Source organism: Ctenopharyngodon idella, chromosome 7 (genome assembly GCF_019924925.1).
Source record: "Ctenopharyngodon idella isolate HZGC_01 chromosome 7, HZGC01, whole genome shotgun sequence".
Taxonomy (NCBI): Eukaryota; Metazoa; Chordata; class Actinopteri; order Cypriniformes; family Xenocyprididae; genus Ctenopharyngodon; species Ctenopharyngodon idella.
In genome coordinates, this window is record NC_067226.1 from 7,933,656 (window position 1) to 8,397,000 (window position 463,345).

The 463,345-nt window shown below is 37.3% G+C and overlaps 19 protein-coding genes across 40 annotated transcripts; 8 read left to right on the forward strand and 11 right to left on the reverse strand.

Annotated features, from left to right (window-relative positions):
• Positions 1-7,962: 7,962 nt before the first annotated feature.
• kcna4 (potassium voltage-gated channel, shaker-related subfamily, member 4) lies at positions 7,963-48,190 on the reverse strand. Of its 4 annotated transcripts, XM_051900694.1 has the most exons (4): positions 44,969-48,190; positions 40,799-44,626; positions 12,821-13,038; positions 7,963-11,219 (listed from the first exon to the last, which is right to left on the reverse strand). In XM_051900694.1, the coding sequence occupies exon 2, from the start codon at positions 44,139-44,141 to the stop codon at positions 42,123-42,125; it is 2,019 nt and encodes a 672-aa protein (XP_051756654.1). In that variant the 5' UTR covers positions 44,142-44,626; positions 44,969-48,190; the 3' UTR covers positions 7,963-11,219; positions 12,821-13,038; positions 40,799-42,122. The 4 variants fall into 4 exon arrangements, with proteins under 4 accessions (XP_051756654.1, XP_051756652.1, XP_051756653.1 ...); XM_051900692.1 differs by having other exon boundaries at positions 7,963-13,038; XM_051900695.1 differs by lacking the exons at positions 7,963-11,219; positions 12,821-13,038 and adding an exon at positions 15,399-16,807.
• A 1,387-nt stretch (positions 48,191-49,577) lies between these two features.
• fshb (follicle stimulating hormone subunit beta) lies at positions 49,578-51,255 on the forward strand. Its single transcript, XM_051900696.1, has 2 exons — positions 49,578-49,751; positions 50,931-51,255. Exons 1-2 carry the CDS (start codon positions 49,578-49,580, stop codon positions 51,147-51,149), a joined length of 393 nt encoding a protein of 130 aa, XP_051756656.1. The 3' UTR covers positions 51,150-51,255.
• A 2,657-nt stretch (positions 51,256-53,912) lies between these two features.
• On the reverse strand, positions 53,913-58,368 carry arl14ep (ADP-ribosylation factor-like 14 effector protein). The gene is made up of 5 exons (XM_051899122.1): positions 58,166-58,368; positions 57,530-57,728; positions 57,271-57,411; positions 56,894-56,949; positions 53,913-54,458 (listed from the first exon to the last, which is right to left on the reverse strand). Exons 1-5 carry the CDS (start codon positions 58,234-58,236, stop codon positions 54,230-54,232), a joined length of 696 nt encoding a protein of 231 aa, XP_051755082.1. The 5' UTR covers positions 58,237-58,368; the 3' UTR covers positions 53,913-54,229.
• Positions 58,369-58,589: 221 nt separating this feature from the next.
• Positions 58,590-64,246, forward strand: si:ch73-314g15.3 (uncharacterized protein LOC368688 homolog). The gene is made up of 12 exons (XM_051899117.1): positions 58,590-58,794; positions 59,161-59,249; positions 59,804-59,922; positions 60,194-60,296; positions 60,383-60,471; positions 60,598-60,747; positions 60,828-60,995; positions 61,080-61,149; positions 61,243-61,321; positions 61,416-61,569; positions 62,499-62,603; positions 62,747-64,246. Exons 1-12 carry the CDS (start codon positions 58,688-58,690, stop codon positions 62,792-62,794), a joined length of 1,281 nt encoding a protein of 426 aa, XP_051755077.1. The 5' UTR covers positions 58,590-58,687; the 3' UTR covers positions 62,795-64,246.
• spi1b (Spi-1 proto-oncogene b) lies at positions 64,210-73,105 on the reverse strand. Of its 4 annotated transcripts, none has more exons than XM_051899119.1 (6): positions 72,739-73,105; positions 72,119-72,211; positions 71,941-72,019; positions 70,076-70,269; positions 66,149-66,317; positions 64,210-65,741 (listed from the first exon to the last, which is right to left on the reverse strand). In XM_051899119.1, the coding sequence occupies exons 1-6, from the start codon at positions 72,778-72,780 to the stop codon at positions 65,428-65,430; spliced, it is 891 nt and encodes a 296-aa protein (XP_051755079.1). In that variant the 5' UTR covers positions 72,781-73,105; the 3' UTR covers positions 64,210-65,427. The 4 variants fall into 4 exon arrangements, with proteins under 4 accessions (XP_051755079.1, XP_051755078.1, XP_051755081.1 ...); XM_051899118.1 differs by having other exon boundaries at positions 71,941-72,022; XM_051899121.1 differs by lacking the exon at positions 72,119-72,211.
• A 14,983-nt stretch (positions 73,106-88,088) lies between these two features.
• On the forward strand, positions 88,089-102,303 carry slc39a13 (solute carrier family 39 member 13). 2 transcript variants are annotated; one of them, XM_051901773.1, is made up of 10 exons: positions 88,089-88,300; positions 89,989-90,364; positions 92,890-92,997; positions 93,991-94,124; positions 98,290-98,418; positions 98,579-98,668; positions 99,430-99,480; positions 99,727-99,859; positions 100,759-100,858; positions 100,978-102,303. In XM_051901773.1, exons 1-10 carry the CDS (start codon positions 88,256-88,258, stop codon positions 101,051-101,053), a joined length of 1,242 nt encoding a protein of 413 aa, XP_051757733.1. In that variant the 5' UTR covers positions 88,089-88,255; the 3' UTR covers positions 101,054-102,303. The 2 variants fall into 2 exon arrangements, with proteins under 2 accessions (XP_051757733.1, XP_051757734.1); XM_051901774.1 differs by having other exon boundaries at positions 88,092-88,300; positions 90,008-90,364.
• A 5,654-nt stretch (positions 102,304-107,957) lies between these two features.
• tmem276b (transmembrane protein 276b) lies at positions 107,958-124,578 on the forward strand. The gene is made up of 4 exons (XM_051901785.1): positions 107,958-108,875; positions 118,007-118,120; positions 121,830-121,967; positions 122,215-124,578. Exons 1-4 carry the CDS (start codon positions 108,497-108,499, stop codon positions 122,463-122,465), a joined length of 882 nt encoding a protein of 293 aa, XP_051757745.1. The 5' UTR covers positions 107,958-108,496; the 3' UTR covers positions 122,466-124,578.
• A 1,415-nt stretch (positions 124,579-125,993) lies between these two features.
• gas2b (growth arrest-specific 2b) lies at positions 125,994-144,073 on the reverse strand. Its single transcript, XM_051901775.1, has 8 exons — positions 143,953-144,073; positions 139,140-139,302; positions 136,369-136,478; positions 135,325-135,466; positions 132,451-132,514; positions 131,945-132,353; positions 131,744-131,851; positions 125,994-126,960 (listed from the first exon to the last, which is right to left on the reverse strand). The coding sequence occupies exons 2-8, from the start codon at positions 139,282-139,284 to the stop codon at positions 126,751-126,753; spliced, it is 1,188 nt and encodes a 395-aa protein (XP_051757735.1). The 5' UTR covers positions 139,285-139,302; positions 143,953-144,073; the 3' UTR covers positions 125,994-126,750.
• A 13,882-nt stretch (positions 144,074-157,955) lies between these two features.
• slc17a6b (solute carrier family 17 member 6b) lies at positions 157,956-172,999 on the reverse strand. The gene is made up of 12 exons (XM_051901772.1): positions 172,229-172,999; positions 170,596-170,851; positions 169,926-170,044; positions 167,725-167,839; positions 167,213-167,300; positions 166,836-166,922; positions 166,327-166,469; positions 163,656-163,805; positions 162,930-163,062; positions 162,603-162,713; positions 160,868-160,995; positions 157,956-160,522 (listed from the first exon to the last, which is right to left on the reverse strand). The coding sequence occupies exons 1-12, from the start codon at positions 172,312-172,314 to the stop codon at positions 160,181-160,183; spliced, it is 1,758 nt and encodes a 585-aa protein (XP_051757732.1). The 5' UTR covers positions 172,315-172,999; the 3' UTR covers positions 157,956-160,180.
• A 563-nt stretch (positions 173,000-173,562) lies between these two features.
• On the reverse strand, positions 173,563-209,189 carry ano5b (anoctamin 5b). 3 transcript variants are annotated; one of them, XM_051901768.1, is made up of 20 exons: positions 208,858-209,189; positions 201,535-201,579; positions 199,523-199,584; positions 192,732-192,839; positions 191,495-191,563; positions 187,767-188,171; positions 185,685-185,800; positions 185,379-185,513; positions 184,569-184,674; positions 184,422-184,482; positions 183,473-183,624; positions 181,811-181,885; positions 181,487-181,715; positions 180,947-181,125; positions 180,755-180,852; positions 180,486-180,616; positions 177,823-178,028; positions 177,434-177,636; positions 176,850-176,955; positions 173,563-175,835 (listed from the first exon to the last, which is right to left on the reverse strand). In XM_051901768.1, exons 1-20 carry the CDS (start codon positions 208,931-208,933, stop codon positions 175,605-175,607), a joined length of 2,793 nt encoding a protein of 930 aa, XP_051757728.1. In that variant the 5' UTR covers positions 208,934-209,189; the 3' UTR covers positions 173,563-175,604. The 3 variants fall into 3 exon arrangements, with proteins under 3 accessions (XP_051757728.1, XP_051757729.1, XP_051757730.1); XM_051901769.1 differs by lacking the exon at positions 201,535-201,579; XM_051901770.1 differs by lacking the exons at positions 199,523-199,584; positions 201,535-201,579; positions 208,858-209,189 and adding an exon at positions 197,472-197,616.
• On the forward strand, positions 208,451-212,458 carry tssc4 (tumor suppressing subtransferable candidate 4). 8 transcript variants are annotated; one of them, XM_051901781.1, is made up of 5 exons: positions 208,451-208,611; positions 210,136-210,196; positions 210,534-210,658; positions 210,942-211,005; positions 211,190-212,458. In XM_051901781.1, exon 5 carries the CDS (start codon positions 211,270-211,272, stop codon positions 212,152-212,154), a length of 885 nt encoding a protein of 294 aa, XP_051757741.1. In that variant the 5' UTR covers positions 208,451-208,611; positions 210,136-210,196; positions 210,534-210,658; positions 210,942-211,005; positions 211,190-211,269; the 3' UTR covers positions 212,155-212,458. The 8 variants fall into 8 exon arrangements, with proteins under 8 accessions (XP_051757741.1, XP_051757744.1, XP_051757742.1 ...); XM_051901784.1 differs by having other exon boundaries at positions 210,534-210,641; XM_051901782.1 differs by having other exon boundaries at positions 210,534-210,641; positions 210,942-210,960.
• A 770-nt stretch (positions 212,459-213,228) lies between these two features.
• Positions 213,229-226,448, forward strand: ano9b (anoctamin 9b). Its single transcript, XM_051901771.1, has 24 exons — positions 213,229-213,478; positions 215,387-215,443; positions 215,822-215,953; positions 216,956-217,101; positions 217,208-217,257; positions 218,394-218,452; positions 218,573-218,658; positions 218,756-218,890; positions 219,036-219,129; positions 219,831-219,891; positions 219,974-220,056; positions 220,143-220,247; positions 222,908-223,072; positions 223,163-223,199; positions 223,303-223,414; positions 223,499-223,556; positions 223,715-223,812; positions 223,922-224,118; positions 224,342-224,494; positions 224,608-224,755; positions 224,895-225,011; positions 225,152-225,245; positions 225,332-225,444; positions 225,580-226,448. Exons 1-24 carry the CDS (start codon positions 213,458-213,460, stop codon positions 225,620-225,622), a joined length of 2,364 nt encoding a protein of 787 aa, XP_051757731.1. The 5' UTR covers positions 213,229-213,457; the 3' UTR covers positions 225,623-226,448.
• A 2,880-nt stretch (positions 226,449-229,328) lies between these two features.
• pkp3b (plakophilin 3b) lies at positions 229,329-257,194 on the reverse strand. 2 transcript variants are annotated; one of them, XM_051900026.1, is made up of 14 exons: positions 257,029-257,194; positions 255,945-256,092; positions 251,655-251,749; positions 248,938-249,575; positions 247,362-247,485; positions 239,804-240,008; positions 238,176-238,350; positions 237,444-237,561; positions 237,047-237,211; positions 235,060-235,239; positions 234,638-234,791; positions 234,008-234,203; positions 232,640-232,727; positions 229,329-230,097 (listed from the first exon to the last, which is right to left on the reverse strand). In XM_051900026.1, exons 1-14 carry the CDS (start codon positions 257,056-257,058, stop codon positions 230,056-230,058), a joined length of 2,358 nt encoding a protein of 785 aa, XP_051755986.1. In that variant the 5' UTR covers positions 257,059-257,194; the 3' UTR covers positions 229,329-230,055. The 2 variants fall into 2 exon arrangements, with proteins under 2 accessions (XP_051755986.1, XP_051755985.1); XM_051900025.1 differs by lacking the exon at positions 257,029-257,194 and having other exon boundaries at positions 255,945-256,380.
• A 2,261-nt stretch (positions 257,195-259,455) lies between these two features.
• On the reverse strand, positions 259,456-290,945 carry cd81a (CD81 molecule a). Its single transcript, XM_051898735.1, has 8 exons — positions 290,694-290,945; positions 284,771-284,885; positions 263,103-263,200; positions 262,693-262,767; positions 262,485-262,601; positions 262,279-262,368; positions 262,103-262,186; positions 259,456-262,006 (listed from the first exon to the last, which is right to left on the reverse strand). Exons 1-8 carry the CDS (start codon positions 290,757-290,759, stop codon positions 261,944-261,946), a joined length of 708 nt encoding a protein of 235 aa, XP_051754695.1. The 5' UTR covers positions 290,760-290,945; the 3' UTR covers positions 259,456-261,943.
• Positions 290,946-293,330: 2,385 nt separating this feature from the next.
• kcnc1a (potassium voltage-gated channel, Shaw-related subfamily, member 1a) lies at positions 293,331-349,625 on the forward strand. 4 transcript variants are annotated; one of them, XM_051898734.1, is made up of 4 exons: positions 293,331-295,134; positions 326,932-327,769; positions 340,625-340,810; positions 341,445-346,414. In XM_051898734.1, exons 1-4 carry the CDS (start codon positions 294,565-294,567, stop codon positions 341,570-341,572), a joined length of 1,722 nt encoding a protein of 573 aa, XP_051754694.1. In that variant the 5' UTR covers positions 293,331-294,564; the 3' UTR covers positions 341,573-346,414. The 4 variants fall into 4 exon arrangements, with proteins under 4 accessions (XP_051754694.1, XP_051754692.1, XP_051754693.1 ...); XM_051898732.1 differs by lacking the exon at positions 341,445-346,414 and adding an exon at positions 346,945-349,625 and having other exon boundaries at positions 293,332-295,134; positions 326,932-327,862; XM_051898733.1 differs by having other exon boundaries at positions 293,335-295,134; positions 326,932-327,862; positions 345,273-346,414.
• A 10,120-nt stretch (positions 349,626-359,745) lies between these two features.
• tph1b (tryptophan hydroxylase 1b) lies at positions 359,746-367,525 on the reverse strand. The gene is made up of 11 exons (XM_051901527.1): positions 367,370-367,525; positions 366,591-366,725; positions 365,258-365,441; positions 365,064-365,164; positions 364,861-364,928; positions 363,652-363,848; positions 363,368-363,503; positions 361,785-361,911; positions 361,581-361,676; positions 360,869-361,002; positions 359,746-360,774 (listed from the first exon to the last, which is right to left on the reverse strand). The coding sequence occupies exons 1-11, from the start codon at positions 367,457-367,459 to the stop codon at positions 360,600-360,602; spliced, it is 1,443 nt and encodes a 480-aa protein (XP_051757487.1). The 5' UTR covers positions 367,460-367,525; the 3' UTR covers positions 359,746-360,599.
• Positions 367,526-371,907: 4,382 nt separating this feature from the next.
• Positions 371,908-378,093, reverse strand: mns1 (meiosis-specific nuclear structural 1). The gene is made up of 10 exons (XM_051901515.1): positions 377,932-378,093; positions 377,529-377,753; positions 374,798-374,925; positions 374,600-374,702; positions 374,288-374,517; positions 373,928-374,144; positions 373,729-373,836; positions 372,910-373,167; positions 372,656-372,781; positions 371,908-372,525 (listed from the first exon to the last, which is right to left on the reverse strand). The coding sequence occupies exons 1-10, from the start codon at positions 377,932-377,934 to the stop codon at positions 372,418-372,420; spliced, it is 1,506 nt and encodes a 501-aa protein (XP_051757475.1). The 5' UTR covers positions 377,935-378,093; the 3' UTR covers positions 371,908-372,417.
• A 15,407-nt stretch (positions 378,094-393,500) lies between these two features.
• Positions 393,501-396,087, forward strand: LOC127516604 (intelectin-like). The gene is made up of 8 exons (XM_051901373.1): positions 393,501-393,569; positions 393,849-393,927; positions 394,034-394,186; positions 394,274-394,521; positions 394,600-394,758; positions 394,976-395,096; positions 395,316-395,419; positions 395,644-396,087. The coding sequence occupies exons 1-8, from the start codon at positions 393,567-393,569 to the stop codon at positions 395,794-395,796; spliced, it is 1,020 nt and encodes a 339-aa protein (XP_051757333.1). The 5' UTR covers positions 393,501-393,566; the 3' UTR covers positions 395,797-396,087.
• A 41-nt stretch (positions 396,088-396,128) lies between these two features.
• itga11a (integrin, alpha 11a) lies at positions 396,129-449,684 on the reverse strand. 2 transcript variants are annotated; one of them, XM_051901372.1, is made up of 31 exons: positions 443,036-443,077; positions 440,164-440,170; positions 438,867-438,978; positions 425,645-425,757; positions 424,825-424,916; positions 424,477-424,591; positions 423,981-424,108; positions 423,745-423,893; positions 423,502-423,646; positions 423,061-423,226; positions 422,736-422,806; positions 418,453-418,597; positions 417,955-418,103; positions 415,900-416,043; positions 413,741-413,944; positions 413,529-413,659; positions 413,287-413,453; positions 410,314-410,453; positions 409,979-410,089; positions 409,256-409,341; positions 408,976-409,180; positions 408,707-408,805; positions 406,354-406,430; positions 405,848-405,931; positions 405,669-405,759; positions 405,460-405,573; positions 403,183-403,266; positions 402,634-402,744; positions 401,964-402,059; positions 401,171-401,284; positions 396,129-397,511 (listed from the first exon to the last, which is right to left on the reverse strand). In XM_051901372.1, the coding sequence occupies exons 1-31, from the start codon at positions 443,075-443,077 to the stop codon at positions 397,434-397,436; spliced, it is 3,570 nt and encodes a 1,189-aa protein (XP_051757332.1). In that variant the 3' UTR covers positions 396,129-397,433. The 2 variants fall into 2 exon arrangements, with proteins under 2 accessions (XP_051757332.1, XP_051757331.1); XM_051901371.1 differs by lacking the exons at positions 440,164-440,170; positions 443,036-443,077 and adding an exon at positions 449,532-449,684.
• Positions 449,685-463,345: the final 13,661 nt, after the last annotated feature.

The window sequence follows — 463,345 nt, forward strand, 5'->3', positions numbered from 1 at the left end:
GTGTTTGGGGGCAAAGCACCGCAAGAGAAAAGAGAACGTATACTGTATACACTGTGTCATTGAAATAGCTTTGTACATGGCAAAATGAAAAAGACTTGTAGTGTGTGTGTGTGTGGTTTGAGTCTTTGATGAATGAATTGGTATTCTAACAGTGTGAGGCTGGAAGTGAACTGCTCTGCTCCCACAGGAAACTGTTAGTGTCCCTCTTTTCTTTCGGTCTCTCTCTTCTCTTTCACTTACTCTCTCTGTAAGGCTGAATGATATGCCCCATGCCTGTGAGCTGCTCAGCCGTATACAGGGCTGACTGACAGCTCCCTCAGAGCAGCTTAAGCTAAGACGGCACAGTGTAACACAGCACAACATAGTTCAGCACAGCTCAGCTGAACACTACACTGCATACCATTTATCTGCACAGTCCAAAATTAGATAAACACAGGACACATGTCTAAAGTTCCGGCTTTAGACATAGCTTGTTTCAAACTGTTTCACAGACTGGAAATAAATAGCGCAAAATTTGAGAATGCGTTCATGCCATAAATATAAAAAAAATACGTTCTCAAAATCAATTAACAAGTTAACATGATCACAAACTCAGAAGGGACCAGTTTGATTCAGTCTGATGAATCCTTCAGTGAATTAACTCATGGAATCAGTGGGAGCAGCTAATGAATCAACATTTGACTCATTTACTAAACTGCAGGTTCCATGTCAAAGAATCATTAGTTCAATAAATCCATTAGGCAGCTGTTATTTGCTTTGCAACCAAGAAAGCAAAATATATATTCTATCTGTATCTTTTATCTGTAGCTTACCATAACTCTTACAGTAATGCAATTGAAAAGTAGGCTTGCCTAATTTAATACTATGACAAGAAACATAAAAAAAGAGAACTACAAGAGAATCAAAATAGAACAAATCAACATAATCTCACGGCAATTAGTAACTAATGTATGTTTTGGCGAATAGGTGGCTAATCATTTGTACGTTTTTGTACAATCTGCTTACGCCCTGGTTATGTTTAGAGGTGGGGTTGGGGTGGGGTCTTTTTTCTTTTTCTTTTTTTTCCCCTAAAAATCATACATTTCGTTTCCTGGTAAGATCGTGTTGGAACAAATGCATGTATTCTTATTTCACTCTAAAAAGTTTTTTTGTTGTGTCTTGAGATTTTTTACCTCTCTAGGTAGGTCCTAGTATAAAATAGTTTGGGAACCCCTGTTATACAACAAACTTCATCACAGAATGCTGCAGTTATATGCACCAGAAATGCTAAACAGGAATTCTAAAAATGTGCACCACAGCATGTCTCAACACAGGGGGCAAATCTCAACATGGCATAACTTCAATAGGAAAGTATGACACTTATTCATATAATCCTTAAACTGTCCTGCCAATCAAACCGCATGCTTGCATAAAACCCTCATGTCACTTGCATTTGCAGCCTTTCCAAGAGATGTTCTCTGCATGCAGTCTCTGTCGCTCCATTGCTATTTCATCCCAAATTACCACACACTCTTCTACCCTCATTGAAATCAGCTAGTGACTCATTGTAGGATCATAACACAGCACTTGCAAAAATTCCCATTTTCTCCACATCACCCCCATGCATTATCTCAACCTCCTCCGAACATTCCTCGTTGAAATCCGAGTCCAAAGCTAACCGCCTTCAACACCAAATGTTTATGCTGCAGCTCTCATAAACCTCTACCCATTGTTAATCATGCAAGTGCACACGTGAGGATGTGCATGAAAGTGATCACATGACCTCTGTTCAACCTAGCATGGCTGTAAACACAACTCAAATTTGATATCTGTTTTAAATGAGCAACATTTTTTTATCCAAAGTGACTTACAGTTCATTTGTGGTACGAGAATCTTAATAGTTCCGATATGTTCCCACAAAGTTGCTTTGAAACCTACAATTTATCCTTAAACTGTATAAATTAATATTCTCTTTTATAATTTAAAGTACATTTTGTTTTAAGCATTTTTATAAATATATATAAAAAAAAGTTTTTAAAAACAGTAAAAATTTAGATTAAAGGGTTAGTTCACCCAAAATTGAAAATTATGTCATTTATTACTCACCCTCATGTCGTTCCACACCCGTAAGACCTTCGTTCATCTTCAAAACACAATTAAGATATTTTTGATAAAATCTGATGGCTCAGTGAGGCCTCCATTGACAGCAAGATAATTAACACTTTCAGATGCCCAGAAAGCTACTAAAAACATATTTAAAACAGTTCATGTGACTACAGTGATTCAACCTTAATATTATAAAGCAATGAGAATACTTTTGACTGATTCGAAACAAAAGATTCGTAAAGCTTTGAAGCAGTGTTTAATATCGGCGATCACTAGATATTGTTGAAAAGTCGTTTTTTTGCCACACAAAAAGTATTCTCATGGCTTTATAATATTAAGGTTGAACCACTGTAGTCACATGAACTGTTATAAATATGTTTTTAGTACCTTTCTGGGCATTTGAAAGTGTAAATTATCTTGCTGGCAATAGAGGCCTCACTGAGCCATCGGATTTCATCAAAAATATCTTAATTGTGTTTTGAAGATGAACGAAGGTCTTACGGGTGTAGAACGACATGAGGGTGAGTAATTAATGAAATTTTCATTTTTGGGTGAACTAACCCTTTAATAATTTATTACTTTTTCATTCATTTATCAGTTAATAATGTATTTGGATGATGTATATTAGATATTTAAATATTTTGGTGAAAGTTTCTGTTGATTGATTTGATACAAGAATATGATATTCTGATTCCAGAATATTGGTGCTTTCATGTCCAACCAATATGATTCGGGAATTCTGTGACATTGTTTTAAGGTCATTTCTAAATAGTCTCTACACAGCTGTGTAGAGAGGCTTTCATTCTCATTTGGTCTGAAACTTAATTTGAAACTCTAATCTCTAGTCTCACGCACACACATGCATACATACACGCATGGCCACCTAGGATGATGAGGGCACTGGCAGGTCAGGGGTGTCACAGCTGAAAATATCAGGCTGACTCCTGTTGCTCAGGTTCAGCCCAGGCCTCAGATGAGTGGCAGAAGCCTTTGAAAGTGTGTGCGTGTATATGTGTCCATGATGCATTTGTGCGTCAGTCAGAGGCCTTTCCAAAAGGACCCGGCGCATTGTGTACTCCAAAAGGTTGAGCGGGCGAATGGAAATATCCATTGTAGGTGATTGACAGGGCCTGACACCCTTATATATCACTCAGTTGAACGCTCATAGGAAATATACGTCCCTCCTCTGAGTCTAAATCCTCAGAGATAGAGCCGCTTAAGCAGAGCGCTTCTGCACGACTGTGTTCGCGCACTATTCAGAGGCATGAATGTACCATTCAGTCGCTCACAATCGGAATAAATGTAACCCGACACCTATTCCGCTGTGAGAAGAAGAACGCCTCAGAATATACAGCGTATATGAATATCTGCAGCTAGACTTGACTAATATATCATATCAACTTCATAAACTTGACAAATCCAATTATTCATGTTTGTAGGCATGTTGGAAAGCTTTAGCTGTGAGCAAAAGAGGGAGATTTTTGCAATAAACTGTTTACATTTGATAGTAAAAGAGTGCCCCTCAGCCCTAAGGTGCATTTATATAAAAAAAAAATGTCTCTTCTCTTCTCTTCTCTTCTCTTCTCTTCCCTCCTCCACTTGTATTTTTGCTCCAGACAATTCACACTGGCAGTTTCCATGACAACAAATAGAAATTTCCCTTCACACCTCATGCGGGTGCATTTCACCGCCAGTGCAACGAAGACAGCGCCCGCCTCCCGTGTCACAAACTGTCTGTGCCATGCTCATGTGCTCCAACCTCCATTTCTCCCCCAAAAATACCCTCCTCTCCGCACTGCTACCCATGTCACTAAGCCTTAGCTCCAAGCTAGAGCCCACTAGCTTCTTCAAGGCCTCACGCTGACGCGAGGGCATGAGTGTCATATAGAATCACGCTCTCTGGTCCTCATTTCCCTATCTCTCGGAGGTTGGTTTGGTATTATGGGTGGCTTAAGATGAGTCCCATGTATGGAGTTATCAGAGCTGAGAATGATGTCAGTAATTGCACAGAGCGGCCGAGGATGTGCCGTGTGCCCGTGGCGGTGTGTGTGAGTGTGTGTGTGAGTTATGGATGGCTGAGTACATGCAGTCTTATGTGTTCTGTTCTCTTACAATTCAATCGTTTCTGCATCAACAGTCTTCTGTCTCTCTGCCATAGCATTACTTCCATTCACTCTGCCATGCTCCTATTCTTGTTCATACATTTTTTTCTTCTGCACTCTTTCACAATTTTATCTCTTCCTCTCATTCCTGTGAAACTGTCCCTCGACTGTTATTCTGCTCTGTCATCCATTGTTCTACTCATTTATTTGAGTCTTTTTTCACTCTCTGCACCTCTCCCTCTCTCTTATCTCACTCTCTTTGTTTCATAGTCCTGCAGAGCAACCCGACTAGTCTAACTTATATTCATAGCTGCCGAAGGGACCCATTTCAAAAAGAGGCTTCTGTTGCCAAGACAGCAGATTTTCTCTCTGCAAATATTATGGGGTGTAGTTACAGCACATTTAAGAGCCCGTCCACATAGAGACACATTTAGCTGTATATGTAAAAATATTGTATCGTATCGGCATTCCGTCCAGACGGATCTGGCATTTTGGGAGCCTGAAACCGCTACTTTTTGAAACCGGGTCCCAGAGTGGATAAATCTGAAAAGGACATCCTTGCGTTTTCGTGTGTACAGCCGATTAGGGCAGCACGATATATCACGATTTATCGCAAATTTTATTGCACGCGATTTGGCAAAGGCTGCGATTATTTTATGCGCAGCTTGTCAGAGCTGTACGGCTCTGTGTTCAGTAGTAAATGCTTCTCCATCTGAAAGCCTCCAAATATGCCCTGCCGCAGAAGTAGATAACACGCGTCATTCCAGGAAATCCCTATGGGCATCATACTATCGCTGTAGCTGAATAAACAGAAGACTGAAATGCTTTGATTGATTAAACATGACTAATAAACACACAAGTACGGAGCCCCGCACATGACATGCAAGAAAAAAAATTGTGTGCCCATTTACTATTTTGTTCCCTCGATTTGCTAAATCGTGCGATCGTACGAATTATTAAACCATGCACATGTTTTATTAATCGAGGGAACGAATTAGTAAAGCGCGCGCACATTTTAGCCTACTATTTTTTTCTTGCTTGTCATGTGCGGGGCTCTGTACACGACTGCCTTATTCTGTGTCGCTGTATAAGCGACTCAGACTTGCAGTGCTTTCAGATGGATTAGCATTTGGAGCCATACTTTATTGACAAGCTGCGCATAAAAAAAAAAAAATCACAGCCTTTGCGATTTCATAATCGCACTCAATGTTATTCAATGTTATTTTTCATATCGTGCGATAAATCGTGCAGCCCTACAGACAATCCGTATATTTTTTGAATGATGTCATCACCCCACGTCTCGACCCCTCGACTTGAATGCAAATCTTCTTCTCTATTTTTAGTGTATCTCTGTGGCAGAATTACAACGCCACATACTGGTCTGGCATGTATACTACATCATTTTGAGTCAGTTTTAGTGGTTTTGTGTGTACGCAGATATTTCTTGAGATGATGCTATGTTTACGGAATTTTTATTTAGAACGAGGAAAAAAAAAAGATCGACTAGGGAAAGCTCTGGCTTCGTGTGGATGTGGCCTAAAAGTGAAGTGATGTTGACAGCCCTTTGTATGTCTTATTGTGAAGTAACTCATTGTGATTGCTATCATCCATCAACATAAGTCAGCTAAGGTTGAAAGAATTGGCTTTCTTCAGATTCTTGAGTTGGAATTCAATTGAATTGGCCAGTTGAACTGGAATGTGTTGACTGAATTGTAAGGCTTAGAAAAAAAACAGTGTCATGTTAACATTCAAAGATTACCCTGATAAACCTGTTCTAGTTAAAATTACAGTACCTAATGGCTCACAACCCCGTCAACGCATATTATCAAACTTAAAACTTTGACAAAAACATAAAACCATGACCTTTGAACTCAACCTGTCAAAAAGATGGATGGAAGTTAGTGTTGTCACAAGGCAAACATTCAAAAGATACGCATCACCATGATCATTAAATAGTCCCGTGATTGCTGATCACGACAAGCATGTCATTTATTTCGCACATACCTCATAAATTATGTTAAACCATGATTGATCTCTTCCTCAATTGCTGTCCAAAGGGGGAAAACAATTTGGCTAAATCTTTCACGGCCCATGACCGACAATCATTTTTGGGCAAATCAAAATTTTGATTATCACTTGATTGCTTTAATTGCTTTAAAATCAAACGGTGTCTGGAGAGGCCCTGGGAAAAGAGCTGGTAATTAGGCTACAGATTCGTGATGAGGAAAAGGGCACGATAACATAGCAGGAGAGAGATTGGACATTATCTGAGGATAAGTTGGGGGAACCTAAGAACGGGGGAGATTAGAGTGAAAAGAGAAGTACCAGAGGTACGGTGCAGAGAGAGTCAGGTTAAAGGAAACTGTTGGAGCGTTAAATGGTGTAGAATTTCTAGGGACAGTAACGGGCCGGGGATTATGTTTCCAGTAGCATTAGGGATAAGGCTAGCCACTTACTGCCACGTTCCCTGGTAGTGTGAACGCTACAGAATGCCCACCATGTGCTTGGCTATTGTTCTGTGTCAGGTTTAATGTTACACCTTTGAGTGATGTGGCCTATTCCTGGAAGACAGCCACAAGCTCCAACTCAAAGCCAGCAAGACTAACTCCAAACCAAATATAATACTACTCTGCACAGGGCATTCATGGCCTGTTTCATTCAATGACCTTGCATCAGAGTGATGCATATAGTATCGTGCTCCTCAGACCAAACACGACTAGCACATTGGCGAGACAGTCTACATAAATGAGCGTATGCACCCTGACTGTTCCAGCCAATGGTAACAAACATGTTCGGACACAGCTAATGCGAATGTGACAGCTGACATTCCACGTCCGAAACGTTACGCAAGCGTGCCGAAGCATAGTGTTTGCAAGCTGGAGTGGAAGCGAAGACGGGAAGACCTCATAGATTGTTCCGGGTCCTCTGGCAAGTTCACCCCCGTTTTACAGACAGCAATGATGGGCGCTAGTCTATAAATATCAGCACCCCAGTGCTGATTTACACCCTGTGGCCGTAGCCCAGAGTCCACAGGCACTGACCTTCAAGGCGGAATGCAAACACACAAAGACAAATCTGTCGCTTTCCATGTCAGCTTCTGCAGTTTACAGTAAATAAAGAAGCCCACAGAGAGTGGGACGATCTATAATTAAAGTAGAAAGGTCACCTGTACCCTAGTACCTGTTGACTCCCGTCCTCTAGCCACTGGTGACTTTTCCCTGAAGTCAAACAATGGCAGGAGATAAGACTGGGACTAATTAACACCTCGTTTATTTTGGTGCACTGGTGTGGACAAGTGAATGTGCGTAAAAGGGGAAGGACCACATCAACATTCAAGTGTTATTGTGTTTACATCGGCGCATTTGAGCGTATGCGTGTGACCCCTAGATGGAGCGCGGCACAGTGCTATTTTGTTTGCAGGGTGTGAACTCAGGCACATTGTCTTCGGTGGGAGTTCAGCTACTGCGTCTGGAGCAAATCCAAGAGTCTAGTAATTACTCCATGCAGCTTCCATGTTAAATATTTAAACGCTGCCGTACATGAATGACTGGAGGATCAGGTGTCAAAAACAAGTCTATGAGCCCTTGCATCAGAAAATGTCCTTTAATGGCAAAACTCTTTGTCCTCGGTCACAGGCCTCAGTCGGAGACGGCACGAACACATGGCGAGGGTCTTGTAAGACTCTCGCTACATCGACTGTCACATACACACACAAATAGAGATTTGAGTCTAATATAATGAAGATTAATTCAAAAATGCACACACAGAAGAGAGATAAAAATGGCCTTCGTTGTTTTTATTTAATATATTATGTTTTGCTTTTTTAATTTTCAACATTGCACATAATTTCATTTCCATCACATCTCATATTGCTGCCTACAAAATGATATGCATGTAGAAAAATCCATAAGATTGATGAATTAACCCCCCCAAAAAGGAAAAGAAATAAAGAAATGATACAGGGTCTCCAATATACAAAAAAAAAGAAGAAAAAAAAAGAAAAGAAAGAAAAAAAAAGGAATAAATAAATAACACAAATACATCGTCAATCAGGATGCAAGTTTTTAAAACCAAAGCATCATGCAGAAAGAAAGGGCAAGCCCATCCAAAACTCACATGAATAGAGGAACATCTGGTTATTTATTTACTTCTTTGAGGGGGGTGATTCTATACACTTTCCTGCCGTCCGGATTGTTCATCGAAAGAACACAGACTCACCGAGCGCTTCTCCCTCAGCATGCTTGTTAGGAGGCACAAAAGCTGACCCAACACACACCAACACACCTCTCATCAAAAGCGGAAATACACAGAGGTCCACCTGTGATTACCAAAATGATCTGATATTAGATTCATATTTCTGGCGTGCGATTGCCTGTGTTTGGTTATAGTAACCTGTAGCCGTATACAGTGCTGTATGATGGACACTAGACGTAAGCTGATCTGGTAATTGAAAGAGATCTTTTCCAGTCAGCAGTGTTCTCTTGCGGTTTCGTTACTGTGTGAGCAGCCAAGCGTTACACTGGTAACTCTGTCCATTACGACACTTTACAAAAGTGAAAAAATGCTTAATCATGATTCTGAAGAATTTATCTAAGCTCACTGAAATACATTGACAATGAGCAGACACTCACTTGTACACAAAGTACAATATATTTCATGCTGTAATGAAAGCCACAACAGAATTTTTATTGTTCATACATTACATCAAATATCACATTGGTGTGCTAAGGTTCTCTTTCTATGATTGCTATATTTTCTGAAAAGTCTCTTCATTTTGACTCAGTATCTCTCACATAGTAGTTGGGAATCAAATAGTGATAGTCAATATTACAGATTTTTTTTCATTTATATATATTGTGGATATGTTGATCGAAACTGAATTTTATGCATGCTCATTTCTGCCTTTACGTTTAGATAATCTATGCCGATTTAATAAATAATTCGTTTAATAATACCGTTCAATGCCATCTTGAGCAAATCTGTTTACATTGTAATGTTGTAAAGCCTAAACACCACCTACAAATTTTATTTTTTATTTATTTTAGTTTTATTTTAAACAAAATAGCATCGAATTTTAATCTCATCCATTTATTGTCCATCAGCCATGACATGAAACTAACTATTTTATTGTCAGTGCAACCCTAACAGTCAAACAAAATTCATGTGTGGATTAAATAAGTGAGCTTTTAGATATCTCTCCATTGCCTTACACATTCCTGTGTAAATCAGTTTAATCGTTTAATCGCAGCGAGTTGAATATGAACAAAATAATCGATCAACTCAATGAGAGGATGTGTTGATCTGGTCTATCTCGTTTAGCAGGTAATTCTCCTTCTTTTTCACAGGGCAAAGCTTCCTTTTCCTCCAAAGCCAGCTGACCAGTCAGCACTGGCAGAGCATCTCCATGGTAACAAAGTCTCCTCACGGTTGGCTGGTAATTCTTGGCTGTTGACTCAGTGTGTGTAAAGAAAGAGCCATGCGCATCGCATCGTGGATGTTAAGGAATTCTTTTGTTCTCAAGTGTAAACCATTCCGATCCACTGCATCGAGCACATGTCGTGGTGACATCATAATAGCACTAACACATATTTACACATTAAAGTCACATGCAGATCTACAACATGTGACGTGACGCAACGCTCCATGTTTAGTTGCTTCATGGCGCTGCTCCACCTGATGATCTCGGCTTCAGTTTATGAAACGCACTCAGCAAGTGGTTCTTTGCTAGAGAGTCCAGTCAACTAACTAACACACACGCTAAAAAAAAGAGAGAGAGCTGAGGAGAGAGAGTCTGCAACCGGCAGGATCGGCTTCCACGAGGTGCACAAAACCATTAAGGATTAAGAGAACGAGAAAAAACAGGGCCTGGGACTCGAGAAGGCTAACAGTCAAAAAGTAGATCTGCCTAAAATGACGTGTGACCTTGAGGACACAATAAAATAGACATCTGCTTATGTACATACGTCGTGTTTCATGTGCATCTATTTTTACTAGGTCTAAATCTCTTCAAGAAATAAAAAGAGGTCCGAACATAAAACATAGATTTTCAGGGTTCGACTTTGGTTATATAATATTCAAGGCTAGGTTTAAAAAAATAGATAGTACACTTCCATAGAACTTTGCATACAGATTACTTGAATGTATTTCCATGACAACGAAGCAGCTGGTTCATTCTAGAAATGGTTTGTGTTTCAATTCTATACGATCAGACCACGTTTATCCTAGAATTCTGACACGTCGCCTATTCAGAGTAGTTCCAACAGGAAAGACAGACAGACAAAGACAGAGAGGGACAGAGAAAGAGAAGACAACTGTGTGCATAAGTCTGCATGCTTGGTTGCATGTCAGATAGGCAGGGAAGGAAAGCAAAAAAACAAAGAACGAAAAAGGAGTGGGAGATGAAAAGAGAGACAGAGACAGGGAGGATTGTGGGGCAGAGAGAGTATCGTCTCTTTCTGTTGCCGTGTCTCCCAACAGAGTGTTAGCTAACCTGGAATATGACTTGCAGATCTGTTTATATGTGGCTTTATTGTCTTGCTGTCGGTGTGTGGCACTGTAATTTGCAGTCTTCTGTTTGAGGGCACTATTTATAGTGGGTATTGCAAAGAGGCGAATTGAGCTGCAATACCAAAATTCCCAGTCCACAACAGCAGACACTGTTATTCCTATTGCGATAAACTGGTCGGTGATATTTATTAACCAAACTCTGCAATGGTTCACCACTGATATTTAAAGTGGATGCAGACAGAGAGAAGCAGACTCGGCTCACCATCTGAGCGCTGGGCATCAGTCCAGTAATGCACCAACTCAAATGAATAACCAGCTGTCCACCAAACCTGATGGCACCCACAATTCAACCTTCATCATTTATCTGCACCTTGGAGACCATGAAGGCCACCAAACATATAGGTCTATTATTCAGATGACTATTACTGATTACTGTTTTACTCCTCCGGGTGTGAAAGGGACAGTTCACCCAAAAACGATTTACTCACCCTCATGTCGTTCCAAACCTGTATGACTTTCTTTCTTCTGTAAAACACAAAAAAAGATATTTTAAAGAATGTTTCTGTTCATACAATGAAACTTAGTGGGGTCCAAAACAAGATTGGACCACATTAGGTATGTTTACATGCACTAATTTTCGTCATTCGAAATGAGTCCAAACCATTTTTAGATTCTGAATGTTTTGTTTATGTGAACCTTAAACATTGCAATCCGATTCATATATTCGTTTAAGTGGCAAAATAACATCACTGGAGTTGCGTGAGTATAAAGGTTGTTTTTGCCTTGATGACAGCTAAGAAGAAAACTGACATGTATGTCACAAGATCTTTTTTAGCAAATGTTTGGTAAATATACAGTCTCCTCCACTGACCAGTTCGTAAGACATACGCACGTTTGTAAAATGTAAAACGTAAACATAAGGTATTTATGAATTCGATTGAGAAAACAGTTGGATTCAAGCGTTTACATGCATATTTTTTTGCTGTTGACCAGGTTATTTCAGGTCTACACCATCCTTTTCAATCTAAATCAACTGCGATGTTTACATGAAAGTGTTTTAGTCCGACTGAGACATAAATCTGACTATAAATAGATCGCATGTCCTGATTTTGCTGAGTTAGACAAATTCTTGGGTCAACATATTTTGTTGATCCTGGAACAACACTCCTGTCCGAAAATTTAATCATAACCATGTCCCTACCTCTAAACCTAACTCTACCAATAATTCATCCCTAAAATCAGAGGGAATGACAGGTGGATAACAATGATGCAGAAGCACCTCACCCTGGTTGTAAGCCTAAACTTGACATAAACTGTAAACGTATCCCTCAAATCTGATTGGTTGAATGGAATGTTGTTCCAGGAACAACAAAGATTTTGATCCAGGAACATGTTGTACTTGGTGAAATCAGATTTTGCAAATAGATTATTTGGGTACATGTAAACATAGCTATTGACTTGCATTGTATGGATAAAAAACACTAAGTTATTTTGCAGTAAATGGAAAGTCATACAGGTTTGGAATAACATGATGAGGGTGAGTAAATCACAACAGAATTTGCAGCAATCTTGGGCGAACTATCCCTTTAAAAACATTTAGGTTTTTGATAGCACAGACACAGCCACACTAATCTAAAAACACACTATTCTTGATCATTGAAGATTTGAGCAAAAGCAATGAGTCTGGTGCTGAGGGGAATGTGATTTGACCCTGCATTCATACTGTAAATGTGTGACCCGTCCAGACTGACATCATTGAGCACTGCCGCTGAATTTCTCCATTTCAGCTGGCAGTCTTTTGGTTTAGGAAATGAAAAGAGATAAAACTAGATGGAAGAGGCTGCCACAGACAGACAGTAGACTTTCCCTTCACTTATATTTAACAGCTTTCACCAGGCCTACCACAAAAAAACAAGTGGCAATATTACACCCAAACAAATATTTCTCTATTATAAGAAAATATTCACATCTGTTCTTGCAAGACACTGATTCACTCATAAAGAGAAAAATGAAAACATGTCAAGCTTTTTTTTAAGAAGTCTCCTGCTGCAGGTTCCTCTACATAGAGATGTAGTGTACTGTGTCTTTAAGGCATTTATTGGGGCGGGTCTTAAACAGTTTGACACCTGGCTTGATGATGGACTTCCTGTCTTACTGCTCGTCGGAGAGGCTGCAGTGTCTGATGTCCAGTGTCAATCTGATGTCCAGCAGTGGCTTCAGTGACACCTGTGTCGACGGGTCCGTCCCGTCCACTTGCCGTCTGGTGACTGGCAGTCATGGCCATTCCCCTCCGTAGGAGTCCAAAGGCTGACGGAAAAGTCTCTCATAGGCAAGACTCACAACACTGCAACAGAAAGGAAACAACAAAAGTTTTTGATTACTGACTTTTACCATTTATATTGTCAGTTATCACATTTTACTCTATGTCCTTCACCTGGCAGCATAGAAGCAAATTAAAGTAAGAGTTTCCTCAGTGTCATTACAGAGTCAGTATTTACAGTGTCAAAGAAGAGCAGTGTCAAGTGACACAGAAGATTGTCCTGTCTGGCACATGAAGCCAGACAACCTTCACCTGTAAAGAACATACAGTACTTTACCATTGCTCAACATCAACAATAACAACAAGCTAATGAGATTAAAGGTGAATTCATTAAAAAAAGTGCCCTACTCACTCCAAAGGGCAGAGCACTTGAAGTGAGCACTCTGAAGGGTACAGGGATTATTGTCTCATTTGTGGTACAATTACATACACTACAGTTCAGTTCAGTTGTTTTTGAAAGAAGTCTTTTATGCTCATCAAGACTGCATTTATGATCAAAAATACAGTAAAAACAGTAATATTGTGAAATATTAAAATGTATTTTAATCCTGTGATGGCAAAGTTTTGGCAAAAAAAAAAAAAACTTCAGCATCATTACTCCAGGCTTAAGTATCACATGATCCTTCAGAAATCATTCTAATATGCTGATTTGCTGCTCAATAAACATTTCTTATTCTTATCAATGTTAAAAACAGTTAATATTTTTTTCAGGATTCTTTGATGAATTTAAAGTTCAAAAGAATAGCATTTATTTGAAATAGAAAACATTTGTAATATTATAACTGTCTTTACTATCACTTTTGATCAATTCAATGTGCCCTTCCTTACTAGGGCTGTGCGACGATATATATCGTTACCACGAAATAAAATGTCTATCGTTAGAGATTTTGCTATATCGTATATATCGTAGTACAAATATATTGCACTATTGACACTTCAGAGTGATGAAATGCATGACTGAGAATATAAAGAGCGGGACGTGCTTGATGTTAAAAGAGTTATAAGCGGAATATATCCTGAAAAGGAACTCGGTGCAGCACTCGTGCTGACTGGCACACTGCCAAAGTGCGCGCATTAAACCTGCCTCTCTCAGAAGGCGATCGAGAATTAGAGACGTGCTCGATGCTAAAGTGTATTAAGCACAATAAGCAGGGGTGGGCGATATACTGGTTGACACGATTAGCCGGTAGAAATTTGTCAACTGGATTTTGGACGATCGTCTCTGTCGCGTGAGGTTGCTATGCTGCTCGGTCACGAAAATTTAAAATTTGCATGAGTTTTTAAGCATTGCGGTTTAAAAACAAGTGATTTTAAACTGTTTAAGTGCAATTAGCAGCGAAAGACAACTCATTTCAGCATTTGCAAGCGCTTTCTGAGAGACTGTTTCTCAGCGCCGTCTGAGAGACGCGCGACATGCTGCTCATAGAGCGCGTGAGGACTGAACTGAGTGCTTTTTGACGCCTAATTGGGCTTGAACGGTTAAATACACATACCTATGTGCCAAAGTGACCTCGTTTTTGCAAGTAAACAGAGCCATTTATGTCTAAAGTGAAGGTACAATTGAGAAAGACAAGGCTCTAGTTAATGGATCGGTGCAGTCGGTCTTAAAGGTACAGCATCCAAATGTACCTGCTGTCATTGCTAATCAAACAACAAAAAAGAGAGAAAATCTCTCACTGCTTGCTTTTGTAACTTTAATAAGAATAAATGTATATTTAATTTACACAGTAAAGACTATGCATTGTTTTTTATACCTTTGATTACTTTATTCATTTTCTAGTGCTTGTAGTTTTTTCATGTAGGTCTATTTCGTCCGTCTTTGTTCTATTGTAGTTTGTTTTCTTTGCTCTTTCTTTATCAGTTTATTTGTCTTCAGTAAGCTTGAGAGTTTTTTAGGCTAGTATTAATTTTTTTAATTATATTGAAATTGATGATAATTATGAAATTTCAATGATATGGAAAATTTTGATATCATAAAAATCTTATATATATAAATCTTACTGACCCCAAACTATTGGTAGTGTATGTTAGTGTATATTAATATTATCTTCAATATAAGAGTAAAATTCATATAGTCGTACTGTTAAGACTGTTGTAGTAAACAAAAGTTTTGTGTCAAATATATATTTTATGCACCTTTAATTGTACTATTTCCATATGGTACAAACAAACATAAAATGTGCAAATGTGTACAGAATTGGTTCAAATCACAGGTAAGTTGAGGTAATAAATTACCTCAGTATTAAAAATTAATCCGGAGAATACATCACTCAGGATCACATGATCATAAATGGTAAAATGACTTCCTCCATCACATGTACTGTTCCCTAATGGCTTCGATATTTGGTTGCTCACTTTCATTTGAAACAACCTTTCCAGTAACGTCCCCTTCCCGCAGTGCCCTTCAAGGACACAGAAATGCTGTTTGATATTCACCTTAGGTAGTACCATGCATATTCTGCTCTTTAACAGAAAATAAACATACTTATAGCACATTATAAACACATATAAATGGAAAACCACTTTTGAAAATGAAATGATGTTGTTTTCTTCGATGGAGCTACAAATGAGACGTTAGGCAGAATGGCAGCCTCAGTCACCATTTACTTTCATTGTATGGAAAAATATGCTATGGAAAAAGACAGCAGTCTGCCTAACATCTCTTTTTGAGCTCCATAGAAGAAAGAAAGTCATTCAGGCTTGGAACGAGTGAGAGCAGGTGAGAATTTTCAGTTTTGGTTGAACTATTTTATTCCTTTAGGTCATTTACAATACAGCTCGAATTTACAATGGGACAATAACATGAAAGAACAAATTACATGTACTTTAACCATAGAGCTCAAAAAAAACAATGCCAGATAAGTTGTAGGTCAGTGCAAGAAAGCCCACAATTAGTCATTTTCAGTGCATTCCATAATGCTTAAAATGCCAGCTGTGGCAAGAGCGAAGGGCCACTGGATGACGTGCTGTTGCGCAGGTCACGTACCAAAGAGGCAAGACACTACGTGAGCTGCTCATCTAAGTCAGAGAAGATTTCAGAACAGATGAACAATCCAACATCCAGTATAGACTGATTATACCAGAACAGCACCAACATGTCACACTAGTCCAGAAATGCAAAGCCTTTTGCCTGCCAAAATTTGTGGGAAAATATCCCACGAAGTATGATCTCTTGCATTAGACCAGGGGTGGGGAACGTTGATCCTGGAGGGCAATTGTCCTGCAGAGTTTAGCTCCAACCCTAATTAAACACACCTGAAGCTAATCAAGGTCTTCAGGATTACTAAAGTTACAGGCAGGTGAGTGTTTTTTTCAGGGTTGGAGCTAAACTCTGCAGGACAATGGTCCTCCAGGATCAACGTTCCCCACCCCTGCATTAGACAGTCGCGCAAGATACTGAAAGGACTGCAAAATCAAGATTGATAATGTTTGCAGTTATTTCTACTTTTGTTTACATGTTGACTTTTCTTTTTTTAGTGAAGTATTTTATTAAATACGGCTTAAATGAAATCTTCATTGTGTATACCTATACAGTTTAGTTGATCAAGCTCATGTGAAATGTGAAAAATGTTACCATTCTTTAAACATATTTGATACATTTGATATCAGCTGTCTAATATGAAAGTATGTTCACATTTTACGTTTATAATACTCAGTATTGGCCAACTCCTGCGTCATCATCACATGCATCCGTCGTGGTGCTCACGTGAACAGCGTCGGCCAATAATGAGTCGTTGTTCTGACGTAGAACCCGGAAGCTCTGCACTGTTTACTGCGTCAACAGCGTAGGAGACTGACATGAAAGAGAAAAAATTGTTGAATAAAGTCGTTATTTTTGTTTGTTTTTTGTGCACAAAAAGTATTCTCGTCACTTCATAACATCAAGGTTGAACCACTGTAGTCACATGGACTATTTTAACGATGTCTTTACTACCTTTCTGGACCTTGAAAGTGGTAATAACATTGCAGTCTATCGGAGGGCAGAAAGCTCACGGATTTCATCAAAAATATCTTAATTTGTGATCCGAAGATGAACAATGGTCTTACGGGTGTGGAACGACATGACTTTGAATTGAGTTTGATTGATTTTGAATAAATTACATTTTAAAATATATTAAAATAGAAAACATAAAATTTCACAATATTTGTTTCTACTGTATTTTCTGATCAAATAAAAACAGCCTTTGTGAGCATAAGAGACTTCTTTCAAAAAACATTTAAAAAATCTTTTAAAATTAATGGTGTACAAGATAAAAAAAAAAACTTGACTTTTTACACAAAGTATTTTAAGAATTGTAATAATCTCTACAGAATTTATTAAGAACTGCAGATGATTATAGTTTTGTGCAGTTGTGCAGTAGTTACTGTAAAAACTGTAATTGTGCGTGTGACAGCTTTATTTATTTTGGACTTTAACATGTCCAAACTACTTGAAATGCCTGTTTGTTTTTCTAATTCTTCTCTTACATCTGAATCCTTAATAAACACTAAAGTAATAAATAAACACTGATAAACACTGGCACACTGTTGGGCTGGCAAGCCATCAAATGTGTGAGATCTAATTCTATCCTGAGAAGTCAAACGTATAAACAGCCAAGCATGTGGTCTAATCAAACCGTAATATTTTGAGTTGATTCGTGCCACTGGAAACAAGCGTACCCTCAGAGCCCCTGATGAACACATTCTCTCTCTGACTCTCTCTTTGCTGCTCTCCTCTTTTTCCTCTCTCTGCTACTAAACGACGTTCATATTTTCCTGGCACAGGAGAGGTCAAAACATGACTGAATAAGGAATTCTCCAGTAATTGAGTCCAATTTTCCTTTTTCTGAGACATTTCATTCCATAGCTAATTTTAGCCCTCCTGCACAGTCTTTTTTGTGTTGTGAACAGGGATCCAACAACAACCACAAATCCCATGAACTCTGGCGAGGTTGAAGCAGCACTGCTCAGATTTACTGTACAGCTGGGATCAACAACTAATAAAAGTGAAGGTAAGAGAGAACACATACATTGAGTTTCAGAATAATAATCAAAATTAGTTATATTTTACAATAATGATATTTTATACACACACACACACACACGTCACTCATCTTTTTATACCCAAAATGAAATAATTATATATTTAATAATTATTTACACACAGTTGTCTTCCAATTTGACTGAAAAAGCAGCGTTCCATTAGTGTAGAGACTTTTCATTGTTTGTATCACTCAGCTTGTGTATAAGTGATGGGTTTTTTTTTGTTTTTCCTATTTATTATTTCTTTATTTTTCTTTCTGCAGATTTCTTTGTTATGCCAGTAGGTGGCGACAAGTGAAGAATCCATCATTGACCAACTGTTCAAAATCCCTGATTTGTTCAAGAATGAATCAAATGACTGATTCTGAAACCGCATGCCTCCCTGCTTACATAGCAGGTGAAAAACAGTATGTGACAAAAGAAGTATCTCCGAATTCACAGTACTCATAAAAGAGTAGGCAAAAAGTACCCGAATGACCTACAGTGCCGCTTTAAAGTTTGTGAACCCCTTTGCAGAATCTGTGAAAATGTGAAAAATTTTAACAAAATAAGAGAGATCATACAAAATGCATGCTATTTTTTATTTAGTACTGTCCTGAGTAAGATATTTTACATAAAAGATGTTTACATATAATTCACAAGACAAAAAAATAGCTGAATTTATTAAAATGACCCCATTCAAAAGTTTGTGAACCATTGATTCCTAATACTGTGTGTGGTTACCTGGATGATCTACGACTGTTTTTTTGTTTTGTGATGGTTGTTCTTGAGTCCCTTGTTTATTTTGAGCAGTTAAATTGCCCAGCGTTCTTCAGAAAAATCCTCCAGGTCCTGCAGATTCTTCAGATTTTAAGCATTTTTTGCATATTTGAACCCTTTCCAGCAGTGACTATATGATTTTGAGATCCATCTTTTCACACTGAGGACAATTGAGGGACTCAAACACAACTATTAAAAAAGGTTCAAACATTCACTGATGCTCCAGGATGAAACACAATGCAAACTTTTTGAATTTGAAGATCAAGGTAAATTGTACTTAATTTGTCTCCGGGAAACATGTAAGTATCTTCTGTTGCTTCCAAAGGGCAGTACTAAATGGAAAAAAAAATTGATATTTGAACAAAATAAGAAAAATTTGGACATCTTCATCCTGTTCAAAAGTTTTCACCCTCAGACTCTTAATGCATCGTGTTTCCTTCTGGAGCATCAGTGAATGTTTGAACCTTTTTTAATAATTATGTTTGAGTCCCTCAGTTGTCCTCAGTGTGAAAAGATGGATCTCAAAATCATTCAGTCACTGCTGGAAAGGGTTCAAATATGCAAAAGATGCTGGAAATCTGAAGAATCTGCAGTACCAGGAGGATTTTTCTGAAGAACAGAGCTCAGTTTAACTGCTCAGAGCAAACAAGGGACTCATGAACAACCATCACAAAACAAAAAACAGTCGTAGATCATCCAGGTAACCACTCACAGTATTAAGAATCAATGGTTCACAAACTTTTGAACGGGGTCATTTTAATAAATTCAGCTATTTTTTGCCTTGTGAATTATATGGAAACATCTTTTATGTAAAATATCTTACTCAGGACAGTACTAAATAAAAAATAACATGCATTTTGTATGATCTCTTTTATTTTGTTAAAATTATTCACATTTTCACAGATTCTGCAAGGGGTTCACAAACTTTGAAGTGGCACTGTACTACTTCCGGCAAGATTCTGAAGTGTGCATACAATGGACACTTTACTATCCCATGAGGCCACGGGAGAGAATTTGTGAATGGCAGTGAAGAGACACGACTGAGGCTGGTAGGTCACATGATAATGACAACAAAGCGATAGTGCTGGGCGGTATGAAATCACGGAATCCAGTCACAAATAGAACTTACTGTATAAAGCGGAGCGTCACAGAATTTGGCCATTTTTGGATGAATAAATCAAAAGTAGGGCTGGACAATGAATCAGATATCGATACGGACTAGTGTATGTGAATATTAAAGCTAAAAATAACTAGTATTGAAATTTGAAGTCTGTATGAATGAGCGCCGCATTTTTGTCTACTACTACACATACTGAAGCTCGCAATGATTTCAGTGTCTGCTGTCTCACTTGAACTTCATCTGCAGAGCTGCTCTTAGGGTCACTTTATGAACATTTCACCGTTTAATTTGATAAAACTATCGACATTTGTCATATCATATACACAGGAAGTCAAAGGTCTTCATGACCCTGTCAAAATAAAAGTTTGGTATACCTTGAAATAACAGAAATATACTATTGTTATACTAAATTGTTAGCTTTATGAACTGATTTGATTACATTTTTAATACATTTTTATTCGTCCTTACAATGTTTATATAATATATTCCCTGTACTCCTGACAGTAAAATATGCCAAAATAAAGGTCCAGTAAAAAAAAAAAAAAAAAAAACGTGACATACCATGAAACCGCCAGAATCTTAAAAAAAACCTTTTTGATCAAACCGCCCAGCACTACATAGCGAATGTAGTACATCCAGATTACATTCATACTACACACATTCAAACTACAGTATATAGAACATACTCGCAAAGTAAGTATTATTCAAATAAGTACCTACTCATGCGAGTATGTGATTTCAGATGTGAATGATTCATTCAGGAATGCCACAATAACTGTGTTGCATGATTAATTTTACTGTAACTATTGTGGGCAAAGCAAAAATATACAAAGTAACTGATAATATTCTGTCTACAACGTTAAGTTACTCAAAATTATTTTTCGTTTATTGAACTGTTGTATAAAAGCAAGATCACACTCGCAACTGAATTGTTGGGCTGAACGTCAACACAGCCAATATCAACACAGCCGTAATGATACTCAGAAACAACAGCAATCTTGCTTGTGTGACATAGCCTATTTAGCCTAAAATATAAATCTGGCCGTAACAACAATAATACAAATAAATAAAGAGATACCAGTAGGTTTTTCTACATAAAAAAAAAAAATCATTCCTGATATTCAAAGCAAGACCATCATACGCTTTCAGTCAAAAACAAAATGTCCATAGCAGAAAATCACATCATTTATCACTGCAGATCTATCCTGAGCAATGTATCTCTCTTTGGCTTGCCTGATTGCCTACATAGCTGCTGTTGTTTTTTCTTTCGCTCTCTCTCTGTCTCTCTCTTCTTATCCCTCTTTCCCTGTCTCTTGGCTGCCGTCCCTGTAGCAGGCAGAGCATGTAGTAAGTATGTGACAGAGTGTAGCGGTGGAACCCTCGGCATTCTGATTTCGGGGGGTGGGGGGGTGCACAATGGAGGCACATGTGCCTGATGTGCCTCTGAGTCATCTGACTCTATGACAGACCGTCAGTGCGAATTAGCGGCATCCCGCTCACGGGGGCGGGGGCTATGGAACATCATTAAAGCAAAGACGTCCTCCGCCCCCTCAAAACAAGGCACAAACACAGCCACGTACGACTAAAGCATCTACACAGAATGCCTCCTTCAGTACGTAATGCCTCTGATCAAGAACACAGGAATGAGAATCGATCCTTGACGAAGTCAGAGATACATCAGGGGTCTCTGTGAGACAATGAAGACGGCAACGTGAGGTGCTATGCCCTGTCGAGCGATTATTGATTTTTAATCAGAGGAAGTTTCGTTGTCTCTACAGACTGCCTTGAGTTTGACAGCAAAGCATTCACAATTAGAGATCGTTTTCTTGATTCATCCATCACAAACATCTCTAATTCCATAAACTAGAATGAAGTGGATTAATAATTGGAGAGCTAAAATATGACACATGTACACTGAATATACACTGTATAACCAGTAATGTGACACAAGACTTTGTATTAAGCTCTTAAAAACCCTTCACTAATTTAGTTGCACAGTGAAGCGTGACCTTGAATATTAGTGTGCACTTTCCAGGGTAAAAATAAGACTGGAGTGCATATACACTTGTCATGTTAAACATACATCCGACTTACTTAATATTGAAAATGGGAACAACAAAAATGTATCTAAAAAATGTTGTTTTGTTTTTTTTGGAATGGAAATAAATTAGTAAAAAGTTTAATGAGAGTCAGGACCACAAACACAGTTATATCTGTTATTTCTCTTCCACATTGTAAAGTACAAATCAAAGTGAATATATCTGTTATTAGAGGTTATTTGCTGGTTTACCCTTCTAACAGCCACTTAATTTCAAGAAAACAAAATAGTGCATTCCCCAAGTGGATGAGCAACCAATTTTGCGACAGTGTACGGACGTTTTAGCTTGTAGAGGGTTATTAAACTCCATTTTTAGCGGATGCTTCTGGCAGTGTTAACAAACACGTTCTTGTAGCAGCATGGTGACTAAAAAGGGCAATGTTCAGAATGACGTTAAAAAAGGCTTGTCAGTGGTGTTGCTCTGAGGCAGTGTTTATTAATAGATTTAAATTAGGGGAATAGTAAAAATGGATAAAGTCTAACAGATTTAATTGTACACTCTCCCTCTAGCAACAAAATGTTAAAATGTACAAACAGATGTGTGCATGAAATTTACATAAACACTTGAGAGTTACATGTCCAAATAAGGACATCACTGTCTGACTAATTCCTCCGTAAAATGATGTTTCAATTAAATCATCAAGCTTCAGTTAATTCAGAATTCTCTCTTGGCACCGGACTCGACTTCAAATACCCGAATAAGAAACTTAAAGACACAATTAAGCTGTTTTCATTTAGTATACATTCTTCTAATATGGTATGTGGTTTGCATTCACCTCACTTTATGTAAATACGCATATCAGAAATATATATTTATATTTTATATACAAAAAAAGTTTAAACATTTCAAAAATACAGTAAAAACAGAAATATTATTACAATTTTAAATAACTAGTGCTATCAAACGATTAACTGCGATTAATCACATCCGAAATAAAAGTTTGTTTACGTAATATATGTGTACTGTGTATATTTATTATGTATATATAAATACACAAACATACATAGTATACACATATATTATGTAAACACAAACATTTATTTTAAATGCGATTAATCATTTGACAGTACTAAAAACAACTGGTTTTCCATTTTAATTGTTTTAAAATATGATATATTCCTCTGATGGCAAAGCTGAATTTTCAGCATCATTACTCCAGTGTCACATGATCCTTCAGAAATCATTCTAATATGCTGATTTGATACTCAAGAAACATTTCTTATTTTCAATGTTGAAAATGCTTGTGTTGATCAATATTTTTGTGGAAACTGTGAACAGTAGTATGTGTATATATTACTTTAAGTCTAATTTCCTCTTGCCTAAAGACTAACTAAGAATAAAACACACTTCTACATAACGCATGTGATCATGTAACTGATCTTCATCCAGGATAGGTCAGAGTTTTGTGAGCCAACATGGGTGATGCTGCTGTGCGTAGACTTTGGTGTCAATGTACAGTGTCTCTTACAGACTATAATCATTACCAATCAATCCATTAACCAATGAACATGCAGAATGCGACAGAGATTATGAAGCCAAGAGTGTCTGCTTTTGATTCACACCTCTCTTTATCTGTGATAGAGTAGAATGCCAATATGTCTGATCATTCAGAGCATAAATGGATTGTGAGTGATCTAAAGGAGGGACACAGTTGCCTTGCTGCTTCTTTTCACCTAAGAGGAGATTTATTGTTTGCTTTCTACCTCATCAATCACACAGACGTATCTGAAACAGAAATGATATCAGCAGTCATCCCGTGCCCGTTTTCATCTCTTTTCATGTGCTAGATTTATGCTGCCAATGACCTTCATCCCTATTAGAGGAAGACAGATCTAATGCCTCAGACGGGATCTGCCTAATGCCAATTATGTCTCGCTGTACAGCCATGAGAAACACGTCTGGCCTTCCAGCAATGGGTGGTACAATGTAAGACTATCACAATGTCACAGACCGCTACATTGAATATGCCCTGTACTACCGCTGCCCTAATAAAGTAAATGCTGGTAAGTTAGTGGGTGCCTGTTAACAAACATGTTAATGATCATTTCGTACATGGTCTCTTTCCAAAGCAATTTAAAATACAATGCACATAAGCTGCAAAATGTGAGCCTTTTCGGTGAACAACAACTTAATTTAGGGCCTGTACCTCACAAAAAAAGCTATTGTATTGATTCAAAAGACTTTGAATAATGAAAACATGGTGCACAAGTCATACGGGTTACTTGTATTGTATTTCTGGAGCATAATAGCACCAGTTATTTAAAAAAAAAAAAATGCAGCCTGGACATGTTGATAATTAACTACTTTTGTGTTCCACTGAAAAGAAGTCATACAGTTTCAAGACATTTACACAATTATAGTTTTTGGGTGAACTATCCCTGTCCCAAGTGCCTTGCTCAAGCGCAAAGTGATTATAGCTAATGGAGCGTGAAAGTGGGGTTTGATTTTAAGGTTAAATACTTCAAGGCCACATCTTTAACTATAGACCAACTCAATGTTTTGTGAAATCATGAGATAAGGTTCTGTTAGTAAGCTGGTAGACGATAAAAGCAGACAGACTGCAGAACACAACAGAATGTCACTAACAGAAAAGACAATGCCAATACCCAGCTTTTTGTGTCATTTCCATATGTAATCAGTCCAAAACCAGCCTTTAAAGGGTTAGTTCACCCAAAAATGAAAATTACCCCATGATTTACTCAGCCTCATGCCATCCTAGGTGTATATGACTTTCTTCTTTCAGATGAATACGATCGGAGTTATATTAAATAATGTCCTGGCTCTCCCAAGCTTTATAATGGCAGTAAATAGAGGATGAGATTTTGAAGCCCAAAAAAGTGCAACCATCCATCATAAAAGATATCCACATGGCTCGGGGGGTTAATAAAGGCCTTCTAAAGCAAAGCAATGCATTTAAAACTAAACTAAAATAACTAGCTTTCAACAGACGGCCATACGCATCGATTTACGGCGAAAGAGTGAACTCCGAGAACTTATGCCGAAAGAGTGACCTGGCGCATGACGTAGGGACGAACACGGAAGCACAGAGGACAGAGCAAAACAAAACACAAGTCATGAATTAGAAGTCTAAAATGAAATGTCTGAGGATTTTGATATAAGAGAAGAGGAGCTTGAGTTTGTTGCCCAGCCCTATTTGTTTGAACAGCGGGAGGCGTCAAAGCTTACTCTACTCCTACATCGCATCAGGGGTTACTCTTTTGGCATAAGTCGACGTGCGTACGGCCATCTGCCGGAAGCTAGTTATTTTAGTTTTTAAGTTTTAAATATGGATATTTTTCTTACACAAACGCATCGCATCACTTTATTAACCCCCCGGAGCTGTATGCATATTTTTTATGATGGATGGTTGCACTTTTTTAGGCTTCAAAATTCTCTATTCAATGCCATTATAAAGTTTGGGAGAGCCAGGATTATTTAATATAATTATTTAATATAATTCCGATTTTAAAGAAGAAGGTCATATACACCTAGGATGGCTTGATGGTGAGTAAATCATGGGGTAATTTTCATTTATGGGTAAACTATCCCTTTAAAAGGGAAATGTGTCATTTCTGCACCACTAGCATCACCTAACAGAACTGAAAAATAATGACTGTACTAAAACAGGTTTCCTAAACCTTTCTTTGAGGATTTTTCTCCATATAGTGGACTTCAATGGTCTCCAAACGGTTGAAGGTAAAAATTACAGTTTCAGTGCAGCTTCAAAGGGCTTTAAACGATACCAGATGAGGAATAAGGATCTTATCTAGAGAAACGATCTGTCATTTTCTTAAAAATTTTTAAATATATGCGCTTTATATAAACAAATGATCGCCTTCAAGTGGTTCTGCCTTACGCTGTATGTCCTACGCCTTCCCTATTCTACTTACAGAAAAAACGGAACTGGCGCCACGTTCGTTCTGTAAGTTGAATATGGAAGGTGTAGGACATTCAGCGTAAGCTTTTTGAAGAATACAGAAGTGCGGTTTCGGCAGAACCACTTGAAGGCGATCATTTGTTTATATAAAGCGCATACATTTAAAAAATTTTTAGAAAATGACCAATCGTTTCGCTAGATAAGACTCTTATTCCTCGTCTGGTATCGTTTAAAGCTCTTTGAAGCTGCACTGAAACTGTAATTTTTACCTTCAACTGTTTGGAGACCATTGAAGTCCACTATATGGAGAAAAATCCTGGAATGTTTTCCTCAAAAACCTTCATTTCTTTTCAACTGAAGAAAGAAATACATAAATATCTTGGATGACATGGGGGTGAGTAAATTATCATGAAATTTTAATTAGAAAGTGAACTAATCCTTCAAACGCACAGTAGTTCTGCCTCAAATGCATACCATATAATAATAATAATAATAATAAATAAACACAAAATAATAATAATAATAAATAGTACTTGATTAAAAAATATTACAATTTCAGTTGATGAAATCTGCCTAAAATGTTGCAGCTGATGGGTGATGGACAGTCGATGGACCCATTGTTGGTGCATTCAAACCAAAGAAGCGATAATATTGTATGCTGATGGATTGTCAGCTTGCGATTTCAAGCTGTTGCAGCTGATAGACATTTTTTCAGCATTGAGTGAAGGTGAGTGGGAGGTCTTGAGAGAGTTTTTATCAGCGTCAGGCATCTTCATCATGCTGTTGCCCAGTGCATGCTGAAAACACCCTTTGCATAACACTTCATTCCTGCATAACACCTGCACGCAGCCATGTGCTTATTTGCGATTCAACAGTCACTGCCTTTGATATTACCTCACAAAGTGAATTTAAAAGCCATTGATTTTTCTCCTTCTGCCCTAGCAGCCTATGATTCAGCTGTCAGCGTCTAAGCTGCACAGTCGTTGGATTAAAATGCTTTCTCTGCCTCCTCCAAACACAAATTCACATATACACACTCACACATAAGCATGCACATAAACACACGTATGTATGCACGAATCAATAATGCTTTACCTGACATTATCTGTTGCAGGAATACTTAGTTCTGTCGTATGCACTGAGGCATAGCGTTATGCATTTCGTGTTTGGTTATTGCAATTTGTGACAGATGAATGAATACTCTCAGGGCTCAAGATGCCATTTACATTAGCAGTCAGGCTAATAAAAATGAATAAAGCGACTGTGGTTGGATCACATGTAGCTGCATATATTGCGGCTACAGAGAATGGAAAACAAATAAAAGGAATTTTCAATGAGAGAAAGAAAAGAATCCTTAAAGAATCAACCTCTTTGAGGAATTAAAGAGACAAAACTGCTATTCTAACGCAATACCAATATAGATGTAGACTGCCTTTTAACTTATTATCTAGCAGAAATGTTTTAAAATTTTACAGTATGTCAGCACAATTTTATGAAATGTCTTGCTTCAAAGTCTCAAGCATTCGCTTTACTGTCTGGACAATCCACTTTATATAAAGCCTGCTTCATCTACACGGGTATTTGAAGCATAAGAGTATTTCTAGAGTGAGACAAATCTCCCTCACAAGCTCACAATGAGCACTGCAGTCTACTGCCATTTTTCAAACATCATATAAATGAAATCAGGGCAGCTAGGTGGTGGGAGATACAAGCAAGATGTAAAGTGCAATGTCACCAAAGAGAGAACGAATGTTGTGTGACAAGACCTAAACAAGTATATGCTGGAAAGATTTGAGGAAAAAAGAATCTAGCTGTATCTAAAAGTGTGTGCTTAACATTATAAAGGTAGAAAGAATTAAGTTGTTATATTGTTCTTGTCAATTACAGTATAAGCTTATTACACATTTATCTTAAGAAGAGTCATTTAATAAAAAATGTATGATTTCCTTAAAGTCTTTGCAAACAAATATTCCATTGCACAGGGGTAGAATAACATGAATAATACTTTAGATATTTAAAATGATTCATAGCCTTTTATCTTCAGATTCTCCACATCTGAAATGACTTTCACTTTAGGCTGATATCACAAATCCCTCCAACTCCAACCACCTGGCTTCATTCTGATTTGTAACACCCCTTTTAATGATCCAATCAATTCCTGGAGAACAAAATCAAGTCTCATCCTATATTATTTTTTGTCAAGTATTCTGTTTCTGATTACAGAAGAGAAATAGGTTGCAAGCGTCTTGAAACTGCTCCTTTGGAGCGCCCACATTAACGCGTTACTGAACCCAATGCCGTAGGTTTACAATCACAGAGGTCCCATATTTGAGCTATAGTTAGGGAGATTTGGGGGCATGGTCCCCTGAGAAAATTTTGATTTCTCTGATCTACATATGTGCATTTAAGACATTTGAAGGCCAAAAAACAAAAACAAAAAATTGTATAATAATAGCTTTAAAACCATGTCAGTGCCTTAGTGAAGAATAAATATACCAAAATGAATGGTATTAATAAATACATTTATTTTATGCTAAGTGTACTACAAATACATTTATTTATGTACTTAATATACCCTGCAATTGTACTTTTGGTATACTAAATTAATATACTTCAAGTCTGCTAAATTAGAACAACTAATTTTGTACTTAATGCCCTTTAGTTATCCGGAAATAGTGCTGAGGTCCAACTAAAGCTATATTCAGGCTAAATATATTTGATTGTGCTAAACTGGAACTACTGCAAGTATACTTTAGGTACACTTTAAATATCTTGCATTTAAAGACTGATATTATACAGTTATCATACTATCCTTACTAATAGTGATATTAAAACACATTTAATATTAAGAAATGTGCATTGTGCAATAAGGAAGTACTCTAAATAAAGATACATTATAATATTAATATCAGTAAGTCTCAAGTGATATGTCAGTAAATATGTTAATGGATTTGTACTACACTTTCTTTTTCTCTTAGTCTCCTTATCTTGCCCTGTCTCTTCCCCACCTAAAGCTAAACTTTGACTGATTGTCTTTTCATTTTCGTCTGTGTCAGTGAAGTAAATATAGGGTCAACAATAGGGTTTACGAATAATTTTCTTAGAAAAGTTAATTTACTGAAGGCTACCAGGAAAGCTAAGTTCACTAAATTCATTCACAATATGCACACATTCATTATTAATCTTATGCCTAATATGATGAAAATGGCTTTGTTAATGTTTCTTGTCCCCTCACATTAGTTACCAATAATTACATTACACAATCACATAAATTATATAGGCCTATTTTCAATTCAAAATGGCGAAATGAGAAAAAAATGTATTAGTTTGCATCCCTGATTATTTTTGTTGATCATTTAACATTTATATTCTAAAACAGCTGTTAAATATGAAATGTTTAGTTTAGCTACTTGCATCTTATCTTGGTGCTGTGCAATATTCTTGCAGCACTAATGTAGAGATAATGTATTATGCAATTATTTCACGACCTTTATTATATACACCTCGGAAAAAATACAGAGGTCCGGACCTCGGTGACCTCATAGCTGGCTGTGGCCATAACTGTAAGGAAAGACCTAAAACTGGACATTTCAACACATTTCTATGATTTACTTAAAATCCTCTTATTACTGTTAATATTAGAATCAAAAGTGTATAATTATCGTCGGTACACAAATCAGCTAATTGTGTAATTCTTATAGAAACATACAGGACAAACACACACACAGTGTCATTGTGGTTAACTGTGCTAAGCTGAGGCAAGAGACTTTGCATTATTTAAGCGACAGGGAGAAACTTGTCAAAATCCATGTGGAAAGAGGGCAGCAGCTGCCGTGATGAGCTGTGCTTGGGGATCCAGCCTTCTCTCAGACAGTAAGGAGAAGGAAAGCACTTAAGTGCTCTACATGTTGCATGCAGCAAAGCCTGAGGGAGCGACAGGGATATCATGAGTTTACTGCCACACTGCAATGAATATGGAATCAGTATAAACAATACAGGTAACTGAGCGAGAGAACACAGCAAGCAAGACGGATTTTGAGTGATGGAGGGGGAAAAGACCTGCATCATATAGGCAGGTTTAAGAAGTGCCGGGCAGGGGCACGGCTCCTCGAGTGGCCAGTGCTGAAAATGTTTTACTGTTGTGGAATGAGCGTGTGAATAAAATTAAGAAAATGAATGACCGTTGTGGGTAGAATGGTTTAGAAATCTACCCTTTTCATTCTGTGCCTTAAACTTGACTGTTTCCATGACAACCAGTGTTTTTTTCTATATATTTTTCTTATGACGATTCTGCCTGCGATACACTGTTTCCCGCAATTGTGATTACTCTGCAAATATATTTATGTCCCTTCAGCTCAGTAAAAAGTTCTGCGTAAACATACCTTTCTCATATATGTGCCCAGAGTTCAAAATTAACACTTGACAAGTGTCAAATTAAAGAAAATCTGACTCAAATTTACTTAACATTTGACTGGTAGCTTTATTAGGAGCTGTAACGTAATGCATTGTTTCAGTGCCAAAAACGATAGATTCCTCGCTGTTTTTGTACTTGACATAAGTGACATAAGTGAATCAAATGTAAGACATACAACTGTACTACACTCTACTAAAGTGACTGTATAATAACGATTGGTGTGTGTTTATATACACAAAGTTCTCCTACTCTGATCTTTCTGGACACGACGTTCTGTTCGCTCATAAAGAGATGAGCTCATAAAGTGACTGTCGAGTCCTGCACTTCTTCTAACAACTAAGCTTTTTTATAGAACTGCATGTCGTGACACATTAGTTGCATTAAAGGGTTAGTTCACCCAAAAATGAAAATTCTGTCATTTATTACTCACCCTCATGTCATTCCACACCCGTTCATCTTCGAAACACAAATTAAGATATTTTTGATGAAATCCGAGAGGTTTCTTTATCCCCCATAGACAGCAACTTAACCACCACTTTCGGTCCAGAAAGGAACTAAAGACATCATTAAAATAGTTCATGTGACTACAGTGGTTCAACCTTAATTTTATGAAGTGACGAGAATACATTTGTGCGCAAAAACAAAACAAAAATAAAGACTTTTTTCAACAATATCTTCTCTTCTATGTCATTCTCCTACATTGTTTACATCCATCGCTTCCAGGTTCTATGTCAGGATGCCGACTCAGTATTGGCTGACGCTGTTCACATGAGCAGCACGACGCATGCATGTGATGCTGACACAGGAGCCGGCCAATAATGAGTCAGCGTTCTGACGAAGAACCTGGAAGCGCTTCATTCTCGTCGCTTCATAACATTAAGGTTGAACCACTGTAGTCACATGCACTATTTTAACAATGTCTTTACTACCTTTCTGGGCCTTGAAATTGGTTATGACGTTGAGGTCTTTCGGAGGCCAGAAAGCTCATGGATTTCATCAAAAATATCTTAATTTGTGTTCTGAAGATGAACGAAGGTCTTACGGGTGTGGAAAGACATGAGGGTGAGTAATTAATGACAGGATTTTCATTTTTGGGTGAACTAACCCTTTAAGCCACCAACACGGGTATATAATTATTATGAGAGAGAGAATTTCACACAGAGACTGGCCAATATAATAGTGACACTCTTTTTTCTAATGTAAATTCATGCTTAATTTCCATCTGAGGTTTTATCAACATTGCACTAAACAAGAAAACAAGACTATAATATTCACGTTTATATTAACATACTATTTAATAGAATCGAGTCACATCAAAAGCTCATCAAGCTTATGCCTTTTTTTAATTCACTGCCTTCAAAATAAACATTCACTAACTCCTTCAGTGAAAACACCCTTGAACAAAAGAAACTCTGCCTGTTATCTATATCATCTAGTTATTGGGCAAAACCTAACAAATAAACAAAGCAACAATCAAGTTCTGCTTCCTCTCTCATTCTCCCTCAAACACACACACATAACTCTGGAGGTAGTACCATAAAATAGATTTTAGCTAAGGTTTCCATGGCAACATTAACATTTCCGCCCCCCAAACTAAGACAGCTTTATAGCAATACAGAGGCTGGTAGAGGGTGGGAGAATGGAAAGGGAAGAAAAAAACTCTCCCTCCATTCCTGCAGACAGAACAACAAGGGGGAAGTCAATCATCTTGCTAGGCCTCATCTGTCTATCTGTCTGTAACACTAGAGTGGGGAAGGAAAGAGTCTTATTTGAATAAATATGTAAAGTTTGCAGATACATTTTGGCAGAGACTGCATACAAGCAAACAAGATAAAATGCAAGACATTCATTCTAATACATCAATGATTTAATTTAGTGCATTTCAAGTTTTAACCCACAAACTAGAAAGACACTAAATGAAATAATTGATGTATTAGAATGAATGTATTGTAAACTAGAGTTATTACTTGGGTAGTTTATTCTTGTGTAGTTTAAATTATTGTAAACACATCTGGAACTTACAATAGGAAGAATCAAAAACAGTTTCGAAACTCATGGCAGGTGATTGGTTATCATGTCACCTCATTACATTCACAGTGTAAATCTGGATGGGACTTTTATTTAATGATCACAAATTAATGTCATCTCACTTAGTCTGTTCCTCAACCATGAAACTATCTCTTGTAAAGTAAAATGTGTTTTTCTTTGAAGACAACATTACCAAAACAACAAATATGTTTTTATAGTATTTTTTCAAGTGTTACAAGAAAAATTTTTTTTGTTATAAACAGATTTGCAGTAGGTCCCTGTGATGGTCTTCCACAAGCAAATCTGCATTAAATGTTTGGTTAGCAGAACAACTAAATGAAGCAACTAAAAAAAAACTCTCCTGAGAAAAGCCATAGATGCTCTTGTACCCACCGCAGCAGTACTATAAATAATAATAACAAAAAACACATTAGTCTCCGTTTATACTAACATCAGTGTGTCTGTCCCACAGAGAGACAGGAAGCGATGGCTAATTCCAGAGGCCTAGACTGCAGTTTCTCAGCCTGCTCTCTGGGGGCAGCATGACAAGCCAATTAAAGCACAGGAAACCCACCAAGATAAACATTCAGACCAGAATTATCACAACAATGAAGACTTCCTTGCTCAGCAAGAGGAGAAACTTAAATGGCTGTCCAGTGCTAGAAGCTGATAGGTTATTTCAGCTGCTATATCTTAAGATCCATAGACAACATGCAGGAAATTATGAGCCTGCTTGTGCAGCAGCATCCTGCATTTACAGCTCAGCAGTTTCCATGCTGTATTTCCAAGTGCACGAATGTCAGAAGGTCACTGACTCCCGCTTGGCTTCTCTGTCTGCCTATAACCGGCAAACAGAGCAGGAATTACATCAGGGCATAGTCAGTCCCGTTTGTAATTCCTTTCTCCTGATGAGTGTGTATGTGTGCTCTGGATTGGAGATGGTCTATAATGCAGAGCAAGGCCACGTACCTCCCCAGGACACTACAATGTCACATCTTGAAAAATGGTGTCATTTAGAGGGAATGGATGGTTGAATAACTTGACAAGGAAGGACAAGAAACTGAATTGTTATACAATTCGATCTTATGCATTTGGGAAATGTGTCTTTGCAGTGATGCAACTAATAACTAGGGGTGTAACGCATCATTTGTTTTGCCAATACACCACCGATAACAAGTACAGGTGTGTTCAGACCATTGATTCAGTTGGTAAACTAACTCAATGCAATGGCCACTAGAGAAACAAATATGGAAGCTTGTTTCCGCCACTGAATAAATTTAAAATTATTTATTCTGTGGTGGAAACAAGCTTCCATAAACAAATTAATTTAATGTGCACTAAGTAATTTATTGATGCCAGTGGTCACCATGGACTTTACGCTGACCTCTAACAGAGCGGATGCAGGATCACGCTAACTTCCATTGTAGAAATGCACTATTCGCAAGTCAGTGACATGAAATTTATTCCACAAGTGTCCAATAACAGCAGGGTTACCTTGGTAAAGTGAGTAACATTTGGCTAGTCATGTGATATTAATATGTCTGCCCCCCATGAAGGTACCCACTGTATGTTAGCTCATCTATTATTAAAGTGAATACCATGTGAATGTACATGAATTTAACGATGAACATATTTTTTTCAAATGTATTATTCATTTCTTTGTGTATAACTTTTTAATTCAGAATTGATTGAGCACAAAATTGAGTCTTTAAACTTCATCTTCATTGTCTATAAAAATGCAATGTGGCAGGCTTTAAAAACAAGTGGCTTTGAGGTAACCCAAACTCAACTAAAAGCTGATTATTTCACATTTACATTATATTAATATTATTTAGATTATATTATATATAGATTGGTATTTTCTCTATCTCAGGCCATGCTGTTTGTTTTGAATTATTTGTTGTGTTCCAAGTAGCCTATATTGCTTAGTAGAAAATGCTTTTCCTTTTAAGTTACTTTTGGTGCAATAATATTCTGAAATAGTCTGTCCTTCTTTGTCTTGGTTAAGATACATTAGGGAATCATATAAAAGTATCGTAATTCAGATCGATTTGCTGTCAACTCTAATAACTACATTTATATACATACATATATATATATATATATATAACTATATATATATAAATGATTAGATCCTTTAAAATTGAGGTATTGAGAATAAGATTTTGAAATCTCTCCAATTCCAGAAATGTTCTAGCACATGCCAAGTTCAATTGTGATGATGATATAATGATGTTTGGTATGCTAGAAATGTCTTTTTCAGGGATTGCCTTCGATCTTCACTCTTCTTATTTAAATTACAGTTTATTCTTGTTCAAAACTGACAACAACTTTAGTCATTTTTTACTACGTATCTGGCATCTAGTGATATTCAGATTGTACTGTTTATCATATATTGAGCAATCCTGAAGCATCAGTCATTTTTTCCACAATATCTTGAGAACAGGATTTACTCTGAGCAGAATTAAATTGCATTGCCTATCCTATTCCTTCAGCATTATTGCCATTCTGAAGTGTGTTCTCAAGCATATGTCGGTCAAATGAAAGACAACTCAAGTAGATATTGCTTGCAGTATACTAAGGAACTACATACGTATATAGTCAAAATATAATTCGACACAAAATGGCAGGTCAGCTGGAGGGAACATCTGTTTCATTTCCAATTGAAATGTTATCATTAATTGCATGTTATCACACTACAGCAATGAACTAGGTTGTCATATGACACAGACGTACTACCAATCATTTTCTAAATAGCTTCGGGAGCTTTTGGAATTGTCTTTTGATTACTTTTTCAATCACTTGCTCTTCTTCTTGCTGGATGTGAATGCAGAAAGCAGACATGATATGCTGGCCTCTGCTAAGGTCATGAAGTTTGTTAGAGCGTCCCATTGCGTGCGTCCCATCTTGGGTCTCTCATCAGAGGGGTCAGTCCTATTAGTACAGACAATGCACCCTGACCCTCCGGGCATAAGCCGTCAGATAAGAGAAACACAACCCAACAAGACAGAATTGCTCAGCAACACACACATCCTGACCTCCAGTGCCCTGCCCAATGGGAGTGTTATTAAACCCCGAAGGGAAGTGTTTTTGTCTATGTGTGTGTGTTTGTGCGAGCTCGTGACAAGTCAACCACACAAACAAACATGTCAAGGAGGGATATGCTGACAACAAAAGAGCTGAGCTTTAAAGTTCCTCATGGAACACAAGCGGGAGCAAAGGAATATTTGTTCAACAAGTCTATTCTTCCACACATTTAGGTGCAGAGTCACTCCGTCTGTATTCCAGGAAAATATGAGTATTTTAACTCAGCAGGCATGACTTAAGGGTGAAAGACCCTGTTAGAAGCACTAAATCTTCCCTGAATCAACTCTTGGAGCAATGACGTGACACTTATTTCCTGTCCTATCTGTTAATTTATTCCAAATACATTAAAAGGACAAAATTACACATACAATGACTGAATACATCTATTCTTTGATAGGCATGTTTTTATTTCTGGATTACAATGACCCTTTTGAAAACAAAATAAAACTGTCCTGATATCATACTGAAGGAAAAAAAAAAGCCTAATTAAAAGAAATTCTTGACAATAAAATATTTTATTTTTATTTACAGTTGCAATAAAAATTATTCAACCCCCTTAACCTGCAAGACATTTTGCTGATGAAAGCAACATTTTATGAAAACAATTCATTACAGGCATCAGTAAACTATTATACAAAGTTTATTAATACACATTTGAGTGATTCCGAGAATGTAAAGTTTATGAAAAAAGAAAAAAAATCAAACTGGCTCTAAACATACGTGTACAAAATTATCATACGTGTACAGAATCTTTTGTTCTTTATAACCTCCAATAAACACTGCCTGTAAGTGCTTAGAAGCTTCTGTCACCACCCTAATGCAATCTTGGCCCATTCCTCGCTTGAAAAAGCTTCCCGATCACTGATAGTCTTTGGTTTCCATGTTAACACTGATTTCTACAAATTCCACCAAATATTTTGAATGAGATTTCAATCTGGAGACTGTACAGGCCACTCAAGAATATTCATGACTGATCCCTGAACCAGGCTTAAGTAGATTTGGATGTATACTTTTGGACGGCTGTCCTGCAGGAAAGTCCATCGATCCTCAAGCTTCAGTCTCTGCACCGAAGGCATCACCATCTCTGCCAAAATGGCTTGATACTTCAAAGAATTCATGATGTCCTTCATTCAATCAAGATTTCAACTTCCTGCAATAGCAAAGAGCCCCCATAACAAGACTGGACCACCTCCATGTTTGACCATGGAGATGGTGTTCTTCTGCTCAGTGTTCAGTTATCTGGAAGCTTTTTCAAGTGAGGAATGGGTCAAGATTGCAGTAGAGAGGTGACAGAAGCTTCTAAGCACTTACAGGCAGCGTTTATTGGAGGTTATAAAGAACAAAAGATTCTGCACAAAATTTGACTTTTGGGGGTTGAACAATTTTGTACACATAAAATTTTGTCTTGCAGGTTAAGGGGGTTGAATAATTTTGATTGCAACTGTAATAGAAAAAAATGCTTATTGTTCAAATCAAAGTCATGAGGCGCAACTATGCAGAAACACGCTGGGGGGAGGGGGAACATAAAACAGGAAATGATATAATAGAGAGGACCCCTGCAGACCCTCATGACTGTGTGTCAAGGCCAATAAGTATCTTAAAATATCACATAATTTGACCTTTGCATGACAAAGCAAGGTTAGTTCTAGTTATAAAATGTCATGTGATGTAACTACACTAAAACATAATGATTATTTATACAGTATACGCGATTAAAGTGTTTAATCTAATTAATTACATGATGTGGTGATTAATTAATCTAATTAATCGCACATCAAATTTGGCTGAGAAATTACCCCAAAAGATAATATAAAGGGATATTTCACCCAAAAATTAAAATTCTGTCATCATTTACTTAACCTCAACTTGTTCCAAATCTGAATACATTTCTTTGTTCTGTTGAAAACAAAGAAAGATATTTTGAAGAATGTTTGTATCCAAACAGTTGTAGGGCACCACTGACTTCCATAGTATTTTTTCCATAATATGGAAGCCAATAGTTCCCCACAAATGTTTGTGGTTCTAAGGGGGTTCTAAAGGCTACATCATGTTCGTCACCAATCAACTGCATGAAAAGTAAAATGACCTACGTCGTGTGTGTTAAATGCGTTAAATAATTTCATTTGCATTATTTTCCATAATTAATTAAATTAACAGCCCCAATATTTATATATATATATATATGCCACATTTTCCTTAAAATGTCTTAAAAATATATCAAAACTATATGAAACCAACATAGACAAAGAGTTTTTCTTCCTTTTAAAAGATTTTCTTGATCATGGTCAATCTTAAACGTCACTGACCCTCTTGTCTGCAGGACTCTGGATTAAACCAAACTCCCTCTACACTGGCACCATCAAGCCCTGTGATCCTAAAACCCCAGTTTGTACCCCTCTGGGCATAAACATGTACCTCTGTCATTAAGTTGTTAAACATTGCTCTACACAGAACAAGAAGTAATGCTAATTTGTCAGCTGCATCACACCACCTGTGCTTGGGGCCACACAATGCACTTGACACTAACAACGGTTCAGAGGACAACACTTAACAGCAGAAATAAAATCGCTAATTTAAAAGGTTACATAAGGGTAACTATAGCTTGTGTTTTTTTGCCCAACCGATTTTAACACCTGCAGTTCTGTTGTGTATACTGCCCAGATGTACAGGGAGAAGATGAGGGGATTACAGAGTGAAAAATCTGCCATGACAACCCAGTTTCTAATCTATAGTGCTGTTTATTTTCCCATCATCCGCTAAGCCCCAGTTTATGTGTGGGTATGGTGATCAAGCCAAATACAGCTACACTTCTGTGTCATACTACACACATCATGCACGGCGGCTAATTAATGCCCTGAGTGGAGTGACGCTGATTGCTTTCGGTTGGACTAATGCCACATTATTCTGGCCCTCCACACTGCTCAAATGCCAGTCTTGATATTTACAGAGAGTCAGTGTTTTGGGAGTGAGTGCTGCTACACTGATCTATCAATATGGCAAAATGTCTTTCATAGTCATGGGTGATTGATATTAGGAAATCTAGTTTAATATCCATTTACTGTGGCATTGAACCTGATATTTATGAAGGTGATGTGGGTGAAGAGTTTTATTGATTTATTACACTCTCGCAGACAAGCAATCGCACACATACGGACCTACATTTTAAACAAATAACATGCATTGTGAACTGTATAGTCCATTGATCTCGCATGAATTACATTCTGTTTTTCGTCTCTGAGGGGGGCTGCACAAATGGAGGGATATGCTTCCACCCTGTAGTACTTATTTTACAATGACTGTGAAAGAAGGATAAGAGGAGGCAAATGGAAGGAACAGAGACAAAAAAGAGGAAGACAGATTGAGAGAAGATGCCAAATAATAAAGTGTGAAAAAGAAGCCAACTTTTAGTTTGGTAAATGCAAGACCTGGATTACAGCACAACAGACTGTTTTCAAAAATATCCTCAGAAGTTGAAGCAGATTCAGCTTTTGGACTCAACGAATCATTAACAACAACATTTAGGCCCAGAGAAACTGCTCAAGATGGGCAACAGTCATTACTTCACAGCCCAAAAATGTTCAGCACTGCAAATAACTAGCGCTGTGAAGTACTGGTGCAATCCAATATGAACTACACCAGCAGAAAATGAAGATACAGAGCTAGCGTACCACCTCTCCACGGGCTATGCAACATTAACCTGTAAACGAGTGCTTAATAGCCTGGGTTATCATGAATATGAGTGCCTGTGCGGATATGTGCAAAAGTACTGCATGACTCAGCAAGCAGAATCCCATAATGTTTAAGGACTATCAATATATCCTCATTTACTAAATATCATATCAGATTTCACCAGTAAACCTAAAGATTTAGTACAAAGACTACTCAATACCACTTTTTATTTAGTGCAATGGGACAGTCAATACACTCCCATAACAGTGCAAACAATAACACACAAAATCAGAGGGCATGAAAAAAAAAGTATATCATATACACCACTCTATTCTCTTTCTCGTAGATAGATAGATAGATAGATAGACAGACAGACAGACAGACAGACAGACAGACTGCAAAGGTGGACTAACACAACCCAAATGTAAAGCACGTCAGCATTTACATTGAGTGTTTAAATACTAAATATTAAAGTCAAGTGAATTACTGGTCACAACCGATTTTACATCCATAATATGATGTGTTTCGAAGCAGGATATTTACCAATTAAACGTAAAGCAGATATGGAGTTTATCTAGCTAGAATTTTGGTCATGTTGGGTTTAACGAATATGAGCTTGTTAAAACTATTAAAATATTAGACTGTTAAAATGACCTGATAGTCAGTGCAAAATAAGTGATGTAAAAAAAGGAAAGTCATTTCACAGCAAGAGCTAAGTAATGTTATTGACTTTTGATTAAAGATTACGAAGACTTCAAAGATTTTTACCAAGCACCAATAAATCATTAATAAAAGCAGGAATGTAGCAGTAAATAAGAAATAAAGTAAGTATGGAAAAATATTAATAAAGTAAATAGGGTTCAGAGTTAAAAGATTTGCATAACTATAAACTATATGCATGGTCATATAGACAGCAAAAGTATGCTTAAAACATATATTTTACTTAAAGACAGAGCACACTGCCTGTAATTTAATGTCATTATTATATAACTTGTTATCTACTAAGCTGTAAGAGGATCACTACTGAAAAGGGACACTGTACATTGTGTGCATAGTTTATAGAGGTGACAGCATTAACAGCGGATAAATGCCAGTTCTCTGTTACTTTTTCTTCTTACGGTTTCTTGTAACAAGTCGATAGATTAACATGCAGAAAAGCAAGGCACTTATGAGAATCTACTATCAAGTGTGAATATTTTACACAAGTACACAGTGGCCAAGTAATCGTGTTGTTGTGGGAGATATGCAGGCCGAGGGAGGCCATAGTTATCTCCCTGTAGTGTGTGCTAAGAGTATGTCTTATTAATGACAAAATATCGGTTTACTGGAGATTAAATGGCAATTATCTTGTCTACAAAAACGGTAACAGCTATTATGACATCAGAAAATGAAGCTCGGAAGACTTAATGAGCAATGAGGATTTTTGGATTCCGAGGGAACACAGCACGGTTAGTCGTCTCTTTGACAATAAGCCCCTTGTTGCTAAGCAATTGATGGCATTGTTGATATATTATTATGAAGCGAGAAAACATGAGATCTGATCACGAATGCATGCCGAGATCACGTGGAACACCTGTTCCTAGCCCTAACAGACAACTATAGGTCCACGCAGATGCGTAAACACCTGGAAGCCGTGTAAAACTGAGCGTGAATAATGACAACATGATTGCAATGTGACTAAACAATTTCTTAACTGAGAAAACGCTTACCTGGGTTCCGCAATGCACTGCACATGCTCAGTGGTAATCGTGCACTCCAATAGGATGAGAATTCGCTGTGCATGAAGTCCACCAAGTTCATGTTCCCTTCAGTGCTGTACATTTCCGTCAGCATTTTTTATAAAGGGATGCATTGTCATTTGGTAAAGGGATGAAGACAAATAGTTGCATGAAGCATTCCCTTGAAATATACTCCCATGACAGTAACTTGAAAACAGTGGCCAAACTGATCCTTCAAGCCATGGTGTCGTTGACTCTGTTGTACAAGGTGTTGTTTACTTTGTGAGACATTGTGAAACGGTTATTTTGGCCTCGGTAAGCCAAAATGTGACTTTGATGCTTAGAAGGGGGAAAAAAAAAAAAAAAAAAAAAAATTGAATCCTCGATTTCGTGATGATGATTCAAATATTGTGCTAATGGACAAAAACTAACATGACTGATTTGTTTTTCAATACTCACAAAAGGGACTGACTATAATGACTCTTCAGTCACCGTGGACAATGCACAAATAACTACACAGGGGTGTGCTAAAAGGGTTTTTTACCAGAGTGTAGTACTGAATACTGCCATGCGGACACAAGTTTGCCATAATGGGATTTAAGATAACATTGCCTTAAGTTACGCAACATGCTGCTCTCCAATTAAGTATAAGTCAATTAGGCTATGTTGAAATAATTCATTACTATTAGCTGGACTGGTTCTAAACAGTGAATATCGCAGCGTATGTTTGCTATTATTTCGAATTAATTAATAATGCAGTTCATATTATATTTATTATTAAGTTGTTTTTCGATGTCCTCCCTCTCTACCTCAGTGTTACATCTGTTTCTTTCCTCTGCAATAAACTGGGAGACTATAACACAACTGATGATAGTGCAAACGATTTAAACGTTATTGCATAATAGCATTAGATAAGAACTCGACTTATTCCCCTACAATTACTGACAAATGTAACTCATAAAGTGCCTATGCAAGTTCCTTTTTGTTGCCTTCATAAATGAACCGTGAGTTGTTCAGTTCCGTCAACTGAACTGAACAGGTGGGCAGATAGAGACACCTCTCCGCTTCACGTAAAGCTGGTGATTTTCGCGTTGCCTGTCATGTGATTACAGGGTATGTTTCTCTACAAAAGTAGCCACATTGCAAAAAATGTTTCAGCTCAGGTCCAGAACTTAATGAGTGTGTTTTGTGTGTGTTAGCGCACGCGCGTACTGTAGGCTAAATGTCTTCAAGTTGTGCATGTGTGCTGTTAACTGATTCATTTGTGCAGTCATCCTCATGAAAACCTCCCGAGGAGGTTATCGTTCTTCCATAATCATACATCTGTCTGTAGGGTTCGTGAATGTGAACTGTTTTTTCCGCCTATGTCAGTACCGTTCCCTCTGCTGGGGCTCTGCGTGTCAGCCCCACACAGAGATTCTGTCACGCCCTCCTCCATCTCCATATACTCAGCCGCCTTGTCACCCAAAGACGACCCCGATGGGGACCCTTTGAATTTTCTGAGGAAATCCGGGAAATACGGGCAGCCCGGCGGGGGTTGTTCCACAACGGGCGTCTGGTCCTCGTTATCAGTCTCCCGGTGGTAGAAGTAGTTGAAGTTGGACACTATGACAGGGACTGGAAGCGCAATGGTCAGGACACCGGCAATGGCGCACAACGAGCCCACGATTTTCCCCCCGACCGTGATGGGCTTCATGTCCCCGTAGCCCACCGTGGTCATGGTCACTACAGCCCACCAGAACGCGTCTGGGATGCTGGTGAACTGTGACGAGGGCTCGTCCGCCTCTGCGAAGTACACCGCGCTGGAGAACAGGATGACACCGATGACGAGGAAGAAGATGAGCAGCGCCAGTTCTCGCATGCTCGCGCGCAAAGTGTGCCCGAGGATCTGGAGACCTTTCGAGTGTCGAGACAGTTTGAAGATCCTGAACACGCGGACGAGTCGTATTATTCTCAGGATAGCGAAACTCATTGCCTGTTGCCCGTTGCCTTGCTGCTGAGCTAGGTCTGTGCCTAGAGTTATGAAATAAGGCAAAATAGAGACGATGTCTATGGAGTTCATGACGTTTTTAAAGAAATCAGCTTTACTGGGGCTCGCAAAGAAGCGCACGATTATCTCAAACGAGAACCAAATGATGCACACCGTCTCAACGATGAAAAAGGGGTCGTTGAATGGCGTAAATCCATTGTCTGCCTGTGTGGAGTTTTTACCTGGGCTGATGAATTCTTTGTCGTCCCTGAATTCTGGCAATGTTTCCAAACAGAAAATGACTATGGATATGACGATGACCAACACTGACACGACCGCGATCCCCCTGGCTGGGCTTGAACTCTCGGGGTACTCGAACAGCAGCCAGATCTGACGTTTGAACTCGTCCTCGGGCAGCGGCTTCTCTTCCTCCTTCACGAAGCCCTCATCCTCGCGAAACTTGAGCATTGCCTCTTCCCCGAGTTCATAGAACTTGACCTCCTCGGAAAAGATGTCAAACGGCACATTGGCTGGTCTCTTTAAACGCCCCCCTGACTGATAGAAGTATAGAATGGCGTCGAAGCTCGGTCGATTCCTGTCAAAGAAGTATTCGTTACGCAGAGGGTCGAAGTACCTGATTCTTTTCTCAGGGTCCCCCAGGAGAGTGTCCGGGAACTGCGCGAGAGTCTTCAGCTGAGTTTCAAACTTCAAGCCCGACACGTTGATGACAACTCTCTCGCAGCAGCCGTACTCGTTGTAAACATTTTCATACCCTGACTGAGGACGTCTGTCCGTTAGCGAAACCGTCTCCTCTTCATCATCCATATTATAGACAAAACTCGACCTCTTGCTTTCCCTGTCCTCCTCTTCCTCCTCGCCCTCCGCCTCGTCCTCCTCGATCATGACGTCCTCCTCGGATCCTAGGAGCGCCAACTCTGACTGGCGTAGATCCCCGCCGAGTGCCGCGCGGTTCCGTCTCCAGCGCGCGACGCCTCTTTGCTTTTTTCTCTCTCTGATAACTTGCTGTTGTGGCTCGTGGTGGTGTTGCTGCTGCTGCTGCTGCTGCTGTTGCGGCTGTTGCGAGGAGGAGGAGGAGGAGGAGGAGGGGCGCGAGGCGGTCCCGGCGCTACTGTTGTTGGCATTCGTTGAAGAGGCGGTGCGACTCTGATGCGGGTGGTTCTGGGGATGGCCACTCGACCCACCTCCTTCTCCGACCGTTCCGGCTTCAGCTGCCGCTGCGGCCGCCGCTGCGCGAGACTGTCTCTCCCTCTCGCGCTCTCTCTCCCGCGCGCGTGCCTGGGCATATCCATAGGGCAGGTGGGTGTTGCAGCCCCCGCTGTCCGCGCCCACCATAGCAAATTCCATCTTCTCAAACTACGAAGCGTTCAGAATGATGGAAAACAGGCTGAGGAACTAAGCTGAGCAAAAGACGGGCTCAGCAAGTTCATAAATGCACTTGACTGGCACTGCAGGTCCGCTACCTTCACAAGTGCTTTAAGGTCTTCTAATGCACTTTTACTTATTGTAATTGGACTTTACAATTGTAGCGAAGCGACGTGCTTCTGGTGACATCATCATCATCATGAGAAATATGTGTCCAACAGTTCTAGAATCCATGTGCGTAGAGCGCGCGTGTGTTATCCAAAAGGAAAGTGGATGCGGAAGGAGAGAGCGGCCCCTTTCCGTTATCTGAGGTGCTCGGTCACCTTAGAGACTTTATTCGCCTATGAAATCACTGGTTCCCATCTTCGCTTCTGTGTGAGGCAGGGGTGGGGGTGTAGGTTTGTTCCGTCCTCTGCCCCTTCAGTGGCTATGAATGAATCACTGAATCAGCTTGACATCAGCAACAGCTGCAAAGAAAAGAAAAACGTGTTGTAGTCTAGATGCAAACTGCACATCATAATGTAGCCGAGGCAGACTGTGATGGATATGCTTATGAGCTAAACTATTTTAAAAAGTAATCAGGAACAAAGGTTTAAGTCAATTTTCTGGTGCTACATAATAATAATAATTATTATAATATTAATAATAATATGGCACACCCTTATTAACAGGCCAGCCAAGCAAGGAAACAGGAAACAGCGCTTGATATTACTGATCCAAAATCCCTTGACAATTAATTATAAACAGTCGTCGCATGCAATTTATCAGCCCTCTCATGCACTCCACCTTCCATTATTCGCAATACTTACGTAGGAAATGATTTGAGGACGTCTTCACAGCTTCCACCCTTAATATAACAAGCTAGAGATGGCTGAGGATGTAAATCCCAGATTTTTCCAAATTTCCCTCTTGCTCAGGGAATCCAGATATTCCTCGACGTAGCCAAATGCAGAACATGACACCTTACCAGTCAGGTGTGATCGCATTCGAGGGATGTCAGTTTTGGCCACGGCTCGCCGTTGGGTCTTTATTCAACAGGATCTCTCATCACCTGCCCATCTCCCCCTCCCCAAAAAACATGCACCGCTGCATTAAGCCTGGACTCGCACTCACCAAAAAGCAGGTGCTGCTATCGAGAGCATGCTGTGTGGCTCGATAAATCACACGAGCGGCGTCAGAATCGAGATGTATCAAAGTTTTAGGATGCCATGTGAAATATCCTTAGGTAAGTATGCGCAGCGCGCATCTGTCTGCCGCTCAGTCTCGCCCGTTGACCATTGTGCTCGTGTTATTGGGGAGCTGAGCTCCTCCGCGAGAGGCACGTTTGCGCAGCGCGCAAAGAGCTCGATCGCCCCCCAGTGGCTGCGGCAGGCCACTGCGCGCGCACCGGTGTGCTGCAGTTCTCAAACTTCGACAGCCCCTTATGCATCTGTTGACATCCAGTTCATCGCAACTGCTTACCCGAGGGACTGCTGCAGAGCACGAGCTGCACACACTAAGCAGCCTGTGTGTGTGGCTCTGTCAAAAAGCCACATACACTTTCTGTCACGGCCTGTTTGTGTATAGTCATCGTTTGGAAAAAAGATAAGAATGTAAACATAACATAAAAAAGACTAATGTGATTATGTCGTGAGGGCTTTGCAGTTCACTCTTCCATGGTCTATTAAACAAGCAGGAGTTTATACAAAGAGCATAAATAAAAGATCCCCTTAGTTTGGCACAAGGGGGTTTCAAACTGAGGTTTGGGGACCCCAAAGGGACGAAAAGGGGGTGCTGCAGGATCCACTAAAAACTTGAGGACAAAAAAAGATTTTACAACATTTTGTTTTAGAGCTGTCACAGTTGAAGTGTTGACTCAAGATATTAATTAAATATGTTTAACATGGTAGTTTTTAAACACATTTATCAGATTTTGAAATGATTACTGTTCTTAATAAACACTAGCTGCATGAGATTAATCACAGGGTGTTTTGTTTTGCTTTGTTTTATAATAAGATCTAAATCTGCATATTTTAAATTGGATGGAAAATATATTTCTTAAGGTTTATTTCTAACATGTCTTAAGTGAGCATTGATAAAAGATTGGAAAGTATATTTTCCAGATAATATTTATATCAATTTGTTTTGGCTTTAGTACAATGGTTATATAATGGCCAATAATTTAATTCTGAAAACAACATGTGGTCTATAATATGATATAATCATCATATAATGCTCATATGTGGGGTCCTTGACATTAAAAAGTTTGAAAATACCTGGTTTAGCACTCAGTCATGCAGACTGATGGCACTGTAAAACTATAAAAAATGTTTTGTGCTTTTCATGATGTTTGTATGAAAGCAAAATGCAAATGATTACTCCCACTATGCCACCTGCCTGTTTTTCCCGGCACTCTGTTATAACAGAGAGCTTTAGAAAACCAGTATCATCAGCAGCACCGTGTTTAAGCCATGGATGTATCACAGAAAGCAAATCTTTTACCTTGCAAGCCACAGAAAACCTCAATACCCAGGTCTGTTGTAGAGTGGGAAATTTGTATGTGCTACCAGAATGATTGAGCTGTGGGATCCAGCTCATTAGTAATGCAGCAGACATTGTGTTTGCTCTTGTTAAAACAGTTTCCATTGACCAACCTTTACTAGCTTGACAACTGTGCATTGACATCTTGCTGTTTTATTATTCAAATACTCTACCTCACTAAAGAAATGTAGTAGCTGGTTTTGGCCTTAGCTTATGTTTTTGTCTATGCTTGTCAATTCTAGAACCTGCAGCTGGCACTATACAGAATAAAAGGGGGCAGTATTTCACAAGACAGCATTTTGTCATTGCACTGTTCATGGGCAAGTACACAGCATGGCTGCTTTTTATGTGTAGAGAGTAAAGATTCTGACTTTAGGGTAAAGGTTGTGGGTGTATGATTAGATAATGGCTTATAGTTATTAGAATAATGGTGCTGAATGCATTGTAGGCCAGAAATGGGGCCTTGAATATGACTGTGGCGCCAGTAATAGGTACATTGAGACCTGAGTAAATGTGAGAATTACAAAGCTAGTGAGCAGCATTTTTGATGCACTAATATAGGAGTGAAAAGGCAGATTGTTTCTACATTAAAAAACCTTATTCGGATGGGGCACTTGTCGCAGCATAATAAATGAAGGTCATTGGGTCATCTTGGACAATTTCCAAGATTTGTACAAATCAGGAGTCAATGACTGTACAACCTTCAAAAGCGATGGAAAGAGACCGGGGGCGAACCCGGCTGAAAGAAAAAAAGAACTTTGTTTCGTCAAGGTTGAGCTGGAGCTGAAAAGACAAAGAGACAGACTGAGATCTGTAAAAGAAAATGAACAGAATCAAAATGAAAATCCAGAACACTGTATAAACTTTTAAACAGATATTGGTCAAGGCAGTAATGGTTTGGCCTGCAGCTATATGGAATGAATACTAGAATAGTTCTTTTACAAAGACATTTTCAAAGACTAATATATATATATATATATATATACACACACACACACACACACACACACACACACAGTGCAGTTTATTTGTCAGGTGTGGTTGCAATAATGATGATGAGAAATATGAGAAATATAAAAAAAAAAACAGTCTTTGATAAATCTAAGGAACATGCAGGAGATAATAATAACAGCACAACAATGAAACCAAACAAAAAACTGGAAGAACTGAGGGCTTAAATACACAAGGGAGGATAATCAACAGAACAGGGAACAGGTGTGTAACTAAATTAACAACCACGGAAACTAACAATGACCAGATACACAGGCAAAACGGAAACAGGGAAAACAAAAACAAAACACAATGAAACTAAACATATAAACATCTGACAATATAGGGGTCAGCAAGAATTTTAATTTTAATCAAAGTATCTTCTGCTGCTGTTATACAGTAAAAACACTAATATTGTGAAATTTTACAATTTAAAATAACTGTTGTCCATTTTTTTCAGGATTCTTTAAATATTACAACATTCAAAAGAACAGAATTTATTTGAAAATCCCGCAAATTAAATATTATATTAAAAATCTAAAATTCTAAAAGTTTTTACTGTCACTTTTGATCATTTTAATGCATCTTTCATTTACATATTTATGTACTTAATATAAATACCGTGCAATTGTACTTTTGGTATACTAAGTTGATACAGTGAAGTCTGCTAAATTGGAACAACTAATTTTGTACTTAATGCACTTTAGTTATCTGGAAATAGTGCTGAGGTCCAACTAAAGATATACTTAGGCTAAGTATATTTGATTGTGCTAAAATTGAACTATTGCAAGTATACTTTAGGTACACTTTAAATATCTTGCATTTAAAGACTGATATTATAAAGTTATCATACTATCATTACTAATAGTGATATTAAAACACATTATAGGCTTAATATTAAGAAATGTGCATTGTGCAATAAAGAAGTCTCAAGATATGTCAGTATATGTTAATGGATTTGTACTATACTAAGTATGAAATAAATGTATTTTAAATACATTTTGGTATAGGCATGTATTATATAGACATATTTGGTATATATATATTTTTTCACTAGTGACATACACTGACATAATACTAATGTGTGCTACAAATTATGATATGGCCCGATGCCTGTTATTTTTCTTGTTGGAACATCTGACATTTCAAATGAGTAAAAACTGAACAGATGCACTGAAAACTTATTGATTTTAGGTTATTAAAAATCTTAAATATATCCTGCTTGGCAGATTTGTTTGTCAAATCTCCTCTAACAGACTGTTGAAGCAGTCATGTGTGGATCATTCTGAGAAGACAAGCTGTTGTTCCAGTGGTTTTCAATCCAACAATTGTGCTGTAGAACACTGACCTTGAAAAGCAGAACATCAGTGGTGGCCTTTACATGGATCTTGTTCTGTCTAAGCCTCTTGCAGACTGAATGCCATGGCCACAGGGCTTTTAGGGATTTGTGCCACCTCCACAAAAGCAAATGCTGTAGTATGATAAGACATGGCTGCTCTCAACTAAACGTGGGTGTCACGTCTGGCAGGAGGGTATAAGTGTCCATGTGAGTGGAGGTGAAGTGATTTTATCTCAGCGAAACTCCAGCAGGTAAGATTGACATGGACTTTATATTGCAGTGTAGTTTGACTTCTGTTTGAATGTGTTTGTTAGTTGCTTTGCCCAAACCAAATCTATATAGACAAGTTTATTCATTCTAATTTCTCACATTTCAACTTTTTGTTCATGTTTTCCTGTGCTCTGGGTTAGCTTACACTTTTAATGGTGATTTTCTTTTTCTTTTTCTTTTTAAATTTATTAAGCAGTAAATCACTATAACCGGAAGATGGACACAACATGCAGCACTAATACTTTATCCACTGCAGTACCTGTATTTGATTAGCCGCACACTTTCGCATTGATTCACAGATGAGGATGCGCTTCGTTGTTATGGTGATGCTGTTGCCAGCGCTAATGAGGGCAGGATCAGAATGCAGGTCCAGCTGTCGGCTAACCAATATCTCCATTACCATGGAAAGTGAGGAATGTGGCAGCTGCATCACAATTGACACCACAGCCTGTGCCGGGCTTTGCAAAACACAGGTAAGATGAAGAATTTTTCTTGTAACCTTTACTTTAAGATGTATGTGTACACATTTGTACACATACTTAAATGTGTGTGCTATCTGTGATAGTTTTAAAAATTTTTTCTTCAAATTTATTCCTGTGATGCATCATTACTCCAGTCTTCAGTATCACATGATCCTTCAGAAATCATCCTAATATGCTGATGTGGTGCTCAATAATTATTAGTTAGCTCAATAATTATTATTAATTTATAGAGTTGTTACTGGTGATCAATTATATATAATGGTTCTTATTATTATCAATGTTAAAAACAGTGCTGCATAATATATTTGTGGAAACGTGATCAATTATTTTTCTCATTTCTTAGATGAATAGAAAGTTCAAAAGAACAGCATTTATTTAAAATAGAAATCTTTTGTAACATTATAAATGTTATTAATATTCTGTGACAACTTATTTACATGATGTGATGTGCTTTTATTTAGCAAGTTTAGTAGATCTTTTAAATCTACTAAACTAAAACTTAAAACTATTTCAAACTTAAAACCTTTTAACTTTCTGGCTAACTTTTCAATCAATACTGATCTCTAGAGAGAAAGCCATTTTACCTGTCCCACTTTGTGGAATGAAGTCCCGGTATTACAATAGCTGCTTTCTGTCTAAACCAAAAGAAACTTGTACTAATGGTTCCTGCAATAATGTGTTTAATTACCCACCATATTTCTACCTAAAATGAACATCTGCACTGGACAAAATATTTACCACTGCCTTTTATGGTTAACTTAAACAAGAAAATAATTATTCATCCTAAAATTTGAAATAAATGTCATAGAAAGCATTAAATTGAACTTTCCCATACATGTCAACGCATTATTACAAAACTAATTTTATGTTTTAAAACAAATTATAAGTAAACTGTTTGTGTTTCTTGAATAATATTGCTTCAGTTAATGTTTTGCAAGATAGAATCTTATAATTCCAAGCAAAAAATGATTTTTTAGAATCAGAAGGTTCTATCTGCATTTGATCTGTTCCAAAAATCCCCATTTACAAATTTTGATATTGTACATTTAGAATACATTTAGGGTCTCTGTATGAAAGACACTTGTTCCCCATATTATTTTTGCTATAAGAAATGCAAAAACTTTGAAGTTCAATGTCTCAAAACTGCTAAAATATTTTCCATTTTGACAGGAAAGAGTTTACCGTAGCCCCATGATGCAGAACTACCAGAACACCTGTAACTTCAGAGAATGGACCTACGAGACGTATGAGTTTAAAGGCTGCCCTCCCGGGACTGACTCGGTTTTCACGTACCCTGTGGCCCTCAGCTGTGAGTGCAGCAAGTGTAACTCTGACATCGCAGACTGTGGAGTTCTCAGCCAGCAGACATCCAGCTGCACTGTACATTAGACAAGGAAACCAAACCATTTGAAAGCCTGTCGTACAATTTTGAATATTTCGTTTTTCTTAATTAAATGTAAATTGCATGGAATAAAACAAATATGAGACATTTTCACATTATTTGTCAGTATCAATAAATATAACATACTGCAATAACCCATTTATATAAAAAATACTTTGGCTCCCAACAGGTCATCTATGTTGATTCATCCTGTTGTTTTTCTGGAATCTTCTGTAGGCTCCGGTGTCAATAATCTCAGCCAGGCACAAACTGCACCATTAAAACAGCTCACACATAGCAAAAACAGAACTCATTTCCTGTGATAAACCATCTGTTCCCAAGTGCACACAGACACATTAATTTTGCTTGTGAAATTGGTGCATTTTTACCGGAGTTTATAATTATCCTTTGGAGACCAACTGTAAAACTTTCTCTCTGGGAGGATGCTCTTTTTGATACGCTGAGCAAACTCACTGAAACCACACTCGATTTACATAATCAAATTAGTAATTAATCAATATAAATATCAAAGGGTTTTCAGAAAAGGGGCAATCTCTTACATATAAAAAGAGAAATTAGTTATGGCACATCACGGAGCACCTTTAATACTCATGTGTGGTATTCTAATAAAAGGAACAGATGATAGAAACGAGCCACTGCATAATAACAGATTCACTTAAAGGTGTCATCTACAAATGAAACATGCATAACTTACAGTTGCTTATAGGAGTAAAAATCTAAAAAAGGTTAACATATCTCATTGTGCCTTATATGTATACACCGATCAGGCATTTCATTATGACCACTGAAAGGTGAAGTGAATAATACTGATTATCTCTTCATCACGGCACCTGTTAGTGGGTGGGATATATTAGTCAGCAACTAAACATTTTGTCCTCAAAGTTAATGGTCTGAAGCGCATGGCGCAGGTACACGTAGGGCGTGTCCGAATCCACTTTTGCTAGTTTAATGATGGAAAAAATGGTCGGTGCGCCAGACGCATGGTCCAAAAGGGTTGTACCTAGTCTCTTAATGAATCATGGGTGTGTTTTGGGTGTAACGTGCAATAAACCAATCTGAGTCTCATCTCCCATTCCCTTTAAAAGCCAGTTGCGCTTGCACCATGGCGATTTCGCTATTTACATGGTGGAATTTGCAGGCGGAAAGACTGAACGGTTCTCCAGAGAGGAATCCATTTATTTTTAATATTTAAAAATGTGTGCCACTGTGTAATATGCGTCCCTGTGTGTGTAACAAGCAGAGTGTACGCACGTTGCGCACCAGCCTATAGCGCATATTACTAACGTGCCCTTTAAATAACAACAACAACAAAAATACTGCGCCATTGACTTTAGACAAGGTTTTTGTTGGTCAGTGACGCAGTCGTTTTCAGTTGCCTCAAAATAGCAATGCGCCAGTAATGCACCTGAACACACCTCATTTTCAGACCAGCTTGCCCATGGGCAAACAGATGGGCGTGAGTGCATTTGCTATTTAAACAACGTGGCACTGGACCTGAAAATGATAACTGTGTTGGGCAGAAACTGGCAAAAAAACACATGCGTCGTGCCTGCCGTCACATTGCTCCGAGTGTATGATAGGGCCAATGTGTTAGAACCAGGAAAAATGGACAAGAGTAAGGATTTGAGCAAGTTTGACAAGGGCCAAATTGTGATGGCTAGGTCAGAGCATTTCCAAAACTGCAGCTCTTGTGGGGTGTTCCTGGTCTGAAGTGGTCAGTATCAGTATCAAAAGTGGTCCAAGGAAGGAACAATGGTGAACCGGCGACAGGGTCATGGGCGGCCAAGGCTCATTGATGCACGTGGGGAGCAAAGGCTGACAACTTACAAGACTTAAAGGATCTGCTGCTAACATCTTGGTGTCAGATACCACAGCACACCTTCAGGAGTCTAGTGGAGTTCATGCCTTGACAGGGCTGTTTTGGCAGCAACAGTGGGACCAACACAATATTAGGAAGGTGATCATCCTGATCGGTGTGTGTAATATATATATATATTTATTGATTTAAAACAGACAAAAAATAATACATCTTCTAACTCAAGGCATTAAGTAATGACAAGAAAAGCCTTATATTGCAAGAATTGTAATCATTTAAAAAAGCTGTACCAATGCTGTGCAGCTTTACCTTTAAAATTGCAGTTATTTGCACTGGTAAAAAGCTTCACGCAGGATTAGTTTTAGACAAACTGCCTGTCTAGATATGAACGTTCTGAAAACCTTCAAATCTGCCTCATTCGAATTCTTTTGCAATACATTATCCCTGCTTCAAGTCAACTTTCTTGCTGTTTGTACATGTTATTGTTGTGGAGCTACAGGGCAAACTGGGCCTATGACAGATGGTTCTTCATCTTGACGTTCCTGGCTTCTAGCACTGCAACATGAGGTGGAGTGCCCTGAATGTGCACACTGAGACAAATGGTCCAATTAGAAAAACATCTTAGATAATATCTAATAGATGATATCACCAAACAAATACTAAACTGCCCTAAGTTAAACAACAGCTTTTTCAGATGTCATCATAGTTGGTTTACAGAGAAAATCGTAGAGCTAAAGATGTATATTAATATACATTATAATAAATTTATAATAAAATAAAACCAGTAAACAGCTTTTTATGCTTGGTATTTTACATACAAGTTATAGTGATTCAGACAAAATTTGCAGTAGATACATATTTTCAAATATTCAGATAATTTGAAATGAGGTTAAAAGCACATTTTAAAACCTTGCACTAACAAAACCATAAGCACTCTGCTTAAATTCGGCTTTTATTTTTGTAAATGTAAAAGCAAATTTCAGGTGGAAAAAACAGCTACATTACAGCATAACCAAAGAACTGATAATCCTGGAAAGATTAAAAAAAAAAAAAATGAACACAGCTGTAATAGTATGGGGAAAAAGGCAAAAACATAAGATAACACTCTATATTAAACTTTTACATTTAAAAACAATAAACAATACACTGAACTGACCAAGTACTTCTGCAATGTCCATATACAAAGCCAGTGCCAGTTCCTTTATGCTCAGAGGCAGAAGTAGTGTCGTCTTCTGTCTTCCAACAGGTTATCTAATTGGCAAACTTGTTGCGAATAATCTCTCCCCCCTCTACCTCCACCTGCTCGTACAACCATTTCCGGTCACAGCGGCACTCCACACCGCACTTCCGCGAGCCACACTCGGGACATGGGTAGAAGCAACCCATGCAGTCTACATCCAGACAGTCACACAGATCCCTCCCACATGAGATCAGCAAGCCTTTGTTGTCATACACTTTACTCTTGAGAGACAGGGACTGTCTGTAGGGACAAGAAAGGTGTGAGTATGTGTTAGTAGTACCTTTTTTTTTTTTTTTTTTTAAATTACACCTTATTAAACCCTAAAAGGTACATATTAATACCATTTTAACAGGTACTGCCACAGTGACAGCTTTTGCACCTTTTTTTCCAAAAGTGTTCATGTGAATAATTAAGACTTTGAATACAACAACAATTCATTTAACTCAAAACATGATTTATACATTAATCTTTATGATGACTGAGGTGATGTGTTCATGAGTTTGAGAATTTAGAAAGTGAAGTAGTGCTGCCCCCGACTAAAGATTCTTCTAGTCGACTGGTAGTGATGTAATTAGTTTCAAGGCCGAGAAAGAATATTATATGTAACATTGCTAACCTTGTTTTATATTACAAAGAAATGCTAAACCATAACAATTAGCCTTTAATCAGGGGCGTCAGTTGGGTATGGCAGGGTTTGGCCATACCCAACTGGTCAGGTCAATGCAAGTAATATATTTTTATTGCAGGATTAACGGAGTTATTTTACTACGTGTGACATATAATTTGTATTGTTAAATAAAACAAAAAAGTAATTTAAAGCAATCTGTATATATTTGTGAAACGTGAGTTCAACAGCGCGGCCAAAGTGTCTATTTACAACGTAATTTTGCAGCGTTGAGTATTGTAGCCAATCACAGGAATTTCTGTTGAAAATAATGACCAATCAGAGGTGTTTAAGTTACCGGTAGTGAGAATCTACTCAGTATCTCTCAAAACGCTGAATGAGCTTATATTTAACGCAAGTTCTGCACGCACACACATCCTCTCATTATAACAAACAAAGCATAGACACAATGTAAATAAAAGATTCAATATGCAGTTTTGACAGATTCATTGATTAATATGGGAGTTTTGCACTGAACTGACTGACAGCTTCAGTGATTATAAAGGAAGTGCTCGTTACTTGCGGTCTAATTTCATTCACTATTTGAAGAAAAGTTTTTGTTTTTCATGAGACTTTGTGACTTTTCCTACATCAGTACAAAAAAAAAGATGAAAATAGACAAAATAGATTTTTTAAATGTTATAATAGTGATTGCTGCTCACTATTCTGCTGGCTATAGTGGTAATTTAATGTCTTTTTAGTCTTTAGATTTTCACGAAACTTTTAGTTTTACATTTTTACAGATGATGTCATCAGAGTCTGCCGTACCTTAGGTTTTTGGTGAATTGAGGCCACTGCCTTTAATATATAAATTACGCACTCAATGCATACATAAAGCTTGCCGCAGTGAAAGATCACTGTGGCTGGGCATAATCAAAGCAATGATTATGAATGTGTCAAAAAAAAACAGAAAGGAAAATTCGTGAACTTTTTAATAGTGTATTAATAAACTAATGTTTTCTGAGTCAATGTCAGCTGCAAAGATTAAGTTGACGACCTTGACTTGTCATCTTCGTAGTATAGACCAATTTGGAGCAGACGTCACAGTTATGTCACTTGCAGCTGCGCGAGCATAGTGGTGGCAGAAAAAAAGCAATAAGAAGTGGAGGGAAATGGGCAAAATCCAAAGAATAAGAGAAAAATTTTTTGTTGTGCATTTGGATGGAATCAGAATGCAAGAAATATAGTCTTCATTTTTATAGAATACCGTTGCTGAAGATGCCATTTGAAACTAAATGGAGACATTTATGTTGCAAGTCACAGACTGGACTGATGAAACCTGCAATGATTAGTCTACTATTAAAGCATGAATTTGATGTAAACAGTAAGTCTACATAATATTCACATATGCAGTTCATAAGGGACATACATACATAGCAGTTACAGCATGAAATAATATTTAAACCTATAACATTTTACATAGATAATTTTTAAACATAGCCTCTAACAATTTTATTTCACAATTCTGACTTTTTTTCTTGCATTTGCATGTTTATATCTCCCAGTTCGGACTTTATAACTCGCAATTGTGAGTTTATATCACAATTCTGAGAGGGAAAAAAAGACTAACGAGTATATTTCACAATTCTGTTTTTCTGTTTTGTGGGATATAAACTCAAAATTAACTTTTTTTTTATACTTTTACTCCGTGGTTTCCACAGACTGCTACTGCAGAACTGTCATTTTCTGACACCAGGTAGGCTCCGCCCACAAAAAAAACCGCCATCGCTGTTTGCAAACACAAAATAGGTCTATAGTGATGTTTTTACAGAGAGAAATGAATGTTAAATCATTTCATAATATGTCATGCAGTAAGAGCTGTTTAATTTAGCTTTCACACTCCGTATGAACATTTGGATAGGCGCCTAATAATAGCTCACATTTATCTAGGTAAACCTTAGAGATAGCTTTTTTTTTTATGCATCTAACCAACTAATTAAAATTTGGTCGTCTGATCCTCTTCTTGGTTTATTTGACTATTAGGGGCCAGCCGTAATAGGAAGGCAGGTACCTGTCACCTGATGAGAGCTTCATCCCTGCACGTCTCCGATCATTTATACCTCTGCCCTGTAATAAACCAAAAAAGAAAAATCTGAATGACATTATAAAGGGAAAAAGTATGAAGCTGAACTATAGCTGTTCCCTTTCAAATGGCACTTATTCCAGGAATCAATGCTGTGAACATCAACATATCTACACAGATTTGTATCTTTGACACACCTTGTGGCCAAGCACCTATTCACATAGAGAAAATCTGAAAATTAGATTTTTCTCCATGAGATTAAACATGGGGGAAAAAAAAAAAAAGAGTGAGACGTGCCTACAGAAAAGCTAAAAACAGACTAAAGTAAGTGATAGCAATTGCATATTCAGCAGTGTATGTGTTACCTTCAGGCTGGAGTCTCTTATGGGTTGCCTTCTGTCTTTTGTGAATTGTCTGGCTCTGTCTTTATCAGAAAGTGAATTAAACCGACTGGAATCATTTACATCCTTTCCCACTAATCCTCCCCTGTTTTTCCGTAACTCAATCTGTAAGCAATAAATAAAACATTGAGAGAGGGATTGCATTTCAAAAGCAGATATATTATATATATATATATATAAGTTGGACAACAAGAATAACTTTACCGAGTGCTAGGATACGCACCTTTGTACCATCTCCTCCAGAGTTTGTGAAAATAGTCGGCACTGCATCCTCTCTGAGAAACAGTTTTCCATTATAGTCACGGAAGCAGTCAGGCTGAAAATGCTCCGAGCACAAACAGGAGTTTTGAGTGGGAACAAAATTCTTTCTCCCGAGGCTTCGTACCCATTGCTCGGCCAGCTGTGGCTTGCTGATTGGAAACCTGAACAGAAAGACAACAAAGAAGGCTCCATTAGTTATTGTTACTTTTAAGAGCGTTTTATCCACACATATCTATTGTATTCTGAAGCCAGTTACCTGTGAAAATCACTTAGATTTAAAAGAAGCTGACTCACTATAGCAAACTCTGACCAATCATATCAGTTGTTCAAAGCTAACAGAACACAAGCTTTCAATTTTTATATATATATATATGAGCACAACGCACCATGATAATTAAGAGGGGAAAGTACTGTGTTGCCTCTTGTTTACAAAACATAAAATACTATTTTAGGTGTATTGCATTTACGACAAGTTGCATATGAACTAGGAAGCCTCTATCTGCCAGACTCTTATTTAGATGCATATAGCAACTCGTGCACATGTAAACACTTAAGCCTAACACAAAACTCAAGTGTGTCAACAAAGCAACATGCTTACCTATAGAACCGGATCTCTGACCCTTTGACAAACCGGTTTGAGCAATCAATAGCTGAACAGGAGATCGGCATGATTCTGTATTTATGATTTAAAAATGTAGAAGAAATCTGTTATGGTTCCACACGAACCAAAATCATTTTTCTCAGGGAGTTCCGTGCGAGCGGCAAAACGCACACTTTACCTCATGCGCATGCGCTATTATTTGTTTAGCAGTCACTGGGCGGCCACACAGAGATCCATTCAGTTTCTAAGAAGATCATTCAGTATTTTGCAAGTGCGAAGATATGCTATTGCTCCAATATTTTATATTTGATAAACACAAAGGGTTCTTCCTAGGAACACTTGCCAAAAATAAACTAATTTAAAGGCAAAAGAGTAAACTTACAACTTGTAGACTTTTATTTTGAAATAAGAAGCAACCGGAAGTTTAACAAACATTTTCCCCAGTGTGTTTAGATACCACATGGGTCTTGAACATAGACTGTAAAAAATACAGTAGTGGAAGGCATAAAAAGGTTCTGAATGGATCACTTCGAGAAGGATTTAGTTGATGCGCTTAAAGACATTGTCAAGGCTGGAAACTGGCAGTGTGTGGGAGACAAATCTAAATTTAAGTCACCATGCACGAAGTAAGCGCATGCCATTGTATAAATGCTCACACTCAAATATATGATGCTCGTGAACTGTCACAAGAGGGCATTCTGTAGAACAGATAACGTTTTAGTAGGGCGTTTTTAAAAAGTAAATGTATATATGTGGAATGTGACAAATGCATCTGTTTTGAATGACTGTTATAGTGAAAATATAATTAACGAGCAAAAAGTGTCTTAAATTAGTGAAAGGCAGTGGTGTCCGAAAGTCTGAGACCACTTGCATGCATTAAATAATTAAAATATGTGGATATTTATATCCTCCCTGAGAAAATAACTGTCAGTACAATATTTCTTATATACACTTCTCTATTTTTTTTTAATGTTAAAAAATATATTTTCAAGGTTTTACTCAGATGATGGAGAGCATATAGTCCTGGTGCATACAGAGGATGATAAATTCTGGGCTATGGATTCATCTTGCCCACATGAAGGTTAGTTGTAACTCTAAACTGATATAGAGAACTCCAGTGCATTTTGCGTTGGTCAAGACAAGTGTCTTTTCTTTGTATAGATGGACTGGTTTTGGTTTTAAATTCAGTTTGGTGTCATTTGACAACTGCAACTACTTTACTTTTATGTTTTTGACAAATTCCATATGATTATATGGTTCTTTTTGAATAGCATTTTGTTTTGTGCCCTCACATACAAAACTATGTTATATGCAAAACTTGATATTTTTGACTTCCCTCAAAGGTCTTGTTTGCACAGAAAGTTTTGAGAGAGAACTTTTTCTAGATGGTTCAACCACTTCCTAGTTGAACCATTAGTGCCCATACAAGCCCATCTGCTTGGATATTGTTGTATATTTGTTTTTAAACTTACATACTTTTATAAGTACTTTTGTATGTAAGATTAAAAATATTTTCTGACATAAAAATGTTACAAATTATTTATGAATCCCTGTGAAAATATCACAGAGATCTGTAATAAAGTAACATGAGAGAATTGTTTTAGGATCTGAATATCATGATCTGTTGCTCAACAGGGGGCCCACTTGAGCAAGGTGATATTGAGGATCTGGGCAATGGCAAACTGGCTTTGATTTGCCCATGGCATTCCTTTGATTTCTGCCTTGAAACTGGTTCCTCTTCCTCTGGACTACAGGCAAGTTGTTATGATGACCATGTTAAATGGATATTTCACTCAAAAATGAAAGTTCTGTCATGATTTACTCACTCTGATGTCATTTCAAAAATTGGTTAGCAACATTCTAAAAATATCTTCTTTTGTGTTCTGCAGAAGAAAGAAAGGCTTACAGGTTTGGAATGACATCAGGGTGAGTAAATCATGACAGAATTGTTATTTTTGGGTGAACTAACCCTTTAATGTAAAGAGATCAACCTGCCAACATTCTTGATATTCATATTGTCACCAGAACCAAGTGTATGATGTCCGAGTACTGGATGGAAAAGTGTATATAAATACTCAAAGCACACTGTCCCTCTGTCCCATCCCAGTGACAAAGATAACCCACCAAGGTGAGGAATGGCAGAACTTGTAAATATTAATTGTGAATATGATATGTTGTAGTACACAAGACATGCTTGTGCTGTATTCCTTGCAGACAGTTTACCCATTGAAATAAACTCCTCTGAAAACACACTTTGCACATGGGCCACCAAAATCCTTAACACCCCAGATCCACAGGAAAAGGTTTGGAAATGTCCTTTAACAAGTAGTGATTGACTAATCCATATCATTCATCACAGTGTTATTTCATCTGATTGCGCAAAATAAATCATCATCGGACTTCTGCTTCTTTGTTTTTCTGACATGTAGGTTTCATTGACCAAGATAGTGCAAGAGAACTGGAACAGTGGGAAAATAACAGAAACTGGAGAGGCCATCTCTCCTGCACATCCAAAAAGAAAAGACAATCTGACTGTTGTGGAGCCTGGAAAAATCAAACGGGGCAAAGGCGGCACACTGGTAAACTTTGTTCCTTTTAGATGCTATTTTTTCTTCAGCAGAAAGTTAGTAAAAGTAAAAAATTGTTTGTGTTCCATCAGGCGAGTAGGATTGCCTTATTGCACTCACTTGCTAACATAGAGCAGTGGGCAATAGACCTGTCCTGGGATGTGATAGCAAGATTCTCCACATTTAGATTGAGCACTGGAGAGCCATTACCTCGCCAGTTCTTTGATGACTTTGTCAAAGTAGCAGGAGATGAAGCCAAGGTTTGAATGTTGACGTCTTTAATTTATTTAGGCAAAATGCTAACTAAGTAATCCACATTAATCTGACGTAACCTTCTCCTGCAGCATTATCAGTTACTAGAGCAAAGGATTACGGAACTTGGCAGCTTCTTTGGAGCTTTACCAGTACACAACGGTCAGTGTTTTCAGGTGTTTGTCTTTTTGACTTTTTTCACTTAGCGTAGGTGATGTTAGTGGTTTAATATCTATCTCTTTTCTTTTCAAAAAGGTTTATGGCAGTCAGCAACAGATACGTCTCATGACCTTTTGGCAAGGCTAGCTATAGTGCACATGGTCCATGAGGCCAGGTAAAACGCATCTCATGTCTGTTAGCATTTGTTGTTTTCACATATGTGTCTGAAAATATCTATTTAGTTATAGATCTGCATTGTTTTTACACAGAGGTTTAGATGTGCACCCTCAGACTCTGTCCCGCTTCGCCTCTCAGGGAGACGCAAGCTCAGTGAAGGTGTTGGAGGTGATTTATGCTGATGAGATCACACATGTGGCTGCAGGGTTGAGATGGTTCACATACATCTGCTCACAAGAAGGACGGGTAAGAGATCTATCAGCTCAGATTTCTTTTTTTAACCATGTAACAGTACAATTAAAATGGTTGGTGAAATTTGCCTGTAAATATTTTATTTTTTAAAACACCCTTACTGATGCAGATAGGCTTTTGAGAAAATTGTATACAGCACTTCAGTTATGACAACTCTCAGCATAGTTTGTAAAACATTTTATTATTGTAAATATAATGTACATAGGTTTGATCTTGGTGGACTAGATCTGCTATGCAGCTGCTACAAAGCAAGTACGACTTGCTTCTGCTAAATGCTTGGAATATAAAATTAAAGGGAACATGCTGCTGCTAGAGAGAGGGAGACCCCGCGTAGCAGATCTAGGCAGGTGGTGCTAGGGGGCGGAGGGCTACAATGGGAAGTTGCATAGCACGCAGTGCATTCGTTTCGATGCGTCGTGGTTATATAGGGAAATAGTAATGGATACGTAAAATAGATTGGCTGGGATAATTACATTGAACAAACCAATCAGAACGCGAATAGAGTTTCATGGCTGAACTATTCATTTGTTTGAGCAAAATCTGTGTCTGCTTCCAAATGAGAGAAATATGTATGTACTTTGTATATGCATTATGTACTTATGCACCATGTACTCAACCATGTAGTGTATGAATTTTATAAGGTCATTCAGCATCAGAGCCTGATAGCCCTTCCCCCTACACTACGTAATTAAAGCTACAATAGTTAAATGCATAAAAGTGTCCAACATTCCACACTTCATTTTTTCAGTTAATTGAATGCATCATCCGTGTATTTAAAGTGTACTCCTCCTATTTGGAATTTTCAGTGTGAACACACTACTCACACTGTACTACAAAACGGCACTGAATAGTGCACAAGTACACAAATTGGGACACACCTTGTGTCTTTATCCTAGCTTGAGGGCTGCTTTTTCATATTTCAGGATTCCTTGAAAACATTCCATGAATTGGTGAAGTTGCATTTCAAAGGGTTTTTGAAGCCTCCATTCAATACAGAAGGAAGGAAGACAGCAGGAATGACAGAAGAGGTAAACGTACCATTGTTGAATTTCTGAAGAATGATCCCTTTTTTTTGTTGTTAGTTTTACTGCATAACTTAAAACAAATGATAATCTTTGATGATGTTTTATATTATGCAAGTTTTTGTAATGATCACCCTCTTTACCTACAGTGGTATGTTCCTCTTGTCAAGCCCTCCATCTTACAGAAGACCTCCTGATTGGACTTATTTTTATTCAGAATGAAAAGCTGCTTTGCATCCTGAAAAAAAGGGGACTCTGAATGGAGAGTGTGCTTGCATGATTCAGATGCACCCTAAGGGTAAAAAAATCACAGAATGGATCTGTGAATCCAGGAATATGTGTATTCATTTTTCCACAGTAACCACTATTTATAGGTTTCTTTAATTTTTGCATAAGAAATTAAATTTAATCAATGAGCTTGAATTTTATGGATTTCATTTAAATATATTAATAGACAAATAAACCTATTTAAATATTGTTTTTAGCAGTTCAGCGGTCTTGCTGACAGGGGGCGCTGAGAGGTTTTGCTTTCAGCTGAGGTTTTTGGTGTAAGGGGTGTGGTTTACACTGCTGAGAAACTAACTGATGGTTCTGAGCAGGTTCTCATATTTAGTTTAATATATTTTTTAGGTATTACACTTATCGTAATTTAATATTTTTTATATCATCAATTAATAACTTAATCTAAATGCTGAAAAACATGAACATTCAAAAACAACTGAAATGGCATAAGAGATATATATATAAACAATCAAGACATGACTCTTAATAACTTGGATTAAGTTTAAACAAAGTCAGCATACTATTGATAAAGGCATGTGGCTTGAAATTTAATGTTTTTTGGTAAAAAATCCTTTGGGAACAACAGTGTGCCGACTTAAATTTAATCCAAGTCATAAATGCTCGGTTTCACAGACAAGGCTTAAACTAGTCCAAGACTAAAATGCATGTTTGAGCTGTTTTAACTGAAAGTAACTTGCACTGACATATGTTAAAATGTGTCAGTTCTATTGTAATGTCTCAAGATGCACACCAGTAATGTTTTTTTCTAAGGCACATTTATAAAAGCTACTCAGATGTCTTAATTTAGCTAAGGCCTAAACCTGGCTTAATCTAAGCCCTGTCTGTGAAAGCAGGCCTAAGAGTTCTGTCTCAAATGGATAATTAATTGTCACTCCATGTGATCACAGATTTATCTGAGTAGATAGATATGTTCTTAGCACAGAATTAAGTCTTTGTAAAAAGTCATTTGAAGCAATATTTAGGCATTAGGTCTGTCTGGTGTTCTCTCAAATTTTCCCACTGTTCTTAGGTTATATTTAAACAATTGCAATGAGTCATTACACTGATAAGAAATTACCCTGAAGTATGATACAGATTTAAGAATAAATGGTTCACAGCAAATACGCTGTTCACTTTGTAACGAGAATTAATGTTTATTTATCTAGTTTCTATAAAGATTTATATATTTATTTATTTTTTTCAAATCGAATGTGATGTCGAGAGAAAGACAGTACAAACATGAGCAGAGAATGTGTCTATGTGCTTGTTACCCAGACGTGACAGAGTTTTCCGTGCTGCGTGAGCCTGTGTCATTGGTTTTCACTTCTGCTTTTTATATTTTTGTGATTTTTTTTTTTTTTTTTTTTCCATCATGTGTGGTGGTAAAGTTTGCAACTGTCCTTAACAATTTTTAAAATTCGACTCACTTTGGTCACTGTATCTGCTCTTTTAAAGGGATAGTTCACCCAAAAATGAAAATTCTGTCATTTACTCTAATTACTCACTTACCAGTTACTCACTTACTGTTTGACATTACTTACTGTCAATTACTCACCCTCATGTCGTTCCAAACCCACAAGACTTTCGTTCAACACAAATGAAGATCTTTTGATGAAATCTGAGAGCTTTCTGTCCCTCCATAGACAGTTACGCAACTACCACTTTGAAGCTTCAAAAAGTTCATAAAGAGATCCTAAAACTAATCCATATGAATTGAGTGGTTTAGTCCAAATTTTCGGAAGAGATTCGATCGCTTTATATGATGAACAGATTTAATTTAGGGTTTTATTCACATATTGATCAGCGAGCATAAACAGAAGCTCAACTGAACCTGCTTGATGCGCGAGAACAAACCTCTTCCAGAAGCTCAAACGTGCTGCGTAACATACAAGAACGAAGCTCAATGGTTCTCTTACATGTCAAGCAAACGTGCTTTAGCTTCCGTTTACCACAACTGATGTGTGAGTTGATGAATGTTTATATGTGAATAAAAGCCTAAATTAAATCTGTTTAGCATATAAAGTGATCGAGTCTCTTCAGAAAATTTGGTCTAAACCACTCAATTCACATTGATTAGTTTTACGATCTCTTTATGAACTTTTTGAAGCGTCAAAGTGGTCATTACAAATGCAGTCAATGGAGGGACAGACATCTCTCAGATTTCATCAAAAAGATCTTCATTTGTGTTCCGAAGATGAACGAAAGTCTTGCGGGTTTGAAACTACATGAGGGTGAGTAATTAATGACAGAATTTTAATTTTTGGGTGAACTAACCCGTGCTCGTCCCATATATATATATACACTGTACAGACGTGTGTAAATGTTGGTCCTGCAGCACGAAAACTATTGACATTTTAAAATGACTTAAGGTTTACTTAATTAATGCAAAGGTGAAGGAATAAGGAATGAAAATTAAAATAGTTGAGTTTTAAACCATAGGGTCACAACTATGGTAAAAGTTCAGGTCCAGTCTTTTTCTGTTTTCTCAGAAGAAAAAGGTTATCTCTTGTGTTCTCCAAGTCTATTTCTCGCCTTTTTGCGCATGTGTTTACATGTAAAGCTTCCTTTCTGTGTGGCACTTCCCAAGTACCTCTCCACTGAACTGGTAGGTGAGCTTTTTCTTGATCTTCTTGACTTCTCCTGTCTTGCCATAGTTTCTCAGTGCCCTTGCCATCTTCTGGTAGGTCATCTTCTTGCGGTTTCCCTTCTGTACACCCCAGCGGTTTGCTAAAGCCTCTTTGTGCTTGGAAGAGAACTGGAATGTTCCTTTTTCTCGGTCCACCCACCAGATGCTGTCCTTCATGTCACCATTTCGCAGAAGGTCAAGCAGGAACTGATACAAGCGAATTTTCTTCTTGTTACCTTGAAAAACAAAGGAAATCAGCACCTACACTCTTAAAAATAAAGGTTCTTTACTGGCATCAATGATTCCATGAAACTTTTAACATTCATAGAACCATTCCATTGCACAAAAAGTTTTTTATAGCAGAAAAATGTTCTTAAGATTATTACAATGTTTTTTACGCTAAGGAAAAAAAAAGGTTCTTTTAAAAACTTGACTGAAAAGTTCTCTGGGAAACCAAAAACAGTTCTTTTACGGCATCACTACAAAAATCCCATTTTGAAACCTTTTTTTTTTTTCTCAACAGTTACTGACAATACAGTTTCAATAACAGCTGAGTTGGGTTTGCATCGCTTATCCACATTCCATATCATTATCGTTGTGTCCATGTTAGTAAGCTGAAATTGGTCTTTGCCTTTGTCCTTACCATGTTCTCCTCCTGTTGTTGAAGTAATGTGGTCTCTCATACACTCCTCATCAGACACCTCTAACGGAGGACTGCGACTGCCGGGGTCATCGTCATCCGAGCTGCGCTGGAGAGGAGAGGGCTGTACACTGTGAGGGTAACACACCGATGGCCGTGGCAAATATGTCATCTGTGAAGATATAAAGTACATGATTATCAGAGAGTGCACAGTTAGAATCAACTAATTAAATGTTATACTATAGTTAGTAAGAAAACATACTGGTGCTGTAAAGAACCCAGGAACCAATAGAAGAACATGTAAAACGTAATAAAGAACTTTTCTCCAGAAGTACATAGTCCATGTTTTGGGAAGGTTATGGAAACGTAATAGGTTACAGATTACAGGTTACCCCATTTAAAATGTCATAAGTAGTGTAACTATTTCAATTACTTTATTAAAGTAATGTAACTGATTACATTTGTTTAATTTTCTGTTAATCATTTTCAAACATTTAAACCAGACAGGGTTAACCTTACAGTATTACTCAACACTGATTACTGTCTGACTCCTCAAAATCCTTTATCAGTTGAATTAAGATTATAATAATTTAATTTTAAAGCACAGCCACCACAAAATCAGACGTTAACACCTCTTTTTACTTTGATATCGTTGTGAGGTTAAATACAGATTTAAAATCATAACAAGATACAGTTTAATAGCTATGATACTGTTTTTGAAATCAGATCTTTGCATAGCTGTGACAGGAAACACTGGCATCTAAATGCTTTGGGAAAAAACAGTTAATCTTAAAAAAAAAAAAAATGCATATACATAAATCCAAATAAGAAATAAAACAGTTATCAAATAAGTATGTGTCCTATTATGTGTCCTAAACTTCTGAAACATTGGTGTCTAATATTTTAGAGCAGTCAATGAAATTTGGGAAAGAAATCAATCAAATCTGTATGTGTGTGAAAATATTCAGATGTAACCCCCTGTGTAATCATTAACATTTTCATAAGTAACTGTAACAGATTACAGTAACATTTAGGCACAAATAATAGCCTATGAGCTATACAGTACATGTGGGAGCCACGTTTGTGCAATCAGGTGGTCTGAAATGTGTAATTTGGAGATTTCAGCCTGGTTCAACATTAAGAAAGAGGAACTTTATGTTTTTATATATTGCCGATATAAAAGTGCAGTGAAACTTCAAGCTGCAGAATATGATGCAACTGAACAAAGCCCACAGAATATTTTGTCTGTTTCTTATAGAAGCCCGTAAAGTCACAATTCTGACTTTTTTTCTCACAATTGCGAGTTTATATCTCAGAATTGTGACTTTGTAACTCGCAATTGTGAGAAAAGTCAGAATTGTGAGATATAAACTCACATTTGCGAGATAAAAAGTCGCAATTACTGTTTTTATTTTTTCATTTAGTGGCGAAAACGGGCTTCCATAGTTTCTTTGCAGTAAGGACATGTATAAAACAGTATGGATGTACAGAATGGAATATATATTAAAGAAAGAAAATGCTATGAAGAAAGAAAATGTTATGAAAGATCTGAAAGGTTACCTTATTTTCAGTTAAACAGCTTCACTGAGAAGCCCTTACAAAAACCCAAAGTGTCAAGGATCATAGCGGTCTCATGCGATTGCACACACAGTGCTGGGGTAGCAGTTTCTTGTGACATGACAGTTGCAGAGTCTGATGACTTGAGGAGAGTGCTCTCAGAAACACATGATAGTCATACCGTATTTATAAATTTCCAGTATTTTCATAAGGAACCGTTGTACTGCTTCTTTGTGCATTTGTTATACCTTTTTTGTACAGGGCCTCAAGAGACTGGGCTGGAATGGTGGTTGTTTTACATCCCTTAAAGACTTGACTTTTTAGAACAGTGAATATTTCTTACATTTCTGCACTTTTCAGCAGTGATACTTGTCTTCTTGGCCAAGGAAGCAGCATTGCTTTTCTCAAAGACTTCAATTTATACATGCAAGGCTTAAATGCAAAAACAGTCATTGCTTAGGGTTGAGGTGTAAATAACTAATCTACTGATTAACTGATACTGAATTCACAGAATAGCTCCTTTAAAATTACCATGGCAAGCGCACTATATCCACCAAAATATCAGTTACTTCAGTTATTGTTGTGGCTTAGCATTAAATTGCAGTAAAGATTTTTACACTGTTTACAGGAGATCTCATAAAAATGTATTAAGGTAATGATACACAGGGCAACTTTTTGAGCAATGTTGCTTGGGCACTTTTCCATTGAGAATGGGCAACAAATTTCTATCTGGATCCTTTAGATTGAAATTTGTCACCCATTCTCAATGGGAAAGTGCCCGAACAATATCGCTCAAAAAGTTGCCTCGTGTATCATCAACTTTATGGTTTTAGTACTAGTGACAATAACTTTATGTAACTTTAGTTAAACTTTAGTTATTAACTTTCATAACTTTAGTAACTTTTCTTATGGCAGATACTATGGTTATCATGGTAAATTATTGTAAAGGGTAAAATGCAGTCAAGATTTATAATATTTATGGCTATATGAGACATTGTTTTCAACATTGATAATAGTAAGAAATGATTCTTGAGTATCAAATCGGCATATTAGAATGATTTCTGAAGGATCATGTGACACTGAAGACTGCAGTAATGTCTGCTGAAAATTCAGCTTTGCCATCATAGGAAAAATTGAATTTAAAAATATATTAAAATATAAAACATGTATTTAAATTGTACTAATATTTCACAGTATTGTTGTTTTGTACTGTATTTTTGATCAAATAAATGCAGCCTTGGTAAGCATAAGAGAAAAACATTAAAAAAAAAATCTTACTGACCCCAAACTTTCAAACTGCATAGTTTACATGATCAGAAAAAATGTAACGTTATTATAAAATTAGCTGAAAACCAGAACTATTTTTCTCCAAGCATCAAGCACCTTCCAGGGAGACTGAGCTCGTATGACAGGCAGCATATCAGTCCGTGGTGGACGGATCTCTGCTTCCTCCTACAAGGACGTCTAGAAAGGAAAAGCGCTCTTTTGCGAAAGGCTTTATGGTTAGAGTCTGCCTTCGAGATGAGGTCCAACCAAAGGAAGGAAAATCAATCACTGCATTATTCTTTTTTAGATTAAACGATCTCTTTCAAGAAGTGATCTTTGATTTTCCACCCACAGAGCAGTCATTGATGGATATGCAAGGTGTATATCCTCTTCTTGTTGAAATATCTCCAAAAGGTCAGGCAAACATTTTTTTTTTAATCCAAGCCAATGTAGAAAGTCTCTAGAATGTAGTTATTTTCTACTAGACTGCCCAAAGGAGGCTAATAAACTAAAAAGGGTTGAACTGCAATATGGTTCCTGTATAAATGCTAACATCAAATGCATGTTTGTTTGTTTGTTTTGTTTTTTTTGAAAGTATTCTAGCTCAGTTTTTTTTTTTAAGCTCTAACATTTGTGAGCTTGTGTCACAATATAGAGCGGTTTTGTTTGTGTAAGTGGGGATGTTCTGTGTAATGGCAGTTGATGAGTGTGCAGACTGCAGCTACAGTGACAGTGTTGAGTTTTGGTCAGGATAAGGCTTAGTTGAGCAATAGCTTGGGCACAGATGCTTTCTACAACCTCTTAACCAGTATCAACACCCACTTGTGTCACGAAGCACAGGAGAAATTTAACTAAAACTTATTAAACCTGTTGTTAGAGACACAGACAGTATCTCTCCGAAAGATTTCTCTGTTCCTAAATGTCTCCTACACTGTATTAAACAAAATGGTTACTTCTCATCAACAATAATGTGACCAAAGCTCAAAAATAACTCATGTGAGGACAAGACATCAAAACATATCATGTACAAAGAAAGAGCTCTCACACATAAAATGAAAGTGAATGGGTATTAAATAGCAGGTGTTTTATAGAGAATCCAAATCTCACCTGTGGAGGGGGCAGGGTGAGGTGATGCCCGGTCAGGCCTGGGTCGATAAAATGACCAGACTCAACATCTGAGAAGCGATGCACATTCGATGCATGTAGTGGCTGCACACTCTGGAGCTCTGTGAAGTGGCTATCTGGCAAGTTCTCGAAATCCACTGGATGGACATGATGTGTATTATAATCCCATGCATGATCTAGACATGGACAATTAAGTTGAAACAAAGGGTCAGCAGAAAGCATCTTTTAACAACCGAAAGAAATATGACAATACGTCACATGCTTTTTGTGTAAGCTGGTACAAGCAACTGATAAATCAACTATGTCAGGTTTTTCTGTCTGTCAATTCAATGGCATGCAAGAAATTACATTTACTTTCTCACTACACTGGGACTTTGAGTGTCACCCTGTTTCCTGTTCACACCACCATTTCCTTTGCAGTTTTTGAATAGCCTCAAGCATGTTGTTGTTTTTTTTAATGCCGTTGTATTTAACGGTCAATCTCTAAATGGAACATTTAAATATATGTGATCAAATTTATCTGATTTTTTATTATCTGTTTTAAGTTTTATCACATAGAGAAATAATCTACAGCATAATAATCAACACAATCATTGTAAGCAATCTAATTTGACAGTGTGTAGTACAGTGGGAGTGTTCATAAAGAACTAGTCAAGCCATTTATTGCATTCTCTGGAGAAACATATGTGTACATTCCTCCACTGAACAGAAATAGCTGTTACATAAATTGTTTGTGGGGGGAAAAAAGTAAAAAAAAAAAAAAAAAGTACTCTGCATTTCTTCACTGCCGTATAACGAAACTCAAAACTGTTTTCAGTTTCTGTCATTTAACTTCTTCGAAAAATCAGCACATAGCTGTCTGACGACAGGGCTGAATAAATAAGGCAAAGGTCTAACTAAAGGTCACCATAAACTGTATCACAAAATACTCTCACAGTCCTATATACAGTAGTAACAAAATGCAATCTCTATCCTCAACCTCAGAGACAGAAACTGATGCTACTGTTTAGCACCCAGTTTTAGACGCCTACATAGCTAAATTGCTATATTGTCTCATTTTGGACAGAAACCCTTGGGGATATTTGTCGTTCTACGTCTGTAGTTTTCTTGCCTGTCAGAACGAGGCATCTGTTTCCTGCTTTGTGCTAGGTCACTCGCCCGGTTCCACTCGCTCGCTCTCCTAACGTCCCCCTTACAGTTCAGGCCCAGCTGCCCTGGGTGTGATTTTGATCCGTTAGCTCAATACAACAAGGAGCTGTTTACATGGGCCTCTCTAGGTGTTATAAATGTTTTGTTAGCAGGGAGTTAAGTCAGTAATATCTGATAAAACAGTTATATGTATAGAAGACCATTTATTCAAAGAACTTTGATTAACTTGAGCTGAAAGGGGGAAATGAACATTTAAAAAGAGAGGAAAAAACAATCTATGGTTATTGAGGAATATTGAAGCCATTAAGTTTAAATGCATTTGTTCATCCTAAGTTAAATTTAGTTTAATAACTATGATTTAACTTGTAATTTGTGGGCAGATTGTGATTTGACACTAAATTATGGGTTTGTGGTTTTGATTTTCAACTATTGCTTGATTAAGTATTTCTGAATGACTATCATTTACCTTTTTATAACAATGACATTGGGAGGAGAATAAGCAGGAGTGGAGGCTATTAACCACTCATTCGAGTGGACATTATTGTATTTTTTAAACTTTGTATAATTCAGTTGCACTATTTTAGCAGCAGTTTAGCAGTTGTTTGTGGACTGTTTTTAGATTTTATGAATAAAAAAACCCCAACCTTCTTATTGTGTAGATAGCTTATAATTTTAGATAACAAGGAATACAAACTCACCATTCTGACCATCATCAATGATATACTGATACTCCATTGGTGGTCGATACATCTCTGATTCAAACATTTCCTCTGTTTGCTGCTAAGCAAATAGATAAGAAACAAAGGGTGACCAGTTTGAATGACTGGAGCCAATAGCAAAATAATAATACACTGGACCATATAGGAAAAGCCTCACATCTTTGGTTAAAACTGCCCAGTAATCTTTTTGTACAGACGGTGTCTGTGACATCCAGCCAGTCCAGGTTACTCTCTCTCTACCCTCTTCTTTCTACATAGAAATTATGATTATTATACATTCTGGAGAACAGTTTATTTTTTCATTGCACTGATGTTAATCATAGCCTGTTACAATAAACATACCTCTACACGTTAGCCGTAATGAAAGACATTTATTCATTAACATTCAAATAGTCTCTAATCGATCCACTATACACTAATAAAAACATCAGATGTTTAAATGTACATCCGAGTGGCTGAATCTCAATAGATTGTTGTTTTGAAGTGGTTGGCACAAGCACGTATGCATGCCGACACTAACTCTGACTTTTTACATGAAAAAGAATACACAAACAAAATGTACAAATTATCCTCAAGATAAATAGACTGACGGATGTCAAACACTAATATTACAAAAAAGATCCAGCTGTTCAGTCAGCTACTAGTACGTCCACAATGACGAATCTTCGTAATGTCTTTTGACACGCTGGCAGCACTATAACAAAAAGTGCATTTTTATGCATCTACTAGCAGCAGCAGCATCATAATAGGACCATTTAGAGAATAAAAAATACTCACGGGTGGGATGATGTACCCCTCCATTCTGTACGGATGCAGCATGGATTCCTCGCCGCCTGACACTCGATCTGCAACTCTGATGCTTTCTCAAGGGCTTTCAAAACTGTCCCCGTACCATTGCTCAACTCTGCTAAATTTCCTCTTACCAAATGAAACCAATGATCTAACTCACGCACCTTATCATGCAGGGGGCCTCAGAGATCGGCAAAGGCCCAAAAAAGAAGCCAACTAGAGACACACTGTAAAGGGCAACCTACCCTGACAGTGGCCGTCGAAAAGGGACAGAGTTTCTGTTTGTTACTTCTTTATTTTTGGGGTGTGTGGGTAAGTGTGTGTGCGTATCCGCTGGAGGTTCCTGATTTTAGGGTAATGGCAGGTGGGGATTTTATCTTTGCAGTTAGAATAGGCGTAAAGTGTCACCTCCCCCAATGGCCAATCAGAGACAGCTCAGCTGACCACTGTTTTTCCTGTCCACCTCCATGGTTCTTGTCATTCTATAGAAAGTCCTTAATGCTGGATGAAAATACACAGAAAATTGGTGCCATTTTCAGAGGGTTTTTTTTTTTTTTTTTTTATATATATGGAGAGAGAGAATAGATTTCTGTCTGGTAATTACATTGATTAAACCAAGAATGAATAAAATAAATCTGAGGATAAATATATCACAAATAATAATAATAATAATAAAAAAAATAATAATAAAAAATGAAAAAAAAAAATAGGACTATCTGTATTCAGATAAATTAAATGAAACAAATGATTGATCCATAAATAAACTAGGAAAAGCTTCTAGTTGGTCTAATGTTCACTTGTTGGTGTCTGGGCTTCCGCCTCATCACGACTGCAGACAGAGAACCTACTAACAGATAAGATGGCTGATCGTGTTGCATCTCTATCTGCATCAGTACATGCTGGGAGGAGATACAGCATCCTGAATGACAATGATGAAAAAATCTTCTAGCTTTATCAAACTTTCCACCTGTCTCTAACCTTCTGTCTGCCTTTCTTTTGGGCATGTAATTAACAATATCATAAAAATCATTTACAGAGGATAAAGTTGCATACATAGACAGTTTACCTAGTCTACAGTGAATGCTTTGAAAACATCAAAACTAAGTGTTCAGTGACCTGAATACATTGTATTGTGTCATTTACTGTCCTCATCTACTATACCACATGTCTAACTTATCACAAAGCTAAGCTGCAGGAGGAAGATAAAGATAAAAATTTATATATATATAACAGAAGATTGTACTTTTTGCATTTATCTCTGTGAGTGTTTGTGTGCACACTTCTTTATTCTATATAAGGGATACTTTTTAATTGCAAAAGATTATGGCCCCTTTAAGAATAAAAAGTACACATAAGAGAGTTGGGCATATCACAGGATAAAAACCCTTAGTGATTAAGTTTATGTAGAATATTAAGTCTGCATTATGTTAATGTAACACAGGATGATCATGTTAGCATGCATTAGCTAACACTGTCATCAAAAAACAAAATAAAATGCAAAAACTCTGAAAGATTCCTACTGTTTCAAGGTGATACCAAATTAATTATTATTGTTTTATTTACATTTATTAGATTGTAGAAAAATATATAACTGCACATCCTATAACAATCCGATTTATCAAGTTGTGCAATTATATATTATTTTTCTCTGTTTTTGTCATAACTTGCGCCTTTAAATTTAAAGTGTATCTGTATTTAATTGTCTTTTTTAAGAAAAGTGAGACATTATTACCAATTTACTATTTGCAAACATGACCATCTTCTCAACTTGGTGACCTATAAGATGACTATACCAATCTGTTGTTATCATAAAGACACTTGCATGAAAATGACTGAACATATATTTTGCCTCTGAATATCTGCACTGCTTAAGCATATAAAGGAATGGTTTCTTTGTTGTCTTTGCTCAGGTTTATCCTTTGTCAGGTCACTGACTGACCACTTGGATAGAGAGGTAACCCTTGTTACATATTGCATATAATTGAGTAGTAACACTTTAAAATAAGATTCTGTATGATAACATTAGTCATGCAATAGCAAACATGAAAAACCATAAACAGCACTAACAGCATTTTGTAATCTTGGTTAATGTTAAGTTTTAATCAGAGGCGGACAGTAGTAAACTATTTTTACTCATTTTTCAAGTGTCTGTATTTTTCTTTGGAAAACGTTTACTTCACAACATTCCAAAGCATAATGTACTTTTACTGAACTACATTTCATATTGAATTTCATTTAACACTTAATTACATTAGAAATCTAGTAAAAGTCAAAGTTTTACTTGAGTACAAATAAGAAAGTACAACATTTTTAATGTACTTAAATATTAAAGGTAAAAAACAACAACAACAACTTTTATTTATGAAATGTAGTGCAGTAAAAAGTACGACATCATTATGCTTTGAAATGTAGTGAGGTAAACGTTTTCCAAAGAAAACTTTAGCTGTTTTTAATGCAGTGACTCTCTCACTCACTTTCAAAAATTAAATTTCATTTGTATCAATGCTGTATGTCAGAGAAATTGTGTGCAATCACTTCTTTTCCACCTTCTTCTCCTTATATGGAGTTGAGAGTGTTCACTGCGCTGCCATTATGTAGAAACACAAAGTCGTTCTCGCATGCCAGACTGGAGTTGGGAGGACAAGATCTGAATGCATAATGTTTTAATTTCCACTCTGATCTTCACACAAATTGAATGACTTCAGAATTATAATACGAATTATATGAACTCAACAATCATAATCCCTTATCCTGTTTCATGGATGAAAAAGTCATTAACACTTTATTTTAGGGTCTTTTAACTAGTTGCTTATTAGCATGCATATTACTAGAATATTAGCTATTTATTAGTACTTATTAAGCACATATTAATGCCTTATTCTGCATGACCATATTCTACATTCTTAATCCTACTCAATACCTAAACTTAACAACTACATAACTAACTATTAATAAGCAGTAAATTAGCATTTTATTGAGGGAAAAGTTGTAGTTAATGTGTTCCCTATCCTAAAGTGTTACCAAAAAGTCATATTGGTTTAGAATGGCGATTACAGGACTTCCATTTTGTAATATTACTTTCATATTGTTCCTACAAAGCAGTTTTACTTATTACATTTATTTATTATTTACTTATTACATTACGTTTTACGTTTATTTTAGAATATTATAAGAGCCACTTTTTGTACAATTAAACAGTCATTGTTGCGTTCTAGATACAACTAATCACTAATCATTTCATCTGCTTGGCATGCACTAAAGACTTTTGGAAATCTTGCATTCAACGAATACATTTCTAAATAAAGTATTGATGTTTTTAAAACTGCTATTGTATTTGCTTCGTTTCACCACGATTCAAGCTGTCCAAACCACAGAGCTTACTGTGGCCCTGGTGCGACACACAGCTGCCTGCACACCCGGCTAAAACTGATGACTTTCGCTGTTTTCTTTATATATTAATACCCGCTGCATGTGTCGCAGCTACTTCAGCAGTCTATTTTCTCCAACGCTATTTCAAGAGGTGCACGCAAATGTTTAAATGCATTTGAGAAAACACAATTTCTTTTCTTATATTATTCTGATGAAAACTTTGAAATCTTCTCCCATTTTATATTTACAGTTTTATTGTAAAGTGATTTATACTGTGACTGGCTTTGCACTTTTGACAAATATATTTCTAAACAGACTCTTTGTTTACATGTAGCTGGAATTTAAAAAATCTGGTTCATTGTCCAATTTGCTGCTGGCTCTTCATTAGTGTTTGAGGCATTTGACTATGTTTAGCTCTAGTGCTTCATTCCACCCACACTGCCTTTCCTCATCCACTCAACGTCAGCTCCTTTAGCTCTTGCTTCATTCTCCCTGCCAGTCTTAGAATGGCGCAACTGCGGGAAAACTGTGAATGTGTTGCTTAAACCTGTACACTCTTACCATTACACAGCACAGACTGCTTAAAAGTGTGTTGCTCATTTAAAAATGCTAACAAGGGTTAACTTGACTAGTGCAGTTTGTGTAGTATTTGGGTAATTCAATGAAAACACATCAGCACTGTTGTTAAAAAGATAGTTTGCCCCAAAATGAAAATTCTGTCATCATTTACTTACCTTCACGTTGTTCCAAACCTGTATGACTTTATTTCTTCTGACTGTAAAAGAAGTTCTTTTAAAAAATGTCCATACAATAAAGGTCAATGGGGTCTAATGTTGTTTTGGACCCCAATGACTTTCATTGTATGAGCAAAAACAACTGAAACATTTTCTTCAAAATATCTTCTTTTGTGTTCCACAGTGGAAAGTCATGCACATGTTTGGAACAATTTGAAACTGAGTAAATTTCATGTTTGCGAGAACTATTAAGATCTCACGGAATGCATTTACAGTTTTAGTAGCAGTGTCTGCTGGAAACATACTTATGTAAGGCTCTATTATATTCCTGACTGAAAAAAGCAGGTAGAAAGTGAGACAAATTTCACTTCTCAATTTCAGTGATCTGAATAAAGACATTTTTTGCGTCCCTCTCAGCCTAAATGTAGATTATGACCTATAAATGCGTAACAATATATTTGTGTATTTACTGCTAGACATATCATGTATGCAACTGTTACAGAAATATCCCTGGAAATTTAAGGCACTTCATTTTAAATACAACAATGAACCTTAGATATCAAAGAATAGAGAACTGCAAACGGTTTCTGAGACAGCAAAAAGAGCACAGTGTTATCAGTGGTAGATTATCAGTCCCTTCATATGAGTGATAATCTCGCCATTTCTTCAGGTCCCTTGTTGGTCTATAAAGGTCTTGCATGTCTGACTTCAAGCAAACCTGTTGTTTTAAAACAACACCCTCACACAGTCCCACACAAATAAAGCAACCCACTCTAGGTCTCAGAGAAAAAAGCAGAAGTAGGAGGATTCTGTCAGATTCAGTTCCTGTAAAGTGCAAGTGAATGGCTCGATGCGGCTCTTTAGCTGAGAGTGAGGCCTCAACAAAGTCACTGAGCGAAGCAGACGTCTAGGGAGAAATGTAGCTGCCTTAACAAGTTACGTTATTTGCATATGCGCAATGTACAGTGTATGAACTCTGTACCCACAGATTTCAAGTGGCTCTGCCAATAAGTCGCATGGTTGGTCAGCCGGATTCACAGTGCAGCTGTATGAATCATGATTATTTTGGAAACCCACACAAATATTAATTATCTGAGAGCCAGAAAATGGTGTATATACTGAATAGCTACTTCATTGTCAATATTATTATCATAGGGAGGAGAATACAGTATAGTACAGTGTAATATAGTAATATAACCACACATTCATAAATAAGGCTTAAAATATAAATTAAAAAAAAAGCTTGTGTAAATATTAGTTTAAAGGCATAATAAAATACAGATTTTGCTAAGCAAAAAGAACCAGAACTAGTTATTTCTGAATATAAGACAGTTGCAAAGAAGCGCAGGAAACCCTGTTGCCATTTTATGTTTGCAGCACATGTGGCCAGTACTGCACCATGGGTGTTAATGACACATTATTCACACATCTGTCCACTGTCTGTATTCTGTACATTTATGCTTGTGTCATATTTTCTTGAAGGTTAGCAGCGAACCGTATGAACATTTAGTAGGCCCAAGGAGTTTTGACACTGTGTCAACTTTTTTTACCAGTTTTTCAGTTGATTGGCTAACATTGCAAGTTCGATATAAATATGCTGCAACAGACCAGGCCATTGTGATAGTCCACAACAATAATCAAATACAATACTATACTTTATAATATGTTCAGTGCTAATGTTGCAGCTTCTAATGTAAATCCACAGGTTAAAATGTTGGTCAAAGAATCATCAGCACTGAGGTTCCTGGATAAAGTTTTCCCTAGCTGTGCAAGTATTGTGAGAGCTGTGCTATAGCACTTATTTTGCATAGTTTCACGAATTCACACTTACACACTTACGTCGTATAAAATTTGCATATTTGGCTTGCTGTACGAGGAGAGGGCTCCGAGCTCAGAATTTGGTCCCTGAAATAATTAAGGAGGGATGCTGAAAAATGCTCTATATAGAAGCCTCCTCTCGAGCTGATTGGGTAGATTATTTGAACGTGCTCCTCCCGAACTTTGTTAATAAAACATCATTAAATTAGATTTGTAGAATAAAATGTGTAGACTGTAGCAAATGATTGTTAACTGAAACACAAGAAATGGTCAAATGACCTCAAGATTGTCTGTTTATAATATATGGTTCACAATGGGGACTCCTAACATCATACAACAGAACGCCTGAGTGTTCAAAATTCTGCAACATGAAAAATAAAAGGCTGCAAAGACCAGGATGACCCCAGATACTTTGTTCTCTGTAGCAAGGCAGGCCAGTTCAGCCAGATCTGTTCTTATGACAACACAGTATATTAAGAAAAACAGGAAGCCATGTGGTGGATTGCAAAAGGGCATGTTGTTAAATAATGACCTGCCTTGGCAGAAGTTTCACCAGACTGATGTCCACATGCTCATGTTGACATCAAGGATCTGTATCAAAATCCGTTATGAGATCACCACCTAAAACTAAACTTCACAACTTGCTCATTCAAGTTCATTAATATTATTAATCTGTTGCATTGTCCAGCATCTGTTTACTGCCTAAATAAATGATAAGCTGCATTTGGAAAATTATTAAAATGTGGGAGACTGAAACATCACTACCAGTTTTTGAAAATTAAATTTCTTATTAAATGCATATAGTGTGTTGCGTTAAAATGTTAAAATATGAAAATTAAAACGATCATGAGAATCAAAAAAAATAAAAATATATATAAAATATAAAAATATATATCAAAGAGAATAATTGTTACCTGACTACCTGACTGTTGGGGGAGAAGTATAGAGAAAAAAAAAAAAAACAGAAACAAAGCCTCTGACAAAACACGGCTGGCAGAGTATACTGGCAAATCAGTGCTGCTGGACCATAAGTAAGGACTCTTACAAAAACACTCAAAACGTCACAACAATGTTTTTGGCTATTACTTCATTATTTATTTAGGTCTGATTGCATAGATTTTTTAAGGAAAGTCTTTTAAATCACAGAATTCTTTGGGGAACTTGAAACTTCCCTAATTCTGCATGCAGTCTAGCACTTTGAGGTTCTTCTCCAGATTTTTCTCAGCCATATTCTTTTGTTTTTATTTATTTGCTGCCACAAAATGAGCTTATAATTTCTAAAACCTTTTTTGTTTTTTAGACCCAACCTCACTGAATTCACAGAACTGAAAGAAGGCCTATCAAACCGCCTGTGCCATACAGGATCAAATATATATGTGAGCTGTGGGTACGGATGCCTAGGAACACACAAATCTCAGATCTCTAAAAACTTTCTCGAAAAGGGAGCACCTGTTGGGAATGTGAGAGATTTCTAACACCATGCAGTGGACCTGCCACAGAGTAGCCTTTATTTCCTGTCTGCAAGTAGGAGGAGGTTTTGGTGGCCTCCTGGTCTTTCACAATGACACAAACCAGGCCTCGGACCCGGCCAGCAGGGGAACATCCAACCCTCTCACTTCTTATTCCCAATTCCTCATTTTCCTCTTAACTTTAACTACAGAACGAACAATCCACCAGCAGATTATGGTCAAATAACTATATATAGATGTTTTATCACACAGCAATGGGTGCAGAAACACAGACAGAGTTACACACACACACACACACACATACATACAGTCAACCTATTGTAGTATATTGTATAGCTCTGCTTCAGTGCATGAGTTCATAATAATAAAACCAGTCTACATATTATAAGAGGAGAAATGTGGTATTTTATGGTAAGTGTGATTTTGGTGCAACGTTTGTAGCAAATATTATCATGCAAAAACAAGGTCAAATAATTCATTATACAGTACATACTGTATGAGTTAAATGGATTTGCCATTTGAGTCAACTGCCCATCAGAAAAGAGAAGCACATTCATGAATAAGATATTGTAAATCAAATATAAAAATACCTCATATATTTGAGATATATTCTTCAATGGAATCTCCATTTATTCAGTCCTGATTGAGTCTTTTTAGCCGAAGTCATTTCCCCCCCCCCATTCTCAAATATGTCTTTGGAAAGGTCAACAGGTTAAAAATGAATAAACACTAACTGTGCTCGCAGCAGAGGGTTTCAAACACTGTGGATATAAAAATTCTCTGATCTTTATCACTGTGGTTTTGGTGTGCAAAATTAGCCACATCAAACAGTAAGGTGTGTTTGAATTTGTGTGAGTGCATGCACTTGTTGTGGAGGGGGCGGTTGACCTGAGGCTGGCTGTATGTTTTTATCTTAACAAAGCAGACTTCCTGTAAGGTTCAATACTTCCTCCCAGGGTCCAGCCCAAGTGGTCACACCTGCACTAACAGACACCTAGACCCACACACCTACCAATGGTCACTGTAGGCTGTGATAAAAAAAATCACCACAATACACTGTAGACATGCAGTAGACATACTGTACAAAACAGAAGTACTATTTTTGTTCATTGCTAGATACACACCTATAGAGGTAGGAACAGTGTTTGGTATGAAATTAGCAGAGTAAAATGGTTCGGTTGATTGATGTTGATGCCATAGAACAGTACAGTTTATGGAAGTGGCCAGAAAGCTGTTGGTAAGTCCATGTTTTACTATATGGCAGTGCTACATGAAGAATGATATGGGACAGAACTGAACTGTAGAAAAAAACCCTGAACACTGCTCTTACAGGCAGTTGGCTAAGACCAGATGCGGCACTTATGCTAGACAAAGAAAATTTGTTGCTGATTTAAAATCATGACAAAATGATGGCGCAAGCATATGTTAAAAAGTGGTTTGCCCAAATACAAGAAAAAACATTTTGATAGGAAATGAGATAGCAGCAGGGCTACAGTTTTTGCTCTGCTATTCATTTTAAAAACGGCCAGTCATGCCATGCTAACAACAGCAATTTTGTAGGAAACCCGGACATTGCATGGCAGTGAACGAACAGTACCAGAGATGACAAAGCTGGTTCTTCTTTAAAAACAAACGGGCTTCAACAGTCCAGTTTGAGCTTTTCAGGCTATAAAACCAATCCTGAAGTTGTACATGTTACAGCTATTCTATTCCAACTCAGTCTCACAGGAAAATGAGGTGGCTCATTTTAAATTTTAGCGATTTTGCAAGAATCATGATTTTTAGAAAAAAGTTAAGCATGTAGGTCCACCCCCTAACCCTACCCCTAAACATAACAGTCACTATGGTGTAAGCAGATTGTCTGAAACATTGAAAAATGAAAACAATCTACAGACAACCAGATGATCTACATGGTCTTCCACTTGAGCAAAACCAGCTGGAGATGAACCCGACTGCACCTCTGTCACATACAGAGAACAACTGAAGAACAAATCAGAACTGACCCCATTTACTGTTCCTATCCCTCAATGCCTCCTTTCCAAACTCCATCATTTCATGTTTTCACTATCCAATCAATTGCATACAATGCATACAATTCTTACCCACATTTGTTGTTCTCTTTGAATAGTTTACTTGGGAAAATAAGACATTACACAAGTAAAATGGCTGCGAATGCTATTTTTAATGTTGACTCAACAGGACATCCAACTATAACTTCGCTGATCTAAGGAGAGCACTGGAAAGAAACCCTTCATTGCGAACTTCAAAACTGGAGTTACACTGTTGGAAATGTCTCAAGGAAAACATGAATAAAGCAACAATTTGAAGATTTATTTGCATCATGTTAACAAGCTGTATGAGAAAGGAGAACTCAAATACAAAAACTATATTAAATAAGAAGTGTCTAACGTAAAGCTTTGTATATTGCTGCACTGTTTGCGCTGACTTTATACACTGATGCTAACAGGGTATCAGGATGTAACTAGTCAGAGACTAGTGTCCTCATATGTGCCATTTAATGTAATTCCTCTGATTAAGTCAAGTTTCTCGAGGGATAAAATATTTAACACAATATCATAAAGAACTTTTGAGTTGCTTTACACAGGACTAATTTACTGTTATTGTTTTATTTACTGAGATGAAGTCATATACCGTATCATATGATACAGTATTATGATGGTGTCTTGTGCATTTATGTGGCTGCCTGTCCACAAATTCATCACATGCTACATCCTCACATAGCGCTAAAATTTCCTGACATTTTCTCTGTTTACTTGGAGTGAACAGATGCAATCTGCCTGTCTGCATGAATAATAATGATCAGGGTGACTACAACTGAAGCTGAGAAACATTTGCATGTGGATGACTAAGAGTCTCATGGCACTCTACACTCTAAAAAATGTTGGGTTGTTTCAACCCATGTTTGGGTCAGATATGGATAAACCCATCCATTGGTTTGTCCAGCGGTTGGGTTTGTCCATATTTGACCTAGATAATAGTGTAGACTGAATTATCTTATATTTCCTGCAATGCAAGAGTGTGTTTTTGTTCTGTGAAAGAATGAATAGGCAATAATAATGTAAAAACTTATAGACGCAGACACATACAAGTGTCCCTGTCATTCTAGTTTTGTGGGCCCCATGGCTCCAAAACTGTTCCTCTTTCTAAATGTATTGCTCAAGTCAAGCCAGGATGACTCAGACACCATCATCTGGAGCATGGAGTCTTAACCCGCTCTTAGCCATAGCCAATAATATGTTACTCATGGAAAAAAGTACTTATATAGCAATGTTTCAGTGAGGGATACTCTGAATGATTAACCACAGTGAATTTTGCTGTGAGTCAGTATATGGTAGATATTTCCTCTCTATATATAAAGAGCACAGACATTTTTGCTGGGCCAATATATAAGTTGTTCTAAAGTGACTTGTCTGCATGAATAAATAAAGGTCAATCCCAATGTAGGTTAAAACATTTACCCAAACATTTTGTTTGTTGTTTTGAAAGAGTTGATGATATTGTTAATGTTTTATGAATATATGTGTTATGTTATGTGATTCAGAAATGATTATTTGACAAGCTTGAATGGAAGCCATTTAAATCTTATTTGCACGTCTGAAATTGATGTATTAGATTAGAAGTATTAGGGCGGTAATTAGAATAGGCTCTTTCTCCATAAAATGTAAAGATCTAGTTAATTTTACATGCTTTTAAAAATAAAACAGGGATATGTCCCAGTAAACGTTTGTTCATTTTACGTTCCAGACAATACACCTCAATCAACTGCGCCATCTTGTGGTCAGGAGTGTTATAAGTGACCAAAGTTGTTCACCCAAAAATAAAAAAAATTCTGTCATTCATTTTATTTATTCTTTTGTGTTTTGCAGAAGAATGAAACTCAAACTGTACAGGTTTGGAACAACATGATGGTGAATAAATGACAGAATTTTCATTTTTTGGTGAAATATCCCTTTAATCATACAATCTTCAACAACTATAGAGCTAGAAAATGATCTTCACTTTCCATTCATAATTTTTAAAAACCACTGCACCGCTCCAACCTTAACTTGTTTTAGTTGCCAAATGCTAACACATAATCTCACGTAGATCTTCATGACTGTTCATTAAAGATACTCCAAACTGTAAAAACCATATAATGTGCAATTCATTTGTGCTTTCCTATTATTGTTACAAATTACAGTGATTACTAAGTAGTCTGCATTATAACTACAAGTTTAGATAGCCATCTTGAGAGACCCTTTAATATTAATTGGCACATATCCCTTATGAAAATGAACCATGGTTTTACTACAAAAAAACAAAAACATGGTTATTGTAGTTAAACAATGGTAACCACAAATTAACCATGGTTTTGCTACGCTAATGATTGTTTAGCCATAGTATTTGTAGTAAAACTCTGGTTATACAAATGGTAATCAATCTGACAAAAAAACATGGTTACTACACTTTTACTAAAATAAAACCATGGTTCATTTTCGTAAGGGGTGAGATGTCCATAGGCGAAAACTCCAAAAGTGATTGATTTGTCATTAAACAAAATATGTTACAATCTTTAAAGTAGTAGTGACATCATTGAAACAGTTCTTGTGACTACAGTGGTTCAACCTTAATGTTCTGAAGTGACGAGAATAATTTTTGTGTGCAAAAAACAAACAAAAATAATGACTTTATTCAACAATTTCTTGTCTTCCATGTCAGTCTCCTACGCTGTTCACACAGTAGTCAAGTCAAGTCAAAATGTATTTCTATAGCACATTTAAAAGCAACAGAGTTGCACCAAAGTGCTGTACAGGGGCTGGTTGCACCAGCTGTGCGTAAGTTACAACGTAGCCTAGTTTTGACGTAAATGGGCACAAAGTTACAACTTACGCACTACTAAATATTTTTGTGTTGCACCATTAAACTTAGTTGAAGCGTAACTCTACGTACACACTAAATATTTACGGAAGCCTCCTATCAGGAGTAATGGTTGGAATAAAATAGCAGACTGACTGAACTGCATCAATAAGCTCTTGTTTTACCTGACAGACTTCATTCTTTACACATATATGATGCTGCTGACATTTACACTCTCTTACATTTTAAGAAAGAGAACATTATGTGAAAAGATTACTTTGTTAGCCACTCTTCAACACGAACCCGTCCTAAACAGCGCGCTGCTGTGTGCATCGTTCCCATCACTTCATCTTGTGCATGTCAAATAAAATCAGTCATAATAATCAATAAATGTAATTTCTTATGTTTTTTTGTATCAGTATTTATTTATTGATCCTTATTAATTTCATTTCAAATACAGTTTCTGAACGTTATTTACATATAAAAACATTCATGATTAAGTAGTAGGCTATTATATTTAATGGAAACTTATTTTTACTGTTAGCTACGTGAGGCAAAATAAGTCCGAATGAAGGATAAACTGAAATTCACGGAATTTCAACAACTTCTGCTCATGTATTGGAAGGATCACTGAGGGTAAACATCATATTATGCGATTACGCATTACTTTACGGAGACCTTACGAGCTACTAGCTACGTTCTGCCTTAAGAACAAATGGTGCAACCGAATAAAGTACAGAGTTAGTTGCAAACTAAGTAGTAGTTACTAACCCACTAGTGTGGACTTTACGTTCCAATTTAAGAAAGAACTTACGAACGGCTGGTGCAACCCTACCCAGTTAAACAATGAACATATAAAAGAAAGCATAAAAAAAGCCATGCAGGACACAAAATATAAACACATTAAACACAATCCAATCCAATCCAGCGTCGGCCACAAGGTAAACAGCGCAGCACTTCCAGGTTCTACATCAGAACGCCGGCTCATTATTGGCCGGCTCCTGCGTCAGCATCACACGCATGCCTTGTGCTGCTCACATGTACAGCGTTGGCCAATACGGAGCCAGCATTCTGACGCAGAACCAGGAAGCACTGCACTGTTTACTACATCAACAGTGTAGGAGACTGACTGGGAAAAGAAGAAATTGTTGAATAAAGTCATTATTTTTGTTTGTTTTTTGTGCACAAAAAGTATTCTCGTCGCTTCATAACATTAAGGTTGTGCGGTGACCGGGAGGGGACATGTTAGGTTCATTTAGTTTTGTCGTGGCCACGACATATAAACTTGTGGGAATGTGATAATATGTCGCGGCCAAGAGATATTAATTAATGTTAATGTGATAATAAGTTGTGGCCACAAGATCATTTTGTTGAGGTAACGACATCCTTATGTCGTGGCCACGATATATTTTTCTTGTCGCCACGACTTCATTATGTTGAGGGAACGACATCTATTCCTCATGGCCACAAGTTAAATGTGTAAACAACCTGCGCGACCATAGCAACCTGGAATTATCAGAAATGGATAAGAAACAAAACAAAATAAACAAAATATTCTTTTAACATAGGCTATAGCCTATTATTAGTAATACATTTTTTGAACTTTATTCAAATGCTGTCATGGGCACGAGGGGCTACAAGTGAAAACAGATGCTCATTTAAGCTACTGTAGTCAGAAATCGGCTACAGAAATACAGTCATAAAGTCAAAAATGTATTGGCATAATCGGGCATTTACAGTATTTACAGAATATAAACTTTAAGTAACATAAAGTTCAGAATGTTAATTAGATAAAGAGATACGGGAAATGAAGGGGAATATAAAGCAAATACATTTACAAATGTAACTAATAATAATATAAAAATATTAAATAAAAAATAAACAATCAGTGAATGGATTTAAAAGACTGTTGGATGGGATTAAAACATTAACATTTAAACATTTATTGATAAACTTCATTTGAATGCTGTCTAAGCAACATTGCATGCAATACAATATAATATCCACTATGTTAATATAATAATTTCTTAATTCTGTTCTTTTTCTAAATTAAAAATAAATATTATTATAGTCTTATCCATTTCCGTTAATTCCAGGTTGCTATGGTCGTGCAGGTTGTTTACACATTTAACTTGTGGCCACAAGAAAAATATATCGTTCCCTCACCATATGATCTTGAGGCCACGACTTTACACGCTTTACATATGTCGTTACCTCGACAAAATGATCTCGTGGCCACGAGTTATTATCACATTCCCACGAATTAATATCTCATGGCCACGACATATTATTACGTTCCTACGAGTTTATATGTCGTGGCCACGACAAAACTAAGTGAACCGAATATGTCCCCTCCCGGTCACCGTAAGACTGAATCACTGTAGTCACATGAACTATTTTAATGATGTCTTTACTACCTTTCTGGGTCTTGACAGTGGCAATAACGTTGCAGTCTATCGGGACCAGAAAGCTCTTGGATTTCATCAAAAATATCTTAGTCTGTGCTCCAAAGGTCTTATGGGTTTGGAACGACATGAGGGTGAGTAATTAATGACAGAACTTTCATTTTTGGGTGAACTAACCTTTTAAGCTTTTAGAGAACTCAATAGATTTAAAATACATTTTTATTTCAAGTTTAAATCTTAAAAAAATAGGTTTGCACTTAGAAAATGTACATTTGTGTATGTGATATTTAGCTATTGGACAGAAAATCTGATGAAAGCTGAAGAGCAGAATGATGTAATCAAAATCGTTCATCCACATTGGCGGAAGTGGAATGCTTGTATCTTCTAAATGCGAATTTTGTCATTATTTTGAAGCACACTAGCTCATGGATAACCTTAAGGCTAACATATCCATACTAAAACCTAAAATAAAATTCAATTTTGAGATCATGGGGACTTTAAACTCTATAAAGAATTCATTACATTATAGGCCTATAAGGGAAATTTATTTTGTAAAAGGAGTCCATGCTCGAACCTCAAAATGGATCTAGCCTACTTTTTATACCTCCTTTAGCCATTATTACTGCGGGTTAAACAATCATCTTCTTCTAGCACGTTCTTCACGTTTGTCGTTGTAGTCTCCTCCTCCGGAGGCCTGCGGAGTCCAGTGCGCGCTTAGTTCGCCCCTCTCAGCTCAGTCTGGAAATGCACTTCCGGTCGGTGTGACGTGGCTGACAGTGGAAAATATTTCAGCAGAGAAATCGGGAGTCTGTCTGCTGCAGTGCTCCAGCTGGTTCTAGACAGCAGTGCCTGGATGGCAGGGTCAAACTGGAGTGAAAACTGTAGGAATATCAGCAGGGTAAGATAAAACGGTTTTTATTTATCGCTGCAAATCTGGTCGACAGTGATTCTTTTTGAAAGCACGCAACTTTGTATCGAAATAGTCTGCAAGCAAAGTTGCTTTTATCGGAAACGTTATTGCAGCAACGTTGTGTTTTGTGAATTTCTGTGCATTGCCCATAAGTTTCACATAAACACTAACGGTTTTGCGTTCGGCCTTCGATTTTTCTGTTTTGATTAGTTTTGCAGCGAAACGCTGTAACGTGGCAAACTCTTTGAAAACTGTCGGAAAACGGTCTGGAATTTCTCGGGAATTTCACCGCTTCCTGAACTCGTGCACGTCCACTCCAAAGACCGTCCAAGCGTGCTGCTCCTATGTGAATGTTACTGATTGTACAGCATTTTTGTCCACGCAAAATGGCCATTATTAGTGACATTCACGACGGTTAAATCTAAAATTCATATATAATATATACAATAAAGGCAATTTAAACCCTTATATCAAGTTTCAGTATTGTATAAAGATGGAGACTGCTGAATTCATTTAGCCTCATTATTATTGGGCGATAGTTATTATAAACTGTCTGAAGAGATTGTGTTTGGCCTGGCTATAATGCATTATCTGATATAATGTTTTAAATGTTTAATTTCTATATAGTTTATATCCTCGTGTTGGCAGTAACTACCTAAAAAGGTGTGGTGTTTTGTGTGGGCTGTGACTCACATAGCCTTGGTCTTTTTGAACGACTGCCTTTTTATGTGGTGTATTCTGTTTATACTGTGTTTTTTGGGGGATGTGGATAGAAGTGGAGGCACTTAGTCACCTTATCCAGACCATTCAGTTTGTAGGTCAAGCCAGACTAATGGCTAATTCTCCATGGTTTCCCTATTCAAATGGGTTTTTAAAATGGCAGTTTTTGAATTATGAATAAAATATGGCTTTCATATTTTCAGACATAAAATTTTCTCAGTCATACTTGAATTTTGAAGCTGTGGTTAAAAAGTTGCTATATAAGAACAACAACAGATATCACATTTGTAAAGGTATTCGTATTCTTTCGATAGTTGCCGTGAGGATTTTTTTTTTTTTTTTTTAATGGCTTTAAAGAGTAATCTAAATAGTATTCAGAAATTCTGTCCATCCGACGGTAATAATTTCACAGATATAACTGAACCGGTCAAAAGGTTTAGGGTCTGTAAGATTTTTAAAAAGCAGTCTCTTATGCTCACCATGCACCGTATCTGACTTCTATTTTATTATATTTTAAAATGCAATTTATTCATGTTCTTTCAGAAATTTTGTGCATTTCTTATTATCCATGTTGTGTTTGTGCTGCTTAATAAAACATTAAGTGGAAACATTTTTTTTTCTAAAGTTTCTTTTTATATTTCAAAAGAACAGCATTTAATAGTGTTACAGTCACATTTGATCAAATTAATGTGTCCTTGCTGAATAATAATATTACTTCTTAATCTTACTGACCCCAAACTTTTGAACTGTAGTGTTTACAGAATAGAACATATTCCTGCTTGTGATGCTCTTGTTAAATTACAAAGTGGCTCAAACACAACACTGAAAATGTGTCACATATTTGATCCCACTGATAAGATAAACTAACTGGGTTGTACAATGTTTATTTCATCCGGATATAAGAAACCCTGAACATTATTAACTAATCTTTCCACTTCATGAAATTTTGTTTGAAGGCTCCTCTCTACCTTACAGCACCCCACATGTTTCTTCCAAGTGTTTTGCGGAGGTCTGGGCTGATGAGCGCAGGACCTGAGAAGCCCGTTTGGGCATTTGCTGTGCTGCTCCTTGTCGCCGCCCTACTGGCGTCATCCTTTGGTGGGAAGATGATGGCTCAGACTGCTGTGGCCCAGGCAAAGACTGCACCTGCAGGACCAGGACCGTGGTGCATTAAGGACCTTCTAGACCTCCAGTACCTGGATGAGCTGCTCTCCGTAGATAACCTAGACGTTTGGTTCTGCTCCCTCTTGGGATCGATTGCCATCGGACTCAGTGGTATCTTTCCGCTTTTAGTGATACCCATTGAAGCTGGAACAACTTTGAAAACTGAGGGTAAGGCACACTTATATGCTTGCAAGCTGTTTGTGATCTAGGCCTTTGTATGTAACCAGATCATTGTAACAGCTAATCTAGGATCAGGTTACATGCTAACCAGGTCAGGTTCATTGTTACAGTCAGAGCTGGGCCAGATATTCGCAGCAGTGTCCCAGTGCTGACTAATGGACAGGGATCTGTATTTTTGTGTCTTTTCTTTGTTTATTCCTTCAGGTGGAAAAGGTTTTCTTTTCTGGCCCTGTGCAGGTCATCTATAATTTGTGAGCAGAATGGGAAAAAATTAGATGATTGTTAAAATATTCTGGTCACACATCAGGCCTAGTGTGACAAACAGACATGTGTTTTGTTATTAATACAAGCAAGAGAGAATCTGCTTGTAGATTTAAGGCAGGGCTTTTGTGGCACTTCCTCCATTTAATTCAAGATCATGTTCTCCGTGGGATTTTTCCCTTTGCTGCTTTTGCCTGGTTCCGCAGTCTTTTGTTTTTTGTACCATGTTAAAGTAATTTCCCAGCCACAAAATAAACCACAGTTAGAATATAAAAAAAAAGTTTTAAAGGAGAACTAATAATGCAATAAGTTTAATCCTAAAATTGAAACTGTAAATTTCTTTTTATTTTATTTTATTTATTTATTTATTTATTTAAATAATAAAGGTTCCTCCTGCACTGTAAGCCCGAATAAGTTGGCAAAACTCAAAAAAATTGAGGCAATCGGTTGCCTCAATTTTTAAGTTAAGAAATTCAAAGTTTAAGTAAGCAGAACTGGCAGATTTTTTTTTTTTTGTACTCATAAATTAATTGTTTTTATAATGTTGAAATGTTTGAGTATACTAATTAATACATTTAACTTAAAATTTTCATGTAACTTCAATGTGAACATTTTTATTAGTGTGAACTTAGATAGCTAAAACAAGCTAATTCAGAAAATGTTAACAATAGCATGGTATAGCACTTGCTGTATGAGTGCAGAAATATAAAGCATTTAACATACCTGCTCTCAAACCAAGCCGCATACACCAATTGTCACCATGATGGTAACTCTCAAAAAACCCACATTAACTCTTCTAAATTTGCATAACAACATTAATCACTACTAAATCTCCTTCTTAACATTAATTTTGCACAAAACAACATTATATAACTTAATTTTAGCATTTACACTCCCTTTTGAGTGCCATGGGCAAAGCATGCTGGGAATTAGAAATCGGTTCAGTTAAATTTAAGTTCTTCTAAATTAAAAGAAATGCGTTCAGAAAACTCAACAATGAAACAGTTCAATTTACTTAAAATATATCAGTTCTGTGAACTTGAAAGAAAAAGAAAGTGCTAAATACTCAGAAAAGTTAATTTGACTGAACTAATTTGTTTAAGTTTGTCCTACTCAAAACAATTAATTATTTTGAGCGTTAGGGTTTACAGTGTGGTTATACTCCAGTTCCCAAGGTTAGGTAGCTGACGATGTGTAAGCAAAGCCCAAATATTTCATAGCTTACTCAGTTATGAGCTGTAGGCACATAAAAAAAAAAAAAAATAATAATAATAATAATAATAATAATAATAATGGTCAGAAAGACATTGCTGTTGAAGAGTTTTGTTTTTGATAGGAGACACAGAAAGTGCAGCAGTACATGCCAAATGCATGAGCAGACCTGAATGAATATTTCTCTTCTAGATTCCTTAAACGCAATGAAAACTGTATCGTTGGAATGATGAATAAAAATAAACAAACATTTGCCACTGTATACATGATATGATATAAATGATCTTGCAGAGCAAATATCCAACCATCACTGAAAATAATGTTGTGTGAGCATGCTTGACCTTCAAAAGAATTTGTTGAGCAATCACATCTTCTGCTACACCTGTCATGGCTTGTTCAAATAATTCTTGATGTAGTGGACGTTCAAGAGAAGAACCAACAGAACCATAATAGGAAATGCAAGAGAGGGAAAAAAAAAAAAAAATTGTGCTGCGCAGTAACATTATACAGTGAACAGGTTGGTCTATAAAGACCTTTGCAGAGGGCAATGCTGCTCAGTGAAACTTTTGTCTGCAATGATATCAGTCATGCAGAAATAGATCAGAGTCTGGCAGTGGATCCCAGTCAGGAAGCAGACAGGCTTAAGAGAAGGTCTGTTCGGACCTACCAGTGTAGAGTGCAATGGGCAGGAGAGTTGAGGGTTAGATGGAATTATAAGCAATTTAGGTGTGTCCTGTACCACAGAGACTCACCACATGATTTTGAAAGCAGTGGTGAATAATGGTGTTAGATATTTTAGGCCTGTTATATTCCCACAAACTCACTGCAAACATTTTATGGTTGCAAAACTAGCTTATTACAGCTTTGCAGCTTCAGAACCAAAGCTGAACAAAATAATTCTTAAAGACAGCGTTTCTCTTTCTGCCATCTACTTTATGTGAAGAATTTGCTGTGAAGGATTTATTTAATACAGCAAGATGCACATCAAGCATTTCTGGTATGTTTATGGAGTTGCGCTGATGCTTTCACACTGATTGCAGCTGGGTGTCAGAAGCTGAAGAAGCTGCTGAGTTTTGCCATTGGTGGTCTCCTAGGAGACGTGTTTCTCCACCTCCTTCCTGAAGCCTGGGCTTACACTTCCAGTCCTGGTGAGAATTCTCACATTATATTTAACATTTGCTGTTGTTCATGCATTAATCATCATCTGTGTGCTCTTTCTCTTTCTCAGTCTTTGAAATGGAAATCCCTTAGAAAACTATGCCTTTTTAACATTTTAACTAGCCCAGTAATGGACCCTTCACTACACCCCGTCCCCTTGGTAACTCTGGCGCAGTCTCTCATATTCACTATGGTACTGGAATCAATATGGAAAAATGGCACTAAGTAGCATTTACTTTGAAGCAAATGTTAGTGCCCTTATTGATCTTATGTCTTCATTTTTGGGATAACACTTCATTTTCAAGGCTAACACAGTGTAATTCAGAGCTTGCATTATCATTAAAAATAAAAAACACACAAAACTTCAATAAACTTCTGGTAGATAAGACCAAAAGCTTGTCAAATATTTTTAATAAAGGTTGGTCACTATACAGTACAGTTTTTAAGGTGGAGCCATTGTTTTTTTATTTTTTTATTTTTTTTATTTATTTAAAGTGTGTGTATATGTGTATATATGTATATATATATATATATATATATATATATATATATATATATATAAAATGAATTAATGTTTAAAATTATTTACTTTTATATTTTAGTATTAGTAGTTTTGTGCATTTACCATGTTTATTATTTTTTTTATATAAATTTTAGAAAATGTTATATATATATATAATATATAACATGTGTGTGTTGTTTTTTTTTAATATTTTTTTTTTTTTTCATTTTGCTTTAGTAATATTAATACTTGATGTATTTCAGTTAGTTTCCAAGGCAAACATTCTTATTTTCATCTAATGTTTATATTTTGTTTTATTTAATCTTTTCAATTACATAAATACTTTTTAATAGTTTTAGTTAACAATAACACTAGATGGAGTTTAGTGAAGTTTAATTTTTTAAAGTTTTTCTTAGATTTATATAGAAAAAGGCAAATTTCTCTTTTTCTCCCCCTTTTTGTGTTTGCGTATGCTGGATAGATGGGTCCCACAGACACTATCGTATGCAGGGTTTGTGGGTGATAGGTGGTCTGCTGTCCTTTTTGATCTTGGAGAAGATGTTCCCTGATGAAGATGGTGCCCCAGAGAGCAGAGCTGTCTGCCAAAAAGCCAAAGTAAGTTACATGTGCTTTTGCCCTCTGTCACTTCATTTCATTTCCTGCATTTTAACTATTTAGCAACTTCTTAGCCTATAATGTAGATCCATGCATGTTATATTGACATTATACACTACATATTCCAGCATTTTGAATCAGTTCAATTGATGGATAAAGTGGAACATTGCAGTTCTGAACCTCATGGGGGAGCCAAAGGATGATGATGATGGAGTTATGCACACAACAGACTCACAGACATTCATTATACATCCACTCAAGCTCCACCAAGCGTCCTGTAGTATACAATCAGAACACAGTCAGAATATTTATAATTCTCAGTTTATTTATTTATTTTTTAGTTCTGAGAATTTCCCCTTATTTAACTACAAAAGTCACAAGTACAACTATTGAAAAAATGTTTTACTGGCACCTTTTTCTTTTTTGGCACTGGCTAAAGAGTAAAGGTTTGTGGTCTCACAGGACCTTTGACTCCGCTTTCTTCCTGCTTCTTAAACAATATCCCAAGTGTTATAAATATTTGTAGAACATAGTGGATTTGTCTTTGAGTCTCCAGGAAAAGCTCAACAGGCTTTTGAATGAGTCTGAGCTTCTGCCTGGTTCATTTCAGCTCTTAATGCCAACTGCCACTATATATATATATATATTATATATACATATACATAATAAAATATACACAGTGTTGCTTGAAAGTTTGTGAGCCACTTGCAGAAAATGTGAATAATTTTAACAAAATAAGAGGGCATACAAAATGCATGCCTTTTTTTTTTTTTTTTCTTTCTTTTTTTTTCTTTTTTTTAGTACTGTCCTGGGTAAGATATTTTACATAAACAATGAATACAATGTTTACATAAAGTCCACAAGACAAAAAAATAGCTGTATTTATAAATATGACCCAAGTCAAAAGTTTATGAACCCTTGATTCTTAATACTGTGTGTGGTTACCTGGATGATCTACGACTGTTGTTTTGTTTTGTGATTGTTGCTCTTGAGTCCCTTGTTTGTCCCGAGCAGATAATCTGCCCAGCATTCTTCAGAGAAATCTTCCAGGTCCCGAAAATTCTTCAGTTTTCCAGCATCTTTTTTGTATTAGAACAATTTCCAGCAGTGACTGTATGATTTTGAGATCCATCTTTTCACACTGAAGACAACTGAGAGACTTAAACACATCAGTGAATGTTTGAACCTTTTTTAATGGTTGTGTTTGAGTCCCTCAGTTGTCCTCTGTATGATTCTCAGATCCATCTTTTCACGCTGTCACTGCTGGAAAGGGTTCAAATATGCAAAAGATGCTGGAAATATGAAGAATTTTCGGGACCTGGAGGATTTTTCTGAAAAATATTAGGCAGTTTAACTGTTCAGGACAAACAAGGGACTCATGAACAAACATCACAAAACAAAAAAACGGTCATAGATCATCCAGGTAACCACACACAGTATTAAGAATGAAGGGTTCACAAACTTTTGAGTGGGTTGTTTTTATAAATTCAGCAATTCATTTTTTTTTTTTTTTTTTTTTTTTGGTCTTGTGGACCATATGTAAACTTTTTTTTTTTTTTTTTATGTAAAATATCTTACTCAGGACAGTACTAAATAAAAAATAACACATATTGCATGATCCCTCTTATTTTGTTAAAATTATTCACATTTTCACAGATTCTGCAAGTGGTTCACAAACTTTCAAGCAGCTATATATATATATATATTACATAAAAAGATTTTATTTATTTATCATGGGGTGGGGGGGTGTCTTACAAGGGTACTTGTGAACTTACAAGGGTAAATAAAGAACTGGTTGTTTCAATAAGTACTGTACAGTGTTTCCTTTACTCTTTACTTTAAAAACTATGTGTGCCCTCTCTCTAAGAGCTCTTAGAGTACTTAGCTCAGTATTGCCGTCTAATCAGCCATTACCGTCTTAAACAGGGCGCATAGAATCTTTTATAACGTGAGATTTTGACCAAATGTTGATTTTTGGTAAAATGTTGCAACAATATGTTTTTTTTTTTTTTTTTTTTTTTTGTGAAAAATTAGTTTTGGACATTAGCTAATAAAAAATACATAAAAAAAAAAAAAAAAAAAAAAACGTAAAGTAACTACAAATGAGCATGTAAATTAAATATTTTTTTATAAATTTCTGTGCAGAGCATGCCCCCACCCCACGCTGCTTGGATCCTTGATATATAAATAAAATTCTTGTTTAAATGTGTTAATTTAAAGATTAAAATGTTTTGGTGAGCGCACACAGGGAGGGAATAATCCTGGCTGAATAATTGATGTTATAGGAATGTTGTGGAGTCTTGAATCATGAATCACAGTTCATATCGGACGGATATTCAAAATCCCAAGTCATGTCCTATTCACAGGACCATTCCTGGCATTCAAAAAGAACCCAAACCCTTTTACTCTGGGCTCATTTCAGCATATTGCATCAGTGCCAGTTAAACACACATATACACACACCTTTTCATTTTCCGGGCTCCACCCCAAGGAATATAGCAGCTTAAGGCCTTAAAATATTTGCTCTTAGATGCTTCCTAAGACAAATGAATAACCGTTTTGTTCCACTTACTTTCAAGTGTAGACATGACATGGCTTGCTTTGTGTCAACAAATAAATTTACATGTAAACCCATTTATAAATAAAATAACTATCACCCTTAGTGTGTCCATCTTTCCACCTTCTTCATGTTTGGTTCTTTTTGTCTGGTCTCTTTCTCGTTTTGTGGATTTTAGTTTGGTGTCGGGGCAGAATAATAGGCTGCACCGTTGAAGCTTTGTGCACTGTGCAACAAAAGAAATGTGCTTGGATGGATCAACTCTGTCACCTTTTTTTTTTTTTTTTTTTTTTTTTTTTTTTTTTTTTGAGGGAGTCTTGGGTGCCTTGGACATTCAAATCACACAAAACAGAAGAGCTTGCAGTGCCTGTGATGTAGATGTCCACTTTTTCCCACCCTCTGCCTGCCCTTCTAATTATAACTTTTAATTTGACTTGGATTATGACTTTTAGCTGTTTGTAAATGTCTATGTCTGAGTCTTCTGCCTTGCTTATGGGAGACCTGGGAGTGTGATTGATAGTGTGTGCTCTGTTTAGGTAGCTATAAATAGCGTCTAGCAGGAAGCAGCTGCCACCAGCGTTCCTTCAGTAGACAGACGGGCCGCAGAAGTCAGTCACGGTGCATAGAAACCACAGTTGAGAGTCCTTGCAGACTGTGGGCTAGAACAGGGAGGAAGCTTCTAGTTCTGTTATTACATTCTGAAATGCTTGTTGCTGTAGAAAATGATTTTCTCACAGTCAGCTTTTGTCAGCTATTTCTGTCTCAAAAAAACTGATGTGGAAAGACTCTTGAGTTTGGAGGCAGAAATATATTAAGATTTTTATTGACAAAAAAAAAACCTGAAATGCTTAGATTTTAGGCTTTGGATGTGAGCTAATGTGGAGCTAAACTGAGTGTTATTAGTCTGCTGAGGGGTTAGTCTGTTTAATTTGAGAATTAAAAGATTAGTTATAGTTATGTACAGAGTAGTGGTGTGCTGTGCATTCCCACAGACAAATTTGACATTTTCCTCTGTTTATAAAAATTGAAAATATGTTTATAGCAGAGTACTTGTAATGGAGCAGACAAACAGGCAGCATGAGGAGTAGAATTGTAAAAAAAAAAAAAAAAAAGTACTGTTTAAAAGTTTCTTTAAAGTTTTTGATACACGTCTTGATCAAAAATACATTAAAAACAGGAATATTGTGAAATAGTACAATTTACAATAATTGTTATATTTTAAAATGTGACTTATTCCTGTGATGGCAAAGCTGAATTTTTAGCATAATTACTCCTATCTTAAGTGTCACATGATCCTTCAGAAATCATTCTAATATGCTGATTTGCTGCTCAAGTAACATTTCTTATTAATGTTGAAAACAGTTGTGCTGCTTAATATTTTTGTGGAAAATGTGATCAATTTTACTGACACTTGATCAATTTAATACATCCATGCTAAATGAAAGTGTTCATTTCTTTTGAATGGTAGTGTACCTAGTCACTTGGTATCTGATTTAATCCCAGGTTTTATTTGAAGGTGGGAAAATTGTCTGTTTGCTCTTGAATGCTGTGAAATGAACCCAGATTTGTTAGAATGGCTTACTGTGGTGTTCTCTCTCTCCATACTAGTCCTCTTCATCAGATATGAGCAACGAGGTCTCTGTGTCCCCAAAAACAAATGGCATCTGCTCGAACAACAACTCCGACTCCAAGCCAAAGACTGACATCAGCCCTTACACAGAGCCAGAGAAAATAAAGGTAAGATGCACACACAAATCATGCCTTGTACACAATGAAAGGTTTAAGTGGTTATTAGATTATTAAATACAAGTACACCTAAATCATACAGCATTTGAAAAGTGTCTGTTATCTTGTCTCTTCCATTTACTGTATATGCAATTTTTCCTTATTTCTTCAGACAAGTGGTTATCTAAACCTTCTTGCTAACTGCATCGATAACTTCACTCATGGGCTGGCAGTGGCAGGAAGCTTCTTAGTAAGCCGGAAGGTAAGAGCAAACAGACCAATTCAGTGATTCAGCAGTACTACTAGAGACCTCACTAAAGTAATGCATGCTAAAGTAAATCAAATTGCTACTACGCAGTCTACTTGTGAATCACTAGTTGAACAAACTAGTTCATGTTTTTGCTCTGTGTAGAGCAGTTGGATGTCTAGTAAGGATGACTGTGTTATATAAATAGATTCAGTTACTGTTTTTAGTATGATTTGGCAACTTTTAAGCATTTTAAACCTTATATTTTATAGCATTTAAGAAGTTTTTTCCCATGATTCTTTTGAATCATTGCAAACAGTGAGATAGAGATGTTTGTGATGTGTGGTAATATTTATAGTGCAGCAGTATTTATATGGCTTATGTGAAGTTGAAGTCCAGGTGGAGAAGCATAAGGCTCCCAGCATGCGTGGGGAGGGAGTTTCAGAGGAAATGGACTTGGTGCAACATAAACCACCACACTTGCACATAAAAACACACTTTTACACATTTGCTCACTGGCCTGGACATAGATATTTGGCTGCAGAAATGCAAGGCAGAGTATTGATGGAGAACTGTGCCATTTTATGTTTTCTCTACCTCCCCCATAGCTTCTGTTGACATTCAGTTAAACATATGTGCCAAATAACGTTGTCTGGATTATGAAACATAATATGGCTTCACTGCCCTACCATGGTTCATTTAGAAAACATAGGGCATACTAAATAATTTGTTTATTCAGAGAACTTCACAATATCTCCCTTTACCTGTCCTAACAGGTTGGTTTCTTAACAACGTTCGCTATTTTGCTTCATGAGATCCCTCATGAGGTACGTATCTCAATATCTTTCTCTTCTTCTGTCTCTTGAGTTTCAGCCAAGTTATTGTTATTAAGAAGCAATGCATTTCATTTTTAGCTGATCGATAATAAATTATTATTATTATTATTATAGACTTGAATGACTCATTGCTCATTCTGAGAGTTACTGTACATGAATTGTCTCAGTGCTCTATAGTACTCAGTCAGTACTTAATAGTTTCTGTTGCTGTACATGCATTTCTGTCTTTATGGAAAGGTGGGCGATTTTGCCATTTTGCTGCGAGCAGGCTTTGACCGTTGGAAAGCCACTCGTATGCAGCTCTCTACAGCATTAGGGGGAGTCCTGGGGGCGTCTTTTGCTCTTTGCTCCCAATCACAGCATGGTGCAGGTGAGACATCTTGTAGTCTCAGACTATATATACACTACCATTCAAAAGTGTGGGTCAATAGGAATTTTTTTTTTTAAAGACATTAATACTTTTCTTCATCAATGATAGATTTCTTTAAATAACATATTACTGAAATCTTACCGACCCCAGACTTTTGAATGGTAGTGTATCTTTGATCGTTTCCAACTTTCTTCTGATGTTAGTGTTATTGTTTCCAATGTTGTTCTGCTTATTTATGACTTAAAGTGTTAGTTCACCCTAAAATTAAAATTCTGTTAATTACTCACCCTCATGTCTTTCCAAACCCGTAAGACTTTTGTTCATATTCAGAAAACAAACGAAGATCTTTTCAATTAAATCTGAGAGATTTCTGTCCCTCCATTAACTGCAACTAGAACTGACACTTATGAAAAAGTTCATAAAGTGATCAGAAAGCTAATCCTTATGAATTGAGTGGTTTAGTTAAAATTTTCTGAAGAGACTCGATCGCTTTTTATGATGAACAGATTTAATTTAAGCTTTTATTCGCATATAAACCTTGAGCAACGAACATAAAAACTCAACTGAACTTGAATGACTCGTGAGAACAAACCTCTTCCAGAAGCTCAAACGTGCCGCGTAACACACAAGAATGAAGCTCATTGGTTACGCAGCACGTCTTACAGGTTTGGAACGACATGAGGGTGAGTAATTAATGACAGAATTTTCATTTTGAGGTGAACTAACCCTTTAATGTAGGAATACCAAATCCCAGTACCAAATACCAAATTTGTTTGGGTATTCCACAAAATAAACATTTGATCATGTCATTCTAGACTATAAATATGGATCAGTTTGCTTATAAACGCACCTTATCAAACATATTCTTCAGTGTTTGTTCTGCTCATGTGTCTCTATAGAGAATGCCACTGCCTGGATCCTGCCCTTCACCTCAGGTGGCTTTATCTACATTGCCTTGGTCAATGTGGTACCTGATCTGCTACAGGAGACCAACCCTAGGTAAGTTCTACTTCCACTTTTTTTTTTTTTTTTTTTTTTTTTTTTTTTAAAACCTCTCACATGTGAAATACCTCTCGCACTTCACTTATCAAATTACACAATGTCCCCTGTTCCCACAGGAACTCCTTACTGCAGGTTCTGCTGTTGTTTTGTGGGATAGCAGTCATGGCTCTTCTCTCAGTCGTGATGGACTAGCCACAGGCGAGCACTGCTTTTATCAAGGGATGTTTAGACTGCCACGGAGCATTGGCTTATGGACAATTCACTCCACTGTTTCAGCTTTAAATAATTTAGACATTTTTGTCACCCCAAAGACAACGTGAGGAAAGACCAATGAAAGAAACAGCCTTGACAATCAAGTGTTTGAATCTTTGTCTGTGCGTGTGATTTTTAGCCTTATCCTTCAAACACCTCAAACCTTCTGTGTCCAGATTCAATTTAGACTGAACTCATGATGCCTTATAGGCTCCAGCTAAAACTGAAAGGAAACACAGGTTTATTCAAATGGTGCTCTGAAATAACAGTAGTTTTGGCTGAAATATGCCTTAAAATTTGCTCCTATTTTTTTCATTCTTGTTCATATTCATGTTCTTGTCTCGTCTCATTGACTTATGCTCAGTATGTTATTTCCCGTTGTCAGTATAGGTTACATCACTGTGATTTGCTTTAATTGTAAGTCATAGCATACTGCACATGCAGTTTCACAACAGGTCAACACATTCTTTATTAAGAGACAGTATACAGGCACATACACTTACATGATCAGATTTTTGATGGTCATCATCATTGCTTTTCTATAAAGCTGCTTCAATTTTATAAACGATTCTGTGGAAGTCTATACAAGCTCATTTCACGCTTCATTTGCTTAAGTTAAGACATACCACGCTTTGCATGAATGCATATTCCTCTTGCACATACATCACCGAACACACTCCCCCTGTCAAACACATTTGAAAATGCTCAACAGGCCTTATTTTCTTTTATTTTCTTACAGTATTTAGCCTTGTTACTGATTGTGTCCTGATAGCCACTACACTACTGCATTTTACTGATTTTTCTGTACAGTTCATTGTGGTCCTGGCGTTGCAATTCAGAGTCTAGAGTGATTTAGTCTAGAGAATTGACGGATCCATAAGCAGACAGTTCTTTTACTCGACTGATTTGGTGCCATTTCATACATTTCGATCAAATTTTAAAGAAAATAAAATGGTTGATAAATGGATTGCCTGTTTTGCCAGTTTTGTACATGGAATGTTGCTGAAAGAATGTTCTGAACGCATCACTTGGCAGGTCAGAACGGTCTTTGCCAAAATGTAAATATTTGAAAAGAGATTATATATATTTATTCTATTAACAGTCATGTTGAAAGAAAAATGTATAAATTTTAATACTTGAGTCCTCCCATTGTATAGTTGAAATAAAGAAATGTTACTGTTTGATTTAAACCGGTTATGTCTGATTTTTAATGTTTGAACTATGTGCAGCTTTCACTTGTAGGATCACCACTGCAATCCAGACCTATAGAAATTCTCTTTAGAAATGTATTTGTTAGTTCAGTTTAAATCCTAATCATTTGCTAACCTTCTAACCAAATGTGTATGCTGTTTACTGCTATAAAGATAAATAATGGATTATTGAAATTTCCAATCACTCTTATTCAATGAAAATAAATACAGAAATACTAAAAATGCATGTTATTGTGTCAATTATAACATGCAAAAAAAAGTTTAAATCAAAAAGCTATTTTGAAGAATGTTTGTAGTCAAACTGCATTGACTTCAATTTAAAAAAAAAAAAGCTATTATTAAAGGTGTAGTATGTAGGATTTCTGTCTGCTAGAGGCCTATTCAAAACAAAGGCGTAGCTTGATGATGCCAAGTTTGAGCACGTAATCTTGGGACATGTGGTCTTCACCTCAACGGATGGTGTAAAAGAATAGGGATAGGACTCGGGAAGAAATCATGTTCATGGATGCGATTATTAACGTTATTGTAGTAAGAAGCAGAGCAGGACCGAGTGTTGTGGGAGCTGAACGAGGCTGCTGGAGCGATTACACAACACAAGCCTCACGAGCAGTGGAACTTTTATTATGCCACAGTCACCGGTGCAGCTTCCACTTTTCCGGTCATGAGTATGAGGTAACGCAGCTCTGTTTATCATATTAGATACATTTGAGAGTGTTGAAAATGATGTTATAACGTTACTCTGTGCATTCGCTCGATGGCTGCTGTGAGACACACTGCAGTAAGATGGATTGATTTTAGAATATCATATTAAATGCTGGATGGCTTGTGTTGATAAATGGAATGCAATTCATTTTAAAACGTATTGTATGATGGAGAAAATTCTGTATTTTACTAAAAATAAAGCTGCATCTGATTATGCTATGTTAGCTACTTCACAAAATAGTGTTTTTCTCTGAGGCATGGTAAAGCATGGTACTGCAGTGATCAAGAAAATTCAAGAAAATTAGATTTAAACAATAAGACTAAACGTGTTGAGTTATATAACAACAATTAGTTTTCTGTCTATAAATATATCAAAACAGTTGTTCCCTTGTCTATTAAAACGTGTAATATATTAAAGCGTCTTTGTTGTTTCCATGGTTTTTACAAAATAAAGCCGGAACCCAAGGCAGACCCAGGGTTAATGCGGGTATTGCGCAACTGACAGGCGACTCCTCACACATCCTGGAGCCTTAGTTAAAATTGCAATTTTCTCACGATTTACAAATAGTTGGAAACATTTGGGATATTCTAAGTACTCAAGTGAACAAAATATATGACACTGACCTAGTGGTTTTTGGTTATTTTACTGCAAAAATCGTACATATTGCACCTTTAAAGTCAAACGAAGACAGATTTTTATTTTTAAAATTTAAAATACCTGCTTCGGTAGATTTTAGGGCCATGTTTTAATCAACATTATAAAACGGTTAGCTCCTGTCCTTGATTCTGATTGGTCAATAGCTGTGTTTTATTCATGATAAAACACAGCTATGACCGCTTCACCCAACGGTTCTGTGTATCACTACACAACACCCTTAGCAACCACTCTTAGCAATGTAAACCGTATGTTCTCAATTGATGTTGTTCATTGAAGCTTACTGTATTATGTAGAAGAGTATTGTGAGAAAGAGATTGATTGAGCAAGTTTATTACCTGCATTCAGATTTAGCATTTTCCTTCAAGTCAGTCCTATGTTCATAATAAAAAATCTGTTTAAATGTCCGATGTATTATCGTGTCCTTTTAACAGATAAGGGGTTTTCCTGTGACTGACAGCGCTAGTCAAAGAATTTGACAGTTTCACAATTCAGTCTTTTCAATGTAAAAGTCTTTGCTACTGACTGACACACTCATAAAGACAGTTTTTGCTGCCATCTAATGGCGTAATAATGTATCTTCTGTTGCTGTTCACGGTCAGGGACTATTTTTTCCGGCGGAAAGAAGGCTTTTAGTGAAAGTTGACTTCATGAAAGTTGCATTGATACATATTTTTGGCTTTGCGTCGAGCCTAACAACGCCCTTCAACCGTGACTTATTCACGATGCAGCACAGCCTCTCATACCTAATTGCTTACTTTAACCATTAATAGCTTTCTATTTAAGGTTTACTAAATTGCTAAAACATTTGTGATTATTTTTCTTTTATTATTTTTTAGATGCAGAACAATTTCGTAGATTGCTTCCTGTACTGTGGGAAATATCCACACGTTGAATTGATGCGTGTTGAGTGAGAGTGTTTTTCCTGCATCGAAACAGGACTTTTCTATTGAATTACAGTTAATGGACTCTAAATGACATTTAGCAGTTCTGGTTTGCGTGTCAGAATGTCTTTTCAGGCATATGCAGTACCTTCCTGAATGAGGGCACATAGGTTGCTCATGACCTGCTAAATTACCTCCTATTCCTTAGCTGTTACATGCCCATGCGAAGGAACCATTATGCCTAATGACTATCATGAGATGGCTGCCCTTACCATTGTAGATCCCCTACCATGTTTAACCATTAGCAAGCTATGTTTGTCCATGAGCTTTGACTTTTCACTACTGTTCTATGCTGATGCAGTTTGACTTGACAGCCATGTGGAGTTTATTTGCACATCTTTGGCGTCTATTTTGTCTCTGCAAGGTCTTTGCATTTTTTAAGTGCGAGATGTCATACTCACAAATGGCTTTTATTGCCTGCCGCTCCAAGTCGTGTATGTTCAAAGTAGTAGTTCTGCAACGGTGTCAGCTATGCCAAGATGCGTGCCACAAGCACATTTTTCTGCACAGTCTGAGTCTGAAATGTCATATGGGAATCAGGGGGTGGTATTGATTTTGTGTTCACACTTGTCCTATTTCAACACAGTCTGTTTGGCAAGAGACCGTTGCCATAACGACTAGCCTGTGGGTTGTCTTCCTTTGTCATCTGCCCTGACAGAGTCCAGTGTAGTTGTGGGAAACAGCCTGGAACTTTAGACAATGAGGTGCCGCTTTTTTTTATTCGAAAAGCCTTGTCCTTCAAAACGGCTTCTGATGGGCACCTAAACGTGGCTGCTTGTACTAACATGATTTGTTCTCCTGTATCTGGACCTGAACCTCCCACGCTTCTGAAGCTCCTCTCTGTGGGCCACCTCCATGGCAGGTGGCAAGTTAGTGCTGGTACAGTTCACACCAAGTATATTAATAAAAGAGTACACCTGATCATGTTGCAAATGGTAGGAAAGACAGAGAGGAGCAGTGAAGTAAAATAATGCGGGGAGAAACTAGAAGAAAAAGACTTGAAAGGACAGATGCAAAAGTTAGACAACATTTCACCCACTGTATGTGATGTGGAAGGCCAAATGTATATCAAAATGTTTTAATATATCACAGTAACACAAATACTTTCTCAGTTCTCATATGGGTTAAGATTTGTACTGTTGTATTTACTGCTGCTGGGACTGTTTCAGAAGACAAAGTCTGCTGTATGTGGGCAGGACACAGTGCTTCATTCTGAGAGTTTCCCTTGAGCAGTTTTCTGTTCAGGTTTGTTTACTTTCTCAATGTGCTAATATTTTAGTTTATTCCAGCAAACCCAAATGATAATGATTTTCTGCTCACTGTTTGGTAATATTTAACTCTGAGAAGGGAAATTGTGCTAATCTGTGTAAAAAAAAAAAAAAATGCTAACAGCAGCTTTTACTGTTTTATTATAGGCATTAGTTCTTAGGACATCTACATCATTTATTTATTTTTATAATTTTTTTGTTCTTTCAACATGATGCCTTTTTGGCCTTTATTTGCTGTAGAAATGTATTTAGAAATAAAAAAATGTTATTTTTTTTATTTTTTTTTTTTTTTTACAATTTATGAACAGAAATAGAATAATGAGACCCTGAACAAAGGGGGGTCAATATCAAAAGTCAGTATGTGGCCAGCAGCTGTTTTAATGGGTTAGTTCACCCCAAAAATGAATTAATTACTCACCCTCATGTCGTTCCAAGACCTTCGTTTATCTTCAGAACACAAATTAAGATATTTTGATGAAATCCGAGAGGTTTTTTTTATCCTCCATAGAAAGCAACATAATTACCACATTCAATGTCCAGAAAAGTAGTAAAGACATTGTTGCCTGCACTGTCTATACAACGTAAACAGCGCAGGAGAATGACAGGGGAGAGACGAAATTGTTGAATAAAGTCGTCATTTTTGTTTTGTTTTTGCACACAAAAAGTATTCTTGTCACTTCATAACATTAAGGTTGAACCACTGTAGTCACGTTGACTATTTTAACTATGTCTTTACTACTTCTCTGGGCATTGAATGTGGTAATTATGTTGCTGTCTATGGGGGATACATAGATGCAAACTGCTCACCTTTCAGTGAGAACTCACCTTTTTGAGATCAAAATAGGTCACCTATGGGATTTGCATAGATCCAATGAGAAAGTGTTTTATGGGGGGTAGGGGGGTCTTACAAGGGTACTTGTGAACTTACAAGGGTAAATAAAGAACTGGTTGTTTCAATAAGTACTGTACAGTGTTTCCTTTACTCTTTACTTTAAAAACTATGTCTATAAAGGGTAATATTTTATGTATTTGAGGTCTGAGATGTGGCAAACAGTATTGCATTCAAATCAGCCAATATTGTCTTAAATATCCTGCATAGCATTTCGTTATTTATAACATGAGATTTTAACCAAATGTTGATTTTTGGTAAAATGTTGCACCAATATGTTATATATGTAATATAATTTTTTGCATGAAAATTACAGTTTTGGACATTAAGGGATTTTTTCATTTATTTTTTATTACCCTGTAAGTAACTACAAATGAGCATGTAAAGCAAATAAAATTCCGTGCGCAGCATGTCCTCGCTTAATTTGTGTTCCGAAGATGAAGGTCTTACGGGTTTGAAACGACATGAGGGTGAGTAATTAATGAGAGAATTTTCATTTTTGGGTGAACTAACACTTTAAGTTCTACAGTGCATCTCATCCTCAGACTACACCAGATTTGCCAGTTCTTGCTGTGAGATGTTGCTCCACTCTTCCACTAAGACACTTGCAAGTTCTTGAACATGTCTTGGGGGACACATGGTTTCACGTGTCTCCCTGTATAGCACGGTCTTAGGCACCTTACATTACAGACATTGCAGTTTATTGCTCTGGCCACATTTACAGTCCTCATGCCACCTGCAGCAGGACAACGGCATGTTCACAATCACACAGGTGATCAGGGACCCTGGCGTCTTTCTTCTGGTGATTTTCAGAGTCAGTAGAGAGGTCTCTTTAGTGTCCCTAGTTATTGTATTTATGACCTTAATTGTCTACTGCCTGTAAACTGTTCTGTCTTTAGGACTGTTGCACAGGTACGTGAGCAATAATTGTTTATGCCATGAAAAACACTGTGTAAACCCTTTCTAATAAAGCTTATTTGGATTTTACAAAATTATCTTTTAAATAAATAAATAAATAAATATATATATGTATATACATTACATTTTTGTTGTAACTTTATGATTTCCTCACATAAGTGTTTGTTCTAATTTCAGTTTATCATATATTTTATTAGAGTTGCTGGTGATTATCAATGCTGATGCAATTTTTACAGTAAACAACTGATGGATTTAAGTGGGTATAAATATTTACTTTTTATAGCCTACTGTAAAAAAAAAAAAAAAAAAAAAAAAAATGAAATTTACTTCCAAGGATACAGTATCGTCTTGAAGAAATATTTGAACAGCTGTTTACATCTGTGATGCTGTGCTGGAGTTTGTAATCAATAAATGACCCTTTCATGAATCTCTATTCCTCATGTTCCTGATGGACCTAATTGGTCTCTTCTCAGTTCGCTGAGGCCCAAGAGGAAAGAGAGAGCATTGCACTTCTCACACCAAGCACCACTCACTCAGTACTGGTCCTCGCATCGCCTATCCTCTCCTCTTCCCATCTCTCCCCCTCTCCTTAACTCAAAAGCAGAATAGATGGTGGAAAAGCAGCACATCTGTCCGGGCGCTCCGCAACAATAGATCGCATCGAGCTGGAGTCGAGCCTGGTCATGTCAGCGTCCGAGAGCTGCTAGAGATTCGGTGTGTTTTCTTGCTTTGCCTTTCACAACGGCTGCCGAGGGAGGACCGCGCGTCTGTCTGGGCTCTCCAACGAGCGGAGAAGATGGCCGCCATTAAGATTTTAACCAGCGCAGGGCTTTTCTTGGCGTTTTCCGCTCTGGTCTTGTTGGTTATGGCCATCTGCACCGATTATTGGTACGAGACGGATGCTCGGCGGCACCGCGAACGCTGTAAGAACTACGCAAACAAGCGGAACGATCCCGGATACATTTACATCTCAAATCACAACTTGCCTCTCCAGATGCCTCCAAAGGGCTATGAGAGGAAAGCGACGGAAGCGCGCGTGAAGCGGCACGCTCCGGCTTCGGCGACGGCCATGGAGTCTCACTGCAGCCGCCAGTTCAACTCCACGATCTCCGGTCTGTGGAGAAAGTGTCATCGCGAGGGTTTTGACCTGGAGACCGAGGATCTCATTTACAAAGGTGGGTTGCTTTCTGTTTTGAGGTGCTTTGACAACCACTAGAGCCTCGGTCCAGGCCGTTTTGTTTAGAAGTGAACGGATGTGGACGTTATATCAACAGTAAAGGGCAAATGTGGAAGGCCTGAATCTGATCCCTGTCGCTATCCGAGGTGCTGAATTCAGCCTACCTGTGTCATCTGTAAAGGCGGCACAGAAGCTGCTTGTATCACGAAAAGGTGCATTTACATATTCAATGCTGCACTGTTTTTATATAGCAATTACTATTGTAATTTTTAAATGACGAATTTAGAAAAATACGAAATGTAAATATAGATATGAAAAAATAAATTATGTGGATCAGTGACAAATAAGGATGTCTGAGATGATATAAAGGAGAATTTCTATGAAAACCTAGTGTAGAAAACATCACATTGAAACCTGCATGTTTGTTACACAGATTTTAATAACAAAACTATTTAAAAGTAAATATACAGAAGGGATTATGCCAAACAACCTAAACCAGATTTTCTTTTTTCAAGAATTTACTCTTTTCTTTCCTTATATTCTGTGATGACAATAGCAAAGTTCAAGGCTGCTCTGATGCTGCATCTTGTACACAAAACAAAAGCAGCACCAGAACATCCTCTGACAAAATGGGCTGAGGTGTATGTTATGAACTTTATTTATTCTAAATCTTATGTGATCTAAATGCTCAGGGTTGGCTTAATGAGAAACAAAACAAAATGAGCAATATTTACAGGAGGAAGGACAAGGAAATGCACTGTTCAAATGTGGCATATAAATGTAGAACTAGTCAATATAAGTATTTGTTTTGTAAAACAAATGACCTTCTCAGATAATACTGTTAAAGAATGCCTAGACTATATAGTTTATCAGATAACAATATCCATAAGATGATTAAACTTAAGCAAAATTATTATGTTTTACTTCCCTCATCATATAAATACTGATCTCATAAATAAGAGGCTTACAGCACCCTCCTCTTCTTTGATAAAGATCTCATTCCGTGTTATGTTCAGGCCTTAAGTGTGAGCTTTTACAGCAGCCATTTCTCTTGCTGGGTTGCAAAGAGAAGGAACGCTGCTCACTTGACCATATCTTCATCAATAATTTGTTCATTGATTTTCCCAGGTCACCCTAAGTGGCTCTGTAGATGTCATGAATGATGAAGTAGTGATGGTGTGCAACCACTCCAGTTAGACTGTGAGCCAACACCCAGGAAAACATTTCTCCCAGATTTATAGTGCAGTTTATTCACCAATCCTTTTCAACCCAGTAATCTTTGTGTTCAGATAAAGCAGGCAAAACATTGTTCCTTGTTGTCAATGATACTATCCTGAGCAAAATTAACATATTTGGTTCTATCTTTCCCACTTGTCCTGATGGTTAAAAAATATAGCACTTTTAATTTACCAAAACAAACAGAACTGGAACAGTTCAGACGTAATCTAATGCACCATGTGTCCTCCAAATTTTAACATGTCACAATGTTTTAAATAAATTGAATAAGACCATGACACATGTCATGTTTCATTAGAGAGTAATTCTCAGAATACATATAAAAAGCTAATCAAATGTGATTTGAGTTGTATCCTTAAAAAATCTGATCTGCAGGGAATTGATTTTTGTTTTTTTTGTTGTAACTTTGGTTCACCAATTAATTCGAAGTCTCTTTGTAGAGTTTCCATCAGATATCACAGACATGTTTTTCCTTGTTTACACAAATCAGAGTACAAGAATATGCATCTTCTTCTTCAGCAGAGAATGAACAGTTGAATGTGGAGTGTCTTTGTGAGAGATTCCTGCTCTTTGATGTGTCTGTTTGTGATTATGACATCGAACAAGCTGTCACAATATATTTGACACATAGATATGATAAACATGACACAATGTGCTTTCTGCTCAGCTCACAGGAGGTCTGTACTCGTCATTTCATCACAGATCTGTATAACAGCAAACTCAATGTGTTTTTGTGCCTTAGAAAACACTTTGATGAATGAATTTAACAGTAATTTCTGTCAAGATTGTAATTAAATGGCAGCACACCTTATCTCTCCTCTCATGTCTTGTTTTGTCTAATTCACAATATGTTTATATAATTAAACTTTTGCTTCTGTTTTAAGAGGAGCAGTTCAAAATGATCAGTTAGAAAACTCTAGTCTCACTTTGACACAACTAACCTTTGGATCTGTCATCAAGAGAAACTTGCATATTATAATATTCATTTAAGTTCTGAGAAATGTCATTATTTCTTCGGGGAACTTGTTGGTTTATTGCTGACATTCATTTTACATTTTCTGGTACTGTTTGAGTGAGTAGATTTGGAAATGGGGTGTAACGGTACACTGAAGTCACGATTCGGTACATACGGTTCGGTACGATTTCGGAACAATAGGAAAAATGGTCACACTTTAGAGTCCAATTCTCACTATTAATTAACTATTAACTATTACTTTTGCCTCAATGAACCCCTAATTACTGCTTATTAATAGTTAGTAAGGTAGTTGTTAAGTTTAGGTATTTGCCATGCAGAATAAGGCATTAAAGGGTTAATTCTGTCATTTATTACTCACCCTCATGCCGTTCCACACCCGTAAGACCTTCGTTAATCTTCGGAACACAAATTAAGATATTTTTGTTGAAATCCGATGGCTCCGTGAGGACTCCATAGCCAGCAATGACATTTCCTCTCTCAAGATCCATTAATGTACTAAAAACATATTTAAATCAGTCAGTTCACGTGAGTACAGTACATATTTTGTTTTTTTGGCGCACCAAAAATATTCTCGTTGCTTTATAGTATTGAACCACTGTACTCACATGAACTGATCTTAATTTGTGTTCTGAAGATTAATGAAGGTCTTACGGGTGTGGAACGACATGAGGGAGAGTAATAAATTACATTATTTTCATTTTTGGGTGAACTAACCCTTTAATATCTGCTTTATAAGTATTAATAAACAGCCAATATCCTAGTAATATGCATGTTAATAAGCAACTAGTTAATAGTGAGAATTGGACCCTAAAGTTTTACTGGACAAAGGAACAAATCCACAATGCTAGGTTTCTTTTATTTTATTTTGAACAGACAGTTTGTTCCACCTAGTGACATTTAGTCCCCAGTTGGTACAGTACAGCCTCCTATAGTGTATTAAGCACTAAGCAGTAAACATAATGCACTCTTGCATAGCTCATATTTTTTTGCAGGTCTGAAAAAAACAAAAGGTATTTGGTCACAATCAGCTACAAAACTGAAAAGCATCTTGTTATAAAAGTACAAAATAAATAGAATAATGAAAAATAAAACTTGTGCATTAGGAGAGTTACAATTTGCTCAAAGCTTAAGCCCAACCCTCCTATACTTAATTTTCCGCGTTCCACTCGATTTCGCACACAATTGAGAGTGTGAGTCTTTCAAAGTAATCTCCTTTGTCCATGAGCGCAGAAAGACGCATTTGACGTGTGCGCACTAGCGGACTTTGTTTTCAAGTGCTCAAGTCATTTGCATATGCACTGTTCTTCTTCTGCTCTTTTTCCTGATGTGGCGGTTAGCAAACAGCGTTGTATTACCATGCACGCTCCCTACTGGATTGGAGCGTGGCTCGCCCATGACTGTATTCGTCCTCTGATTACATGCACGGAACAGTGGCGTCCATACCATACAGTTCGGGGCAAGTACATGTACCATTACACCCCTAAAATATATGTATAGTTAACACATTTTTCTGTGCCCTAAATCTTACTTAAAGGGATATTTCACCCAAAAATGAAAATTCTGTCATCATTTAGTCACCCTCAAGTTGTTCCAAACCAGTTTGAAGTTTTTTCTTAAGCTGAACACAAAAGATGATATTTTGAAGAAAGTCAGTAACCAAACAGTTGATGGGTCCCATTGACTTTAATAGTATGAGGGGAAAAAAAATACTATGGAAGTCAATGGTGCTGAACAACTGTTTGGTTACCGACTTTCTTCAAAATATCATCTTTTTTGTTCAGCATAAGAAAGAACTTCATACAGGTTTGGAGCAACTTGAGGGTGACTAAATGATAACAGAATTTAAATTTTTTGGTAAACTATCCCTTTAACTTCCAAAATTAAGTTCATTTAACAAATTAGGTTTTACAATGTGAGTGACAATGTATACAAAATTTGGAAATATTGAAAATAAAGCAAAACTTTAATATTGGGTATCTGAAATAAATGTTGCAGGCAGAGAAAGTTTATCTAAGAGGCAATCACTACATACTGTAACACAGCTAAAACATCAAGAGATATTGAGGCATCCAAACAGAAAACCACTCCATGGGCCTCATTTATAAAACGTGCGTATGCACAGATTTGAACTTAAGAGTGTGCGTATGCTAAAATCCTTAATATTTATAAAAGCAGTCTTTGATGTGGAAAAGTGCTTAGCACCATGTCAGGGTCTAAGAAGATATATGCACTTTTCCTTGTGGCAGAGCAACGTGATCTCATGAGTAAACGTGTGTATTTTTACGTAAATTGTGGTTCTACCACACGTACATTTACTTACGTTTTCATACACACAAAAACGTACAACATTGACGCATTTATAGCACTAAAACGTAAAAATACTTACATATTAACCGCAAAAAAACGTAAATCATGTAACGTAAAGTGTGAATGTATATGAATTCCCAAAATCGTGGCTTTAATGATTTAACGATGTTTTTATTATTGAAAGCAGTTTACTCATCTACTTAATATGAAATAACATTTCTGTTCGTGACTTGTGCTGCTCGTTTCGGAGGATTACATAATGTTAAGCAAGACTACAATTTGAAACCTTATGAATAAAATTTCTGTAATTGTTTAACCATTTTGTAATATTTAGTTTGTTTGCTGTGAGACACAGAAGGCGTTTTCTCCTATGCAGCGACTGACAATACAACCATAAGATACACCAAAGCACAACATGAATTCACAAATCACATCCATTTTATTTGTTCGCTGTACTCCAAATCTTTAGAATCCATATGTTTGTAAGGAACAGATCCAAATTCAGCCCTTTATCCATCGATCTTCATCTTCATTCTCAGCAACAGCCACCGTCACAGTCAAAGCTCGCGCTCGTTATGATTCAAATTTGAAAGTAGCGCCACCATAGACATTATGTTTATTATAATGTCTATGAGCGCCACCCTCGAGAAGCGTTACGACATGGTTTACGGCACTGATATCGAACGCTCATTGGTTCGTCACAGATTGCGACATGCCGTGTTTCAGTGGATTGACATTTGAAATGAGTGCGCACCTTCACGGAGAGAAGCCGGATTTATCATATTTTCATGGATTAATAAGTTAAATTCTGCTCTGTACCCTATAAAAAACTATTACCGCCAGAGAGGACTGTGACTGGAACTCATCATCATTTGAACTACTTTTGGTACCACTTTTGACATTTTCGCAAAAAATAAATTATTGGGATTACGCTTGTTTTTTCATTCTTTTATTTATAACAGTAGGTAGTTTAAAGAAATGGTTATGGGTAGGTTTAGGGGTAGGTGTAGGATTAGTGGCTCAAAATATTGTTTTATTAATATTTTTTTTTACTAAAATTGTCATTTTCCTACACATTTCTGTTCTTTATGTTTTATTTTTTTTAACATTCTGTATAAAATGGGTAGGTTTAGGTTTGGGATGGGGTTTAGGGATCTTACATTTATCTACAACACGATAAAATGGAAATTATACATATATCTTTATGACATGAAAGATTCGTAAATATTTTACGTTTTTTCGCTGTAAAAACGTAAGTATTTTTACGTTTTAGTGCCATAATTACGTCAATATTGTACGTTTTAGCACCTTTCTAAATGTACAAAAATGTACGTTTTGTGTCTTTGAAAGTTACGTATTAATACCTACGTATTAACAATGAGACCAAGCTGGGCAGAGAGTCGGAGCACTGCAGGTATTTGGAAATCTAAGCAATTCTTGCTGCTCGCCATTCTCAAGTATGTTGTATATATACAGTGCTCAGCGTAAATGAGTACACCGCCTTTGAAAAGTAACATTTTAAACAATATCTCAATGAACACAAAAACAATTTCCAAAATGTTGACAAGACTAAGTTTTATATAACATCTCTTTAACTTACAACATGAAAGCAAGGTTAATAATATAACTTAGAGAACAAAATTTTCAGTTTTACTCAAATTAGGGTGATGCAAAAATGAGTACACCCCACTGAAAGTCTCTGGAGCAAAGCTAAATTTAGACTACAAATATCTAATTTAACAAGAATTCAACCAAAGGTGATTCTAATTATTCATTACACAGGTGTCCAGCAGACAGTTGACTATAAAAGGGTGTTAAAACCCCTTCCCATTTCATGCTGTCAGCAATGGCACCACATGGAAGAGAAATGTCACAAGACCTGAGAAAATCCATCTCACAGATACGTCCAGGTCATCCACGGAAGTTAACATCTCGACAGGAGCGTCTTCTGATGAGAAGGGTTGAAGAAAATCGGCATGCAAGTTCACTGCAGTTATCTAAAGAAGTAGAAAGCCAAACTGGGTTGACTATTTCCCATGACACAATACGGCGTACACTACAAAGGAATGGCATGCATGGATGCTGTCCACGAAAGAAGCCTCTCCTAAAGCCCAGGCACAAAAAAGCCCGCCTAGAGTTTGCCAGGGCCCATGCTGACAAAGATGAAGACTACTGAGACTCTATACTCTGGAGTGATGAGACCAAGATAAATGTTTTTGGAACTGATGGCTTCAAAACTGTATGGCGTCGCAAAGGTGAGGAATACAAAGAAAAATGCATGGTGCCTACAGTGAAACATGGTGGTGTCCTTATGTGGGGCTGCATGAGTGCTGCTGGTGTCGGGGAGCTGCATTTCATTGATGGCATCATGAATTCACAGATGTACTGCTCTGTACTGAAACAGAAGTTGCTACCATCACTGTGCCCCTGATCGTCGTGCACTTTTCCAACATGACAATGATCCTAAACACATATCTAAGGCCACTGAAAGTGATTCATTGGCTCCTGATCTGAACCCAATCAAACACCTATGGGGAATTCTGAAGAGACAAGTTGAGTATCACTCTTCATCCTCTCTAAAAGAGGTCATTCATGAAGAATGGAAAAAGATAGATGTTGCAAAATGTCGCCAACTTGTTCATTCCATGCCTAGAAGACTTGGTGCTGTCATAAAAAAAAAAATGATGGAGGCCATACAAAGTACTAGATGTAGTAGTTTTTGTTGTGGGGTGTACTCATTTTTGCCTAAATTTGAGTAAAACTGAAAAATGTGTAATCTAAGTTATATTATTAACCTTACATTTTATGTTATATGTTAAACAGATGTTATATTAAACTTAGTCTTGTCAACATTTTGGAAATTGTTTTTGTGTTCATTGAGATATTGTTTAAAATGTTACTTTTCAAAGGGGGTGTACTCATTTAAGCTGAGCACTTTATGTATGTATATATATATATATATATATATATATATATATATACATATATATTATGTTAATGACATTAATTAGGCAGAGATCTGAAACCATTCAGTCGTGCACAATTTCAAGATAACTTGCAATTTATAAATTTCACATCTGGAAGAGAGGCATACGCATGTTTTTTGTGCATAGATTCGTTCTCTGAATAACATGTATACATACATTTTAACATCTTAAGATCAAATGCAGGACAGTTTCTACACATTTTAGAAATAAGGCCCCATATCTTTCATCACCATCACCTAGTTTAACAACTGGAAGAGTGTCAAACCATACCATGCATGTTGCAAAGCTTGTGAATAGAACATGAATGCCTGCTCTGATTTATGCAAATCAATCCCAGACCAAATCATTAGCTGGAGGAAAGCTAAAAATAATGCTGATGTGGGTGAAAAGAACACAAACTACCTTGAAAAACCCTGCATAGCCTGTGGGGATTGAAATGAATTGGTATAATACAGCAAACGGTGAAAGTCACAACATTTCATGTTATCTGATTTATATTTGAGGTTTCTCTGGTAAAGATTTGAATTACTACCAGATTAAGCCTGTTTTATGTCCAGAATAAGGAAACCTTATGAATGAAAATGACTGTTTAGGCTTCAAAATGTGCAAAGTTTCACACTTGACTATTTAGGATTCATAAGATTCTCATCAGGGAGGAAGGCAATCAGCACTATACACACAACTTGTCTGACACACAACACACTTACGTCATTCAAGATGACGCAAAACCTTACAGTGCCAACCAAATGCTTGTCTCTATCTCTATCTCTAAATAAAAATAATACGGTATACATGCTACTGTTTAAGAGTGACTATCCAAACTTTTTACTGTTGCATGTTTTTGTTTTGTTTTTTTGCATGTTTTTTGTTCATTTTTGGATCACAAAGTAGTAGTTTTGCAGTTGCACTCTTAGAAGAAAAGGTTCTATAAAGAACCTTGAAGGGTTCTGTCACGTGCTTCATATACAGAACCTTTTAGGGGTTCCCACCGTGGGATCATCATTTTATGGATTTAGTTTTAGTTAATTAATTTAGTTTTAATTTTAATTACATTTTAGGAATTAAACAGCTCATTATATACTTTATCTCTAGGGGGGAAAAAATGTTAAACATCAAAGTATTATGCAATCATTTAAGACATTTTTCCTACATAGAAACGTTTTGTTATAAAGGTTCTTTAAAACTAAATCACCCTAGGGTTCTAAATAGAACCTTTTTACCTAAGAGTGAGTCTGTGTTTCAGTGACATTAGTGATTGGTGTTTCTGCAGTTCAGGTATTCTTAAATACTGAAAGGTTTATAGATACTATTAAATGTTTAAATGAAGGCTTGTTTTTAAAGCCTGGTTAATTTTACATGAAAATAAAAACAATTTGAAATGTAACTATGACATTTATGACCCTGTGCATTTGATTATGCGTGCCTAATTGCTCTCCAGGAAATCCTTTAATTAAATTGAATACAACCTTGGGCCGCTTTGTTGCTTTTTATGATCACAACAGACCTGCTGTTCCTCAGGAGATTAAAGCCTCGGACTCATTTGCTTTTCCTAAACAGTCACTATAAATGTCATAAAAGCATATACTTTTGTACAATTCTTGATTCACTGTTTTGTTCAAATAGGGTTGATTCAGAGATGCACCCCTGTGAAGTATCATTACACCTCTTCAATCCTGCCTCGAAATCTTCCCATCAATATCACTAAGACCATCCGACAAGATGAGTGGCATGCCCTGCGTGAGTCTGACGGCCGCTTTTTTACATGTGTCAGATTTACAAAATTCATGCCTTGGGGGTTGATCAGTTCATTAATGCATAAACAATTGTGTCTATGATGTGCATGTTTAAAGACAATATTTGTGAAACTGTGTGTACACTACACACACTTTTTACTTATAAAGGGATTGTAACTGATCCTTCTCTGATCCCCAGTTGTAGCAATATTACTTTTTCTGTGACCCTATAGAGAATTAATGGTTTGGAGAAAGAATGGATGGATGATCCTTTGTAACCCTCCTAGCTAGACTTCTTATATTGTTTAAATGAAAGCACACTTTCAGTCACTGAATTAGAGATCTTATGTACACCAAAAAAGGTTCATTATTTCACCAAAAGGTCAACCATTTTATACTGCCTGCCAGCATACTGACAAATATACAGAATACTCACTGAAATGAATATTTCCCTCCACTTATTTAGATTTAATAATTTACCTCTATCTCTTTTTTTTAAAGAAATACTGGAAACACTTTACAATAAGGTTCATTAGTTAACTACATTACTTAACATGAACTATTAATGAACTGCACTTCTACAGCATTTATTAATTTGTTAATGTTAATTTCAAAATTTACTAATACATTGTTAAAATCAAGAGATGTATTTGTTAACATTAGTTAATGCACTGTGAACTAACATGAACAAACTATGAACTGCTGTATTTTTAACTAACGTTAACAAAGATTAACAAATACAGTAACAAATGTATTGCTAATGGTTAGTTAATGTTAGTTAATGCATTAACTAATGTTTAACTAATGAACCTTATTGTAAAGTGTTACCGAAATACTTTTATTCAGCAAGGATCAATTAAAGTGACAGTAAAGACATTTATAATGTTAAAAAAGATTTCAATTTCAAACAAATGCTGTTACTTTGATCCTCCAATTCATCAAAGAATCCTGAATGAAATGTTTTCACAAATAAATATTAAGCAGCACAACTGTTTTCAACTGTGATAAAAAGAAATGCTATTTTTATATGAGTGAATAGACAAAATAGTTTGTTCAAGATAAGGTATATTTAATATGAAGCATAGAAATCTGATCTTTTATTATGGATTATTATTTCCCTTATTTCGAATCAATAATTTACCTGGCTCAGTGTGGCCATATTTTTTTTTTTATTATTATTTATTTAATTTAATGGGTATAAAAATAGTATAGTAGGAATTGGCTGCTTTCTTGGTGCAATGATTTTGTAGTATTTGTTTCATTATAACCTTTGTAGTATATGCAGTGGGTACGGAAAGTATTCAGACCCCCTTAAATTTTTCACTTTTTGTTATATTGCAGCCATTTGCTAAAATCATTTAAGTTCATTTTTTTCCTCATTAATGTACACACAGCACCCCATATTGACAGAAAAACACAGAATTGTTGACATTTTTGCAGATTTATTAAAAAAGAAAAACTGAAATATCACATGGTCCTAAGTATTCAGACCCTTTGCTCAGTATTTAGTAGAAGCACCCTTTTGATCTAATACAGCCATGAGTCTTTTTTGGGAAAGATGCAACAAGTTTTTCACACCTGGATTTGGGGATCCTCTGCCATTCCTCCTTGCAGATCCTCTCCAGTTCTGTCAGGTTGGATGGTAAATGTTGGTGGACAGCCATTTTTAGGTCTCTCCAGAGATGCTCAATTGGGTTTAAGTCAGGGCTCTGGCTGGGCCATTCAAGAACAGTCACGGAGTTGTTGTGAAGCCACAGTTATTTTAGCTGTGTGCTTAGGGTCATTGTCTTGTTGGAAGGTAAACCTTCGGCCCAGTCTGAGGTCCTGAGCACTCTGGAGAAGGTTTTCGTCCAGGATATCCCTGTACTTGGCCGCATTCATCTTTCCCTCGATTGCAACCAGTCGTCCTGTCCCTGCAGCTGAAAAACACCCCCACAGCATGATGCTGCCACCACCATGCTTCACTGTTGGGACTGTATTGGACAGGTGATGAGCAGTGCCTGGTTTTCTCCACACATACCGCTTAGAATTAAGGCCAAAAAGTTCTATCTTGGTCTCATCAGACCAGAGAATCTTATTTCTCACCATCTTAGCAAACTCCACGCGGGCTTTCATGTGTCTTGCACTGAGGAGAGGCTTCCGTCGGGCCACTCTGCCATAAAGCCCCGACTGGTGGAGGGCTGCAGTGATGGTTGACTTTCTACAACTTTCTCCCATCTCCCGACTGCATCTCTGGAGCTCAGCCACAATGATCTTTGGGTTCTTCTTTACCTCTCTCACCAAGGCTCTTCTCCCCCGATAGCTCAGTTTGGCCGGACGGCCAGCTCTAGGAAGGGTTCTGGTCGTCCCAAACGTCTTCCATTTAAGGATTATGGAGGCCACTGTGCTCTTAGGAACCTTAAGTGCAGCAGAAATTTTTTTGTAACCTTGGCCAGATCTGTGCCTTGCCACAATTCTGTCTCTGAGCTCTTCAGGCAGTTCCTTTGACCTCATGATTCTCATTTTCTCTGACATGCACTGTGAGCTGTAAGGTCTTATATAGACAGGTGTGTGGCTTTCCTAATCAAGTCCAATCAGTATAATCAAACACAGCTGGACTCAAATGAAGGTGTAGAACCATCTCAAGGATGATCAGAAGAAATGGACAGCACCTGAGTTAAATATATGAGTGCCACAGCAAAGGGTCTGAATACTTAGGACCATGTGATATTTCAGTTTTTCTTTTTTAATAAATCTGCAAAAATGTCAACAATTCTGTGTTTTTCTGTCAATATGGGGTGCTGTGTGTACATTAATGAGGAAAAAAAATGAACTTAAATGATTTATCAAATGGCTGCAATATAACAAAGAGTGAAAAATTTAAGGGGGTCTGAATACTTTCCGTACCCACTGTGTGTATATATATATATATATATATATATATATATATACACACACACACACACTTCCTGGCCAAAAAAAAGTCGCTGTTTGGATTTTAATAGGCAAATACTTAAGAATCTATGAATGGATCATTATTACAGTGATTATGTTTCTAGCATGTTATATTTTTGGCAACGGTTCTTTTAACCCTAAAAAATGGAGTGTGTAGCTTTTCATTTCTTAAACAACCATGTAGAAAGACACATCATGGCCATATTCCAGGATGACAATGTCAAGATTCACCAGGGTTAATATTGTGAAAGAATGGTTCAGAGAACATGAAAAATCATTTTCACACATGAATTGGCACATCATGCTGGAGTAGTGCTCACCTCTTACATTGTCAATACAAGATCTTGACCAAAAATTGATGCACCTCTTGATGGAAATAACATCACAACATTCATTTCCATTGAGAGGTGCATCATTTTTTGGTCAAGATCTTGTATTGACAATGTAAGAGGTGAGCACTCTGTAAAGTCTCCTCCAGCACATGCCAAAAACTTACACTGAGGTTAAGGTCAGTGCCGATTCATGTGTGAAAATGATTCTTCATGCTCCCTCCTAACAATTCTTTCACAATTTGAGCCTGATGAATCTTGACATTGTCATCCTGGAATATGGCCATGATACATCTTGATACATCTTATATATGTACAAATAAATTCCTTGATAAATAAAAGTAAAGCACTGTGAATGCAAAAGTAAATATTTAACATGCAACATCACTAGATGCTTACAAACCCTGAATAGCAACAAAAGGGGCTTGATGTTGGTGTTTTGTGCTGCAGATCTGCGGAGGATGACAGCAGGTTTTGTGGGCATGGCTGTCTCTATCATCCTTTTTGGCTGGATCATCGGAGTTCTTGGATGCTGTCAACAACATGATCTCATGCAGTATGTAGCTGGACTACTCTTCCTCATGGGCGGTAAGTGTGTTTGTGTGCGTGAGAGAGAGAGAGAGAAAGAGAGAAAAAGTGACGGAATGTAACTTGACTGCTCAATTTTGTTGCCATCTAGTGGCTGGTTTCTCATACAACATTATGTAAATACACAAAGGTGCTTTGAAAATAGATCAAAAGCATGAAGTCTTTGTATCCTACATTTGTGATCTAAAAGGAAAGTGTGTTTCATGAATGATTGATGATACATCTTCAGTAATTTCCTCTCTGACAGGAACCTGCTGTATTATCTCCCTTTGTACGTGTGTGGCGGGCATTAACTTTGAGCTCTCTCGTTACCCACGTTACCTTTACGGCCTTCCAGAGGACATCAGTCATGGGTACGGCTGGTCCATGTTCTGTGCCTGGGGCGGACTGGGTCTCACCCTGCTGGCCGGTTTCTTATGTACGCTGGCCCCTTCTTTAAGCAGCCCCTTGGCCCGCACCACAGTCCACAAGTCCAGGCACGAAAATGGGACTGTGTGAGCAGAGACTTCAGGAGCAACATTGCAGCAACATTTCCACAACATGTATACAGCGTCTACATAAGGACAAAGCATCTGGCCTATTCATCATCATGCGGTAAATTGACTGGATCATCCCTCTTATCCTTTTTCATATGACTCAAGGGGCTTTCGGGCTCTTGTTGATCACTGTTGTCAACACAACTTGTGTACACCGTCCATTTGAAAAAAAGGTATCTGTAAATGGTCTGGACACTGCTGAGAGTCAAGATGGAGACACATGCACAGATCACAGAGCATCTTCCACCCTCTCACATGTCTCACTCTGGTCCTTTGTGGCACAAAAAAAAAAAAAAAACTTACATGACAGAGAAGTGAGCTGGAGGCAACTGTCATCTCTCCAAGAGAATTCATAATAAAATGGTGCTCTCTTTTCAAAATCTCACAACTGCACAGAAACCTTTTCAAAGACAGCAAGAGAACAAATAAATCCGCAGGTTTTCTTATAGCTGACTGATGGTGTGGAGGAGTTTAAGCTCAGAATGAAGTGGGGAGCAACAGAAAGGAGAGATAAAAGTATTTCTGTCATTCAAGCTTTGAGAAGCACATTTCCCAAGGCCTCAAAGAGTCTGTACTTGTAAAAATACTTCATTTTGTCTAGATTTCAGGTCTACATTTGTATGAAATTATGCTTAGGATACAAATGGATCATTTTCTCTCTTTGTTATGATTGTAACGATCGATGACCTGGCTTGGTCTGTGGTAGCTGTTTTGAGGAATCTGACCAAATTTATTACTAAATGGCATGTGAACCTAATTTGTTTTCGAAAATGTTTGTGGGGGTTATTTCTGAACGTCATTTCTCATGAAGCCTTATTGCTGTTATGAGCACAACACGCTTAGAATCAGTTATACGAGAGCTCAGCACCTTCCAACCACGACTGAATGTTGTTGAAATGTCAAGATACAATTAAAGCTCTGGATGCACATGCAAGGGAATTCAGTGTTATGTTTAGTCACAAAAAGTGAAATGAGGTCTAAATACAGAAAGCGTAATGTAAAGAAAATTTAAACTGATTGCAGGAGCGGGGTGTTTAGTTTTCTACAATACATGACGCAACAAGCTATAATGTTTACATTACATTATTAACTCCAACCAAACAATATTTTAAACAACCCCGACAAGCCTAGAGGCTTTAATCTCGTAATAATCTAGTAATGTCTTTTTTAACAGTGAGTGTGTCTCCACATTATCATGAATAATTCATATTGATTCTTCTCACCAATGGATATTATTTATTGAGGATGCTACTGTGAAAAGCACAGTTACCATAAATCATTTAATAACGCCTCACATGTCTTTGCCAAATGTATATTCATAGTCTCAGACCTCCACATACTCCAGATCAATTCTTGAGCACAACGTACTGATGTTGATATTCACGGTGGGGATGGGGAAATACAATAGTTAACGTAAGACGTTTAAGGACGGCAAATACTGTGGAAGTATTCCGAGTGTGTATTTTGGGAAATAGGAATGTGTTTGTAAATTACAACATTTGAGGGGAAACTTGGGAGTCCAGTCATTTTTATGGAAAAGCTTGTTTTGTGCTTTAATTGTATACAGCTGATTGGCACAAACATTTATGTCATAGACATGAAATGAACAAAGCCAAAAGAACAAATCCCTTTAGGTAGATAGGAAAGTGTTGTATTGAGTGTGACCTTTCTGATGAACTGCAGATCAGGTATTGACTGAAAACATAGTGGCAAAGAAGTAATAAACGCCACTTAGAAAAGATGAAAATGTGAATGTTTTGGAGAGATTCAAAAAAGAGCACATGTGTAAAAAAAAAAAATAGCTTCTCAAATAAAAGCAGCTTCAGGTGTTTTGTCACTTTTGGGGAGATATGAGAGACATTTGTACAAATGCTGCCATTTTCTTTGGCAGCTGAAGTAGCACCACTTTTTTATTTATTTTGGGGTATGAACTGTTTTTACTGGTTCATTTCATAAGGAGAAAACAGGTGTCATTGTCTCGCATGCAGTCATATTGATTAATTTCAGTGTATTTAGATTGTGTCAATTTTTTTAAAATGACTTATTTTATGAAATAAAATGTTAGTAGCATTTCATCACGAGGTGCTTTTCATTTATATTTCATTATTTTTTTAATTAAAATGTTTTTGAATGTGAAAGTCCGCCTTGGCTTCTATATGAGTACATATACAAGATTACATGCTTGTGTAAAACAATTAATAATAATCCTGAGTACATGAAGGGAAGCGTACGGGGCAGGTGGATCATGTTTAATATACTTTCGGTAACACTTAACAATATGGTTCCATTTGTTAACATGAACTAAAAATATTTCAAAAGCATTTATTAGTCTTAGTTAATGTTAATTTTAACATTTACTAATTCATATTAAAATATATTATATTATATATATTATAATTAAAATCAAAAGATGTATCTGTTAATATTATTTAATTGACCTGAGCTTACATGAACAATGAACAGTTGTATTTTCTCTTTTAACTAACGTTAACAAAGATTTATAAATACTGTTACAAATGTATTGCTCATTAGTTAATATACTAACGTTAACTAATGGGGCTTTATTGTAAAGTGTTTCCATACTTTATATACTGCATAGTTACATGTTCACAGTCCTCTAGACAATTTTCTACACAAGAAGGTAATGCTGCAGTAATACTATACTGAAATACAGTTCATAACTTGATATAGGGCACCACCTAGAGGTTCTTTGTGGAACAAGTTCATTTTAAAGGGTTAGTTCACCCAAAAATGAAAATAATGTCATTAATTACTCACCCTCATGTCGTTCTACACCTGTAAGGCCTTCATTCATCTTCAGAACACAAATTAAGATATTTTAATTAAATCCGATGGCTCAGTGAGGCCTGCATTCAAAGCAATGACATTTCCTCTCTCAAGATCCATAAAGGTACTAAAAACATATTTAAAACAGTTCATGTGAGTTCAGTGGTTCTACCTTAATATTATAAAGCGACGAGAATACTTTTTGTGCACCAAAAAAACAAAATAACTTTTTTTCAAAATATAGTGATGGGCCGATTTCAAAACACTGCTTCGGAGCTTTACGAATCGAATCAGTGACTCGGATCTCCTTTCAAACGGCTAAACTGCTGAAATCACGTGACTTTGGCGCTCCGAGTCACTGTTTTGAAATCGGCCCATCAGTATATTTTTGAAAAGTCGTTATTTTGTTGTTTTTTTTGGCGTACAAAAAGTATTCTCGTCGCTTTACAATATTCAGGTAGAACCACTTAACTCACATGAACTGTTTTAAATATGTTTTTAGTACCTTTATGGATCTTGAGAGAGGAAATGTCATTGCTTTGAATGCAGGCCTCACTGAGCCATCGGATTTAATTAAAATATCTTAATTTGTGTTCCGAAGATTAACGAAGGTCTTACGGGTGTGGAACGACATGAGCGTGAGTAATAAATTTCATTATTTTCATTTTTGAGTGAACTAACCCTATAAAAACCCTCATTCAAAAGACATTACAGAAGTGTCTTTGTAAACTCAAACTTAAAAGAATACAGCATAACATCCATAAATCGATTCAAAATAAAAAGTTACAATATATGCTTCCCAGTAAATGATTTAATATTAGAGATCCCGCCCTTTATGCTTTTAAAATTTAACATAAGAAACAAAATCTTAAAAAATCTTAATATCTGTGAACAAAAACAACAGACGGGTCAGTATTCTTTTGCATCAGGTCAGATTTTACATTGAACATCAAATGATGACCCAGCACAGTATTAAAATTGTATATCATACAAAAGTATACAAAATGTTTTAAAAACTCTGAAATTCATGTATACTGTATAATCATCAATAAGCAACATTAGGATACCTTGGGCTGAATACGAAAGCAATTTTATAAATGCATAAACAACAGCATAAGTGTGATTTACATCTTAAGTGTTCAATAGTAAATGTCACTTAAATTTAAATGGTTTTATAATCTAGGATGGTTTTATGAATATTCTTTTCGCCAATGACCCCATATTTAAAGTAGTCTTTGTTATATTTTCTTTTAACCTGCATAGTTTTGTTGTCTTTTTTATTTTTTCAAAAGCATTTTCATCCTCTTAATAAGTCTGCGACCCTATCAGAAAATACCTGTGACACATTTGTGAGTCATGATGACCCAAAAGGTTCAGGACCACTGCCCTAAAGAAAGATGAATTATAAAGATGAAAAACTAAATCAGCCTGCTGTTGATTTAACAGAGGTAGCAGTTACATCACTTCTTAAAGCGGGAGTGAGTACCCATGACCATATAACTGTCCCGGGACAGCTCTCTCTTGATTGGGGACCTGCCGTTAGGCTTGCAGGTTTTGGTTCCAGGCCGGGCGATCATGGTCATCCTGCACGGGTCATGCTTTAACAAGTAAGTACCAAAGGTCTCCCATCCACCACCAACACGCACCATGGCATGTTTATCATTCAACATCTGTAAAAGTGAGAAAGCATTAGAGAGAGAATGCACAAGAAATTCTTGATGAAATGTTTGTTCGACAAAATTATTTCACAGATGTTAAAGGGTGTTTCTTCAACGATTGGCATGCATATTTTTTGAAAATAAAATCTCTTAAAACTCTCATCTAACAATGTCCTAAAGAGTAGATATACAGTCTTACATTCTCACCACACTGTTTTTCCAACACATCTCAAATCATGTATTGTGTTTAGCATTACTACCATGGAAATTATTTTAAAATAAAATGTCAGACTCTATTGTCTAAGTTTATTGCTAGCATTTACCTAAAAATGATTCGCAACGACATGCTCCTCATTGATACTGTTGTTGGTAAACAATTACGCTAACTTCTAAAAAATGTTATTAGAGGCAAGATTATTCATTGTGGTGACAATGATGCCACAGCTGTGGGGCGTAATATTTTATGAAGCCTATTTAATTTATACAAATCATTCCACAAAACAACTACTGAAATGTTTAAAAAGATAATCTAAACACATCAGAAACCATGACTATGAAAATTCATCATAAAATATACATTTTTCCATATTAAATAATATTTTATATTTTATGATGAATTTTTATAGTGTAAGATAAAATGAAAATGAGAAAATGGGACAAAAATAAAACAAAATCTAAAGGCATTTAAAGGGGACCTATGCCCATTTTCACAAGATGCAATATAAGTCTCTGGTGTCCCCATAATGTGTCTGTGAAGTTTCAGCTCAAAATACCCCACAGATCATTTATTATAGCTTGTCAAAATGGCCCCTATTTGGATGTGAGCAAAAACACGCCGTTTTTGTGTGTGTCCCTTTAAATGCAAATGAGCTACTGCTCCCGCCCGCTTTCCGGAAGAGGGCGGAGCTTTAACAGCTCGGCTTCGGTTGCTCAACAACAACAAAGCTGGAGAATCTCACGCAGCCAAAATGACGATTCTCAGTAACTGTGTTCAGCCTTACATTGTTCAAACCGGAGTCGGACACTAATGGAGAGACTCAGGAAGAAGTCATAACATTTATATAAAATATATATATATATATATATATATATATATATATATATATATATATAAACCCACTTTTTTTGTGATCTCTCCAATACCCCCTCCTCCTTCATAAAATATTCAAAGTCTAGGCTACATTTAATATGCAACAGATCCGATGAAAGGCAAATGATCCCAGTCAGAAAGGCTGCGAGAAAGTGTGTGTTTGTGTAGTCTATATATGTGTGTGTGTGTGTGTGTGTGTGTGTGTGTGTGTGTGTGTGTGTGTGTGTGTGAGTGAGTGAGAGAGAGAGAGAAGGGGGTGAGGGGACTGTGCTGTTAAAATCTCATTAAGCCTAATGAAACACCACCTCACGGCACCAGCTGAGCACCCGCGCAGGACAAATCCACACACACGGGCTTTTCAGACATACACCTATGGCGCGTGGCATGAAGCTCACTCGCTGCCACGGCAACCGCTCCCCAGCATGAACAAGATACACGAAATAGAAAAGCACTGAAACTGAGAAGGAGAGCACAGGAAGGGTCACGTCTCCTGAGAAATGTGTTTCTGTCCCCAGAGGCACCGACAGTCATCTATTTCCTCCTCCCCTCCACCTTATCAGTCTTGACCCCCTCATTAGAAAGCTGTTAAGCTGCTGGTAATACAACCAGATTTATATGTTTTGCACCTCCCACCCCTCCAAACCCTTTTAGCTTGATGCATCCTAATAGAGGGATATAGCCTATTCATGCGCGCGCACGTTTGCCAAGCAGGGTAATTCTAATTACCAAGCGGTTTGATCAGTCTCAGCTGTTTCCAAGCAGATTAAAATGTCAGGGCTGACAGAAGAGGTGAGGGCGAGCGAGAATTAACAAATACACAGAAAGCCGCGAGGGAGGGGGAGTCTGTTTAAGAAAACCCCGCGTCAGTCAAACCTTTAGCGCTTCTGACCTGTACGTAAATAAAAACAGTCGACAGTGCAGAATGAAAGTATATGTTGGATGTTCCATTAAAAATGATTTACGTGCAAAGCCTGTGTGGTCAAAATACAACATCGTATCATATTATTCCCATTTACAACACTCCTTTAGTCTCTTATGTCATTCTCTATTATATAATATCAGCGAAATTGATTTTAGTCTTTTTGTTCGTCTTTTTCCTCCACTGAAAAATTAATGGGAAAAAGACGAGAGCGAGCGTGCCATTGTTAACACACTGACCACTAGATGGCAGATTGTAGCTTTTATATCCTTGTTTGAACAGGACCTGACTGAGTACACGTCTTCTAGTGTTCAAATAGCTAGTATATATTCTAAAAAAGGGGCTGGATATTAAACACACCTTTATATTAGTGAAATGCAGCATGTATGGTAGAGGAAATGGCTGAGATGGCAAACAGTAGTAACCCACCTTAAAAAAGATTAGCTATAATGTATACATACCGGAAAAGCTCTTTAAAGCACATCAAGCTGCAATAGAGACAAAAACAACACTACCAGGTCCTGGTCTGTTTTGCTGTCTGCCTCCATTCTCAACGCACCTGGATGAGATCCATATCTGACCCTTAATCTGCCTTTTGTGTAACAAGAATGAATAATGAATATGTCCTTAATTACTGAACAGACCAAGAAGCAAGATAAACTTACTGGAACATGTATAGCAAAAATACACAATGTATAAAAAGTGCTAAAAGGTGGTGAAGTTTGTGTTAGCCATATTCATTTAAATGGGGTGTCCATGAAAGGAGAGTTTTGTCAGATAAAGGTAAACAGCTTTCAACAGTCTGTGTTAAAATGGCATTATGCTTTCCAGACAGATCTAAAGAGAGAAGTATTCATGGACCCATTAACATCCCTGTTAATGACAGACATGGCATGAATCGTATTTCTTAGTGATTTACTGATTCTTCACCCCTTCCACTACACAGCTCAGCCATTGTGATGATCTAATGGATCTTCCTTCTCTTTCATTTTAGCCCAGGATGTCACAACAACAGTAAAAAAAAAAAAAAAAAGTCCCACTCCCTTCTACTGAAAAGAATGGTGAGAAATGATATTAAAAGCTCCCCTTCTCTTTCTCTTTGAGTGCTACAGTAAGCCTCTCTCTCTAATTGGATCTCTGACAGAAAGCAGCTGCTTTTCTTCCTCTGCCACACATACTGTTGCCCTGAAGGATTTGTCTGATTGAAAAATCATAAAAGGGAGTGGTGGAGCCAACGAAAGCAAAGGCTTTAAGTCTCTGAATACAATCACACTACTAATCACTTTATCAGTAACCTACATATAGATGAATTATACTTTTATGGCAACTTTTGCAATAAAAAAAGTCCAGATCTAGTCTAACAAAGGTGCTTTCTAACTTGTCTCTTGTTGCTTCAAATGACCCCAGTAATAGTGTCAATAATTGGTTGTTGAATAGTCGGAGAAAAGGGGGGAAAAAAGATTTCATTTAATTCTCCCCTCCAGTTGAGAGACTATACACAAGTTTTTGACTTATACTTGATCTATAAAAGTATATTTCAATGTTTGGTTTGTGTTTCTAGGTAGAAAGTAAGTTCTGTCATGACAACTCTCGCAGTGTTTGGCATGGTAATGGATATGACAATGTTGATATGTTTGGTCTTGGAATAGATCTGCTATGCTGCTGCTGCTGTTATTGCTGCTGATGTTGGTTATTACTGCTGCTGCAGAGCAAGTACGAGTCTTGCTACTACCAATACACGACATGCTGCTGTGAGCAAGTAAGACATGCTGCTGCTGTACAAAAGCATACATGAATTACCCATAGCAGATCTATACAGGTGGAGCTGGGGTTTCTGAAAGCGCTGACCAAGTACTTGAAGGTTGAGCAGCGACTGATTGGCTACTGATACAGCAGGAAGGAACCAATCAATTGTGCTCTATAGAGAATGATGTGATTGCAAGTAGAATGAGTTAAGGATCTATTAGCCTGTGCCATCTAGAGTTTCATGACAGAACTTTGTATTGCTAGATAAATATCAAAAGCAAAGAAATTTTTCATTAACATTAACAAACAGCTAGATGTATTGATGGCTATTAATGTGACAGTGAACACAAATAGTGTGTGTTACATACAGTAAGTGTAATCTGATATGTTTAATTAAGCATGTAATGAGTTTGTACAGGTCCCAAATGAGACAAAGTGACAATTCTGTTAAGAGTTCAAATATTCCCTGTAGGGTTTAGATGCATTTTCTCTTATAAGACTAAAAAAAAGATAAAATTATTATTTAAAAAAAAAAAAAAAAAAAAAAAAATAGCATGCATGACCTTTTTGGCACTTTGAGTTTTAATATAATCTAAATTCTGTGTATGACTGAGTGTTTTATTATTGTTTCTTATGAAATATTTGTATTCTTTTCTGGTATATGTGACTCGACTTTCCAGCCCTAATTCTAGACATTTGTTAGTCTGAACCTCCTTTTTCCCTATTCAAAGGTGTGAACCTTTTCTTCATGTTGCCAGGCAACACCAGCTCCCATGAGGCTTTGCCTTGACTGAGTACTGTGTTCTTTCAGGTTCAAAACTAATATTTGTGCTTCTAAAGATACAGTGAAAGCACAGCAGAGCTTGTTGACATGTCGATGCTTATAACAAACAACGAGACATGAGTTTTCATATCGCTTCATATCTTTCTACAGAAGTCAATGGAAACCAGAAAAAATGCAATAATAAATATTGAATAACATTTTCAATCAGCTAAACGGAGTAAAAAAGGCAGTCTGCGATGGAAAGAGCAGTACATACCCTGACATAGAGAACTTTGTCTCCGACTCGATAATGGCCTTTTGGCTGCTTCTCAATGCAGAATTTGACTGGACATTTGCATGGTGGATCCTCTGATATTTGCCTCACCTGAAACAAAGCAACAAAGAAAACATGCTTTTGATAACCAGCACAGTCAAGGATTGGGAAACCACATACAGTATATGACCTGAAAGTACTCACAATCTCATCCAGCAGGTTCCCACTGCTCTTTTTCCCATTAGTCTTTGCAAAGCTGTTTGTCGGAGAGGGTGGCATTGATTTGACGGGTGTCTTGATGGGTGATGGTGGAGTTGGTGAAGTTTGCTGAGGTTCTGACGGGGTGTTTGAGTCAGAGGAGATGGACGTGGACTCTGGGGGAGGGGTAGGGGCCAGTGGCGTAGAGGGACAGGGGTCCGGAGGAGGGGATGGAGGAGAGATGGGTGAGGGGGTTGAGATTACAGGGGGCTCTGGATCAGGAGGGAAAAAAACAGGTGGGGTGGAGGGAGACGGCAGAGGTGAGGCAAAGAACATGGATGGTGACAGAGACTCTTTTTCCTCTTTCTCAATCTCTCTCTCAAGCTTGACCAGCGCAGGGGGCTCAATGCCATACCTGAGGGAGAACGTTTATTCAGCTCTGACTGAGAGATTAAAATACTGTATGATGATGACGTGATAGTAAACGACTGCAAAGGATCAAAGGACCTCACCTTGAAGCAATTCTCCCAAGTTGCATGAGACACAAGCATACATCCCTAGGATGCTTCTGAAGAACTGAGTGAAACACATATATTGTCATACATGCACAAAAACAAAATCCTCAGAGACCTATGGTGTCAGCATGTTTGAAACAAACATATACTGTACCCTGGACGTAACAATGGACAAGACCGAGCTTTGATGGTCTTATACAAAGATTCCCAAAGCAAAAGGACATTTGATATGTCTATTCAGCTAAATAACATTATACCCTCTCAAATAACATTATCATAACCCTGCAAAGAGAATGACGGTGACTGAAAGAAGCCTCAGTTTTGTATCTAGAATCTCACTGAGAATATTTTTTTGAGTAAGAAAAAGATATCTTACTCAATATTTTATTTAAATACACCCTAAAAACAAGATAAATTTGAGTATCATATTTCATAAAATCTAAAATGATAACAAATAATAAGGTTTATGTTTAAAGCAAGAACAAATATTTTCCAATTATATAAAAAAAAAATCATAAAATTATTTTATTATTTTTAACAAATATTTTATTATTTCTTATTTTGTTGTAAGTTATTATTTCTTACCCCATTGGCAAAGAATTTTCTCTTCATCTCATTAATTTTGAGTTTGATTTCTCTGAAAAAAAATTTAAAGTGATAGTTCACCCAAAAAAAAATTCTGTCATCATTTACACATCTTCATGTCGGTCCAAACCCATAAGACTTTCGTTCACATTTGGATTTCTGTTTCTCCATTGACAATCCACGCAACTACCAACTTCAAAAAGTTAATAAAGAGATTGTAAAATAAGTCCATATGAGTTGAGCAGTTTAGTGCGGATTTTCTGAAGAGACTCAATCGTTTTATATGATGAACAGATTTAATTTAGCCCCTTATTCACATAAACATTTATCAACGCACACATCAGTTATGGTAAACGGAAGCTCAAGCATGTTCGCTTGACGTGTGAGAACCAATGAGCTTCGTTCCCGCGTGTCAAGCAGTTCAGTTGAGCTTCTGTTTATGTTCGCTGATGTGAATAAAAGAATAAATTCAGTCTGTTCATCATATAAAGTGATCGAGTTTCTTCAGAAAAATTAGGCTGTTTTGTTTTAAGGATGCTTAGATATTTTTACTGGAAAACAGTAAAAAGGCTTTGACGTCTTAATGAGACAATAGCCAAAATAAACACTGCAGAGCATTTTCATCCTCTAACTAAGTCATTAGGAGATGTTTGCATGAGCTTCCCAACCCATTTTTGAGCCTTTGCAATGCAGACACAAAACAAACTTTGTAGTGTTTGTACTGACGCTAGTGATATATTTGTTGTGCAGTGGAAAAGTGGAAGAAAAAAAACTAGACACTAATTTTGTTGGAAAAGGGTGTTGAAACTTGTATCAACAAGAACAAAAACAGAAATCTGTCTCCCTTACATTCTGACAAGGTGTGAATCCTAATGAAAACAAAGAAATATCAGCTAAATCCAAAATAGCCTCATTTTGAAAGCTATGATAAATGTTGGCTAGATTTACAGTCCTAATAATTGGGTATCAATGTACACTGATTTGAGGTTTAAAATAAACACAGAATTTTATCTTTCTCATTTTGGAAAATGCACATTAATTTATATCAAACAATTAAATGCATTTAAACAGACAGGCATGTGCACATACAAAAGTCAACTGAGACTCTTTGAAAAGCACAGTTAGATCAACACACTGGTTCTGTCACTGCAAATGTCCCTCAGGTTTTAAGACTATGGTATTTTAGCCCTCTCTATATATGTATATATGTAATATGACATATAAACCTGTAAAATTACCAGAACTAAAAGACTGTGCAAAGGGTTTTGTTGCTTTTAAAGCAGTTATTGAACACTAGCTCACGCTGCATTATTTTATCTATCCTTTCAAAACCTTTCAATGTGCACTCTTTTTCATTTTCACTATTATTGTATTGTAATCTCTATCTTTGACCCTATGTTTTCATTCCCCATTTTCCCCCTGACCTACTGTCCTTTCATTTCTATTTCTTTCTCTTTCTCTCCATTATTCATCACACAGTGATGGACAGCAGGGGCCAAGGGTGTGACGCAGTGAACAGTATTGTGACACAGATATTGATACTGCTTGCTATTCAGCAGTTCTTTAGGGCCACAGCCCCACAGGACGACAGCCTGCAGAGACACAGAGACAGAGGAAGTAAGGCTCATTCTAACTGGACATCTCACTTAAAAGGTTAGTTCACCCAAAATTAAAAAAATAATAATAATAATAATTGCCTTATAGCATGCTTGAGCTTCCATTTACCATAACTGATGTGTGCACTGATGAATGTTCATATGTGAATAAAAGCTTAAATTAAATCTGTTCATCATAAAAGGGATGTCTCTTCACAAAATTTGGACTAAACTACTCAATTCATATATGGATTCATTTTTCGATCCGTTTATGAACTTTTTGAAGCGTTACAGCGGTAGTTGTGTGGACTGCCAATGAAGGGACAAAATTTTCTCTGATTTTATTAGAATATCTTCATTTGTGTTCTGAAGATGAACGAAGGTCTTACAGGTGTGGAACGACATGAGGGTGAGTAATTAATGACAGAATTTTCATTTTTGGGTGAACTAACCCTTTAATGATATTATGAGTGTAAAAGTGGGCAAAGAAAAAACTGATCTTTCTGTGCTGAAAATGTGTCCATGGTCCTGAATCATCATAAATACAAGCACATGCCACTTGTGCTGAAACCAAAGAACTTTGTCTTTGCTTAATCACAAAGATAGTATATTCACAAGCTAATATCTTAAACAAACAAAAAAAACCTATCCTTGATACGATAAAAGAAAACTGGTGCTTTGAAATACTCACCAAGATCTTCAGACTCAAACAGATGTGATGGCTCCACCCCAATTTTACGGCACCAGTACAGAAAGTTAGCTGTATTGTCCCGAGCAAAGAACGATCCAGAGGCTGCATCAGGCCGCCAGCGAATCACACGCCGAATGAAGGGCTATGAACACAAAAGAAACCAACTGAAATGTAACTCTGGTTAGCTTATTATGTGCTCATTTGAATATTTACAGTATAAAAACAGCACAAAAGATAATAGTCCCTCTATTAGTTGAGACTATTTTCAAATAACATATAAAAAATTAGCTTTGCATCAAATCATGTGTCCTAAAATTTGCATTCTCCTGCCAGTGCTAGTAATTCTCTACAAGTTCTTTGAAAAAAAAAAAGAAGAAAAAAAGATTTTAGGACACATCTTAAAGGAATAGTTCACCCAAAAATGAAAATTCTGTCATTAATTACTCACCCTCATGTCGTTCCAAACCCGTAAGACTTTCGTTCATCTTCGGAACACAAATGAAGATCTTTCTGATGAAATCTGAGAGCTTTCTGTCCCTCCATAGTAAGCCACGCAACTACCTCTTTGATGCTTCAAAAAGTTCATAAAGAGATTGTAAAATTGTTGTGTGTTATGCAGCACGTTTGAGTTTCTGGAAGAGGTTTGATCTTATGCGTCAAGCAGGTTCAGTTGAGCTTTTTGTTTATGTTTGCTGATTAATGTTTATATGTGAATAAAAACCTAAATTAAATCTGTTCATCATATAAAGCGCTCAAGTCTCTTCAGAAAATTTGGACCAAACTGCTCGATTCATATGGATTAGTTTTACAATCTCTTTAAGAACTTTTTGAAGCATCAAATTGGTAGTTGCGTAACTGTCTATGGAGGGACAGAAAGCTTTTAGATTTTATCAAAAAGATCTTCATTTGTGTTTCGAAGATGAACGAAAGTCTTACGGGTTTGGAACGACATGAGGGTGAGTAATTGATGACAGAATTTTCATTATTGGGTGAACTAACCCTTTAATAATTAGCTTATGATCAAACTACCCATAATATGAGCACCTTGCCATTGCCGGAGAGAATCATTTTCTCCTGTAGCGTTTCTGCAAGCTGACACAGGACAACACCAGTGTCTAGTCTGTCCATGAAGTTATCCACTGTTATATCCAAACCTGTACAGGAAGCATTCAGAGAGACAAATGAGCATTAAGAGAGAGAGCTAAAGAATGATCAATAGGCTTATAGTACTAAAGAGTGAGGTTATAAAGGCACTGATTAAATTGTAGTGGATGAACTGGTAGCTGTAGAAAGCATAGTGACACTTAGGCGTCCATACAGTACAGTTACAAGTTTTACCTTCCTTACATATCATCTCCTCCATCTTTTATTTATCAGTTTTCAGTACCTTAGGCAACTTGAAGATGCCCAAAAAATCCTCTAAGTACACTCGCTCTGAGATTCTCACAGCTGTGCAGACACATTCCTGAGGCCTGGGTGTTAAGTACATACAGATTCAGACACAGCAGTGGTACCGGAGCTTAACCATCACGGTGAAGGGGGAGTGGGGGGCCTGGGGAGGGGGAATACAGGAGGTGACGGTGGAGGGAAACCACAACAAAAACAGAAATCCTGCAGAATGACTGTGGATGATCATTAGCTCAGAGCAAGAGAGAAGTGTGTAGGAAAACAAAGAGATCTCCTGCTGTCCGTCAACCACAGAGCCATAATGCTGCCCTAAGATCAACAGCAACAGGAAGAGTTGAGGAAGAGAAGTGTGTGTTAATCAGAGAAATCCCTCATCAGCTTCTTCGATGGAAACAACAACATCTCTGATGTTGTCTCCATTCTAATCTCATTTCTCAGGTTGTTGTGTCTTTACTGTATATTTAAGTACTGCCAGCCTGTTGGCTTAAGGGTTTGTGTTTTTTTTTATCTCTTTACATGTTCTGTTTTGTTTTTTTAAAGGCTCTTTATCCCACAGTTGTCTTAAGAGGTTCTGACAACAGAGGTCAAGACACGCAAGGACTTGTATAAGACGCTCATATCCTGGTCTGTTTAAGAAAGGCAATTCCTCTTTTAAGGTCCCATCAGGGCATGTCCCATTGATCCAAGATGCAGAGGAATTTAAGGAATTCTATTGAAAGTCTGTAAACACCATGATATTGCTGATCTGATGGGCAGACACAGAATAATCCATATTTGTTAGCTTGTGCAGGATTTAATGAAGATATCCGATTGTGTAAATAAGGTTTTATATTGACGCCAAGCAATGGGAATGTGAAAAAGAGTAACCTTGAGTCCTTCTTAGTCAGAAGATTTAACAGAAAACTAATCTAAATTACTGATACTGCAGTAAAGCTGAAATGCAAAACACATACAGAAAATTAAAGCACAGGAAGCACAAGGCACCATCTTCTCCTGGAGTCGTGACTGATAATAAAATAAGTGGGCCTATTGGTGTCCAGAGATGGCTATAATTTTTAAATTCACAACGTTCCTTGACACACTTGAGCTCTAGTTAGAAGTTTCCATGTGTTGAACTGCCAAAGGCAATTTATGGTTGTTGTAAAAGACTCAATGTTGCCCTAAAGACTCAATGTTGCCCTTTTTTGTTTTTTTTCTTCATACACTGGAAGTCTATGGTGACCAAATAGGTTTGGTTACAAGCATTCTTCAAAATATCTTCTTTTGTGGTCCACAGAAATAATAAAGCCATATAGTTTTTAGAATGCCAGAATTTTCATGTTTGGATGAACCATCTCTTAAAGGGTTATTTTACCCAAAAATGAAAATTCTGTCATTAATTACTCTATTATCCTCATGTTGTACCGCACCCGTAAGACCTTCGTTCATCTTCGGAACACAAATTAAGATATTTTTGATGAAATTTGAGAGCTTTTTGATCTCCCATAGAAAGCAATGCAATTACCACTTTCAAGGCCCAGAAAGGTAGTAAAGACATTGTTAAAATAGTCCACGTGACTACAGTGGTTCAACCTTAATGTTATGAAGCGTCGAGAATACTTTTTGTGCACAAACACAGAACAAAAATAACGACTTTATTCAACAATTTCTTCTCTTCCATGTCATTATCCTTATGCAGTTGACGCAGTAAGCACAGTGCAGGCTTCTGTGTTTACGTCCAAATACCGGTTCAGTATTGGCCAAAGCTGCACACGTGAGCAGCATGACGCATGCGTGTGATGCTGATGCAGGAGCCGGCCAAAAATGAGTCGGCGTTCTGACGTAGAACATGGAAGCGCTGGACGTAAACAACATATGAGAAGGACACAGAAGAGAAGATGTCAGTCTCCTACGCTGGTCACGTTGTATAGACAGTGCAGCGCTTCGGGTTCTATGTCAGTACGGCGGCTCATTATTGGCCGGCTCCTGCGTCAGCATCACACGCATGCGTCGTGCTGCTCACGTGAACATCGTAGGAGACTGACACGGAAGAGAAGAAATTGTTGAATAAAGTCGTTATTTTTGTTCTGTGTTTGTGCACAAAAAAGTATTCTCGACGCTTCATAAAATTAAGGTTGAACCACTGTAGACACATGGACTACTTTAATGATGTCTTTACTACCTTTCTGGACCTTGAAAGTGGTAATTGCATTGATGTCTATGGGGGATCAGAAAGCGCTTGGATTTCAAAAATATCTTAATTTGTGTTCCGAAGATAAATGAAGGTCTTACGGGTGTGGAACGACATGAGGGTGAGTAATTAATGACAGAAATTAAATTTTTGGGTGAACTAACCCTTTAAAGGTCAACATTTCAAAAACCAGTAATCGCTAATGCTTATTCAAATATGAAAAGTTTTATTTCCTTACCAAGGATTCCATTTAGCCAGATGGCCAGATCTTCTTTCATGGGCAGGAGACTGGACTCATGCCTACAAGCCAGCCACTCGTTGTACTGGTGCAGACAGGAGAGGTCAGGTCCTGGTTCCCGCCTAGGACTGAAGGCACCATTCATACTGACTCAAGTAGTGGACTGTTGGATAGAGAAGGAAAGAGAGGAACTTTATTGAGTCTTTTTCTTGTTTTTTGGCCTGTCACTTTTGATCAATTTAATGCATCCTTGATGAATTAATGTATTAATTAAAAAAAAAAAATTAAAACCCCAAAAATGTTGAGGGTAGTGTATGATTTAAAATAAATCAGAGCAATTGGATCAAAACCAGCACCTCTTTAAAAGAAATAATCTAGCATACTCTCTGCAGCAATGGTCAGGCTGAATGGTCCTGAATGGTACAATTACAGCACAACATCTGTTCTCTCAATGCTTCTGTATATGGGCGACTGTCTGAATGTACCTCAACCACCGCTGGATTTACACTGTACCTAATGATGCACATCTACCACATTCCAACTGTTCTTTAAAACTGACCAAAGCAATGAAAGGGAAATATTAACATTGGTAACAGGCAAAAGGATGAGATAATAAACAGTGATGGGAATTTAGTGTAATACTGTTTTAAAGTCAGCTCATGTCTGACTGCTGCCAGGTATTTCACAATTTATCATAAGGCTATAAAAAATATCCTTAGGTACAGATTTAGAATGAGGGAATTAAGATTTGTCATGCTAGACTGGATGGAGAAAAGGGCAAACACAAACAGACAAATACCAGCCCAGACACACTCTCACTCAGGGGAGGATTTAATGTACAAGTCTTCTTCAATCCTTAGCAACTGAAGAATGCTCTGTCCTGTAATTTCCCCCCTACTCAGGCAACTATTCATCAGAGGGGCCTTTCACATGTAGAAACATGCCCCTGTTTCCCATAACTGCCACAGTCTTGTAAGGCAGAGGAAGGAGAGTAGACACCTGCAGGGCAGATGTGTGCAATTGAAATAGGTGCAGAGAGAAATAGTGGTAAATGTAAGTAAACACCAACCCCCATTTATTTTATTAAAGCTGGATGACATGAAGCTCTCGAGTGAGCTGGTGAGGAAGAGGAGATTAAGACACAAACTCTGATACAACTAGATGTTGTCTTCCACAGCATAAAGTGAGGGGTGATGAGATGATATGTTAAGAGTTGTTCTATGGGAGCAGGGAGAAATCGGAGGCAGAAAGGAAGCTTTTATAGAAGGTCTATCTCCCAGAACAGCTCAAGCTCAAAGAAGAAACAAGAAACTTTTTTTATCAAGGTTTTTATTGATACAACAGAAGATGGTGAAACCAAGCGGCAACCTCCCCCCTGTTTCTCTTGAAGCCAATACGGAAGTGACTAAAACTGCAATTCATTGACTGGCCAGTAGGGACAGGCTCCAAAAGAGAGCAGAATCTCATTGAGCCCCATGTTAAAATGCCCAACTTTACAGCAGGAAAAAACATGTTTACAGCCTGGTACAAATCGTGGTTTTGGTCTATATAGCTAATTTTGGCCTTCATGACAACTGTGAGGGGGGTGAATTTTTTTATAACTCGTCCGTTTAAATTATATTAAGCCTTAAAGTTCTGCATAATTAAGGGCGTGGCCACTTGAGCGACAGGTGGATTGTCGCTGCAGTCACCATTAGCCATTTGTCTGCTGCCGTGAAGTCACCTCAGCTCTACCTACGTCCCGCCTTTTTGCCCATGTTCTGTTATCCGGGAGTGACGCGTGATGACGCGCTGCCAAGATGGCAACGGCCGGCTTTAGGTTTCAAAAATCCTCTTCAGAAACCTACGGGTGACGTCATGGACACTACGTTCATATTTTTTTACAGTCTATGGGTGAAACACAGAAACAACATAGATGAGTAAAAAGAGGATACAGAGATGACTAGGACTATAAGATGCTTTAATAAAGGCTCAAAAAGGTCAAATCAGTCAAATTCACAAATGAATCACTGGCTGCAAATGTAATCCGGACGTACTAAATCCATCGTGTTGCCATTGTCATGTGACCTACCAGCATCAGTTGAATTGCTTCAATGCCATTTACAAATCCTCTCCCGTGGCCTCATGAGATGTCCAATGGACACACACTTTAGAATCCCGCCGAAGAAGGTCATCCGGGTACCTTTTTGTCTACTGTTTTATGAATACCGTTAATTCAGACATACTCTTTTCACATACTGTTTGGATGATGCAGAAAAGCGCAGCGGTAATTGACAGAATGGATGATTAAAGAACAGCAAAAAGTGAGGATGGCTTCAACTCCAGGGCAGTGTGTGTCAGTGATGAAGGCTGAGCCTCTTTGACCAATGGAGCATGGGAAGCCCACACAACAGGATTACAGCACACAGGTGCCACATTCACACATACACTGCAACCTGACCATACTCAGACAGGAGGAGAGGAAGAGGTCTTCATCCAAACCCACAGACAAAAAGAGGCTTGTTCACACATACACACACACACACCAAGATGCACGTAACGGTAAAGCACACACACACAGGCTTGCGCTCCAGTTCACCGCTCACAGATAGGTGTGAACATTCATTGATACACACTGACACAAGGCAACACATGAGATACAGAGGATCAACTGCACTCATCCAATGACATTTTCCGTGCAAGCTCCTCATCAAACAGAGAAATCAGTCTAATTTTTACAGGCTGTAATTGTGTCATCCACTCATGTTCTGGTTAATAACTTAATGAATGCTGAAAGCTCTCGTCTGGGAATACAAGCTAAAACAGATACAAACTACAATTTTAACTGCCATACCAATCTAAGTGTCAGGTTCAGGGACAGGGTACGTCCAGCACAATAAATCACATTTCTGCTGGCCTGGTAATCTGGCACTCTCACCTCTGTTAAATTACAGCCATGAGTTACTGTAGAGAAAGGGCTTGACATTTATCATACCTAATACTGGGTTGACATGCAAAATGTAGAGTACTTGTTCTATCAAGGAATTTGAGTGTAAAGAAAAGATCTCTGCTTCAAAGCATGACAAGACAACACCCACTGCAACTAAATTACTTCTGGAGTAAATCCATGTATAAAAACAACACAGACTCTGTGCTTATTTTAATGGCATGTAAAGCTCAACCTCAGTTGAATAATTTCAGTGAGAATGTTAGCACACTCAACAAATCTTTCTACTACAAAGGTCTACATTTCAGTGAAACTTGAGAAACTGCCATTAGCAAAAGTGTGACATTGCGTATCGTGAGTGAATCACAACCACAAACAGTGTAAGTGAAACCTGCAATTCATTCAGGCCAATGGGGTAAAATGAGTTGGAGTGGAAGATGAGCACCCTCTGTATCTATCAAACTGTGTACAATTTTTGTTAGGTGATTAAATATTTAGAAAGGATTTCTGTGAATGTGAGGGACACATTAATAGTTTTTTGTGCGTCTTGTTTCTGAAAATCTGCCAAAATGTGTGAATATATTAGATTAATATTAAACGTTTTCCTTTTTTTAAAATCATTTATTATGTAATTATATATTTAGATTTGTCTTACACCATATGTGTCACCTTAGCCCCATGGTAAAGGTCAACATATCCGAACCATGGGGAAAGTTCGGCCATTGCATTGAGGAACAGTTCACCCAAAAAACTGTAAATGTATTCATGAAATCAAATGTGTGATCATCATCATATTCACCCTTTCATGTCTTTCTTTCTTCCATGAAACACATAAGCAATTATTTTGCTTATTACAACAGATCTTTTCAACGTAATGAAGGTAAATGGTGAACATTGCTGCATGTGAAGCAAGATTTTCAAGGAATGACAGCCTAAATTTCAAACTGTTCCTCACAAAAAGCTATCGTATTACTTAAGAACACTTAGATGATCGTGCAGAATATATTATAATAAAAGAATACAGACATACTTAGAGTATAAGGCAGTATGGACTTCTTTTATGGTGATGTTTGTTCTTATGGTCACGTTTCACTTGAATAGTATGGTAGAGAGCAGCGCAAACATTCTTCAGAACTTGTGGTCCACCGAAGAAAGTCAAACATGTTTGGAATGACATGAGGGCAACTCAATTATTACATACTTTTAATTTTTGGGTGAACTATCTATAGTTAGGCAAATACTGTCTCATCCTTCCCCATTCTTCCCTATAGTTTAAGTCCAGATTACTGAGCACTACTGTGATAATAATGAAACACTTATTAGGCACCAAAAAGTAATTGGTCAGAAACTGATCTGCGTTAAGCTCTTCAACAAAAACCTTCTTATACTTTTTAATTACAGCCTTAATTTACTTTCTATGAGTGCAGAGTTAAGATTTTTAAAACAGATGAAAATGTGTCCCTAAAATGTATGGCAATAATTTGTTGAGGTGCATAAAACACTACAATATTCTATTGCTGTGTATTTTTTTTATATCATACATCAAGTTGGAATTGTCATGAAACTAATACTTAACTTCATGATGAAGAAAATTTCAGCAGCAACTCCTTTATACATTTATTTACAGATCTGTACATAGCCTATCTGACCTCACCAAATGAGCTGTACGATATTTAAAGCAACTTAAAATATCTAGCCTCAGATCGGGGGAAAACACTCAATTACATTACACTTCTTATAATGACCGCTAGTGAAGTTTTGAGACAGGCCTTGAAATATTAATTTGTAAATAAATGAATGGATAATTTTAGTCTAACATATTGAAATTCTGTTTTATATTATCGCGTTATACATCGTAAGGCATGAAAAGCATGAACCGGTGCCTACCTCTCTCTGTGTCCTCACCAGATCAGCCAACAATGTCACTGTCAAAACTTTCACTCTCTCCTCCAAACACACTCTCGGTGTCAAGTTGCATTTACACACTGTCAGTATAGTGACGTGTTAACAACACGCCTGTGATCATTCATAATTGTTTAGCCAGCTATCTCAGAGCTAACACACAGAGCTCCCACAAAACAGTTCTCTTGGGACAGAAAGGTTTTTTTCTTCTTCTCTGAGACAGAAAATAAAGAACGAATAGACTATATTAATTTGCATTTAGAGTGTCTTTACGCCAACACATAACGCAAACCTTAGTTTATAGCAAAAAGTTCAACTTTGTTTACAAATGTAGTTCAAGTTAATAAAAAACAGCGTTTAGGTAGCCGTTGCGAGTCTCTCCATCGTCAGTTCTTCTTTATAGAAAAAAAAACGATAAAACCATTTGAGCATAATCTATCATATTTTTGTGATTTACAGAATTAATTAATGTATTATCAGGGGAAATTTTGCCTAATTTTCAGTGGAATGATTTTGCATATGGGCTATGATATTTCTGCCCGATGAGAAGATAAACTTCCTCTATTGTTTGTTTACCCACGTATGATTTGCATACCCGCGCTATATGCGTAAACTGGCAGAACGTGCGAACTAACAGCTTGGATCATGTCTTTGATCTGTTTGTTTACTAACGAGTTGGTTTTATCTTTTGCCAGTAGAACATTCCAATCCCATTTAATTTCGTTCAGAATCAGATACACACTGTGCAAACCATCTACTGCTTGTATTGTATCCAAGACCACGAGCCCTCATTTACTTCAACCAGCAGATGGCGATACTACTCATCTATCATCAACAGCCGTCTCTTAGCTGTAAAATGTACATTTTGGAGGATGAGTTTGCATCACTTCAGTTCTGTTCACTTCCTTTTCGATTTAAACGCTTGTTTTAAACATATTTTAAATATGTTTAATTTGAAATGTCTGTTGTGGAAATGCTGATATTTTTTTATTTTTAAAGTCCCATCAATTCCGAATTAATTTCTGTGTCCGCGTTGGTGTTTTCAAATTAAACCTTTGATTTATAGTCCATTAGAGAAGGACCCAGGTTTACGCCGTGTTTTAGACCTGAAAGGGCGTGTCAAAGATGTCTGTTTTCCCGCCCACTCAGTTGTTTATGGCGGGTAATAGATAAATGTGTGTTCTCACTAGTTAGAGAGCCGCAGTTACACGACAGGGATCACTGCGCAGGACCGTGACAGATGGCGGGATTGTGCGTTTCCTGGAAAACCAAGGAACGCGTCTGGTGTTTGGATAGACACGCGGGAACCTACCGAACACCAGGCACGTGCCTGTCCAAATTGGTCCCTGGGGTCTGTGGGGCCCGTTCAGCATCAGATGGGCCCATCACTAATTGGAGTTCTTTGTCCCACAGCATTAATCTTGTCTGCTCGATATGGATTCATGATGTGTCATGCTCTCAACTATAGGCCTATATCTAAATATGAATAATTCAGTAATTCCATAATTCAGTCATTTCCTTTTAGTAGGCTAGCCTATGCTTTTGACCATAGAACAAAAACTACCTTAAAAACAAGGGTGAAAACAGAATAAAGAGAGGAAAATAATTACACATCATACAGACCTATCAGTCGTGCAGGTAAGTGCTCCATGTTTTAATTTACTCAAAATGGCACAGATTTAATTATAGTATTGCTTCATTACAAACACAGTGAGTGAGGCAGTCACTGTTCATAAAGTGTCAACTCAACATCCGGGTCAATAGCCTCAGGGTGAGACTGCAGTAATTACTGTACTGCAGCTGTCAGATTGTACACTGCTGCAGAGGACGTGAAGTTAATAGAGTAACTGCTGTAAAATGTGCCATTAGTTGACTAAAGTATTTAGATTACATTATATCTTGAAACCCATTGATTTGCCACTAGTTTTTGTGTCATGATTTCACAGTAGCCTACTTCCTGCTTTGTAATTTAAAAAAAAAAAATAATGCAAGTTTTATATTAAATATTTTTTTGTGTGATTTTCCTTAGGACATACTTTGAAATAAATACAGTAGGCCTATATAAGCAGTTGTACAGAAGAGAAACCTCATGCGATTTATTCATAAAGTCGTCACTAGGTGGCGCTGCAGTATTCCTGTGGGCTTCAAGATCATTGACGGGCTTGAGCGAGGCAAACCCATATCACTTTAATCAGATTTATGTTTTCAGTAGCGCGAATACTGATGATATCTAATTTCATTTTAGTTTGTACTAGAAAGATCTCCACTGCACAAAACAAGCCAGAAAAACAGGAACATATTCTTCTGATCTCTGTGGTCCTGATGCAACATCCTCGACTTTCTCTCTCTTTCGCTCCCGCTCTGTGTGTACAATAATACGATTACTTGTGAGCGGTGATGGGATCAAGTGAAGCTGTAATGTTATTATCACATGATCGAGAACTAGCTATCAGTGCATTATCAGCTTTCAGCATCAGGTCTGTAACAATGTCCAAACGCTCGAGCGGTTCAATGTTTTATATAGGCTAACAAACACTCAAGTTAAACAAAACAGATGCCTGAACTTTGTAATTATTGATTTGGTCAGAATGATCTTTCTCTCTATTTCTTTCTCTCTTTTCATAGTCGCCTCACGTTTGTATTCTTGTACAGTCTCAATAATTAATTGATTTTCTCCTATTTTACAAAAATATTCCATGACAACCACATTCCTTCTTTACTACTATAAGCATCTCTGTCTCTATGGCAACCTTCTGTCCTCTCTAAAGATTCAGAGAGAAAAGACACAGGACAAAGAGACTGAAAAAGAATGAGATGGAGAGAGCCAAGGCCAGACGGATGTTCTGTCTGGAATGAGCATACAGCATCTCATACAGCATCAGGATGACAAATGGAAATTCTCTCTCTGTCTCTCTTTCATATTCACTCATTTGCAGTTCTATCTATCTATCTATCTATCTATCTATAGATGCAGGTGTTTGGAATAGATGTCAGTGTGGTACGATATAGCCATGTTCGGCGTTGTTGCAGCCATTCCATGGGAAAACATATAGGAAGAGCGAGCATATGGAATTTCATTGGTTCAGGTATGGTTGGTGGGTGGGGCTAGAACTGCGTCAGAATGTGCGTCAAATTCTCACGTTTCAGAATAGTAATCTTGAGGGAGGGGGTAAATGGAGGAACTATTTTTCTCCTGCATGAAATTGATATCACACTACTCAAAGTTTAATACACACAAACCCACACGCACACATCCATACTCGAACTGTCATTATTGTAGCAGTGGTATACTTCTCTTCCAGTCCATGCAAGCAAGTGCGTGTGAACTCTACTACAGCTTTCTGTGTGACCTTGATTTGTTCATTGAATCTGGGGACGGCTACATCTCTTGGGTGCTGTAGCTGAGGAAACAGGTGTACGTGTCTCCAGATTCAAGATGACTCATCACATGGACATACACCCACATCTATTCCTCTTTTCTGAAACATTGAAATACATGAACTTGTTCATTCAAACCTTTTCTTAAATAGACTTAAAGGGTTAGCTCACCCAAAAATAAAAATTCTGTCATTAATTATTCACCCTCATGTCGTTCCACAACCATAAGACCTTCGTTCATCTTCGGAACACAAATTAAAATATTTTTGATAAAATCCGATGGCTCAGTGAGGCCTCCTTTGACAGCAAGATCATTTACACTTTCAATGCCCAGAAGTCTACTAAAGAAATATTTAAAACAGTTCTTGTGACTACAGTGGTTCAACCTTAATGTTATGAAGCGACGAGAATACTTTTTGTGCGGCAAAAAAAACAAAATAACGTTTTTATTCAACAATATCTAGTGAAAAGCGATTTCAAAACACTGCTTCATGAAGCTTCAAAGCTTTACGAATCTTTTGTTTTGAATCAGTGGTTCAGAGCATATATCAAACTGTCAAAGTCACGTGATTTCAGTAAACGAGGCTTCGTTACGTCTTGAGTGTTTTGAAACGTTTCAAAACTTCAATAGTTCACGTGACTTTGGCAGTTTGATACACGCTCCGAACCACTGATTTGAAACAAAAGATTCATAAAACTTCGAAGCTTCATGAAACAGTGTTTTGAAATCGCCCATCACTAGATATTGTTGAATAAAGTCGTTATTTTGTTTTTTTGCTGCACAAAAAGTATTTTCATCGCTTCATAACATTAAGGTTGAACCACTGTAGTCACATTAACTGATTTAAATATGTCTTTAGTAGCTTTTTCGGGCATTTTGAAAGTGTTAATTATCTTGCTGTCAATAGAGGCCTCACAGAGCCATCGGATTTTATCAAAAATATCTTAATTTGTGTTCTGAAGATGAACGAAGGTCTTACAGGTGTGGAACGACATGAGGGTGAGTAATTAATGACAGAATTTTCATTTTTGGGTGAACTAACCCTTTAAAGGATGTTAAAATAATTCCAAAAAACAATTAAATGCTCTATATCTGTTTTAGAAGTGTGTCTGTCTGTTCCATCCAGGGAATCACAAGACCAACAGGACGTCCAAAGACACAAACATGCACCTGCTTAGACCGGTAAACCTTCATAGACATAGACTGTCTGTCTATCTGTCAGTCTGAGTCTCAGTTTCAGGCTTGTGTGTTGTGTTAGATATAAATCAGTGTTTTTTTTTTTTTTCTCTAGAAAGAAACATGACAGCTTCTTTGATCAGTTAAGCAGTCCAGTTCCAGTCTTTCTCTCTCATTATCTTACTTTCTGTTTATCACTCAATCTGTCTCATAGCCTTACCTTCTCTGTTGTTCTGCCCAGTTGAGTGACAGTTAGCTGGTTCATCCAGACTGCTGTATACTGAAATAATTGGCTAGAAAGTGCTGTTTAGACCAGTCTATCTGCAAAGGAATGAGTGACAGACAGTATAGCAGAGTGCAGTGAACATTTGTGCACACGATATTGGAATAGAAAGATGATTATCCAATGATCAAAACAATAGAAGGTAGAAACAGGAACAGAGGTGTAGAGCAGTATATTAAACGCTGGCTAGAAAAACAGTGTGCTGAGTGAGAGCATGTGTGTGATAATGAGTCACCAGCCGCATCACCTCCATCACACCATGCTGCGGTGTGTGAGTCACCTATAGGTAAAATGACAAATAAGTAGAGGTGTATGTGATAAGTAAGGACAAAACTCTGTCAGGATTCATTTAGGACAGGCAAACCTTTCTTAAAGGGGACTTACTCTCTTTTTGAAAGTCTTGATTTTGTTTTAGAATAGGTTTTCATGCTTGAATGTTCAAAAGCATAATTTTTCACATATTTTACATTGCTGCAGCACCTCTCTTCCCAGTCTGTCAGTAACATTCTCTTAATTCCCATCTCTATGAAACACATCCCTCCTTGATTGGTTGGCTGGATCAGTGTGTTGTGATTGGTCAACCACTAAATGAGTTTTAACACACTCAACCAGGCCTTGCCCCTTTTTTGCATATGCCTTATTTAAATTAGGGATATTGTGACGTGTACATTCCCAGAAGAAAAATGTGTTTTCACAAATGTGCTTTCATTGTTTAATTTCAAAGCTTCAATGTGAAGTCAGATATTAATTCTGAAATTATATGCCTTTGAAAATAAAGACCTTGCAATATCAACATTTCCAAAATAGTCATATCCAATTAAGCATATTTAAAATCTGCTTAGACTAAATATCTGTCCTGGGAATGCAGGGCAAAATGTGTTTGCTGACAAACAGCCCACACCTTTTCACTTACTCTTGGTCATCATTAAATTTTCTTTATTTAGCTCAAATTGCTACCAACTGTCCTCACTTGGCTAGTTCTTTGAAAGCTGGTTCCAGATCTTACGGTAGAATTAGTTTACTTAATGGCATTGTCTAAACCCAGCAGGATGATCTCTGCAGATTTTTCTGTTTTCCATGACATGTTAACTAAAAGAAGAGTGTTAAGGACAAGCATTCTCCTGAGAGCTGTCTAAGATGTGTGCTCACACTTAAAGATTTTATTTTCACTTTTAGCTTTTTTACAGGGTGTGTGATTTAGCACTCTTTCGCTGTGAAACCTGCATAAGCACAAACACACACGGGAAAATGCGATTTAAAGAAATATTCCACAATGTGTGTGTTTTTAGCAGCAGTTAAAAGACACATTAGTAAGAAAGCAGTTAGTCAGTTCATCAGTGCATTAGACAGCAAGGTGCCATGAAGAAATTAATGATGACATCAAACCCGAAAAACCAGCAGGTATCATAATGTGATCTCTCACTTCCCGCAAAACACATTAAAGCATTGGATGTATTACGACAGCATATTCAAATAAAGAAAAACATGCAGATTAATTTAAGCACAAAAAATAACATCAGATTCTCGTTATTTCAAAATATTACTCCAAAATTAGACACATGCACAAAGTCATCAATCAGAGGAAAGTTTGCACCCTTTTTCAAGCTGTCTTCTCATCTTCTCTCTTTCTCTCTGTCATCACTCTCTCTAATCTAAGAGCTTTACTTCCCCTCTGTCACCTCTGTGTGACTAATCAAATCTGCAGAGGAGGTGTCTACACAACAGGAGTGAAATCAATAATCAGGCCCATGAGGTGGGGGAGTCAGGGCACCATGTGTGTTTTTCTGTGGGTATATATATTTATGCAACAGTGGGGGAAAAAACATGAAAGATATAATATCAATGAACTAATCTATGTAATATAACTGTATTTATTTAGACATATTTAGATGTAATTTATATATTTTTAAAATATTTTAAATATAAGGAAAGAACAAAACACTAAACCTGGTATTTATCTGAAAATTATTTGACAAAAAAGCCTGATGAGGCTCCAGTGGGCGTGACAGATTGAGCACAATATTATATCTACAATATAGTTCTTATTCACGGTGATTAAAGATTTTTAAACAAAACGATTGAAAAATGATTGCACAACCACCAAATAGGTGTCGATATGCACTAAGTATATAAATAGCCATTAAACAAAAGAAGAAGAAAGAAGTAGTAAGGCACACTTTTTCTTAGCGTCCATTTCTATGGTGAATCATCGATTTGTCGCTCTGTCGTTGAGAATGTCTTGTGTGTTAACAGTGAACATACTCTGGGTTGACTGAACTTCCTCCCGGATGCGTTTTTGGAACCAGCATACTTCAAGTAAGCAAGGTTTGGGTTAATCAACCAAGAGTTTAGGGTATGTTTGACGGTAAGATAACCTTGCTTTCTGGAATACCCCCCAGATCTATTCGCAGCAGTTTTAGATTTTATCAACAAAGACGCCAAATAAAATCCTTAAGATAGCCTACATGTACTAGAAACAGGAACAGAGCAATCGTGAAAAACATGACGAGAGCAGACAATGAATCGAAAGAAACAGAGCTTAAATACACAACCAAACCAATTATCAAAAATGAAAGACAGGTGAAACTGATAATCAATCAACTAGAAACCATAAACAAACTGAAATACAGGAAACTGAACTAAAACGTGACAAAACCCACCCAAAACAGAAACAAACATAGATCATCTATAACATTAGGCATGTTTTAAATAAAACAATTGACTCCAAGCACAACTATATGCAATATGCTTACAAAATCTTTAACCAATTTTTAAGAATATTTGAATAAAGGGTGAAGATGTTAATTTACCTAGTCCGGACATCACTTTTGGCCACTATATATGCACATATCTTCTGTTTTTTCTTTTTCTTTTGATTATTTTAGGCATTTATTAAATTATTTATGTATTCTTTTAGAATGCTCTGCTCTCTCTTGGAGACCATTTTCAGCTTTTCTGTATTTTGTTTTTGATAAAATTCAAGCTTTTTCTCTGATGTTTCTGTACATGCATGTTGACAGGAGTCCACAGCGCTGAATGACTGAAGTCTGTATGTCGACGTCTTAATGGGATCTCAAGCCCTCTTGAGGCCTGTCTCTCTCTCTCTTTCTTTTAATGAGATTTTACAGCCAGCCTGTGTCACCCTGCCATGCTGCAATAGGGGTCTGATGAGGAACAAAGGAGTCCTCATGGCTCTGAGTATGGGGCACACACCTCCCACTCCTCTCTTTCCCTCTGTTTCCTCTCTCTCTGTGTCTCTTTTCCTCTCTCTTTCCCCCTTCACTCTGTTGGTTCCCATCTGGTGAAGGGGTATTGTGAGAGCTGAGTAAATAAAGCCCAGTCTGGCAGCACTGACACACACACACACATACTCACCACCACACACAAAGAATGACTCCACTAATTGATTGCTAATTCTCTCCCTCTGTCATTAATTTTCGTAATTCTGTCATTTATATGTGGAAAAGTTCTCTTGTTATGAATATAACTAAAAAAATAATATTTGCTCAAGTGGGGAAAAGAAGTAAAACATTTGTTGAGCATTTGCAGTTTTACAGCGCTTCAAAACATTAAAGAATTCCACAAAATGTTTAAAAACATACATAAGGTGTATGGTATTGCATTAAATATTGTTAACTGATATACGCAACATAATGCCCATTTCCTATGCGCCATCTCCACTGTGTCTTGCCTCTCTGTGGGACGCACGTCTCATTGTGGACTGGTAGCCAGCTCTGTTTAAAGGTCAGGCTTCTCCCCTGAGTCCTTCAGTCGCTCTCTCTTCTCTCTGTCACTCACTCTGCTATTCAGATGATGGTGAGGAGCGCCATTGCTTATAGAGATGCACAATGTACCACAACAGTTAATGGCTGATATTAGTTTTTAGGTAACGACTGAAATTTGATATTTTATTGTGCATCTTCATTTGCATTATCTTTTACATTTGCAGTCATCTATTCATATTTAAAAGAACATTAGTAATTTAATGATAATGTTAATGTTAATGACAACTGTACATTACAATATGTTACACTCCAAAAAAAGCTGGGTTAAAAACAACCCAAGTTGGGTTGAAAATGGACAAACCCAGTGATTGGGTTGTTTTAACCTAGCGGCTGGGTTAAATGTTTTTTATTTAACTCAACTATTTTTTAAAAATGACTATATGGCTGGCTTAAAATGAACCCAAAATAGGTTGGAAATTAAAAATCAGACACATTTACTAGAGGCAAATATAATAATAAAAAGGTAAACATTTATTAACAAGCAATTTAATAAATGATAATTGTTTATTCATTATTCATTAAACTTATTTATAAATTTTAATTTCCAACATATTTTGGGTTCATTTTAAGAGAGCAATACAGTAATTTTTAAACGATAGTTGGGTTAAATAGAACTACCCAGCAGGTTGGGCAAACATTTAACCCAACTGCTGGGTTAAAACAAACCAATCGCTGAGTTAAAACAACCCAAATGCTGGGTTTGTCCATTTTCAACCCAACTTGGGTTGTTTTTAACCCAGCATTTTTTAGAGTGTACATAGCCCCTGAGATGGAGGAAAAATTATTTGTCAATGCTTTTGCCTTCTCTTGCAAAAATGCAAAGTTTCTCAAGAAAACACAAAACATTTGCAAGAGAACGCAAAAGCATTGACTTATTATTTTTCCTCCCATCTCATATTTTTTTTCCACCACCATGTCCCTTTAGGGGCTCTGTGGTTATCAGCCATAATATTAAAATAATTATCATCTTATCGTTATTGCATAAAACCCTATTTTTTTAAAATAATTTAATATACCTAATTTCTTAATTATGCACTTTGCAGAATAGAGTTAATAGACACAAGGTCATTCAAGATCTCAGGTTGTGCTTTTAGTCTTGCTAATGCTACAATACTGCTCATGCGATGCATTAAAATGATAAAAATAGTGCATTAAAATTCTGCAACAGAATTCAACAGATGTATCTGTTGAATAATGCACAGCAGCAGATATTCATGTCCATAATCTGCTGAATTTTTTCAGCAGCTGTAATGGCTTCCTCTTTCTGTATCAAGACTTCCCCCGCCCACAAGATTTCTTCTTCCAGCACCTGAACATGATGTGAATCTTGATCACAGGATGTGAATATGAGACGTCAGCATGCAGTACTGACACAAAAACCCACCCAAGGCTATAGACAAACACACACACTCACACACCCCTGCAGTCAGGTGGTTTCTAAAGGGTGGAGCTGAGTGGGAAAGCCCAGATTCTCCCAATGTATATGTTGAAATGAACAGTTACACTTATATAGGGTTTGAGATAGTGATACCACATAAACAACAACTACATAAAAAGATTCCTTTCCATTCGCTTATATGCTCCTTTGCTGGAATAGATGAGAATTTAATGACTGTGGAATAATTGATGAGGATACTGAGAGTTGGGCCAGTGGGGGAAGGGACTTACTCGGTTTTAATATGAGAGCTCATTCATTCACTGTTTTTCCCCCTCACACATGAGATGGATTACATAGACATCTACCCTCACCTCTCCCTCTCTCTCCCAGAACGCCAACCAGTCGCCTGCCCCTGTCCATGAGGGGATCAGGGGATATTTATGGGTTGAGGCGAGTCTTCAGGGTCCTCACGCATGCCCCTGTCATCAAAGAGTGATTCCAGTCTCACTACACCACCCCTCCACGCCCCAAGAGACCACTGCAACACCTGCCCCCCAATCGTGGATGCACACCCGCCCCCACCCACCATCAAGAACACATACACAAGCAAAAATACACAGGTTTATGTTTACAGTGATGCTTCTAAATAAGTATTTACACGTTAATATTAAGCTATTATGCCAGTATAGTCTGTGCATACTCTCATCTTTATTCTTAGTGTGACAGAACAGAGAAGCTTGAATGAAGACTAAGTGAGGAGGGCGTGGACTGCGATCTGTGCTGGACATCCGTGACGGCTACGGCTGAGAGAACCAGAGTAAACACGAGTAATAGGGTCACAAGTGATGTCTCATTGTGGTTGTCTAATTAGCAAAAGCAGTAGCTCAACATAAAACCTGCTTATAAATGAGTTGTCAAGAGGAAGACTGGTTACTTTATTCTTGGGTATGATTTTACATTCACATTTTAAAAATATATTATTATTAAAATATTATTATAGAAGTATTAAAATATTATATTCAAAATTAATTATATTATTATAGAAGTTAATGATTATTATTATTTAAAAAGTTATTAAATTTAACTATTGTGCTATTATTAAAGGGTTAGTTCACCCAAAAATGAAATTTCTGTCATTTATTACTCACCCTCATGTCGTTCCACACCTGTAAGTTCTTCGTTCATCTTCGGAACACAAATTAATATATTTTTGATGAAATCCGAGAGGTATATGACTCCTCCATAGACAGCAATTTAATCACCACTTTCAAGGTCCAGAAAGGTAGTAAAGACATTGTTAAAACAGTTCATTTGACTACAGTGTTTCAACCTTAATGTTATGAAGCAACAAGAATACTTTTTGTGTGCAAAAACAAAACAAAAATAATTCCGTTATTCAACAATCTCTTCTCTTCCATGTTATTATCATCACACAGGTGACACAGTAAAGGCTTCTGTGTTTACGTCCGAACGCCGGCTCAGTATTGGCCGACACTGTTCACGTGAGCAGCACGACGCATGCGTGTGATGCTGAAGCAGGAGCCGGCCAATAATGATTCACCGTTCTGACAAAGAACCTAGGCCCTCATTTATCAATGGTGCGTACAGACAGATTTGTGCGTAGATGAGTGCATAAGAACAGTTTCACGCAAAGTGTGGGATTCACCAACTTGTACTTATACGTAGAAATGTGTGTAAATATAAGCACACCTCTGAGCATGCTTACGCAGAGAATCTAATGGTAGAATAGCGACACTACACATAAAAAGCATTTAAGAGTGTCACAGTATGCATTAAGCAATCCACATATGTCCTGTGTTTCCTTTAATTATAAAACACTCAATTTATCATTTGTCTAGTTTTAAATCATTATCTAACACTTGGGAGTATAAAAGATTGGTACTTACACGTCTGAGTTCGCAGATGCTGACGCAAACCTTCACCTCCATCCTCCCCACCACCACCAGGATGGTCCCTGTCCATACTTCCCGGGGGTCGGCTAAGACCCTGCCTTCATCTTCAGGCAGGAGACTCAAAGTCTGCAACCCTCAGGATGTGAGCTACGGGCGGGGCCTACACCAAAGAACCTTATCTTGTGATATTTTGCTTGCTGATTGGTAATAAATATTATTGTTTCGTTATCTTGCCTCCCGAGTCTTTCTGGTAGAGCTGCATGCGCACGTTTGATAAATACGGATTTTCTTGTACTTAGGCACATTCAAAATTTCATTCGTAGGACAAAATATAGAACCTTTTCTACGCACTGTTGATAAATGAGGGCCCTGGAAGCGCTGGACGTAAACAACATATGAGAATGACAGAGGAGAAGATATTAATGAATAAAGTCATTATTTTTGTTTTGTTTTTGCGCACACGCCGCACAAAAAGTATTCTTGTCGCTTCGTAAAATTAAGGTTGAACCACTGCAGTCACGTCGACTCTTTTAACGATGTCTTTAGTACCTTTCTGGACCTTGAAAGTGGTGGTTAAATTGCTGTCTATGGACATATACCTCTCGGATTTCATCAAAAATATCTTAATTTGTGTTCCAAAGATGAACGAAGGTCTTACGGGTTTGGAACAACATGAGGGTGAGAAATTAATGACAGAAATTTCATTTTTGGGGGAATTAACCCTTTAAAGTCTCCACCTTGGAATGTGTGGTTATTAGAGTTGTGTTTTAAATCAGTATTTCAGTGACAATAGTAACCTGTGCATCTTTGTTTGTGGCATTTGAACAAAACCTCACTGAGAGCAATTACACGTCCACACTCAATTGACAAGCTTTCAATTACGTTCACCCGAGTGTGAACGCGTTTCTTCAGTCAATCTGATAATGTAAATCAGCCGCTGAAGGAAAGGTTATCCAATTAGTAACTGACTTACACAATGTAACAGAGAGAAAGGGTAAAGCTGGACATAGTCCAGACTGTGACAATTTCCTCCAGCGGGACTGTAGCTTGACTTTGACTGCTGTAGTGAAACCACAGGGCCACTCGGCTGTGTTCCAGGCTGTTTGTGACATCTGAAACTCGTAACTAGTACAAATATCCTTTTTTCCTTTGCTGTATACTCCGATATAATAGCCAAATAATTATCTCCCGATGGTTTGTAATGGGGAGAAAAAGAGACAAAGATAGATAGATAGATAGATAGATAGATAGATAGATAGATAGATAGCAATGCCCTACACTGAGACTAAGGTCACAACCTCTAAAGCTAGTGAGAAGGACATTTTCTGCCCGTGTCTGGCAGGCGAGTGTCTCATTTGCACCTCTCTTACTGTGTGATGTTCTGCAGGGATGCGAATGTGTCTGAATCAGAGGACTGTGGATTTTCATCTATCTGAAAGTACTGGCATAGGCTCAAACAAACTTAAACTTTCCATATCTATGCTTAACATTCAAATCTTAGACCATACTTTTGTTAAAGATTAAATGTTTGAGGGAAATTTGTTAAACAGGCAATGGATGCTCTAAATTACAAAATTCTAAACTTAGTTAATAATTAATACCATTCAAAATATTCATTGAAAAACAGTTACAAATGCTTTTTTTTTTATTTGTTTGCCAACGATACACGACACTGTATTTAGGAAGGCAGTAGGTTTCCTGCATGAGCGATGCTGATGAGTCTGAGTCTGAACACATCCTCTAAACAGCTTCTAAGTGCAGCCCCTCCTTCCTGCCTCCATTAGGAGGTTTGTGTGGTCAATAGGTTTTGCTGATCTCGAGGGGCCCTTATATTGATTTTACTAGAGCAGGGAAAGGACACAGATGCTATATGCGTGACAGATAACCAATGTTGGGGCTAAAAACTTAGATATGATTTACCAACATGCAGACATATAACAGTTGGACAAAGTACATTGCGCTTGACGACTGTAATCAGACACCAACATACTGGCAGTAAATTCTCCATAATTTTAAGCAGGGAGTCTTTGGCTTGCAAAGCTTACTAGAATCACAGTAAAACAACACAGGCGAGTACAATTTTGTTATAATTTTATATAAAAAAGGCTATATAGAGCATTTCAATTTCACATCAACAAACCTCTCCATTTACAGTAAGACAGCAAAAGGAAGCCATATATTCACACTTCACTCATAGGCAGGAAACAAGAATAAGGTACCTCAACATCATCAGGCAAATTACTGTCATTTTTGAAGATATTTGAATACCTTTACACACAATCCTTGTGTCACTGAATATTGCAACAGTAGTGGGAAAATGCAAGGAGAAAAGAGGAAAGAGGGGAGCAAGGAAGCGCTTCTATAGCCACAGACAAAATACAGACCAGAAACAATGGGGAAGGACAAAAAGAGAGGATTAACGTAAAAGATACCCGACAACAACATACTCTCAAAAAGCAACCACTGGCAACCATACAGGACGACTACAGAGGTGCGGCCACCTGCGGAGCTGAGGACCCCGGTAAGAGTTTCACACGGGAAGCAGCTGCAGGTGACACTTAAGAATCATTCTCTTCTGGTGAGTGGGTCCAGCACACAAACTCTTCACAGCAAAGAGAGTTGCACTGGACTCTTACTAAATCTAAATATATTTTCATATATATATATATTTATATACTTTAACAGTAAGTAATTGTTGAATCTTTTCTCTTTTTTTTTTTTTAAATTGTCATCACAAAACATTTAAACCAAAATGATTACAGTTAAATGTGCTAACGTGTTTCATATTTTTGGATGAAGTGACTAAGTAACTGTTACCATGGCTTTATTGCTTTGTACATTGAATATGGTTATTACCTGCTGCTAGGACTGTATCAGCCCTTACACAGGTTCTCCCTTGTTTTCCCAATGGACACTTTTTACCCCCATCCCAGCTAAAATCCCATACTACAGGTTACCTTTGGTTAATTGTGCAAAGAAATGGACATATCAGTAACAGTTTAGTGAAGTAAAAGAACATAGTTATAGTAAAATAATAAAAAAGACAACATTTATAAAAACAAAAACAATTTTAACCCATGCATAACTAACATTCACAGATGTCAAAATGGCATGGAGTTAAAAGAATGGAATTTAAAGAGTCTGTAGCTTTGACACTCTGTGCTTTTGCAATAATGTTCCCAGGCATTTCCAATTATCTAAATTCCAATCTATTACAGCAAACACCAAATTCAACAGCACCATCCAATTGAAACAACCTGCTGAGCTTGAGAAACATTGTTTTGTTGCTTTTATGTCATCATCTAATAAAAACTGTGCTTTTTTATCTGCAGTGTCAAAGACCAAAGTCCTCTTTAATCTCTCAGAAACACGACTTATACGATGGACAAGTAAAACATCATGAGTTATAAACAAACTCGCTTTGTTGTGCTGTTAAATGACATTGTACAGCTCTCTCAGTGCAATCAGAAAAAAGACAGTGGAAACCAGTTGCTTGGTTGGAATTCTCTACAGCAGTATTTCTCCATGGATGACTCCAGACAGGTTCATTATCTGAGCCTTAGTTCTGGAAGCCAGTTGCCTGACTAACTGTATGTTGCAAAGGCTCAGAATAATGAGGTGAAAAACGTGTGATTGCACTTGAATTGAAGTTACTCTTTTTTAATACATAGAACATTTAAAGTTAGCCAATTTTGATATGTAATATCTCCTTTGTATAATTGACACATTTAAATCCATATTTAAATGTTAGATTTGATCATTTAAATTTGTGCAAACGTACAACAATTTTTAGGGTTTTGTACACGTTAATCGATAATTTTTTTTTTTTTTCAGAACTCACAGACACTACAAAATCTACAGTGTGGGCATATATTTTTATACTGTGCTGTATGTAGAGTGGCTCAAAAAGTATCTGGACGTTTAAGTCATAGTTAAAATGTATAAATGTCATTACATTAGATTAGATAACAAAAATCTCATTTTTTAAAGCTAAACATCTTACAAAAACAAGTTTGTTAGGTTTGATGATATAACAATATATCATATACATTATTTATATGTAACTACATACATATACATTTTTTTTTTTCATTTAAAAATGAAGACACTTCAAATAGACACTTCATACATCCACTAAAGAAAAGGTGATTTGTCGCAGATTGCACTTCGATATCTTGTTATTTAATGCAATGAAATTTTCATGTTTTCAACTGTGACTTGTGTCCAAGTGTATCCAAATACTTTTTTCCGCCACTGTATGTTTATGTGCGTGTGTGTGATCGTGTGTATTTGCAAGGTCTAGGAGTAATCCCCACCCTGCCTGTATCCGTAACCCTCTTCTTCCACACCTTCCTGTACAAACACCTCTCGTTTATCCCATCCTTCTGCCCATCCTCCGTTCAACTGCGTGGTGGCACCGTAGGTCTTGGCTGGACCTCCCAGGGCACCGTAGCTCTGGGTGATGTCCCCCGTTTCCTCAGCCAGCTCATCTTCATCAATGAAGCCACACTTCTCGTCACTGGTTAGCTCTGGATCTGCCCACGGCTGCTTCTCCCCCGAGGCGAAGATGCCATAGAAGATTACACCGCCATAATGCACCAGGGCAGCGATAAGGAACACATACTGCCACTCTTCGCGGGTCTGAAAGGATAAAAGAGTTGTCAGGAATTCATTGACATAAAGAAACTCATCCTGGGAGCTGCGAGAATAACACATGAAATAAACATGCGGGAGCACTTTTGACAAACAGTAGGGAGAGAGATCTAAAAATTTGTCACACAAAACCTTTTATAATCAGAATATAATGCATATTTAAGGTATAATAGAAAAGAATCAAGATAACAAATCTGCTGTGCTGCTCGAACCACATAAGAAAAACTCAACCTTCTTATAGCAACATCAGCCATTCGAGGCATTATCCATCCAGTCTAAACACATAGTATTAGAATTCAAATGAAAAAACCTGACAATTCAAAGTGGTCTTACCTTGTGTTTGGTCATGGCACCCACTATAATAGGACACACCATTCCTGACAGAGTTCCCACTCCATTAGAGATTCCCATGAGGATACTGGCATAGCGAGGAGCAATGTCTAAATGATTGACATTAAAACCTGATGGAAAATAGACGTTTACATTGTATTAACATCTGACAAAAGTGAAATAACTGTGTAAATAGTTATATTTTTTTCTATTTTTGGCACTGCATCAATTACAACAAACTGAGGATATTATCATTAAAACTAAAACCATTACAAATATTTTCATTACATTAAAATAAACATTAACTGAAATTAAAAAAAAACATATTAACTTTATTTCAGCTAGTTTCCAACATTTCTCATTTTCGTGAAGTTGAAGTACTAAAATTACTAAAACTAAAATCTAAGACTTAATAAAACTATATAGACATTTTTTTTTTAAATATGATCTTATTCATAATACTATAATAGTATATCAGTGATACTAAAATAACACTGCAACAAACAACATTACAGAATGACATTTTCAGACACTACGTTCCTGTTCTATACTGTTCTGCATCAAGAGTGCACATCTCTAACATGATGTTGGATATTCAGACTAAAAATAGAAAGAGCAGCCATCTTGTAGAGCGGAGATGTCTCTAGCTCCACCCTCACTGAGAGCTCTGTCTGGATGTGAGGCTGCTCTCAGGGGACAGTGTGTATGAATTATTTAAAAAGTCCAGCAGAACGATTTATTCCTTCCTAGCTGCAGTGGAGGAAGAGTGTGTTTGAGTGATAAAAGGAGAACATGGTATTTTGTTACAAATAAGGCAGTGTCTATTTGCAGTGTTCCCTGGCTGTGTATGGTTGCTTTTTATTGCTGGTTTTTCTGGTCATTGTTGTGTATAAACGGCAGGTTTGCCAGGCAAAATATTAAAGGGATAGTTCACCCAAAAATGAAAATTTGATGTTTATCTGCTTACCCCCAGGGCATCCAAGATGTAGGTGACTTTGTTTCTTCAGTAGAACACAAATTATGATTTTTAACTCCAACCGTTGCGGTCTGTCAGACGTATAATACATGTCCATGGTAACTCCATTTATAAGAGTCAAAAAAACACGCACAGACAAATCCAAATTAAACCCTGCGGCTCGTGACGACACATTGATGTCCTAAGACACGAAACGATCGGTTTGTGCGAGAAACCGAACAGTATTTATATCATTTTTCACCTCTAAAACACCACTATGTCCAACTGCCTTGCGCATCCGGTTGGTGAGGTCTGAAAACGCGTTCTGATGACGGAAGTCACGTCTCGCGCTTATACTTCAATGAGTGCGAGACATCACTTCCGTTGTCAGAGCGTGTTCAGACCTCACCAACCGGATGCACAAGGCAGTTAAACATAGTGGTGTTTCAGAGGTAAAAAATGATATAAATACTGTTCGGTTTTTCCGCACAAACCGATGGTTTCGTGTCTTAGGACATCAATGTGTCGTCACGAGCCGCAGGGTTTAATTTGGATTTGTCTGTGCATGTTTTTTTGACTCTTATAGATGGAGTTACCATTGACATGCATTATATGACTGACAGACCGCAACGGTTGGAGTTAAAAATCATCATTTGTGTTCTACTGAAGAAACAAAGTCTCCTACATCTTGGATGCCCTGGGGGTAAGCAGATAAACATCAAATTTTCATTTTTGGGTGAACTATCCCTTTAAATCAGACATACTGTGTCCCTAAAGACTTGCCTGATATTGCAAATCCACTGAAGCCGACAGCCAACACAAGGAATGAAATGGCCATCCCTTTACTGTGAGAGTAACCAACGACCAATAATAGAGTGGCCTCCATACCAAAGCCTGTCAAAGATAAAAACATGTGGATGAATTCACTAAGCTAAAATGGACAAATATATGACAATAAAAATATATATTTAGTGGTGTACTGAAAGTGTAACAGTGTGAATATTTAGGTTGATGCAAAAATTCTCATTTAGTTCACATGGATTTAACCAAAATTCAGCCATGGATGAGGTGTGTGGCTCTGTGTGTGTTCCTGCAATAGGCTCCACTCACCTCCGCAGTTCATGATCTTCCGAACTGTGGTAGTAGACAGGATGTTTTTGCTGCGCAGGTAATCAGCTATCTGTCCCCCTATGGGTACTATAATGGTCATCACCAGATGGGGCAGGGCTGACAGCATGCCAACCTGAATAAGACAGCAGCCGTCAGGCTCAGAAGCATCTTATTGAAAACACACTGCAGAATGAAAGCGTTAGTTATTGACCAATGTTTTTCATTTAACAGAGAGAAAAGTCCAAAGTCTAATCTAAAATAAAATGGTCACAACCATTATGCAACATTTTTAGGAAATACTGGATAAATGTGATAAAAAATAAATTGACGTAATATTACTGTAATATGCAAGGCATCACCATTAATTAGTATGTTAATTCTATAACTAGATGTAAAGACATGATTGCAGGTTTAACTGTAGGAAGTGAGGAAACAAGAGCAAAATGAGATGCAAGCACAGACTTAAATCACCAATAAATGATTAATGAATAATTCATCATGAACTATTCACAATGAATAATTCATCAACCTATTTCAGACCTTAGGGAATGACAAAGGTCACCCATTTACTGATGCACACTGGAATTATAGACAAAAATCATATGCAACTTAGACACTAAGGCTAGCCATTTTGACCCAATTGCTGATTAAATAATTGTTCATTTTTTAATCAATCATGCAGTTTGTATAAAACAAATAACAATTTAAAAGGTAAACTGAAATTACCTTGCTAATCTCAAAGCCAAACACTTCCTCGAAGTATGCAGGCTGGCTGATGAGCAGCAAGTAGAAGGTCCAACTCCTGCAGAAGTTGGCCACAATGATTGCATAGACAGGCATGGATGTGAAAAATTTCTTCCAAGGTGTCTTGTATTTCTGTGGGAGAAATTAGTATTGCAGCATGTGGAGTGAAGTGTTACAATAATACCCATACTGCTAATGATTTTATCTGTCATGTCTTGATGCTGCAAGCATGAATGAACATTTTTGATCTCTGGGAGTGCATGGCATTTACACCAAAGTCAAAGAAATAAAGTAGCTGACTGATATTTTATAAGAATATAGCATCAAAACTGATGTGCAAGACTTCTCTAATATGTCTTTGTTGGTACAGATTTCATTAGATGTCCTCATGGTGACAAAATCACTCTATAGTGACACAGAATATCTCAGCCTCTACCTCAAAATCTATGAGACCACAATAGATTTACAAAATAAGTTTATACATAAAAGGCATAACTTTTTGGTAGTCACACGTTTATCTCCTTATTGCTTTCAACACATCCTGACTTAAAGTGCCCCTATTATGCTTTTTCGAGTATTACCTTCATGCAATGTGTAATGTAACTGTCTGTGAATTTAAATGATCTACAAAGTTGTGAAGCTGAAAGTGCACGATAAATAAAGCTATAGAAAGAATCAACTAATCGAGTTGTCAGTAATTCGAATCCATGTTCTATGTTGTCTGCCCGCGAACAACTTGACCCACCCTCAAACACTGTAGCTTTTTCGCGTGGTTAACATTATGTTGAGAAGACGCTGTGTCCTACTCTCTGAAAGTAAATTTGTTTCATTTTCACTTCTGAATGATGAGGCTGTGAAGAATCAGTGGTTAAAATTTTTTTCAACGATACCACAGCAGTACAATCCCAATCTTTTGTTGTGTTCTCGTCATTTTACTGACAACTGCTTCTTAAATCTTGAGGAGTTCAACGTGAGATTTGCAAAACGCTTGCTCTTGAAAGATGGGTCAGTATCCAGTTTGGACCAGCTTGCTCCTTTCCATCTTTTCTGTCCATACATTGTATACAATCTCTTGAGAACTGATAAGCCTCCAGAGCTGTAATTCAGTACGTGCTGTCTGTAGTAGACCAATCACAACAGACTGGGTCATCTGACCAATAAGAGTAGAGTAGGCTCACAGAAAGGAGGGGTTTAGAGAGTCTGAATCTGAATCTCAGAACTGCTTCAAACGAATCATTTAAGAATCTTTGAGAAATTAGGTGATTTTAAATGTATAGTATGAAAAAACGAAAACGTTTTTTGACCTTGCATGCATGTAGGAGAACCCCAAAGCAATATTAGGAATCTTAAAAATGGCATAATAGAGGCACTTTAAAGTTCAGCTATTATGCTTTTTCAAATATTACCTTTCATGCAGTGTGTGTAATATAGCTGTTTGTGGATGTAAAAGGTCTGCAAAATTAAAGATCAAAGTGCACAACAAGTAGCTATTGTGTCTTAAAAGAAAGAAAATGAGAAGTCGAAAAGAGTCGTCAGCATTTCCAGTCTCACTTATGTAACATATCTACGTAGGTTTGTAACAAATTTGCATCACGCCAGCCTATGGTCTTCACTGCCACGAACAATGTCTACTTAGTGCTTTGTAACAACATGTTGTGTCATCAACATGTCTAGCAGATGCTGTTTTCTGCACTGCAAATCCACATTGCATGTACTTCCAAAGGATGAGGACCTGTGCTGGAATTGATACGGTAAAACCAACACCATTGTTACTGTTCATTTATACAAGTGCTGAGGAAGCCTCTGGAGCTAAAATTCAGATATGGGAATGGACATTTGGTTTCCGACACTCACTGTAAGCAGTAGACCAATCACAATAAACTGTGCCATCTGAGCAATCAGAGCAGAAAAAGCTCTTGTAAAGGACCAGTTAAAAGAGACTGAATTCTTTATCGAGCCATTTCAAACACTGTGAAAAAAGAGGTGATGTGCAATGTACATTATGAGAAAATTAAAATGTTTTTGACCTTGGATGTATGTAAAGCTATTGTAGGAGACCCTCAAAATAAAATTAGGAACCTTTAAAATAGCATAATAGGGGCACTTTAAATATATTCTATGATTTCATTTACCCTCTATCAAATTGCAAATCACTCAAAACAAGTTTTACACTTTTAAACTACAGCAATGTCATAATTTTGTTCACATAAACTGCAAACAGGGGTTTGTCTCAGCTCTCTCCATCAAAGCTGGTGATCTGAAGGAAGTTCAAAATCTTAAAACAAAAAATATCCCATCCTTGTGCCAATTATTAGCCTGATGTCAAGAGAAATGGACAATGCCACATTATGCCCTTAAATTCTAAAACCTTTCAAAGCACAACCATAAAATGTGAATTAGATTTGTGTCAAGCAACAAATGAGTATTAGTATAACAGTTCATTATAGAGTGGTGCTTAATTATAGGTTTGCATGAGAGGGGATGTTATTCCATTAGTCAAATGGTCTCTTTTTAAAAGAGGACTTGAATTATTCAGTCAAGCATTTTGTGCTGTGATATTTTCTTCTGAGCCATCCAACTCCACAATATCCCTGAGATAACACTGCCTATCCTGCCAGAAGTTTGGAGTACGATTATGTTTGGGGTCACTCACTTCTGCAGGACCTAGCAGCTTAGCGCTCTCTCCGATGCTCTCCTCAATGAAGCAGCGTTCTTCAGCAGTGATGGTGGGATGTACAGCTGGGCTCTCATATGACACCAAGATCCAGAACATATACCAGAATATCCCAAAACACCCTAAAGAGAAACAAACAATTCTTAGATGCTGATCTTAAAAGGCAACATCATAAATTGATGCCAGATAAGAAGCGGACAGGAAGATCAGCTGACTGAAAACTCCTCATATAACTAAATGGATTACAGTTCATTGCTTTCCAGACAGAGCGTGCTAATTCTTGGCAGAGGGACAGGCAGATTCAGTGTCAGCACAGAGGATAGACACATGGCAGCATCAGAGGAAAAATCAATACTCAGCATCAGTGAGTTAATCCATACTACACTTACTAAAATACACTCATCAAGACTGTTAAGCACATTCACAATGATGCTTTACAGTTACACTATAACAATGGCTCATGCATTGCGCACACAAACCACGCGTACCATAGACATAGAAAACAGATGACCAGCCAGTGTACTGCACCAGGATCCCAGCTAGAGGCATGGCAATGACAGCTCCAGCATAGGAACCTACAGAACGTGAGAGGATGAGAGCCATGTGAGAAATTGTCTTTAAACAAACAAACAAAAAAGCTTTCTGAATGTACTTTCAACTGCTGAATATATGCATTAAAACAACATGGGAAAGTACAGTTCATGCATAAATAATGTTTCCTAGAGTTCTTGAGGATAAACAACAAATGTACATTTAAATTTTAACATGCACACAATAATGAGGCACTAAGATAGCAACTAAACAAAATATAATGGCACATGGTTTTCTTTATATTTGTTTTAAAGAGAATAAAGATGGAAATTACCACAGAAAGAGGTTGTGGCTAGACGGCTTCTTTCCAGTGGAGGGGCCCATTTACTCCAGATCCCATGACAGGCTGGGTAGGTCACACCCTAGAGAACAATAAAACTACACATCAGTTTTATATCACAAAGAAATTTGTAAGATTTTCAAATTATAAAAATGTTACATTACAGAAATCTATTTAAATGCAAATTAATATCCCATTGCTTATAAATAAAAGGAAAATAATATATACATTGTTGTCGTGATGGAAGTATAGGCACATGTGCCTCTAGATCAATACAGCTGTGCTAAAGACAAAGCCTGGGTTATAATTTTCTCAGAATATCCTCAGGCCATAACTGATTGTTGCAGGACTATGGGCTTTTCCTAGTAAGAATTCCCACATTCTTTGTGAGAGTTTTTGAAAATTATTCACCAAATTTTAGATATGAATATAGAGGGTTATGATATTAGATCGTTATTAGCAAACAAGAAATTAGAATCAAATGAGAGAAAATCGTACTTTCTTACCTCTACAAGCCCTTGTAATATCCTGACGAATATGACGCAACCATAGTGAACACGTGCAGCTGAGGGGATGAACATATTCAGTGTGGACGTGAGGAGAATGGCTGCGCCAAATACCCTGAATAACAGATGGAAACATGTCTTCATTATAGAATGAATAAAAAATGAATTATTTTATTTTTACATTATTTCTCGTGTTTAAGGCGTATCTATTCAGCTATGTGCAATTCATATCTTCTTTCTGCGTTCTGTTCTTCATTAATTGTAAAAAAAAGAAAAAGGAAAAAAATAGAAGAAGAAATACGGGCTTCCATTTATTTCCAATTTTCCTGACGTCTTGTAGCGCTCGAGACCCTCTCACCTCTCTCCCACCGGCACTCGCTAATCGGATTGAGGGAGTTCTCCTGCACGAGACTCGCTGATTCTATTAGATCTCAATCTCGTCAACCAATATGAACTGAGAACTGTTGTATAATTTCAGCAACGACAGTTATGTCAAAGACTTGACGTACTGAGTTAATAACTATAATTGCCCAGCATTTTAATATGTAGATTCTAGATTTTTTTTAAAAAAAACCAAAAAAAACAACAACCTTAGTTCACTGTTAGTCAACCATCAAAGACAGATGTTTTAGTGAGAACACATTGTGTCCAATGTTCAAAATATTTCCAGGTACCGACATGGTAGTATTATTTTTTGATAAATTGATGTGTGATATATGAGGCACGGCCAAACCCTCTGGCAACATGTCCGAGGCTGGTTGCCATGCCCCCCTCATTGAGCAGATTAGACACGGTTCCCCCCGGGATCTCATTAACAGGTGGAGAATGCCCCACAGACCCACTCCCACAGTCTAATCCTACAACTCACACGACGGGTCAGCGTTCAGTCTGCCACTCACGCAACACTGGAACACAAGCAGACTGATCAACCATAGCAATGAACTCTCGCTCCAGCGCTTTAACTCTCTACCTCTGCCTATCTGGAGCGTTGATTTATTTGTTTATTTATTTGATTTCCTTTCACCTTGAAAGCTTGAATAAAAATAGTATTGCTAAGGTTTATATTATAATAATAAAATTACAGCGGTGATTTATTAGCCTATATGCCTTTACAATTGACCATTGCCTTCAAATAAAAACGTTTTGAGATGTTTTCCAAAATAAAAAGTTCGTATTAGAGATCTTTCTCCTTTCCTCATTTTTCTATGACAAAAATGACTCAATATAAATTATAATAATGCATAAAATAAAGTTAGATATAAAATTAATTAAATTAATTTCACACGCAATGCGTGTCATTTACAAGTCTTTAAACAATCAACCAGTCAATCAATCAATAAAACATAGGAGGTTGGGTTGAACTAAATTAGCTCCTCCCATCATCCTCTTCTTCTTCCAATGACAGGTACAGATTGAATAATAGGCTACACGGTAGTCACCACTATAGTAGGCTTATTAGCTAGCTCCTGTGTAGTCCTCAAACAAAATGAGAAACGCATCACGTTTCTCAAGCCAATCTTTGCAGCTCGATTTCGCAAATGCAAATTCGATTCCATTGTTTAAATATTACCTTTATTCTAAAATAGATATTTTTAATGTCTTAAGACTAAAACCATCCAATAATTATTTCTCCTATTGCATTCAATAATGTTTAATAAATTTAAACGTCTCGGCAAGAGAACGAAATTCCTTGTCAGGCAGTATAGGCTTTCGCACCGCTTTCGTGTTGGGTTGACAAACACCTGGAGATGCTGCGACAGTTTCTACATTGAGCGGAGGCAGAATCCTGATATATGCTTAAGCTCTATGCGCGATCCTGCTGCTTTGATAGGCGACACCATCTAGGTATCCAGGTATGACATAAGCTGCAATGATTTTAATGGCTCAGTTTACAACATTAGGGACAAACATCTAGGTATGATCCATGTAACACTTAATAATATAATTTATCAATAGAATAAAGTATAATTATAGAATATTTATTTTTGCAAACGTGTTAATAATTATTAATGTTCTTTCGTTACCATTAGGCTTTTTCCGTAGTAGGCCTATTTTAAGGTAGTCTACTATGTTCTATTGCAATGTGGAAAGTAGCCTAATATAAACCAAATGCGACTTTAAATGCAATTAATTACGGTAGATAATACTAGGCCTAATGATAAAAATAATCTGAATAAAATATTATATTTCTAATGGTTTACCTGTTTGCCGCCAGTCTAGAGGAAATGTATCCTCCGGGAATTTGTGTCACAATATAACCCCAGAAAAACGAGCCATGAATCATTCCAACTGTTTCCGGGTCCCAGTTGAACTTTGCCTTCTATGGGAGAGAAATAACAGAAAATATCAGGTTGCTAATCCTGTGTGCAAAAGGAGACAACTGAAAATGTGAACATCCTCATGAGCTAATATGCGCACGCGTTTCCACACACCTCTAATAACAGGTTAAAATATAGCCATTCGTTATTTGGGAAAACATTAACTTTTATTTTTGTAAACCCATAGCAAACAAAATATTTATTGATTATTGTGCGCAAAAAATGAAATGACAAGAGCGAAGGATTAGTTTCCAGCTGAAGAGTTAATCAATTTGTGGCTGATTTAACCAAGGTCAATTTTTTTGCATGAGTAGTCTACTTGTTTTCAATATTTTCCAGGCTAGTAGTGGGGCCTTTTTTCTAACAAACACAAATCATTATGCTTTTGGACTATTTCCTTTATTATTTTTATTTTTCATAAATTGATTTCAGACGGAGACTGTGCATTTGTGTGTGTGTGTGTGTGTGCGTAAGCTTGTGAGCTGTGTGTGGGGGTGTCACGAAGCTGACGTGGACATACAGTATAAAATCCAAGCGTGCCACGCGCACAAACCTCTTTGATGACGATCTTTCCGTTCAGGTGAATGGTGCTGTTGTTCACCATGCTCACTATTGCCACGCCTAAGTTGCACCGAATACCGAAGGAGATGCAGAACCCGAGGCCGCTCATTATGGCGATGATGTAGCGGCGCGGAAGTCCAAAGCACGTGCAGTCGCACAAAGGTGGCTTTTTCTCGCTGGTCTGTGTAGGCCGTCCATCCTCGGTCAATTCAATGTTGTCGCCAGGTTTTTGCCTCCTTTCTAGCACTCTGCATATGTCAGAAGAAAATTGTCAGACTCCTTGTAGGACACTAACAGCAAAACGACTGATTCCGGAAGAACCAATTAATAGGAGTTGTATCCACTTTTTTACTTATTGAAGCAGCAATCATCGATATGTACAAACTAATCTAAATATCCTTTTGACATTTAATTTAATTGAGATATTCTCACTAGTAGGCCTACTCTAAACTGCACGGACAGGTTTACACAATAGTTATTAAAATGGCCTGCAGGAATAGTTTGCATTATTTCATTCTTCTTTTTTTCCCCCACAGAGATTTTTATGTAAACTCCATATATACTTTGTGTGCTGCTGTAAAGCGCACTGTACCGCATTGCAGCATTCCCTTCACCTTCACCTTATTTACATTCACACAGCTTAAGGTCCACTGATATTCACTAACACGATATTAATATTATTATACCAGTGCCATAGGTATCCAAAAAGAGAGTTATTTGCGTACATTTATTTACTATTATTTAATGAAAACACATAGGCTGGTATGTGAAGATAGATTCAATAAATTAACGCGCAAAAATGTAGATATATTTTTTGTCATAAATTTCGATTCATGCATATGATTTCATTAGCACATGTGACGGAATTAAATGCATTTTATTTTGTAATATTTTGCACGTATAAACTGCATAAAATGCACATTAACTGCATTATAATTGTCAATTCAGTTTTTTTAATTCCAGTAGACAAATAAAAGAAAATACTCAGAAAAACATTTCTATGCGTAAACGAAAAAATAAAATATGAGGAGACATGTGTATTGAAGGTAGTGATGGGGGAAAGGTAAAGAACAATTCGTTCATATTGTCGAGGCGGTTGATCCCCCCCTCATAGATTACAAAAAGTTTTCATTTTGAAGATTTTATTTTTAAAAGACACTCGCACAAAATTTACAAAATTTCGAGGAGCAGCGCTAAATAATTATTTTCTCATATGATTTCAGTCGTGGTCTTTTTGCAGGTATTATGGACTCTAAAAAAGAAGAGACACTCAAGGGGATTCTCTAATTGAACGATTACTATTCAGCCGAAAATGCATTTTAATAGCCGGATTACAGTGACAACCTTTAAAGATTAAAAAAAAACTTGCATGCTTCCATCCCCTCCTCCCAAGATTATGCAGAATTACATAATTTTCTGCACGTCTCCGTGAGGCGTGACGCCAAAACCGACTGGGGAAACTCGTTATTGAACAGGTCAAACTAGCAACAAATTCGTAATTTTTCTGTTCAGTTATAGCTATAGTTAGAGTTTATATGTATTTAGAGCCACAACACGCACATATGCAGGCCTATATTATTATTATAAAATGACTAAATCAATTGGATAATGTTAAAATATCTTACTTGTAAACGTGCCCCAGTGTCTTCCCTGCTAGTTGCTTCAGCCCCTCTTTGCTGGGCATAAAACCAGGCTCCTTCTGAGTCTCCATGTCCAAATGTGATAATCCCTCGTTTTTTCCCGGTAATGTTAAAGTACCATGTCACAGTGTGTGATGACAGAGCATACCGGACCGATACCCAGCGGATCAATGATTCAGTAAGACGGATGAGGAAAATTCACGACGGTGTTCACAGGGCGAAGAGAAAAAATCCGCCTACACAAGAGAGATATCAGAAGTGGTCTGACTCTGTCTACTCATAATTATAAACTCAAAAACTGCCCTGCGCGCGATAAGGGCACGCGATGCCATCTCAGATTTGAGTAAACAAATTAATGTTCGCTTCAAAACGAGTTGGAAAAAAAACAAAAAAAAAAACGGATTAAAACAAATATGTATAATCAAATAAGAGGGAAAAAGAAAAACTGGTCCTGTTTCCTGTCTCGTAATGTCACTTTTTAAGGTGCAAAGTGACAGTTTAAGGAGGTGACAAGCTTTCAGCACCAAGGTCAGCGACAGTCTCGCGTTCAGAGCGGCGCGAGCTCCCGCCGCCACTCCTTTGCCAACTAGCAGTGTGCTGTGCTCGAGGCGGATCACTCCCGTCAGAGTGCCAGCAGCGGTGCACTGCTTTGGGAGGGGTTAGAGAGGGCGGAAAATGTACACATTCCATTCACATTTTCTTTGATTTTGTCCTTAGATGCTGTGAATTATGTTCCACGTGCGGCAAATGATAGTTTTTCGATGCGTATATGAAAGACACGTGACATTCGAAGTTTCTACATTTGTGCTTTTATACCTATTGCTTGTTTTCCATCAAAGGCCGTGCAAGCCTCCTGGGGGCGGTGCTATGGAAACCGAATGAGGGGTGTTTCCCCCCTCCAAGTGCGTGTGCTGGTGTGAAGGAAAGCGTATTAATAATTCACACATACCTCGCAGTCCCCCTCCCTCTCTCTGTTTCACTGTCCTCCACAGAAAAAAATAAAAATTGCTATTGTCTGTACGCGTGTCAAATTCGTAGCCAATACAGATAATTTTGAATCTAAACCTGTTTCTAATGACTGGAAATAATGCTGGATAAGGCATTTTGATGTTACTTTGATAAAATCGTAATTGTTATTTTGATATCCTGCTAAATCACAGAGCTCTACATAGGAAAGTAACTGCGCTGTTGCGACGCTGTGCGTTCTTGAAAGCGGCACACAACAGGTTGATGATGGCGCGCTTAGTGAAGCGCAGGCGCCATCTGGTGCTCATTTACCGTACTGCAGAGGACGCCCAACAAGTGCTAAACACGTGACATACTTCAATCACTTTATTTTGGCACGTTCTATTCATTGGAATGCAAACAAGAATTTCTTTTAAAGCCTTGATTCATGATTATTCACACTTCTCTTTTCACAAGGCTTTCATGCAACTCATTCTGTAAACATTTGTAGGCCAAATAAAAATACACATACACAAGTATCATTGTCAAAGAAAATAATTAAGGCAAAGGCATGGGTGACATGGTCTCATCCGAACACACAAAAAATCCTAAACTAAGTGCGATTTTTATTATTATTATTTTTAGATATTTTTAAAATGTCCCTGCCACATTCATTAAATAGTCACACTAGGTATGTATATTATGTTTTGTTTAGGATAAAACTTTGTTTACAAGTATAGCAACACACAATAATCAGAATAATTCTGTAAACTGTAATTGTATTATCCATAAAAGATCTTTGAAAGACAGCATGAATCACTCAACAGGGTAAAAAAAAATTTATAACAGATATGTGTAAAATGAACTGGTATGGCTCACAAAATGTTGTGTACATGAAAGTCACGTGTAGTTGAATTGATAAGACACTTTAAAAACTAGGTCAAACACCTGGGACATAATATTAACATTGTTTTCAAACTGTTCCAAGTCCATGTAGAGGATGGTTGGTCCTAAGTGAATAGTGTTTAGAATGTAGTAACCAAACATCTGAAATGTTGATGGGGCAGTTCAAAATTTTTCAACCAAATCTCTTTGCACCAGGTCAGTAATACAGCAGGAAACACTTGATTTCTTTAATTCACTCACTTCCAACCTGATGTAATTTTTTGACCTTTTGCATGTATAAACCAATAGGTGTTATTCTAGGTCTTCCATGGGAATCTCTGAAAGCCTTTTTCACTGAATTAATTTGTCCCATCACTGCCGTAATATAAAATGCAGAGTGAATATCTCACTGATGCACAGAGAACTGATTACAAAAATCTGAACTAATCCTGTTAAGTGCATTTGTGCAGAAATCAGTTACAGTGAAACAATATAAAAAAAAAAAAAGACTAGTGTTCTCCTAGTCATGATTAAAGAGCCTCAGATATACGATATGTGCAAACATTGACAGACTCTTGCAGAATGAGGTGATACATAATGCTTGAGTTTCTGATTTCTGTATCAGAAAATACATAGCAAGTCATTACAGAGCTTAATGTGGTGAAAACACAATTCTTCCACAATCCATCCTTCCAACCAGATAAGAAATCAGTTATATGACCTACTCTGAAGCAATAATTACATCAATGAAGAAAGCTAATAATAATAATAACAAAAAAATCATTACATTTTAATATTACACTGAACAAAATGTGTGGGTGGCAAATTTTCTACAAGGTACAGCATTAATTAGCAACAATAAAATATAAATAGAAACATGATAATATAAGCACTACAGTGTTTCTGAAAGGAAAATAACCACAGTGGTAAAATCCACTGGATAAAAAAAACAAAAAAACAAAACAAAACAAAACAAAAAACTGATATATCAGAAACAGAAAAGCAAAAAAGACAATACATACAGTCTACATGTACCTCTTTCACAGTCAGACATACAGGGCAAAACATGCAGATTACATCTTCAAAAAAGAAAAATGTAATGGCAACAAGCTGGACGTACGTAAAAGCTTTATTGCCTTCTAAAAACATTTTCATAAGTCTCTAACGGTCATATCTGATTATTCTTAAGTTTCCTTCACAGCAACTTGCTCTCGAGGCAACTTGAGCAGCATCAGGCTGCATTCCAGAGGGATTGCTGTTTAAATCACTGTGATCCGTCTCCAAGCCTTTCTCCACTGAAAAAGTGCAGTTATATAAGTGCACCCCGGACATGTAAAAGAAACTGTATTGTTCTCCCATAAACTGCAAGCAGAAAAAAGCCGCAGATTTGTTTAATTGTTAGGTGTGTGGTTCCTTGTAAAAGTTCTGGCAGTTGTTTTCAATAAATGCTTGAAGAGGCCCTGAAGATCTGATTCCTCCATGCTTTGCAGTGTACAGTACATTTGTGTAGTCCTGAGGTGCTCAGGGATGTTCAAATACATTCAGAAAGCACCTGGTGTTTATTAGGACTAGAGGGCAGCAGTGAGGCCGTTTCTGTGGACAGGCAGAAACTCTGGCTCAGCTGCATCTTGAGTTTCTCCACTTCATAGTTGTGCAGGTATTCCTGAACCAGAAAGCGTTCACGCTTTATACGTGCTTTCACGTCTGACGGCACATCTGGAATCAGCCACGCCACGAAGAATTTCACCACAAATACAACGTGCTGAGAAACGAGGGGAAACAAAGGAACAGTCATCATATGCACATACTGTAAAACCAAATTTAAACAAATTAAAGGATGAGAATACTGCTGTGCTAATTCGAATGGCCAGAAATCATCATTTGCAGTTCTAATGTTCCATCAAGTTTTTAAACTAACAGACTTTTTATTTACTATATAGCAGAGTTACTATTGGTAACTAAAACTGAAACTATTAAAAACATTTCAGTTAATTGAAATAAAGCTGAAATATAAAATATAAATATTAGTTGAAAAAAGTAAACTAAACAAAATTAGAAATGTTGCCTTGGCAATAAACTGTTTAAGTTTAAGTTGAAGCACTAAAGTTATTAACTGGAAATAAATAAACTAAAATAAAAATAAATTAACCCCAAATAGCAATACTTAAAAAAAAAACAACAATAAAATGACAAAGCACATAAAGAAATTACTAAAAAAATAAACTAAAATGAACATGAAAACTAAAAGAAGTTCTAATCATTCTAATTTGCTGATTTGGTACTCAAGAAACATTTATTATTATTATTATTATTATTATTATTATTAATGTTAAAAACAGTTTAAACTGCTTAAATTTTTTTGTGGAAACCATGATGCATTTTTTTCAGGATTTTTTGATAAATCAAAAGTTCAAAAGAACAGCATTTATATGAAATAGAAAATATTTGTAACATTGTAAAAGTTTTTACTATCAGTTCTGATCAATTTAACATGTTCTTGCTAAATTAATTTCTTCAAAAAAACAACAACAAAAAAAAATCTTACTGACTGAAACGTTTGATTAGTAGTGTAAGCTACTGAACGTAAAGATTACTTACTTTCTCTTACTTGCGTTTCCTATTCCTTACTTTACCTTTCTTATCATAGGCTGCTCTGGTAAAAGCTTATATCCCAATACAAAAAATAAGTTACTTTACTTTACTGCATATTCCACTTTATTAACTATAGATTGCCTAAAATTAAATGAAGAGTACTTTGGATTATGCAGTTGCTTACTTCCATAATGATGATGAAGGCTAGCTTAGCAGCCAAGATGTGCCAGAACTGCATTGTGTGTGTGTATTGCCTTTCATGGCCGGGTGGATATCTGTAGTCCCGATACCTGGAAAAAAATAAATTCATCATGCTGTTCATTTAGTATATAGATGTGTATGTCTAATACAGACTATAGTTCTGTCATGACAACTCTCGGAGTGTTTGGCATGGTAATGGATATGACAATATTGATATGTTTCGTCTTGGCGGAATAGATCTGCTATACTGCTGCTGCTGTTATTGCTGCTGCTACTGCAGAGCAAGTATGTGACTTGCTACTGCTGTACAATATAGCATATATGAATTACCCATAACAGATCTATACAGGTGGAGCTGAGGAAGGTTTCTGAAAGCGTGCTGCACTGCTACAGCAAATGCTAACCAAGTATTTGAAGGTTGAGCAGTGAGCTCATTGTCTACTGGTATAGCAGGAACCAATCAGCTGTGCCATATAGAGAATGATGTAATTGCAAGCAGTTAAGGATCTATTAGCCTGTGCCATCTAGAGTTTCATGACAGAACTTTGTACTTCCCACTAGGCGAACCTGCATTCTGTGATGGTAGAGCTGTTAAACCAGGATGGGTTTTCTCCAGGTTCGGGTAGGTTATCTTCAGGGATCTGAGAGACGTTGTAAACGGAGAGGCTGTTGGTGATGTAACCTCTCATAGTGGCCTCGCTGCCTTGATGGTAGGCGTACAGATAGACCAGACGAGGAATCATATCTGAGGTGAATGCCATGATGAAGGCCTCGAGTGCAAATGAGAATAGAAAAGAAACGAAAATAGATTTTAACTATGATGGAAACAGTGCTTGATTTCACTAAAAATTAGCTTTTATTTGCTGACCAGTTAACTACATTTAGAATGAGCAAGTTAAGCAAGCCACATTCAATTTTACACAAATAGAAAGCAGAACAAAACAATTTGCATTTACATTTGTGACTACGGACAAGATGGCCACCACATTGAGGATCTCTTCCCACGCTCCAATGTTGCGTGCCTTTGCTGCCACTGGCCTTCTAAACTGTGTGGTAAACTTCCAAGCATCGACTCGCACTTCTAGGATGTTGTTGAAGAGGGCAAGAAGAGGGGCCAGTGGAAAAGAGGCTACGAAAAGTGTTATGAAGCCAAACTGGATCACTGTTCAAAACACACAGGGAAAAAAAATGGTTTAAGTGATGAAGGACTGAAAATGCTCACAGAAAACCCCCTCGGATTTGAAGATCTAGTTCCTTACTTGAGACTTCTTTTATAGGAACTTAGAGATAACAAATATCTTTTACTCATATATAATGTATGTGTGTGTGTGTGTGTGTGTGTGTGTGTGTGTATATATATTATATATACACACACAGTGCTCAGCGTAAATGAGTACACCCCCTTTGAAAAGTAACATTTTAAACAATATCTCAATGAACACAAAAACTATTTCCAAAATGTTGACAAGACTAAGTTTTATATAACATCTGTTTAACTTATAACATGAAAGTAAGGTTAATAATATAACTTAGAGAAATTTTTTTTCAGTTTTACTCAAATTTTACTCAAATTTAACAAGAATTTAACCACAGCTGAGTATAATTATTCATTACACAGGTGTCCAGCAGACAGTTGACTATAAAAGGGTGTTAAAACCCCTTCCCATTTCATGCTGTCAGCATGTATTTCTTTACACCAGAAAGGTGAAGGCTACAAGAAGATCAGCAAAGCTTTACTTATCAGTCAGAATACTGTAGCAAAAGTGGTACAAAAATTTAAAAAAGATGGAACTGCAACCATCTCACAGAGACGTCCAGGTCATCCACGGAAGTTAACACCTCGACAGGAGCGTCTTCTGATGAGAAGGGATGAAGAAAATCGGCATGCAAGTTCACTGCAGTTTTCTAAAGAAGTAGAAAGCCAAACTGGGGTTACTACTTCCCGTGACACAATATGGCGTACACTGCAGAGGAATGGCATGCATGGATGCTGTCCACAAAAGAAGCCTTTCCTAAAGCCCAGGCACAAAAAAGCCCACCTAGAGTTTGCCAGGGCCCATGCTGACAAAGATGAGGACTACTGGGACTCTATACTCCAGAGTGATGAGACCAAGATAAATGTTTTTGGAACTGATGGCTTCAAAACTGTATGGCGTCGCAAAGGTGAGGAATACAAAGAAAAATGCATGGTGCCTACAGTGAAACATGGTGGTGTCCTTATGTGGGGCTGCATGAGTGCTGCTGGTGTCGGGGAGCTGCATTTCATTGATGGCATCATGAATTCACAGATGTACTGCTCTGTACTGAAACAGAAGATGCTACCATCACTGTGCCTCTGATCATCGTGAACTTTTCCAACATGACAATGATCCTAAACACACATCTAAGGCCACTGAAAGTGATTCATTGGCTCCTGATCTGAACCCAATCAAACACCTATGGGGAATTCTGAAGAGACAAGTTGACAAGTTGCATCACTCTCTATCCTCTCTAAAAGAGGTCATTCATGAAGAATGGAAAAAGATAGATGTTGCAAAATGTTGCCAACTTGTTCATTCCATGCCTAGAAGACTTGGTGCTGTCATTAAAAATCATGGAGGCCATACAAAGTACTAGATGTAGTAGTTTTTGTTGTGGGGTGTACTCATTTTTGCATCACCTTAATTTGAGTAAAACTGAAAAATGTGTAATATAAGTTAAACAGATGTTATATTAAATTTGGTCTTGTCAACATTTTGGAAATTGTTTTTGTGTTCATTGAGATATTGTTTAAAATGTTACTTTTCAAAGGGGGTGTACTCATTTACACTGAGCACTGTATATTTATATATATATATATATATATATATATATATATATATATATATATATATATATATATATATATATATTATATACACACACATATACATACTGTATATATATTGTATATATATAAAATGCTAAAGAAATGTATATAAAATGTATCTTTTCTTCATTATATTAAAAAATATGTATTTAATATGCACAACTGGTCAAACGTTTAGGGTCAGTAAGATTTCTTAATTTTTTCGAAAGTCTCCTATGCTCACCAAGGCTGCATTTATTTGATCAGAAATACAGTAAAACATCAATATTGTGAAAAATTGTTACAACTGTTTCCTATTTTAAAATGTTATTTATTCCTGTGATGTAAAGCTGAATTCCCAGCATCATTACTCCGGTCTTCAGTGCACATGATCCTTCAGAAATCATTCTAATATTCTGATTTGGAGCTCAAAAAAAAAAAGTATTATTATGATCAATGGTGAAACAGTTGTGCTGCTTAATATTTTTGAAACATTAAAAGAAAATTCAAATGAACTTGAAGATTTGTAACAATGTAAAAGTCTTTACTGTCACGTTTGATCAATAATTTCTTTAAAAGTGTATTATAAAATATAATCTGATTTAGCACAACTACATAAACTATAAAAATAAATTATCTTTCATTCCATTTAAAAGTAATATACTAATGTTTTGGTATATCAACACCAAATAAGTCCAGTATATATATATATATATATATATATATATATATATATATATATATATATATATATATATATATATATATATATATATATGAGTAAAATCGTACCCATCTCCAGATACTCATAGAAGAGTCCAAACTGGCTGAAGTTCTGCAGATCATGGTCCTGCTCCCATCTACTGTATGTACTTTCTGGATGACTCCGCCCTTTCCTGCTGCCCCACCAGTTTCGGAGAAGTCTGTGACACAGACACATTGTGTGTTTTCTTGGATTTGAAAATTGCTACATTTTGACCTTCTAAAAATACATATGTGACATAAATAAGCAAGCATAAAACAAACACCAAGCGTTGGAAGTCAAAGTTTATAACTCTTACGGCAGCAGAGCCTCCTGGACGTTCCCAACCATCTGTTTTCCAGCCATGACGATGAGCAGCTGTGTGGTCAGCTCAATCAGACAGCCCCCGGGGGCACACTAAATATTAAAATGCATGTTGTAACTACTTATTTTGAGATTCACCTGAAGAACATTAGGTCCTCTGGAGTATTGATGTTTCAGACTGTCTCACCTCTTCATTTCTCAGAGAGGTCCACTTTCCAAACATATAACTATAGTTTCCCGGATAACCCACAAACTTCCCTTTAAAGAAGGCCACATAGAAGCAGGAAGAGTAGTAGTTCACAAACTGGAACATAAACATCTTCATGGTCAGCTTGTTCTCATACTCCAGATGGGTCTTGGGGATCTCTGAGAGTTAAAAATAGATGAAGTTCATAAAATATTTTCCATACAGCTCAGCTGTACAGATGAACAAATATGTGAAGGATCATAATGTACAATCAAAATGGTCATTATCGGAAAATAGGCACACAGTCTTGTTATTTTGTGATAATCATAGTCTAAATGTACATTATTTAGCTTAGTATACAGCTACTCAACAAACAAACAAACAAACAAATAAGTAATTTATTACAATCTGTAAAATTGTGATTTTCCAGAGCTTGAGATGCATTTAACATGTAACATGTAAACTCAATTAAATATATTTTGAAACAAATATTTTTAAATAGCTTTTCTTGTGTGAAATGAGGATGTGGTTTTCGCTCACCCATATCAGTGATCCAGATGGCCACTTGCTCATAGAGGAAGTTGAGGATGAGGATAATGACAAAGTTGATGCAGGAAGCAGTGACAGAGGTGGCAAGTTGAGGGGTGATGAGAGAGCCCACCAGCTGGATCTTACTGGTGGGGCTGTCCTTCATGACGCTGGCGAACGCTGCATAAACCGCTAATCTGTAAGCGATGACCCCCATTATACAGGCCACTATCAGAAACGTCTGACAAAACAGAGAGAAGGAAGGACTTTTAAACAGATTGAACTTTGTTTAAATTAGCTGGCTAGCACAGTTCAGGAAATTGGTAGGAAACTCACCCAGAAGAGAACAGTTGCTCCAGAAAGGCAGAATCGAGCACACTTGCTGGGGAAAGAAAGATAAGGCTCCATTTCCTGTTGGAATAAAGAGTGTGTCAGCAAGCCAAGCGGCACAATTACTATTATAGTTACTATTACAATTGATATATAAATGAATTCGTAATGAACTCCAGAATTCTCAAAGTAAACATGAAATCCAAAATTACCCCATTTACGTTATTAATTCATGTTCTAGGTCAGTGTATAACAGGACTCTTCTACTGCAGACTTGTTCAACTGTGTTCTGCAGACTTCAGTTCCAGCCCTAATTTTAAACACTTGTCTGTGATTTAAAAATAATTCTGAACACCATGATTATCTTGTTTGGGGTGTTTGCTAAATTTCCAGTCCTGTTTGCTAAACAGGACTGGAGTTGAAGAGTCTAAAGCAAAGTATATAGTTTCTGAGTACATTTACACTACCATTCAAAAGTTTGGGGTCTGTACATTTTTTTAAATGTTCTTTTTAATGTTAATTTTTCCAGGATTCTGATGATGAATAGAAACTTCAAAAACTCCATTTTTTGTAGCAATATAAAAGTCTTTACTGTCACTTTTGATCAATTTAATGCATCCTTGCTGAATAAAACAATTTTTTTTTTCATTTAAAAAAATCTTACTGATCCAAAACTTTTGAACAGTAGTGTAAGTAGCAAATCATGACCAAGACAGCATGTAGAGTTTTGAATGCTTGAGAAACAAAATCTGACATAAATTTGAATTTAAATGGAGTATTTGCGACATGGAACATTAACTAAGATGGCTGATTTCACAGCAGAAGACTTATCTTTGCCATGTTTATGATGATGTGTGTTAAATGATGTGGCAAAAACCGGTTTGGGCAGAAATGCAAATATTTACTGGGATCATGCAAACTATTTCAAAGATATCAAGCAGATTCTCAGTCCCAAATCAACACGTGTCAAAGACTGTTAAGATAGTGTTATCTGCATGCATTTGAAATCTGAAAAAGCAATATGCTTAAAATGTCCTGCAAACACAAGCTCTTTGAAGTGTTCAATTTTCATTCTTCACCCTGCTCTTGATTTTCATGTCTCCTGTTATATTCTAATTTAACCAATTCTACTAATATTCTACTTCTATGACATGATATTCTACTTAGATTCTGTCATAGATTTTATTACAATTTAAAATAAATGTTTTCCATTACAAATTTTTAAAAATGTAATTTATTCCTGTGATGGCAAAGCTGAATTCTCAGCATCATTACAGTCTTCAGTGTCACATGATCCTTTAGAAATCATTCTAATATGCTGATTTCCTGCTCGAGAAACATTTCTTATTATTATGAATATTGTGCTGCTTGATATTTTTGTGAATACCACAAGACATTTTTTTAGGATTCTTTGAGAAATAGAAGGTCAAAAGAACGGTATCTATTTTAAATAAAATTAATTATGTCACTATAAATGCTTTACTATTAATTTTGATCACTTTAATGTGTTGCTGGATAAAATTATTAATTTCTTTAAAAAATACAAAATCTTACACCAGACCTAGAGTCAGACTTATGATTGTTTGAAGGGTATGTTGCTCCAGGACTAACAAAAGGTTGCTGATGCAAGAACAGGTTCTTAAATCTCACTGTGGTGTTTTCCAGTACCTGCGTGAAGCGGTTGAGTCTGCGGCCTGTGCACTTCTGCTCATACTCTGGCCTGATCTGTAGCTGCTGCTGTTCCTCTTCAAAGTCCACAAGGTCCCACTCATATTCCAGACGGGCCTGCCGCCGTTTCCAGAACTCTAGGAACAGAGTCACTGCAAAGCACCCAGAAAAAGAAAGAGAAACAGAACAGAAGAAAGAGAAAATAAATCATTTAGGAGTATATGCTCACACTTCCTATCAATTCTATTTAAATCTAACCAGCTTCACCCATGGTTGTTCTCTCCTTATTAAAATAATTGTACTTAAAGGCCTGGTTTCACAGACAGGGCTTAGATTAAGCCAGGATTAGTAGTAGTAGTAGTAGTAGTAGTAGACATTTAAGCAGCTTTTATAAATGTGCTTCAGAAAAAAAACATTACTGGTGTGCATCTTGAGACAAAACAAATGTAACTGACACATTTTAAGATATGTCAGTGCAAGTTGATTTCAGTTAAGACAGCTCAAACATGCATGTTAGTCTGGGACTGGGCTTGTCTGAGAAACCAGGCAAAAGTCTTACAAAAGTTTAGAACATTTTTTTTAATTTATGAATACACAGTGCACTGGGCGCAGGAATATTCACACAGTGCTGATTAATGAAATCACTGCATAAGCAAAGTGTGCTTTTTCACTGTGTGAAATTAATTAGGTGTTCAGTAATGTATCATTAGCATGCACCACTACCCTAAAGTGATTACAGATACATTTTCAAAAAGCATACATAAATTATTCTCCTTCATTGCAGATTTATTTAGTAAACAAATTCTGTGACCAATTATTTGACAATATGAATACTGTTTCATGCACAGTTACTAATCTCTCATTAGATCTTGAGTCTGGCTTGAGATATCTTGCTAACCACTAGATGGACCTATTGAGCTAGTATTTTAAACATTAGAAGTGCGCTCACCCCAAATGCCCATGAAGATGGCAAAGAACACAGTCCCCTCGTTATCAAATAGATGGGATTGCTGAGAAAAAAAAAAAAAAAGCGCATCACAAATGAGGAAAATCTGTCCATGATGAAGAGACAGTGCATCTAAAACTTCTTTCTCACCCAGGAGGACAGACATGTTGAGTTGAGTTTCCAGTAGCTGCACTTTTTATCACAGAGCGGACACATGACAATCATCCCTCCAATTTCTGGGTCACAGATCTCCTTACTTAAAACAGGGAGGGGGAGAGAGAGAGAGAGGGGGAGAGAGAGACAGAGAGAGACAGAGAGAGAGAGAGAGAGAGAGAGAAAGAGAAAGAGAAAGAGAAAGAGAGAGAGAGAGAGAGAGAGAGAGAGAGAGAGAGAGAGAGAGAGAGAGAGAGAGAGAGAGAGAGAGAGAGAAATATTAATTATAAGAATAGAGGTAGTAGAAAATGCTATTACCACAAATGCAATTGTTCCACAAACATCTTTAGTTCTGACAAGAAAAACAAATGTATCAAGCCTCTAGAGTCCCTCTGTCCTCACATTACATTATTGTATGTGATTGTATTGTATGGCAAGTCTTAACACACTGACTCATTCTTTTCTCATTTTCAAGCACTGAAGCCATTTGACATTCTTTAGACAATGAGAAACATTTGACTGATATAAAGCTGCTATCAGAGGTTACGGTCTACAAAAGAATACAGATATTGCATCTCATTCAATATAACAACATTTAGTGTTCAACTGCAAAAAAACACTCTGTACACACAATAATCAAGAAACAAAACAAGCTCCTGTCTGAAGGCTTTAACAGTTATCTGCCACTATTAGTTACAAATTGCAAAGGGCTATAAAAAATGCATGTAACCGCACAGTATGGGACACCGGAGGCTCAGGTAAAGATGTGTTCTCATATGACCCATATAACCTGCCAGTGCCACTAACCTTGTCATGTTGTCATCGTAACTGAGTAGGCCATAAACAAAACAGATCACACCCATGACTGCAGCAAAAAACAGCATTTCTGTGTAAAAGCCCAGCCAGGCAAAGTAGATACCAATCTTCTCACCATAATACTTCCTATGACAAAATACAAACAGGAAATGTAACGCTATGGTTTGATATGCTGCACTAGAAATGTGAGGTTAATGCATTCTTATTGTTTTGCCTCTACTAAGTTGAAATCTTGCAATCAGCAGTCTAATGATAATGCCCAAGACTATCTGCTCCAGATATACAGAGCATCCTCACTTGATCAGATTGAGTGGCTGCTCCTTGTAGAAGCAGAGGAATCGTGCCCAGTGCCTATACAGGTGATACCTCTCACTCTCACACTGCACGTCTTGGGCTTTCTTCCAATACCGACACTGAGGAACAAACAGCAGACAGATGTTAACCAAAGATATACACAAACTTTTAAAGGAGTCATGAACTGCATTTTTTAAAAAAAAAAAATTATTTTATAAAATGTTCTCTGAGGTCCACATACAATGTTATCAAGATTTTTACATAAAAAAACATCCTAATTTAGAAGAAATAAGCTATTTACTCTCTTGTTTTTGAACCTCTCTTTCAAACACTCCTTTGATGGGTGTGCCGCATTCAAGACTTGGAAGTAAACGCCCACTGCTCAGATTGGGTAACAGTTTTGCATGTTAAAATCATTATAACTTTTTGAATGATTGTACATTGTTTGTCGTTCTAGTTTATCCTTTTCGATAAAAAGAAAAACGTACCAAAATCATTCTTTGAAAATCTCCTTTGATAAAACTTTATAAATAATCAAAAATTATTATAAAAAAAATATGAAAGGAAACATTTTATTTAACTTTTGTTTAGCATTTTAAATGGAGTTCAAAAATTTATTTTATTATATCAATATTAACCGCTCACCCTCTCAACATTACTTTAAGTTTGTCCCATGACCAAAATGCATAGAGGTGCGAAGCGTTCGGTGAAGTAGAACAGAAAAAGAAAAGGGGAAAATGATAAGCTTAACCTATGATTTTTATCACTGTAAGTTTCGCCTTCCGTATTAAAGTTATGAATAAAGTGTAAACTGGCGTTGTGTCAGTTACACTTTTCCCATAAGTTGAATAGGGAAGGCGTAGGACGTAGTGAAAGCTTTTGGAACTGCAAGAGTTTTACACTTTCTTCGCACGTTGAATACGGAAGGCGGTCTGGCAGAAGCTAGATATTTTACTTCATAACTTGTTAAATATGGATTTTTTTTACACAAACGCATTGCTTCGCTTCAGAAGGCCTTTATTAACCCCCCTGGTGCCGTGTGGAATATGTTTATGATGGATGGATATGGATGGAAACGCTTTCTTCAGCTCAGACTCGTTTGGTAACACTCACTGCCATTATAAAGCTCGGATGCGTCAGGATATTTATTAAAATTTCTCTGTGTTCATCAGAAAAAAGAAAGTCATTTACACTAGGATGGCTTGAGGGTGAGTAAAGCTTAGGGTAATTTTCATTTGAAAGTGAACTAATCCATTAATGGGCGCTTGATATACATTCGGATATAGGCTACTGGCTGCTCGAATTTGTTTTAAATAATTCAGCATATTTGGGGATAATTAGAAGGCCATGATGGACAGAGGCCAATGGGCAAATTTGGCCAGGATGCCAGGGTTATACCCCTACTCCTTTCTGGGATTTTTAATGACCACAGAGAGTCAGGACCTCGGTTTAATGTCTCATCCGAAGGACGGTGCTTTTTGACACTTATACCCCCAGTTTCACAGACAAGGCTTAAGTTAGTCCCAGACTAAAATGCCTGTTTGAGCTGTTTTAACTGAAAGCAACTTGTACTGACATATCTCAAAATATGTCAGTGCCATTGTTTTGTCTCAAGATGCACACCAGTAATGTTTTTTTTTCTAGTGAAAGTTTATAAAAGCTACTTAAATGCCCTAATTGAACTAAGGCCTAATCCTGGCTTAGGCCAAGCCCTGTCTGTGAAACCGGGCCATAGTGTCCCCATCACTATTCTGGGCAGTTAGGACCCACACAGACCACAGGGTGAGCACCCCTGCTGTTCTCACTAATACCTCTTCAAGCAGCAACCTAGTTTTCTCAGGAGGTCTCCCATCCAGGTACTAACCAGGCTCGGCTCTGCTAAGCTTCAGTGGGCAACCAGTCTTGGGCTACAGGGTGATATGGCTGCTGGCTCAAACTTATGGAAGATGTATTCAAAACCCACTGGAATGCACAATCAACTTCTGCTAGATAACATTAAAATGAATGGAGCTCTAGATGGAGCTATACTAAAGCGAAAACAATTCACAGCACAAAAATGCAAAAGTGCATAAATCTCTCACTCACGTCATGAAGGGGATAAGCTGAGGTATAGGTGCCGTTGTTCAACAGTCGTTTAATTCCTGTCTTATCTTTCTCTTTTCGGTCTTCCTTGTAGTAAGCGCAGCGAGTCAGGATGTAGTACACGATCCTGTTGCGTGTGGAGGGAGGAAAAAACGTGTCCTTATCATCAATGAGGAAGAAGTCAACCTTGCTCTTGTCAAAAGGTGCAGTGAAGTAGTCCGGCTCTGGCCTCATGATGTTGTCTGGCAGACGGAAAGGGTTAGCGAGCCATTCCAGAGGAGCTTCTCGAGCTTTGGGAATATCGCTTGCTTTAAAGGGCACTTTGATCTTTAGCACATCTGCATAAGTGGCCAACACCTCCCATGGAGCGTGGATCTTCAGATAATACGTCTTACGATCATCTGACTCCTGCAGAGGGAGATTAAATTAAATTAAATCTCACATATACACACACACACACATACATATATACATATATATACATTATATATATATATATATATATATATATATATACATACAGTGGGTACGGAAAGTATTCAGACCCCCTTAAATTTTTTACTTTTTGTTATATTGCAGCCATTTGCTAAAATCATTTAAGTTCATTTTTTTTCCTCATTAATGTACACACAGCACCCCATATTGACAGAAAAACACAGAATTGTTGACATTTTGCAGATTTATTAAAAAAGAAAAACTGAAATATCACATGGTCCTAAGTATTCAGACCCTTTGCTGTGACACTCATATATTTAACTCAGGTGCTGTCCATTTCTTCTGATCATCCTTGAGATGGTTCTACACCTTCATTTGAGTCCAGCTGTGTTTGATTATACTGACTGGACTTGATTAGGAAAGCCACACATCTGTCTATATAAGACCTTACAGCTCACAGTGCATGTCAGAGCAAATGAGAATCATGAGGTCAAAGGAACTGCCTGAAGAGCTCAGAGACAGAATTGTGGCAAGGCACAGATCTGGCCAAGGTTACAAAAAAAATTTCTGCTGCACTTACGGTTCCTAAGAGCACAGTGGCCTCCATAATCCTTAAATGGAAGACGTTTGGGACGACCAGAACCCTTCCTAGAGCTGGCCGTCCGGCCAAACTGAGCTATCGGGGGAGAAGAGCCTTGGTGAGAGAGGTAAAGAAGAACCCAAAGATCACTGTGGCTGAGCTCCAGAGATGCAGTCGGGAGATGGGAGAAAGTTGTAGAAAGTCAACCATCACTGCAGCCCTCCACCAGTCGGGGCTTTATGGCAGAGTGGCCCGACGGAAGCCTCTCCTCAGTGCAAGACACATGAAAGCCCGCATGGAGGACTCCAAGATGGTGAGAAATAAGATTCTCTGGTCTGATGAGACCAAGATAGAACTTTTTGGCCTTAATTCTAAGCGGTATGTGTGGAGAAAACCAGGCACTGCTCATCACCTGTCCAATACAGTCCCAACAGTGAAGCATGGTGGTGGCAGCATCATGCTGTGGGGGTGTTTTTCAGCTGCAGGGACAGGACGACTGGTTACAATCGAGGGAAAGATGAATGCAGCCAAGTACAGGGATATCCTGGACGAAAACCTTCTCCAGAGTGCTCAGGATCTCAGACTGGGCCGAAGGTTTACCTTCCAACAAGACAATGACCCTAAGCACATAGCTAAAATAACGAAGGAGTGGCTTCACAACAACTCCGTGACTGTTCTTGAATGGCCCAGCCAGAGCCCTGACTTAAACCCAATTGAGCATCTCTGGAGAGACCTAAAAATGGCTGTCCACCAACGTTTACCATCCAACCTGACAGAACTGGAGAGGATCTGCAAGGAGAAATGGCAGAGGATCCCCAAATCCAGGTGTGAAAAACTTGTTGCATGTTTCCCAAAAAGACTCATGGCTGTATTAGATCAAAAGGATGCTTCTAATAAATACTGAGCAAAGGGTCTGAATACTTAGGACCATGTGATATTTCAGTTTTTCTTTTTTAATAAATCTGCAAAAATGTCAACAATTCTGTGTTTTTCTGTCAATATGGGGTGCTGTGTGTACATTAATGAGGGAAAAAAAATGAACTTAAATGATTTTAGCAAATGGCTGCAATATAACAAAGAGTGAAAAATGTAAGGGGGTCTGAATACTTTCCGTACCCACTGTGTATATATATATATATACACACACACACATATATATATATATATATATATATATATATATACACACACACGATTTAATATAAGGAATGCATATATAAGGAATGCACCGATACCATTTTTTAAGGACTGAGTACGAGTACCGATTTTTATTTTCTGGTACTCGCCAATACAGATGCCTAGCCTACACATTTATTAATTTCTTTTTTTTTTTTTTTTTTTTTTTTTGTGATGTGGCAGTTTTCCAAGCACAAGAAGGTGAGACTAATGAATGTAGGACAGCTTCTTTATTATTACTCCAATGAAAAAAGTATTTTTATGTGCTTGTCAGTTGTCACAAACTTAAAGCACAAATGTTTATAACATAACACTGTGAACCAATGTAAACACAACCTAGGGTGACCAGATTTCTCATAGTGGAATACGGGACAAGTGGACAATATGACCATGATATGAGAAATTTTATTTCACGATATATATATTTATTTATTATATATATATATATATATTATACATATATCTCTAACTGCCGCTGCATTTGCTCCGTAAGTAGAATAGGGAAGGCGTAGGACATACAGCGTAAGGTTTTTGAAGAATACGAAAGTGCGGTTTTGGTGGAAGCACTTGGAAGGCAATCATTTGTTTATATAAAGCATATACATTTACATTTTTTTTCGAAAATGACCGATCGTTTCGCTAGATAAGACCCTTATTCCTCGTCTGGTATCGTTTAAAGCCCTTTGAAGCTGCACTGAAACTGTAATTTTGACCTTCAAGTGTTTGGAGGCCATTGAAGTCCATTATAAGGAGAATAATCCTGGCATGTTTTCATCAAAAACCTTAATTTCTTTTCGACTGAAGAAAGAAAGACATGAACATCTTGGATGACATTGGGGCAAGTAAATTATCAGGAAAATTTTATATGAAAGTGAACTAATCCTTTAATGTACGACTCCTGTATGTCACCGCAACCGTCTTTACTTTGATTGCAATCCTCATCCATCAAAACTTTCATAGCAAGAAGGTGCTTTGCTTTATCCAGCCGAGAAACATAGTTTTCATATCATCTGGCCATACAGCAGTGGGATGTTTCATCGTTCCGTTCAGACAGGAGCAGCGTGATGAGGGAGGGCTCACGCTCTTCAGATACAATGACAGAATATGACAGAGAGTTTGTGTTTTATAAAGCGAAACAGACACTGGAATGAATAATTCTCTCTGCCATCTCTGATATAATCAGCATGGACTTTAAGATCATCTAACTGCGTGACGTAAATTACGTTATGACGCAATTTCACATTTTTTCGCATTAAATGCATCAAATTATTTTAAAGCATTTTTTGTATTAATTTTGTATTAATCGCATGCGTTAACGTTGACAGCCCTAATTTATTTATTTATTTATATATATATATATATATATATATATATATATATATATATTACACATATATATACATATATATACACACACACACACACATACACATACGCAAGACATAATTTAAAAATAAAATAAAATAAAAAAATAATACAATAAAAAAATAAATAAATAGAAGTGCAACCATGATAGGGCACCTGAGGCTCAGAACCTCACCGATTTATCTTCAGTCTCCAGCTCAAGACCAGACTTTTCCAGGTTGGCTTCAAACTCTCTTCTTCTTTCCTGAAAAAAAAGATCACACAAAAACATAAGTTTTTATTTTAACTTTATCATTGTACTATACCATTCATGGTCTCCTTCTCTTTTTTTATCAATAGTTTTAAGTCACCAATTCATTCAGCTTTGTATATGGGAACCCTGAGGGTTGTAAACAAGCTTTGGACTACGTCTTTAGAGAAAACTTGTATTTCCCACAAGCACTGGTGAGCTATGGCTACCACATCTTATCTTATGGAACACCATCTCAATTGGGTGACTCAAGGGATATGACCTTCATTAAGCAGAGAGCCTGACCGCGCATCAACCTCTGCATACAGGAGAAAACAGAGGATCAAACAGGTTCACCATCGAACCCTTCAGTGTTCTCAGCGATTGAACTGAATGAAGGGTCTGACAAGAGAGAAATGGTTGACCCCTGCTCTCGTTTTATGCAATCACTGTTCGGCATTCAGTTTATTGTGCAACAGCTTCAATCTGACTCTGACTCACAGTTTCTCACTGTGCCTTATGACCCATCAGACATCTCACCCCATCTCACCACCACTGCACGCCTACGTACAGGTCCCATCACACTATTTTTGTACACAGTGAGCAATATTAATCATCAGTCATTGTTTGATTGCTTAACAAGGCCAAGTACAGAGCATTTTGGAGAGAAAACACAATTAAAATTCCTGCAGTAATTACAGATGATGGAGCAATAACAGAACAAATACATGAAAGAAATCAGGACTGTGGAAAACAAACAATTAATGAGAGGAGCAGGAAATGTGTGCATGAGTCTGTGTTTTTGTGTCAATGTCAAAGTGTGCATGAAAAGGAAATGAAAGAATGTAGAAACACTCTTTGTATTTATGTTGGCTTCACATGATTTTGAAAAACTAAAAGAAATCAACTGAATTAAAGTATTTTCTCATACACTTGTGGATTTACTCATATTTATGAGTACATCACTATTTTCAATAATGTTCTTCAATACTTTTTTTTACAAATATCATGAATTATTAATTCGTTAATATAAGATTTGTGGGATCTGCAGCACATTTTGCAACCTTATTTCAGCACTAAAAACATTATCATAGATGAGGTATATTCAAGTCATTTTATGAGTGAATTGCATTTTAAATGCATCTTTGAATAAATTAACAGATAGGTTATATTAGTATCATACCGCTTTTTTGTCTCCCTCCTTGTCGTCAACATAGGACAGGACGAAATCGATGCGCCGTACACCATCCTTGAAGTACACAGAGTCCCTGTTCTGCTCAAACTTGTCTATCTACAGAAGAAACATTCAAATCAACAACATTCCCACTCTCATACACAAATACATGACCATATACAGCCTTTGAGAGTTGCCTTCTGTCACAATAAACAACCGTGCTCATCTTTTTAGTTGACAAAACCCCAATGGACCCATTATATCAGTGGACGTGATGCTCATGAAACATACTGCTAAATCACTTTAGTGGTCAGGGTATTAGAGAGCAGAAATTTACTGCAGAGTAAAACATCATCCCACTAACACAGCAGAAATAGTATCATGACAGCAAGAGAGGCTCCAGGAAGAGCTGCAGGGAGAAAACCACAGGTACAGTATGAAGAGGGCGGTAACTTCTGCACACATACAGAGTGCAAGATCAGCACACACACACACACACACATTAGCTTAGCTATCTAAATGGTGACATTCCATAGACCTCTATTGTTTTTTTTATGTACAGCTAGTTACAAACACTGTAACCTAACCCTAACAGAAAACTTTGTAGCATTTTACGTTTTTAAAATAAAATAATAATAATAATAATAATAATAATAATAATAATAATGATGATTCAAATAATTTATTTTAATTTTATTTATTTATTTTTCAAATGAGAATGTCCCCAAAAGAAGGTTGTGTCAGGTTTAACTCACTTCTGGGTAAAAATTTGTCCCCATAATAGGGTTATATGGAGCCAGATCAGTCTCAAAAATAACACATTTACAAAACAAAATTCATAAATACACAGCACAATTCACATTTACAAAATCTGATTCGTAAATTCAAAACACAATTCATAAATACGCAAGTAAAAAGCATAAATATTTCCCTAAATGCTCACACAAATGCATTTTACCTAAATAAATTTAAAATGTTTACACATATGTATATATCAAGTTCTTGAATTAATTACAATCACACATTTATGAGTGATGTTACATGTATTTATGGATCGTTGAATCTGCATTTGTAAATCGTCACATGTGCGTGGACTGCTTTGAATTTGTGTGTGGTATTTTTGAGACCTTCCTGGCAGGTTAAGATTAATAAATATCTTTTTTTGGAGGATGTTCTGTTTAGCCAATCGCGTGAGCTTTTAATCCATCAATAAAAATGCTCCTTACTGAACAGACTCAAGAAGCTCAACGCTGCGCTTGTACTGTGCATTGTTACATGATAAGGTCCTTTATGTAAAGACATTTTAATGGGAAGGCTTACTCTTTTTTAGCACCTGGTTACAATTTCTACAAAACCACATTATGATTTATATTGTTTGCACAAAATACAGCTACCTGGTTGTGATATAAAACAGTTTAATGTTGTTATTAGTAATATGTCCCTTATCCATTAGGTGGTGACCAAGTGCTTGAAAAGAGTTGAGTTGCAGTGTTAAAGGAATTGAAACAAGACAGCCTGCTCTGCCAGTGTTTGATGAGTAGTCACATATTGCTCGTGTGTTCGGTTAAAAGCTTTGATGTTAATAAAGCACACACGTTAATGAAACCAAGTTGCTTTATTGAAACATCACACCGGTTAGCCTGCTGTCTTATACACCAAAGTTGCACATACCCTGTTTATTCAGATCAATCAGATCAATTTCAGCTTGGAGGATAAAAACCAGACTCAACGAGTAAGTAAAGTTGTTTTTTTATCCGATGGCATTTTCTTATGATTAAAGGTTGTTTTAGTTAATGAAGTGTGCAGTTTGCAGTGTTACAAAGTTGTAAGTCCACGCCAGTTTTCTTATATTATAACTGGTGTTTATAGGAACACTTTAGTAATCGAAGGATGAATGGGCGATAAACAATCATTAAAACAACGATTTTGATGATAAACTATGGAGTAATTTTAAATACAGTTTGTAGTCAGTGGATTCTAAAGTTATGTTTATGTTTTAAAAGTACCAGTGCACCAGTTATTTCATTAAAAATGCAATCTCTACATCTTATTTCATATGTAGGTTCTATCTAGCTCTATTTGGACAATTTCTTTCAGCTTTGAGTGGTTTATGTTGCAAATGCGACAGGCAGAGTGATGACGATCTGTTCTACTGCTTGTCATTCTGCAGTGTATTAGCACATTAATTTCTTCATTTGCACAATAATCTGATATGTTAAACATATATATATATATATATATATATATATATATATATATATATATATATATATATATATATATATATATATATATATATATATATATGCACCGCACCAGTACTTTTAAAACTTAAAACATAATAGCAGATAATCCGTGTCATCCCTAGCTGGTCGCGATGTTATCTTTAGAATCCACTGACTACAAACCGTATTTAAAATTACTCGATAGTTTATCATCATAATCGCTGTTTTATTGATTGTTTATCGCCCATTCATCCTGTGATTACTAAAGTGTTCCTATAAACACCAGTTATAATATACGGCCGATTTCAAAACACTGCTTCAGGAAGATTCGGAGCGTTATGAATCAGCGTGTTGAATCATGATTCGGATCGCGTGTCAAACCGCCAAACTGCTGAAATCATGCGACTTTGGCGCTCCTAACTGCGGATTCGACACGCTGATTCATAATGCTCCGAAGCTTCCTGAAGCAGTATTTTGAAATCGGCCATCACTAAATAATTCGTTATTTTGGTTTTTTTTGTGCACCAAAAATATTCTCGTCGCTTTATAATATTAATATTGAACCACTGTACTCACATGAACTGATTTAAACATGTTTTAGTACCTTTATGGATCTTGAGAGAGGAAATGTCATTGCTCCCTATGTAGGCCTCACTGAGCCATCAGATTTCAACAAAAATATCTTAATTTGTGTTCCGAAGATTAACGAAGGTCTTACGGGTTTGGAACGGCATGAGGGTGAGTAATAAATGACCGAATTTTCATTTTTGGGTGAACTAACCCTTTAACCTGCCAGGAAGGTCTCAAAAATACCACACACAAATTCAAAGCAGTCCACGCATGTGACGATTTACAAATTCAGATTCATAAGTACATGTAACATCATTCATAAATGTGTGATTGTAATTAATTCAAGAACTTGTATTTATGTATTTATTAAGAAATATTTATGCTTTTTACTTGTGTATTTATGCATTGTGTTTTGAATTTATGAATCGGATTTTGTAAATGTGAATTATTCTGTGCATTTATGAATTTTGTTTTGTAAATGTATTATTTTTGAGACTGATCTGACTCGATGGGGTTAAGCAGTCACACACACACACACACACACACACACACACACCTTATTAATTAATGTCCTAGTATTTATCTTATACACCAAGATATTTCAAACAATGCCAAGCTTTTTATCCAGACACATGTCCACAAAAATATGCTAATAATGTGGTACCTTTTTGTAAATGTTTTAAGCAAGAATTTCTTAGGAACATATTTATATTTATTGTATGACAGTTTCTATTTATCTCATGTCTCATTGCAGAAAAACAAAAAACACAAACACCCCAGCCATCCCAAACACACACTCACACACACACACATAAAAAAAAACATCAATACCAAAACCACCAGCATTTTGTTAATAGAGTATAACAAAATCTCCTTTCACAGTACATCAAACGTCATACCTGTTTTACTATACACATACACTGTATCTAGATCATGCATAAAAATCCCACAGGCATGGAGGAGGAGAAAATACCAGCTGGACCTACAAATATGCTGCTCCAGACAGTAAAACAAGCCAAAACAGATAAGTCACAAAAACGGTTGCCTGCTTGGCACATCTGTCTAAAAAAGGCCGTTCAGAGACTGAACCAGGGAAAGTCATTAAACTAAAAAAGTGAAGGCTATGTGCCATTTGTGAAGGCATTTTATTGCGGACTACTAATTAAATGTGAGAGAGCTGACAGGAGCACTTATTTTTAAACAAGGTACTTTGTTAATCAGCACTACTGGTCAGATGGGACCTTTGTACGCTGCTCCTTTAGGAAATGACATGGAGGGTTATTGATCACTATTGATGTCAAAATGACAATCAAAGACTTCCAAGCAATCTATAAAGCAACAACAAATCACTAAAATCATTCAAACTCCAGGAATTCTCATAGACATCTATGGAGTTTCACATTATCTAATATCTGCCCTCATATGTATTAATTTCTACTGAGCTGAATAATTTAAGCACTAGACACTGGGTGTTCATATCAAGGCCAAGTAGATGAGAAAGCACAAGTCATGCTGGTGTGCTGTTGGAGTGTTAAAACAGTGACAAAGCATTGCTTGTGTTTAAGACAGATACTGAAGGTCCACCCCTTCCTGTTTTGGCTCACCTCTCTCAAAAACACACTTACACAAAGTGAAAATCAAAATGAAATCTAGCATGTTGATGTGGTCCAGCTTAAATGTGTTCAGCAAAAAGTGTACTATCAATGAAACAAGATAATATAAAAATATGCACTAAATTCAAACTATACACTGTTAATTTTAACATTATATATTTCATATATAATAATAATACATGTGATTTAAAGCTTTGTTGTGAACAATAACGATGAACTATTCATATAGCAGTCAGTGCTGAAGAAAATTAATTTAACAAGGCATTTAAAAAAAAAAAAAAGCTCTACCGAAGTAAGCAACAATCTCTCCTAGGTCCTGAACATGAATGTCATATCCATACCTCAGTTCGAGCTGTCATAATTTTATTAAAGTGCTCCAATGGTGTTATGTCATCGAGAGCATGTACAAAATGTCCATGTCCCAAGCAGTGCTAGCAAATGCTAACAGTGAGCTGCACACTCTCTCGCACAGAGACCTCTGATAAGAGTGGGTCACTCCCCCTTACTGCAGAGAACTGGGGGAAAACATGCCTTGTTCTGGGACTGAGATCACAATCACATGCTCATTGTAATACTTCATTATTTATAATAAGCTGAGCTACAGTTTCAACTCTGGATTCCCCCTTACTAAACTGATATTACAAGGGTGAGTAATTCCATAACCTTGCAGTTATTTTTTATTAGCATCCAGGTTTAGTTAGATATTAAGACAAAAATTTACCATTGCACATGGCTTGCCAAAACACTTCTTTATTGCTGAGAGCACGAAGTTGAGGAAATTATCATTAGTAAAGTGCACCAGCAAAAGAAACAGAGCAAAGGCACAATATATTGATGGCTGCTTACATAGCTTCATGTAAAAACGCCTAAATCAATGCTTAATACTTTTATAGTTTTAATGAAGTGGAACAATAGACAAAAAAGGTCCCATGTCCTATGTCAAAAACAACCAGCATCTATAAAATTAGCATTTTATAAACATATTAGAGTTTGAATATATTCAGGAATGCTTCAGTCATGGAAATATCAAGCACATTTCCAGGCCAAGAAATGTCATTATTGCAATTAAATGAATGCAATCTTAAAAATCATATAAAATTCAAGGAGATGTCTGCAGTGATTTTTTTTTCCCATTTATGTTCTGCTAGAATATTCCTCCTTATAGAGTAAAACCAATTTTGCATGCCATAATAAAGTTTGATTTGTGGGTGAATTGTCCTTTTAAAGGGTTAGTTAAGTCAAAATTGAAAATTCTGTCATTAATTACTCACCCTCATTTCGTTCCAAACTCTTAAGACTTTTGTTTCGTCTTCGGAGCACAAATGAAGATCTTTTTGATGAAATCTGAGAGCTTTCTGTCCCTCCATAGACAGTTACATGACTACCACTTTGACACTTCAAAAAGTTCATAAAGAGATTGTACAACTAATCCATATGAATTGAGTGGTTTAGTCAAAATTTTCTGAAGAGACTCGATCACTTTTTATGATGAACAGATTTAACTTAGGTTTTTATTCACATATAAACATCGATCAGCAAACAAACAGAAGCTCAACCGAAACTGCTGCGCGAGAGCAAACCTCTTCCAGAAGCTCAAACGTGCTGCTCAACACAAGAACAAAGCTCCTTGAATCTTGCACGCATCAAGCAAACATGCTTGAGCTTCCGTTTACCACAACCACAAAAATTTGGACTAAACCACTCCATTCATATAGATTAGTTTTATGATCTCTTTATGAACTTTTTGAAGCATCAAAGTGATAGTCGTGTAGCTGTCTATGGAGGGCCAGAAAGCTCTCAGATTTCATTAAAAAGTTTTTGATAGACATTTTTGTTCCGAAGATGAACGAAAGTCTTATGGGTTTGGAACGACATGAGGGTGAGTAATTACTGACAGAATCTTCATTTTTGGGTGAACTAACCCTTTAAGTTGGTTCTTTTCAAATCAGTCTGAATCCATTTTTTTTTTTTTTTTTTTTAATCCTTAATTCAGTAATCACGAATGTCATTTTTTGTTCACAAATTCATTCATAAAAACATTGGGAACTTTGTATATTGCTTTTGGTGGACATTATAAAAGTGTATTAGTGAAAAAAAAAAAAAAAAATTCCTTTGACCTGTCTTCAAGAGCTATAATTAGACATTTACAAGTTCAAATCGGCCAACCATAAATATTTAAAACAGAGTTGTAAATGTTCTCCAGTACTCAGTTGGGAGGCCTCATGGTCAGAGTACATTCACACATATTTAAAGTACCACAACCTCAAAATGTGACCTATTTTCCACATTACAAAATACCAATCACAGCAGTAATCTGTTGCTTTTTCATACATAGTAGAGCTAAACCACAAACTATGACAAGATATCTGAATGAGATGAAAATGCATCTTACCTCTCGGTGACCAGGCAGTTGTGTCCCTCGGTCAGAAATGGAGTTAATGCTGCCATTATTACCTGCAAAAGACACAGGGGAAATGACATCAATATATATATATATATATATATATATATATATATATATATATATATCAGAACCACAAATGCTATAGTCTTATTGGAAACATCATATGCCAACCCAGATGAATTGATGCTCTTCCAAACTCTCAAAAGAAAGAAAAAAAAAAAAAATTATTTTGGTAGTAGTATATCAATTACAGTACATGGCAAATTTTCTAGAGGAAAAAAAAATCTCTCAACTAATGCTGTAAACTACATATGGGAGTCAGTTGGTACTACATTACTATAATATTGAAGGTTAAAATTTACTTATTTATATACAAACACTTAAATTACACTCAATTATGTTTTTTTTTTATAATAAATAAAGTTTAGAATTACATAATCATATTTCTACCCCAATTCGTTTTTTTTTTATTTATTTTTTTTAATATAAACATGTAAATAGTGGCTGTCATAACTGATTTATTCAAACACATTATAATGAATATGTAACGGTGCATAGCTATATTTATCAGAATGCTGCTTTCTAGAATTCATTTTTCTAGCTGACTAATGAGTTTATGGTCACTGAATATGTTTTTATTGACGTCTTTCTGAGGTTGCGCTACATGTTCTGTTCATTCATCAACTGAAAACATACTAGACTAATCGATTCTTGGGATTTAAGAATCGATATCGGTTCGTAAAAATGAGAATCGATTAAAATCGAGAAATTGATATTTTTTACCCAGCCCTAGTAAATAGCACTACTCAATAGTACTACTATTTGCACCTTTTAGGGGTAGATGAGGTACAAAGCTTTCTCTTTAAGGGTACTGCCCAGTGACAAGCTGTTGTACTGTTAAAAGGTACAATTTTTGCATGTTTTTTTAAGACCGTGTATAAAAACAAGAAAAATTGGGTTTTTTCAGCACAGTAGTTCCTGCCCACATATATTGCAGGTCGCAGACCAAAGGTGGGCAGTATTAATGTAAACTACAGACTAGAGGTATTTAAATGACATTCATTCCACTATGTTTCAAGAGACACATACGTTTTCAGAATATTTTATTTAGTTTTCCTTTGCTGAACAGCAGCTCCAACTTAAATAAATTCAGCGTTATACAGCGTGTTCGACTCTACAGCCGCTGAAGTGAAATATCACATCATTTGACAAAAAGGTTTACATATGTACGTGTCATTTCTATCTTTGCTGTGCTTTCTCCCCCACATACTTTGGCAGAAATTCCATTGGTTAGTCAGTCAAAGACTTAAATGCTGAGCAGCCAACTTTGTGGGATAACAGCACTTCCTGTGGGGAACAGTCAGGCATACCAGGAAACACTTTACACAATGTCTGGCTAGTGCATGATTAGTGAGCACTCGTGTCATATTTCAGATAGTTAACACTGAAAATTAGTGCAAGTAAATATATGTTCTGCCATGGACAGATTAGATTACGGTCAGACTGGTTGTTCTGTTAATTCGATTGTGCTTTATTAAATTTTAAATGGTCAGTTGTGCTGCATTAGTTCATTAATTTTTTTCAGAACAACACTGACATCAATATGTACAACAAAAACAAAGCTCCACAACACTTCAGTCACCAAACTCACACATTCAAGCCGAAATGGTGGTGCATTTCTGATAAAGACGAACTCATATTCAGCCTTAAAGCACAGGCACAAACCTTCACAAGCTGACAAAGGTTACAGCTACGAGGCAACGGAATGAAAGAACAGACTAAGACGTCAACATTTTCTTAAAAATCTTTAGCATTTGGAGCAAGGTTTACATCCCCAAATATGTGGTACCACAGACAAGCACACTTGTCACAATATGGTTTCTGAGATGCTGATGAAGCACAATAAAATAATAATGAGAGGAAATGAATATAGAGAGAGGATGAGAAAACGGCAGAGTGGGGGACGGACAGACAAGTGGCACACGTAGCTCTGTCCGTACCTGCCTGAAAGGTCCTCCGGTAGCCCGTCAGAACGGCACAGCCATCTTAACCCAAGAGACAGTTAGGGGTGTAAAGTTGGAAATAAAATTTTAAATCCACACAAAGCAACTCTTTCTACATGCATTTATTTTAGAGGGAAAAGGAACACGTGTGTGGGTTAACACTTAAAACCATTACAAAAATCCCCAAAAAACTGCATTTGTAGGTCTGGTCTCTATCGTTTCCATTCTATGAGAAGACCAATATTTGCTCTGAGCAGAACCAACAGGTGCTGTGGTCTCGCAGGCTTCCTCTGATCGTGTTATTATGAGTGATGATTAGGCCTACTGGGAAAAAAAGGCTTTGATAATGGCACCTTTGTGTAATACTTTGAAGCAGAGAGGGAAAAAGCAGCAGTAGTGTTGATAAAACCTGTCTGAATACAAACCTGTGGCCCCCACAGTAATTTCCTAGTAAACAAATCAACAGTTTAACTGAATCTGTGTGCTAAAGCATACATTTTCTGTTCAGCAGATAGACAGAGATGGGCTCAGCTTGTTCAGCAGATGGGCTGAAAATATATTCACAATTCCGATTCACCCTCACGTGTCACATGACTCGCTATAATAGGAATATAAAGTGAACTGAATTTATCGGCTGAATGAATCAAGCTTACATCATTGCACTCTTAATGCATGACAAAACACGTAACTCTCAACAGGAAAAGTGTGCCAGGAAACAACATCAGGTCAGAGAACATTCACAGAATAGCTATTTCACATTAATGGAAACTAAACCACAATTCCAAACCACCATATCTTGTGTCCAGGGAAAAGTCTTTGAAAAAGCTGCACAATAACACAATAGCTGTCTCTTTATCAACAGGATGCAATGCTGTCTCGGATGAATTGGTGATCTCCAGCAAAGTCTTAAATTAGCAAAGCAAATAATAACTATACTGTGAAGTCAGGAGAAGGACTGTTTATAGATGTACAGATAATATTCTAAATTCAAATTAGATGGATACAAACACTGTTGGGTCACGCACACACAAACAAATGCATAAATATACAGATATCTGAACTGAAGCATACCCCCTTATCTAGCTTCTTCTTTTTTTTTTAAATGAAATGTTTCTTATCACTCTGTTGATGTTCAAGGGCCATGATTATATATAAACACATTTCCATAAAACAGAGTGATCCCTTTAAGAGTTTATTTATGACTTACTGGGTCAACTACTTGTTCATACAGTATGGCTATCAAAGAGAAAACTAAATTAAGGAGCCTGCTGCTATAGCAACAACTCCCGCTTTCTTTCTCACTTTCTCCTGGTTACCAACAAGTGTAACCTCAAGTGTGTGTTGTCTGCAAGTGGTGTGACGATTAAAGAGTTTTAATTCAGTTGTGTTCTTTCGAGAGAAACAACAACAACAAAAGTAATTTCATTTTATGCTATTTGAATAAAACATTTTAGTAACTCTGTAACTGAATTTATTTCTTTATTACTTTACTTTACAGATCAAGGAAACTCATTCATGTACACACATACAAACAAAGCAGGCATGGTGTGGCAGGGAGGGCATGGAAATCTATTCAGGGTCCACACGGGTGTCTATAAGTTGCATTCTCTAAAGAGGATACCATGAGGTCTGCCCTGATAAGAGAGACTGTCTTCTGTGTGACAGCCCAGGGTGACAATGCACTGATAAACACTGAAGAGAGAGCAGGACCATTCACACTGTCAGACACGATATAGTTTATTACACAATCCCTTGGAAAAGCAAAAGAGTCAATAAAAGTTTTTCTATAGGACAGAAATAACAACACTTCGCAATTAACAATCATTAACGATTGTAATATGTGCATTCTGCTGTAAAAATTATGGGTTTGACATTCCGCTGGTTACAGAGCTATGCCTATGGAAGTTTGCCGAGGCCCCTGGTGGTCACCAGCTCCCTGGTTAAGAACCACTGTTTTAGATCTCATTGACAAACATAAGATATTTTATGTCAAACAAACAATTAATGTAAAGTATTATTATTTTATATTACTATTTGGATTTTATTCTTATGACATTTGTTCATTTCACAAAATACATCCATAAATTAGGCTTTTCCCCAGATTTCAACTAGCCCTAGTTCTGTAACCAGCACAATCTCAAACATTTTTACAGCAGAATGCTACTTCAGAGGACTGCACATTTTAGCAAAATTTAGGGTTGAGAGACTTGAATCCCTAAAAAGTAGTATTTTGAGCAATCTTGATCATTAAAGGTTTAGTTTACCCAAAAATGAAAATTCTGTCATAATTTACTCACCCTCATGTCGTTCCAAACCCGTAAGACCTTCGTTCATCTTCGGAACACAAATGAAGATATTTTTTATTAAATCTGAGAGCTTTCTGTCCCTCCATAGACAACTACACAACTACCACTTTGATGCTTTAAAAAGTTCATAAAGAGATCGTAAAACGAATCCATATGAATTGAGTGGTTTAGTCCAAATTTTCTGAAGAGACTCGATCGCTTTATATGATGAACAGATTGAATTTAGGCTTATATTCACATATAAACTATCATCAACTCACACATCAGAGTGTTATGCAGCACGTTTGAGCTTCTGGAAGAGGATTTCTGGATCAAGGAGGTTTGGTTGAGCTTCTGTTTATCGCTGATCGATGTTTATAAGTGGTAGTTATCTAGCTGTCTATGGAGGGACAGAAGGCTCTCATATTTCATCAAAAAGATCTTCATATGTGTTCTGAAGATGAATGAAAGTCTTACGGGTTTGGAAAGACATGAGGGTGAGGAATTAATGTGTGTATAATGCGAGTAATTTTCATTTTTGGGTGAACTAAGCCTAAGTCTAAGGAACAAGAATGTGCAAAAATGAATTGTGCTCTAGAGCAACGTTTGCCAACCTTTTTTTTTTTTTTTTTGGGCCACGGCACAGTTTTGATAAGTAATATAATCCCACAACACACCACTAAGCACTAAAATAACAAAACTGCAAAAACATGCCTTTATAAACAGTGTTTCTTGAGTAAAGAAAATGCTGTACTAATTCAAACATCAGTTCTTTATTTACCTCACTTCATTCACGATAGAGGCGGGTGGAGTTATGAGGTTTGACCGACAGTTTGAGGATCCAATAGTTATGAGGTTTAGTCACAAGCTCTTTCAAATCCTTTTCATTGGTTAAATATTTGTACAACCCACATACAGGCATAAAGGGTGACCAATAGGATTCATTTTTAAAAATAAAATAAAACAAAACAAAACAGAAAAATGATGAAATATAAAGATATGTGGTTTCCGCCTGAAAGCAACAATATATTCTTATTTGTAGCATTTATTTAATTTATCTATTTATTTTTTGGCATTTGATAATTTTCCACGGCACACCTGACAACCTGTCTTGGCAAAAAAAGTGTGCCACGGCACAGTTCTAGAAATCAGTTTCTGTTCCAAAGAGCTCAGACCATCCTGAGCTGAGATATTGAAGTTTCCGCAAACATCTGTATAACCAAATTTTGTTGTGGGCCATGACACAAAGAAGGCTGCTGTGATTACACCAAGTAAAATAAAAATAATAAATGGTGGTTTTATAATACTAATTGCAACACAAAAAAATTAAGGTAATCATGCAATCAAAATTAGAAAAATAAAAAATGGTCAAGCAACCTCTATTTGGAGCACTAGAGATTGATTAATAGTGTCAGTGTTTACAAAAAAAGTAATTGGATTTAATTATTTTAGCATATTTAATAAGTGTAATTTATATAAAAGAAAATTTAAACTGGCTATTTAAAACTAAACAATTAAACTGATGCCCAGTCATGATACTATATTGGTACTGCTGCAATAATGATGATGATGATGATGATAAAATGCAATATATTACAATGCTTCAATTACTGCAGCAACAGGAAGCTTTATAGCTAGAATGAAAAGCTGTGTGATATAGACATTATGTTATGCAGATGTAATGCGTTGGCAATTAGCTGTGGGTTCTGGGTTGATTTTCTGTTTTAGAGCTGCTTAATGTATTCAAGCTTTAAGCTCTGCTGCACTTGTTAATTTTGCTGTGAATTAGGTACCTATGAATCAAAAGTAGGCTATATTAAACTCATAAATCTCTTAGTGCACTTGTTGCCGCTAAGCTTCTGTCCAATATAAAACTAATTAAATATATAAAAATAATTAACTTTGAGTTTCAATGCATTTCAGTGTGAAATATTTTCATATGTTAATAAAATAGTGCAAGTAAGATACAGATACATACATACATACATACAGGTATATATACAGTGCACAGCATAAATGATTACACCCTCTGAAACTTAAATTCAGCAATTACACTTTATTTGGAAGGCATGATAGGGTTCTTTAGAGATATAATGTTCCAGCAAGACTGCTTGATCAATTACCAAAGAAACATGTCAAAATTATTTAGGAAAACAAGATTTTCTTATCAAAGTGTATCAAAATGTTGTGTTGCAAAAATGAGTACATCCTCCTGAAAGTTACTAAATGACACTAAATAATTGTTTTTTTTTTCTGATGTAAGTTTAAGGCCATTTTTGATCAACATGTAAGTATGTTGAACCAAAACATTTAAAGAGAAGTAATTTCTTGACAGTTAAAAGTGTTCTATAGCCCGCTGAATCATTCTCAGACCTAATGCTGACAACAATGAAACCACTTTGGAGAGAACTGTCAGGAGACTTATTTCTTAACACAAAAGAGGACAGTGGTACAAGAGGATTACCAAATCATTGTTTTGAGTGTGAAAATATAGCAAATGTAACACAAAAATTGAAAAACAATGCACTTGTGACAAATAATCAGGCCTTATTTTTAAGCTTTCATTTACAGATGAGTGATTTTTTGCTAGACAAAGAGCAAGAGAAATACCAAGTGAGTCTCTCAGAGGCAGCAAAAGCTATGAAAAGAGTGACTGTTTATCTCACAGAGTGAGATGCAGCCTTTGGAAGTGACATGCATGGTTCTTGTCCACACTGGAACTACCTACTGTAGCCAAAGCACAATGAAGTCAATTAGCCTTTTCCAAGGCCCATATTTACAAAATATCTGGGAATCGACACTCTGGTCTCATGAGACCAAGTCAATCATTTTTGATCTAACAGCATCCAAAATATTATGGTGTTAGATAAGGAGTACAGAGAGAAGTGCCTGGTTCCCACAGTGAAGCTCAGTGGTAGTACAGCTTTTATATAGGGATGTATGAGTGCGGAAGGCTGTGAGGGAGTTGTGCTTTATCAATGCTGTCATGAATTCACACACCACTGTGTGATGTAATACAAAAACATGAAACAGAAAATGCTACCCTCTACCCATTCCCTGCATTGTTGGGCATTTTTTTCAACATGGCAATGACAGTATGCATTCTCCCAAGGTGAAAAACCTTTCTGTCTTAACACTCTTGAGCACCTGTGGGGGATTCTGTAGAGATGAGTTAAGCAACACAATTTAACATATTTTTTGGATATTAATGACATATATTTCTCTGTTTTTATTAAATATATGTTTAATACATTTAAATTTTGCCATCTTTCCATGAACTGTATTAGTGATCATTAAGTATACACATCTTTTGTATTTGTTCAGAGAGGGTGTACTCATTTATGCTGTGCACTGTATATACACACACACAAATTCAGAGTAACTGTAAATCCCTCTGTTGTTTAATCACACACTGCAGACATAATGTGAGTCATTGCATTCCACAGTCCTGGTTGAGAAGCATAATCAAATTACTATCCAGTGAATCACCTATGATCAGTACATGGATTAAATAGTTGCAGTGAAAAGCAATAGCAGGAGGAACAGAGAGAGATTAGGCTGGGGTTCCCCTGAAATATATATTTTCCCAAACAAACAGCCACTTCTCTTATATTCTATGTTTTCTCTTTCCTCTCAGCCACTCCCTCCTGCAAAACACACATTCATGACACTGGAAAACCTCGGCATTAGTCAGAACAACTGCAGAGCAAATATTAATGATAATAATAATAATAATAATAATAATAATAATGTCAATTGGGCATACAAACCCACACACCTATGTGAATATGAGTCGAGGACATAAACTTACACCTACATGCCTCACACTTAATATAAATCTCCCTCTAGCCTTACTTTAAGCTTAACAACTATTACTCAACCTGTGCAACACAAAGCTTCAGGGTGACAAGAGCTAAGCATCAGACCCAGTACTGATTTATTTCAGCTCAGCTCAATTATTCATTTTACGTTATTAAAAAACAAGCCGAGTAATATCAAATGTGGGATCAAACTACACTGCTGCATGACACATCTGTCACTTCCCTGAGCTAAAACATCAGCACAGGATATTCTGTTTAGATAATACCGATTATGTTGTCAGAGGGAAAAACCAGGAACATTTTCCTAAGGCCGTGTCAAAGAGGGCCCACTAAGGTCCTCTATGATAAAGCCTATTCATTGTGTATCATCCTATAAAATAATGATTTTCCTCTTTGTTTGTTGCAGTACTACAAAATTGAGTAACTAATATACTTTTCTGTTCAATACCACATGGATACAAAGACCATTTAGTCCACTTCTTTCTTTATTCCACATTCTTTGAGAAGGAGCCTGATGTTTTCTAGTCTAAAAATGTCCTGTGTGCATGGGCACTGAATGAACTCTGAATGAGTCACAAAGACACCAGACATTTAACTGAATCAACATAAGGTCTGTTTGATTCCCAAGTTAAGCTGGGACTAAGGCCAAACCATGTGGCAAGACGGAGTAGCGTGAAAGCTAATAAAAAGGGGTGGTTCAAACTGCTCTTAAAACTACAATTCATACAATGATACGTACAAATAAATATCACCTTTCTCTGTTCTTTTTCAAAAATCCGTAGGTCACGTAGATAAATGACCACCGGGGTTCTTTTTGTGGATTTAAACCATTATAAAAACACATTTCGTAATGCACGGCGCCAGGTAACAACAGTCTGGGTGTAGACCGCAACTTTTCCATGCCTTTGCCATTTTAGGAACTTAGCCTATTTCAATTTTTTTAGTCAACACCGCTTATTTGAATATATGTAAGTTACTGTTTATACGTTTTTATTTTCTTAAGGGAACCTGACCTAGTGAATATGTTGCAGTGTTTGTTTGTTTGTTTTTATTTTTATCATTGTTCTTTGTCTTTGAAGTGATCCTGTCAGCTGATTTAACACAGCGGTTAAATTCATTTATCTTTTCCTTTACTCCCAAGAGACTGACCTTCTCATTACGATTTTGAACACTGCAATATAAGGTTTACATAACTGTTGTAGCAGTTTCCTTACCTTCAATCTGTGAATCCAGAGTGTTGGACATTTCTATTAAAGTAGCTTCTTTCGTCTTCCCCGTTATTCTCTTCATGTTAAGTTCGTGCGGTTCTTTTCTCCCACAGGACAATGGGAAAAAAAAATCTGTAAATCAGTCAGTTCAGTCTCCTTTTTGGCTAGAGTAAGGTGCCGAAGGAGATTTCCGCTTTCAAGCTTTAAGATGTTAGTATGGAGAATGTAGTGGCTAAAATGTGAATTCCTCGCTCGCTTTCTTCTCCATAACATCAAATTACTACATCAGCGGCGGCGAGCTGAGGAGATGTGATGATGATGATGTCTTAAAGGGGAGTGACTTTCGGTCGGCATACTGACATAAAATTAGTGAGAAGTATTACGGGGTCTGAACTGTCACTTTCTTTATTTCTTATGTGTTCAGTCACATTACTAAATTGTTTTAATGAATTCGAGAAGAATCTGTAAAAGTATACATCTCTATTTATCATTTTTGTCCTGTACTCTTAAAAACACATTATGCTTCTTACTTACTATATGTTCTTCTACATTTTCATTACCTCAATTAATTTTTAATGAAAGCACACTGAGCCAGATCGCACGTGCTTCTTAGAGCATTTGCGCCCTCTGCTGGTTATTAGACAGACAGACGTTGGGTGTGTCCCAATCCTCCATAGTGCCCTGTAAAGTGGACTTCAATATTCAGCCATTCAAAGGCATTCAGATATGCTGCGTTCACGCCATGTCGTAATTGCCGTAAATAAGCGATGACAAGACGTGACGCTGTACTTGGAGCTGTTCACATCCTAGGATTTGGACATACTTTTCTCTTGCACTATTAACAACAAAATCTGCAGTGGTTGCGTGGTACATGCTTTTCACATGTCAGAATAGTTACGGAAATTACGACATGGCGTGAAGCAATTTTTTTTTTTTTTTTTTTTTTTTACAGTCTATGGAATCAAATCGTAGTGAGTGAGCAGGGCAAACGGAGTAGCCATTTTTTTAATAATAGTGAAATTAACCACATATATTTTCATATTAAACATCACAACATTAGTGGTTTTGTGTATGACAAATTATTAGGTTATTCATTTAAAAAAAATATATAATATTTTCTATAAACACATCTCAGATTCATTTGAACATAAATGACTGTGAACTGACATATATTATATTTATATTATATAAATACACCCCTTGCCATGAATGTTGGGAGCAGTGAAGAACTTGAACGCAGCTGTTGTTTTTCCTTTCTTTCATTCTTTCTTTCTTTCTTTACAGATAAACTACATTACCCACAAAGCATCTCTTCGTGGATTATGCGCACTCGCTGCAGCTAAAGGTATGCTACTGCTTATGTGGACAACTAGATACGACTGAAATAACTAAGTAACTTTCAAAATTATGGTTTTATATTTAAATCAGTTTGTTACCTTAAATGTCGTAGGTTCTGAGGGCGTTTTGAGAAATTTTGATTACGTTTATCATCACAGCTAGGCGGGATAGCTGCGTTAGCTGGCTTAACGTGTGATTAGAGAAGATACTGTTTTGTTCACTGACATTTCATTAATGTAATGATTTGTTTTAAATGCATATAATTTTGTAAATGTCTTAAATTTCTTCTTCTTTGATAAGTAGACATATACAGATATGCTGATGTTGGTTTTGTTTTATATAAGCTCACACAGGCAGAAGAGGACAACCTCCAGACTAAACGCTATGGCCATAACTTTGATCAATACTCTGGAATCAATGATTTTAGCTAAACTGACCAGCACGCAGTACCTGTGAGTCTTCAACCGCAGTAAGATACCTCTATGCACCCAAGCATTGTTCCAGCTGTATAATCATTTTTTTTTACGTTCTTCAGATTAGTGCCATTATGAAGCATGTAACAAACGCATTAATAACCACAGCATCACAAGATCTGTAAAAAAAATAAATAAATAAATATGGATCTTAATAATTAATCATGAATTGAAATACATGTCCTTAAGTATTATTAGATCACTGTATAATTCCGTTATGTAATTGTATGTTTACTGAGTAAAGATCTCACTGCTTGTTTCTCATTCTTGTTCCTACAGGTGTCTCAAGAGACTTTTGGTGAGCGAGTAGTTACTCATCTTTGCTTTTCTCTCCATAGTTCATGTCAGTTGGTTTGTTATGAGTTTGTCAAAAAATAAAGTTCAAGATCACCATTATATGAAGTTTATTAGCACTAGTGATAATTTAGTTTAATTTACTTGATTTGTTACTCTTTGAAGAAACTGTCAGGAGATTCTGGTTTACTTTATCACTAATACAAGTTTTTCTTCATTTCTTTATTCTTTAGATCTTTCACACAGTATTTCAGCATAAATAGCCAGCTTCTAATCATATATCTTGACCTAACCTCAGATTAGTAGTAGCACAATGAGTGACCCAAACTGCAAAGAAAAGGATGCTCCCAACAGTCTGTCTAATAGAGATACGATTGAACTTCCAGATGATCTCTCCTTGAGCGACTCTGACTCTGATGAGCCCACAGAGCATTTCGGCAGAAAGGTTGAGGACTTGTCATCGTCCTCAGAGGAAGAAGGTGAGATGCAGCAGCATGTCCTGTCTGTTCCTCAAGAAAATCCCACCTTCAGACTGATAGGTGGGAGCTCTGGTTTCTGTGATCGGAGCAAGGACATCTTTGCACAGTTGGATAGTGCTGCAAAGATAACATCCAAGGATCTAGGTGAAGACAACATTCTTGATGGCACGTTTGCCCGTCCTGCTCCACCGTCACCTCCACAGGTACCTCAAAGAAAGTGTGTTGTTGATCAAGAGGCAACCAAAAAAGAACCTCCAGGTAAAAAACTCCCAGACTACCTTGCACACCCTGAACGCTGGACCCGCTACAGTCTTGAAGATATCGCTGAAACCAGTGATAGAAAGAATAGTCAGGTCGCTCATCAGTACATTCAGGGGCTTCAAGACAGCCGGAGGTCTCAGAAAGCCACGCTGGAGACTTTCACTCCAGCATTCAACCAGGATCGCAGCAGCAGCGAGAATAAGATTGTGTTCACTAAACCCAAAAGCAAAGATCAAAGTGGGAGCAAACTTGACCATGCTAAGAAGGAAGAAGTTGGCCTTCAACACTTGGATGATCCCCACATTTCATGGAGGAAAGAAGAGAAAAAAAGGAAGTGGGGGACTGAGAAAAAGGATGAAGACAAAATGGTGTCCAGTGTTGTCTTCAACAGTAGCAAGAAAGTAAATCGCAAACACTTCCGTAAAACACTGGAAGATGATGAAGGTGGCACAGAGTGAGCACTTTGAACTTTAATACTTAAAACTACTGTTTTAATGTTTATGTACTTCAAACTTAACATTGTTTTGTATAAAGTGGTTTGACTATCCAATTATCTTGGTTTTGGCTGTATAATCCATGAAAAGCTCTTGCTGTCATACTGTACAGGCTACTTCTCAAAGGATAGCATAATAAAATGACCCATTATCTGTAGACTGTTAACCTGTATGCAGTGGTATCAGTGTTTTAGTGTGTGTACAATTATTTTGTGGTTTTTTTATGTCCACTTCTCATGAATAAATTTGACTCAGTTGTGTACTTTGAGATCACGTTAAATAAGTGTGCTTTGTCTTAATGTTGGTGGAAATGTTCGCTCAATGTTTTGCATGGCCATGAGATGATTGATGATGAACAATGCAAATTAGGGAATTAATTCCACTTCTGGTACAGCAACACAAAGCTAGAAGAACCATGGACTTGAGGACATCTGCTTTCAGCTGAATCCCACTGGAAACCATCCTTGGCCATTTCTCCCCTTCTCTGTAGAGCATGTGTGTTTTAGTAAATTATTACAGTTTAAAGTCTTGAGGATGATATTCAGGTCTTTTCAGAGAAACCAAATGTGTGGGGGTTTGACCATGAATAAACTTGGAAAATTCAGGATATTGCAAAAGTATAATTTGCAGGCCTAGAAAAGTCATTTAATTTTATATAGTCTATCAATTTTAGTAGTTGTACTCAGTTATAAAGTATTTATTTGGATTAAAAATACTTTTGTGAATGCAAGCCCTGTGTTTTATAGTTATTATTTTGCATTTTTATGGAAACAATTTTGCTTATAATGTGTAGCCTTCATTTTCTTGACTGAGATGCAAAGATATTGATTAAATATTTTTCCCATTTTATCTGTAATGTTTCTTACGCACTTAACATAATGACGTGAAATAATTTTGATACCAGTGACCATTCAGAGCTAAAACTGTTGGCAGTGGCACTGCAAGATTGAGTTTCGATCTCAAGCTATCAGTATTGATGTGTTGTGTATCGACAGTAATGAAGCCTCGGCACCGCCCTTCAACAGATGACGTCTGTGGTCTCACCTGTAAATCTACAAGTCAAGATCATACCGTCGCGCTCGCGGATGTCTTAAATATGAGATGGGCAATGCGGAAGTGTAGGCTACATTGCTTTCGATCGGTCTCTAGTCAGAGAATTTCTCTCATTAGTTAAAGCTTGTCTTCGGCTATGTGAGTATAAGAGAAGAGAGACTGACGACGGTCTGCATGAACTGAACTGAACTGCTTTGAAAACTTTGATCTGACGATGTTCTTCACTGATCGAGAGGTACAGTGCGTGTGTGTGTGTGTGTGTGTGTGTCTTCCAGGTTTCGCAGGTGTATAGGTCAATGCCTGTCTGATTGATTTTGAGGTGTTATTCATTTAACTAGTCATTGTGAGACATTTGAAATAATGTGAGACATAGCTCATGTGGAGGAAAGACTATTTTTTTTTCTGAGTATTTAGTCACAACTGTTTAAAATAGAATTAGGCTGTTTAGTCATTTTAAATGTGCAGTTTATACCCTATATATAATATTTAGTACAGTAGACAGTGGAGTAGTAGTTTCTGTGTTGCACTCACCCTGTCATAAACATTACTGGCATTCACCACTACTAATATTGTTCTGACAAAATATCCTTGTTGCGACATATAGAGGAGCAAATTACAGTAACCGTATAACACTGTTTAAAATGGCATCCCTTTTTAATTATTTTATTTCTCCTTAGTGAATTACTTTGTCTTGGGATGTAAATAACTGTCTCATTTGTATTATTAAAATTTGTGTTATTATAGTTGTTTCAGTCAGGTTAAACTGCATTATTTAGGAGGGATTACTGTCCTCAGAAAAACTATTCTGAGGAACACTCACCTGACCTGAACATCTTGTTGCTGAGATCTTTCAGGTGTATGTTTCAGAAGAGAGGCTTTGTTGTGAGCGTAAACGTTGATGTACAACTCATGTTTTACTCAGACAACTCAGTAATTTGCTTATGATGTCCTTAAACTTGCTTAATACAAAAGCTTTATTAGGGATTAGATTTTTTTAGACTCATTATTGATGAATCTGTTTTGGTAGAGTAAAATGATCAGGTACGTGTTCACATTACGTAAATGTGGACAAAAACTGAATGGATAATAGTTCTGTTGTGGTTGAACTGGTTATTTGGCATGAGACTGTGCTGCTTCTTTAAATGTCATAGACTAGAGCAAGAACACATTTTAATGACTGGCTTCAGCTAATGATTAAGGAAGAGGTGAGGAATCACAATCCATGTTCTTAGTGATTCCTCAGTCTTTCTGACACCCACAAACACATACTCACACATACACTTGTAGTTCTATAAAATGTCACCCAGAAGCATGTCTTGACCTGCCGTCATACCAGTAGCTCCTGTCAAAGTGAAACAAGGACGTAGCAAAATAAAATGGAAAAAAAAAAGCTTTTAAATGCCACCAGAATTTATCATACAAACAAATTCTTATTATATTTTTTTTTTATGTTTTACATCTTTAAAAGATTGTTATGCCAATGTAAACATACTCTCAACTACAATCAACTGCAACATATTAGCATACTACAACATACTATCGACATAACAATATAAGTGAAAAACTTAAAAAAGACATTTGGATCCTGCTGTATTTGGTCAGTTTGCTTTATATAAAGCAGGTTGGTTATTAAAGGGATAGTTCACCCAAAAATGTAAATTCTGTCATCATTTACTCACCCTCAAGTTGTTCCAAACCTGTATGAATTTCTTTCTTCTGCTGAACACTTCTTTTGTGTTTCATACAAAAAAATACATACATGTTTGGAGCCACTTGAGGGTGAGTAAATGATGACAGAATTTTCATTTTTAGGTGAACTATCCCTTTAAGTATTACTGGTCAGCTAGCTGTCACTGTATGGCTTGCATAAGGACAGGTTAGAAATTTGTGTTTGAATTGTGATAAGGTTTGGCATCACATTTTGCTCTGTGTCATTTAAAGGGTGATACTGGGTTGATTTATTGTAAGTACATAGATAAATTTTATGATGTCCTCAATACATGAATGACAGTGGCAGTAGATGTAGAATCCTGATTCTGACGGATGGAGTTTACATATACGGTGAAATTAAACACTGTTTTTGTGCATTGCTCAGTAAACCTTTTTTTTTTTTATAGTTCTCTGTTATTTCTATGTATTGTAGGATGATGTGGCTATGTACGAGCTGGACAATGCAGATGAGACCTTACTTCCAGCACAGGTAGGAACAGGAATGACACGTGTCTTTTTGTGCATTTGTTGACCAATAGGATTCAATACCACAGTCATATTTCTACACAAGCACATGTTCAGTTATGATAACTGCTAACTACACATGCAAAGCACATGATGATGTTATTTCTTACCACACTATGGTCATAATGTCACATTCACATCACTTCTTGCCCTGCATGACCTAAGCTTCTGGAAAAAACAGGGGACAGACACAAACACTCAACTAACTAAGACCAAACCACAAAACTGAGAGTCAGCAGTAATACAGTCAAACATCTGATCATTAATTGAAATTCACAGAAAAATGGGATGTGTGCAAGCAGTTTCCTTCTGTTTTGGTCATTTCTGCATTTGTTTCATTCAGCATAACTCGTACCTTCCTCGATTATATGACTATGTACTGGTGGCTGAAAAAGTGGAGGACATGGAGGACCAAATCTTCAAGAAACAGGATGCTTTCATCAGGGAACTGAAACGGAAGAACTTTAAAGTGACTGTATGTTGTCACCGTCACACATTAGTATTGTGTATTTCAGTTAAAGCTGCAGTCCATAACTTTTTTTGGTTAAAAATTATTCAAAATCAATTTTTGAGCAAGTACATAACCAGCCACTGTTCAAAACTATCTCTTTACCTTAGCGCGATTCACAACGGTAAGCTTGTAATAATGTTTTATAATAAAATCGTTACTGGTGGGTTTCCGTGGGAAATTCGAGCATGCAGACGTTCGTCTTTGCGTCATTACGTCACATCTGTTTACATAAAGAACGAGTCCCAGCTAGTAGACTATATCATGTGAGGATGCTGCTGGTAGCGGATCATTTATAGCCTTTTCTCACAACAGATGGAATAATTAAATTTATCATTTTGATGGCGGATTGTAATCCAGAAAGGTCCAAATGACAATCGTCAGTGACAACCGGAGATTCACCCGTAGTCAAAAGCAAAAGACTTTGGACTGCGGAGTGGCTACACAAATTGAAATCTACAGGTAACGCTAATGCACACTAAATACACATAGCCACACAATGCTGATGTTGTTAACATTAACAATTTAAGAACAAAGTATAACAATAATAATAATTTGCACGGTTTGACATGATCCGAGCTAAGCGATCGTTAGATTTAATCACCATTGGCAGTACGATTTATTGTAATGTTTTTTTTTTCTCTCAGTTGGTCAGAACAAAAGAGGCAGACATGTTACTTACTTGTTCAGATGACATTTTCCGGTGAAAATTCTTACTTTGGTCATACTCCCAAGACGTAGAATCCGTGATTCCGAAGTACAGTATCCACACCGATGTGGTGACTGACAGCAAACATCAGATTCATCTGCGCTGAGAAGCCGTGCCTATGCACAACCCACGTAAAGATGATAATTTCGCAAATAACTGCAATTGCAGGTTTCAAACAGAGATGGTGACAGAGGCAAAACTTACGGACTGCAGCTTTAAAATTGACTGTCTTACTCAAGGCTCTCATTACTGTTGAACAGAGAATTGAACATGCTGGAAAGGTGTTCTTCGGTATCTGTGCACCTGAGGAGATGTTTACAAAGTACAAATACTTGCTAAAGGTGTCCGATGCCTGTAACTGGAGCGGGGAGCAAAAGTGTGAATCATCTGTGTCATTCTGCACCAGGTGAAGGTCACAGAAAGCATCTTCACACTGCTTAAAAATAAAATCTGCCACATAAGAAGTTCCTTTCATAGCTTTTGTAATGAGTTTCTATTCCTTTGTTTCATAGAATCAGGATTGTCCACTTTGTCTTGAACAATACTTTTATAGGATCAGGAGGTACACTTTTTTTTTTCTTTCCTATAGTTTCACTTCATTTGTTTTCTCATTGTTGTCTTGTCCAAAAATTACCTAACTGTTCAAAGGTTTAGGGTTTGTAAGATTTTTTTTTTTTTTTGTTGTTGAAAGAAGTTGACCATGCTGACCAAGGCTGAATTTATTTGAAGGATTAGTTCACTTTAAAATGAAAATTACCCCAAGCTTTACTCACTCTCAAGCCAGGTGTATATGACTTTCTTCTTTCTGATTAACACAATCGGAGTTGTGCACTTTCTTGAGCTTCATACTCGTTGGTCCCGTTCACTGCCATTATAAAGCTTGGACGCATCAGAATTTTTATTAATATAACTCAGATTGTGTTCATCAGAAAGATGAAAGTCATATACAACTAGGATGGCTTGAGGGTGAGTAAAGCTTGGGTAATTTTTATTTTAAAGATTCTTTAACCAAAATACATTAAATGTAGTACTTTTGTTAAATATTATTAAAATTTAAAATGGCTGTTTTATATTTTAATATATTTTAAAATGTCATATATCCCTATTATGACAAAGCTGAATTTTCAGCATCATTACTTCAGTCTTCAGTGTCACATGATCCTTCAGAAATCATTCTAATATGCTGATTGGTGCTCAAGAAACATTTCTTATTATTATCAGAGCTGAAAACAGTTGTGCTGCTTAATATTTTTGATGCATTGTTTTCAGGATTCTTTGATAAATACATTTTTAAAAGAACAGCATTTATTTGAAATAGAATTTTTGTAGCATTATAAATATCTTTACTGTCACTTTTGATCAATTTAGTGCATCCTATCTGAATAAAAGTATTTAGTAAATTTCTTTCAAAAATCTTACTTGCCCCAAAACTTTTAATAGTACTGTAACTTGAGTCTGTTGTAACATTTTCATCTTTAAGTCTTTCAAACATTTTGTCTACAAAAAGCTATACATAAAATGTATGTAATGTGAAACTGCATTCAATCTATAAGTGTTTAAATTTGCCTATGCATGTATTAAAATGGCTCAGAGTCAGAAGTAAATAACAGACACCCATATTAAATTTTTTTTAAAAGAGACCAGGACTGAGCCTGTGTAATATTATCAATGTCTCTATCCACTATTTTACTCTATCAGAGGGCCTGAAAGAACTGCTGTGTCAAAGCGCTTTTGAGTCCATCTTCTGTCTGCATGAGGTAAAAGCCCTTATTTGTTAAAGTATATTTATGTAGACTGTAGCCAAGGAAATCATGAAATATATCTGAGCTTTTTCATTCTAAAAGGTCATGTTAAACATTGTTGACTTGTCTCTTCAGAAAAAAGAGCAGAAAAAACTAAGAAAGAAGTGGGCAAGCTGGCTTTCAGTATTGAAGCTGTTTAAACAGCCTGTCACTGATGTTAAGTAAGTTCTACTGGTTTTATCTTGTTCTCTGTTCCTTGAAAATCATCTGTTTTTTTTGTTTTTTTTAACACTGCGTGTTCACATATGTCATTTTTAGGGACTATTTTGGGGAGAAAGTGGCATTGTATTACCTGTGGCTGGGCTGTTACACACGGATGCTCGTTCCTGCAGCTGTTATTGGTATTGTTGTGTTCTTGTACGGCCTTGCGTTCTTCAATACCAGTCCACTCATGTGAGTATATTTACAGCAAACAAATTCATGTGAGTGTTGAGGTGTAGAGACAGATGACTGATCAGATGCAGAAAGACTAATCTGATTTTAATTTACACTCAATTATCTCTTAAGTTGTGCTGTCTGGGTATTGTGTTCTCTACAGTCATGAAGTCTGTGACTCCAACACCATCATGTGTCCAAGATGTGATGTAAGATGCAAAGTGTGGAACCTGTCTGACACCTGTACATATGCCAAGGTCAGTGAATAAACATGACACTGTTTTATTATAATTGAGCATTTTTCAACACCATTAATTGTTGTGAACGGTATACAACTGTTCAAAAGTTTGGGGTTGGTAAGATTTTTAAATGTTTTTGAAAGAGGTCTCTTATGCTGACCAACATTTATTTGATCACAAAATACAGCAAAAACAGTAATATTCTGAAGTATTAATACAATTTAATATAACATTTTTTTTTAAATATATTTTAAAATGTAATTTATTCCTGTGATGGTTAAGCTGCAGTTTGAGTCTTTAGTGTCACATGATCTGTCAGAAATCATTCTAATATGCTGATGCTCAAGAAACATTTCTTATATGTTGAAAATCGTTGTGCGGTTTAATGTTTTTGTGAAAACCGTGATGCATTTTTTCAGTATTTTTTGATGAAAAAATAGAAAGTTGAAAATGAAAAGAACAGCATTTCAAATAAATTAAATCTTTTGTAACATTATAAATGTCTTTCATTTTACTTTTGATCAATGTAATGCATCCTTGCTGAATGAGAGTATTAATTTATTTCAAAAACTACAACAACAACAAAAAAATCTTACTGACCCCAAACTTTTGAGTGGTAGTGTATATTCAAAATAAATGAGGACTGAATGCCACTATATTTTTTGCCTGTGCTTTTCTGTGTCGTCTTGACTAGTTGTGTTAACAGTAAATGCTTACAGGTGAGCCAACTATTTGACAATGAAGGGACTGTTGTTTTTTCCATGTTCATGGCGATTTGGGGTGAGTTTTTGCCCTTTAGCTAAAGCAAAGTACATATTTCTATGCCATATGACCAATGTTAAGGTTAATGTTTTTTGACTAGCAACCCTGTTCTTGGAAGTGTGGAAGAGACATCGAGCTCTGTATGTGTCAAAGTGGAAAGTGTTTGACTGGTGCGAGGAGGAGGTAGACTCATTACGTTTTTCTCATCATTACTTTTGGCATATTTAATGTGCATCATCTGATGGAGCCGAATGACTGTTTGTCCACAGGAAGAATTGATTTTGGAGATTGTAAATAACCCTCAGTGTAAGCCTAAAGAGTTCAGACATTCTTACCTGCGCAGCATTGTGGTGCTTCTGTTGGTCACATTAGTGGTGAGAAACACATTTTCACATTCATTTTTATAATGCATATATATATATATCTATATATAATATACAGTATATATATATATTATATATACACACACACACACACACACACACACAGTGCCTATAGAAAGTCATCATACCCTGTGAAAATCTTTACCTTCTGCCACATTACACCCTGGAAGATAAAATAAATGAATAATTAATAAATGTGCTGTATGTACACATTATAACCCTCATCATCAAAGTGAAAAATAACATTTTAAAACATTCTGGAGGATTATTAAAAGTGATCAGCCCCTTAGAGTATACCATTATAAACTTGCTCAGGTGCAACCAGTTAACTTCCAGATCAAACACCAGGCTAATTGCTCCACCTGACATCAATTTTAGTAGTTTTGATTTCTTCAGAATAAAACCAGCTGTTTCTTGAAGATTGAACATTGTTAGTAGTGTACAGCACTGGAAAGAATTCACAATAGTTGGGAAAGTTCTTTCAAATAGACTCCGGGATAAATTTGTAGAGAGGCATAAGTTAGGAGAAGGCTACAAAAACATTTCAAATGCTTTAGCTATTCCTCTGAGTACTGTTCAGAGCATCATTAAGAAGTGGAAAGCGTATGGCACCACCAACACATTGCCTAGATCAGGCCGTCCGTCCGTCCAAACTGGATGACCAAGCCAGGAGGACATTGATCAGAGAAGCTACAAAGAGGCCAAAGGCAGCTTTGAAGGACCTACAAGGCTTTATATTTATGTGCATGTGACAACTATCTCACAAGCTAGAGGAAGAAACAAGCCTTTTCTGAAAAAGTGCCACACTCAATCTTGTTTGCGCTATGCAAAAACACACCTGGAAGACTCTGATGCCTTCTGGCAAAAGGTGCTATGGTCTGATGAGATCAAAATTGCCCTTTTTGGACTAAACTCCAAGTGCTATGTTTGGTGAAAAAGCAAACACAGCACATCCCCCAAAACACACTATACCTACTGTGAAGCATGGTGGTGGCAGCATTATGTTGTTGGGGTGTTAGTCAGGATTGAAGGGAAAATGGATGCTGCCAAGTACATCCAAATTCTTGAGGAAAACCTGCATCCCTCTGCTAGACAGCTGAAGATGGGCAGGTCATTCCAACACGACAATGATCCTAAACATACCACCAAAAAAACAATGCAATGGATTTATAGCGGCTACTATGTCCTTTCCAAAAGCCGCTGAGAGACTAAGACAGGGACTGCATTGGTGACGCATAAATAAAATATCGGTGAGGCAAAAAGTACTTCTGATTGCTTTTCTTTTTATTGCACAGACTGATATTTCTTGATGGTATAAAAGTTTTTGTGGTCAACAAAGAAATACATCGTCCCTGCTCACCTCCTCTCCCTGCCGTTAATCAGTGAACAGGTGACTAATATTCCCATTCTTACGCAACCCCGTGACCCCCAACCATGATCACGTGACATAAGCAAAAAACCCATTAACCCTTTCATGTCTACTACAGGATTAAAGTCCCCCTGAAATCAAAAATCTTTTTGTATGAATATGTTAGGCTTAAGGTTATGATTAAGCATTTAGGAGAAATAAGCATTCAAAACTTATAGTCTCTCACTTCCGCTAAAATGGATCACGGATTTTCATGACATCACCACGGACTTCAGCTTCTCATCAGATCTTCTGTCCAATCAAATGCTCTCTAGAATCTATATATGCTGTAAATATGCTTTCCATTGATGCAAATGAAGTCTGGTTTCACGTGAACCACAGCAGTCCAGAGACATGATAGCACAGAGCATATCCGCGAGTCGGCGCAGACCACAAAACGTATCGGACCCATTTGAACTCTGCACAGAAAGCTATATTTTAAAGTGATATGGAGGAGATTAGGAGGATAAACAGTTAGAGATTAGAAGGAAACTGAGGTCTTACCGAGCTTAACGGCTCTGGCCAAGCTGTTATTTCACAAGTTCACATTTACATATAATTAAATACAGTAAAAGTTATGCATATTTGGCGTGCTGTCCAGGTGGAGGGCTCCGAGCTCGGAATTTTGGCCCGAACCCAGAGTACTCCCCCCGGTTGTGGTAAAAATAGATAGAACTAGAAGTGAAGATGGGGTGGAGGAGGAATGCTGATAAACTGTCAAACGAACAGAAGTCTGCTGTATTTATACCTCTTGTCGTTGATTGAGTTGATTAACTGAATGCTCTCCACTTGTGCTAATTAGGTTAATTATCTGAACCTGCTCCTTCTGAACTTTGTTAATAAAACATCATATAAACGAAACGCTATTGGCTATTTTAAAAAATGGGAGGAGCTGTTCAATATGCCCCGCCCTGTCTTCCTGTTTAAGTTGAAACTACGTCAACACATTGAATAATGCTGTGTGTTCCAAGGCACTTCAGCGGGCCTTTAAGGATAGGAAGGTGAATGTCCTTGAGTGGCCCTGACTTTCACCATGGAATTCGTCTGAACTTGTCAACTTGGGGTTAATTTCAGGCTGTACGACAAATAAAGTAACTATTTTAAAGGGATATGATGATTTTCTATAGGCACTGTATACTGTACATGCATTAGCATTATTATTACTTCAAAAGTAATTATTTAAAAGGATCTACACTTATAAACATATTATATAATACAACTGTATCTTCTTCATTGTGCTCAGCTGTTGGTGATCATCGGTGTGACCCATGCTCTGGTGATCTGCCGTGTTTTAACTGCAATATTGTTGTCCCAAAAAGAGTTTGAGTTTCTGCGTGATCATGCCACCACAATAGCCATGTTATCTGGAGCAGTGCTACACTACATTACTATTCAGGTTATGACTCGGGTAAGAACTGACAGATACACTGTAATGGGCATAAAACATCTGCTTGTTAAAAAAACATAGCACCTTTCTAATTAATATAAATCTTTTCAGGTCAACAAATTTGTGGCTTTCAAACTGTGTGAGTTTGGTGGGTAATAGATGTAAATAATAATAATAATAATTGTTTGCATGAAATCCATTATATTAATAAATAGGCAAAGTACTTAATATGTCTCTGTTGTTTTTTGTAGAGAAGACCCGCTCCTTTGCAGCCACAGAGAAGCGCTTCACAGTGAAGATGTTCACATTTCAATTCTTTACTCTCTTCTCATCACTATTTTATGTGGCGTTCTTTCTGGGAAGGTAATTGTGTGTGTGTGTGTGTGCTTATCTACTTATTTACTCTAAAAACAGTCTATTCAAACTGTCTCTTTATGTTGTGCTTAGGATCAATGGCTATCCAGGAAACTATGTTCGAATTTTAGGGAAATGGAGACTAGAAGAGGTATGATTCATGTAGGAATGATTGTACATTTATATTTACAAATGTATATTTACATGTATGCATTTGGCAGACGCTTTTATCCAAAGCTGAATTGAATCTTAAAATCTAATTGTAAACAAAAATAAGAGGTAAAAGTCATTTTTCTCTCTCTGATTTAGTGTCATCCAAGCGGCTGCCTCACGGATCTCTTCATTCAGATGGCTGTTATTCTGGTGCTCAAACAAACAATCAACAACATATTTGAGTTCACAGTGCCGTAAGTGTTGTCTAAAACCAAATAAGATCTTCTTTTGCTGTTAGCTCAGATTGGACTACTTAATTTTTCTCTCTCACTTTCTATCTCTGGCTCTGTCGTTACTCTGCAGTTGGTTAAAGCTGTGTTTTAGGCGCACAAAAGCTAAGACGATGCGCAGAAAGTGTGGTAACTGTTACCGGAAGGCATGTCGAGAGGATGGGGGTAACTTCTACCCATGTGACCTCTGCAACCTTCGTAACTGGCTGGAAAACTATGACCTGAGTGATGTTAATGCTTTCACCTTGTTTAATGAGTTTTTGGAAATGGGTTTGTATCTCTCTCTGTTACCTGTCTTCAGCACAAACTGATTTTAGATGTATAACATCTATTTTTTTATTGTAATATCATATTTGGATTGTAAAGATGCATTTTATATATTTTGACATTTGTTGGAGTGATGTTTAGTGCAAATAAAATAAGTGTGGCTTTACTGTAATGTTGCAAAGCTATAATATTGTACACTAACACATATTCTTTCCTGTGTCATTAGTTCTTCAGTTCAGTTTCACCACCATCTTTGTGGCTGCGTTTCCTCTGGCTCCTTTATTGGCTCTCATCAATAACATATTTGAGATCAGGCTGGATGCCATCAAGATGGTCAGCCTTGAGCGCCGCCTAGTGCCCAAAAAGACAAATGACATTGGTGAATAGCTACTGTATTTGCTGTTTTGTGCATGTATTTGTGTAGTGGTAATGTGTCAGTTATCATCATGGCGTAAACCATTGCATAATGTGCCGTGTGTTCTCTGGTGGCAGGTGTGTGGACTAGAATATTAGAAGCTGTTGGGGTGATGGCTGTCATTGCCAATGGACTAGTGATTGGGATTTCCTCTGACTTCATACCCCGTCTGGTGTATCGATACCATTATGGACCTTGTGCTGTCAGCAATGGTACAAACCTGGAGTGAGTATCTGAGCTACAAACCATCAGACCAAATAAGCTGTTTTTGTCCACCTTTTTCTCTATTGATAAAAAGTGTCATATCCAAAAACTGTTTATTTGCATTTAAGCATACATGATGGACATTTATTTTGTCTGATAGCTGTATGACAGGGTATATCAACAACACACTGGCAACAGCGTTCATGTCCAATGAGAGAGTGAGACGTGACTTCAGTGAATTGATCACAGACAATGGATATAATGTTACGCAATGCAGGTGTGACAACTTTTTACTACTACTTCTAATAATAAAACGGATGAATTTGATACATGTTGCTTCATACTGTATGGCCTAATGAGGAAATGTTTCATGTGATACAGTGTCATTGCATTGAACGTGTATTGTGTGTCGTACAGTTACAAAGACTACCGCAGTGATGACGACCAGAGTCTCACCTCTCAATTTTGGCTCATTCTGGCACTCCGCTTTGCCTTTGTTATTCTGTTTGAGGTACAAATGTTAGAGCTATTTATTTTTCTATTTTATTTTAAGTTGTTAAATATTGTCTGAGATCTTTTGTTCTTCTCTCCGTTCAGCATGTGGTGGTGATGTGCAAATTTATTGCTGCCTGGTTTATACCTGACAGTCCCATCAGAGTGAAGAATGACAGGCTCGACGACAAACTGAGAAGACTGAAAAAAGAACTCGAGTAAGTATTTTCATGCGTCAGACATATAACTTCTTGCTGCTTTGTATTCATGATGTAGATTTATATTAAAATATTTAGGAGTATAATTACAAGCCTCTCTGTGATGCTTATTTACTGATGTTGATTCTCTAACAGGATAGCAAATTCAATATATGACAGCAGATCTACTGAGGTGTGAGCGATGAAGGTTCAAACCACGAGAGTTTTGAAAACGTTCTGACTTCTGTGTGCAAATAAGACTTGACACAAGGAAGATTTCTGTATTTGACTGAGATCATTATCTCCTTTGAATCAGTACATGGGACGGATCTCTTTGCTTCACTACTTCCAGAGCCTTCAGAATCTTACTGGAGCTTTGCTCTCTTTGCAGTTTACAGTTTTCCCTCAAGATGAGTCATATATGTTCTGCTTCAGAGGGATACACCATACATCTTTGTGGTTGCATCATAAATTAATTATATTTCTGAGCAATGAAAGACAATTTGACTTTTTTAAAAGAAAAAAAAAATGTGAAAATGTCAAATCAGACAGCTGATGTCTATTTATGATTTTATTTAGTGTGTGCTTCTGAAAGAATGTCAAACAAGCCTAAAAAAAATACATTAATTTTGTTGCCAAAAAACATTTTATGATGATGTATGTTCCCTAGAAGTTTTTATCAATGAAACTGTTTTTTAATGTTTACTCTTAAAAAAGTAAAAAAAAAGCTATATTTGGCTTTACTGTTAAAAACCTAGTTTCATGAGGATTTTTACTTAAATGTGAAGACAAAGGAATTATGCCAGTGTGTTATGCTCTTTACAATGCTGTCCATGGCTTTTCTAAACAACTGTGTATCTTGGTACATATATTTTGATATTGTATTTTTGATATTGTTGTTTTAAAATCATTGTGTTCCAGGAATTAAATAATATTGTGAAATAAATGTTAAATGTGAGGTTGAAATAAAACCGTCAACCCTTTTGTCATCCACAAGATGTCAGTAAAAATGCATGTTTACACTGCTGAGTTGCTTCAGACCAAGAATGAATACTTGTGTTCCACAGAGATTCCATAGTTACTTTTGGACAATGCGTTTTGTCTTATTCTGTCATTTGCTTAAAGTATGGTAAATTATACTAGGTTACTTTTAATCTAGTGGTTCTCAACCTTTTTGACTTGAAGCCCCCCATTGTTCAACACAATTATTCAAAGGCCCCCATACTGGCAAAGATATTTACTCTGGTATTTCTGCTGTAATTAATTTTGATTTCATTAAACAAAACCTTAAGTGTTGAATTCAGTTTAATTAACCATGACTTTTTGATTCTGGAATATCTAAGAAAGGAGCGGGGCGGGTTGAACGATTTCAGATTAGATCTGGCCTTTTAAAGTGCCCCTATTATGGATTTTTGAAAATTACCTTTCATGTAGTGTGTAACAGCTCTAAGTGAATGAAAACATCCTGCAAAGTTTTAAATCTAAAAGTGCACCGTATATAAAGTTATTGTCTCTCAAAAGCAAGAGTCGACTCTGAGTCAATTAAACGAGTCGTTTGTAAAACGAATCCCAAGCCGTTTCGTTGTGACGTCAAAACGAAACATTAGCATATTGCCCGCCCACTTATTGCGCGCGCAGACACCAGGGAAAACTTGAAACCGCTCAAACACTGCCAATATGTTAAGAATCAGTGATTAAAGTTCATCTTTACAACGATACCACAGCAGTATAGCCAGAGCCTTGTGCTGTGTTCCCGTCATTTTACTGACGACTGCTTCTTCAACCTAAATGTGTTCAACGAGGGATTCGCAAGCCGGTTGTTATTGAAGGATGGGTCAGTACCCAGTTTATTTGGACCAGCTTCTTCCTCCGACGAATCACAACCTGTCCTGTAAGTATGATTAATAATTGTTGCTGTTATGCTCTCCGTAGCATGCACAATACTTATTTAGTTGTGTGTGTTGTGTACGCTCCACACAACTTTGTAGTTGTAGGTCTCCGACTAACCATCTAACAGCAATATGTGTTCGCCCGCAATTGTCTAGAAATGTGTAAAATGTTTGTCGTTGTTATTACTTGGGGTTATGATAAAGAATAGAGCAATACGTTGGTGTACAACTGCAGTGCTTTTTCAATACGTTTCTGCGTTGAGCTAATGCATATACCATGACTGTTTGGGTGTTTACCACCGCGCAGTGAGCTGTGGGCGGAGCACTGTCATTATTATAATACAATGTAAGTGATGCAAGCACTGTATACTGTACTCCTGTATACAACTTACCAATCACCGCAGATTAGCATCATGCAAATGTGGCGTTTGGAAAAATGAATCGTTGAGCGAATCGTTTGGGAGTCGCTGAGCAAATAAGGTAAAAATAAATGCATATTATAAGACAATAAAAGTGTTTTCTGACCTTGTATGCTTGTAATCCTGTTGTTGGGGACTCCCAAAACAAAATAGGAACATTTCAAATGCCATAATAGGGGCACTTTCAGCATTTTGAGTTTATATATATATATATATATATATATATTATATATACGCACAATTGAATCATTTTAAGTCGGAAATTTGTTGAGGCCCGCCAATGGGCCCCGGCCCTCAGGTTGAAAACTTTCTATTGTGTTGCTATCATTGGGTTTCATAAGCTAATACTGATTTTAATAATATTTTTTTATATGTGAAGAAAGGTTTTGTTCTTTCCTTGTTTGTTGGAATTGGAGGGAAACATCTGCTGAAATCATTCTCAGCCTTTTGATGCAAAGCTGCATTGTTTTATCCTCCCTTTTTATTTTTCTTCTAATAATATTCCTTGAAGATTAACAAAAATGTTGAACTTTGAGATGAGGCAGCTGTGAATCTTGTGTTAGAGAGTGTGTGCATTCACATATTTTCTTAGTCTTGTACTGTTTCCTCTTAAGTGTTGCTGGGCCACATACGGGGAACTGAGTAGTTTCATGTGTGCATATTTTTGTGGCTGCGTTGGGCTTTTCCATTCAGCCAAACATACTTGGCTCATACCACGCAAACCAGATATGCATAAAATGTGTAGTGACTTTGTAATTTGGTAACATTAAAGGTCTTAATCTTCCTTTTTAATTACCATTTTTCTCTTGTGGATAAACTGTGTTGGATTTTACTTCTATTTTTGAAAATATTTGCTTTTTTTTCAATGTTTAGAGAGTAAACAGTTAGAACAATTTCTCTGGGCAGGAGATTTGTAAAAACAAACATTGCATTCTGTTCATCTACCTCTCTTCATCCAGTCAGGCCAAAGGCTTTGTCAGCATTTTACAATTCTGTCTCTATATTGAAGTTTTTGGTAAGTGGTTGCTCAGGATGTTCCCATTTACTCAACTAAAGGCCACAACAATTGTACATTGACCCATAAAGCAATCTAACCTATCAGTCATTAGCCTCAAGAAACCTACCAAAAAAGAACAAGAGCTGAGTATGTATGCGCAAGACTTGTTGTGTCAGTTCCTTTTCTGTAGAGCGTGTACTGTTCAACTTTCATGAACCTCTTTATTCAGAATTACCATCAGAACCATTTTGATAAACAGTATAAAGGTTATATGAATATGCTCTGATGCATAAATGGATTAGAGGGAGAGAGGGAAGGAGATGAAGTACATTAAATCACACAAAACTCAAAGCCATTTAGTTCATGTGTTAAAGTTGGGTGCTGACTGCACATCAAACAAGAAAAAAAAGAAAAAACTTTTTTCCAAGATATGTTATATCAAAATTATTGGTGTTTTAGTTTAATCTTTAGAAGTGGCACACAAATTCTTTGGATATAATTTCTTTGGAAATTACTTGTAGAATAAAAATGTTCAAATATGCATTTCTGTCTGTTTCCAAAGACAATGGGTGTGTAATATTTGTGCTTTCAGAATAGATAATAGGTTCAAAGGTTTATTTCAGGTGCAATGTTATTTGTAAGCTCATTTGCACTCAAAATCCAAGGCTATTATAGCTGTAACAACTACAAAAGCCTGCAGCAAATGTTACATGAAAAGCAACAATCTCAAATATTTATTGCAAAACAAGCAAATCTGTTTCTTTAGTTATAAACAACTACAACATTTTAGTTCACAGTCTACTTCAGTCTCTCTTTCTGTAAAGGTCATGATTTTAGCCTATGAACTGTGAATATCTGCGTGCAAAATAAAAAAATAATATATATGTATGTTTAGGATAAGACGGAGAGGCTGGACAGGCTTAAACTTCAAATCTATGTAAAAGAAGCAGGTCTGATGAAAAGGAATTAGTCTTTGACCGCAGTATGTAATGGAACTAATGGATGTTAATGGCTTCTCTCAAACAGGCTTATAGCATTAATTCAACCATGACAAACACACGCTTATCAGCCTGTCTGTTAGACTAAGTGCTCCACAAGCATTCCTCTACATCTCTGACGTGTTGTAATACTTTAAGGGTGCTGTTAACTAAAATGTATACTCTAGTAAAAACATTAGAATTCACTCTCTTCGCTACTGGTCACAATATGTGTGTGTTTGAGAGAAGCAGGCTGGTCGCATTCCCTTTGGTGGTAAAGATGTGTAAAATCCCATAGATGTCAAATGCCATCTTGTCCACTGGGTTTAGCACTGAGTCATGGACACAGATTAGATGGTCGCATCAGTGAAATCTCGTCTTGTGAAACCTTTCTGTAAAATTGAAAACAGAAAAAGATCATTCTAAATTAGTAGTATATAATAGTCTGAATATAAAAGGTAGTAATGAAGAAATATATTGGTATATTGCATCTAGATGATGGAAAGGCAAGAAGTTGGCCCAAACTTTGATCAAAAAGGAACTTCCTGCATTCCAGTCACATTCCACATGGACCACTGATCTGACCAACGGCATTTTGAACACCACAGACACAACAGACTTTAACTAGTCTCAGCCTCAAACTGTTAGTCCATGGACCGCCCACAGTATGTGATGCACATAAAAATGGCAAGAGCTGCTGGAAAATGTCCTCTTTTGAAACAAAGTACTGGCTTGTAACAATGAGCGCTTCTAAAGAAGAATGAATCACTGGATTGCACATTTTGTGAGGTACTTGGCATTCAAACCTTTAGTTTAGACACTATAGATATCATAGATAGATATCTAGATATCTATGAGGAGAACTGTACATCTCACTTTACTTGTATTCAGATCACAATTGACAACTTTGAATTTTTTTCTCTACATTATTTTTATGTTATATTTTTTTTATTATTATTTATTTGTTTATTATTGTTATAATCATTTTAGATTTGGATATCATGCTGTACATTTACAAAAATGTATGGTTGGTCAGTCACATACACCGATCAGGCATAACATTATGACCACTGACAGGTGAAGTGAATAACACAGATTATCTCTTCATCACAGCACCTATTAGTGGGTGGGATATATTAAGCAGCAAGTAAACATTTTGTCCTCAAAGTTGATGTGTTAGAAGCAGGAACAATGGGCAAGCGTAAGGATTTGAGCGAGTTTGACAAGGGCCAAATTGTGATGGCTAGACGACTGGGTCAGAGCATCTCCAAAACTGCAGCTCTTGTGGGGTGTTCCCAGTCTGCAGTGGTCAGTAGATATCAAAAGTGGTCCAAGGGAGGTACAGTGGTGAAATAGCGACAGGGTCATGGGCGGCCAAAGCTCATTAATGCACGTGGGGAGCGAAGGCTGGCCCATGTGGTCCGATCCAACAAACGAGCAACTGTAGCTCAGATTGCTCAAGAAGTTAATGCTGGTTCTGACTGAAAGGTGTCAGAATACTCAGTGCATCGCAGTTTGCTGCTTAGCCGGGGCCGCAGACCAGTCAGGGTGCCCATGCTGACCCCTGTCCACCGCCGAAAGCGCCAACAGTAGTGGGCACGTGAGCATCAGAACTGGACCACGGAGCAATGGAAGAAGGTGGCCTGGTCTGATGAATCACGTTTTCTTTTACATCACGTGGATGGCCGGGTGTGTGTGTGTCACTTTCCTGGGGAACACATGGCACCAGGATGCACTATGGGAAGAAGGCAAGCCGGTGGAGGCAGTGTGATGCTTTGGGCAATGTTCTGCTGGGAAACCTTGAGTCCTGCCATCCATGTGGATGTTACTTTGACACGTATCACCTTCCTAAGCACTGTTGCAGATCATGTGCACCCTTTCATGGAAACGGTATTCACTTGTGGCCTCTTAGCAGAATAATGCGCCCTACCACAAAGCAAAAATGTTTCAGGAATGGTTTGAGGAGCACAACAACGAGTTTGAGGTGTTGAATTCCCCAGATCTCAATCCGATCGAGCATCTGTGGGACGTGCTGAACAAACAAGTCCGATCCATGGAGGCCCCACCTCGCAACTTGCAGGACTTAAGGGATCTGCTGCTAACATCTTGGTGCCAGATAACACAGCACACCTTCAGGGGTCTCAACGGGTCAGGGCTGTTTTGGCAGCGAAAGGGGGACCAACACAATATTAGGAAGGTGGTCATAATGTTACGCCTGATCAGTGATCTCTTCCGGTGTAATTGACCATTAGGCTTTAACTATTTAATACAATAGAACCACTCTGGGGAAAAATCCTTTCAGTGAGTTCAAAATCAGTTCAAATGTATCTTGTGTTGATGCCAGAGAAACAATAACCTGACCAATATGGCCTTCAGCTCGAGTGTTAAATTGTTGCTTTTGTCAGAAGTTTTTGGTAGTGTGCTTGCCATCCTTACTGAGTAAATTCATTTTTGTTGTAAATATGCAGCAATATAATTTAAGGTATGAGAAATGAAAACTCATTTTAACAGTAAAAACATAAAAGACAATATGTTTGCTTTAATTGAAGTCAAGTCTGGTAATAAGTAACGGGTTGTGGGTAAATATTTTTCCAGTTCAGTTATATAACTGACTAACATGGCTGATATCACATTGTAGAGCACAGTAAATGGCAATTGGACATCTTTACAGTATACTTAAGGAGCCATTCACACACTCTAACCGCCCATGTTTACTGACTTGACATAATAAAATAGCTGACCATTGGCCAAGCAGACTGATACTTGGTAAGCAAATGCACACAATACCATCATTGCAAAGTCTGTATACAGTAAGGTATCCATTTTCATATCAGATTACAGAGAACAGGCCTTTTGTCACACGCCTACTACTGGCAACTCTGAACAGTAACACATTCATTTGAGCTTTTAGCTGGGTATTATATTGAGACTCACCTGTTTGTAGTCTCTGTGAAGTTTGCTGTACTGAAACATGTTGGACAGAACCGTAGAGGCGGCCCTAGCTGCTTTCAGCTTCCCAGGACTGAGACAGAATAAGAAGGGAGAAACATGAGAAGCAATGCTGGGACATTGTGCTCTTGATTAAACAGCTAAATAATGAAACGGCATGTAGGCTATATTACAACAGTAATGCTATGAGAGCTGGTGAGTGAGTTCCGATATAAATGGGTCATTTAGAGTGCCTGAAAAAATGATTTCTTATCATATCAGTTGGGTTACAGCTGAACTTTAAAGAAATTATGTTTTCTCACATTAGGTTTAAAGTAACAGGCCTGTAAGTACCATAAACATTGGGGGACCACCATGAAAGAAACCTTTTGTTTTTTTTCAAAGGCCAATTCGTACACTAGCCACCCCAATCCTGAATATGTGATTAGTGATTACAAAGTTTTATCATTACTAACCTTAAGCTTAATCCTAAAAAATAACCCTAAAGATAATTCTATTTTATTTTCAAATGTTATTTCTATTACAAATTAAACAGTTACAGTAAATCTATCAAAGAATTTAATTTATTTCCCATTATTAAGTCTGTTATATCAATATTCCTGAGAATAACCCAAATGTAGTTCTATTCTATTAAAAGTATTTAAAAGTGGTTGGTACAATTTTTTTATTTTTCTGAAAGAAGTCTCTTATAATTACCAAGACTGCATTAATTACCAAAACTGTATTAGTGTGAAATATTATTATAATTTAAAAAAAATAATAATTTTTAATATATTTTAAAATGTATTTTATTCCTGTGATGGCAAAGCTTCAATGTCACGTGATCCTTCAGAAATCATTCTAATATGCTGATCTGGTGCTCAAGAAACATTTGTTATTATCAATGTTGCTTAATATTTTTGTGGAAACTGTGATACATTTTTTCGGGATTCTTTGATAAATAGAAAGTTCAAAAAGCATTTATTTGAAATAGAAATCTTTTGTAACATTGTAAATGTATTCACTGTCACATTTGATCAATTTAATGCATAAAAGAAAAAAATTACTGCCCCAAAGCTTTTGAATGTTAGTGAATGTTTAAAAATAAATAAATAAATAAAAATCTGGAAATTCTTTGGAATCTTTAGAGGTCATTTTTAGTCAATTTTTTATGACAGCCACCATTTAAATTATATATATTTTTTAGGTTTGATGTAGAGACATCAATGATTATATCATTAGATAGCAGAAACTTTCAATTTTTCAGTTCAGTGTCAAAACCAGGATTGAGAAATTATAATGTTTTTGGTTTTCATCTCTGAAACATTTCCAATGTTAAAGAATGAAGCTTTAGTAGCGTTGCAACCGTTTTACCTGTTGTCATGAGATGTCTTAATGCTGACCAGCTTGGGTAGTCCATCAAAGTAAGTGATATCTCTTGCAGCTAGAGAGCTTCCTGTAACCAGATTGTTGAGAACCCCACAGATGTTGACCACCACGTCACTAGAAGGTTCTTTCTGATATCCATCACTGGGGAGTTTGTTCACCAGAGTATTCACCACTTTGGTAGCTATGGATAGGAAGCAAAAACAAATTTAATTGGAATTACACAAACAAAAAGAGTGGAAGAGTGAATAATATGTGTAGTTTGATGAAGGAGGTGCCCTGTGGCCCAGCGTGGGTGGATTATAGTGAAACAGAGAGCTGAGGTCAGGGTGGGGATGAATGGGCGGCAGTACAGCGGATATTGGGAATGATACAAGTATGAGTCTGATGGGAACTGAAAAGAATGTGTGGGAGTAAAAATGTGTAAGAAATCCGTCTAAGGGGGAAAAGCAAACACTGGGCAGTGAGAAAAGTGTTTTTTTATAGTTATCAGCTTGCACAATAGCTTTTTACTGATCTAGACATTTTCTTTGCCAGAATGTTGAAATCTTGGCTGGGGTGTTTTACACAGTAAAATGTAATTAAAGACAGAGCTGGGGCAGAAAGAGATTCACTAACCCATATCAGCTTTGTTTTTGCAGTGTCGGGAGAGGTTCCTCAGCAGACCCGTGAGAGAACGGAGCTCAGCATCCGTGGGGCCTCGCAACAGGTCAAGAATCACCGGCAACATCCGCTCCTGCTCCAGCGCCACACGACTCAACACAGAGGCCCACTAAGAGAGAAAAAAGGAAAATGGTGAGTGAAGGAAAACAAAAAAGCAATTATTTAGACATCCAGCCAGATAAAACACAAAGAGACATAGGGGAATAGTGAGAAATTAAAGCAATGGAAAAACAAAGAAGGGAGAACATACAGATGGAATAAGTAGGAGAGGTGAAAAAAACACTGAACTTTACAAATAGCACTAAAAGTGATAAATAAAAGAGATAAGAGTAAATAAATATGATTAAGTCAGTGCCGTGTCAGATCTGGTATCTCACCCTGCTGTCGCCCGCTGTGATGTTCTGCAGGGCTCCCGCTGTTGCCTCACGTGTCGCTGTGCTTGTCTCGCAGCTCTGCAGGATGCGGTTGTACAGACCGACTATCTGAGGGTGCCACAGCCATTCTGCTCCTTTAGGGACTCTTGCCACTTCAGAGAAGGTGGACAGCTCTTGACTCCTCTGAAGGGACACATTATAAACTTAATAAAGACAGACAGCAGGAAGTTAACTAGATGAACTATAATAACTCTTTCAGCACGCTGCTGAGAGCACATAACTACACTAATGTTCAAAAGTTTGGGGTAAGTAAAAAAAAAATTTCTTTTTGAAAGAAATTAATACTTTTGTTCAGTAAGGATGCATTAAATTGATCAAAAGAGAGAGTAAAGACTTTTACATTGATACAAAAAAAATACTTCTGAACTTTCTAATGTATCACGGTTTCCACAAAAATCTTAAGCAGCACAATCATTCAAATTCATCAAGGACACATTAAACTGATCAACAATTTGTGACAGTATGTAGATAATAATGAAACAGCATGTAGGCTATATTACAACAGTAGTGCTATGAGAGCTGGTGGGTGAGGTCCAATATGAATGGGTCATTTAAAGTGTCTGAAAAAATTATTTCTTATCATATCAGTTGGGTTACAGCTGAACTTTAAAGAAATTATGCTTTCTTACATTAGGTTAAAAGTAACAGGCATGTAAGTACCATAAACATTGGGGGACCACCATAAAAAAAACTTTTTTTTTTTGTTCAAAGTCCAATTCTTACACTAGCAAGAATTGGCCTTTGAAGAAACATTAACGTTATTAAAGACATTAATAATGCAAAAAAAAAAACCATTTCTATTTCAAGTAAATGCTGTTCTTTTGAACTTTCTATTAATCAAAGAATCCAGAAATGTTTAACCTAATCAGAATATTAGAATGATTTCTGAAGGTTCATGTGACACTTAAGACTGGAGTAATGATGCTGAAAATTCACATGAATAAATTAGATATTTTTTTAAAAAACATTAAAGGTTTAGTTCACCCAAAAATGAAATTTCTGTCATTAATCACTCACCCTCATGTCGTTGCAAACCCGTAAGACCTCCGTTCATCTTCGGAACACAAATTAAGATATTTTTGATGAAATCCGAGAGCTTTTTCTCTTCTCTTCCCTGTCAGTCTCCTACGCAGTTGCCGCAGTAAGCACAGTGCAGGCTTCTGTGTTTACGTCTGAATGCCGGCTCAGTATTGGCCGACGCTGTTCACGTTAGCAGCACGTAGCATGCATGTGATGCTGATGCAGGTGCCGGCCAATACTGAGTCTGCGTTCAATAATGTCAGCTGCGCAGCAGACTGACATGGAAGAGAAGAGATTGTTGAATAAAGTCGTTTATTTTTGTTTTTGCGCACAAAAAGTATTCTTGTTGCTTCATAAAATTAAGCTTGAACCACTGCAGTCACATGGACTATTGTAACAATGTCTTTCGTACCTTTCTGGGCCTTGACAGTGGTGGTTAAATTGCTGTCTATGGAGGAGTCAGAGCTCAAAAATATATTAATTTGTGTTTCGAAGACAAGGTCTTACGGGTTTGGAACGACATGAGGGTGAGTAATTAATGACATTTTCATTTCGGAGTGAACTAACCCTTTTAAAATAAAAAATAAAAAAGTTATTTTAAATTGTAATAATATTTCACAATATTAATATTTTTACAGCATTTCTGATCAAATAAATGGAGCCTTGGTAAGCATAGGAGATGTATTTCAAAAACATAAAAAAAAAAAAAAAAATCTTACTGACCCCAAACAATAATGTATGTATTATTATCACTATACTGTATATATTTAAAGAATATCCTATTTTGAAACAAGTCTGCAAATAAGTATCTGATTAAGTTTGGGAAAAATAATACATGAACAATATTAAATATAATTTGTGTAGGAGAGCAAGGACAATAATATTGCATAAATATGGATGAGTGACTGACATCTTTTGCTTTCTTGCTCTGTGGTGTGAAGCAGCCGATGGGGTCATTGTGCCGTGTGTCCTGTGCTCGAGTGGGTCCTTCCAAACGCATCTGAACTGAAGCAGGGATCTCAGAGTACAGCTGGTACGACAGGTTGCGCAGGACACATACACAGTTTTCTACACCCTGGAGGCACAGAAGTACAGAATTAGGATTTCAAATGGTTTTGGAAATGATGTTGTAGATTACAGCAACAGATGTTCCTGAATTAATACTGATTTAATAACAATAGTTTTCTAATTGCCATCTGAAAATGAATCTAGAATGGTTTTCACTTTGTAAATGCCACACTATTGCACCGGCTCAAGGCTAGCATATTAGCAAGCACAACATTTGAATGTTGATTCTCAGGTCTGACCTTGTCCTCCACTTTCCCCTCCTGTAGGGAGTTTTCGATGTATCCGACCAGAGAGTCTACCAGCCCCCGAGTTTCTCGCATCTGCTGCCTGGTTCTTTCATTCACTGAGCTCAGGTTCCTTTTAAATACACATTAATGGGTGATGTTAACATGTCAAGTTTTTTTTTTTTTTTTTTTTTTTTTTTTTTCATGTGTTTATGTTTAAATATTTTAAGCAGGTTAATTTTTATTGTGTCTACAAATCTTTCCAGCTGGAAATCTGGTACGTTGTATAATCCTTTTTCTTGTGTCTTTTACAACTTGCAAATTACACAATGGTAACCAGCCATAAACATTCATATTTGTGATTGTTACCCAATGAAAGCATAAAAGTGATAGTGTGTACAGTGCGTCTGTGGATCAGTTTCAGAACTGAAGTCTTTATTTTTATTTGCATTATTTTTGGTAGTTTTTAATCAAATATACAAGTACCTGACATAATGGACAGGTCTAGCCCTATAATATGATACTATGAAATATACAATATTTAATTTCATGTAATGTTATTTTTTTTATTTATTTTTTAACACCCCCAAATTTTAAATATCTCAAGCTAGTTACTACACTCGTTGACATTTTTGGCTCATGCTTTGGTTAATTTTTGACCATGCTGTGCATGCATGTGTAAAGGTATGCATGCAGGTATTAGAACATGAATGCATTTAAATGCAGGTGTAAATGTGATGGCTGTACCTGAGGCAACCTGTGGTGTTGAAGAATATATCAGCCTCAGACGCGCTCTGTTGAATGACACCAGCATCTCCTCCTCCAGACAGAGGCACCAGCACTCTCTCCGTCAGCTCAGACAAACTTTCTCTAGCCAGCCTCTCCTTCAGACTGTCTTTAGAAGACAGGTTCCACAAAATGCCTACAGAAGAGAGAGAGAAAGACACTCTCTTTACCTTTTTACTCATAAATATAATATACATTCGCATTTGCTGATGGAGTATAACAACTAATATATTGTATTTTAGTTAGTCACTTTTTTTTTTTTTTTTTTAAATCTTATCTTGCACTACTGTATACTTTGTATGAACTCACATATGTGTTGCATCCCAAAAATATTTAAATCCAATTTTTCCACCTAAGCCATTTATTTGGATTTTTGCCATTCATACTACATAAAACTAAATGACTAAGTTTGTTCAGTTCTGCAAAATAAGAAGCTATTTAAATGAAAGGTAATTAAAAGTAGAGTAGGCAATTTCAGAAAGGCTAGCATTAGCAGGCTAGCTTTGAAAGCATGAGATCCCGCCCTCCCTTCACAATGCTCTCTAAAGCCACATCTCCTTCAAAACATATGAACGCACACAGCAGATTCTGCAAAGTGTCACGAGAGACAGCGTTAAATTACCTCATGTCTCAAAGCACATAACAATACGATAATAATGAATGTAAACAACTTGTACCACCTGACTGCTGCAGATTCATTTCAGCGTTGATAGTGTCAAATAGTTTGTCTCGTCACGTTCATTTATGAATTACATGAATCAGGATTGCATATTTTCAATTCAAAATGGCGAAGTTTTTACAAAAAGTTGTAGATAGTCTATTACTGTTGGTCACTGAACATTTCTATTGTAAAACATTTGTCTACTAATACTTGAATCTATTTACATCTTTCCACAAACTCTCATTGCATTGTGACAGTGACAGTAAGACCCGCCTTCTTTGATTTGAAGATCATTTTGACATTGACAAGCACTGTTAGACCACTGAGGTAGAGCTGCCTAAAAATGTAATCAGCCTAAAACTCAAAATTTCAACATCTTTTTAAAAAAAACTGTTTACATTTAGAGTCTAAATTCTTAAATGTGTATGTAATGGTTGTTTAGTACACAGATCGCTAAGGTGCTAGTGTCTTGTGAGGTTTTAAACTCATCACAAATAAGAGTACAAGTCATAAAATGTCACTAAGAGACCTGGCAACCCTGAGTCCAGCAGGAAAGAATGTCAAGGATTGTTTACTAAGTGAGTGTGAGTGTGTGAGGGGGTGGGGGTGATAGGAGAGCTCACAAAGCACAAAGGCCTCTGGGAGTCTACTTCCCACTGCATCTGAGACTTGGAGTAATTCCAGGTAACAGCCAGACCATTTTTTCTTTTCTGCTCTCTCTCTGTGTTTCTCTGAATATGCTCGCTGCCTAACTTAACTCTCCACCTGTCTGCACTGACAAATCTGCTCTAAATTGACATCTAAAAATCACCTGACCTGACTGATGTGGTGGACTTTTGCACTAAATCAATATTGATATACTGCCATTCTTTATTTCCAAATTAAAGTTCATAGTCCAAAACATTTTCCAAAACTCAAACATACGTACCTGTGATGTTTTTGCGTAGTTCATCATCTGGTTCTCTTAAAGCACCAATTAGTTTGCTAATTCCACCGGCTTCAATAAGAGCTGTCTTGTTGTCCATATTCTCATAGATGAGGTTGCGTGTAGCACCTGTCGCATAGCGCTGCACCTCCTGGTTTTCACTGCTGAACAGCTGTACTAATGCTGAAATGCCCTTCAAACTGCGCACCTGTGGAAGAATAAAACATCTAGTTTAGTTTAGCAAGAAAGAAATATCATTTTTTAATCAGTTCATTACTTATATTGATTCCTAAATGATCCCATGTCTCTGAGTCTCATTTCTGTGCTTCACAGATAGCAGATAAAAATAGTTAATCTTTTTCAGCCTGACATGGCAACCTGCTAAGACATCTGTCTATGTTTTGCCATGATGTGCTCTCAGGCGGAATGTTCTGCTCCCTGAGGTTCAGGATAAAGATTAAGGGCAGGGTGAAGGTATTCTCTCCATCTGGCTTGAGTATAAAATTTAACAATAGTGAAGAAAAAGCAGCTTAGCTTAGAGCTTGACCATGGTCAATCAGCTATGCGAATAAATTTTTAGCTGACAACTAAAAGGGCCAGTAGATTTTTTTAAGCAAACTTAACATAATTTACTTCTTTATTGTAAAGCTGTCTCATTGACTTATTTTTTTCCCTTGAACATGGTTTATTTTTATAGACTTTGAAAGGGTTTTTAGTCATTTTGTCATGTAAAAAAAAAAAAAAAAACTTTTTATCTCACAATTTTGACTTTTTCTCACAGGTGTGAGTTTTTATTTCACAATCAGTGTTTTTTCTCAGAATTGTGAGTTATAATCTTGGAATTGTGACAAATAAAGTCAGAATTGTGAGTTATAATCTTGGAATTACGAGTAATAAAGTCAGAATTTCACAATCAGTGTTTTTTCTCAGAACTGTGAGTTATAATCTTGGAATTGTGAGAAATAAAGTCAGAATTGTGAGTTATAATCTTCGAATTGTGACAAATAAAGTCGGAATTGTGAGAAATAAAGTCAGAATTGTGAGTTATAATCTTGGAATTGTGAGAAAGAAAGTCGGAATTGCGAGAAATAAAGTCAGAATTGTGAGTTATAATCTTGGAATTGCAAGAAATAAAGTCAGAATTGTGAGAAATAAAGTTAGAATTGTGAGAAATAAAGTCAGAATTGTGAGTTATAATCTTGGAATTGTGACAAATAAAGTCGGAATTGTGAGTTATAATCTTGGAATTGCGAGAAATAAAGTCAGAATTGTGAGTTATAATCTTGGAATTGCGAGAAATAAAGTCAGAATTGTGAGTTATAATCTTGGAATTGTGACAAATAAAGTCGGAATTGTGAGTTATAATCTTGGAATTGTGACAAATAAAGTCGGAATTGTGACAAATAAAGTCAGAATTGTGAGTTATAATCTTGGAATTGTGAGAAATAAAGTCAGAATTGTGAGTTATAATCTTGGAATTGCGATTAAAAAAAAGTTAGAATTGTGAGAAATAAAGTCAGAATTGTGAGTTATAATCTTGAAATTGCGAGAAATAAAGTCAGAATTGTGAGTTATAATCTTGGAATTGCGAGAAATAAAGTCAGAATTGTGAGTTATAATCTTGGAATTGCGAGAAATAAAGTCAGAATTGTGAGTTATAATCTTGGAATTGTAAGAAATAAAGTCAGAATTGTGAGTTATAATCTTGGAATTACGAGTAATAAAGTCAGAATTTCACAATCAGTGTTTTTTCTCAGAACTGTGAGTTATAATCTTGGAATTGTGAGAAAGAAAGTCAAAATTGTGAGTTATAATCTTGGAATTGTGAGAAATAAAGTCGGAATTGTGACAAATAAAGTCAGAATTGTGAGTTATAATCTTGGAATTGTGAGAAAGAAAGTCAAAATTGTGAGTTATAATCTTGGAATTGCAAGAAATAAAGTCAGAATTGTGAGAAATAAAGTTAGAATTGTGAGAAATAAAGTCAGAATTGTGAGTTATAATCTTGGAATTGCAAGAAATAAAGTCAGAATTGTGAGAAATAAAGTTAGAATTGTGAGAAATAAAGTTAGAATTGTGAGAAATAAAGTCAAAATTGTGAGTTATAATCTTGGAATTGTGAGAAAGAAAGTCAAAATTGTGAGTTATAATCTTGGAATTGCGATTAAAAAAAAGTCAGAATTGTGAGAAATAAAGTTAGAATTGTGAGAAATAAAGTCAGAATTGTGAGTTATAATCTTGGAATTGCGAGAAATAAAGTCAGAATTGTGAGTTATAATCTTGGAATTGCGAGAAATAAAGTCAGAATTGTGAGTTATAATCTTGGAATTGCGAGAAATAAAGTCAGAATTGTGAGTTATAATCTTGGAATTGCGAGAAATAAAGTCAGAATTGTGAGTTATAATCTTGGAATTGTAAGAAATAAAGTCAGAATTGTGAGTTATAATCTTGGAATTACGAGTAATAAAGTCAGAATTTCACAATCAGTGTTTTTTCTCAGAACTGAGTTATAATCTTGGAATTGTGAGAAATAAAGTCGGAATTGTGACAAATAAAGTCAGAATTGTGAGTTATAATCTTGGAATTGCGAGAAATAAAGTCAGAATTGTGAGTTATAATCTTGGAATTGTGACAAATAAAGTCGGAATTGTGACAAATAAAGTCAGAATTGTGAGTTATCTTGGAATTGTGAGAAAGAAAGTCAAAATTGTGAGTTATAATCTTGGAATTGCAAGAAATAAAGTCAGAATTGTGAGAAATAAAGTTAGAATTGTGAGAAATAAAGTCAGAATTGTGAGTTATAATCTTGGAATTGCGAGAAATAAAGTCAGAATTGTGAGTTACAATCTTGGAATTGCGAGAAATAAAGTCAGAATTGTGAGTTATAATCTTGGAATTGCAAGAAATAAAGTCAGAATTGTGAGTTATAATCTTGGAATTGTGACAAATAAAGTCGGAATTGTGACAAATAAAGTCAGAATTGTGAGTTATAATCTTGGAATTGCGAGAAATAAAGTCAGAATTGTGAGAAATAAAGTTAGAATTGTGAGAAATAAAGTCAAAATTGTGAGTTATAATCTTGGAATTGTGAGAAAGAAAGTCAAAATTGTGAGTTATAATCTTGGAATTGTGAGAAATAAAGTCAGAATTGTGAGTTATAATCTTGGAATTGCGATAAAAAAAAGTCAGAATTGTGAGAAATAAAGTTAGAATTGTGAGAAATAAAGTCAGAATTGTGAGTTATAATCTTGAAATTGCGAGAAATAAAGTCAGAATTGTGAGTTATAATCTTGGAATTGCGAGAAATAAAGTCAGAATTGTGAGTTATAATCTTGGAATTGCGAGAAATAAAGTCAGAATTGTGAGTTATAATCTTGGAATTGCGAGAAATAAAGTCAGAATTGTGAGTTATAATCTTGGAATTGCGAGAAATAAAGTCAGAATTGTGACAAATAAAGTCAGAATTGTGAGTTATAATCTTGGAATTGTGAGAAAGAAAGTCAAAATTGTGAGTTATAATCTTGGAATTGTGAGAAATAAAGTCAGAATTGTGAGTTATAATCTTGGAATTGCGAGAAATAAAGTCAGAATTGTGAGTTATAATCTTGGAATTGCGAGAAATAAAGTCAGAATTGTGAGTTATAATCTTGGAATTGCGAGAAATAAAGTCAGAATTGTGAGTTATAATCTTGGAATTGCAAGAAATAAAGTCAGAATTGTGAGTTACAATCTTGGAATTGCAAGAAATAAAGTCAGAATTGTGAGTTATAATCTTGGAATTGTGACAAATAAAGTCAGAATTGTGACAAATAAAGTCAGAATTGTGAGTTATAATCTTGGAATTGCGAGAAATAAAGTCAGAATTGTGAGAAATAAAGTTAGAATTGTGAGAAATAAAGTCAAAATTGTGAGTTATAATCTTGGAATTGTGAGAAAGAAAGTCAAAATTGTGAGTTATAATCTTGGAATTGTGAGAAATAAAGTCAGAATTGTGAGTTATAATCTTGGAATTGCGATAAAAAAAAGTCAGAATTGTGAGAAATAAAGTTAGAATTGTGAGAAATAAAGTCAGAATTGTGAGTTATAATCTTGAAATTGCGAGAAATAAAGTCAGAATTGTGAGTTATAATCTTGGAATTGCGAGAAATAAAGTCAGAATTGTGAGTTATAATCTTGGAATTGTAAGAAATAAAGTCAGAATTGTGAGTTATAATCTTGGAATTGTGAGAAATAAAGTCAGAATTGTGAGTTATAATCTTGGAATTGTGAGAAATAAAGTCAGAATTGTGAGTTATAATCTTGGAATTGCGAGAAATAAAGTCAGAATTGTGAGTTATAATCTTGGAATTGTGACAAATAAAGTCGGAATTGTGACAAATAAAGTCAGAATTGTGAGTTATAATCTTGGAATTGTGAGAAAGAAAGTCAAAATTGTGAGTTATAGTCTTGGAATTGTGAGAAAGAAAGTCAAAATTGTGAGTTATAATCTTGGAATTGCAAGAAATAAAGTCAGAATTGTGAGTTATAATCTTGGAATTGCGAGAAATAAAGTCAGAATTGTGAGTTACAATCTTGGAATTGTGACAAATAAAGTCAGAATTGTGAGTTATAATCTTGGAATTGTGAGAAAGAAAGTCAAAATTGTGAGTTATAGTCTTGGAATTGTGAGAAAGAAAGTCAAAATTGTGAGTTATAATCTTGGAATTGCAAGAAATAAAGTCAGAATTGTGAGTTATAATCTTGGAATTGCAAGAAATAAAGTCAGAATTGTGAGAAATAAAGTTAGAATTGTGAGAAATAAAGTCAAAATTGTGAGTTATAATCTTGGAATTGTGAGAAAGAAAGTCAAAATTGTGAGTTATAATCTTGGAATTGTGAGAAATAAAGTCAGAATTGTGAGTTATAATCTTGGAATTGCGATAAAAAAAAGTCAGAATTGTGAGAAATAAAGTTAGAATTGTGAGAAATAAAGTCAGAATTGTGAGTTATAATCTTGAAATTGCGAGAAATAAAGTCAGAATTGTGAGTTATAATCTTGGAATTGCGAGAAATAAAGTCAGAATTGTGAGTTATAATCTTGGAATTGTAAGAAATAAAGTCAGAATTGTGAGTTATAATCTTGGAATTGTGAGAAATAAAGTCAGAATTGTGAGTTATAATCTTGGAATTGTGAGAAATAAAGTCAGAATTGTGAGTTATAATCTTGGAATTGCGAGAAATAAAGTCAGAATTGTGAGTTATAATCTTGGAATTGTGACAAATAAAGTCGGAATTGTGACAAATAAAGTCAGAATTGTGAGTTATAATCTTGGAATTGTGAGAAAGAAAGTCAAAATTGTGAGTTATAGTCTTGGAATTGTGAGAAAGAAAGTCAAAATTGTGAGTTATAATCTTGGAATTGCAAGAAAGAAAGTCAGAATTGTGAATTATAATCTTGGAATTGCGAGAAATAAAGTCAGAATTGTGAGTTATAATCTTGGAATTGCGAGAAATAAAGTCAGAATTGTGAGTTATAGTCTTGGAATTGCAAGAAAGAAAGTCAGAATTGTGAATTATAATCTTGGAATTGCGAGAAATAAAGTCAGAATTGTGAGTTATAATCTTGGAATTGCGAGAAATAAAGTCAGAATTGTGAGTTATAATCTTGGAATTGCAAGAAAGAAAGTCAGAATTGTGAATTATAATCTTGGAATTGCGAGAAATAAAGTCAGAATTGTGAGTTATAATCTTGGAATTGCGAGAAATAAAGTCAGAATTGTGAGTTATAATCTTGGAATTGCGAGAAATAAAGTCAGAATTGTGAGTTATAATCTTGGAATTGTGACAAATAAAGTCGGAATTGTGACAAATAAAGTCAGAATTGTGAGTTATAATCTTGGAATTGTGAGAAAGAAAGTCAAAATTGTGAGTTATAGTCTTGGAATTGTGAGAAAGAAAGTCAAAATTGTGAGTTATAATCTTGGAATTGCAAGAAATAAAGTCAGAATTGTGAGTTATAATCTTGGATTTGCGAGAAATAAAGTCATAATTGTGAGTTACAATCTTGGAATTGTGACAAATAAAGTCAGAATTGTGAGTTATAATCTTGGAATTGTGAGAAAGAAAGTCAAAATTGTGAGTTATAGTCTTGGAATTGTGAGAAAGAAAGTCAAAATTGTGAGTTATAATCTTGGAATTGCAAGAAATAAAGTCAGAATTGTGAGTTATAATCTTGGAATTGCAAGAAATAAAGTCAGAATTGTGAGAAATAAAGTTAGAATTGTGAGAAATAAAGTCAAAATTGTGAGTTATAATCTTGGAATTGTGAGAAAGAAAGTCAAAATTGTGAGTTATAATCTTGGAATTGTGAGAAATAAAGTCAGAATTGTGAGTTATAATCTTGGAATTGCGATAAAAAAAAGTCAGAATTGTGAGAAATAAAGTTAGAATTGTGAGAAATAAAGTCAGAATTGTGAGTTATAATCTTGGAATTGCGAGAAATAAAGTCAGAATTGTGAGTTATAATCTTGGAATTGTAAGAAATAAAGTCAGAATTGTGAGTTATAATCTTGGAATTGTGAGAAATAAAGTCAGAATTGTGAGTTATAATCTTGGAATTGTGAGAAATAAAGTCAGAATTGTGAGTTATAATCTTGGAATTGCGAGAAATAAAGTCAGAATTGTGAGTTATAATCTTGGAATTGTGAGAAAGAAAGTCAAAATTGTGAGTTATAATCTTGGAATTGCAAGAAAGAAAGTCAGAATTGTGAGTTATAATCTTGGAATTGCGAGAAATAAAGTCAGAATTGTGAGTTATAGTCTTGGAATTGCGAGAAATAAAGTCAGAATTGTGAGTTATAATCTTGGAATTGCGACAAATAAAGTCGGAATTGTGAGAAATAAACTCGCAACTGCAAGAAGAAAAGTCAGAATTGTGAAATAAAAAGTAGCAATTATCTTGATTATTTTTTTATTCCGTGGTGGAAAAAAGCTTTTGTCATTTTGTCTACTTGACCACTCAACAGACAAATCAACCCACCACTTGGGGGGAGTTTTCACCTGTGCTATTTTTCAAATGATTGTTTTTTTGTGCTTGTGCATCAGTCATTGGTCACTGACCATGTCTGTTTTTTCAATGTCTCACGGCATGAACTTTGCACTTTTTAAGACGGTGAATAAAGTTCAAAAGAGTTCGACTTTTAAAAAACGTCACTAAACCCTGGCATTCTGTTCCTGTCGGATGCACTTCATCTGGCTGTTTTTGAAAGGAAGAACACATCCTGTGTTTACGCCCTCTAATCCTGTCCAAACAGAGCTTTGTTGCTGCCCAGGACTGAAAGTCGCCATGTACAACACAAGCAAATTCTGCTCTGGTTGGACCCCAAAGTACCAGAAAATATGACACCATAAATAATCACAAAATTAAAAGTATGATCTCATTTTATTGTTGATTGAAGTCAAAATTGCAAGTGGATATCTCCAGATTTCCCTTAATTCTTGCATCATATGTGTTAATTCCATAGTGCCCATTGTTTCAGATGTTTACTGCTGAACTAATATAATGTTTTTGTTTTGATTTTACCATGGTCTTGGCTTCATTGCTGTGGTAACACTGATGCTGTATGTAGGCTGCTCCCAACATCTGCATGGCAACGTCAGTGGAAGAGAGGTAACTGACTGCCGTAGTCATGTCCAGGTTATGGATTCTGCTCATTCACAAAAAACAAAATGGAAAATGTGTTATAAAAAATATATATATAATAAAGTATAAATATAATATACTTAAAATAAGTTATACAATAATATGTTTAAACAAAAATCTAATATTAAATGTATAAGTCTAATGCACTACTATTCAAAAGTTTGGGTAAGTAAGAGTAAGTTTGTTTTTTTGGGTTTTTTTTTAAGAAGAGTAAGTTTTTTTTTTTTTTTTTAAGAAACTCTTATTCAGCAAGTATGCATTAAGTTTATCAAAATTGACAGTAGGCTAAAGACTTTTACAGTACATTGTAACAAAAGATTTCTATTTTAAATAAATACTGTTCTTGTAAACTATCTATTTATCAAAGGATCCTGAAAAAATCTATCACGATTCCCACAAAAAACATTAAGTGGCACAACAGTTTTCAACATTGATAATAAAATGTTGAAATGTTTCTTGAGCACCAAATCAGCATATTAGAATGATTTCTAAAGGATCATGTGACACTGAAAACTGGAGTAATGATGCTGAAAATTCAGCTTTGCTAAGACAGGAATAAATTGCATTTTAAAATATATTCAAATTAAAAACAGATGTTAAATTGTAGTAATATTTAACAATATTACTATTTTATCTGTATTTTAATTCAAATAAATTCAGCCTTGGTGAGCATAAGAGACTTTTTTCTCAAAGAATCATAACAATCCCAAATTTTTGAACGGCAGTGTGCGTTTAAGATTTGCTAATAATTGATGATACATGAAGTGTTAAAGGGTTAGTTCACACAAAAAGTTAATTTATGTCATTAATTACTCATGTCGTTCCAAACCCGTAAGACCTTCGTTCATTTTCGGAACACAAATTAATATATTTTTTATGAAATCTGAGAGGTAAAAACAGTTGAAGTGACTAGAGTGGTTCAACCTTAATGTTATGAAGTGACAAGAATACTTTTTGTGCACAAAAACAAAACAAAAATAACGACTTTATTCAACAATGTTTTTTTTTGCACAAAAAGTATTCTTGTCGCTTCATAAAATTAAGGTTAAACCACTGCAGTCATGTTGACGGTTTTAACGATGTCTTTAGTACCTTTCTGGACCTTGAAAGTGTTGATTATATTGCTGTCTATGGACAAGTCATATACCTCTCGGATTTCATCAAAAATATTTTAATTTTATGTTCTGAAGACGAACGAAGGTCTTACGGGTTTGGAACGACATGAGGGTGAGTAATTAATGACTGAATTTTCATTTTTGGGTGAACTAACCCTTTAAACAAAAGCTCTTATCATGTACACTGCATTGTACGAATGCTTTTATGTTGTATAACTATTAAACTCGAGTCCTTAATGGTCAATTATATCAAGAATTCTGTAAACATGGCATAAGAACATGGCTAAATAGAGACAATTGACATCTTTGTTGTAGTGTATTGAAAGATAATTTTACATTACCCGCCAAGAGCATCTGCGGTTCCATCAGCCAATCCATCATAAACATCTACACCGCGACCGACACTCTTCATACTATGCACAGACCCTGCTCTCTTCATGGTGCCTTGGTAATGCCCAGCACCCATCAGACTGGTGCCCCCAGTGGACATCTGTTGCCACTGCATTGAGCTGCCGCTCAGTCTTTGCTGCTGTTGTTGCTGCACCTGACGATTATTTATGCGGTTGATGGTCCGGTGGGAAGGGCCTTTAAATGAATATTGATTAGCCAACTCTGCCTCCCTCCATCCTGTGTTGAAACCTTCCCGTGCCAGGGTCCCACTGAGGGTGCGTTGCCTGTGCACCGCGTTGGGTGAAGGGCTGTGGCCATAGGACGGCATCCAGTTCGCCACAGGAGATGGCTGCCTTTGCAATGTGAGCCCACCCATTGCTGACATCTCCTGCTCAGTCCGATTCAGTGTCCTCGATTCTGATGTTTGCATCTGGTTGTAACAGCCACTCAGATGTGAATCATCGTGGTACATGTATGGGCGGCCCACTACGGCAGGCATGGGCACACCATGGCTTATTCTCTGCCGTGTGCCCATTTCTACCGCAGAGCGAGAAGAAAATTCCCCTGCACACTGAGACAGTCGGGGCGTCTGTGTAAAAGCAAATCATAAAGTCATATGAATATGAAAATTATACAAAAGCAACATTGTCTGATATGAGTGATTAAGTACATGCTAACTACTCTTGCAGGCTCACTGCTATCTCACAGCAGGGGTAACGTGGCCTCTGGTCCACCATTTGGCACATGAGGTCTTGGGTTAGGAATGTTTCAGATGCACATTGGACTCTGAGCTCAACTCCACAGCTTGCTAAAACTGCACTTCATTTTCTAAACACAGCTCCCACAGGAGAATGCAAAATACCGCATCATTGTGTGTGCAGGGTGCAGCCACACAGAGTGTAATTGTCAAGGGATTTTGGACTTTGCAAATTAATCCAATAAAAAAACATTCATAGTAGGCTGTTCTGGCCTGATTTTAGGAGTGCTATCAGTGCAAAATAATGTAAAATGTAAGAATTTTACTTAGTAGCTAGCATAAAACTTGAAAAAACTTGCCAATTGAAATGAACAATGTGATTTCTTTCAGTAAAGGCTTCAACTCTGTGCTTTTAAAACTGGATCTTGAAATTAAATTGAAGTATTACAGCAGGCCCTTACGAAAAATAAGTTTATTATTATATACTTTCAGTCTACTTTTTACGTGCTTCTCAGAAATATGCTTAAAATTGCACTTAAGTATATTTGACTTAAACTGACAGAAAAGTCTAAGTATATTTGGCCTATACTTGTACTCAATCTATTGATCGAGATATACTTAAAAGTATAATTAATCATTCTAATTATACTCTGCTTGTAGTTGTGTTTACTCTTTTGATTGAGTAGCCTATTAAGTATACTTTTTTTCACATAGTTTTAGATACTGTCTTATAAACTTACATTGTTTGAAAATATTAATTTAATAAAAAAAAGATATGTTACTAATTCTGAGTATGTGATTTTTTTTTTTTTTTTTTTTTTTTTTTTGTGTGTGTGTGTAGTCCACTCATAGTGTGTATAGGAATTTATTTCAAATCTACTTTACTCTTTCCCCGTCACTGACTGAATTTTCCGGCTATCCATGTTTGCACTGTTACATGGAAGGAGGCGCTATTAAGCATCTTCTAGTACTGAATCTCCAGATCAAAACACACATGAAGAAGTAGCAGAAACAAGTGATAGAAGATTGCTTGTGCAAATATAAATAACGCGATCATCAAACATTAAACACCATATAAATCAAACTTGCCTAACATTACTGAATGAAATGTCGAACCCATGAAGAGGAAATGACTGTGAAACTTTAGGAGGTGTTGATGGACTACTCCATCTGTGTTTTGATCAGCGTTCTGAATCCGATCCGGATTTGCTGTAGTCTTTGACAAACATGCGATTTTTCTCAGATTTGTTTTTCAGATGTTTTTAATGAAATGTACCCACATTCAAGTGTTGATAAAAAAGGATGCATGAAGCTAGAATAAAATGTTTTTAAAATGGAAAGTGTTAAAGTACAGTTAAAGGTATAGTTTAAGTATATAAAAAAAAACCTAAATAGGAACATAGTAGTATACATAAAGTGCAAAAATAATATATAAATACTAGTAAACTTTAAGTATAATGTTATGTTCACTTAAAGAAAACTACTATAGTAGTAGTTTACTGAGTATAATTCAGTGTACTTTCATAAACTAAAAAATGTGCTGCAAGTATTAAAATTATAAACTACTAGTATATTTATAAGTTCACTTGTAATACAGATGCAGTACAAATGAGAAACGTAGTTTCTACTGTTCTAAGTTTACTACTGTTACACTTATAGTACACATAAAACATACTTTTATATACTAAAAAGTGGGCCAATTTAGTCCCAAGCAGTATTGAAATAGTACACTTACAAGTTTACTACTGTACATTGATATTAGTATGCTTACTACATAATGTATACTTAAAATATACTTGAATATTACTTAAGTATACTTCATAAAATGAACTTGAAGTATACTTCTTTTTAATAAGGGAAAATGGAAATGTTGCAACTTGCAAGGCTAAATCCATTACTAAAACAAGCTCAGGTATTATTGTTTCAAATAAGTGAGGATTCAATTGAAAGTGTGAATGTGGTCACACTTACCGTCATTGTTTTGTTGCCATTGTAGATAAGAGACTTGGAACTGAATCCAGGGCTTTTGGATTGGTATCTCACAGTGGATGAGTGGCCGTTAAATTCTGGAAAAGAGGACCATTAAGTACAATGTTAAAACAATGTATTTGTTTATGAGCATATTTGTGTCTAACTTGTTTGTATATTGCGTATATTATTTCCCTTTAAAAAAAAAAAAGAAAAAAGAAAAACGGAAATTCTGTCATCATTTGACTTACAAAAAAAAAAAAAATGACTTTCTTCTCCGGAACAGAAAATACAATATTATAAAGAATGTCTCACCTGTTTTTGTCTACAATTGAAGTCAGCGGGATTCAATACAACATCGAGACATTTGTTCACAATATTTTCTTTTGCGTTCCACAGAAAAGTTTTTTTTTTTTTTTTTCCTATTTTGCTATCAAGATAATTATTATTAAGAAACTACTCAGGAAAATTTCTCTCCCAGGTGGCTTTCATTTGAGGATTTCTTCCAAAGCATCACAGTGGTCAACAGTGACACAAGACCCAGCTGTGTCACCTGATCTTTGTTTGGCATTCAGCTCTCTACTTTGTGCTTCAGCAAATTTTAAGAGATCGGGTTTCTATCAGTGCTTGGCTTCTCAACCCAGTCTGCTGCAAACAGTGCTGATTAGTTGTCTACATCTAATAGATATGTGAACATACATTAGATTTAAATCTACTAAACAAGGGAGTTATTTCATGGGTGGGAGGGGAAGTCTGCACACCGTAAAAGAATGAAACAGAAGGAAAAGAGGATGACATCATAGGGAGGTCCTTTGTCTTATTTTCAATGTTTTTTGGAGGTATTTCAGTGCTCTATTTTCTATGTTCTTTATTGTCTTACTCTCTTTTTCTTTTTCTCTTTCTTTCCTCTGTACACTAACTTTTGCGAACAAACAAACAAACAACTTGAGTGGTTGATCCCTGTATGAAAGAAAACCTCATGATAAAGCAATGGGACAGTAAGAAACAGAAATTGTCTACATTCAACAAACCAAAGTGAGTCAGCTATCCATTCCAGTACCACTGGATATAAGGAAAAGCAAGGTTAAGAGGAGTGGAATAGCTTCAGTTTTTGTGATGACTGAAAGATGAGGTCAACCATATATTGCTCCTCAGCTTGAGCTCCATAAAATGTGAAACTCAGTCTGACATTGGATGTTACTAAAAAGCAGATTGACTTTGCACATCTTTACAATGTTTTTCTGAAGAAGAAAAATACTGAACTTATTAGACTAAAGTGGGTTAACCATCTATCTTAATATTTTTATTAAATTCTGCAATCTAATTAAAACATTATGTAAGACAATTTTAAGTTCCCCCCTTTAAGAAGAGCTATTATATTTTGGCAATAATAATGTAGAAAATGCTCTGATAATGCAATCTGCATTTTCGTAATCATTTAAAATGCTTAAAAGTTATTAATTAGCTTCATTATCACACCCTTCTCCTCAAACTGTCTTATCGTAAAACATTTTTTTCTAGTTAGTTCCTGTTTCTACTGAAGTTTCTAATCTGTCTGTTTGAAGCCTGACAGGAAGCACAAACGTCCAAATTAAAGTCTTGGCAAGAATGTCTAAAGGTTCAAGTCATGACCCAAGCTGTCTTTATCTTGATTAACTATGACTATAATTTTTTGAAAAAAATCAGCATTTTCTTGAACTGGCAGGATTTCAGATCTTTGAAGTGTACAGTATTTAGATGGCGCCCTGGTAGCCAGTACATACAGTAGTTTATTAAATGCTAAATTCTTTTATATTGGGTAGAAGAGAGTGTTTAGGGAAGATTACTTCTAAAATTGAAACATCTGTTTTGTTTTAGAGATACTTGACGTAACATGCATGTCTTAGCTCATCTCCTTCTGTTTTTCAGTGGATTAAGAGTACATTCCACTACCTTAATTAATTCCTTGAAATGCAGGCTGTATTGATATATACTTTAATGATGTTGATGTTTTTAAATACATATTATTAGACTACCGAATTTGTTTTAATGTTTTGTTTTCTACAAAAACATTTGCAAAATGTAAAAGTTAAAAAATACATAAAATAAAATAAAAACTAAAAAGGAAATCTGCCCCGTGACCACAAAGCTTACAAGTGCTGTAGCTGGACCATCTAAAAATGTTCAATTATAAACCCAAGTGCAATAACAACACAACACATACTAAACTTGCTGCTGCTGGTATTGATAAAGTGTGATATTTGAATCGCACATGCTCAATAAATCACCAGAATGAGTCTTAGGATGATTGAACCCATGCAATCCCCACATTCCCTGACATCTTGGTTACAAAATCCGAGTAACAAAGCATAAATCTTGATGATAATTCAAAAGCAGGCACTGTGCACCATATTTTTAGGATAATTGCAAAGCAGCAGCTGTCTGTTGCATGCGAATGAATGCGTCTTGTTTTTCTTCTCTGAAATGGTTTAACATCACACATCCTCCCATTCAAGTCTCCCATAGGCTAAAATAGATCTGCCCTATACTGATAAAACACTCTGAATCAAATGGCAGGAAACTCTTCTGCAAAGGACATGAAGGTGTGACCAAGTGTGTGTCAGACCGGGTCAAACTGAGATCATGTGTAAGCTGACTAAAAAAAAAAAAAAACACCTTGTGCATGTTGCATACAAAAAAAATGTACAAGATAAAAAAAACCAACTAAAATATAAATATTCAAATGATTTTTTCGGTTGTAGTTCATTCTGTATTTGAGAAAAATCACTCAAGAACAGCAGCTTGGTCATTTCGTCTTCTTTTCAAAAGGTCACGTCCAAACTCGTTCTCTAACATAGGCCAGATTGAAGCTCTACAAGTCACTTACTGTGATTAGGCTCAACAATAGGGTCAAAGTTTAAATGCCTAACATTCCTCTTGCTAACAGGCACCCCAAAGGCTAGAGTTTCTGCCAGATTTTATTTAGTGTTACTGGTTAGCAACGGTTTTTCTATTCATATTAATCACACTTCACAATTTTAGTAAAATATTAAGAAACGGACTTTGCATGAGATCTGTCTACTTCTTTAAGTATGAAATACTATACGATGTAATAGCTTAGGAACCTGTAGGTTCCTATTCCTGTTAATTTGTGATTTTTAATATAATGTTTGACCTAAGTGCTTCTGTCAAGCATTAGTTCAGTTATATTTCAGCCACCTTCTTAACAAGAGAAAGTTTCACTTATGCAGGGCAGTGGGGGTGGGGTGTTGGGGAGGTGGAGAGTGAGGTTTGCCCTAATTTCTACCTTTCTAAGCCAAAGAAGAAAGTGATACCTTTCCCACGGGTTATCTACACTCCTCCTCCTCCACAAACATCCACAAATACACTGCTCACAATGGCTTACATCTCTAAATCACATGTGCTGAGTGATCCATTTTACACATTTGCATTTGAAAGTCTCTATATATCTTGTCAAGGTTTCATTGTAGTGCAATGGGTCGATTTTCCATTCATACCAGCTTATGTAACATTTACAAGTTTAACTCAGTGGGCCAGTTGACCGTCTAGTTTTCAGGAAACTGTCAGGATATCATTTGTTCCACAATAAGTGTCCTGTTTGTTAGGGGATTCCCAGCAGCCAAACTCAGCCAAATGCAAAACAAAATGAATGAAAATGACCACTCACAAAAGTCAGTGTTTTGTCTCTTTTTATCCAAGATTCAATAGCAACACAACAAGCATGATGGAGAACCAGTGTGCACACCTGCAGAAAATGCAAGGACTGTGACCAACACATGAAGACCAAACAGATATTTGCATACTGATGCAAAACAAATCCTATCAGTGTCACCCAGAGTCTATGCAGAGCTATTGTGTTCACAAGTTCAGCTGTTGTAGGAATGTTGTAAAGTTTTGCTTAAGCATTACTGACAGAATGTTTTCTTAAACGTCACAATATATAATAGAATTATACATATTATAGTATTCATGTTATATTTACATAACTTGGCGTTGCTGCTTAATTAACAAATTAGTTAGAATTTTAAACTATAACAATATTGGTGACAAAACCACAAAAAAGAGGTATTTTAACATTTGAAAACATTAAAATTAGTCATTTAAATTGTATATATTATATTTGTGAAACAATAACAACAGTTTGTCTTTAGAATCATCAGGGAGCAACAAAATTCCCCTACTGTATACTACAGTGTTACGTACTATGTATGTAATATTAATATTTAAAATGTCCAGGAAAGTTGTGAAGAGTACAGGACCACAGATAACGGATCATCAGCAGGTTTTACTCACCTGTAGAGGCGTTAATTCGGGATGAGGATGAGGATTTCTCCGCCATTCGCTGCTGGACCTGCTGCTGGACGCGTCTGGCTTTCGATAGCTGATCTCTCCTGGGGAGGTCATCAGCCGGGATCGCATATGTTGTGACCGAGGTGCTGGGCTGTAAGGCGGAGAAGAACAGGCCGTCAGTGGCCACAACAGCACTCATCGTGAAGTCCGAAAACTCGCTCCAAAAATTACGCAATTCAAACTAGTTTTTATTCGCGTTGTTTTTTTTTTTCCTCCGAAATCCGTATTCCGAGGGAAACTATGTTTTTTTTCCCACGAATGTTCTTCTAAAAGAATTCCAATATCAAATAAAAGTAATTTGCCCGGAGCGGAGGTCAAATGAAAAGCGCTTCGTACACTTGATCTGTCCAGCTCTACGTAGGCAGCTGTGCTCCTAACTACTGTCGCCAATAGATACAGGGAGAGCGTAGTCGAGCGGGGGCGGGGCCTCCTCATTCACTGTGCTCTCAGCACTGAGATATGCATTTATCAGCCAGTTTAGAGTTACAATAGCAATATGAGACCCACCCCACCGTGTAGATTCTGTCTGAATGCTGTGAAGAGCTATCTACCTGTTTAGTCATCCTTCACCTAAAAGTAGTTTTATGTTTTTGGCATGGTATCATGGGCATATGGTTTTCTCTGAGTAATTGAAATGGTATTTGAATATGCTAAACATTCAGGTCCATGGTATTACCATCTGAGACAATCATGGTACTACCACAGTGTATGCAATGTTTAATTCATTATATCACATTTATATCACATTCTTTTTAAGTTATTTTAGGGTAGCTTAATAGTTTTTTGAATTAATAAATCACTTACAAAAAAAAAATACCATTTTTTTCTAAGGAATCTCAAACTATAAGGTTTCATTTGTTACATGAATAAAACATTTGTGACAGTATTTATTAATCTTAATAGTTAATCTTAATCTTAAATGTTAATACAAATCCAGAAGGTCATTCATTGTTTGTTCAAGTTAGTTCACACTGTGTTACCTAATGTTAACAAAATATATATAAACATAACAAAAATGATTACTCGCCTTCAATACAGAAGATGGTTCTGGTTTCATTGTTAGATATGTTCTTCCTTATTTATTTTTCTTTTGTTGGTTTTAGAGAACGTAGCCTCGCAATATCCTTTTATAAGCCCCTCTTGCTCGTCTCTTTCTTCTCTTGTCTTTAACTATTCTGTTTAAAGAGGAGTATCTTAAATGTGTTACCCACCCAAATACTGACCTTGCATCATCCCTCCTCCCAGAAACTTTAGTTAATCCTTAAAAAAAAGACTGGAGGGAAAATGCAGGGTTACAAAAAAATCCCACTTCAAGGAGGAGAGGATGTGCAAACTGTTTAGTCAACAGGCTGAATGAGATTTCAGGGTTTTTTCAGTTCATTTGGTCTAAATGTGATTATATTGTGTATACGATTAGAACGATCACTGACTCATACAGTAGTGAATGCATTCATTCAGCTGATTGCTTTATCCATTTACTGAAATGACTGTTGCCATTTGTTTTGAACAAAGAGAGGCCTAGAAAGACACACCCAATGCAGCAGTCCAGCAACTGACCAGGGAGGTCACTATATCTCAAAACACTGAAACTGTGAACTAAAACTGCACCTTTGGTGTCTATGTTTGGAGGTAATTTAAAATAAAATAAAAGTTTGGGGTTTTTTTTAGCAATTGGAGTTGACTGACAATAGAAGAATGTGCCAATGCACAAAGCATTATTCATGATGAAATATACTGAATTCATTCTAAAAAATCTTTTAAAGAGGAACAGCTGAAGAACAAATAATGCTGAAACTATGTATCTTGCTTTTTTTTTTTTCTATCCACACAATTGCATAGAACATACCTATCTGAGTTAAATAAATATTGTTTTTCCAATAGTAGAGTTCCATAAATATTGTTTTTGTGCCTGCAACTCAAAAAGTATTAAAGATATCTCAATGTGATATTAGATTCTGGTTCTTAACAAACTTTTCTTTTGAAAACTTCATTTTAAGGCCCTATATGCTTCAACCCCATAGATGTGTGGATCTCAATGCAGGTAAAATTGTTGAATTTTACCCATTCTCAAAGGTCGAAATCCAAATGTGAGATACTTTGCATACAGCTGATACATATTGAAGTTAAAGGTGAATGTTTGAAGAATAAATAACTAGAAATGTATCTTGTTTCCCTCTATCAAAACAACTGCATACAACACACCTCTCTGAGTGCCAAAAATACACTGAAATGGTCACGTTGAGGCACATTAGCTTGCTCTCAGAAGTGTATTTATAATAATCTATATTTGAATCATATTAACAAGAATCTAAAATGATGTTAAGATATCTTTAATATTGTATAATACTTCGAGTTACAGACATGCAAACTTTGGGAAAATAACTTTTTTGACAGGTATGTTATATGTTGTTTTGATAGAAGGAAAACAAGATACGTTTCTGGTTTGAACATTATTTGTTCATCAGACATTCTGCTTTAATCACAATAACTATCAGCTGTTTGAAGGTTTTCAACCATTGAAAATGGGCAAAATCCATCAATTTGGACATGGAGTTGAATTGGTTTCCCCATATCTATGGGATTGAACCATACAGGGCCTTAAAAATGAGGATTACAAAGAAAAATAAAATTATTAAGAATGAGAAGGATATTAAGATATCCTTAAAACTTTGGAAAAACAATATTTAGGCCTATGGCATTCAGAGGTGTGTTCTATGCAATTGTGTTGATCCATTTCAACATTTTTTTGTTCATAAGCTGTTCCTCTTTGAAAGTAAAAAGTATTAGTTGTATGAAAAGTGACCCACATTTAGGTTTTGACGACTAATAATTTGTACAATTTACCAGTTCACTCATTTAGCCACATTGAGAACCCTTTATCTCTGGAAATGAACCATATTGGGCCTTAAAATACCAAAAGAAAAGTTCATTAAGAACCAGAATCTAAAAGGATATTAAGAGATCTTTAATACTTCCTGAGATACAGGCATGCAAACTTTGGGCAAAAAACGCAAGAAGTGCTTCTTCCCATTTTTGAACTGTCACCGTTAGCATGTAATGCAACAAAGATTACTAAAGTCAACAGATTTTATTAATAGACCTACCGATCTCTGTTCTAAAGTCATTTTTACCCTCCTGTAATCTGGCTCCAAATCAAATGAAAATTGTCATTTTGACCCCCCTCTATAAAATTGTGTATTAGTAAACATTCATCCATGACATTTAATATTTTGGCTTTCTTCTTCATTTATCCATTTCTTTTACCATTTAAAAAAAAAAAAAAATTGAAAATCAACATTTTCAGTCAGTGAGTTGACACAGAATGACCCAAATGTAATTTCCATGCTTAGAAAAGAGCATGACAATCAATGGTATCTGATGACAACAACTTTTAGATCTCTTATTTACAACTGACAAGGCAAAAATGAAGACACAAGAACAACATGAAGACATGTTATTTGTAAAATACATTTAATTCCTGAATATTTGGGCAACAAAACCAGACCAAAATCTATAATTGGTGCATTAGGGTAAAGAGATTTGAGTGACAGCTGTCAATTTGGGTATCAAACAAGTATGAGATCCTTACAACACAAAGGTTATATTTGATAGTTTTCAAATACCATAATGTGTTTTAACTATAAGTTATTTTCATAAACAACTGTTTTGCCTTCATAATATTGAATAGTTAGAAGATCATGCTCGACCTATCAGGACCCCCTAAAATTCTTACATGCTTCAACTAAAATCATTGCTGAGCTTCTTCTTTTTTTTTTTTTTTTTTTTTTTTGACAAGTACCAGGAAAAAGATACCACAATTAAAGGCATACATTGTCTTTACATCGTAATTAGTATACTATATAGCTGTACAAGACACTTTTTAAGCATATCAGCATAGGCAATATGTGTTAACAAGACAGGGTTGCATAATGCATGTACTAGCCTAAATCACAAATCTGATGTATTTATACCTCAATGATGGGGGCGCTTCATATTAGTGCGGTCTAGAAGAATTAGTGCATGATAGACATGTACACAGGCATAGAAAGGGTGTAATCACCAGTTGTCAAAGTGAATAGTCTTTGCGCCACCTAGTGAAAGTGGCAAGGTATTACAGCAACTACATCTGTGATAAAGGTGGCAGTGAAGAGTAAATAGCTTCTATAACCATTCAAGCCTGTCCATCTGAATTCACTGTCAACAAATATCACACATTTTCATTCACACAAACTTTTTCAGTTGAGTGATATTACTCATTACAGCTATGACAGCATAGACAATTCCATTAGGAATCAATCTGGATTTTCTATCTAAGTGACTAAGGGATAGGGTGTTTAATTTATAAGGCTAGTAGGTATGTATGAATCCTCTCCATGGCTGTGATCACTGTAAAGTGTAAAGAGAGGCAGAACTTAAGTGATGGTGGCAGTATTTCTTAACATGTCCAACTCCTTGTATGACGGGCATGCAGGAAAATACATTACATAATATTAGTCTGATAGAGCATAAAAAGATAGTAGATTGTAGTAGCCATTAGGAGCTCTATGTTGCAAGAGAAAATGATCATAGATCAGTACTCTTTCTGTCATTAAAGGAATATTCCAAGTTCAATACAATTCACAAATTAAGCTCAGCTGACAGCATTTGTGGCCTGTTGTTGCCACAGAAACTAATCCTGTTACGAGACACTCAAAATGGAAGTGAACAGGCACATTTCTGCAGAAATGTGAAGCTTGTGTACTTTCATAAAATCACTAATGTTTCTGTTAAAAAGTTTAAAGTAGTTCTAATAATTTTAACGGTCATTTTAAGGTTTTAGATTTAATTTCTAATGGCAACTAAGTTGTAAAATTGTATATATCTTTGCACAGAAAAAAAAGGTTTTCACACTAAAATCATGTCCGCATGCATATTCTCGTCTTGTGCCTATAATATTGAAACAGTGAGTATTTAAATTTTTACGAATCAGCCCCATTCACCCCCATTGTAAGTACTTCAATGTAACCCAGATTGTTGCTGCTTTCGAAGAAAATGAGGGACAGTTAATTTGCAAAATTGCTGTCAACTGACAATAATTTCTACTGGACCCGGAATATATCTTTAAGTTTTGCACCGAATGAGCTCTACTGAATGGCATACAGTGTAAGAAGCAAACGTAGTGCTCGTCAACACTGTAAAGTATACTTCCCTTGTCCGCGTGTAACCGGATTTTTGTGTCCGCGCGAGCGATTTGAGGTCCAATAGGTAGGCAGTGCACGCGCGCTGTAAATAGAGTGTACTTGATCGCTCAACTGTGCGCTAAACGGTGCAGATCGCGAAAAATGAAGTATATCCGGGCTTTTAAACATTGTTAAATCTTTGCATTCTCACTTCCAATAACCACTGTATTCTGACTTTCTCTCTCACCTAGCTAACACTGTTTATTTAGTGGTTTCTCAAGAAGAAACGTGTACATACAAGCAGCAGTCTCAAGAGAGGAAGATGGACAGGATAGTTCAATACGAGATTCATGCTTATTCAGCCATACAGGGCTGCAAATATATACAGTTTATACATGTACATACGAAAAGGATGATAGTAACCTATAGCAATAGCAGTACTTAACAGTTAACACAAAAAAAACTACAAGCAAATAAATGTATCCATCCTTCATGTGATAATGTACTGTGTGTGTGTGTGTTTACAAGTCTACTGCTATAGCTACAGATCGCAACTAGTCATCGCCAACTACAGCGTAAACAATAGCAGACTAGTTGTTGATGGTTCCACTGCCACATATGAACAAAAATGCACAAAAATTCTTCTGAGACTTCAGGAACTGGACAGAGTGACTATATTATAAAACGATGGAAGATACAAAACAAAATAGGAGATGGTAGATATAAAAACAAAATGATTTTTTTTTTTGGCTGATGTTTTAAAGGACATATCTTGCTCGTGTTTTAGTAAACAGGGCTGTTCCTGATACCGCAGCAGAGCACCATGCTGAAGATCATCTCGAAGATCTAGAAAGAAAAAAGTGCAGAATAAGGGTAACATTTGATGCAAGCAACATTGAATGATAGTAGAATGTAACTTGACACACACTCAGAATCCCTCACCATGATTACAGCAACAACCAGGGCAGCGATGCCAATCAGGTAGATCTTCTCTGTGAAAAGGTCTTTGATCTTGCTGTGACAGTTCTGAAAAACAGAGAAAAAGATTTTTGTCATGCTATGAGGGACGATTTGGATGAGAATTCTCCATCCTGAGGGTTTACTGATGGGAGACTTACTTCAGCATTAATTTTCAAATCTCCAGGACACACGTCTGAGAACAGCTTGTCAGCAAATCCAAATACGCCTCCTTTGCCACAGCACTGAAGCTGAAAGCCAGAGATGACACTGATTAGAGATGTGTCTTTACAACATCATTTGGTTTGAGTGGAGTTTGTGTTAGCTTGATTATTATTGTGCCCCTCAGTACATGAGGACTACTTACAGTCTCGTGAAAGACCTTCAAGACTCCACTGGCAGTCTGCTTTTGCTCATCATTTAAGCCTGCATTTGAGGCTTTGTCATACACAGAGTCATAGAAAGTGATCATCTCTTTGGAGATCTGAAAGGAAAAAAAGAAGATATAATTACAAATATCTATAAACAGATGTGTATGTGTCAACTTGACATGGTGTATACATGATGAAACCAACCTTGTCTTTGTGCATGAATCCCCAGATTCCAGCAGCAACCTCACAGGCAAACAGAATGACCAGGCAGGCAAAGAACTGTAGGAGAGAAACGAAAAAAAAAAAGGATGTGTACTGTATATGGGCAGGAGTCTGTTCTCCGTACAGTGCAAGACCTCACACTTACTAACAGTAGTGTAAAATGGTCAGCAATTGTTAAAATAATAACAAAGTCACAGCACCATAACAAGTTCAGTGAATACTTAAAATAGTTTGATGAAATCAGCTAAAAAGCAAAGCAAACTTCAGTATTGCCTTCATTTTTTTTCTACTAAGGGGTTTTACAGTCATTCCTCAAATATATACTTCCGGTTATTGTTAAGCATCATGTGATTTGAGGAATTTGCTGATTGTTCACAGGATTTGTTACTCACTGTTCCGAGAAGACACTGGGATTCCTGTATGGCTCCATAGCAACCGAGGAATCCAACAAACATCATCACAGCACCAACAGCAATCAAGATGTAGACACCTACAAGAAGAAAGGAATATCCAAGATCCTTAAACAGAACTGGGATCAAAGAGGGAGCCATGAAGCTCAGTTGTTTTGATGCTTAATTAAACTGAACAACCAAGCTAGATTTGACAAGTCATCCAATCAAAACAGTTTATATATTGAGGGTGCAGTACTTCAACGTGACCAGCAGGAGTCACTGTGTGTTCACTTTTTGATAGGGTGGTAAGTTTACTTTAAGCAGAAGGAAAACTGCAGAACATTTGGAAGTCATACAAAGAGGCCCAAATTAACTTTTTGTTTCCATTCCCTCATTCACATAAAAAAAAAAAAAATGAAAAAATGCGCCTTGAGTTAACAGCAAATCAGGGTTCTTATGTAACATGACGTGCACTGCTAGAAGGAAAAAAAGAATAAAAAGAAAACTGTGGAGTTTAAGATTCTACAGCTTTCTCAGAAAGAAAGAACTCTTTTTCCAGTGTTTACATCAGTTAGTAACACAGGCTTAGTGATAACTGCTGTAACCATAGCAACCCCAGTAGGCCTTAGGGCGCAGTAGCAGTGTTTTTGCATGGATGTTCAAATGGCATCGAATAGAGAGACACAGAGAGAAATAGAACAGAAAACTCTCTCTCTCTTAAGAAACAATCAGCCACACATGCAAACTGAAGCTGTTGTGACTCAGCACGCACAATATGTGTGAGCATGAATTATCTTGCAATGTAGCTTCCTCTGTTGTCATACCTCTTCACTCTTGAAGTTAGAAGTTAGATTCTGTTGTTTTTTTTGTTCATTTACCATTGATATTTAAATGTTTTGTTGATTATTATTTTTGTTGTTATTAACATCATTATTTCTTCACTCCAGCAATAAATAAACACATACATAAACAAAACAACAGTAATTCAATTTGGTGAATGTTCTTGTCACGTTTAATGCTTATACATCAATAATAAATTGTATAATTTATAAACAAGCCTGTATGTCAACAAAAACTATTTTTGTGTCTGGAAAAAAAAAGTGCTTTACATCTTAATGAACTGAAAAATTATTTAATATTACTGGATCAACCTACATACATCAGGGTTACAATGACAAAGTAATTTTAACAGTCAGATTAAGCAAAAAAGTTAATCCACAGAAAAATGTCCTTGCAATCTGCAGTCAAAATCTGAAAATGTGAAAATGTGTCAGGTTTAATCAATTCACTGACGGATTATATCTTGTCAGTCACTTCATGCAGGGACATACGGCACATACATTCTTTCTCTGTAAGAACCTGTTGATTTGTTTTAGATTCCCTAATCTAAACCATCTACAATTTTAAAAGTACATAATTAAGGGGTTAGTTCACCCAAAAAATGAAAATAATGTCATTAATTACTCACCCTCATGTCGTTCATCTTCGGAACACAAAAATTAAGATATTTTTGATAAAATCCGATGGCTCAGTGAGGCCTGCATCGCCAGCAAGACAATTAACACTTACATTGCCCAGAAAGCTACTAAAGACATATTTAAAACAGTTCATGTGACTACAGTGGTTCAACCTTAATATTATAAAGCGACGAGAATACTATTTGTGCGCCAAAAAAAACAAAATAACGACTTTATTCAACAATATCTAGTGATGGGCGATTTCAAAACACTGCTTCAAAGCTTTACGAATCTTTTGTTTTGAATCATTGGTTCGGAGCGTGTATCAAACTGCCGAAGTCATGTGATTTCAGTAAACGAGGCTTCGTTACGCCACAAGTGTCTCGAAATTTCAATGGTTCACGTGACTTTGGCAGTTTGATACACGCTCCGAACCACTGATTCGAAATAAAAGATTCGTGAAGCTTTGAAGCAGTGTTTTGAGATCACCCATCACTAGATATTGTTGAATAAAGTCGTTATTTTGTTTTTTTTCGCCACACAAAAGTATTCTCGTCACTTTATAATATTAATATAAAATATCTTAATTTGCGTTCCGGAGATGAACGAAGGTCTTACGGGCGTAGAACGACAAGAGGGTGAGTAATAAATGACATTATTTTCATTTTTGAGTGAACTAACCCTTTAACATTGCATTGTTCATGTCTGAATGCTCATGATATTGTACTTACTGTATATTTTACACAAACTTCATGAAGCTTTTAAAGATGCAACTGTTTAAAATGATTTAAATTTCTTTCTCTGCAAGTGTAATGCAAACCCCACCTTATTTGTTTTCCTATCAGTTATTCAAATTCTCTCTCTCATCCTCCGGCCTGCATACAGACATGCCAAGGCACTTCTAGCTCTGATGCTGCTGGTAACACAAACTGAATTTCCACAGCATAATTAGATCCAGTTTTTAAAATGTCTAAATGTCTCGCTGTCATTTAGCAACTGTGCCCATTCCCTTGCAATAGAATTTTAAAAAAATCAATGCAATGTGGGCTGATGCGGGAGGGGACTGTCTGAGTCCTGGTTCCATTTACTTAATTGCAGTGGGTAAGGGGTTCAAGGAACCGCCACCAGACCATTTCTCAGTGTGACAGCTCTGAATGGAGCTCTACGATGTGACTAGCATACTGAACAGCTGCATAATACACTCCAACTCCCCCTCTGTCACACTTTTACTTTCTTTTTAAACAACCCTCTTTCTGTTTTGATTCTGATGTCTTTGGATGTCCATCTCCAATTACCAAGTCTATAACTACTGTATGACTACTACTGACTAGCCGTGCAGAGCGTTATTACTTTGAGATGAACTTCTTGTATAGTCCAAAAATAACTGATGTGAATATGGAGAAGAATGTAAGGATATTTCTATAGCCAGGTGCTTCCTGTAGAGAATGAGTGAGTGTCTTATGACACAATACACTGAAAAAACCCCCAACTCCCTAGATCTGAACATGAACTGACTCCGCTGTCTGCGTCTCTGTCTGTGTACGTGAATGTCTGAAAGAGCATCTGAATTCATGTGCGATTTCACAGAAAGTTGCCAAATGCAGCTGCTATTTCCGTTAACTCAAAGAGCAGATGACGAGAGAAATAAAGAGAGGGAGAAAGAGCTGGGCATGTCACATGAGGAAATGAGCAAAAAAAAAAAGAGATAGAGAGAAAAAAAACAGGAAAATATGATGGAGGAGAACAGGAAAAGGAGGATTGTGTGGACAAAAGAATTATGAGAAGAATAAGACAAAGATGTCAAGAAAGAAAAAGAGGTGAAGGAGTACACAGGGGTAAAGGTGTGGACAGGTTTACCCTTGTTTGACGAATTTTCATGGGCGAAATTCAGTGATTTCAATACACCTTATTCCAACACCACATGATGCTTTGCGCGAATTATGGGTGTAATCTCTGTTAAGTGCTCTATGAACGCAATAATACGTTTTTTTAAAACTGGGTACAATGAGATGACATTTATTCTACTCGCCCTTCAACCATCGAACGTTAAAAGGACATTTAAAAGTGTAAAAGCATCAACAAGGTACTTTCAACAGACCATGAATAACCCCAAAAGTGTGATTCTTTCCACAGCAATAAATGCAAAAGGGAAAAAAGAGAAAATAATCCAGAGGAAAAAACGACAGCGACTTGCCATAGATATTCTTGTTATAACATGTCACGTTAAAATACCAAGCGTTACGTTATTCTCGTGATATCTGAAAATAAAACATGAAGGAATAATGACAGCTCATTCAGTCAAACTGACAGATAAGCTTTATTTGTACGGCAACCAAATGATTTGAAATGATTCTTTTCAGTCTTTTTCAATGGAAGTTCCCCAAACCGGAAGTGCCACCCATAATTCAAAACACAGTAGGCTCGTCAGGAATAAGGTGGATAGGAATCTACAGAATTTCACATGAGAGTGGAAAATTTTTCAACACAGATTTTGCAATGGGTTCAAGTTGTTCACACGGATTTGCCGCATTGACCAGCTGCTTGAAAGTGACTTCTGTGTGAGCTGTGCTTCATACATCGCTACACTATTGACAAGACATAATTGACCTTTTTTGTTAGCAAAACTTCGCAGAAATTTACGCAATCAGGAATTTAGTGTGAGAGCGCAACATTTCCCAATGCAGATTTTGCAACGAATTCAAGTTGGTCACTTGGAATTGCCACAGTGAACGTCAGAAAGCTGCTTGATTTGAAAGTGACTTTTGTATGAGCTGTGCTTCATACATCAGCACACTATTGACAAGATACAATTGACATTTTCTGCCCACAAATTTTGCTAACGTGACTGCACCTTAAGGGAGAAAAAGGAATGGGAAAGTCAGTGCACACGCTGCAAACTTTAAGCACAAACAGATGATGCCAGAGTTCAGAGTTGAACCACAATGGAAGTAATGGTGAGTGGAAAAGCTGCAGGGAGAGAGAGCGGGAGAGAGGTAGAGTGGCATGTTCTCAGACAGCAGGCGGAGCTGTAGTGGAGGAGGGGTGCTGGGATGTGTGAGCAGATTTTTCCTCTTGTTTTTTTTTCTCTAGAGACTATTTTCTGTAACTTATGTCCTTTGAACACACAGCGACATCTCTGCTTTTGAAAGTCCAAACATGCACATTTGACTTGCTTTCTTTTGTCTGCATAATAGAGTGGTAACCGGCAACTGTTACGTATAGAGAGCTTTTTCTACCTGACCCAACCCTTAAATTTAGTTTTGTTGGTGTAACCCAATAAATTCTGATTGATTAAGTGATGTTAAATAACATTTTTGACTTGAATAAAATCAACTTTTTTTTTAGCGTACAAACACCAGCCTCCATTTTTGATGCTTTAACATCAATCATGATTTGTGCTATTTATCAACTAGCCTACATTTCACAAAAGCTATTTTTGTGTCAGGAAAAAAAAGAAATATTATTTAATAATAATGAATCAACTTAAAAACATCAAGTAACTGATAAATGTTTTTGTGCCAGATCAAGTGGAAATAGATCCTTGAGGAAACAATTGCATGTCAGCTCTTTTTAAGGTGTAGGCTGTGGCTGGTGTTATTCTAGAAGTACACTTTGTTGATTCTCTAAGGATAATTACTTCCTTGTCCTGTTTTCCTCATTAATCTTGCCTTTGGTTTTTTGTCTGATGATGCTGCCAGCTCCTTTTCCTCAGTCTCAATCATCACCATTCACTCAGTCTCAAACATGTGATATCATCTGGACTTTTGTGTCCCCAGTCTCACATCTCTGACTGATTTCAAGATTCACACCCTCACCCTTCATCTCGGTTCCCAAAACTTATTTTAAGACACTGTCTATATTTGATAGTATGTTATCTAGAAACTATGAAAGTAGGTTCTACAGTGGTAGAGCAAAGAGAGGGTTGGAAAAATCTTGGTTAGTACTCTTTTTTTTTTTTTTCCACCAACGAAAAAAATAAACTTTGTTTTAGCAAGTCAGGAAGTAACAGCCCAAACTGGATTCTTAAGGTGTTATTCAAATTTGAAGAAACTAGAGAAATCCAATGCAGAAAACACTGAAAAACACAAAAGGCCATGTCACAATGCTTCAAGGTCACTTCCTCAGAAGGAAGTGTAAAGTTTGCTGAGCTAAGAAACACAGTTTGACCTTTAGAATACAGCAAAATAAGCCATTCTTGTGGAAAAGCAAAGCTTTAAAACAATTAATACTCATTTGAAATACATTTTTTTTGGCCTGTAAGCCAGAAAAGAACTGGAGATAAATATACAAATGCATGTCTGCAGCAGTCTGTTGAGCAAAAGCATACCGGAGCAAATTGCATTAGTTTTGCATTCCAAAGAAGGCTATACAACATACTGACTGCTTAAAAAAAAAAAAAAACTAACATTAATGTATTTTATGTTTTTTTCCATTAAGTCAAATGTGATATAGTGATTTTCAAGCTAATAACATTTTGTACACTGTACAATACAGGAACCAAAAACAAGTTACATTATTAACACATACATTAAACGAGCTAAAACAAAAATTAGTAGCATGATTACGTAAGATGTATCTCAATAAGGTCTGATGATTATTTTTTATTTTTCTCATCAACTCATCACAAAGCACTTCCAATAAAATTAATCTGTACACTTGAACAGGCTTTCAGTGGAGAATAGCATAAAGCAGTTCTGTGGTACAAATAACTCAAGACTATGAGCTGCAAAGCTAATGGTGAGTGCTGATGGATTTGCTAAGTGATTGTAATCATATGAACAGGAAGCCATTTGTGCTAACTAAATATAAATGAATTTTAAGTATTGACTAAAAACAATTTAGCTAAGTGTCTCATGAGACCTATTGACACTGGTATGCTTACACATTGTGGCCGGTAAGCCAGAAGGTGGAGACTTTTAAAATGAGAACATTCAACAAATAATGTTAAGCTTACTTTTTTTTTTTTTTTTCTCAGTATCATGCTGGTAAACAAGTTTTATCTTTGTAATCCATGCAGGAGTACTTGAGTTTTTCTTTCAGACTCATAGCTCCCACTGGGGATCTCCATAGGATGTTTTTATTAGATTGCCATTGAGTTTATAGTTTGCCATGTGTCTGTTATTGGTCGAAAAATACATTATCATTTTAGCCACAATCAGCTTGTGGCTGACTGGGTGGAGTTGGCTACTAAAGGAGGAACTAATAAGACATTCATTCATTATGTTTTCTTTACTAAAAGAAAGTGGGGATTTCTCTGGTGAATGAATCACAAAAACATCCTTTCTGGAAAAAATGACCCAATAAACAAAATGTCATATACATGAGACTGTGTTACATACATAACAAACCTTTGTGTGGGGTTACCCTATACATTGGTTTGTGGTTAGTGATATAGTGTCAGTGATGACTGCTATGAAACTTTCAATATGATTATAAAGTTTTGAAAAAAGAGAGGAGGCGTATATGGCGCTTATGAAAATACTGCTATTACTCACCAATGGTGCTTTCAAACTGATCTTGCATCTACACACTTGTCAAATGAGGAACATTCACCGACTCATGAACTGTTGAATAAGTGAACCAAGGTCCATTTACAGTAGGCATTTACAATAAAAACAGTAACATTGTAAAATATTATTACAATTGAAAACGACGTTGACTTCATTGTTTTAATATATTTTACAATGTAATGTATTCTAATATGCTGATTTGTTCCTTAAGAAACACATCTGTCCTGTTTAACTCCTGAATGATGAGCTCCTTAAAAGCCCTGATCTTTAATGGGGAGTGTTGCTCAACTCGTCTCTTCAGAATCCCCCACAGGTGCTCAAGAGTGTTAAGATTGGGTGAAATACATGTCCACAGAAGGTTTTTCTTGTCATGTTGACAAAATGCCCAACAACGCAGGGAATGGGGAGAGGGTAGCATTTTCTGTTTCAAGTTTTTGTATTACATCATACAGTGGTGTGTCATGACAGCATTGATAAAGTACAACTCCCTCACACCTTCTGCACTCATACATCCCTATATAAAAGCTGTACTACCACTGAGCTTCACTGTGGGAACCAGGCACTTTTCAATGCACTCCTTATCTAGCATTGCCATAATATTTTGGATGCTGTAAGATCCAAAAATTTTGATTGGTCTCATGAGACCAGAGTGTGGATTCCCAGAAGTCTATATTTTGTAAATATGGGCCTTGGAAAAGGCTAATTGACTTCATTGTGCTTTGGCTACAGTAGGTAGGTCCAGTGTGGACAACAACCATGCATGTCACTTCCAAAGGCTGCATCTCACTCTGTGTGATAAACAGTCACTCTTTTCATAGCTTTTGCTGCCTCTGAGAGACTCACTTGGTATTTCTCTTGCTCTTTGTCTAGCAAAAAAAAAAAAAAAAAAAACTTATCACTAAATGAAAGTTTAAAATGAAGGCCTGATTATTTCAGGGGCCTTATAACAAGTCCATTGTTTTTTAATTTCTGTGTTACTTTTGCTATATTTTCACACTCAAAACAATGATTTGGTAATCCTCTTGAACCACTGTCCTCTTTTGTGCTAAGAAGTAAGTCTCCTGACAGTTCTCTCTAAAGTGGTTCAGTTGTTGTCAGCATTAAGTCTGAGAATGATTCAGCTGGCTATATAGAACACTTTTAACTGTCAAGAAATTACTTCTCTTTAAATGGTTTGGTTCAACATACTTACCTGTTGATCAAGAATTGCCTTAAAGGGATAGTTCACCCAAAAATGAAATTTACCCCATGATTTACTCACCCTCAAGCCATCCTAGGTGTATATGACATTCTTCTCTCAGACGAATACATTTGGAGTTATATTAAATAATGTCCAGGGTAATCCATGCTTTATAATGGGAGTGGATGGTGCCCCAAAATTTGAAGTCCAAATACACCCATCCATTATAAAAGAAGTCCACACAGCTCCAGGGGGTTAATAAAGGTCTTCTGAAGCGAAGCAATGCGTTTGTATGAGAAAAATATCCATATTTAAAACTTTATAACCTGTAATCTCTAGCTTCCGCTAACCGTCATACGCGCGTTCACGAGAGAGTGGCGTCCCAGCTTATGACGCAGGCGCAGTGTGAGCTCCGGTGACGAACGCGGAAGTGCAGAGGAGAGAGCAAAACAAAATACCAGTCACGAATTAAAAGTACAAAACTAGGTTTTGTAAAGAAAAATGTCGGACGATTTTGATATAAGCCAAGAGGAGACTGAGTTTTTTGCCCAGCCATATTTGTTTAAACCAGAATACGGATAAGGAACTCCGGGAGATGGAGGAGGCTGCTGGAGCAGCGGCACAAACAACAGAACTGAGGTGACGGAGAGCTCATGATCCCTTATTTACACTGTCTGTCAAAAATAGACTTGCCGCCTATCTTTAGCGAAGCGGTGCGGCGAGCCGCTTCTGAAACGTGCCGCGGCAGGTGTAAACACAAGCACTGACTAGAGTGGCCGCAGATCAGCACTGGTAGCTGTGTCGCAGCCGCAACGTGCTGCCGTGGTGGTGCTCGTGCGGGACATGCAAAGCTATACCAACAGAGGTTAAGAGTGTTTGTTGCCACAAATGGGAGATTGGAATGCCACCTTTAGAAGGTTTTGATGCTGCCAGTGAGAGGACTAAGCACTGCTGTCTAAAACAATATGAAGGCTTTCTGCCTTTGTTGAGCCAAAGTGTATTCGAAGTAGTATTCTCGTTACCTCGTATAACCTGGAGGCTTCGACCAAGGCCTGAAGGACCTGGTGGTACACAGTCTGTGGTGTAAGTATTTTTTTGTTTGTGTAAATATGTTGTTATAGGTGTGGGCTAGCTGTATTCACTCTATGCATTTGTTTTACAGTCAGGTTGGTGGAATACCGAGTTGTGTTAGTTTTAAATGTTAAATTGTATGTAGAGATTAAAAAAAATAATAATTAAAGAAAAACTTTTTACATAAAAGAAAAGAAAAACAATTACATAAGCGATTAGTTAAAAACTTTATATAGCAATCATATTACAGTATTTGTTGACAATATACCTCGTTTGGCTGAAACAACAGCGCAGGCATAGGCACAGCTGACGATTTCAGAACTCGTCTTGTACTTCCACTCTTCTCTGCCTTGTATTTCTCAGAGCGAAAATGTTGACTGCACAGCACGCGTTTATATAATTTTTCCACGGGTGTATTTACATTCCAGTGAATAGCGAGCAGCCATAGCTTCAATCGCTCCAGATCCTTTACAGGGAATTTGTGAAACGGTGCATCTCCTTTTGATGTCGTCGCACGTAATCACAATAATAATAATAATAATAAGTTTTATTTATATAGCGCCTAGCTTTAGCTTTGTTGAAGCAACCTGGATATTCACAAGAAATCAGCATTTTAACTCTAATAAAATGTAGAGTATAGCTCAAACAATTCACGTGGATTTCCTTTGCTGTACACAACTTGGTTCTCGCGAGACTAGCATATTCTCACCGGAGCTCACACTGCGCCTGCGTCTTACATCATAAGCTGGGACGCCACTCTCGTGAACGCGCGTATGACGGTTAGCAGAAGATAGAGATTACAGGTTATAAAGTTTTAAATATGGATATTTTTCTTACACAAACTTTGCTTTGCTTCAGAAGACCTTTATTAACCCCCTGGGGCCGTGTAAACTTCTTTGATAATGGATGGCTGCATTTTTTCTGTCTTTAGAATTTGGGGCACCATCCACTCCCATTATAAAGCATGGATTATCCTGGACATTATTTAATATAACTCCGATTGTATTCGTCTGAAAGAAGAATGTCATATACACCAAGGATGGCTTGAGGGTGAGTAAATCATGGGATAATTTTCATCTTTGGGTGAATTATCCCTTTAAACTTACACCAAAAAAAAATATTTCATTTTATTTAGTAACTTTCTGGAGTGTGTACTCATTTTTGCAACAAAACATTATTGCTGAGCCCTATGATTGGTTGGCAATTTTGTGAACGGGCAAAGACAGCAAGAAGATGCACTAATGGCACTAAATTAATTTTTGTTTAAATTGTGAATACAGTCTTATTCAAACTGTAGTGTTTAAGTACAGCAGAAGCCACTCATCTAATTTTGTTGCTATGGATGCATCCCTCCCTTGCCAATATGGAATAATTGAGTCACCCGGGCAGCTCCATTCCCCTCACACTCAGCAGCAGGCATTTTCAGGGAAAGGCTGACCTGACCACACACCACCACGAAATTACACAATGGCTGATGAGAACTGCTCAAGTAAAGATAAGTGAAGGAAAAGAGTCTCAAATGTTTATACAACAAAGACAATGATGAGTTTAGATATTTTTAGTCACTGAGTTTGTGTTTACCTACAGTATATCACATCCTGACACTGTTTCTAGAATATAATGTATTAGTAAATATCACAACAATGACTTATGGAAATAAATGATTGACTTACTATATATTATTTATGAGTGCTCATTCTTTAAATCGCATACTATATTGTAGCCATGAGATGAAGTGATGACTTTTAAAGAGACTATTAAAACAAGCACAATGCCTTATCCTATTCAGAGCAAAAAGCTTCCCCACCTGGAGCTGTCCACTGCTCTTTCTCTGATGGACTTCTGAGCTCTAGTTGTGTTCTCTCACATTACACTCCATAAAGAGCAAGGCAGAGTGTATAGAGCTTCTGGCTGCAGGCCATTTCCTCACATTAAGATGTTGAGAGCTGTAATGTTTCATCTGCAGCTCCTTACATGGCATCTTTGCACTTTGCAGACAGACAATAGATCACAGTATGCTCATTCTGTTTCAGCCTGAGATCCAAAACACATTCTGTCATTCATCACTTGTATTGTGTCATTCCCTTAAATCTCTTTTTCACTGTTCTGCCAAATGTATTGTACAACTGTTGAATTTGCTGATTCTCTGTCTTTGCATTGAGATCTGCTAACTTACAAAAATATGCTGCTCTGTATTTTCCTGACAGTATTCTTTATTAGGTTACCATGTGTTTGGATGCCACAAATCTGAGTTTCACCTCTTGCCTTCATGCCAACCCCCCCGCCCCAACCCCTGCCACTCCCATAGTGCCTGAGCCATGTGTGATCCTCCAGCCAAGCCCTCAGCTGTTCCCAGACATCATGCAGGCCACCCGCTGGGCTTTTATAATAGTGGCTGTGTACCACTGAAACGCTGGATCTATAGGCACCCACACGCTACAGGTTATCTTATCAGATTTTCCTGTGGATTGAGATGTGGTAAGTGTGATTGAATCTGCTCGGAAGAATGTTGGGCCCGCACCAATCTAAAATCATAAATATTCAACATGAAATGTTGTGTGGGGGAAACAGTGGACAAAAGCAGAAAGCGAGCTGACAGACGATGGAAGCATAACACAACTTAATTCGAACCTTCTTCTTTTTTCCGCAAATGTTCTGTAAAAAGCAGTCCAAACACTATTATTGCCATTTCATTTTGCCTGTCGCACGCCATGTTTGTTTGCTCTAAAGTCAAATTTTAACCACAGATTTTGCGAGATTTCCCGTGTTCACAGTCAGGACTCTGGTTGTTTGTGAATGAAATCTGTTAGTGTGTGGTCAAGTGTATTGTCCTGGTCACATAGTGGCACTCTATACACTATAGGAACAAAATGTTTGTGGTCTCTCACATTTTGAAAATCTGATAAGATTTAAAAAAAAAAATCTTTTAGTGTTGGCCAACCTTAAAGGGATATTTCACCCAAAAATAAAAATTTTGTCATCATTTACTCACCCTCTTGTTGTTCCAAACCTGTATGTGTTCCTGTCTTCTGTTGAACACAAAAGATATTTTAAAGAATGTTGGTGATCAGACAGTTGACGGTAGCCATTGACTTCCATAGTAGGAAAAAAAAAATACTATAGAAGTCAATGGATACCGTCAAAAAAAAAAAAAAAACCATTATAGAAGTCAATGGCTATCGTTAACTGTCTGGTTACCAGAATTCTTTAAAATATCTTCTTTTACGTTCAACAAAACAATCTCATACAGGTTTGGAACAACATGAGGGTGAGTAAATGATGACAAAATTTTATTTTTGGGTAAACTGTCCCTTTAAACAGACAGTGAGTGAGAGAGAGACTGACTGAGCATGTACGATTACCTGCGTCTTTCCTTCTTCAGGTCAAGTCATATATTTGTGAAAAAAAATAAGTTTGCCATGTCCGAAGAGGAAAGCAATCTTTGTCGTAGCATCCTTTCAACGTTTAAGGCATTGATGTCCAAAGTCCGGCCCGCGGGCCAAAATACGGGATGAATTTCAAACAGCCTGCAGCTTGTCTATTAAAATATATTATATGTTCCCCGCCACACAAAATATTCAAATCATGCAGTTTCAAAATGTCAACAGAAGGTGAACTAAATTTTAGGCCAAGTTTAGCAGTAAACCGTGACAACAATTTGATAACTGATAAGCGCTGTCATTTCTGTTTTGTATAAAAACAAACCTTAAAAGCAGCAAATCAAAACAGCGCTACTTTTGAACACAGCACACAGACCATTAATTAGCCATTAATAAGTTTGTAAACAGGACCTTAACACAAGCCAGAAATGGGACACGCTGAAGACGAACGCAAAGAGGAGTACACAGATGCTCCAGCAGAGAAAATACTGTACCAGGCACAGCAAGCTGATGCTGCTTTGTTTACAGCGATAACCAATGAAAACGCTATATCTCTACTGTTTCATAAGTGCCACCTACTGACAGAGAGTGAATTTGCATTTTCATTCTGCCCGTCTGCTGTATTTGTTTTGTGCAGGTATGTAATTTCACAAAGCTAAAGTCAAACCATTCCTGATTTTGCTTTAAATCTTGAAATTCTACAATCTAATTTAAATAAAAAACAACTGCTCATGCTACATGTGTATTGTTTGGCTCATGATTAAAATGCAGTGGTTGTCTAATTTCAAATGGCTACAGATATTTTAAGGCCAGTTTGGACTGTAATAGAGCAAACAAACAACAAATACAAAGAAAAAAATATCGGAATTGGCCCATTTGCTTCTAAAAAATTGGCAATCATAATCAGTCATGAAAAATCATGATCGGTGCATCCCTACCCGAAACAAACTTTATTTTTTTAGCCTGTTTTTGTTCGAATTTATGTTACACCAGTCCATTCTTCAATTCTGATTTAGGTATATTGTGGCCCTTTAAAGCCTTCTTTAACCACTATTTCACATTTTCTCATGTTTATATAATCATTTATTGAGATAAAGGAAACTATATTTGAATTAAAAAGCTTTGGACTTCATACATGAAAGTTATAAAATTGACACAAAGTTGGTGATGGGGTGGTGAAGTGATGCCTGAAGAATTGTCACTGTGAAGCAGAAATTACACTAGACTTTGAACAATTTTTGCAAGGACATTGCAACAGTCCTAATATGATGACACACACTTCGGTGACTTTTTAAAAACATTCATCATATAAAATTCATCATATAATACATCCAAAATGTAAAAAAGTGCAATCTACTCCACTTCACTGCACTGCTGCAATCCTGCTGATTTCAAGTTTGCTGTCTTGCAATTTAGCTAAGTAGTAGTCACGCCGTGACATATCTTCTGTTGGTTACAAGTCTACATGTGATATGAAATTTACATGTCAGAGTTTACCAAAGTTGAGCTTTGGAACATACAGAAATTTGCGTGAGTTTCCGTTTCCTGCCTCCTGCATTTGCATGCAATGGAAGTCAATTGATTGAAAAATGTAGTGTGACTGCACTTTGAGGTAAGCAGCCATTTACTCTTGCAATGTGATTGGCAGGATTAGGTGAACATTCTCCTTCCAAACTTTTTATTTAGAACTCATTTTGGAAACTTGTGCCAAATAGCTGTTCAAAATTAGTTTTAAATGGTATGAAACGCAAACATTTTGTTTCAGGCAATCCAGTCAGGGGTGTTAGTAGTACTATTTAAGCTATATCCGTGTATACACGCAAGACATACACACACACAGTTAGTCACATCTGTAGCCAGCCCTAAATGTTTAGGAAATACTTAACATGACTCACTGGGAATTTCACAATTTCCAAACCCTAAGCAGGACCACACGTATTAAACTCCTCCCTTTAGCACACAGAGTTGCAAAAATATCTCCAGTTAAGCATAATATATAATATTCTGCATTCCAGAAGAAAGAAATGTATGTTGAGTCAATGTGTTTATGTGTGTTTGGGGGTAGGGGATGAGGAAAGGGGCACAGAGAAGGAGAACAGACAGTGCAAACCCTCTGTGGCTCTTTAAAGCAATTTTCCTGTTTCCATTAGTTATAAGCTCATTAACAAACATGTTGAAAATACTAGGTTTCACTTTTGGATGAGTGTGAGCCACGTGTTTTCCATATTGCAGGCAAAGTGATCAAGCTGAAAAATACCTTCAAGACCAATGGATAAGAGAGACGAAAAGGGAAAGAGAACAGTGTTTTCCAAAAAGCGACAGTGAGGGTTTTTTTCACAGCCTGAGAAAGCAGACACCTGCACTTAAACGTTACAGTTTCCATGTATCACAAGATAAAATGCACAGCTGAGCTAAAAATAAAATGACAAATTGATTTAAAAAAAAAAAAAAGGTATATATGTATATTGCAACAAAACATAAGAATGGCTAAACACCACTCTATTTCCTCATTTCTCTTTTCTAATATGCTCTTCAGTCCCTAATATCAATTTAGTTGGTTTGCTTTAGCTGCAGAGCGATTTTTTTTTATCAATATTGCGATTTCGATTTTAATCACAATTTTAAATTTTTTTTTACTTACAGATATACTTGTGTGTATAATTTTTTGGAAGCTGGCTTTATTGCAGATATTTGCAAGCACCATATATTTGCATAAATGATATGTGACATTGTCAGTTATTTCTTTATGACTTTTTTTGAATTCTTTTCGTATGTTGTGCAGTTCGCAAAGGTCTGTATTGTATATTTTTGTATACCTCGTTTGGAATATGCCATCGTTTTTCGAAATGAAAGTAAAATGCACACGGCCGCACATGCATTCCTAGTGGTGCGGGTTTATTCCTATGGAAGCTCAACTTATATGGGAATGAACTGAAAACGCTTGCTCTGCGCCAGTGGACACGCACCATTATAAATGCATGTGCAGCCAGCCTTTTGAATTAGAGGCAATTCGGAGACGGCAACTGCTTCATTATTATTCTTAATGAAAAAACAAAACAACAAAACAGTACAATGACAAACATGTTTAAATAGGCACTTTTCAATTTCACATTGAAACCATCTTCCGCCATCATCTTGTCAGTCAAGAGTGAGGCGAGAAAATCTGACTCCTGCTGCTGATCTGTGCTGCGACTCTTGTTCAGCTCACGCTGAATTGAGCAGATGCATTCAGTGTTTAATGTTGTGTTCTTTAACTGAACTAAATGATTTTTATTACTATAAAATATCAAAACGACGGTGGGGGCGGTGCTGCGGTGGGCAAATGATGTAACCTTGCATCTTTTGCAGCATCTTGCACATGACAGCATTCTACGTGGCGCTCTTAGTGAAAGAAGTTTTAAAAAAAACTTTTAAAAAATGTACCTCTAGACCTGCGTCTCGGGTTTTACTGATATATTATCTTTCCTGTATCCAAAATATTCCCAAACCACATTTCACCTTCCCTGCTTCTGTGGTTTCTTCCATGTCGTAACGGTAAACCCACTCTGTTCTGTCCTTGAGCTAGATTAAGGCGCGCTGCATTCAGATTGCACACTGGGGGGAAAATCGTGCTTTCTGCGGTTTAGAAATCGCACTTGCTCACATCGCAATTTTATTATGATTTCGATTAATCGCACAACCCTAATGGGAACTCGCACTGCGTCCTCTAGAGGACATAATGAGGAACGCCTCCAGCATGACCGGTGTCTGAAGCACGTGATTCAAATGCGACAATGTCATTGGCCGGCGACAGTACACGTCATCAATTTCTTTTGTCTTCAGGATCTGTTTGTTTGTGTACAAGTGAACATAAATATAATGAAGAAACACTCTGCCAAGCGTTTTCTGGAAGCGTGTGCGGGTGCGTTTTGTGCATGAGTGAGGAGCGCGTTTAGTTCTCAAGGGAGCTGAATGCGTGCATTGTAAGGATTTCTCAATGAAAGTTCCGTTTGCGTCGCCCCTATTTTATGGATGTGGGACGTGATTTTGGGTGAAAAGCCTTCAACTCATCAAGGAGGCTGGATGTGCTGGGTAGGATGCAGTCACAAAACTATCTACAGAGACAGGTAAGGAGCTTTGTCTTTTCTGTTCTCACCTGAGGGATAGTAGTTAGCATTTACACGAGTGCTTTCGTTTCTCGAGTTGAAGGCACTCATAGCTATACATTCGTGGCTGTTCTCGGATTCTTTTCAGAGTTACAGAATCTGGCGTTTGAACTTAGTTAGCTTAACTCCCGAGGGGGGTAATGTACATTGTGTGATGCGGTCGCAGTGAACCCAGACTTGACTCTCTCTTGAGGGATGAGTTAAGCACCAACTCTCTGTGGCTTGGGTCATACAGCCGCTATATCAGTGAGGTATGATCAAACGCAGGGGTTGTAGGCGGAGAGCGGGAGGAGTTGAACAGGAATGTTTGTTTAAGCTCCTTTTGCTAGCTCTGGTACTGCTACTGATTAATTTGCTAGATCTAATTTTGAGGAATTAGATGTAGAAATAAGGTTAAATAGGCAACATCCTTATGTTTTCTGAAGTTGAAGCCGCTTCCCCCAGAGGCTGGAGTTTAAGCAGGCGGCTCCTTTATGAGCCTTTAAATTAGAGCATTTTCCTGAGGCCACCTTGGTAAACTGTCTTTGAGGTTGAGTATGGTTGGCCTTCTCTCGCTATAGAGAGTCGTTCCGCGAGGCCTCCACTCACCCGAGCTCCAGCTAGACAGTAACTGGGTGCTGGCACTCTGTGAGCCGCTGTAATAAGCTGTCCTTAAGGTTGAGTGTAGTTTTGCCTCCTCTCGCATTAGAGAGTCATACTGCTAGGCCTCTGCTCTCCAAAAAACCCGTCTGAGGCCCTATGAGTAATATTGGGCTCAGAGATACTGACTTCGAGTCAGGCAGGTTTGAGCATTTCATTAACAGCCCCCCTGGGGTTTTTAGGGGTTGAACCAGATCCCCCTAGTAGCGTGACAGGCGAAGGAACTTATGTTTCTTTACGCCAGTATTCCCTTGAAGGTAATGCCTGGCAGTAAGGCTGGCACTACCAGACCTTTGAGCTCTGCCCTTGGAACAGGTTCTGACGCCCACTCCGGTAAGTAAGGCAGAAAGGATTTGATGCCGGGATTTCCTTGCATAGGGTTGGAAACTTGGGTAATGGCAGTAGGGAATAGTGTCACTGACAGTCCGTGAGAGACCTGAATGAGGAAATGAGGCTCCAGCATCTAAATCTGTTGAGTTGATCTTATGCTGACCACAGCCGATATGGCGGAGTGGGTATTTCGTTTCCCATTGTGTCCTCTAGAGGAAGCAGTACGAGTTCTCATTTGTTCCTTCTCAGTGAACCATGGTTACATGCGTAACCAGAGACGTTTTTATTTGCTTTGCCAACATTTTACCCAATTAATTTTTTTCATGTATTTTTTTATGTGGAAGAAAATATTTACATTATTAATTTTAAAATATTAGAATATATTTTTAGTCTTTATATTTTTCATTGAACCTTAAATAAAAAAAAAAATAATAATAATAATTCATACTGACTAATTGTAAATAATAGCTGTAAGTTATAATAAAAGTCGTATGAAATCTATATTCAAAAACTCTATTTGGAAAACAATGGCCTACAATGCAAAACATATCTGAATTCTATCCCAGTCCAAGACTATAACAAGCTATTCTTACTATTTCCACAAAACTTCAAATATGTCAAGCCAACCTTGGTTCCACATTTAAATCAGCAGAATGTACAATAACAATATTAAAATAAAATGCAATGTATACATTTGCAAGGCATTAAAAGACATCTGGAATAAAAAAAAATCCTTAAAAATGTGGAAAATGATGAATGAATGATGACAAAATTTTCATTTTAGGTTGACTTTAAAAAGTTTTTGTTCACATGTAAGGTATAGATAAGATATTTTTTAAAATCCATTCCTCAATAAATATTAGGTCTTATAATACCATTGACATGAACTGAAGAACTGTTTACCCAGTTGTTAACCTCTGTGCCTAAACAGGCACAAGGCCTTCCTGAATAAACAAAGCTTTTAACAGTTGCCATCAGAAACAGCCCACTTGTGCATCTGTAAGAGTCCTTGACAGTAACCTCTGACCTTACAAATGTCCATGTGAACCAACCAATCAGTTCTCCCTAAAGCCAACTGATATTGTGTTTTTATTTACTTGTCATCAATCACTGGAAAGAAATGAACCATGTGTACTAGGGGTGACGAGATCTCGTGCCATGAGATCTTGTGTTATTAAAATGAGCTGTAGAGTCGCATACAGCGCAGCAGGAATCACAGTTCACTTATTGATGACTGACAAGACCATGGAGGAGGATTTGTTGCACAACAGAGCATGGGTATAAGGCCCGGGTATACTTCATTTTCTGTGTATCCGCGCACAGTTGAGCATGAGAGCCTTTTAAAGTATACTAATTTGGCCGTGAGATGCGTTCGGTACATGCACACGAAAAGAACAATTGAAAACAATTTTGATTTGAACAACAAAAAAAGGATTTCAGGACGGGTCAACATAAGTGAGCAGTAAGTGAGTGAGCAGTGTAATACAAGTGAGTAACATTAATAGTGAGTTATGTGATTTCAATTATTTCTTATTAAACTGAAATTGAAGTAAAAAGTTTTTGGAAAACCACATCCTGGCTTCAGTATTTGAATGGATTTTGGCTTGCTATTGAATTGTGTTAACACACATATAGAAACACACAAGGAGAGCAAGGAGATTTGTAATTGTAAGATTTGTGATTGTAAGAGTCAGTTTATTTTTCATTAATACTAAAGTAGTTCAGCTGCTTTTACATCCTTAAATATCTGTTAATTTATCCATTGAATGGGTGACCAATCATGCAAACAATTGACCCCCTGAGAGATTTGGCAGGAGCCGCCACTGATCCCAACACTAACAGCACCAAGACCATCCTGTGTAAAGAGGTGTCTAAAAAACTAGTACTAAAGTTACTAGCCCGAATTTAGTGATTCAGGTAGTCAGGAATGATACTTTTATTTCTTATGCATATGTTGTAATTATTTTATGATTATTTTAATTCTTTTTCTATGTAAAGCACTTTGAATTATCATTGTGTATGAAATGTGCTATATAAATCAACTTGCCTTGCCTAAAGTTAGCATTTCTTTTCTGTTTCAGTTGACTTCCCTTTTAGGTGAAATTGCAAAATTCATTTGGGTGTGTCTCACTGCTGGGCTCGTTGCTTCTCACCAATACAGTTATCCAGTAAGCTAAATATTTATTGAACAAAAGTTCTCTTTCTTTATTTTTATAATTTAATTTATTTTTAACACACATACCGTATAAAATGTAATACAATGGATCTTTGTGCCATTTAAAAAAGGCGAAAAAAGTGTTTAGCATTGCTGTGTTTATTCTTAGTAGCAGCGTGCCTGTTAACTCACCGAAAACATCAGAACAAGTGATGCAACTAAATGATTTTTTACTGAAACCGAAATTAAATTTTTTATTTTGTCGAAAACCGAAAAAATAAAGTTTCTTTAATGAAATTTAGGTTCTCAGGTGATAAATTAAACCAGTCATTGTAAAGTTATTTGGCAACGAGCTGAACACCAAAATCATTTCAGCTGAAACTTTGTTTTTTTTGCTGCTTTAGCCGAATATTTTCAGTTGCCAAAATATTGGTGTATCACTTATTAGAAAGGATTTTACTGTATATATATATATATATATTTTACTGTAATATTATATATATATATATATATATATATATATATATATATATATATTAGGGGTGTAACGGTACACAAACATGACGGTTCGGTACGTACCTCGGTTTTGAAGTCACGGTTCAGTACGGGTTTGGTACAGCAGGGTGAGAAAACAAAAACAAAAAAAATCTCTTTTTTTATTAAACAATGTTTTACTGAACCAACTGTGTCTCTGTCTTTAAATTTATTCATTTATAATTAAAGAAAAAAAATCTATGCTAATACTGTGAACTATTAGGGAGTCCTTACTTGCACATTATTATAATAAAGGTTACAATTAACAACAGCCCAAATTATTAAATTCAGTTGCTATTTATTTTTAGACATAATCATCAACACTCAAATAATAATAAAAAAAATGTATGTATTGTAAGCAAGTAAATTACACATAAGGCAGTTTTTGCATTAACTTCTGTTTCTCCAATTCGTTATTGAAATATAATCATTTACACAGTGGCTGTCATAACTTGTTTTCATGACGGATTTATTTAGGCCTAACATTAACTAAGTAAAATATAATTAATATATAGGCTAATATAGTGCATATATTTAGCGAAACAGTTCATTTCTCTAGCGAACTAACAAGCTGTTGACACTGAATGGCTTTTCTGAGGTAAATGTAATACTACGTGAGATTGTTTACAAACTGGTTTACTGACATCTTTCCGCGGTTGAAACACTAAGTTGTACTGTATCTTTCAACATGCCTTCATGTTCATTCATGTTCATTCTGTAGTAGTGAAGAGGAAGAGATGATTGCGTTCACTCGCGCTCCGCGCTGCCGTTTAAACTAAGGCGCCTATACAGCGATCTGTTACGCCACATCAAAAAGCGTCAAAACGGCATTTATTGTTTGAAAACGGACAGAATTTGAAAGCTTTTTTCTTATCGAAAGTAACAAAACACAGAGCTTATTGTGATTATTAGTGGTTAATGCTGGTTAAAAAATAGGTTGAATAGGTTATGCTAAAAAGCATTACTGTGCGTGCCCCCTTCTGGATTGGAGTGTGGATCGCCTGTATTCATTGTCATACTGCGTGAACCGAACCGTGACGTCCATGCCGTGATGGTTCGGAACGAATACATGTGCCGTTACACCCCTAATATATATATGTGTGTGTGTATCACTCAAATAAATCCTATGTACTGCAATTATTCATTGACTTAGTCGAAAACTTTGTGTGATACGATTTATGGATGGGTTGAGAGACTGAGGAATGAGAGATGGATAAAAAATGTGAGTAAAGAGGGTAATAATGGAAAGAGAAAGTGATGTACTTACTGATATAGAAGGTGCTGGGTGGTTCAGTGTCCTGATACCTCAAATCCAGAAGACTGCTTGTTTTAGTGTCATGACGAAGCCAGAGTGAAACCCCCAAGATTACACAACCAGCCAGCTGAAAAAAACAAACAAAAAAAACAAGGAGGAAAAGAAATTATGCAACTTGAACATTTGTGATCACTGTTATTAAATGCACAAAAGAAACCAGCAAGACTTTTTGCGAACTTCATATATATTATTTTTTCTAGACTTTAAGCTTTATATTTAAAGAAAGGTGTATCTACATATTTAGATACACCTTTCTTTTTCATTTCGACTCTTAAAGTGGTGCGTGGATGCATTTTGTCAATCTCCTTGGATCTATCTCTTGTAGTCTGCTTATTTTCCATTCAACGAAGAGAAAGAGAGACACATTCTGTGAGGCAGGGTGGAGGGAAGGATCTTGTTACAGACCCCATCTAGAGGCCCACAGTGCCGAGGGTTAAGAATATCAAAACATCACTGTACGCCACAGCAGTATGGTTCAGCCCGCTTTTCTCTTTACACAGCTCACAGTGATGAGCATTCAGTTGAGTGAGGCCCATAAACACATGGCATATTCACGAGAGAGGGTGCTCACAGACTCTTGCGTCTAGGGGGAGGGAGAGATAGAAAATGGGGGAAAAAGAAAGAGGGCGTAGGCAGTTGAGAAGACCATTTAAAGTAGCTCTACAATGTGTGGTATTGTATGCACAAGCGGATAAGAAGCGGGAAAGTTCTGGAGGGGGAGGGGCAGCTGCATGACAAGCAGCAGAGGTTTATTTGGCTTTGTTTATATGGCTTTATTTACAGCGAAATTAATGTCAAATCAGACAAGAGCTGGGCCCTGCGAGAGCAGCTGGATCTCGTCAGGAATGCGTAGGCTCTGTGGAGGAATGCAGAGTGCAGTTAAAGAGCACTGGAGACCGCCAAGATCCTGGTGGGTGCCGTTAGAAGCAAGGAGATCCAGCTACACCGCACAGGGGAGAGTAACGGGAATGTGAGACGAAGCAAAGACCATTAGCAGGAATGCTGGGATGGGCAGAACGCACAACTCTGGCTGTGAAAACAATGGACTCATACTTCCTTCCTTTCCTTTATCTCGTTCTGCTACTCTTTTCCAATCAAGAATCCAACACTCGCACTAGTTCTACAAATGCGAACAGCTGCATCGCCACAGATATTCACTTCAAGTCAAACCAAAAAGCATTTGTTGGTGCAGTTCTTACACACCACACTCCCCATAAAGGATCACGAGGGAAACACTGGGCACTTTCTCTTCTCTCTAAATGGTTTTTCCCACCATTACTGGTCTTTCACACCTGTTGATGTAAAAAGAAACCACAGCCTCTCCTCTACAAAATCAATTTTGAGCATTTATAACCACTGTTGTTATTGTTAACTGAAACTAAAACTATCAAAAAAAAATTTCGTTAATTGAAATAAAGCTGAAATAAAATAAATAGTAGATAAAAAAAATTGTTGCCTTGGGAACTAACTGAAAAAAAAAAAAAAGTTGATGTACTAAAATTACTATTACTGAAACTAAAACTGGACTAAATTAAAAGGTAAATAGAAATAGTAAAGATATGACAAAAGCACATTCATCAAATTTAAACTCAAATTAAAATAAAAACTTAAAATATATTAAATTTAATTCAAAATGTCATTTCTTGAAACGTCATGTTTTATCTAATGCAAATGGTATTTTTGGATATTTTAATTATTTTCCAAAATTTGCATGCTGAATAATAAACAATTTCTCAATAAGGAACTTTCTCTCCAACTAAACATAGGGGAGAAAATCGTTTCCAGAAAGGGTAAAAGTGTGAGAGAAAGAGTTCTTTCCATTTCTCTTTCTGTCTTTCTCACTCTCTCCAAAGGCCAGATAGGCCCATTCCAGAGCTCAAGCAGCCCGCTGCTTAGCAACTGAGTAAACAGAGGGCCAGCCAAAGGGAGAGGTTCTAAAGTGATGGTTCATGGAGAAGCTCTGTCACTTTAAGCAACCCATTCTCGATGGATTCCACATTCACCCATAATGAATATCTGAGTAAACAGAGATTCCCCTAAACACAGGAGTTTCCAGTTGACCAGAGGTGTCAGGGGGAGTTATAAGCAGAATAAGCCATAATTCTTGTGGGGCGATCTGGGGGCATCCTCCCTTCTCAGTTTCCATACTTTAACTGAATTTATGTAGAAAAAGGCAGGAAATGCCATTCATTTTTTAGAGCCAAACACAAGGATTAATTTAATAATAATCTATTTGCCATACAGGATATTTGGCCCTATTACAAGCTATTACAGGCAATAATATTGCAATCCATGCTATAATGCTTTTAAATAAAAACTAAGTATGCTCACAAAAACTTTCACTGATTGAATTACAACTTTGTTTTGTCATTTTATTGTAAATTTTAAAACATCAAATGGCCTATTTACACAGAAAAAGCATGGATGGTGACTACTCAATTATTGCAGAATTGCACAAAATGCTTGATGAATAAATGCTACAGATGTATTCTGTTGTATGCAAAGCACACACACACACACACACAAAAAAAAAAAAAAAAAAACCAAAAAAAAAAAACCACTATTCAGCAGAGCGCAAATAGCCAATACTAAGTTGGCGTAAAAAGGAAATTGTAGTTTTGCTGGTGTAAGCTGAATTGCATAAAATACTATTTAAGAGTACCAACTTGGGTCTTTTGGGGAAACATCAGAACACAAGACTTAACTTTCTACATGAACGTCTTCCCTCTAATTCTCATGCTTTAAATATTCGCAGCATATATAGTCAATACTGGGTTTTTTTTACACAAGTGTTTTACTGCATTTTTGCAGAGCAAACATCAATATTTTGAGAATTACCTTCCTGATAGGGAAGGAAGTGTGACCCTGAGTAAAAGTTTAATGGAGGACAGTCACAAGGTTTGTGAACACATACACAAAATGTAACAAATTCTGAATTTTAATAACAAGTCTCAGGCTAAGTAGGTGTAATGATTAGGCTATTATTACAGAACAAACACTTCCTCAAATGAATGTTCTCAAATGCAACGGCTGATGTCATTTGCATGTTTTGTATTACCAGCAACAGCATGTCCATGCAAACTATACTAGACTTAATTACAACACACAGTTAGAGACTATAATAATAGACATACATCACTAGTTTGATAACTTTGTCATTTTTAGCTTATAAATATAAGCAATCTGTGATACAACAACCTTAAAAAACATACATGAAGCTAGGGCTGCACGATTATTTTGCTCAAAATTATAATCACGATTATTCTATCAAAAAGGGTAATGAAGTTATGGCCATTTTGCACGTTCTTATCAACCTACACTTCACCCAAAAGGCCTGTAGGTGGCACACCGACTTCATTTAACCAACTACGATAACTTTGTTAGATGGTAAATCAATAAAAAACACATGGTTTTGGTGAGCGCTTCGAAGCTTTACGAATCTTTTGTTTCGAATCAGTAGTTCGGATTGCATGTCAAACTGCCAAACTACTGAAATGACATGACCTTGGTGCTCAGAACCACTGATTTGAAACAAAAGATTGGTAAAGCTTCGAAGCTGCATGAAGCAGTGTTTTGAAATCGGCCATCACTAGATATTGTTGAAAAGTCTTTATTTTGTTTTTTTTGCACACAAAAAGTATTCTTGTTGCTTTATAATATTAAGGTTGAACCACTGTAGTCACATGAACTGTTTTAAATATGTCTTTAGTAGCTTTCTGGGCACTGAAAGTGTAAATTAACTTGCTGTCAATGCAGGCCTCACTGAGCCATCGGATTTTATCAAAAATATCTTAATTTGTGTTCCGAAGATGAATGAAGGCCTTACAGATGTAGAACGGCATGAGGGTGAGTAATAAATTACATTATTTTCATTTTTGGGTGAACTAACCCTTTAATATTTTCTGCAACATGACGAAATTAGCATCTGACCCCCCACACACTTCTCTCTATCTCTCACACACTGTTATCATCCTGTGTAAGGGTCTTAGAAATAAAGCCTCCTCTCAGACCTCTCCCTTCTGTTGCCAGCAGTCTGGTGCGGCGGGTTCTATTTTTGACCCATGACCCAGTGTGAGGTGGTTGTAGAATGTTTGGCATGTCAAAGCATGAGGCTCAGAAGTAGAAGGCCCAGACCTTCTGTCAAACCCCCGCACCTATTCTGCATTAACCACAAGTTACTGTCAAACTCGTCCTATCGGCTTGGCAATGGACACTTAGATCTAACACCTTCTTTATAGGTATTTTTACCATCACCATCTCTATGGGTCAGTTCTCAAAGCAAAATTCCTCAAAGTAAGAAGCCATCATGCTGTTTTGCATGTTCATTCACACGAGTGGTCTCAGCACCTGTTGGGCCTGTAGAGAAATGAGCATGGGTGTTAAACCCATTAGCCAAGGGGGAAAATAGGCTTCTGTTTTATGGTTGATGTTGGTTTCATGTTTCATCTCAATGGCTATAGGATTTAGCTTCTCAATGTGCCTAAAGGCCCATTCATGGTAAGAGCACTAACCTTAAAGATAACAATATTTGCATCTACACCAACGGACAATAACGTTTTCTTTATTCTAAGTGTACACTGCAGTTTAGCCTGACGCTTTAAATGCACAAGCTCTTTAAAGCTCTTTTTGAATTCTGATTGGCTGACATTGTTTTCATCATTTATCAACAGGGAAAAAAACATTCTGAAATCGATTCAAACAATATTGTTCCTCTGTGTTGTTATCGTTATAGCTGTGGTGTGGACTTTGCTATTCTCATAGAATTAGAACAATTATTAAAACTTTATAGTTATCATCCTTGGTGTAAACGGGCCTAAACACTGCAACTGTAATGAATTCCAGTTGTATTGTTCATGATGCCACTTTCTGGGAAGAAAAAGAAGAACATTTTAGTTTTAGCACTTATCAACCTTCTTACGTAATTATCAATGCAGTTACGCAATGTACTTCTTATTTCTTTGGTTTAGAAATAACCTACCAAGTGACAAAATGTAAAATGAGACCTGATTAACTGACCAGCCATTTTGAGAGGACACTGTGAATGCTTGACTAACAACTAAGAAAGAGCATGACGCATATTTATCAGAAATATGCGTCATGAATGATTTTTTATCAAGGCTGTTTGGTAGGAGTAAGTTCCTAAAAGGAAATGAGTTAAAAAACAAAAAAAACGAAATTAGAGAAGACACAGGCAATGTGACTATTATACACTGGCATGATACGCTACAACTCTCAACACAATCTGGCTATGGTGGAATATTTTATGGTCATTCACTTTTCCAGGTTGTTTTCCAAATTACAGCGAGCGGGAGGGACCAGACAACGCCAATTTTATTACTGCGCTATTTTAATACTTCAACATGTCGCCAAGTGTGAACTGGGAAACTATCAGTTAGTAACGTAGTTTTGTGAAATTAAAAACATAATAAGAAAAAGAAAATAGTAAGTTTAACAAGTATAATAAACATAAGACTAGTCTTTGTGGGGAGTTTTAATAGACGAGAGCAGTGATGAAATCTTGTTGCTGGACTCCTCCGCCCCACGTCCGTTATGTTCGCTCTGAGGTCGAAAAAAAGAGCTCCTGTTATAGCATTTTGCTGCCTTTATCATTTTGTCTTAGCCATTCTACAATCTAGCAATCTGTCTTCCACATAAAACACCTGTATTCAAAATAATTTCACGTTCAGCGAATAAGTCATAGCCTAACAGAAGTTATCGGTTCATCTGCGTTTTCGTAATCAAACTTAAGTCTACGATTTAAATTCCTGTTCATAACGGAAAACATGAAGGATAAACAGTCCTCTTAATACAAAATACCAATGGCGGTTTCTCAGGCCAGACTCAGGACCATCGCACAGAATGAATGACCACTTACCCAGAAGATGAAATTGAAGAAGAAGAGCATGTATTTGATACATTTCGTGCAGCCTTCAACGCCCATGGTGTCGGTTATTGGAGGATGTTTTTAAAGCCGGTTAACGAAGAAGTGTCTCGATGAAGCCGCCGTTCCGCAGAGCTCGCGCAGACTGAACTCCAATCTCCTTATGTGCTGCTGCTGCTGCTGCTTGAATTCAGACGACGTAAAAAAACGGGCAACACCCAGTTTCCTCCCCCTTAGAGAGTCCCCCTAAACAGAGCCAAATAACATCATAGAAACCGTACAGAAATATTCATTATTAAATCAGTAAATATACTAGTGAGGAGATACTCATTCAAAATAGAATTTTTAGCAGCTGCCTGATTAACGGATATCCTAAATCCTCTGAATTCAAGATGCATCCAAATTATTTCTGAACATTTTGATTTTGATGCGCTTAAGTCACACCTTTTTAAAATCGATTTGGGGTGTTAAAATAACTATATCGATGTTCTTTGTTACAGATGGAAAAATGTAATGGCAGGGTATAAATTACAGTCTAATACTGCTGTGTTTACAAGTCTCACTCATCCAGAATTAGTGATGTCTCCACCTTGTGGCTGAAAAGGAAACAGAGCTTCAGAAATTTTCGCGAACATTTCCAGCAGTTAGCAGCACTACACATGTAAAGAAAAACTTTTATTTATTAAAAATAAATAAAAAATAAAGACTACTTTCTGCCGCTAGATGTCACCAATATTTCAATATAGGCCTACAGCATCACCACTAGAAAAGCTTGTATTAAGTCTCTAATAAATCTGTAGCCTACAGCCTATTTTAGGATTATGTATAGGCTACGGTTTTTATTATAGTATTTTATTAAATATTTATTTTGATGTAATGCATTAGCATACTAAACACTTTTTGTCTGATTTCTACTAATCCAACACTGAAATCAGTCCTTACTTCTTTTTTTATTATATAATAAAGGTTATGATATATCATAATAAAGGTTTGTGATATAAGAATCAATTCAATTGCTATTACAAGCAGTAAACGAATGCTGAGGTTGTTCAAACATTTTGGCTGACAATCATAATTCCTACACTATAAGGGTTAATGGGTTTCTGACAGTGGAGGCGATGCCCATGGGACCATGTACCAAGAACCCACCACTGAGAGTGGACGTTATCTATCCTTTGAAGCCTAATTGCTTTTCCTCCTCAACAGAACAGGATAATTTGGGATAAATCCCATTATGTGTTTTCTGAGACGAAGCATATCTGTAATCTGCCTTTAAATTGTCAGGAAAGATGATTAACTGAAAACATTAACTGAAAACAGGCCTAGTCACCAATAATGTGATTTCTTAATAAGTTGATGCACTTTGTTAAAAATAATGTTGCATTATTTGAAGTTATTTTGATGCTTTTTAAACATTACAAGGCCTGATTGGTTATTTGACATTTAATGGACTGATATTCTGATAGATATTAAGATATTAGTACATATACATTCAAATTAGTGTTAGAAATGAAGTTTTTTTTAAATGATTTATTCGCCCTCTAGAATTTATTTTTTAGAGTTTTATGAAAATGTCCTTGCATTGTATGTCAGATAGCCTTTACACACATGTTGAACAATTACAGCTGTTACCTTAAAAAAAATCAAATCAACTTCAAATACAGTCTTATCTGCAAATAAATAATAAAATAAACAGACTTATTAAATTATTTTGAAAAATTGTCAGTCACATTACACACAGTGCATTTGGAAATAGGCCTAATTGTTGTTTATTTTGCATTCAGTGTTTTTAGAGCTGATTTTATTTTATTCATGAAAACACTTCATATTATAGATATATAGGCCTACTGTACATTCAACAACAGTGAATTCAGGTAGGCTATCTGACAGCTATGGGTTATTATACAGTGTCTTCAGAAGCACTACTAAACCAACCACTTAAACTTAGAATAGTCAAATAAAAAAGGGTTAGTTCACCCAAAAATAATGTCATTTATTACTCACCCTCATGTCGTTCCACACCCGTAAGACCTTCGTTCATCTTCGGAACACAAATTAAGATATTTTTGATGAAATCAAATACTTTTTGTACACCAAAAAAACAAACAAAAAAACAACAGTTTCAAGACACTGCTTCGAAGCTTTACGAATCTTTTGTTTCGAATCAGTAGTTCGGATTGCATGTCAAACTGCCAAACTACTGAAATGACATGACCTTGGTGCTCAGAACCACTGATTTGAAACACAAGATTGGTAAAGCTTTGAGCTGCATGAAGCAGTGTTTTGAAATCGGCCATCACTAGATATTGTTGAAAAGTCTTTATTTTGTTTTTTTTTGCACACAAAAAGTATTCTTGTTGCTTTATAATATTAAGGTTGAACCACTGTAGTCACATGAACTGTTTTAAATATGTCTTTAGTAGCTTTCTGGGCACTGAAAGTGTAAATTAACTTGCTGTCAATGCAGGCCTCACTGAGCCATCGGATTTTATCAAAAATATCTTCATTTGTGTTCCGAAGATGAACGAAGGTCTTACAGGTGTAGAACAACATGAGTAATTAATGACAGAATTTACATTTTTGGGTGAACTAACACTTTAAGCTAGATAACAAATAAAGTGTGCTATATTTACCCCCAAATTTAAATCTGGGGTATGTCGGCTTTTTTTGCCCCAAACCCTATTTAATTTCTGACCCTAAATCACACTTAATGTTATTGTTTATTCTGGACTTTCAATTTAGCAAATATGTTTTGTGTGCAGTGTGTAAGCTATACTACATCTCATGAACAGTCCTGCAGAAACGAGATAATGAGGGGAGGGAAAGCACAGCAAGGCGCAACGCTTTTGCAAGCTTTGTCTTCTGAATAATATTGCATGTCGCTCTGAATAGAGCTTTCCACCGTCTGAAACCATCCCAATATCTGATCTCGTGCACGCGTCGACTGAGCCACTCAGCAATTGCGCATGCGCGTCGGTGGGCTCTAGAGAAGGCTCATGTTGTCTCTCCGCAGGAATGACGAGTCTCGCTCCACTCGCATCGACAGGCACGCGCGGAAAATGAGAACATATTCATATGGTGGAAATAAAGAGGATACGATCAATCACTTCTGAACAAACACCGGATGTCCTCGCCAAACTGGACATTGTGGAGACAAAAGAAGATTTTTAAAGGACCCCTCCTCTTCCACTTCAAAGCTGACGTCTCCTGTGTTAAGTATAGCTACACATCCAGTGGCAAAACATTTTCTAGATGTGATGTCTGTCGTGTTTGTCAACAAACGGCTTCTGGTCATGGGCATCTGGACATGCTTAGAAGAAAACGACTGATGTCAGATCGAAAAACCGCTTAAAATGTGACCGTTTCCGTGTAGCCTCGATCCCTCCACTTTGTCGGATTTGAGGAGTCGTCTACAGGGAATCACGGCAGTTCATGTGTCTCGTTTTGGAGAGAGGGGGGAAAAAAGCGTGCGCCTTGGAGCTGTCCGTTCAGAACCACACACACACACACACACACACACACGCCACCAGCGGTGCACCACAAGCCACCAGCCTCGCGCCTCATCTGGACCTGATGGTGTGGAGCGCAGATTTATGACATTCTCTGCATGAATTTGTTTTGTTTAACGTCTTTATTTTCTAATTTTCTCTCGGCATCTGGAAGCAATCTCTTATTCACCTGACAAGAACATCAAACGCTCATGCACCGATTTGCTGCAGCTGAGTTGCCTTTGCGCACCTGTTTTTTCTGCGTTTATTCATTTCAGTGTCCTTTTTCCGTTGCCTAACAATTGCGCACATGTATCCTCCGGGTCTTTCAGCATTTTAATGCCTGGCCCGGGCTCGAGACATGCCTAAGCGACGAGATGGGCCAGGGCGACGAGAAAGACCGTGTTGTGATTAACGTGGGAGGGATTCGACACCAGACCTACCGCAGCACCCTGCGCACTCTCCCCGGCACTCGTTTAGCCTGGCTCGCCGAGCCCGATGCCCACAGTCACTTTGACTATGACGCCCAGATCGACGAGTTTTTCTTTGACCGCCACCCCGGAGTTTTTGCACACATTCTCAATTATTATAGGACTGGCAAGTTGCATTGCCCCGCTGATGTTTGTGGCCCTCTTTATGAGGAAGAGTTGGCCTTCTGGGGCATCGATGAGACAGATGTGGAGCCCTGCTGCTGGATGACGTACCGGCAGCACCGTGAAGCCGAAGAGGCACTGGACAGTTTCGGTGGAGGGCCAGCTGAAATGGGCAACGATGATATGGACACAGAAGTTTTGGGTGATCCAGGGGATGGAGACGAGGAACTTGAGATGACTAAACGCCTGGCCCTCGGCGACTCACCTGACGCCAAAGGTGCAGGGTTGTGGCAACGTTGGCAGCGTCGTGTTTGGGCGCTCTTTGAAGATCCATATTCTTCGAAATATGCAAGGGTGAGTTATGAACATGTTTTAATGTGGCAGCCCTGTCTTTAGCCCTGGAATCCACTATTCGTAACATATCTAAGCACATGTTGCATTGGATAAGAACAGCCTGTCTATATTAACGTTTTCTTGAGTTTATGTTATGAATTAGGCCTAATAAATAGTTGAGTTTGACGTAAACTTTTATTATCTCTTGAAAACGAACAGTGAAGCATATAAATGTATATTAACATTTAAAAACATTTGTCCGCCAAATCCAAGTCATCATGGCTTAACCAACATGGAAGTGGCCATTTTGTCATGTGACAAGAAAAACATAAAACGGAGAAGACCTCTTTAGGTCCTCGTGACCTTTTTTTTCCAGGTCAAATTAAGTGACCCTATAAGAAAATATACTCCATGACTCAAAAAATAATTTTAAATTCGTTAAAAAATATATTTAATCTTGAAAAATATGTTGAAAATATTAATTTATTTATTGGAAAATAATGAAGTAGCATGTACATGTATCCAAGGTGCAAAGAAAGTATTTTAGTATGTTTAACTTGATACTTACAGTTACACCATCACTTGCCATTAATTCAAAATGTTTATAGTTGTAAACTATAGTATTTTTTAATGTTTGAAACCAACATGCATTTTGATGTCACTTTCACAACCTGCTAAAAGGCTAAAAAACTGATCACATAGGTCTGTAGCTATTGAAACAAACAAGAAGCAACTGGTTGTCTATATATTTGACAGTGTGTTTGATTGAATTATATTCCTTGCTTTTTCTTTAGCATTATTAGCGATAGGCCTATATCAAACTGAAGCGACTAAATTCAGTCACCCTGGGGAAAACATGTGCAGTCATTCCAGGCGTCTTGCATGTAGCATTGATCGACAGCTCCTCTGACTGCAATACTGCTGTTCCACGCGCCGTGAGATCCCTTCCACGCCGCGGGCGTGCTCGTGCACAAATTAATCACTCTGGGAGAACATTAAAGAGAATACATCACGAAGCAAAGGCTTTTCTTTATTTATGTGCCCATGCTGCTTTGAGATAAGACACACAAGGCCGATAACATCATTCTGATCAGCAGGTCTGAGTGACAGCACTTGAGATGCTAGATGATTTAGTGTTATGTGTCGAGCATTAGTTTGGTCCTCCTGTCAGACTTTTATAGTGGGCATTAGCTGTTGTAATGTGTAAGGTATTTGCCGTATGCTGTAGCTCAAACAGCAAGGCACTAGCAAAGCCAAGGGCATGGTTTCGATTCCAGGGAATGCAAAAACTGATAAAATGTATACTTCAATGCAATTTAAGTTGATTTGGATAAAAATGTCAGCCAAATGTGTTCAATAGACTTTTATGCAGTCTATTTAAGCCAATTACAAGGCCAGTCTGATTTGGACAATTATGAGATTGTCCTATTTGTTTTATGCCTGTTTAATAGGAGTAAAATGGACCAGGACCACTGCTAAGATCTGGGTATTGCACCCTATAGGCTACAGGACGCTGATAAACCAGTCAAGGAATGTCGATGCACAGTTAGAAGTAGAGTAGATTTATGTCAGAAATCAATCAATCAATCTCTCAAAGTGTGCTATTACTAACAAGGGAGTATGCATTTTTTTTGCAACAAGAAATATACAGTCAAGCCAAAAATTATTCAGACATTTTTGATATTTTTGATAAATTCTATTAGTGGGTGCAGGACACTATAGTCCATTTAGTGAGGATAGGAAAATAAAGTAAACTGTGACATATTAAACCCAAAAATTCTTCATACAGTGGACTACCAGTAAAATTGATAAAAATTTGGGAACAAAAATTATTCAGACACTTTGACCTGACCATGTTTTGCTTAAGTGTTATCTTATTGCTTAAGTTTTTTTTTCTGACACAGTTTAACTCTGAGATCTTGTCATATTTTATTACAATTTTTTTAAACTGTAGTGAATAAACTGTATTAATGAATGAAATGTTCAAGGTGTCTGAATAAATTTTGGTGTGACCATATGGTACCACTTTCACGTTTGTAGATTATTTGTATTTTAATTGTAAACAATATTCCCAAAACATTAATTTATTTGATGTTATATTTAAAGATGACAGGTTTACTTAACATTTTGTCAAAATATGCAAAATAATGTGGCACATAATATTGTTTTGGATATTAATAATTGAAATATTATTAATTTCCTGAAATTATTTGTATATTGAATAATAATGTGGCGAAGTGTTTGTGAAGTGCTCTGAATCAGATCTGAGCAAGTCAGCCTTATAGCATTTTCAACAATCAGTGAATCAGCTATTCAGCACATCTGAATTAGTAAAAAAAATGAGTCATGCATCTGAATGAACTGCAGGCTTTACCCAACACACGATGGACATGCCTCAGACATTCTTTATGTTTATTGTTCCTGCACGTGTGTGGGAGCATGGGATTGAGAGACAAAGACAAGAGCAAAAGAGTGAAAGAGAGACAGAGTTGTTATCCTGTTGTCATCTGGCAGATGTTTGCACTGGTTCCCAAAGGCACCTGATATTTTCATGTCCTTGGCAGGCAAGATGCTGCTTTTTACAGTGTATGTCTTGGGAATAAGTTGTCATGGCAACGGTTTCAGAGCTCTGCTGAAACCGATGAAAGCTGGTCTTCCTCGGGAGATGTCAGGAAAACGCGACAAACTTCTCTGGAGGCTTTCGGATGATGATTTGTCTATGTACATGTTTGCCCCATGTGTCGGTGTTGTATTTCATACAATTCCATCATTTAGTGTGCAGTTTTGTTTATCCAGTGACAAAATATATGCTAATATATGAATAAAACATTGGAATGAAATAAAAATATTCAAGCACATTATGAAAAGTGAGAGTTGTTATTAGTTCCCAAAGGTTTACCTAGTTTGGAGGCTAATAGTGATTAACAAAATAGTTAACCAGGCTGTCTGGGTAAACACAAACCTCAACTTATACCACATATTATTCATATACCAGATGAATTATACAAACAGCAAAAGCAGTTTGCTAAAATGCAGCCCATACTCAAGTGTCTTCCCAGTTGTGCTATGTGATATTCCCATAATGTCCCATTCTCCCATGAGACCATCTCGGCCATTATGTGCTCCAGTGGGCCTTACCTTGTACAACAACAGGAAAAGTGTTGATAATTAATGCACTGGTCGATATGTGAATGCACCTGCTGGCTGATTCCTGGATGAGGGAATTGGCATGTCTCCCAGACTTCCTTCCAGGCTCTCCCAATGGAAATCCCACCATTGTGGGACAGAGAATGGTAGGGATTTATCTGGTTATCTCGTCACACTTGTCTTGTGAGAAACAAAGCAATTCTCACTTTTCCCTCACTGTGATTAGCAACAATTTTTTTAAACAAATATAAAATAAATGGTTAAATAATGGGGCTTGAACTTTTTTCATGAGCAATATAATGAAAGATGGATTTATTTAGGAGATACATTTACTCCGAAGTAACTTGCGTATAAAGGTAAAGTACAAAACAAGTGATGAATTATTAAAAGTGCTGCAATCCAAAATTTTTAAATGTGATTAGATGAGAAAAAGCTAGTTGCAGGTCTATTACAGTATGGAACATTTGATTTAGTAAAAAAATTCAGGTCATTGGTGTTGTAAAAATACAGATCCAGTTAAAAGCTTATAGTGGGATAGGAAAGTATCAGCGACACAGCTGTTTGGGATAAATAGTAAGATTTTATTTCTGATTGTACAGAATAAAAAAATACATGGAAATAACTGGAATCTGATACTGCGTCATGTGCATATCGCATATGGGAATTAAAATCGCAATAAAACAAATAATGACAGATCTTTTCTTCTGTATTGTGACATACGTCGAAGTGTAACTAATTATCGAAAAGGAAAAAATGAAGGGTGAGGGCTTGGTTCTATCCGTTGGTTGTTGATTGGATTTTGAAATGTGGGTGTTGCCCTCAAAAATGAATGAAAATGCTCTTTAACTGGTTTAAGTGGACTAAATGATTGGAGAAGTCCTGCAGGCTCTCCCAATGGAAATCCCACCATTGTGGGACAGAGAATGGTTGCTGCTAGGGATTTATCTGGTTATCTCGGATTTATCTGGTTATCAGAGAGAAGAGTTTTCTCTTTGTCATGATGTACAGAAAATCTGACAACTCCATGCTGTCCTGCAGGTCAGGCATTCCAACTGTCTTTTTCAGTTTTTTTCTGTTTTGGCCTGGCTGTGATGAGTTTGTCACAGTAACATCACATGACCTCCCACCTCCGACTCTTGTTTCTTTACCTGCAGAGAGGGAGGATTCACACATTATCACCTTCACCTCAACACCTTGACTCCCTCCAGCCCCGACCCGCTCACCCACTGTTCCCATACTGTCACAAACAAAGAGCAGAAAGCACTTTCCTGCCTCTCCACACTGAATCACTACAAGGCTGTCCTACCTGCCCCTTGGCAGATCTCGAAACAGCCTAATTAGGAACAAAACAAGTTCTTAGATTCCTTGTTTTTGCTAATAGAGAGTCATTTGAATGGATAATGACTAGCTTTGATTGTATACAGTTCTTAACAGAGAAATGTTTAATAAGAAAATTAGGGACAACCATATGTATTCTAAAAAAAAAAAAAATAGTATAGAAGGTATGGACATAAAGTGTTGGGGCAAACTTTCATTTTAAACTTGTGTAGCATGAAATCTGGAAGATGCTCATCAAATGTATCTTGTTTGCCATCAAGACATTAAAAGGGGGTTTAGGAATCATTTGGGAGAGGAAACAAACCACAGAACCAACAGAGTTGACCAGATTAAATCTGTTATCATGACTTTCAATAATTAATCAAAAAGACAGGGCTCTTCAATTATGTTCTTGCGTGGGCGGCAGATGAAAATTTAAGATGATCAAACATTTTCCAAAGTCAATTAAATTTTTTTTTTTTTTTTTTTTTTACAAAAATATTAAAACTGAGGAAAAATATTTAAAAAATCTGGGTATATATTTGAGAATATTAATCCACAAGGGAAAAAAATCCATTGTAGAGTATATTTACATAAGAAATAAATTGGGGGGGAAATGCCTATTTCTACTTGTTTCTCTATAACCATCCCAATCACTGAGGAAAATTCTTTCTGTGTCCTGCAAATTTTGCACATTTGGATAAGACACAATTGAAAGTGCCTATGTGCTAGTTCATATTTAAAACTAATGTTGCTGAAATCTGGCCAGAAAAGTCTTAAACACGCTTGGCTGGGTCCAGATCTGGACAAAGGACCACTAACTGATGACAATTGAATGGTACTGAGCTCCGCTTTGACTTCTCTAATGTACAGTATCAGGCAGAGATGATTTCCTTGTTATCAATCTAAAGGTCATTTAAAAATAACTGACAGTCCTGATTTGGTCTGGGGGTCACCTTTTAAAAAAGCACTGGTGATATAAGAAATTTATATAATAATTTAAGGGACATATAGGTAAAAGTTAAACAGGCAAAAAGGATATTAGATAAAGCTCAAATGTACACTACAGTTCAAAAGTTGGGGTCATTATGTTTTTTTTTTAATTAAAACAAGGACTCATTAAATTGATCAAAATTGACAGTAAAGACAAAAAGATTTCTATTTAAAATAAATGCTGTTCTTTTGAACTTTCTATTACTCAAAGAATCCTGAAAAATGTATCAGGGTGTCCACAAACATATTAAGCAGCACAACTGTTTTCAACATTAATAATAAGAAATGTTTCTTGAGTACCAAATGAGACAATTAGAATGATTTCTGAAGGATCATGTGACACTGAAGACTTTGCTATCACAGGAATTAAATAAAATTGTATGGGTACAAAAGATAATGATGTAATTGAAATGGATAGTACTCATTCATCAGATCTCTGCATGGACAGAAAAATATACACGCACCAAAGGTTAAACACGTCAAATCAAATGACAATAGTTTTTTTGTACCCGTTACGTAATCATAATAATGTGCACAATAATGTATTGTGCCGTTTGGTCACATTACAAGTCAAGCGCACCATCTGTTATAATAAACTGGGTGTTTTTGTTCAGGCGAGGTTGCACACTGTGTGTGCTTTGCTGGGTGAACCAGGGCTCCAGAAGCTTGGACAGAGAATGGTTAGGTATATAACAGGTCCCTCTGTGTGTTATTTGTTGTTCCTTTATGCTGAGTCATTAATCATGGCTATTTAAATGGAAAGAGACTTAACTGATGCCTGGTCCAGCTTTTAAACTGAACACATCAGCTAAAACTGAATATTTCTGCTACCTGTGTCTTTCATAGGACAAAAAGCTCCTTAAAGGGTTAGTTCACCCAAAAATGAAATTTCTGTCATTAATTACTCACCCTCATGTCGTTCCAAACCTGTAAAACCTTCATTCATCTTCGGAACACAAATTAAGATATTTTTGATGAAATCCGAGAAGTCCATAGAAATCAACGTAATTATCACATTCAAGGTCCAGAAAAGTAGTAAAGACATCATTAAAATAGTCGACATGACTAATGTGGTTCAACCTTAATGTTATGAAGCTACGAGAATACTTTTTGTGCACAAACACAAAACAAAAATAACGAATTTATTCAACAATTTCTTGTTGAATTTCTCTCCCCTGTCATTCCGACTCAGTACTGTACATGTGAGCATCATGACGCATACGTGTGCTGCTGACGCAGGAGCCGGCCAATAGTGAGTCGGAGTTCTGATGTAGAACCTGGAAGTGCTGCAACATAAACAGCATAGGAGACTGACACGGAAGAGAAGAAATTGTTGAATAAAGTCGTTATTTTTGTTTTGTTTTTTTTGCGCACAAAAAGTATTTTCGTCGCTGCATAACATTAACATTGAACCACTGTAGTCACGTTGATTATTTTATTGATGTCTTTATTACCTTTCTGGACCTTGAATGTACCTTGAACTGAAGGACATGAGAGTGAGTAATGAATGACAGAAATTTAATTTTTGGGTGAACTAACCCTTTAAAAATGTAATGCTGGGATTTCCTCTGATTGTAATGTTTACTGTCAGTGTCAGTTCTGCCCACCTTATTTTTAACATAAGAGCAAGCCATTTTTTAATATAATATACACTTTCACAGGAAATAGCTTACTTCTGCATTGAAAAATAAGGTGGATAAGTGCTGGAATATTTCAAGACAGAATAAGAAATTGGGAACATATAGTAATAGAGCATTTTGGTACATACACATAAGTGGATTTATGTAATATGTATTTTTTTTAATGTAATTTAAGTCAGCAAGAAAAATTGAAACAGGACTGGAAGAGGTTTCCCAATCCCTGAATTCATTTTTATTTAATAGAACACTTTTCTTTTGGCCTTGTGGCCACAGGCACATTCCTTTTTTTCTCCTTAGTAATTATTCTCCTCTCTGTTTCTCTTAGTGCGTCATTTGTTTACATGCTCATTTTCATTTTTATGGTACAGTTCAAGTTCTTCTCTTGGAGACAGTATTCCAAGACATTGGACATTAGCACCGGCAACCATGGAATGATTAGAGGGCAAGGCTAGTGATAAGACAGACCTATACCTGCTGTGAGACGTCTTACCCTTCTCTCATCTGAACTGGCAGCTGATCCTTAGAGTGAGACTTGCACAGATTCTTGCTATATAAATGCAGAACAGAAGTCAGCCCCAGAGGAAGCCTACGGTGATTAACGTTAATTAGACTGCAGTAGCAGAGCAGAGCCCAGACCCCCTTAATTACCGGAGAGAGTGGAGTACCTTGACACAGCATGCATGCCAACCTCTGGCTCATTCCACTCAACATGATCTGCTGAGAAAGGGACAGAGTAAGGTACTCTATAGCAAAAACAGGTTCAAATTGCCTAATCAATCAGCAAGAGATAAGGCCTATATATATATATATATATATATATATATATATATATAAACATAGCCGACTCACCTACGTTCCTCAGCAGTTTTCTGCATCCCTCCACCTCCCCGTCTCCTCACACTCGCCTGGTTACTATCCTAACCCGAGGTACAGGAGAAGTACTCTGGGTTCAAGCCAAAATACAGAGCTCGGAGCCCTTCCCTCAGACAGCACGCCAAATACGCATACGTTTTATTCTGATTATTTGTAAGAGTGAACTCATGAAACACAAAATAGCAAGGCAACATATACTGTAATATACAGATCCTGCTGTCCCATTCCTCCTAATTTTTAGGACACCCTTTATTTCTGACTACCCCCGCCATTTCTCCCAGTTCTGTCTATGAGGAGTAAGTAGAGCAGGACACCCTTTTAAAAAGCTGCAGGGCAGTGGCTCTAGAGACCCAGCAACTGTGAATAGCCTTGATACCATGAGCCATGAGAATTAGGTGATAGATGCTCAAACTGGGGCACCCAAATGTGAAGAGTCCTGGTTTTATGGTGGATTTTGCTCAAGGCAGGTGGAGATGCATTTAAGCTCTAGAGGATTTTGCTTCTGTGCTCACAAACAGTTTTAAAGGCATTGTTCCACCAAAAAAAAAATTTCTGTTATTTACTCACCCCCATGTTATCCCAAACATGTATTACTTTCTTTCTTATGTGCAACACAAAAGAAGATATTTTAAAAGTCAGTGGGGCCTAAATAACAATGGATATATATTAGGGCTGTTACAATACATCGATTTGGATCAATGATCTGATCAAATAATATATTTAAGATACACTAGAAGATTTGTTTGGTTGTTATAAAAAGATGTCAAATTGTCAAACTGAGCTGTCATCAAATATATTATTATTTTTTAGATTTCTTTGGATAAATGTTTGTATATTTATCCAAAGATTGTGTGTATATCCTAATTTGATTACTAGATTTGCACATTTAACAGATGTCACTGTTTATCTCATTTATCTCAAGCTAATTATGAGCTCTTATCAGGTGATTGATGATCCTATGTGTGATTCCCCATTTATTTTTCTAAATTATTTAAAATACTAAAATAATTTTTTTTAATTTATTTTTTTATTTTTTTATCAGGCCCCTGAATCTAATCAAATCGTATCATGTTTTGAGGCATCAGCAAATATCATATTGCTGACTAGGAGACCGTTCCACCACGTCCCAAAGGTGCTCTATTGGATTGAGAGCTTGTGACTGTGGAGGCCATTTGAGTTTATTGAATTGTGATGTTCAAGAAACCAGATTGAGATGATTTGAGCCTTGTGACATGACGCGTTATCCTGCTGGAAATAGCCATCAGATAATGGGTACACTGTGGTCGTAAAGGGATGGACATGGTCAGCAACAATACTCAGATAGGCTGTGGTGTTTAATCGATGCTCAGTTGGTACTAAGGGGCCCAAAGTGTGCCAAAAAATATCCCCCACACCATTACACCACCACCAGCCTAAAACGTTGATTTAAGGCAGAATGGATCCATGCTTTCATATTGTTTACGTCAGTTTCTGACCCTGCCATCTGAATGTTGCATCAGAAAGCGAGACTCATCAGACCAGGCAAAACATTTTCCAATCTTCTATTGTCCAAGTTTGGTGAGCATGTGTGAATTGCAGGCTCAGTTTCCTGTTCTTAGCTGACAGTAGGTGCACCCGGTGCAAGTAGGGCTCGCTGCAGCCTGCGGTGGACATCCAACTCCCCCCACATCCAAATGTGACGTCAGAAGCCACGCTCTAGATATATCTATGGTGACTCCCCATCCCCGTGTCGCCCTGGAAACCCGATTTGTTGTATGTAGGTTCCCGATTGAAAGGGTTTTTAAGGGTAAAGATAGGTTTTAAATGTGTTTCAGGCGTAAGGGTAGGTTTTGAGTGTGTTTCGGTCATATGTTTTAGGTGGGTTTCAGTGCGGTCTGTCAAAAAAAGACAAATATAATAAGTAAATGATAAAGAATTAGGTGTGAGGGTTGAGTCTTCTCGATGCTCAAAGTTAATGAGGATAAGCACGTTTTCCCCCCCCAAACCAGTTCACCAGAAATCCTGCTCTGCAGCTAATTTCATGTGCTTCTGCTGCTGTAGTCCATCTGCTTCAAGGTTCAACGTGTTGTAAAAAAATTCCCAACCCTAGCAAACAGTATCACATATATTTATGATGACTCCCTTCATTAATTTAAGTTTCTTTTAAGGAACAAGGACCTCTGTCTGACCTCTCACATTCAGTCCACAAGTGTACACAACGCTTGCCTATCGTGCACGCTTTACCCACACATAGACCCTCCACTCAAAGAAATCAGGACAGAAGTGGTTGAAAGTGGACAAAAGAGATGGATTAAGGCCCCATCCACACAAAGCCAGATCTTTCCCTATCCGATCTTTTTTTTTCCTCGTCTCAAGAAATATCTGCGTACACACGAAACCACTGAAACGACTCAAAACGATGTAGTATACATGCCAGACCAGTATGTGGCGCTGTAATTCTGCCACAGAGATACACTTAAAACAGAGAATAAGACTTGGAGCATGCGCATAAACCTTGCGCGCTGTATACAAACTTTAGTAAAGCTTAGAAATAACACTTTTTTTTTGGCTCAGTAGCTTCTGCAGCACGAACACAAGCATCTAGAGTCTGCTATTGTTGTTGTTGTTGCTGTTAAGTGGAAAAATTTGCTTCAAGTAAAAAAAAAAAAAAATTAAAAACATTTATTGACACTAGGGCTGGGCATTGACACAAATTTCACAATTGGATTTGATTTTGATTCAGAAGCTTGCGATTTGATTTCAATTTGATTACCTTCAATTCAATATTGATTAATCTGGGGCCTATCAGGTGCAGCACATGGCAAATTTCCTCAAAGAAAAAAATCTCTCAACTAATGCTGTAAACTATACAGGGAACCAGTCAGTACATCATTATATTATTAAAGGTTAAAATTAATTGATTTGTATGCTACTTAAATATAAATTACACAAAGAAGTTTTTATAGTAACGTTATAACTAATACATTTTTAATGACATAATTATGTTTCTACTCGTTTTTATATAGGCCTAAACATTTAAATGGTGGCTGTCATAAAACAGATTTATACATTCAATATTGAAGCACATGTTAAGTACAATAAATATGCAATAGCCTAGTCACAGTGGATATATATCAAAATGCTCCTCTCTAAGTTCATTTTTGTAGCTGACTAGCGAGTTTTTGGACATTGAACGGCTTTTCTGAGGTTAATGATACAGGTAAATATGACATTTTTACAAGCTGTTTTATTAACGCCTTTCCGCGGTTGAAACACTGATTGATCGATTAATGTGACATGATATGGATTTCGGTAAGTTGTACTGTATCTTTCAACATACCTTCGGATATTTATTCACGTTTATTTCGTATTGTAAAGCGGAAGAGATGATCGGTTCACGTGCTACAGCGATGTGTCAGTCACGCCACAGAGCGCCAAAAAAGATCACGACAGCTCGAGACACATATGCTCTGCAGTCTATGGGAAAGTAGCCCATTTTCGATTCTTGTTAGGTTTATTGTGCCTGCAAATTCACCCTGACACCCATCCCACCCATTTATTCACATAAATGACCTATTTTGATTCAAAACGGCGAATTTTGCAGAAAAGCAACTAGTTTGCAGGTATGTGTGCTGTTAGCAGTGTCTGACTAGGGTCGACACATGGGGTGATGACTTAATTGTTTTGCAAAATATATGGACTGGCTGTACCCACGAAAACGCAAAGGCGGTGTTTTCAGATTTATCCACTCTGGGACCCAGTTTCAAAAAATAGCAGTTTCACCTTCCGAAAACGCCAGATCCGCATGGACGAAACGCCTGTCTGATACAAAATTTGTACGTATACACAGAAACGCATCTCCGTGTGGACGGGGCCTAAAACACCAGGGGCCTATACCATGAAGCCGGTTTAGATGGCTAGCCAGGTATGTTTCAGTTTAGTTTCCGCCAACCCTGGGTTTTAGGCGCCATTAAAGTAGTTTGGCTTTTAGCAGTGTTCAGCATCATGGTACCAACAAAGCTTGATTGGATTGGTTTGGTTTTGTCAACTCAAAACTAATCCTGTAACACTGAGTTTGTTTAACTACCATCATGGTATGCCCCCCAGGCATAAACAGGAATGTCTCCCTCTACTTGTGATCCGATTGACCAAAAACGCATCTTAATACCAGGTGTAAACAGGGCCTTCCAGTGCTGGCTGCGAGTTTTATTGATAAATCTAAAACTCCTTGTTTGATGAGGGAGATATACCGACAGGATAAATATTTTCCTAAACAATGTTAAAGCAATCATGGCTTGTGTCTCCTATTTTTCGATGCAGGATTTGTGAATGAATCACTTTAGAATTGGTTCTTTACGTGAAAAGGTCAAAACGGTTTGAATTAGTTAGTGCAATTCCGTCTGAATCAATCAGACAGTCAATTTATGCACTGAATTGTTTGGAGTGGTTTCTCAAAATAATGAGACAAATTAGCACTGGATGAAGTGAATATTGATCTAGTCAATTTAAACAACCTGCCAAACCATGATATTGCCAGCGATGAAGAAGGTCTTCGTTAAGTTCAACGCATGTGAATTTGAATGAGTCTGTGCAGTTAAAGACATCTTCCATCTAGGAGTATCGTACACTAACACTATAGCCTACATGAAAACACAGACAGGTCTTAATCTAAGCCAGGAGTAAGCACATTAGTTTAATTAGGGCATTTAAGTAGCTTTTATAAACGTGCCTTAGAAAAAAAAAACATGCATTTTAGTCTGGGACTAGGCTTAAGCCTTGTCTGTGAAACCGGGATATAAAATGAATTTTTGGGGCATGTTCCTTAGAGTACCATTCAAGTTAATCAGAATGAGTTGCACTTTATATCCATGTTCAATGGCTTTGCCTGTGTCATTGTTGTGGCATAGATTTTTTAATCTCTTCTCTGTATTCAGAAAAAATGTTGTTGCTGCTGTTTTGGTTGAGAGAATATAACCTCGCTTATTGACTGGAAAACAGGCAGCTGGCTCTGCCTCAGTAAAGCACACAACATTGTGGTCGACAGTGGTCTGACTAATCTGCAAAGGAAGTAGAACAGTCAGCATACCATAAAGTCCATTAAAAAGAAAGGTATCGGTTATCTTCTCTTGTTTACCCAAATGCCTTTCGGCTATATGCATAATAAGCCATCCCTCAATAGCCATTAGAACATTAATTTCTGTGAGGCTGACAGGTGGCTGAATCTGAATGACCAGTTCATGCACTGTTGAATGGCTTTGTCAGCACAAATGTTTACCTGTGATATTGATTCTTTTCTTTTTCCATATTCAAACAGATGAATTACCCCTGCTGGACAGTTTGGGTTGAGAATCATGTTAACCCATTGTTTGCTGTAGTCAAAGAAACAAAGGTAGAAACTCTCTCAGAACAACAAATAGTGATCTGACTAATAGAGTGCATTAAAAAGAAAGGTATCAGGTATTTTCCTGTTTTCACAGACAAGCTGCCATGTCTCTCACAGTGAAACCACTTCTCCAGCCCCTCCTCCAGTACTTTATACCCCAAGCTCTCACTGTGTGCTTTGTTTTAAGCTCCGTTTAATGTGTTGTTCTATTCTGGGATCTCCCTTCAGGATAAAACAGGATTTTAAATCTACCATGAATTCAATGGCTAAATTTTAAATGAACACTGCTATAGACATTTTGTTTTAAAATGAACTTTTTTTCTGATTTAGAAGAAGTGCAGATTTTATGCAACGTTCAAGTTACCTTAAAGCTACAATATGTAAGATTTTTGCAGTAAAATATCCAAAAACCACTAGGCCAGTGTTTTGTTCAGTTGAGTACTTTAAATATCCCAAATGTTTCCAACTATTTGTAAATCGTGAGAAAATCACGATTTTAACCAAGGATATGGGACGTGTCCGGGAGTCGCCTGTCAATGGCGTCATATCCGCGTTACCCTCGGTTTCCGGTTTTATTTTGTAGAAACCATGGAAACACTAAAGACGCTTTAATATATTACATGTTTTATTAGACAAGGGAACAACTGTTTGGTTACATTTATAGACAGAAAACGAATTATTGTTATATAGCTCAACACGTTTAGTCTTATTGTTTAAATCTAGTTTCCTTGATTTTCCGAGAGTACCATGCTTCAGAGAAAACACTGTAATACAGCATTTTCTCCATCATACAATACATTTTAAAATTAATTGCATGCCATTTATCAACACAAGCCACCCAGCATTTATTAATATGATATTCTAAAATCAATCTAGCTTACTGCAGTGTGCAACAAGTGTCTCACAACAGCCAGCGAGGGAACACAGATTAACATCATAACATCATTTTCAACACAGTCAAATGTATGATAAACAGCGCTGTGTTACCTCATACGATTGACCGGAAGAAGCGGAAGCGGCAACTACGGCATAATAAAAGTTCCGCTGCTCGCGAGGTGTGTGTCGCATTCGTCTCTCATTTGCAATCTCTCCAGCGGCCTCGTTCAGCTCCAACATCATTCGGCCCTGGGCTGCTTCCTACTACAGTAACGTTAATAATCTCATCCATGGACATGATTTCTGCCATGAGTCACATGAGTCACATAAGTCTTTTCCACTGGCTGTGAGGTAAAGACGACATCTCCCAAGATTCCACGCTCAAACTCTGCGTCATCAAGCTATGCCTTTGTTTTGAAAAGGCACCATCTTGCGGCGAAAAAGTTACATATTGTAGCTTTAATAAACATATTTGCTTGTTTGAATTATTAAGATATTGAACTGTTTTTGTCAAATAAGCTTCATTCATAATGCTTCCCCTGTTACAAACCTGTGCGCTCTCTAAACTGTCTGGATGCTGCACAGTTGACTGCAGTCTTCTTTGTTTCGACAACATCACGTTATTAACAAACATTTAGAAAATCAACTTTTAAAATTTGTGAAGCGATTCGAATCAGTAGAAAATAGAATCGCGATTCAAATGTGAATCAATTTTTTTCCCCACACTTACTGTTTGCTGAGATGGACCTGTGTTTTATCCCTTATGCAGTTGATGATTTTGCACATGGATAAATATAGATATTTAGAAAGTGATGTGTGCTCAGTTGTGTTGATACGAGTTGCCCCATTAATAATCATTTGGACAATGCTGTTGTCATTTGAGATCTAATGGTACGGTGATAACATGAACAAATTCAAACTTGATGAATGAAGCTACAGTATTTAACCCTGGGTAATTAACTGACTGACTTCATAAATCTGTTGACTGGGGATGCTAATTTAGAATAGTGTGTATACTAAAGTACACAACCTTTTTTATATTTAAAAAATGCAATTAACAAGTTTCAAACCCTTCCACTGTTTTTTTTTTTTTTCCTTTTTCTTTTCTTTTCTTTCTTTTTTTTTAATGCAGATGCAAAAAACACGAGAGATTTGAGGAGCCCCTTGCTGACCGAAAGCGATTTAATGCATCAATCAATGTGTTCTGCATTTTTATTTTCTGCATAACAAATTACATGCAGCCAGCTAATCAGGAATTACAATAAATCATGTCAAAATCACTTTTTCACAGACTGAGACAAGAAACAGAGACAGGAAATTAGTTTGTGATTTTGCATCCTGCTTCTGTTTGCATACTTTTTAAACGACAAAGCATATTTGCACTTAGTAGCGGTGGGTTTCACTCTTGGATCAATATCCAGAGCTTTTTAAAAGACAGGGTGTGTCCCTGTGTACTGCGCACAATGAGCAAGAACAGGCATCTTTACACTTTTACAAATTAAATTCTGTATTGACCTTAGGTAGCCCCACCCCTTTTCAGCGCTGCACTCGTTGTGTTCTGTCTTCCGGTTTGTATTTCCACAGCATGAAGGTAAGATCTTACAAATTTATGAATTAACCTCTCGTTTTAAAATCTTCCTGGTCTACTGACATTTGTTATGACATCTGCCTTTAAATATTACAATGCTCATGATAACTTTCGTAAGTAAATCCTCTTCACCAGCTAATTACTCTTCGACAGCGATGCCATAGAATTATACAGAGCTACTGCAAAAATGAAAGTTCAAAGACAAAATTCAAAAGATGGCTGCTCACTTGTTTCTCTGGCGCATAAGGTCTATAAAGACGCAATGCTGCATCTGTAGGTGTACCAAAGCAAGCATCTGACTCACTTCATGACCTAGTATCAGAGGCAGCTCAGATGATAATTTCCCCCCATTCAAATATGTAATCCAACCCCAAATTCGTGCTATTGGTTGAGCCAGTGTTCTGTCATGCCCAGCAGGTCACTCAAACAAATAAATTGCAATTCTGATTGATGTAGAAATGTAACACTTTACCTTTAACCATGTACATCATACAGTAATGCTCCTTTCATATACAAAAGTGTCTTTTGAGTCGCTCTGCTGCTAGCCTTGAACACAGAAAACCCAACAAACACAGAGAACCCAACAAACCAGATAAAAAATGTGTCAGTTGATCACTAAGGGGAAGCCAAGGGAAAGGAAGTGTTTAAATATTGAGAGCAGAGTGTTAGTTTGTGTGTTGCCTGTGACTAAAAGAGTGAAAAAGGCTGAGCTATATTGGTGGCTTTTAAGGCTGTAAAAAATTACAGTTGAGGTTTGTGATGGAGTATGTTTAAATAACTGTAGTTAGTTTAAAGTTGATGAAGTAATTGTGGTTACTAAATTAGTGGAATGTCTTACTGCATTTCAGCCATTTGTAATGCGCAATGGATGAGGTTAAAGCGGTTAGCAATTCTTAAATATTTGAAGAGATGAATTGCTACCTCTCACTCCTTCAAGAATGGCCAGCACCATCTTTTCCATTAATCTCCCATCAGTGGAGAGGACCACTTATTTCTGCTTTGAGTAGAGGAACTTCATTGTACATTAATGGCATAACAGTGTAATGTACATTTAACAGCCCTCCTCTTATCTGTACACGTCATCTTCACTGACAGGCAAACTGAGGCTTGAGTGGAATATATTTATGAATTACTGCAAGCTAATGGAATTTTGTTGTGTGGATTCAATGTCAAGCATGCTAACACACATACACAGGAAGTTTGTGTTAACGTGGCCCACAGCCACTTGCCTGTGACTGTTTTTATTTTCTGTTAAAATATTTAACATAAATAATTTAGAGAAATGTGGTTTGCAAACAGCATAGTTTGAAAAGGCTGTCCTTGGTTAAATGTGCTTATGAAATATTAACTGATAGACACGTGCTTATGAAAGAGATTGAGACTGGATTTGGCAAAAAACAAAAAAGTGAAGATAAGGACATGTTAACTGCCATTTCCTATAAGAACCCTATAGTTTTGTTTAATACTTACTGAGCTTCAGAAATTAATGGGGGCTTAGGACAAAATGCCACAACATTGAAAACTGTATGATTGATTGATTAATTGATTGTTATATAATTTTTTTATGTATATACATTTTTAGGACAGGCTAATTACTTAAAATATTCATAATACACTCAAAAATGAATTCATTACCCTTAATTTAATTAAAGAAAGTTTTTACACAATTTAATTTAGTTCATGCAAAATAAATCAAGCAGTTTCATTCATCATTATGCACAACAATGAACAAATAATAAGACTGGTGTAAAGGCCTTTGCACACTGAGTCCGAAATCCGCATGCGAAATTTTCGCACGTTAAAAAATAAATACGACCTCACGTTATGTCAATCACATTTGCACACTGCCTCCGAAACTTTCGTCCATCATAAAAAAAATTTGTATCAGGTTCGATTTTCTGCGTTTTTCGCATCCGTGGCACGCATTTTGAGAGACGTTTTGACAATTCAGAGCCACCGTACATGAACGCCAAAATCCCCAATGCCATCTGACAAGTTGATCCATGTCGTCTACAGCACAAAGCAGCAGCACTGTATGACAAACAAAGTGCAGAAAGAGACATAATATAAAGACAGATTGCTCCAGTATCGCTAGCAAAGCATCAAACTGAGGCACTGACATCCTGAAGTAAACTTTGAAACGCTCGGGATAATCACGCAGCTCCTTGATGAGGTGGAACACTCCTTCCTCTCTACGCAATCTCAGGATTGGATGTACCCAATATTTCCTCTTTCTTTTTGTCTTTTTAAGAAGAGAGAGGACAACTAAATCATGCTCACTGCTTGAAGACTTCATTTTGTATTATTTTGCGAATTTTTTCACAACGGATTCATTAATACGCATCGGACTCAGTGTGCAAGGTCTCTGTGCGTGACAAATTTTTAGGATCACGAATACGAAAAAACGCATACGAAAATTTCGGACTCAGTGTGCAAAGGCCTTAAGTATTGACTTTTGTATTGATTGTATAAAGTATTATAGTATAGAGTGTCCACAGCCTAAACATATGCTCCACTTTCAGCACAATGGTAACCACAAAATTCAAAAACATACTCCTCTAAATGTCCAGCATAACTGAACATTAAACACTAACACGTCTTTCCCTTTACTGAAAAGAAAGAAAAAAAAAACATAAAATAACACTTAATCCCTAAATTTACTCTTCTTATGTCGTTCTTTGCAAAGCATGCTGGGAACTACTGATCTACTGCCCAGTTGAAAGTGAAAGTGACATGTGAAAGCCAAGTATGGTAACCTATACTCTGCATTTAACCCATCCAAGTTAGTGCACACACATTAGGAGTAGTGAACACACACACTGCAAACCATGGACACACACCCCCGGAGCAGTGAGCAGTCATTTAGCTGTGGTGCCCTGGGAGTGATTAGGGGTTAGGTGCCTTGCTCAAGGTCACCTCAGTCATTTCCTGCTAGTAATGAGACTCGAACCCATAACCTTCGGGTTACCAGTCTGACTCTCTAGCTCAGGGGTGGGGAACGTTCATCCTGGAGGGCCATTGTCCTGCAGAGTTTAGCTTTAACCCTAAGTAAACACACCTGAAGCTAATTAAGGTCTTCAAGATTACTAAAGTTACAGGCAGGTGAGTGTTTTTTTTAGGGTTGGAGCTAAACTCTGCAGGACAATGGCCCTCCAGGATCAACGTTCCCCACCCTTGCTCTAGCCATTGGGCCACAACTTGAACTTGGTTTTCCATAATTAAAACGCAATGCCTTAACCACTGAGCCGGTCAACTAGTTAGTTATGTCAACAAAAATGATTCATGTAGTCCCAACACAAATGGATTAAGTAAACTTTGGTTTTAAATGGGTGGATTGAACATAAAGAGATCAAGTTGTAACAAATACTTTTGTTACTTTAGCTCATTCTAATTAATTAAACTGAACAAGAGGCAAAAGGATGATTGCATAGGATGAGTGTTTCTATATGGGTAGAAAAATAATGCTGGTCAGTGGACAAATTTTGGCACTTATTTAAAAAAGGTTGTGTAACCTCTGTATTCCACTCTGCTAATCTCATCTCTTTCCCCACAGAAAGCAAACATGACCTGCGGCATTTATAATCTCAGTAGTTATCTCTGAGGGCTGGATTTCTGACCCTGTTATTTGTGTCTTGAACTCGAGAAAGAGTCGTTTATAGGGAGACACAATTTGCAGTGCTGGTCTGATTGTAAAGCAGAATGAGTTCACTTGTTTGTTCATATATAAAAAGAAGTTAATATTGAGTTACTTACATTTTACACAGAATTTCAATTAATGTCAGTCAGCTTTTGCTTCACCAACAAAAATAGTTCCAAACAGAGCAGCAAAACCATTGTCATGGTGGAGTTTTGTTAGTATTTTTAAACAAATTGCATGAGTGCATGATTGATTCAATGATTCATTTATAAAGGCAGTCACTTGTTTCGGTCCTAAATTAATCCAAAACCAATTGGTTCATTGAATGATTTAGTGATTCACTCATAAAGACTATGGCTGCGTCCAAAATCACATACTTCCCTATATATAGTAGGCAAAAAACAGTATGTAACAAAATAAGTATGTCCAAATTCACAGTACTCATAAAAGAGAAGGCAAAAAGTACCTGGATGACCTTATACTTCCAGCGAGATTCTGAAGTGTGTATACGATGGCCACTGTCCCATGAGGCCACGGGAGAGGATTTGTGAATGATAGTAAAGTGACGCAAATAACGCTGGTAGGTCACATGATAATGACAACATAGCGAATGTAGTATGTCCAGATTACATTCATACTACACACATTTATACCAAAATACCATAAACATTGGTGTGTTTTTGGTATTTTTAGGAAAGAAAGAAACCAGCTTTGCCACCAGCTCCTTTATAATTAATACAGATGGTCATAAACAGGCGGGAATTAACTAGAAGTCCCCAACTCTTTTCTATCAAGCCCCAGTGGGACATTATTGTTAAAAAATGAAAGCACAGCAGCGGCAACACTCACAGCCATGTACGAAAAACCCAATAGCCAGGCCCTCCCCATAGATGCAAAACACATGAATCCACAAATACAGACGCAGTCCCAAATGTGGGTGCACTGTGTTAGGCAGTGTTTGGTTACATAAGAGAACGTGACAAGCTTTCATCTCCAGGAAGAGAGGTACAACCATAGAATGAGAGCAGGTGATGTAAGGGAGAAGAGGGAGGATTTTGTGCTATTTCTGAGACACTTGAATGAGCCTCTTTCCTTCTCTTTCACTTCGTCTCTCCCTCTTGCACCCTCTCCATTTTTGCCCATGCAGTGCAGCAGAAAAGCTTTGGCAAAGGGATCACTTTGAACTTTTCATCTAATCTTTTACTCACTTCATCTTTGTCTGCAAAACAAAGATGATGTGACTGATTTGTCTGAGTGTGTATTACTCCAATTTGTTTATTGTAGTGATTTTAACTTCCATATTTAGTATAGCAATAAAATAACAGCTTGTTTCATGTGGGCTGAGTGAGTACATAAAAAATGAAAACAGCTACTCTGCCATTTGCCTGAATGAAGCAAACTTAAGAAGTTCATATTTTAGTTAAAAAAAAAAAAGTGCACTGAGTGTTCAACATACATAGTGTTCATCATTTTAATCAGACACAATTCATCCGTTATGTGTTTTGTTGAGGTAGAGAACCTGACCGAGAGAGTGTCGGGTAACTAGTCTTTAATCTTTTGATGACAGTATGCGGAGTAACATGATTCTCAACCCAAACAGTCCAGCAGGGGTAATTCATCTGGTCGTATAGAAGGAGAAAATAATCAATATCATGGGTAAACAATTGTGCTGACAAAGCCATTTAACATGGACATCTCTTGAACTGGTCATTAAGATTCAGCCACCTGTCAGCCCTACAGAAATGGATTTCTAATGTTTTAATGGCCATTGTGTTGATGAATTATTACTGCTAATGAGAAATTCTAGTAATTAAGAAATTCTAGCCTGTGATTTTATTCTGTGAAAGGAGTTTAAAAAAAAATAAATAAATAAATAAAAAAAAAATAATATATATATATATATATATATATATATACATATATATATAATGTTGAAAACAGTTGTGCTGCTTAATATTTAGTGGAAACTGTGATTCCCTTTCATGGGAACATCAACGCTGCGTTGAATCGCATTGGGATCACTTCTGCGTGATTACGTCTTGAAGCACTCGTGAAATCGAACCAATAGTGTGACGGGACGTCAGAGCGGGTGACGTCACGGACCAGGAAACTATAAAGCACTCCTGAGAACAAAGAACGCCAGCTTCTGTGTCTTCAGCAGCGCTCTGTGTTTTCGTGTGTCTTATTTGGTGTTTTCTGTCCGTTATATACACAGCAAACGAATATCTCTTTGTCCGAGGACAAAGCACTTATATAATATAGATATATATAAGAAAAAGACACTTATGGCGACAAGCAAGCAGGAGTTTGTCAAGTGTGTTCCTCCCTGCCCTCGCTTCATCACGGGCGGGGATACACACGAGATGTGCGTTGCTTGCTTGGGAGTGGAGCATGCCCAGGCAGCTCTCGAGGGAGCTGTCTGCGTGCATTGTGAGAAGCTAACGCTCCATATACTCCGTTCACGCCGGGCGTTCTTCGACAAAGAGAAAGAAGGCGCCGCGGCGAGTGTTCCCCAGGGATCGGGTCCCGCTGCTGCTGAGGCACAGCGACGGCTTCATTCCTGGGGTTCACAAATGGATCTGGTGGAGGGGTTAGAGACGGGCCCAGCCTTATCTCGGCCCTCACCTGCCAGACCCAGTGTCTCTCCTCTGGTTGTGGAAGCACGCGCTGCGGTTTCTTCCCCCAGGAGAGTGGCGCCGGCGCTTCATCTATCCAGCTCCGAGGAGTTGGATGTGATGAGCGTCGAGGCTGGAGAGGAGGTCTCGCCATCCTCATCTCCAGCGTATGAGGAGCTGTTGGAGGTTGTGACGCGGGCGGTAGCCAAATTAAATATCGACTGGCCAGCCGAAAGACCTGAAATGCGGCAGAAGAGCAAGTTAGATGAGCGCTTTTTGCCCGCCCGGTCACAGCCTCAGCGTCAGGGATTGCCGTTCTTCCCCGATCTCCACACCGAGGTGTCGAGATCATGGCAAAAGCCGGCTCAATATAGAGTTTACAGCCCCCAGACATCTATATATTCTAACATCGTGGGGCTGAAACAACATGGTTATGGGACGATGCCCCGGGTTGAAGAGACGCTTGCGGGCTATCTCTCGCCCGAGTCTGCGTCGTCCCTTAAATCCCCGACGCTGCCCACCAGGCCATTACGTACAACATCGGCCCTGGTGGGCAAAGCTTATGCCTCAGCAGGTCAGGCTGCAGCCTGCTTACATACAATGTCGATCCTGCAAGCCTACCAGGCCGACCTGCTGGGGGAGATTGATGAAAGCGGTGAGACGAGCTTTGAGACCATACAGGAACTGCGAAAGGCCACTGATCTAGCTCTAGGCCACCAAGGAGACGGCAAAAACAATCGGCCGTTCTATGGTAGCCCTGGTGGCCATGAAGAGGCACTTATGGTTAAATCTCTCAGACATCAGGGAAAGAGATAAAAGCGTGCTGCTGGATTCGCCACTATCTCCCCTGGGCCTCTTCGGCGATTCTGTCACCTCGGTCGTCGAGAGGTTCCAGGAGGCCAAAAAACAGTCAGCGGCCTTTCAAAAGTTCCTCCCTCGCCGCTCTCTCCCCGCCGAGGCTGCTGAGCAGGAGCAGCCTCGGCCATCTACCAGCTCCTCATCTGCGCATAGAGCGCAGCAAAAACAAAGTGTGCTCCCCCGCAAAGATCTTGGGGACCGGGGCGAGCGACGCAGTCGAAGCCTTCCAAGGGTAAGACAGATCTGCTGACTGTCATTATCGCAAGGAAGGCTTCGAAGAAGTCCTGACGCCAGGGGCACAGGACTTCTGAGGGCAGCCCCCTCCGGAGAGGGTCCTGTATTGAGATCTATAAAGTTAACCCCTCTTCGGTGCCCTCAGGGGGCCGTTCTGCCAACCCTGCCACCTCGTGTGCTTCAGGGCGCAGCGGTCCCCACCGACTCTCCGAGGAGAGTCGGCCAGCGTCTGATTCGGCTGTTCCCTGCCGGTGCGCCGCTTCAGGGCGCCAAATCAGGTGCTCAAATAACACCAGAGGCCAGCCTCGAGAGGCTGGTTCCCTTAGTAGAATTTCTAGAAGAATGGAAACGTCTTCCCAATATTTCTCGATGGGTGCTGCTCACAATAGAAAAGGGTTACAAAATACAGTTCGTGTTTCGCCCGCCCCAGTTCAAAGGGGTCCTTCCTACAGTGGTGGGTCCCGAGCAGTCTCTGGTTATGGAACAAGAAGTTTTGACACTCTTGCAAAAAGGAGCTATAGAAAGGGTTCCTCCTCCCAGCAAGCAGTCAGGGTTTTACAGCCGCTACTTCATCATTCCGAAGAAGGATGGAGCGTTGCGTCCTATTCTAGATTTGTGCATGTTAAATCGTTCAGTGCAAAAGCTCAAGTTCAAGATGCTTACACTCAAACAGATCACTACACAGATCAGGTCCGAGGACTGGTTTGTGACAATAGATCTGAAAGACGCTTACTTTCATGTGTCAATCCATCCTTCGTATTGGAAGTTCCTCAGGTTTGCTTTCGGGGGCGAAGCTTACCAATACAAGGTTCTTCCGTTCTGTGTCTCTTTCACCCCGCACCTTCACGAAGTGCGTGGATGCAGCTCTGGCTCCCCTGAGACTCCAGGGCATCCGCGTACTAAATTATATCGACGATTGGTTGATTCTAGCTCGAGATGTAGTTCTGTCACAAATGAGAAGGTTAGGGCTGAGACTCAATGCCAAGAAGAGCGTACTTCTTCCAGCACAAACTACCAATTATCTAGGAGTAGTCTGGGATTCCACCACGATGCAGGCACGTCTGTCTCCTGCTCGGGTGAATGCCATTCTCTCAGCCGTGAAAGGGGTGAAATTAGGCCAGTCACTCACTGTAAAACAGTTTCAGAGACTGTTGGGTCTGATGGCAGCTGCGTCCAACGTGATACCTTTTGGCCTGCTGCACATGAGACCCTTACAGTGGTGGCTCAGGACCAAGGGGTTTTCTCCGAGGGGAAACCCTTTCCGCATGATCAAGGTCACGTGGCGATGCCTTCGTGCCTTAGTCATGTGGAAGAAGCCTTGGTTCCTGTCCCAGGGACCTGTGCTGGGAGCTCCTTGTCGTCGCGTAATGCTAACGACGGATGCGTCTCTCACAGGCTGGGGGGCGATCATGAGTGGTCGCTCGGCTCAGGGTCTTTGGGATGACCATCATCGTTCCTGGCACATAAATCGGCTGGAAATGATGGCGGTATTTCGAGCACTCAAATACTTCCTCCCAGACCTTTGGGGCCACCATGTGTTAGTTCGCACAGACAACATGTCGGTGGTTTCCTACATCAATCATCAGGGGGGTCTGAGGTCTCGCCAGCTGTGCAAGTTAGCCCATCAGATCCTCCTGTGGTCCCCGAGGTGGTGGATCTCATTTGGAAGAAATTCGGTCGCGCAGAAGTCGATCTATTTGCCTCGAAAGAGACCTCTCATTGCCCGTTGTGGTATTCCCTGACCCATCCAGCCCCGCTGGGGTTGGATGCCATGGTACAGGCGTGGCCGAGGCTGCGTCTGTACGCATTTCCCCCGATTGCTCTGCTCCCAGGAGTTCTGGAGAGGGTTCGCCGGGACGGGGTCCGTCTCATATTAATAGCCCCGTTCTGGCCGACCCGAATATGGTTCTCGGATCTAGTGTCCCTATTAGAAGGCTCCCCCATGGTGATTCCAATCAGACAGGACCTCCTGTCTCAAGCGGGCGGCACGATAATTCACCCCTGCCCGGAGTTGTGGAAACTGTGGGCTTGGCCTCTGAGGGGGACGAGCTCATAGAATCCAGTCTCTCAACTGAGGTTGTGGAGACCATACTCCACTCCAGAGCTCCGTCCACGAGAAAACTGTATGCATATAAGTGGAAGCTGTTTGCTACTTGGTGTAGCCGATCTCAGGTGGACCCGTTCCACTCATCCATCAGTCATGTACTGCAATTTCTCCAAGAAAAATTCTCGGATGGCCTATCCCCTTCTACATTGAAGGTTTATATTGCAGCTATTTCCGCCTATCATGCACATTTGGGGGGCATTTCTGTGGGAAAGAACCCCCTAGTTATACGTTTTCTCCGTGGTACCCAGAGGCTGAGGCCTGCTGTGGGTACAAGAACTCCGTCCTGGGACTTGGCTATCGTATTGGAAGGGTTGGCTGCGGCTCCCTTTGAACCTTTAAAGGAAGTATCTGAAAAGTTCCTCACTTTGAAAACTAAATTTTTGTTGGCTATTATTTGTCTGTTACGGGTCCCCTAAGAAAGGGGGCCCAGCGTCTAAGCAGAGAATGAGCAAGTGGGTGGTCGAGGCCATCTCTCTTGCCTATGAGTCCAGCCTTCACCTTTGGCTGTCCGGGCACACTCCACCAGGGGTATGGCTGCTTCAAAAGCTTTGTTCTCTGGAGTTCCCATCAACGAGATCTGTGATGCGGCTGGGTGGTCATCTCAGCACACCTTTATTAGGTTTTACAACCTTGACTTGGGCTCCACTCCGGGGTCCGCGGTGCTCTCGTCCCAAAGTTAACAGGACAGGCACTTGGTCCTATGGCCTAGTTGGGATAGGGTTCCCAATGCGATTCAACGCAGTGTCGATGTTCCCATGAAAGGGAACGTCTCGGGTTACGTCTGTAACCCTGGTTCCCTGAATAGGGAACGAGACGCTGCGTTGCTTAGCCATACTCCCTGCGCACCTATGAGCGTCTGCTTCATCCACATCAGAAGCTGGCGTTCTTTGTTCTCAGGAGTGCTTTATAGTTTCCTGGTCCGTGACGTCACCCGCTCTGACGTCCCGTCACACTATTGGTTCGATTTCACGAGTGCTTCAAGACGTAATCACGCAGAAGTGATCCCAATGCGATTCAACGCAGTGTCTCGTTCCCTATTCAGGGAACCAGGGTTACAGACGTAACCCGAGACGTTTTTTTGTTTGTTTGTTTTTTTGTCAGGATTATTTGATAAATAGAAAGTTCAAAAGCATTTCTTTTACAACATTTATTTGCCAAATAAAACTATTCATTTCTTTCAAAAAAAAAAGAAAAAAAAAACTACAGCCAGATGTGAAAAAGAGATACAAGTGACATTATGTACTAATTTATAATGCAAGCAAATTTGAATTCCAATGTTTAGAAAACTCAAACAATGCCCACCATAAGACTTGAGCTTTATGTTACAGGGCTAAGGTCAGTCTGGGGTCAAAGGTCATCATTAGGGCTAGTTTTTCCCTCCTTTGATGTTTGTCTGCTGCTATGTACTGCACTATAACACCTGACTTGTTACTGAGATCCTTCTGCTGAGCTGTGGTATTGCTGCATTGAGTTTCACCTCTGAGATTGGAAGTGTTGCTCAAGCATGTGGTCTTGGTGTAAGACTTTATGCGTGGGACTTGCTGTAGGAGGTTTGCACAAGGCCATGTTATGCGGACCATTCTGCTCACCTGTAAAGAAATGTAAGGACACGCTAACAGGCGGAGAACTCATTTACTTCAAATATATCACATATGCTATCTAAAATTAAAAAAAAAAAAAAGTTGTTTGAGAGGACAACTTGAGGAGACATTCTTGAGGTTATTTTTAACAGTAGAATCAAATGTGCAGGGTCAAATCGCTCCTTTAATGACTGAGAAATTTATTTGGGAATAATAACATTTAGCTTGGATATACAATATGGTGTATGATACCATACATTTTGTAAGCTTGGTGAGATTACATTTAAGTTAACATTGAGTTAACTCAATTCACCACCCTTTCAGAGAAGGGCAATGGAGTAACAGTCCATATTTATTTAGCTGTGGGACTATTAGACTATTAGGGCATAAAAGATTAAATAAAACAAAGAAACAGAGAAGTGACGTCATTTTTTTTTTTTTTTTTTTAACATATTTTCATTGTAGTGTACAGTATAGCATAGTGAGTGAAAAAGTGAGAGGGTGTGAGAGAAAGAAAAAGTGATTCAGATCCCAAGAGCAGACAGAGTTCTTTGTTTAATGTTCCTTCATTGTATTCATCACAATACTTCTATCTTTGAGTATCTTTGAGAGCCCTTAGCTCCTGAAATCACTGCTAATATTTTTCTAGCTTAGTTTTATCATTGCTGGTTTTGTTTAGATGGTTCGTTACATTGTTTCCAACTTGTATATAGAAAATGTCTAGGTTACTATTGTAACTCCCGTTCCCTGAAGGAGGGTACAGAGACGTTAACATCAGTGACTGACGAATTTGGATCTCCCCTGAGAGCCCCAATCACCTTTGAGTGGTAACAAGAACAAGCCAATGAACATTGACGATTGAGATCTGCATCGCAGCCTCTCCCCTGCTTCCGGGTATATAAGGCAGCGTGCAGATACTCACGTTAGGTTTTCCACTTTGTGTTGACTGAGCTCTCACTCTGGCTTGTCTGGGTATTGGTACACGAAGACGATGGCATCCACTATCCAGTGGGCTAACCTCTGTTTGGAGACAGCCTTTCCCTTCTGCTGGCCTCTATAGCAGAAAAAGAGCTGCTCTGAAGTTCTGAAGCTCCCACATACAAATGCAAGACGCAAACGGGACACAGCAATGCACAGGCTGGGTCTGCCTCCTCTGGGGGCAGCACTTGCAAGTTCACCACCTGGAGTGGTGGGAATTTTGGGCACGTATCTAGGCCGGGGTCTCAGGATGACATGAGAGTCAGCCGGCCCGAATTCTAGGCACGCTTTGTTGACCAAAAATGCCTGCAGGTGCCCCACCCTATTGATGGATGTGAGCACAGTCAGGAGCACTGTCTTAAGGGACAGGATCTTTATTACCATTGACTGTAAAGGCACAAAGGGAGCTCTCTGCAGGGCTATTAAGACCAGAGAGAGATCTCAAGAGGTGAGGAGGTTTGGCTGAGGAGGGTTCAGTCTCCTGGCACCTCTCAGGAACCTGACCACCAAGTCGTGTTTCCTCAAAGACTTACTGTCTACTGCATAGTGATATGCAACAATAGCGGCAACATACTCTTTCAGGGTGGAGGGAGACAGCCTTCGCTCCAACTCCTCTTGCAAAAAAGAAAGCACAACATTGATAGGGCATCTACAGGGGTCTTCCGTATGGGAAGAAAACCAAGTAACGAAGAGGTTCCATTTCAAAGCATAAAGGCGCCTTGTTGAGGGGACTCTCACTGAAGTGATAGTGTCAACTACCCTTGGAGGTAGGTGCCTTGATGTATGCAACGGTCTATGTGTTATCCGTATGGACCTGCAATTTTTTCACCCTCAGCAACCGGCTCAGGGCAAGTTGTACTGCTAGTAACTCGGGGCAACTGATATGCCACTGCAGGCGAGGTCCTGTCCAGGAGCTCGCTGCTGCTTGCCCTTTGCATACAGCACTCCAGCACATAGAAAAGCAAGGTCCGACCACGGGCTGAACATATGGCAACAGATCGGAGTAATTTCCACAAGATGTGTGCCACGGTACCATGCCCAGCTCGGGACTTGGTCGTGAAGCCAGCGCTGAAGCGGTCTCATATGAAGCAATCCGAGTGGTGTGACCATGGCTGCAGATGCCATATGCCCCAGGAGCCTCTGAAACAGTTCTTGTGGAACCGTCATCCTGCCTCTGAACAATTTCAAGCAGTTCAGCACTGACTGGGCGCGCTCATTCGTGAGACACGCTGTCATGTTTACCGAGTCCAGCTCCACACCAAGAAAAGAGATTCTCTGCACAGGGGAGAGTTTGCTCTTTTCCCAGTTGACCTGAATCCCCAAATGGCTGAGGTGACTGAGCACCAGGTCCCTGTGTTCACATAGCTGATCTCATGACTGGGCCAATATGAGCCAGTCGTCGAGATAGTTGAGGATGCGAATGCCCGTCTCCTTTAACGGGGTAAGGGCGGCCTCCACAATCTTCGTGAAGATGCGGGGTGACAGGGACTGCCCGAAGGGGAGGACCTTGTACTGAGATACCCGTCCCTCGAACGCAAAACTGTGTGGTCTGTGTCGAGGTAGAATCGAGACATTCCTTCAGGTCGATCGCTGCAAACTAATCTTGATTGCGAATGCACTTGAGAATGCATTATTGCATCAGCATCTTGAACGGGAGCTTGTGAAAGGCCTGGTTCAAGACTTGCAGATCCAAGATCGGTCGTAACCACCACCTTTCTTGGGCACAATGAAGTATGGGCTGTAAAACTCTATTGCGTCCTTCGCCAGTAGGACCGCAATCTCCGCGCGCAGGACAAGAGCAGCTCCCTCCATCTCTGGGTTACTGCTTAAACATTGCAGGGGGCTCGAAGTTGAGACCTAGGTGAAAGCTGCTGCTGAGACCACGACGAAGCGGAGGAAGAGGCCGCGGGGGGAGGCCCTCAGTGTCTGCTTTCGGACTGCCGAGAACTGCTGGGCGAAGTTCTCAACAGTGTCACTGAAAAGGCCAGCCTGGGAGATGGGGGCGTCAAGAAAGTGAACATTGTCGACCTCCTTCATCTCAGCCAGGTTCAGCCAGAGATGGCGCACCTGGACCACTAGCGTGGACATCGTCTGCCCAAGGGACTGAGCAGTGACTTTTGTCACCCAGAGGGCGAGGTCCGTCACTGTGTGCAGCTCCTGCATCCCTGGGTCAGAACTACTCTCGTGCAGCTCTTTTAGGGCCTTGGCTTGGTACACTTGCAGGAGAGCCATAGCATGCAGGGTGGAGGCGGTCTGTCCAGCGGCGCTGTAAGCCTTGGCCACTAGTGTGGCTGAGAACCTACATGCCTTGTTTGGGAAACATGGACGGCCCCTCCAGGTAGCAGCATTTTGCGGGCATAACTGCACCGCAACTGCACGCTCCACCTGAGGGACATCCACGTACCCTTTGGCAACCACACCAACGAGGGTAGTAAGAGCGGAGGAGGCAGCGGAATGGCTTTGGGCAGAAAAAGGTGCCTTCCACTACTTTGTGACCTCCTTGTGCACTTCCGGGAAGAAAGGCACTGGAGCAGGACACTGCTGTTCAGCACACTGCTGTTCAGCATTCGAGGTATCTCAGTCTCGACCTCAACATGGTCATCTTTCCTCAGTGGGTGCATGTCTCATCTACAGTATGAATGCTACTTCAGCATGCTTACAGTCCAGACATGTGAGGCAATGATAGTGTCTGTCAGACTGGGCCAGGAAATGACCTCATCCAGAGACACACGGGTGGAATGCCATCTTTAAAAAGATGCAACGTCACATCGTGATTTACTCTTTTAGGGAAATCTGCTCTTTGATGTTGAAGCGCCCAGGAGAACAGCTGCTGCACTCTTAACGTGCACACTCAGTATTCGCGACCTCCGCTGGAACGCGCCGTCACACCAACATCTTGCGATGCAGATCTCACTTGTTCTGTTACCATTTGAAGGTGATTAGGGCTCTCAAGTGAGATCCTAATTTGTTAGTCACTGACGTTAACGTCGAACGTGACTGACCGAAAGGGAATCACAGTGTCACAGAATTGGACTATGTGTTTTTTTTCTGCTATAACAATAAACAGACTATAGGGCCTAAATATTATTAAACATAAAGACATCCTTATTTCTTTTTTAATAAATTCACCTTTGATTTTATATTTGTGTTGTTATGTGAATAGAATCGACAGTCATATCAAAATCATAATAGAAGTGGTGCTCTGTTGGGTCTATCTGTTCATTTTCTTTTCATTAGCTTGTGTTTGAGAGTGTTTTTTCAATAGATGTCAGGATGTCAGGATGAGCTTTTCAGTAATCTTTTGACAGTAAGCAGAATTACAGGTTTAGTAAGTAAGTAAATAAATAAATAAAATAAAAAATTCTGCAAGGATGCATTAAATTGATCGGAAGTGACAGAAATGACATTTATACTGTTACAAAATATGTATTTAAATTAAATTTAAATTTTCAACAAATCCTGGAAAAAAAAAAGGTTTTCACAAGAAAATTAATCAGCACAATTGTTTTCAATATTGGTAATAATAAGAAATGTTTCTTGAGCACCAAATCAGCATATTAGAATGATTTCTGAAGAATCATGTGACACTGAAGACTGCTGAAAATTCAGCTGTGCCATTACAGGAATAAATTACATATTAAAATATATTCAAATAGAAAATTCAAATTATTTTAAATTGTAATAATATTGCACAATGTTACTGTTTTGACTATTTTTGACCAAATAAATGCAGCCTTGAGAGACTTCTTTCAAAAACATTTTTAAAAATCTTACCGACCTCAAAGCCCCTATCAGACACCTTTGGCTAGTTTATGTCTAAGTCAGCTCTAGGCTAAAAAAATAAAAACACCTATTCAAATCAATTAGTGTTGTGTGGCACTGACAGTGGTCATAAGGTGAAGGTGAAGGTAGTGTGTACACTCCTGCTTCTTTGGGAAGTTGTTTTTGGATGCAAACAAAAGGTTTTTAAATTAACATTGTGTTTTTCCCTTCTCTCTCTTTCTCTGCTGCAGTGGGTGGCATTTGCCTCGCTGTTCTTCATACTGGTTTCCATAACCACATTCTGCCTGGAGACACACGAGGCCTTCAATCCCATCATTAACCGCACATCTATTAACCCTCATGACAACAGCTCCAAGTTTCACCTGGAGACAGAGACGGTGGTCTACCTAACCTACATCGAGGGAGTGTGTGTGGTGTGGTTCACCTTTGAGTTCCTCATGCGTGTCACCTTCTGTCCAGACAAAAAGAAATTCATCAAAAACACCCTAAACATCATAGACTTTGTGGCCATCCTGCCATTTTACCTGGAGGTGGGCCTGAGCGGGCTGTCTGGTTCTGAAGCAAAGGACGTTCTGGGTTTCCTCAGAGTGGTGCGATTCGTTCGGATCCTCCGAATCTTCAAGCTGACGCGACACTTCGTGGGCCTGCGTGTACTGGGACACACTCTCCGCGCCAGCACCAATGAGTTCCTCCTGCTCATCATCTTTCTTGCGCTCGGAGTGCTCATCTTCGCCACCATGATCTACTATGCCGAGCGAATCGGTGCCAATCCCAATGACCCTCGTGCCAGCGAGCACACCCACTTCAAAAACATCCCAATTGGCTTCTGGTGGGCTGTTGTGACTATGACTACGTTGGGCTATGGAGACATGTATCCTCAGACTTGGTCAGGCATGTTGGTGGGTGCATTGTGTGCTCTGGCGGGTGTATTAACCATTGCCATGCCTGTGCCTGTCATCGTCAATAACTTTGGGATGTACTACTCTCTAGCCATGGCTAAGCAGAAGCTACCAAAGAAAAAGAACAAGCATATTCCCCGTGCCCCCCAGCTTGGCTCACCTAATTACTGTAAGTCTGCCATGAACTCACCCCACCACAGTCCACAAAGTGAGCATTGTGCTCTCGCTGCCCAGGAGGAGATTTTAGAAATGAACAGAGCAGGTAGGACACTTGTTTTAGTAATATCCATCTGAATTAATATCATAGAACACATTTGGGCACAGAAATTAGATTTAACTCACTTTTTCTTCCCTTCTACCTCACCATGTTTCTAGACCAGCCTAAAATCACACATGTAACCTGTTTTCAAAATCTCTCATTTGGGAATCGTTCAAATACAGCTCAACCATCTGGAGACATTATAAAATCTCATTGCACTGCATTCTATTCAGCCTCTTTACAAAGATGTGCATAGAAACAAACACAAGTCTTCACCATGGTTGCATAACGACCAATACCCCGTGCAACATTTTGCATATCTATATGTTTTTCCATTAGACTCCTGTGAGGATCAATTATATTCACCCAGACAAACAGGAGCACACTCATTCAACAGCTTGCTTTTGTTTTTGTCCATCAGATTGCCCTAATTACATATTATTTAAATGTCATTATGCAATATTTCTTGTTTGCTTCTGTGACATTAAGCATGTTTGACTGCTATGTCTTTCACTATATAGCTGAATGGTTTTAAGCAAGTGAAAATTCCACAGAAGAATATAGTAGGGCTGCAACAACTAATCTGTAATAAAAACACAACAACAAATTTCGTTATCGATTAGTTTAGTTTGTGTCGCACATTTAAAAAGGTGGCAGAGTGAGCTGTTACGTGAAAAGTGCACATCCTAAGATGTGCAATGCAGGAACTTTATTAAACGGTTCAAAGCTGATCATAAGCAGTTTTCATGTGGGTTGCCCTGTCAGGTGCTTGTGCTCTTTAATCCACCTGAGAGGTGTTTTCCCCAGCACATAACCTTTTACTAGAGCATTTGAGTGCTATTTTCTTATCTGTACTAGATATTTATTTATTTTCCATAAAAGCGTGCCCAGACAGCGAGTCTCATTGTGGACATAGTTTTTTAAATAATGTAATGCTTATATTTTAAACCTTTTATGCACCTTTTATGCACTTAATGTATAGCCTAGATTGCATTTTTACATTTATATTTGTGTTTGTATCCTAGTTTATAGCCTTTTAGAGGAGGACAGGATGTGGAGTAACTTTTTTTTTCAGTATATACAGAAAATAAACCATATAATCAGAAATACTTTGTTAATGTTCACCACTGATGGATACTGATTTTAAATGTAGTTCCAAACGTAGGTTCGGGAGGAGCCTAAACATTCAGCCCTTTCAATCATCATTACGAGCGTATATAAGCAGCAGCAGAATTCTTCCAGCATCCCTCCTCCTCCCCATCTCCTCCTCTATTTCTCTTATTCTCCCTCTGCGCGTTATAGGGGGGTTTAACTGGGAGCTCGAGCCGAGCCATTGTTTTACCATTAACCATTCAGACTGAATGGGCAGGCGAACTTGTGAATGCTATGGTACTTGAGTACATTTTTCAAGTATCTGTACTTAATCAGAGTGTTTTTATTTTGGGAAACTTTAGTTTTACTTCACTACATTCCAAAGCATAATATTGTACTTTTTACTCCACTACACTCCATAACAACGTATTATTCCTTTTGAACTAAAGAAATCGTCTCCTCCTCTGAGACGCATGTGTGCTGTTCGATTTGTGAACGAGTTAATTCTTTCCAATGAACCTGTTGAATTGGTTCACAAAAAATAACACTGAATGATTAGGCCTAATTCGCGAATTGGACTGATCCAATTGCAGCTGTTCTTGAGTCAGCGTCTCACTTATTCAACGATATGGTCAGAATGAGCCAAGAACAACAAGAATATCATCGGAGCTGTGATACTTATTGCACAAAAAGTAAGTTACTAATGAATTTTTGTATTGATTATTGTCAATTAAATCATATTTAGGTCACAACTGTGAGTTATTTGTGAAATAAATCTCCAGTAAAAGGGCAAGCTTTTTAATCCCATTGATATGCTTAAATGTGGACATGTGTGTGTCACCGTCTGTATGGAGTAGGCGATTTTAGCTAAAATAATGCAAATTAATGCCTATGCATCTTCCCCGCTGCTGTAGCAGTTTCAAATGATATAAAACTATGTTTGCATAGTGTTATTCTTGAAATGTTATTGCATTTTGCTCCATGTGACGTCTGTACATTATATATATTTTTTCTTTTTTAGTATTTGTCACAACATATTTGCACAAAATTTATTTTCCCCTGTTTTTAAAAATTCTATAAGGTATATTATTTCACTAGTTTGCACACTTGAATGATCAGTAACTTAAGTTGATTTTTTTTTTGTATAGTATAGCTTAATGTTTTGTTTTATGTATAATAAGTGTATGCAGTAAAATAAAACATTTGCTTATGAGCATACATTTTAAATTTATGCACTAATCTTTCTTATTAGTGCTGACTTTGTCTGGCTAGAATAAATATATGGTTCATTGATCAGAACTTTTTACTGTTAATACTTTAAATTAGTACATTTAAAATCAAGTACTTTTGCACTTTTACTCAAGTAAACCCAAAAAATTAGTACTTTCCCTGGAGTAATATTTTAAAGGTGGGGTAAGTCATTTTTCAAAAACACTGTTTGGAAGTTAGTCAGGCTGACACCATCAACAAACCTGTAACCAAGCAGCATTAGGGGGTGTATGACGGTTGAAGAGACAGAGATTTAAAGAAAAACAGAAAAAGTGATGAGACGATACAAAAGAGCTCAAAAGAATATCACTGGAATGAAGGGTTATGACTGGGCAAACGCTTTAGGACCCATTTTAATATTAGAAAAGCTTTTTGCTGGAGAGAGCTAAGCGGGAAAGCCTGAAAACAGACGCGGAGGCTGCTTTGATTCCGCTCCACAAGTGAGTAACACTGGGTTTGAGTGTTATTGATTGTCTGGAGCTGCTGTGCTGTTGGCGACTAACAACAAACTCTTGTTTGTATTTACTCTTGTGTACTGTACGTTCATTTTTTTGTGCTTCCTTATCCTTCGTTCTTCATCTGCGCTTTATTTTTCGTGAAGCGTTACTTTATTGTGGTTTGTCAACCACTGCGCACTGACGACTGCTAGAGAATGCGGTGTTTAGCGTCATTATTAGTGCACTCGCCTCACCTGCCAGCAGCGAACGGGCAGAGGTTCGAGACTGACTTGGAGCAGGGTGGTTAGGATTGGAGGGTGAGTTTTGGAGGCAGAGCAATGAAGAGAGGGGTGGGTTTGTTTGGGTTGATTTCAAATACCAACAATGTCCAACAGCTTTTTTGAAAAATGGCTTACCCCGCCTTTAATAGTATCTGTACTATTACTCAAGTAGCCTACTTGATTTTTGTACTGCGTCTACCACTGGTATGGTATCCATGTTACCTAATGTTGGTTTGAGTTCAGTTTTGTGGTAAAATTACAAATTAGAAAAGTAAATATGAATTAAATTTGTTGTTGCCTATCCACCGCATGCACTCACATGTGAATGTGACACAGTAAGAGGGCCTGACCAGCATAAATAAGATATTCCAAACCACTCCACTCAGCATTCTCACCACGAGTAAGTGGTGGTGAGTGCCTTCATTTGGAGCACTCATTCAGAGATTGTGTGGATAGCTGTAAAAGAGAAGTGAAGAGATGTTTGGCTTGTTGGCTGTGTCTGATCAGACTGGGTAAAGAATCTCTCATTAATCTGTGAGAGAGTAATTGTGAGTGACTCCTTCATAAGTCTAACTAGATTGGAGGGTTTCCCTTATTTCTAAATGGCATAATTACATCCTGGCTTTACATGGAATAATCCATGGGCTTTCAAGCTTTTTACTGCTAAGGACCCCCAAATATAACGATATATAATTATATATATACTAATATACCATTGTGAGTGACCCACTTCCTAAAATATAAAGCTAAAGACAAAGGTAGAAAGGAGTTACTCTACTGAAAGATACAGCACAAACAGTGCTTTCTAGATTTAGCATGTAAGGTGGCTCATTGGCCTCAGGATCATCCCATTGTTGTGAGAGTTTGTGACAAACACTTAACTTTGAGAACTCACTCAGTGGATAATGATGCTATTAGAGACAGAGCTCAAGTATGTCAGTTATTTATACAAGGCAGAAAAGGAGAGTCCTTCCTCCAGTCTTTACTTACGTGATCATTCTGTCCTGTTAGTTTAAGACAAAGCTTTGTTATGAAGTGAAAGGATGGGTTTTCACACAATCTCTTTATTATTTCAATCTCTGTATTTTTACACTGCACTAGAGCCTGTTGCTATGGCAACAGTGTCCAAGCAACCGCACAATAGGAATCGCACTCTGCAATGAGCTGCAGTCATTCACTCGCCTTGCACGACTCCTGTGCTGTTCACACGGTGCTGCAAAAACACACATACCTCACACACACAGTAAGATTGTCTGAGGATGAAAGCAGTATAAATCAATGCGTGACCTACTGTTAATTGGTGCTCTGGTTTTTAGGAATAAAATGTCTCTGGTTGTTTTTTAGGGATTCATCTGCACCATTTGTAATGTTTAGATGAGACGTTAGATGAGAGTGAGATGCATAATACATATTGAAACCAATTCAATTTTGGTCTTTACATTCTTAAAAAAACTATAGATATTCTACCTTTCCTTTATTGTCTCTCTCTCTCTCTCCCTCTCTCTTCAGAGCAGCTTTTCTAAATTTCTCTTGTAAATGAGTTTACAGATGGCACAAAGGCCTTGATTATCAGCTCCATCCATTTGACTTTGGGCAGAGAACCGTAAGAATCACCAGCACATAGAGCGAAAGCATCTGTTGAATTGGCCACGGCCACAGAGAAACACAGCAAACACTCACTGCAGCTCCGTGACACACACACACACACACACACACACACACACACACACACACACACACACACACACACTGTTTGAGATGAGTCAACACTCTGTCCTCTATAGACAGTGCCTATATCCATCCCTGTCGTATAGTTATTTCTAAATCTGAGGTCTCTTGAGAAATATGAGTTGTGTAATTATCATTATGCTTTTGGCCCTGTTTTTTATTCAAAATGGTCCACTCACACTTAACACATCCAGCATAATGGTATTTTAAGAGCTGCTCTTGATTTCACTGTAAATTGTGTCATTCATAGATTTAAAGATAACACAGAATATAAATATTGTTATATTTATCATTAAAGGGTTGGTAACACACACAGTTTCTAACAATCTCATGTTAATCTTGAGTACCTGTAGAGTAGTATTGCATCCTTCATATCTCCGAAAAGTCTTTAGTTTTATCATATTTATAAAAGATAGATACGCTGTACCGAGTCTTTCCGAAAAAAAGCCGAGCTCCTGGAGGCGTGCCGTGGGCAGAGCTAAAGAGTCACGAGCGCGCACAGCTTTTGCGTAGGGATCATCTGCAAGCTGCGACATCATTATAAATAAAAAGGTAACAAAAACGTTCTTGTTGTTTACATTTTACGCACTTAAATTAAAACGCGCCAATTGCCAACAAAGCACAGACATTGATGCAGTAACTCACCGCCCGCAATCCAGTGACGAGCTGGGACTTACTTACAAAGCATTCATTACCGAAATTCCGGGAACAAACAAACATACATGCACAACTCTGCTGCTGTCCCCGGAAAAACAAACTTCATCCACTGTTCCCTTAACGCTGGGTTCTTTAGGAAGCTGAAAAGGGTAATCTTTCCCTCACAACCAAAAAAAATTCCTTTGGTGACAAGAGCTGCGTCTCATTTTGGAGGTTGCGTCCTCCGGAGGTTGCATTTGAAGGCTGCATACGTCATCAAGGATGTCTTATTTAAGAAAAGTAACCCTAATAAAATTGACTGATATTCATTGTGAGGTGTAAAATACTGTAATTTCTTTCTTACTTTGCAATCTAATGGTTATTTTTCTTAAATGAGACTGCCTCGATGATGTATGCAGCCTTCAAATGCGGCCTTCAAAGGGTGCAGCCCCTGAATTGAAACAGCCATTGTTGAAGAATCTCTCGGCTTCTGTATCCCGAACAAAGTGTGTTAATGGGCGTGCTCTTGCTCTTGCTTTGGGTGATGTGTGTGTGCACGCTTATCAGGAAGAAGTGCTTATACAAGGAATTCCGCCCTTTATTACATGATAAAGGGCCATACTCGAATAAAACTCTCCGAAAGTAGTGTATTTGGCACAGAAATACTCCGTCATACATCCAACTCGTGTTTTGAAACTTTGGCCATGTTTAGCATGAGAATGCAACTCTTTAACAGTGTAAATAAGTCAGAATGCATGAAATAGCATTAGACCACCCCTTTAATATATAGTTTGGGTTCGACATATTGTATATAATCAGCACCCTTGTATATTTTAAGGAATAGTTGCTATTAATTGGATCCAGTGACAGGAAAAAAAAACAAAAAAAACATGTTAGGCACATTCAGTCCATCGTTTTAATAAAGTTCCTCTGCTGACGCAGTATAAAACCATGAATGTTCTGTATGAAACCCTCAGTTTTCCCTTAAGGATGTCAAAAAAATAGATCTTAAAATCATACTGTCACTGCTGGAAAAGATTCAAAGAAGATGCTATGTTCATATATTATTGTATATATATATATATATATATATATATATATATATATATAGGATGAACGTACCTATTAAGCTCACCAAAATCTACATTGAGACATTTTTAGTGCACAGAATATTGGTTTCAGTACAAGAAGTTATGTTAAAATAAAATATTAATCTCTCACACCATAATATTTAATTTTATTTTAAATGACAAAAGAATTTCAATTAAGATGTACATCATTAAATGCAAAAAGTCTGGCTGTGCTTAATGGGTACATTTTGGTACCCTTTAAGCACACCCCGGTTGCCATTAAGCTCACAACAGTTTTATTAAAAATTCTTGTTTATTGTAAACAACCTTTTTAACGAATTGAAAAATGTTTTATTTGAAGGTGCAGAGTCAATCACAAAAACAAAAAACAAAAAAAACAAAAAACGGAACACTAAAATCAAGCAACAAGGCATTCAATTTTATCAGTTATATATTCTAATTCGTGACCGGTGTTTTGTTTTGCTCTATCCGCTGCGCTTCCGCATTCGTCATTACGTCATGCATCCAGTCAGAGTTCACTCTTTCGCCGTAAATCGATGTGTACGGCTGTCTGTCAGAAAGTTTTAAATATGGATATTTTTCTTACACAAATGCATCGCTTCGCTTCGGAAGGCCTTTATTACCCCCCGGATATATTTTATGATGGATGGTTGCACTTTTTTGGGCTTCAAAATCTCATCCTCTATTTACTGTCATTACAAAGCTTGGAAGAGCCAGGACATTATTTAATATAACTCCGATTGTATTCGTCTGAAAGAAGAAAGTCATATACACCGAGGATAGCTTGATGGTGAGTAAATCATGGGGTAATTTTTATTTTTGGGTGAACTATCCCTTTAAGGCTGTGAAAATAAGTTATTAATCATTTTATAAAGATTAACTTAAAGTGACAACCATCAGTTAATATTTAAAGTCAGTTTATGAAGTATTTACATAGATGTTTAATGTGGATGAGCTTTAAGGGAGCACACTGAGCTTAATTGGAGCAGCAATAATTTTTAATTAATAAATATTACATTAAATTTAAAGGACAAGATTTTGTGAAATAAATAATCTAGGTCATGTATTAAGTTTATACATATTTTAATATAAAAAACTATTATTGACAATATCTATGAAATTATACTTTTTCTTATTGATGTCACACTGAAGCTGTGTGATTTTCATAGTAGTGCACCCTTTAAGCTCACCTAACAATAATATGACGTCTTTAAATATTGCAGCATTGTAAAACCACAGACCATTAATAAACTGTAAATTTATAATATTAAAAATTTAGAAGTACAACCCAGTAATGCCTGTAAAATAATGTATTACGGTAGCAAACAATCTTATACAGCTAGTAGGCTAACTATGTTCTGTAGCATCTGCGCTATGTTGCTAAAACTATCTTTTGGATCTAACTAATTATTTTCAACATGCAGGTTCCAGGTTATAATGTGCAAAAGTCTAAACATTAATCTCTTAATTTTGCAGTAAGTAGTTATAACTACCCCCCAAAAAAGGCTTAACTACCTTAAAAATGCACATTTAAGGAGCTCCTCTTTTGGTGAAAGCTTTCAGACAGGTTTCAAAATGGCCGCCAGACAGTGTGAACACATGGATACCCATATCTCAGTGTGCAATGGTCTGATTTTCTTGAAATTACAGGAGGTATGTAGTAACAAACACATCAATTGGTTAAGACATCAAGTAGGGTAATACATTATTTTTTCTTTTTATAATCTGAGCTCAAAGATGGTAGTGTGCTTAATGGGTACTTGAGCTTACGTTTACCCTATATATATATATATATATATATATATATATATATATATGATCCTGCACACTCTACACATTTATTTATTGTAAATGTGCTTGTGAATTTTTCAAGACTGAATTTGATTGTAAAATAGTTCCCAGTAATCCATAAACAACTGAACAGTGTGTACAGAACAACATAAAACTTACAACCATTTTTATGTACTATGTATGTGGCCAATGATCTGAATTGATGCCTAAACTTTATATGTCATATTATAGGGGTTTATAAATGGATAAAAATGAGGAAAGTGCAGAAAGTGAGGGGACTGATGAAGAGAAGGATTTGATGGTGTTAAACACTCGAAGCAGAAATAGCAGTGAGGAAGTAGGGCAGGTGCAGCAGGGTCCCAGGAGATCTGTCCTTCACTGGGGCTCTACCTCAAATATGTAAATAATAATGACCGTGTGTGTACTTAAAGTGAGCAGGTTCTCATTCACACAGAATTAGAGCTGAAAATTCCTGCTTGAGGAGAAAGACAGTCTAAAATAGCCATTATCATGTATTCATACACTTTGTTTAACCGCACATACTGTACACACTTTGAGAAGAGACAATATTGAATTGAGAATCATTATTGGATGAATTGGATTATTTTTTCTATACACTAACCAGCTGAACAAAATGTCTCAAACGCCTTTGAGATTTTAGCTATATTTAATGGTACTATATTTGGTACTGTTATATTCTTTATACATTTCATACATTTTTTAACAAGTTACAAATTATTCATGTGTTGTGACTAGGAACTTGACAGACATCAAAAATGTGACTGCGACAGGTGGCAAAACCAGGCATAGCATTTTACATGAGAAAAAGGTATACTGGGTATGGAAATTAAAATAACTTCACAAACACTATTTGAAACTTTTTAAGTCAATCACCTGAGCTGTAAATGCCATGTGATGAGTCACTCCACAAAATATCTATTAATATAATGAAATAGAGACTTTATTATTGCTTGATTTTTTTGTTTTGTTATACAATAATTGTTGACAAATTTTTAAATGGCCATCATGGAGAAACAGTTTTTTTGCCTGCTGTGTGAAAGTGAAAGAAAAACAGAAACAACTGTAGAGACAGTGAGAGGAATGCCTGTTCATCAGATTATTCATAAAGATGAGTCATCCATCTAAGAGGCTTGTATCTCTTCACAACTTTTCCTGTGTGTGTGTGTGTGTGTTTTTAAGTTAGCTCATACTATAAATGTGCACACACCATGAACTATGAATAAACACACTCAGAAAATACCAATACAAATAACAGCAGCCTTGAAATTTCTTAGAATTCTCTATTCTCTATTCACAGTTGCAGAGTTAAACTTGCTAGACTGGACAAATGACAATATGTGACCTGAATCATGCTTAGCCTCATGTTTTATTTTCTGGAATAACATGACCTAAAGGGAATTAAAGCACCAATTAATGGGAAAGTTCACTAAAATGAAAATTCTGCCATCATTTACTCACCCTCATGTCATTCCAAACCTTTATGACTTTCTTCGGTTATTTTTGAAGAATATAATGACCGCTCTTTTCAGTATAATAAAGTGAAAAAGACCTGGGGCTGTTTCATAAAGTATCATGAAAGTGGGTCATATGACTTGTGCTCTATAAGCTTCCAAGTCAGAAGCTTAATGATAGCTTTGTGTGACCGTTCGCAAAGACCTGCCCCCTTTAGTTACTGTTGCTATGTCCGACAAGCCATGCCGATCTCTTGCCACACATCATGTTCTCACGCAGTGAAAAACACATCGCGTAGCAAAGAGGACACTGGCAACGCATCGACAGGCTAGACAGAGCAGGTTACTTTTGATATGAAACAAAGTCTCAAATTTCAAATTTTGTAATTTTTAAAGAAATTTAAACAATAAATACTGTTTTGTGGCTCTTTAATGTGTCGTGACAGATCACTGCAGCACCCTCAATTCAAGCGGCTCGTGAACCGATCATCTCATCCTACTAATTCATGTATAGCATCAAATAAACATGAATGAACATCATGAGGAATGGTGTTTCAATCGCGGAAAGACGTCAGTACACACCATTTTTCAAGTTCAAGTCCACCTACGTTAATCTGCTAACTCCCCTGACTGCTTTGTCGGACAAAATGGAGGATTCGGCGTTATGATTGGTTAGATCGCCTCTCAATCAAACTCCTGCCGAAGGGTCAGTTATCAGAGTTTATTCGAGAATTGGTGATGTCAAATTGTTGAACAAATCATTCTTTTGAATCTTTCCAGTTGATTCAGTTTCAGTTTGTTCATCACAAAACTTTTGTATGGCTTTGGAAGACTTAAAAAATATAGTGTACACGTCATATGGACTACTTTAATGATATCTTTATGATACTTCTGATATGCCTTTAGAAGCTTAAAAGCTCCAGTCCCCATTCACTGTAATTGCATAGAAAAGAACAACCAGTACATACATTTTTTCCTGTTGTATTCCACGGAAGAAGTCATACAGGTTTGGAACGACATGATGGTGAGTAAATGATGATAGGATTTTCATTATGATGTTTTATTAACAAAATTCGGAAGGAGCGCTTTCAAATGATCCTTCCAATCATCACGTCATTCCAACCAGCTGTCAGCAATCAGTAATCAACATGTCTACCCAATCAGCATAAGTGGAGGACATTATAAATACGCAGTCGACTCACCCATGTTCCTCGGCAGTTTCTCAGCATCCCTCCACCACCCCGTCTCCTCACACTCGCCCGGTTATCTTCCTAACCAAATCTCACACTCGCCTGGCTATCTTCCTAACCAGAATACGGGGGGAGTACTCTGGGTTCAGGCCAAATACCGAGCTCGGAGCCCTCTCCTCGGACAGCACGCCAAATACGCATACTATTTATTTATCTGACTTATTTGTAAGTGTGAACTCGTGAATTATTTTTGGGTGAAATAACCCTTCAAGCAGTTATCAATAATTTGTTGAGTCACCATGGTAATGTACACCATAGTGCGCATGTGTCTACAGGGTATGCATGTTGTACTATCTATCAATAGACCATAATGAAATGTAGCCAGTCTAATATAACCAACAGGACTCCTGTCCCATTTGAATAACCGCAATGTACTTGCTGATAGATGCTCTTTTGTTGACACTAATATGTTAGCAAGAGCCTGCTTGAATCAGTGTTGGCGATACAATGGAAAATCCAGGTGGGAGAAATGATAGTTCACAGCACTCTTTCCTCTGAGGAGCTTTGGCAGTGCTCTCCCTTCTCACAGGTCTGATCGATGAGGCGTAAATCGACTGAGCAGAAGCTTCTGGCTGCCAGAGAGCTCACAGGTGAAAAGGCAGGTTGCCATGAGCTGTTTCTATATATTACACCATGGCTAGGGGCTATAATTCAATGCTCCTCCTTTTTTTTTTTTTTTTTTTTGGAACAAAACCAGAGCTGCACCCTGCTGTTTGGTCAAATGTAGTGCTGAAAACAAGAGAGGTTTGGATTTTTTAATTTTTTTATTTAACTAATTCTCAGCTAAATTTGTTCCCATACAATAAATATATGGGTGAAAACGTGGGATACAATTAGATTATATTATTTACATTTATGCATTTAGCAGCCACTTTTATCAAATACAAAATATGAATAACAACTGCATCTAAGCTATGTATTTTATCAGTTCATGCTTTTCTTGGGAACTGAACCAGTGTCCTTGGTGTTACTCCACAAGTTGGTAATAATTTAAAAATGTAGGTTTAATTTGGTTGATAATTTAGATTACATAGAATATAATAGATGGAAATTATGAAAACACCATTTTATTTGGACACTATGAGCATTCTTAAAAACAAATTTCTACTTTTGCACATTATTATTTTGCCCACTATTTTACTAATGCATATTACTATTATTACTAGTTAATTTTATAGTAATTTTTACTATTGCATATTATTAACTGCATATTAAAAATGGAAACAGTTAGTTTACATGATCAAAGACAACAAATTCCTGGGACCTTTTAGGATTTTAATTGCACATTAATTTTAGTTTGAACTGGATTTTACTTAAAAATGGACAGAGATAGAGTGAAGTGAAGGAATGAAGTGAATGTGGCCTAACCAGTGAAAAAGCATATGAAAAAAGCAAATTTAGTGGTTCTCAGACATTAACTAATTTATTTTTGGAGTGTATTTCCCCAGAAACCTTTAAGTATGATAGTTAAACCAGAACCCCTACTGAAACACTGTATCAGGTGAACATTACTTTTGTTGTTGAATGAGTATGCTTCAAAAACACTAGTCGCTTATTTACACCTCAAAATAATTTATTAAATGCATGCATACATAAAATAGATTTACTTCCATGTCACAAGCTGGGCTTCCCATTACTCTCTTTCGTCCTCGCTTGCATCAGCCTTGGTGTATCTCCATGGCTACATGTTGTTCTTACATCTGCTTGTGTGTTTGAAGATCCCAAAGTGAACGGTGAGGCAGCAAAAGCAGCGCTGGCCAATGAGGATTGTCCCCACATAGACCAAGCCATTTCCCCTGAGGACGGCCAGCTCTTTAACCCAAGCGAGTCACGGGGAGACACTCCATGTTTTCTGCTGAACGTCGGCAGACGATCTACAAACACAGGCACCCGAGTGAGGAAGGGTATGTTACCTCTGCGTGAGGCTATTGTCTGACATACACATACACATTCACATGAACAAATGTATTACACAGTAAATAAAGTAAATAAAGACAGTCAAAGCATACAGACAAGCAGAGCGCGCCCACAACAGACAGTAACAATGATGCAAAGCTGCCATTTTTATCACAAATGAAATAAAAGGCCAAATTTATACTTAAATTTCCTCAGTCACAAACTGCATCTTTTGTTTTAAGTTTCACTTCCATTAGTTATTTTATAATATCAAACATTACTGTCAAATTTGTTCATATGTAAATAATATTAGACAGGAAATATCCAATAAGGACCCTTCCCTGCACGCTCAGATCCTTCCACAAGCCACATTTCTTCAACCTTCTTCTCTTTTAACATATTGTAAATAAGTTTTTTTTTCCACACCACGCTGCATTACGTCAAACTCATATTAACACACATACAACTGCCTTCTGGGGCCAACCTTAATATTCCCTTTTTTCTGTTTTTCTTTGTTGTTTGTTTGTTTTTTTACTTGTTTCTTCCACCACTGTACATGCCTGTGGTCTGTCTCTATGTTTGTACCTCCTTCCATCTCTCACTCTCTCCCCGTCTTCCTTATGCTACCCGAATGGCTCATAGCCGGAATGTTCTCAGGGAGGTCAGGGGCGGAGCCGGCCGGCCCGACGCATGGCACACAGGGTTACCCACTGCTGCAGCTAGGCTGGGCGCACAGCCCAGAAGATGGCCATGCCAGGGTCACCACCTGATATCCATCCCTGTTTCGCTGTCATACGTCATAGCGTTCAAACCGCTCACAGCAGCCTTAGATAAATAAAAGGCCCCTACACGCTATGTAGCTTCACAGGCTGTCAATTAACATCAGCAAATGTAGTGATATTAAGACCAACACGTTTTCATGTCATCTGACATCACTGTTCTAGTTTATAAATAGACTTCAGATCGCATATAGAGTGAACTTTCCACCTACAGCGGCCATTTCTGATTACATTCAAAAGAATATCCTGTTACCGTCCACCAATTTGTCACATGATCATTTTCTAACCAGTAACGCTGTCTGTCTGTGTCTTATGACATGTTGCTCTGTGTGAGCATGCTCTGTTTGACTCCAGATCTTACCCGCAGCCAAAAGCACCACAAGATGGTCAACATCATCACCAAGCAAAACTACACACACTTTTCCCAACAAATGTGTTTCGTTGTCTTTGTGTTTTATATATGTTTGTGTAAGAGTGTTTTTTGAGAGATGTGTGTGAGGTGTGTGTGTGTGTGTGTGGATGCGTGCACGCATGTAGTGCTTTTTCGGAGTGCCGTTTTCTTTCTGTAGCATTATGTTGTGCATGTGTTGGGACAGTCTTTTGATCCTTGCTGCACAATCTGTCCTGATGCCTGTATGGTATTGGATGAGAAAGGGAAGACTTGGTTTTGCACAAAGGCAAAGAATATGTTGGAGATGGTGTACAGTATACACCACTGACATATGTGACACACTCTTTCATTTTGAGTCAAATGTCGCAATGAGTCATTAGTGGAGAAATGTGATAAGCAAAAAATTCTTTATTTTTAATAAAACAACGCTTCTGTTTTCAAATTATGTACATTTTAAGATTCAAACAATTACGGAATGCACATAAACTGATCGTCTCTTTCTTTTTACTACTAGTTGTAGCACAAAAAAATAAGCAAAAATGAATGAACATCAGAGGTATGTTCAGTTTATCTATTACTTTATAATCTCTCAAGTAATTGCCCAATAAACGTTGTCACCAGATGATACAGTTTCCCCAGGAAATTCATTCACTGTCCATAACTTGCTAGAAAAAAAATCACATAGCTTTTAAATCGTAAATGTATTGTTAAATATATTCAGTATTTTAGCATTATGTTTTTTATGCTACTGATGTCTTAATTGTTTAATGTATGTTTGAATAAATGTCCTAATTCTGGAAAAACAAGTTTGAAACGAAACAGGTTTTCATTACAGGCACAATTTAAATGATTATATCTCGATAACAGTTTGTAAACATACACTGTAAACCCAAAAATGTTGGCAAAACTCAAAAAATTTGAGGTAATCAGTTTTTCTAAATCATTTTTAAGTTAAGAAATTCAAATTCAAGTAAGCAGAACTGGAAGATTTCAATTTTGTACTCATACATTTTGATTGCTCAACTTGAAATTTTTTAGTAAGTTCATACATTAAACTTAAAATTATCATGTAATCTTAACTTATATATATTTTACATAAGCAGACAGGAAGCAAAGTGGGAGAGAGAGAGGGGGTTCGCGAGCCAGGACTCGAACTTGGGTTGCCCGAAGCGCAATGGTGCTATATGTCGGCGCACTGCCCACGAGGCTATTGGCAACCACATCTTAAATTATATTTTTAGTAGTGCAAATTTAGCTAGCTATAACTAGCTAATTCAACAAATGCTAATTAACACAATGCTTTGATAAAATGAACATAGCATAGCAATTGCTGAAAGGGTACGGCGATACAGAACAGTAACCCCCCAAAAAACCCACATAACAGAAACTCTTCTAAATTGGGACAGCAAAGCATATAACACTACTAAATTCACCACTTAACATTAATCTTGCACAAAAAAACATTATATAACTTAATTTTAGCATTTATTCTCCCTTTCAACTGTCATGGCAAAGCATGCTGGGCAATAGAAATCCCAGCCCAGTTTCAGGTAAATTTAAGTTTGTCAAAATTAAAAGAAACAAGTTCGTAAAACTGAAAACAATTAAACAATTCAGATGACTTAAAATGTGTCAGTTTCGTGAACTCAAAAGAAAAAGAAAGTTCTAAATACTCATAAAAGTTAATTAGCTAATTTGTTTAATTTGAGTTTGTCCTACTCAAACCAATTAATTATTTTGAGCGTTAGAGTTTACAGTGTAATAACTATATCATTTGAAAGCAGAGACGTTCCTTTTTCATTGTGCATATAATCAAAATGTTTTTGGTCAGAATGACTCAAAATGATAGCGTAAGTCATTTAAATAGACTATAGAAAAGTGCCTGAAACTGAGGGTCTGACCCTGACAAATCAATGGACTGGATTCTCGGTTGCCTTAATTTCAAATTTATGAGTTAATTTGATTTTCTAGATCAACAAATCTGTGAACTGCTAAATTCAACTCGAAACTTTTGCCTTGCAATCCACAGCCTTCTTTGCTCGCTCTAATGCCAGATTAACCAACCGATCTTTCTGCATGCCCTCACACAGAGATTGCATGCAATCTTAAACCCTTTAAACCTGACCCATAGCAGCAAACATGGTGTGGAGCAAACTGACAGATGTCAAGACTAAACCTTTGGGTCTCAGCAACTGCCATGTGCACATTTCTCTCCAATAAACCAAGGTTATCAAAAGTCCCGAAGCCTGGGCACCATAACCAGCAAGGCCCGAACACTGGCCGAGGTAGTATCGATGTCCACCGGGTCCTGCGGCCCACCTGTTCTCCTCCGGCGGTCCCATTCTCCAATTCCCTCCATTCTCTAAGAAATGGAGCAGTGGTGTAGTTAGAGCTGTCTCCCTGGGTCTTCCTCCTGCTCTGCTGCCTTCTGTTCTCTGCGGTGTTTGATTTGGTCTGGTTTGTCTTGTTCTCTGGTCCTTGTCTTCTGGAGCTGTGTTTTTGTCTCCTCCTCTCCTCTTCCGTCCGTTTTGCTTGTTTCTTGTCTTAACATACACCGACTCTTGACTCATACAAAGCCATCAGAGAAAGCAAATCTACAAAAGATCTCAGGGAAATTTTTAAGGATTCCCTAGTTACGAGTGTTTATCAGACATAATAAAAGAACTGGGATGAGGAAGGTAAACCTTTCTTTAAGAGCACATTATTTTTCCAGGGACCACTTCAGAACTGGAAACTTCTGATAGAAAGACTGCCATCTAATGAGGGAAAACCTCCATTCAAATGATATAAATCATGACATTTTTAAGGATTTGCTATGAATATTTACTTATAAATCCTCTCCCATCTGAGTATATTCTTGCATAAAATGCTTTCTGACACCTGGAAGACAAAACAATAGCCATCTCTATCCTCTATCAGTTTCTTTTTTTGTTTAGTTTCCCCATTTAATTTTTGCTTTGCTTTAGTGGAGTCTTGCTCCCTTCTTTCTTCATCACTTGTTTAATGAGACCCCAGGTAGGAGGTATCAGGACTCCCTTTTCCTCTCCTCCGCTGTCTCCGGCAAATGTTTCTCCTTCCTCTGCAATTCTTTCATTCTCCCTGTGCATTTCTGTCCATCTCTCTTTCTCCAAACTTTTTAGCCCTGGATTGCGAAAGCAACCCAAAAGAACGTTTTTACCATACAGAAATGGCTTATTTTCTCAGCCCATTTCTTCCTCATTCTGTGAGCTGAATGAAAACAAGACCCAATGGCTGGATGACCCTGAGCAATCCCATCCTCCCCTGTATTTTCTACTGCAGATCCCTGCAAAGAGGAAACTGCCCTAGTTAAGTATATGCAGTCAGAGGTGCTCAAAGTGACCTGAGAAGGCAGCAGCATCTCAAAACCTTCCCTTCTCCAGCCTTGCTGGACTCCACAATGGCCAGAGGGATTTCAGGCTGGAATTCAAAGGAGGGACGTACATGTAGAGAGAAAAAGAGCACAATTGAGGATGTTGCCAGTCGACGCAGTGGCAAACGTTTTTATTCAGATTCCGACTGTGTGAGGGATCTCATGGACCAGGACTTTTTTTAAAGGAAGACCTTAAGGACCATCGACTGCAGAGCGACACGAATTGATGGCTTTAAAGCCAGCAAAATGAGTTTTATAATCATAATACTAATGATAGTACCTGCAGTGACAGATGTAGTGGACTCTTACCTGTTCATTTTAGCATGAGCTGCATGGTGTTACATTAAAAAAAAAAAGAGGAAAATATTCTATATCTGTTATGAATATCTGTATAAAACAAATATTTTCTTTCAAGAGTTCTTGACTTTTGCAGAATTGACATGTAGCCATGAATAATGAGATGTTCAGAGACCATGTTCTTTATTTCAGCATCAGATTTCTTTCGTTTCATTCTGTCTTTGTTGTTAACCACACGACTCAGCTCTGGTCACATTGACCTCAAATTCTGAATGAGACACTAGTGGTTACTGTCATGAGATAGATTGTAAATTCCACTTTTCAACTTTGTTTCTGTCTGGCATGCTTGTGATTCTGGATCTTATAGAGAAAAAAACTGAGCAAAATGAGTTATTTTTCTGTTTTATGTCATAATTATCAGTGAATAGATCCTGTGGAAACTGTCGTGAGCAACTGTTTATTTCACATATCAAGTGCAAACTTTTGACAGTGTTATTTTTGGAGAAAAAACATCAAAAATAAGAAAAATGGCATCCTGTCGAGATGTTTTACATTTTCGCTCATTACTTTTAGGTACTAAAACAAAGAAAAGCAAAAAAGACAGATGTATATTTACATTATAAGAGAATTGTATGCAATTTAGAACTTTGGGGGAAAACAAATGCATGCACTATGTTATGCAACAATAACTGCATAGAAAAACAGGAAAACATGACTACAATCATAGCATGAAATAAATTTTGTATGAAACTTGTTAGCGTGCTTGTTTTTTGTTTTTGTTTTTTTCCCATTGATTCCCATTGATGTTTCTCTGTACCAATACTCTCTTTGACCTGAAGTTGACAGGCACAAAGAGCTGGATTGGAAGGTGAAAAAGCAAGTGAAAAGGAACAAAAAAAAAAAAGTGTCTCCAGGTGGAGCAGCATGGCAGACTGCACTGATGAGCATGGTGATGAATTAAACCATTAACATTTGAAGGAAACAGTGAAACACCTGCATGCTGTGAACAAGCTGAAGTTTTGAACAAGCGGTGTCAACATACACTCTGCTCAATGAGGTATGATGCTAAAGCCTGCCTTACGCCTGCTAAACGTGCCTGCTAGCAGACCGCATTAACGTCACCCTCTGCTCTCCTTTCATCCCTTCCTCCTACTCCTCCTGACCCTTTCCATCTCTCCTCTGCGCTGGCTCGCACGTCATCCCGCACCCTCTTCACCCGTCTTTGTTCTCTAGGTGTCTGGGTAATAACTTGTCTGTTGTCTCTCTTCTTTTTCATGTCTGTAGAGGCTTCCCGGCTGGGCCGGCACAAACCGCCTGCAGACTCTGTGTGTGTCATGAATCGTGGTGTTCCAACCACTGTGTGCATGGCCCAGAACACCCCTCCCACTTCCTGATAAAGCTCTTTAAGTCTGTTTGTTGTACAAGAATAGATGGAAGACCCGCTCTGACACGTTTAAATGTATTTCAGAGGGACATTTTTGTTGGTGGCTGACAGTTTTGTCAACTTGAAGTGGTGTGTAAAATGTGTATTTGAGTGCATGCGTGTTTAATATGTGTGTGTTTGTACATGTGTCTGTACTGTAAATATGCTTTTCGTGTTGCCCACGCTTGCGAATGAATATTTAGAGTATCTAGAATGTTTACAGGGTTATAAGGTCAAACCTATCCATTAACTTTTTGTTGTTTTTGTGGATCACAACAAATATTCACAAAGCTGCCTTTAAATTGGAATGGGCTCAAACTAATGATGTTGTTCTCTGTTGTGCTGCTGCTGTAATCATCAGTTGCCTTTGTTTGCTGTTTGCACTTTGGGACTCAACAATAAGAATTTTTCCTGCTGGCCCCATCACAGATAAATGTTATTATTTTTAGTAACATTATTAAATATGTGACCCTGAACCACAAAACCAATCATAAGTCGCACGGGTATATCTGTAGTAATAGCCAACAATGCATTGTATGGGTCAAAATTATCGATTTTTCTTTTATGCCAAAAATCATTGGGATATTAAGTAAAGATCATGTTCCATAAAGATATTTTGTAAATTTCCTACAGTAAATATATCAAAAATGTATTTCTGTGTTGCTAAGAACTTCATTTGGACAACTTTAAAGGCGATTTTCTCAATATTTAGATTTTTTTTGCACCCTCAGATTCCAGATTTTCCAAATATTGTCCAATCCTAACAAACCATACATCAACGGAAAGCTTATTTATTCATCAAAAAATAAAAAAAAATAAACTGGTTTTGTGGTCCAGGGTCACATATGTTAGAAAAACAGATTTATATATTTGAACATTTAAGTTTTAAGTTTACGTTTTTACAACAAATAATTTATTAGATTCTTATTACTACTTGTTATGTTAAAGGGATATTTCACCCAAAAATGAAATCTCTATCATAATTTACTCACTATCATGTTGTTCTAAACCTGCATGCCTTTCTTTCTTCTGTGGAACATGAAAGAAGATATTTTGAAGAATGCTGGTAACCAAACCGTTTCTTTTCCCATTGACTTTCATTTTTTGTTCATATAATGGAAGTCAATGGGAACCAAGTAGATTGCTAATATTCTTCAAAATATCTTCTTTTGTATTCTGCAGAAGAAAGAAAGACATACAGGTTTGGAATTACATGAGGGTGAGTAAATTATGACAATTTTAATTTGCAGCTTTCAAAGAAACTTCACAGTATGTTAGTAAGCCACATGACCTTGATCTTGGTGGCATTTTTCAGCAGAATTTGCAACTGCAATGTTCAGTACATCACAGAAATGCACAGAAAAAGTTTGGAAGGCATAAAAAAAAAAAGATCAATGAACAACTGTGACAATATGCTCTAGCATCTGATAACTGACCCGAAACTCTTTCACTCTGGCCCTGGGCCATCATGCAGTCCTTATTGTTAAGTCCTGTGTTTGCTTAGGGTATAAGTGTTAGTGGACAAATTGAATCTCGAGTTGGTATTTATAATGTTCTTAATTGCTTTCTAACACTTTCTTTTCCCAGCGAGGACATCAGTACACTCCAGTGAAAATGAGGTTATTTAAATGAAGTGAGATTCTAAACTTGTCAAACAGAAAGTCGACTGCACTCATGCTTTCTTTTAGAATCATGCAGCAGAAACTATCAAACTGATGTGTCAAAATGTGCAAAACATTTTAACCAACCAATAAGTATATCTATATCCAGTTAGTTTGAAGTGAACTCACTGCCAATACGTTTTTTATGGAGTTTTTACAATCTACAAGTGGAGAAACTAGATTGACAAGTAGCAATACTTCCTCAAAAGCTTTGTTGCAAATGTTATGTTCAATAATGATGCCAAGATAGACACTACTAAAATTTTTTAATTTAACACAATCTCAAATTTTCATAAATACTTAGCATCTTTTTTTATATATATTTTTTTTTTGTACATTATAGCTACTCTTCTCTAGATCGAGTGGTTCTCTCGACACTGAAGAGAGGCTCACAGATTAATGTATTTATATTTTAAGAACCAAGGTTGAACCTAAATCTGTCACCAAGCATTTATATGTTTGTAAATATTACAGTAATACATTATATATTATAATATGTAGCTAAAATTTGCAAGGTTATTCTTAGGTAAATTTTCCTCCCATCCATAGGTAGCTACTGTACAATCTGCATTTGTTAGGTGGATTAAGAGTTATTAATGAATGCAAACCGCATGATGTTAATGGTAAATAATAAATATACCTCAGTTCCAAAAAAAAAAAACAATAAATAATAATAATTTTGTGGAAATAAACAATATTGGCATGATTCCACTTACACAATGAGCTAAATATAACCGAATTCTGTTAGTTGATGCTTCAAAGGCTGTTTTATTGCTTCCAACAGATTGTTAACAAATTGCAATTAACCGTTAGTTATCAGCTTGTCAGAAAGGCTGCTTTATGATAACCTACTATTTAGTAAAGCAACAAAAAAAAAAAAATTAGGGGAACTTCTAATGATTTCAGTCAATACAAATTAAGTATAAGAAAAAAATAAATAAATGAAACATTTAAATAACCTGTTGTATTTCTCCTATTTTTGTCCTTTTATTTTTCATGTACTGTATAACTTAGCATGTCTGTCATTTGAAACCAAAAATGCCACTTCCTAAGAAATATTCCCAAGGTTTGTTTTATGGTTTTGTTTTCATGTTTTTATCTCCATATTGACTGATAAGAAACCAAGTCCATGTGTGGCCTTGTGTGAGTGCGTGTACGGGTGCAAGGGTGTGTGTTTTCTCTGTTTGAGTGCATGTACCCCCAGTTCTTTGCTCTGCTTCTGAGCTTTGATCTTTTCAGACACTATGGCAACCTAGTTACCTAATAGGGACCGTAACCATAGCAACACAAGTATGTGCTATGCTTTTAAGGGCAGCCCATTTCTCCCATGCCTCCCTGCTGCCTGGGTACATTTGTACGTGCTATTTGGGTCCACAATTCATCAGACACGTTTACACATCAGAACACAGAGTTCTTCACATAATTATCACTGGTGCTATTCTATGTCAGTAACGGTATCATTACAATCTGCTGCATCTGCCTACATAGATCCAATGCTGTTCAGGGGGTACATAAACAAGACTAGACCCTGTGATAATTGGGATATTTACAGTGATAATTACCTCACCAGTAATTACACACCTGTGTTTATGTGTGTGCATGAAATCAAAACCCTAGTTATTCACTTCCTCCTTCTGCAGTTATAATAAATTACCATACATACCCTCACACACAGAAAGCTGAACACCTGTAAAGTTCTGTAGGGTGGTCCTAGTCAAGGTAAGGAGACAAAGGGTGCGTCTCAATCAGCTCCCTAGCTTCCGAGCTCGTGAATCAGTATATCATGTATGAATTCGGGCGCTGGTAATGACAGTAAGGACTCTGGCTCACTACTCATTGAGACATTGATGACTCTATTTCCGGCGACATGACAACGGCCTCATTGTACAACATCACTACTGGTATTTAAGAACAACAGCAGAACTGATATCTTTCTGATGTTATTTTTTAATGTTATTTAAAGTACATTATGATAAATACTTTGCTTGTTACATACACGTGCAACATTTCAGCCTTAAATAAATTATAAATGTTAGCTAGGTTATGATCATTACCTGTTTAGCGATATATGTTTATGTTGAAATATAATAAAATAATGGTTTGTTCTTTAAAAAACATCGATCATGTGTCATTATGTGTAGTGAGTTGGCTCACGCAATATATGTTTCGCACTTCAGAACTTCCATTAAGGGAACATAGTGAGCATTGATGCTCCTTTTCACAGTGCATTGTGAAACTTTTTAGGGAATGCACTGGAAGGATTTTGTGATTGAGACAGCCCTCAAAATGGCCGACTCCCTGATCAGTGCCCTGACTACTGAACTAGGGAGCTGATTGAGACACACCCAAACACTGTCCTGCAGAGCTTAGCTCTAACTTGCCTCAATACACCTGGAAGTTTCTAGTATGCCTAGTAAGACCTTGATTAGCTAGTTCAGGTGTGTTTAATTGTGGTTGGAGCTAAACTCTGCAGGATAGTGGCCCTCCAGGAGCAAGATTTAACACACATGCTGTAGAGATTAATAAAATGTTTAATAAAGTAGCATGGAAGTGGTACATTTTTTTATACATTGCTTGGTTAAAAAAAAAAAAAGTTGCTGTTTGAATTTAAATAGTTAATTAAGAGTCTGCATCATTATTGCTAATTATTATGTTTCAAGCATGTTATATGTTTGGCAACGGTTCTTTTAACCCTGATTGATGGAGTGTGTAGCTTTTCATTTCTTAAACAACCATGTAAGAAGACGTTTCATGGCCATATTCCAGGGTGACAAAACCAAGATTCATCAGGCTCAAATTGTGAAAGAATGGTTGGGAGGGAGCATGAAGAATCATTTTCACACATGAATCGGCACTGATCTTAACATTAGTGTAAGTTTTTGGCATGTGCTAGAGGAGACTTTACAGAGTGCTCACCTCTTGCATTGTCAATACAAGATCTTCACCAAAATTGATGCACCTCTTGATGGAAATAACATCACAACATTTATTTCCATCAAGAGGTGCGTGATCCAATCATAGACTCTTAACCCATTTCAGCCCACCGGCAACTATAGTTGCCGCAGTGTATAGTTGTCATTTTCCTTTTGTAAGTATTTTTCTAGATGTTATCCAATGACAACCAAATAAAGGATTTCAAGAACAAAAAAAAGGTATTCACTTCCTTCCTGCCACATGAGGCTGTCAACTTCCTACCCCTACTTCCAGGAAGCATGGCGAAGGCAAACTCTCCCAAAGAAACATCATTTTCATGTTACTAATAAGTATTTTTTGTTGACATATACATATCTACATAATCATGAAGGTCTCTAGAATCATCCAAACAAAACAAATCTTACAAGAGATCTATAATTTTTTGTACACTTAGTCAAAAGTCCAAGCGGCAACTATAGTTGTCAGTGGGCAAATGACTTGTAAGTACATATATCATGGGGAAATGGGGTATACTGTGTTAATAGCTTATTAAGTCAAGGTTATTGTTCTTGTTTAGTGCTTTTTTCTTTCATAATATCCCACCTAGAACATAACTTAACCCTTTAACTGACATCTCTGCTGTACAGCTTAATTTGATAGTGATGGACACACTTCCTTTGCATGTGAGAAATGCGGTGTTGCCTTGCGGGGAGGACACAAATGACATAACTTCCTATTCCGAATGTCTTTTGAAAGAAATTGTCTGTATGCACTGTTATTTATATATTTATTTATTTGTTATATGTGACCCTGGACCACAAAACCAGTCATAAGGGTCTTTTTTTTTTTTTTAAATTGATAATTTGTCTCTTATTATTTTTCACTATAAACTGCTTTAATTTGGAGCGAGTGATACGGGGGAGTGGCTTTATTGCATCAGATACATGTCACTTTACTCACATTGATGTATGGTTTGTTAGGATAGGACAATATTTGGCTGAGATACAACTATTTGAAAATCTGGAATCTAAAGGTGCAAAAAAAAAAAAAAAATCAAAATATTGAGAAAATCACCTTTAAAGTTGTCCAAATGAAGTCCTTAGCAGTGCATATACACACAAAAATACATTTTTGATATATTTATGGTAGGAAATTTACAAAATATCTTCATGGAACATTTTTCCTAATGATTTTGGGAATAAAAGAAAAATCGATAATTTTGACCCATACAATGTATTGTTGACTATTGCTACAAATATACCCATGCGACTTATAACTGGTCTTGTGGTCCAGGGTCACATATAGATGTAAAAATTTTTCATTCTATTTATTTTTATTTACTTATTTTCATTTAACTTTTTGATTCAATGCCCTGTTGGGGCAACTTAATGGGCTGCACTTTGTTCTGCACTGTGTTCCGCCACTTTAAAACAAATGGATCTGTTGTGTTGTCATATTCAAGAGATTATAAGCTAGATGCAGCTTTTTTGGGTTTGCATCAAATGTTCTTCGACTTTTATACATAATAAATGTGTTTATGAATAGAGATTGATCTGTTGAAAGCAGTTATTTTGAGTTAGATGCCAAATGTTCTCCTCCTATTCAAATTTGACAATGAAAGGGAGCTTAGAACATATTTGCCCACCGGAAACTATAGTTGCCGCACATTCAAATACAATTTTTAAGAAAAAAAAACTAAAACCTGGGGAACCATGGGACACTATTAACACAACTATATGCATTAAACCATTTAGAAAAATTTGGGCACAAATGGGTTAAGCATTTGCCTAATCCAAATAGTGACTTTTTTTTTTTTTTTTGGCCAGGCAGTGTATATATATATATATATATATATATAATGTTCTTTGTAACTTTATATTAATAGAAGAATTCTGAAAAATGTATCACTTCAGGATCACTTGAAAATCATATAGGGTTCTTCTCAAACAGAAGGCTGTTTCCTAATCCTCTTCAGCATTAAATGCTAGAATGAGACGGTCTAGTAAGCCTATGGCTACGTCACACGTTCACGCCCATATTATGAAAGGTTTTGTCTTACTTTTCATAATGAACTGAGGACAAGCTCAGTGCCAACTCGTTTTCCGTCAGTTCTTTTTTGTAAACTGGAATATGTGCAACGGATTGTCGGTAATTTAAAGATAGGCTACACTTGAGCTGAATGAAGGATGCAAAACGAAAACTGCCTTCCAAGGATGATGACGTGGCAGCTGAGATATGCAGCCTTACTAGGATGCAGCCTCCCGTTTGAGAAGCATCCATTGGTGTGAAATTCAGTTGTGCTGAAGCAGGCTGTCATTAAGGTTGTCATTCTTTAAATAATACATTACAAGTAAGAGAATCCTTTTCAATGATACAAAGGTCAATGGTGTGTATTGGAATAAGGCAGGGTTTCTCTTGCAGATTGAACTTCAATTGGAACTGAAATCAGGAAAGCCCTGGAGGGTCTTACTTCTGCTTGGAACTGTCATATTTCACAGAGGGAATCAGAGTGTGAGAGAGACAGAGATTCCAAAAGGTCTATAGGACATAAGAGTTTTAAAATAATTGCTGTTTATATAGCTCAGTTTCTCTAAGTGAAACCAGAGCAATGACAGTTACATGTTTGATGACGGGACTTCTTCCTGTAGGACTCTGCTGCTCACTGGAGGTGAGTAATGAGCTAAAATATCTGTAACTGTGCTGATGATGAGGCTGAAGGCCACTGAGCATGTGCAGTAAGTCTGCTCAGGGCCTTCTGCTGCTCATGCAGTTACTTCATCTTCCTGTGCTGTCACAGGACAGTCTGCCATCGAGCAGCCAGCCCTGAAAGTTTAATGAACACCAATTAAGCCTTCACAATCGCTTAAGTGGTTGGGACTATACTGGCAGTGGATATAGAGGAGCGCTAGGATGAGATAATGAGGAGAGAGGAGAAAAGGAATGGAGTAGAAAACAAAAAGAAGTTGTTTATAAAAGATTATAAATAAAATTTTAAACTATTTAAAGTTACAGACATTTATTTTAATTAGTGAATTATGATTATCTGCTCTTGAGGTTATATTCTTGTTAATATTATTTAGAATTGTGATGAAATTAAACTCATGTTAATATGAATGCCACAATATTTAATAAATTGATTAACATTGCAGCTCATGTGATATTCCAATATGAAATTCCATTAGTGTCATCCTGTGATTTTTATATCAGTGCTGAGTTCAGAGCAGCTCTGACTGCATGCCCACATGAAACGTCGACACACATGTATTTCATCTACAGCTCTTTGCTGTCTGCCCTTTCATAACTTTTCTGGTGGGAACCCTGTAAAGCAGCCAAGCCCCCCCCCCTCTCTCATTCCCATTCTCATTCTACGACTACAAAAGGAGGACTGGAGTGTGCGTATACAGATCTTTTACTGCCCCAATGGAATAAGCTTGAAATGCACTAGGAAAACCTGTGGCCTAACAACCAGTGAAAATTTGTAGCCTATTGCTGCAACTGACAAAGACTCGGGCATCATAGAGGAGCTGAATTGGATCCAACAACAAATACTTATAACTGCATGACTGAACACCCAGTCTATGGGCAATATATGCACATATATGCATACTACAAAATCTAAATAACCCCATACAGATCTGAATGTCTATTAATAGCAATATGGCATGTTTTACAGTATTGTCATAGTGCATGACATTTTTAGGATGTTGCATAAGGATTCAAAGATGTAAACTGAAGATCATTGATTTTTAATGTGGCTGTCTACCAGAAATCTCCAGAGGACATTGAATGTTCTGTTGTTGGAAGCGGTTCTGGAAACAGTCGGAGTACTTTGATGTTAGTGCTCCTCCATTAAACAGGCCAAGCATCTCCTTCAGTGATCACAATATATAATGTGCATGAAATCAAATCTTGAAATGTAGGCTACTTCAGCTGTTAATCTAATTATAGTGTACTTCTTCATATTTGTAATGAAAAGGGATCTTGGAAATATCCCAAGCTCGTGCTTTTCTCTTTTTAGAGCTCAGTAGCTACCTCAACAACAGTGTAAGTCAGTACTAGGCTAACACCTGTGGCCTGTTGCATGAAGCCAATTTCAGTTGCTACCCAGTTAAGTTTGAGATTAGTTTAAGCAAACTGTAGTTTTTTGGGATCAAGAAGTTGGATTGGTTTTTAGCTGTGTTCATCACCATGTTAACTTACGCTACACGTCTGGATTAGAGATAGCAAACCCAAACTGGACCAATCAGCTGTGAGTAAAGTGACATGTATCTGATGCAATAAAGCCACTCCCCCTGTATCTCTCGCTCCAAATTAAAGCAGTTTATAGTGAAAAAAAATTTGAGACAAAATTGCTCATCTTTTGCTGCTAATTATTTTTTTTTTATATTAATTATAATTATGTATAGCTTCCTAAGTGTATATGACTTTCTTCCATCATAAAAGTAATCCATATGGCTCCAGGGGTTTAATAAAAGAGTTCTGAAGCGAAGCGATGCTTTTTGTAAGAAAAATATCCATAATTATAACTTTATAAACTGTAATCACTAGCTTCCGATAATGATCGTACGCAGGTCTAGTTCCGGCTTACGCAACGCCTACATCCTGCATCATACTCCAGAACTCGACTGTCTTGTGAACACACAGAATCTAGGACAGTAATTATACACCTAGGATTAAAATATTTGCTTTTTATATAGCTCAATTTCTCTAAGTGAAACCAGGGAAATGACAGTTACAATCCCCCGGTTTCACAGACAAGGCTTAAGTTAGTCCCAGACTAAAATGCATGTTTGAGCAGTTTTAACTGAAAGTAACTTGCACTGACGTATCTTAAAATATGTCAGTGCAATTGTCTTGTCTCAAGATGCACACCAGTAATGCTTTTTCCTAGTGAATGTTTATAAAAGCTACTTAAATGCCTTAAAGTGCCCCTATTTTTAAAGTTCATAATATTGTTTTGGGAGTCTCCTACAACAGGTTTACATGAATGCAAGGTAAAAAAACACTTTTTGTTTTCTCATAATATACGTTTAATTTCACCTCAGTTCTCAATGTTTTGTTAACGATTCGTTAGAAGCAGTTTGAAGAATCAGTCTCTCTAAACCCCTCCTTTCCGTGCGCCTACACTGCTCTGATTGGTCAGATGGCCCAGTCCTTTGTGATTGGTCTACTGCGCGCACCATGCGTGCCCATTGCCAAAACTGAATGGCAGCTATCAATTCGCAAGACATTGTATACAGAAAAGATAGCATCGATTTTATCTTATCAATTTGAGCCCGAGTCCGACGATGAAATGTCTGAAGTAGTTGATCAACCAGAAACTGATTCGCAATCACGACTGGATTAGGACGTTTCTCTATGGTAAGTGTCACCTTAGTTTGCGTTATTTATAAGACGTGATAGCAGAGTCATTGTTATACTTTATGTAGGTGCACCTGTGGGAACTGTATCAGAATCCCAAGCGAAGCTGAAAACCTCTAACATAAGATAAACATTAAGGCCAGATGTGTACACAGACTTTTTCGTCATAACTATAACAAAGTAAAAAATGGCTATATCATTGTTTGACATTACAATGGGTGTTTACTGTTTACAGAGAGAATACTTCAACTAATTAGTACAGACTAGCATCTTAACATCCTATTACAATACAGATAGAGCTCCACTCTATTATAATAATAAAAACGCAGAGAAAAAACAGTTTGTTTTACAGTTATGTAAGCGAACCGGGCACACAGTTATGTTGTAAACTCCCACATTAGCTGAGCACAAAGGTGAATAGCTGATAATGCATTACACTTTGTAAACAAAAGTCGTGCTTCATCCTTGATCATTACTCCAAGTAATAATACAGACAAGCTGCATTAATTGACACATTTTTAGACAATATTGGACCCACATCTGAATAGCAGAACTACAGAAACGTGAGTTAGCCGGTTAGCAGGAGACATACAGACTAGGGTGTACGTTACACAACATAACATACAAAACTACGAATTTTGAACGATCGCTAGAACATATAAACATCAATTATTAATCATACTTACAGGTTGAGATTCAGAGGAGCAAGCTGGTCCAAATAAACTGGTCATTGATGCATATTTTAAGACCAAGCATTTTGTGAATCCTGCGTTAAACTCCCCGAGGTTTGAGAAGCAGTCGTCAGTAAAATGACGGGAACACAACAAAAGATTGTACTGCTGTGGTATTGTTGAAATAATTAATTTTCTCTGGCTTCTGCACGCACAATAAGTGGGTGGGCAATATGCTAATATTTTGTTGTGACGTCACAACGAAACGACTTGGGATTCGTTTTACAAATGACTCGTTTAATTGACTCTGAGTCGACTCTTACTTTTGAGAGACAGTAACTTTATATACGGTGCACTTTCAGATTTAAAACTTTGCAGGGTGTTTTCATTCACTTAGAGCTGTTACACACTACATGAAAGGTCATTTTCAAAAATCCATAATAGGGGCAGTTTAATTGAACTAAGGTCTAATCCTGGCTTAGGCTAAGCCCTGTCTGTGAAACTGGGCCAATATGTTAAAGGGTTCACCCAAAAATGAAAATAATGTCATTTATTACTCACCCTCATGCGTTCCACACCCGTAAGACCTTCGTTAATCTTCGGAACACAAATTAAGATATTTTTGTTGAAATCTGATGGCTCAGTGAGGCCTCCATAGCCAGCAATGACATTTCCTCTCCCAAGATCCATTAATGTACTAAAAACATATTTAAATCGGTTCATGTGAGTACAGTGGTTCGATATTAATATTATAAAGCGACGAGAATATTTTTGGTGTGCCAAAAAAAAAACTAAATAACGACTTATATATTGATGGCCGATTTCAAAACACTGCGTCAGGAAGCTTCAGAGCATTATGAATCAGCGTGTCGAATCAGCGGTTCGGAGCGCCAAAGTCACGTGATTTCAGTAGTTTGGTGGTTTGACACGTGATCCGAATCATGATTCGATACGCTGATTCATAATGCTCTGAAGCAGTGTTTTGAAATCGGCCATCACTATATAAGTCGTTATTTAGTTTTTTTGGCGCACCAAAAATATTCTCGTCGCTTTATAATATTAATATTGAACCACTGTACTCACATGAACTGATTTAAATATGTTTTTAGTACATTAATGGATCTTGAGAGAGAAATGTCATTGCTGGCTATGGAGGCCTCACTGAGCCATCGGATTTCAACAAAAATATTTTAATTTGTGTTCTGAAGATGAATGAAGGTCTTACGGGTGTGGAACGGCATGAGGGTGAGTAATAAATGACATTATTTTCATTTTTGGGTGAACAAACCCTTTAAGCAGTCATTAAAAATGTTAACATATTATCAGCATTAGGCTACGTGTTCTTAGTTTGCTTATGTATTTTAGCAATAATTGTAATTTTCTCACAACTGTAAACACAAAACTACAAACAATAAATGCAAAATACATCAAACCTAAAATGAATGCAATCAACACTTGGCCTATGCTTTGCTCAAAATAGTATTTTTGCACAATGACAAAAACATGCACCATATAGCCTAATGACCTTGATTATGAAAATGTTTGCAAACAATTAAATATATGCCTGGATTTTTTTGCAAACATTGCATTACTTGAATTTCAGGGTATATTGATTGTGTAAAGCAGAGGTCTCCAAACTCGGTCCTGCAAAGTTTAGCTCCAACCACAATTAAACACACCTGAACCAGCTAATCAAGGTCTCACAAGACATAAGAAACTTTCAAGCAGGTGTGTTGGAGCTGGTTGTAGCTAAACTCAGCAGAACAGCAGCCCTCCAGGACCGAGTTTGGAGACCTCTGGTGTTAAGTGTCAGTTTTAGTAATTTAAGTAATCACTGTAATAGAACAACATTGCCCTCTGCTGGTAAATATGATTTTTGAGGAGTAATTTTTACTTCATGTCTAAAAACTAATAACAATATTTGATGAGAAATACTCATGAAGATGATGATTAAAGGCCAACAAACATCAAAATTGTGGATTTTTATGAGCTACTTTGTTTCAATAATTCCACCTGAATCATTTGTGTGATTCAGATTAAGTTTGCTAATAAATAATTTAATTTATGCATTAATTTATTTATTACATTTTGATCTCTACTTGTTCACTATAATTCAGTAAAATATAAATGGCCACAGACAAGCAGCAAAAAGGCTATTACAGTCTTCAGAACAAACACAATATACACACACCAGACCTTCAGATTCACATCAGGATAACTAGAAAAAGGTGAAACATTTTGGTTATAAGGCTTATTTTTATATCACAAACGCCAAAAAATAAATTATTCAGCTCATGGTAAGAAATAGGTACATTTACTTAATTATACAGTAGGTTTGATGTTGGGGAAACCTTTAACTGGTTGAGAATACACAACAAATTATGAATTTAGAGTAATCTAAGTTTTAGTTTATATAGTTTGATCCTTTTACACCTATAACACAAATGTGTGAAAGTCTCAAGATATAATGTTTGTAGGAGTGTTTTTCAAACCTGAGCTTTGTCTTTGAAGATCAGACAAGGATGAACCATTTCCATGTTTCTTGTGTATTTACAGAGACTGAAGTCAGAGTGGTATATACACTTTATGAATATAGTGATCATGAGATAATGTGGTGGCTGTAGTTTTTGCGGTGGTGCTGTTTGAATAGCAGTGAAGGACTCTGAGCTTAGCACTTAAAGACTCTCCTGAAAGCAGTGCTTGGATTTTTAAATGCTTTGTGGTATTTGGCAGATTTTCATTAGCAGAGGAAAGATGCTCACAAAGACATTAAGAGTGATTCACCTCTGCAGTCAGAGAAGGCAGATAATGAGATAACATTATGGCAGTTCTGAATGTTGAATAACATGCTCTGATATAAGAGAAAGCAGGAATAAAAGCCTATTAATATGAGCAAGAGTCATAATGGTTTCAGACACCAAGGTGTGCGCTGAGTCGACAGAGAGCGTCTCCTACAATGTCCAGCTCGTGTCTGAGCTCCTCGACCACATCGTTGATGCTGGGCATGTCCTTCAGCACACATACGCTCTGTGTGTACGGGTTATAACGCAGGGAGAATGGACGCTGGATTGTCTTTGCAAACTCACTGTGAAGGATATATGTGGTTAAAACAAATTAATATTGATATAGAAATATAACAGGTCACATATAAAAAAAAATATATATATATATAGATTTACCGCATTCTAAATTTAGCTTCCTCAAAGCTCTCGGATACAAAGTAAACATCTTGGAAGGTGGTGATGAGACACTCCTGCTTACAGGTGACCTTGGGCTCAAAGGGCAGGATTTTAGCAGCGCCTGAGAGAGAGTGCTTTAAAACAAAACATGTGTTTCAGAGTCATGGCTTCATTAGCTGCTACCGTTGAAAAGTTTGGGCTCAGTATGATTTTTTTTTTCAAATAAATAAATACTTTTTATTCAGCCAGAATGCATTAAATTGCTCAAAAGTGACAGTATATAATGCTATTCTTTTGATCTTTCTATTCATCAAAGAATCTTTTTTTTTAAAACTGATAAGAAATGTTTCTTGAGCAGCATATCAGTATTTAGAATGATTTCTGAATGATCGTGTGACACTGAAAACTGGAGTAATGATGCTGAAAATTCAGCTTTGCCATTGCATGAATGAATTACATTTTTAAAAAATATATTAAAATAGAAAACAGATATTTTAAATTGTAACAATATTACTGTTTTCACTGTATTTTCAATCAAGTAAATGCAGCCTTGGTGAGCATAAGAAACTTCTTTCAAAAAACATTATTAAAGGTAAATAGGAAACAACGTGGTTAGATTACACAGATTACCCAAACTAGTGGTTAGATTACACATAAAAATATAATTGTTCTAATCCTTAATTCTAAAACTGATAATGTGTATTTGGTGTACCTTAAGTTCACTGATGGATGAGAGAAGTCCAGCACCGTATGCTCGGAGTGAACCCTCCTGCTTGCACAGGCCAAACTCTACCGTGAAGAAATAGCACTGCAATGGCGCACACACCAACATAACCATCAAAACTTTTGCAAAAAATAACAATGCTTTATGCCTATATAAGAACAACAGGACAGCAAAATGTACTGAAATACATACTGTTGCTAATTTCTGCACAGCATCATCAGACGCCCCTAGAGAAGCCAGTCCTAATTCCTGAGAGAACTGTGCAAAACTTGGTTCAGCCAACAGAGGAACATGACCCAGCAGCTCATGACATGTATCCCTGAAAGACAGAGACATGAAGATCTCTTTAATTTATTTGTATGTGCCTATTTCACATGACTCATACAAACAGTGTTTATGTGAAACAGGAGAAAGCTCTAATAAAGCACTAATAGTGTTTCTGATGCATAACAGAGCTGCAGCTTTTATTTCTGGGTTGCTACATTGAGTATTTCTTTAAACATTTATTGTTTTTATTATTATTATTTTACCTTTCCTTTTAGTGTGCAATTAGATTCGTAAAGCTTTGAAGCTTCATGAAGCAGTGTTTTGAAATCGCCCATCACTAGATATTGTTGAATAAAGTTGTTATTTTGTTTTTTTGGAGCACAAAAAGTATTCTCGTCGCTTCATAACATTAAGGTTGAACCACTGTAGTCACATGAACTGTTTTAAATATGTCTTTAGTAGACTTCTGGGCATTTGATTAAGTTAATCAGTTAATTATCTTGCTGTCAATGGAGGCCTCACTGAGCCATCGGATTTTATCAAAAATATCTTAATTTGTGTTCTGAAGATGAACAAAGGTCTTACAGGTGTAGAACGACATGAGGGTGAGTAATTAATGACAGAATTTTCATTTTTGGGTGAACTAACCTTTTAATCTCTCTAACAGAAAACATTTGCCTGAAACACTTTGTTTGTCGTCCTGCCATTATTTCAGTGACTTAACTACGACACCATGTACACATTTGCATATTGCCCACCTGTACTGGCTGCTTTGGCCCACCCTCAAAGAACAGTTGGGTAAGTGATTTTGCTATGTCAAGACACTGTTTTTTCACAGCAGCAGCAGCAAAAAAAAAAAAAAAAAAGTTTAAAAAAGTATTTTTCTTTCAACCCTGATGCCATAATTACCATCGATAAAATACTGTTTACAGCTGCTCATGAAGTCTTGGAAGCTGAAACCCGATTATGTTAAGGAGTGTTACATTTTTGACACACAACAGACTGGTCAATGACCATGATCAGCTGACCAATCAGAGCAGACTGGAATGGCGGGGTTCACAGAGACAGTAAAGCCCTGGGTATACTTCATTTTCCGCTTTCTGCTCCATCTCTTGCACAATTGAATGTGCAAGACAATAAAACAATGTTGCAATATATCAACATTGATTCGCCATTCAAAATTGAAACAAAATTCAACTTTGTTTTAACTGGATTCATGATGTTGATTCACCCATGAAGAAATGTTAAAATGACGGCAACATGAAATGGAGCCCAAACCTCAAAGTATAAAATATAAACTTCTTAAATAATCTGGATTTAGTTTGATTTATTGAATAAAAGGTGCTGTGTTTGTTTCCATCCCTGCATGTGTAACTTTTTCATGCATCAAATGTGACAGACAGTGGGTGTTGCTTCAACAATGGGTGCTGCTTCATAAAAGGCTATTTCAAAAGATTGTGTTGATAAATAGTCCTGAAGAGATAAAGCGATATGTGCTTTGTACTCACGGTTCAGGAGTGTAGAGAGGATCTGAGCTGTGACGCACATATTGTGTGCAGTGAAACACTCTGAAGGCCAGACCAGCCAGAAAGTCTCTCGGTGACAAGTACCCAGCAACAGGGCGAATGGTGAAGCCAGTTCGCTCTGAAACACACATACACAGCCACACATCTACTGTCCTCTGCTGCTGACACAACTAAAATTTCTCTTCAGTTCCTCTTGTACTTATTGTAAGGTTAAAATGTATCTTTAAAAAACTGTGTGTGTTTTGATCATGTGCGCTCAGTCTCACCTCTCAGGAAGTTGGACACGTCCTCCAGCTGTGGTATGTTGTCTTCTCTGTAGCCGCAGTACTGGGTGAGCAGAGGCAGGTTCTGCAGGTACTCTCTACAGGCATGTGTGGGGTACAGCTTATTCAGCTCCCGAAACACTACACCCCATGTCTTCACCTCTTCCTCTGTAAACTCCACACGTGGTATGGGATCTCCACTGCAGAGTGAGATAGAACCATGTGAATAAATAAAGAGATATATATATATATATATATATATATATATATATATATACACACACACAAACATACAGTATTGTGAAAAAGTCTTAGGCACGTTAGTATTTTCACCAAACAAACAAACAAAAAAAAAGGTTTTAAGTCAGTTATTTATATCTTTTGCTGTAGTGTGTCAGTAGGAAATGTCAGTTTACATTTCCAAACATTCCTTTTGCCATTAATTGTAATAATCCAGTGAGATTTTTGTATGCACAAGGAGTCTGACAACAGCCGGTATGATCCACATGGAGATCATCATCGAGTCCATCTATGATTACATGAAGAAACAGAAAAAAATGGAGACAAATTAAATCCAGAAGAACTGTGGCAACGTCTCCAAGACGCTTGAAGAAACCTTCCTGCAAAACTACCTGAAAAACTACAGTATGTGCAACCTAGAACAAAAGCTGCAAAGGGTGGTCACACCAAATATTGATTTGATTTAATTAATTGAAGTTAATTGATAAATAAAATCTATTTATGACATTATTTTTGAAAGCATCCTCACTTTACAGCATTTTTACACAAGTGCCTAAAACTTTTCACAGTACAGTAGCTTTGCAGGCAGGTTTCTTCAAGGATCTTGGAGACACGGCCACAGTTCTTCTGGATTTACTGTCTTTCTCAGTTTTTTTCTGATTCTTCATCTAATCCCAGATGGATTCGATGATGGTGAGATCAGATCTCCATGTGGAGCACCGGCTGTTGTCAGACTCCTTGTGCATACAAAAATCTCACTGGATTATTACAAATAATGGCAAAAGGAATGTTTGGAAATGTAAACTGATATCTCCTACTGACACACTACAAAATATATAAATAACTGACCTGAAACTTTTTTTTTTTTTTTTGGTGAAAACAGTAACACGGTCTAAGACTTTTGAACAGTACTGTATAATAAAATATTTGGAATTAATCCAGTTATTGTTAAAACCTTATTATTAAACGTACTGTTTGTAACTCATGGCAAGATCAGCAAAATATTTCCTTCTCTTACGATAAACGTTGTCTTTAAATCCCTGAAAATATATAAGGACACACGGTCACAACTCAAACACTGAAGATTATTACATGATGAGTATGACATAAATACTACTGATTATTAATAACCAGTGAATTTCTATTGTCTAATCTCTGTGGCAGACAATACCGACCGGATGATCCGCATCCAAATCTGAACCATACATCAGAACACGACAGGCACTCTTATCCAAATCTGAGATCTTCTTAGGGAACCAAGGCACCTCAGCAAGATCTGAAAAATGTATTTACACAGGTTTACACATGATATTTTTTTTTACTTTCTGTACAGTACTTGTCTATCTAATGAAGGAGTAAAACACAGTACCATTTACAGGAGTCCAGAATTTATCAGGTGAGTCCATGGCTATAATGCTTGTTTGTTTGCGCAGCAGCTGAACAATATCTTTCAGAGTTTCTCGATCACTGTCACAATCCACTAGTACTTCCAACTCCGAGTTACGCCGTCGGGACTTACGTGACTCAATATGCAAAAGGTTAACCTGGTTGTCCTGTTTATAATAAATGAAAATACAGTCAAACCAAAATTTATTCAGACACCTTGAACATTTCATTCATTAATACAGTTTATTCACTATAGTTTAAAAAAAAAATGGTAATAAAATATGACAAGATCTCAGAGTTAAACTGTGTCAGAAAAAATGAATCTGGTAACACTTTACAATAAGGTTCATTAGTTAACATTAGTTAACTACATTAGTTAACATGAACTAATAATGAACTGCACTTCTACAGAATTTATTAATCTTTGTTAATGTTAATTTCAACATTTACTAATACATTATTAAAATCTTGTTAACATTAGTTAATGCACTGTGAACTAACATGAACAAACAATGAACAACTGTATTTGCATTAAATAACGTTAACAAAGATTAGTAAATACAGTATCAAATGTATTACTCATGGTTAGTTCATGTTAGTTAATACATTAACTAATGTTTAACTAATGAACCTTATTGTAAAGTGTTATCATGAATCTTAATTATGTCAGAAAACACTTAAGCAAAACATGGTCAGTGTCTGAATCATTTTTGGTCCCAAATTTTTATCAATTTTACTGGTAGTCCACTGTATGAAGAATTTTTGGGTATAATATGTCACAGTTTATTTTATTTTGCTATCCTCACTTACATAAATGAACTATAGTGTCCTGCACCCACTAGTAAAAATATATTAAAAAAATGATATCTAGTGTCTGAATAATTTTTGGTTTGACTGTATGTCATTTAGCCCACTTTAAATTTTCCATATTTACTGTTTGAATAATATGTATAATATTCAATAATTATACAAAGAAAACATATATTTGGAGATGTACTTGTGAGAAGGTACTTGGATTTAAACATATCACCAGCATTTTTTCATTCAAAAATATAGTCCATACTTTCCATGATTGAATACTCACTCACAATTTGACAATTTATTGTAAATTAGAAGTTAAATGATTAATTAACTTCTATTTATTGTACATATGTTTAACTTCTGTTTATTGTATATATGCTTTAGCTGGACTTACTAAACAATTAGTTATTTAACCACTCACCTTTTTAAGTGCCTACTATGTATAACATGATTCTACTAAAGCTAAGAATAACCAAATAATACAGAAAGATAGAATAGAAAACATTTATGTATACCTGAAATAGTTTTAAAGCCTTCACCAGCCCTCCAACTTCATTCTTCAGAGAGAAGACAATTGCGGCATGTTCCCTCTTGGAGGAAAGTATCTTGTCTTTGTTCTCGTCTGTCTTATGAAAAGTAGTTTTCTTCAGCTTAATAAAAAAGAGAGAGATGCCTATATTCAGTACTCAGGTGTTTATTTACATTACCATGACAATCTCTCTACTACAGAGCAGATAATATCATGCGTGAGTGAACTTATGTTTGTTTTTGAGCTGCTTTTCAAATAGGAAATTGGTATTCAAATGCAAATTACATGTAAAAAACATTATAGTCAACAGGTTGTGTAGGGTCATATAAATAGTTATATGACAGACCAGCACTATGTGGTGGACAGCAACTTTAAAGTCACGTGAAAGCCAATGACATCAACAAATCACCTTTTTTTCTGTTATATATTAACAATATACAATGCATAACAGATCATAAGTTCGTGTGAAAATATATGAAAGTTTTGTTATATTTAAACTATTTAAATGCACATTAATGATATGTTAAGCACAAAATATACTTAATATATTATTAAAGAAAGTTATTGTAAAGAGTTAGAATAAATATCAAAATATCTATCAGCTATTTTATTCCTTTCTTTGAACCTCAATAATTCATGATTGCATACAAGTCTATTGGAACTCGTCCAAAGTTCTAATAAAGCAATACAAGAATACATCCGTCTCTCCATATTCAAACATGTTTAAGCATATTGAATTGGCCTACATATAAAATTTGTTTTTACCTCATTGTTGAGTTGCTTCTCTTCGTTGCTCTTACTGATGGAGTCAAAAGACCGTCCTCGACGAGGTCCGTCAAGCTTGTTGGCGAGCATGGATGTGTGCTCTTGATTTTATAGTAGAATATGGAGAGGTGCGTGGATCAGATAGACGCTGCTATCAGTCTGATAATGATGTTTTCTCTTTGGATTTATAAAGAGATCCGACGGAAGAGGGGGAGGAGCGCGACCAGCCCGACCAGAAGATTTCACATATTGGAAAAAGGTTCAGCAAATGAAAACCATTTGACCGTTAGATCATTATGAAACAATTAAAAATGAATAATAATAATAGTAGGCTAATAATAATAATACTGTTATTGATAGAAGCACAAAATGGGAGAACGGGGCTAGTTGTCACATTTTTTTTGTTTACTCTGGTGACTATTCATGTTTTGTCCAGTATATTAGCCTACTTTTGACAGTTCCGTACTGTAAAGTTTCCTGTCTGAGTGTAAGTTTGCTTTTATTGTGTTCAATTGTTTTCCCAACATCTACTTCAAATAGGCCTATAATGTGGAAATGTATTCATTAATTCACAAAAACTGATATAATGTAAGGTTGTTTTGAACTAAATGTACATACAGAACCACTGCTACAAAATTACTCTTGACTCAAAACCTTATTTAATGAGATATCCCAGTGACAACGAGCCCCTGTCTCTTCTGTTTACATCTTATTTTGCTTACATATTGATAATTATCTAAAACATATTGGTTATCACCCTGAAAGTGCGAAGAGTCAGAACATAATAGACATGTACTTAAGCTATTCATAATGTTCATTAATTTATTATATTTATACTTAAAATTGATTCACAACATGCCACACCAGCCTTTCAGTAGATCATAAGGAAAGAGAAGAAAAAAAAACTTTGAACAAAAAGGAAAGGAAATTGAAATAAAATTGAAAATCGAGTGTCATGCAATGGTGTGATCTCTGCTGATATGTTTCAGCACTATTGCCAAACGAACAGCTCCGACAATGCATTAAAAAATTCATAAAAATCGAGTCGTAGACCTTGGCATTTAAACACACCCAATCTTTCATTTGGTTCATATTGTTGATTTATTTACTCTTTCCAAGGTTGGTCTGGGATCAGCGAGCTTTATTTCCACGCCTCTGTGGAAAACTCAGTGATGAAAGTGATGTGGATAACGGTCTAATAAGACACGGCAGCAGGTCTAGATTAACTGGTGATGACTGATTCGGAATGTTGTCACTGGTTTCTGTTGTCTCCAAACCAAAGGCCCCAATCCACACTATAGTTCCAGTCCGGGGGTGATTTGTTCCAAAGGGAGAAACATGGAAAATAATAAAAGCACGTCAATGAGCGCGGCTCGGATTAATAATGATGTGGTAGTTATGAGCAATGGCTGTTTACAAGCTCACACCAGCATTAATTAGCTCAAAATGCAATATAATTAGGTACTGCTGTACGTCCATTTCCAAACAACATGACTAATCTTTTATTCAGACGTTCTCACGCTACTTCTGTGCTTTATTGGTCCATTGTCTGTGCCTCCCACTGTTTGGTCATTGATCTGAAAGACCTCCATACCCTTCCTCAGGGGGACAGACAGTCTTTTGTGTGGCAGCCCATAAGTACACATCTCATTAGGCTTCATGAAGTGAGAGATTCACCATCTATTGAAACACAGCTAGTTTATACCAGTTCCAACAGCAGGCCGAGATGTAGAATATCTTTAGCTTTGCAAACAAATTTCCCATAATATTAAAATGATGAAAACCAAAATGTGTGTGAATCGAAACGCTTTGAACTTTATGACTCAGAAAATCTCATTCATATAACCACAACTCATTTGGAGTTAAGGCACAGGAAATGCTTGAACTTTTTTTGTGGTAATAGCCATCAGGAGGTCCAGAGGAACCAGGAAAAAAGATGCATACACCTTAATATGGTTAGCATGTGTACCTTATATTTATGTATGAGATTTACATTCATTTCCTTTTGGCCATATATAGTAATGATGTTTGTGCAGAACCGGTGACGTACAGTGTGATTGAGCCAAGTCAAATCATGCTCAGACTAATCCAATGCAGCACTGGAGTCTGGCATATTAGCATACAGTAAGCTTCACTGTAGGCACACGGCTTCTGCAATCAGAGACTTCATTCTGAGACAATTCAATCTACAGTCAGACTCAGCAACAGGAAGTTCCCTTCAATCTATGTCACGAGAAAAAGGCCATTATAGAATAAGCGATGATACACGCTGTACGAGTTCATTGGTCTGTCAAACAACCTGAAGTTCCTTCAAGGCATTAGTGCTTCTTGTCCTCCCATGTGAGCAAGACAAGGTATGTGATGCAGAACAATGTCAGGAAAGATTAAGTCAGGTCATGATCACTGAGCTTCAGTTGAAAGATGACAATCGTAAGAAATATTTGGCCAGTCTATAAAACCTATTACAGTATAGGTGGACCAAATAAGATTTGCTCCAATGCAGGGAAAAAGAACTAGGCAACCCCTCATTAGTGGTTTAACTGAGCTGCAAGGCACCTGAGTCAAGTTTTGGCATGGTCTACAAATTTTATGAGACTTTAGATTTTCTTGCTGACCTTTTATATCTTTTACTTAAAGGTAAAGGTCTCCTTTCATTGATATACAAAGGAAGGAAGAAATGAATGTGTATAGACCAGTGTTCAAAAGCTCTGAGAGCTAATTCTGTGACCAGGCATGAACGTGCGTCAGCATGCTGTATGCGCATCTGGCATGTTCAACAACCTGTGATCTCTTCATCATCCTGTATGGATGATGGAGAGCGCAAAACAGGGCTATGTGACATAAAAGATTCATAATCTTTATATATATATATATATATATGACCCTGGACCACAAAACCAGTCATAAAGGTAAATTTTTTGAAATTGAGATTTCTACATAATCTGAAAGCTGAATAAATAAGCTTTCCATTGATGTATGGTTTGTTAGGAGGACAATATTTGGCCGAGATACAACTATTTGAAAATCTGGAATCTGAGGGTGCAAAAAAATCAAAATATTGAAAAAAATTGCCTTTAAAGTTGTCCAAATGAAGTCCTTAGCAATGCATATCCACTCACAAAAATACATTTTTGATATATTTACGGTAGCAAATTTACAAAATATCTTCATGGAACATGATCTTTACTTAATATCCTAATAATTTTTGGCATAAAAGAAAAATTGATAATTTTGACCCATACAATGTGTTGTTGGCTATTGCTACAAATATACCTGTGCGACTTATGACTGGTTTTGTGGTCCAGGGTCTCACACACACACACACACACACACACACACACACACACACACACACACACACACACACACACATATATATATATTAAAGATATTAATACTTTTTTTTTCATTAAGAATGCATTAAATTGATCAAAAGTGACAGCAAAGACACTTATAACGTTCCAAAAGATTTCTATTTAAATCAAATGTTGTCTTTTAGAACTTTCTATTCATCAAAGAATCCTGAATGGTTTCTGTATAGTACAATGGTTTCTACAAAAATATTAAGCAGCACGTTTTTAACATTGATAATAATAAATGTTTCTTGAGCACTAAATCAGTATATATGAATGATTTCTGAAGGAACATGTAACACTGAAGACTGGAGTAGTCAGTTACTTTAACAGTTAAAGTGTAATAATAATTAACAAAATTAGTGTTTTTACTGGATTTCTGAATAAATAAATGCAGCTTTAAAAGCATAAGAGACTTCTTTCACATATAAAAATTAAATTGACCCCACTCTTTTGAACATTAGTGTAAGTATTTATGACAGTAGCTTTTTATGCTTATTCAAAACAACACCTCTTTTCTAAGAAACTTTCCACAATCATAATGAGTTATTGACTCACCAGTGTTAGCGTGGTATTGACATTAAACGCTATGACTCAGGAAATTAGCTGCAATACACATTAAAAGGTTTACTTACTGTTAATTTTTTAACATTATACCTCTCAACTACTCTGAGGTCATTTTTAGAATATCATTAAGAGAATGGGATGTGTTATGGAAAGAGGTCAGGAGCTTTTGATCTAATAAAACTTGAATTTGCAAGGCTTAGAATTAATATTGAACTTCCTAATGCTGTGTTAAAGTACGTGGGATCAGTTATTTGACATTTCCAATGAAATTGATTTTATGATTAGTTTGAAATGTGTTGCATTGTAGCATATTTCTTACAGTGACTGCCTTTTTAGAGGGATTTCATCAGAGCAGAATCAAGAGAGGCTTGACATTTTCACAACGCAGGTATAGATAACAGTAAACACATACAGATGGAAGAATGTTACAGCCATGACAGCAGCCAGACCAATGTAATGGACTAACTGAACAGAATGACTGACAGCTGTTGAGACACTGACAGACTGGACTGTACATGAGCAGTCACATCTGATTAAATTCTTGCTTGTATGATATACTGCCGGCCAACCATCGACCATATCCAGTTCTTTCTTAGGAAGCAAAGAACTCACTCAGAGGAAAGGAAATGCTTGTTTCATTTTTAACGATTGAGAAAGGCTAACCAAGTCTACAAACAACATGGACATGAACATGGTTTGTATCACTACAAAACATTTTTTCAAGTGAAATTTACCTTTAAAAGTTCAGATAATAGGGGAAAAAAACAATGTATTGCCCAGGATGAACATTAAATACATACAGAGAATGTGATTAATTCATCTTAGGCGATTCAGATTTTCACATCTGTTTAATAGGTAGCGTCGTTTGAGGCCAATGTTTTTTCATAAACCAAAATCACTAGCCTAAATGAGTTTGACGTTAGAGTAACACACTATACAATATAGTTTGAATATACTGTATACATTTATTCAAGACAAAGTTCAATTATGTATGAAATTTGTTCCAATAGCTTGTGGAAGTGGCGGACGGACTTAACAGCTCATAATGCACTGCCAAGTATACCAGCACCAACAGATTTGAATTAAAAAGAGCGCCATCTGGTGGTCATGACAGTAATTACCCTACTGCTAATCATCTCCCCAACCCTCATCTGAGAAAATATCAGCCTGTCGTTGTTTGAAACTGTTTTTGAAATCCTCATCAAAGTGCTCCAGATCATCTTCTTTGAAAATACCCTAGTAAAAAAGGAAAATAAGAAAAACAGATGTGTGATAACAAATACATGCTCTAAATAATGATGAATCTGAGCATGCAAGATGTCTAACAAACAACAAGCATCTGTGTACTATGGTGCTGTGTTCTCACCTTTGGTAGGTATCCCAGCAGTTTTGTCGCATGCTGTTTTAGGAGCCTCTGTCTCTCCTCTTCGATGATCTTCCGACGCTGAGCCTCCCTCTCCTGCTCCATTGCTCTCTCCTCTTCCTCCCTCTCCTGTTGAATATTTAGATTAATTCATTCCACATTATCAGCAGTTACTGGTATAGTCAGAATCAGAAGGAACTAATGACTGAGCTGCATATTTACATGTTTTGAGGTTGATTTGTGGGTTTGAGTCTTACTTGTTCAGCCAGATACTGCTGTCTCCTGTCTTCCAGCAGCTTCTCCACAGCCCGTTTGTGTTCCAACTGTTTCATACGGCGCTTCTGGGCATTCATCTGCTCAATTCGGTCATCCTCTGCAAACTTGGCCATCATCATCTGTCTGAAGGCCTCCTCTTCCTCTTTCTCGGCTTGTATGCGCAACTGCTTGAAAGCCATCATCTCCCGACGCGTCTGCTGCAGCTCCAAGCGCTGCCGGATCCTCTTCTCCATCTCTTCCTGTGAGTGACATGATAGTAAATATTTTACATGGGGCTAGTGAATCTCACAAAGCATAGATAAATACAAAATTATACAAATTATTACAAATAATTATTACTACAAATTACAAATAAGTATTACAAATTATTATTAATATAAAAGATAAAACAGTATTTGGTAACACTTTATTTTACTGTGTCCTTTTTACACATTATATGTAGTTACTATACTAATAATTACTATAAATTGTGCATCATTACATGCAACTAACCCTAAACCACACCCTAATCCTAACCCTAACCCTATGTAGTAATTCATTATTTAATTACACTGGACAGCTTAAAATAAAGTGCAACCCAGTATTTTAATACAGTAAAAAAACCTATTACACAAATAACAATCATTATTGTCTGATCATAAAGTAACAGAATAGAAAATCTTAAAGGTCCCTTTTTTGGGGGTTATCTGAAATATGACTGGGACATTTTCATGACAGGAATCATGAGATTGACCTTTGTCTTCTTTGGAAAATATTCAAAGTGCATCCAGTAAAGTATAATGTAGTAAGACAGTTCTCACAATTTCTTGTTGTCTTGCAGCCTCTGCCTGCTCTTCCAAGTAGAGTTCCTCACGGACGCGCTCCATCTTCTCGCGCTGTCTTTTTTCCATCTCGATCTGCTCAGAGAGCTAAACCAGAAGAAAAGAAAGAACATATTAATATTTGAATCCTGATTACTCGCCTGTACTTGATGGCCCAGAGGGGTAAGCTGTCACGTACCATTTTGTGCAGGGTTTCTTTCGCCTGCTCTCGCTCTCTAACTTTTGCCATCCTGTCCTCCTCCTTCCTTTGCTGGTATTGGGCAAACTCAATGATGCGCCTGTTCTCTGCTTCCACCTTTTCTCGCTCCATACGTCTCCACTCTGCTTGCTGCTTTTTAAAATCTTCAATGTATCTCTGAGTGGCCGTCACCTTCTCGAGTCGTAACTGAAGCTCCCTATAAATTAAGCTTGCCAGTTTTAAACCATCCTAGAACTATCTTACCAACTCATCTAAAACAGATGTTGTGATGGTCTGTTTTCTCCAGAATTTCAAAAAAAGAAGTAGAAAATAATATGTTTAAGAAAAATGAACACTCACATCTGGTCCTCCTCATAGATCTTTCGCACTATTTCGTCCACCATGAGTTTCTCTTTAAGAAACTCGTCATAGGCCTCCTGTCTCTTGCGCTCCTTCTCCTCAAGCTGCCGCTCAAGTTCTTGCTGGTAACGCACCACATCCTCATACTTCTTCTGCTCCTGCTTCTCCTTCTCCATTTCTGAACGCTCATGCTCGTCCTTCATCTTACGGGCAATAGTAGCCTCTTGTCGCTGGTAATATGTAAATTCACAATAAGAAAAACCACAAAATAGATGGCCAAATGTAAGAAACACCTTTGGAGTTCACACTCACCATGGTCTCATATCGCATGGCCTCTTTTTCTGCCATCTGTGCTGCCCGTTCTCTGTTCAGGTATGCAGATTTGAGCTTCAACTCTAGCTCTCGAAGCTCAACGCTGCCAATAAAACACAGAGTTTAATAAATGGCAAACCTATAAAAACATTATATGGTGCTACAGAGTGCCATTAAACAACAAAACTGGTCTGTTACCTGTTCTCTTTAATGTACTGCCTCATCTTCTCATCTCTGAGTTTCTCATTATTAATTCTCGCCAGTTCCTTGGCCATCCTCTCTTCTTGTTCAAGCTGCCTCTCTTTGAACTTCCTGTCCTCTTCTGCCTAAAAACATACATTTTGCAATATGAGTCATAAGTGTCATTACCATGCAATGAAGGATACAACAGCTGTGTCCCAATTCAGAGGCTTCATCCGACTCAGACTTCAAAGGCCACGCCTTCGAAGGCTGCACAGGTTGGAACGAGCGTTGTTAAACGAGCGGTTTAGCCTACGGAGGACGGTTCTTGTCACATAGCAACTGTGACAGCTGCCTTTGACGAGTGGCAGTAACATTTGCTCTGGACTTTTTTTTAAGTTATATTAAACTGTCTGAAAACAAAACAGGGTTTACAAACTATCTAAATATGTTCACCATGGCCCATTTCTGCATATAATAAAGAGCATAAACTATATATAATTGCATAGTAAGATATGTCAACATTTGAACCGATTTAAAGGTTTATTTATTTTTACATTTGTATCATTAGATATTTGAGTAACCCAGTACTTACGTATTTGAAACCCAATACTTGCGTTCAGAAGTGTTATTCGGTAATTCTCTCAAAAAAAAATCCTGTCGTCACCGGTGCACAATGAATTCTGGGGAAGGCAAGGCCACGAAGGATCCATCTGTTGTATCCTTCATTTCACAGGAAATGAAGGAGGCATTTAAAGGGGCCTTCGAATTGGGGTAGCCTTTATTATATACAGAAATGGACCATGGTGAACATAAACTGTCTAACAGTTTATAAACCCTGTTTTGTTTAAGTTTAATATAACTTTCAAAAAAGTCCAGTACAAACGTTACTGCCACTCATCAACGGTGACCGTCACAGTTGCTAGGTGACAAGAACCGTCCCATTTAACAACGCTCAGTCTGACCTTTGTGGCCTTCGAAGGATGCAGCCTCTAAATTGGCCGCTGATGTTCAAAGTCACAATGTAGAAAAAAGTTTATTCTCCCCAGTTTGTTAAAGACAGCACTGGTGACGATCTGATCTGGATGTAAACACCATTCTCTCAGCTTTTTGTTCAAATTGTTGCTTTTTTTTATGAAACACACATTCAAGTGTTGATAAAAAAAAAAAAAAATACTTGAAGCTTTTTTTTTTTTCTCTTTTTTTTAAAAGCAGAGGCTCTGTTCTTTCTTTTGATATAGCCTATTGTATTCTCAGATATTCATACAACAAAATATTCTGGGGGCCATGAAAGTTTTGTGAAAATGATCAAAAATGCTGGTGCTGGCTGTCAAAAAACAAACAAACAAACAGAAAACCTGGTGGGGAAAGATTTGAAGTACAGTTAAAGATATATTTCAAGTATAAAAATTAATACCTTAATAGGAACATAACAGTATACCTATAACTCAGTTTCACAGACAGGGCTTAGATTAAGTCAGGATTATTAGGACATTTAAGTAGCATTATAAACATGCCTTAGAAAAAAAAAAAAAAAAAAACATCACTGGTGTGCATTTTGAGACAAAACAATGGCAGTGACATATTTTAAGATATTTCAGTGCAAGTTACATTCAGTTAACAAACATGCATTTTAGTCTGAGACTAGGCTTAAAGGATTAGTTCACTTTCAAATGAAAATTAGTTCAAGCTTTACTCACCCTCAAGCCATCCTAAGTGTTTATGACTTTCTTCTTTCTGATGAACACAATTGGAGATATAATAATAAATATCCTGACGCATCCGAGCTTTATAATGGCAATGAACAGGGGTCATGAGTATGAGCTGAAAGAGAAAGTGCCTCCATCCACATCCATCCATCATAAAGGCCTTCTGAATCGAAGTGATTGTGTAAAAAAAAAAATCAATTTTTAACATGTTATGAAATAAAATATCTAGCTTCCACCAGACTGCCTTCCATATTCAACCTACGAAGAAAGTGTAAAACTCTCGCAGTTCAAAAAGCCTCCCCAACGTCCTACGCCTTCCCTATTCAACTTATGGAAAAAGCTTAACTGACGCGACACCAGTTTACACTCTCTGCGTAAGTTGAATACGGAAGGCGGTCTGGCGGAAGCTAGATTTTTTATTTCATAACTTGTTAAAAATTGTTTTTTTTTTTTTTTTACACAAACGCATCAGTTTGCGTCAGGATATTCATTAATATATCTCTGATTGTGTTCATCAGATGGTAAGTAAAGCTTGGAGTAATTTTCATTTGAAAGTGAACTAATCCTTTAAGCCTTGTCTGTGAAACCAGGGGTATAAGTATGATGTTAAGTTCACTTAAAGAAAACAAGTATACTTGCAGTATAAAACTACTAAACTAGTAGTTTACTCAGAGTATACTTCAAAGTGCATTTTCATAAACTAAAAAAAATGTGCTACAAGTATTTAACTAGTAAACTATCAGCATCTATGAATTCACTTGTAGAATAGTTGCAGTACAAATTAAAAATGTAGTTGTAAACTAGTTGTGTACTCAAGTTTACTACTGTAACATTTAAAGTATACTTGTATTCACTAAAAAGTGGGCCAATTTAGTCCCAAGTATTACACTTACAAGTATACTATTAGTACAGTACATTGATATTAGTATACTTACTACATATTTAAAATATACTTGAACTTTACTTAAGTATACTTGATAAAATTGACTTAAATATACTTCTTTTTGTAAGGGTACGCTAACGTATTTTATAAAACCAACCTTGAGAAGTGATTCCTCGATTTGTTTGCCATACTCCTCATCTTGCATCTTGCGCAGGAAGCGTTTTTTCTCGACTCTCTCTTCGCACTGGAGGTTGGCTTGCAGCTGTCGCTCTTTGGCGATGCGCTTGGTCTGATCTTCACGCATTTCCTCCTGTTTGCGGTAATCCAGGATCATCTTCTGATGGTGGTTGTGAGAGATGTTGCGCCGCTGGCTCATGAAAGACTGCAAAGACACGGTCATTTATAAATTCTACAACACAACCTCGCTAATTAATGACTTAAACCGGGTCTTACATGTCGTCTTTATTCGCGTATCGCCTGTAGCATTTATATAAAACGATTAGTTTGTTACAACAGATTGTTCATGGCCTTTTAACTATTAAAATCTGCGTCATATTTACCATTCCTCAGGTGTGCTCGACAGCTCCGTCGAATTTGTGATATAAATGCTTTTGTTTCTATCCAAACAAAAGTAGGAAACACCACGCTCATTTGTTTATGAGTCGTTGTCCTAGAAACGCCGGGCTTTCAGACCTGGGAATAAAGACGAATTTTATTGGGCGGCGCAACTCTTGCACAGCCAATAAAGCTCAACAGGTTCCGGAAGTAAACATTCTATTTATTTTCTCAGAAGAAAAACTTTATATTGAAGGATTCTTTAAAAACCTTTGACGACAGACCTACTATATGTTATTAATCTATGATAGGCTATATGTTTCTGCTGAAGCCATCAGCGTTAATTCAACTTAATTTATAACAATAAAGCGGTTGTGCTCGGCCAGCCAGTTTCATGTACAGTTTCTCCTCTCTTGGCTGCACTTGCCCTGCCTTTTCTCCACTGTTCTATATAATAAAGGCAAAGACAAAATGATTTTAAAACATAAGGATATATAAACGAAATGTATTTTAATATAACCACTGAAGATAAAAAAAAAATAAAAAAAAAAAAATATATATATATATATATATATATATATATATATAATATTTGTTGCTTATGATAGTGTAAGGTGAATGTTGTGCCAGAAACTGAGAACATCAAATGGAAAAGGGTAATTCGGTATTTAAAAAACAAACAAAAAAACTACATTTAATTTTCTAAATACCCCACATCATTAGGCACATATAAAACCTTCAACAAATCATATTTTCTCACCTCAGGCATTAAAGACCTTTTATTGTTTCCAGATTTTTTTATTTTTCTTTGTTCAGATTTAAGCACCTTTTATTCTCAAACCTGTAATGGACAAAATGGGATTGGTTTAAAAAAGATTGTCCCTCATAACAATTTAATAACTACAAATGTAACATTTATAATAATTTTCACAGTTTTATAGGACTGAATTTAAAAATAAATTGTGTTTAGATGTTTAACTAAAACTACAATTTTATTGTGTTAGTCATTAACATGTCAGGGTGTAATCAGCAAGAAATGCTTTAATTTTTAATTGTCTTCCCTATTTTTTCCAAAAATATTAATGTGACAAGGTTGAGAATAGTGTGATGGGGTTGAAGACTAACCAGTTTGAAGAGAGACATTGCCTTCAATTTTACATTTTTTATTTAGTCTCTGTCTCATTTGTGCCCTTTTTTCTGGGTCAACATATCTGCATGCACAACACAGTCTTTCTGCTGCTGATGTGGCTGCCATTTCTGACATAGGATGCTTGTCAAGGATGCTGTCACAGGGTCATTTGTGACAGAGTTGAGTTTTTCAACCCTGTCATGACATTGTATATACTTATGGATTAAAATAAGAAATTTAAAAAATAATAATTTTGCATCTTAATTTTATGTGATGGGGTTGAGTTGTTAAGCTTGACAGTACCCTTCCTGACTATAATACGCCTATAAAATATGAATAAAAAGTATGATACTACATACCGTCTTCTGCACCACTGTTAAAGAGAGCCAAATGATGTAATTTCTGGTAAATGATTTCACATATGGGTAGAGTCTAAATTATTATGGGTGGAGAATGGTTGGTGTGACGGGGTTGAGCTCAGATGGAGGGACATAACTTTATTGTCTGTTTTTTTTAAATAAAATATATCTTGCATTTTTTTTTTTAGAAAAATATTTTTCACAGCAAAGTAACACAAATAGATACTTACAATACTGTCAAAAATTATAGACACTGCACATTTTATACAAATTCAGTGAAGTGCCTCAGGGACAAAATTCTTAGTGTACAATTGAAATTATTATTATTAAGACATTATTTTATGATAAGAATTATTTAAATGCAATAAATATTTTTATTCATTACAATGAACAGAACAAAGTATTGTGAAAAGCTTTTAACAGTACATTTTGGTGAACCCTTACTTAAAAAAAGTCTGGGGGACTGCAATATTACTGAATCCCATGAATGACAGAAATAAGTAGGAGTGTCACAATCTCTGCATGTGTTCCCTGTGTCTGTCATGGACTCTTATTTTGAAGTTAAGTTTTGTGCTGTCTCCATTGTTGCTTTGTTCACCTCATGTTTCCCTGCTACTCTGTTCCCTTGTTTATCAATAGGGGCTGGCTGCAGCCTAAGGGGGCAAGTGGAGCTCCACTGAAGGGCGGAAATACGTCACCTCCACTAGTGGAGCCAGCTACAGCTATGGCCGCTGGGCATGCGCACATCAATATTGCATCATTTAATTACTGTATTTGCATTATTGTAAGGGTAGGTTTAGGGTTGGGGTAGGTGTAGATCATTTGACCAAACCCATTTCCTTGTCTGTTTCTATAGTAATTCATTCACTGTAAAAAACATTCAGACCTCTCCAACTCCAAATTTTCTAGTGACTGGCTCAACATATTATTTCTGATTGAGCCAATGTTAACAGACTGTTGCCACAATTGATAAAATTCAATTCACTCAAATTCAATTAGGCCAATTTAAATTTTTTGATGTGACCAGTCACTAGAAAAATTTGAGTTATTAAAATGTTATTGGTTTATACTTTCATTTTGATCCAATGCAGATGAATGAGCAAAGTTATTTCAGAGCAAGAGCGCCCTGATTGTAAAGCAAATAGTGATTGGATGGAGCGAGAGTGTACTTTGATTGATCAGGGCAAATGGCTGTTATTTGATTGACTTAAGTAGACGGTGAGTGGAGTCGACTATTTGTGGATTTGTCCGCACATCTTCATGCTAGAAATGTTCAAAATTGACAAATGTGTGCGAGAATTTACAAATGCACAGGAACGATTCACAAATGCGTGCAGCGATTGACAAATGTACAGAAAGCGATTTACAAATGCACGGAAGTGATTCACGAATGTCATGCAGAGTTGTGTTTGTGACATAAAACACAAGTACATTTTTTTTATTTTATTTTTTTTTGCAAATCTCATTTTATTTATTTGTGATTTGTGTGGGTTTTTTTTTTTAATTTTTGTGAAATTCTTTACATTTATTTGTGGATCTTAATTATTTATTTGTGAATAATTAATTTTTGTGAATCTCTTTACATTTATTTGTGAATTTATTTACAAATAAATTCACAAATAAATGTGAATTTCGGTCATTAGTCAGGTGTACCTGCTAATTCTAGCTTTTGCCCTGTTTTCTCTGTATCCCAATTAGAACTGTAAATTTCTAGTTTTTCAGGGGCATTCGCTTGTTCAGACAGTCATTTATATTTTAGTTAATTATTATTATTATTATTATTATTATTATTATTACTGTGTGTCGTTTTTATCACACAACCTTAAGTTTTGTTGCAGACATAATGTTCCGGTTACTAACATAACCTTGGTTCCTTGAGATAACGGGAACGAGCAATGCGCAAGAGTTATTCCTGACGCTTAGGGGGGAATACTGAAGCCTGGTTGGTTCACGTCTGTGCACTTGACAAATGGCTTTTCAGCCCACTAAAATGGCTGAAAAATCTGATAAAGAATATTTAATTTCCACTTTGGAATTTTGAGTCATATTTTTTTGACTGAATAGCAGTAGCATCAACTTGAGCGTATGTGCAGTAGAATGGCAAACTATGCAATGCTCGTTCCTGTTATCTCAGGGAACCATGGTTACGTTAGTAACTGGAACGTTCCCTTTTGATACGGTTCACTTGCATTGTATCAGAGTTATTCCTGATGCTTATGGGGAACGTACTGCAAAATGCTGTTCTACTAGCGCAGAACGGAGACCATCCTGCGCAGGCTACTAAAGGCAGGGACTAAGGATGTCCAAAAATGGGATACTGCCTTTGGGAGAAAAAAGAATAACACACACACACACGAGTAGTGTGCACAGAAAGATGCGCACCAGTATCATGTTCTCTTTCACGCTTAAACAAACAATAAAACACAGAATTATGCCAAAATGCCCATTTTGTTGAGTATCCTCACAAGAGCAATCTTAAATGAGTTAAATAACATCTTAAATTAACTTAAAGAGTTGTGAGAAAATGAGATGTGTGTCAGATCCGCGTCATGTGCAGCAGTGGCAGGTCTTAAAGTGACAGTAGCCTAATAAACCAGTTGCTGTGTGTCTGTCATTAATGTTAATCAAAGAACAAAGGTAACAGAGAAAATGGTGGCTTTAATAAGGATTAATATATATTTAATTTATACACTGCTCAAAAAAATTAAAGGAACACTTTGAAAACACATCAGATCTCAATGGGGAAAAATATCATGCTGGCTACCTATACTGATATGGACTGGGTAATGTGTTAGGAACGAAAGGATGCCACATCGTTTGATGGAAATGAAAAATATCAACCTACAGAGGACTGAATTCAAAGACACCCCGAAAATCAAAGAGAAAAAATGATGCAGCAGGCTAGTCCATTTTGCTGAAATTTCATTGCAGCAACTCAAAATGGTACTCAGTAGTTTGTATGGCCCCCACGTGCTTGTATGCATGCCTGACAACGTCGGGGCATGCTCCTAATGAGACGATGGATGGTGTCCTGGGGTATTTCCTCCCAGATCTGGACCAGGGCATCACTGAGCTCCTGGACAGTCTGGGGTGGAACCTGGCGGTGTCGGATGGACCGAAGCATAATGTCCCAGAGGTGTTCTATTGGATTTAGGTCAGGCGAGCATGGGGACCATTCAATGGTATCCTTCATCCTCCAAGAACTGCCTGCATACTCTCGCCACATGAGGCTGGGCATTGTCGTGCACCAGGAGGATCCCAGGACCCACTGCACCAGCGTAGGATCTGACAATGGGTCCAAGGATTTTATCCCGATACCTAATGGCAGTCAGGGTGCCATTGTCTAGCTTGTAGAGGTCTGTGCGTCCCTCCATGGAAATGCCTCCCCAGACCATCACTGACCCTCCACCAAACCGGTCATGCTGAACAATGTTACAGGCAGCATAACGTTCTCCACGTCTTCTCCAGACCCTTTCACGTCTGTCACATGTGCTCAGGGTGAACCTGCTCTCATCTGTGAAAAGCACAGGGCGCCAGTGTCGGACCTGCTAATTCTGGTGTTCAATGGCAAATGCCAATCGAGCTCCACGGTCCTACAGTGAGGATAGGGCCCACTAGAGGATGTCGGGCCTTCAGGCCACCCTCATGAAGTCTGTTTCTGATTGTTTGGTCAGAGACATTCACACCAGTGCCCTGCTGGAGGTCATTTTGTAGGGCTCTGACAGTGCTCATCCTATTCCTCCTTGCACAAAGGAGCAGATACCGGTCCTGCTGATGGGTTAAGGACTTTCTACGGCCCTGTCCAGCAAGAGTAACTGCCTGTCTCCTGGAATGTCCTCCATGCTCTTGAGACTGTGCTGGGAGACACAGCAAACCTTCTGGCTATGGCACGTATTGATGTGCCATCCTGGAGGAGTTGGACTGCCTGAACTCTGTAGGGTCCATGTATCGCCTCATGCTACCAGTAGTGACACTGACACTATCCAAATGCAAAACTAGTGAAAAACAGTCAGAAAAAATGAGTAGGGAAAAAATGTCAGTGGTCTCCACCTGTAAAACCATTCCTGTTTTGGGGGTCGTCTCATTGTTGCCCATCTAGTGCACTTGTTGTTAATTTCATTAACACCAAAGCAGCTGAAACTGATTAACAACCCCCTACAACCCCTGATTAACAACCCCGCTACTTAACTTAACTGACTATATTTTCTACCAGTTAGACAGGAAGGCCACAGGAAAATATATGATATTTAATATAATAGGTTTATGTGAAGATTTTTTAAGTTCACTTAAATGTTTTAAAGTTTTTAAATGTGCTGGCCTTTGCCAATAAACATAGCATTTTTTATGTCTTGTCTTTACAGAAAAATAGGGCTGGGAATTTAACGCATTAATTAGATTAATTACGTCGTTATGTCGTTAAAAAATGTCATAGTAAAGTGAACTATAAAAATGAAAAGAATGTTGCGTCTGAACACTGCAGTCATTTATTATTGGTTAAAATGAAAGAGAATATCTCATGTTTTTCCGTGGGTGCTCAGAGCCTATATAGCCTATAGTTCATGATTAACAAGTATGTGAATATTTTATATAAAAAATGGAAAAACTAAATAAAAGTGATATATCTGTCATACAGAGCTATTGTGTCTGCGTGACATGTCGCACTCAACATTAATAATAAATGTGCACATATTGTGAATTAATTTAATAAACTTAGTAACCTAGCTTTCTCGGTAGCCTTCAGTAAATTAACTTCTCTAAGAAAATGATTCATAAAACATCAGTTGACCATGTTTACTTTCAGTTTCATATTTACATATTGATACAAATAAATAAATAAGTAAATAAAAATCAAGATGTAGTTCACCAAAAAAATTAAAATCCAGTCATCATTTACTCAACCTCATGGTCCAAAAGTCTGTGTAATAAATTCTATGTTGAATCAAATAAAGTATTTCTTTCTTAAGCTACTTTTTGTCCATTTGATGCTTTACACAATAATGACTTCAAATTATCTTTTGGGGATAATTTCTCAGCCAAATTTGATGTACGAAAAAAATTGCGATTAATTAGATTAATTAATCACCACATCATGAAATTAATTAGATAAAAAATTTTAATCGCTTCCCAGCCCTACAGAAAACATACAGTTTTTCAAGACAATCACCTTTTACACTGCTCTTTACAGACATGTGGTTATAAAGTATATAAACAAGGTTTAAAATAGAAGACAGACATATGGTCTCTAAGACAGCAATAGCTTTAGCCGCATTTGTTGTGGAACTGCAGGCACATCAACTGAAATGGCGATTTGATTTGACTCAAAAGTAACTTGAATTATGTAATCAGATTACTTTTTCAAGTAACTAGTAAAGTAATGCTTTACATTTTCAGTTTACAACAAAATATATAAGTTATGCTGGGTATACACTAAAAGATTTTTGAAAACGTATTTATTGTTATAAAACTTATTACAAAGTGTGAGAGACCACAAACAAGAGGACAAAAAAAATCCTAGATTTAACCGTTTTGCTCCTATAGTGTGTGGTGTGCCGTGATGTGACAAAGACAGCACACCACACACAAACAGATTTTTAACCAGCGTCCCGACTGTGAACACGGGAAATCTCACAAAATCTCTGAGACTTCAGAGTAAACATGATGGAAGATAGGCAGGAAGAAATTGCGTTGATAGTGTTTGGAATGATTTTGGTATGTTTTACAGGACACGTTGTATAAACAATCATGCTGTTGCCACAAATCGACAAGCTGATTCTTTATCTCTGCTGTCCAAATCCATTTAACTTTGTGCTGCGCTATGACTGCGTTTGTTATGCTTCCGTCTTCTGTCAGCTTGATTTATGATTGGATATTGTTTTGTTTCATGTCATAATCGCCAGAGTATGCGCACATTTGTCCTCGGGGTTCCCCCCACACATCAGGATTTCTGATCGTAAATATTCAACATGTTGAATTCAACATTTACAATTCATGATCGGGGCGCCTCCGACATTCTTCTGAGCAGATTCAGTCACTCTTAACACACCTCATACCACAGGAAAATCTGATAATCTGTAGAACCATCAAGATAATCGGGACATTACCTAGGATTGTCGGAAGGGGAGAAATCAGCCCAAAATCAGCCCGATTATCTTGTGGTGTGTACCCAGCATTACTTTTTCAAATAAGTAACGGAAGTTTCTTTTTCACATTTATTGATTAACAGCTCTCCTGTCCCCATGTTGAGAGAAATAAAGTGCAGAGGTGTTGTGTGCGCTGTGTGAACATGTGGGTATTGTAGTTCTAGACTAAATGTGAACATGCATTTTCTCATCTCACTTGCACGAAAACATTCAGTATTGACAGTATGACTCTTTTCACTTTTGGTGTGAAAGGGCCTTAACATTTGCCAAAAATATAACTTTCTTTTGTTTGCTTTTTTTTTAACTTGCACATTCTGCATACGGTTGTCCGCCGGAAGCTAGTTATTTGAATTTATAAACTTTTAAATTTGGATATTTTTTTTTTTAGAAAAATGCATCACTTCCCTTCAGAAGGCCTTTATTAAGCCACTGGAGTCATATGGATTACTTTTTTTTATGGATGGATGCATTATTTTTTACTTCAAAATGCGGCCCCCCATTCATAACCATTATAAACCTTGGAGGACTAAGGATATTTTTAAAGTGCCCCTCATTGCCTATGGATTTTTGAAAATTACCTTTCATGTAGTGTGTAACATAGCTGTAAGTGAATGAAAACATCCTGCAAAGTTTTAAATCTGAAAGCGCCCCGTATATAAAGTTATTGTCTCTCAAAAGTAAGAGTCGACTCTGAGTCAATTAAACAAGTGATTTGTAAAACGAATCCCAAGCCGTTTCGTTGTGACGTCAAGATGAAACATTAGCATATTGCCCACCCACTTATTGCGCACGCAGACACCGGGGAAAATTCATATTTTCAACAATACCACAGCAGTACAATCTTTTGTTGTGTTCCCCCGTCATTTTACTGATGACTGCTTCTCAAACCTCGGGGAGTTTAACACAGGATTCACAAAACTCTTGCTCTTAAAATATGGATCAACTCACATTTCGTTTCTGGCATGCGGTGCATGAAGTAGACCAATCACAAAGGATTGGGCCATCTGACCAATCACAGCAGTGTAGGCGCACGGAAAGGAGGGGTTTAGAGATACTGATTCTTCAAACTGCTTCTAATGAATCGTTTACGAATAATTGAGAACTGAGGTGAAATTAAATGTATATTATAAGAAAAAAAAGTGTTTTTTGACCTTGCATGCATGTAAACCTGTTGTAGGAGACTCCCAAAACAATATTAGGAACCTTAAAAAAGCATAATAGGGGCACTTTAAATATATCTCTGATTATGTTCGTCTGAAAGAAGATAGTCATATACACCTGGCTGGATGGCTTGAGGGTGAGTAAATCATGGGATCATTTTCATTTTTGGGTGAACTATCCCTTTAAGTCAGGATTAGTCCTTAGTTCAATTCTCCTATGCTGTTTACATTCACCGCTTTCAGTTTTTTTGTCAGAACGCCGACTCATTATTGGCCGGCTCCTGCATCAGCATCACACGCATGCGTCGTGCATGCGTCATGTCGGCCAATACTGAGCCGGCGTTCTCACGTAGAACCTGGAAGCGCTGGACGTAAACAGTGTATGAGAATGACACTGAAGAGAAAATAATGTTGAATAAAGTCGTTATTTTTGTTTTGTTTTTGTGCACAAAAATTATTCTTGTCGCTTCATAAAATTAAGGTTGAACCACTGTTGTCACATGGACTATTTTAATGATGTTTTTAGTACCTTTCTGGACCTTGAAAGTGGTGGTTAAATTGCTGTCTATGGAGAAGTCAGAGATCTTTTGGATTAGGGAGAGAGCGCTGGATATTCACTCCCCTCACCAACAATCCCTGTCGGACCTGAGACTCAAACCCATGACCTTTAGGTTACAAGTCCGACTCTCTATCCATTAGGCCACGACTGCCCATTCGTTCATGTTAACTAAAGTAGTTACCATCTAAGTTACTAATATAACCCCTGTTCCCTGAAAGAGGGAACGGACATGTTACGTCAGAACTGAACAGACGAATTGAGATCTTGCCTGAGAGCCCAATCACCTTCAAGTCTAAACAAAACAAGCCAATGGACATTGGCAAGTGAGATTTTCATCGCAAATAAATAAATAATTTAAATAAATAAAATTAATATTATATATTATTATTTGCGTAATAAGTACACTTTATAAAAGTATGCTAAAATGCACTTCTTATTCACGACGGCAGGTGTTTAAAATCAAACACCTAGCCATGCTGTCAGGCTTTGGTTGTATGAAGTACACGACGAAGATGTGAACAAAAACAGTCTTTATTATAATCCACGAGGCAAACACAGGAGAATGCTGGAGAACGCAACCAGGAAAATACTGACTATACGGGACAAACAACTAGAGAGAACTCTGGGCTTATATAGACAGGTGATGATTAACATAACTTAGGAACATGTTCGAACTCAATGAATTACCATGGAAACAAACTAAAAAAGAGAGCACGGGCAAAACAGGAACAGAACACAGAGAAAATTAAACCAATACAGGTGAACAGGTTGGATGAACTGGAACGAAGATTGCGAGCCAGGCCTTCTCAACCAACATCAGTGCCTGACATCACAAATGCTCTACTGGATGAATGGGCAAAAATTCAAAACACTCAAAAATCTTGTGGAAAGCCTTCCCAGAAGAGTGGAAGCTGTTATAGCTGCAAAATACATAGACATTAATATGGAATCCCCTTTTGCCTTCAAAACTGCCTTAATTCTTAATGGCATAGATTCAACAAGGTGTTGGAAACATTCCTCAGATATTTTGGTCCATATTGACATGATAGCATCATGCAGTTGCTACAGATTCGTCAGAACAACCATGATGCCAATCTCCCATTCTACCACATCCCAAAGGAGTTCTATTGGATTGAGAGCAGGTGACTGTGGAGGTCATGTGGATGGGTACACTCTGTGGTCATAATGGGATGGAAATGTCAGCAACTATACTCAGGTAGGCTGGGGTGTTTATGTTGGTACAGTTGGTTAAAAGGAGCCCAGAGTGTGCCAAGAAAATACCCCCATACCATTACATCACCACCACCAGCCTGAACTGTTGATGCAAGGCAGGATGGATCTGTGCTTTTATGTTATTTACTATCTGAATGTCGCAGCAGACATTGAGACTCATCAGACCAGACAACGTTTTTTGCAATCCTCTATTGTCCAGTTTTGGTGAGCCAGTGCGAATTGTAGCCTCAGTTTCCTGTTCTTAGCTGACAGGAGTGGTACCCGCTGTGGTCTTCTGCTGCTGTAGCCCATCTGCTTCAAGGTTCGATGCGGTGTGTGTTCAGAGATGCTATTCTGCATACCTTGGTTATAAAAAGTGATTATCAACAAGGCATTTTTGCCCACAAAACTGCTGCTCACTGGATATTATCTCTTTTTCAGACTATTCCATAGAGATCGTTTCAAAAGTTTCTACAAATACTCAGACCATGCCACGTTCAAAATCACTTAAATCACCTTTCTTTCCCATTCTGATGCTCAGTTTGGACTTCAGCAAATCATCTTGACCATGACTACATGTGTAAATGCATTGAGTTGCTGCCATGTGATTGGCTGATTAGATATTTGCGTTAACAAGAACAGGTAATAAAGTGGCTGGTGCGTGTGTGTGTAAATATATATTAGTATATATATAATATATATATATATAGTATATATATATATATATATATAGTATATATAAGCAAGTCTTCACAATTGAGTTATAGAATCATTTATTTAACAGATTCATTCAAACCGACTTCTTCAAAAGCAAGTAACCACTGTTTTTATGAATGCAAGAACGATACACCACTCTGTGTTGTGTTGCAACTGTTCAGCTTTGTTTGAAACTATTTTCGTTGATAATATTGTGTCTAAAATTTGTCAATTAACATTAACTTACTGTTCATTGAACTGTTATATATATAAAACAAGATAAATTAATCTGTGCAAAAAGGGCACTTAACAGAGAACAAAAGGGCATTATTTGCGGTTTATCTCTACATGTCTGTGAGGACGTGCTGCTAAACTAGGGCAGATTTCTCACTAGATATGCATACATATAGAGTACATATAAACCGTCTAATCTGAATTTACAATGTCGTTTTACAGCCAGTTTAAATTAACCATTGATAAGGTTGTTTCCTTATACCACTTTTGCAACATAGAGAAATGTGCTGATTGGAAAAATGTGTCACCTACATTTTTGCAAAACTCCAGAAACGTACATACATATAGGCAGGGCTGGAAATGGCTGAGATTCACTGGGGGGACTCTATGGGAAGGATTTTTTTTTTTTTTTTTTACTTTCAATGACTTTTCAGATGTATTTAAATATAAAATATTATATAATTATATAATATGCTAACATTAAACAGGCCTATTTCATGTTTCCTCCAAACAATATTTTCTTAATTATCATGCAGACACATGAAAAGTCAGTGAACAACATTTATGAATTGTGTGTGTGGCACAAACATGTTCATTCAACAGAATCTTTGCTTGGAGAAAATTACCAGTTTGATTTTGGCCAAATTAAAGATACATTGTCTAGGAATTTGCATATGTGGTGCATACTGAATTGAACAGGTCACAAACATTTTAAATACATTTGTCCCCTGAATGTTTTGGATGGCTACCTAGAAATTATAATAATATTCACTCATCCCTTTTCTTAATGGTTAAAAGGGTTGAAAAACTTTTTGTTTTGAGGATGTTACCATAAACATGGGTTTTTTTTAAAACATTGATACCTGAACATGCAGTTCTATTTTAATATTCGCTGAAATAACTTCAACTGCAACCCCCACTCCACCCCCCGCCCCGCAGTCTATTTACAAAAAACATTAATTATTTTAAATGAATTATTATTATTTTTTTTAAATCGGTTTGAATAAATGATTCAATGACTCAACTATAAAGATGTCACTTGTTTCATAGATGAATCAACCTTTTTGAACAAATCTTTGTATTGAATGAGTCAATGACAAATACATTTTTAACAATCATTTGTCGCCACGTATACTGGTGGAAGGATGTAATTGACGCAATCTTTATTTGAAGTATCAAGTTACTTTCAAACGGGTGATTTACTCTATTTTGTTCACTTCCATTTGGGATGGGGGACTGGTTGTCTTCCTTGGTTGCGAGGAGTTTGGGTTTGCTCCCTCGTGAGGTTTATTTATTTGTTTGTTGCTTTATTTTTGCAAAATGGTCCACACATGCAAAGTTGGTTGATAACACAACTGCAATAAAGTAACAGCCTATAGTTAACAATTACTTGTTTACAAAGTGCCATGGGAAGTCAAATTATCTTTACTTAAAAAGTTCTTATACAACTGAACATGTTAATTCTTGGAATACAGCCAGGTGTTTCCTAATGGGCATATCTGTCATATTAGCAGACACATTTTACACATGAGGAAAACTAATGTTCAATAGTCAATAATTCAAGAAGATCCATGATTCTAACTTGTACTTGGCCTTATGAAAAAGTAGTTCTTGTAATTGTTTAACCATAGTATTTGTTACAATAAGGAAATAATTAAAGCTAGACCATTGATGGCTCCTCATTGCATGCTTAGGGCAATGTTAACTTTTTTCTCTCTTTTTTAAATCTATTCCCTTAATAGATTATAAATTCTTTAACAAGTTAGTTCAAATGTACCACAATAAATACAATAGAACGTGATCAATTCTAGGAAAGATGGTCATGAGAAGTTTAAAAAGCTTACAAGATCATGTTTTACCCTCTTTTCATGAGTCTTTTTAGTGGCTGTCTTTAGATCATGTTTGACTTTCTCCATAGCGTTTTACTACATTCTCAATAGAATTCAAATGGGTTTCACATTTTATCATAGGAATGTCTCGCGCAAATCTTATCACACTTTTGGAGCGCGCTGGTGAACGCGCCTGCGGAGATTCGCACGCGGTGCGCCACTCATACTTATAAAAGCTCCGGACGCGCGATTTATAAAATTAATTAACAGCCTGATTCTATGTTTCGGTGTGGTGGTTAGGGTACCGGCAACATATGAGAAGTGGCGGTACGCAAGACAAAGCGTGGGTACGCTACAGATTAAAGAAGTGCCGGTGCGTACCGGCCCTCTTCGAGCGCTGAGTAAGATCGCTTGGGTGTTTGAATCCAGATTGCGATCTTTTTATGATTAATCATGCAATTTTATTGTGCTATGTTTTTGCTCTGATTCGGTTTCGTTTTCGTAGGCTATTGAGTGAATAAATACAGAAATCTCTTCATTTCTATATAAAAAAAAAAAAAAAAATCGAACCAATTTGAACTGGAACGCCGTCCCCCCTCGAAATTCACTCCCGGGACGCCGTCCCCCCGCGTTACCCCCCATTTCCTCCCCTGCATATAGGAATATATACAATTCGCTACAGCTTCCAGCTGAAATGAGCACTAGTGATAGTAAAATACCAACGTTTATTTTTTATTTTCACACAGTCTGGTGTCATCTTAATGGATAAGATGGTGCAGATCCGAAAACCTCTTTGTGTGCTCTTTGAGGGACAGAACCCTCTGTGAGAGCAGGAGGATGTCATGTTAGGTTGCAAAAACCGAAACAAAAAAAGCTGGTTTTAATTGCAGCAGTGCACAAACAGACAGGCATTTATAACTACAACTGGACTTTTGTCTCAAAACCATATAGTTACAGTTGGCCAATAACCTATAAGACTTTCACTAATCTGTGGAGCACAATAGAAGATATATTGACTGTATGAACTGTTTTTGTTTCAGAACAAAACATTTTAATAAAAGAAACATCCATATTTTAACTATAGTTTCCTCAAGTGGAGCATACGCGCTTTCTTTCTAATAGCATCAGTGTTTGCCTCAAAAAGTTAGTTTGTCATCAAATACTTAAACTGTTCAGCAGCCTTTACAGGTCGTCCCTTGATGAGAATAGGTCTAATAAGTAACTGACACTGTCTACACTGGATACAGTATACAGATGCCCATTTAATTTTTGACATACCCTATGCTCTTGAGCTACTCCTGACAACAGGACAAATGGAAAAATAAAAGAATATTTGTTTTGCTGCATCCTGTTTAAACAGCTTTTTTGAATCTCTGTACAGACTTCAGAAGGACCCCAGCATCAGGAACAATTGGATGATTGGTCATTACTCCGGTCTTCAGTGTCACATGATCCTTCAGAAATCATTCTAATATGCTGATTTGCTGCTTAAGAAACATTTCTTATTATTATCAATGTTAAAAACAGTATTTTTTTTCAGGATTCCTTGATGAATAGAAAGTTCAAAAGAACAAAATTTATCTGAAATACAAAGCTTTTGTAACATTATACACTACCATTCAAAAGTTTGGAGTCAGTAAGAATTTTTATTTTTTGAAAAGAAATGAAAGAAATTAATACTTTTATTCAGCAAGGACGCATTAAATCGATCAAAAGTGACAGTAAAGACATTTATAATGTTATGAAAGATTATATTTCATTATAAACACTGTTTTTTTGAACTTTCTATTCATCAAATCCTGAAAATTGTACACAATAAATGTTTCTTGAGCAGCAAATCAGCATATTAGAATAATTTCTGAAGGATCATGGGACACTGAAGACTGGAGTAATGATGCTGAAAATTCAGCTTTGCCAACACAGGAATAAATTTACATTAGTATTTTCAAATAGAAAAGTTATTTTAAATTGTAATAATATTTCACAATATTACTGTTTTTTTTGTCATTTTAATTAAAAAATGAAGCCTTGATGAGCATAAGAGACTTCTTTTAAAAACATTAAAAATCTTACTGATCCCAAAATTGTGAACGGCAGTGTATATAGTATACTTGTTTTTTGTGCAAAAAAAAAAAAAAAAAAATCTACGTCATGACCTATTTAAACCATTATAGATTATGATATAACATACTGTAATGTCTGTAAACTTTAGTTACTCATAAATCAGCCATTGATAAGAAAATGATATAAATACACATCATTTCCTTATGCCACTTTAGACATCAGGAACACAAAAAAACCATTTTCCTCTGCCTCGTTCAAATGGTAAGTTAATATGTTATCTTGTTCAGATAATTGAACTGTAAAAAAAGATTATACAGTATATTTGATAATTTATTGAATGTAATGAATTGTTTGAAAGAAAAATGTGCTGAATGTGTGAAACAGATTTGTCATCATCTTTTGCTTTTAGTAAACATTCTTCACACAAAAACATGGAACCAAACACATCACAATTTCAAGTTTACATATTTCAGTGTTTTTTTCTTTTTTCTTTGTTTTTTTTTTTTTAATTATGAAGAACTTTTCTCCTTTTGTTTGCAGACTGTCTTTCTTACAAAAATGTTTTTAGGGATCCTTCTCAGTCTCTCACTGAGTTTATGGTTCAGTGATGCTAAATCAAGTAAGTATTTTTCATTATTATTATCAGTAATCTAGATTATAGATAATTACTTCTGACATGCATTACAGCAAAACCAGTGTTTACTCTATTGATGATCTTTCTACAGCTGGAGCTATGTATGTAATACAAGAAGCAGAAGCACCATGTATTAATATCAGTGATTCCAACAACAACCATGAGCTTGAAAAACTTCTGGGCAGAGTTAAATATGTTGCTCGAAGCTGCAAAGAAATTCTTGACAAATATCATGTTTATGAGGGTATGTCTTATTTATTTATTTAATTTTTTTGTTATCTTAAGCAACAACTCAATTTAGGTGACTCAAGCAATTCTTCTGTTCACACAGATGGCCTGTACTATCTGATCTCATCAAGAGGGGTCCTTTACCAGACGTTCTGTGATATGACCACTGCAGGCGGCGGCTGGACGCTGGTGGCCAGTGTTCACGAAAACAACATGTACGGAAAGTGTACTGTTGGTGATCGCTGGTCTAGTGAGCAGGGCAGCAATGCAAACCGGCCTGATGGTGAAGGGACATGGGCAAACAGAGTCACGTTTGGAACAGCAGAGGCTGCCACAAGTGATGATTATAAGGTGCCTTTTTATTAAATTCAATATCAAAACATGTTTATCTGGAATCTGAATTGACAATTCCTTTCCTTTCTGTCATAGAATCCTGGATACTATGAAATTGCAGCACAGGATATTTCTGTGTGGCATGTTCCTAATAATGTGGATTCGGAACATTGGACCATTGCCTCCATCCTGCGATACCACACTGAAAATCGCTTCTTCAGTCTCTACGGAGGAAACCTTTTCAATTTATTCAAGGTCAGATAAACTCTGACATCAGATTTGAGTTTTAAATATTCACAGAAATATATGAGAAGTATTTAGTAATAACAAAAAACTGTTTACTTGTTTTAAATTCTTTTTTCCTTTTTTTTTTCCTATATAATTTTTTTTTTTTTTTTTTAAAATGGGTGAAAAGCTGAGGTATACATTTAGGAATGAATGCAGAATTTTTCTCTTATCTTCATTTTCCCAGAAATATCCTGTGAAGTATGGAATTGGATCGTGCAAAATTGATAATGGACCTGCTATTTCTGTCGTGTATGATATCGGAAATGCGGATTACAACAAAAACCTGTATGGTCCCAGTATTAGAAGTATGGCAATATTTTTGTTCAATAATCTTTTTAAAAAGTCAGACAGTCTTAATATTAGTGTACATTATAATTTCTTCAGTGATTGTGTATTATTTACATCATGGCATCATTGTTGAGATCACTGAATATAATGAAAGTGGTGTCAAGCGTGCATGACAGATTATATTTTTTTCAGTGGAACATAAATCATTAATAATTTATTCTGTATTTCTTTTCCAGCGCAATTTGAGCCTGGATTCATCACATTCAGAGTCTTCAATAATGAAAAGGCAGCCATGGCTCTTTGTTCGGCTGTTAAACCAACCGGCTGTGACACTGAATATGTGAGTTATATTCTGGATTACATACAACAACGTTTATGAATGGCATTTGTGACAATGGCAGACCAGAGGATTTTAAAAACAGAAACATGAATTATGTATTTTTTAAATATTCAGTGAAATTTTTTAGATGCAACTATATTTTGAGTTGTTATACTTCTGGTTATGCACTTGTTCTTGATCAAGAGAGCTTATGGATAGTTATTAATGTACTCATATTTTTGCAGTTCTGTATTGGTGGAGGTGGACACTTTCCTGAGGGGGCCCCTAGACAGTGCGGGGACTTTACGGGTTTTGACTGGAGTGGCTATGGTACTCATTCAGGCAACAGTGCTTCCAGAGAGATAACCGAAGCAGCTGTACTTCTTTTTTATCGCTGACACTGAAACTAAAAACACCTGTTTCATTTCCTTCTCTCTTGAGACATATCACATTATCTGATATATCACAATTATGTAACTCTTTACGGCATATCTCCTTTATATTGGTCTGTAATCTAAGAATAAGTGAAGTTTGTTCGGTGGGAATTTTAGGTATACATGTTTAAGTGTTTGTAACTGAGCTGTCAGTTTCTGCTAGTTTTTAAATCCATATCTAGTACGTGTCATGTGTTATATAGATGTATGTATGTATCTGTTCAAAAGAAAGAAAAGTTTAAATAAATCCAGTGGATTTATTTCCACTAATTGAAACATTCATTTATAAACACTCATCCTTTTTCCAAATTCTTTTTTATTTGATATTCATTTTTATTATCTTGGACATATATAATAAAGCATTGAAGAAAAGGGGTCCCTGACTACAGTACATCTGCAAATGATAAGGATGTTTCATAGCACTGTAAACACTCAACATCTTTTAACATTAGGGAACATTTGATCAATATTCTTAATTTTTTAAATGAATAAATCATAAGTTTGGTTGATGTACTGTATAGGCAGCATACCCTTTCTCAAAGGCTACTTGTTGAGGTGTGAAGCATATCATGTAAGCTAAACTAGGTCTGATGTGTCGCTAGAGATACATTGCAATGCCACAATCTTTATGAAAGCACACATTTGAAACTTGTTTTACAAAGATAAACTGTATATTTACAAAATTCAAGTTTGTATCACTACAATACTGTATAAAAAAGTGCATCAATGTTTTTAAAAAAGTCAAATAGTAAATGTCCACCTCTATTGTTATTTGAGATTAAAAAATGAGCATATAGAAAAAAAAATGTTTATGTATAATTATTAAGGGTATTAGAGGAGGATAGTTCATAAAAATGTAATAAAGTACACAACACGGTTCATTTTCTATTCAATAAATTATGACCACTGAAAAAAAAAAAAAAAAAAAAAAACAGAGCTACAAACTCCAGTGCCTAATATTATATTACATATAATAACAATGGCCATTACAATAAAGTGAGCCAAATTTTCCACTTTTTTTTCCCTCCAAGATGGCCCATTTTTTCCAGATGTCAAAGAAGAAGCACCAGAACCAAACATGGCTGTTTTATGGAGTTACAGCCCTTTGAGGTTTCTCTTGTATATTTTCCTGTCTCTTGTCAGACACTATATTTGGCCAAGGATCAAATGTATTGACTGCGAGTCCAAAGACCCTGTGAAAAAGTTCTTTCCTTTGAATTCATGTCAAAAGTCAAGCTTTTCTTCTTGAATGCATCTTCCAAAAGTCTCTCTTTTGAACATGTCTCTCAGAAGAACGTCCTTTAAGAGGTTGTGAACATCATGTCATCTGAGGGTTTTGATCTGGAGTGAGAAGAGAGATGGAGACCCATCTATGGGGTTGGCTCAGTAAGCAGTGCAGGCATGATGAGGGTCATTGCAGTGTTTTTCATGGTTGAACAACAGGTCGTCCAGTGCACAGAGCATATCCCTCTCCTTTCTTTATTGCCTCAAGTCCTGTTTTTCTCTCTTTCTCCCTTTCTCTCTGTTTCAGAGACATCTAATGTTGCTGTTGGTTGGTCCCTGAGATGTAGGCCTGTCTGAACCCTCTTGAGCAGCCTGCGTTATCGCTCTTCCACCATCTTGCCATTAGCCTCATTCTCAGCCTCCTCTTGCCTTTTCTGCCTTTGGAAAAATCCCAACTAGTTGAGTGAGAGAAAAAAAAAAAAAAAAAAAAAAATACAACAAAGAAACATAAAATAAGAAAGATATTCAAGATTCAAGAAATAATCTAAAAAATAAATAAATAAATAAATAAATAAAGGGCTCAATTTAAGGGGGGGATGGCATCCCTCTTGTTGAAAAAAATTACAAAAAGCATCCCCCCTGTAAAACCACCATCCCCATTAGATTAGCAGTATTATGCATTAAGTAAAACTTATGCAAATGAAATATTAAAATTCTCTAAATATGATAATAAATGAACTATAAATAACAGAGATTGACCAGTCAGAACTCAATATTATAATGTGCTGAGCTTGCACAGTGTTTAAGGGTTAGTTCACACAAAAATGAAAATAATGTCATTAATTACTCACCCTCATGTCGTTTCACACCCGTAAGACCTTCATTCATCTTTGGAACACAAATTAAGATATTTTTGATAAAATCCGATGGCTCAGTGAGACCTCTATTGCCAGCAAGACAATTAACACTTTCAGGTGCCCATAAAGCTACTACAAACATATTTAAAACAGTTCATGTGAGTACAGTGATTCAACCTTTATATTATAAAGCGACGAGAATACTTTTGTGCGCCAACCCCACCCCCAAAATAATGACTTTTCAACAATATCCAGTGATGGGTGATTTCAAAACACTGATTCGAAGCTTTACGAATCTTTTGTTTCGAATCAGTGGTTTGGAGCACCAAAGTCACGTGATTTCAGTAAACAAGGCTTCATTACGTCATAAGTGTTTTGAAATTTCAATGGTTCTTGTGACTTTGGCAGTTTGATACGCACTCCGAACCACTGATTTGAAACAAAAGATTCGTAAAGCTTTGAAGCAGTGTTTTGAAATCGCCCATCACTAGATATTGTTGAAAAGTCGTTATTTAGTTTTTTTGGCGCACAAAAAGTATTCTCGTCACTTCATAATATTAAGGTTGAATCACTGTACTCACATGAACTGATTTAAATATGTTTTTAGTAGCTTTCTAGGCATCTGAAAGTGTTAATTGACTTGCTGTCAATGGAGGCCTCACTGAGCCATCGGATTTTACCAAAAATATCTTAATGTGTGTTCTGAAGATGAACGAAGCTCTTACAGGTGTGGAACGACATGAGGGTGAGTAATTAATGACAGAATTTCCATTTTTGGAACTCTTCACACGCATTATTTGATGTTCTTTAAAAAGAAGAGAACAGAAGGTATGATATTTCAGTAACACTTCACATTAACGTTCCCTTTGTAAAGGGTTTATAAAGGTGTTTATTAATGAGTAATAAGTCATTTATGAATGCATTATAAATCATTAATATTAATATTAATATTAATAATAAAAAGGGCGACTTTAACGCAATACCTGCCAAATAGTGAGCCGTTTTTAACTCATATGTTATAAATGCTTAATAAATGTATTTATTCACACCTATTTAACTCAAAAACAGATTGATTTATTTCATAATGCAACAAATATTGACTATCATAATTAGACTGAAGGGTGTTATATTTGTGGTTTTCTTATTAATATCTCATGACTGCCACTTTTCTTACTATGTTGCTTACCAGAAGTTTCTGTCTTACCCATGATACTCTCCAAAAAGGTCATTATACCTATCCGTAGCAGTGTATAAAAACTGATTTCTTGTTTATCAAGATGAAATTCAAACTTTATTTTGAAAATAAATAATATAAATTTTAATATAAATTCATAATAAAAATAGTACTGCTGCATCTAAATCATGCTTCCTCACTGCTCTTCACAACCAACTGTGACAATAATGTATAATATGCAATGTATTCTTTTTATTATTATTAGTAGTAGTAATAGTAAGCTATATACTTTATTATACTCTTTCAAGTTCACATCACTATGCGTGTTCTGGCATGTGACAGGAATTGGCGCTAGTGAGCATCCAATAAAGCCTTGCCACTTTTCATGAGAAGAAGTCATGCAGTTAGTAGTACCCGTACTGTTCCAACATGCTCTGAAGTGAAATTTTGTGTTACTGATTTGATGGGTAAGCTAACTGAGGTCAAATCGCAGACTATGTTTTTGTATTATATGTGTAATCGCTGTGTTTGTAGTTATCTTAAACAAATAAGTGTGGCCAAGTGTGGATGGCCAAAGCAAAATACTCAAGTTACGATGGCCTTTATCATGACATCAAAAATAATTATTGAATGCATATTAATATGCTAATGTTCTGTAACGGTGCATTCGGTCATTGATTCAATGATTTACTCAACTGTTAAATAAAATAATACATATTTAGGTGCCTTTATTCAGCTTGTATCAAATATATTTGGCTTATAGTTGTGATGCTCATTATCTTTTTTGGAATACGAGATTGTTTCTCTGAATTTTTTAAGTTAGTTTACTTCAGTGAGTTTACTTGCATAAGTCACTTTTCATGAGAAGTCATGCTCAGTAATTTTGTGCTGTAAAAAAAGTTTAAACTTTTTTTGTTTCAAGTTTAAAGTTGTTCTTACTGATACATGCATCAAACAAAATATTTCATCAGAAAAAATACTATCTTCTGTGTGTACATTAATAATTAATAAATGCATGTGTGTTCACTTTACATTAATGTTCACTTTCACAGGTTATTAATGTTTATAACTCATGAATAAATGGTTCATAAGTCTCCACCCTACATTAAGGTTCACAGGTAACTAATAATTGAATCAAATTTTTCATTATTAATATCTCATCAAGTTATGGTTATTATCTTATGTTTTATTTTCAAAATAAAGTTTTTGTTGCATCATGAAATAAATCAAGAATCTGTTTTTGAGTTAAATAAGTGTGAATAAATACATTTATTAAGCATTCATAACATGACTTAAAAACGGCTCACTATTTGGCAGGTATTGCGTTAAAGTCGCCCTTTTTATTCATGCAGTTATAACTGCTTATTAATGATTTATAATGCATTTATAAATGACTAAGTTATTACTCATTAACAAACACCTTTATAAACCCTTTACAAAGGAAAACTTAATGTAAAGTGTTACCAATATTTATTTGATTAGTGTTTAAGGACATTCCCCTGACATAACATTAGAAAGAATAACGAACATAGCTAAAGAAGGATCATTGTCAGAGTTGCATTGAAGTGATAATGCACACATGCAAATGTTGGCCAAATGTACGCGTGTTTAATTAGGTATTTAATTAAAAACAACTATGAGCTATGATCCAATGACACTGTTTAAATCTGCACAGAATCCATTCAAGCCACAGCTAACAAAGACTGTACCACTAATAGCTCGACATGAGCACTCAAGCCGCCGACCACTAATAGCGGGAAAAAAAGGAAAGAGGCACTTTTGACGGAGTTTCTGGCTGTTTCTATTTTCTGTCGCTATTTTCTATCCAGTTATTTATTTAGAAAGGATGCATGCTGTACATGTGTGAAGGACTCAGAGATGATTCTGTGTGAGAGAGGGGAGATGCATTTCATTAAAATCACCCTATTCTTATCGTCTTTCATCTTTACCATCCAACTTTGGAGCCCAGAAAAGTGTCTGTCTGCCTGTCAATCAATCAATCAATCAATCAATCAATCAATCAATCTATCAATCTATCTATCAGTCTGTCTGTGTGTGCTTATAAATGTATAGGACACATTACCTTCCAAAGTGCCAGGATTAGGAGAGAGAGGAGTAACAGGCCTCCAAGTGTGCTGCCTATGATAATCCAGATGGGAACTCGGTAATCCTCCTCTTTCCTAATCTCTAGGATTATCTGAGAAAACACACATACAAAAGAAAAATATAAAACACTATAATGCTTTATCAGAGATTCCTCACAGTGCAATTATGACATAACTGCTTATGATTTGACTGCTGGTTACCTCAGAGCTTTCCCTCTGGCTATCATGCCACTGTCACGTTTCATGTTTTATCAAATGTTTCATCTGCTGCAGTTGAGATCAGATTTGCTGATGTTAGTATTTATGTCTATTTCCTGTCCTGCCTATAGATGGCAGCACCACACAGCAATAAAGAAAAGAACAGAACTCAAGAGTGCTGCTGGTCCTTTCGGTCCCCTTGGCTCTAGGTTCTTTTACTGGGGTGAAACAACTCTCTCAGTAGCTCACCAAAAGACACTGATGTGTAAAGGGGAGGTTCTGGCATGAAAGCCTAACTTCGTCAAGTCAAATATTCAGTAATGTTAGCATGAAGGCATTTATGTTTCATGTCTGTGTAAAATTGTTCTTAACTCTTTCTGACAGATGGATGAAAATACATTGTTTGTCAATGTTTTCCTCTCTCAAAATTGCCATGGATGGAAAAGACAAAAGCAACTTATCATAATAACCACATCTTCACATATTCAGTCATGGATTTATATTTACCTATTCTAATCATGTTTCTGTAACGTGGCTTTCTGTAAATGCTAATGTGTACAGAGGGTGACTCACATGTCTGACCGGCCTCTCTTCAGGCAGAAACATGGGGCTGGAAGGGTTCAGCTCCACTGAGGCTGTTGTTACAAGCTCAAGGGTTTTGAACTTCAGCTGCCGTGACAAGAAAAAGTTTTCAGTATTTCTGACAGATACTTACTCCAGTGGATGTGAGAAAGTGAGAGAGGACCAGCACTAGAGGTGAGAGGCTAGAGAGGTTGTAGAAAGAGTCAAGGTATTTGGACATTTAAGCCACGTTTGTCACACAATGTCTGAATTTCATTGCATTAGATACAAAATATCGAATCAACTGGAATCTACAAACAAATGAAGCTAGAGCTTTTTTCATAGCTAACAATTTTTCTGAACAAACTGATCTCAAGGTAATTTTAGTGCATTTTTTAGTTGTTCCACTAACATATACAAATGTGTCTTAATTTTGAACAATATATCAATTGTTTTCTAATCTGAAACAAACATTTTATGAAATGATTAACTTGAAAAGTGTACAAATATAAGCAAAAATATGTACTGTTTCACTTGTTGTCTCTAATTACTGCTCTAGACATAGATTTGCATTGGTTTTAGGAGATCCTCCTCTTGACTTCATATTATGTGCGAACACTATGCCTTGATGTCAAGTTCTTCCCACATTGTACTTCTTCATCTTCATCAGATTGCTACTCACCGCATGCAGTGCATCAGTACGAAGGGATCCGCCAATTTTCACACTAACATCTCTGTTGGAAGGCAGGTTGATGGTACACTGCACTGGCACTGCCAGGGTGTTGGAGTAGTTCTGTGCAAAGGAACAAGATTCTCACAAACAGACAATCTTACTGATGAAACCCAGCTGCTTGTGGTGGAAATCTGACATGAGTTAGAGTTGCATGAGTTAGAGTTGCATTCCCTACCTCAGATGAGAATCTTCAAAAACACAATAACATTTCTAGAACTGTTTGAAACACATTTACTAATAATAAGCCTTATTTATGGCACAATTTATTAAACTCAAGTGGCTTTATTCAGAGACTATAAACTAACTATTTTGCAGAGCAGTGCTTTACTGTTGTGCATTAAATCAACATCTCATATCTGAAATCGGGCAAACTATAAAATGCCGTAAACAGCACAAACCACACTTTTATAAAGTTCTATAGTGCTAGTCTGAAATGTGGCACAAGTCTTGTCTTTGATAACAGGCAGACACTATAAGCCTTTACAGAAAGTGTCTTACCAGTCGTGATGTTCGTGAGAGGTCCTCTGGAGAGGCCCGACTGTGTGCCACATGCTGAGGGGGGATACAATGACTTCCACCTACCTGATGAAAAAATGACACAAATCACTATTAATATAATTCCTGTAGCACATGGCACTAGCAGCGCCAAGGTCATGGGTTTGATTCCCAGAACTGAAGAAAGTATATCTTGAATGATATGTAGATCATTTTGGATAAAAGATTTAAAGTGCCCCTATTATGCTATTTTAAAGGTTCCTCATTTTATTTTGTAGGTCTCCTGCAGTTGGCCTACATGCATCCAAGGTCAAAAGACACTTTAATTTTCTCATAATATACAATGCACATCACCTCATTTCTCAAAGAGTCTGAAAACAGCTTTTTTTTGAAGATTCGCTCTCTCTAAACCCCTCCTTTCCAAGAGTCTACTCTGCTCTGATTGGTCAGATTCCAGTCTGTTGTGATTGGCACCAAACCAAACGTCCATTACCATATCTGGATTTGAACACGAACCAAACTTTTCCAGGCCTCGGCTACAACAACGGACACCAGTTTTTGCGATGTCTAGTTATCGACAAAGCAAATATGTGCAAAAAAATATTGGCAAAATTTGCTGTCTCGAAGCTGTTTCCATCCAGTTGGCCTATTACCGATAAAATGGTGTGCGTAATGACATCATCCCTAAAAAAAATGCATTGTCGCATTACTTTTGTTATATCGCTAAAAAAATATGCCCTTGCACTGTTTCCATACATAATTTTGTGTATAGGCCATCGCAAATTCGTATCTTTTGCATCCCATATTTGTAAAATGTACAGAGTAATGAGACTACTGAAATTTGCCAGTACTGCTTATTTTCACATATAATGTTATTAAATAGGAAATATAGGAAGACAACAGCGAAGTTGAGCAGCTCGTCTGACAGGGCTTTACTGCCTTTATTTCACGAAGCGTAGGTTTTGAAAAAAAAAAGAAGCTCATTGGTCCTGTATGCAAAAATGTTTAGGGTCCATAAAAAGACTGGTACAGTGAAATATTCAGTCTTTGCATATTGAAACAATCTTTAATGCCATGAAAATGCAGTCAAGCCAATCGCGGTTTGACGCAGCTGGGAATGCATTCAAAGCAAAACATCATTCAAAGCAAAGAGTTATTCATTCTGGTTTCAGATTTCAATAACATCAAATCAATCAAAAACATCAAATCGCTGAAACAGACTCACGATTTTATGTCAGTACTTTTATTTATACTGATACAGAAGTAACATTTCTGTATTTTATTTTACCTTTTTTTTTGTCAGTGTTGAAAACTCCAACATTCTGCCTTAATTTGACAGACACACTGCTTTTTTTTTTTTTTTGTTGAGTTGCATAGTTTTTCAAGGCACTATTTTCCCCATCCTTGTGATGCACCTTTGAACTACAGAGAAACAGTCCTTTAACGGGAGCAACAGCACGAACACGGACGCTGCATGACATGTATAGGCTAATTCTGCCATGTGACACCATTTATTTGCGTTAATGCCCCTTTTCTCAGCAAAATGTGTTTCCAAACCAATTTTTGTGACCTTTGAAGTACTGACCTAGAATTTATGCGGTAAAGATAAACGGGAAAAGATTGTGACGACATTTGAGAAATTTTATCGACAAATGGCATTTCCATCCGCTACATCGCTAAACATTTTGAAGCGCTAAACCTTTTTTGACAAAAAAAATCCTTTGATGGAAACCTGGCTACTGTTTGAAGGCGGGTCAAAGTAGACATTCCCTTGCAGCCAATGAAGACTATATGCTGGCATTGTGCAAATGTGTTACATTGTTACATAGGTAGGGAGTAAGACTAGAATTGCTGACAACTCGTAATATTTCAAGAAGCGTAATAGAGGCACTATAAGACTTGAAAGGCTTAAGGCTAGAATACACTGTGACTGAAATCTGAACAGATTTTAGAACACTAGGCATCATACACTTGTAAATGGCTACAGAGGAAAAAATGGTCATCATACACAAAATGACTGATCATCAACACAATATCAATATTTTTCATATCCTCCAACTGAATCATAGTCTGAAGCTTAAAAATCATCTGCCCATCATACACAACAAATCTCAAATTTGAAGACTCGCTCTGACTTTTGGCAACTAGTGTCAACTTATCCAGACTGTAAATCGGGACAAACATCTGAGCAAAAAGGCAAAACATTTTTGAAAATCTAAGGGAAAAATTTAATGTATTAAAAGGTAGAGTAAAACTATAGTCTAGGTGTATTCTCCTCACCTGGTCAATATGGAAATCTCTGATCTGTAGGAGTTGATTGCCATTTTTCGTGACCTCAGGGATTGCAATGTAGAGTTGCAAATCTTGGACTAGAAAATAACCAAGGTTCTGGATCTGTGATGCATAGAGGAAACATGTTTGGTTTTTAAAACATCAGTTTTTGGGGTCCTGCTCTCTTTTGTAACAGATAGCTAGGAAGTGGACCTCACCTGAAAGGTAAAGTTGAATGGAGGGTTCAAATCACCCGGTTCTTCTAGAGAGAGGTCAGGTTTAAGCTCATATCGGGTTGGGTAAAAATCCCTGCAAGAATGAATATTTATTGTAACTATTCTAAATCCCACAATCACGCGTATTGATTAGAGCGTTTAAACAAACACATCAATCTTACCTTGTGAAGAGCAGATCAGCCTCATATTTCAGAGTGTAGAAAATGTCGTTAATGTTATCGTGTAGGACAACTTCCTCACCCTCACTGCAGAAAAATAAGAACAAGCATGAGAAACCTCCCAGGCAGATACATCCTGTAACTCATCGCGCAGCGACACTTGGCCGCGTATATGAAGAATTTAACTTTCCAGCTCAGGCATCATTGTTGTCCAGGATCCTTTTTCCTCAGAGTTTCATAACATTCCAAACCATCAGCAATGCTCTAGATACTTTAACTGCAGCCACATCTAGCAGATTTCAATCTGAGTGTGGCCATTTAGTAATCCAGTGATCCATGCGTATTTTCTTTTTATTTCTTTCTTTCTTTCTTTCTTTTTTTTCATATAAAAGTTATATGATTTTCAAACAACTTTTTGAATTTTTTAAAGCAAATAATCTGCCTGAAATAGTGCAGAATCGATTATCTCAGATAGATGTTAGACCGGCTAAATGTTAGCTGTGTCCTACCTGGTAACCTGCAGAATGAGCCGTACGTGATCAAGCAGCACAGAGTTACTGAATTCAAATTCCAAACGAAATGTTACCTGGGGAGTAAGAGAGAAAAGTAATGTTTAATAACAACAGCCACATGATAGTAACATAAGTGACTGACTACTGTTAGTAGCTTTCTTTGTATTTTAAAGATCTCCAAGAAAAAAAAAAACCCCAAGCTTTAGCGGAGGATTTAGGAGTAAAGCCTGCAATAACCTGCCTTAAGCTGGGGGCCTCAAAGTCAAGCTAGAGAAACTGCTGACAATTGATGACGAATAGGGAAAAACAAAAACATTTGCATGCTCACACTTCTTCATACACTTTTCATATTTATTCATTTAGCAGATGCTTTTACCCAAAGCAACAGACATGTACACAAACTCAAAAGTGCTCCAAACACAAGCTACTTAAACATTACATTTAGAGGTTAAAAAGATCCATAACATAATGCCATTTTGATCCATATACATGCTCAAAAATGAGTTCATCCCCAGGATTTTGGGTTCCCTGGCCTCCAAAATTTAGATTTAAGCTATGATCACTTGCAAAACCATAACATTTTAGAAATGAATCAGTATTTTCCAGGGCAAACAGCCTTTCTGGATGTAGAAGAATAACACAAACAGGCCAAGACTCTGCCAGATAGCCTATTCCTAGCCTTATTCTACAGACCAATAACATCATTTTTGTGGGAGAAGGCACTTCATCCACTGCTGCTGGCTATCCTCTAACCACCACATGAGGTATTAACTTCCATATCCTGTATATACATCTCTTAAAAGTGACAAAACACAGATACAGAAGATATACAGACTCTAACAAAGAAAATCTGCTCCAATTCATGAAGCATCTGCTCTCGCCACCACTTCTGAGTTGATACAAGTCTCCATACAGTTTAAAGAATGAATGTTTGTCTCTTTTTTTTCCTGATATTTTATAATACACTATAGGTGGAACAGCATTCATCTTTGTTGTTCCAAACTGCGTGACAGTCTATCTTCTGTGAAACATAAAATGCGATATTTTGAAGAACTCTTCTTGTCGATACAATGAAAATCAGTGAGGTCCAAAACAACACTAGACCCCATTGACTTTTTCATTATATAGGGAGATTTTTTGTTCCACAAAAGAAAGTCATACAGGTTTGGAACAACATGAGGGCGAGTAAATTATGACAGAATGTTCATTTTTATGTGAACTATCCCTTTAAAGCACATAAATTGGCATTTAGTTTTATACTTGCTTAAAGAAATGGAAGCATTTGGACACAGCTATAACTACGTGGGCAAACTCTTCATTCCCTCTTGGTGAGTAGTGGCACAAAGCAGCATGGAAAATCCTTTTTACGTTCTCTCCTCCTGAGTTCTCCTCCTATTATTCCACTTTTGCCCCATCTCAAACTGTTCTGAGCTGAACCAGGCTCCCATGTGGGCCCATAAAATCTCTCTCTGTAGCCACAAGTGTAGCTCCAATGACCCCCAAACCTCAAGAAAATGAATCAGGACTCTGTGAGAAGCTGTTGACCCGTTTCCTATCAAAGCAGTGCCCTAGCACAGGACAGACTTCTGTGCTCCAGGCATTGTGATTGATGGGTTTTGCTCTGTACGGATGTAGTATCCGTATGGCAGCAGTATTCTTGCATTACATTCCTGCCTCATGTTTTTCTTTTTCTGTAGAGGCCTGAACACAAGCTTAAGCAAAAAAGGACACTAAGTGAATCATTCTGTGACTTCAGGGTGCTGGTGACCTTGTGAGTAGGTTTATGTTCTGTGGAACATTCCAGACGTAAAGATTTGGTATTTCTGTGACAGATTCTGACAGTTCTGCACATGGGTAATGTGAAGAAGTCTATAGGGTTTTTGACTGTGTGGTCCAGTGTGTTTTGGTAAGCAAGGCTTCCTAGAGCACAGACTCCTAGTCCTAACCCTGGCGTAACCTCTAAATGTATACTGTTGCTGAACATGGCAATAAAAAATTCTCACATTAGGATTATACATATATATATAATTCTGCATATATAATAATATGCAGTCACTGGCGAATTGTTAGTTGTGTACATATGGCTGGAGTACCATATGCTAAAAGTATGCTAAAATTTACTACATTTGTTACATTAAGGTTCCTGAAAAACATAACACAAACCCAAAACTTTTTAACTGCAGTGTAGTTACAGTAACCTCACTAGAGAGCTAGCTTAGCACAAAAAGCGTTTTATTAATTTGTCAGTATTGGTGTAAAAGTGTATAGTCTTACTGGTTGGTAATAGTTTCTGATATGGTTCAGTGTACAGTAACTGTCTAACTGTATAAATGTGGCAATGACAACTCACCTGTGACTTTGCTCTCATAAAGGGTGCACTGATATTGCAAAATTTCTCATATGTTCGCTTGTTCTCACTCCGGCAGTCTATATGTATATCAGAGTTATCCTATAAATAAAGACAGAGAGATCAACCTGATTTAACTTACAGTAACAATTACTATTGCAGATGCATTTCTAAAAGGTCTTTAGTATCAATCAAGATTATGAATAAACAAAGGAACAAATCAATCAATCCTTGTAAGATACCAAACAACCAAAGGTATTAGATTGATGTACCTTCACTATAAGGCTGGAGAAGCGTAGGTTTGGAGTGTAAGTGATGTTAAGCTGGGCTCCATATGCGTTCTCTCCTCTGTTTTCTAGACGTACATCCACTACCATCCTTCTCCTGGATCCCTCCATAATGCGTTCAGAAGGTTCTGCTGCTGTCTGACTCTGACATAACAGACTGCCTGCTCGAAACGCCTGGGCACAGAACTGCCTGTAGAGCAACAGAGTGGGCATGAGCATGCGTATAAGTGTGTTAGCATGCGTGTGTGTCTGTGACTTATCTTACTTGCGATTTATTAGATCAGTCTGAGATTGTAACACCAAGTCTGGAACACAATGGTCATCTTCATCACACCCGTTCCAGAAGGGAAGCTGGAGAAAACCAGGGGGGAAAAAAAATGCAAAGCGGAATTACATTTATATTAATATTAATAAACATACAAAAGAGTTTCATCGTGTGTTAATGTTGTTAACGAAAGTTCAATCATGACAACTCTCGGAAGATGTGGTAATGGATATGACAATGTATTTGGTCTTGGCGGAATAAATCTGCTACGCTGCTGTTGATTATTGCTGTTGTTATAGATTATTGCTGCTGCTGATTATTGCTGCTGCTGCAGAGCAAGTACAGGAACTTGCTACTGCCAATACATACGCCGATACGCTGCTGCGAGTAAGACATAGTGCTGCTGCAAAACAGCATACATCAATAACCCATAGCAGATCTATACAGGTGGAGCTGGGGAAGGTGGAGGGTTTTAGAGGAAGTCTGAAGCGCGCTGCAAACTGCTATAGTGAATGTAACCAACCAGCCATTTAAATGTGTGAGCAAAAAGCTCATTGGCTGCAGAAGTGATATGGACCAATTAGCTTGTGCCAAGTAGTTAATGCTGTAATTATCATCAGCTTGCATCAAGGACCATAAGCCTGCGCCCTCTAGAGTTTCATGACTGAACTATGTATATATACAGTGTGACAATGAAGTTTGCTTTGACCTACAGACACTCACCTGTGTTTTCACAGTAGTTGGCCAGCCATCATCCAGAGCTGGGCCTTGTTCCAGGTCCAATAGCTCCGTCTCTACAGTGAATATAATGGGCCTGGCGTAGTCTGTGGTCTCCTGTATCAACATTACAATATCATAAATCTAAATAAATGGCTATAAAAGAGTAACCTGCAAGAATATAATCTGCTGTTGTAATGTTAGAAAGTGAACTTAATAAAATAGGAATGTTATTGCAATTGGAAAATCTGAATGAACAGACACAAAAGTACATAATTAACAGAACAAATAATGACTTGGCTGTTATTGCAGATACTGTGACCAAAAGGGTGAAAGCTAACCATGACGTGGAAGTAGATGTGGTCACAGGTCTCCTCTCCAGGAAGCAGTGTAAGATTCTGAGGCTGCAGGCGATCTGGATCATCAAACACGGCTCGAGGGTTAAAGCGCTTCTCCTCAAAGAAAGCACTATAGCTAAGAGCTAAGAGAAGTGGAAGGAATACAGTGAACATACAGTGGAAGATTTAATTATCATTAATAATTAAATTATTTATGAACAATGCTAGACAACATGTTGGTGTATACGCTACCATTCAAAAGTTTAAGGTCAGTACTATTTTTTAATGTTTCTGAAAAAAGTATTTTATGCTCACCAATTCTGTATTTATTTGACCAAAATACAGTAATATTGTGAAATATTATTATAATTTAAAACAACTGTTTTCTATTTTAAAATCTAATTTTACATGATCTTTTAGAAATCATTCTAATATGTGGATTTGGTGCTAAAGAAACATTTATTATTATCATCAATGCTTAATATTTTTTGTGATTTTTTTCAGGATTATTTGATGAATATAAAGTTCAAAAGAACTATGGAGCCCCTAAAGGGACGTGGTGGTGGAAAAAAATTGGGATGGGAGGAAAAAATTTTTTTTCTCAAATCTTTTGCGTTCCCTCGCAAAGATGTTTGCATTCCCTCGCAAAGATATCGTTCCCTTGCAAAACCTGTTGTGAGCTCGGACAAACACTTCCTGTTTAATGTCCCACTGGCTGGCAGTAGTGTGTCAGTCAGGTCCGTACGTTAATAATGCACACAAATAATGCACGACTCATAGAGTTTGAACTTGATGGACTCAAATATAAAGAAATGCGGTCATTGCTTAACTCAAGGAGTTCAGTAAAGTTGGCAATATTACAGATTCGAACTTCCCGGATAACTTGTGAGCTAAACATTGTTAATACACAAATGCAACTATTTCCAATCATAGTAACCTAGACAACGAGCTACAACAACCCAATTTTCCTCAAATGTGCTTTAGAATATATAAATCGGTCTCTATGCGCAGGCGGCAGCTCACAACAGGTTTTGCAAGGGAACAATAATATATTTGCGAGGGAACGCAAAAGTTTTGCGTTGGAACGCAAAAAAGTTTTGAAAGGGAACGCAAATACCTATGCAAGGGAGCGCAAAAGTTTTGCGAGCGAATGCAAATATTGCGAGGGAAAGCAACAGTTTTGTGAGGGAACGCAAAAGATTTGAAAAAACATTTCCTCCCATCCCAAATTTTTCCACCACCACGTCCCTTTAGGGGCTCCGTAAAGAATAGCATTTATTTGAAACTTTATACATCATATAATACATGTCTTGACTGTCTCTTTTGATTAATTTATTGTGTCCCTTCTGAATTAAAATTTTAAATTCTTACTGACCTCAAACTTTTGAATGGTAGTGTACTTATATTGTAAATACATTGTTTGCATCATTGTTACATAGAAGGCATCAGTTATATGACTAAATAAATGTTGCACATTTATTTATGACCATAACAGTGCTCTACCATGTGTGAACTACAGACAGATTTAAGACAATCTAGATTTATGTTCAAATTTATGACACTCTGAAGAACTGAGAGCAATTTGAGAGTTCTAAGGCCTTAAAAGACAGAAAATCTGATCTTAGGGAAAACGCCTTTTAAGAGACCTAAATGACATGAGGATGTTCAAAAAGAGGTTTTAAGCTGAAAGACACTTAATAAGTAATCCTCTATAAGTAATCCTATTTTCTAAAATTTCATAAATGAGAAAAATCTGTACCAATAAATGACACACTTAAAGGCTTAACATATTCATAACCCTTCTCAACACATGTGAGGTGAATTAGAAAAAATATGTGCCTCCTTTTTATAATGTCCCAATAGTCTGATTTCCCAGATGATCAGATGATATGTCTTTGAGAACATTAAGTTGGTTTCACTCATGACATTTTTGATGAAGATGCTCTGGGGTCGTGAAGGTTAACTAAAAACAGTTGTGCTGCTCTGTGGTCCCACACATTACACATTATGAGGAACCTGACCTTTCAGCACATGACTTTCAAAACAACCTATGATAGTCACCAAGGCCTTAAGTCAAACAGCATGTGTCAAACACTAACTAAACCTGTCCTGAGGGACTGAGGCATTTTAAAACAGCAATGCAGTATGCCACACTTTGTAGCTTCTACTAAGGTTTCTTGCACAGCAATGACTTCATGTGTAGGACCCATAAAACACTATATTTAAACCATTCACATCTATAATATCTGGAACCATTTATGAACACTTTTCATTTTAATTTTATGGCACCCTGACACAATATTACACATGCTAAAAGTCTTTTATACTAATTTCATTCGTCTCAGCCAGAGTCATCATACAATGTGTACTTTACTTCTAAATTTCCAGAGCTAGCTAAGCAGTTTTCCCCTCCCAAAGAAAATCTTGAATCAACAAAGCAACAAAGGAAAGATCAAGAGATTACTGTATGATGAACAATTCATCACAACTGATATATTTTTCAGGCTAATACGTGGCATGCTTAGCAGGGAAACCTTAACTGAACTACACTAAATATGCAGCTGGTTGGTGGTGTGAGAACCACGCCAGCTGTCAGCTGTTTAGTTCTCTTCTAATGATATTGTAACCAACAGATACTATATGATGAGAGGAAACTGCTGCTTTCAAAGCACTTTCATAAATTCCTGTCCTCCATTTCCAGTATAGAGTGTGTTTGGGTGAAAGCTAAGTGTTATGTCATTCTTTGACTGAACTGTTGCAATCCAACACTAAAACAGATGGATTCAGTGCAAAAAGTCCATATTATTTACATAAGTAGATAAATTAGCACCAATATGATCAACAATCTACACAGAAACGAAACTTTTTTTATTTACCAATTTATCTTCAGAAAACTTATCAGACATAAAAGTCCAATATTGCTTATTTATTGAAAAAAGTATTTGAAAATTTTATTATAAAAATATAAAAACTGACCTATTTCTTGTGAGGGTCTGATAGGAGTCCGAGATGTGACATTCAGACATACAATAGCCGACATGCAGGTCACATCTTTCCCTCCTCTCCGACAGTCTTTATTGAATATGTTGATCTTGCTGGGCTCAAATCGAACAGTGGCATGGATCTGGACAACACTTCTAGACCTGAAGCACAGCAAATACTATTGAGGTATTTAAGAAGAAACTAATAGTGTAAAGAACCCTGTGTTAGAGACCCACCATAGAAGTACTGCTGCACCGAGGGAGCCCACAGCCAGATCCACCAGGCCATCTCCATTCATATCCATCTTCCCATGGATACTACGACCAAAGTACTGCAGACCCGGGGCCAGCTGAACTGCAGCAATCCTCTGACAGAGAGAATATCGATTCAAAGCAAACACATTCAAATAATTAATACACAAGAGAACAGCTGGACACTTATGTGTTACCTGTTTATATTTCCTCAGTATTTTGTTGTGTTGACTATGGTAGATGTAAATGGCTCCTTTGTGGTCATCCTCTAGCGGAGCTCCCACCACCACATCATTAAATGAATCCCCATTAAGATCAGGAACAGGGGCCAGCGCAGAGCCAAAACGGGCATTCTGACCTTGATCTAAGATCTCCAGCGAGCCCTCCAATATGAAACGAGGCTGAAGGGAAAACAAGAATAAAGAGCACCTGTGAGGCAGGACACAATTTAGATACAGCATGAGCCTTGGTGCTCCAGGTTGATGGCTTATACACTACAACTGGCAGAGGAGGGGGAAAACTAATGGGTCCTCCTATTTCCATATCATTGGATGCTGATCTAACTTATAAATCAATGCTGCTTTTGCTCAAAACTGAAATCTTGAAGTCTTAATTGGACTAAAAATACATTGAGAATACATTAGGAATCAGGGCTATATACAGTAAGAATAAATATTATGGTTTAAGAGAGATATAAAAGAAGCCTGTTTACATTACGTTTATATTACTGTTGTACAAAGATTTTCAATGCAAACTTTTAATGTGGAATATGAGCATTTTTTATATTTATTTCATACACTAACTATTAAAAAAATGTAAAAACTCTGAAAAGAGATAAATATCCACTTAGGTCATGGACAAGGGCTAAACATTTCTGTAACCAGAAACAATCTTTTGAGGAATTTGTTAAAGATCCAGAAATCACAACGACAGCCCACCATGTGTTTATGTAAGAAATCTAGATGACACTGCTGAAAAAAAAAACAAATGCTACATAGAGACTGCAGTACTACTACAATATGATTTTGAACATTACATGCAGACTTTAAGAAATACAGAAAAATATTCCACATGATTAAAATAAATAGTTATAAGCATAAGCATTCACCATAACAGTCCAAACCAGACTCCCAAGGTCAAATGCAATAACTGCTCCTGTATCATCACTTAAGTTGAGGTCAGTGAGAATGCATTTGTGCCTCTAAAATCAATTAGTCTCAAATAGGTGGAAAGTTTGAGGGAAAGGTGCAATTTCTCAAAGCAAAGACTGTTGATGTCAGCCAAGTATTTGGGAGAGTAATTAGCCATGCACATCACCCTCCTCCTAAATTCCTAAATCTCTCACTCTCACTGAAAATATACGGCCATAGACGACAGACACATGAAACCAGTTGTTTTCTCACCCTTCCTAAAATAGCATCAGATTACAAGAGAAGAGAAGAGAAGAGAAGAGAAGAGAAGAGAAGAGAAGAGAGAGAAGAGAAGAGAAGAGAAGAGAAGAGAAGGATGGTTTGCATAATAAATGGATGTAGTGTATACTAATTGAATAATGCCTTAACGGTAACACTTTAGAATAGGGAACATGTATTCACTATTAACTACGACTTTTCCCTCAATAAACTCCTAATTTACTGCTTATTAATAGTTATTAAGTTAGTTGTTAAGTTTAGGTATTGGGTAGGATTAAGAATGTAGAATAAGGTCATGCAGAATAAGGCATTAATATGTGCTTAATAAGTACTAATAAACAGCCAATATTCTAGTAATATGCATGCTAATAAGCAACTAGTTAAAATACCCTAAAATAAAGTGTTACCGACTTAACTATGATAAATTATTTTATTTAACGATGACCAGTGCTGTTGATGTACCCTGTTTATGGCTACAACCTGAGGTACAACACAGATTGTGGTCCCCTGCTTAAGGCTGCAAGGAAATAGTTTAAAAGAGCTAAATGAATAAAGATGGAGGTCTGCTTTATTCACAGCATTGCTTTTGCATGCACTCCAGCTTTTTCCATTTATTAAAGCAGCTCTCTTTCTTTCTCTGTGAGCTTCATATAATTACATTTCAAGGGGGAAATATTTTCCTGCTGAGTTCACCCTTTACTACTCTCTGATGCGAGGTATGGCAGGTGGCAAAAGCCTGTCAGTATTTATGTGAGACCATTAATGAGGAACTGCATTAATGCACAGGCAAAGTTTCAGAGCTTGGATCCCTCAGCTTTAAGACAAGAAACAACATCTGTAGTGTTGCATTCTGGGTGAGAAGTAAACAGGAGGTAATATAATAGCTAGTCAATGGCTAATTAACTTGTTTTTCACAAGAATACACTGAAAGACTGAGGAAACATTACCTGCTCTGTGACTCTGTATATGTAGACTTTGCCCTTTTCCCAGCCTCCACTGAAGAACATGGGTGCAGCCACCAGCAGGTTATCAGTCACTCCATCATCATCAATGTCCACTGGAGCAATCTCGCTGCCATAATATGACCCTATCTGCACAAACACATCCATCGAAGCCAGACTGATTACTACTGGTGCACAAGGACATGCATTTATTGCCTATGAAGCACATCACTTAGATATGCATAAGCTGATGTAAACACAAAAATGCATGAGCACATAGGGAAGAGTGAGTTAAAGGGATAGTTCACCCAAAAATGAAAATTCTGTCATTGTTTATTCACCCTCAGGTTGTTCCAAACCTGTACAAATTTCTTTGTTCAGTTGAAAAGAAGATATTTTGAAGAATGTGGGAAACTGAACAGTTCTGGGACACCATTGACTTCCATAGTATTTTTTTTCCTACTATGGAAGTCAATGGTGCCCCAAAATGGCCTGGTTACAAACTTTCTTCAAAATATCTTCCATTGTGTTCAGCAGAACAAAGACATTTATACAGAATTGGAACAACCTGAGGGTGAGTAAATGATGACAGAATTTTTATTTTTGGGTGAACTATCCCTTTAAGCTGTGCCACACACTGTCCTCAAGCATAATCATAAGGACATAGAAATACAGTGTATGGCAAAATAAATATGCCATTATATGGCAATTCTTTGCAACTTCATACAAGCAGTTGGTCGATTTAATTTATGACTTGTCTATATCTATATCTATATATATATATATATATATATATATATATCTAGACAAAGGAAAAAACAGCACAACTAAATGCTTATTTCTCATGTGTCTCTCTCAATCACAATCATCAGTACAATATATGCTTTCTAAATATAGAGTCACATGAATACTTATACAGTTTGCAAGATTAATAGGGGTGATATTTAAAGGATTAGTTCACTTTCAAATAAAAATTACCCCAAGCTTTACTCACCCTCAAGCCATCCTAGGTGTATATGACTTTTTTCTGACACATTCGAGCTTTATAATGGCAGTGAGCGATACCAACGAGTATGAGCTGAAGAAAGTGGCTCCATCCACATTCATCTATCATAAACATATTCCACAAGGCTCCAAGGGGTTAATAAAGGCCTTCTGAAGCGAAGCGATGTGATTTGTGTAAAAAAAAATATCCATATGGATGCAGTTTCTTTAGCTTCATACACGTTGGAAACGCTCACTGCTATTATAAAGCTCGGATGCGTCAGGATATTTGTCTCCGATTGTGTTCATCAGAAAGAAGAAAGTCATATACACCTAGGATGGCTTGAGGGTGAGTAAAGCTTGGGCTAATTTTCATTTGAAAGTGAACTAATCCTTTAAGGCAATTTACCATGGTGCTAATCACCTGTTAAATGTTTACCTCATTTAAAGAATTCAATATCTCTGTGCTTTGTTTGTGAGAGTCAATTTATTTGCATGCTGTGATGAGAAGCACATGGATTTGAGTTTGTAGTCTAGACAATCCACTCATCGCAAATGAAAGCCAGGAGAGATATGTAGCAAATTGAAAACACAATGACCAACTGATCACTGCTGTTTGTACAGTCTAGCTGATTTTCCACCATCAGGCCAAACCTCATTGGTTAACCGTTCCATTCGGTGCCGATCCAGTCCAGCTGATACGGATATGGTTTCATCAGATCAATTTTACTATTAACTTGTGTTTACATCGCTCCAATAGTGCGCTTTGGCCAGCTACAGAGAAACTGGTAGCCAGGCAACAGAAAAGTGACCAATCCTGAGTGGTGACATCACTACACGCATTCTACCAGCACGGTTAACCTGGAACCATTCCTTGCTGTTCTTAGAACCGTTCGGCTCAACAGTGGAAAAGCAGCTTTTGAATACTTGGATACAGTTAAAGAGGAGAGCTGTGAACACACAAAAACTGTGTGAAGAATGAGTCAGAGCAGCAGAATGCTATTTGAGAATACATGAGCACTGTATACAAACACTGTGTGCTGAAAGTGTTTGTAAGCATGTTTTTAAGTGCTTTACCTGCTGTCCCTTGAGCGAGTGTAATATAGTGAGCTCTCCAGTATTTTTCATGGTGAAGATGATGACCTTGCCCGTGTGGTTAAACCGTGGAGCTCCTGCTACATATAACTGGCCGCTGCGAGCTGACACCACTGACGTCACTGTGTAACCTACAAATACAAAAGGAGAAAGATGATAAAAATTGCTTATAAACTTTGAAACTGGTATACTGGATGCATCACTTTGCTTGGGAACAGAGCGGAGTAGAGATCAAATGAGACCAAGAGAGTAAAAAATATATAGAGAAATGAGAATGAAGGACAAAAATAAAATAAAATAAAATAAAATAAAATAAAATAAAATAAAATAAAATAAAATAAAATAAAAAATAAATTAAATTAAGTAAAATTAAAAAAAAAAAATGTAATTAACATTTAGATGTAGATATTTCACACTGGGGCATTTATCTATCATTAGCACTGACAGCCATGGTTCAGTGTATAGGTGTGGATTCTTTACCCAGGTAGGCTCCATGGTTCTTCAGTTCATCTGGGAACTCTTGTTCATAGGAGGACTTTGGTGGGACCACTTTACCCTGACGAGTCTCCTTCAGCACAGCCCCATTCCAGTCATAAGCTCCCACAGCTCCCACTAAAATACCGTCCTGCAGACAGAACATACGAATATATCCACAATTACATAAAATTCAGGATTTTTACATTTACAAAGAATTAATGAATTTAACAGTTACATACAATTCACTAACTGTATTCTTCATTTCTGTCAACTCTTATGGCATCAAACTACAGACTTTGAGTCTTTAAAGAGATGAATGGAGGCATTTATTGTTTTAAGTTGCCAGTTCTTCTGTTTTCCAACTATTTTTAATAAAACTCTGGAGCATCTGCAGTGGCTAATTTTGCATTGATGTGCTTTTGCTTTCAATGGTAAAATTTAAAATAAATAAATAAATATCAGTGAGACTTGCTTGCATAGAATGAATTCTGGAACAGTTGCTGAAGAATAATAGGAATCAATATAAAAAAATATATCAAAGCTCACAATCTCAAAAACCTCTTTATATTATTTAGCCAATGCATCAATCATGCCTTCATGGCATAATGTATGAGGGCAGTAAGATGATTTGTTATTGACAAAAATATCTTGAGGATTTTACTGTAGATTAAATGCGCAGTTAAAAAAAAATGGCACATTTTCCAGTTGTTTGTTCAGAACATACTGTAGCTACATTCTTGACCTCGCTTAGCTCTCAGTAAATTCATAATGCAGTGATTCACACATTTCATTCTCATTCAGTGTCCATCCAGCTCCTTCATAATTTCTCTGGAAGTGCTTTGCATTCAATTGTCATGGAAACCTCATAAACAATTTATTTCCTTAGTGATGAGTTTATTCTGCTGTAAATTATGGACAAAATACTTGGCATCCCACACTGTTAATTATGTAGACAGTAGTCGGAAAGAAAGCAAATGGAATAGGTTCATGTTTATAGAGAACTTAAATTCCCGGATGGTTGCTTACATATAAACAAACAACATCGTTCCGAGCGATCACAGCCCAGACGAAACATTCTTAACGAATTTGCAGCCCACTGAGAACACGCTGCTCAAACTCAGTGGATACATCAGAACTCAAACATAAACAAAGAGTGCTGATAATCATGACTTTTTGGTTTTTAATCAGAGAACAAAATGCACTGTGGATGAAACCACCAACATTTTCCAGAAAGCCTCCTGTTTTGTGCGCCTTTATGGAGTGACCTCATCCTTTCGACAACTTCTGCTTCGGCTCTACGGCATCCTGGCTTTCACAGCATAAAAGGAGTTACATCTAAATGGAACAGTGCTGGCTGCGTGTGATGTTGTGCACCTGGTGCCCATTGCACCTCATCACCGCTATCATAAATCCATCATCGCTTTCTTTTCTACTGAACCAGCTCCACATCCGCATGCAGAAGATGTGATAAGGGACCAGCACAAAGTCACAAAAAGTCTGATGCCACCGGGACTTCCCCCATATGGCCCGTTTTATTATCAACCATTTTATTATCAATTTTATTATACAGTCTGCAGTCCCCACCACAGTGGACGCTGAAATATGGCCAAAAGCATTGCAAGCCTGTGAACAGTGATTTGCAAGTGAAAACAACAGTGTCAAGAACTGCAAAACAGATTGGCTGCACAGAACCTGTATGTGTAAAAAATAAACTTTTGCAAATGTCAAAATTACTTGTTGTGTACAGTTTTAGCACGATTCTCTCACTCATGGAAGGTGGGTATACTTTTTTCTTGCAGCCAATCGAATGATGTTCTTGTTGACCATTGATTTACTCTTATCTGATTGGTTCATTAAAGGGTTAGTTCACCCAAAAATGAAAATTCTGTCATTTATTACTCACCCTCATGCCGTTCCACACCCGTAAGACCTTCGTTAATCTTCGGAACACAAATTGAGATATTTTTGTTGAAATCCGATGGCTCAGTGAGGCCTGCATAGGGAGCAATGACATTTCCTCTCTCAAGATCCACAAAGGTACTAAAAACATATTTAAATCAGTTCATGTGAGTACAGTGGTTCAATATTAGTATTATAAAGCGACGAGAATATTTTTGGTGCGCCAAAAAAAACAAAATAATGACTTATTTAGTGATGGCCGATTTCAAAACTCTGCTTCAGGAAGCTTCGGAGCATAATGAACTGATTTAAATATGTTTTTAGTACCTTTATGGATCTTGAGAGAGGAAATGTCATTGCTCCCTATTTAGGCTTCACGGAGCCATCGGATTTCAACAAAAATATCTCAATTTGCATTCCGAAGATGAATGAAGGTCTTACGGGTGTGGAACAGCATGAGGGTGAGTAATAAATGACAGAATTTTCATTTTTGGATGAACTAACCCTTTAAACACGTCAGATTCTTTATCTTCATTTGGCTCAGCATTGTTCTCACTGAGCCAAATAATGATAAATCCATCTGTTGTTTTTTTTTTGTTTCAATTAACTTTATATTACTAACTTTAACTTTAACCTTTTTCAATTACATCAACAAATCTTTATAGCTTTATTTGTTGAATTCATTGTTATGTCTAGCAATCACTTTGCATTGTTATAGTATAATGTCAAATAATGTTGTCTTGTGATCATGATAAATGTATAAAAATTCACAAATGAATAAACCAAAAAAAAAAAAAAAAAAAAAATTCTGGTGCATGAAATAAAGTGTAAGTTGAATATGCCATATAAGCCATAGTTAAACTTAGACACATCCCGCTTTAGAGAGCACCATCTGGATTTAGGGGTATGATTTTCTCATAGAGTGCAAACATTCTTTCCAACAACTTATACCCTCCTCTCAACACTCAAGATGCTTTTGTTGCAGATGCTGTTCCAGGCATCCAGAGGTCTGATGGACTGGATTTCTAGTCATCCCAATGGCCATCTGGAGTTTTCCTATGTTTCTTCCACAAAAAAGACTAGATATAAATAACTCTCATGGCAGGTTCTGCTTGCCTTTAGAGGACAGAGTGGAAAAATCGGAGGGGTTGCATCAGCAAACTCTGTAGCCTGGACAGAAATGATTAGCGTTACAGTTGGGAGCAGATCTTGGATGGATATAGACCCACCAGGTACAGTTTAGGCTGATTTTTTGGACGGAGCGTGGCAGATGGCCTGCCAGAACAGCAGGTACAGTATGAGAGTGTAGAATGCTGAGTCTGTGCTGGAGGATAAACCAGCTCTAATATCAGCTTTGAGTTCAGACAGAGAAGAAAAATGTTCCTTCTCCCCTGAGGTGCAACTCCTCCACACTTCTCACCATAATAATCCCTTCCCTGGGAAAGCCTGGGCCTTATATTAATTTTTCGGAATGAGAATCAGAAAGAGGCTTGTTTGAATTATCAGGGAGGAATCTTATCTGCTCACCATTGTAAAGGTATAATATTTTTGGTGTATCATATTACTGACAGCGACATATAGAGATGACCTAAAGAAAGAGAAGAAAAGAAATGAAGAATGTTTAAGGAGACAGAAAGAAAGAAAGCAATACAGAAAGATAAGGTTTCAGTTCAAAGAAAGTAAACCTAAACATTCACTGAACGTCTGCCTTTTGGTTCAGACAAAGTTCTTAATCTGATCTCGGTTAAACTGTCTAGGTTTTTCTTTCAGCTGAGATGGAAAAAAAGAACTGAGGAATAAAGTCGACCGAGAACTTGCAAAGCACGTTTATATTCACACCGATACGCTGATAAATCCCAAAAATCAGCTTTTTGAATTAACCCATTGTTCACGTTTACATGCAAGCCACTAACCCGGCAATGCAGGTAAACCATGTTTACAAGACTTTATTAAAAAAAATCTGGTTATTGCCGGGTAGTGATGTAAAAACCGAATCATTTGTGTAGCTGACTCTGAGTATTCCATTTTTTATACGAGATGTCATGTTAGCAGTATTTTCACAATTTTTTAATAAAAAAAGTTTTTGTGATATATTTCCTCCTGCCCTACCGTAAAACACTCACTCTTTCTGGATGTGCTTAAATCTGCAGGACACTTTCCTGTCACGTATCACACATGCACAGTTCAATAATCTGACAGAATGCAGGTTTAATATTTACATGCCGAGCAAAATTGGGGTAAGGTTGAAAAATATATCTGTGTTGATCAGTTTATGCTTTAGCTGTTTATGACCTTACTTTGATAAAGGCAAACGGGTTAACGTGTTTACACGACCATATGTAATAATGTGCATGTAAATCCGCTCACAGATGGACACACAGACTCACCTCCACTATGTGTGTGGAGAAGCCAGCCTGAGACATCTGGAGACCAAATGCTGTCCCATTCTTGCTAGTCCCTGCAGACAAAGACAACATTAACACTCAGGAGAAAAGAGTCCACCATTTCCTACAACAGAGCATTACAGATTTCAGTGGTCTTAAAGAGTTGGCACAGAGAATATAGCAAAGAGATGCGGTATAAATTTGAAGATTTGGTCTAATGCGATTTACAGTGTAGTGCTGTGCAGAGATTTTATAGGCTGAGGTTTTGGGCTGTGTTATGGATATGATGCAATGCTGTATGTGGTGCCATTGTGGTAAAATCGCGAACCCTCTAAACTGAAGATTCTCTCTCCGAGAGCGTCCACAATGTCCTTCAAAGCTGCCTCGTCTGTCACGTTAAAGAAATGCTTATCATCGGGGTCGCTAGCGATGTACTTGATCTCATTAAGGAAAGCTTCGGGGTTGATGCCTCTGCGGTTGTAGTAGCCCAGTACCTGTTGTGAGGAAGAACGAAAAGAATCAGTCAGTCTGAAGGAAGCTCAAACATGATGGATTTCTCCTAAATACCCAAGACAACATCTCAAATCTAAGGCTCAATAAGTAGGGGTGAAAGCATTGGGTCCTTTTCACTGGTGTCAGCAGCTGAATGTGACCTCAATGACTGGTCCAATGCCCATTTTAAAATAGGTCGTCACATAACATCTGATCAATATCACAGCAAAAAAAGCAGGAAAGAATGTGAAGTAAACTGAAGGAAGGCAATACTTACAGCGATTGCATATCTGGTGATGCCGTCATTCTCGCTGTCCTCAATGACCTGCTGCAGGTCAGCGCTGTCATGTGATTCTCCATCTGTGATGACGATCATGACCTTCTTTGCTCCTCTTCTACCTCCCTGTTTAAAGGCCTCTGAGCTGTAAATATCCATAGATAATAAGTTATGCTCTGTAAATGTCATTCTTGGACTACCGATTAGCAAAATGTACAATTGTAAAAAGTTTGAGGACAGTACCGTGCAACACTGATTCCCAGTGCAGTGTTGGTCTCTTCTCCTCCTCGCTGGCCTATTTTACGAGCTGCTTTGACCACATCCTCCACAGAGCGGAAGTCATTCAGCTGAAACTCTGTTACCACCTTTTCTCCATATTGTAGTACTCCAACCTGACAAGCACATGATCCACCCCACGTGATAAAAATGAAAACACATATGATACTTCACACTGAGATTGTCCAGAAAGTCAAGAACACCTGAATCTGTCCCGGTCCAACGTAGAATTTCCGCAGGATGTTGATAAGGAAGTCTTGAACTTCATTCCAAGGGTAGATTGAATTTGAACCATCCAGGACTATAACTATGTCCATGTATGTCTCACACCCTGATCAGGGGAAATTACATGTTTTTGATGCCTTTGGCAGATAAAATCCATAAAACGGTAGTAATTCTGTTCAGAAGCAAATTTTAGTGATTCATTTTTTAAAAACAAGGTCTGTGATTCTTTCATCAAAAAAAAAAAGAGAGATTTATATTCTTAGCTCTTTCTTTATGAGCAGTCATGATCATTTTCTTTTTAAAAAGAAGATTAATTCCACAATATATTGACTATGGCAGATCCAGAAACTGTCATGGTCAAATTCAGCATAAAAATAAAGTCTACGGTTAAGACAGTAAGTGGAAACATATTACCGAAATGTCACTGCAAAAACTGTCCTAGTTAAATCGAGGGTGCAGGTGCATTGTGCTTACTTTGGAAGGCAGGAGCGATAGTGCGGGAAAACTTGAAGCTGGCGTTGACTCTGGAGCAAATTCCAGTGCTGTAGTATGAGCTGCCACATTCGTACGACCAAAGGGGACCACAAGCCTGTGAATTATCACAAAGTCTATTAAGCGCGCCATTATTAAACAAATTTATGATTTACATGAAGATCATGAGCATATTTGACATAAAATTATGATTCTATAGTGTTCCACAGGGAATGGATGATGTTTAAACACTTAATATTAGTGTTGTAAACCATTTAAACGCCAGATGACTTTAATGTAACACTGAATATGCATTATTATCTAACCAGACATTCAAAACATTGAACTCACCACAAAGCTGTTGTCTTTAGGGTTGGACGAAAGGGTCATTCCAAGTCTCATCTTATCCTTTCGTTCAGAGACATTTGTCAAAGATATCCTTCCTTAAGAGAAAAAAAATTAACAAAAGTTGCAAATGTGGAAGCAAAATAAAATGCCGTGCTGTAAAATCTGACCACAGTCCATATGTGGCATGTGTACTTTAAACAGGAACTTCCTCCAACAGTAAACATATTTTTTAATCCTGTCTAGACATTCCTGACATTTATCTGCAGTGTGTATCAGTTATGTGTGTGCATCTATGGTTGTGGTTGTATCGACACAAGATTATATAGAACACATACAGTATGCTTGGCATACCGTAGATGTTGTGTTCTGTATTGAAGAACCCAGATGTGTACGTGTAAACTAAAGATCAGAAGTGTATTTGAATGAATCAATCTGTTCCCCCCACCCCCCTTTGCTTTTCACAAGGCTTGCCTGGTAACACTTTACTCAAACCACAACTATTACCCTTATTGTGGAAGTTTTGTGAAGTAATTATTTGGTGCTAGTAAATAATTAAAGTTCCTTTAGAAGTGTATTTACAAAAGTATTTATGCTAATTATATATCTAATAATTATAATCCACAGCCATCCAGTGTTAATCTCATCAACAAAATTACTGACAAAAATTTTAATTAACGAAGAGTTGTGCAACTTCACCAATGATAACAAAGAGATGTAAAATGTACAAATATATGATCATAATTAAAATTATATTTTTGTATTTTTCACAGAAACAACAACGACAACAAAACAGTGTAAAGGATGAACTCTGCAGTCACCATACCAAGATTGAGTTTGGTGCAGCTGGGTCCTCCAGATCTTCTGCTTAAGGGACATTTGTACACATCTCCTGTCTGATGCTGTCCATTTGTTTCCAGTGGGGCTCCTACCAGTAACCTAGAAACATCCACAATCCAAACATATAAATATTATCTTTGACACAGTACAGCATTCATCTAACAAAAATATCAGACAGAACACATAAGCATAAAGCAGGTGTGTGATCCACTTCCCTGTAAATAAATTAGCCAGAAGCCTGTTGATTTGAACTCCCTATGAAAACAGGGACGTTTAAAGGAGGTTAGAGGAAGTGAATCAATGAGAGATGGCAGGTGAGTGGAATCTAACGGCAAAGGAATGTTTAAACAGGTTTAAGTTGAATGTTAATGTCTGAGGTAATGTATCGATGGAAGCGTGCAGGGCGGTTAGGTATGTGGGACTCTGCTGAGATCTGTTTGTGTGCGTGTTGAAATATGTATCCTATGACCCAGACTGACTAAACACATCGCTCCATTAACGCTGACATGCTTTACACGTAATACTGCTCCTGCAGAGAGCAATCAGGGACACACAGATCATTCAGGTGCAGTAGCAAGCAGCACTGGAGGGAGCAGTACGTACTTTTCACAGCTCTCGGAAGCATGCAGCTTTTAAAAGCAAAGGCCGTCACTTTCACTAAGTATCCGTGGAGGACTCATTTAACTAGTCACAGATCACTGGAATACTAGGCATCCTTAAACACAGCAAGATGTGTACTTTCAACTGTTTATGCAAGAGACGCAGAATTCTTTCATGCTGATAGTGGTCTCGAGGGAGAGAGAAAAACTGCTTGACTTCACATTTATGTGCCTGTGCCAGGTCAAGATGGGCTCTTAAATGTCATTCAGAACTTCATAATTAGTTAATGGTGAGGTAGTACAGTACCATTAAATACCCTGTCAGACGTAAGGCAGTATCTTTGCATTGGGGTCAGAGAGTGAAAGTAAAACTAATCATGAGAAACAAAAGTCCATTTACTGCAAAAGAGCCACTTTACGATCCATGGGTAATTTGTCTGCCTTTTTAGGAGTAGCTCTCGTGTAAAATGCTACATTTTCTCATGAGCAGCACAGCATTGTAACTCAGAGGTCCGTTCACAGTTCAAAGTAGTACTTACTGATCTTAACAGTAGGTTGCATTATTAATCTGGAGTAAGAGTATACTTATTTGAAACCTTGGTATTCAATCTTGAGATTTCAAAGTTCAAGGTTATAATGACCAGAGGTTTTAAAACTGGGGTTGGGGACTTTCAAGGACTGCAAAGGGATGTTAGGTGAATTCACAAGCATCAAAAAATGACAAAAAATGCATTTTTTTACTGGTAAACTCTTTTGGGGTCATCAAAATGTCACCAGACCCACTCATAATTTTAGTCATATCTAATTATATCACATGGAACCAATCTTAGGCCGTGTGTCCACCAAAGCGTTTTTAGACAACTGAAAAGCTAGCCGCTCTGCTGAAAACGCCTAGCTGTGAGCGCTTGATACGCTTTGTTGCTATGATACAGAATATCTGCGGCACTGTTACTTGTAGCTGATTTCACAGATAATTTGTTTCAGGCTAACACAATGTAGAGTACTTGCTATGTATATTCGAAGACCAGCAATACTAATTTCTCATCCATTTTGTTCCGTTATCTGCTTGTTGATGTTATTGTACAGCAAGAAAGTTGTGACAGTTGGTTGGTGTTGTATTTGTCCCACCCCTTCTCCACTCTGATTGGATGGCTGAATAAAAAGTGACAGTGATGAGCGCAGCGTTTTACTCAAAGTTGAACATTCTTCAACTCGAGGCGACCGGTAAAAAATGCCGAGCTCTCAGCGCTTGAGCGTGAAAAAGACGCTCAGCGTCTCGTTACGCTCCTGGCGTTTAAAAAACGCGGCGCTTCCATTGAAAACAATTGGAATCAGGATTCAGGCTCCATCATTGCACAGAAACTGAGTTACAAATGATATATTTCTAGCTTCTGACCAAGGCTGCATCTCAGTACTGGTTTTACTTGATCTTAGTGCTGTGTTCGACACTATATATCATGATATACTCTTAGATCGATTAAAAAATTACACTGGTATTCAGGGACAGGCATTAAGGTGGTTTAAATCATACTTATCTGACTGCTACCATTTTGTTTATTTAAACAGGGAATTATCTAAGTTAATATAAGTAAATTATGGAGTGCTGCAAGGATCTGTTTTAGGCCCTCTGCTATTTTCAATATACATACTTCCCCTTGGTAATATAATTAGAAAACTTGGAAATAGTTTCCACTGTTATGTTGATGATACTCAGTTGTATACTTCATCACAACTGGATGAAATCTCAAAATTATCCAATTTGACAGAGTGTGTTAAAGATACAAAATATTTAAAGACCAGTAATTTTCTTCTGTTAAATTCAGATAAGACAGAGGTATTATTTATTATACCAAAAACATGTACACAGAATCTCCTAGAATACAATTTGCATCTACAAGGATGTACTTCATCAGTAATGCAGCTGCTAAAGTTCTTACCAGGTCAAGAAAGTATGATATAACCCCAATTTTATCATCTCTACACTGGTTACTTGTTAAGTTCGATAATGATTACAAAGTATTGCTACTTACCTATAAGGCTCTAAATGGTTTAGCTCCTGTGTATTTAACCAATCTTCTATCACCCTTCAATCCATCATGCTCTTTAAAGTCACAAAACTTTGGTAGTACCTAGTATATCTAAGGCAACTAAAGGAGGTACAACATTCTCAAATCTCTTCCTAAACTGCGGAATAGCCTTCCTGATAATATTCAGGGCTCAGACACACATAATGCATCTCATAACCTTGCACTACAGTTATATCAGATCAAATGCACATGAAAATCTATTGCTTGAAATATTATGAACAGCAGCTACGCTAATTATTTTCCATTTGTTTTTTTATGTTTCTACCTCGGGATGCCCATTAGAGATTGTATCCAGTTTGGATCCAGCCTCTTATGAAGACTTCAAGTTCAAGGTCTTCTAACGATGCCAACTCTGAATCAACATACATGTCACAAACCGGTTGTTGAGAACACATGACGAAGAAGATTAGATTCAAATATCTTTAATGAATAATCCACACAACATAACTCAGGAGAAAGCACTCATGGCAGTGTCAAAGAAGGGAGGAGCCATGGCAGGGATCTTCTTGATGAGGCCATGGGGACGACTGATGGCGACAGAACCGATGGTGGTGGAGCCCTAGGCACAGACGGACAGCAAAAGGAACCAAACAACCCCAAAGGCTTTGGAGGCCGCAACAGAGATGCAGCGACGACCCCTCAAGGTGGAACTGGGGTACCAGAAACCTGAGGCGGAACTAGAGTGACTTAGGGCAGAGACAGAGCCGGAAGGAGGTCGGAGTCAGATTGAGCCATAGGGGTGGAGAAACTGAGCACAGCAGAGGGCTTGAAGGTCTGTGGCGTAGGAAGGGCGACTTCTGACCCAAGGGGACCTGGTGGTCCGAGGGAGCCCGGTGGAGACGCAAGGCCGATGGTCCCTGGTGGAGACAAGGGAAGGAGAAGCTAGTCTCCAAAGGAGTCAGGGCAATGGGTCGAGGTGGAGTGACGGGATCAGCTGCTGAAGGCGGAGCCAGGGAATCCACTTGTCCAGGAAGAGATGGTTTACGGAAGACCCAAGGTGGGCTCAGTCACTTCTTCTTGTGTTGGCTTTCCAATATCAGTGGGCTCAGGCATCATGTCCATCCAACGGGGTGGTGTCAGGCTGGGCTCTGAGTTGTGAATGGGGCTGGTGGTGTCCTCCTCGGAGCTGATGGTGAACTGCAATCCATTGTTGACCATCATCCACTCCACATGAGCGGCTAAATCCTTATAGGGACCGTTCGCTGGCAGGTGTGCCACAGCCTACTCACTCAGGCTGGCATGGTAGAAAACCCTGAGCAAATGGTCCGAGTAGTACATAATGCATGGCAGATCTAAAAAGGCCTGGGTATGATCCGCTACCGGTCCTTCTGCTCCAGGCATAACAGTATAACAGCGGGCAGAAGGGGATCATCTTATTTGAAAACCCCTCTTCATTCTGCATCATACATGAAAGATTCAAAACACAAAGGCACTAATACATCCTGCCACAATTAAAATATTTAGAAGCACCACATCTAAAGCTGATTCTGACAGGTGGTAAAGATTAATGCTCTGAACAGGAGCAATACCCACTCAGGGATAGTGTGATTCAGGGAGCGATATTTGACACTCGTTTACTGCAGATCCAGACCTCCATGAGTGTTCTGCCATAGGCCAAGGGTCAACATCATGGGCCCCTTGGGAAAATATTTCTCTGTTTGGCAAGCTTCTCCAGTGAAGCATTCCAACAAAATCTGGATCCAGCTCCCCAAACAAATGGATTTTACCCATTACAGTTAAAATACAATTATAAGACACCCGCAGGCTATTTACAGTGGAATTAGGGAATGTAGAAGTAGTAGCACTGCAGATGTAAGTTGACTGCTCAGCCTCACTTAGGTAATTTAATCAATACAGTGAAATAAACAAAATGAACTGGCAGTGACAGTTTATCACTATTTCTTATGTAAATATGAAATTTCTGTGATTTAACAATATTTGGATAAACAAAACTTCTAAGTTTGACAAGGGTTTAAAATGAGCATGAAATAAGGAAAGGGGAATAAGTTTACACATAAAAAAACAACCTAAGTCTCCAGTTAAAAGTTCATCTAAACATTTTCAAATGTTTCTGGAAATAATTTTTCACAGAAGGAGCTCAGACTGTGTGCATATTTTCACTGCTATTAATATTGTGAATATTACTGGTGTTATAGCCGCCTTTGGCACTACACTTTACACTTGAGTTCAGCTTGGGACACACTTACTTAAATAAAAAAAAAATCGGAAAGAAGGAAGTATGAAAGAGAAATAGAGATATGAGCATGAGAAAGAAGGCCTTTGTTGATTTAATAGTCTGCCAGGGCAATGACACAGTGAGCTGTTAAAACAATCAGGCTCTGATTCATTAAGTTCATACATATTTTTTTCTCTGTGGCAGGTCTACAAAAAGCTAATAGCAGTGAATGAAACAGCCTCGCAAATACACAACCTTTGCATATTCAATCTCCCACAAAACGCTGGACTAGCAGCCCAAGTCCTTTGGAAAATTCTAAGAGGAAAGGGTTTGCCATTAACAGCCAAATGTTTTTCACATTTGGAGAGTTAGAAAAGACTTTGCTCATGGTACAATGGTGCTGAGGTCTATGAAGTGCCAGTGAGTCCAGTGATATGCTGTTTCATTACTTTCATATATGACAGGACAGAAAGGCAGATGCACAAAAACACAAATGCTTTATCTTAAAGTCCGTGTAAAGGCAATTCAGAGATTTGTTTCTAAACACATTATAAATGTTAGAAATGTATTGCTGAAAACACGTTACAATGGAGTTAGACCGTTAAATAGTTTTTCGCAATTTTTGTGATTTTTTGGGTGGGCCTGAAATCATGGCTCGATGACGCACTGGAGCCACTGAGCATGGCCCCTCCCTTAAAGGGTTAGTTCACCCAAAACTTAAAATTACCCCATTATTTACTCACTCTCAAGCCATCCTATAGTCTATATGACTTTCTTCTTTCAGACGTATACGATCAGAGTTATTTAAGTTTTTAAAGTTTTAAATATGGATAATTTTCTTACACAAACGCATCGCTTTGCTTCAGAAGGCCTTTACTAACCCCGGAGCCATGTGGATATCTTTTATGATGGATGGTTGCACTTTTTTGGGCTTCAAAATCTCATTCTCTATTTACTGCCATTACAAAGCTTAGGAGAGCCAGGACATTATTTAATATAACTCAGATCGTATTCATCTGAAAGAAGAAAGTCATACACCTAGGATGGCTTGAAGGTGAATAAATCATGGGGTAATTTTCATTCTTAGGTGAACTATCCCATTAACACTATAATAACTACAGCACATTAGCATTAGTGGTTCGCCCACTTAATCGCGAGTTACTGTCATTACCATTAGTTACTACAGCCTACAGTTTGCTAGTGAGCTATGCCTTCATCACGTAAATGCATATTACCTGGTTGCGATAATTTACAAAACAGCTCGGTCTCCTTATTTAAATTTCCTAAAAACGATGATATCAAGAAGAGGTGGATTAATTTTGTGAAGAGCCACTTTGATGATAAGCTGAGGATCACCACCAATACCCACCTCTACAGTGAAAATTTACACCAGATAGTTATGCAAACTTTCATCGGAGACAACTGGGATTCACTGATAATCCGTTGTTACTGGTGAATGGGGCCGAATCAGCTATAATCGGCAGTACGTAATCGGTAGTACGTGCCCACCAATGAGTGTAAGTTCCCGTGAGTGGGCATGGTTTCAGTGCCAATAGCAGACACGCCCCCAGCGTTTGAGAGCAGAGAATACTGCTTTTTTCAAGATTTTGATAACTTATTTTATTTACTTGGTAGTATTTTTTTATCATTCAAATTTGGCTGAGTGGTTAATAACACATTTTTCTGTGGTGTGACAAACTCAGAATACATATTTAATATTGCTTTACACAGACTTTAAACCATGGCCTGTGACTTATTGATTTAAAATAACAAGTTAAACATCACAAATACCTCAGTGTGAAATTACCATGAAGCCTAACACATCTGTGCTGTTACTACTTCACTGTAAAGGTAGCAAAACTATAAGTAAACTATAGCAAGACACTCCAGATAAAGCCCATAAAACTATTACCGGGTATGTTGGTTTTATCTCATTACTGCTTTGTTAACTAAGACATTCTTGTACAGATGAATTTTCCTACACAAGCGTAAAAGAAGGTTTGTGAGCCGTATTTCAGAGGACTTTGAGTCTAGAAATGAAGAACGCTTCAACCCTCCTGCTGCTTGTGCAATTCAGAGGTCACATGCCAAACAAAAGTCAAAACTCAGCAAGGAATACAAACTGCAAATCTCTAAAAAAAAATAAACAGGCTGTGCGTATGTGTCCACGTTTGTCTCTATGTTCATCCCCAGGGATCTGTCAGGCCAATTCTGTGGATGTGCAACGGTCAATGGCCACCCAAGGAAAAACCCCACTGGCAGTCAGAGAGACATCAGAAAAAGAAATCAAGTGTAATGAACATGTTATGCTGAGAGATCTTTGCTATACCAAAATAGTACAACTTCTCATTGATCACATTGCAAATGTCTACCAAGAATTCATGTCTTTTACATAACAACATTTCTGTATATTTGATAAGGTCATTATTGTAGGCTTTCACTTTTATCCATGACCACTGATGTGATGATGGATCAACACCACAGTCCTTCAAACTAAGTTGTTTCCACTTATGTATTTTCTATTCAAACAGCATTCACACTACTACAACAGAAAGTGAGATGTAAGAAATGGCAATTGAGATTTGTTCTCTTTGGGATTACTAACAGCTGAACGTAATAATGGCTGCAGATCATGTGCTGTAGCTTTTAAGAGCTGTCTAAATTTGACCTCTGATATTTGCAAATATTATATATGAGTAAGATTTTTTTTTTTAAAAGAACTTAATATTTTTTTTTTCAGCAAGGATGCATTTATCACAGTTTCCACAAAAAAAAATGTTAAGCAGAACAACGGTTTTCAACATAATAAAATAATAAAAATTCTTGGGCACCAAATCAGCATATTATAATGATTTCTGAAGAATGTGACACTGAAGTCAGGAGTAATGGCTGCTGAAAATTCAGCCTTGCCATCACAGGCAAAAAGAAAAGAAAGAAAAAAAGTGTAAAACAAGTCAATATGAAACCATCACAAACACATTATTCATACTTCAAAGAGCTCAAAGAAACATGTGTATACCAGAACAACAGATTCCTGGAATAGTTAAAATATTCATCACCCATATTCTGCGCCCCAAAACACCCACAAGCTCCCTATGAGATGTGCAATGAAAGCTGTATGGAGCTAGATCTGCTTTTACCATCATCAGAGTGCTGGAGAGACTCGGGTCAGGATTCTCTATGTGATACGAGTAGTGGTTAGTGGGTTAAGTTGGACAAAGCAGTTGGATGCTAAGATGCTAAGATGTGTTCACACTTGCAGTTTGGATCTCTTGGTTCTTTTGATCTGGACCGGAAAAAAGAAAATGATACATTTAGTCTTGGTTCGCTTAGCATTCACATTGTCATTTTTGAGTCCAAACCTAAAAAAACACACACACAAACACACACAAACCCGGCTTTTAAGCTTTATGATATATTTTTCGACTCAACTTTCAGGGGTCTCTGTGTGCTTGTATCCATCAAGTTTACACTCAAATGAACCGCGCTAAAAGAGCAAACACACCAGAGTCTGTTTTAATTGAACCAAACCTGCCAAGTGTGAACACATCCAAAGAGACTCAACAGCTCAAGACCACTTTTTTTCATAAAAGTGAAGACATACTGTCACTTTTGGTGACATAAGCAAACCTGAGAAAAAGTGTATAATTCTGATTTAAAATAAAATTAAACATGCTTGTTTAGCGGTTTACATGGCACAAAAATATAAGGTTTATCCAATTGCAAAAAAGCTATATACTAATTTGTGGAACATAGGCTAGTTTTAACATGATAATTTCAAAGTTTCTATCCTGTAATTATGTATCTGCTATTAAACATGGTAGGCAACTGCTGAAATTGTTCCAGTATTGAATATACAGTATACAGGGCAATGCCTGTGTCTTGGAACATGTATAGTGAACATGTTCCAAACAGTCCAAGTGTACTGACCTGAAACAAAATGCATATGTTAACATAGTATTAAAAAAAAGAGAGAAAAATATATGAGAGAACAGCAACTACATACTCCCTCTAGTCCATGGTTTCAGTAACCACAGCTGATGTTTGTGTTGCCAGCCCCTTTCCCTATTTTCCTACACCACTAAACCCCTTCTGTGCCTCTGAAACTAGGATAACACCTTTTTGCACTGCATTGCACTGTGATAGGACCCTCAGTGCACCCGAGAGAAAGAGAAATAATAGTGAATACTACTATACTCATACCATTCTAGCAGTTGACTCATTATTTTATCATTATATTTATATAAAACTAGTTACACATACTAGTTTTAAACAATACTAGTCAGCATACTATAATACTACTATGCAGTAAGCAGTACACTATTATTCTATATCAAACATAGCCAGATTCAAAAAGAAAGAAAGAGACAGGGATGAATATGATAGTCTTTTGCTGTTATCATTATTCCATTCCCCTTTAGTTTCTTGATTAGATTTAAGATATGACATTATATGGTATATGATATGATGTATATGATATGATATAAAACCATTATATGATATGAAACTGAAACCATTGACCAAAACAGTGACGTTTAAAGGGTTAGTTCACCCAAAAAATGAAAATTCTGTCATTTATTACTCACCCTCATGTCATTCCAAACCCGTAAGACCTTTGTTTATCTTCGGAACACTGTAAACCCGAATAAGTTGGGTTAACTCAAACATTTGAGGTAATCAGTTACATCAAATTTTTTGAGTTATGATGTTCCCAATTTTAAGTAAGCAGAACTATCAAGTTTTGAGTTTGTAGTACTCATGTATGTTAATTGATCCTAACTTGAAGTTTTGAGTTAGCTAACTCATACATTTTGATAGCAAGTTTAGTTAACTAAATTTTTTTATTTTGAGTTCTTGCAAATCAAATGAGTTATTTACTTCACTGTAAACCCTAAGAAAATTCAGAAAATGCCAACTTGTTAATTTGCTAACACGTTAACAATAGCATGGTATAGCACTTACTGAATGAGTACAGCAACTTAAAACATGTAACTTCTTACCTGCTCTCAAACCAAGCCTACTTGTCACCATGATGGTAACTCTCCAAAAACCCACATTAACAGAAAGTCTTCTAAATTAGCATAACAAAACATTAAATCACTACTAAATCTCCCTTACCATTAATCTTACGCAAAAAAACATTATATAACATTGAAAAAGACAACATTGAACAAAGAAAAAGAAAGTGCTCAATACTCATAGCAGTTAATTTATCTAAACTAATTTGTTCAATTTAAGTTTGTCCTACTCAAACCAATTAAGTACTTTGAGCATTAGGGTTTACAGAGAACACAAATTAAGATATTTTTGATGAAATCCGAGAGGTATATGACTCCTCCATAGACAGCAATTAAAAACCACTTTCAAGGTCCAGAAAGGTACTAAAGACATCGATAAAATAGTCCACGTGACTTGGTTCAACCTTAATTTTATGAAGCGTCGAGAATACTTTTTGTCCGCAAAAATAAAACAAAAATAGCGACTTTATTCAACAATATCTTCTCTTCTGTGTCATTCTCCTACACAGTTTACGTTCAGCACTTCCAAGTTCTACGTCAGAACGGCGACTCATTATTGGCCGACACTGGTCACGTGAGCAGCACGACGCATGCGTGTGATGCTGATGCAGGAGCCGACCAATACTGAGTCGGCATTCTGACATAGAACCTGGAAGCGCTGGACGATTAAAAATATCTTAATTTGTGTTTCGAAGATGAACGAAGATCTTAAGGGTTTGGAAAAACATGAGGGTGAGTAATTAATGACAGAATTATCATTTTTGGGTGAACTAACCCTTTAATTAGTGCTATAGAGTGTATTTTGTGCACACAATGTGAATAAGCTACAACAGGTAAATATGTCAGCTTTGTGAAAATGTTGGCTCGTTGCCAAAGAACTTTACTACAATTTAATTTATTACCTCAGAACATGACACCCTGAACAGCACACTGAGTTCAATTACACAAACTCATATTTAATTACACAAATTTATATTGAGGGTTTTTGCCTAAATTAAAACTTTGATTTTGATTTTGGCGTTTTGGTAAAAAATGAATTTTGGGCGCAACATTAGCTGATGTGATGTGATATGTGATGTGATATATTATTGCATTGCATTGCATTGCACTGAAATTTCTAAAACATTTATCAAAAAATTTGAGGGCAAGGGACTATGACCCTGCCTTAGAAAGTCTCCACGGACCCCCAGTCAAGCATCATGTCAAAGCATTTTTTTTAGTCACTTCACTGAATATAATACTGTAGGTATTCTGCACTAAAAACTGCATGAAAAATAAGATGAACTGTCAGAGTGCATTGTGTGCTGTCCACGCTGAAAGGCTTCGGGGTTGTGAGAGAGGTGAGACACAGCTAGACTCCATTACTTTCTTGGACTAAACATTCTCCTCCGAGGATCTGACTGTGCTAATAAAGACATTTCCTGACTCAAACTGCAAGAGCACCAGTACACATGAATAAGTAAATAGCAAGCATTTCCAAATCCAAAGCATTTCTCCTGTTCAATCGATCTAAAGTAAACCTACCACATAATGACGATTAGCTACCATCTACAGCCAATTCCTGCACAACCCTTTTCCTCTCCTACTGCCTATTCATGCCAGCATAAACACAACACAAGCTCCCTAAAGCTCTGTCTCTTTATCACATAAACAGATGGGAATGAGAGAAGGTATTGCTGGCATAAAAAATATTATATTAATTTTTATAGTGTTAGCTTTCATTTCATTAACTGTTTGCAGCACACATGTGTAAACTTACAACTTATACAATATACATCTATAGTGACATTTGTTAATTGGGCTTTCACTCAATATATCTTGTCTCTATGTGTAGTTTAGCCTGCTACTGTAGTATTTGTTGATGTGTGTGTCTCTATTTATGACTGATTTTCTGACTGGTATGTTGTGTAAGTGCTCATTCATAACATACATCCCCCAAACAAAACTTGAATAGGATTTAAAAATAAATAAATAAATAAATAAATAGAAGTGACACACACGCAAGAGCCAAGCCAGACACACATGCCACACTGAAAATTTCCTTTGGCCTGTTAATGGTTTCCAGATGCCGTGTGAATGGGGCAGAGACAAAAAGGGGGTCTGTTTGGCAGCCACTCACTTGAGAAAGTCTTTGTTGATATCACCCCATATCAGTCCAGCTAAACTGACAACACACTCACATCTAAACTACAGACCAAGCCATTTAGCCATTACCTAAGGAATGTGAGACAGAATATATCATTTTCAGGATCTCAGGTACAATGGGGGAAAAAAAAACTCTTCATTTCAATGAGAAGCAGATGAGCTGCATTCTCTTGCATGCGTATACCAAACAAACATGGGGTCCTTAACACATTTCTATGATATGAAGACAACAGGGTAATTACACTTATAAACAAAGAAGGCTTTTCTATGCAGACACACTTATTTTTCACATACACAGACACACATGTTGATACATGTGGTTTACGGGGACTCTCCATAGGCGTAATGGTTTTTATACTGTTCAAACTGTATATTCTATCCCCCAACACTAAGACCATCACAGAAAACTTTCTGCATTTTTTGAATTTCCAAAAAAAAAACAAAAAAACACACCGTTTAGTATGTTTTTAAGCAATTTGTTTTACGAGGACACAGGAAGTGTCCTCATAAACCATGTTTACGTTGTAATACCCATTTCATTATACACATTTGTGTCCTCATAAACCATGTATACAAGAACACACACACAGAGAGAGAGAGAGAGAGAGAAGAGAGAGAGAGAGAGAGAGAGAGAGAGAGAGAGAGAGAGAGAGAGAGAGAGAGAGAAAGACTAGGCAGGGTTTCAGGTAAGTTGTGGCCAAGCAGACAAACTGAGATGCCAGATTTGAATCAAATTGCCAAAGCAAAGAGAGATGATGTTATCACAGTGATGGATGACAAATGTTAAACTCCTTCCAATTCTCATAACCCCCTAAAAGCATCATAGGTGGATTTTCCTTTTACAAGAAATCTAAATTTACTTGTGATGAAAACTGTATAAATCATGAGGCAATGAGATCTACTGTTGGTTTGGGAGATGCAATGAAAAACAAATTCACTATTTTCTTGGACATCTTTCTGAATTACACTTCCTTCACTTCAATAACTGGACACACATGATTTTTCATTTAGTTTTGACAGATGAATGTAAATATGCTTTCAGACTATAATTTTGCACACAATCAACATCACATGTATGAGGTATTTATGAGGGTGAGTAAATGATGACAGAATTTTCATTCTTGGGTTAACTATCCCTTTAAGATCAAGGGGTATAGGAAGAGACTCAATAAGTGCTTCTTACCACTTCTGTCCCCCAGCCATGTGTTGTTGGACAGTGTAGCCAAACTGCGTCTGCCTGGGGCCCTTTATGATCCTGTGATTTCTGGTGTCAATGTTGAAACAGTCATGGAACCCTGTAAACAGACACAGACAATTCAAATATGAATATCTTCCACAGCATGCTTGGACATAAGACTACACACTTTCTGGCAATGGCAATAGATTCTGTGAGCCTAGGAGTTCCAGCAATGACCCAAAAGTAAGAAACAAAATTTAATTGTGGCTAAACCAGCATAAAGAATCCTAAACTGTAGTGCTTCTAGTTATGAGCGACACTGGATGTAATCTGTACTGTTTCAACACAACTCACAGACAAACAGTAAACAGAGAGGAAAGTACACATTGTTTTTTGTTATTTGGCCTAAACCAAATCACATGACAGATTTGCAGACAAATATGCACAGACTTAAAGAATTTTTTTCATTTTTATTTATTTTTGAGTTTATTTTTTTAATTATATTTGGAAATAGAGTTTTACACTCCATTTTCTATGAATAAGCCATTTTACTCAGATTTGGCTTATGTACTGAATTTTGTCTTTGTAGTGAGTATTTTCATAACATAAATGACTGAGCAGCAATGAGTAACCCTATTAATTAAATTAATTAGGGCTTTTTGAGGGTTCCTGAAGATGTGGTCCAAATTTCATCCTTACATGGAAAAGAATCTATAGACACTTTGGTGTTTTGAGGTTTCATCCCATTCTGAAAACAGACTGCAATTGCTTTATCTCCGTCAAAGTTCAAAGGTGTCTCTGTTTATGCATAACATGCCCGTATGGCTTCTGCTTATGTTCTGACGGGCCCCTTAAAGACTACAAGATCCTGGTCACTGGATTAACAAACACCTTCATGGAGGTCCAATGCTGAAACTCCTTCATAATCAGCCTAATGCTCATGGTCTTGGAGAGAGCCTGCATGATTTTCACCACTTGACCTGACACTCTCCAACTCTGTCAACAGACTCTGGTGTGGGAGACACCAGACTATTGGACCTCATTATGGATGAGACTAAACAATAAAGCTGTCAATCACCACAACAGATTTGACTGTCTGTCAATCCAAAAAAAAAAAAAAGAAAGGGGGGAAAAAAGTAAGGAAGTTACATCAGGTTCAATTTCATCCAAAATCAAGACTATTATGGCTTTTAAGTTGCTTCCTGACAGCACCATAATTATGGCTTAACCTAAAGCAAAGGCTGAAAAAGATGACTGTTTAGGCTACAGATACTTATTTTTTTAAATTAAAGGGATAGTCCACCCAAAAACTGAAAATTCTGTCATAATTTCCTCACCCTCATGTCTCAAACCTGTATGACTTTGTCTTCTCTGGATCAAAAGATATATAGGTCAGTGTTGTTTTGGACCCATTTTACTCTTATTGGACTATAAAAACATTCTTCAAAATATCTTCTTTTGTGAACCAGAGAAGAAAGAAAGTCATACATGAAGGCTGTGATGAGTAAAATGACGAGAGAATTTTCAGTTTTGGGTAAACAAAACCTTTAAGTATTTATAGACAGACTTGAGCTTTTGTCAAATAATCATGTCTTTAAAGATTTTGTGAATATTTTGACATTAGATGCACATTGCAAAGGTAGCCTTTTCATGTTAGAAACCTAGTGAATAAAGATCAATATCTGTAAGCATGGATCTTAAACTAAATCTAGTTAAACTAAATCTAAAGCATGTGCTGAACTGAGAAATATATAAAAAAGCTTTGATCCAAGTGTAACCGCAATGCTTAATTTATCTGAGAATTACACTGAATTACACCGTTAATCTCCACTCTGAACGACAGCATATGGATGTCATAACCTTGCATTTCCATGTGTGCAAAGTTATGACATCCATATGCTGTCGTTCAGAGTTCTGAGAATGTATCCGTTTGACAAAAAAAAAAAAAATGCAAGGATGCAGAAAACATACAACGGGATCTGATGAAAGGCCTGATTCTTTCTGGTGGCCCCAGGTCTCCTTGCCTCTAGTTTGGCCTCTGCACCAATGGAAAAAACAGAGGGAAAACATCCATCTCCTCTGGATTCAATTAAAAGACTTTTAAAGAAAAGGTCTTTCAAAATAAAAAATAATTTATTTTCCAGCTGTCAACAGTGAAAATGAAACAGTTTATTGATGACAATGCTGATAAGTACAATGTCTGCTTCATGCAGAGATGTAGTTTCCATTCAGCATATTATATCTCACAGAGGATTGATAGATGAGATGAAGCAATCTTCCCTTCAGTAGAGGGGAGAGGAAGAGAAGTGAAGTGCTTTTAGTGTCTTTCTCTCTCGCTCTCTCTCTCTCTGTCCCTTTCCCACGTTCTCTTTCTGTAGACAAAAGCATGAATAATGACAGGCTACTGTAGTGCTGTAGGAATGATGTAAAAGCATTTTTGCACATTAATCTGCTCAGGCACAAGAATGCAAAGGGAATAATGTGGACCACATGTTTTTCCTAGCCTAATTTTTGGTCACTGCCTTTCACAGAAAGTGATAAACAGTTGAGAGTGATGCTGCCAGTCACTGACGTTTTATTCTGAGCAGGCGTACTTTATGTCCCGCTGTGAACTGCAATGAAGGCTTATATAGAGAAGCTCTAAGTGACCCCTGGTGCACACACACAGACTTATTCTCATCAGATCCTCTGTCCCATGCTCTTCTTTCTTCAAAAGCCAAGAATGATAAAAATGTGTATTTGACAAATAGATATTATTTAATGCTTACTTTCTGAATAAATGTATTAATTTCTTTTGGAAAAAAAAAATAAAAATCTTTCTGACTCCAAATTTTTGAAGTTGTTCATCTCCTGCCTCCTGCTCTGTTGAATATCAGACAAAAATCTGATATTTCCCAACAAAGAGAGAGAGAGATCTAGCATTAAATAAACTGGATCTTACAAACTCATATAATTACTGAAACCATAAAATTCACTTATATGGCAACATTCTGTTACACACATTGCAACACTGTCCAGACGTCCAGAACCTTTTAATCTTTTCCCCACACATTCTCCTGGAAGACTTCATTTATGAATAGCCACAAAAATGAGAACCTTGCCCATGCATGAATCTAAATATACAGTAGATCCACTGGATGACCAGTGAATAAGAAAAACCTAATAACACCTTTGATAATTTTACTTTGTTCTAGAATTTTTTCCCCTAAATTCTCTCCCATAGTCATTGATCACTTTTTCCAAAGTGCTGGTTTAAATACACATCTAAGGCATCCAGTCTGTGACTGAAACCAAATCGTCCCAGACACCATCTGAGAACAGCTTTACCCTTGAAAAAAGAAAGAAAGAAAAAACCTAAGGGAAAACAGAATGAGAAAGAGAGGGGAGTAGAAAGGTTCTAGTTTCCATTTAAAAGCCCTAACGTGGCAGACACTTTAATATTCTCTGTAATATCAGCAGGTCCTATAGAGTGGGTTTCCTGTGTGTGGATTTCTTTGCCCAGATAAATAAACCTCAATACAGTGGCTGCAAGGGTTGCGCTGTGTGTCCAGGCCAGGCCTGCGCTGTTTTGGACCACAACCAAGCTACAGGAGCCACACCACAGTCATACTGACAGAGAAGCTCCAGTCTATGAGAATGTCCATGGATCCTGAAGACTAACAATCTACCAGAGATTGACAGACCTATGGTATAGTGGTCAGAATGCATAAAGAGCTGTTGAGAAAGATGCAGGTTCGAATCTGGCCTATGTCATGTTCCAGTCTCATTCCCCTATTTCTGAAGGCTGCATCTTCACTGAAAATCTAAAACACTTACTGAAGCAGAAATGTATCAATACCTTGTAATACAAATATTGATTATGAGCATTGTGCAAGTACATACAACATCCTCTTCTGAAAAACAAAAATAGATGTTACATCCTGTTGATCTTCTGAGGAAATAATTTAAATTATGCTACATGCTCGGCATTGTCACCAGACAAAAATAAGTAGATATGTTCCAACTGAGTGAGATTTTTATATATATATATATATATATATATATATATATATATTTTTTTTTTTTTTTTTTTTTTCAATTGAAGATCATGAAAAAATATCATGTTAAGTCAAGTCACTTTTATTTATATAGCACTTTATACAACAGATTATTTCAAAGCAACTTCACAGACATACAGGTGAACAGAGAAATAACAGAATTAATGATGCAAACTTCATCAGATATGAAGATGCTCTAAAAAGACAATAGTGTCATTTTTCAGCTCATTTCAGTTCAATGTTGTTTCAATAGTATATTTAAGACTATCTTTTTTGTCAAAAAGGATGTATAACTTGGTGGTGACAATAATACAAGACAAAATTCCAGCTACAACCTGCCGCTGCACTTTATTACAGTAGTCCTCTTAAAAACAGTCAATGCCACATGCCCAGAAACTGAAATCTCAATCAGGTCATGATCAAAATCAAAACATTTCTAAAGAAACAGTTAAGCTGGTGTCGGTGGTCACACCTAGGGCATATCTACTGCAGACCATCCACCACAATCTAATTCATAATCAAAACCCACATCAATGCCACCAATACTGATGTATTACCAGACCTTAGTTAGACATGCAGCTGTGTACAAGCCCGCATGTGACAAACACCCCCCTTCTAAACATCTGCTGACCCCTCCGTCATCCCTTCCCTCCTTCCCAAATATTTACGTGAGGAACTGCCCTGATGCTAATGAGCCTCACTGATGCCCAGTGGCGAGGATTATGGGCCAGCAGATTTGCTTTTAATAAACTCCACATGCTGGAAATGCACCTTTCAAACCATTGCTTTGAAATGCTATTTTGCTTAAGCTCTAATGGACTTTATGCTCTTACTGTATGTGTGGCACCTCAGGGACTAATTTACATTCTCTTACACTCACAGATCAAGATTAAAATGACCAGACATTGCTCATTTCATGCTGAGATTACAACTGTGATCTCTGTGGTCTGGAAAGCTCATTTAAGGGCTGCTGAGAGATGGCTAGCAGGGGATGAGCCTGGTGGCCTACAACTGGGTTTGTGGCCAAAGTAAACTATCCATGAGGCACGTGGCATCAGCAGACTGATATACACCACAGTCAGGCATTACTCACTAGCTCTGGAGTTCCTCACCCACACAAAATAACCTTATTCCATAATTATTATTTCCTAAGTAGTACTCCAGGCAGAAGCGCCTGAGATCACAATATTTTATCTTTAATCGCAGCCTAAATCAGCTGCTACTAACATCACAGCTTTTACTAACTATAAATATAAATAGATTACAGCTTTTTCTTTACACTATAAATCAGCCAGGACACAAACATTTACCAAAAGACAGGCATTCAACCGACATTTTCACATGTTGTTTCTATCATGGTCATCTCCAGCATCAAACCAAAACAAATCATATTTGAATCATATTAGTTGTGAATGTGAGTTTGCAGTCTGAATTGAATGTGGTGATAAAAATAGTGGACACAAGCTGCATGCAAAACACAGCGTGTGTAGTCCGATTCACGATCAATTTATTCATGTTGATTATTTAGTGAATCATTCAAAAATTTCACTAGTTTGAATTTGGCTGTCTGAGATCAATTTGGCAAATTCTAAAAGATTCCTCTGATCCTTTGATTAATGACTGATCAAATTTTAGCTCGTTTGCAATCATGTGATTCTGAAATTCAGATGGAGGGCAGGGAGTGAAAATTGGATGGACGAGATGGAGAAAAGTCCATACTGTGCTGGTTTAGAAAGGTATAAACAGAAAATCACAACATATGTTGGATGTGATCCTTATGTTATTGTCACAGTCTGTTTAGTTTCAGTTTCAGTTTATGGACTTTCTGTTTGCATTCTATGGTCACATGTTCTGTTTCCCGCCTTCATCATTAGTTCATCTGTATCACCTGTGTCTCATTAATTAACCTTGTTATGTTTGCTATTTAGTTTCCCCCGTTCTCTCAGTCTTGGTCCGTTCACCGTTTGAGTAAGTTGTGTTGCATCTCTATGCCTGTTAACCTGTGGATTACGTCATTAAACTAGTATTTGGATTTATTCTCCTCGTCTGTGCTCCTTCCTGCAACCAACCGTAACAGATGAACGGACCGCCCAACTTTGATGAACAGGCTAAGTTCATCAACGTGGCCCGGGAAAGCCACGATTTTTTCCATTTTGCCACAAACTTTTGTTGTTTGGCTAGACAGACTTCATTGGAGGATGAAAACCTCAAGGACCTGTTCTGGATCGGGGCCAACCTCTACCATGCCACACACCTTCCAGACACCACCGGACTTAGTTGGAGAGAAGCCGTATTTTGGTGTCTGGAAAGCGTGCGGTCCCGATTCAGAACCCGGCCAGACCCAGAGCCCAGCCCGTCACCACCGCGATTGATGACGCCTGAGCCCCCCGCAGACTGGAAGCTTCCGCCTGCCGCAACGCTAGAGCCAACACCCGAGGATGAAGAGGTGGAGCTCAACATCGCCCCGGAGCCGAAGCACCGCCATGAGTCTGACCAGGGGTGTGAGCCGACGTCATCGTCCATCGCCGTGGGAGTCCTAGTGGAGTTCGAGGGGATGGATGCGAGCCCCGCCCAAACCCCCGCCACTGAGAGCGAGCAACAGTTGGACTTACTGGACAGTTTTATAGAGAGTGGTGAGAGAAATACTTTGTGTCCCTGCATTTCTAATGATTCTGATTCTTCGACAGTTCTATCATCCCCACCCAGCCTCCCTCTCCCACCACCTCAAATAACTACCATTAAGGACACTTCATCTTTAGGTTCCTGTGCCACTCCTCATTTCCAGAGCATCGCCAAGCCTGTCACCCAGCCATCGTCTCCTCCCATCATTCCCGTTGACTCACCTCATCCTCCTCTCAGTGGCGAGGCTTCATCATGGTCCTGCTGGGAGGTCACTCTTTCTGGGCGTCAGGAGTCCGTGGCTCCGCCTCCTGTCTCGTCGTGCTCTGTCCTGCCTCGACCCGTCGACCTGGCTCCTGCGCCTACACTCCTCCTCCCCTCGACTCCGGCTTCGACCATCGAGCATTCAGACTCTCCGGGCTCCCTCGGTACGTCGGCTCCCCCTGGGTCGGACGTCGCCAAGCCTCCGCTGCGGACTTGCGGGCCGTACGCTGCTCTCCGGCCCTCCACCCCTTCAGCTTCGACAAGCTCCGCCCTCCCTCAGGCGCCACCTCCGCCCTCGGTTGCTCCAGCTCGTCCTCTGCTCTCTGGATCTCCACCTCTGCCTCGGAGAGTCGTCGTTGCGGCTTCGTCGCGGCCGCCCAGGTCATCGGCATCCCATCAACGCCACAGACTTCCGTCTGCGCGGGGGATTCCACCTTCCAAGGCTCCGTCACCGTTTGTCATCTCCACGAGTCCATCACCATCAGGGCTCCTACCACCGTTGACGTCACCTTGGGTCATCGCCTTGGCTGCGCTCTGGGTCATTTCCACCTGGCCACTCCTACCTCCTCCAATCCCGCCTTGGTCGTCCTCCTCCATTCTTCTGCCTGCCTCCGGTTCCTGCTCCTGGCCACACCATCGTCCTCCTCCCAAGCCGCCTCCTTTTCCACGGCGTGAGGACACGCCTTTTCGGAGGGGGGCGTAATGTCACAGTCTGTTTAGTTTCAGTTTATGGACTTTCTGTTTGCATTCTATGGTCACATGTTCTGTTTCCCGCCTTCATCATTAGTTCATCTGTATCACCTGTGTCTCATTAATTAACCTTGTTATGTTTGCTATTTAGTTTCCCCCGTTCTCTCAGTCTTGGTCCGTTCACCGTTTGAGTAAGTTGTGTTGCATCTCTATGCCTGTTAACCTGTGGATTATGTCATTAAACTAGTATTTGGATTTATTCTCCTCGTCTGTGCTCTTTCCTGCAACCAACCGTAACAGTTATGAAGAGAAGCAATTTTTCTACTGAAAGACTTGCCTGCCATTGAGGCGGAAGATATAGAGAATATGAAGCTGCCGTCACGTTGTGTTCAGTTCTAGTCTGGTTTGTTTATATCATGCTGCATTTCTGCTAGTGAGTTTAGGGTAGTATTTTGATTTTCTGTCGTGATTGTGAGAAATGTCGCCATTGTAGGTCATTCATGCTGAATCGAGAATTGAAATAAGAACTCGCATCATCGTTCAGGGAAAAAAATAGACGGTGTAATACAATTTTCACCTTTTCTATGTGTAAACACTAAGTTGAGGAGGTGACGGGAAGATGCCGTATAGCAAATCTAATAATGTCACTGATTAAACCCACTGCCTATCACTCAATAAAATGATCACATTGCTAAATGTTTTTGAAAATTTTGTATTTTGTTTGGTTTAATAATTAACATTACTTTTGCGAGTATAACTCTCACTCGGCTTGTGAATGAGCATAACTTGCACGCAGCCACTTCAAAACTGTTCACAAGATTCTATGGGTTTGATTTCGGTTGTCATTTGTTGAAATAAACACAAAAAAATACAGCGTGTCGGTGTCTGTCCACTGAATGTGACCCTCCGATTCTCCTCCGTGGCCATACGGGAAAGTGAATATTTACAAAGACAACATTAAAACTGGTTACTTTTACACCTTTCCAACAAAGCAATGGATCGACTTCTGTCAGCTTGTTGAACACATTTTTTTACTTAACCAAGTCAAAAACAAAAAAAAGTAAGCAGCTATCCATATTAATTTCAGTATCAGCAGATGCAAAAACAACTATATTTACCGCTATTAAAAAACGCTAATAAAAGTTACGTAAACGATAAAAGCTCCTTGTGGTTTCTCGGTTTGATCGATTTAAGCAACCATAAACGACGCAAAACATAGAAATTTAGAGTTTGTGATAGTGATTCCTATATAGAAAAATCACTTCCTGCCCCCCAGCTGCATTTTCGCGCCACAGCAATGACGTCATGTACAAACAACCTATTCTGGCAGTGTCAGAAAATTTGGCGCACAGTTCTGCAGTGTGACTTCTCTTATGACGACAGTCAAAGTGTCTTCGTTTTTCAAGACAAGTCATAATCAAAATAAACACTAAAGATTTTTATGTTAGCCACCATTTCAGGCCTGCGTGTAATGTAGCTCACAGTCACCGAACGTGTATGGGTAGATGATGTAAAACTCCAGACAGCAAGTTTTCTTGCGTGCGTCCATTTTTAACACGTCTCGATTGTTGTAACAGCTGAGATCCCACAGTGTGACATGAGGATCATGTTCATACAGTCTGACAAGCAACAATCGTAAAGGACTATTATAAATCTCACAGTGTGCACCCGGCTTTAGTCTGACAAATACTTCAATGAATCCATCTGATTCACTTATTGCAAATTATTGTTTCTTTCAGCGATGTTCATCTCCAGTGCAGTATTTTTGATTCATGAAACGTAAATTTGTGTTGTTACTGACTGGTTGTGTGGAACAGACCCTCTACAAAGCCCTGTTGTCACATTTACTTAGCTGCGCCTGCTTTCGCTGTCAAACATGAAGCCATAATTGATCACACTTGAGTGAATTACCTCAAGAAATGTGAGTAATATCTGGATTAACCAAGCGTTTCTGTCATAGTCGGAAGGCTATTCAAACACGGAATTGTTCTATTAATTGGATGTCCATGTGATGTCCAATTTAGGAGCATCATCTGTTCAGACAAGTGTTGATACGGGCCACATTTAAAAGCTCATGAGAACAGCCACACCAAAAAAAATCTAATATGAGCAGAAAATCCACGTTCAGGCCACATTCAGCTGCAAAGTGAACGTAGAAGTTGCTTTGTATAAATGTGTCAATGTACTGTGAACAGGAAAAGGCTGAAAGGAGTACAATAGACAGTAATATTACAGTATTGTACTAGCATAATGTTTACTTTGCTGGACTTGATTAAAATTGGCCTGGGTCACAGCTGGTTTATTGGCGTCAGGTCAAGATGAGTAACAAACAAACTAAACAAAAAATGCATGTTTGAACATACCAACACACACATGTTCTTTATATCTCTCTCACACATTAGTCCTTCATTAGTACTAGTTCCATCTGCAGTTACACATTCATTTGCTCCTCTTTTAATTACATAAAATAAATATTTGGAAATTCTCATTTATCGCTGCCTTCATTTTGCAGATGGAAAGACAGACAAATTAAATAAGAACTAAAACATGACAGAACTGGGCAAGAATGCAAATATGACTTAAATTTTCTCAGGGACCCTTGACCCATGACAGCACTGAACTGCAAGTCATTAAATATGCTGTCGAGAGTGTCATTTCAGAAGTGAACTTTAATCTGGCTGCTCACCAGATCTTTCCCAGACACCAGAAACAATGAACTCCCAATATATTCCTGATAAAATCTCCTTGCATTTCAAAGTATGTAAGTGCTAGGATGGAAATTGGAGCAAGGGTAACTCCAACCATTCCACAGCCAATCCAGCATCCCCATCTATCAGAGGAGGTCAGTGTAACAGTGCCTGACACTGGAAAGCAGACGTGGGAGATGCACAGCGCTGGGATACAATCTCATGTGCACAAATCACATCCATGGCACTTATTCAACTCTCAAGTTGCAGAGTATTTAATTCAGTTTTGTAGTATCAATGGAGCGTTTACTTACCACATTGCCTCTCTTTAATGTTTTTAATTGAAAACAGGCTACACACGGAAACACACTCACCTGGCATCATGCTCCAGAGAATCCAGAGTAGGTGGGTCCAGTAGTACTCCATGTGCATGTGCGAGACGGAGAACGTGACCGAGTGTGTGTTAGTGTATGTGTGTGTGTGTGTGTGCGTAAGGATGGACTATCCTGAAAGTGTGCTCTCCTGTACACCCGGCTCTGATTGACTCTACTGCTCCTAAAAACACTCTATATCTGAGGCAAGGAGGTGGAGACTGTGGCCAAACTAAAAGGAGGTGCTCATTCAGCCAACAGACAGATCTTCACTCTATTTCTTTCTCTCTCTCATTTCCTCCCTCTTTTTGTCTCTTCGTCTGTCTGTCCATGTATGCTTGATTTGGGTCACTCTATTATGAGCTCATGCATTGCTCCTGAAAATGCTTTTTGTGAAGAATATGGAAATTCAGGCTTCATGGATCATTGTACATCACCTCTATGGCAAAAACTGATCTTCCATAATCTTCTAATTTGCTTAACAAGCAGTTTAAACTGCATACTTTCGGATAGATGCCCTCCAACTTGATTGATGCAGAGATTTGTGGTTAACATAGCTGCATGTTACCATATAAAGCCCACTGACAAACTCTCAGCAAAACCTCAGACACCATCCAAACCACGCTACCCAAGCATATAATTACAGATTATGTAATAACTAATACTGACGTTCTGGCCGCTCTAATAGTGAAATATGGCCCACCTCCATTTCAACTTGACCTTGAAAATAGCAAAACCACAGTTACTAAGTTTTGGTCAAAATGAACATGCAGTGTAAATGTAATCATACACACCGAGTAAACTACAGTTACTACAGTAAACATATACATAATATCCTGATTCTAAAATTCACAACAAGACAATGGCAATATTTCTATGTGATGCAAATATCTACTGCAAAATTGTGGATCTAAGAAATTAGATGATTCACTAGTCTGTATTATCCACAATAATAATAACAATACTATTGTTGGGCACGTTGCAAATACACACATCTTGTTTAATTAATTCATCATGGTGTGCATTAATAAATTTCCTTTTTTTTTTTTTTTTCAAAGAGAATAAGAGTTAAATTTATAATTTGGTTATGTCACTAGTCTGAAACCAAAGAGATGGTAAAACATCTGATGAACATTGAGCTGATTTTACTTTAAACATAAGTGACCAAAGTAAAGGGTGCTGCTTTCATTAAGACTACTTAAAAAGGCATCTTTCTTTCCTTTCATCAATTGTTTCTATCAAAGCCAGGCATTAAAATTTGCAGTATAATTCCCCTCTTTGGAAATGAGGCAGCTAGGAGTTATAAATTCTTTCAGATTCTGCAGAGGATTGCATAGTCAAACCATAGAGCTTAGTAGTTACTCCAACAGACAGATGCAGGCACATAGTGAGAGAAAGAGTAAGAAAAAGAGATGTTTAGGCCCTTGACACACAGACAGAAAGGTATAGTGAGTGCACCTGAGCTCTGTTGTTAGTGCGAATACATCAACTGACTCATCAGCCAATATTGATTGCAGTGGGCAGACCAGGGGCCAGCTGCATAAATGTACAGTCAAACCAAAAAATTATTCAGACATTTTTTATATTTTTGATATATTTTTACTAGTGGGTGCAGGACACTATAGTTCATTTATGTAAGTGAGGATAGCAAAATAAAGTAAACTGTGACATATTATACCCAACAATTCTTCATACAGTGGACTACCAGTAAAATTGATAAAAAATTTGGAATCAAAAATTATTCAGACACTTTGACCTGACCATGGTCCAACTTCAGCCGACGGTGCGGAACACACTGAGAAAACAAAAACTGCCCGACGGCTGACCGTCGGCTTGGTGTGTTCCTGCCTTAATAGTAATTAGTTAAGGGTAATCAGTCTTACTTTTCAGTATCAAATTAGACCAATCTATGTTTTTATGTAACTGACTGAAAGTTATGAACAGTCTTAAAGAAAAGCAATTGATGACTAACTTGTAAGACTAATCTTAGCAGTTTATGCAACTGGCCACAGATTAACACAGAAAAACACAGAAATGTGTTTACACTCATTATGGGTGTCTTCATTTTGTTCAGTTGTTCAGAATGTAAGTCCATAGACATATATTTATTTGATCCAATATTTCTTTTTTATCAATTCTAAAAGAATTCTGTGTTTGAGACTGGACTAACTAAATGAATCATGCAGTGAGGGAGAGAAAGATATTTATATAACAGTATAACTGAAGTCTCACAGTGTACATTTGAGTCAGTAAAAATAATCATCTCATTAGAATCTGTTGTTTGCGAATCAGGCCACGTTCACACTGTCAGTTTTTGGGACTGACAAACGCATTTACCTACAGGTGCGAGTCTCAAAATGGCCCGTTCACACTGCAACTTACAGTAGTGTCTCGAACACTGTCTGTATGAATGTGCAACAAGAGTCGAGTCCGTATTCTCTTACAAGCAACCATAACGACAGTGACCAAAGTAATATAGAAGATGGCGACATCCATAAAAATGAAAAGTCTTATCACTTTTGACAGGACAGAGTCCAATTGAGCTGCGAGTTCATCCATTAAATCATCATTAACCGACAGCAGCTTTTATGTAAACATGCGCTTGCCAGACACATTTAACCTTTGAACTCGCATCTCACGTGCTTTGCAGCATCTCGTTTGATCATTCTATCATTTGAGTCACGCATGATAGAACACAAAATTGGTGGGAGCAGCTCCGGTGGAGAATAGAAACTGGATCTAAAACCTTCAGATGACACACAGCTCATATCTAAGTTACCGAAAGTGAAACCACACACACGAAACCCCTTAGCATAGCGGCTCTCTCGCACTGTATGACGTGACAGACTGTCCAGTCAGTTGTCTAGTTGTCCAGACCTGTTCCGTTCGGTTGTCAGTCCTGTATTCGTCCTTAATACGGTTACGTTCACCCACAGTACGGTTATTGACGGGAGTGACAACTGCATTATATAACCAAACTTTTTCGAGAATGTGGTTACGAGTCCTGAAAATTTACGGGTGGGAATTCGGTTATAGAATGCGGTTGTCACTACCATAAATAACTGTACTGTGTGTGAACGTAACCGTATTAAGGACTCAAATACAGGACTGACAGTCGTATTCTGTTGCTGTGTGAACGTGGCCTCAGACTACATTGGTCAGGCTGACTGTTTCGCAATGTAGATTCAGCAGCAGTGTTGCAGCGCCACTGAATACACTAAGACACTAACTAAGACTTCCCTTCAAAAAAGATAAGGAATAACTCTGGTTCCTTCGGCTCTTCTTGCAATCTTCTGTCCTCTATAAAAGCAGATAAAGACAAGCAGATGAGGAATTAAAAAGTGGGTAAATGGATTGAGAAGGGGCTATTTGGTTACACAACACAACATAAGGCAGCTTTTACCAGTATTGTGAGGTTGCAGCTCATAGCTCAAGAATCCCCACTGTCAGTTTCCAAAATGTCAACAGTCCAAACAAATGATAAATCGTAGAGCAACCTGTAATTAAAATTTAAGTCTGATTCTTTCTCTAAAAAGAGAAGAGGGGCCTGAGAGGGAGCTGCTTGCTTCAGTCACTGTTTCCACATGGAAGAAATACGCTTTCGTTCATGATGCTGAGCTATTGACCAAAATTGCCATGCCAATATTTAAACTCAGAGAGGAATTTAGTAAAGAGAAAGAGACTAATGTACAGAATGAATTGCAATAATAAGAAGTTGTTTTTTCTGAAAATCATTCATTCATTCTTACCACCTAAATGTGAGGGTTCTAAGCCCCTTGTTGAGGAGAGGTTGGAAATCAATACATATCCTCTGCAGGAGCAACACTTACCTTATGACCACAAACCCTCCGACAGCAGTAGCAACTGCAAACAATTATCCCAGTAACCTCCACATTACCTGCTGCATGATGTATGACTGACCCTTTAGAGAAACACATGCCAAAAAATAAAGCCAACAACAAATTTTGTTGAACTTCATCAGAGTTAAAGCTTACAATCAAAATATCATTGCTCAACAAAATGATGCCTTCCACATCTCCATCATGTGCTAGAGCAGTGGTTCTCAACCGGTGGGGTTGGCTGGGAGGAAAAAAAAAAAGTGAAATTTTTTTTATCACTAAACTACTGTCATAAAAAGTTATAGTTTTGTATATAAATAACTCCTGAATAAAATTAAAATGTGTTTGGACTAAAGGTCGACCGATATATCGGTCGGCCGATATATCGGGCCGATATTTGTCTTTTTTTAATATATCGGCATCGGCCGATATCCGTGTTTAGTAGCGCCGATTTAAAGCCAGGCACGTCCGCGGGCAGCCCTGTGTTATTGGTGCGGGGGAATGTGCTGCTGCCACCGCATGTGAATTGAAACTTTTGGAAGATTTAACAACAGTCCAGGGAGATAAAGGTAGCCTAAGGCTTAAATTCTGATATTTCAAAGTCCTATGGCCGTATATTTACTATAAATTACTAGTAAACTATGAAGTGTTGCTTCACTTAGTGAAAGAAACAACGGATAGCATAGAACCGTCGGGAACTGGCATAATGCTACAGCTGGTTGAAGGTTCGCTTACTTGTAGTTAACTTTAAGGACTGTAGTCCAAAACTACCAGCAGCTTGCTTGCTAACATATTAGCCCCAATGTTATAAGTTCTGTTTTATTTTTCCTGTATCGGAGTCAGAGAATTTCACTCTGCTTGGGGTGGAGAAGGCGGCAGCTCTCACAAACACTGCAGCGTGATTGAGGGCTACGTTACTCCGACAAATATTGGCAATATTAAGAGGATTTGGCATTTCCAATTAATGTAAGCATGTTACATTCTTCTAGTCTATTATTATTACTATTAGGTAAGCTACTTTTATTATTAAATTAATATTATAATAAATTTGCCCCGCAATAATTTCACAGCGCATCACCGCATAACTGACGTGCTGTGAGGATAATAAAAGATTAGGCTATCAGCTCCTCTTTGAAAATGTTTTAAACATTTTTTAGGTCTATTATACAATGAATTAGACCTATAATTAAAATTATTAACAGTCTATAATATTTCCTAACACTGCAGTCATAAATGAAAATTAAGAGCAGCTTTAGGCTACTTTAAAAAAAAAAAAAATGCTGTTTAACACGAAATACTGTTCTTCTCATTTTTTTCACTATATGTACGGGCCACAAAGGAAATAATGGAATAAATTAAGACGGTTATATACCGTTATCAGCGTATTATGTTGAAATTCGTCTGAGAGAAATTGCTCCGTTAATGCAGCGTCAGACAGCTCCGTCACTTTTACTTTCACTTTGAATACTGACCGAGGTTAAGCTTTTACCGTTATAACTTTTCCGCAAAGTTTGCACGTTGTTTCTTGTGTGATATCCATTGGCTCCTCTTCTTGGTTGAACCCCCGCGGATTTGTGCTAAGCCACTGCGCAGAAGTGTATGACATTTGTTCGGAAGCATGGTTTGATGCAGACAATAGCCGGGTTTCCATCCAACTTTGCATTAATGAAAATTCAGCTCAAGAATATGCGCATCTGCGTGTGTTTCCATCAACTGTGTAATGCGAATAAAAATGGACATCAGCCTAATAAAGTGATGTGTTCCGACCAATGACATATATATATATATATATATATATATATATATATATATATATATATATATATATATATGTCGCACAGTTATTATCCTCATTAAACCTGTCTAACGTTAACCGTCAAGAATGTCAGAAATCACTAAGAGTTTAGCACTGTCCTTGCATACAAGGCTGTGCAACATGACAAAGTTTTTAATTGATTTTTATTTATAAAGTTGTATTTATTTTATTTAAATGTATATTTAAGTTTACATTTATGTTCCAACAAACTTGAAAAATTCAGCTTGATAAATGCTCTAAAACTTTTATGTAAATCAAGTCAGTGTTCAATAAATGATGTTAAGTTTAGAAATGTTGTGCATCCACTTATTATTAGTGTGACATTTTAGCATGCAAATGAAGGGGAAAACTTCAAGATATCGGCCCTAAAAATCGGCAGCACATATCGGCCATCGGCTGACCCTGACCTCTAAACATCGGCATCGGTTATAGAAAAACCCATATTGGTCGATCTCTAGTTTGGACTGATTTAAAAAAAAAAGTTTTGAACAAATTTGATTGGTTTGTCGATAGTGAGCGCAAATGCAGGTGATAAGCGGTTTTATTAAGCGGGTCATTGAGTCGTTCATTCACGATTCGTTCAAACGGCCGATTTATAAAGAATGAGACAGATGTTTGTGAATGGGTCATTGAATCTTTGACTCAAACGATTTGTTCAAAACACTGAATCATTCAAAACACGATTGAGTGTTGCTGCGAGATGCGCTATGTTGTGATCTTTGTTTGGATTCATCGGATCTATTTTCGCTGCTAAAATAGACCAAAACAGTCATTATTGGGGCCCCAACTGCAAAGAACCAGCTTTGGGGGGCCCAGCTTGCAAAAGGTTGAGAACCCCTGTGCTAGAGAAATAATGGACTTGCACTCTTGTGCAAATAGATTCTGCAATCTAAAATAGTAGTAGTGGTAATAATAATAATGATAATAATAATAATACTTTTCAGTAACTGCTCTCATCACTATGGAAAGTGATTAAATAGAAATAAAGTGAAAAGTGACGTGTAGCCAAGTATGGTGCTCTGCATTTCACCAATCCAAGTGCACACACACAGCAGTGACTAGTGAACACACACACCGTGAACATACATCCAGAGCCATTTTTGCTGCGGCACCCAAGGAGCAATTGGGGGTTAGGGGCTTTGCTCAAGGGCATCTCAGTTATGGGTAATGAGAGTCGAAGAGAGCACTGTTCATTCACTCCCCCACCTACATTTCCATCCGATACTAAGACTCGATCCTGCGACCTTTGGGTTACAAGTCCGACTCTCTAACCATTAGGTCACAACTGCCCCAAACTTTCCAATATATTGACAGATATATAGATCCTTTTTTAGATATCTCAATAAAAATATAGAAAAAAATCCCATTTTCCTTGAGCTTTCAGCCAGGTTGTGTTGGCAAGGATATATAGAGCAATGTCAGTGACAGCTCTGCTGTGGTCAAACCCTATAAGTCACCACAGTGTCAAGTGCCAGTCAGATCAACCAAAATTTAGACCCTTTGACTGTTTCTGTATGATGTTACTCAAAACATGGCAACCAGAGTCAATAATGCTGAACTGTGGTAATATCTGAATGCCAACTCCTGCTTTGTTTTGTTGCCTTTTCTTTCCACACAGAATTTAAAATAGAAACTGTTAGAGTGCAGATGATGGTTGACATATACAACTCCATGTTCAAAATGTAAACTTTCCACAATTCTGGCAAATAGCATTGTGAATTTGCCAGTACGGGATCAACGCATAGACATATATAACATAAATACTCCTTCATTAAATTAGTACACATTACATTAATCTCTATGCTGACATGACCCTCTAAGCCCCAAAATAAATGTGTTCATGAATCATATGAAATCATCCTAGGAATCAGAGATGTTGTGGTTAGGCCATAGAAGCATGAGTCAACCAATCAGACATGAGTGTGATGTACTTGGCCATTTGACTGACAGGCAACGTTCAACTGTAGGAATTCAGTGGTTTGGGCAAAGACGCCGGTGTCCTCGCACTCACTCGCAAGCTGTGATGAAAGCTTTGCTTTTCCAATATACAATATTTTACCAAGAGCTCAACTTGTGTAATCTCGGTATGCTAAAACCCGAATCAACACTCTCGCTATGTTGAAATCCAGTGGTTTGGACTGTAAATCATGATCTCATAGCTATTTGCATTCCAGCTGCTCTTCTCTCTCCATGAGATTTGCCATGAAAGGGCTATTTTTGCTGGTTATGCTGTTCAGTTCAAAGACAAATCATAAAACTACACAAATAAACAGGTAAATAATATTCTTGAAAAACAATGTCAGAATTTCATGACTTCTCGTGTCAGAGTCAGAGTGTCAGAGTTCCTTTAAGGAACAGCACTCAAGGTCATGTTTGATGGTTGAATTGTGGCTTTGTTCTTAAATTAGTTTATACTGAGCAGAAACACATTTTGATTTGTTGTTCTGGAAACCATAGGCACAAAAGATGACATCTACAGACAGTTATCTCAGTTCCGTGCTACTGTTCCATCAACAGTAGTGCTGAACTGGACGTCATCCACACTAAAATCAAAAATAATAGCTTTGATGCTTTATGATGTGTGAGAGACTGAATTGCACCTGCAGGATTAAAAGTGAATTTAGTGAATTTTTCTATATTATTTCCTATATTTTATATATATATATATAAATAATGGGCCTCTTTCAACATATATATATATATATATATATATATACAATGTATATTCTATACTATATTCTGATATTCTATTCACACACCCATCAGGCATAACATTATGACCACCTTCCTAATATTGTGTCGGTCCCCCTTTTGCTGCCAAAACAGCCCTGAGGCATGTCGAGGCATAACTCCACTAGACCCCTGAAGGTGTGCTGTGGTATCTGGCACCAAGATGTTATCAGCAGATCCTTTAAGTCCTGTAAGTTGTGAGGTGGGGCATCCATGGATCGGACTTGTTTGTTCAGCACATCCCATAGATGCTCGATTAGATTGAGATCTGAGGAATTTGGAGGCGAAGTCAACACCTCAAACTCGTTGTTGTGCTCCTCAAACCATTCCTGAAACATTTTTGCTTTGTGGCAGGGCGTATTATCCTGCTGAAAGAGACCACAGCCACCAGGGAATACCGTTTCCATGAAAGGGTGTACATGGTCTGCACCAATGCTTAGGTAGCTGGTACATGTCAAAGTAACATCCACATGGATGGCAGGACCCAAGGTTTCCCAGCAGAACATTGCCCAAAGCATCACATTGCCTCATTTGGATCGGACCACACGGGCCACATTGGATCGGGCCACACGGGCCAGCCTTCGCTCCCCACGTGCATTAATGTGCCTTGGCCGCCCATGACCCTGTCGCCGGTTCACCACTGTTCCTTCCTTGGACCACTTTTGATAGATACTGACCACTGCAGACCGAGAACACCCCACAAGAGCTGCAGTTTTGGAGATGCTCTGACCCAGTCATCTAGCCATCACAATTTGGCCCTTGTCAAACTTGCTCAAATCCTTACGTTTGCCCATGTTTCCTGCTTCTAACACATCAACTTTGAGGACAAAACCTAACCCTCAGTGGGGTGTAAGATAGTATAAAAACGTACAAATGAGATTGTATGAATTTACCAACAATTTGCCAAAATGTAAAATAGTTACAGATTGAGATAGTGTTGCCATTTTTTTTACAAAGAAACCTGCCAAAGTGCAAACATATACTGTAAGCTATGAAAGCTACAATTTGCTATAACACAGCACTGACAATTAGATACACTCTTGCTACCATGGAGGTCTGTTCTACTCAAGGAGCACCAAATTGTCAAAAGTATCATAAAATCTCAATATTTCTGATGGAACGCCTCCATGTTTCCATGTGCCAAGACCCTTTAACTCTCTCAGTCCTTACTGGTTTTATTATTGCACATGATGTGGTTATATACATATAATACTGCTGCGAGAATGGAGAGCAGTTTAATTGTAAGCAAGGCAATAGTGTACCAATAGAAATGCTCATATAATGTGAAAGATGGCAGAGGCCTTTAATATAAATACTGAAAGCAAGCAAGCAAATGGTCTAGCCTGAGCAGTGAGTCATTCTTACTTTTCCAGATATCTGGCAGCTGAGCTGACTGGCGCTCAGAGCCAGTAGCAACATCGGGATATGTGGAAACTGAAACCACAGACCACAGCAGGAATAGCCACATGATTTGCACCACGTAACACACACATGTACATGCACAAAGTACTCAAACATGCAAACAAATGCATAGACATGGAGACACACAACCAGAAACCGACCAGGGACAATACAGCTCCGTTTAACCTTGCAATTTACAACCACGTCACCTCAAAAATTATACACGCAGGTAAACTCAGGGTACACTTTAAACCACTAGACTAACATTCCTCACTATCATCTACAGCAAAACAAGGAATTTGTGGACAGAAACTGTCCTTCTTTAAGCTGCAAAAGTAATGACTTCTGTGCCTGAGCTTTGGCCTTGGTTTGTTCTCGCTTGAGTCAGCCCTTCATCGGCCGCTCGAACACAGGCAGTTGTTTCAACATTGACCAATTAGCTCATAATGTGGTCTAAAATCACCCAATGCCTTGTGCGTGCCTGTTTAATAGAAATGCTCCTGTTTCATAGAGCTTCCGCATCACTTCATATGAAACGGAATGGAAAAATGTAAGAGAGGGGAAAATCGTATCTTTTTTTTTTTCCTGCATCACCATGGAAAACCCAAAGCTCCGTCATTTCCAGCATGTAATTATTAGGTTTGAGGAGCCTTATACGTAATTATTTATTTCAGGGTTGACCGCTTAAACGCCGAACTGAGCCCCTGTGAGCAGGCCCTGTAAATGCATGCCATATGATGACATATTAGCAGGAGAAAGCATAATACTTTTTGTGGCTGAGAAGATTTTTGCAGCAGTAATGCAGAGTCATTTCTTTCTCATATAAATGTTTTTGTTGTTCTCTTATTTCCTAGCAATACAGTCATTTAAAGGACATTTAACTCAGTAGCAAGTGGAAACATTGAGATCCTTATCATCCCTGGTGCCCTAAGCGCTATTAACATTAAAGGAAACTATGAAATGAAAAATAAATGAGAACATTTTTGTTAACTAAAATATAAATTAAAACAAACTGGAAAAACAAAACTTAAATACATTTTCATGACTCATAAAATCATTTTAGTTTTAGATATATATACACACATTTAAATTTCAAAACTATAATAACCCTGGTTTAAGCACATAAAAACCCATCTACTCATTCCCATAAACACTGTAACTGAAATAATCCAATATACTATAAAAATAAAGGCAAATTTTCTCATGAGAATCTCAAAAAAGAGCAATTTGAGAAGATGGGAAGTAAACAGTGAGCACTTCCCTATTTACCGTTTGCTTCTCTGATGTTTGGCCAGGTCAAGGGTTGCTGGACAGACTTCAGAGAAATTAGCCGCCTTTTGATCCTAGAGTGACCACTTACAGTAACAAGGCATTATCCATAACGTGGGCATGTCCACGTTTTTAAACTGCGAATGCAACTGCCATTTAAGGAAACTATAAAATGGAAAATAACAATGTCAGATTTTTTCCTAATGTGACTTAATCCCTTAAAACAGATTTTCACTTTTTGCTTCATCAGCTTGTATGATAATCACACCCAGAAAGTTGTGATTTCATTGCAAGTCATTTGTCAGGAATGAACAAGCCAGGGATTAAGCACTCAACAATATCAGTTTCATGGACCTGAGGCACAGACACCACAGAAATTGCAAATATGCTATGAACAGAAGTGAAAATAAACACATAATTGCTCTACAAATGGGTATGACTCACTTCCTAAGTCTTAAAAAAGGTCTGGAAAAATCGCATGGGCATCTTTACAAAGAGTACTGAAATATAGCTGGACGTCTAGGTTTGGATCTGGCCAAACAGCTGGGGACCTGAAGCGAGTGTTCAGCTGGAAATACCAGCTCAGATTTTCAGCCGGCTAATTTTACATACTGCTTTGTGAATTAGAGGTAAAGATTTTCCCAGAGGCATAGAAGCACCACTCCATGGAAAGAATGGAAAATCCCACAATGCCTGTATCAAATACAGGTGATCTATATCTCAAAGTATATAGTCTGGCATATAAGGACACAAATAGCATTATCAAGCAGAACAAAAGTCAAGCAGAACATAATAATTGCTTCTTTTCAATCCGTCTGACCTAGTGAGAGAATCACAAACTTAGCAATTCTATTGAAACTTCCTGTGACACATTCCAAGAATACTAGAACAGGAGCTGTTTAGATAGACATCTGAAAGTATATTTACATTGTCTAAAACATTCATGAGATGTACCATAAGGTCCACATATGGGCATTTTCCCAACATACCTGTAATATTTTTCCACAGATGTAAAAATAGAAGTGTGTTCTTGGTGAAACATATCTTTCCCTTAACGATTTCATAAATGTTTACATATATATATGTAACAAAAAGAATCTTTAAAATTATACAGCAATATGGTAAACAATGCCATTGTCACAGGTTTGCCAGGCTCTCTCACCTCCACAACCCAGCGATCTCAGTCACCAGAGTATTAACCATGCACACCCGTCACCAATCACTCATCTCATCAAGCACCGCATATAAGCACACACCTCAGTCCAGTCGGTGTCTGGCCTTGAACAAGGAAAGACTTCCAACGATTCCAGTTCTCCAGCAACTATTTCCAAGAAGTGTATCCTTGTGTTTTCTCCTTGTGTTTCCATCTTCCCCTGTGGACTTCTACTTGTGTTACTCACCTGTTCCAGCACCACAATACTGAAGTGTGTGCCCCATCAGCCTGCATTGTCGTCTTCTCCGAATAACCTGTAATAGAAAGAGACTGTGATTTTCATCATATCATCCCCGGTCATTGTACACATACATTGCTACTCACCTGTTGGCTGTGTGCCCGCAGTAAAGTGATTATCTGGATTTACTTAATACCTGTTCAGTGTGTATTTCCTGACAAAAGGCCAAACCAACGCTGAAAGATGAATCCAGACCGGCCTGGTCCATTCAAAGAATCCGCTGAAACACTCCACCGCGAACTTGCTGGGCACATAGCAGCACCATCACTTCCTCTGATCCCTCTCCTTCACCTGTCCATGTCGCAAGTCCCATGGTCACACCAGCGTTCAGAAACCTCGCTGCATCCAGTGGATGGAATGAACAAGCACTTCTCACCACTTACCGTCAGGGCTCAATCCAACGCTGCGTCTTCAACTCTCTATCTATGTGGATAATGTGGGACTCAAGAAATTCATCCAACACTCCATTCGTTTAGCCCAAAGAATGCAAAATTGTCTCAAGGAAGACCCTACATTGCAGTCCTCCCTTCAACATCGCCAGCCAGAAGGACCGCACTCCAAAACCAAAACTCATGCATACTTGAATGTTCCCCACTGAAAGACTCCGCAGGCTGACACAGAACCTGTGTTTATATTGTGGGTCAAGTGGGCATTTCATTGCTGCTTGTCACATTCGTCCTCCATGCCCCATGGTCAGTTTAGTTACAAGTGAATTATTAACATTAAGCCCTTTTACTACTACTGTAACATGGACTGCTCTTGGTTTTGTAATTTCATTTACTGCCCTCATCAACTCCGGGTCAGCTGGTAGTTTAATTTCCGGAAACCTCTGTAGGCAGCTCCAACTCTAAAAGACTCCAACTGAGACCTCATACAAAGTACAATCAGTGACTGGAAGAGCCCTGATTCGAGGATGTGTGAGATATCAAGTGAAACCTATGATGCTTCGAGTGGGCTGCTTGCATGAGGAAGCCTTCACACCACTGGTTCTGGAGGAATCCACCACCAGTGTTCATCCTAGGGTGCCCCTGGCTCATGAAACATCAGCATGTGCTTTCGTGGACAACCGGAGACGTTCTGCAATTGGGCTCATCCTTCTTCCCTGGTTGTTTCCCTCGACTTCCACAACCATCTCCTGAGCAACCTTTGGTAATTCCTGTTAATACTACCTCCATTGAAAGTCCAGTGGCTCAACAATCTGTGGATTTTCCAGCTTGTTATGCAGATGTCTTTTGCCTGAAATGAGCCTCCAAACTACCACCACGCTGACCATGGGACTGTGCCATCGACCTGGAGTCAGGTAAGCTGGTG

Bases quoted from the DNA above. Each gene is read 5' to 3' on its own strand.
- kcna4 (XM_051900694.1), bottom strand. From the start codon at position 44,141: ATGGAATTTGCTATGGTGGGCGCGGACAGCGGGGGCTGCAACACCCAC.
- fshb (XM_051900696.1), top strand. From the start codon at position 49,578: ATGAGGATGCGCTTCGTTGTTATGGTGATGCTGTTGCCAGCGCTAATG. The intron at 49,752-50,930 runs GTAAGATGAAGA...CCATTTTGACAG, and splicing joins CCGGGCTTTGCAAAACACAG to GAAAGAGTTTACCGTAGCCC.
- arl14ep (XM_051899122.1), bottom strand. From the start codon at position 58,236: ATGCCGATCTCCTGTTCAGCTATTGATTGCTCAAACCGGTTTGTCAAA. The intron at 57,412-57,529 runs GTGCGTATCCTA...TATTGCTTACAG, and splicing joins CTGGAGGAGATGGTACAAAG to ATTGAGTTACGGAAAAACAG. The intron at 56,950-57,270 runs GTAACACATACA...GGTTTATTACAG, and splicing joins TAAGAGACTCCAGCCTGAAG to GGCAGAGGTATAAATGATCG.
- si:ch73-314g15.3 (XM_051899117.1), top strand. From the start codon at position 58,688: ATGGATCACTTCGAGAAGGATTTAGTTGATGCGCTTAAAGACATTGTC. The intron at 59,923-60,193 runs GCAAGTTGTTAT...TATTGTCACCAG, and splicing joins CCTCTTCCTCTGGACTACAG to AACCAAGTGTATGATGTCCG. The intron at 62,604-62,746 runs GTAAACGTACCA...CTTTACCTACAG, and splicing joins CAGCAGGAATGACAGAAGAG to TGGTATGTTCCTCTTGTCAA.
- spi1b (XM_051899118.1), bottom strand. From the start codon at position 72,780: ATGCTGCATCCGTACAGAATGGAGGGGTACATCATCCCACCC. The intron at 72,212-72,738 runs GTGAGTATTTTT...ATTTCTATGTAG, and splicing joins AGGGGTACATCATCCCACCC to AAAGAAGAGGGTAGAGAGAG. The intron at 72,023-72,118 runs GTGAGGCTTTTC...CTATTTGCTTAG, and splicing joins GGGCAGTTTTAACCAAAGAT to CAGCAAACAGAGGAAATGTT.
- slc39a13 (XM_051901773.1), top strand. From the start codon at position 88,256: ATGGCAGGGTCAAACTGGAGTGAAAACTGTAGGAATATCAGCAGG. The intron at 88,301-89,988 runs GTAAGATAAAAC...TTTTGTTTGAAG, and splicing joins ACTGTAGGAATATCAGCAGG to GCTCCTCTCTACCTTACAGC. The intron at 90,365-92,889 runs GTAAGGCACACT...CACTGATTGCAG, and splicing joins AACAACTTTGAAAACTGAGG to CTGGGTGTCAGAAGCTGAAG.
- tmem276b (XM_051901785.1), top strand. From the start codon at position 108,497: ATGGCCGCCATTAAGATTTTAACCAGCGCAGGGCTTTTCTTGGCGTTT. The intron at 108,876-118,006 runs GTGGGTTGCTTT...TTGTTCAAATAG, and splicing joins CGAGGATCTCATTTACAAAG to GGTTGATTCAGAGATGCACC. The intron at 118,121-121,829 runs GTGAGTCTGACG...TTTGTGCTGCAG, and splicing joins AGATGAGTGGCATGCCCTGC to ATCTGCGGAGGATGACAGCA.
- gas2b (XM_051901775.1), bottom strand. From the start codon at position 139,284: ATGAATGGTGCCTTCAGTCCTAGGCGGGAACCAGGACCTGACCTCTCC. The intron at 135,467-136,368 runs GTGCTCATATTA...TTGTGTTCATAG, and splicing joins TTCTCTCCGGCAATGGCAAG to CCCTTCATTCGGCGTGTGAT. The intron at 131,852-131,944 runs GTGAGTACTTTC...GCTTTGTTTCAG, and splicing joins GGAACCTGCTGGATGAGATT to GTGAGGCAAATATCAGAGGA.
- slc17a6b (XM_051901772.1), bottom strand. From the start codon at position 172,314: ATGGAGACTCAGAAGGAGCCTGGTTTTATGCCCAGCAAAGAGGGGCTG. The intron at 166,470-166,835 runs GTACGCGTGGTT...GTTTCTCTTTAG, and splicing joins ATCTGTTTTCTATGTCTATG to GGTGTTTTGGGATATTCTGG. The intron at 160,996-162,602 runs GCAAGTCTTTAG...ATTTTCCATCAG, and splicing joins CAGTGGATTTGCAATATCAG to GTTTTAATGTCAATCATTTA.
- ano5b (XM_051901768.1), bottom strand. From the start codon at position 208,933: ATGAAGAGAATAACGGGGAAGACGAAAGAAGCTACTTTAATAGAAATG. The intron at 192,840-199,522 runs GTAAGATGCATT...TTTCTTCTGTAG, and splicing joins AACTGCCTGGTCACCGAGAG to ATAGACAAGTTTGAGCAGAA. The intron at 180,617-180,754 runs GTAAGAGTTATA...TCTGTGTCACAG, and splicing joins GTCCAGGAGGCTCTGCTGCC to ACTTCTCCGAAACTGGTGGG.
- tssc4 (XM_051901781.1), top strand. From the start codon at position 211,270: ATGAGTGACCCAAACTGCAAAGAAAAGGATGCTCCCAACAGTCTGTCT.
- ano9b (XM_051901771.1), top strand. From the start codon at position 213,458: ATGTTCTTCACTGATCGAGAG. The intron at 213,479-215,386 runs GTACAGTGCGTG...TATGTATTGTAG, and splicing joins TGTTCTTCACTGATCGAGAG to GATGATGTGGCTATGTACGA. The intron at 218,891-219,035 runs GTGAGTATATTT...TGTTCTCTACAG, and splicing joins TTCAATACCAGTCCACTCAT to TCATGAAGTCTGTGACTCCA.
- pkp3b (XM_051900025.1), bottom strand. From the start codon at position 256,140: ATGAGTGCTGTTGTGGCCACTGACGGCCTGTTCTTCTCCGCCTTACAG. The intron at 234,204-234,637 runs GTTAGTGAATCT...TCCTATCCATAG, and splicing joins CAAAAACAAAGCTGATATGG to CTACCAAAGTGGTGAATACT. The intron at 230,098-232,639 runs GTGAGTCTCAAT...TCAATTTTACAG, and splicing joins TTCACAGAGACTACAAACAG to AAAGGTTTCACAAGACGAGA.
- cd81a (XM_051898735.1), bottom strand. From the start codon at position 290,759: ATGGGCGTTGAAGGCTGCACGAAATGTATCAAATACATGCTCTTCTTC. The intron at 263,201-284,770 runs GTAAGTACATCA...TTCTTCTTGTAG, and splicing joins ACCCAGCACCTTCTATATCA to GTGTCTACATCTTGATTGCT. The intron at 262,187-262,278 runs GTAAGTCTCCCA...TCTGTTTTTCAG, and splicing joins ATTTGAAAATTAATGCTGAA to AACTGTCACAGCAAGATCAA.
- kcnc1a (XM_051898731.1), top strand. From the start codon at position 294,565: ATGGGCCAGGGCGACGAGAAAGACCGTGTTGTGATTAACGTGGGAGGG. The intron at 295,135-326,931 runs GTGAGTTATGAA...TCTCTGCTGCAG, and splicing joins ATTCTTCGAAATATGCAAGG to TGGGTGGCATTTGCCTCGCT. The intron at 327,863-340,624 runs GTAGGACACTTG...GTGTGTTTGAAG, and splicing joins TTTAGAAATGAACAGAGCAG to ATCCCAAAGTGAACGGTGAG.
- tph1b (XM_051901527.1), bottom strand. From the start codon at position 367,459: ATGCTCGCCAACAAGCTTGACGGACCTCGTCGAGGACGGTCTTTTGAC. The intron at 365,442-366,590 runs GTATACATAAAT...TATTATAAACAG, and splicing joins AGGCTTTAAAACTATTTCAG to GACAACCAGGTTAACCTTTT. The intron at 360,775-360,868 runs GTAAATCTATAT...TATCCTTCACAG, and splicing joins GAAGCTAAATTTAGAATGCG to TGAGTTTGCAAAGACAATCC.
- mns1 (XM_051901515.1), bottom strand. The intron at 373,837-373,927 runs GTACGTGACAGC...CTTCTGGTTTAG, and splicing joins AAGAAACCCTGCACAAAATG to CTCTCTGAGCAGATCGAGAT. The intron at 372,526-372,655 runs GTGAGAACACAG...CTTTTTTACTAG, and splicing joins TGCTGGGATACCTACCAAAG to GGTATTTTCAAAGAAGATGA.
- LOC127516604 (XM_051901373.1), top strand. The intron at 394,187-394,273 runs GTATGTCTTATT...CTGTTCACACAG, and splicing joins CAAATATCATGTTTATGAGG to ATGGCCTGTACTATCTGATC. The intron at 395,420-395,643 runs GTGAGTTATATT...ATATTTTTGCAG, and splicing joins CCGGCTGTGACACTGAATAT to TTCTGTATTGGTGGAGGTGG.
- itga11a (XM_051901371.1), bottom strand. From the start codon at position 449,589: ATGCACATGGAGTACTACTGGACCCACCTACTCTGGATTCTCTGGAGC. The intron at 423,227-423,501 runs GTAAGTATTGCC...TCCTCACAACAG, and splicing joins TCACCAGATATGCAATCGCT to GTACTGGGCTACTACAACCG. The intron at 409,181-409,255 runs GTAAGATAAGTC...GTTGCTCTACAG, and splicing joins ACTGATCTAATAAATCGCAA to GCAGTTCTGTGCCCAGGCGT.